At 42.5% G+C, this 557500-nt stretch overlaps 49 protein-coding genes across 71 annotated transcripts in view; 26 read left to right on the top strand and 23 right to left on the bottom strand.

Annotated features, from left to right (window-relative positions):
• The window catches only part of creb5b (cAMP responsive element binding protein 5b), a gene marked incomplete at its 3' end in the record, with an annotated part of 41007 nt that extends 25212 nt beyond the window's left edge, over positions 1 to 15795 (bottom strand). Inside the window, exons 1-5 of the mRNA XM_083678348.1 lie at positions 15761 to 15795; positions 10681 to 10758; positions 9932 to 10025; positions 8130 to 8251; positions 6028 to 6185 (exon numbers count right to left, since the gene is read on the bottom strand). Coding sequence (XP_083534474.1) covers positions 6028 to 6185; positions 8130 to 8251; positions 9932 to 10025; positions 10681 to 10734 — 428 coding nt within the window. The 5' untranslated portion in view covers positions 10735 to 10758; positions 15761 to 15795. The remainder of the gene's footprint in view (positions 1 to 6027; positions 6186 to 8129; positions 8252 to 9931; positions 10026 to 10680; positions 10759 to 15760) is intronic.
• A 4555-nt stretch (positions 15796 to 20350) lies between these two features.
• jazf1b (JAZF zinc finger 1b) lies at positions 20351 to 33647 on the top strand. The gene is made up of 5 exons (XM_083678346.1): positions 20351 to 20503; positions 28483 to 28555; positions 29578 to 29778; positions 30739 to 30904; positions 31471 to 33647. Exons 1-5 carry the CDS (start codon positions 20389 to 20391, stop codon positions 31645 to 31647), a joined length of 732 nt encoding a protein of 243 aa, XP_083534472.1. The 5' UTR covers positions 20351 to 20388; the 3' UTR covers positions 31648 to 33647.
• A 58-nt stretch (positions 33648 to 33705) lies between these two features.
• Positions 33706 to 49173, bottom strand: tax1bp1b (Tax1 (human T-cell leukemia virus type I) binding protein 1b). 4 transcript variants are annotated; one of them, XM_083679091.1, is made up of 18 exons: positions 49070 to 49173; positions 47183 to 47376; positions 42963 to 43065; positions 42453 to 42643; positions 42093 to 42251; positions 40834 to 40982; positions 40629 to 40719; positions 39647 to 39832; positions 39166 to 39417; positions 38702 to 38902; positions 38483 to 38555; positions 38169 to 38287; positions 37888 to 38013; positions 37049 to 37135; positions 36157 to 36343; positions 35723 to 35883; positions 35228 to 35313; positions 33706 to 34837 (listed from the first exon to the last, which is right to left on the bottom strand). In XM_083679091.1, the coding sequence occupies exons 2-18, from the start codon at positions 47357 to 47359 to the stop codon at positions 34636 to 34638; spliced, it is 2550 nt and encodes an 849-aa protein (XP_083535217.1). In that variant the 5' UTR covers positions 47360 to 47376; positions 49070 to 49173; the 3' UTR covers positions 33706 to 34635. The 4 variants fall into 4 exon arrangements, with proteins under 4 accessions (XP_083535217.1, XP_083535218.1, XP_083535219.1 ...); XM_083679092.1 differs by having other exon boundaries at positions 38702 to 38899; XM_083679093.1 differs by having other exon boundaries at positions 39172 to 39417.
• A 920-nt stretch (positions 49174 to 50093) lies between these two features.
• On the top strand, positions 50094 to 56847 carry hibadhb (3-hydroxyisobutyrate dehydrogenase b). Its single transcript, XM_083679655.1, has 8 exons — positions 50094 to 50178; positions 51725 to 51885; positions 51978 to 52087; positions 52177 to 52298; positions 55046 to 55179; positions 55434 to 55510; positions 55619 to 55775; positions 55978 to 56847. Exons 1-8 carry the CDS (start codon positions 50109 to 50111, stop codon positions 56155 to 56157), a joined length of 1011 nt encoding a protein of 336 aa, XP_083535781.1. The 5' UTR covers positions 50094 to 50108; the 3' UTR covers positions 56158 to 56847.
• A 6191-nt stretch (positions 56848 to 63038) lies between these two features.
• On the top strand, positions 63039 to 64170 carry hoxa13b (homeobox A13b; the record flags this gene model as incomplete). The annotated part of the gene is made up of 2 exons (XM_083678202.1): positions 63039 to 63681; positions 63929 to 64170. 2 exons carry the CDS (start codon positions 63039 to 63041, stop codon positions 64168 to 64170), a joined length of 885 nt encoding a protein of 294 aa, XP_083534328.1.
• Positions 64171 to 70320: 6150 nt separating this feature from the next.
• hoxa11b (homeobox A11b) lies at positions 70321 to 71790 on the top strand (the record flags this gene model as incomplete). Its single annotated transcript, XM_083679782.1, has 2 exons — positions 70321 to 70936; positions 71558 to 71790. The coding sequence occupies 2 exons, from the start codon at positions 70321 to 70323 to the stop codon at positions 71788 to 71790; spliced, it is 849 nt and encodes a 282-aa protein (XP_083535908.1).
• A 3679-nt stretch (positions 71791 to 75469) lies between these two features.
• On the top strand, positions 75470 to 77415 carry hoxa10b (homeobox A10b; the record flags this gene model as incomplete). The annotated part of the gene is made up of 2 exons (XM_083678677.1): positions 75470 to 76259; positions 77141 to 77415. 2 exons carry the CDS (start codon positions 75470 to 75472, stop codon positions 77413 to 77415), a joined length of 1065 nt encoding a protein of 354 aa, XP_083534803.1.
• Positions 77416 to 80716: 3301 nt separating this feature from the next.
• hoxa9b (homeobox A9b) lies at positions 80717 to 82099 on the top strand (the record flags this gene model as incomplete). The annotated part of the gene is made up of 2 exons (XM_083679399.1): positions 80717 to 81260; positions 81861 to 82099. 2 exons carry the CDS (start codon positions 80717 to 80719, stop codon positions 82097 to 82099), a joined length of 783 nt encoding a protein of 260 aa, XP_083535525.1.
• Positions 82100 to 89988: 7889 nt separating this feature from the next.
• On the top strand, positions 89989 to 91834 carry hoxa2b (homeobox A2b; the record flags this gene model as incomplete). The annotated part of the gene is made up of 2 exons (XM_083678908.1): positions 89989 to 90349; positions 90873 to 91834. 2 exons carry the CDS (start codon positions 89989 to 89991, stop codon positions 91565 to 91567), a joined length of 1056 nt encoding a protein of 351 aa, XP_083535034.1. The 3' UTR covers positions 91568 to 91834.
• A 5264-nt stretch (positions 91835 to 97098) lies between these two features.
• skap2 (src kinase associated phosphoprotein 2) lies at positions 97099 to 107009 on the top strand. Its single transcript, XM_083678844.1, has 13 exons — positions 97099 to 97289; positions 97810 to 97915; positions 98087 to 98112; positions 98229 to 98327; positions 99299 to 99376; positions 99499 to 99582; positions 99812 to 99936; positions 100215 to 100278; positions 100596 to 100724; positions 101567 to 101638; positions 102597 to 102724; positions 106316 to 106419; positions 106658 to 107009. The coding sequence occupies exons 1-12, from the start codon at positions 97250 to 97252 to the stop codon at positions 106406 to 106408; spliced, it is 1044 nt and encodes a 347-aa protein (XP_083534970.1). The 5' UTR covers positions 97099 to 97249; the 3' UTR covers positions 106409 to 106419; positions 106658 to 107009.
• Positions 107010 to 117647: 10638 nt separating this feature from the next.
• snx10b (sorting nexin 10b) lies at positions 117648 to 119302 on the bottom strand (the record flags this gene model as incomplete). The annotated part of the gene is made up of 5 exons (XM_083679270.1): positions 117648 to 118090; positions 118340 to 118555; positions 118739 to 118840; positions 119024 to 119124; positions 119210 to 119302. The coding sequence occupies 5 exons, from the start codon at positions 119300 to 119302 to the stop codon at positions 118000 to 118002; spliced, it is 603 nt and encodes a 200-aa protein (XP_083535396.1). The 3' UTR covers positions 117648 to 117999.
• Positions 119303 to 120354: 1052 nt separating this feature from the next.
• Positions 120355 to 123585, bottom strand: cbx3b (chromobox homolog 3b). Of its 2 annotated transcripts, none has more exons than XM_083678203.1 (5): positions 123236 to 123585; positions 122796 to 122941; positions 122442 to 122607; positions 121798 to 121946; positions 120355 to 121634 (listed from the first exon to the last, which is right to left on the bottom strand). In XM_083678203.1, the coding sequence occupies exons 2-5, from the start codon at positions 122933 to 122935 to the stop codon at positions 121514 to 121516; spliced, it is 576 nt and encodes a 191-aa protein (XP_083534329.1). In that variant the 5' UTR covers positions 122936 to 122941; positions 123236 to 123585; the 3' UTR covers positions 120355 to 121513. The 2 variants fall into 2 exon arrangements, with proteins under 2 accessions (XP_083534329.1, XP_083534330.1); XM_083678204.1 differs by having other exon boundaries at positions 121798 to 121943.
• Positions 123586 to 145581: 21996 nt separating this feature from the next.
• Positions 145582 to 153495, bottom strand: pde11al (phosphodiesterase 11a, like; the record flags this gene model as incomplete). Its single annotated transcript, XM_083679398.1, has 20 exons — positions 145582 to 145932; positions 146081 to 146164; positions 146467 to 146541; positions 146657 to 146720; positions 146835 to 146912; positions 147059 to 147159; positions 147642 to 147732; positions 147845 to 147954; positions 148130 to 148237; positions 148332 to 148478; positions 148627 to 148677; positions 149307 to 149399; positions 149581 to 149648; positions 149757 to 149832; positions 149995 to 150115; positions 150264 to 150322; positions 150513 to 150653; positions 150860 to 150949; positions 151826 to 151984; positions 152722 to 153495. The coding sequence occupies 20 exons, from the start codon at positions 153493 to 153495 to the stop codon at positions 145582 to 145584; spliced, it is 2841 nt and encodes a 946-aa protein (XP_083535524.1).
• Positions 153496 to 156854: 3359 nt separating this feature from the next.
• On the top strand, positions 156855 to 160887 carry spmip4 (sperm microtubule inner protein 4; the record flags this gene model as incomplete). Its single annotated transcript, XM_083679397.1, has 9 exons — positions 156855 to 157159; positions 157675 to 157830; positions 158094 to 158165; positions 158345 to 158374; positions 158629 to 158819; positions 159033 to 159121; positions 159318 to 159492; positions 159714 to 159808; positions 159916 to 160887. 9 exons carry the CDS (start codon positions 156855 to 156857, stop codon positions 160885 to 160887), a joined length of 2085 nt encoding a protein of 694 aa, XP_083535523.1.
• Positions 160888 to 164441: 3554 nt separating this feature from the next.
• On the top strand, positions 164442 to 196425 carry osbpl3b (oxysterol binding protein-like 3b). 3 transcript variants are annotated; one of them, XM_083679745.1, is made up of 23 exons: positions 164442 to 164665; positions 177569 to 177733; positions 180776 to 180892; positions 181631 to 181684; positions 182100 to 182213; positions 182522 to 182686; positions 182916 to 183039; positions 183189 to 183292; positions 183880 to 183972; positions 184114 to 184273; positions 186547 to 186677; positions 187585 to 187689; positions 189099 to 189236; positions 190003 to 190096; positions 190327 to 190583; positions 192159 to 192296; positions 192374 to 192437; positions 192568 to 192646; positions 192741 to 192885; positions 194215 to 194359; positions 194473 to 194599; positions 195044 to 195166; positions 195360 to 196425. In XM_083679745.1, the coding sequence occupies exons 2-23, from the start codon at positions 177638 to 177640 to the stop codon at positions 195454 to 195456; spliced, it is 2670 nt and encodes an 889-aa protein (XP_083535871.1). In that variant the 5' UTR covers positions 164442 to 164665; positions 177569 to 177637; the 3' UTR covers positions 195457 to 196425. The 3 variants fall into 3 exon arrangements, with proteins under 3 accessions (XP_083535871.1, XP_083535873.1, XP_083535872.1); XM_083679747.1 differs by lacking the exon at positions 187585 to 187689 and having other exon boundaries at positions 189102 to 189236; XM_083679746.1 differs by lacking the exon at positions 187585 to 187689.
• A 985-nt stretch (positions 196426 to 197410) lies between these two features.
• gsdmeb (gasdermin Eb) lies at positions 197411 to 202751 on the top strand. Of its 3 annotated transcripts, none has more exons than XM_083678442.1 (10): positions 197411 to 197431; positions 198684 to 198937; positions 199156 to 199348; positions 199877 to 200051; positions 200262 to 200382; positions 200531 to 200656; positions 200939 to 201066; positions 201271 to 201451; positions 201770 to 201843; positions 202045 to 202751. In XM_083678442.1, exons 2-10 carry the CDS (start codon positions 198727 to 198729, stop codon positions 202273 to 202275), a joined length of 1440 nt encoding a protein of 479 aa, XP_083534568.1. In that variant the 5' UTR covers positions 197411 to 197431; positions 198684 to 198726; the 3' UTR covers positions 202276 to 202751. The 3 variants fall into 3 exon arrangements, with proteins under 3 accessions (XP_083534568.1, XP_083534566.1, XP_083534567.1); XM_083678440.1 differs by lacking the exon at positions 197411 to 197431 and adding an exon at positions 197446 to 197644; XM_083678441.1 differs by lacking the exon at positions 197411 to 197431 and adding an exon at positions 197446 to 198217.
• Positions 202752 to 202895: 144 nt separating this feature from the next.
• On the bottom strand, positions 202896 to 212720 carry pals2a (protein associated with LIN7 2, MAGUK p55 family member a). 3 transcript variants are annotated; one of them, XM_083678436.1, is made up of 14 exons: positions 211639 to 212720; positions 210876 to 210967; positions 210101 to 210229; positions 208543 to 208661; positions 207534 to 207686; positions 206993 to 207142; positions 206608 to 206835; positions 205827 to 205958; positions 205607 to 205703; positions 205327 to 205398; positions 205034 to 205195; positions 204599 to 204801; positions 204352 to 204480; positions 202896 to 204182 (listed from the first exon to the last, which is right to left on the bottom strand). In XM_083678436.1, the coding sequence occupies exons 3-14, from the start codon at positions 210129 to 210131 to the stop codon at positions 204006 to 204008; spliced, it is 1653 nt and encodes a 550-aa protein (XP_083534562.1). In that variant the 5' UTR covers positions 210132 to 210229; positions 210876 to 210967; positions 211639 to 212720; the 3' UTR covers positions 202896 to 204005. The 3 variants fall into 3 exon arrangements, with proteins under 3 accessions (XP_083534562.1, XP_083534563.1, XP_083534564.1); XM_083678437.1 differs by having other exon boundaries at positions 212632 to 212713; XM_083678438.1 differs by having other exon boundaries at positions 212593 to 212615.
• Positions 212721 to 218950: 6230 nt separating this feature from the next.
• Positions 218951 to 226419, bottom strand: stk31 (serine/threonine kinase 31; the record flags this gene model as incomplete). The annotated part of the gene is made up of 25 exons (XM_083679396.1): positions 218951 to 219055; positions 219152 to 219211; positions 219453 to 219581; positions 219794 to 219943; positions 220040 to 220126; positions 220272 to 220397; positions 220648 to 220773; positions 220906 to 220986; positions 221087 to 221188; positions 221391 to 221522; positions 221698 to 221817; positions 221909 to 222025; positions 222252 to 222431; positions 222633 to 222758; positions 222879 to 223035; positions 223203 to 223318; positions 223481 to 223516; positions 223770 to 223895; positions 224016 to 224181; positions 224937 to 225250; positions 225414 to 225572; positions 225889 to 225957; positions 226066 to 226164; positions 226256 to 226308; positions 226404 to 226419. The coding sequence occupies 25 exons, from the start codon at positions 226417 to 226419 to the stop codon at positions 218951 to 218953; spliced, it is 2952 nt and encodes a 983-aa protein (XP_083535522.1).
• A 658-nt stretch (positions 226420 to 227077) lies between these two features.
• On the bottom strand, positions 227078 to 228914 carry malsu1 (mitochondrial assembly of ribosomal large subunit 1). The gene is made up of 4 exons (XM_083679273.1): positions 228570 to 228914; positions 228088 to 228263; positions 227894 to 227975; positions 227078 to 227741 (listed from the first exon to the last, which is right to left on the bottom strand). Exons 1-4 carry the CDS (start codon positions 228862 to 228864, stop codon positions 227590 to 227592), a joined length of 705 nt encoding a protein of 234 aa, XP_083535399.1. The 5' UTR covers positions 228865 to 228914; the 3' UTR covers positions 227078 to 227589.
• Positions 228915 to 229715: 801 nt separating this feature from the next.
• On the bottom strand, positions 229716 to 234407 carry smpd5 (sphingomyelin phosphodiesterase 5). The gene is made up of 8 exons (XM_083678227.1): positions 234208 to 234407; positions 231681 to 232935; positions 231423 to 231498; positions 231125 to 231265; positions 230925 to 231014; positions 230766 to 230829; positions 230454 to 230613; positions 229716 to 230231 (listed from the first exon to the last, which is right to left on the bottom strand). Exons 2-8 carry the CDS (start codon positions 232806 to 232808, stop codon positions 230124 to 230126), a joined length of 1767 nt encoding a protein of 588 aa, XP_083534353.1. The 5' UTR covers positions 232809 to 232935; positions 234208 to 234407; the 3' UTR covers positions 229716 to 230123.
• Positions 234408 to 234781: 374 nt separating this feature from the next.
• LOC310810662 (speriolin-like protein) lies at positions 234782 to 236851 on the bottom strand. The gene is made up of 4 exons (XM_083678508.1): positions 236661 to 236851; positions 236097 to 236303; positions 235747 to 235871; positions 234782 to 235331 (listed from the first exon to the last, which is right to left on the bottom strand). The coding sequence occupies exons 1-4, from the start codon at positions 236821 to 236823 to the stop codon at positions 234999 to 235001; spliced, it is 828 nt and encodes a 275-aa protein (XP_083534634.1). The 5' UTR covers positions 236824 to 236851; the 3' UTR covers positions 234782 to 234998.
• Positions 236852 to 237386: 535 nt separating this feature from the next.
• On the bottom strand, positions 237387 to 239454 carry grinab (glutamate receptor, ionotropic, N-methyl D-aspartate-associated protein 1b (glutamate binding); the record flags this gene model as incomplete). Its single annotated transcript, XM_083679668.1, has 6 exons — positions 237387 to 237593; positions 237797 to 237940; positions 238157 to 238285; positions 238481 to 238681; positions 238918 to 239030; positions 239121 to 239454. The coding sequence occupies 6 exons, from the start codon at positions 239452 to 239454 to the stop codon at positions 237441 to 237443; spliced, it is 1074 nt and encodes a 357-aa protein (XP_083535794.1). The 3' UTR covers positions 237387 to 237440.
• A 3728-nt stretch (positions 239455 to 243182) lies between these two features.
• Positions 243183 to 248485, bottom strand: rbm24b (RNA binding motif protein 24b; the record flags this gene model as incomplete). 2 transcript variants are annotated; one of them, XM_083678996.1, is made up of 4 exons in its annotated part: positions 248130 to 248485; positions 247507 to 247696; positions 247038 to 247092; positions 243183 to 243540 (listed from the first exon to the last, which is right to left on the bottom strand). In XM_083678996.1, the coding sequence occupies exons 1-4, from the start codon at positions 248304 to 248306 to the stop codon at positions 243183 to 243185; spliced, it is 780 nt and encodes a 259-aa protein (XP_083535122.1). In that variant the 5' UTR covers positions 248307 to 248485. The 2 variants fall into 2 exon arrangements, with proteins under 2 accessions (XP_083535122.1, XP_083535123.1); XM_083678997.1 differs by having other exon boundaries at positions 247573 to 247696.
• Positions 248486 to 249564: 1079 nt separating this feature from the next.
• Positions 249565 to 285407, bottom strand: kif13a (kinesin family member 13A). Its single transcript, XM_083678994.1, has 39 exons — positions 285235 to 285407; positions 284891 to 284984; positions 274117 to 274129; positions 272060 to 272120; positions 270917 to 271009; positions 269750 to 269930; positions 267987 to 268074; positions 267328 to 267462; positions 266956 to 267068; positions 266695 to 266809; positions 266307 to 266519; positions 265956 to 266066; positions 265722 to 265856; positions 264307 to 264437; positions 263926 to 264012; positions 263661 to 263833; positions 261494 to 261713; positions 261104 to 261266; positions 260757 to 260900; positions 260356 to 260505; positions 259888 to 260052; positions 259516 to 259689; positions 258889 to 259040; positions 258665 to 258797; positions 258430 to 258576; positions 256517 to 256616; positions 256218 to 256344; positions 255997 to 256052; positions 255682 to 255806; positions 255387 to 255563; positions 255139 to 255231; positions 254792 to 254944; positions 254606 to 254683; positions 254418 to 254468; positions 254228 to 254318; positions 253955 to 254106; positions 252980 to 253138; positions 251537 to 252617; positions 249565 to 251387 (listed from the first exon to the last, which is right to left on the bottom strand). The coding sequence occupies exons 1-39, from the start codon at positions 285293 to 285295 to the stop codon at positions 251254 to 251256; spliced, it is 5829 nt and encodes a 1942-aa protein (XP_083535120.1). The 5' UTR covers positions 285296 to 285407; the 3' UTR covers positions 249565 to 251253.
• Positions 285408 to 286149: 742 nt separating this feature from the next.
• LOC310811276 (E3 ubiquitin-protein ligase NHLRC1-like) lies at positions 286150 to 287394 on the bottom strand (the record flags this gene model as incomplete). Its single annotated transcript, XM_083679395.1, has 1 exon — positions 286150 to 287394. The coding sequence occupies one exon, from the start codon at positions 287392 to 287394 to the stop codon at positions 286150 to 286152; it is 1245 nt and encodes a 414-aa protein (XP_083535521.1).
• Positions 287395 to 289949: 2555 nt separating this feature from the next.
• ptdss1a (phosphatidylserine synthase 1a) lies at positions 289950 to 298249 on the bottom strand. The gene is made up of 13 exons (XM_083678995.1): positions 297854 to 298249; positions 297031 to 297122; positions 296866 to 296910; positions 296603 to 296727; positions 295811 to 295969; positions 295470 to 295621; positions 295002 to 295143; positions 294003 to 294115; positions 293753 to 293818; positions 292948 to 293047; positions 292588 to 292656; positions 292095 to 292161; positions 289950 to 291753 (listed from the first exon to the last, which is right to left on the bottom strand). The coding sequence occupies exons 1-13, from the start codon at positions 298033 to 298035 to the stop codon at positions 291650 to 291652; spliced, it is 1416 nt and encodes a 471-aa protein (XP_083535121.1). The 5' UTR covers positions 298036 to 298249; the 3' UTR covers positions 289950 to 291649.
• A 1305-nt stretch (positions 298250 to 299554) lies between these two features.
• LOC310811027 (uncharacterized protein) lies at positions 299555 to 302099 on the bottom strand. Its single transcript, XM_083678998.1, has 7 exons — positions 302051 to 302099; positions 301693 to 301853; positions 301339 to 301437; positions 300950 to 301006; positions 300664 to 300768; positions 300297 to 300413; positions 299555 to 300192 (listed from the first exon to the last, which is right to left on the bottom strand). Exons 2-7 carry the CDS (start codon positions 301849 to 301851, stop codon positions 300160 to 300162), a joined length of 570 nt encoding a protein of 189 aa, XP_083535124.1. The 5' UTR covers positions 301852 to 301853; positions 302051 to 302099; the 3' UTR covers positions 299555 to 300159.
• Positions 302100 to 303571: 1472 nt separating this feature from the next.
• On the top strand, positions 303572 to 306864 carry LOC310811378 (uncharacterized protein). Its single transcript, XM_083679503.1, has 5 exons — positions 303572 to 303736; positions 304583 to 304702; positions 304964 to 305020; positions 305264 to 305377; positions 305581 to 306864. The coding sequence occupies exons 1-5, from the start codon at positions 303590 to 303592 to the stop codon at positions 305677 to 305679; spliced, it is 537 nt and encodes a 178-aa protein (XP_083535629.1). The 5' UTR covers positions 303572 to 303589; the 3' UTR covers positions 305680 to 306864.
• Positions 306865 to 307017: 153 nt separating this feature from the next.
• plekhg4b (pleckstrin homology domain containing, family G (with RhoGef domain) member 4B) lies at positions 307018 to 329972 on the bottom strand. 2 transcript variants are annotated; one of them, XM_083679501.1, is made up of 24 exons: positions 329736 to 329972; positions 324208 to 324405; positions 321636 to 322854; positions 318598 to 318804; positions 318120 to 318243; positions 317710 to 317803; positions 316879 to 316965; positions 315841 to 315957; positions 315546 to 315644; positions 315058 to 315200; positions 314718 to 314856; positions 314388 to 314510; positions 314010 to 314174; positions 312687 to 313588; positions 312199 to 312448; positions 311745 to 311834; positions 311221 to 311445; positions 310775 to 310945; positions 310390 to 310567; positions 309870 to 309986; positions 308818 to 309102; positions 308155 to 308387; positions 307771 to 307835; positions 307018 to 307184 (listed from the first exon to the last, which is right to left on the bottom strand). In XM_083679501.1, the coding sequence occupies exons 1-23, from the start codon at positions 329802 to 329804 to the stop codon at positions 307791 to 307793; spliced, it is 5280 nt and encodes a 1759-aa protein (XP_083535627.1). In that variant the 5' UTR covers positions 329805 to 329972; the 3' UTR covers positions 307018 to 307184; positions 307771 to 307790. The 2 variants fall into 2 exon arrangements, with proteins under 2 accessions (XP_083535627.1, XP_083535628.1); XM_083679502.1 differs by lacking the exon at positions 307771 to 307835 and having other exon boundaries at positions 329736 to 329971.
• Positions 329973 to 342620: 12648 nt separating this feature from the next.
• nkd2b (NKD inhibitor of WNT signaling pathway 2b) lies at positions 342621 to 366922 on the bottom strand. 2 transcript variants are annotated; one of them, XM_083679768.1, is made up of 10 exons: positions 366674 to 366922; positions 366524 to 366550; positions 366316 to 366407; positions 346865 to 346925; positions 346481 to 346608; positions 345019 to 345114; positions 344713 to 344863; positions 344532 to 344601; positions 344299 to 344414; positions 342621 to 344068 (listed from the first exon to the last, which is right to left on the bottom strand). In XM_083679768.1, exons 1-10 carry the CDS (start codon positions 366696 to 366698, stop codon positions 343437 to 343439), a joined length of 1398 nt encoding a protein of 465 aa, XP_083535894.1. In that variant the 5' UTR covers positions 366699 to 366922; the 3' UTR covers positions 342621 to 343436. The 2 variants fall into 2 exon arrangements, with proteins under 2 accessions (XP_083535894.1, XP_083535895.1); XM_083679769.1 differs by having other exon boundaries at positions 346481 to 346593.
• A 4130-nt stretch (positions 366923 to 371052) lies between these two features.
• On the bottom strand, positions 371053 to 375359 carry trip13 (thyroid hormone receptor interactor 13). The gene is made up of 14 exons (XM_083678673.1): positions 375321 to 375359; positions 374931 to 375021; positions 374590 to 374740; positions 374222 to 374348; positions 373898 to 373953; positions 373603 to 373693; positions 373374 to 373446; positions 373192 to 373255; positions 373000 to 373086; positions 372808 to 372914; positions 372455 to 372608; positions 372254 to 372366; positions 372013 to 372082; positions 371053 to 371930 (listed from the first exon to the last, which is right to left on the bottom strand). The coding sequence occupies exons 2-14, from the start codon at positions 375017 to 375019 to the stop codon at positions 371835 to 371837; spliced, it is 1278 nt and encodes a 425-aa protein (XP_083534799.1). The 5' UTR covers positions 375020 to 375021; positions 375321 to 375359; the 3' UTR covers positions 371053 to 371834.
• A 97-nt stretch (positions 375360 to 375456) lies between these two features.
• On the top strand, positions 375457 to 381053 carry brd9 (bromodomain containing 9). 4 transcript variants are annotated; one of them, XM_083678463.1, is made up of 17 exons: positions 375457 to 375579; positions 376008 to 376228; positions 376315 to 376449; positions 376561 to 376690; positions 376976 to 377033; positions 377128 to 377272; positions 377466 to 377576; positions 378093 to 378280; positions 378471 to 378603; positions 378788 to 378863; positions 379034 to 379129; positions 379349 to 379481; positions 379644 to 379755; positions 379953 to 380009; positions 380152 to 380257; positions 380377 to 380547; positions 380771 to 381053. In XM_083678463.1, exons 1-17 carry the CDS (start codon positions 375531 to 375533, stop codon positions 380869 to 380871), a joined length of 2022 nt encoding a protein of 673 aa, XP_083534589.1. In that variant the 5' UTR covers positions 375457 to 375530; the 3' UTR covers positions 380872 to 381053. The 4 variants fall into 4 exon arrangements, with proteins under 4 accessions (XP_083534589.1, XP_083534591.1, XP_083534590.1 ...); XM_083678465.1 differs by having other exon boundaries at positions 376558 to 376690; positions 378156 to 378280; XM_083678464.1 differs by having other exon boundaries at positions 376558 to 376690; positions 378153 to 378280.
• A 1140-nt stretch (positions 381054 to 382193) lies between these two features.
• zdhhc11 (zDHHC palmitoyltransferase 11) lies at positions 382194 to 387084 on the top strand. Its single transcript, XM_083678406.1, has 11 exons — positions 382194 to 382352; positions 383838 to 384059; positions 384621 to 384799; positions 384891 to 384992; positions 385121 to 385245; positions 385405 to 385560; positions 385771 to 385889; positions 385984 to 386042; positions 386165 to 386228; positions 386322 to 386400; positions 386655 to 387084. The coding sequence occupies exons 1-11, from the start codon at positions 382344 to 382346 to the stop codon at positions 386828 to 386830; spliced, it is 1290 nt and encodes a 429-aa protein (XP_083534532.1). The 5' UTR covers positions 382194 to 382343; the 3' UTR covers positions 386831 to 387084.
• A 1278-nt stretch (positions 387085 to 388362) lies between these two features.
• tppp (tubulin polymerization promoting protein) lies at positions 388363 to 402156 on the top strand. The gene is made up of 5 exons (XM_083678493.1): positions 388363 to 388492; positions 394589 to 394669; positions 395740 to 396075; positions 399107 to 399260; positions 399637 to 402156. The coding sequence occupies exons 2-5, from the start codon at positions 394656 to 394658 to the stop codon at positions 399844 to 399846; spliced, it is 714 nt and encodes a 237-aa protein (XP_083534619.1). The 5' UTR covers positions 388363 to 388492; positions 394589 to 394655; the 3' UTR covers positions 399847 to 402156.
• A 688-nt stretch (positions 402157 to 402844) lies between these two features.
• cep72 (centrosomal protein 72) lies at positions 402845 to 407082 on the bottom strand. The gene is made up of 14 exons (XM_083679609.1): positions 407004 to 407082; positions 406580 to 406707; positions 406280 to 406472; positions 406035 to 406155; positions 405664 to 405842; positions 405498 to 405547; positions 405363 to 405405; positions 405003 to 405206; positions 404730 to 404911; positions 404491 to 404584; positions 404201 to 404379; positions 403979 to 404105; positions 403702 to 403813; positions 402845 to 403085 (listed from the first exon to the last, which is right to left on the bottom strand). The coding sequence occupies exons 1-14, from the start codon at positions 407077 to 407079 to the stop codon at positions 402986 to 402988; spliced, it is 1788 nt and encodes a 595-aa protein (XP_083535735.1). The 5' UTR covers positions 407080 to 407082; the 3' UTR covers positions 402845 to 402985.
• A 3598-nt stretch (positions 407083 to 410680) lies between these two features.
• LOC310810812 (kinesin-like protein KIFC3) lies at positions 410681 to 419595 on the top strand (the record flags this gene model as incomplete). Its single annotated transcript, XM_083678666.1, has 19 exons — positions 410681 to 410770; positions 411150 to 411246; positions 411395 to 411567; positions 411767 to 412019; positions 414439 to 414611; positions 414703 to 414768; positions 415053 to 415190; positions 415411 to 415608; positions 415756 to 415929; positions 416025 to 416172; positions 416412 to 416542; positions 416703 to 416814; positions 416940 to 417121; positions 417483 to 417587; positions 417683 to 417813; positions 417935 to 418055; positions 418265 to 418394; positions 418535 to 418764; positions 418994 to 419595. 19 exons carry the CDS (start codon positions 410681 to 410683, stop codon positions 419129 to 419131), a joined length of 2790 nt encoding a protein of 929 aa, XP_083534792.1. The 3' UTR covers positions 419132 to 419595.
• Positions 419596 to 420679: 1084 nt separating this feature from the next.
• On the bottom strand, positions 420680 to 426492 carry ccdc12 (coiled-coil domain containing 12). Its single transcript, XM_083678209.1, has 7 exons — positions 426362 to 426492; positions 424265 to 424347; positions 422216 to 422295; positions 421989 to 422050; positions 421831 to 421865; positions 421665 to 421741; positions 420680 to 421032 (listed from the first exon to the last, which is right to left on the bottom strand). The coding sequence occupies exons 1-7, from the start codon at positions 426440 to 426442 to the stop codon at positions 420953 to 420955; spliced, it is 498 nt and encodes a 165-aa protein (XP_083534335.1). The 5' UTR covers positions 426443 to 426492; the 3' UTR covers positions 420680 to 420952.
• Positions 426493 to 427989: 1497 nt separating this feature from the next.
• On the top strand, positions 427990 to 462501 carry nbeal2 (neurobeachin-like 2). 5 transcript variants are annotated; one of them, XM_083678254.1, is made up of 55 exons: positions 427990 to 428473; positions 436533 to 436621; positions 436796 to 436957; positions 437252 to 437333; positions 437831 to 437943; positions 438301 to 438383; positions 439125 to 439210; positions 439401 to 439704; positions 439813 to 439919; positions 440205 to 440291; positions 441388 to 441471; positions 441750 to 441848; positions 442175 to 442824; positions 442950 to 443082; positions 443628 to 443747; positions 443910 to 444234; positions 444433 to 444515; positions 444663 to 444755; positions 445001 to 445172; positions 445415 to 445548; positions 446118 to 446277; positions 446599 to 446701; positions 447081 to 447234; positions 447478 to 447633; positions 447846 to 448005; positions 448182 to 448270; positions 448398 to 449141; positions 449432 to 449613; positions 449857 to 450013; positions 450465 to 450608; positions 451339 to 451674; positions 452578 to 452727; positions 452895 to 453052; positions 453196 to 453320; positions 453455 to 453572; positions 453709 to 453866; positions 454032 to 454165; positions 454350 to 454457; positions 454577 to 454672; positions 454840 to 454964; positions 455092 to 455232; positions 455515 to 455645; positions 455883 to 455992; positions 456111 to 456228; positions 456510 to 456607; positions 456906 to 457019; positions 457130 to 457216; positions 457638 to 457747; positions 458231 to 458403; positions 458734 to 458828; positions 458940 to 459056; positions 459254 to 459415; positions 459546 to 459694; positions 459878 to 460010; positions 460177 to 462501. In XM_083678254.1, the coding sequence occupies exons 1-55, from the start codon at positions 428423 to 428425 to the stop codon at positions 460282 to 460284; spliced, it is 8460 nt and encodes a 2819-aa protein (XP_083534380.1). In that variant the 5' UTR covers positions 427990 to 428422; the 3' UTR covers positions 460285 to 462501. The 5 variants fall into 5 exon arrangements, with proteins under 5 accessions (XP_083534380.1, XP_083534379.1, XP_083534383.1 ...); XM_083678253.1 differs by having other exon boundaries at positions 449429 to 449613; XM_083678255.1 differs by lacking the exon at positions 427990 to 428473 and adding an exon at positions 434583 to 434763 and having other exon boundaries at positions 449429 to 449613.
• A 2014-nt stretch (positions 462502 to 464515) lies between these two features.
• Positions 464516 to 475159, top strand: nradd (neurotrophin receptor associated death domain). Its single transcript, XM_083679779.1, has 6 exons — positions 464516 to 465030; positions 469519 to 469651; positions 469858 to 470223; positions 472866 to 473094; positions 473485 to 473627; positions 473828 to 475159. The coding sequence occupies exons 1-6, from the start codon at positions 464989 to 464991 to the stop codon at positions 474139 to 474141; spliced, it is 1227 nt and encodes a 408-aa protein (XP_083535905.1). The 5' UTR covers positions 464516 to 464988; the 3' UTR covers positions 474142 to 475159.
• A 1276-nt stretch (positions 475160 to 476435) lies between these two features.
• setd2 (SET domain containing 2, histone lysine methyltransferase) lies at positions 476436 to 496059 on the bottom strand. Its single transcript, XM_083679035.1, has 22 exons — positions 495836 to 496059; positions 494300 to 494421; positions 492406 to 492427; positions 487970 to 492279; positions 487689 to 487820; positions 487368 to 487496; positions 487113 to 487236; positions 486904 to 486981; positions 486668 to 486765; positions 486349 to 486493; positions 485849 to 485983; positions 485037 to 485165; positions 483724 to 484899; positions 483456 to 483504; positions 482963 to 483362; positions 482049 to 482769; positions 481651 to 481776; positions 481288 to 481424; positions 481078 to 481192; positions 479595 to 479669; positions 479280 to 479381; positions 476436 to 478429 (listed from the first exon to the last, which is right to left on the bottom strand). The coding sequence occupies exons 2-22, from the start codon at positions 494326 to 494328 to the stop codon at positions 478268 to 478270; spliced, it is 8394 nt and encodes a 2797-aa protein (XP_083535161.1). The 5' UTR covers positions 494329 to 494421; positions 495836 to 496059; the 3' UTR covers positions 476436 to 478267.
• Positions 496060 to 496535: 476 nt separating this feature from the next.
• Positions 496536 to 499689, top strand: LOC310811052 (tubulin delta chain-like). The gene is made up of 10 exons (XM_083679036.1): positions 496536 to 496766; positions 496850 to 496945; positions 497044 to 497105; positions 497590 to 497727; positions 497918 to 498059; positions 498205 to 498396; positions 498550 to 498645; positions 498803 to 498878; positions 499015 to 499150; positions 499338 to 499689. The coding sequence occupies exons 1-10, from the start codon at positions 496663 to 496665 to the stop codon at positions 499562 to 499564; spliced, it is 1269 nt and encodes a 422-aa protein (XP_083535162.1). The 5' UTR covers positions 496536 to 496662; the 3' UTR covers positions 499565 to 499689.
• Positions 499690 to 499951: 262 nt separating this feature from the next.
• On the top strand, positions 499952 to 505247 carry rbm12bb (RNA binding motif protein 12Bb). Of its 2 annotated transcripts, none has more exons than XM_083678695.1 (2): positions 499952 to 500073; positions 501860 to 505247. In XM_083678695.1, the coding sequence occupies exon 2, from the start codon at positions 501882 to 501884 to the stop codon at positions 503811 to 503813; it is 1932 nt and encodes a 643-aa protein (XP_083534821.1). In that variant the 5' UTR covers positions 499952 to 500073; positions 501860 to 501881; the 3' UTR covers positions 503814 to 505247. The 2 variants fall into 2 exon arrangements, with proteins under 2 accessions (XP_083534821.1, XP_083534822.1); XM_083678696.1 differs by lacking the exon at positions 499952 to 500073 and having other exon boundaries at positions 501731 to 503854; positions 504117 to 505247.
• Positions 505248 to 506457: 1210 nt separating this feature from the next.
• gra (granulito) lies at positions 506458 to 511044 on the top strand. Its single transcript, XM_083678702.1, has 7 exons — positions 506458 to 506577; positions 507159 to 507238; positions 508081 to 508133; positions 508353 to 508428; positions 508601 to 508707; positions 508986 to 509050; positions 509494 to 511044. Exons 2-7 carry the CDS (start codon positions 507160 to 507162, stop codon positions 509501 to 509503), a joined length of 390 nt encoding a protein of 129 aa, XP_083534828.1. The 5' UTR covers positions 506458 to 506577; position 507159; the 3' UTR covers positions 509504 to 511044.
• A 1318-nt stretch (positions 511045 to 512362) lies between these two features.
• Positions 512363 to 516098, top strand: upp1 (uridine phosphorylase 1). The gene is made up of 8 exons (XM_083679576.1): positions 512363 to 512476; positions 512842 to 512883; positions 513291 to 513408; positions 513612 to 513770; positions 513945 to 514059; positions 514273 to 514482; positions 515016 to 515162; positions 515372 to 516098. Exons 2-8 carry the CDS (start codon positions 512846 to 512848, stop codon positions 515521 to 515523), a joined length of 939 nt encoding a protein of 312 aa, XP_083535702.1. The 5' UTR covers positions 512363 to 512476; positions 512842 to 512845; the 3' UTR covers positions 515524 to 516098.
• A 564-nt stretch (positions 516099 to 516662) lies between these two features.
• On the top strand, positions 516663 to 520328 carry stmn2a (stathmin 2a; the record flags this gene model as incomplete). The annotated part of the gene is made up of 5 exons (XM_083679260.1): positions 516663 to 516707; positions 519059 to 519154; positions 519402 to 519574; positions 519866 to 520057; positions 520269 to 520328. Exons 1-5 carry the CDS (start codon positions 516689 to 516691, stop codon positions 520326 to 520328), a joined length of 540 nt encoding a protein of 179 aa, XP_083535386.1. The 5' UTR covers positions 516663 to 516688.
• Positions 520329 to 523847: 3519 nt separating this feature from the next.
• LOC310810809 (hairy/enhancer-of-split related with YRPW motif protein 1-like) lies at positions 523848 to 526117 on the bottom strand. The gene is made up of 5 exons (XM_083678662.1): positions 525996 to 526117; positions 525593 to 525671; positions 525400 to 525483; positions 525129 to 525210; positions 523848 to 524829 (listed from the first exon to the last, which is right to left on the bottom strand). Exons 1-5 carry the CDS (start codon positions 526079 to 526081, stop codon positions 524219 to 524221), a joined length of 942 nt encoding a protein of 313 aa, XP_083534788.1. The 5' UTR covers positions 526082 to 526117; the 3' UTR covers positions 523848 to 524218.
• A 12138-nt stretch (positions 526118 to 538255) lies between these two features.
• Positions 538256 to 539480, top strand: fabp4b (fatty acid binding protein 4b). The gene is made up of 4 exons (XM_083678385.1): positions 538256 to 538368; positions 538593 to 538768; positions 538847 to 538948; positions 539361 to 539480. Exons 1-4 carry the CDS (start codon positions 538296 to 538298, stop codon positions 539412 to 539414), a joined length of 405 nt encoding a protein of 134 aa, XP_083534511.1. The 5' UTR covers positions 538256 to 538295; the 3' UTR covers positions 539415 to 539480.
• A 3435-nt stretch (positions 539481 to 542915) lies between these two features.
• Positions 542916 to 546167, top strand: fam8a1b (family with sequence similarity 8 member A1b). The gene is made up of 5 exons (XM_083678198.1): positions 542916 to 543385; positions 543571 to 543691; positions 543881 to 544004; positions 544180 to 544319; positions 544445 to 546167. Exons 1-5 carry the CDS (start codon positions 542944 to 542946, stop codon positions 544587 to 544589), a joined length of 972 nt encoding a protein of 323 aa, XP_083534324.1. The 5' UTR covers positions 542916 to 542943; the 3' UTR covers positions 544590 to 546167.
• Positions 546168 to 552834: 6667 nt separating this feature from the next.
• The window catches only part of LOC310811066 (ataxin-1-like), a 13442-nt gene continuing 8776 nt past the window's right edge, over positions 552835 to 557500 (top strand). Inside the window, exons 1-2 of one of the 2 annotated variants that reach the window (XM_083679068.1) lie at positions 552835 to 552879; positions 553317 to 553358. The gene's annotated coding sequence lies outside the window, so the exon portion shown is untranslated. Of the gene's footprint in view, positions 552880 to 553316; positions 553359 to 556896; positions 556966 to 557500 lie in introns of those variants that run through there. The other variant, XM_083679069.1, reaches the window with a different exon arrangement.

Here is a 557500-nt window from a genome sequence, read left to right as displayed (position 1 = left end):
CCCCCGGCGTTCTGTGGCAGTTCCCCTGCACTCAGCATGGACCACCCTTCTTATCTGCACTAAATGCAATCTAATCATCAACAATAACAAAGGAAGTTAGTTTGAAGCTGCAAGGGTCATTAGGTCAGAGCTTGGCCATGGAAACATGAAAAGCCCAATGCTCTTTACAGTGTGACAACTTCCCCACTCTGACACTGTCACACAATGGCCAGCAGAAAAATAATGGATAGCATCTTTTCATCTATTGATAGAGATGTGAAAGACAGCATAGTGTTAAACACTTAATTAAGTAGTGGTTCCTACAGTAGCTACTGTAACTTTAAACAAACCTTCTAGTTGGTGAATCATTCTTCAAGCATTTAATAGTCCACATTGTACATTTTGCTTAACAGGTTTAAACAGGCAGCGATCAAATAATTATACATTATACACAATCTCAGCGATAGTAAAATTGTATGGTGCATAACTCTCAAAAAGCTGCAGGGCTCCAATGGGGACGACTGGAAAAAATACAATAAGTAAGTCATAAGACCTTATTCTATGAGAAAACAGAAAAAGCCAGGGGCAACTATATCACTCAGTACCCGAGTGTGACTGATAAGAAAACAAGCAATTTTATTTCAGGAGGTGAACTTCCTTTATAAACCACAAGATGCTGTTGGCATCAGCTCAGAGGTGTGAAAATTAACATGGGAAATGACACAGTCACAGTCACTTCATTCAGTGCTCTTCCACTTGTCAAACATTCATGACAACAATGTTTCATTCTGCAGAGTTGCACACCAATAATGAACAAATTTTAGTTCAGGCAGGGCACTTTAAGTCAAACAGCACTGATTCTGAAGTGGGACAATTTCATTTGTGCCCCAATCTTCTTAAGTTTACCATCCCCTGGAAAACAAATGGCTGTGAGCTCTCTTACATTTTTCTATGAAGTATTTGCCTTGTGATAGATGTATAAGTATACAGTATTATAAACCTTTCTACTCTTCTTCTTCTGACCTTTTCTTGCACTAAATAAGCACAGATTCAACAATTCTTTGCACATAGTGGTAATTACATTGGAGTCAGATTATCAATATTACATATGCTTTGCTATCAACAAAATATAGCCAAAAGTCGCATAAATGTGGAAACGGATATTAAAATCTGTCTACAATTAAGTCGAAAGGTGACAGGCAGCTGATTCACACATATGCAAAAAATCCAGCACATGTTCAGGGACAAGGCTTGAAAGCAGCTGAGTTTGTGCAACACTCCACCAGGGTTAAACAGTGTGACGGCACTGCCTATGTGAGTAATACTTGTTGGTCGTCCCACCCACAGCCCCCAGCCTCCACCCGCTCAGCCGCTCTGATAAGTCATGGGCTCCCTGCCATATTAGTATTTTGTACTTTATGTCGTTAAACTTCAGGCAGAGAGCTATACAGAGCGGAGCCAACCAATTACGTCAAACTTAAATGTATTACCATTTTCATTAAAATAATGATTAAACCAATTTAAGTGTCCTGACTGAATTCTCTCTCATTCATCATAACCTCTTCACACACTACTCCACAACACAGTTCACACTCCAAAAAATAATTTGACCTAATCAAAAGACCAAGTCTGCATTCCAAACAAAATTAAAACTTCTGTTAATACGTTGAATAACACAAGTGTCATAAATATGGAATAATGGTACACAATTTGAATACAGTCATAGAACAAATATGACTTATTGTGCTCTTCTATGAGGTGAGGTGAAGTGATATCTCGCATAGTATTTTGCAAGGTGTCTGATTCTAGGAAGGAGAGGTAGCCAAGGGAAAGTCTATCTGTCATCAGTTAGATGGGGGTAGAGTTGTGCAAGTAAATGAAATACCAGGTTAAAGGTGTCCTGACTCGTAAATTATCAAACTGACTTTGATATCAAGATGACTCCAAGCAGAGATATGTTTCATGCCAATGTACTGCCTGCAATTCTCATAATTTCTGGGAAATGTTTCACAATCATTTTTTATTACAACAAATACTTTGAGGCAGATGAATAGAGAACATTGTTATGATTATTCTTCATTGCCTGTGGGTCAAGAATAACTACCTGACCTTAATAGTCAATTGAAAGTGTGAGAGAGATACACCTGGCCCCCTAATACGATGGTGAAACTCAGCAGCATCATTTGATCATTGGTTCGGAATACTGTGTGATAATGTACTAGCAATGGTTACCGTCAATTCTAACATTGACTTCAAATGAGGAGGAAGCACTGTGTCAGCTTGGTTCTTGGATAAGGAAAAATGCCACTGTGAAGATTCCAATGTATTATAGATAGGCCATTAATGACTGAACCTTACACCACATCTGAAATCAGACCTCACTTGAAACCCAGTTGTTTTCACATTCCTTGTACTATGTGATGGAGATTCTTATGTTTCATTCATGTACTCATCAAGAGGTTTGGATATTGTTGCCATTGCTTTTGTGCCCCCGCCCATCTGCCCCCCCCCACACCCACCAACCCCCACCCCCTCTTTTGTGAGTCAAAAGGTTGAGGTCTCCGCGCAATGTTGTATCTCACTTGGTTGACTCGCTATGTCTAACAGATTTAGCCCTGACATAACTCAGGACCAGATGTTTATAATTCAAAGGCAGAGAGCATTCAAATCCGTTGGACACCCCTTCCCTTTGTATGATAATGATAGCCATGACATTAAGATCTGCTGGCTTTTTTCGAAGGCCTGGTTTTAACACTGGTTTGTGTCAGCGCAATTCCCTGAGGGCCTTGTTCAGGGACTCTGTCAGCGCAGAGAGAGAGAGAGAGAGAGAGAGGGAGACAGAGAGAGAGAGAGAGAGAGAGAGAGAGAGAGAGAGAGGGAGAGAGAGAAGAGAGAGTGAGAAGAGAGAGAGAGATAGATAGGGAGGGGGGGGGGGGTCTTCAGGTTTCACAGCTGCAGGCCCCAGCTCAACCCTAAAGTAAATGGCCTCTAGGAAAGCCAATCTTAATTGATTCCAAGCCTCAAAGCTCTTTAGTAAACATTGTGGAGCAATGAAAATGACTTGTTATCCTAATTCATTGGACGCTCTACGCCTTGCGTTCGGCAGAGCTGAGAACCCAGAAAACAGATGGGATCTGGATTAAACTCATTTTGCAGTGGCTTGGTGATTTTTCTTCATTCAGTAAGATTTGTGCTCTAACGAAGGGGTGTGGTAAGAAGAGCAATGCGCGTCAGGCCAAAAGCTTTACAGGTCTCAGCAACAACAACCACGCATGAACTATGTCCCTTCAGGATTATGAAGAACTGACTGAACTGTCTCTGGCCAAGTCGTTGTAATGTAAAAGAGAATGTGGTCTCAATAACCTGCCTGGTAAAGTGAATGTTCTCTGCTGATATGTCTAACCAAATGTGAGAAATGTTGTGCCACATGCAGTGCACAAGCCAGCACATACACTACAGTATAGTAGAACAACAAGGAAGGTTTCAGCAGCACCATAAGGATCACATTGACCTCCAGTGCCTTGTTGTTTGTGATGAAAACACCCCCGCCTGTGTTTCACCCCCAGCAGAACCGAGGATGTTTGGCCCTGCTGCCTGCGTAGATGAGTAGCTCCGGGGACAGGAAGTTCCTGTGGAGAGACCCCATGCATGGAGCCGCTGGTTGGCCCAAATGGCTTCCTGTGGAAGCGATGTTTCTCTGCAGAGGGGTTTCCTCAACTCGTTTTCCTGCTGATGTGAACATTTCCAGCACTGTCCTCTCTCTCTCGTGTGAATGTGCTCATCCAGATAGCCTTCCTACTCATGTGATTCCATCGTCTTTTGCTGTAAACAATCGGTTCCTGAAAGGTCAGGGTAACCCTCTCTGTCTCTCTCCAACAGTTGGTAGCTAGCTGGCTAGGTCAGTGAAGAGGCACTGGCAGAGGCTCTGCTTCTCTCTATCTTAAATACTGGGGTCAACCGGGTTCCTTCCCTCTTTCAGCACATTTCTAAGATCCAGTACTCCACATGAAATGGGATTGGACTCCCCAGACTACCACAATGTCCTGACATATGCCAACAATCCAAAAACAGTCTCAGCCAGTGCCATGCTGATAAATTTAGCAGTGGCATATGTCATCGCCGAGGTTCACCTCTAACTGTGACCACATGCCATAATACAGCTGATTTCTGCTCAAAGTGTTTCAGATGGATGAATCAGTAAGTATGGGTTGGCTGTGAACGGGGGAAGCTGTGAGCCTCTGGCTGCTGCAGCTTGGTGGGGAGGCTGTCTTTAATGACAGGTAAACTCAGGTGAAGCAGGCCCAGCAATGTCTCTCTTACTGGCAGTGATTGCTGCTCCTCTAAGGGGATGAAATTCCATCCCTCCCCTGAACAAAGAGCCTGTCAGACTGTCAGTCAGGCTTAGTGATGGGCCTCCCATCCAATATTCACAAGCTCTTCTAGCTATAAATCTACACAGGACTGGCTCAACACAGCACTGACTTAATACAGAGCTGTCTCAACACAATACTAGCTTAACACTAGCTTAATACTAGCTTTTACAGTAACCAAGATCTGGCTCAACATGGAACAGTAAGTAAATAATGTGTCCAGCACTCTCAAATAGGAAAATAAATTATAGTTTAATGCACAATCAGCATATAGCATAGTCACAGTGACTATGCTGATTATGCATTAAACCATCATTTATTTTTCTATTTGAGAGTGCTAGCCATATTATTTACTAATTGGATCAAGGCTGGGCTATACAACACCCAAAGGCACTTTAATCAAAACTGAACTTCATTTAGAATTATTGTCAACATGAAACAGACCGTACCTTTATTGTCCAACACAGAAACATCTACTGTACAGTTAGACAACAGCACACAGAGCCTACACAGTGTGTTACACTAAACACAGAAGGCATCGATGGAGTCCTCTGATTGTTTAGGAATCACATTGAAGTGTATGTGTGTGTGTGTGTGTGTGTGTGTGTGTGTGTGTGTGTGTGTGTGTGTGTGTGTGTGTGTGTGTGTGTTGTTAAGAAGGTGACTAGGTTTCGGACGCAGCAGAGAGACAAAAAGAGAGCACAAACATAAGAGACCGGTCAGTGGGGGGAAGCATTTGCGCAATAAAGGCGTTACCCCCAAAAAGCTGATATCCCCACTGGGGTCCGAGGGGGTTTATGACATCATGGTGTGTCACACCCATGCTGACTACGGGTTCCAGAGGTCTGATGAGCCCAGAGATGAACAAACAATAACAAACATGCATTAAACACTAAAATCCAGTCACTCATTTCTAACTGGACACAGACACAGAAAGTGGGCTGACTGAACAAGACAATGAGCAGACAATGACTGATCCAGTGGTCCTAAAATACCAGTATGAAGTTCTATACACACTTTGAATTCTCACTTGGATATGAATTCATTGTAACAGGGAACCTTGTCATCAGGGTTTCAGTCCTTGTTGCAATGAGTATCCACCACCTACACAACAGTGTGGCTGTGATCCTCCTCTCCTAAGGTGAAAAGGACTAATTTAGAGCATGAAATGCTAAACCGCTGTAAAAGCAGTCACGGCATCAACAGGGCATGAGCAATGACCTCATCTGGTCCCATGAGACTCTCTTGACATGCTCTGCTGTGGTACAATATGAGTGAACAGCAAACATGAATTGCCAGTCCCATACACACTGCTCAAAATGTAACTGAATACTGACATGACCTCAGAGACTACAGTGGGATGACAATCATCACAGAGACAATGACAGTGGGTCCTGCCTATGGCCCTCGCCATACGGTGCCACCGGTGAGGGGATATCACTAATATCACTGTACTCTAACACAACAGCAACAAAGCAGTGGTTATATCTACCGACGACAAGACAGCTACTCACATAACAGTATATAGACATACATCTATACGTCACCCCAGAGTTAACGTCACTATACTATACAATAGAACACACACACACACCAGACACAACAGCGCATTTGTAGAATGTGTGTTGCTGGTGTTGTGTTAGTGCCTCTCTGTGTACAAGCAGCATGAAGCACTCACCCTATCTGTCTGTTGGTGGAGGGGGCCTGGGTGATGACTGAGCTGGACTGGGGTGAAGGCAGGGCCTGCTGGATCACTATGCTGGTGTCGTGGTTGCCCATCCGTGAGTGGGATTGCTGGTGCTGGCCTTGGCCTGCCTGGCCATGCAGCGAGATGTTCTGAAGGGAGGGGGGGGAGAGAGAGAGGAAGACCTGATGAGACTGTATGGATAACTGCCAATTGTGTAAAGGGAGGGAATCTAAACATGATGTGAATCAATTCATGCAACAAGAAAAAATCTGGCTGGTCTCATAAACCACATGTTTTGTTTTATCAACAATTCAGTCAAGTGGTACCGTTATTTGCCTTAACGTTATCGTATCACCTTAGTTTGAATGTCAAGCAGTCTGTTCTGCATTCTGTTGAGTTACTTACTGACAGTTTGAATATGTAATGAAGACAACTATGCAGACTTGGCGGTCTTGTAGGTGGTGGGAGAGGGAGGGTAAGCATAACCAAGGTCTCGTTTTCACACTGTCATTTGTCCAGCAGGAAAGTGTGTTTATATTGTCCGGTGACTTGTATTTTAAATCACTTGTTAAGTAAACATACATCCCCCACTGCAGTCATTTGTCTGAGCTTACCTACAAGCACAGGCAAGTAGAGGTGATTTGCGCAAGTCACTTCAAAAAAGGAGCTGACAGCAGAGTATGCTACACTACACAGTGCAATATACACATACTGTACACATAACAGATTGTGTACAGTGCAATATGCACCTGATCCACGTTTTATTTTTGAGAGTCACACATTTTCTAACACCTCCACCTACATTTTCTAACACTCGAACTGACCTTTTCCTTTATAACAAATAATACAAAGGGCCCTTAAAATACTGAGCTATTTTCGCAACAAACATATTCTACGTACGTGCTCCAGCAAGCTAATGCACTAACTCTACGGGGGTGAGAGAAGCACATACATGTTCCATAGTGGTACTGTCCTCTCCTCTGGTTCTAGCAGTGTTCCCCTACAGACTCTCCAACTGATGTGAGGACGGTTCCTGTGAACTCACAAACCCACCTTATCTGTCTCCCCTGTGCTCTGCTCTGCACTCTCAGTCCTGCTCCGACTCGTCTCCTGCTGACTTAGCACAGCTCCACCAGCCATAAACCACACAGACTGGGGAGGCTAGACATGGCTGACCTGAGCATAGACAGACTCCAGAGCCAAACCACCCAGACGTCAGCTGAGACACCGCGTGTATGCACACCTCCCCAGACACTAGATAAGCAGTCTTGTCTTGTGGCAAGTGGGCTACCCACACAGGTAAAGAGCCCTGAGATAGATCCATAATGCATAAATGACAACCTCTACATCAGACTGCATTGAGACTGGTGTGAGGTCATCATAATAGCTGCCAATGGGCCACACGAGGTGCAGACTGTCTGGCAATAGCCCCTGTCTGTCACAAACACTGTCTATCTGATCTAATCTTTGAATCAGGGTACTGTGAAGGAAATGTGACTCCGTCTATCGGTGCTCCCTGAGAGATGACTGAGGACCTGTTTGAAGTACAGGTGGGGAACCTGATCTCATGCTCCCTCCTCACCTGTGGCAGGTCACCATCCTCCACCTTCCCACCCTGTCTAGCGCTGTCAACAAGCTGAGCAATTGCGGACAAGGTTGTGAGTGGAATAGGGAGGGCAGAGTCTACCTGGTGCGAAGTGTGAAGGCTAGCAATGGATTTGTATTCTGATAGTGTGTACTGAGGCATGAAAAAAAGGTGTGTGTGTGTGTGTGTCTGTGTGTGTGTGCGTGCGTGCGTGCGTGCGTGCGTGCGTGCGTGCGTGCGTGCGTGCATGTGTACAGGTGTGTGTGTGTATTTGTGTATTTGTGTGTGTGTATTTGTGTGAGTGCATGCTAGTGTGTGTGTGTGTGTGTGTGTGTGTGTGTGTGTGTGTGTGTGTGTGTGTGTGTGGGTGTGTGTGTGAAGGAATGATGACAGTGTTAGATATGGAGGGACTACCCAGAGAGCACACCTGCCTGCCTGCCTGCCTGCCTGCCTGTCCGGCCTGCAGCTGTGGGTTACGCTGGGGTTTCCCTGTCTTACTCTACTCTACCTGTTTGTTGTCCTCCTCCTCCTGGGCCTTGCGAAACTCCTGCTCGATGGAGCAGTCCAGTTCACTGAACAGCCCCACCTCATCACAGTTCTTCAGGAAGCGCGTGGGGGTCGGCGTCTGGTCTAGAATACAAGGGAGATAGACAAGTTAGACTTGAAAAATGTTTGAGGACAACCAAATGTTTTTATCTATTGTCTGTATTGTATTGCTGACAAAGGCAAATACATACAAATAAGTGGGTTCTAATGCAAAACATTGCCCCATGCTAATAGACCTTGTTAATAGTTCGCAAAGCAACTCTCTCTTTTGATAGTTGACATAGATACCCTCACTTGCAACATTTCATTTAACAAACTCCAGATCCCACCTACTGTGGAGGCTCATTTGTTCAGTTCAGTAAAGCCATGTTATTCAGCTCAATTTCAGGGGGGTTGAGCACAGAGATCATGTTTCAGAAAGTCCTAGGTGATTTTAGGATCAAGTCCATTTCAAAGGCTAAAAGCATACATCATGGGCTGTTTATCCATTTTGGCTAGACTGGGGATTGACTCAAACTTTCATCATGACCTGTGCACCCAAAATACAGTTTTGACCAAACCCAGTTCTGTTTCCCCATTGGGAGGCCAGGGCTTAACTATTGCATTAACAAAAAAATGGAGAGTGGTGTCAATTTTCACTGGAGTGTGATGATGTGCTAACTCAATGTGGATAGGTTATTGACCAAACCTTAACAAAATGAGTTAAGTTTTAATGTTACATAAAGACAAAGGGCAGGCAGTTTAATTCTCACTTGGTGACATGTTTAGGTTATATTAACCCCATCAGCAATGTGCCTTCTGAACATTTCTCTCAGTGCCTGAAGGTCCAAGGTCTTAGTAACAGAAATGGTTGGAGCTGTAACTCAGGGAGGAATAAGGACATGGAGTAATAAGGACACTCAGAAACCCGATCCACCTGTCCGCTGAGTGTAAATAATAAAGAAGACACAATCTCAGAGCAGAGCACACACACACACACCAATACAGTCTGCTGCTGCAGGGCCATATCTCGGCACGAGAAGCCTCGAATTATGGCTTGGCCTTGGGGTGACACTTACAGGTGCTGTACACAATCTATAAATCTAATGTTTCTTTGAACTGTAGATCAATATGTCACCTGAGCCACCCCCTATTCCCTCGCTGATCATGGTTGGGCTGTGTGTGTGTGTGTGTGTGTGTGTGTGTGTGTGTGTGTGTGTGTGTGTGTGTGTGTGTGTGTGTGTGTGTGAACCACCCTCTCCTCCCCTGTCCTCCCCTCTCATCCCCTCTCCTCCCCTCTCTACTGTCAGAGCAAGACTAATGAAGGCTCCAATGATGAGAGGAAGTCGGCTCCACAAAGCAGTGAGGAAGAGAAATGTTATCTTTGACAAAACATTTATCTTAACTTGAAAATAAAGACATCAATTTCTTCAGTCATACATCAGTGTCGCATTGTACTGCTGAGCTTTGCAGAAATAGAGGCTAAAAAGGTATGGGTATTAAGTTCACGAATACACACAGTGCAGAAGTGAGGTGGACCTGAACACAGTACTGTATACTTGCTACTGCTACTGTACAACAGAACAGAGGGCGATCATGACATATGATTTACATCACTCTAAATAGCTTTGGCACAGACACGCCACAGACTCTTCTGAAGATGATGAGCACAACCAAGTATTAATTATCACGATATCCCTGATAAAGTAGAGGGCTCCTGAGATTCATCTCAACAACAACATTGGAACTCTGGGATGATGCAGCATGGATGAAGCCATCTCTCACCTGATAGCATGTTGTCATTCTTTATGGAGGGGAATTTCAGGGTCATCTCATGCTTGTGCCGGTGAATCATCAGATGGTCCTCCGTGGGGAATCGCTGTTGGGGGCAGAACACAACAGCTCAGCTCACCAAGCAAACAGAGACAGTTAAATGTTTCATACAAACATCTATGAGCTGGTTTCCCAGACCCAGATTCAGCCTATCCCTGGACTGAAAAAGCATTTTGATGAAAAGCACTCAAGATTCTTCATTGAGTGTACTTTGGAGAACGCTTAATCTTGGTTCAGGAAACCAGCCCTCAATGTTGTACCTCAATGTTTTACTTGACTGTATGAATTTACATTATATGTCTAGTCCATTATAATGACTTAAATAGAAGCTATACCATAAAGCCTTAAAGCATGGAATAGCACAATACTAGTTTTACCACATATTTCACTTCTACTGTGCATCTTAACAAAAGGGTGACAGATTTGGCATTGACTTCATAACCATTTTTTTGGCATTTTTACACCTGCAGCAAAAAACACCTTATTTACAGCTTGTGTTTCACTCCAGTCTGTGCTATTCTGTTTCTCCTTAATGTGCAAGGCAGCAACCAATTCCTCAGGCCTCCGCATCCTACTCTTCATGTTACAGACGTGCACATACACATACATACAAACACACACACACACACACACACACACACACACACACACACACACACACACACACACACACACAAGCAGACCTGTCTCAACACACTCACCTGAGAACAGCCATGGGCACTGCACACGAACGGCCTTTCCTGCTCTGAGTTCATCACTCTCGCCGACTCCTCATAAAACTACAAACAAAGAGAGAAGGAAGAAAGTTTACCCCCCAGCACACACCAAGACACACATCTCTCTCATTGTGTCATTCTAGATGAAGTATTCACATTGTGTCTGAAAATAGAAAAATAGTTATTTGCGGTAATAAACACAGTATAGTATTCCCTCACTGAAGTAGCCTACGGTTCAGAAACAGAGGAAATGACATCAAGGTAGGAGCTGTTATGTCTTAGAGGCAGGGCCTGGCTGGTTCTCTATGACTGTGTGGTAATGACCCTGAGGTGTTAGACTGCCTGAGTGTCTTCATATGGAGGCATATCACTGACCAGAGCTCAGCAGTGTAAACTATCCCCATTACTGTGGCACGCAACACAACACAGCGCCTTTCTCAACAACAAAGGTCACTCCATCACCTGGCTAACAGGCACTGGGCAGGTCAACACCACGGGATGAATAGAGAGAAGAAAAATAGAGACAGGTGTGAATAGCAGGGGTCTCCACGATTTTAGAGAGACACCTGTAACTTGGGGAGGACAGCGGAATGTCTGCCATACCACCAAAAGATCTATTGGAATATATAGGAACAACTAGCCTACAGTAAATCCTCCCCTTCATCATCATCATCATCATCATCATCATCATCATGGATGACAGCTAGTTTAGCAGCATGACACTTTTAGACACCCCCAATTCCATGCCAAAAGAGGACAATGGAATGGAATGTAAACAACCCTGTTTTCCACACACACAGTGACCATCTTCTAATGTTGTCCTACTGTTGTTGACACATACGGTCCACCTCAGTCCATTTTCCATGGTGTCACAGAGGCTCCCTGAGTCTCCATGGGGATCAGGTGTAGAGGTCTAGGGGTGTGGAGTGTGTGGGGGTCACATGTGCTATTGGTGAGTAGGAGTGCTATTTCCAGTGAGGATGTCTTATAACTAGTCCCTCCTCTGACAGACTATGGTCTAAATATGGTTCAGCTGCCTAGTTTAATTCAATGAGAGACAAAAAGTGACACACAGACTTTTTTTAACTTTAGCATTTAGCAGGAGAAATGTTTTGTTATTGATTAGTGAGTGCACAATGCACATCCTCTTTCTTTGGATGAAGCCAGAGGAAAAATGGGTGTGACCTCCTGTCCTCAATTGGAACCAAATGAATCCACATAGAGGGTATACAGTATAGCTCATGCAAATAAGGTCTACTCTCAAAACGCAGACACAGACAATTGATTTAGAAGAAAATATACAAACCATGACAATTTCACTGCTTTATATTTTAATAAATATAGACTTTGAGACAAGACCACACATGACGTCTTCAGCATGAATACCTTCATACATGATTTGCATGCGTGATTTTTTGACTAGGACAGACTATTTCCTCTAACACAGTCAAAACATTCAAATGTTGTGTTATGTTAAGCAGAACCGTTTTCCTTACAGGCCACTTCTGTAGCAAAGCCTGTTGGGAAGGGTCTGGACAGGGTCTCTCTGTCAGAGAGAGATGAGGACTGAGTCCCTTGCCGACCCCTCCCCTCTAACTGGCCCTCCTCTTTCACCTGGTCTGTTTTGACTCACAACAAAGCCTCAAAGTAACATGCTCCTCCATCTCTGAACATACAAGACACAAATGATGCTCTGACCACTAATCTACAAGAAATATAGAAATCACAATCTGTACTACGACTCAAAACCTCACTTCTTTGCTCAACAGCAAGCACCATCAATTAATAATCAAATCTAATCTCTATTTTCTAAGAGACATATGGAGCAATATTGTAACACTAGTAGTTGTGGCACAGATATAAAGGATTGGCCTTAACAGAAAAATATCAGGATGCAGTCCTGGCTCTAACCTGGATTTTTCTAGTTCACTGTTGACATCTCTTCATTCACTACTATTACCAGACCTCAACACACATATTCTTAAACTGCCTGATACCGTAAATCGTTTGGACAGTCTCATTCTGTTACCCAAACTCCACTGCAAATGTCAAACAGAGAACCACAAACATTTGAACAGGGGTAATATTCTATTTCTGAATAGAAATAAATAAGTTGATACTTTATCAATGTTTGTTATTACAGTATATAAAGAATAAGAAATGTGATTGATTAGCTTTTTTTCAGAAATACATAAACATTTCAAAGGAAATTCAAACCATAAGACACACGAAATCTTAAAACCTGGGCTCCATGTAAGCCCCAGTGAGTTGTCCAATTGCTTTCGCCCTCTAAATCGTCAGTGTACAACGCCCTTTCCTTCAATGGGGCACTTGGCTTTCATTTGATATACTGTAGATGTTTTAGTTTAGCAGAGGAAATTTGGTTACACTTTACATTAACCAAGGCCCGATGTGAGAGAGAGGAAGGATTAGGGACCCGGAGTTCTATTTCAAGAGGGACCAGAGAGGAACTCTCCAGGTAGACCACATATTAGAATTCAAACAGTATGGTGAGGAAAAGGGGGTTGGGTGGGGGTGGGAGGGGGGCGGACGGGGTTACAGCAAGCACAAACTTGTGCTGCAACTCGAATCCCCCTGCTTCCTGGGCCTTCAACAGCACAAGTTCAAGGTGGGATCACAGTAAGCCCCGGGGCAGGGAACACAGCTCACTAAGACAATGTGGTGTGTGCCGTGAACTCATATAGGCCTATATACGGGACAAAGAGGCCTCCGAGAAGCAACCCTCAATCACTGTCAATCACCACGTCTCCCCAATGTGAGTTTACAGACATACAACTACAGAGACACCCCCTCCCCACGGCTTTCAACAACCCTACACACTCACAATATGCTTCATATCTACAGTACTGTTAACTAGGTGCTAAGATTGTGGAAGAGAGCCCATCAAATGTACAGGCAAAAATAAAAGGAAGATTACGGGGACAGTGCTAACAGCAAATTGTATGAATGGTTATCATATCAATGATTATATATGCAGATCAATGAGGTCTGTGAACGAATATTTGTGTCACAAAAATTCAACCATGTGGCTAAGGCTTCTAACTTTCAACTGGCATAGGCCTATTAGCAATATGTCATCTTTTTAACAAGTTAAAATATCAAAATATCAAAAATATGTGTCATTACATTTACATGACATGATGACACTGAACTCTCATCTGACAACGGATTTGCTTAGGAATATCATCAATATAGGATCAAATGTGACATTCAGATCCAGCACCTGCTGCATTTCCAAACTTCTTACCAAATGCCTTATATATACAGTATAGGCAACATACAACATTATCAATATATTAGGTAAAACACTGACACACTCAGAATAAGTAGCTTATTATTAGCCATACTGTGCCATACTGTAATATGTTATTGACATTGTTGTAAGTAGTTAAGGAATACATGACTGAATACTGTAAATTCAAAGACAGGGATTTTCAAGTTCAAGAACACAGCTAGTCAAAGGCACAGATCCAATGAGCTTTAACTGAACTATTTTCATGTGTTGCTGCAATTTTCTTTTTATCCCACTCTCTAGTCAAGCTTAGCCTAAATAATATAAACTGAATAATTGTTTTTATTTTTTTAATTCGTTTTTGCCCGTTATCACGTTCAAACTCTCCGGGACATTTTCTGACAAATAGAAGGCCTAATTATTCTGCCAATAACATAATCGATTTTTTCCAATTAGATCTCGAACTACTTTTTCCTCGGGTTAATTGGCCTATTGAAATAAAAATGGTCTCTCTCCCTGTCCAGTCTCTTCTCGTATTTGTCTTCTCTTTATTTTGTCTTTTGCTCTAATTTTGGTAAAGTTTGTTTGATCTGTAGTAATTATGGCGTATAGACTATAGACTACATGTGTTTATTTTAGCCCACATTTGTTATGATGGATTCATTATCCGAATTAATTCTCCTCAATAACCTAATCATAGTTAGGCCTAAAACACTGACTCAATAATGGCAATAGTTGCCTTCACCATCACCGCCATCATCACCATCATTATCATCATCATCATCATCATCATCATCATCATCATCATCACTAATAGCAGAAGAAGTGAAACAAGTAGATGCTGGCAAGACTGATACGACATCATTTTACACAATGACAATCTAATCATGAGATTAAAACATATTTTTCAGCCGGCGGGCACTTAAACTCAAGTGTGCCTCGTCAGCACAACCCCCTGAAACCTTCAATATCTCGGCGGTTAATCAAATACCGACTGGCCTGCAGAATGACGTAATGTTCGGTTATTCCTCTTTAAAAATGTGCACAGAAATATTTAGCAATGCACATCTTACAGTTCTGAGATGAAATGACAGTTTCTATATACTTTTATCGTTTTCGAAGTGGCCGTTTGTAAACCGCATCCCGCAGGACTGTTTTACGCACAGGACACCAAAGTCTAGACGTCGATGCATCCACGGATGGGACAGGAGAAGGACAATGATCTAAAATTCTGCAAAGTTGGGCATTGCAAAATATATTTATAGGATGACTTATACAAACAAATTATAAATCGATGTGCATACTTAAGTGCGTTCCAAGTGATTCTAAACTATCTTACCTTTTATCAGTCAATGTTCTTGCGCACAAAAAACCGCACTGTCACATAGCACTCAATTCCGCTATACATCCGCAAACACTTTGTGGTTGGAATTGCTGGTACGCCAAGGTACCTGACAGACACCGGAGCATGGAGCGGCACTTGACTCCCCGCGCTGAACTTCAACAACATTCAACAGAGTATACACGCGCGTACTTTTTAAATACTAAATTGATATACTAATCCTGTTCTTGTAGCCATACATAGTGAAGACATAGGTTATACATTTCTTTCCTCATAAATAAATACGCACGAGACAGCAGTACATTATTAAGCACATATATAGAACGCTATAGAAATCTGCGAATCTCAGACCAAGTTGTCACACCATCAGAGGTGAGAAGTAATAACTATGTAACGATATAAACTAAGTTAACAATCTATAATTCCACTTGTATCATTGACTGTGCGGTAATGCAATTACTTTTACTTACCAAACAATTGTAGAAAATATGCAGCAGTCTCTCAGAAGGAACCACGTTGGACTGAGAAAAGATTACAATACGTTCTATTTAGAGAAGCATTACATCACCCCTGGGTGACGTCACGTGGGATTCCTGAACTTCTAAATCATTGCGGTCCGCTAGGAGGCGGGGCGAGCAAGGCGGAGTTTGCAAATGCACGTACGGAGACAGCTCTGCTGGACGTAAAGTGGGTGTGGCGCCCAGCACCCACTATGGAACGATAAAGTTTGTTTATTTGTAAAGTTAGTTAGTTACAAACAATCCGTGTAGGGTACTAAACATAAGATAGGGCTATACATGTGTAACCTACTTGGTAGAACAGCTGTGAGTCAGGTCAGTAGGGCTGTACCCCACAGAGCCCTGCAGGTTAAAGCCACATGTCATCTGTGCAAGTGGGCGGCCACCAACAAATACTGTATGTAAACAAGGAGAAAATGCATCCTATGACGTTTTCACACGCACATAGTACTTAATTTCTATGATGTATGTAGTGTTCAAGAAATTACATTCCATGAGAGTAGAATTAATAAGCACAGGCCTAAATAATTTGTTTTCAACGTCTTCTAATGACAACAATAACATAAACAATAGAGTAATAGTTACTGAGTGTTATGGTTATGATAAAGAAATAACATTTGACTAATCTCATAATCTTCCTCAAAATCAAACAGTATATTTAATTATTACAGACTGTAGATTTAAGGGTTTGATTAAAGTTTGTAACTTGTTATCATTAAAAGATCTTGATAAGTACAGTAGATTTCCATATTTCCTATTCCAAAGAAGTCAAGTTCACAAATCCAAAAACGTTCCCCTCTCGGGAATATATATCACAGACTTTGGGACCTTGCCCGGAGAAAATAGAGAATGCAGTCTTCTCTCTACCTCTGTTAATAATGAATAATCGTGCTGCCTTGAGTAAATAAATAATTGGTGGCATTATATCGACCTCTAAGTAGATTTAAGAGATGCTGTTACAGAGACAAAGAAGCAAGATATTTCTCCTGGGGTAATTGCCAGGTAGAGGTAATGTGATGCAGGAGGAAATCAAAGGACAGACAGAACATCATCCCATTCCATCAACCAAACTGCTCTACGTACTCAAACAGACCCATTCTACTACAGCACCTCTACATGTTTATGTCAGGGTGAGTTTTATGCACACATTAAAATGGTTGACGGTCTAGAGAAGTGGTTATGGACAATTGATATTCCTGTCACTGGTCCCATTACCATATACCTCACTGTCCCCCAATTCGGACATTGAGATGCTCAGTATCTTAGATGGTAATGTAATATGTTCAGCAATACATACTCTCTATATCTCACACAGGAGCAGGAGAGGCCAGATAGGCTCACTGAATAATAACTGACGGTCCACTGTTTGTTTTGTTCCCACAAATACTGTCTGACTATTTAATCTTGAGTCTCATCCATATGATTCACACACAACTGTTTTCAGCAATCTTACATACCATAATTTAATCCTCTATGAGTCCGTTTAATAGATATGAAAGGACATGATGTAAATAATTCTCAAGTACCACCACCAGAATCATTGAAATGGATGCCTCAGTTATTGCACATTAACAGTGGCCCAGACAGCTGTATGGAGAGAAATCATTCAGGTTGGGGCTGAGTGTGACCTGTTGGTGGCGACTGGGCGTGATTTCTGAGGCCGTAGGCACCAGTGTGGAGCCCTACTCAGTACCAGCGATTAATGACTGTCTCCTCACACAGTGAGAGAAGTTTACCGCTTGCCCGCGCCGCTCAGCCAGACTCACTAAGAGCACTGTCACTGAAACAATAACGTGGTCTGAAAAGCCTCCATAACTCAGAGCCTCTCCGCCTCGGTCTTTTAACCAGAGCTTTAATCAACGTTTATGACATCCTTTTGTCCCTTTATTGCCTATATATTTCCCAACCAATCCAAACATCATGTCCCCGGAGAACTAGACTATTAATGGTAAAAGAGCCGATACAGTGTGGGGTCAGTGACCCTCACTAAAGGAGATTTGATCTATATATTGTACCGGACCATTTTTACATTGGTGTGCTCTCCACAGTGCTTTTGAATAAGATCACCTTGAAAAGATTTTTTATTATGCACACAATGTAGACAGAGACTTAAATGCTAGGGCTATACAGATAGCTTCTCTGTTTGATCTTGTTGATGGAATGTTACTGTCTCATAGTGTTTACCTCTTTCCATACCTTGGGCAGTGTTGTGGTTGTGCCTGCAGGGATGGAAATGTTGAGGCGTAAGGCTTTATGTAACACTACATACTCCTTCCTCTTTACCCTGCCTACAAATGTCAATTCCTGCCTTCGGCAAGTACCCAGTCATATATGTTGTATTATGTTGTGTTCTTTTTCATTTATCATATGCACATTTATGTTTAGTTGCTTTAGTTTCAGATTGGACAGGACAGATGAAAGACATTCATGGATTTATATGTTAAGACAATGGAAGGGGATGAGAGCAAATTTCACAATGTCATTATAATAATAAGGAAGGCATGAGATGTAACATTCTGGTGTATTAAGGGGCTTTGATGTCACGTCAGAGTACAGAACCATAGAGGGAGCCTAATGTGTAATGAAATGTTTAATGATATCCAGGTATGCACATCATGATGTCGTTAGCAAGTTCCGATGGTTTGTTTTTGCTTATACTCTTTCAAGGGATCCAATTTCATGTGATGACATATTGCAATTGCTCGCTGCATTGCAGATTCAATATTTGAACTGCGTCTGTAAACTCTGAATAGCCTCTTTGCTCTACAACATGCCAGATTACAACTGATAAATAAACAGAGCATATGGAATTGAAATTCAAATAAATACCGGATTCCCAGGAGATTCTCTTGCCTGGTAAATCTCTGTTTCTGATACTTCTTCCGTCATGCTTACTTTTGGGGGATTTGTGGCATTTTCTTTGTAACCAGAAGCCCCTGTCTGGCCCAGGTATGTGAGTTTGCATGAGCATTTATGGACCGCAAGGCATTAGAATGTGATTCAGTCAATAACCTACAGTATATGGATGTCTGTGAAATTTGATTCCATTCAAATAGTGTGTGGGTTGCCACAGAAGTTCAACTTATTCGCCAAATCTCTGGTGCAGAACATCACACAAACAGCCATTACCTCATCTGGTTTTATGGGCTATAATGAATTGAAGAGTAGTGATTTCTGATTAGTAGCAGCTTAACTCATCAAGAACGACCATCAATAAATAGTTGAGGAGAGGCAGTGCCAACATTTCAAAAGAAAGCCCTTGACTCTCTCAAACAGGGAGTGTAGTGTGATGTAATGCTTTCACAGTAATATCCCACACTGCTTTCCAGTACCTCTGGAAAAAAGCGGGTTTACCAGCGCCATGCTGCCTGTTCTGATACTGGGCCGGGTCCGGTGAGGACCCATTACACACCACTGGGCACAGAACCAGTGCTGCACCAAGGCCAAACAAATGTGAAAGGGAAAGTAATGAGAAAAGGTGGATAGGTACAATTTGACAGAGGGGGAAATACAGCTTTTTATTGTGCACTGTTGTACACCCTGTCAAGATCAATGCTCAGTAAATTCACGTGTTCAACAAAATCACATTGTTGACAACTATGCATTTATTTTCTGAAAAGATGAGAAATAAAACAATATCTCAATTTGTTCTTTCTATTCAGTTTCAATCATGGCTCATGCAGGGTGTTTGCAGCATTTATGAGGCAACATCTAAACTCTTCTTTGCATTCATTATATCATACTTTATCATATGTTTTTTAAACCATTGCATGCACAAACATCGAATTGTTTCTGTGCTGATAGTGCCGTCACAGAGCAGTTCCACAGTGACATTTATTTGTTTTTTTGACACATACTGCCGTACTGTGGCCATTAGCAAGAACTGCATGGACAGAGAAGACGTGTATGTGCCAGACATAAACACCATAAAAACCATTACACATTAACACACACACTAAGGTCTTTAAAACTCGCACTCCATTTTATTCTACATCAATGTAATACTTTCCCACAACCAGAACAATTTGAAAGATTAAAACTGCAGGTAAATGATGACAATTCACATAAAGTGTAGAGCAAGTCTATACTCTTCTTAGGCCAAAATATCGTATCAATGTTTTCCTTAATGTGTGCCCCAGACTGGTTTGAATAAGATTTGGGAGTAAAACTAAATACATATATATTTCCATTACCTTAATCTGAGTCAATGTTTTGATGCAAGCATGACCATTATATTGGACTGAACATAGTATTATTTTATTACAGTCGTAGTAATACATTGCTTGCGCAATCAACACTGCTCTGACTGAAACATGTAGCAATACAACACATTTATACACTTTTGATCCAAAACTCTTATTTTATGTCTCAAAGTTATCTGATGCTCAACAGGTAACGGCAATGACGTCAGTCAGCTGTGCCTGCGCTTGGTCCCTCCTCCTCCACCCTTGTTCGCTCCGCTTCACCGCTGCCGCTCCAGCTGCTCCCGCCGCTGTCTGCCTGCGTGCCTGCCTGCCGCTGGTGTCTGTGCGATAGCTCCTCTCCTCTCCGCTGCTCCCATATTCAATGTAGCAGAGACCATGACAGCCATCGCCGCTGCCTCCTTCTTCTCCAACGCTTGCAGGTTCGGCGGCTGCGGACTTCACTTTGAATCTTTGGCCGAACTTATTGTCCACATTGAGGATAATCATATTGGTAAGCACCGACGAACCGATAAACAATCTGTGCTGCACTTCTGCAATGGCCGAGGCTAGCATGAACCAGCCAGCTCGGCAGCTATAGCTACTTCCTGCGTCCTGACAGCACTGTTGCTAGGTGTGGTATTGATGGGACGTTTGTCATTTGGTTTGGTTTATTTACCTACGGATTTAGAGAACGTATTGTGTATCCAAACGATGTAAGTTCCACATCACCATTTCGCCTATGGATGCGCCAAATGGTCAATGCATTCCGCGTTTACGCACGATACCGTGTTGTGCTTCGCTCGCTCGAGCGATTCTCATTTGCAGCGCTAGGCCCGCGCAAGCTACACTGCAAGCGGTTGTAGAGTAGAGAAGCGTATTCACCGACCGCCACGCCAACAGTTTTGAATACTCATCAAACCAACGTTTATGAAAACATTTTTCATAAACGTTCTAACATGGTTGTTTAAATGAATTCGCCATAACTTGTAAGCGCGTTGAACGACTCATCTGATGTTGACAATAATGCCAGGTAGATGCAGCTCAACCAGAGAGAAGTTAACGGAATCAGTACTGTACGTACAAGCTGGACGTACCTGAGTAGCTAAATTGAATGTCAAGACTTTGTTGCCTTGAATTCATTTGAATGAATTCACATTTGCCATGTATACTGTAACTGTTTCTTTACATTACATAATCAATATGCATATTACCGTGCTATAACCTGCGTCATTTTATCGCATTGTTATCAGTAAGATACATTGTTTTATGATTGAATTAGCTCATCCCGTAGACCAAGAGCTATAACCATTGGATTTGCATTGCAGTTTCAAGTGCATTTTATAGAAGATGTAATATAGTGCACATATATTTAAGCTTTAGGTATTTTTTTGTCATACATGTAATGTAGGTAGTTGCATTGTTTGAATGACAGTATGCAAGCTCCTATTTATACAAAGTAGTGTCATATTATTCACCAGATAATACATTAATGTGAATTGCATTCATCAAAATGAGTGTCTTTCACCCCCACATAGCTACTGTAAACTGTGTTGTTGCCCAGGTGTGCTGCCTGCTGTTTGATGCACTGGAAGTGAATGTGAGTCACCCTGGGAGTCCTCTGGGCGTCTTACAGTGTACAGAGCTGTTGAATATTTATGAACCTGGATATGGGTCACATGAAGCTTTCATTCTCCAAGCACAGTGGATAAAAATTATATTGTCCCTCAGTTGAGGGTGATGATTAGGTCAGAGTAACTTAAGAACCTCCCGTATTGACTAAACTGGGGGTTTAGTTTGGATCATTCAATGTTCAGGGGTATTGATTTATAGATTGTTGAGTATCTCTCTTTTGTGTGTGTGTGTGTGTGTGTGTGAGTGCACGTGCATGCATGCATGCATGCGTGTGTGTGTATGGATGCATGTCTCAGATGAGTCAGTGACCACTGTACTGCAGTCAGACCTTTGGATAAAAAAAAAAAAAAATGTGTCTTGCCCTTTCAGTTTCATCACACTATGTAAAGCTTCAGAATCGATCATTTATGAACCCTGAGCCCCTTGACCATCACCATGAGAGAGATTTATGGCTGTCAGTGAAGATAACACCATGTAATTGGCTAGAATGCAGGGATAAATCATGGTATGGGTGTGCAGAGCAGATTGATAGCCAACAACATGGTGGTTACCATGGTGATGTGTATGCTTAGGGTGGAGCGATTCAAGGATGGGTCACCAGGCAACTATGTACCGTAGTAGACTTACAATTCAAAACGTGTGTGTGTGTGTGTGTGTGTGTGTGTGTGTGTGTGTGTGTGTGTGTGTGTGTGTGTGTGTGTGTATGGTATTTTTCGTGTGGATATGTCTTCTCATGATCTGTGGCAGTGGAGGGAGCAGTCTCCTGAGGCTGGACTCCATTAGCAGTGCTGTATTATTGTAGCCTGATTCATTGAGTGCTGTCTCAGTAAGGGACTGGAGAGGGGATGGGTAATGAGAAATCCACCTGCTCTCGAGGCCTGAGCCAATAAGGCTGCCCCCCTGCTGACTGACTCTTTATGCAGTGCACATAGAGCTTCTTCACACACTGAGGGGGGCTTGGAGGGGTGAAGTGGGGGTGGGAGCTGTCTGGGATACATACAGCAAAAAGCTAATTTGCTAGATATTTGATTATGAATTTATTGAAACAATGGCCCAGTTGTATTTTGGATCCTTGAAATATTCTCCTTCGCCTGCAGTTATGCAGTCAGCCCATATCTGAGGATGAATTGGTTACAGTCGAATGGTCTCCCCCTCTCCCCTAACGACTGTCCCTTATGAAGAAGATTTCCAGATGTTCTCGTGTGTACTGTATGTGTTATATATGTTACTGGCAATATGTAGGCCTATCATGTCTGATGACAATGTTTACACCATTGATTTATTTGTCTATGAGCAGGATATTTTCATGGTAACATTTTGTATGCATTCAGAAAGCGTCTCCTTTGAGTCTGTTGGTTCCAAAGGATTTGCGTTGTATTCATCTTGCCAACAGAGGGAGATGTACTCCTAGGAAGCTTTCATGACTTTAGTGCTAGAGGCACAACTTTTGCATTGATTCTGTGAACTATTTATTAACCTTAATTGTACATACAGTAGTAGTATGTGCAGGTTGAAACTTCACAATTACTACTGTAGACATCATTGGTGTATAATTGGTGTCATCCCCCAATGAAGGCAAATGAGAATGCAACCATGGAGTCAGAGTCTTAGAAATGACAAAGTGGACTAACTAAAGCCTGATTTAAATGAGCTTATTTGTCTCGTTGAAGGATATTCTGGGTTCTTTCTGTGATGTAGGCTGATTTCCAGTGGTCATACAATCAATTCAAGTCAATCAAATCAATTTCTCATCTTTGTTTCCGATGGTGGATATCCATCACCAAACACCACACACTCGCTGTCCTGTTATACAAGGCTGAGAAACACCGACAGTGCATCAGATATGTTTGGGGTTGTTGTACAGGGTCAAATATGTGGGACATTGATAGACTGCAGGAATGGCTGAGGCAGTCAGTCTCCTGAGTTAAACGCGTCATAGATCAACATACTATAGCCAACTAGACATACAAACAACTACAATTCCGTTCAAAGTTTAATGTTTGAGCAACTGCCTCCCAAATCACGTTGACAAAACCTTTTGAAATAGTTAAAAGTAAAATATGCTTTCCAACACTTTCACGCATCCGATGCGGTTTTTGACCCAATCCAACATCCCAGGCTGGTTGAAGCCGACTATTCCCAGCTGTCTCTCTGTTGTTCTTGTTTGTTGCTTGACTTGCTTTAATATCCTCTTCCCTCTGATTGTGTGCTGTACATGTGTCCGAGGTGTTAGTCCAAGGAGGAACGCTCCAAATGACTTATTGGGGAATAATAAGGCAATTAGTGTGCCCAGAGTGGAAAAACTCTGCGGCCCCCCTCCCTGGTCCGCTGGCCTGTGCATGAGAAGTGCGAAATCTGGCGCGTCCTGCCAAGCGCCTGTGAAGCCTAATTACAGAGAGGGTGCTTGATTTGGCTTCTCTTCCTCCTCATCTGGTGGCCTGCTGCTTAAAACACATTTGCCTTTATAATTAGGGGCCTGGAAAACAAGCTCTGCATTCTTGTCCCCTCATCCCCTTCCAGCCTGCTGTTTGTGACTGTGAACAGTAGGTGGTGCTGGTCTGTTGTTGATGATCCATTTGTGGTAATAGAGGCCCCAATGTTCATTGACTTTTATAGAGCCCCATCCTGTAGTATGGAGTCAGGCTAGATTAGGCGTTGCTGTATTGGAAACATTAAATTAGGTGACTACATCTGATTAAAGTTAGGAATTTTAGAATGTAATAATTTTCCCAATTTCAGGATTTAATTTAAAACTTTAATCATTCAATGCATTGAGAAGTCATAGATGAATTGTGCTGACAGTATTTGTTGAATGTGGCATGGCTTCAAGGGGTTAGGTTTGGGGTCCTGGTTTCCCTTATTACCCACACTACATTTCAACTGTGATATGAAAACAGCCTTAAGCTGTTAATGTGACTATTGGCTGGTCCACCAAGTCCAGTCATCCCCTGACTACCTTAGAGAGGTTTATCAGAACAGGTGCTAATTGAGTCCTTGAATCAGTCTGGAAGTGACTGTGAATAACAGAGCTTTAAGCAATTTTAGCCAAAGCACCATGTTAAGTCTCCCAATGGTCTCGCGGTCTAGCGGTAAAAGTGACCGTGCATTTTCCCACTGACGGTGTTTACCTTGTCACTGAGATCCCTGTGTGTTCTGTTGGAGTCATACCTGTCTAGAGGCAAAGAGAGCCCTATCCTGTGTGTCCCTGTGCTGGGCTAATGATGGTCTAAAAAGTGTCCAGGCTCACTGGTCTGCTCTAACAATGGGCCTGCTTGTAGCTGCTCCACACAGGGGGCTCATTTAGGAGGTTTTGGAATGCACGCCCCAAATCTGAGCGGAAATAATAAATTTGGGAAGTAGTAACTGGCGCCCCGATCTCTGCACCTGGTGGACCTAATTACATTTCCCCCTCCCCCGACACCGTCGTTCCACTGCTCCCGTTGCTGCTCACTCTACTGCAGAACGGCCTTTATGACAGATCATGTACAGGCTATGTTGATGCTATACTGACTCCAGGGTATCTGGTTTTTGTTGGGACATACAGTGTGTGTGTGTGTGTGTGTGTGTGTGTGTGTGTGTGTGGACATACACACACACGCACACTGTATGTCCATACACACACACTGTATGTCCACACACATACACACACACTGTATGTGTGTTTGTGTGTGTTGTGAGATGAGTGTATGTTTGGGGCTTTTTCCAGCCAAGTTGTTTCAGTAGCAGCTATCATACAAGTGGGCGGCTGCCCGTCTCGGTTTAATTTCCTCTGTGGAAGTAACATCTTAATGTGTTCCCTGTGCCACCACTCTGGGAAATGTCCCCTGCTGCTCAGCCCCATCATAAACATGTCACCATGATCCTTGCCACTCGGCGCTATCCCACGGTGCACTGGGCCGATGGGGGTGGCGGGGATAGGTTACTAGACTTACGAGAATGTTGTCATAACGTCATGTCTGCATCACACATCTGCCATGCTGCCATGTAATCAGTGAGTGTTTCAGGAAACCAAAAATGTGTTTGTCACCAATCTGAAATAACCCTTATAGCATACAGCGGTCCATTCATAGAAACATTGATCATGCTGACTTTGTACATAACATATTGTTCACTGATAACATTTTTTATTAAAAAATAAAAAGAGAAGTGATCCATGTTTACTGGAGCTTTTCCTTTACCTTCTCAGCCCATCTCTCTTTCTCTCTCTCTCTCCCCCCCCATCCTCCCTCTCTCTCTCCCCATCCTCTCTCTCTCTCTCTCCATTTGCAATCACTGGAGCTCAGGAGGAAGTGTGTGTTGATCTTAGCATCAGGTGATTTTAACAAACACGGTAATGTCTCCCAGAAGGCCTCTGACAGTCACCCAGACCACCGCCGTGGACCACCTCTGTAGATCGGTTTGTGAGACCCCCTCCTCCTCCTCTCCAGGCGCCAAGGCCCAGGTCCTAATGGGGGAACTGGTGGGGGCCCTCTGCGCTGGTGGCCCCAGAGAGGAGTGGTCGGGGCTCTGGAGAATTGGCCCCTGCTGGCCCCACACATCCCCCAACCCCCACCTGAGGTGTGTGTGATTTACAGTGTGTGGGAGCGGATTGATCCAGAGCTAATTGAGCAGTCAGTGAGCAGCCCTCCCTGACTCTGCTCCTGTGTGCTCATTAAGGCTCTTAGGGAGGATTTCCCCTGCCATACACACACACACACACACACACACACAAAAACAAACAAACAAACACACACACACACACACACACACACACCCTCCCTCCCCTAGCCCCTCTCAGAGCACTCTCTCCACCACCTCCAGGTTTTGGCTGGGGGATTATGTGGTTATTAATGTGTCTTTCTTTCTTTATGTTTCCATGCCTGTGAATGGGTAGGAGAGGAGAGAGGTGTGCGGTCCTTTTCACAGTGGGTAAATCACCGTTAATGAAACACTTGCTCAGGAGTGGAGCTCCAAGGGAAAGGCCTCTAGGGCGTTGAGGTTTGGACCGGTACAATACCTGCAGAGACACTGCCACGCAGTAGTGCCCAGGCATGGGATGGGGATGGGAGCTCTGCTCAAACCCTCCTACCACCCACCCTCTGTCTAGTAGGGTTTATGTTGATGATACTTTGGTTCAGGTCTTCTTGGTGCTGTAATGCCAACTGCCAAGTAGCAGAGTCTGTATGCATTCTCTTTTAATGTTGCCGTTTAAGGTGTTTAAATCTTAATTTACAGCGCTCGGCTGGCCAAATGTCCATTTAGACCTGGGCGATATGCTTGCTTTCAGTTCCAGAGATGAATATGGTTCAGGTTAGATACTCTCTGAGTGAACATAAAGAGAATGGCATTGAGAGACCTATTGGAGAGTGAGGATTCATTAGAGGTGAGATGGCAGGGCAGAGTGTTCCTTTTGTGTTCCTTTTATGGGTGGAAATAATCTCCTCAGAGTGGTGCATCTGTGAGCCATTACCCCAGCAGGGCTTCATTACGTGTGTGTGTGTGTGTCTGTGTCTGTGTGTGTGTGTGTGTGTGTGTGTGTGTGTGGAACCAACAATGACGCCAGGATTTGGGCTTTGTACAAATCCCACGGTGTCCATCCACGCACACACACTGCCCCCTGTCCACTTAGACCAGACCAAAGACTAGGAGTGGTCCATGGACAACGTGGCCCACCCAAAGCAAGCTTTCTTTGGAAAGTTTTTGACCCAAAGTTTTTATGAGGTTAATGGGTCATATCTAGTGTGAATCTGGGGCTTCAGTGTGAGAGCTTTGAAGGCATTCACCACCAAGGTGCTTTACTACAAAGTGCTTTGGCTTTATAATAATAAATCAGCATGACCTGAAACTCAAACTGCACTAAACAAACACCATTATATATGAATATGCATTGCCTGTATATAACATGGATTCTACAATGTCTTTATATGAACACTCTCACGTATCCAATTTGTCTCTTTAAACACTTGGTGATTTCCTTATCTTACCATACAACCTTATTTTCAGAAGAATACACTGTAACTGCACTGGCTTTGTGGACAGTGTGTAACTGATAGTCAAGACTAGGGAGGGATATGAGTTTTGTCCCCCGGGGCGACTCCTGCCTGTGTCTCTCTTGACCACAGGGGGGCAGCACTATCACACAGCCCACAGCCTAGCCCTTAACAGGCAGACAGCTGGTGAGTGACACATGCAGTGTTGTTTTATGGGGCATCTCCCAGCTCTTACATGCATGGCAGTGGGTAGGCTGTTTGATGTCGGGCCTGGTATTGTAGAGCTGCAGAGCAAGCCAAACGTCTGCAGCGCAGCATGGGAATACGCAGTGTGTCGAGTGTGGTCTCGTATGAGCAATATGGTGGCTGCAGCTAGGGTATTTAAAAATGGTATTGAAGTGTTATGAGACAATAGCAAGTGAGTGCAATAGCAAGTAAGGCCCTATTACGCAGTGTTTGTAGATTAGACCCAGCTTTCTTGTAGTAGATTTTTAATATAAAGTTAATTTATCTAGTTTGTTGACATGGGAAATCTTGGATATGAGGTGCCTTGTGAAGGATCTCCAGCAGTGCTTGGCACAAGGGTTAGGGTTGGGGTTGGCACTGCGGTCTAGACAGTGGCACATGACTTCATTTTGTTAGACATACAGTACCACTACAAGGCTCCTATTTTGTCAAGAGTGGCACAATCTCCCAATGGATTTACAGTCTCCCAAAGCACTCTCAACACTGCTCCTTTGACGAGGCTACATCATGCAACTGTAATGAGGTAGAGTGACACCTTTGAGGCCTCTGCTGCTGCAGCTGCATGTGTGTGTGTGCATGAGTGTGCGTCCTGTGTGCGTGCTGTCATGTGATTGGTCTCTCTCTCTCTCTCTCTCTCTCTCAGACACAGACCCCCGTCTGCTGGAGAAGCAGGAGCAGCAGCAGCCCACCTATGTTGCCCTCAGCTACATCAACAGGTGAGTAGGCTTGGCCAACAATAAGGCCTCTTACAGTGTCATAAAGAACATGATTATGATAGAAAATTGGTTTATTCATTTTAATGCACACTGTACTAAATGACAAAATGCTAAATACTTAAGTCATCTTATTTAGTGGTTGACCCTGTGAATGTTTATGTTTTTACGTCTGGAAAAGAATCTGTGCTTGTTCAGTATTATGCTCCCAGAAGGAATAGGCTACTGTGCAGTTACATGATCTTGAATCCATCAGGCAAAATCTCGTCTGGTGGATTACTCAAATTAATTGCGTTAGCATTTGGGAATTGCATTTTATAGTCCCTAGGTCCCACATGAATGGACCAAGATGACATTTCATTTTCATCCCCAACCCTCTTTGATATGGTGTTTGAATGACGGTTTAAAAGGCTTCATGCGATGAGGCAGCGTACGAGAGAGTCGCCGCCGCCGCTGTCTCCCTTCCTTTTACACACACATCTTGATGTGGTTTCACTTTAATCTGTTAATTCCACTTTTGCTTTAACAATGTCTGTGTGAACATTTCATTTTTATGACATACATTAACCAAAGACTTTACTATCTAACATAAAGTTTGGTCTGAGATACGGTACTAGTACTAGCCACTGTTTTACATGAGAAGGGATCCAATGAAGGACTGATTCAGAGCATATGCCTCGCAGTAATTGAAGCGATACAAGTTGGTAGAATCTGGAGTCCCGTTATTCCATTCACTGACACAATCAGAATCAGAATTCTTTTTTTTGGCCACGTATATTTGCACATACAGGAAATGGTGAGGTGCATGGGACATATATATATATATATATATATATATATATATAACTATATATAAGCAAAATATTAACAAGAGAATTTACAAAATAGCAAAATATTAACCAAATAGCAAAAACAAATTTACAGCATTCTGTAAAGCATTCAGCATTCTGAAATGAGACCACTGTCTTGTGGCTTCCCAATTGATCTCAACCCTGACCAGTTTCTCTCCCTATCCTGCATGACAGGTTCATGACGGACGCCGCGCGGCGAGAGCATGAGACCCTGAAGAAGAAGGTGCAGCCCAAGCTGTCTCTGTCCCTGACGGGCAGTCTGTCTCGCAGCAGTGTGTCCACCCCTCCTCGCCACAGCAGCGGCAACCTGACCCCGCCTGTCACTCCGCCCATCACCCCCTCCTCCTCCTTCCGCAGCAGCACTCCTACAGGTAGGTTACCATGGCAACAGCTCAGCAGGGAGGCAGGAATAACGCTCCATCAGTCATAGCGTTCTGTTCCTGCACATCCACTTTGGATGTGGTTCAGTTAGTGTCTCTTAAGTTTCTTATTGGCCAAAGCCAGTGCTTTGCCTCCCTGACCAATGTGGTCTACTGTAAATGCTTGACCCTAGATAGGCATGACTGCGTTTATCGCATTGTGTCACTTCATTATTGCATACTTTGGTGTTTGATTAGGACATGCTTCTTGTGGCCTCAGAAGAGGAATCTATGGGGTTGATTTAAGACATGGATATATTTCCATTAGGTGTGTGTTCTGTAATAACAGCCCTTGGGAAGCAGAGAGGGCTAACTCTCACGGTCTATGGATAAACATGTACATCATATGGGAATAGAGTTAGATCATAACAGATCATTACAGATCTTATTTCTAAATTTCCCCATCTGAAGTTGCCCAGTAGCTCTGTTCGCCGTTGTTCCATGCTTGTGTTTTTCCCATGTCCCCAGATTGTTAGAAATGTTGGGTTTTCCTGCTGTTGCTTGTCTGTTTGGTTCTCGTGGTTTGGGATCCAAATCTGCTATTGAATATTATCTGAAATGTATCATTTACTTGCAGTGAATTAACCCCAGGACCTTGTGAAACTACTAAATACTATTGCAAAATACTTTCCCACCAAACTGCATTTTTCAGTCTTCCCACAACCTTGGGCTTAGTCGCAACAGGGTAAATGCAGAATGTGGGAACACTACCCGAGAACACATGTTGAGAGTTTGGGTCTGAAACGGCACACATTAGGCCAAAAGCCTGGGGGCTAGGGTGCCCTTGCCAGGCTTAGTCATGAGTTCTGTTGGAATCACAGTTACTGGGACTGTAGAGCTGTAAACACAACATGTACAAAGTCCAAGTTTCTACGGGTCTGATAGTTCTGCGCGCCTGTGTCTGTGTTTCAGGTAGTGAGTATGACGAGGAAGAGGTGGACTATGAGGAGTCAGACAGCGATGAGTCGTGGACCACAGAGAGCGCCATCAGCTCTGAGTCCATCCTCAGCTCCATGTGCATGAACGGAGGGGACGAGAAGCCCTTCGCCTGCCCTGTCCCCGGCTGCAAAAAGAGATACAAGGTGGGCCCAACTCCAAACTCACAGCTTGTGATGACATGCTTAGCTCCATAGATGTGTTCTACTGACTACAGAAATGTTCATTTGGTTCTGGCAACCCAGAGCTCTGGTGCGGTCATACACTGTGCCCTTAGAACGGTTAACAGTTAAGTTAAGAACAGAACAGTTAAGACGGATGTGAAATACCGCTATTGATTTCCTGCTGTTGAGAATGGAAAATAGGGTGTTCGTTGAACATTGCAGCATGTCGACATCTTTAAATGCATTCATCCAGTCCACTTCAATGATTTAGCGACTTTTACTGGATTTTCCGTTCACATCTGGGGTGTGTGGCCAGGATAAATTATGTGCAGCTTGAGAAAATTGCATTGCTGATGTGAATGACAGGATTATGGTGATGACATGCTGTATAGTACTAGGCAGTAGATAGCACCAGAAACATGGATACTGTAGGTATCTGTAGAACATTGAGTTCAGTTAGTGATTGCTGGAATACATTTACATAAATCCAATTATCGCTCAATCCCTGTCTTGCCCCCCCCCACACACACACACACACCACCATGCAGAATGTGAACGGGATCAAGTACCACGCCAAGAACGGCCACCGAACTCAGATCCGTGTGCGCAAACCCTTCAAGTGCCGATGTGGGAAGAGCTACAAGACGTCTCAGGGTCTCCGCCACCACACCATCAACTTCCACCCGCCCGTGTCTGCAGACATCATCCGCAAGATGCAGCAGTAGAGCGGGGTCGCCGTGCCAACCAGCACCCCCCCTCCCCAAACCCCACCATCACCAGCAGTGGCTGTGTCCCATTCCACCCCTTTCCACACACTCCTCAGCACACATATACACACACACACACACACACACACACACACACACACACACACATACACACACACACTCTCTCCTTCTTTTCATTACACTACTCTTGATTGCATGCTTTAAATGTCCTTGTTTGTATTATTCTTTCTCCCTTTTTATTTTGGAATGTTGTATCTTTGTAGAGTTCAGAGTTTTGTACTTTTGCACATTTAAGCTATCATACGTCTGATTACCTTTTGACACATGGTGCTTAATGTTAAAATGATGATGACTTGTCTGAGAGAGAGCCTACGTCAAGGTGGCAGCTACCTATCCATGCTGGTATTTTGCTGGTATTCAAGTAGTGTGAGGCAGAGTCTGAGACAGGAAGGGGCATGGAAACAGGAGGAATGGTGGGATTTCTTTATGGAAAGCAAATATCACCACCACACTTCATTCCAACCAAGTGTCTCAATTGAACCCACGAGTAATACACTCTTTCAATTCAATGACAATGGCAAAGAATTTTGAATGTTTGTAATATAACATTAGCTACCCAATGTATTGAACATGAAAAGATAGATAGATGTGACGTGTATATACATACTATATGGATATGTAAACTCTCATAATCAGATGTAAAAATGTAGGCTTTATTACCATTTCTATTTTTTTTGGTCATATTTCAGTTCTGAAAGTGTAAGTCGACAGAACTGTCAGATTCACTTCTCTAGTATTTGAGACCTTTTCTTTCGTCAGACTCCGAAGTTTTTTTTTGTGTTAGCACCAAAAGACAATCTCAGGTGATAATTCGCCAGCATTTCAGCACCACAATCCTGCCCATGTGTTCTGATCATAGTTAGTCAGCTGTTACCATTAAGCGTGTTCTATCTCTATGGCTGTTACGCTGTTCCCTGGAATCTTGGGATTAGATGTCATTGTTCCTAGTATTCCAGAATCCCTCCCAAGGGAGCTGAGCAGTCCTCTCTTCACCATAGACTGGTGAAGGATTTAAGCACTTTGTAGTAAACCAGTTGCCAACAAAATTAGGATGTTTTTTTGACAATATCTTCTGTCTGCTACATCTTTGTGTATGCTGTCACAGAGAGCAGTCAAAGGAACTTGAGCATGACTCTGGAGGTACTGGATTGTTCCAAGGGAACTTTGTTTTCACCAGACCTCCAGCGTTTACTGTTTGTTGTGAGATTATATATCTGGTTGCCTTGAATTGTAGACCACAGCATTCCAATCCAGTATATTTGTATAGCTTCATAGTGACACTTCAGAAATTACTAGCTTGACCTGCTAGACATTCTTTAAAAAGACAGCCTGGTCCAGATTGTGAGCTATTTCTCCTGTGTCTGTCTGGTCACTGGTGTAGTCTTAGGAGACCCTGTAGGACTACCCCCTCCTGCAGAATGAGGCCTAAACTTGCCATGTATTTTCTCTCATAGCAGCAATGAGCACCTCTATTAGGTTAGACCATGTATGAAGTGCATAAGTGATTCCTGCTATGTGCCATATTGAGGTGATGTTTAATTGTGGCAACTTTGAGCAAAACCTCAGCGAGGAGAAGCACAGGGTCTAAGATTCCACCAGGATACAGAGAGAGTGAGGGCTATCAATGACCCATTGAAACATCATCACTGCATGGAAGTCAATGTTGTTATGGAACTACAGTTTATATTTAGATGAACATTGTGACAGTATTATACTGCCAGTGCAGAGGGAAGTATTTGATATATTGTGTATAGTGAATGTATTGTTATGTATCTGTGTAAGTTCATTAAATTATATTTTCGTATGTTTCTGAAGAACGTCGATCCTGTGTATAATGTAAAGGCTTAACCAGAGGTTGTTTTGAAACTGACAGTGATGGGCTTTCTTCAAAAAAAGCTGCTTCAGAAATGTAAACCTGATTACATTTTAAACATTAAAATTGCCTCTTGATGTATGCCTCAGACTCAAATATATATGAATCGAAAGACCAGAGAATCTAGTTCCAAACAGACTTTATTTATTAGATAGTTAAGATTGTTACATGGGACTCACACAAAGAAATCATAGGTTTCTATGATCAAGAAATAACTTACAACAAATAATGTCAATAACAATGAGAGGTGTTGATTTAACAGAAGCCCGGCATGCATTTTAATCAGCAGAGATACATGTGAGCTTAATAGCCAGACACAACTCAGTGAAGAGTTAAATAATCCTAAAACACAAAAATGAAATAAATCAACTGACAGGACAGATCTTGAGTCTCTTACCATACACATATTGCAACAGCTTGCACCATTGGCTTTAAAACATTATTCTAAAATAGATTATTTGATTATATATAATCAGGTCTTGATGTAATCGCAGAAGCAAATATTTCTCCCTGACTGCATTATAGTGCACCAAGGCTGCTTTCTAAAAAGAATGAATACCTGACTTATACTATGAAGCTCAGGGAAAGCATTTAATTGGAAGGGTTCAAATGTATGTCGTTTGGTAAACGTCCGATCCATGCAGCCACTTTCCCTGATTTGTAAAGTCTAGTGTCTGAGACCGCTCCTTTGAAGTGATGTGAAACAGAGGTGAGCATACAGAACAGTCTTTCCCCTTTAAAATAATCTTTGAATACCAAATCAAGGGGACTTATCATGGTAACAAACCTGTAAAAGACATTCTGATTTACACACAGATAGCCCTGGGACATACATGAAATTAGAGTACATTTGTTTTTTTGGGTTTTTTTTAGTATCACACCATCTTGGTGAAAATCCTTTCCCTAAGTAAAATACACTAATCAAAAGTCAACAGTCCTAAAAGTGGATATTCACACTGTTTCATGCGGAAAAAAGAGTGCAATGTGATTTAATTCAGTGGCGACAGAAACTAGATGGCGTGGATGTCGTCGCTCTCTCCATGTCCAGGCGTCTAGTCGAAGTTGAGCACGTTGGCGTCAAAGTGGGTCAGCACGTGGTTCTCAAAGATCTTTTGGTCGCAGTCCAGGGGGAACTGCTCGCTGCACATGGGGCAGACCTTCCAGTGGCTCTCCACGTGCTCCTCAAACTTACTCTGGTCATAGTTGGGCGGGAAGATCACCTCACACAGCGGACAGCGCTTATGGATCTCCATGCTGCATAGAGGGAGGGGAGACCGAAAGAAAGAGAGAGAGAGAGAGAGACGGAGAAGAGAAAGAAAGATGAAGGGAGGGAGAAAAGAGAGAAAGGAGGGAGAGAGAAAGCTTGTGTTAATGAGCAGCCAAATGATGATGTTGGCAAGCCAGGAGAGCAGGCTAATAAAGAGCATCTGTCTGTGAGTGTACGTGGGTGGGCCACTGGGCTACTCATGCTAACACCACCACTATGGAGCGCGCAGAGGGGGGGGACTGTACAACAAAACAAACACTTTGCACATGTTATGATGCACAGTTTTGAGCTGGTGGGAAGCTGCAGGGTGAGATTAATTTAAGTGTGTTTTGGGAAGCAGATCAGTCCTTCAGACAGCGCATGTGAGCATGATTTACCTCGATTCAAAGCAAAAGGGAGTCTGTCCGTGATCCGAGAATGGGCTGTGGGGTTCAGGTGCTGCAGGCTGTTCATTGGCATTGCCCTGTAGAGGGAGGAAAGATCAGCTTCAGAAATACAATTACATCAAATACGCAAAAACTCATCACAACTTCTAATGTTCAATTGATACTCTTTTAATCAGTTCTCGTTATTCTATTCAACCAATTCATATCAGCGTCTACTGTAGCAATCTTTTTACTTCTCTCTTATAGCATTTAGCATATGCCTAAATCCCACTGAATGGAGACTATGGGCTCCAAGTTGCCTCTGCTAAAGAGCGCTGTGCAAAGCTAAAACCAGAAATATACTGTAAATAACTGAAACTTTGCTGAACGAAATGACCAACTTAGCAGCTATGCTCACTATGTTGCGCAGCTTTGAGTAAACTTGCTGTGTCTTTATCACAGCTGCTCTTCTCATTAAACACAACACCATCCCCGTGAGAGACTCACATTGTTGTTGTTGTTTTGCTGCTCCTCAGGGTCCTCCAGGCCATCAGGTCGGCTAAGGTTGCGTGCCGGCTGGATGCAGACCACGTTGCTGTCCCAGGAGGGCGGGCCCACAGGGGGAAGCCTAGGCAGCAGGTCATCAGAGAACTCACCGTCCGCCCCATCTGAGAGAGAGAGAGAGAGAGAGAGAGAGAGAGATTCACAGACATACATTACAACCATGCTTATTTAACAAAGCTTCAAACTGGATGGATTGGCCTTTTAAATGTAAAGTGCTCTGACATTCAGAGAACCTATTCAGAGACCTATGCAATCCATGAATTACTATGCTTTGTGATTGAGCATGGATAGTGAACCACAAACAAAATTCAAGTGAACACAAACATTTTGCGTTAAAAGAAAGTGAATTAATTTGGCAGGACTATGGGGGAACCAACCTCTTGTGTCTGAGGTGGAGTAGGGGTTCCCAAAGTGCAGCTCAGTGGGGCTCTGGGGGACCAGCAGAGGGGTGGGAGCATCCTGGGTGTAGGGGAGTGGGTACTGCAGGAACATAGACTGGATGCTCTCCAGGCTCATCTCCTCTGCAACAGGTTCAGCCTTCCTGGGGCTGCTCTTCTGAATGTCCTGGTTTGAACAGGGAAAAGAATGATTGTGTGATGTTAAGAAATACTGTAAGTGATTTTGTAGATCTCTCTAACCAAGTCAAGTGTAGTATGATTTTCTTTTGGTGCTTATAAGTAGAACAAATCTAAGAGCTGTTGTATTATCCCCCCCCCCCCCCCCTAAAAAAACCCAGAAACATCAGTTTGTGTAAAAAGCACATGTTTCTGAGAAGTAAAGACAGAGCGAGAGATCTAAGCTACATCCCTACGTCAATCCTCTCTCCATCTCTGCAGCCAGACAATACATCACTCGCCACAACCTCACAGCAGCTTTCGATCTGTGGACTCACTGCCTGCTCTCTCTCACAAACAGTTTAATTAGCCTCTTCATTAAAAAAGAAACTCCTCTCATTTTCAAAGGGAATGGAAGGCTGCGTTTTATTGATGGTTGTAGCAGGCGCCAATTTAATTTACAGTCTCAACCTCAAATTGGGTCATTTTGCTCCTCTTAGCAACAACTGTGTTACCTCTCAGCAGTTTTTTTGGGTCAGTGTGGACCTCGCTGTGGTCCAGAGTAATTGAATGGAAAATAAGAACTCACTTGCTTTGCTTCTCCAATTAGAGAGACATGTTAAACCCAAACCAGATTAGGACGCAAAATTGCAGTTTTGAGGGCATTTTTAGCTTGGTAGAAGTCTATAAGGAGAAAATGAAAGCTGTTGCTTACCCCCTCAAGTTTCTCCTTCTCCTTCACCAGCACGGCAAGAGTGTCCTTCAGTTCCTTCAGCTCTCGCCCCTTCTCAGCCACCTGGCTCTGCAATAAGGAAACATTGAGGAAAAATTAGTTTAACATTCTCAATATGAAGTAAAAATCATGTTATATCAAATAAATATCAGACTTATATAAGTTTGTCATAAAGTATACTTGAACAATGCATTACTCCTGTACGCAGAGTTAAGGCCTCAGTGGGCGACTTTAATTGATACAAGCCATAAAAGGCCTCTGTATTCCCTCCCTGCAGATTGATTTACATACAGCAAGGCTCAAACCAAAACAACCCATTTGAATCCCACAGAGACACTGCACATATCCGCCTGCCCTGAGCCAACGGCTGCATTAGTCAGGCAACAAGAGAGGATTCCTCCCAGCCAACCCTGGCTGTCTCCAGTACTCACATAAACAGTAGTAAAACATCCTCTCTGAACAGGCCTACTCATAAACAGCACTGTCAGTGGGTTTGTGTTCAACTGGAGATACCATCAAAGGCTGGATACTTGAGTAATACCAGCGATACACAGCAATAAAATGCTGGCTTAGAGTGTGCACTGCGCACCATATGCAAACACAGCTCTGGGTTGTGGAAACATTAGAAATGGTACGTTTTCGAATTCTGAGGCCTGCCCTGTTTTTCAAGGTCTCGCAGCAACTTCTTTTTTCATACTGAATCATACTGAATGTCCCATCATTTCAGTTGAGCTCCAAAGTAGCCCAAGCCTAGTCTTTGGTGGATGACCCGTCAGTCAGAAGGATCTGGAGTGACAAACAGCTTCACCCTACACACTGACCTTGTAACGGTCCTCCTCTGCTGCCAGCTGCAGCTTCAGGCTCACATTGGTCTTCAGCTGCTCCTTCAACTTCACCTCCATCTTGGCCAGCTCATCAGCAAACATGCAGCTACGCTCCTTCTCCTCCTACAGATGAACAAACATAAACTCTCTACCCTTGTAGTCACCCAAACTGCACCATTGGAGGGAAGGGGTTCTTGCTCTATACCCAATTGATTATGCAAGACCTGTGACAAAATAATGCATGCCTTTATAAGGACAGCAAGCGAAGCGGTTCTTACACTCAGCATCTGTTTGCATTTCTTGTACTTGTCGCTCCTGTCAGAAGCTTCTCTGTTTATGCCCTTGAGCTTCTCCTGGATGATGGCCTCCAGCATGGGGTCAGCAGAACCTGGGCTCCCTGGGTACAAGTGAAATGTATTCATATCATTAGCAACCAATCAACAGATGGGGGGGGGGGGTACAAATACATCCTGGTAAAGAGCATGTGGAAACCACAGCAGAACAGGGAAGAGAAGAGAGGGGAACTAATAATAAGGGGCTGAAGCTACCCGCTGGTCGCTAGTAGAAACATTTGAGGGAAATGTGTGGGCACCTGGCACAGAAGTGTCTGGACTCATAGAGACGGGGACTGCTATGGCCTCCGCTGCTGGGCTTCTCTTCAGCTCCTATACACAGAGAGGAGAACAATACAGTATGGAGTCACACTTTGTGTGTGTGTGTGGGTGTGTGTGTGTGTGTGTGTGTGTGTGTGTGTGTGTAGGTGTGTGTAGGTGTGTGTAGGTGTGTGTGGGTGTGTAAGCTAGAGACTCACCCCCTGCTGTTCAGAGAGCTTGACCACCTGCCTCTGCAGTCTCTGACACTCCTTGTATTTCTCCTTGTAGTGTTCTGCAGCCATATGCAGCCTCAGCTTCAGGTCCTCCACCTCTCGCTGCAGCTCCGCCACAGTGGCAGGGTCAGCTGCAGCCTCTTCTTCCTCTGCCTTGGCCTCAGCCTTGGCCTCAGCCTTGGCCTGCTGACAGACAACACACAGGGGACAATCAGGAAAGCATGCCTGGATTGATGGGTCATTTCATGTGATCAATATATCACCTATCAGTAATGAGAGATATGCAGCTGTATTATTGCTTCTGTGCTCATTTGTTGCATAAACCAGCACACTGCTGCTAATTAAGTTCTGTAACCGCTAAATGTTGTGCGGACAAAATGTATGCGGAAAGATAATAACTCAATGCCATCTAAGCCTTGAAGTTGTGTTAGACTTGTTATCCTTCTTACTGCCACCTGCTGAGCTTCCGTCTTCATCTGCTCTACCAGGAGCTCCAGGCGGGCACACCGCTCCTGGACGTCAGCCTTGCCCTGGCGCAGGGCGTCCGTCTCCAGCCTCATGCGGTACAGGTCAGACATGCTGAGGGCGCGGGCGCTCGAGGCGTCTCTCAGCTCAGCAGACAACATGGAGGCCTGCTGCTGGGCGACCTGGAGCTTCTCCTCCTTCTGACGCAGCTGCTCCTTCAGAGCCTTCACCTCACCCTGTCAGGTACACACAGGTGGAAATATTAACACACAGACAGACAGACAGACAGACAGACAGACACACACACACACACACACACACACACACACACACACACACACACACACAGACACAGACATACAGAACACACAACACACTCAAAACACGTCTCAAAAAAAGGTCTACATGGTGGGACGATTCACAATTGTGTGTGTGTTTGTTTGTTTTAGTGAGGGGACAGTGTACCGAGGGGGAGGCTTTGGCCAGGATTTCCCGGTGCTGTTTCTCCTTCTCAGTGAGGCAGGTCCGCAGTCTGCCCAAATCATCCTTCAACTGGGCAATGGTGTTCTCCTTATTCACATCCACAGCCTTCAGCATCTGCAGCTCCGCACTCAGCTTAGTGTTCTCCAGCTCTCGGTTCTTCAGGTGAATCTACAACACACACACACACACACACACACACACACACACACACGTGGAGAGGGAGGGGCCATTAAACTCATTAAAATAGTTATGGTTTTGCATAGTTTCTCCTGTGCAGCAAGGACACGTTAGTCATCATCCTCTTTCATCAAGATGCACCCAACAGCATTTTTGACTCCTAGAATAAATGTGGCATGACCTTAATTACAACACAGAGATTGAGGTGGGCCCATAAAACTCCCCTCCAGTCCCACTCTGTGATGGAGCGAGTTAAATTAGGTGCGGGTTGGACTGTGTTTCCGTGGCAACAGTGTGTGCCCCTCCCTAGTTCCTGAGTTGTGCCCACCACTACAAAGGCCCAGAAACAGCAGGCAGACCGGAACAAACCATGCCCTGTTTAGACAGAGTGCACAGAGCACGCACTGTGTGTTCACACTAGGTTAAGAGTGAAAAACAGAAACGAAAACACGCAATTGGGGGGAGGAGAGAGAGAGAGAGAGAGAGAGAGAGAGAGAGAGAGAGAGAGAGAGAGAGAGAGAGAGAGAGAGAGAGAGAGAGAGAGAGACCCTTTAGACTGAGGAGAATTTAGTGCAACTCCAATGTGCTATAATGCCAAGCACAATACCATCATAGGACAGTACAGCTTCGAACCAATGCACTGCCAAAGCAGATAAAACCGTCTAAACCAACCAAGCCAGAGTGTGGCATGTTTACAATAGCCTGCAACCTTTCACATGACCATTTATGGCCACAGGGACATGACTCATCATGGCACATACTGTACTTGACAGGTAGGAGATGTTACCTTGTACAGTTCCTTCTCATCCTTCTCATTCTTCAGCTGGGATTCCAGTGCATCCTTATCAACAGAGAGCTTCTTTACTCTGTCCCTCAGGCTGGGAATCAAGAAATCATCACACCAATGAGTTATTTCATCTGTGTGTACTCAATCCTAACAAATGAACCAGTGAATTTATAACTTGAGTTTCAGACCGTAGCTCCCCACTCACCCATCCAGCTCAGTCTCCTTCTGCAGGCCCTTCTTGGTGACTTCAATCAGGTCCTCCTCCAGCTGCAGTACTCTGGCTGTAGCCTCCTCCAGCCTCCTCTTCACTTCCTCTCTCTCCTCCTGCAAGGCCTGGGAGGAAGACTGCACCTCCTGAGAGAGAGACAAAGACACACACAGTGGGATAAGACTTTGTTGGGAAAATTTACGGAAAAGACTGTTCAGGGAGACTAGCTGTTTCATATATATGCATAGCATATGCATAAAATCTGAATATAATACTATAATACTTCAATAAGCCTTAATTCGCTGTAAAATACATCTACCAAGATTCAGTTTCATTGCTTTCTGCTTCTACAGCACAGCAACAATAATAAAATAACATGCTGGCTGCTAGCAAAATCAATTTCCCACTCCTGTGCCAGACACCAATCCAACCCTTTATGGATTCAATCACAAAACACGGACTACTCATGATGCAGGTTGCCCTGTAAATCCAGCTCTGAGCCGGAGGAAAAAATTCCTCATATGGAGAGTTGTCCCGAATATATTTCAATCTTGCAATGCTGCATCGCAATGTTGCATGTTCTACTTAGAGACTGGACGTTTGCCTTACAAATACCATGCTACTCTGAGGCGAAGGAGATTGAATTTTTTCGACAGTATGTTTATGAGCAGAATTTTTGGAATATTTTTTTTTTCGCAGCACATAAAAAAACATATAAAAGTGTGGCCATAAAATTAACAGCCGCAAAATGTGTAATCATGTTTTCATCTCCAAGCTGTTTTCAACCCAGCAGATTTATGGAACATGAGAGTTATATGAATTATCATTAACACAATTTTAAGATGCATTTAAAAAGACACTTAATGTGAAAAGTGAATAATAACTATGATAATACACATGATCATAACTGTCATGGTTTGAGTTATGTTTTTGGTGGATACAGAGTTTGGAGAGAACTGTGTGGAGAGTCTGCCATTTCAACAACAGAGAAGGTGGAACAGAGCCTCACACTAGGGGGTGCTGAGAGACTATGGCCAAATCACTAACGGTCAACTGCAACCAACATCATCCCTAGATGTTGTTGTTCATTTTGGCTTACAACTATATCTGACTTAAGTGTGCATGTGGGGGGGGGATGCAAAAGCAGTGATTCCCTACTGCTTTTGCATTTACTATCCATTTTAAAAACCCTGTACACATCCCCCAACCTGCCTCCTCTCTTTTGCTGAGTTGGATTGAATCTCTCTTGCTCTCACCTGGTTCTCTTGTCTCAGTTGGGCACAGTTCTCCTTCTCCTGCTCACACTCTTTCTGCAGGCTCTCCTTCTCCTCCTCCAGTTGTTCCTTCTCACTCTGAAGGATGGTCATGGTCTTCACCAGCTCCTCCTTCTCTCTGTGGGCCTCCTCCATCTTATGCTGCAGGGCCAGAAAGAAAGGTGTGGATCAGGACATTGCATACAGTACTGTGTGTTGACTCAACATGGGCTCCATGAAAGCTTTTAATGATGGGTTTTTACTAGAGCTCTTATGAGATGAGCAAGTGAAAGGTGCGAGGTGTTCAACTGTATGCGTGTATGGATGTGTTGTTGAGCCAGAGTCTATCAGGCTGCACTCTACCTCCAGGTACCCAGCCTTGGTGGTGACCACAAGGATGTCAGAGTTGCACTCATCCTCCACAGTCAGCAGCTCATCCTCAGAGGGGCTGTTGGCACGGAACTGGAAGGGTATGCTGGCCCCGCGGATCTCCCCCTTGTAAGTTACGTAGCAGAACTGGTAGAACTCTGCGTCATCATTGGGCACATAGTATCCTGGGAGAGAATAAAGCCACAGTCAACATGGCAAATGCTGCAGGTGGACCGGACAGGGTGTGCAGGAGCTAAATCCTAAACTAACATCCAAGGACCTGGGATCAGAGTGTCATCTTACCCCAGTCATACCCTGATATAAATAAAAATACAATGAAAATGGTCTTGTTAACACCAGAAGAAAGCCCTATGGGTAAGAGTTTCATATTTTACTGTGTCCGCTGTTTTTGGTATAAAAGCCTTAACAGCCCTCTACGGGGCCCTCTGACATGTGGTCACAAAAAGTGGCAAAGTTATATAAAAACATGTGGTCCAATTTTACCTTGAAACACCACAGCTCTGTTGACCGCGGTACCCTCCACGTAGTTCTCAGGAAGAGGCGACCACAAGAATGTGTAATAGTCCCGCGCTGTGCTCCAACCAACCTGCAGGTTAGAGAGGGTTCACATTAGCACAATGCTTCAACATCATTATGGTGAAGCAAGTTGGCACACAAGAGAAAGTTGGGGCCAGAAACATCATTCATCCGTTACCTGTCATAATGGGATTGTGGTAAGACAGCAATGTATCTCATTTCTACATAAACAAATGATACATTCTCTCAAAGTGGATTATGGTTACAACATGGACCACATTCAAGAACATCCTTTACAATGTACAAATATAAACACAAGTATGAAGTTATGGTTTAAGAAATGAAAGAGGGACCATTTAACCATCCCAGTTCATGGCTGCCACGTGCATGTGGCCAGCCCTCATGAACATGCTCCACTGCGGAAAGGCAGCTACAACTCACCTCAAACAGGAAGAGGAAAATAGGTGAAAATTTTATACATACTTCAAAATGGAAACCAATATGTAATTACATGAACTTTATGTGTTGTTAACTGATGGCTGATGAGGGGGGAGTACAGAAAATACATCCATAATTTCAGCCCACTGCCGTAAAACTGTCAAACACAATCTGACTCACATTGGGCTGGCTCGGTTTTCAAGTGTACACGCTCAGGCACACACATGCATCCAAAACAAGCCCAGCTTGACTGTTACATTGCCTACACCACGACAGAAAAAGACCTTACGTAAAGACCATATGTAAACTAAATGTCTCTCTCTCACACAGACACACAGGTACACATTCTGATTTCATTTATGGTCAGATGCAGCACTGTTGCGACTTGACAAGACTCCACATACATCCTTGCTTTCCCCGTAGTGTACTATTTGTGATCTGTCCTCAATGTTACAATGATGGTAGTGTTCATAATCCCCTGGTTGTCACCGGGGGTGTTCCGACTTCCGGCAGTAAAGGGCAGGAAGCAATTAAAACATGCACATAGTTAGTGACTGTCATTACTGAATGCTAGCCCTCACTGCCCCACTCATTAGTGTAACAGAGGTGAGAGTGGGTGAAAACCTTCTGTTAGAAGCCCTTTCACATGGGTCAGAGAGCCTGCATGCTGCTACACTCAGAACTGGGAGAGAAGGGATGGATCAAAACACAGTTAAAGATCCAATTGCAAGGCAAAACATTGGACATAGGCATAGGGGATGACTTTTTTCCCCAAAGCAAAGCCATTTAGCTAATCCAAGATATAGGTTAATAATTACCTTCTAAAATAACTAAATAATATATAGTTTTCACTCAAAAGATAAAGGCCACTGTGAAATGCTAACTGTTCTACAGAAAGCTGCAATGACTAGTAGAAACATTTCTGCAACAGTAGGCCTTTTTTTTTGGCTCTGTTCATATATCAGACATTATTAATCAAACAAGCAGGACAAGTTGTCCATGAATCACAGAGCAGGCTGTGCTCAGCGACAAGTTAATTATAAAGCTCTGTTTGCCTTCTCCTAGACTCTGACAACCTATCCCAACACTCCTCCACTGTGCACACAACACCTCAAGTCTCGCCTCACAGTAAAACAACATCAAAGGGCCGAAGGCTGCACTTGTGCATGTTCTAACAAGAGCCTGTCCCCCCCCTCCTCTGAGAGTTAATGAATGGTTGCATAAAAGGTTTAGTTTAGTTTGGTGAGTGGAACTGTGCAATTATGACATCTGTAAACTACAGTTTTGCATGTATGCTCTCATTTTTCATAAAAAGGTTTAGTTTAGCTTGGCGAGTAGCACTGTGCAATTCTGACATTTGTAAACAACTACAGGTTTGGTTAAAGTCTAGAATCATGGAATAGAGGCCTCTACCTGAAAGGAATTTACAGCTAGAGCTTGAGCTGTTCTTCGCATTCAATTATCAGCCAATTGACTTGCCTGATTTATGGCTGTATCCAAAGATATCCTATGAGTTGCTACATGTCAGTAGTCTAAAGTGGTCTCCTTCCCTTCATCTACATTGCTATGAAAGAACTGAACAAATGAAAACATAAAAGGTGTCCATCACATTCCTTTTCACATCCTGTGCAAGATCAGTGCAGATCAAAGGGAAGATAGAAGGTGGAGGCCACTTCAAACAGCTGAGATGCTGATGCACCCGAAGTCAATCTCATTTATCTGAGGCAATATCAGCTCCGTGTCACTAGGGGGTGATATCATCTAACTGTGCTACTGGTGTAGCTGCAGCACTGCTTCAGGCACAGTGAGTCATAGCCCAGGTATCTGTCCTGCTAAGAGTGCTGGAGCTTGGCAACCCAGCCTCCTGTCTGTCAGCACAGCCAGGAACATTTACACGATTTACGATCCCCTGCTCAACTTTTTCCACCTTTACTCTGTGTTTTAGAGGCTCAGGGAATTAGTGTGTTTGGGAAACTTAGACTGCCACAGTAGGTACCTCGCTTGAGGGCAAACCTGTGTGGTATGCCATCCAACAAAAGTCAAATCCCAAGTTCAATACTCTAAACACCCCAGACATTACCTGATCCTCCCCCGGCCGCCTAACATAACCATGTTTCTCATTGAAGCATAGCCTTTGCAATGCTGCTCACACACTGAAACAAGGGGTTAATAATACTTGTGAGAAATGTAAGCTCAGCTTTTATGGAGTCAGTTTATGGTTATAGTTTAAACTCATACTTAATCATTTTATCCGTTCAATTAGATTCAGTTAAATGGAACACAGAAGTCCCTTCTACAGTAGGCTTATCCCATACTTTTTGATAAAGAACACATTCTGCAGTGTCATAAAACAGCAGCGAAACAGAAGCAGTCACCCCAAAGTGTAAGTGTGTGTGTATGTGTGTATGTGTGTGTGTATGTATATGTGTGTGTGTGTGTGTGTGTGTGGCCATGTGTCAGTCTAGCTGTGTGTCTGTGTGTGTTCAATCCAGCCCCCACACAGGACGGAAGAATCACATTTCTGCTTTGATCTGGTCTGATTTAAGCACAGACCACATCTCATCAGTCCCAGTTCTCCTTTAGTAACAGGCCTGCTGGTCTACAGCAGCCTTGCCCCAAACTCCACCCCCACCATCTTCCACTACAGAAGAGGCTCAAATCAATTACTGCCAGTGCATTGGATTTAATGTGCTCCTTTAACCAGATCCGTCTGGGATACTCCAGTCTGCAGTGGAGGCCAAAAACCTCCACTCCCTGTGCCAAACTAATTTTTCATATGAAGAACACTACTGCGGCTTTACTCAAACACATAGAGGACAGGGTTTAACTTATTTTGAACAATGCATTTTAACTTGTCCATGTCCTTTGCTAGCAAAATGTGTTTCTGTTAAGAGTCTTGAGAGTTGGAATAGGAATATGGTTGCTCACAGGGCTCTGGCCCAGATTCATAGGCATTTTAGGTCAGTCCCTAATTAGGTGTCCATGTTGCACACTGTAAATGTGGTCAGGTCTGAAAGATAGGCTATTTCCCTTATTCCTTTACAATGTAATGCCCAGGATATGGGCAGCTGATTTAGGTCGCCATGATTAGCAGACCGGATCCATAGACAATCTTAGGACTTTACAAACTATTTTCCACCTTTATACGGGCCCGATGAAGACCTACTAGACATGCATGTCCTCCGTAATCAAAATGTTATGCATTGGAAAAGACATTACTCTTATAGAAGAAATATTAAAGGAGCTACACATTTCATTTTCACTGTAATACAGCATGTAATGGCCTTGAAAAATCTGCATCGATTGTGGAGCGATAGTGTTTAAAAGTAATACCTCCCCACCAGTGTTTTGATTGGCTATGGTATTCACGTATTGACTTATCCTGGCCAATACTGCCACTATCGTAGCTTGTTACAGAAAGTAGGCAAATCAAAACTATTCGTAGTGTCCAAAGCAAATATTTATTATTACCCGTTCACTTGACATGATTTCAATGGTCTGGATAGTCGAAGGAAACTAGCTTGTACCAATTGATAGTTGTAAACAAACAACTTCATGTGCAGCTCCTTCAAGCAGCATTCTTGGTATTGAAGTGCTGCTTTCTTACAATCCAGAAATATCTCGTCATGTCTCTAGGTTTGATCTCGCTCACCCGTGAACTGGTAAAAACATACTGAACACAGAGATCTCTTAAACAAGCTCCCCATCTTAAACTGATGCATGGGAGAGGAGAGGATGGGAGGCCTCACCTTGAATATGCCGACCCAGTCCTTGTGGTGTGGTTTGATGAATTGGGTGAGGGTATAATGACATTCCAGAGCAGCGTGGGGCAGGTAACTCTTCCCCACGTTCTGGAAGATGACATGAGCGAAGTTTGATGTGTCCATGGCGTTGCTTAATGATGTCCCGTCCAGGAATAGCGCCATCTATCACTCAGCACAGGCTACAGGGGAGGACGCAAAAAAACAGTTTCCCTATAATGTGACTCAGGACTGATGGAAATTAGTACACTAGAAACATAATGACACAATTCACCATCTAACGAGGTCAAATGTATGAATGTTAGGAAAAACTCAAATGTTATTATGACAAGTTGTCCTACTGGCAACTAAACCCTGCAGAGGACAAAACTGAATTCAATAGTGTCTCTAGATAGCCTATTAAGATAAAGAGAAACTTGAGAGAAAGTAGATGGTTAGATAATACTTCCTGGATGGAAGAGCAAACACATCCGTTCATAATCCATGTATCCACTTATGGCTCTTTTGCCTGCCAAAGATTTTTTTCTATCCAATGACCCGTCCCTAAGCAGAAGCACTGTGGCTGTTGCTGTGCATGACTACGAAAAACTCGTCATCTCTGACTGACTGGAGTTCACAAGGGTTTGGCTGTTCTTCAGCTCCTCACAACACTATGCAAGTGACTCAGCAATCAGTGGAAAATGTAACCCAATATCTGCATGGGCTATTCAACATTGTTAGGACTGGGTGTCCTGCTTTACTTTTTTAGCAGTGGAAGCTAAGAGGTAGAAATCGGGCTCCTTGTAATTAAGACCTCCTCCGATTTCTGCCTCCACCAGCCTCCCCTGCTTTTCAGTGTGACTCAGGTGAGGGAAGACCACTATTTAGTAATCATAGTAATCCTGGAATGATCTCAGGCTGGAACGTCCAGTAAGACCTCTGTGGGGAGAGGACCAAGCTAAAGGTTGTCGTTATATTTAGACAGAATTTGATCAGTGGCCAGTGTGGCCACAACGTGGGTAGGCTAGGCCTACATGTCACTGTTCTATGCAGAATCGTTGGCACATTTGACAAATTAACAGTAGCTCAAACTAATTAATTAAATAAAGTTTTGAAAGGAAGATATGCACACAGAATGTAAAAAGTTCTTAGGAAAACAGTCTAGGTGGAAACGTGAATGTTCAATCAAACCTTTGATGTTATAATTCAGCCAGGCCAAAGAAACACAGCCTACTTATCTTATTATTAAATCTAGCAAAATGACACGGTTATGTAAAAAGAAATATGGTCAGATTATCAAATGACACAGTTCATTGTCAAACAATAGTAAGGCATTGTTCAACATACAAATTGTCTCTGCTGCCTGAAATACTTAGCTAGCTATCTAGGCTAGATCTCTTTCAATAGCTTTATTTGGATCTGGGGGAAACCGTGGCCAAGTGGCTTAAAAGTACGTCTTTATACTGTTATAGCTACCCATATGCTATGCATGAGCTGCTAGAAAATAATGTGACTGAGGCCCAGGACCGCTAGAATTTGACCAACAACATACAAAAACAGAGACTCAGTCAGAGCCCAAGCTGCCCAGCTCGTGCTAACTCGTGCTAGCCAGTTCAGAAATCGTTGATTTAACCACTCGACAACTTGCAATCTAACGGTAGATTACTAGTTAGCTGGCGTAATGACTCCAGTCAACAACCTTGCACTGTCCTGCCTGGCCTCGGCCTCGCTAGATAGTCACCCGTCAAGCCTGCTTATATGTTCGCTGTACTGCTAGCTGGCTAGGTTAGCTCGCAGCCAGTTAGCTTGTTGGAATAAGTTACCACCACGGCAAGATCGAGTGATTTCATTGTTTGTTATTTTATCGACGAATATGTATTAAATCTGTTAACATACCTTTTTGCCATAATGAATTGTAGTTGAAAACCAAATGTCTCCGTCAAAATAGTTATTGACGCAGTTGATCACTGTGCTTTCCCCGTTCTCTCTTCCTGGAGTCGAACAACAACATTACATCATTTCCGGAAAAATGTGTCAAAGGCGATTCTGATTCCACATGTCTGGTTACGTTGTTGTAAACAATCTCACATTGGCTGGGGAAATAAGTCAGATATTAGATACATCTAAAAAAAAGAAGAAGAAGAAGAATATATCTCTCTTATAACCAACCATGGAATTGGAATACAGTTTATTAGTCATTCTAGTGAGTGATAGATGGACAGATATGGATGTATAAAATGTAAATCAGTTCATGTGGTCATGGAGGAAAATTGGAATCCACCGTGAATCATAGATCATCCCCCTATTACTCAATGATATTGTCGTATCTAAACCATAGATTTTAAATACATTTCTTTAATACAAAATCACAACATATCAACATATCTGAGCTTTGTTTTATAAAAAAAGTTTAAATCATTGTGTTCTGCTAAAGTCGTAGTATCCAATTGTGAGAGCCATTGTTCCTGAAAAAATGTGTGTTGTTGAAATATTTGTTTAGTTTAATGTAGACTGCTACAGTACACTGGTGTTGAAGTGTATGTATTAATTAGTGTTGATTAATGAACTGATGAGAAATTGTATTTTGTATATGATGATCATATGATGATCATTATGATGATCTGTAAATTACTTGCAATTAATATGTTATAGTCTTTCATCTCAATTGCATTACTTGTTATACTCGGACTGGCTGATATGATAAATGTAATTTCGAGATCTTTAATTCTGACTGAGCATACTTTACAGTCAGATATGTAATAAACTTTTGATTGTAAATTTCAGTCATGCCCTTCAGATCGGGAAAGATCCTTGATATCCCGCCTCCACCGTTTTCATTGGATATGGGTCTGAGGCAACTGTTCTGCGAATGGAGAGAAAACATATCATTTACAACCTACCCAATGCTGTCACAGCAAACCGAGAGGAAAGAAGCATGGCCGCTGTGTTCAGGGGGTCTCGGAAACTAGTGGGAAGGTGCTATAAGCATGTCGACTTTGCTCTGGGTAAGGAGTTTTAAACTCTAACCTAGCTCCTTGGTTGGCTTGCTGCCGTTTACTCCGTGTCAATGTGGTCATTTCCCTTCATAAAATGAACGGTAGTTGCTTGCAAATCATTGTTGACAAGTTGATTAGCTAGCTAGCTGGGTTAGCCTAGCTAGACATCATTTGATGGAGAGCTAGCTTGCTAGCAAAAGTCATGCCATGGCATTGGTCTCGTTGAGCGTCTAATTGTTGTTCTTTCCGGCCTTAAAACCATCTACTCTACACTGTAGCTACCTACAAAAAATTGATCGAACGAGTTCAGGGCGACCGTAACACTCAACAATGATGTGTGAGCGAAGTGTGAGTCTCTGAAGTTGAGGGTCAAATCTAATCTAAATCTATTTCAGAATTATTTCCTATATCCTAGTATTGCCTTAACCTTTCTGCTGTTTCATATCTCATGCCAACACTGTATCACAACCACACCTGCACTGTTGGCTGTTCTTATATGCCTCGTGTTGCACTGCCCTAGTTGTATTGCCCTAACCCAACTGTGCGAAAAGCATTTGGCCACCTTTGTTTCAATGGCAAGGTCACCACAAACCAATGGGTGGTTTGTGCTGCAGTAAGTGTGTTGTGTGGTGGCAGCTTAAGTAGTCTTGGTACTCTTCTGCGAGGAGTGGTGGGTGTTTTCTCCTGGCAGTTACAGTGAAGATGGGTGGGGAGAGGCATGTGAGAGACCTGACTGCCCCCAACCCCCACCCCCTCTCACCAGTGTATTTATAATGTGCCCTTTGGCCGATACAGCTCTACTTTCATAGAGAGTATGTTTTCATACAGAGCAATTATTTTGATTGGATATTCAGTATGAATACCATAGTTATGTATCCTGAGTCATTCATAAAGACATTTTCTCTACATCTGATGTGGGCAGTTGGTTCCATGCTATACAAGTTTGGGTATGTGCACATGTAATGTGTGTGAGCTGTTGCTGGCGGAGAGCCACCTTGCAATAGAACAATTTTGGCTAGCCTAGTGTGCAAGCCTTTTAATGTCTTTATAAACATGGTCATCATCTCATATTGAAGTAGGCCCATCTGTCCTGTCCTTGTTGCCTTGGTCCTATTGTGTTTTATGTAAAATTCTCATTGTTTTTAGACTATTGTGCCACACACTATCAAGTTTGCTTTCCACATTAGTCAATGAGTGCATTTCTTAAGTAAACATTGATAGCGTAGTGTTACTTTTGGATTACATTGAAACAGAAGGGCATGGAGTCATGCTGCATGGTGTTTGAATGCACAAGGGAACCAGTTATATTACAGCTTTGACCCAACATATCTCAAATTTGTCATATTTTCACATCCCAATGCTTACATTTTGTTGGTGGAACTGCTACAAAATAGATCCTATTCTCCTATTCTGTTTTCAGAGCTGTCACAACATGGCTTAGGCCTAATATTTGAGAGAATGCAAATAGTTTTTTGGATAGAGACAATCTCAGTAGTCACTTTGATTTGCTTTCAATCAGTAACATAAATAATCAACTTTTTCCGCCATCTTCTAGTCCCCACCAGGTCCATGGCCTTAAAGACACAGGTGGGGTTCATTGGACTGGGGAACATGGGAAACCCAATGGCGAAGAACCTGTTGAAGCATGGATACCCAGTCATTGCCACGGATGTGTTCCCTGAGTCTTGCAAAGAACTCCAAGAGATGGGTGCTCTGGTGGGACAGAAAAAGAAAAGAAATATCTAAGAATTCACATTGAAATCTACTTTTTCATTACTCACATGTGTTTGCTTGTCTATGATTCTCAGATTCTGGATAGTCCTGCTGAGGTAGCAGACAAGGCAGACCGCATCATCACTATGCTGCCCTCCAGTCCCAATGTCATTGATGTGTACACTGGACCCAACGGGATCCTCAAGTAAGAACCCATCCTCAGTCGCTCACTCTATACTTTCATATCATTGTCTTGTTTTGCCTAAGACTAGGCTTTGGGTTTACTTTCAACAGGAAGGTGAAGAAAGGCTCTTTACTCATTGACTCCAGCACCATTGATCCGTCCGTTTCCAAAGAGATGGCTGCTGCTGCGGAGAAGTTGGGAGCAGTTTTTATGGACGCACCTGTATCAGGAGGTAAGGGCTTTCATAGGCTTGGGGTCTCACTGTTGTAATCTGTGAGGACCAACCACTCCACCCCCTAATTGATCAAATGTATTTATTTCAGAAGAGCTTGTGTGCATTTGCTAATATGGATTATTTCAAATCTGAGCATTTGGAATTTGATCCGATGACCTGTGGTCCCAAACATATTCTCAGATCCCAGCAGCCCAGAAACCCTGCTCTTTTGCTCTTCCCCCACCCCCATGAAAACATCTGTTGTTGAAAGGGAACTTCTGATCCATCGTCCCAGTGACAAACTGGTTGTTTCAGAGCAGCCTAACATTACTTTCACCATCATATGTCCAGTCATGTCTGTTACCATATGTGTCTACATGAATTACCTTGGGAGGAGGACTATGTATTTTATTCTCACTGAAAACTCTGGGACTCAGAGGACAGCAGACTTGATGTCAGCTAAGGTTTAAGTTCAAATGGCCAACACTGTATCATTACCTTTGATGTCTGACATAATGGTACTGTATAGCCAGTCTTGCTACTCTTCAGATACATGTTGGTTCATAAAGAGGAGTACCTGCCTGATTTAACTGCCTGATGTTAACGTGGTGGGGGGGTAAATTGAGGGAGAGCAGTCCAGGCCTTCAGAAATGTTCCAAACTGTAACACTCTCACTGTCAAGACAGTGTTGGGGGTCCACACACACACACAGACACACACACACACACACCCATGCACACAGTTTGTTTGAACTCACCCTTTTAACTTGAGAAAAGCCACTTTCTTTGAGTTGAAGTTAGCCTATTTTACGATCAGGTCCTAAAGATTACTAATGATTTATATGCTTCCTTCCTGTGGTAGTGCACATGGATTAAGGCTGTCCAGCTTCCCACATTGAACTTGGGTGGTTGTGTGTGTGTGTGTGTGTGTGTGGGGTTACAACTAAGTATAGCCGCATGTGTCACCTTATACTGTAATGTCCCCACCAGGCAAGAGTGCTTGAATGTCTGATTGTGACTTCTTATCAAGTGGTCAGAAAACTGCTTTGAATGTAATCAATACTAACTTTTTATTTTTATTTGGATGGATTGTGGCAGCTGTCCTATAGTTTCTGACACATAGTTGAGACAGGAGGGTAAAGAGGTGTTTTCATTTGTTGTGCTTGAGCTTTGCTATTACAATACTGGTTCATTAATAAAAGTTGTTGGTAGTAGAGGACAGAGAATGAGGAAGGAGAGTGGCGTTGTTGTCACCCAGAAGATGGCACTGTAACCAACACTTGGCCTTTGATTGGGAGACCACACACACACACGGACAGACGCACACAGGACCACAATTGCAGATTTGGCTTGCTATGAACCCAGCGAGAAGTCATGTCGTGTTTAATCACGTGAACTTCACATACTTATGATGCGTAGATCTGTACATGTAGACATGTACTATGATGTTGGAAGGCTGACAGGTAGCCTTTGTCACACCATACAAACCAATTGAAAATGCTCAATAATGAAACTTGGCATAAGGTAGTAAGCAATCTAATGGTTTACTCAGTGTTTTTATTCAAAAGAATCTCTATAATTAGGGTTAGTTGATCCCTGTGCTTTCTGGGACTGTAAACAACAAAGTCTCCTCTCTTTTCTGTCCTTAATGTGTTGCCTGCCACCTCGAATGCGTCAGAGAGGTTTGGCAGTTGCACAGTTTGAAAGAATTCTTTTTGTGGAGCAGTAATAACAATTCCACAAACCTGCTTCTCACATCTTAGACATATTATAATAAGATTAGTCAGAAATCCAGTAAAATTGTCCCACTTCAGAAAAAAGCCCCTTAAGATGTTGCCTTTTGTCTTAGATATTTGAAGTGCAGTCCATTGAGTTGCTTGTAGTTGGACAATCCTTTTTGTCTGAAATAATTTCAAAATGCAATTGAACACTATCCATCTGTATCATGAGACACTGTGCTGACAGGTATTTGATGGTTGACCATAACCACATCCTAGCTAGCCACCAATAGGTGTGTGTGTGTGTGTGTGCGTGCGCGCATTCCTTCCTTCCTTCCCTCCCAGGCTGTGTGAGAGGGCAAAGCTGGAGCCTTCCACACTGTGCTCATTAGTATAGGCAATGAGACTGAGGGCCTGTAACTTTGGCTGAATGAAAGGGTTGCTTTTTTATGTACGGACTTTGGCACTTTGCGTCGCTTGTTTAAGTTTTTAATATGTTTGAGAAAATATCCTATTCAAAATGGTGGTTACCCCACCACATTTGTCATGGGATTTGAGAGGCCTTTCTCTCTGTGTGTTTCCAGCCAGCTCATAGCTGCCATGGAACCTCATCCCAAAATGTTTGCTACCTTCCCACAATCGCAGGCATGTTTGCTCAAACAGACCCATTAGGAACGTTTATAAATCAAATGAGTCTGAAACTGTTGTAAATAATCCACAAACATAGGACTTGCCTCACTTTAACTTTTAGTGGTTTTTATGTGGAATTTTCTTTCTCACCCAAAACTTGGTGAGGGGAGTGTGGTGGGTGTTTGTCTTAACAAGGGAACAAACTACTGTTTCTCACAGCTGAGTTGTTGATTTATGTGTATCTTTACCGATTTAATTTGAAGGCACATCAAATGAACTCTGTACCAACAGTGACTGACAGTTCCATACTCTTCTAATAAAATTGGCATGCATGTTTTGTGAACTACCCACACATTTAGCCCATCCCACGGGCCCTGTCTGTCCCTTGACATGCATGTTAACAGATGTGTCTGTTCAGGTGTGGGGGCTGCCAGCTCAGGGAAGCTGACCTTCATGGTTGGAGGAGCAGAGGGGGAGTTCACTGCAGCCAAGGAGCTGCTCACCTGCATGGGAGCCAACGTGGTATACTGTGGTCAGGTTGGCACTGGACAGGTATGCATTATTTATGTATCACACACACAGTGTAAGAGAGAGAGACTGAGGCCACCATGTATTTACTCTGATTGTAAATTTGAGTTTCATAATACCTAGATTTTACATTGCAAGTGATTACATGTATTATTTTCACATTGCATGCCCAGCCCAGTGATCTCAGACATGAGAGATGACAGGTTTTCATAAATATTTCCAAAGAAAGATTGTTTACAAAGCAAACAAATGGATGACTAGATGGCAATATGTTACAGGCCGCTAAAATCTGCAATAATATGCTGCTAGCGATTGGAATGATTGGTACTTCGGAGACGATGAACCTTGGCATCAGGTAGAGTATTGCCATAGGGCAAACAGCACAATCTGCTCTAAATGGAAATCAGTTCCAAAATGAGACGCAACTATACTTAACTCACACAATATCTCTTTCCTCTGACAGACTAGGCCTTGATCCCAAACTACTGGCCAAGATCCTGAACATGAGCTCAGGTCGTTGCTGGTCCAGCGACACCTACAACCCTGTGCCTGGCGTCATGGAGGGGGTTCCCTCAGGCAACAACTACCAGGGAGGCTTTGGTACCCAACTGATGGCTAAGGTGGGTCTCATGCTCTCACACTCAATTGGACTACTTTCTGTGCACGTATATACTCTCAAGGATAATTTGTCTCTCTAATTAGGTTGTAGATCTGGATGGCTATAATAATAATAATAAAAAAAACATAGAAAAAGCTCTGGGTGACCATGCATCGGAGAGCAGGTTGTGGAATGTCTGATGGCTAATGAGCATTTCTCTCCAGGACCTTGGACTTGCACAGAACACAGCCACCAGCACCAAGACCCCTGTCCCTCTAGGCTCCCTGGCCCACCAGATCTACCGCATGATGTGTGCACGAGGCTACGCCAGCAAAGACTTCTCGTCTGTCTTCCAATTCCTACGTGATGATGAGGAGGGTCAGGGTCAGGGTCAGGGTCAATAGGGGGAGAGCCGCCCTCTGCCCCGTCCACAGCCTTACCAGGCTCAACCCTGCTCGACACCGGACTAAAACGTGTGTAGTTGGGGTGCGTTTGCCCTTGAGGACTTGTCAAGACGTGTGTGAATTGAGGCAAAGCCAAGAGAACATAAACATAATGTGATAGATTGTGTGAGTACTGTATCTCCTTTTGGGAAATAAGTTACCTGTGTGATCCTGTCTTTGTGAAAGCAGCACTCCTTTAAATCTTTAGAAGCCAGTGACTTTTGAGGTGTGTGGAGGATCTCAAAAGACACTGTTCTGTAGGCTGACAAACGGTGACAACCACACGAATGGTGCTATCCAGCTGACATCATAGTGGGAAGCCAACCCAGGCATCATCAAGGAGAACACTCGCGTAGACCCAATAACCCTACTCACCAACACTAGACAGCTGAACCTTTTTACACAGCTTCATATCCATTAATTTTAGCATTGATTTATTTTTGTTGCTGTTTTTCTGTTCCTGTTTTTCTGTGGAGTTTACTCTCTTTATATTGGGGTAGGTAGTCTGAAGTAGTGCCTTTGTCATATCTGTATGCATGTGGGATCCTAACTTGGGATCCGTGCTCGTAAAATCAAATCATCAGGCAAATTTCCCATTGATTTACGCATGTGGATCTCGAGTTAGGATTCCACCCTTAATATCTTTGATAATAAAGGTACAAAAGATTGGAGCTGTGTCCTGCCTATGGTCATTCACACTTAGTATCAAAGTATGCAGTCACCTTAGCCACAGGTCCTGGGATTATCTAGACTCCAAATTAATCCAGAAGCCTCAAATATAGCTATATTACACACAAGGCTTTTTTTATCAAGCACATGAAATCTGCTAGTATAAGCTGTTTTTCATTGTTTCATTCCTATTCTACAGTGTAGTCACTTGTTTTTGTACTAGGTCATAAACATTATTGAGCACCATCATATCCATCACCAAACACAAACGATATGCATGGATTTGACCATCAATAATTGTTGGCATGAACTAGCCTGGTTTGGTTGTATTTAATTGGAGGCTAAACTGACTTTAGATTAGGGCTTGAGGGGGAATGAGTCCTGAGCCTACCTATACTGACAGAAAGTGTTACAGAGAGGGTCAAGCGAGAATTAAGTTGCCTAGTCTGTATGTTTGAGGAAGAAGACGAGGCGTACAAATGTGTCATATGTACGTGCTAATCGACCCTTGTGCTAAAAAGGTGTTTTACTCAATCGTGAAGATTTACAATGGATGTAGGCCTATGAGCCGAACGGCAACCTCAACCTGTACTTAGAAGACCGGTTGGTGCATGACAACATTCTTTGTAATAAATGCACAACGCTAAAGTAAACTACAGGGTCTGGAAAGTATGGAATAAAATATTTACCATTTCCAGACCTGGAACAGTAGGTAAAAAGCACAACAACACATATATCTGCTATAATCAACTGAGCAGTCAGAAAATGTATGTCTAGAATGTTTAAATGGAAAATGTGTCTTGAACTTGAATAACGTTTTCTCGAACTGTTGAAATTGATGCACTCCTCCGACGTCCAATACGCATCCATGGTGGCGGTGGCACAGGTGTCAGGTAAACTATTGTAATTTGCGCGTGCCCCGGTGGCTAGGCTAGGCCTACGGTCTGTAGACTGGATCGACAATGTTATTGCTTCTCTCAAAGGCATTGATATCTTTGTCTCTCTTCCCAAATGAATTATTATTAAACTACACACTCATTTCATTCACGTGCTTGGATTGCTGGGCGGGTCATAAGTGTGGAATTAGTTTGACGTTGTCACATGGTACAGTATGCATATGTTTCTGACATGTAGAGCTGAATAGTGGTACAAAGATGTGACGCCTAGGAGTATACACTGAGATAGCTTACCAATAGAGGCGAATGTTTGTCAGCAATAGGCCTAAAATAGAAAAGCTGCATTCTCTCTCTCTCTCTCTCTCTCTCTCTCTCTCTCTCTCTCTCTCTCTCCATCTATTTAATTCTCTCTGTCTGGCGGTATGTTTCTGATCTAGTTTGTCGAGAGAGCCACAGAGAGGCCAAGATGCCATAGGTCACACGATCACAAGACAAACCCATAAAAAGTCCATTAAGCACTGAAGACTAAGTGCTGTGTTGTTATCTACTTGGCACGTATTACAAACAGAACACCACTTTGGTCTCATATCCTATTGGCTCTACCCTGAGTGAAAGATCCCCCTGCATGTTTCCGTAGGTAATCTAGAGAATCCATGAGTTCCACTGTCACAGGCAGAGCAGAGATGATGCTGTCGCACCCTGTAGTCCCACTCAACTTTTGAGCTTTGCATGCAGCCAAGGGGTTCAAAAAGGGAGCGTAAATTGTTGGCGCGGTCTTAAAATTGTTTTGTGGTGTTCGATTGAATGCAGTGAACATTTTGGGGGAATTGGGTAAAAACTGCTACATGTCGGACTTGCTATTCATTTTCTTAACTAACTTCTTTTGATCTTGAATATGTCTCAGTATTATAATATGTGAGTGATCTCTGTAGCATACATACTATACGTGTATGTAAAGTAAACCAATCATATCATTTTGTTAAAGACTATGGAGGTAGATGTGGTGACTTTAACTATTATATTTTTGTATTCATTTTTTAACCTTTAAATCCTTGTCAGATTGTCATTAATGCCTCTCCTATGTCAACAAGTCCAGTTCCATCATAAATAAATAGAATAGTGCGATCTTGAAAGGGAATGGGAATAGTGTATTGTCCAGTGGCAAATGCTTTGGTTACCCTCTTGCACCCCTGCAGCTTTACATTGCAAGTGCATAATGCGATATTCCAGTGCTTTGCATTTCTGTTTAAATGATAGCTGTATTTCATACCAAACCAATATCGAGCTGACTTGTTTTAGTTTTCCTTGCTCATCGATTACCAGTCCAGGTAGACATCAGAGGGGATAATATTTACTAAGTATTTATTTAGTTTTCCTATTTTCATAAGTACAATTTCCAGCATTAACTGTTTCTATTAAATCATTTGACTAGGAGCCTCGATTGCTTCAGTAAAATGTCCCTGATCTCACTATTCTAGAAGGTTGCAGCTGCTGTCCTCTCCTATATTGACAAAAAGACTAAGGTGTGGCATAACTAACACCATTGTATCCATGAAACTCGGAACATTTGCTGTCATTTGCTCTCTGTTGGACATGTAGGACGTGGGCCTATAGCAATGGTCCGCTAAATCATGTTCAGCATACATATTAATTTTGCAACGACTTTGATGATTAACCTAAACTGACGTCATTATAATAATAATAATTAGTAGTAGTAGTAGTAGTAGTATTACTGTAGTTGTTGTTGTATGGTTATTGTTATTGTTATTGTTATTATTATTATTATTATTATCATCATCATCAACATCAGTGGACTATTATTTAACATCAATGAACTATCATTATTTAAACTAAATTATTTCATAATTCGTATGAACATATAAGGACAAAACGTTTTATATTATATTGTAGGACAAGACAAATGTGTAGCCTATTTTGATATTCTGTTGTTTGTATTTCATTTCGCCATAATCGAAAATAAAAAAAGCTATTTGAATGTTTGACGAGAATTCAGATTCATAGACTAAAACCGAAAACCCCAAAAGCTACGTTTTCATGATTTGAAATATAAACATTAGCCTACGACAAAAAATTCCACGAGGTATCAAGTGCAATTTCAACTATTTTGAAAGTGTGTTTAAGGGCTAGACTTACTCACAAGACCCGCAAGTTTCTGCAAAGCCAAGTTATACGTCGGGTCCAAATCTATACCTTTTAGCTATATTCTAACCTTTGTAAAGAACAAAGGAAGAATGATTATACTTTTCTTCAATTAAACATTCTTACGAGGCTTGGGATCATTATACCAGGTCTAATAGCCTTTGTTAAATAATAGCGTAGGCTGATTACATGTTTGTATATGTTTTTGCAGGTTCTTAGGCCTACTTGTTTTCATCATGGGATAGGCTATATGAGGTTATAGGCTAATTTGTTCTCAAACGAAAATACACCAAAGTATGCATTATATCTTATGTCCTGCTTGCAAATCTGTGGTATTGGTATTGGTAGCAACTGGAATTGTATATATATGACGTTTAACTCTTTCAATATTTCAGCAGGTAGGACGACTGTTAAAATGACTTGACGTTTGATTATCAGTCTTAATGAACTTCACATGAGCTCACCCGAATTTACTCGAGGATGTGATACGGCATTGATTTAAGCTTATACATACAAGTAGGGATATTTAGGCTTTTTCCAATGCATCAAGGCAGAACGTAATATGCTTAATGGCTCTGTGTTTGCTACTACGCGTATCCCTATTCTCTTCCCCATACCACGAAATTAAGGCCAATAGCCAACGTGTAGCTATATCTCATGTACAAGAGCCTCTGCGCCCATCCTGCCCAACAGGATCTCCTACTCTCCCCAATGCTTTGGTTCACCCTGCTTCCTCTAGTTTTACATGATTGATGTTGGAAAGCTCGAGTTATTGTTTTGTTTATGGCCTATAGGCCTACATATATTTTTTAAATGTATGTGGTAGGACTGCTTATGTCTCTCCAACCATTTAATTCTCTCCGAACCGCATGCATATACGCATAAATAACATGGCACATGGTTTAGTATGACAGCCCCCATTGCACTGAGCGTCATTCGCTGAGAAGCGTCATTCCTGAGCAGCCATGGCTGAGATATTTCCTGCCTACTCTGTTGCATAACTTAGCCTAAGGCTTAGACTAAAACGCTTCAATATCGTCTTTACCATAACGATGTGAGAAAACATCCAAAGAAAGCGTGGACGGATCGGAGCCTATACGTTAATACGTTTTAAAATTCCATATTACTCGCACAATCTGTTATCGCCATGTAAGATTATTTGGCTGCCATTTGATACATTGCATCTTCAATTCACTATCTAGTCTTGTGGAAAACCATATACTATTAACACAGGGGTTATAATTACAGTCACTCACACAGGGATTATTGTCAATTTTGGTGCAGTTTCACCACCACATTACATTAAAGGTAACATTCTCAATCTATTTTGCTCTAGGCCTATCTTATTTCTGTGTTTGGCTCTACCTTTATGAACCCCAAGCCTTTGAGATATGTGAGTGGTCATGGGCCTTTAATGTTTTCGTTTTCTGTCTCATATGGAGAATGTCAGTGACAATGAATTAACAACGTTTCAGCCAGTTGCTTTTACAACTAATAGGTTTCCATTATTGCGATCGTTTAGGTATATATTTCAGAAATTATTTTTACGCAAGAATTCAACTGTAATTTCAGGGAGAAAAAAAGGACACTGATTTGAAATCACTTACTTCGTTCCTGAGATTCTGGGATGGCGCAAATCTAGGGGAGACGAGGATGTTTTCTCTATTTCTTAATAATAATTCCGAATGAAATTGTTTTGAAAGCATGAATGCATGTAGTCTCACATTTCCCAGATTCAATAGTTTCTATGCTAAAATTAATGTTTCAGTCTCGGTACATTGAGAGGCTGTCTTTATCAGGTGCCCATTACCTCATGGGGAAAAAAGTTGTGTCGGTGAACACAAAACCATCCGAATTAAATTGTACTTCTACGTACGGATGTGTTTCTTTATTTAATTTAATAATTTCTACATCTCTTTGCACAAATTCATACTGACAAAGCGAATAGTTTCCGTCAGGTCCCAAATAAATTGAGTATAGCACACATAAGTTACTTTGGTGATCGACAAAAGCTCACAAAGTTCCTTTTCACAATGAAGTCGGGTTGTTTTCTCACCTCTCCTGAAGGAATTCCAGCCAGACGGCCAATGCTTGAATGACAACAACCTCTTTGGCTAGACAGCAACTTTCAACTTGACCTTGGCCTCCAGCCGTGTCTAACCCGTATGTAAAAGAGCGCTGCCAAATAGAGGGCTGGATTCTGTCGGTAGGTTATGTAGAAACTGAATATACAGAACACTATCTGTATGGCATAACATGTGTGCTTCAGAACATTGCTGTGGCTTTTAGCGCCTTTTACACATAGCATCATTTCCTTCACAGGATGAGATTTTTTTCCCTAAAAACTTTCGTTTTTACATCTTCCTTGTAGTTTCATGTTGATCAAAAACCAAATACTTCACATCATAACACAAACTCGTGCTAGTTTATGATAAAGAAGGCTATTGAATAAAAAACTAAGATACAAGATGTTGGTAAAATTCTAGATTAATTATTGGAAATTGTAGAACCCGATTGTAGATAGGTTATGGGAAAACAGTTTAAACTGAATTGCAGTATCACGGCCTGGAATAATATCTGGAATAAATAAATAGCATTAATTTCATTTGAATTAATACAGTTAATAGAATAGGCCTAGGCCTACGTTTCACACAGAATGTCTAATGTTGCGTCCACCCCGTATTATTTTACAGTTTTCGTCATAATTTTGACAAACATGAATGAAGTTAGTCTCCATTCAGGTAATGTATCCTCTGTGAATTGCAATAGCCTATACAAATAATGACTTCAGGCGGAATCGAATTATTGCTCAAAGCTAAGGGAGGACACTTGCATACATGAATCAGCCAGAACTGCTCTCATGTTTAAAAATTGAGTCAAATTCTTCAATAGGGTGTATTGTGTTAGAGTATATCGCATATTGAACGTCATCTGCATTATCTGCAGTCTAGACGTTTATCATCTCTTTTGCATATCACGTGCCTGCTTTGGCCAATAACCTTGCGATCTTCATGTACACAGGCGCGTTAGTATCGGTTACTCTCTAAGATTCCGTATCTCTTTTTTCAGTCGTGGGGATTTTTGAAAAGAGCTGGTTGTCTCGATGTAAGGCATGCTATGACAGCGTCATTACTACTCCATTCGCGCTGGATTGACCCGGTGATGTTTCTCTACGACAACGGTTTGGATGAAATAAACAAAAACATGGAGGGATATGCAGGGGGCAATTTTGCTGCAAATCAGTGCAGGAATTTGCTGGCGCATCCGACATCCCTGGCTCCGAGCACTACCTACACTTCGAGTGAGGTGCCAGTTTCTGGCATGGGCGAACCTGTCAAACAATGCAGCCCCTGTTCTGCTGCTCAAAGTTCGTCCAATGCATCCTTGCCCTATGGATATTTTGGCAGCAGCTATTACCCGTGTAGGATGTCACATAGCGGCGTAAAGTCTTGCGCGCAGCCCGCTGCCTATGGGGACAAATACATGGACACATCCGTTTCTGGAGATGACTTCCCGTCCAGGGCAAAGGAATTTGCTTTCTATCAAGGTTATTCCGCTGGCCCATACCAGCCTGTCTCAAGTTATCTGGACGTTCCTGTCGTACCTGCCCTAAGCGGTCCCCCAGAGCCCAGGCATGAGCCTCTTTTACCCGTGGAACCTTATCAACCATGGGCTATCGCCAACGGATGGAATGGTCAAGTTTACTGCGCCAGTAAGGACCAGCCACAGTCAAATAATCTATGGAAATCGTCAATTCAAGGTATTCACGTTTTAGCAAATGAATGAAACCCACATAAGAATGATAATAACGTGTGTGCCATTATGTAATAGCAAAGCAGACACGCAAGAATTATGCTATACCATGTTTTGTGTGTAGTTTGTATTATTCGTTGTGTGGAGAAATCTACGGCAATAGGCTAAACAGACCAGAGTCATAATTTGAGACCAAATGTTACCATTTTCCAGATCTTGTTAATACAGCATGTGCAAATTTGCTCTTTACGCAGACACTGTATCTGGAGGAGATGGCAATTCTATTCGACGTGGGAGAAAGAAGCGCGTGCCATACACCAAGGTACAGCTCAAAGAACTGGAGAGAGAGTATGGCACCAATAAATTTATCACAAAGGACAAACGACGAAGGATATCTGCCCAGACAAATCTGACAGAGCGACAAGTGACAATCTGGTTTCAGAACAGGCGAGTGAAAGAGAAGAAAGTCGTCAACAAATTCAAGAGTCCCAGTTAGCTGTGGAAATAGGCTTACTGAAAAAAAGAAAGAAAAAAAAAGACTTGAAGGTTGCTTTATGAAAATGAACTATATTATAATTTATTACACTGCAAACCGTCTCCTCGCCTTGGTTTGGCTCTGCTCTCGGAGATCCATGTTTCTTCCTGTTATTAATTGAAACCATTCGATGTCATGTGTTTGAGGGAAAACGGAAATGACTTCCACCTTGTTGATATTCTGTCTCATACCTAAGGCGGTGGATATATAGACTTCATCCTTTGCTACAATATGTTCAAAATACATTTTTCATCGAACAGATCTTTGATATGAAATCTCATCATGTATTTGATCGAAAACATGAAAACGTTGTGGACAATTCCATTCCATCTCCAGTTATTAGATATAATCGAAAATTGCCTTTAATTCATTGTGAGGGTTTTTCAGTTCATTTATTCAATTTGAATCTATTTCCTGAAGTTGAAATAGAATTGACCCCGCTACTGCAACCCGCAACTCTTAAAATTTAAATAAAAAGACGAGTTGACAGGTTTTCAACATCAAAGAACACAATCGAAGTAGCCTATTATTGATTTGCTTTACATGCACCCATTCTGTGAATATTTCTTTAGATCAATTTAACTTATAAACTATTTTCATGTTAATCTTATCTGGAACGCGTGTATAACCTTTTTCTAAAAGAGAATCATCATAATTACAACTTAATGTTTTACCAATATAATGCGATTCTCTGCTAAGTCCATCCTTTGAAAATGCTGTATTTAGTTTTCTGTTATAACGTAATGTAAATAAATATCTCTGCAATTAATGAACAATTACATTTAAAGTTCCCTTGTTTTTGATTGCAACAGCCATGATATGGTTCTTCCCAATAAAAGTTGGAGAAACCCAATACAACCTTGTGATGGTCATTCATTTGCAGCCAAAATCAAAAAGAGTCTTCAAAATGAACATACTTGTATTGGCCCCTCAGAAGTGTGTGAAGTGTGCTATTTCTAGAAAAACATCCACCTGAATTTAGGTAAGATGTACGTTTAACGGGGCACATATTCTAGATCATTGTAGTTAATGTAACTCATTCAATATCCATAAATGCGTGCCATCTCAAATTGACCGGTGTCTATTGAATTAGAGGCCTGCAATATTAAGGTCTTGCATGTGTGAGTATTATTATAGGAGATTACAACAATGTTGCCATCTAGTGACGGATTTGCATCATTGCATTTGATGAGTGCCCTTCAAGGTTAAATCTATCAAAATTTCATCTCGGGTTTGAAAGATTGAATAATCCAAAAATGGATATGCACATACCTACATTTTATACCTATGCTGGGCAAAAAAAGAGTGATCAAGTCATGAAGAAAAGCCCGCATACGGAATATGCTGCTTCCAAGTGTTTTATTCACCAAACAACGTTTCGGCAAATAGCCTTCATCAGCTCAACAAAAAGAAAAACACACTATATGGAGTTATTATAGTTTGTATATTTCTTTTTACATATATATCAGACCTTCTCCCCATTTTTCTCGTATCATTGTGTGAGCAATATGTCCGAATTCACCTTCAATTAAACATTATAAATTAAGAGGAACAACATCAGACTATTTTGATTTACGTAATTGGTAAATATTTGGTTTTTGGTCTCAATTTGATAATCATGAAAATATTATAGTAGGCCAATGGTATATCATATCTTTGTGTGTGTGTGTGTGTGTGTGTGTGTGTGTGTGTGTGTGTGTGTGTGTGTGTGTGTGTGTGTGTGTGTGTGTGTGTGTGTGTGTGTGTGTGTGTGTGTGTGTGTGTGTGTGCCCTAATGGAGAATGGCTGCTGACTATGCTGGAAAATAGGCCACATTTATTCGTGTCTGCTTAGTTTTAGGTTTTGCGTCGCACAGTCGTTGATGAAACCTATATATGAAAGACGGCATTTAAGTTGACATTATTACAGTTAGTAACACATTTGCTTAGTATGTATGATAATTACACAGTAATAACTTCTTAATTGCGCTAGCTGTTAATTTTGGGATTCTCTTCTCTTTCAACGTTTGTATTATTGTCAGTATATTGGCCAATTCATTCATATAACAAGCACTACACCATGTCGTACCAGATTACGAATTGTGTTGAATTATTTGAGGTAAGTAGTCTACTACATAGTTTTGAAGTAAGTAGGCCTACTAGGTAAGTACCATGGAAATAATGGCCAAGAGAATAAAATGCTAGACTTTATGCAATGTTCCCCATAATTTATTTTTAGGCTATGCAGCATTTTAATCCATATGACTACTAACACTGCATATTCACTACATATTTACTACAGAAGGATCTATACTGTATAACCTTTGATCATTTCTCAAAACAAGATATGATTTCGTTTATAAATGCTTATATATGCGTACGTAAACAGCTTTTAATTACATGCAATGAATGAAATGCTGCCGTTTCAGATATTTTACGGTGTAGAATATGCATGAAGGCCCGATGCTGCCATGAAACGCCTCGCGCTACGTCGCAGTGGCCAGATCGAGAGAAAATGTGGCGCTGGCTCTTGCATGAAAATCTGGACGGGAGCATGTGTCTCAAGGTATCGTTTTGCTGCCACCCAAAGGCTAATCTGATCGCAACATCTTAAATATGGTGGGCTTTGTAGACAGACACATACTAGCAGTTGACTCCTTTAATTATGTTCATAGTAGAGGTAGACCGATAGCGATATTAAATCACATTTACATGTATGTGATAGTGAAGACTTTTCAATTAATTTATTGAATTTCGATTAAATAATTCGACTCCAACAATTTTAAACCTATATTGTAGCCTTACATATTTAATGTCTGCTATACCCTATATAAACGTGTGTAGGCTATTATCGTGGTTCTTTGGGGTGGGCGTTTAATTGATAATAATTGTTTAATTCAATTTCAGTTCATAAAATATTAGAGAACGTATAAAACACTTAGTTATGCATACTTTCATATTACATGGTTACATTGCCAGTGAAACTATCAGGGATGCATGGTGATTAAATACCTTATGTAGACCATGGTATGAAATAATACCGGAACAGTCAGATTAAAATCTTGCAGTATGCTTCACATTCATTTAATTTAACACAACATACTCCCTCTCAGAAATGTGCAATTTTGACTGTAATTTGTGGTTCGTTGTGAGATGTTCTCACTGTTCTCATTGGAATAATCTGTTTGACATGAATGATTCATTGTACTACACCTGCAGATTAAAAATGGCTTCTTCTTTTCTTTTTTTAGCGACAATGCATCACATTTCAAACTCTGAAATGTATGTATGTATTTTTTGTACACTGCTAAATATCAATTAGATGAAATGGTAAAAACCACATGGTGATACACAGAAAGGCTATTTTATTATTGCAAACCGTTGGGCTAATTGACATACGAACTTGATATTTTTCTAACGAATCGTAGAACAGAAAATATACACCTTTAAATAGTATTTTGTAGACTCCGTCACAAAGCTGTATTTTCAAATGAATTTGTAGTGCTGTTACTTGGCCGCAGATGTCCTTGAATGCTCCAATAGCCTACATTTATGAGGAGGATGGACGTGGGAGTAACTCGTTATTCGACAGTGCCAATGCATCCAGTAGCCTATTCTTGTGTCACTTCAGCTCATGCGTACTCCCTTTTCGTATCCAATATGTATCTTGCCTTTGACGCTGATTATTTTCCCAACGATGTGATGGTCTTCTCTTCCTTAGAATAGGCCTTTTTAGGCCACTTTTCGTTTTTCCTATGTGGCTTATGCCCTCTCAAGCGGCCACCCGTTTTCACCTATAGGCTACAAAGAGAGACATCGGTGATGTACCAGGTCCCAAGTGCAAGGCAAAGCAAAAATGATTCATTTAGTCGCATGACTGGTTAAACATTTCCCCACCTCTCAGAGTCGCCTGAGAAGGAACGCTCATTAAAGTGCCCTATAGCCCATATACGACCAAACATCTAAATTGCATAAATATGCGCCCTGGAAAAATGGCTCACACCCAGAGGCAATATAGGCCAAAAGAAGAAAAAGGATTTCTATGGTATTAAACGCAGTCACACTGCAACGTGTATATATATACACATTTCACCTGCCTCTCATATTGTGACAATCACACGTTTAGCTTATTTTTAAAAATATTTTAAAAGGGGAAAGAAAAACAGCTTTTAGGGAAGTATAGGCTTATTACTGTTGACTAGATCGAATGGCGTTGCAAACAGCAGCATTTATTTGGATGAGTGGCCTTGATGGTGTGGGATGTTTTGAATGTGAGGCTTTGGGGGACCAAAGAGTGGGGCTTCGGGGACTCACAGTAGTAGCCTGTATGCCTAGTGCTATCCTGTCAGTTTTTTGAATATGTAAATTATACCAAACTTGAATAGATGCCCTGTAATTCACTGAGCATTACTGGCACCATACTCTCTGTTTTATTTTACGTTTGAACTAAAACGGATGTTATAAACCGAATGATTCATATCATTCCTGATTTCAATCTTTGAGTTGTCAAGATATGTCATTAACCCGTTCACTTCTTTTTATCTGATCTATAATACCTCTGAGATCTACATCTCTTATTAAATGAAATAACCTGAGTTATATTTTAGGCTACCAGTTTCTATGTTAATAAAGTTAATACAAAATCAGTCAATATAGGCATATTTCCTTCATTGCTAAAGAGTAATGACAAATTGAAATGCATTAATAACAACATTTTAACATGTAATGGCTGTTACTCATTCTTCAAAACACTAACATTGTTCAATTAGTCTAGAAGAATCGAACTGTTCAAGGGCCGGAGACGTAGGGGTTTTGTCACGGTTCTAAACTTCATCCGGGGCACAGGGTGTATGTTGCCCCTTTCTCTCAGTGGTGACCCTAACCTCCTGGACCTCCCCCGAACTTGATGTCTGCACGCAAAAGAGTCTGAAGCTATTTCCCTGACCTGCTCACAGAAATTTATTTTTTGCATTGCCCATTATTTCATATTTACTCAACGATTTCAACATTCAATGTTTGTATATTCGTACTCTATATAATTTGTTATTCTCCCAGGTATTAGCACTTACTTGGAACATTGTTTTGAATCTCGTTTTATTGAACTTCACGAATGCTATTTCTGTCCCGACAATGGCCATCGTCAAATGCAAAGTGCTATGAGCCTCGAGCCTGTTTTGCAGGTGCCCACATAACATATAGATACAAGATAAGATGAACAGTAGGCCTATCAAGAGAAAATAATTTATCGCGCTGCATTTTCTTGTTATTATGACATGAATACACGACAAGATTCCTTTTCACAGTGCCACAGTAACCCACTGTAGACCGCTGTCTTTTCATGCTTAGGCCCGAATTGGACAAAATTGCAGCAGACAAACGGTTGATGTCATCGGCGTTTTGTTGTATCAAGTGCTAGGCCAATACCAAACTAAACAAATTAAGTGCAAATTCCACCTTCGCCCAAGCTTTGGGAGATATAAACGGATTGTCTGAATTTATGTAGCCTATGGATCAGCCTATTGGGCGCTGTCTACATTTTTCTCATTTAGTATCTCTATTCCACAGCTACCATTAGGTTACATTAATGATGTCTAGTTAGCCTTATGGTTGATGTGAAGTAATCTTTTTTTCTAGTAATCTATTTGTTTTTTTATTATGTTTCAGGTATGACTTGAAATATAGACAACATGCAAGGCTATTGTATCAATGAATGCGCCATGATCACTCGAGAAAGGCGAGACAATTCGTGTGTTATACACCATGCATTACACTTATAATATTGCAAAGATCAGAAGTTTTGCGCACATGCTACAAGGTCTTGATTTAGGCTATAATGAGTTTTATTCATATCGCCTACTGTGCTATGAAATCGGAAAAGTCTCTCATTCCTATACACTCTGACAAACGCATTCACTCATTGGCACGCATCAGTTGAACAGACGTATCTGTCAATTTCTGCCCCTGGTCACATGACTGGCGCTCCCAGGAATGGATGGAGATAGATCTCCACGTCAGCTCAAGTCTAAAAATTTCTGCTCCACGGATCTGCTTCAAATTGACTGGAGCATAGCAGCACAGAGGAACGATGCGAAGGGTTGGTATTGGAGTATAGGCTGCGCAGAATAGGATCATTATGGATTTTGATGAGCGGGTCCCTGTTGGGTCTAGTATGTATTTGCCCAACTGTACGTATTACGTCTCCGGAACAGACTTCTCAAGCCTCCCTCCTTTTTTATCTCAGAGCCAGTCTTCTTGTCCCATGACATATTCCTACCCATCCTCAACTCTGCCACAGGTTCCGTCTGTAAGAGATGTAGCTTTCAGGGATTATGGCATTGATACTTCAAGTAAATGGCACCATAGGGGCAGCCTACCACACTGCTACCCTACTGAGGACATGGTGCACAGGGACTGTCTCTCCAGCCCAAGCTCTTTGGGGGAAATATTCGCGAAAAATAACTCCAGTGTCTACCACTCCAGCTCAAATCCCACGTCAAGTCTCTATGGCAGTGCGAGCAGGAATGGAGTGCTACCACAAGCATTTGATCAGTTTTTCGATAATGCCTACGGGAACGCGGAAAATGCACCAACCGAGCACTCCGTGGACAGAACTGCCTCGAAATTACCTACAGTTCCGTCGCCCGGCTCCGACACGTGCCGGGATACAGGGGAGAGAACGCGGCGTGAGGAGAGCTGCAGCCCCGAGTCCTCTTCCGGCAACAATGAGGAGAAATATAGCAGCACTAGTAGTAAGTATAAGGACGCGCATCAGTTCTGTGAGAAAGTTTGCAATCTAACGCGCTGCTGTTAAAGCTTTTATATGCTGTTTTATAAGCACATAAGGTTTATGGAGGGCCTGTAGATTTGCCCCAACAAAACTTTGTTATAAACGACAAGATCACGTGCTTGGGGTTGAAATTGGCCGTGAAAGACGGGCCATTTCCCCGCTGCAATTTCCAGCATGCATTGTATAACAATTCATCCAGTTTATAGATGCCTAGCTTTGTTTTGAGATGAGAAATGAATGACAGGTTATTTGCAGAATTATTTGAATGAAACAATGTGTAATGTTTTTGAATGTTCTTGGGGGTTCCCAATGATTAACTTGATGTCAGTTAATTACGTTATATGCTATACCCTATTCTGTAAATCAGAGTTATAATATTTTTTCATTTAGAGGTTTTGTCAGCTAATAATTATCCTCTTGTTTGCGCAAAACCGGAGAAACGCACACGGATCTCAAATTAGGATTCGGCCCTATATGGGAACTCTAAAGATTATTGTAGGATACCACACATGTAGAAATGTTGATGCAAGCTATCTGAAATCAGTATGCATTAACGACCTTGATTGACTTTTCTGTGTTTCAGGTGGACAGAGAACGCGTAAAAAGAGGTGTCCTTACTCAAAATATCAAATCAGGGAACTTGAGAGGGAGTTCTTCTTCAGTGTTTACATCAACAAAGAGAAACGTCTTCAACTGTCAAGGATGCTCAATCTTACAGATCGCCAAGTCAAAATCTGGTTTCAAAACAGGAGGATGAAAGAGAAGAAACTAAACAGAGACCGTTTTCAGTTCTATACCACAAACCCTTTGCTCTGAAGGCCAATACAGCTACAGACGAGTCTTTCCCTCTCATGAAGCTCAATAGCTAATTTCAAGTTCTTTGCTGCAAACTCCAGATGTCAGACGTCGATCAAGAAACTGAATAGTTTCGTTAATTTTTGCATGTTGTGATGGTAGGGTATGTTTGGATTTATTTGTTTATTTTTTTCACGAAGGCCTAATGTCGCTGTTATTATTATTATTATTATTATTATTATTATTATTATTATTATTATTATTATTATTATTATTATTGTTCTCCATCATCATTATTATAATGTTTTGCTTGTAGGCTAAATTGAATCTATTAATCTATCGGACTTGATATTTGGTGTTACTATATTTGGTATAGCCGAGCCAAAAAACACCTCCTAACTTTAGATGCGTGAGCCTAACTCTTCATTTCACGCAAATCCTTATTTTGTCATTAATGCATACACGCAAGGGTTCGATATACCCGCCCATTTCAAGTTAAAATTAATTGGCTTCCATATTCAGAAAACAATTAATTACAAAAATTTAAATGTGTACCTATTGGAGAGTAGGGTACTTTTCTGTGAGCAAGTTACTCTTTTCCCTCAACATTGATTGTTTGTTGTGGCAATACGAACAATTACTGGGACCTATTGTTCATGCATTGTAGATTGTTCAGTCAATCCTGATATTCGAAACATTTTTGTTTGGTGCGCTCTCTAATTTTCTTTACATGAAAATGTCAGCTATTTGCCTGCGTTTTAGCAAGAGGAAAAGCTGTTCTACATCCAGTCAAAATATGTCTATAGAGGGACTTCGTGATGATGAGTGTGTACTGAATGTTCAGCTTATTAATTAAATGTGATGATTTTGAAATCATTATGTATTGGTCCAGTGTTCAGATAACTCACTGAAAACCCATCTTTGAGCCACTGGTCGAAATGCTTCAGTTTTGCTGTATTTTCTAAATTGGATGAATGGATGAACTCGACAAAAGATCTTGTATTTTTCTCGACATAAAACATGACTGGACGTGGGTCGTATCAAATGTATGATGTATATGGCTTTATTGCCTCCATCAGTCGACATTGGATCCGCTGCAATTAATGTTTAATATCCATTACGGAACTTCGACCCAAAAGGTTGACTTGAGCGTTCTTGCAACTTCATGTATCACGCACAACCATATATCATGGGACTAGTTTTATCAATTGAACCATTCTAAAGGCTGGGGTGTAAAAATGTCACCTTTCTCTTGCTTGAAAATAATCTCAAGAACATTAAAACAATACCCTCTGTTTTTGTACATAGGACCTTTTGATAATAACCATAGGCTATATCATACTGATTGTGTTGTAGGCTATGCAAGAAGTGACTATGTCTGGCAATGTTTCGATTAATGTATTGTTGAAAGCCTATCGGGTCTCATGAATGCTAGGCTTCTGAAAACAACAATTAAGAGGGGATGCCATAAGATAGTAGGCCTAGGCTATAAGGACTGCTTGTGATGGCCCTGCGCCCTGCATCCTGTGAGGCTCTCTGGAATTCAGCCTTAATTACGGCACATCCTCCCTGTTGCTGTAGCAACTTGGCCATAAAACGCGTTTTCGTCTGGAGCATTTGTAGGATTGGAGTGTAGTGCAATAAACCGTCTGAGACCAAGGTTATTAACTGTGACTAAGGGGTTGAAAACAACGGCTGGGAGCATTGAAAGCTTGTGTTCACGGACTTTTCCGGCTTCATTCGTCTCAGCGTCTCACTGTGGCAGGAATATTCAGGAATCTGCTCCAACATGGATGTTTATTCCACTGGGTGGCGCTCCTCAGATCAATGTCATTGCCGTGGATCGCGAAACTCGTCTCTTGCCAAGGCTCTACATTCTCATGCTTCAAAAACACCTTTATTTACATCCCGATTACATTACAGGGTTTCACTATTCAGGTAAATATTCCTATGTATGTTTTGTTGAATATTATGTAACCTTTACCAAATATATTTGAAACAGTCTGAAATGAAATGAAACGTGTGGCCTATTTTTTCATGTTAAACTGTAGGCTAAGCCTAATACATGTTGTTACATTATTACACAATAATTGCATTGTAACATAACAATCCAAAATAATCTCAAATTGTTTTGTCTATTAACCGAGAAAATACAGTTTGAGACGGGGCCGTTCACTGGACAAATGAATTCCGTGATCGAGTTGCGTTTTCAAGGCACATTTTAAAGTGGTTATTTTACACAGACTAAACAAAGCACACCTTAACCGATATTTAACTATTGACACAACCGATATCTGGCTAGTGACACCCGACTTTCATCATAGGCGTATAGGACAGGATATTTTAGGTTTAGGTGATGTTTCTATTGAGAGCTTCTTATTCTAATAGCTAATTATATAAAATATGATATAGGCCTATACTTGAGGAGGACTTTGTCTCAAATGAAAAATAAAGCTAATAGAGATGGTAGCAACATAATTGTGCATGGGGTGGGGGCATATATTGTCACACTGCAAGAATTCCTTGGAGGGAGGAAACACATGTTTTTATTTGTTTTTAGTTAGGGAGACATTCATGGTACTAATTTCAGTATCATATTTGTCATAGGCTAGAGAAAACGTTGTAGGCAACTGCAATTTCTATGAAGAAATTCTTCAATAGAAGTATATTTTGCGTGTATGGGTGTATTTCAATTTGCAGGTTTTCCAAAAATCGAAATAAGACCTTTGCTCAACAACAAATCAATCAATTGTGTTAAAAAGGTTAAAAACATAAAAACACACATTGTTTTTCATAAAGAGAAAATGTTTATGCACTTGTAGGTGAATTAGGATGTGAGGATATTATTTTAATTTGGGATATTTTCAAGAGATGGAAACACTCCTCACAAATGTTTTAAATAATGCGTAACATGGAGAGTTTACATTCCCGATTGTCCCAAGATTATCAAACAGACTAATTGATCATTGTGGCCTGTTGGATGTTATCAAATTACCAGATTTTATGCATTATAATAATTGTGACGCACAATTTTAATGTTGTTTTAGTCTGTAAATTATTGACTGCGCAATGGGTCTCAAATCATTTCACAATACACACGCAGTCGGCAGGCCACACACACACACACACACACACACACACACACACACACACACACACACACACACACATACACACACATTTGAACACATAGGTATGTAATCTGACGTTTGTGACAATTTTCTACAATGTGAACTTGGATTTAGGCTATTTAGCGATTCAAGGTCTGTTGTTGCAAAAGCAATATAGCCTTTCATTGCAATTGTCTTCAATATCTGCATTATTTTCAGTATCCGACTAGGTGGTTATTTGTGTATAAATGTATTCTGTCTCTTCTCTGAGTATGGGCTATACGCATGTCTGAGCAAGTGTGTGTGAATGGGGTCAATGTTTACGACATAGATTATCATAAAATGTAATGCATCTAATGCCATATTACCATGGAACCTACCACAGTACTGTATTTGAGATTTAACTGATTTTTGATACACGACTTCTCCCTTGAGTTTTTTAATCTTTAAACAAAATGAATATGGCATACTGGCATTACGCGCTTTGAATGGGAGGAGTCTCTCGTCTTCTTGGGTTTTAATTGGCTGTCAGCTGAAGCACCAAGAAGTGTGAGTATCAGTAATTATATTCAGCATGTTTTGCACAAGAAATGTCAGCCAGAAAGGGATATCTTCATCCTCCGTCAAATTATACCTCAACAATGTCATGCTCCGACAACCAAGCTGGAAATTCGTTTTTAGTGGACTCCTCAATCAACGGACGAACCGAGAACAGTGCCCCATACTACCAAAGTAACGGCGTGTACTTGCCACCAACCTCGGACTACACATATGGACTATCCCACGGCGCTTTTTTCTCGGGTCTCACCAAGCGCAACGAGACCAGTGCTCAAACGACTATGGTACCGTCATCTGGCCACTATATTCAAGGGATGGAAACGTGGCTAGAGACGTCGAGATCCTGTCGAGTAGATCAGTCGAGCAGCCAGCAAATTGCTCCCTGTTCATTCTCTCCGAGCATCAAAGAAGAGAACGCATACTGCCTCTATGAATCAGAGAAATGTGCAAAAGGGTCAACGGCAGAAGACATTTCCTACTCCCGGGTAACACCAGGATCGTGCCCGGTTACCAATAATGGCACCGTGCCTGTTCCTGGGTACTTCCGCCTGTCTCAGACATATACGTCGTCCAAGGTTTATCAAGATGTTCAGCCAAATCCCACTCACTTTACTTTGCAACGTCCTTCCCGTTTCGACACCTCACCGCACTCAACTACCTCTGTGGATACAGGCAGGAGGGAGAGTGAAGCGGCGCCAGCCACTACCCCTACGCCATGCGCTCCTCCAAGAGATGAGGACACCCGGGTATCGTCTGTGGAAGGTTCGTCCTCCCCCGAACCCTCGGAGAGCTGTGCAGAAAGTCCTGACAAAGCAATCAAAGGTGACTACTCTAATGTAGCGTTTATGACAGTAGACAGTGCATGCAGTGGGGAGTGTCAATTACCTTATAGTTACTCAATGTGTGCCTTCCTTTTATAAATAAAGTTGGCTACTGTAGGATCGCTTATGGTGAACTTTTACGCTTCGCCATAGGTACGCTATGCGTTATGCTCACTGGTAAAGGCGAGACTCTGGCTTTGACAGAGAGCCCATGAGCCGGGATTTCCTCCTGTGTTTTTATTATTTTATGACGAGGAGCAGCAAGGCCAATCCAGTCCAGTCCATCTGTCCAATGCAAGGCGCTGATGTCCTCAGTCATCCCCCCCATAAAATGCATACCCATAATTTCAGCAGACTACGTGTACGTTTTATGTCTTAATAAAGGTGTAATATTACACTAAATAGAATTAATTGGACCTTGAACACAACGTGGAAGCACATGTAGCCAAAATGTGTGCTAATCATAAAAACGTGAATATGTGAGGCCTATAGAGCAGCTTATTAACTGTCAAACAAACATAGGCCCAGCTTTGCCTACATTTTACAGTTTATTTTACATAATACAATGTATTTTGGATACAGGTAATTTATTAAAGTGACTCACTGTTCGTATAAGTACTCAAAAATGATTATCACTGATATGATTAATATTGCACAATGAATATGCATGCATCGCTTTTTTAAGGTCGTTATCTTCTCATCCAAATATGGCACAATATTTGGCATATTCAAGTAATTTTCTGCGGCCAGAAACAAATAACATTAATTTAGGAACATTTCAATAGAGAACTTGGTGCAGGAATATAGGCAATATAGGAATATATGCTCATGTCAGTATATCAACAATGATTCCCACTAATTTCTCTCTCATTTTCTTCATAGGGGATGGGAAAAAAGAGAGCACGGCCAACTGGCTTACAGCAAAGAGTGGCCGAAAGAAGCGTTGCCCCTACAGTAAGCACCAGACTCTTGAGCTCGAGAAAGAATTTCTCTTCAATATGTACTTGACTCGTGAGCGTCGTCTGGAGATAAGCCGCAGCGTCCACCTGACAGACAGGCAAGTCAAAATCTGGTTCCAAAACCGAAGAATGAAACTGAAAAAAATGAGTCGGGAAAACAGAATTCGGGGGCTATCAAACAACTTCAATTTTTCATGAGACATTTATGCGGTTGCCGCCCTCTTCTATCAACGGCAAGGGCGCCTTTGAGAACTGTGAGCTTATATAGGCCTACAGTATGACCGTGTAGGCTGTAGGATAGGCCTACTATTGATAACTTATTGATTGTTGTTTTGTTAACGTTTTCTGTTCACGTCTGTTTTATTTGTCGTGGTTATGTATTTATAAAATGTAGGCTCAAAAACATGGTCGCTTAGTCTGAACCAGGTTGTGTAAAGAAAATTCGATATGGGACAACGTGTTTCAGAGTTGCACAATATCGACATTAGATGTACATAATATAGCCTATTGTGTATATATAGTGAACTTTGGGTAAAACATTGGAATCTGCATGCTGGAATAGCTCTTGGGATTTTTTTAAACGTTTAGCAACATTGGCCTTCATTTCGTCATGGTTAACTAGCCCCAGGAGGTTTGATTGCCTGATCTGCACATTTTGCTGATCTAGTTTACTAAAAGCATCCCGCACTATTTTGTCAAGGCTTGATTCTATTTATATACAAGACAATGAGAATTATAAGCAGGCCTATTGTTTACAATTCGTCTTATAGTAGTGGGAGTTCATATTTGTATTCTCTCCAGACAGTTTATTGTACTCATTGCTTTAGAGAGACTATACTGTGAAAGAATGACTCATTACTATGTGGTGTGGGCTTAAATAAAAACATGGCACGTTATGTGTTGTATAGCTTCTTTTGTTTCACAGGGCATGCTTCATGTATTTGAATTTACTCTTCCATACCCATTCCATTCCCTCTGCAGAGGGACTTATGCGCAAGGTTGCTATTTCAGCACAATAAGGAAAACAACTTCCTTTGTACTGCTCTTTGATGCTGAAGCAGTTTATTTCAATATTAAACTTTGCCTGTCTGTGCACTAGGTCTACACATTTTGATGGCCATTGTGAAGTTTTATGGTTGAAACTCTATCGGGATTGCTATATTGTCTACCGGGTGTTGGATAGATGGTTCCTAACAAAACAAATGTTTTTCTCGAGGGCATTCTAGACGTTTGATTCATCATTAGGCCTATATGTGAAAGAATGATATCGTCCTATTTACGTTTTATTTTGGCCTATAGTGCGTGATGAAAAAAATAACATTGATACATTGTATAAAATGTACATTTCCTCGAAGAGGTGAATTGACTGTTGCGTGGTTTAGGTAGTTTCATGTTGTTGGGCTTTAGTTTTACACTCCACAACACGAAACTGTCTTAATTGCCTCAGTAAAACTCGGCGCATCTCAGAAACATTAAGTATATTTGCTCTCGTTCAATCCAAGGTCCTGGAAGTGCATTTTTATGGAGTAGTCGTGCATGATACCATATATTCCATGATGTGCATAACAATTATTTGTATTTGTCCTCACCTATGTGCACAAATGTACAAGTAGTCTCGGCATAGTCTGAGCAGACTGACAGTCAACATGACTAAATACATCACCCAAAGCAGATAGTCATGCTATAATGTTGTGGAAAGATTTTTTTTTACCTCGAATATAACACCATAGACCCTACATATTAAAAAACTACAACAAATGGGGAGGAATTGCGGTTTGTTTATCTTGTAGCCTATGTCCAGGAGTTGGGGGAGAGGACTGGCAAGGCCTCGGTTATGATCATTGCAGTCTGGCCAATGCCTCGTGCGCAGCAGCGTTCCCAGTGGCACGCATTCGAAGTGCCGGATGCGTCTGCTGCGCCAGAGAATGAATACAAAGGATAGTCTTTATTGGTGATATTTAGACCAGACAGCCAGGTTGTAACCTAAAGAAAAACAACTAAATAGCCCCTGTGATAAAACCCGTGTTATAGCACCCATTTTTCCCCACTTTCCGTTTGAGATTGCTAAAAGAGTAGAGCAGAAACTTTAGTGTGCAGCATTCTGTCCATAAATGGAAACGGTCTGCAACGGTTTATACTGACACCAACGCGGTGGATCTTTCACTTGGTAAACTTATATTTTGATTATCGAAAAATGGAGGCCTATAAAACATTTTTCTGGTACGGTTATTTTTGGCTAAGCAAGCTCTACTTGTGTATGACGTTTCAAATATGTAGTAATACACATTTTATTTGAAAGACCAAAATGTGTTGCCTATTAGGCCTATGCGATTTTGGCGATTATTCTTTACCCTGATTGATACAATTGAATAAATGGAAGTTGGCAAGCTAATGAAATGCATGTAATTGTAACATGTTTTCTTATTTGGGGTATTTGACGTTTAAGACTAAATTAATCTCATTGCAATTAAGATATTTGTTTCTACCTGTTTAGAATGTTGTTATTACACTATAGTGTCCACGTTTTTAAGAGCACTTTTTGGTAAATATTCCAAACCAAATGGTTTGAAGACCGAATTCGATTTAAACATGGTTTGGATATTCTCGAGATAGGCGTTCGCCTGCTTTATGGTTGCATTATGATTATGAATGTGAAATGGCGAACTGTATGCGCATTTGACAAACTGTGAATGTTTAGGCACGCATTATCATAATTTTCGCTCGATGGAAAAGTAGTCTAACATCACCAATCAAAGTTATATTCCTTAGGCCTTTGTCTGTCTGTTTTCTTAGCTATTGGCCTATCGCTACAATCCAGTATAGCCTACTCTTAGAAAAAAAGGGCACCATAGAAAGAAAGGTTCCAGGTAGAACCAAAAATGGCTCAATATGACCTGAAAGGGTTCTACTTAGCACCAACAAAAGGGTTACGTTCTCTACATTTGTTTCTAAGAGTGTAGCCCATAACACAATAAATATGACCAATGTTGGGCTATTTTACTGAATGAAAGAAATTCTCGCAAGGTTATGGGCTGTAAAGGACAGCTTAATCGTAGTCTATTCGTTGAGAACGATGGAGGAGCACAAACAACGAAGCTTGTTTATTTCTATATTGCTACATTTATTTTTTAAAGTAGACTAGAAGATAACTAGTCACTCACATTTCAGACCTATTAAATAAGATAAACGTTAAAGTCTCTATTGACAAGAATAATAATAAACTTTACTACTTATATAAAACGATATCTCTTTCCATAAAGGCATATGGTTTTGCCATTAAAAATATGACGGGGAAAATGGTGGCCATTTAGTGCTGCACTGATTTATTATTTATTGTTCTGTCCCACGGTCACGTGTTTGAGCCATCCAATCCAATCTCGGGCAAGGTTCAACTTATTGGACGAATGTAGTGTTCGTCTTGGTGCAGCCAAGAAGTATGATTCTGCTTTTCTAAATATTTTACAGTGGGAGTATTGCGTTTCACTGTGTGTATTTTGTCATGTCGACATTAGGTACGCTGAGTTACTATTCAGACTCGCACATTCCTCCCGACCAGGGGGATATTATGGCACCGAGATACTCATCCGCACCCGGGCTCGAACAGGCGAGCCATTCGATGCTCACTGAATATGGCGAGCAAGAACATTGCCCTATGCAGGCGAAATCTTCTATTTTCGGCGCGTCTTGGAGTCCCATTTCTGCTCAGCCTGCAAGCACCCCATCTACAGCACACCCGACCTATATACATCATCATTGTCCTACAGGAGATACCGATGGAATGTTTTTGCGCTCTTGGGCTTTGGAACCAGTTTCTACGTCCATATGTTTAACAGGATTACCGTCAAATATACACTATGATATCAAATCCGAGCCTCTGATTGGGACTGGTGACTGCACAACGTTGGAAACGCACACACCTCTCATGTCCGACATTGACAACGGGGGGTCCCTCGCAGAGAAGGATACGATTGCTTGCGATGCCATTTTCTCTAAATCCAACGAAGAGAGCACATCAGCCGAGGAAAAGAGGAACATCAATACAAGTAGGCTAAGCATGGCATCTTTAAGTTTTCACAGTGCGTAATGGTGATGATCTAAATATGCTAGCGGGGTCTTTGATATTCATTAGTACTGCTTCGTAGGAACTGTTTATTTAAAATACGACTAATGCTATAGTTTATCAGTGGTGGATGATATGAAAGGCTACATAGTGTAAATATAACGTCAACATGACAATATTGTAGCCAAGTATTTGCTAACGAATGAAAGTCATTCTTGCGCCAAAGTGTCAACTGTCCAACGACGCCACAGTCGCGTAAAGCCCCCTGACTGACCTCGACCTATGATTTTTTTTTTTTACAGGATAGGGTCTAACGGTAGAGATATTTCAAAAATCTATTTCAAGATATTTTAGATATTTTAAGAAGCAGGCATTCATAGTGATGTGTGTGTAAAACAACCATGGGTACGGGTTCATAAAAGAATGGGCGGGGGGGGGGGGGGGGGGGGACTGGCACAAAAGCAACTGATTGCACCAGAGATTGTATCTCTCTCGTTATGCGGTTAACCATCCACAGTTTGCAACATAATGAATCTTGTGCACTATACTGAGCTCTGTCTCACGTTTTCAACCCCTTTTTCAGATGACCCATCATCCAACTGGCTTCATGCAAAATCTACAAGAAAAAAACGCTGTCCATATACTAAGCATCAAATTCTCGAGCTGGAGAAGGAATTTCTGTTTAATATGTATCTCCCTCGTGATCGTAGATATGAGGTAGCAAGAGTTCTTACTCTGACTGAGAGACAAGTTAAAATCTGGTTTCAAAATCGCAGGATGAAGATGAAGAAAGGTAATAAAGATCGACGGAAAGACTTTTAGAAAGTGGGCAACTGGCTGATTTTCAGGGAGCAAAATTAATTCCGGAAAATACCTACCCACGGTTTGCTTGACCTTTACATGTTGTGTTTTGTAGTTGTGTTGTTATTGTACTATTTGTTAGTTCGTTTTCTTCCATCTATTGTTCTATGTTATCTGTTTGTGAATGGGCATTTTCATGTTGTCATTAACTTTGGATGTAATTAGTGACAATTCCAATTGATGCATATAGAACTTGTTACAAATGGTCTAGGCATACTGTTCTTTGCATGAATTGTTCAATTGATAATGGTCTGTGGTTTTGAATTCAGTGTTTATAGCTATGATAATGTTTATGCGTTGGCTAACTGAATGTATTTTAACTACCTATTTGCATTAGACCATTACGTTATTGCAAAAGCAACGTAGCAATTTCGGCAAATGCAACGTGAATATTTATTAACAATGTAAGTTTTCTCAATTGCAGGGTTTAGAATCCTTAAAGTTTATAGAATTGGGATAACACTGTGCACACGCAAAATACCTCAATGTCAAGTCTTTCAGTTCCAAAATAAAGAGTCGTTTGTATTGAGATATCAAATAAAACGTCAAAACGTCATTTCTGCTTCGTAATTCATATTGTTTAAACATCTGAGCATTAGTCTAATTATTACTAAACATAATATAGGCAAATACATATCACAGATTTACTTTAATTACTCCAAAGTAGTTTTATTATTATCCAACTGAACAATACAATAGCCCATAGTTTTGTTGGCTTTTGAACCACAATGCCAATTAACCTAAACTGAATAAGTAAATAACTTCTGAAAATGGGCCTAGACTTTCAAAATATATTTGCTTACAAGAATGACAAAATACTAATGTAAGTCTACATCAGGCATACATCTGGAGTTTGTTGTCAAACTTGCAAACTTAACAAGGTGACCTAGGCCTATACTGGATTTAATAGTGGCATTTCTCTTGTTTTCCATGTCAGTTTATAGCCACCAAACACGATGCAATCAATAGCTCCTCTTTTCTCTATTTCCCTTTAAGGTTTTGTTCATTGGGTTGTGCATCGCAACATACACATAAAGTCCATTGCCGGACAAGCCAAAGCATGGTATTGCTTTACGTGTCTTGGCGAACGATATTGGTTGCCATACAGCAATAAACCACAATCACAGCTTTAACTGTTTATGGGGTGTAAAACGATTGAGGGCGGATAGGGAACCAACTCCACGGACGTCCGTGCATGAATATCAGTATAATATGCTTTTAATACAGTGTATTTTGGGGGTTAAACATTTGCAAAGTTGTAATTACAAAAATTATGGTTCAACACATCGTTCGAAAAACATCTTAAAACATGTTTCAGGGTGTGCGCGAGCGTGCTCTCTAACGCACACAACACAACACAACACAACACAACACAACACAACACAACACCACAACACAACACAACACAACACAACACAACACAACACACACACACACACACACACACACACACACACACACACACACACACACACACACACACACACAGAGGGCGAGAGAGAGAGCGAGAGCACTGGGCCTGTTGTTTAGCCGCGCTGTGACGCAGATGGGCCAGTCTTCAAAGGTCTTAATCCAGAAAGCTCAATAAAACGAAGGCTTTACCATGCTGTCTGGTTTTTCTCTTCTAATTACTTTATGAGCGTCCACCACCAATTACACTGTTTCCGCGCAGAGGCATCCATTTGTTGTTCTTCGGCACAAAAGGCTGACAGAGAAAGCCCTCTTTATTGGTGTTTCCAACCAAAGACCAATCCAAATCCTCGAAGTTATACTAGACCGATTGGAAATTGTATTAACAAAATGTCTCTGTTCATTGGTAGCCTACTAAAATGGTTTCTATTAAATGTAATGAAAAATTCACAAGTTGGGCCATGCGTAATGTAATGTGACTACCGCATGTGCCAACAGATATTTTGGTGTATTTGGTGTTGCCGTTGTCATATAACCAGTAGGTGGAGGCATCGACTCATTGGAAGAATGACTCCAAAAGCACCCTATTTATTGCAGATTGACTGCCTGGACGCAAGAGGGACGAATGAGACCTCATAAGATGTGTGCTTATAGGCTCCTGACGTTTTTGTGCAGTATGGACTACAAGGAATGACAGAAGGTGAATAAAATGACAGTTTACCCCACCCTCCATCCTTGTATAGAGGATTTTAGGATCCTGGCTCTTTTTGGGACAGAATCTTAATTCAAAACTGAACACATCTTCATAGATGTGAAAGGGCTCTGGATTGATGAATATCAAAAATGCACCTTGCAGAGGGATATAGAGAACCATGTTGCCAGTGAACCTGTGACCAGACTGGTGTTGGCAACATGGTTCTCTATATCCTTCTGCAAGGTGAATTTGTGATATTCACCAATCCAGAGTCCTTTCACATGAGGATGTGTTCAGTTCTGAACACAAGTACTGTGAGGACAACACACCAAGGGCAGAGGGGGAGGGGTGAATTTTCTGTCTCAAGTGGCCATTTTCAGGTTTTGGGGTTTGGTTATAGACGCTTTGGGCTATAAAAAAAATCACACCCTAATGGAGAATACAAAGGTGAAAGGATCCAAAATGTTCTTGCTTATAGGCTTTCCAAAATGGTTGAATGTTGATTTATCAACACCCCTCTTTATTGTTTAAGCATTTAACTGTGAGTCACTCTTCAGGGAATTTACTAAAGGGCCAACATGTAGAAATGCATTGTGCATGAAAGGGATTCTTTATCTCTCTATGTCAGGATCAATGACTTGTTGGGGGCATTTATAGAGCCATGCTGCACTGAGAAAAAAAGGTGCTACCTAGAACCATAAAGGCTTCTTCGGCTGTCCCTATGGGAGAACCCTTTGAAGAACCCTTTTTGGTTCCATATAGAACCCATTTCGTTCCATGTAGAACCCTTTCCACAAAAGGTTCTAAATGGAACCCGAAATGGTTCTACGTGGAACCTTCAAATGGTTTTCCCACAGGGACAGCTGAATAAGCCCTTTGGAACCCTTTTTTCTAAGAGTGCTCAAACAGTGAGTTCCTTGGATGTTGTTTGCAGTGCCCTTTCCTGATCCCCATGCATCAAACCATATGTCAGCTCCAATGACAGAAGCCATTATTGAAGCCTTGGTATTGAAGTTCAGGGTGCAGTCATGGTGATGAGCACCTGGTCGCTCATGATCATTGACGTATTTAAGAACATCCTCTACTTCATTCATATATATATATATATATATATATATATATATATATATATATATATATATATATATATATATATATATATATATATATATATGAAAATATAAATGAAAAGCGTCAAATGTTTTTAGGGCATTTCTGCTTTTATTGGGATAGAGACAGTAGAGACTGACAGGAAGGATGGGAGGGAGAGGAGGGATGACATGCAAGATATCTCGGGGGTCGGAATCGAACCAGGAACTTTGCGATTACGTGGTATGCGCATTAGTGTGCTACGCCACTAAGCGCCCAAAAAGCGTTAAATGTTGACTACAAATTGGCTGAAAAGGCTGGTCGTGTTGTTGACAAACAAAACTCTATAACTATTAGCCTACCTTATGTTTTTTTATAATTTTTTATTTGAACTCTAACGATGTAACTACATTTGTATTCTAATAACCCTTTTGAACTCTGGTAACTACTATCACGTGCAGGCGCACGTATCATATCAGTGACTGGTCTGGTAAAGTAGTAATGTACTTTATTATGCTGGGTCTGAACTGAAAAGTGGTAAGAGATGTCACGTGACACCAGTAACACAGTGGACTATTTATAGGCCAACAATTGAGGCTATTTGGATATATGTAAGGCTATTCCAAATGTTTAGGTTATCATGTTTTAAAAAAAATATACGCATCTGTTTTAGTTTTGTATGTGCCCGGAGGTCCTTATATCTTTACGAGGGCCTCAATAGTCTATTTTTACTAGGCCAATTCTCAATGTTAAAACATGATATAGGGCTTATATCCTAAAACAATGATCGAAAGATACAAAAAATGTTTATAATCGATTACTAAGGCCTGTGTATCTACACATTGTTTCGACTATGCTTAATAGGCCTAGGCCAATATTATTTAGGCTAACTGTGCTAAGCTTTTTTTAATGGAGGCTACAATATGTCTCTCAAATTGAATAAGGTCACCTTGTTATATCAGGACGTGGCACCGACCTTACATGACCTAGTCCTTGGATATCTTTGCGCTTTTGATGGTCTTGTATATCCTACGCCCCTAAATATATCTTGACCAGAGCTACTCCTTCGCAAAATTAATCTCGTATCGTCATATCCGGTAGCATAATGTCCACACTATCCTCCTGCATAGGACTGTGAATATGTCCTAATGCGCATGCATAGGCTAATCTCCCAGCTATTGGTGGGCGTTGTTTATATAGGCTAGGGAACAACGTGATGTGTGTAGGAGGTGGATGAGCATCTCTACTATTGTACTATTGTGCAGTGCCGGTCTCAAAAGATGTAAGTCTTGGGGATATAGTCTGGATTCCTAATAGAAAGACTTCAGAGATCATGACATATCCTTTCTCTTTATCCTTGTCTTCTCATACGACCCCAGTATTTTCCCACTGCGCTGTAGTCTGGCATCTTTAATATTGTATGCTTGTATGCATGGATCCTTACTTTATGGTCATATCAAAAGATCATAACGTGAACTTTGAAGCTAAATAGTGTAGTAAACACTTATTTCATAATTTGTATCCAGTGTACTTTTGTATTATCTTGAAAGTATCCCAGATATATACCTCCCCAAATGAATGGGCCTAGTCTGTGGCTGAGTAGTGAGTTAGTTCATTTTCCACATGATTATTTCTCAAATCAAAACACAGGACATCCTCATGTACGAATGTTTTATTTCTGCAAAGAATAGACAAAGTCAGTTGGTCTCTTGAACCTCTGTCGTTACAGAGTGCACCTCTCTGTTGAAGGCATCAAACTGCAAAACAGAAAAACAGAACAAAAATCCACTAGGCTATATTTATACGATTATATGTATTTTCTTTCCCAAAAATTGTAGTTATTATTTTACTATTTTTTCTCATTGCATTAGCCTAGTAAGGGCTATAGTGCTTCTACTAATCCAAATAATGAGGACAATTTTGATATCGTTAAAAATTATTCTCTCGCTGAAGTGAACTCCTTCTCCTTTGGTCCACTATGTTTCTGCCCAGCATTCAAGGTGTCTGTACTTGATGGGGTAACAGACGGTTGATGTAGCTCGTCCTGTCCACTATTCATCCAGACACACATCACAATTAAAGTTCAGCTTCATTCAACCAAACATATCACATTGATTTATACAGTTAAGCATAAATAATTTAAACAAACTGTAATGAAAAATATTGTCCAGAAGTAACATTGATTGAAGAAAAGAAAGTAAAACTACATCTTATTGAAATAAGTAATTTAGTCTACATTAGTGATGTCAATATCCAACAGATTTTACTCGATGGGTTCTTTGTTTCCTTTCTACAGATACAGGCCTATTGTTGCGATAGAGAACACCTCGTATGCTATGCAAAACATTAAACGAATAAGGTATACCTACATGTAGTATTAACTTGATGAATATTAGTATTAGTTATTTTACGTGGATAAGCGTTAACACACCACATTTGTGAAGTTATGTCTAGTCGTAACGATATTTACCCCATTCAATAATAAGGGTAGGCTACAAATAGAAATATGGATCGGATATCTTCTAAATATGACTTGAAACAACAATAAAAAATGAACAGATTCATAGCATTGAATCATGTTTTCGCTTCTCAATTGCTTATTGATGAAAATATTTTCTAATGCAATGCATCCATACATGCATATTGTCCTTTTGCATAGACATAAACATGATATGCGTCTCGCTCTTCAAAGCAGGTACTTGCATTTATTTATGCCTATTATCTAATCAGCAACAATATTGTATTTTATTAAATAAGATGTTTTTTAGCCCGTGGACAAACATGTGAGAGGTTGAATGTGGGATTTTCGCAGAATGCCAACACCCACTCACCTTTGCAGACAAAAGACCTTGTGTAAAAGAAAATCCATTCGTTGCTTTCTCACCAACTCAGTCAATTCCACTCATCTGCTGCCTTTCTATCTAACGTTGTCCTTTCGAAAACGAACATGCAATAGATTTTCCCTTTTTTAAACAAAGTAAGGCAGGATTACTTACCTATAGGCCAATTTTCAACATGAAATAGGCTAATAAGAACATTATTTTGACTAGGCTACTATCCTTTTTCAGAAATGGATTCCTAGTAAAAAAAAATAAAAAAAAGCCATTGCAGTTTCCCCATAAGTACTATGTTGTTTCCCTCTTCCTGGCCACATATGATCTAAGAGAGTGTTAGATGGTTTAAATGTGTTCTTAGGGCACGGAGCTGTCAGACCTTTTGGCGAGCAAGATTGATAGCGCGCAGGCTTCCAGGGTTCTTTGTTTGGAATATAAGCAATAAACGGCCCGAGGCCTACCACTTTTTCTCAGTTAAGACTGCTGAGAATAGTATGAAAAACACCTGGTTAAGAATAGTTTGATATGTATATAATGATTTGTATTTATTTATCTCTAACTCAATAGAATGATTAGGAAGGGTTGCATCAGAGAGGTACTATCAATAGGCATAGACTACCTCAATGAATGGTCTAATCGTGGAATATCCATTATTTCGTGGAATAAATTATTTAGGGCTCAGTAATGGTCTAATGATGACAATGGGAAAGTATAACACTTCTGCTGGTTTTAGCACCTATAGGTAAGGATCATTCAAAATGGGTGTTAAGACAAATAGGATACACTGTCTTACCATTGAGCCATAACAACCCTAGTGCGAACTAGCATTAGGCTACATGATTTACTAGCGAATGCTAGTCCAACTCATCATAGATTACTGTCTCAGAATAATAGAACTGATTCAAATGAATACTCTAGCACACCCTATTATGGCTGCTATAGGTGTAATTAATGTTTGTTATCCACATATTTCAACGTGTTGTCTGTTGCCAGATATTGGTGGTTTTGGAAGTCAAAAGCATACATCTCAAGAATAAGATTGTAAGTTTATGCAATATGTCACAGCTAAATATTTTTGAAGCCTTCAGTTTGTGCTTGTGTGTTTGTGTGAGGAAGAGAGAGAGAGAGAGAGAGAGAGAGATAGAGAGAGAGAGAAGGGAGGGGACACGTCGATATCTATAATACGTCTATGTGCGCCCTTCTGCAGAGCTTTGTCAGAATTCTCAAGATTTACGAGTTACTTTGGTAATGACTGTAGGCGTCGTTACATTAAGACATTAAAGCGGGTGTTGAAGTGATTTGTGAGGTGTTGGACAATTGGAATCAATGCGCAGAGGACCCGGGAGTAACCCGGGAACGCGCGGCTGTAAACCGGGAGCGCGCTCCGCCCCACACACACACACACACACACACACACACACACACACACACACACACACACACACACACACACACACACACACACAGGCTCTTAAATGGGCTGCATTTGGGGGCAGTAGTGAACAAACTGACGAAAATGTGTAAATAAAGCAGCCCCTACCCACAGAATGAGGCGTTCCCCCTCCGACTTTTTCGATCAATCACAGAGGACAGTGGCCTCTTTTGATTAAACCCCAAATTGTCATTGGGCAGAGGTAATCATGTGACAAGCAATACGGTCCAATTTCAACCTTGTCTCCATGAAAGCAATAGTTTAATGGCATCGCTGTCCCCATACGGCCGTAATCAGTAAAATAGTTGAAAAAACACTTGTCACGATATTTCATTATTTTCCCTCGCCCACAAAATTGCGAACGGTGACTTTCCAAGACAAGGTAGAGGAGATGAATTACGAATTTGAGCGAGAGAGCGGTTTTATCAATAGTCAGCCGTCGCTTGCTGAGTGCCTGACATCTTTTACCCCTGTCGGTGATGCATTTCAAAGTTCATCAATCAAGAACTCGACGCTTTCACAGTCGACACTGATTCCTCCTCCTTTTGAGCAGACCATTCCAAGCCTGAACCCCGGCAGCCACCCACGCCACAGCCGGTCAAAGCAGAGTCTGAATGGCTGTAGCCCGCTGCCAGCCGCATCCCTACCCCCGGAGTACCCATGGATGAAGGAGAAGAAACCCACCAAGAAAAGCCAAACTACTACCACAGCAACAACCACCGACTCTGCTCCACTCTACTTCTCCCCAGAAGGTGGGATATGATTGATAACCTATTTCAAATATCAGTTTTAGTCTGCATGGGAATTGGCCTTTTGAAATATCTGTGGTCTCAAAATTGTAATGTGTGGCTAATTCTCTTGAATGACTTGCAAAATGTCCCCCATCAATTACCAATGTTAGATTTAAGCATTTTTTAATTTCATGAATGTGCTGACTGGTGATGCAGTGCAAGAATGTTAATGTTTGACAGTAATGAAGAGTGATAGATTACTCTTACTCGGGCCGGCAGCTGGCATGTTCATTAATCTTCACCAGCCTGGTCCTCGCAGACCCATCATATTCTGCTCGGGGCTCATAAATCGCCAAAGTCCCGTGGCTTGCTCCCCACAAACGATTTGTGCCCTGCAGAACCTCTGGTTTTATTTCAAAATGGTGTAGTCTAATCTACCATATGTTCCCGCAAAACTAGGCCTATACATTTTCATTCAAGCAACTAAAATTATAATGGATGGAATAGGCCTATAAACAGGCTATAATCTCTTAATGTCTTTTAGGGTCGCCAGAGATAACGGAGAGTGGTGGCGGGTCATCTCGCAGGTTGAGGACAGCGTACACCAACACTCAGCTATTGGAGCTGGAGAAGGAGTTCCATTTCAACAAGTACCTCTGCAGACCAAGGCGGGTGGAAATAGCCGCTTTACTGGATTTAACTGAGAGGCAAGTTAAAGTGTGGTTCCAGAACCGGAGAATGAAACACAAAAGACAAACACACTGTAAGGAGAATCAAAACGGTGAGGGGAAATTCACAAGTCTGGAGGACGGTGGAGAGGACGACTTCGAGCAGGCTGTAAACAATGTATCAGGGGCGCTTTTGGAGAGGGAGAGCTACTCGTTTCACCAAAATACCTTAACTTCACAGCCACCTCAGAATGGACACAATGGAGATTACCAAAGCCTTACTGTTTCGCCTTTAAACAGCAATGACAAAAATCTTAAACATTTTCCTAACCCATCACCCACTGTTCCTATCTGCGTGTCAACAATAGGCCCGGACTGCGCATCTGGCGGGGACAATGGTCATTCCCCGGCCCTGGACGTCTCTTTGCAGGACTTTCACGTTTTCTCATCGGATTCCTTCTCTCCCAGTCTGTCAGATTCCATAGATAGCCCAATGGGGTTATCAACTGAAAGTTTTGATTTTTTCTCAGAAACGCTCACAACAATCGATCTGCAACATTTGAGCTATTAACTGTCTTTAAAAAACAGCAATTTAGTTTAGAAAGAGTTTATCTCCTTACAAGTAATTGGCTTATTTGCCTCGTAAGTCAATCTTTATTTTTGACTGAATTGATTAATACATGACCCACATGAGGTAAGTTTTAAAACAACAATATGAATATGTTTGATGCCACTATTACAGCTAGAGATAAAAAGATTCCTTTTATTTTTGTATCATATTTGGGTACGATGTCATGAATAGCCTATTTTCTTAGAATAAAATTGTATTTACCAGAAATGTTGGTGTTCTTTACTTATTTACCATGCGAGTTTGAATAGGTGTAATATATTCAATTAGTTTCATGTGTGCAAGAAACAAGAGAGATTGAATATATTATGGGCCTGAAAATAATTGGCCTATAATATTCAGAGGAAAACAAATGATTGCAGCGAGTGACCCTAGAAATGTGCTCTTTTCCCCAGTATGGTGCGGGCAAAACACTTTTCATTGACCTAAGATATAGGTTATATACAAAATACAGATTACTATTAGATAGACAGGGGGGTTCTTTGCAGACCTCCTAAACATAAATCACAAATATGTCACACTTAACATAGCCTCAAAGGCCTAGGCACCATAAGCGATCATTTTCAAATATTGTTGCACCCTTCCAAATAAGACGCGAGAATATGACCTAAAATGACACAACCATGAATAAAGTATGCAGGACTGGTTTGCTTCTTCCTGGAAAGTAGAAAGGCGATGAGTGATTTTACACAATAGCTCCTGAAGGAGACATAGATTACAGTTTCTGAGTTCATAAATCACAATGGTTTATGACTGAGGACGTTATTAAAGAGATTAATTGCCTTAGTACATGCACAAATAAAAACAATCTTGGGAGTTCACGGCCAAAAGCTGTAACTTTGTTGGCGTTCTACAATTACATTTTATAGCCTATAAAACTTACGGCATGCGGCGGGTGCGCGTGTACGATCACACAAAGTAGGCCTATTTCAATCCCATTTAAAAATGTAATTGCCCTTTTTTTTTTTTAAATAAATAATTTGATAGATTCGTTTATTTATTTCCTCTGCAGTCAAACGAAACACAACGTATGTGGTTATAATGTGGTTGTTTTGGAATTAATAAAATGTAATTGGCTATCTTGTTGTACAATTAACCGTATAGATCAGCCTATGAATATTGGTATCCACGTTACATGGGGTAGGCTTCATGACATAGATTAAAGTGGAAGGCTACCATGAACGTGATTACTTTTCAGACGTTCACTGAATATTTTACACAAATAGCGCCGAGGCCAATTAGCTTTAGGCCTATATTTGTTGATCGCGGTGTAAGCTAAACACAACTCTATCCAAGGTGTCAACGATATATCACTGCGCGGACAGTTTTTCCCGAAACCATGTAGGTATAGTGGCTAGGCCTATATGCTACCCATAATATGAATACCATTTGGCGACGGTGTCTTTTCTTTCTCAACAGGCTTTGCATTCTAGGGTGCTATTCAATAGGCCTAGGAATCTGATCGCATAAGAAGACCGCTACTTTCATTGGGTCTCCGGATAAACTCAATGCACCGCCATTTTCTAGAATAAGGCACGGCCTGCATGTGGCCGCTCTACAAGCGAATATACTAGTATGCTAATCGATATTACATCCAGTCTGAAATGGAAGAATGTTAGAAATCTACATAATAGTAGTTTCATGTGGAAAAAAAACATACGACATGGGTCTACAGCCAAGCATTAAAAGCTTAGGCCTACTCCCACCACATGATGTAGCAGCAGGATCTCCTTACTGTAGCTGATAGTCCTATGCTTTGCCCAATTATGGACCCATGCTTGCAGTCTTTTGAGGATAGTTATGGAAAAAAAACATGGGTCAAAAGTAAAAGTTTAAATGTACAAAAAGAAGCCATGGATATTTTTTATAACCTGCTTCTAATGTGATGATATAAATAAGTCTCGCCCTCCATCTGGCAGTAACAGCTATTTGCACCTTACAATACTACGTTTACAGTAACATGTTAACAAATCAATTTCTCAAACAGCTACTCTGAAGAAATATCTTCATCCAACTGCTCCTGTTTAATAGCTGCCTTGTGTGTGCACATCCCTTACCAAACCAGGTCTGCAAAGGTAGATCAAGGACAAAGATTACCTGGCCAATGAGACAATGATCAATGATACTTACAATAATTACAAGTACGACTGATAAGTTAACAGCATGGGTGCATGCAGGAAGAACATGGGATTAAACAATGCATATCTTTACACTATTCAAATCAAAATGACTATTCAAATCAATATATATATATATATGATATATGATATATGATATATGATAGTTATTATCTATATATATATATCTATATCTATATATATATTGATAATAACTATCTGATAATATAATATATATGATAATAACTATCATATATATATAGTTATTACCATTAAGTTGTACCATTATGCCCTGTCTAGTCCACTTTTATCATGCACCCCCAACCCTTATCCACAAATCCATAATTGGTTTGTGAAATCACAGAGTAACAGGTGGAGAAATATCATCTGTGACATGAGAGATATGATGTTAAGTGATAACAAATTCTGAACTGTAAACACCACCTGAGTAGGTTAATCTGTATAAGCCCACAAGGCAGTCAGTCAGGTTAGTGCCCCTCCATTGACTTGCCACTGTAAATGTAACACCTCAACCCTGCAGGGCCAATGAAATTCAGTCTGAGGAACACTTAACAAGGCTCTGATCAGGACCTGTATGATCTTTTCTCCCTAGAGACAGATTATGCACATTAGTAATGTCTGACAGTTTCCACTTTTGTGTACATAAAATAAGCTTAGAATTCTATGACCCTTACTTTCTGAGACATACCCAGTCCAATGTACTGTAGCTGTGTGTGCGTTTGTTTAGTAGGAATGTGTTCTTTCCTACCTACCGACTTCCACAGAGGGCTCTCTTCATCAGTTACACCATCCTAGACACGTTGATTGTGTTGCAGATTGTCTTATGTGTCTTTGTTTTGATTGGTTATTCTGTATCAGTGTGTGAACCTGCTATGTAATTATTAATGAATCAAACAAATACCTTGTTAAACACACACACAACACACACACACACACACACACACACACACACACACACACACACACACACACACACACACACACACACACACACACACACACACACACACACATTCCAACTCTGGTGCTAATATCTGAAGGTGAAATAGCAACAGAGGGCATTATGGGACCTGACATACGACACTGGCATTCTCCCCCTACAAAGGTCATAGGTCAAGCCACCTCTCATCTCCCTCGCCATGCAGGATGGAACCACTGCCGGGTCAGCTGGGGGTCAAGTGGTGGTGAGTGACCACAGAGTGATTCTACAGCATGAAAAATCCATCGGCTTCTCAGGTAAAGGTCCACAACAGAAGACATCATAATATTGGTGCATTTTACAGTGCCTTCGGAAAGTATTCAGACCCCTTCAGTTTTTCCACATTTTGTTGTGTTATAGACTCAATTTAAAATTGATTAAATTAAAAGAATTTGCCATCAATCCACACACAATATCCCTGAATGACAAAGCAAAAACCCGTTAATTCCAAAATTACATGAACTATTATCCTTGCATTAAGATGGACTTAATTCAACTTATTGAGTGATTTGTTGATGACATTTTTGCATTTTAGCTCATTTTAAGAGTGTCATAGCAAAGGGTCTGAATACTGAATATCTGTTTTCGCTTTGTCATTCTGGGGTATTGTGTGTGGATTGATGGCAAATTCTTTATATTTAATCCATTTTAAATTGAGTCTATAACACAACAAAATGTGGAAAAAGTGAAGTGGTCTGAATACATTCCGAAGGCACTGTACATTACACAACAGGATGCTGTGAAGGGTGAGCATTGAGCAATGAAACCTTATGTTGATGAGGGTTTATTATGGAATCCCATCTGCTCTGAAATATGAGACCATGGACCTCTGCCTCAGGACTCAGTTGTTGAGTCCCGGTCATACATCTAAAGAGCATGTCTATTTCGGAACACAAGGTTGTTGATCCTGGTCATAAACATGTTTTACATTAAATGCCTAAAGTCTCAACACATTACAATAAAAAATAAAACTGAGAACTTTATTTACTAATCTACCTAATAATTTATGTATTTATGTTTGAGTACTGTGTTGTTCTGGGTTGAAACCATTTATCATGGAGCAAGGGTACAGGAGAGGAGGAGTCTTGAGGTTTTAGGCTGTATACCTGTGGTGAGAGAGGAGATCCAGATGTGGGGGTGAGTCGTGAGTTCAGAGACAGACACTCTTTCCATCCTGGGTCTGCACTAATCCTGGTCCCTGAGAGATGAAAGGGTTGGTTGGAAGAAAGGTACCCCTCAGGTCCTGGGAGCGATACCAGGCCTCACCACCACCTGCAATGCCGAAGCTCCACACATAGTACCCCCAGAGGTGGAGTGACAGACAGGTGGATGGGGTTAGTCACTCCTGTCTCACTTCTTGGTATTTCTAAACAGGAAGCTATGCATAGCTTAAAGGCTGAGTCTTTTAACATGTATCAGGTGATACTGTTTGTCACAAGATGAAGAATGAGGGATTGACACAAGGTTAACCACATCTATAAACACATAGAAACCCCACTCATCCATTCCTACTGTAAAAGGTGACAATAACCCCTCGCTTGCATATTAACAGTCCTTGTCTTTATCATGATTCCATTTGTTCAACATTTTCTGTCCATGCAAAGCTGTGCAACCAGCATTCCTCAAACTGCAAAAGAGTATCATGCTCCCTTGAGCATGCATCTTTACAATGGCCCAACTATTGCCCACCTGGGGCACGTTAAGGTTAAGACTCAATACTAACTCAACAATGATTTGGGATGCATCACACACAGATGGTCTTGAGATTGGTTGTAAGACTTCATGTGGGTTTGAGGAACTATGGTTGAGTGCAGTGTCTTATGGTTGCATGACACTGTGATACTCGACCCCACAGTGCCCCAACATCCCCAGCAGACTGACACTGACTGATTACCCCATCCCTTTCATAAACACAGGCATACCGTTGGAGTTGTTTTCTCTGAGTGGACTCTGTGCCTTAACAGTACATCTATCCACTGTATACTTATCACTCCATTACATCTATGATGCTTTAACAGGAGGGGTTGATTGATGTGGCACTATCTGCCACAGATCTGATATACATAAAAACATTCTCAGAGCATCTGAGAATTAGACTAAATGAGCTTGACTTGAAAAGAGCCACTGATACTCCTAAGAGTACATTCAATATTTGTAGGAGCTGAGAAGAACAGAAAATAAATGGACTAAGGCTGAAAATGAATTCTCCAAAATGAAATCTCACACCTTACAAATTATTCTATCATCCATATGTGTCAGTTTATGAACCAATGAGAGTGAGGACGGCAGAAACGCATTCTATAACATTTCTTTTGGGCGTGCCTGCAGGTGCTTAAGCGAGGTGCAAGGATACGACACACGGTCCATAATTTGATTAGCGGAATGGTCATTGCTTTTGTCAAATGATACGCTACTGTAACTTCCGTATATATTTGCCCATCAGTGCTTCCGTATTAACTGTGCTACTCTTGTTGGACTATTTTGTCTATTTTGTTTCATTTTAACGCTATGCGGGCATTCCCGGAGGAGTTATCGACGCTTATTTCAGGTATTTACAACTGTATGTAAATTGGTTTGTTTATGTAATGGCATTCCAACTAAACAGTTAGTCAAACTTGACGTTTTACAAACATTTTCTAACTGTTTTGTAAAAGAGGAAGTGCTTCTACAGCAGCATGAACGGCAGTGGTCTTTCTTTCTGTCGCTCCATAGTAGCCGAGGCTATTATCACCAACAAACCGGGTCAGGTGCACTCTTGAGAGGGAGTAATAAAATCGCCTCTCATTTGGCAGTATTGAAAAGGTTACCACAAATGTCACACATTGAACTACTCATACTTTGAAGGTTTTTGAAAATTCCCATAAAGTTGATCACAAAACAAAACACAATTCCTGAATAAAAGTTTGGTTATACTATTGTTTTTGTTTTAGTTGAATTAATTCAATATGGGAATGGGTAGCATCATTCTGTAAATTGTCTTTGTAGTTACCTACCATTTGGCAAGTAATCATGTGACATTATACTTCGAATAGGTCTATTGTTGGATTTACACGTCTTCCCTTTTTCAGATGTTGAAACTTTTCTCTCTGATGGTCTAAAGGGAGAGAATTTGAGCAAGAAGGCAAAAGAGAAAAAGGAAGCCTTCATCAAACGAATTAAAGATGTAAAATCTGGGTATGCATAGATTTAGAATGTCATTAAATGTATGATTTGTGGTTTTGCTAAATAATTGTACATTCATAAATGTACAGTAACTCTGTTCTTCATAACGGTTGCTGTTTTTCCAGTAACAACATTTTTCATTTGTATTATGCAGACATATCATTTTGTTCTTGTTTCCTACAGTTACCCTCATGATTTTAAGGAGAAATGTGAGTTTTATGTCTTTAGAGTATGTTTGATATCAACTTGTTTCTTCGATGCATGGTTACACACACAACATACCATGCCTTTGTCATGATAAGTCCTTTGATGACTAATCCTCCAGATGCAGAGGAATCAGATGAAGATGAAGAGGTTGACAGCAACAATGATGGAGGATCATTGCATTCAGAGCGCACAGACCGGGATGAGGAGACCTGTGAAGGTGAGTCACACAGAGTACACACTGTAGAGCCTACTGTGTGATCGCAGCATAGGACCTGCTACTATGGGCATTGTCAAGATACTGTGGTTTAAATGCAATAACTGAAATGAAAGACCTGACAACATGAATAAACAGCTGAAATGAAAAAAACTGGCACACAGCATGTACTTACAACTTGTGTGTGAGAAAGCGAGGGTAAAGGAGATGGTAGACAGACAGGCAGACATTCCAATTGTAACTTGGCAACAGACTTTGGAAGCAATTTGAGGGGCACAACTGCTGTGGGTTGGCCCCCCATGACAGAGAGAGCATGCTTTATTACCCACAGTCTAGAGAGCGCTGTCTACAGACCTTATATCACCGCCTTACATTTCTGCTGTAGTCTAAGAAAATGCATTCCTAGATACACAGTGGCCTAACCCGTGCATGCACCATTGCAGTAACCTATACAGTGTTTGTGTATCTAGTATTGTTAATTGAGTATCAAGGTAAACCTTGTGAAATGGTGGTTAGGGGTCTGGGGTTTTATTGGCCCTAAGCAGCTGCCAGTTTTATGGCCCCTCTTTCACACAGAGCAACTTTGACACAGCAGTTGAACATTTGCATTGAAGTTGTACTCTGAACATGCAGTCTCTACTAGTTTTAACGTTGTGTCAGCCTAGTAGATGGCAGAACAAAATGGTAAAGATGGGTATTTCCCCATCAGCTATTGGTTAATGTGTCTTTTTCTACAGCCTTTCTACTGTATTTCATTTACTATTATACTAATTCACTGTGAGGTCCAGTTGGACATGGACTATGCAGATCATTTGGTACTCTGGTATAGTTGCAAGCATGTTGACAATCTTCTCACCTGCCAAAGTAACAATTGTTATATGAGCTGAGCTGTAGTAGCTGATCTAAGTAAAGTGATGAAAAATAAAAAATAAAAATAAACTGTTGATCTCACCCATCATTCTTTTTCTCCTTAGGTGTTCAGTCTCCACCTGTGGCAGCTCAGGACCTGCAGTTTGTCTTCAAGGCCGGACACCTGGAGAAACGCAGAAAGGGTGGGTATCTTCACTGAGATACACATTACATTTTGTAAAAAAAAAAAATGTTTTCCTCTAAATACTGTATGACCCTTTGTGATTGACCCTTTGTGAATAAGTGTCCCCATTGTCTTTGACAGATCACAGCTTCTTTGGGACAGAGTGGCAGAAGAGATGGTGTGCCCTGAGCAACCACACCTTCTACTATTACGGGAATGAGAAAGGTAGAAATGGATTGGTAAATTTCACTGTAGAAGTTGGGCGAGCCGTCCCCTCTATTTAGTAAGCTACTCTGTTGGGTGGAGGAAATTCTAGAAATAATAGTGGATTGCACCTACCCACTGTAATATTTAATTTCCTCTCATAGCTTAATGATGATGATACTGCAGTAATCATCCATTGTAGCTGTGACTGCAGCTGTGTTGTGTTTACTCTGACTGTCTCTCTCGTCAGACAAGCAGCAGAAGGGTGAGTTTGGGATTGATGGGTACGCTGTCAAAATGAATAACTCCCTGCGCAAAGATTCCAAGAAAGATTGCTGCTTTGAAATTTCTGCTCCTGACAAGCGAGTATATCAGGTGAGCCAGTCTCTTGATGACACTTTTGAGTATGCTGTAATCATTACAATGTGTCGATGTAACGTTCCTGACCATAAAATGGCTGAACCTGACACTCAAATATTTAGGCCTTCATTAAATATTTTTCTCATATTCAGGTTCTCTGCAATGTTTTTCCTTCCCTTAAGGAACATTTTGCTCATGCATAAATACAGTGCTATTTGTTTATGTTAATTGATTTAGGAGCAACTAACCGGTGGACTGACTGCAATTTTCTTTTTCTCTTGCCCTCTCCGCAGTTCTGTGCGTCATCCCAGAAAGAAGCAGAGGAATGGGTGGAGCAGATAGATTTTGTGCTGAGAGGTTTGTTTGCAATACTCGCCCATAGAACACATCTGTTATTCTGAATGCAACATACATTTTTTTTATATCATCAACTCTTTAATTTATAGTTTTAATGAAAAGTCGACAAACTCCTTAATATGATGATTCACTCCTTTACCAATATAGGAGGATCCTCCATTTTGTTATAATCAGAATCCAACTTAGAAAACCTTGTTGTCATGCAACAAATGGTTTCTAGGAATTGATCTTGGTGTTACACAAGATAAAAACAGCCGTGTACAGTACAGAGGACATGCATGATGTATATATAATGGCAACTGTGTGTGTGTGTGTAGACATGTCAGGGATCATCCCTGAGGACGACGATGATCAGGAGATGTATGATGACATTGGTGCTCTTGCTGATGAGCTGTCCTCGGCCCACCCAGAGCCCATTGATGATGACATCTATGAAGAACTCCCAGGTCAGCCATTTCACAGCATGTGAACACAGTCATTATGACACAGTACTGTACTCTGAGCTAAACCTCTTGAGGTTGTTACTGTACATCTTTTTGACGTACACAAGAACAGGCATTGTGGGCCTGTCAGAGAATGACCAGTCAGAGAATGTAGCCAAGAATCCTGCTGAACTAAACTCCTTTATGGCAAAATGGAGCATACACACATTCTCATGTGCTTTTCTAATGTTATGTATTTCCACAACATGGAGAACTAATTGTCTTAGCTAGAGTACTATAAGACAATGTTTGATGTGTGTTTGTCCTTACCATGTTTCCTCTGTCCACACTACACAGCCAGGCTCTCCTTCTCCTAGCACCATAGTAACAGGGCTGTGTGCACAACATGTGTAGTAATAATAATACTGTACTCTGTGTCCTTAAGTAAATGTCAAGTGTATATATCATTTCTACATCGAGAAGGATCAAGTAGAGTTTTAAGTTGAACTTGATTAACTTTCTCTAAGCAACTTGATCTTGTAATCTTGCAACTTGTGTGACTTGTATGTTAAAAGCTCACTAAACAACAGGTGTTGTAGGGGCCATGCATTCCTTCCACTGAGACCCAGATTTGACCCCTTCACTACCCTATGTTTATTTTCTCACAATCTACGCATAATTTTTGTTGTAGCGACTTTGAACATTCAACACTGAATTGGTATTGAAAACATTGTTCAATTGTTCTATAGCACCTGCCTTATATTATATGGCGGTAACTCACCCCATCCACTACCAATGAAAAATGTTTTTTATGGAGCCCTCTGGATCTACAAAGTCACACTCACTGTTGTACTTTCTCTCCACAGAGGAGCCCACTCCCACTCCCCCTAAGCCTAAGGTGGAGCTACCAAGCAAACCCCCTGCTCCTGCTGTGACAGGTAATTACACTGAAACCTGCCTCAGCTACCCTGCCTTTTCACCACCCTCTCTTTCATCCTTTAGTCTATATGTCTAGTATATGTGCTCAGGCATTCGGGTTTTTTATTGCATTGTTACAGTATGAAATATGATGAAGAAACCTATACAAGGTTTAGAGATATGGTGCATAGGATGAGGACAGGGTAGAGACCACATGAAGCACCAGGTTGCTGGCGCTTAGGGCCAGGGCTCCACAGGAAGAGGACTGGAGCCTCTTCCGCTTGCCACCCGTAATTGTCCCTTTGACAGACTACAAACTACCTCTATCTCTCCTCCAACTTCCTGGAACACTTAGCCATGGGGAAGGTCAGGAGTTGGAGTCGGCACAGTATCTTCACTCCAGACTGATGCTGTTCATAGTCTGGTGATGGTCATCACGTCTTGTTGGAGAGTAAGGCCTGCAAACTGTAGTCAGTAGGACTGGGCTTGTCTCTGTCATTTCAGGAAGTCATACTCTGGTTTGTCCCGGTGCTGGTGTAAGGCCTTAATGTTGTTGTGCATGGAGGAAGTGAAGATGAGAATGAGGAAGTTGATGTGAGAATGTTTGCTCAAAGTACACACAGTTCTGGAAATAACCACATTTCAGTTTGGTCAGTTTCAGTGATCAGGTTTTAAGGCCAAAACTAACTTGATGTAGCTTTTAAAGCCAAGTGGATCAATCTTATGAAAATCACCCCTGTACATTTCAGTCTCCTGGCTATGCACACTTACCAAGCTCATAGAGAGAAAATGAATGAAGAGGAGAAAAGAGGAAAGGTCCACTTATTAGCTCTCTACTGCACCCTGTTGGTTATTCACTTGTACCGCCACTACCACAACCACAACCACCAATGTATAATAATGGGGAAGGCTTTGATTGGAGGTAAACTGTCAATTATAGATGAGTTTTCCCTGTTTTCCTTTCTGTATGCTTCCCAGCGAACAAGAGCACAGTGAACAAAAGCACAGACTACCCAAACTACTACCAGGGCATGTGGGACTGTACAGGAGACCACCCCGACGAGCTGACCTTCCAACGAGGAGACGCCATCTACATCCTTAGCAAGGTAAGGCTGGAGGAGGAAGTAAAGTAGACATGTGAAGATATGATTGGCCCTGAATGAGCTGGGTCAGTAATGCTTTTCCTTGGTGCTCTGATGCAATTATTCATATGTCTTCGATGAAAAAATCACAACCAAGCTGATAAGCATGAAGATAGGATTTTAAAATGTGTATTTTGCCTAGTGTCTTATCCTCATAAGGCAGTTTAAGGGCAGGCCCACTTTTGCCAAGTGCTATGAGATTCTGTGGTATTTACAAAGGTTCTATGAATATCTGCACGGCTGCACCAGACCACCTAAAGTGAGAAGTTATTTCTAGGCCCTCTGAGGAACAGACTGTTCATATCCTTTCCTGGCAGCGTCTGGCCGATAGCCCCGGGGCTGAATGGCTGCTGGTGAAATGCAGGCTGAGGTGGGCCCTTGCTCTGGGCACTGTGATGGGGATTAGTTGTGTCACTGCGGAAACTGTTTTAGTGCTCTTGGCGGGTGCCGGGCTCGGCTGGCAGGCTCTGCCATTCCATCACTCGTCCGTCTGGGCCGCTTCAGCATACCGCCGCTGCCGCCGTGCCGCCAGGCTCGCAGGCCTCAGGCCACACACACCTCGCACACGTCTCCCTCACCTCGCCAGGCAGGGCTCTAATGGGAATGTGTGTTCTCAGGAAACACAGGCGGAGTCTGCCACTCCATTCAGACCAGGTGAGGACGTGTAGTGGGGGCACAATATCCGAGGCTTGTCAGCCAGGCATGTGTTCCAGGTGTGGAGAACTGGAGATTGATTATTTTCCCTTGTGTGAATGAAAGAGGAGATGCCTACCTTTGATACACATTTATTGGTGTGTCACTTTTTTATGATTCATATTGTAAGTTATATATCAAACTGCAAACAGCCATGCATAAAATCCCATGTTTCCCAGCAGGACCAATATGGTTTGTTATCTAGAGGGCCCTCAGTCATTTAGCAGATACAATATTTGCATTGTTAAATTAAACATGTCCTTCCCCTGAAAATTGTTGAATTTACTGTGTTTCACATTGGGTTTTTGTGTGGGAAATTACATATAATCAATGGGGAACCTCCTCTTGCTTCCACTCTTGTGTCGTAAATGCAACAAACCCGACCTGTTTTATATTCAAGTCTGCCATCTAGTGGTTAGTAAATGAACTGCCTGTAGTTTCAGAGAGTTTCAATCCGTTGTGTAAATGTTCTCTTTAGGCCTAACGATTTTTTAAAATAGATATTTGGATACCTCAATAAGTGAATATTCAGAGAAGGTGTGCATGGAAAACAAACATGTAAACATGTACAGCCTGTTCCTTCTCCTTCATGGAGAAGGATCAAGAACCAAGTTGTCCTTTCATTGAGCCTTCTGACTGAAAGTGCCATTAGCTGAAACCTTGGTGTTGGGGGTTGTGGCCTACTGGGAGGGCAATGACCATAAAACCTGTCTGGACTCAGGGGCCAGCTGCAGCAGGGTAGTTGACAACACCCCCCCCCCATCCCCTCCCCTCCCCTCCATGTGTCCCTCCCCCCTCCCCACAGACCAGGAATAGCTTCACTGGAACCCCACCCCTATTACAGCTGCTAGACCCCCCTGTCAGCTGTGGGTGGTGACTATCAGGTATTTGAGGGTGCTGTGTCAGGCTAACCAGCACATCTCCTAGCCTGACGTACCAAACAGCACATAAAACTAATCCAGGGAAGTCAAGTCTCACCTGCCTCAACTGCTTTGAGATATGGCTAAAGATCAGAGACCCAAACACTCTCCCCTATCCAAACCTTGTCATAGCAGTCATCAGCTCAAGGACACCTGGGATATTGCTCTATCTCTTCCCTGAAGTAGATGCATCCTGCAGTTGAACCAGGAGGCAAAGGTGTGGGCTCCAGTACAGGCTCAGCAGCAGCAGCAGCAGTTGTGTGTGTGTGTGTGTGTGTGTGTGTGTGTATGTGTGTATGTGTGTATGTGTGTATGTGTGTATGTGTGTATGTGTGTATGTGTGTGTGTGTGTGTGTGTGTGTGTGTGTGTGTCTCCGTCTCCACAGTGTGGGGTCTGTGCTCGCTTCCTCAGGCTCTCTCATTAGTCTCATACACCTCTATGTGTGACTGTGCCCCAGCTCACACTCACTCAAGCATGACTTATTTATCAGTCAATACTGGGCATGTCCACACAACGAGGTGTGGCTGTTTCAAAGGGCAGCCACAGGAAGCGGTAACACACACACACACACATACAGCCCTAGTTAGTTTCCTGAATTACCCTCTGGGGGATGGGGACAAATGTCATATTCATCTTGTCACACACTAATAAGTGGGCTGTAACATTTAGTGTTTATGTAGCATGTAATTACATTTGTGTACGATGTGAATGAATTTGTAGTTAATTAGATGGAGTAATTAATATTAATAAGATTGAGTAATTAATATTAGCTGTCTTCATGGCATTGTTTGATCATGGACTTTTGCCACAAGCAGTGAGTCCAGCATTGTCTCTGTCTAACATACACAGCCGACTTCTCCCACCAGAAGACTGTATACCATGACTCTGTTCCTCAACTTAGACTCTCCAGGGGGTACTGGTACTTTGCTTCCACCCCTCTCTCTATCCATTAGAAAAATAGTACCTGAACTCCCTCACCCCCTGCCAGAGAGTCTCTCCTCTCCCAGGGCTTTGCTGTATGTGCTGGGATGGAAACACTGTGCAGGTCCCTCTTCCCTCTCGCTTGATAGCATGCGGTCTCCAGTGTGATTCATGTCCTGGGAGGACTTTCATGTGAGGTCAGGCTCTCGGGCAAGGGGAGAGTGTGGGGGGGGGGGGGCGCAGATTCTCTGCGCGTCTCAGATCTCTCCCCGTGGCGCCCTCCTTATATCTCAGCACGCATGAAGCCATTTGAAGCTATTACTCGCCATGATGTGACGGATTTATGTGTGATGTGCTCTCCGTTAGCGGAGACTTTCATGAGGCGGGTGAACTTGCAGGAGGCTCCAGAACCAGGGACAGGGAGAGACGAGAGAGAGAGAGAGAGAGAGAGAGAGAGAGGGGAATGCATGAAGAGGAGAGAGAGAATAATAGGAGTGTAGGCTATGAGAGGAGAAAGCAGGAAGGAGAGTGAGGAAGGGAAAGGGGGAACGTAGTAGTGATGGTGGTAGAGGAGGGCATGTTGTAGCTGAGTGATCTGCTCCTCATTAAGGCTGACCTCATCTGTTCCTCATCTCCTCCCTCCACTCTCAGGCCTGCTGTGTCACCAGAGGGATGGTAGACTCCACTCATATTAGTACTATACTAGTGTGTTGGTTTACTTAGTCACCTCTGTTCTGGCGGGATATGAGCATAACTAGTGTTTTTGTTTAGTACAACTATGATTGGATAATAATATTCATTCTATAGTTTCTGGGAAAGGACCACTGGGAGAGTATTGTTAAGAGAATATAGTCAGGCAGTCTGTGTCAGGCTCCACTGAAAAAAATAAAATCTTTCATTATGAAAATGAACGTTATTTCTGGATTGATTCTAGGTCATCCGCTTGTAACTGTTCTATCATCTTTCTCTCTCTCTCTCTCTCTCTCTCTCCCCCTACTCACTCTCTTCCCCCCCAATCAGGAGTACCAGAACTTTGGCTGGTGGGTCGGGGAGATGAAGGGCTCCATTGGCATCGTGCCCAAAGATTTCCTCCTGGAGATGTATGTCATATAAAAGCCAGCTGCGTAAGTATTCCGCAATGACACATCAACCCAGGCATGGGTGGTAGAACTGCTAGCTTGTCCCCTATTGGGCCAGTTTGACTATTTTGATCTTAGTTTGCCAAAGAAGCAGTTTATATTAGAGTAATAGATTACTGTAGTTTTTATCAGTATCTTCTCATCTGCCAATGTGTTTCATAAGCTAAAGACATGTATGTTTTGCAATTTGACTGACAGTATGGATCCTCTGTTTTGCTTTTAGGGACATCTAAATCCCATCTTCAGTCTAATATATAGCATCAGATCATCTCTGAGGGCACATGAAGCTAACTATCTGCAGCAAAAAAAATTGCATTAAATAGCCAATCTCCATAAGCTCTGTGAAAGGTTGTAAGATTCAGATAATACTGAATTATGTTGGCTATGTAAAATACAGTGAGTGACCAGTTGGTGTACATCTTGCTCTTACAGGTATTGGAGTTCAGTAAATTGTTTTGTGTGTAACTTATTCTCTCTGGTAAAATGTCTAGTATGAATTGCTTATGGGGCTTTTGATTGAGAAATAGTGAGTATATAGGAGTTGTCAAGCAAATTGAATAAAGGTTTCAAAAGACTTTGTTGTTTTTTTCTGAACTGTATGGCTAGTGAACCACAAGGTGGCATCAGAGTCTTTGCAGAGGTCACCTCCACGGTCGGTGCCAGCTCTCTACCGACTAGTGCATAGAACACTGTTATTATTCGTCCCTAAGAGGTTCTAGACTATCACAGGCATACTGTTTTCATGGCATTGTATCTTGAATATTTCAACTGTAATATGTTGCTATTGGTAAGTTGTTTTGTAGTATGGCAATAAATTGTACATTTCACTTATATTGCAGCTTCCAATTATTCCCATAATTCCCCAGCTATATTCAGAGCATAAGCATATTAGTATTCTCTGGGCCGGTTTCACAGACAAGGCTTAAGCGTAGTCCTAGACTAAAAAGCATCCTCAGTGGCAATTTGCCATTGAAAGTGTGAATTAGTCCTGGACTGTCTGTGAAACCGGCCCTTTGAGTCGTTTAGCCTTTTTTTTTTTTAAACATAGATTTAAAAAAAAAAAAAAAAAAAAAAAAAATGAATACACAGAATGAAAGCTTCTGAGAGTACTGAGATGGATGCAAAGGATAATTGATTTTCCAGGGAGCCAACATGGTCTGATGTACTGGACTGTAACGTTAGAGAACATCCATGCAACATTGCTGACACGTGCAAAGGTCTGTGCTTGTTGAAGTGAGAATACTTAATTAAAAAGATGAATTGGACCGTTACTTATAGCGTGCAGCAGAGAGAATCAATGTGGATTCCACATGTTCAATCAATTTCCCTATCATCCTTGCATCATGAAGATTTGATTAATTTGTTTTTGTGAGAACGGTCTTTGATACATTCTCTGTTGTATGTTCTACGACAGTAAGTGCCTGAATCATATTTTGTTTAATAATTTCTCCCATTTTATCAGCTGACTGCCTTGAGCAATAGATACAGATCAAAGGAATATCATTCTTAAAGGGTCCATGTATGAGAGATGAGAAACAGAGAGTTAGATATGACTGGAGCTGTAGAGAGTTGAGAGGGTAGGTTGTAGGAGGTTCATCGTATAGGGTCATTAGAATGCCAGTGGGCTATAGGGCAGCTCTGTCTGTACTCTGGATGGGGGGAGGATGGGGGGAGGGAAACAGACACTCAATTGGGTTCAGCATCCAACCATCTACAAAGTTAACCTTTGCTGATGTAACATGGGGAAATCACCTGTCAAGCGCAATACTTGTATTTGCACATGCACATCATCAGCCTACATTTCAATGGCATCCTTATGTGTAAGCCAATGCAGCTTAGCTCAGGTTGTGTTCAGGGCTATTTTGGTTTCTGGTCAATGCTCCTGTATCGGATCATTCAAAGAGTGCCATGTTTTTATGGCACCTGAGAGACCGCTGGTAGAGGTGCACAGTGTGGCAGATGGGCGGCCCTGCTGTTTGCCTGATTTTAATGGTGAAGAATACCCATAAGGCTGTTGCCCACACCATCAGCAGGGGTGCTGATCACCCTCTGAGGGGCTGTTTGGCAGCAGGCATGACATGTATGCAGTATACAATCTAACTGAAGCACCAAACTGCTTAATGCTATACATATGTGTGTAATCTGTTGCATTTATGACTAAGTTGCATAGAGGAAAATGTTATATGAAATCAAAATTGTAAACAATATGTGTTGGTTGAAATGGCCTCTGAGAACAGAGAACGGTGAGCGGTGAGTATGCAGGAGAATATCTATTTTTGGAGTGGAGGTCTTTCTGTAGAGGTGAGAGCAAGTTCTGGTATATCTGGATGGGAGGGGGCAGAATATTCTCTCTCCCTCCCTCCCTCCCTCCCTCCCTCGATCCCTCCCTCTCTTTCTCTCTCTATACTGGGTTTTGTTCTGCTGACTGATGCTGCACCAGGCCCCTGTCCTCTGGGTGACATTCAAACCCAACATAAATTCTGCTCTTTACGGCACAGCAGGGCGATAAATCCCCCTGCTAATTGGAGATGCAATGAATTACCATAATTAGTTATCGAATATATTACATTGAATACATTGAGGGAAGAGAGGAGTGGTTAAGGCTTTGTTGCAGGGGCTTGCAGGAATGTAGTGAATTGCGTGTGATTTGTATTAGATAGTGGTTTCATGTGGCTGAGTAAACCAGGCCCACTGCAGAAGAAACCCATCAACTAATTCACCTGCATCACATTTTACATCTACGGATCACATTTTACATCTACGCTTTAGTCATTTAGCACAATAAGTACATTTGTCTAAAGTAAGTGAATCAACTGTACATCACAGGCAGTCACAGTGCTAGAGAAAGGAAGACAAGGTCTTTTTTCTGGGGGGGGTTTTCTGGGGGGTTTTTCCACTAAAGTTGATGATGATGAAGATCAATCTGTGATGTTATCTGCTTGGAATTCCACATTGAGTTGTGAATTTCTAGCAATAAAGGGACAAATATTTCCAGACATATGGCAAAGTTTGTGTCCTCATCAGTAGAACCCTCTTCCCCCTTAACAGACCACCTTTCTAAGCTAGGCTATGGGTTAGGCTGCCAAAGGCAAGTTAGGCTAAATATTGCCTCTCTCTTTTATGGTGCTAATAAAAAAATTTGTTAATGGATGTCAACTCCACCCTCCCCTCAGCTTTGGACAGCCATATCCCCAGAATATACAGGCCCTTTTATTACAATTTAACACTAAGATATAATGTTTCATAGATAAATGCCAGTGTGCCATTAATCTTGAGAGCACTAAATTTCACTAATGATACCAGAATATCACTAATTAATACTTGCAACCATAAAAACAAAGTTTTACCAGCCAAATATATAGTTAGAGCATCTGAGGAATAATGGAGAAAAAGTGTTTCTGAAAAATAAGATGAGGGAAAAATAAAGAAATCCCACAATTTCTACTCTGAAAAGTGTGCGTGCGTGGGCAGGCGATGATGTGGCCAGGGGCTTGCAACCGATTTTAAGAACAATCCCATAGGCCCTGCTCAGGTACAGGCACAGTATGCAGTTGTGTTCTATTGGTTGTAATCTTTATCTCCTCTGTGGTAGTGAGGCTGCTCTCCTGCCCTTTAACACCCTCATTCCTTGGACTGGTAGTGTGGCATAGACTTGATTCATACCATGTTGGAGAGGTAGTCTTGATAAAGCAGTCAGACTATTCTTCTGCTCTTTTCCCAGGTGTTTCAGTTGTAGATCATTGTACAGTGTCATTGAGAGTTTCTGTTGGTAATAATACAGTCTTATTTATGTGATATCCCCTGGCATTCTGTGGGAAATGTATTACCTCTCCAACTGGCCCTCTGTCAGCATTCCATTAAAGCCTCTTCCCCAGGTCTAAACCTTTAAATCTGAAATGGATGCTTCTAGAATGGAAGTCACTATTAATTGAGGTCAGCCTCCATAGATGCATCTCATGAGGAAGACAAATTGAGAGTACTTTAGCTGGCTTATGACATCGCAGAAGATGTAGTATGTGTGTGGTGCAATTTCATAATAGTGATGACTGTAGGTTTTGAGACCTGGCTATGTGTCTGGGTATCAGCCAGCCGATGCAACTGATGGATAAACCATACAGTGTCAAATTCTTGCATAGATTGATCCACTCTTTGATGTAACCTCTGTACAGATCCCACCACATTTAATGACCCAGTCTATTTGTGAAGTAATTCACCACATTGGGTTTTAGGGAGATTTTCCACAGATTCTGTAGTTTTTGCATAGTCTGAGCGTGACTTTACGAGCTGCAGACTGGGGAGGGTGGCAGGGTAGTTAATCAGCAGCTCTTCTCCTGGGCTCTGCCGCAGAGGGACCAGGCTGGTTGTGCATTAAGAGAGTGTCCATCTCTCCCATGCATTATCAATGGCTGCTCGGGCTGCTTGTTAATTGTTTCCTGGGAGCAGCAGGCTGCAGCGTCTAGGGAGGAGATCATATATCATAGCCAGGGGCAGGGAAGGAGACTCTAGTGGTGCCCCCACCTCAGGAGACCCTGTAATATCCTGGACCCGTAAGTCCCCCTAAATGGTCTCCTACCCTCCTTCTTAAGACAAGAACCAAGGAGAGACATTCATCTTATCACAATGATTTTAAACCTCTAACAAAGGCATTGACAGAGATACTTCAAATCAATTCAAAATGGAATCAGCAAAGTAATACTGTCGTGTCTCGTTGTGTACTTCCTCTGCCAAATAGCCTACCAGAGATATGTATACAGTATAACGAATCCTTCAATGTGTGTCTAGTTAACCACCAAAACATCAGTTTGTGACCCTGTCACAAAGAGGCTTGTCTGTACTGTCACTTACTGTATATGTCACCATTACAGATAGGCCTCATGTAGCGGTGGGGCCCTTTTCTGTAGAGCAGAGCTGACTGTCCTGGCTGTCAGAGGAGGGAGAGCGATGCATTGATGAGTCTCCCAGAATAAATCAGTCCCATCAAAGTGACAGGTGTTTGTCCACCTGCTATAAACATCTCTCCCACGCCTTGCCCCTGTGCCGTACGCTCAGGGATTATTTACTGGGCACTGGGCTCTGATCTCTGGCCCTGTATACTCTCTGCCTGCCCAGGGTCAGTGGCTCTAATATTACGCTTGCGCCCCATTGCTGCCTTGCTAGACTAGTTAGTGGGTGAGTGATGACCCTAAGTTGCTTGGTTGTTGCTGGACTGTATTGCAGGGAGGTGAGCGATGTGAGAGATGTTGACTGAAACTAGACCCCTACCACCCAAACGTACACCTCACACTACTAAAACCTCCCAACAGCTGTCAACCTACCAGTCCTTGGCATGTGGATTGTTGCTCTCTCTCTCTCTCTCTCTCACCATCACCCTCTCCCTCTCTTTCTCGCTCTCCTACTGCCCACAGAGATGCCTTTGGCTGTGACAACACACACCCTAATGGAGAGTCAGGCTCAATGTCACACTATTCCAGATATAGCAGCTTGACCCTGAGACAGCCCCTGACCAGGGAGCACTGGAAGTGCAGGAATGAGAGTTCTATTACTGGGGAATGTGCTGAGGTTAACAGTGTCACTGGACAGCAGACTGTTGGACTTACTTACGCTCATTCAGTGTCAGTGGACCTGGAGGCTGTAATACTTCAGTCCAAATATATGCCCTGTCAGACTAACCTTGTGGTGATTTAGAGGTTGAGGTGTATACAAGTCGGCCCATCAGTAGTCTTAGAAGGTCACAACAAAGGCACAGTGCTGACTCACACAGGCCCAGGGTCAGGGAAGGCATCACCATAGAGAGGCAGCATGCTAATGCTAACCAACAGAGGGCAGGGCCAGAAATCACCATAGAGCGGCAGTGAGAAAACTTTCAAAGGTTGTATTGAGTATCTGCAAATGAGGAGGTGTGATAGGGACAGCACTCTGCAGTGACAGAGCCCTAAGTCAGGTTGTATGACCGGAGCTTTCTGCTACTATAGGATCCTTTAGTGGAATGTTGGGCTCAGATGGCAACTCGGATGAGATCCCATAGTTCAGATTCATGTCAGCTATACAAGAGCAAAAATATTGATTTATTGATTCATTTATTTCTATATGACATTATGGTTTAGGCTACATGCCGTATCAGTTTTATATTGAGTGCACATTTTGCCTGCATATAAAATTTGCTGCAGGGCAATTAACATTTCCATGAATGATAATCATATGAATTTAGGATACTCATTACATGTATTGCGTGAGTAGCAGGTGGGGTAATTTGAGTAATTTGTGACTACGTGGAGGCGTAGAGATGATAGACGGTGTCTGGAGCAGACAATCCGAGCCGGCCACTGGATCTACTGCAGAGTAAGGAGAATTTAGGCTCATCATAAAAAATTTCTCCTCTCCTCTATTTCACTCCGACACTTTTATGCTTTTTTTATTTTCTACCTCATTGCAGCCGTGAGCTGCCTGCTGATTTACACACACTGGCAGTGAGGCACGGAGGCCTCGAGAGACAGAGCCCTCCACCCCTCCACCCCTCCACCCCTCCATCCCTCCCTCACGCCCTCCTCTGAACTGTGTACACCTAGAGAACTCCCACTCTCCTCGTTCCTCATTCCTAATAAGACATTACATTGGATGTGTTATTATTAACACCCATGCTGTGACAGACTGAGGGACTGCCCCTCTATGCCCAAGACACATTTAAGATGAGCAAAAAAAGTAATGGAAACCTAAGGTATTGATTTAGGTCCAGGATAGAATAAAACTAGATTAGAGTGATCACATTTCATTTCTGGAGCTCTCTGCTACTGAATAATATTGCTGCTTTGAGAAGAAGCAAAAAAGCTGGTGAGATATGGTATACAAGGTGTTCTTTGAATATTATTTTAGGATGGAAATTATGATACAGCTATCTCAACTTCCCCCCCCCCCCAGGCCCTGTGTAGAGTGGAGATGAGACTGTAACGCTCGGTAGGTCCTGATGTCTGGAGACAAGGAGCTGTTGTGTGCTTCACTACAGCGATCACACTCATTCCCAGTAATTGCTACATCCGGGCGAAGTGTGTCGGCACTGTCTGCCTTGTAACAATAGTAATACCAGGTACAGCCAAGCAGAACAAACCTAAGGTAGCTAGCTTGTCAGATTTGATGAATGACAGACAACTTCTACGTTAGCTCATTTCCATCGCTGACAAGAGACTGACAGAGAAATATGTTGCAGCCTTGAAATGGCAGCAGAATGGATTGTTTTTCACAGATTGAAGCGGGTGTTAAGATGGGAAGACTTGCACACACACACTCACACACACGCACGCACACGCACACGCACACGCACACACACACACACACACACACACACACACACACACACACACACACACACACACACACACACAGGCGAGAGAGGACAGATGTGATGGTGTCGTGCTGAAGCTCCCTTCTCGGTTCTCTGCAAGCTGAACATTTGTGGCCATCAGTAAATCAGTGTTTGACAGAGTCATGCAATATGGAGGATCTGTACAAAGTACTGTCTCAGTTTAACTCATTCATAATTCAGCCAAATCTGATGAATATTGAACACTTGGCTCACTGTTTTCTGACCCTTTATTCGCACTTACGTATTTCATTCCCAGAAGCTTTGAACTGAACTGTCTCAGATGCGGAATTCTAGCCTGAACCCTTGACTGGACATGGGCAGATCTCTGGTTGGTAGATCTGTATAATGTGCTACTTAAATTGTGTGTGTGTGTGTGTGTGTGTGTGTGTGTGTGTGTGTGTGTGAATCCCATAGGCCCTGTCAATCCCATAGGGGGGACTGTCTCTGTCATAGTGAGGACTGCTCTCATGCCCTTTAACACCTTTGACACACGTGTGTGTGTGTGTTTGTATGTGTGTGTGTGTGTGTGTGTGTTTGTGTGTATCCTGTGCCATGCTGTCTCAGGAGGAGGTGCTATGTGACTGGTCTGTATGATCTGCTCATCTCACTCCCACAGAGCTGCAGTCACAGAGATTTAATATCCCAAGCCCTGCTGTACTCCTGTAGCTGCTAATGGTTCCTCTATAATGTGGTACTTAAAATGCATGAGCAGCCTCTGATTTATCTCAGAATCACCTCCGCTGGAGCGTATCTGCTCCCAATAGCTCCATTTGTTTTTGGGCTCTCTGCAGTCTGCTCTCTCCGAGCCATGATGGGGATTTCATACTCTTACTCACAGTTTGATGTGCAGTAAGGTTGTCTCCATCACACAGGGTGAACAATCTTTGCTTGTGTGACTCGGTTTTTATTTCACAATGGAGGAAACAGTTGTAGCTGTAGTGAGAGTGGTATAGTGGTGGTGGGGTGTGGGGGGGGGTTCTTTGAAGAGTAGCAAAAAGAAGTGCTGACATGCTCAGCAGCAGATGGGCCTTTCCCTGTGGACCCATTCTCCCCTCTCTCACCTTCCACGGCTTCTGTGACAAACAATAAGCAAACTAAGCATAACAGGAGTGGTACTACAACTGTGACATCAGCAGAATCATATTTTTACAGTATATGGGCCTTTCCATCTCTGAATAGTTGTGCTTATTATGGCCACCTGTTTCTATTCCCTCCAGTGCCCACCATACAGAAGAAGTCCAATCTTTTTTCTCTGCTTCCTCTCGTTTCCTTCTCAGTGTTAAACTGGCATTTGGTGGGGTTGTTAGCTGATCGATCTGTAGAGGTCTGATAGGTCTAAGTGTGTCAGTGTTGTCACGGCAGCAGGGCAGAACTGACAGGCAAGGCTGCGGCCGCTCCAGCTCCCTCAGCTCAAGGTTAAGAGCCAATAGAGCAGAGGAACAGCCAATTAGAGGAGAGTCAATACCACCGGACAACTCTGAGTAAAACCAGAGGACTAACCATTCCAAATCAGGGCACAGATTAAAGAGAGGCAGAGAGGCACTGTTACAGAGAACTGACAATGTGTGAGAGAGGCCTGTGATGGATTAAAGGAGTCTACTAAGGAAGACTGACACACACACACACACACACACACACACACACACACACACACATCTTTAAACATTGATTTCAACATTATAGTACTGACTAGGGGTTTGGAAATATGACATGATATTCTCTTAAATCCTGACTGAACAGACAACATCTGGAATCTTTCCTTTTCATGACTGACAGTTAATATGTCAGGTTGATCCCTACAGTATGTCATATAGAGCTTGGTAAAAGTATATAAGCCACATAGGCCCAGGAATAAAACAAAAACACAAGCACTGCATGAGCAGTATTCATGGAAGGGGACAACCTAACAGGCTATTAGATGGCTAGTTCACATCTAGACTGTGTCTGTGTCTGTGTGTGTGTGTGTGTGTGTGTGTGTGTGTGTGTGTGTGTGTGTGTTTGTGTGTGTGTGTGTGTGTGTGTGCACGCGTGTATGTGCGCGCGCCCTCTGCTCAAGACCCCAGCTATGCTGTCTTGAGGGTATAATTGGATTGTTCTGTCATAAGCCAAGGATGAACCCCATTTGAATATCAAGTTACACCACACGCCAGCAGCCCTGACAGCTTCATTACCTGTGTGTGTGTTAAGAGTGACTGCAGGGTAATGCAAGCGGCACACAGCCAGTCACTGACAAAGGGCACACACACCTACACACACACACACACACACACACACACACACACACACACACACACACACACACACACGCACACATGCATCACAAAGAGCCAGACAGCGGCTACAAAATTTAACAAGCCGTCTCCAGGAAAAACGTCCTCCCTCCTCCAATTTGGGTTTCTAGGCCTTCCCACTGTTCTGGCCTTCCTGCTGCAATGAACAGAGCAGGTCCCCAGGTGGCATCACCTGTCCGTCATGCCCCAGTGAGCCTATTGTCTCCCCCCGTTCTGAATGTATAATGAATATCTCGTTCACCTCAGAGAGATGTGCTAATCTAATTAGCTGTGCAGATATGTCAGCCTCACATCCTTCTGCTTAGTGTCCATTACCTCTGCATAAGCATAGTGCTGCTCTCTGTGGGAATGCATGCACACAAAAGCATGCCTGGAAACATACACATGCACACAAAGTGTTGAGTAAGGCTCCTCATTGTCCTTGTGCACTGAGTCAGTCTGCCTGGTTGGTGGACACATAACAGTGACACTGTGTGTGTGTGTGTGTGTGTGTGTGTGTGTGTGTGTGTGTGTGTGTGTGTGTGTGTGTGTGTGTGTGTGTGTGTGTGTGTGTGTGTATGTGCGCGTGCGTGTGTATGCATGCATGCGTGTGTGCAAGGAGGAAGAGTGCAGTGTGTCACTGTAGGAGGGAGGGGGGGTCTCCTGTCTGCACGGCTGGCATTTTTGTCAGCAGGGGGCACCACAGACTGTCTGTCGCGGACCTCTCTCTCAGACAGGAGCAGGTCCGTGGGGGGATCCTGTGGGACCTCCCGCGACACTCCTGACAGGAGGGCTGTCCTATAGGTGCCAGCAGACTCTTCAGAGACCCTATTAAAGAAGCCTCACAGCTACCCATGCAGTGGCAGCTAGACGACAGGGTTCTTAGAGACTGTGTTTTATGGTAAAATTAGGTTAGGCACAGACAATGGTGGTGGTAATGTTTGTCTGTTGGATTAGACTGTGGACTGGACATTTCATCAGGGGCTCACTGGCATCCATTGTGCTCACAGCCACGTCTCACCTATTGTGACGAGGTAATGGTCAGTACAAATCTGTACAGAGGAGCTTTTCAGGAGTGGGGACCAAGACAATGAAGAGATGAGAAACTTCAGGCAGCTTTATGCATAGTATTGCATGGACTGGTATATGACTGGTATATGACTGGTATATGACTGGTATATGAGACACTTATCCTATTTATTTATGAAAAACCCTCATCACCAAGACTATAAAAATCTATTCCAGGTAGTGAAAATATATATTGAATTTTATTGAGGTATATTTAAATCATCACATTATTGTTTAGAGATTTTATGGACACAGATTATATATTTGCTATATCAATATAATACAAATGTTTCAGGACAAGGTTCCATAAATGCTGAATAGCATTAGGATAGTACAGGGGATGTTAGATACAACAATACTGCCCTCTGCTGGGCACCTGTTGGCACCCTACTTCATGAAACCCTGTATGTGTGATATATTAGATGCCTTTGGTTACAAACATACAGGATGCTATTAAAAAGATAGCCCAGCAAATAATATATAGTAAACATGACTGACTTTATTTACATCATAGCATACATTTTTTCTTATAAACTTCTCACAGACAACTATTTACATAATCTTTAGATTAGTTAATTTAATAAAAAAAAACATTATAGCCTCATCTTTGGAGAAAATAATTCAAAACAACTTCTTTCTTTAACAGTTTCAAACTGTCGGAGAATCAAAGAAAAACAGAAATTAAAGTAGAGTGGTAAAAGCTGAACTTCATTCAAGTTTAAAGTTTCAACTGTAAACATTGAGGTGTGTGTAAGCCTTGTTTCAAGATGAGCCCGAATGAGAAGTACATAAACATGAGTGTGTAGCATCATGTCATGAGTGATAAGGAAGTTCTGATGGAGAGGCAGACAAGCAGGGAAGTGTCATCTCCTAGTTTGGTCTGGTTTTGTCAGGCAGTGACGTGTTCTCTGGTGTGGCTTGATCTTCACTGCTGGGCTCATCTGGCTCTGAAAACACAGGGCTGACAAACAGAGAGAAGACGGATAAAAGGTTTGTTTTTCAGTCCATATGATACGATGAATAGTACGGAAACAGTATAGAAAAGAGAATACCAATCTAACTTAATCATCTGTATTTTGTTATGTATCTTTGCCCTGCTATTTATGTTGACTTTTACATTAATTCAAAGCCCAGCTTACAATTTTGCTGTAAAATCTTCAACTCTCTGTAAATCATTATTTAGAATGAAAGGATTCCCGGAGAGGCCTACCAATCAGAGTCTGAGTCACAGGAGGCCTTGCAGTCCTCTTGTAGGTGCTCCGCTGAGTGGAAGCGTTGAAGGACACAGCCACATTGCTGCACGGCCTGGGCCACAGAGTAGTGTGTCCTCCCTGAGGCACAGGCCTCGATCTGAGCCACACTGAGCTCCGACTGCAGGAAGAGGTGCAGGCAGCTGTCAGACAACATCAGACAGCTCTGGAGAGTCCTGGGAGGAGCAGAGAATAAGCTAATTCTAGATTAGGACATTTTAGGACATATCATTTGGGCATTTATTTAAGCCAAGTCCAACAGACAGGCATTTGTTAACCAAAACATTTGTATGGATTTGTCTTATTCCTATACTATAACAGAGTGACTGGTTATTGTGATTCCTCAGTAGGACACTCACAATTCCAGGAACTTCTGGAGCCCCTTCATCCTCTCAGTGATCTGCTGGGCATTGTTCAGGCTGAAGAACGGGTTCTTTGAGGGGAGTTCTGGTAACTGTACCCTGTAAATAGATAAAACACACATGCTCAGAACTAATAGGCCTTGTAGACAAATATTGGTTCAGTGATATTAGTAATTATTCAGTTTGTAAGTCAGTGAGTTTTCTCATTATGCTTTACATAAAGAGTAGGCTGTACTGTATCATTCTCCCATACATCCCATACACATATATACCTGTACGTACATGAGCATTGAGTTTGCCTGTAGTTTTTGCCGGAGCCATACGAACTCACTAAATCTTCTCCTCACACATGAGATCTTTTTGGTGAAGCTAAGACTGTTGGTCTGAGGAAAGACAACAGCAATTACATTAGCATTCCTATATCCATATGAGCATGTGGAGAAACTTAGCCAGAATTAGTATACTTACATATATACAAATTTCATAGTCTATGTAGGCATGCCAGAAATCATTCTTTTGTATCCGTGGATCCCGCACCCAGACACTGATGACCTGCTGCATGTGGAGGAGAGGAGAGGCTGAGCTACACTGGACTGTGGACGAGGGAGAATGGACAGCACAGTCTGATGCAAAGAGAGAAGTTTTACAGGCTTAGATAAAGGAAGTGCAATCAATGACTCACTCAAACTTGATAGGAAAACCCCGCCCAGTGCTCTTTACGGCTCAGTGAAAGCAGAAGTGTGATTGTCTATTTGACATGAAACTTGTTTAAGATTTTAAGACTTGATTATGAACTCTAGTACTATCCAGATTCAGTCCAAAATGCCTGAAGTGTCACAATGCACTGTGTATAGTCCCATGTTCAGCAGACGTCAGAAGGCATCTCCAACTTCAAAGACCTGTTAACATTAAGATTGGAAAACAATACTTCAATCCTACCTGTTTCACAAGGTTGTCAATTACTCCTTTCATCCTCAAAATCCAGATCATGAATGCTCAAAAAGCTTGGTATGACTTTCTATTGTATACATTTTTATTGTTGAAAACAAGTCCAAAGGTATCCAAATAAAGTCACAGGACTGAGGAAAACTCTTTCCTCTCGCTGATGTTTCAATAAAAATCAGACCTTTTACCAGGCACCATATTGTTTATGATTACATCATGGGACTTTTGTTCTGTTGTGCTTTTGGTCAGTTAGACCAACCTGGATGTACCTAAAAAATCTCATGTGTTGGTTGATCTGTTCTTTATTATTACAGCCTGCACGTGTAGTAGCAGGTTCTGTGACTCCTGACCTGCTGTATTGTAAAGACTGTTGCACTGTCACTGTTTACAGGTCTGACATCTGCTGATTCTATGCTTGTGATTCATGTTACATATTTCTCTCTTAAAGGAATAGTTCACCTAAATTACAAAATCAATCAAATTTTGTACCTTACCCATGTCCATATACTCCTTTCAGGGTAAGAAACCAAATATGTGATTTTGTAATTTGGGTGAATTTAAGGTGGAATACATTTCATGTCAATCTTGCATTTTACACTGATTCACATTCTTGATATATGAATCCACTGTGATATCAAGTCAATAATAGGACCCAGAGTGAAGGGGGCATGGTACCTTTATTAACAGACACATCACAGATCCAAGGTCAACAGTTACAGTAACTCAGTAGCAGGTGAGAACAAGAGGTCACATTATCCCATAACATTACAGCCATGGAAGAGATGCACAATCATTACAGTGTGGGTCACAAGGAGTTATAAAATCAGGCTTTAACAGTGTAAAGGCCGGAATAGCTAATAGAAGTCTCTGCCCTAGACAACAGGGCAATCATCTAAAGTGCTATAGAATATGAGTTAGGTACTCACAAATATTTGTATCATACAAAATATAAAGTTTTAGCTCTAATTCAGATATGATAGGCTTTGCTGATTCACATTTGCAAGGCATCAATCTGTGAAAATGTTTTTGACAGAACAATTCAATAATTATCTTATCACTGACAAAGGCAGGAGGGAGGACGATGATTTGGTAAAGAGCAGCTCATTGGAATTGGAGATATTATCATAATCATATGCATGGTTATACAAACTACAAAATCTAAGTTCATACAACACTTTCCTACATTTGTTAGTAATTGTAACACGTCTATCAATCCTGGATCTCACACAAGTCTACAACATCATTGATTGTACCCAACTGAGTACATGGAGGTATCTTATTGGATTGACAGTAGTATCTATTCAGTCTAATGCACATAATCTATTCCTATAATCTATAACATACATAATCCTATATTACACAACCAGACAGACCCTAGAGGACGAGCACATTGTGGCCAAAATGCCCAAGATCAAAATCTACCACTTGCTCTTATAGCCAGAAGGGTAGATGGTACAAATGTATCCACATATGTCTCTACAACATAATGTTAAGTCAAACAACAAAAACAAATGTCCACAGTGATAAAGTTTGCTATAAGAGGACACTGGGACAGAAATTATAAGGGTTAGTGAAAAGACTCCACCGTGCCGACTCCACAAAGGTAGAGTAACCTCATTGGGCACCACAGGAAGCACTTAGAGACCCAGCCCCGCAGGTTTTTGCACCTGCCAAAATTCATTAATCTACCTGCAGCAGGACATCATTTCACCCACTGTGCCTTTAATGTCAGCTCAAGGAGGGTACTCAGTGGAGGGTAAACTAACCCTAAGAGCTGCCTACAGCTGTTTGTCAGTTCACCTCCACGCTCCCGTACACACACACCCCTTACTGGTCCTCATCTCCAGAGTGCCAGGTCAGCTTCTGTTCATAGAACGCTACGACCACCTGGGGACACCTAGAGCTGGCCTCACGAGCTGACAACAGGGCTACCTCGTCTGAGTTCTTCCTGGAAAGTGACATGAAGAAGAGAGAGTGCGAGTTAGACCATAACCCCATACCACATTATTAAACCATTAACAGAACTGATTCTAGAATGTGGTGCTACGCACTAGTCTGTTTTCATTTCACAGTCACGATAGAGAAAAGTCAAGAGGAACAAGTTACTTCACCATTTCACCAGAAACATGAGCTCTCCTTGTTTGTCTGTGGAGCCAATGATGCGTTCAGGCTCAAGGAGAGTGGTGAGGTCGGCAGGAGACTCTGATTGCTGTTCATCTGGCTCCTGTACGTCATTGTGTCTCTGCTCACTGTAGGCCTGCTACACAGCAGGGCCAAGTTAGAGTTATCTCACAATCACCGTCTATGTCAATTGATCAGACTGAAAGACATCCAAAACATGAAAGACAACAAACTATTGTTATGATCAGTTACTAATTTATGGAAGATAGAAGAGAGCAGTGAGACGTGGTAGGTAATCAATGTACTCCAAATTACCCTTGATATGAGACTGTGCAAATCAGTTATTAAATAAAAGGTTTGTGAAAACTCTTTTAAAAATTCTAAACTCGTTTGTGGAAGCTCAGTGCATGACATGGAAACATTTACGAGGTGACAATGAGACACGTGGAAGGTTGGAAAAATATCTGGAATAAGAATGTTTCCTTACATGGTCCTACGTCAATCAGTCTGAATCACTCTTGCCATAAGAGCTGTGCCTTCTCATGTATTTTTTTTATTCTATTACTGATCCTAACAATACATACACATCGATTAATTTAGATGTGCAGTTTGTCAACACAGATCTGATACTCACAATCTCAGTCTCCTGCTCAGCTGATTCCTCTTTGGGGACTATATCTGGCTCCAGTGGTTGGACAATATCTTCCACCTTCACTCCAGACAGGCGGAGGTTTTTGAGAAACTCTTCAATGAGTTCAGGACAGTCCAAATTATCCTCAGGTTCCCAGGTATTATCAGCACTAAAAAGAGAGACAAAACAGTGTGGATGTGTATGTAACCTGCTAGGCATAGGATATTGTTTTAATAAACCCAAAATAAACTATTAATACACTATAATATAGTCTGTTCGTTGTACTGTTCAAAGCATAGATATAGGACACTCTATTCTAACACTGTTCTATCTCTATGGTTCAAAGGCTCTTCTTACTCAGTGAAGCCTTTCCACTTGAGAAAATATTCCACTCTTCCATCTGCCACCCTTCGAAGGATGATTTTTTCCACCACAAACTCCTGAACGACTGTTGACTCCTCTGTCTTCCTCTGTTTTACATTCTGTTTCTTTCTCATTCTAACCTGCAGGAGAAGCACACATTTAGTAATATGATTTCAATATGAAACATTTCAAAAGCTGCCTAAAGGAGACCGTTTTTAGGCGGTTTTTCTTTTTCACCTGACATCATAAATTAAAATATTACGTGCGCTACATCTCATTCAGAATGTTGGCATCGCGTGATACGGTAAAAATCATCTCCTCTAATTTGCTCACATTGGTCAAAGGCGGCTATGCCTAATATGCAATCGCACACCACCGGCTGCCTAGGTACAATGTTTATCTAATAGCAATCTATTCCCCAAATAATTATTTACCGCGAGCCGGTGAAATTATATCAGGCTGCAACACTGGACAAAGACAGCTCACTGCTTGACACACGGGCTGGACGACTCACAGTAGCCTACAACGAATGTGTTACAGGCTTTATGATGGAAGCTATTATTAAAAATGTTAAGGCGATAATAACTATATAATAAGGACGAACGCTTCCAATGCAACTTTGTCTTTGACTGAAATATGATAGCTGTAGCCCAATGTAGCCTGCCTTGCTGGTCGTCGATACAGAAACTAATTGAAATGCATCCGTTATTGGTTGCATTCGTATGCAACAATCGGTATGTTTACATAAAACTTTTCATGAATGAGTTAAATTAAAGATGGCGGAGGTGGATGCTCAGAGGAAGTGGTTGCCAAGGGAAAAGGTCAAGTCAGGAAAACCGGGAGGAGACAAAAACGGCGCGCATTAGCCAATCACAGACCTAATCTGTGGTACATTAGAGATGTATCTATTTACATTTTTCATACTACAGTATGTATAAGGGCGAGTAATGCCTTACATCAGCAAAGATTAATTAATTAAAAGACTTTATAGGGAGACAAACTACTGAAACATTTTTTTTTCATAGGCTATTCAATGTAGGCCTACTTGCCTATTTTGTTTCGGGAGTAGGTATTTCACATAAATTCATCTCGTAACACAAATCATAATCAAAGAGCTGGCCTACTTTACTTATAAACAAGCATGATTATTTTCTATTTGGAAAAGTTGACAATAACATTAACACGAAACAGTAAAAAAAGGTAAACAATGATAGCGTAATCATGTTGATAATAATAACATAATTACTATTATTATTATTATTGTTATTTCCAATTATTATGCTAAGCATTATTATAACCATTATAAGCATTGTTAGCATAATACTAATGATTTATATATATATAATCATTATTATGATTATTATTACGTTACACTTTTGTTATTATTATTATTATTATTATTATTATTATTATTATTATTATTATTATTATTGATGATTATGTTGGAACAAAAACATATAGAATAGTCATCGAGCAAACAGAACACCATTGGTGCACGACGGATAAAGCTAGATGCCGTGTTTTTACGGAGAGGAACTTTCCTCCAAGACCTCCAAAGTTGTACTAAGCAGTTCACAGCGCAAAACCTCAAGAGGCTTTGATTGACAGTTCCTCTTAAACCAATCACAACAGGAATATGTACTGATTGGTCAAATTAGGTGGCATTACTACACATTTGCTGCTCGCCACCGGGGACTCACAATGTATTGCCATTTTATAACATGCCACTAGATGACGCTGTTTGTTGTGTATTCAACCACCTGAGGGGAGTTGCAAGCAGATTTGTTTTAAACTCTTTTTTAACTACTCAGGAAGAAAGAGAAAACTGATAATATATGCATGTGCTATGTATCCATTCATAATGCAATTGATAATGGCTGAGCTTTGGGCAGACAAGCCGAAGGCACATACTGTAGGCTTATATCTGGTGCAATGTTGCATCTGATCACATTAATCACATGTACTGAGACTCTGGTGTCCAGTTCATCTGATGTTGTACATTATCATAAAATCTACCTCTTCTCAGGATATGAAAATCCAGGGAATATACGGGCCTGTGGCAGGAGCAAAGAATGGCCTTCGGCTATTTCTCAGGTAATAGACTAGAGTATTACTGTCTGCACTGCAGTATCCCAGTGTCCCAGTGTATGTCCCAGTGTTCCTTTCTGAGCATACATATACACTATACACCTGAGATTCCCTGGGGATGTGATTAAGAGTGGTGTGGAAAGGCTACCAGGCATTTCTGTACAAGATTAATGTGGTTTGTCTCCTATTTGTGAGCTCATTGATCATGGTCTCGGAGGGGACAGGGGGGACAGCATAGCACACATAGGATAGGTTGCTAATCAATTCTGGGTCATTTAGTCCTACTACTGAACTACTTTGTCTCCAGAACTACTTTGTCCATTTGTAAAAGATGTCTTGATGTGAAACAGCAAGAATTGGTGGCTTACTATTAGTAAATCACTGACTTACTATACAATAGAAGGATGTGCTTTGTGATGAATTACATACTCAGCTACTGTTTGTTTCCAGTAGCTGAAACTGCAAATATGTGGCGTTTGCTACTCAAACTTCTGTATACTCTATAAAACTTTTCCTTGGTGTTTTGAACTGTGCTGTACATTGAATAATACATGTAGACTGTTAATGTTTTTTTAAGTAGAGTTGGTTTTACGGTTCTGGCACAGTCTGTTAAACTTGTTACATCTTGTTTAAGAGTAAACTTCTTTAAAGCCCAGACACTGTCGTAATCAGGGTGTATTCAAGTGACACTGGAACCAGACCAGTCATCAGAGTACAACGTAGCGTTACATAACATTCAGATATTAATATTGTATTGAACAGACCATGCCTCTCTATCATGCAGAAAAAGGAATTTTGTCTGTTATATACATTACATTTCTATCTGGAACATTCAGAATGTTTCACCCTTCTGAACACACCCTAAAACATCAGAGGGAAGCATAGCGTGTGTTGGCTGCCCTATGACCTTTTGACACCCTCTGACCCCTGGACCTGGCCAGTAGGGGCTTTGGTAACCATTGCCATGGTGACTGGTCTGTTAATGGGGGTGAGTTGTCACCATAGGCGCTGTAATGGCAGTGAGGAATGGGTTCAGAGAGATCCTGTCTGGGCTTGCCCCTGTAGTATGACCCATGTGGCTCTGTTTCCTAACACCAAGTAGACATGCCTGATCAGGGAGTGAACAATTATAGTTGCATAGTTTTTGTGATAGTACTATTGATTGAAGGCAACTGATGTGGACATTGTGCAAAACTCTGACATTGATGCAGCAATGATTCAAATGTGTCCCCTTTTGATAATTGCTCATAATTGTAATTTAATCCTGTACCTGAGGTGATCTACCCAGCCTGACCAGAGCCCCCTTATAATGGTAGACAGATGTTAATGAAATGAAGTACTCAAGTGTTCAGAATGAAATCATAGACGATTTTGCACAGTCACTCCCCTAAATCTGCTCAACCTCTTTTGGAAAAAGACATTCCTCTAGCTGTGAATGTACCTCACTTCCATACAGAGAGCCCTAAGAGCGACCCTGTCAGCCTAGAAATGAGTCCAGATGGCTGGACCCCGCTGGGTAGGGCTCTCTGCTGCAGGCTGGGTGAAGAGTGGTGGTCTGTGTGGCTCGAGCCGGGCCTGACTGGGCCCTTTTCACACCCAGGCTCCCTGGCGTTCCCCGACTCCAACCCGGCTGCTCTCAGGTTACGGCCAGGCGTGGGGAGCTTGTGTCAGGCCTGTTATTCTTCCAGAGCGTAAACTCGGCTAGATGGATTCTAGGTTGTTCAGAGAGTGTTTCATTCTTTCACAATTCATGAAATGGTCTCGTAACGGGATGTGATTTATATCAAGTCATTTTTGGTTTATTGCATTTTCTACACAGTGCCTCCTTTTGCTCTGGGTGGCATTTTGAATACTTACAGTAAAGTCATTAACCAGTCAGGAACATAATGATAATTAATAATCTTAATATTAATTTTGTACTATAAATGTATCCACATGTAAGCAATTGCATTATTTGTGAAATTTGCAGACATTTGTAATTTCTCATACAAGTAGTTTTTCAGAGAAATGTCTCAAAAGTCTTGATATGATGATACAGGATGGCAGAAAGATCTTGAAAGATGTGTCCCCTCCCTCATCTGCTTGTCTTAACTATAAACAGACACAGCAAATCATATCCCCCAATGTCAGTATTTCTATCTTTAGTGTGTCAGATGACATTAAATCAGTCATCATTCTTGCTGCTATCTTGCCTATGGAATATTTAAACAGACACCTGATGACAGCTGTCTGTTATTGAACTGGATACAGTGGCTCACCCACGCACGCACGCTAAGAACTCTGAGATGCTTTACAGTCAACAGCATTCATGACCACTCAGCACTTTTATCAACTTCACAAGCCCTCTTCGTATCATATTCACATTCACATACTGAATCAATCTATGACTGTTACGATATGGGCTCTGTTATAGATATACATAGGTCTTCTTTATTTTCCCAACTACAGCTCAAATGAAAAAGGACATTTCACAGAAAACAGAGAGAGCTAGGAAGATACCAGACCACCTGGGTTTGCTTCCAGAAATCGGTCTCCTGTTTCAGAGCACTTAGAGTATACCCCTCAGCAACATTCTCCCGGGTTATTCTATACTCCTGCATGGGAGACTGGGGGCTGCTCTCCTTTGTGTCTGTGGAATTACACATGATATGACCCTATGTGGTGGGAATGCATCTGCTCAGTATTCATTTCACTGACGTCACAGGACTAAGGATTATTAAAGACGTTCATTTTCTCATTTTTTTCGTTCCCCTTTGTCCTTTCTTGCATTATTGCAAAGCTCTGTTGTACAATTGAAAAACCCCTTTTTTGTTCACATTATGCAAATATACCGGCAAACACCCTTCAGTTTTTACCACAAACTTAATTTATCTAGAAGTAATTGGAGAATTAACCCTTCACTCCTCAAGTACAGCGTAGATAGGCCATGGTGATGACTGAGTTAGTGTTAGACCATGGTGTTGGTGGCTGAGATTGTGTTAGACCATGGTGGTGGTGGCTGTGTTCCCAGCACTAACAGGTGGTGATTTCATCCCAGATGCCTCTTGGCTGATGGGTAGTTTCCGCTCCGCAACATGAGGCCCATTGGATCCTATGACAGTCTGATTGACAGGTGAATGACACCAATGAGAACTGACCCTCTCCCCCCAGGCCAAAAACGGCACCAAGTGAATGGACAGAGAGCGGAGGAGAAAGAGTGTCTTTGAACCTGAAAAGAATATTTTTCCCTCTCCTCTTCTCCCTTTCTCCCACTCTTTCTGAGTGCCAATCCCCCTGCCCTTTGCCTGCTTTTCTCCCTTTCTCTATGCTGGTATTTTGTTCTGCTTGGTTGTGAGGCTGATGGTGCTGGTTGACTCGGGGCGTTAGGCAGAGCAGAACGTGAGGCACGTTAAATGAAGTCCTTTCACAAGCATAGGGAGGAATGTGTCAGTCAGCTCACAGGCCCTGTTTTGTTTGGACCTGTCAAAGAGGCTGGCAGGGGGCAAGGTGATGGGATGGTGTGGAAAGTGGGAGAGAGAGAGAGAGAGGGGGGGGGGGGGGGAGATGTGTGGGTATGGGTATAGGGGTGAGGAAACTGGGAGGTCTAAAATCTGTGCCAAAGAGTTTCCCTGCCTGTACTCTCCATCTTGTGACTCCAGGGTCACTGGTAGGTTGGCAAACTGTAAATTATGAAAAAGGAATAAATCATGACTGTGTTCGCAAACACTTTGAACATAATAGTGTGCACATTTTAACATAGTACTGTATGATTTGGTCCAACAACTAGGTGTCATTGTTTAACTAAGCATGCGTGAGCACCTTTGAAACAATATCTTGTTCTTGATAAATAGTGGTCTTGCATGATTGTGAAAGAACCACGACTACTCACAGGCATTAGATTTCTTGATGGATTGCCCTCCATTGGTTACTCATATTCAGTCATGTTCCACTGCAGTGTTCTCGGAGAGTTGTTTGCTTTGTGGTGGCCTGTCTTTGTGCCACATCCCCCTCCATCCTGGTCTCTCTCACTATCAAGTGTTCCCTTTCAGAACTGCCAATCACCATCCAAAGAACCAAGAGAGTGACTCTTTTGACCTGGTCTTGTCTTAATGGATAGGGAGAAAGACAAGATGACAGCAAGAGAGAGAGAGGGGGAGAGAGAGAGAGAGAGAGAGAGAGAGAGAGAGAGATACTAACAGAATTAAAGAGTGGTGGAGCTTAAGTGGAAAGTTGTTTCATATAGGATAAAATGCTTTAGCTTCAGTGTGAGATTATACTTTTTGTGGATTGTTGATTAATAAACCATTAATTCTAAAAAGTAATCAGAACACATTTCTCTTTATTCAGTTCATCACAATGATGGACTTAGCCCCTAGGACAGTCCTGTACTGCCATTTCTCAGAATGAGCATGGACATACAGTATGACTGACTGTATGAAGTTGTGTATTTAAGCCACTGTGACAGGACACGTCATGTACAAGAGAGGGACATTGATTTCACACAATGACTTCATACTCTCATGTCAACATGAAGGCACTTGAGTAAACCCAGCTACTTTGACTTGTAGTCAAGCAACATTTCTTTCCCCTCTCTACTATATTGGCTCAACTTGAAAAAGGAAAAATAGAGTACTTTGTTCAAGAGCCACATTAAATAGAGATCATGATCTTGGTGTTTCTCATATGATTCATGAACCTCTTAACAGTTTAGCACATGAGACGTCTAAATGAATTCATATCAAAATAACCTCAAAATGAGGCTTATAAGTTTCCTCTTGACTGATGTATTTCCCAACTGTTTCCCCCTTCAGTGAACCCACCTTTCTGGTCCTTTCCATGTGATTATAGTCATCCTCTCAGGATACAGGCCATGTAGTCAAGGTCACCACAAATGTTCTCACTAATTATTGCAGGGCACTGGCCATCCCTCCTTGTTATCAAGCCATATTTCTGTAATTCTGAGCTCACACGGCTTTTGAAACACACCGTAACATATCAAGATGCACACACAGCAGCTTCTTATTTATGCAAAGACACATTCAGGTAAATCTTTGTCATATGATTTTGTGAGTTTGTGTACACAAATATAATCATTTTTGATGTCAGTTTTTAATGAGCTGCTCAACATGGAGACAGCCTGGACAGAGATGTGACATGTTGTCTTTGTGTGGTTGAGAGGACCTCTGGCTTGGTATGCCTCCTTTGTCACTGTGCAGCTGTTGGCTGTCCTCCCTCATCGCATGGAGGACCTGAACCCACCGAAGACTGTCTGCCTGACCTTTCACTGGGTGTCTCTCCCACAGCTGTGTGCTTTGAACTTTGAATCTGTACCACAACCAATCAGGGCTCCAATGGTTTGCCTAGTGCAGAGCCTCCCCCTCAGGGCCTAAGAGCTGCTCCGTCTGGGATCAAACTTACCGTGCCGACATCGCTGGAAAGCATGCACTATATGGACCACAGGGGGTCCTATAGGTCCTGCATCCTGGGCCTGAGAAGCTTCCCATACCATGCAAAAAGCAGGGAGGACCCAACTAAATTCCCAGATTATTCTATGGCCTCTGTGGCAGATTTAGCTTCTCATTTGGTCATGGCTATACTCCTGCCACGATAACACTAAGCATTCACAGAGAGACCCAGAGCCACGTTGTGCTCGGAGCAGCCTCTCCCCCTGCCAGCCTCTCAGTCCTGTCTGCCTGCCTGTCAACCATCTGGCAGGGAGCTCCTCAGGCTGGCTCTGCCAGTAATGACCCACAGCTGGAACTCCAAACAAAGGGACATGAACACACCCTGCTGAAGGCTGGCTAATTGATAGAGACAGGCCACAGTGGTCGACTTTTTACTTACTGCTCTTTTTCTTTCACTTTATTATTGCTGGGATTTGAAGCTGTAGCAAGAGACACTGTAGGTTTAGAATAAGACGTAAGATACTCCCCCATCTCAAAAAAGGATCAGCCTTAGGCTATTTAATCTTGTGGAAATATCGTATCACCACAGTAAAGATAGCAGTGTTGACGAGAAGGACTTCAACACCAAGTATCCGAGTCCTGAGCCAACTGTGCTCTACTGCTCTTTCATGTAGTATCAGGGTTGAGAAATGACTTCATGCTCAACACATCCAAAAACAATAAATAAGGAGGACCAATGTGTGTGTGTGTGTGTGTGTGTCTGTGTGTTTCCAATGTGTGTTTCATCAGATACAGAACTCATGTGGAGGCACAAAATTCATTTTACTTTTCTTGTTCATTCAACATTATAATTGTATTTGTATATTAACTTTATTGTTCCGTATGTCTACATAATTATACATGATTTATCCATGTAATATACTTACCTGAATTCTGTAGGGATTACTCGAATTAATTAATAATTAATAACAAATTGAAGTTTTTGTTTAGACCTTGTGTTTGTTTGTGTCTAAAAGTCATGATATTTTTTTACTTACCTGTAAAATCACAGATCAGTGCAGTGGGGCAGATGTAAATACCGGTGGCCATTTAACCTCCACACCCTCTCACACAGTGTAGAATTGACCCTGGCCAGTACCTAAGAGTGACATGTGTTCCCTTCCCCCCCTCAGCTAAATGCTCTAAGAGCTTTATGGCTAGCTGCCTATGAAGCCTCTTCATCCTGTGGTTCTTCATCTGCATCTACTCCACAATGTTACCAAGGAGCGTCTTGTGATTCAATTCCCTCTTGAGCTCTTTTATCCGTCTGAAAGTGGCACTTCTTGCCTGGACCACTCTCCTCTCCACACACTTGACTGTGGTCACCAGCTGGTCTCTGATGCTCACCAAGTGCTTCTTTCTTTCTTGAAGCTCAGCCAGCTTCTTCACCTTCTCACAGATGTCCACGTTCAGTTATTTCCACTGTCCAGTCAGCTTGCTGTAGTACTCCCTCATGATGTCATGGGTCTCATCCCAGCTCCTGGTGGACTTCCCAACAGAATCGTAGAACTCCTGCAGAGTAATGGGAGAGTCAACCAGATCAAGATCATACTCACTGACACTGTCACACTCACCTCTGCCAATGATGAAGATCAGGCATAAACTGCTGAATGGTGTCAATGGCAAACATCCTCACACCTTAGATTCAGAATGAGGTGGCAAGAGTTGATGAAATGTGTTCCAATGTGTATGAACTGCTGTAATATTTCACCAGAGAGACAGGAAAGTCAGCTTAGTCTAGGGTGTCCAAAAAAGACTGAAGTCCAGAATTTGTAACAATGTAGCCAAACATTCAACATTCCAGGTTTCCTAGGAATTTATTTCTATCATAGCAATAACAACACTTCAAACCAAAACATTCCAAATCCTAAGGTCACTCACAATTCAAAAGCCTTGGCAACAATGATTTATATAATAACAGAAAATGTTGAGCCAAATACGTTGTATATTCTAGGGGTTTGGTAACAGTGGTTTTATTTATGTGTATTAACAATGAGAATAGGAGAACAAAACTAGACTTATTTAGCCATTATAATCAATAACACCTTTTCTTGTCATCATTACTGATCAATGTTCTGATTTTTATCACTCTGATTATTAGTGTGCTCATGTTAACAATGATATGATTAAAAACATCATTGCCATGAGATAAAATACTCTCCTCTGAGTCACTGTAGATCAGATGATGATACATTTCTATTTCAATGATGCCTGAGCATGTATTGAACAGTATTTGACTGATGTGCAAAAGGAATGGTGATATGATTTTACATCTTTTTATAGGCGGGGGCTGGCATTCACTACATGTGTTTAGTCTATTTTAACATGCGTATCACAGCTCGTAAAATCATTAGGACATGTTTCCAATTAATTGCGGAGATGGCTAAATTATGATGCCAAATAAATCAATGAAATTAATTGTTATAATATTCAAATCAAATCAAATTTCATTTGTCACATACAGCTGTAATTGATTGATAGTGAATTGCTTTGGGAGGAGCCATTCTCCACGACACCATCTTGACATCACACCAGACTCTGAGATAATTTCTGCCCAAGCCTCAACTTGTTTTTTTCTGTACAATACCTCTTCCTTGGGGTGGAGTGGACAGTTTCATACTTGGAATGGAATGGTTGCTTGGTGTGAAAATATGTTTTCATAGTTTGCTTTCATTGGCATTGACCGCTGAAAAAACCCTCCTCCTGAAAAACTGCCTGGACCTGACAAAACCTGAAATTGATTTACATTGTCCATTCTCCAAAATGTCTTTTTCAATTTGGAACCTATCAAGGGGCAATCTGGAAACCGTTACTCAGTGAGTCCTCAAAAGAAATTGCTTGCAGCTGAGAATTCAAGTTTGGGTAAGGGAAGAGTCGAGGGAGGAGGAGGGAGGAGGGACTCTAAGAGGAACAAGTGCAATTGATTCCATTGCGAATTCCCCCCGGTGTGATGCCATGTTTAGGCTGATGCACAGGAAACAGGCTCTCACCAGCCAGGAAATGAAGTGGCAGACATAGACCGGCTTGTGTTTCCCTCCTTGCTTTCAGCTGGACCTTGTTAGTGAGGAGACACCAGGGCTCCTGCTTTTGTTCACATTGAGCCAATGGTAAACAACACTGCAACATGTTTAAATAAGGCTAAGTGCTTGTGAAGGCTGACTGCTATGCTGCCGTGGGGTCTTGAGTTTCTCATACCTCCACACCTCCCATCCCCCTGTTTCTCTGAGTGGTGAATGAGTCAGGTTCCATGTTGAGAAAGTCCTGAGACAAATCCAAGTCTGAGTGGAGAAGGAGAGGACAAGAGCCACTTCATTTAGTTTAGCTACCAGTAAGACATATTTACTAATGTCTTGCTATGTTGAGGAAACATCTATTTCCTCAAGTTTCAGGGGGTGTACATTTTGCAAAAAAAATAGAAACATTCAGAATAGTGAATTACCTATTTAGGTCTGATTTTACCTTGATTTTCCTGTGCTGATTTCATGTCTGACATAGAGAGAGATAAATACAGACCAGAATGAAGACGACATCCCCCAGTCTTAGCAGGAATCCTTCAACACACAAGGTAAAATATGACTGCTCAGGGATTTAGTTGATAAACGCACACGATGGCTTTGTTATGTTAGGAATGTAAAGATTTATTTGCAGGATCTGAGGTTGCCCTCCATCTTCCATGAATCACCCTGGTTTGATAATGGCTTAACCAGGGGCAGCTGAAGTGAGAGAGAGTTGTTAAGCCCCAGATGAGGGAGGGAAAGACTGCATTTGTAGAGAATGTTTGCAACATTTCATTGATTTTCTTATGCTCCTTTATCAATTCAGCTTTGATAGTCAGACAGCTGGTTTATCATTCCTTGTTTGACCTAGGTCAAGAATGTAACTTTAAAGTTTAACCCTTAAACTTTTAAAACATTGGATCAGCATGTCTTTGACTGATTGAATGATCGCACACACACACACACACACACACACACACACACACACACAAACAAACCCCTCCAAGTGAGCTTTCTGACAGAAATGTGTGAAACACACATAAATCAACTCATTGAGGTGCCAAGTCTACAAAACAAACAGCCAATTATGGAATATGTGTGTATTCTAATTAGACCACTGGGACCAGAGGACAGACTAGTGTTACCCAGCAGAAACCCTGACCTGAGTGCGGTGGTCCCACAGTTATACAGACACAGAGTGATGACAACAGTGTGTCAGCTGCCAGAGGAGAGAGGAAATCAAACACAACACAACGTCTATGCAAGCCAAGGCTCTTCCTGATCAAAGCTCTGTCTGGCAGGAAAGGGGCTCAGTTCCACTTCACAGATTTCTTTGTGATACAAACAGAACAGTCAACTCCACCACATCAGTCAGCAGTGCTTGCTTTTTACAGATGTTTTCAATGTTTCTTTGTGATACTCATTAATCTAAAATACATCATAGGCTACACAGTTAAAATGTTAAAGAATCACAGAAAAGCGACCTGTTTTCGAACATCCCAACTCAACTCTTGCTTATATCAGTCATTTTTTCGAACTTGTCTTGTGAGTACATTTGATTAATCTGTACCATGGCCCAGTTTTGTTTGATGTAAGTATGAGTGACTTTCCAATCTGAGGGATGGCTGACAGGTGATAGAGACAGGGGTGGACAGAGACTTCCTGTTTGGTGTTGGCAATGAGTCCTGGATGTGCTGAGGTCAGAGTTGACACGATGCCCACACAAACACACAGCCCATGCTCTCCAATCAGAAGGACCACCACTGTGTGCAGCTCTGCCATGACTGCTACTGTTGTTTCATGTGGTGGCACTGGGGTCTGAGTCAAAGTTAATAAAAAAAATAGAGGTACTCAGAGCTTTCGGAGGGCATAACTTTTGCAGGGACGTGTGTGTGTGTGTGTGTGTGTGTGTGCATGAGCAAGAGAGAAACACTTTTTATTATTTTTATTTTTTATTTTGTTGACTGACCCGAGGTTGGAGTGTGGCGTACATGTTTGGAATGTTTATCAACCTAATTTCTGCTCGCAGCCAAACAGGGGCCACTCAGTGTGGGTGGATGGCCTGGACCTCTGGTACACTACGTCACACTGGTGTGAATGGTTATGACTTACATATAAAGTGTGCTGCTGTGTACAAATCAGTGCTCCTTGGGGCTGTAACTCCTGATATTCTGTACAATAGTCCAATAGTGAATTACACCAGAGTCAACCCAGGATACAGGCATGTTGTAATTATAACCCTTTACTGTGTGCAATTAAAGTAAATTCACACAAACAATCTTGTGGTTGAATCAGGTGTTTGACAAGTGCCTCAGGCCCAAGGGGAGATAGAATACAATAAATCTGGCCTGGCTGTAGATTTAGTGTTGAATTGTTTGAAATTCAAAAGAAACTCTGAACCGATTGTAACAGTACATGTTCTTATCATGAATATTAATGTTTGTTCTTGTTACTAAAAGAGCAGATGTCTCTGAGGAGATTACTCTGACGAAGTGCTGTGGATTTCACATGAGTGGTTTCTTTGGTTTCTACTTTCTACCTAGATTGATGAACTTACTGATGATGTTCATATGTTACTGATGATGTTCATATGTTACTGATGATGTTCATATGTTACTGATGATGTTCAATATGTTACTGATGATGTTCAATATGTTACTGATGATGTTCATATGTTACTGATGATGTTCATATGTTACTGATGATGTTCATATGTTACTGATGATGTTCATATGTTACTGATGATGTTCATATGTTACTGATGATGTTCAATATGTTACTGATGATGTTCAATATGTTACTGATGATGTTCATATGTTACTGATGATGTTCAATATGTTACTGATGATGTTCAATATGTTACTGATGATGTTCATATGTTACTGATGATGTTCATATGTTACTGATGATGTTCAATATGTTACTGATGATGTTCATATGTTACTGATGATGTTCATATGTTACTGATGATGTTCATATGTTACTGATGATGTTCAATATGTTACTGATGATGTTCATATGTTACTGATGATGTTCAATATGTTACTGATGATGTTCAATATGTTACTGATGATGTTCATATGTTACTGATGATGTTCAATATGTTACTGATGATGTTCAATATGTTACTGATGATGTTCATATGTTACTGATGATGTTCAATATGTTACTGATGATGTTCAATATGTTACTGATGATGTTCATATGTTACTGATGATGTTCATATGTTACTGATGATGTTCAATATGTTACTGATGATGTTCATATGTTACTGATGATGTTCATATGTTACTGATGATGTTCATATGTTACTGATGATGTTCAATATGTTACTGATGATGTTCATATGTTACTGATGATGTTCAATATGTTACTGATGATGTTCAATATGTTACTGATGATGTTCATATGTTACTGATGATGTTCATATGTTACTGATGATGTTCATATGTTACTGATGATGTTCATATGTTACTGATGATGTTCATATGTTACTGATGATGTTCATATGTTACTGATGATGTTCATATGTTACTGATGATGTTCATATGTTACTGATGATGTTCATATGTTACTGATGATGTTCATATGTTACTGATGATGTTCAATATGTTACTGATGATGTTCAATATGTTACTGATGATGTTCATATGTTACTGATGATGTTCATATGTTACTGATGATGTTCATATGTTACTGATGATGTTCATATGTTACTGATGATGTTCATATGTTACTGATGATGTTCATATGTTACTGATGATGTTCATATGTTACTGATGATGTTCATATGTTACTGATGATGTTCATATGTTACTGATGATGTTCATATGTTACTGATGATGTTCATATGTTACTGATGATGTTCAATATGTTACTGATGATGTTCATATGTTACTGATGATGTTCATATGTTACTGATGATGTTCATATGTTACTGATGATGTTCATATGTTACTGATGATGTTCATATGTTACTGATGATGTTCATATGTTACTGATGATGTTCATATGTTACTGATGATGTTCAATATTCAGTATGAATTTCCCCAGAACCCAAATATATTATTGTAACTCCTAATGTTACTGAACTCTAGAAGGCTGAAGTTCTGTTTACTTTGTTGCTGCTTTTGTCTTTGATGTACTGTACAGTATGACTCATGTTACTGTTCAAAAAGCAATACTTGAATTTCAGCAGTAAAATCCAGAACAAAACCTTTCGATTTCAAATAGACAATTAGAACCGATTTTGGTTAGAATTTTTTTTTATTGGGTTCGAGAATGGCAAATATTCTATTCATACACTTTCCTCAAAACAGAAAACTACATTATTATTATTGCTAATTTCAACTTGATGGTTAACTTTAACGTTTTCTCTTTTTTCCATCTTGTTGCTTTTGGTTGATTCCATCTGTTTGAGCAGGGTTAGAGCTTGACTGGCAGAGGTCCTGCTCTCTCAGAGTTAGCGGCTCGCTCGAGGGGGCTTGTTACTATCAGGGGTGAAATACCCGCCCGTCCATCACTCTGACAGACCTGACAGCCATTCAGCCAAACTAGAGGAGCCCCTGCCAGCAATCAAAGGGCTTTTCATTGAAGGAATCCAGCTCTGGCCTGTCATCAGGGAGGGGCGTTCCCAGCTGTCAGCAGAGAGGGGTCCCCCTCTGTAACGCCCCCCAACTCCCCTCCATCCGTCTCCCATCCAATCAGCGGCATTGGGCCAGAGCAGGAGCTCCGCCCCCTCTCTCTAATTCTCCATTACCGCTCTCTCTCTCTCTGCAAAACTGTTCGTGTCCTTGCATGACTAATAAGAGTGTACGTTCTCTTAAACAACATGAATACACTCACTGCATTCTCTACTGCACATACAAGAGTAAGCCACATACAATCTTTACTCAGCCCCAATTGTTATGGTTGTTTCAGCATGTAGAAGTTATGTTTTCACTTTTTTAGAGTGTTTATTTAAAATGTCTGATATTGCCCATACTGTTGTGTTGGTTGGTAGCGATGGTAGGTCACCACTAGAGGGAGTAAACCCGAAATAAATTGTAAAGTGTTCTGACCATGTATATTCAGAACATAGTTACTGGTATGTTGTTCCAAATCGGACACTTTGTTAAATCAGTGAAATATTTAAAATATTTTCAACTTAAAAAACGTGGAACATAAAGAAAGTATTGAGTGACACCTGCTTGCATCTGTAGCAGGGGAGTTGCAATACAGTACTGTAAGAAACATGTTTCTTTAAATTCCAAGCCACAGGAAACAACCTTATTAAGTTGATGACTTTTATAAGAGTCTGTGGTTTAAACTGAATTTTCATCATTTATGTTGTTTTTCATGTATTTAGAATGAAATGGCAATGAGGAATTTGAACGTCACAATCAAAGCTTTAACAAATCCTTAGCAACCATGAACTTATATCTTTTCGTGTGCCCATAGCCCACACAAAATAGGGGATTAAAATAGGAAAAAAGCCAACTGGAATGGAATCTGCTGCCATCTGTGTGGTTCTATTCATGTAGTAATCAGACCAGATCGTATTTACCTAGGCATGTCATGTCTGTACATCTACATTTTTTGGTTGTGTGCACACTCTAATCTAAATAAAATGGGGGTTACCAGATGGAGAGTAATAGCCAAATGAAAATATGTATGTCATATTTAGATTAATGTGTGCTGTCATTCAGAGGGCATCAAGTTGTAATACTTGCATGATTTACTTTTAATCAAGTGTATTGTGTTGGAGCACAACTCAATGACAATCATCTGGTATCAAACATCAATGAGTGGGTGGGAAAATAACAAAGTTGTCATATTGTATACACAAATGGCTTATCACTGACATTTCCTTGCATGATTGCGATTTTGAGTTTTAGACTTGTGTTGCTGTTTTGACTTGTGTCTTCCTCCACCAAGAGTTGCCTGTCTTGGACTCCTCTTTGCTGTTGTGAGTCATCATTGTTTTGGTAATGTTTGAAAAGTTTCTGACTGGGTGTCAGGGTAGAGAAGTGGGGTGGGAGAGGGGCCTCCAGGGTGTGTGTGTGTGTGTGTGTGTCTGTGTGTGTGTGTGTGTGTGTGTGTGTGTGTGTGTGTGTGTGTGTGTGTGTGTGTGTGTGTGTGTGTGTGTGTATGTGTGTGTGGGAGCAGCAACCTCTGGCCTCTCCTTCTCTCTCACTCTAACTCATTCTCTTTCTTTGCTTGATTCCAAAGCAAAGCTCAATTTTCACCAAATATGAAAATTGAGCTTTCCTCCATGGGCTTGTTTCAACACTGCGTGAGAGCACTGTGGGCCTAGCATGAGCAATGGGGGACAAGAGTTATAGGCCTTCAATGCAAGGTTAAGAGTTGGTGGTGCACTATTCCTTCAACAGTAGTGCATGTCTTCTTTGCCAGATCCTTTGCCAGACATAGATAATAAATAAGCAGAGGTAAATCGTGTGTGGGAGTATTTATTTTTAATGTAAGAGACATAGAGAGAGTTCCATAAAAGAAGAGTAAAGTAACTACTACTACTATACATGCAACGTGAATGTTATAAACTCTCCTTTGACTTTCATTAGAAGCCTATGTCTTGTTTCATTAAACCAGTATGACAGGATAGGCCTTGTTTAAGTATTGTGTTGTAATTATTATCATAGCTGAGGGGCTCTTTTTCTTTCTATGCACCATATACATTATCACAACTATAGCAACAACCTGTGGTGTTACCGCTGCTGCTGCAGCATAGTATTAGACAAGAGACATGCATTGGATTATGTTTGGGAGTAGGATTGCATCATTTCTGAGTCTGCTCCTTTTAATAAATGATTCATGTTCATGTCAAAACATTGAGAATGCTTCGACAGACAAGCAGACAAGGTATCACAATAATAGCAGAGATAGAAAATGCATGCATGAGTCTCCACTTGGTACAGAACTTGATCTGATTGCTGTAGAGGAACATCTTCAAACAAGTCGTCTCTCCATTGCACACAAAGGCCCTTTGAATGCTGGGCCCTGGAGTGCAGAGAGGAGTGAGGAGAGAGGAGAGATGGGTTTAAAACAGCCTTTGGCAGTCAGAGAACCAACACAAGTGTGTTGCACACAGAGAATATCTAAGTCATACAGCCAGGGATTTGGATCCATGTATCTCAGAGCAAAGTCTCTGATTCCTCATTCACAATAAGAATTTATATAGCAGAAATTTTGACTGCAAATTACACTATAACAACAGTGAACATCAATAATAAAGCAAATTAACCATTGTACCTGTCACCGGTAGTGGACTGTATTGAGAGAATATGCATACATTAATGTTAATAGGCTACTGTATTTACATTGCATTAGTGTGGGCTCATGATCTTATGAGGGTCACTTATGAGGTTCCAAAAATAGATCACATTTTTTCTTTACAATTTCTGAGGTCCAATTTCCTCAGCAATTGCCCCTATGGTTTTACTATCACCATACAAATAGCCTTCATTATATTTAACTAATTCATGCAGGTTACCAGAGGTTCGTTAGGTTCTATTTTCAGTTTCCCCTGCCTTTTTGATTCTGCATACAAATATGTTCATGAATATCTTAAAAGTCATCAAATATTCAATCACAGTGTCTTTAAGGATGTCTGTGTTTGTCCTGTAATTTGGAATTCTATATCTGGCATACAAAACAAACACAGAGTAAGTGATGAGTGTGTGAGTGAAAGAGAGAGAGAGAGAGAGAGAGAGAGAGAGAGAGAGAGACTATCCCCCTCCCTTTTCCTGTTCAGAGACCCTGAGGAGAATAAACTCAATCCGTGTTAAATTATAGATTACAGCCCAGCTCTGGCTATATGACTGGGCAGCTCGGTGCCTTTATGTCAAAATAGTACTGAGCTTCATGCTGCTGCTTCTCCTCACAACCTCATTAAAAACCAACATCAAACACTTACTTCAGAAGAGGAACAGGGGATAGTTAAAGAGACTTTATGAATATGTAAACATTTTCTCTCACATACAATATGCTTTCTATTGGAGTTAGTGCCAATTGTAGAGAGTCCCCACCATGCACAAATACTATGTGTTATGGCAGTTCTCCAGTTCTGTGAAACATGCAGGGACATTTGGAACTTCCAGTCTGTGTATATTCTGTATATTCATACTGTAACTTATTTACTCTGCTATAATGCTAATGCTTACTCATATACTGCTCACACTGCACTACTTATATTATACTGCACTACTTACTGCTCATATATTGCACTACCTGTAAATACTGTTCATTGCACTTTCTGCTATTTTGCACTTCTGGTTAGACGCTAACTGCATTTCGTTGTCTCTGTACTTGTACTCTGCACAATGACAATAAAGTTGAATCTAATCTAATCTATAGCGGTTGTATAACAATTGTACAGTATGTGGAATTTTCTTTATTTGTTTCATCAGCAGGTTAACGAGAATCCTAACGAGGTAACCTGCTGATGAAACAAATAAAGAAAATTCCACATACTGTACAATTGTTATACAACCGCTATACACAGACTGGAAGTTCCAAATGTCCCTGCATGTCACTCATATGTTCAGCATTCAGATCATTAAATGTAAGTGTTTATGGTCCTTGTCCTACAGTATGTTTGAGTCAGAACTCTCGTCTGAATGGACACACTCAACACAGTGAACACACATTAAAGAAGAATACAACCAGACAACTTAAATAATTCAAAGATATGTTTATTTCAAATGGAAATATCTAAATTCATAAAGAAAACACAGTAACATGCCGGTTTCGAGTATAAGGCTTCCACCTAGAGGCATTTCACCTGGACAGGGGAAGAACATTAGAAAGTTATAAGAATCTTGAGGGCCAATAATGACCAAGACAACCATATTGTCTTCGGCCACACTGTAGTAAAGTATATGCTGATATTGAGCAGTATGAAATTGTCCCACCTAGTGGGTGTACTGAAGCCATCCTGGGTTAGGGTTAGTCAGCTCACTCCTCTGAAGCAGGGAGGCTGGTGTCAACACTCTCCACCTGCCCCCCCTCTTTCTGGCTCTCCTCCTCCATCTGGCCCTCCTTCTCCAGGTCATACACCATCACAGGGAGGTAGGTCAGACCAAGAGGGGGAGTTGGTGGGATAATCTGGCAGGGAGAGTTTCTCTTCTGGTCAATGTCTTCCTCATTCCAGGTCAGTGTAGCTGGTTCCATGTTCAATGATATAACAGAAGGTGAGTCTTTGCGGCCATTGTTGGTTGTCATTTCTTGAACCACTTTTTCTGTCGTTGATCCACTTGTAGTAGACCAGCCATCACCATCATCATCACTCTCCAAGTTACTCATGTCCCCAATGCTGTCCAGGTCATCAACAAACTCTAGCTTTTCATTGTCTGATCGCACATTTCTGATGAGCACATGTGCTGCCTCGTTTACATCAACAGAGCCACAGCACATAAAACAGCTGTAGAACCACCAAAAAGGGGATCCTATTTTCATGCCTTCTTTCTCCATGGTCAAGCATAAAATGAGGGTATTGTCCTCTGCCCAAAAATATAACTCTGGGAACAACTATGGTCTATGACATCATCAAAGGTCACCTAGGCTTTGTGACATCACTTGGATGTTAATGTCAGAGATATGAAAACATTACACAGCTATGGCATCATAGAAGCCCACAGAATTGATTATGTAGTCTACCTCATGTTCCCTTTGCTGCAAGGTACAGAATATTTAATATATATAATGTATACAGAATATACATATTCAGAAAGCGGGATTCATGTGTAAGCGAGCTAACGTTAGTGAGATCTCGAATCAGCTGTTCTGTTCTATTCCAAAAAGAGCGCTCAAGGAAAAGCTTGATCAGAAACTATGGTAACAAATCTTTCAGAGCTAACCTGCTCCCTCGCAATTTGAGACTAAACTCACGTGCTCTCTACCAATAAAATCAGATTATCTCCCTTGCATTATCTGCAAGATTTACGTCAATCAAGACATTACGATAAACGCACGAAGAATAAAAAACGCACGTGGATACGATGAATAAGCGCAATATGATAATAACTTATTATCTTTAAATGACCATACTTTCTCCAATTACTACTGTACACCACAATTGTGCGTAGGCTAAATAATAAAATGAGAAAATTCCATCAATGGATGGAACATAACATATCAAATGACATGTATTTTTCATCATAGATTATGATCTAACTCACTTTAGGGTTAATATGAGCGGCAGGCGGTGATATTGGTTGCAATGAAAACCTGGCACTGACATGGCTCTTGGTTGCAGCGTTCTGCATTACTTCAATGGAGTTATCGGTGTAATCTCTTGTGCCTTTAAGTGCATCATGTGAACGACTTAATTCAGCTGTGATTAAACGGCTTCATTGGACTCCGAATCAGCCTCCCTGGAACTGAATTATCCTGACTTCGAACTTCATGTTAGCTGAATTTTCTAAGCTCTCTTTCTGGAATACCCACCAGTTCATAATCAACCCAGAGTCAATCAACTCAGTTATTACTGAAAATATAGTAGGCCTAAGTCACATACTATTCACAAAAAAGTTTATTAGAACTGCCTAGTATCATAATGTTCAGCTTTAACCTATTGCGTAAATCACAAATCACTCAAGCCCATCTTTTCGCATGCCAGTGCTTTTTATTTACAAACCCACAGACAGATTTTTTCATTAGAAATGTTCATTAGAAATGGCACATTTTCTCTCAGTCTTCCATTAGGTTTTTAGTGCAGAATGTAGAAATGGTGAGCAAAAATGCCAATTATTAACCCCTCATAAATATAGAGCCTAAATTATGAAAAATATTTGACTTTTTTATGTTGTTACAGATTTGTTATTTAAAATAGAAAACTGTATTTCCTTTATGCCTAAAAAGCAAACTACCCATATGTACTTTTCTAGTTTCTCACTTCAGAAAGAGGCATCAACTGAAAAAAAACAATGGAACATGTTCTAACTGGGTTACATTCTGGAAATATTACCCTCATTTCATGCAACCAAACTCCCAGGAACATCAAAAGTAAAGACATTTCCACAACGTCCAGTAGCAACAATAGAGGGATGCACAACATATTTAAGACTATCACCATGACACCCAACCTGGATCGCAAAAACATTATTATACATACAGTGCCTTCGGAAAGTATTCAGACCCCTTCACCTTTTCCACATTTTGTTGTGTTATAGACTCAATTTAAAATGGATTAAATTAAAATAGAATCTGCCATCAATCCACATACAATACCCCAGAATCACAGGTTTTTAGAAATTTCAGTAAATGTATTAAAATTTAAATACAGAAATACCTCACGTACATAGGTATTCAGACCCTTTGCTATGACACTCTTAAAATGAGCTAAAATGCAAAAATGTCATCAACAAATCACTCAATAATACTGTGTCTATAACACCACAAAATGCGGAAAAAGTGAAGGGGTCTGAATACTTTCCGAAGGAACTGTATACTCAAAGATTTGACAAATAAATGCATACATATACATACACAGTATCATTATTATGCATGCATACAATTCACAGAACAACTGACCAGCCACAGGCTGAGTAAACAAACTGTACAGCAATCTCATGCAACCAAAGGTTTGTCATAGAGGTAGCATAAATCTCAAGAAGCAAAACTCAAATGTGACAACTACTGCACATACACAGTAGCTGACACGTAAACATTCAGGAACAAGATCATGCTTCGGAAAGATAGAGAGAAAGAGAGAGAGAGAGAGAGAGAGAGAGACATCACAGTGTTTCCTTTATGTTCTGTAAAGGCATAACAATGGTTTTCGTTCAGTTTGAAGCATTTCCAGAAAAGACATTGGTTACTGACCTTCTTTGGTTTTTATCACTATCGATACACAAGTTAAACTAACAAAGCAAACAGCAGTTCTATCTCTTGGACATAATTAGAACATTTCACTAAAGCGGTGCACTGCAGGTGGAATCATGCTGTGTAAACTTACTGTCTTAGCCTAGCCACTTGACCTGAGTGTATTAGGCCGAATACGAAAAAAAGGTAATAAAATGACTGGCCCCACCTACATTATTATGTAACTGCAACTATACCAGCTTGTCATCTAAGAAATGATAAAACATCAAAACTTTTCTTTCACAAATATTTTGCTGCAATTAGAAATTCATAAAGATCAACTGGCAACAGTGTAACTTGACAGTGTTTTCGAGGTACGAGTAAAAAAATACCTTTTTAAGAACTCAACCAGATCCAAGTCACAGATTCTATCAGAGAGCTCCGCCCACTTCTGCCCTGTCCCCTCTACCCCTCTCATTCCTCAGCTCCCTGCCTTGGAGGGAACCCACCAGAACCTATCCTCTCATCTGACTCTGGATAGTGACTGAACTCTGTATTTTGAGTGAACATTGAATCCCGATCAGATTCTGACTTTGAACCAAACTCTGTATTTTCACCAGACTCTCGGTTCTGATTGGACTCTGGGTGTTGCTTGCACTCTGGGTCATGTTGTAAACCCGGGTTTGAACCACATTCAGGATTCAGATGAGACTTTGAGGCTATGCCTGTCTGCTGATAGGATGAGCAGAGCCCCTGCCACTTCAATCGGTTGGCATCTATCCCATCAACCATGGGCTGGAGCTTCCTGTTCAGCTTCACCAGAGCCTGGGGGAGACACAATATAGGACACTGGCTTTAACCACCCAGAAGGAGGCATTCTCATGAACACACCAATGCAAATTTCTAAACTGATTTGTTAATGTTAACATTGAGTGTTGTTGATAGCACACATGTGATCACATGAACAACCTACCTGATAGAGGGGCTTACAGATCCCATCAATCCACTCCATCTGCAGGGCGGGCAGCTCATCTTTCCTGTTACGGTCAAAGATGGCCTACAGAGCAGCAGGAAGCTTCTGTTATTACCCACCACGAAAATCAGCCCAAATGACTGCCCCAACAGTTGCATATCAAAAGAACCGTGCACATCAAGGCGACAGTTTGTGAACCCAAGGGGCTGGATGCTGGGGCTGGTGGCAAGGCATAATGAAAGATAAAAGTCTACTGCTTTAATGCTGTGCTAGGGCCATGATGGTATTTTAACTTACCTGACTCCTCATTTACAGAAGTGGTTTGAGCACTAATATCAAAGTGATATTGATGATTCAGACTTTAAAAGGAGCTGAGAAGTGCTTACCGCTGGAGTCAGCTTTAGCTCAGACCTCTCCCTGTCACCCTGTTCGAAAAACTCACTCGTCACCAACTCTGCAACCTACAGTAAGGACATCAATGTCAAAGATCACAATCTCTATAGAAACACAGAGTGAGGTTTGTGGAAATATAATGGGAGGATCATTGAGTTCTTGAAGCATTCTGTGACATCTGACCTGTTTGGAGATCTCCCACGGGCGGGTGACAGCACCCAAGTCACATGCTGTCATCAGCATAGACCTGTTTGAAGGGTCAAAGGTTGTTTATGGCCAAGCCTAATGTTTTACTAGTCTTATTCTTTAGTTATCAAGTTAAGGTGATTGTTGGTTCGATGGAAGATAAAGAGTAAAAGACCTGAGAACTTCTCTGTGTTCCTCGTCTGTCCAGCTGAACTCTCCAGACAGCACACAATCAAAGAACTTGGTCCTTCGCCTGTTCGCAAAACAAACATTTAAAGTATAGTATACTTAGGTATAATTAGGAAATTATTAATTTCAATCTATTATATTCGGTTTTAACTTTTATCAAACATAACTGACATGTTGCTCATCTTTTATTGCTTTTCATGGACCACTTACTGAAAGTGCAGAGTGAGGTCTGTGGCGAGGATAGCCTGTTTCAGCAATTGCATCATGCTGCTGTACTCTTTGGAATAGAGGTTGGCAAAGATATTATGACCCTGTTTGAAAACATGAATCATTACTCCAGTATATGATTAGTATACTTTATGAATGGGAAGTAATAGTGACAAAGATGCTATGCTACTGTTCTCTTTATTGGTAGACAGCCATCCCTCTATATCAGTGTGGGTCTCATTAACAGTGTTAATCAGGAATGGTTAGAGTCTCTGCTAAAGGAAATCAATGGAGGGCACAGTGATCAAAAACAAAGCTGGAGGGCTCTGACCCGAACTTGAGGTAAATCAACTTCACAGTCAATTAAACCTGTAGTGAATAATATAATGATAGAAGTCGTATCAACAGACGCAACATGTGAGATGAGAAGCTTTATGAGAGATACCATGCTGGTGAATATTTACTGCAGATGGGTCACCAGGTAACACATGGTTGTTGAATGAATGACAGGGTTGGATGACAGGTGGAAGCTCTTAGGTAAAGCAGGTGGCTTGTAGGTGATGGCTGTGGTTGCCAGGGTTATCACCTCACTCTGTAGGATCATAACGGCATGGTTGAAGTGATGATGCTCAAGGGTGGCTGACGTCCCGTAGAGCAGGGCCAGAGCAGAGCCCGTCCTATAGGGGTCAATACAGTGGTTCAATCGATTGACTGACTGACTGATTGAATGAGACCTTAATTAGCTGAGACGGCTGCTTCCTCATTGTCTCCTAGGCTCAGATAACTTACTTGGCCTGGAAAGCATTATTGGTGCCCCGGTGATCTAAGTCGTGGCACAGACAGCCTACCATCAAAGCCAGAGTCTCTGCATCCGACAGAACATCCTGGAAACCAGCAGTCTGTGGAAAGAGAAATGTAGAAGAGTAGAGACTGTTCAAGACGTAATTATTGGATAACCTTTTTCTCTGTCAATGTGATTGGATTTTGAAACCAACTGAGAAACAAAACAAACTGAATATCTTACGACATGTTAACAGTTTAATCTTGAACCATGCAATGACAGAGGTAACTTACTGTGATCATAACAAACATGCACTGGGACACGTTGAAGGCATGTCTCCAGTTATGATAGGCCACAGTGCGATAGTTCTTCCTCACAGTCAGCAGCCAGCGACACAGCACCTGGGAGAGATGACGGACAACCATAAACTAATGTCTCCTCCTATTTTTACTGTTGATCAGTTATTTACAAATCAGATATGCAGAAGTTTCTCACGTCGTAGTCTATTTTAAACTTTTGGACCACACCCAGTTCCAGAAACATCCGGAGCGATGCAGTGATCATGGCATCATTATCCAGGGAGAAGTCGTTAAAGTGGAACTCGTCAATGCCCAACTCACTGCTCAGGGGGATCTTGGCAGCCTGAGGGAGTGAGGCCACAGCTGTCAATCACACAGCCTCAGCAAGAGAGATAACTACAGTTGCAATTTTACATTATCATGATGAATCACTCAATTAGTGTTAGTCATCGTTCACTACAGCAACTATGAATCTGCACAACAAACAGTACCTTCAGTCTGTCAACTTCTACCTTGGAGCATGTACCGTGATAGGACAGCATCTACACGTAGAAAAACACTTTGTCACAAAAATTTACTTAGACACTCCAGTAGGTTACAAAATGACTGTCATGAATTATTTGCACCATTATGAATTTACTTTGGAATAGACTATTCCATCCATGCAACCATATGCATAATTATTACCATGCCTTCACACTGTTTTGACAACAATGATGGAATGCATTTTTCTCACGTCTCTTGCAGGACATGCAGGATCAAAGAGTGTTATAATCTGTTTTTAGAGTCAATTTGTTGTGAATCTTAGGGCTTCGCTGTCTGACAGAATGCATTTTCCTCCGAGCGCCTAATGAAACAGTGAAGGCAGTGTGATAGAAATATAAATCTGCTTTGCCTTTGATATGATGAGTTGAGCAGGACTATATTTATCATGAATTATTGAAAATGGCTGAAATATTGATGGTAGAGAGACAGAGCCCTGTTGGCTCAATATCTGTGTGGGTGCCCAGGTTGTACTGCAGAGAATAATAACAATTCAATTCAACATGAACAATACTGCACAGTAAGTGTAGACAGTAAGTAGACAATACTGTTATGATTATGACTGTTATGACCATATTGAAACAGTATTAATGTAAGGTAATATAAGTATATGGAAGATAGTGCTCACATCCAGAGCCACAGACTGCTTGGCCCATGTCTTCTTCACTTGATTGTACATCATAGTGTTGTTGATTCCCAGCCCACAGAAAATCACAAAAGCCTGTGTGGATAGCAGAATGATAAGGTTAAGAACGATGTAATACGATGTAATACTGTTAATCCATTTCATTGAACTGTTATGTCCAAAACACATATTGCAGATAATGACCACAGACAGAGAGAAAACCTGTGTGGATAGATCGTGCCTCCTGAGGATAGTACAGAGTCAAGAGGGAGCTCACCTCAAATAGCCTTTGATCTGCATCATTGAATGTCTTCCTGTCCAGGCGATTAAGAATCTGGGCAACCCCTTTGAAAATACATATACAGTAATGTATTAGCTACAGTATACTGATCTTTTTGATAATTACATAGCTAAAAGAGTAAAATAACTGGAAAGGCAAAGTGAGGAACCCACCAATGATCTGATGAGTCCGGTTCCATATGGGGACACACAATACTGATCTGATGTGGAACCCTGAGGCTTGATCCGCCTGGGGATGTGGAGAGTAGGATGTTATTATGTGCGTACGTGTGTATGTGTGTGTGTATGTGTGTGTGTGTGTGTGTGTGTGTGTGTGTGTGTGTGTGTGTGTGGGTGTGTGTGCGTGCATACATGCGTGCGCGCAATTCATTGTGATACAGTAAGCACAAACCTCTGCATCAAAGCGGGGATCCTGACACACATCGCTGATGTTGACAGGCAGTCCTGTGGACGCCACTAGCTCAGCAATGCTGTTATTGATCAACCAATCAGAGCAGGACAGCTTCTCCATGCTGACTTTGTCAAAGAGACACAAAACAAGGCTCTCAAGAAAATCCAGATACATTGTTCTGAGAAAAAACAGTAATTCACTCTGCTTATCCCAGTTCACATGCAACTAAACTGAATTGTTTGAATAAACATCTTGTTTCAAGCCTTCACCTGATGTCACGGTTGCATAAGGGAGACATGAGTTCAAAGGTCTTAGAGAACTTCACCACCTGTAGTAGAGACAACATAAGAGTGAGAGAGTGTAGAATGAAGAGGTGGACCTGGTTAAAAAGGAGGAATGCAGACAAGAGGAGAAAACTGGAGAGGGAAAAGTGGAGAACAGAAAGGAAGAGAAAAACAGAGCAGAGGAGAGCAGAGGAGAGCAGAGGAGAGCAGAGGAGAGAGGAGCTGGGGGCTCACAGGTGAGTGTATGTCTTCCAGCAGAAGCACAGAACAGCGTTCACACTGGAGGAGGGTAAGGGCTCTCTGCATGATCTTCCTCACAATCTTCTCCAGGTCTGTCTGCTCTTCAAACAGGTCGTTCACCACCTCCAGCAGAGCCTGAGAGAATAACAACATTGACCTCTGTTCATCAAAGTCATACTGAGGACATAGTAGTGCTAGTGGGGAATCTATTATAGTGTGTATTACCTCTTATAGGCAAAAAGGTGCCTTTAAATGATATTCTATCTTTGTCTGTTACCTGACACATCAGTCCCTTCTACTTTTGTATAGTTGGAAAACCAAGTAGGTGTTGGCCATCTTACCCTGCTCCTCTCATACTCCTTGCGAGACTCTGAAAACAACTTGGCATTGGAGATCGATATACCGCAGAACGGTAGATACATCTGCAGCACCTGATGGGGGAAAGCAGAATTCTGAGTAGGAGAAAATGAATGTGTCTGTGTTTGTGTGTGTGTGTGTGTGTGTGTGTGTGTGTGTGTGTGTGTGTGTGTGTGTGTGTGTGTGTGTGTGTGTGTGTGTGTGTGGCTAGTCTATTAGCCTCTTCTCAACACACCTGGCTGCTTTCCTCTTAATGGAGTATTGATTTACTAAATGAATGACTTAAGTATTAATTAAGCTCTTTTGAATGTGCAATCAGTCACATCAGGTAGACTGAGTCATTTTTTCATTTTCCCAAACAGTCAGCCACACAAAGACAGTTATAGGATACTGCTTACCCCATTTCAAATGCTGTAATCACAGCTAAACACAAAACCCATATCCCTAAATTATTTGATATTGGCAACACTATTTCGTCCGCAAACTATAAAACAGATTCTGCAAATACCACAAAGTCACATAGTGTCTGGCATCCTTGTTATTACAAAGGTTGGTCAGGATTTTATTATTTTAAGTTATAATGCATGAGCAGAATGCACTAATTATGGACTTGCATGACTCGATTCTGCCACCTAGTGGGCATTAAGGATGCAAGCCTAATCTTTTTTTCCAATTAATAAACCATTGTTTGGTTGTGAGACAAAGCTGATCTCCCTCTGGTGGAGGCAAAATGTAGTGGGGGACATGTCCTACCAATTGAAATAATGCACACTGTATATAAACTATACAGCCATGCAATCCATGCAAAATCACATTAATAAAGAAATAATGTGGTAAAAGTGAGCTCATTAATTAGTTGTATACTGAACTTGCACAGTACAAACTGTGATGAGTTTTATCATCACTGTAACCGCATGTCCCCAGGGAGACGGAAGATACAGGAGGCTCACCTTCTCATCGTCCTCAGTGAAGTGTGTGCCCATGGGGTTTTTATTGATGGCCTGCACCACACCAATGACCTCTCCGTCACTGTTACAGATGGTCATACACAAGATGGACTGTGTCTTGTAGCCTGTCAGCTTGTCTATCTCATCACTAAAGCGATGATCCTAAGGAAAGGGATACAAGAAATGACACACACACACACACACACACACACACACACACACACAAACACACACACACACACACACACACACAGACAGAGAGAGAGAGACAGACAGACAGACTCTACCTAAAGTTTACTGTCAATGTGTGTGTTTTTGTGTTGTAAATGACGTTCCCATGTGCACAACAACTAGGCCATGTAAAGCTGCTCTGGAATAAAATAAGTGCTTTGCTGAGTCCCAGAACAGTGCTTCATTAGTATCTATTAAAATCACGTGAGTCTGCTCAATTTCTGGCATAGTTTATCCACTGAGTGGGAAACCCACAGTGACATGTATCTCTCTCATTGCACTGATAGACCCCGGGAGGACCAGCGTCAACATGTTGCCACTGCCTCGCAAGACGCCCATGGCCATGATATAATGATGTAGGGCGCACACGCAACTGCGGAGGAGAGATTGACCTTGATGGCAACTGGATGGGATGGCCATTGGTTTAATATTCCTGTCGTCGGAAACGATGGTGGATAGCAAGTATTTTGACTTGATTGTCATAATAACCCTTATTATTTGCTCCAATGCCTCGAGTTATCATTCTTCATCATGCGTAAAAGTTATCATAAAGTAAGTGTAACGGGTGTGGGATAATTGAGTGTCTCCATGGCTGATGTTTTACATTAACATTTCATTATTTTGTTTAATTGAAAAGTGAAATTATATATAAAGTGGATAAACGTTACCTCATATGCGTTAGGGATATTTACGGTCTCCCCGTGCTCCGCCACATATCCGATTATACCCTTTCCCCATGGCACCTGCACCTCATTTGAGTTCAGAGTGCTCGAAGATGGTCGAACCGTGGTACCCGAGTGAACATCGAAGAACTTCGACACGAGTGTTCTCTTGTGCGAGGGTCCCTCAACAAGGAACAACGAGCACCTGTCTGCGTCCACAAGAATACACACATTGATAAGGATCTTATAACTCAGGTTTGTCATGTCTAGGTCATTGGAAACATCTTTAACCAACTCGAGGAAAAACTCCCTCTCGTTAGTCTCCTTCAGTCTGTATTTGTAGTCGATGGCGCTGGATGCATATTGAGGCAAATTAACCCTGGACTCGAGTAGAGCGCTCAGAATGTGTGCGGTGGTCGGGGGCAAGGAGCTGGCTTTACGCAGAAGTGCACGTCGTCTCATGCTGGACTGAGACTCATGTTCGCTGAGACTGACATGTTCGTCGTAGGTTCTGTGCGCGGTCATGGCTTTGGACCGGGCGAAGTTCCGTCGGAGCTCCATGTGGGACGAGCGGCGCTGAAGCCCGTCCGGGTTGGACGGCCAGAGCGGGTCCCTGGGAACGCCGCGCTTTTCCTCGGCTATTGAGACTTTTGACTGCTGGTGCTCCTTCAACCACCTGCTTACTGTATCAGATTTTCCTTTTCGAATAACATACTCCTCAAAGAGGTCCGGGTGGCAGTCCAAAAACGCTTCAACATCCGAGAAGTCAAAAGTAGTCATGGTGAAAACTGGAAAACAATGAAGCAGTGAATGTAGCAAAAATAATTGAGTTGCTAAGTCAATTCATGAAATGCTCTGAGGCGGTTGCTATCCAGGTTCTGAGTAGAGTGAAACCGCTTCAGCGGTTCATTTATTCAATGCCCATTTAAGCCAATCCATCGTCCTCCTCTCTGAAATGCTGCGAGCAGAGATTGTCAGGGTATTAAATAAATAAAGAATAAATCCTGTTTTGTTGAGACTGAATTGATGACGCCACATGTAGGCAGAGAGGCTGTCAGTCAGGTGAGACTGAGTGGCCCTGGGGATGCTGTATCAATGCAGAGCTGTGGAAAAACACTGCTTGTCTGAATATTCTCTCAAGAAAAAGAAGAAAATGGTTAGACACATTCTGGGACCTTCTTTTTGCAGGACATCCAATTAAAATGAATAAAAATTTCAAATGAACTTTAATAAAAAGGTCCTTGAAATCAAGTAAGATTAACTAGGCACATTTCCAATGATCAGGATTGTATGTGTGTGTGTGTGTGTGTGTGTGTGTGTGTGTGTCTGTGTCTGTGTCTGTGTCTGTGTCTGTGTGTGTGTGGGTGCATGCGAGAGAGCGTGCGTGCGTGTGTGTGTGTGTGTAGCACAGAGAGAGTGAGAGGAAGAACATTTACATAAGTCCATACCCTCAATTGTTTGCACTCCTAGCGCACCTTGAGCAGCCAATTACCACTTTATAAAACAGATCAGTGTTTCTCCCCCAGGTCCCTCCAATGTAAGACAGGCTTTGAAGTTTGTGGAGCACAATTAGGGTTTTAGAGCGTGATTTACTGCAATTCAAATTCGAGCTGACTGAAAGCAAAATACAATGTGTTCATCTATCCTTTATTTTACCAGCTAAGTCAATGACACAAATAAGCCCTGGCAGGCAGCACACTTGGTTGCACACATGTATTGCAGTCGACACAAATGCAATTATACAGTATGTCTCAATATTGCAACATCTCACACTAAAAGCCTCACATGGGTATTTGACTTTACTCTGCCCACGGAGTGTGGTATTGTGTTCTATATGCTATTCAATTAGCATTGTGTTAATTGGGCGCCCAGTGGCCTTGTGCCTGCCCCTTCAGACTCTCTAAAGAGGCAGTGCTGTCAGAAAGCTGCATTCATACAACTGCACTGCTCCTGAATAAGGTATTGTTTGTGCTACAGAAGGTCTCTCTCTCTCTCTCTCTCTCTCTCTCTCTCTCTCTCTCTCACTTTTATTCTCCTAGAAACCAGTCCAGTTTGGTTGCTTTGAGTTGGCAGGTTCCTATCACTCTCAGCTCAGATGTGAGAGAAAAACAGGAGAAATGTCTCCATTGTCCATGGGATATGGTGCAGGAGAGAAACATGAAGTGGTGTGAGGATGCAACAGGATGGGGTTTGTTGTTTTGCAACTATTGTAGTTTTACAGCAAGGAGGAAGGAATCAATGTTTCTTAGTAATGCAACATTGCATTTTATCCTACCTTACATCTTTCCATTAAGGGTATACTATCCCATCTATTGTGTCATATCATATCACGTGTTTAATCAGGCCTGTACAATTGAGAGATGCTATAGAGTTCTATGTTTGCAGCCCTGCAGCGGTTTAGTTTGACACCAGTGAGCTAATCAAACTGCCTCTTTAATAACTGAATAATAACAAGCAGGCAGAGGAAAAATCACTGCAGGCTATGGCACATTTATAATGCAGCAGCAGGAAATGTAATCCGGAGAGCAGCTCTTCCGCTGAGGCAGAACGGGGTAATTGGTCACTGGACTTGTGTGATAAATCTTACTGTTTTCCTGAGACTTTGGACAAGGTCTCATGGGAATCCTAATTAAGGAGCTAATGCTGAATATGGTTCTTGAAACAGCTTGTGAACAAGGGAGCTATAGCTGCTTGGCAAGCAGTCCATGACACGTCCAAATAGAGACAATGGCATTGATTAGTCTGTGCTAGAGGTGGAATGCTGGAGGGCAGGGTTAAGATGGGAGAGCATTGGATTAAGCAGGTGTGGTGTGTTTTAAAACTGTCCGTTAGCTATTGATATATTCAGTGTGAAGTATAGGCCTAATGTAAACACGTTACATTGGCCTACACTTCATTAGGCCGTGTGTATGAAAGCGTAGAGGAGGACAGTAATGTTATTGAAATCGAATAGTTCTTTTGATATGTAGTTATATAAATACTAGGCCTATACTCTGCGTGACATGAATTATGGAACATATACTGTAGTTCCTTCCCTTTGTTTTCGATGAGAAACCGTTCGTGCTATGATTCTCGTGCAACTTCAGCACCATGGACAGCAAAGATCCCACATTACCGCCGCGATAGAAATGCACCTATCGCTCCCATTGTGATTTGAATGGTAATTACATCTTTTTGTCACTGATGCAACCATTAATCCGTGATTGTCACCGGAAAATCCGTATAAGTCTTAACGTTATTTACATTTTTCTAACTTAAATAACTCTAAACTCCAGAGGCCTTTAGTGTGTATTGACCCCAGACCGCTTCTCACTCATAGAGATATCAGTTCTTTCTCAGTTCTATGACCTAATAATTGCGTCACCGTTGGGAACAGGGTCGGTAGGCTTCCTTTTACTGACGTACGTTCCTGTTTGAAGTTTGAAGACCGGCATACATGCATTCTTAAACGAACATACATTTTGAACTTTAGAGCGTTGAATTGTGAATGTATAATGCAGGTGTGGGCATGGTGTGCGTGTGCATTGTAAAGCACTGATTAAAAGGTCAGTGACGTGTTGCCAGGAGACTTAGCGCCATGCATTCACAGGTAGATGCAGTGGGGAACATGCAGTACAGTAACCAGACACCACCTCTGTCATTTAACCGTGTATATCCGGTGTCATTAGGCACTGACTCAAGGCCTGCTAGAGTTTCAGTCTTTGTGAAGCTGTGCAGATCCCTTTGTGACAGTTCACCAAACTGTGACACTGTAATATTATCAGGATGGAGACTTGATGACACCAGGCTGTACATTCTAGGCAGTGATTGCTCTCTGAAAGTTATCAATGATCATTTTGCAGTATGTTCATTTTCATCGCCATTTAAATGTGTCTCTACTGCACTTATAACAAATTCACACACTGTGTATACATTTTTCACATGACTTCTTTACATACATTTAAAAAAATGTATAAATAATGATGAGTAAATATCATGGTTGCAATACTCAAGTGTGTCTCACACCAGCATCTTTCTCTACTACACAGGTCCTGGTGAGAACACAAAGACAGAGACAGTGTGCTCACACAATCCTGGTGGGCTGGCCTGGATAGGGTGTCACTCAACTGGATCCTGTTGCTCACGGTTGAACCGTCACTATGGCAAGGCTTGGAATCCAAGCACATCCGACTGGCCATGGACACATAGGGAGAAGCCCCTTCCTGTCTCCTAATCAACAGAGGTCCTCCCATTCTCCTCTGATCCATCTGAACCAGGAGGACTACCTCCCCCTTCTGAAGCGCCTACACCAGGGGGTGTACTCTGTATCTGAGAAAGACCTGCCACTGGGTGACTATTTCTCACTCCTCCAACATCTGAAAGAGGAGACTTACCTCACTCCGCTCAAATACACACAAAGCAAGGAGCAGCATAGTTGTAACCCTCACTCTCCACCTCTACCCAGGTAAGAGAAACCGATTCTCCCATATTCTTAAGTGCCTCTTATGTGCCTCCATTTGAATTGTCAACGCACTATATTCACGTGATTTTGGGGTTGTTATATGTATCCTGTATACTAAACAAAGTAAAAATGTAAACCAACTTTAAATGATGAGAAGAGATCATTCCAATTATTCTATATCATATTAAAAAAGTGGTCAAATCTAACCTAATGGGTATTATGGTTGCTTTTATACAATACTGTACCTTGTGCTGATTCACTATATAGTACTGTAGGTATGCAATGTATGCTATGTATCATGTATGAATGTATTTGTGGATCACAACTTCAGTTCTCGTAAGTTCAGTTTTTTTCTAAAGTCAATCTTCTTGTAGCCTAAGCTGCATGTGTGAGGAGTGAATTCATTCTCTTTAATCAATGATTCTGATCAAACAACACAACAACATACACTAGAACAAGTAGACAAGAACTTGTCTCTCAACAGTAGGTGTTCATTTGTGTCTCACTCCATTTCCCAGAAGGCTTAGTAGACTCACATCATCAGGCCTCCCCCAGCGCAGACAGAGCAGGCACTCCAGCCACCAGATGGCGTCCTGGTCCCAGAGGAGTCACCGCACCCCAGCCGCCATCAAAGGCCATCGTCACTTCAGCTATGGAGGAACCGTCCCACCTGAGTATACATTAAGCACATACAACTAAGCATAAACACTCTATGTCACTGACAAAAGGACCAAACAAAAGTTGTTATTCAAAAGTTTTAAAAAAACCCATTAAAAGTGTAACCCAGGTCCTGAAAGCACGATTGACCAGTTATTGTGCATTGGAACTTCACTTGAGAATTCAGTTATCACCTTTCTCTTTTGAAGTACTGTACAGTGTCAACATTCACTTAACAATGATATTGGTTAGTCTGCTTTAACTGAGTCTTTCTTCACAGGAATGTTACCATTCAACAGTTTTATGACCTTACTCCCACAAAGAAAAGTAACGTCCGCCTCAATGACCAGCTGTAGGTTGTGTTTTTATATTACAATTGATAACTAAACTGTTACTAGCATTACAACAATATAATATTCTGTCTCTAATATTTCTAGAAAAATATATGTGTGTTCTGCAAAACCTGTATGTGTAATACAATATGTACTGTAGGTGATATCATTCATTTTACATTTAAATGTTTCTTTTTAGTATGCCAAAACCATCTGACATCAACTTAGCGTAAGTACTATCTTTATCTAACCCAACCCTAACAGTATCTCAGTTTCTCCTTCTCCATCACCACGGTGACCATTTACAGTAACAGCTTACATAAATGAAAAGCTCCACTCTACAGCTTTCCACAATGTCTGTCTGAATGTTTACTTTTTTACTAGATTACTTTTGTATTTGTTTTTCCTTCCCATTGTCTGGCTCTACTACTTGTCACTAACATAGTTTGTCTTTCTGTCTCTCTTGTTCTGTATTGCTAATAGTGAAAAAATGATAAAGGTTCCTATTCCTAAAGAACATCCATATCAGTCCCACATTTCCCGCTTTGCCATGTTCCCGAAATTCCGCTCACCAGATGACCCGGACACAGGTGTGCGAGTTGCATCCCAACACCCCCTCGACCCCCTCATCCCGTCCAATGCTACAGACGTCACTTTGCTGAACAAAACAAAAGGTATGGGGGGAAAGATATGGTGGACCAATCACTGCACTGGGAGAGGGTGTGTGTGTGTGTGTGTGTGTGTGTGTGTGTGTGTGTGTGTGTGTGTGTGTGTGTGTGTGTCTGTGTGTGTGTGTGTGTGTGTGTGTGTGTGTGTGTGTGTGTGTGTGTGTGTGTGTGTGTGTGTGTGTGTGTGTGACCACATGAGGTTTCCTTTCTAAATCACAGGTGGTCCCTACCGTCATGAAATATTGGAGGTACCCATTATAACCAGAAAGAAATCCATGGCTTGGCCAGGACAACATGGCTTCCAGGATGTGAGTAGCCACAGTCAATTTGGAGAACTAAAAATGACCAGTGCAAATATGGCACATTAGATAGAATAACAACATTCTCATGTAACAGCCCAATTAACGAAATGTTCTCACTGAGTTGAATGACTATAATGAGAGAGAGAAGGGTTACATAACTGTCTCCATCTGTTCACACAACACCTGTCCCTTTGGGTCTCAGCACATCAAGCCACTGAAGGGAGAAGGCCAGGTGTTCTATCCCAAGGCCCAAAAGACAGCCTTTCCCAACTCTACTCTGCGTGACTGGGATATCACACTATCACAACGGACAGCCAACATGCTCCGCAATGTGGAGAAGTCACACTGGATCACCTCCTACCAACGGCACTTCACAGGTACAGAGCCACAAACACTGTGTTAACAGAGAGGTAACGGGGGGAAGATGTCATTGGGCCATACTGAATGGGTCAATCATACAATGTATAACAATGTAGTTTCACAAAACAAAAGAGAAGATTATGTTATTTAGGATAACATTCTCTCACAGTAGGGCTAAAAACCTGAATCTTGCAAACACATAAACATCAAAACAATCTAATTCAGATTCGTTTTTCAGGCACTGGACCCACTAACCCCTTGAGGTTGGATGACTTCCATGAAAAGACAATTGACATGGTCACTGGAAAGATGACTCCATACACAGCACCGCTGGTAATATAAATAGTGTGCATACACAGTACTCCTTGCAGCTACAGTATATTCTAATCAAAAGATCTAACTATCCAAACTGCCTCCTAACCAGTGCTTGTCTCTCCTAGAGGGAGCGATCCCACCCTGTCCTAGTGCCCCCTAAACCACGAGATGGGCGTAAGGCAAGGTTACGGCAGGGCCGCCGTGCCTTGGAGAGCTCCTACCGCCCTCCTGTCACTCCCCATGCTGAACCTCCACATTCAGACTGGACCTCTACACACAACTCTGGGTGTCAGTGGAACATGGCTGCTCCTGAGTTACTGGAACACCGGCCCACTCAGGACAGTATCATCCCACAGGAGATCATCAGCAGCCATGAAGAGCCCAGTCTACTCAGACCTGAGCCAGAGGATGTGTTTGGACCTGCTCCAGTGTCTGAGGATGTGTTACTCAATCCACATCTCCAAGATAAAGGCTCACGGTGTGAGACATGTGGGGGGGGTGATTGTAAATGCCAGGTCAGGAAGTTTCACACAGGGGCAACAGAACCACAGAGGATCAGCCAGGCCACCAGAGCTACCCTGGGAACAGTGGAGAAAATCACAGACACGGAGCGCTCCCTGGCCTTGTACCGCCGCCAGCTGCCCCTTTCCCTGCAAGAGACGGAGGCCACCAGAGATAACACCCAAAGAGAATTATGTTATGAGGACGTTCCTAGCAGCAAGAAGCAGGCCTACACAGCAGGGGGGAACCCATTCAGCCTTAGCCAGCCAGCACTGGCTGAGATTGAGCGACCTTTCAGGCATGCCCTTGAACCGGAGTGGCAGGACAGAGAGATTCCACGCAGCATCTCCAACCCCTGCATCCAATCACGTCCGTCTTCTCTGTCCTCCACCCACCCAGGGGGTAAAGGTGGAGGTGTCCCCCTTGGCCAGTGCCGGTCAGCCCTGCTAGAGCTGCAGGACTCCTTCAGTAACACAGAGGTGCATCGTCGCTTCCACAGCTCCCTACAGGGTGCCACTGTGGACCTGCGGGACCATGTACACACTGGGAGAAAACACCACTTCTACGGATTCAACTCCTACTACTTTCATAACTGAGTAACGTTCCTACTCTGCAACTCTGCTCACAGTCTGGAAGGAGGCTAGAAATGATTAGATGCATGACTGCAGTCATTGGATGGGTCTGGCATTTATGTTGCAAATTCTTCATGCTTGGTCAACTCAACCATTTATCTTCCTCAATGCTATTTATGCTATGTTTCTATGTACTTTCAAATAAAATGTAATGAATCTACATGAATATTGTGAGTTTACATGACTCCATAGATGCATAACTGTTCAAGGTTTGACATGCGTGTGTGTATTTCTATGCACCAGACTGATATGAAGAAACAGACTGTTCCTCTTTTTGCAAATATGCACACTGTCAGATGGAGTTTTAATTACAAACAGAAGTGTATGATACAATTATATAACATGGTTCTCTGGCTCCGACCTGCCACAATGATTTGATTTATCCATGAGATTATGCTGCTGTTGTTAATAATCCTCATTATATAAGACACATTGTAAATGAGAAGTAAGAGAGTTTGGACTTGTGAATTATTTTATTTGGCCAAGTATATTTGCACATAGAGGAAATTGACTTGGTGAGGTTGGTGCATGGACATAATATATATATTTTTTTTTAAATGCATCAACTTGAAGGTCAGAATGTATATGGAACACATGAAAGCGGCACATTCATGGTCAGTTAACCTACAGATGAGAAACATAAAAATTGTATCAAGTTGAACTATCTTTCTGGGGTAAAGGAGTTCACCGCCAAGAATATGCTTTGAAGTGTGCAGAATACCCATTTGTACACTAAGTGCTGCATTGAACCTTCCAGATAGTCAGGCTGAACGTGAAAAATGCCTTTCACATGTATTGCAGTGAGATTGACTTTACACAAAAGACTGTTGTGCCAGTGAGTCATCCTTGAGCAGTGTGCCCTTGAGTGCTACAGCAGCCGCTCATTCCATCTCTCTCTGAAAGACTGGATGCTTAAGGCAAATACAAGAACACAGCAGAGGTATTTTGCTAAATTTTGTACAGTTTTTTAACTACTTGATTATTTATGTGACACGGTCATTTTAATGAAGCTATAACAGCCATCAACATTAGAATATCTAAATAATCAAATTTTAAACATTTAAATAATGTTTTTGAAAACCACTTGTAACCCTTGTTACTGTATTATATAAGTCAGTGTTTGTCGTGAAAATAATAGTGTCTTAATTGAGTACTTAATTCACATAGGTACATTTTGAGTTTCTTCTATAGGTTAATAAATGGTTACAGCCACTGCAGCTTCAAAAGAGTAAGACTTGGTATAATAGTGTCAGTAGATGTTTGTCCCTTTGTCCAGTAGATGGCAGTGTATCCCTAAAATCAGCTTTTCTAAATTGAACCTTAGATACTGGGGGTTCTACGTTTTCTCCCAACATGATGATCACATCCTTCTTTGTATTGATTAGATTAGACATTATTTAAATGTTTAAAATTTGATTATTTAGATATTTAAAAATATTAATGTTGATGGCTGTTATAGCTTCATTAAAATGACCTTGTCACATAAATAATCAAGTAGTTAAAAAACTGTACAAAATTTTGCTAAATACCTCTGCTGTGTTGTTGTATTTGCCCTAAGCATCCGGTCTTTCAGATAGAGATGGAATGAGCGACTGCTGTAGCACTCAAGGGCACACTGCTCAAGGATGACTGACATTTATAGGATATAAATCGTTGTCCTATTGCCATCACAACTTCGTTTTGATTTAACAAGGCCTGAATTCCTGGAAAACATTGTTTTAAGACAACAATGTATTATTCTCAGTAAGGCTAATAGTATAGTCTGGTTTAGCCCCTATGGCTTTGCAAAGTCATGAATAATGATAGGAAATAATCTTAGTGAAGTGGATGCAGCCCAAAGGCATGCACACTGTAGGTCAGAGTGATATATCACTCTGCTGTAGGCCTTTTGTGTTGTCATGGTCACAGAGGGAGGCCATCAACTCAACAATACAAGTAGGAATCCAGGGTCAGTGAGCTTACAAGGGGTCCCTCCCTGTGTTACAAGTTAATACACATAATTCAAATTTCTCAGTTGAATGGGCAGTGAATGATTTAATGAGGCTTTAGGCTTATCATTGCACCATTCAAAAAGAACACATCTGATGCAAATGCAACAACAACTTCAGACACCTATTTAGTTGCAAAGCATGTCTAATAACTGCTTAATTCAACTGTTTGTTACCCTTGAGCAGCCTGCTGATGGGGAAAGATTTTTTTCTCTATCATGTTCAGGAAAATTATTTTAAGAAACCAAGCATTATATTTTGCATAGGCCTACAGAATTATTTTATATCAAATGTTTTCTTTCACCCTTCTCACATATTTTATTGACAAGTTCTGTACACTGGGAATGGTAGAGAGAGACAGGCAGAGATGGGTTAGGCTACAGGTAGAAAGAATTGATGGTCTCAGGGGTCATGTGTGCATTTTAGTGGCAGCAGGCTAACCCGCTAGGCCAAATTCTTGCACTGCATGCTGAATTTCTAACCATTCTAACTTTATTTGACTATAAGGCACAACTTGTGCCTCATTCAGTGGGACATCACATGCTCTTCAAGTGTCTGAGAACGCTGTAGACAGTAATCAATTACAGTCAAGGCATATGATCTACCCAAGGCAAATGGGCAGCCTAGATTGACTCTGTCCGTACCTGACACCTTGTCTGAACTCAGTAAGAACCTTGTGATAAAATATAGAATACTAAAACAGACTGAGAATGGAGTCAGAACACATCACCAACAATAACACTAATTCCTACACTCTTAGAAAAAAATCTGAATCAGAATTATTTTATTATATAAAGTATATTTGCACATACAGGATAGCAAAATATTAACAAAATAGCAAAAACTAATTTACAAAATAGAACAATGAAACAATTAATTCTGTAGGCTGTGCGAGGCTAAGAGACAATGAGGCTAGAGGCTGTGAAATGGGTATGGGGCATGTACACTATCAATTAGAATAATTTTAAATAAATATAAATTACACTGTCAGTGCATTGTGTGTGTGTGTGTGTGTGTGTGTGTGTGTGGTGGGGGGGGGAGTAGAAGGGTTCTAATAGGGTTATTTGGCTATCCCTATGGGAGAACTTTTTGAAGAACCCTTATGGGTTGCATGTAGAACACCGTTGGGTTCCATTTAGAACCTTCTGTGCAAAGTGTTCTACATGGAACCCAAACGGGTTCTACATGGAACCCAAATAGAGTTCTTTAAAGGGACAGCCTGTGACCCTTTTTTGTGTCTGGGCAAGTTTCTATCAGAAGGGAACAAGACATGTAATGTATCTTTTAAGTAATTGAATCAGTACACCACACTACTGACTTGAAGATTAATTGAGTTTACCTGTGCCACCTCTCGGAGCATACCTGGGACTTTTTGGAATCTCATGACCTCTACGTCACGGAAAAGATGCTGTAAACGGTAACCAATCCCGCCCGTGAAGACGTGACATCCCCTACTCTGATTGGATATTGTTCCTGTCAAATACACATCTCACTGCTTCCCTCATAAACCGCTTACTCGAGCCAGTGAAAGGCTGGAGAGCTTCTGTACATGCACTTCGGAAACATTGAGTGCGTGATGGTCAACAGTGTGGAAGATACGTCTTAGATAATCGTACATTATTTTGATTAGGCTATACGTTTTTGCTTTACTTCTCCCGCGCAGTAGACGTTTTATTATTTATTAAATACTTTTACTTGTTTTGCGCAAACACTCACTGCATCACTTGCATCCACATCTCAAGAGAAACTAAAAGGTGAGTCTTGCTACACTCATTGACGGCTGTCTGTCTGGTATTTTACTTACTTTTACCTGCGCACAAGATTACGAAATTTCACACTATGTTCGAGTGGAGTCCAGGGAAGTCTACTGCCCCTTTGGAACGGGCAATATTTCTTGCTGTGAAGTTGGGTCCGTTGCTCCACCTAAAGTTATGGAAATAGCCTACTTGTATTAACGCAACAGACAAATGTAAAGTTCAACAAGAAAACTCAAATACCGGTAGTTGGTAAATAGTTACTTATCTTGTTCAGACTGTAATTGCCCTACAGCAACATATCCTACTGTACAACAGTTAAGTGATTTATAGTGGTTATATTGTATTTCAAATGACCAGTTTTAGTGTGTAATTAACGTGTTACTACAATCATTTACAGTCACTTGGAGTGTGTGCAACAAGCCAGCCAACACAATAAATATGTGTGTGAATTAAAGCTATAATCTAAAGTAATTTCAGAAAATAGGCGTGAAACGCACTACATGCAGTGTTCAGAGACCTGTGCAACTAGTTGCTCTTTTAATAGCCCACATGTTTTACTAAACAGATGATTCAAAAAGATAGATGCTGATGGATCTCTTGTTTCTAGGGTGACTCATTATCCCACCTCCCATCGCCACCATCCCTATTTAGCATATAGACCTCATTATCAATACAGTATGTGTAATCATTTAAATTGTAAAGGCACCAATTAAAGCAACAATGAATCAGTCACTGAAATGGCAAACTTGTGAATAGAGATCTTTTGTTAGGGCTGGCTGACTGTCTCTCTCACATGCATGTGTGTAGGTGTGTGATATTGCAGGGAGGCGTTGTGAGGTTGATGATCCATTTTCATACTAGGTATGTGCCCAGCTTGTCAGCACTTGAGAGAACAGTTGGTTTGTTGAAAGAAATGACAATGGTATGACAGTAAATGGCGTTCTTCTATGCTGGGAATTTGGTCTGGATGTTGTTCGGTGAATAGGCCTACATGTAAAAGGAAAGAAAGAGAGAGAGAGAGAATTTATGTCAGGCTCACTATGTTTTTATAAAGAGCACGGAAAAATGACATTTACACAACACCATTTAAAACATCCACCATTTGCACTCCACTTCTCAAACATGTTGTACAGGTCAAGACATTTATCCTCTGAGCCAGCACTGTTCAGTATCATCAACAGAGCGACCTTTCTCAGGTTTGTTTTGGAAAGAGTGTGGCACTACTTGAATAGGGGCTATTGAGATGTTTTGAAAAAATGTCAAGCCAAGCCCAGCTGTTAGTGGGTTTGATTGGTCTCTGAGGTTGATGACTAATGTGTTGTGCTCCATGCCCTTGACTTCCATCCATACCCTACATTCTCTTTTCACCATTTACTCCTCATGTATACAAGGATATTGTAAAGGCCAGGACTTAACAGAATCTTTGGAATCTTGTGGATGTGAAAGAATCATTTTCTGGATACAGGAAAGTGGGAACATGGCTTTGGAGTAGCTTAAGCCCTTGAGGTCACCTTCACTGGAATTTTCCTATGAAACAGCTTTAGTTTTCCTTTGGCATGCTTTAACCTTTGAGCACAGTTGTGCAGTCATGGGATCCATAGGAAGCCATTATATGAATAGCTCATGCACAATAGAGGGTCCTTTTCATCTTTAATCTCAGTTTCATTCACATCCCTGCAGCAGCAGAGCTTACACTGGAGGCAGTATGACTACTGCAGTTTTCCAGGTCACCTACTCCTGCATCATGCTGCATTGCCCTCTGTTTGAGAGAGGTTTTTCCGCAACCTAGCTACGTACACCCCTGGATATTACAGAGATAACCCATTCAATGCACTGATAGTTAGTTACCATGGACACGGGTGCTTTAATCAGGTAATCTGCCATGGGAATGTGTACATGATGTGTAATGTCAGACTTACTGTAAATGAACCACTATAACCTGACATTGGGAGACTATCTTAGCATGATTCTCGTAAAGAGAACTAAATAGCATGTGCGTATACAGAATCATGAGTATTTGTAAGGAAGTAGATGAACAGGACCAGCAGAGCATCTGTTGAGATGACCTGATGCATGGTGGCAGGAGCTGCCTCCTTTTGCGTGGGCAGCACATGCATAATATAGTACATGTGGCTGGAAATGTAAACAGGTGAATGAGGCGTTTGAGTGTTTTGTGGGTTCTGTCTTTTCTAAAGGTTTTGATTTGATGGATTTTATTGTTTACTTCAGTAACAGCAACTTAATGTCAAGTGTGACTGAGATGTCCACCATTGTCCACCATAAGTGAATAAGATTTAAACTAAAGATGATACGCTATGTGATATGCTATGAGGAATCAGCATATTCTATTTGCCTCAGCCTGAGTCTAGCTTATCAATCACATGGTATCACTTGCTCTCCACTACACATTGGAGTACAAGGTTGCTGTCTGGATTATCAGACTTTTCGTGGCTGGACGGGGGGAAGACCAATATAAATCCCTTCCAGACCAGCATTTACAATACGTTTTTTTTCTTCATGAAATTTTAAACAGGGGGGGTTACTTCCAGAAACTTTTAACAGAAATAATAGTACCTCATGGGGAACAGAAGCATGTTTTTATAGAAAGCCACCCACACTCCCCAGGTCAATTCCCTGTTTTCCATATTGCTTTAAGATGAATTATTTAAGGTCTTATCCATTTTGAAGCATGCCAGCTCTGAAGTTCTTCAATAATGGAGGATTCTGGTATTTTTAAAAGAATAGTCTAAAGACATGGTACCATTGGGTACCAGTGCCTTCAGAGAGTATTCAGACCCCTTCACTTTTTCCACATTTTGTTGTGTTATAGGCTCAATTTAAACACACAATATAACCTGATGCACACAGTGTGTAATTGATTCCTATCCAATGCAGAGACCCTATAAAAACAAAGATATTAATTCCAAAATTACATGAACTATTATCCTTGCATTAAGATGGACTCAATTCAACTTATTGAGTGAATTTCTAAAAACCTGTTTTCACTTTGTCATTCTGGGGTATTGTATGTGGATTGATGGCAAATTCTTTTCATTTAATCCATTTTAAATTGAGTCTATAACACAACAAAATGTGGAAAAAGTGTGAATACTTTCCAAAGGCACTGTATATACCATTATGAAACCATGTTGAAATGAATGTCTGTCCCCTTTAGCGTGAGTCATAACTACAGTTGTTCCAACACTTAGCCTACAGTAGGCCCTGCATTGACCATCTGGAACTAAATTATATGGTATGATGTGATGTTCTCATTCCAGAAGCTTCATATTTTTTGTACTCCTTGTGTTCTCCAACATTGCAGTTTTCCAAACACATTAACTTGGCCATCCCTCAGGTTTGATTGTTACTTAAGCGTAAGCGAAGCTACTGCTCTCTGTATCCTCAGTACAGCAGACAGTATAAATGGAATTCAGTGAAGTCACTCGGAAGGGCTGTTAGAAGCTGCTTGAGAGTCTTGTTATCTGTGTCAGAGTTAGGTCTGGGCTTTGGAGGGGATTATTAAGTGCGGCTCCCAATGCAGGAAATGGAGAAAAGTAATGGCGTTCTACAAAGGGAGAGGCCATGGAGGCTTCAAAGGCCTGTGGGTGAGATGTGATCACTATTACCTAAAAAAGCAATCCACCGCAAATAGAATGCTTCAAGGCACATCTGCATCGCAAGTTGCCATGCCAAGAAACTCTTTACGCTGTCAAAATCTAAACTTATGAGGTCTTTGTTAAGTTTTGTATTGATCTATAGTGCGTCTCCCTTTCTCCATTTGTCTGTCATTTAAGTCGATGCTTGAGTCTCACTTTTCTCTGCTGTAGTTTCTTCGCTCCCATGATTGTACAAAGAGGCAAGGCATGCATATGTCTCCATCCTCCAGTGACTTACAGTAGGGAAGCTTGGCTGAACTGGTTCAAAGCAAATCTGACAGATTGTTAAGATGTGGGAACTCGACTGATTCAGACTGTTTACCCCTAATTGCCTATAAATAGATGGTAATGGAAGGGATGCTATTTCTAGATCCATCACCACTTGCAGCACTTAGAGGGATTGGTACTACCATTATAGACATTTTATGTTTCCTAGTGTTCCACTTTTCTTTAAAAACATTTTTTTGTCCTTTAATGGTTGATATGTTTCTCTTGAAGAGTGAAGTGAATTGAAATGTGCATGTACAGTATTGTCAGTTTGAAAGAATTCCAGCGAGCTCAAAGGTGAACAATGTATATTGGGATAGCAGGGAATCTCCTCCAAGCCATGTGCAGATCCAGCATCGTAGGATAAGGTTATTTTTGGTGATTTGTGCTCAGGAGGAATACTTTTCTGTTTCTGGAGTTACTGCTGTTTTCTAAACAATCTACTGTTCCCCTCTGTGTGCGCAGCAGTGTTGATAGAATGGCCCTACTGTAGCCAGGGTTAGGGTTAGACCAATGGAGCAGACCAATGCCTGTTCTCTCATGTCAGAACATGTCTCATGTCACACAGAACCTGGAGGAATCCCAGTATCTCTGTCCCCTGTCATGGTTCAACAGCTTTGGAGCAATACTGCATCCTTCTTACTGGAAGTGGAATGCTAATGCTGCTGCACTAAGTACTGTAATCTTACATCTTTCAATGGCAATGGTTAATCAGAATGTCATGCAGGTCACTCACAGTGTCATGCAGGTCACTTGACACATTTCTCTCAAGTGGAGTTCAACACAACTCTGTAATTAAACATTCATGTTCTGCCCCCACTCCTCTGTTTATGTAAGTTCGACTGTGGCTCTCTCTGTTGTAATGAGTCAGCGTTGAGAGATATGAGGCTGTCAGGCTCACCCACACCCTGAGTCTAACAAAGGAAGAGACCTCAGTCACACTCTGAGGAAGAGTGAGGGTAGAGAGAGAGGGAAGGGAGACAGTGGAGGAGGATGTGGTTAATGAACAGGATGCGATGCAGCATTTTGTAGAGTGTGACATTAGGCCATCATGCACCAGAAGGCACCTCAGAAATCAATGAAATTACACCCTCAACACATGGCAGACAAACCCCCTTCACCTTCCTCTCACCCTGTATTCCTCATAAGACCGGGGGGTGGGGGGGGTGGGCATAGCCGTCTAGACTAAGACTTTGCTCTAGGCTCAGGAAATATTTTCCATCAGAGATAACAAAGTTTCAAAGCACCATTTCAAACTGATGAAATGTGATTGTAGATAGTAGTGAAAGTGGTGTCCAGAGCTCTTCAGTCAAAGCCAAATTTGGTTCTTGGAATTAGCCCCGCTGGGCTTGGCAGACTTTCTTCACAGTGCCTAAAGCAGATTGTGAGAAGTCGCTCACATCTGTGTGGTCATCTCAGAGGGTGGGCTGCATGCACCCAGACATGAGCTATCAGATGCAGACGCCATCATCCCCCCTTGGTCAAGCAGTATGTCCTAATGAAATATGCACCTTATGGTGGGCTTGGGCCTGTGAGTGGAAGGCTGAGAATTTCTATGTATTTCCACTCAAGGCCTATCTGTTGCTGGGAATCACCATGCTGTGCCGTGATATTGAATGCACAGTGTGTTTACATAGATAACAGAGGAGCAGTTATCATGCAGGCACTGAGTCTGTTGTGCCCTGATTCTGTGGAGGTTTTACTTCAGGTTTGTCAGTGCTCTACTTCCTCCTCGTGCTCCTCCTCCTAGTGCAATGGACCGGGTGTGAGGAGGCCTGAGAGGAGGCCTGAGAGGAGGCCTTAGAGGAGGCCTGAGAGGAAACAGAGGCGATGGATGAGGAGGTCTCTGATTAATTGCTGTGCCCAGTGGAGTCGACAGCCAGTCCCCAAAGGGGCCAAAGAGAGGGAGAACAGAACTTCTCGGTGCCTGCCCTGTACATACCCCCTCCACTCACTGCATAGCCTGCTGTAGGCTTAGCTCACTTGTAGTTCTGGGGAACTTTACAGATGGTCTGAGTGACTTTCCATGTTCAATGTAATGCAATACTAAGGGGGTGATGTGACTTTTATTCTTTGACTGATAATTAATTCTCAGCCCTAATCGCATCAGTATTCAATAAGCGGGTCGCACATACAGAGCAATAATGGGTTCCACCTGGCAGGGCTGGGCGATATTGGCTAAATACAAGTACATTTTCATCATTTTTGATGGTATGATGGTATTGGAAGATGCATAACTTGACTCAATGCATAGCTCACTTCAGAAATTACCACCAAAGATAATGGGGCTACCCATAAGCCTTTAAACAAGAACTTGTGCCTTTTAAGATGTCATTGTGAATCTTCAGACAGTCACAAGTTGTATAGGCCTAAGCACGATACACTGCATAGGCTTACCTGTCTGTCACTATAGCCAAGGAGTCTGTTAACCATTCAGAGACTTTTCCTGTCCTGGATACAGTAGGCTATTTTCCTTTCTAGTGTTAATCTCGCTATAACCTAAAATCGCACTCCTGTCTTGATGGAAATGTATCACTTCATGTTATATATGATATAGCATGACACCTCTCAATTTCTCTATTTCGTCTTGCACATATTCTCCGCTATTTTGCTTTGACCTGGAGGATGATGCATCATGCTGAGCAGATTAGGTGTTGTTTTAACGACCACTCTGACCAGATCATAGGTACAGGAAAATCAATACCTGTTGCAGTTGGAAAAGCAATGAATTGCAGTACATTACTGTAGGTCATAAAGTATGCTGTACTCAAGGGTTACTTGTCTGGAGCTGTCTGCTCCCCATCCATGCCTGGATACCATTTGTCAGCCTACAGGTCTGTAGATGAGAACATACTCTTCCATTCCCTCTCTGAAGGAACGATGAGGCCTTCTGCAGTGCCACTCTGATAATGTAATAACATAGACAAAGTGGATATTATCCCCGCCCAGCAATGCAAGGCTGTAATAGGATTACTGTTATTGAAGTTAGATGCAGCTAATGGTATATCCAGTGTGTCTCGTCCCCTACAGTATGGCAGACAACCGCAACCTCTTTTCTAATCAACTTTACTGGGTCCTTGAGTCCCAGAGTAAAACAGAACTCAAAACCCCTCCTACATGGATTCAGGCTGGAATCTGCTGCTGGGAAGAATTCTTGTGTTGGGTTCATTTACTCCACCATACTGGGGAGTGTGTTGAAACTATTCTCAAAACATGTTTACATTTTTTACGCGTCAATCTGGTCCCTCTTCCAGTATGAGCTGAGAGGATCATTGGTTTTGCTGTAATTAAAGCTTGTTGTCTCTGTTGCTAAGCAGGCATTTGTTTGGGAGTGCTATATTCCTCCTCCCCTTTAAGAGTTTGCTTTGTTGGGAGAGGGATGAGCTGTCAGGCATTGTGAGGCAGGACTATGGAGATAAGGTGGTTATCACGACAAGCTTGTCTATCAGTCACTGTGAATGCAGCAGCCACACATGTCGCCAGTGTAATTGTTCACTAGCTCAAAAGGCTTAAGGCTATTTTGCCTCTTTGATCAATTGAATATTGAATATTGAATGTCCTCGGTTTTGATAATACTGTTTGCAGTAAAATGTCACATCTCATTTAAGCACATAAGCTACCTAGACGACTTGTTCCACAGTCAAGCATTATCAGGATTCTAGTCATTATAAACTCATTAACAGTCAAGCAGCGTTTCTTTTTCCTAGAAGGGGCTTTACTCTTTCCAACACTAACCCGCCATGATACTAATCATAGTACTAATCATTATTCAAATCTGGATTCATAAAAACACTTTCTATAAATGTATTGGAAGCATTTGACAGATGATGGAGGAATGTTAGCAGTAGTACCCAGTCCATAGTGTATAGAAAAGTCTATCTCAATCAGTACCCTGTAGATAATGTACTAATCTCAGCAAATTTACAGAGATCATAAATGTTTTATTCTTGTACTTTTCTTGCAACTTCTGCAACAACAATAATTTGATAGCATTTCATGAGAGCCTGTATGCTATATAATCTGCTTGGTCTTTTGTACCTTGTTGTTTTAACAAGAGGACCAAGATTCTGTATTTTTCTTTATCCCCAGGGCACCTCCTAGCTCTCTCTCTTTTACTGTACCAGATTCTTTCTCTCTAAAAGTGAGTCTTTGAAAGTAATTGTATCTCAAAGGTCACACAGCGAGCCTTTCTACTTTCACTTCTTGTGCTGTTCTCAGAGGAGTGGGGGTATGCTTTTAGATTCTGCTCTCCTCCCCTCAACTGCTGTGGGTAATAGTGGAGCACAGCAGCTGCCAGTGGAGCTTAAGCACTGTCATTTGCAGTGGGTTTGCTTCAGGGATTTGCTTCGTCCCTGAGACGTGCGTTTCTATAAGTCACATCCTGGGTGTTGCCCACTAGCCAGGCTAGTCCATCCCAGCGCCCCCTACAGGGCACAATGGGCTCAGTGGTCTGTTCCCTAGTAGTCCCTCACACTTAACCTGTGTCATGGAAAGCTGGAAAGCTGATACAATGCTACTCTAAATCACTAGTTCAATGGGCATGATTGTATTGTGTACTGTGTCACTGAATACATAGAATTACAGTACCTGTGCAAGCGCCAAGCTTGCATTGTTATCTTGTGGAACGGGCTGTTTAAGGGAGCCAACAATCCAACTGTAAGCTTTGGCCTTAGTCTTCCCTCTATCTCATTTTTGACCGTGGGTCAAAGGGAGCCTCGCTGTTGTTTGCCAAAAACACAACATGAAGGCCCCGCTGAATGGCAAGGGCACCATGGCCATTAGACTTACACTTCCCTCATCACAGAGCCGCTAATCTGACATCTCATTAAAGCTAGCAGGCTGATATCACATTAATCATGTATTGTACTGCTCACGATTCACTGTAATTTATCACGACGGTGTGCAATGTCTGTGTGATCATCCAAACTACATACTGTATTATAGTTTGAGAAGTCTTATCGTGATGAATGGTGATGAATGGTGTTCTGGTGACACACTTCAATTTAATTCCATAAAGTGCTGTCCCTCTCCTCTACACAACCTCCTGTTCATTTGAACCATAACTACTGTATGCATGTTAAGCTATTGTTCAGAAAAATGTTATGATTAAAGTGTGAAACCATGTAGAATGAGGGAATTGTGGGTGACTGTGGTATCGCACTTGGCCACAGGCCATGCGACAGTGCTTCCGTCGTTTTACTGGAATATTCAGTCACCTTCCCCACGCACTGTTTGGTCACACATTGTGTGGTTATCTTTGGAAGCGTGTATGAGATACACATGGCAAAGGAACGTGCGTGTCCCTATGACAGATAGATTAAATTACAGGGCTGGAGACCTGAAGGCTTCCAGCCATTCATTTTACCTGAGCTCTTAATTATATCAGTGGGTTGAGTTGGGGCCAGCTGATTTTCTCACACTCTTGAGAAATGAGAGGTGTGCTGTGACTGCCCATCGTTGTCTCTCTGCTACGTTCTCTGTTGTTTTTCACGTAATGTAATACAGTAGGTCGTTTTTATTGGAGATTGATTTATTGCAACAAAATGTTCTTTTGTCACAGGCAGGTTTATAGTAATACAGTACATTGTGTGAGATCTCCTGGATGAATATATCTATATCACAAAACATAGGCGTCGATTTAATACATTGTGATTCTCTATGTATTGCGATTCTCTAAGTATTGCGATTCTCTAAGTATTGTCACAATACCCACATTTTGACTTTGATATCGATACCAGCTTAAGTATCACAATTTCGATTCTCAAAGGGTACCACAGCAAAAAGAAAAACATCAGGCAAAGTAAAAGAATATCCTATTAAATTAAATATCCTATTGAAATTCATAGACCTACTGTATCTGTTACACCGTAGTCATGAAGTCTGTTAACCATTCAGTCAAGGATGGCATGGGAAGGGAAATGATATTCTCCTGTCCAGGATAGCCTATTTTCCTGTCCAGTCCCAGTGCTGCTACAACCTAAAACAGTGACTCCTGTTTAATGAAAATTCCTCACTTTATTATGTACTGTACTTCATAGGGTGTGTGTGTGTGTGTGTGTGTGTGTGTGTGTTTAGAAGACCCCATCTTGAAAATGAGTCAACTTTGCCCTTGGCTGCCATTCATCTTACATTCTGACCAGCTGTCAGTGTTCACCCCCTCCGTCTTTCCCCCAAACCCCAGTGGGAGAGGCCCCAATTCCTCCAAATGACTGTGTGTGTGTGTGTGTGTGTACCACCAATGTCATTCTGTGACTATACAACCGTAGCACCTGTTCCATCACCACTTCCTATTCAGTGGTCTCCAGGCTCAGAAAGCAAGGAAGTAATTAATGTATTATAGAGGAGTAGGCTGGTGATCTGAAGCCTAATCCTCTTCTAACCCTGATGAAGGGCTGAGAGGTGTTGTTGTCGGAGATGAAAAGGTGCGGTGGCGGGTGACAGTGTGACAGGCCTGTGAGGAGAGGAGGCAGCATGATCAGTGGAAAGTGGATGAATAAATAATGAGAGAGAGGCATCTGATCTCTAGCCCGAGCCCAGTCGCCTGGCTGGCCTTCACATGTCGGGCTTCACTTGGGGGAAAAAACTGGGCAGTGCTTGGCTCCGGCCTGCAGCCTGTTTACTGGAACACTCACACACATGAGAGGCCTCACACACAGCGCAGAGGTCAGACTGTCAGTAGCCACATCTAGCACTACTACATGTCCCAAAGAGAGTCTCTATGAGGGGGCCTGGAGTGGGAGTGTCACTCCCATTTAGACCACCCAGCATGTCCACCCAGCATGTTCTTGAGATGAGTCAAGCCTCTTCTCAAGAAACCAACTCTTGACCCGTCTGCTGTCCATAACTACAGACCGGTATCCCTTCTTATCTAAAACCCTTGAACGTGCCAACTGTCTAACCAACTGTCCTACTATCTCCTTCAGAACAACCTCCTTGACCCTCACCAATCTGGCTTTAAGGCTGGGCACTCTACTGAGACTGCTCTCCTTGCTGTCACAGAGGCCCTCCACTCTGCTTGAGCTTCCTCCCTCCTCTCTGTTCTCATTCTTCTGGACGTATCTGCTGCATTCGACACAGTAAATCACCTGATCCTTCTCTCCACCCTCTCAGAACTGGGCATCTCTTGCTCTGCACTCTCCTGGTTTGCATCCTACCTGGTCGATCGCTCTTACCAGGTGACGTGGAGAGGATCGCTGTCCTCTCCACAAGCCCTCACCACTGGGGTCCCCCAGGGCTCCGTCCTAGGGCCCTTACTGTTCTCCCTCTTTACCAAATCTCTTGGCCCGGTAATTTCCTCGCATGGTTTCTCTTACCATTGCTATGCAGATGATACTCAACTCTTTATCGCTTTCCCCCCTCTGACTCACATGTGGCGACACGTGTCTCTGTGTGTCTTGCAGACATTTCTGCTTGGATGTCAACCCACCACCTCAAGCTCAACCTTAACAAGACTGAGCTGCTCTTCCTCCCTGGAGCACTGAGGATCATTACTAAAACCACTTGGAGTTAACTAAAAGCATAATTTAGTGCTACACAACATTGCCTTTCATCTCTTACAGACAACATTTAAAGCGTGTCGGAAATCGTCATAGTCTGTGGAATGATGGTGAAAGTCGTTCCCTTCTCTGTCATACCCCTCCACAGGATGTACATAAGTCATACCCTGCCCAATGAAAGGTCAGAATTAGCCATGCTGCTGTAGGCCTGTCTCTCAACAGCACTCATTCACCTTCAGCCTTTATGTTTTACCTTAATCTCCTTCAAGCCAGTGTCAGTACTTGACATTTACTGTAACAATCATTCAGCAAAAGGAAATGCACAGGGACATGACGTCCTGCTGCCACACACCTTTTGTTTAGTGTCCTCTCTCTCTCTGTACCGTTGGCCCAGATGTTATTGGACACATCTCCCTGCCATGGTGGCCCGTGGCCAGAGGAGACGTAGGGAGAGCTCAGAGCGGAGATGGAGCAGGAGGCTTGGCTAAAGGACAGAGGTTTCAGGTGACCGGCCCATTGTCTGTCTTACCTGAAAGGCTGTGGCCATTAAGCAGCGGAGCAGCCCATGGATGCAGAGTGGATAATGTGATTAACCTTGCTGCTGCTGCTTAGAGCTCTGGCCCACAGCACACACTACATGTGAGATCCGTCTCAGCTGGATGCAGACAATGGACAAAGGTGCCCCAGAGTGACAAGAGCTCTGGGGGAGGAGCAGCACACTCACTTGTACTCAGAGACCAGAACATGGCTTTGTAAACACACACACACACACACACACACACACACACACACACACTCTCTTCACCATCTCAGTGTACTCCTATGTGAGGGTGTGGCATACACTATCATTAAAAAGGGATGTCATTCTTATTCTAGCTGAAACCTGCCCTCAGGCTGTTTTAAATTCCATGGTGTTTAGTGACAAAACTGACACAAGTGGAAAATAACCAACATTAGTCTCATCTCAGACAGAAGCTCACAGATGGTGAGCCAGTGCACTTCTACGGTATATTAACTATATTGATATGGGCTTCCCACAAACTCAGCAGCACCTGTCCATATTTGCATAATTAATGCATTTAGCATTTTACTGAATGCCTGCTGCTTTGTGAATTGTATGATTTACAGTTGTCCTTGCAGGTGGTTGTTTATCAGCCTCCTCAACAACACACTACCACTCACAGTGCATTAGCAAAGTATAGCCTACTCTATGTGCTGACTGTGTGAGTTGAGCACTTAATGTTAATTAATCTATCTGAAGTGCTATGGTTGACTTATGGTCCCCTCTTCCCAGGGCACTTGATACCCTTAATTATCTTCTCAACACTTCATTTAATTAATTAATAATGAATGATTCCACATCATGCTGCATCACACAGTTGTCACCTAGGTTTGACATAATATGCAGTCATCCAATGTATCTGCAACTCCAACTGATATTATCTCACTCTTTCTTTCTCCCTCTCTCTCTCTTTGGGTAGTGAGGGGATGTGCCTGGTGGACCGCGCCCCTATACTCTGACCAAGCGAAGCCCCTCTGTCTGCTGGGAGATGGGTTCAGAGGAGAGGAGCTCTGCCATGTCACAGAAGATCTCCTCCCCCTCCCGCAGCAACAGCAGTTCCTCATCCAAACATGACAGCCGACAGGTAACACCACGTCACACAGCCGCCGTACCAATGACGAACATCCACCAACACACCGTCTCTCACACACCTCAATCACGGCAGCAGCGTAGGGTATCAATGACACAGAGAGAAAAAAACACTGGCTCGCCATCTAGCTAAAGATCTAGTAACCCAGTTACTCACCAGTCACCACTCTTTCACTTCTTGGTATTTTATCTTCTGCATTTTTCAATGGCGCAGATTTCTATGCCTGGCCTCAGAGACCCTCAACTGTTATGGGACCTGAATGACCTCCGGTAAAGTACATGGACCACATATAATTGGGCAGTTTTCCTTTTTTTAGTGGTTGCAGTCTTATTGAGCACTTCTCCTCTGAACCCTCATAAAAGCTATCATCATCAGAAGGGAACATTGTAGATCCTCTCTCTCTGTATCTCTCAGACTTGCTGCTAGGAGTAGATATTGACCACTCAGGAAACTACCCATTATCTCCGCCAACACTTACAGTAACTGTTAGAACAGTATTTCTTTTCTCAAAGTGCATCACAAAGTGAGTCATACCAGGCCTACTTTACTGTATGTACTATATCATGCACACACAGCACACACACACACACACACACACACACACACACACACACACACACACACACACACACACTGCTTCTGAACTGGCTATGCCTAGAACTCCTCGAGACTCTTTATCTGTTGGCAGCAGACTCACAACCACACTCTCATTAATATTACATTATCCACTGGAAGTTACTGTTTGGGAATGCAACCCATAATATTCAGGGCTACATTCCAGTCGCATCCACTGGGCAGCTCAAAATTCAGGACGACAAAAAACACACACATTGAAAAATGTTGTTTATGCAAAATTACAAAACATTAAAAAGTACTTTCATAACACTGTACAGCCATAACTCACTCCTGCTTGGTGGTTCTACACACATCCCAAAGTTAGTGTCATGGTTTATGAGCTGTAATGACCCCACAGAGAACATTGCATTATATGCAGCGCATGGCTGGGTTTGCTGTTTGCTAGATGCGTGTGGAGAATGCAGGGGGGAGGTGTGAGGCCAGAGGTTAGAACCCTGAGGTGGCCACACTGACCTGGATATGGGAGCGTAATCTCTAATCTCATCATTTGGCCGTATTATCAAGCTCATTACACTGGGATGGGAACGGTCTCCCTCTCTGACTGTCAGCTCTCTATGCTGTAGCAGCGACCTGGAATTATCGCTGTTAGGGAAGCTACTCTGAAAATGTATTTAACTAGATGACCAATTATTTTACAAGGAAAGAAGTTGAACAACACTAAAACAATACCCTTGAGAGAAATATAGTTTGTCAAAGTAAAACTACTTTGAAAAAGTAGTTCACGACATCGAAACTACTTCATCCAACACACAACAGTCAGTCACTGAAAGATGACACGTCCATGTGACAGAAAGTGTGTGACTGAAATGCTCTAAAATCAGGCAGTGAGAGAAGAAAAAGAAGGGACATTGAAGTTGAAGGGTTGATACAGTAGAATAGTTTAGTTTCCTTTTCTTTTGGAAAAATGTAGTGATAATGACAGTAGCTTACTCCACCACGACATGGCAAACATGTTCTTAACTCGAGGAAACACTACTAGGATTTGAATGTAGTTGAACTACCACTAAGCTACTGCAAAATGCAGTTAAACTGATAGTTGATAGTAGATAGTACATGTAGTGGAACTACTCCCCAACACTGGGAATCATACCACTCTCCTCCAATACCACCCTGCTCCTGTTTATACGTTAATATGTAACTTTCCATGTTGCATTCAGGTGCTATTTTCTTGTGAAATGGGGTTATCATTTTTGTTTAGTTAAGGTCAAATCCTTATTTTTCAAAGTTAGCTTACACTGTTGTATAACCTCTTCTCCTTATCACCCAATCTGTATTTGTATAGTCAATGATGTAACTGCCTTCTCTGCTTTGAGAATATGTTTTGGTTAACAATAAGAGAGCCCAAGTGTTGACTATTAGTCATGATATTCTGTGATTGTATAAATGTGTGAGTGAGTATAAGCTCTGACGAGCACTTACAGTAAGGAGAGAAAGACCCACACATCTCCTCCTCTCCTCTCCTCTCTCTATGAGGGGTGAATTTGGACAGCCTCTCCCCGGCAGTCTGCTTTTCTGTCCCAGTTTATCCAGTCAGCACCTTTAAAGAAGGGGCCACAGCAGGACCCCTGCACTGTGACAGAGCTCAGACACAGTTCAGACATTTCTATCACTGTACACTCAGGAATCTACATGAACATGATTAGTGCTAGTGTTTTTTCTCACCAGGACAATGCCATTTGGATTATTTGGAGTTGGCAAAAATCCTAATAAACTCGATTTAAATCAGATAATGTGAAACATGAATGATGGTCTATTGCTCTCTTGAAGCTGTTCAGTACTGTCTTTAACTGTACATATGCCTGGGAATGTCCTCTGTGAGAGTTGTGAGTTTTGTGCAGGGGATTAGCTCATGTCATTGCTAGAACAGTTCATTGTATTTGATGAAATGATATCTGTATGCCTCAGCTGACCTCCAGAAGGCCATGGGTCAGGACAGTTGTGAACAGCAGGATTAGAGGCTGGCAGACTGTAGCTATTGACTAAACCATGTGGCCAGAGCTTCAGTAAGCTCCTCACACGGACAGCAACACAACCCCAGAACCCTCTCAGTAACCACAAAGTTATAAGAACACTAATAAGGATTTTATTATGATCTCTGTGCAGCCTGCTCCCTCATCCAACCCTCTTTTTTGGATTATTCCCAGAGTTCTCCCAACTGACAACGTCCTGACAGGGGTGTGTGTGTGTGGGGGGGGTCGTGGAGTCTATGAGCAATCAGTAGATGCTAATTATGAATACTGCACAGTATGCTCTTGACTCTGATCTTGACCTTGTCACTGATGATTCATTTTAATCATGTAACCAGACATCATCATGGGAAAGCCAGGAACATTTATCTACGATGTGTTGACTACTACTCAGTATCTCAGGGTTATGGTACAACCGTGTGTGTGTCTACAGGACAGTTGGGAGATCGTGGAGGGACTGCGTGGAGGACTCAGTCAGGTCCAGGAGCCTCAGAAACAGGAGGGCTACATGCTGAAGAGGAGGAAGTGGCCTATGAAGGGGTGGCACAAGGTAAGCTCTCATCACTGCTATCAGGAATGATACTGTGGGCTCAACGCTCCATTTGAGGTTTCCCACTCCATCACTAACACCATTTGTGTGTGTGCATGTGTGTCTGTTTTCCTTTCCCCAACTGACATAATTTCCCAGTCGTCACGATCTTGTCCTTGTCCCCCCCCCCCCCCGGTCAGAAATCCAATGACATCACTCCTTTAAGCTAATTGAATGAGTTGATAAATGTCATCCCCCCCCTGCTGTAGCCGTGTGTCCCAGGGGTCGATTCCTTACGGTAGGCTCTCTAAAAGGCTCGCTCTCAAATGAGATGACATTGACTAGACATCCCAGTGTTTCTCTGAGATCCATTAGCTGATGACCTACTGTAGACGTGGGGTTCCCAGACCGCCTGAGTAGATGTGTATACATTCAGGACTGAATTTAAGCCCAACATTTTCAGTCCCATTTTCAATGATGTCAGTGGTGTGGCATAAAGCACAGAGGTAGCAGATTCACTGCCTCCCACAGCGAAGGAGAGAGAGAAAGGGGGGAAGAAAGACAATGATAGAGACAGAACAGGCTACAGGGATGACTAATGGCTCAGAGTACACACATTAACAGCGTATTAACAATGTAGGGGGTAAAATCCATCATGCTCGTCACAGAGAGTTTGAACTGGCTCCCAGAGCATAATGTTGCGGGGGTTTTTTTTCTCTCTCTCTCATTCTCTCTCTCCATCTCTCTCTCTTTCTGCAGAGGTACTTCTTCCTGGACAAGGGCATCCTGAAGTATGCCAAGTGTAGCGCTGACGTGAGTACACCGACTTCTGGCCCACAGTCTGGAATGACCTGTCAATCACAAGTATACGTTACAAAAGGCACAGCAGGCTGGCTCTTTCTCCTGGAGGATCTGGAGGGGTCATGTCCTCTCATAGTTTAGCTGTTGAATATTTATCATATCAACTATGCAGAGATGCCGGGGTTGCCAAGTCCTGTGGCCCTGGGCATACTTGTATACATTTGGGAGTTTTATTGCAGCCCCAATAAATAAAATATACATGTCAAAATTGCCCTAAATGTCAGTGACCAGCATGATACTGAACAGGATCCTGTTGAACTAGGAAAGGTTAAGACTGCTAGAGTTGAGTATGTTTTCAACAACGTCAGTCAGCAATATTGTGTAGCTATTAGTAAGGTTAATTATGTTGACTTTCTACTACTCCCAGATCGAGAAGGGAAAGTTGCATGGACGCATTGATGTTGGTCTCTCCGTCATGGCCATTAAGAAGAAAGCCAAGTGCATCGATCTGGATGCAGAGGAAAACATCTATCACTTAAAGGTAAACCACAGGGCTAATGAACACAAGCCATCATGGTGGGGGCTTAGAGGACAATATAAGACCATAGATTTAGTCATAATTGTCTGTTTTGATTCCTGGAACAGTTACTTCTTTTAAAGGCCCTTTGACCTGATGGAAAACTAGAACGGAAAAGAAGAATGATTGTGTGTGTGTGTGTCTCTGTGTCTCTGTGTCTCTGTGTCTGTGTGTGTGTGTGTGTGTGTATCTGTGTGTTTGTGTGTTTCATCCCCTTTGCTTGCCCTTGTGTTGGTGTCAGACAGCATACTCTCCATACTGTCCTCCCATAGATCAAGTCCCAGGAGCTGTTTGATGAATGGGTCTCCAAGCTGCGCCACCACCGGCTCTATCGGCAGAATGAGATTGCGATGTATCCCCAAGAAAAGCCCTTCTACTACTCCCACTTCTCCACTCCTGGCTCTCCCAATATGGCTGAGAATGCTGCTATGAGAAAGGTATTGCATCTTAAAGTCAATGGCCACTCTCGTGCCTGAACTGTATCGTATTAAGAACAAAGACACTCTGTTGAATGTGAAAAGGTCTGTGTTATCTCTTAATCTTATTTGAAGTGTTATCTTATCAACGTACACCATTTGGATATGAATGCAGATATTTCATATTCATATATGAAAGTGACAGATGTGTGTTTGCTGTTGGGGGCTGACTTTGCTGTCGTTGGTGTAGCGTGCATCTTTAGCCAGGCAGTCCTCGGCCCAAGCTGCAGGCAACTTCCCTGTCAACTGCACCAGTCAGGCCAAGGTCGCCGCATGGCTCCAGTCCTCTGACGATATGGACAAGTGCTCTAAAGGTATTGTGACATACTGTAGCACTTTCTCCAAGTGACTTCTGGCAATGTAGGCCTACTCATTCTCTCACTCACACGCTTAAACTCTCACACGCTCAATCGTTTTTTCTCCCTCTTTTTTTCTCTTCCACTCTCTATGTCTATCATTCCAGACCTCTCAGTGTGTGAGTCCTACCTGCTGGAGATCAACCACCTGCTGCAGAGTATGGAGGTCCTCCACCGCACATACTCAGCTCCGGCCATCAACGCCCTGCAGGTGAGGCTCTCCATCCCCAGGGCAGGGCAGGGCAGGGCAGGGCAGGGCAGGGCATGGCATGGCAGGAGACTGGGAGAGTAGAGCAGGCTTGGCCATCTTGCCTCAGGCCTAATCTGCCCTGCATCACACTACTCTTGTGTGACCTGACTGATTAATGATGGTCTGTTATCTCAGAGTGGAACTTTCTGCACTATGTCTGCCCACACGCTGCTCCTGTAGAGATGAACGATAAGACGTGTTTATAATTCCAGGGTGCGTGTTAAAAGCCTGTTCTCTTCAATCATGTCATTCCACATAATTGCATCAACTGATGTGAGGCAGGAATATATCTTCAGAAATATCGGGTAGCTGGTATTATTGCAACAAATTGTTTGTTTTTCTGACTTTGAGTTGCACGTACTGACTGTAGGAGTTTTTAGACTTCTCTTGTCTTTTCTTTTCGTTGACATTTCTTTGTAATCCAGCCACTGCTGAATATAGAACATGTCATCACTGCCAGCCTGTGAGACATGTTTTCTTTATAAATTCTTCCTTAATAGAAACTTTTTTCCACTCCCTCTCCCTTATCCCTCTCCCCTGTTCTGTAGGCTTCTACATTTGACAGCCCCAAGAAAGAAAAGAGGCCCCCAAGGAAATGGCGCTCTAAAAACTACAGTAAAGATGCCAAAACAACTCTGCAGGTAGGGGAAGTGACCACCGTGTTATGATAGTTTACTTGACCTCACTGGTGTTAGTATACTTAATCTTCTACATCCATGCATCATTCTTTCCCTCTCTCTTTTGTTTGTTTACATTTTCTTTCTTCCTACGGTTCTTCCCAGGTCCCCAGCTGCATCTCCTTGGGCTCGGTCCGCCTCCATGCCTCCAACCCCAACCTCTCCACAGCAGCCCTAGGCAACGAGAAGGCCTACCCTGAGCCCCTGGACTCCCCCATTGACGTAGCCAAACTGCAGGAGGACTTCTGTCGTGTCGCTAACAACTGTGAGTGTTCTGTGGCTCAGTTGGTAGAGCACGGCGCTAACAACACTTAGGTTGGGGGTTTGATTCCTGCTGGGACCATATATACTGAAATGTATGCACTCACTGTAATCGCTTTGGATAAAAGCGTCAGCTAAATGGCATATATATTTTAGAACTCAGACCAAAAATGCAATCAAATTGTATAGGAGAAGGTTTGGTTTATTCTTGATTATGTATGCTGATCACATTTTGATAGCGTCATATATGTAATTTGTCAGGGACTGTCAGTTGGACATAGGTTAAGTCCCAACCCCCTCGAGTTACCTCTCTTCAGAGGTCTCTTCACTCAATCTGACTGCTGTCTTATTTGCAAGTCAGATAGTATGCTGAGTGTTATCATTAATGAGCAGAGCTGACGCTCAGGAATGTATGACAGCTGTTAATTACTGATAGTTTGTCACAGTTTCTACTTATTAGAATTCTGTCTTCTCAACCTTTTCCTGGCAGCGTCACTTAGTGAGAAGTTTTGGGTTCATAAACCAGCAGAGCTGGCAGAAGTCCCCATGAATCAGCCCACTCTTCTATTAGGGCTGAATCCTAACTCTAGTTACACGCAATTAACTCTCATTTTCACGCAGTATCATCCATCTCCCCTCCATATCCTAACTAAGAGTGCTTAAGTGCTCATATGAGAAGTAGTTGTTTGGGGAGGGGTATGACTAAATTGTGGCTGTGCCCAATAAATTTCCAAGATGAGCGAATCCTAACCCATATTTACGAACCATTTGTCCCACAGCCTCTACTCAAACTAAAAGGTGGAATAAGTGCTGCACCCCCTTGTGAAATTGTGTAGAATTATTATTTTTTAAAAACCATTTAACATCATTTTAAACCAACCAAGATGAATGAGAGAATAGCATTTGTGAAGAAATTACATTTTCAGGCTTCGCCCATTGTAATGATTACATATCTTGACAAACTACTGAAAGAAAATGCTGGTTATGCATAGGCCTAAATAAGACATTATCATTAATAAGGAGATGAACTACATCAGTCTTGCCATAACCATCACCTGTTATTTGTAATTGTATCTATTTCATTGGTCCAGAACATTCTGTACATGTATATAAAGACCACCTGTTTTGTCTATGTACACTATACAGTGTATCCACAAATTCAACATTGCTACGATGTGCCCTGATTTACATGGGTTCTTTTTAAGGATTGGGACAGGATGTTGTTGTTTGGAACTTCAAACTGAATTCCACCACGGTGGCCAGGGTTGGCAGATTTCCAACAGACTTACACTCTGCTCCTTTAAAGGTGCATTTATTCCAAATGCACACAAACTTATGGAATAAAATCAATTGGAATAAAATCCCTTGACATAATTTTCGTTGGCCATCTAAAAATGGGGGCAAATTAACATCGCAAATTAACTCACAATCGGTGAGTTGTTCCTCCCATAAACTGAGATACGCGGTTGCTTATTTATGCTCAGGATACAAACAACTTGTGTGTGCATACATTTGTCTTACTGAAATTCAACTAAGCCAGTGTTTAAATGGGAAAGTTAGGATTTAGGACTTAGTGAATAGACAGTTGCACTACAGAGGCTTAGCTTTCATTCACTTTTTGTTTTCTTAAAAGTCTAAATAAACGTAAGCAACTTTTTACTGTTTGTAATGCTCTCGTTTTCGCTGTAAAATATGTGCATGGTTAAACTGGAAAGAAAATGTAGACTCAATCATCCTGAGTCATCCAATACATCTTTTTAAAAAATGCAAATACGGTATGAAAATAGCCCATTCCCCAGGGATGAGACTGAGCAGTCTTGATGAAGTCGTTAACATTCCATCAGAAGCAATTCGGGGGACATCAGCAGTGCAATCGTTGTGTGTAATAACCAGGGCAGTTGCCTGCTGAGCACCTCTTCTGGAGTGTGTGTTAATAGGAACATGATTATATCTGATTGAGAGACAGGGTAAAGTGTCATCTCAATCATAACACTCAGTCACCTGAGCACCAGCCTGGTGTGCCAAGCTTCTAGGTCCTCGGCAGATGTACTGTAGACGGCAAGCTGAGAAGCTGTGAACTGAACGTTTAACATTTGAATTGCTCTACTCCAAAATGATTAACTGCCTGTAAAAAATAGCTGTTATTATGATACCGTCTTCCAATGCGGTAGCTTAGATTACAAAATAAATCATGCAATGGATCACTCTATGCAGTAAAATCATTTTAATGAACCTCTATCCATCTGTCTCTCCTAACCTCTCCCTCTATTCTGGCAGTGCATACCACCATGAAGTCAGCCCTCAGCTCTCTCACATCAGAGAGAGAGAGGTTAAAACAAGTGCTGGATCACGACACGTGTCCCCCTTCCTCCCCCCAGATTTTGGTACTGAAGAATGCCTTGGCTTCGGTAAGCACCTCAAGAGCCCTGCACACATTATTATTATTACCCTTTCACAAAGGTTTCACTGAGGGCAAATAGAAGGTTACAACTGTTTCATCACCCCAGTACTTGCCCTTTGACTAAGGTTTCCTGGTACCTTTTCCTCCCACACCAGTTGTCAAGTGTGACACACTACTGCCGTGCTGCTGACAAGCCTCTTAGGGGATTACTGGTTCTTGGTGTGTTTGTGTGTGTGGGTGGATGGAGTGATGCGTGCCCACCTGAACGAGAGCAGATTCACAGTCATACCCCCATGTGTCTCCAACCTTCCTCCTACCCAGAGTCTGTTTCCACTTTCCACTTTATATCTTCCTCTACTAACACTGAGCTGACAGACACCCAGTATCCAGCTGGGTTCTGCTGCCCACAGTTTAGCATTACTGCTAGAGTTTCTTGTGTGTTTTAGGCTACCTGATACTGCAGTGTTTCCTGTGTCTCAACCGATGCTTTATTTATGCACAGCCTCAGATGACTTACAACAACAATAAAAAGACGAGTGGTTGATGGTTTATTTTCCCCTCATTATTATTACACTTCAAAGACTGACCTTCTGCTGACATGAGCTTCTCACTAATGAGTGTCTCCTCAGAGTTTATACAGGAGAATACTCATCACATCTCACCACATCTTTCACACAGCTCTATGTCTGTTTTGATACATGAATGTGTTGAAAAGCTACGTAAACTGAATGGGTGTATTTTGCAGAATGACATTTAGATTTTGAGAGACACTAAGACTAAGGAGTTACACATAATGTTGCAAATTCATGCGATAATGCTTGATTTATGAAATACACCCACCATTGGAGTTGTTCCAAGGTGTTTTGTCTCAAGCCTCAGTTTGTAATGAACAGAACACTGGTTATTTCCTCCAGGCCATAGCCCAAAACTCTGAGCTGAGAGAGCGTCTGTGCAAGATTCACGCCGAGTCGTGCATCGTAGAACCCACTGTCCTTATAAACCTCACTGGCCCCCTGCAGGTGGGTGCAGGAAATGCATGATGATACTCCATTATCATCAGTCATTGTTGTCATTATTGTCATTATTGTCGTGTGTCGAAGAATAGGCCACAAAAGGAATGGATCATCTGTGCTGTATGTCCTCTAGTCCCAACCGGTGTCCCACTGTCTGCTCCGTTCATTCCCCTGTCTCATGTCACAATGTCAGTGAGTCGTTAGAAACACACCTCTACTACAGAGAACCAATAGTATTCTCTCCTTATTGTTACTAGATTAACTTTCAGGGCTAGCTACTCAAACTGATTTATTAACCTGATATTCATCACTGTGTACAAAAGAAAGAATTTATACCAAAATACATACACTCACTGAGCACTTTATTAGGAACACCTGTACACCTTCTCATGGTGGAGGTGATGTAATGGTGTGGGGAATGTTTTCTTGGCACACTTTGGGCCCGTTAATAACAATCAATCATCGCTTGAATGCCACAGCCTATTTGAGTATTGTTGCTGACCATGTGCATCCCTTCATGGCCACAATTTACCCATCTTCTAATGGCTACTTCCAGCATGATAATGCACCATGTCACAAAGCAAAAGTCGTCTCAAACTGGTTTCATGAACATGACAATGAGTTCAGTGTTCTTCAGTAGCCTTCCCAGTCACCGGATCTGAATCCAATAGAACACCTTTGGGATGTGGTAGAACGGCAGATTCACAGCTTGAAAGTGCACCTGAAAAATCTGCAGGAATTGTGTGATGCAATCATGTCATCATGGACCAGAATCTCAAAGGAATGTTTCCTTGTGGAATCAATGCCACGAAGAATTGAGGCTTTTGAGAGCAAAGGGATACCCTACCCAGTATTAATACAGTGTTCCTAATAAAGTGTTCGTGAGTGTATTTCACTTGAATAACTGTTTGCTGGAGAGATTGGGAAAGTTAAGGTGAAAGATTTGCGAAGGTTAAAAGATTGACGTGTTTGTATGTAGTCACGTCACAGTTTTCATCATTGGGCATATTCCATTTCCTCAAGGAATCACTTAGTTTGTTGAATAATTATATCTGCTGATAAAGTAGAAACTGATCCAGTTAATCATGTCCCTGGACAGTTCCTGCACACACAGTCTGAATCCCTTTAATTATCTCAGGGCTTTCCGCTAGGACTAACTCAGCACTAATTCATACTTCGTGGCATTGGAGAATCAAAACACAAATATAGGATGTGTGTGTAAAATGTTCACAATGTATGTTATGCGTTTCCTCATATAGTAATGTTTATTACATTTGAAAGTAGCAGAAAAGTGTTTGTAATGTCTGATTGTGTTAATCCCTTAATCCTATTCTGTTTTGTTTCTTATTTTGAATCATCCTTCTTTTAATTAGAATTATTTTAAGCCTAAACCTGATTGATGTTATGTTTCTCAGAAGCAGGCCTCCACAGATAGATCCCGCCCCCTCGTCCACCAGGCCTCCAATGAGAGTAGAGCATCCATCACAGAGTCACTGTCAGAGTTCTTCGATGCACAGGAAGTGCTACTGTCTGCTAGTTCTTCTGAAAATGAGGTCAGTGCATGCTCTGCTATTCTTTCTTCAGGTGCCAATATTGATTAAAAGCCATTGTCAGAGCTCAGCATTTCCAGCCCAGTCTGTGCATACATACTGAAAAGAGAGCCTCCAGCTTGGCATGACAGTTGACTGTTTAAGTGCCTGGCAAGGCTAATATAGTAAACTATGCTATTTTATTAACTGGCTGCTCTACCTCTTTTACACAATCAAGTGTTGCTGTCTTAAAGCCAGAGGTTCAGAGTGTGAGAGACAAGAGAGGAGGCGTAGTCACTGTGAGGCATCTCTGCCCTTGCACTTGTCTTTGCACCTTAGGTAGATCCCCCTCTCGCTAGACTCTCACCTCTCACACAGCCACAATGAGACAAAAGCCTGTTCTGTAACTCAGAGCACTGGAGGTGTCTCATTAAGTCTGACTGGTGTCCCAGACAAAGTGTTCCTCCAGCTGCCTCCTCCTCCACCACCTCCTCCTCTGCCACTCTGCTTCTGCCCAGGCCAACTCAGACAGCAGCTCCAGCAGAAGAAATGTGAAAATTAAGTTAATTACTCTCATCTAAAAATACCCTACTGCGAAACTGAGGTGTAAATTTGTCATCGGCTCCTTAGGGACCGCTCCTTCCTCCCACCTCAGATCCTCTCTGTTGTGACAGGAAGTTGAAAGAGACCTGCCAGCTTCCTGGTGCCCACTGTGTCTATGTGGGCGGTGTTGAAAGGTGTATTTTACCTGTCAGCTGACAGGCTGTAATAACCGTCCATGTTTTTCCAGGTCTCTGAGGATGACTCATACATCAGTGACATTAGCGACAACATGTCCATGGACAACTTCAGCAACGAAACGGAAAGCGAGAGACCAAACTCAGGTGCACCATTTAGCCATGGGGGTGTTGTCACACTTTTCACAGACTTATTTCACATATATATTATATTTTATTATGTTATATTATATTACATATATATAATCTGTGTGATGGTTCATCTTTGTTGTGTCAGTGAGTTCAGCAAACAAAAAGCATGGTATTTACTATAGTTTTTGGCATGCTGATCTCGAACAATACTTGCTATTACCACTAATATCCTCTTATCTTTATAGTCCTTCCTACAGTCTGCGTAGCGAACGGTACTGCTCTGAGTAAGCGCAGGTCCTGCCTCCCGTCGCCCAGTCCCAACACCAGTAACATCAGCCTGTGGAACATCCTGAGGAACAACATAGGGAAGGACCTGTCTAAAGTGGCCATGCCAGTGCAGCTGAACGAGCCTATCAACACCCTGCAGAGACTGTGTGAGGAGCTGGAGTACAGCGAGCTACTGGACAGAGCTGCCAACACACAGGACCCCTTTGAACGCATGGTGAGAGGGTTCATATGCATGCACACTCACACACACACACACACACACACACACACACACACACACACACACACAGGAGCCCATTGAACGCATGGTGAGAGGGTTCATACAGTATGCGCCCACGTATGCACACACACACACACACACACACACACACACACACACACACACACACAGGAGGCCTTTGACGGTACGGTGAAGACCTTCACACATACACACACACCGGCGCACAGGAACCTTTTAATTGCATGATGGAAATACACACACTCTAAGGAAACACAAAGTGACTTTAGCTCCTGGCTGGAACGAGACCTCAGTGAAATGCACAGACACATCATACTCACTCCTCACATACAGTGCGGCACTGTAATGCCCTAAAGATATTTGAGATATTTGAAGAGGAATGTCTTTTCATTTCCACTGGCTAGATCCTGATCTAAGCCCTCGGCTGGGCCTCTCTCGGATGTATTGCTTTCTTGGTACAGTTTATCTGCTTCCTTTTTGAGTATACTTCTTTTTATCAGTAAACTGCTGAAATGGATACAGTACACATATTGTAGCACTTATTTGATGGTACATTGGATAAACTGATAAGATGTTCTAATGCTAGGGTTATTCTATCAGAGCCTTAAATAACAGAAATAGCAGAAATACTTCTGAATAAAGGCTGTGAGCGAGATCTACAGTTCCCCTGACCAATAAAAGTTGACTGGAGTTTGTTGGTTAAAAGAAAGGTAGACGTCATGTCTTATGATCAATGAGATGACACAGACAATAGGGCTGTGCAGAGTTGCCATAAATAAAGTGTGAAATGATTGAATGTGCTCTCTTCCTCCCTTCTCACACGGCACCACCGTTGATGCCGAGTGGTCCATCAATCACTAGCTATGCGCAGGAGCACAGCCTCCCACTCCCTGTTTAGACCAAGTTCTCTGTTCTTGTTCCACAATGTCCTACATTCATAGTCCTCCATATGATCCTGTTCTGTTCATAGGGTGATGTTTGCTTGTCTTGACGTGTGGAGGTGTAGACAGGCCTGTAGCGCCTGCAGAGCAGAGAGCCGTCTGTTTGTGAATGGCGTGCTAATGAAGAGATGCATGTGGGATTAGGATGTGGAGTTGATCTGATGCGGACGTTGAGTGCTCTTTTTTTTTTTTTTTTCCCAGTGTGGGCTATGAGAGATTCATTCAGACGGGAATCTCTCAGCCACTCTCCCATCCAACATTACTGAGGTCTTCGTGCCCATTACACTCAAATGGAGAGGAAATTATAGCCTCACAGGAAATCGAAATGGGCTTTTTCGCAAGCAGTGATTGGTTTATAAGGAAGCTTATCGAACGGGCGATTTGCCACAAGCCCAGACCCAAAGTGGTTGCGGGCTAATGTGTTCTAGTTTGCACTCTCCATGAATCATAAATCTTTCATTTTCTCATTCTGTCTGGAATCTCTGTGTTGACCCAGTAACTGTTATCAGAGTGGTTATTCTGCTCAAGTGTTACTGATAGCATTATGAATGCGCTGTTTGATGATTGGAATGAGATATAATGAACTGAAGTGTGGTTTAAATGTCTGTAGGTGTACATAGCCACATTTGCAGTCTCGGGGTATGCGTCCAGCTACCACAGAGCAGGGGGAAAGCCCTTCAACCCTGTCCTGGGAGAGACCTACGAGTGTGACCGGCCAGACAAGGGCCTCCGCTTTGTTGCAGAACAGGTATGGATCCACACACTTTCATCCAAGTACAAGTTTGCAATTGTTCTCATTTTTCTAATTTCTCTTTATATCTTCAGGTCAGCCATCACCCCCCTATATCAGCATGTCATGCTGACTCTAAAAACTTTATTTTTTGGCAAGGTAGGTAAAAACATGGTTTACATTCAAATATTACTGACATACTGTAGACAAAGAAAGCCTCGGCTTAAGCTGGAGAGTGGTCCGCCTGGATGCACTAACCTCTCTATGGGTTTTCTTGTGATTATTGTAGACATGAGGTGGAAAAACAAGTTCTGGGGAAAGTCAATGGAGATCGTCCCTGTTGGCACCACCCATGTGGTTCTCCCAAGGTGAGTCCCCTGCTGTCTCTCTCACACACATTCTTCTACACTCACTTACGCACACACACACAAACCTATTCCCCCCCCGCCCCCTCTCATGTAGATTTGGAGACCACTATGAGTGGAACAAGGTGACCTCCTGCATCCACAACATCCTGAGTGGCCAGCGCTGGATCGAGCACTATGGAGAGATCTCCATCAAGAACTCCAGCAGTGAAAGCTGTCAGTGCAAAGTCACTTTCGTCAAGGTGAGGGAAAGACACGCTGCTCTCTGTGTGCTTCGTATTCCATCAACGTGAGGGGATACTACATCATGCGTAGTCCAGGGGAGGCGGGTGGAAGTAGAAATCTGAGGATAGGCTCATTGTAATGCATGGAATGGAATGAGTGTGTTTGATACCATTCCTCTTTCTGTTCCATTCATTACAATAAGTCTGATTTCTGCCTCCACTAGTGTAGTCTACAGATGAGGAATGTTTAGGTGCCCACCTGGGATACACTGTAGGAGGTAAAAGCTTAAGTTCAGTCCTAATCAAGTCAAATCTATCTATCTAATCTATCTAATGTTCCTTATATGTGGTGTTCCTCATCTCCTACCGAGAGAGAACAACTCCATGTGTTCTCTATGTTTTTAAAGCTTATTTCTAAAAAATGAGTGGTAATTGATTGTAGTGTCTGAGGAGTTGAAAGGCCTCTTGGAGTTGAGCAGGATACCAGGTCAAAACATGTAGGTGATCATTTTAGCCCTCTCAGTGGGCCTCTCATTAGACACGAACCCAGCAGGCCATATATAACATATATAACTCAATAGTGCCACCTGCTGGCTGTTGTATGTATGAGGTTATCATTTTGCTACCTATCATGCAATGTTCAACACAGCCATCAAATGTCCACTCACCGGCCACTTTATTAGGTACACCTTGCTAGTACTGGGTTGGACCCCCTTTTGTAGCCCATCTGCTTCAAGGTCCGATGTGTTGTGTGTTCAGAGATGGTCTTCTGCATACCTTGGTTGTAACAAGTGGTTATTTGAGTTACTGTTGCCTTTCTATCATCTCAAACCAGTCTGACCATTCTCCTCTGACCTCTGGCATCAACAAGGCATTTTCGCCCAGAGAACTGCCGCTCACTGGATATTTTCTCTTTTTCTGACCATTCTCTGTAAACCCTAGAGATGGTTGTGCATGAAAATCCCAGTAGATCAGCAGTTTCTGAAATATTCAGACCAGTCCGTCTGGCACCAACAACCATGCCACGTTCAAGTGAATCACCTTTCTTCCTCATTCTGATGCTGGGTTTGAACTTCCATGTAAATGCATTGAGTTGCTGCCATGTGATTGGCTGATTAGATATTGTGTTACCGAGCAGTTGAACAGGTGTACCTAATAAAGTGGCCGGTGAGTGTATATGTTAATCCTGAATGTGTGTAAGAACATTACTACCTACAACTTTACTTGGATGTTTGACCGAGGCAGTTGAAAGTTGAAAAACAAACAAACAAACAAACAAACAAACGATACAGACTTTCAAACTATGATCACATACATGCACTTATAGGATGACCTTTCTGTGAACAGGCGAAGTACTGGAACTCGAGTGTGAACGAGGTGGAGGGTACCATCACTGACCACAAGGGGAAGGTCATCCACACGCTGTTTGGGAAGTGGCACGAGGGCGTGTACTGTGGAGACCCGCCCTCCGCCACCTGCATCTGGAGAGCAAGTAAGATAGCGCCAGGCAAAACCAACCATAACCGTTGGTAACAACCGTTTCCCACATGAATAGATATATCCTGGCACTTTCTGATGTAATCTATCCTATTTGTGCTCATGCAGATGTCATGCCGACTGACCATGAGCAGTACTATGGCTTCACCAAGTTTGCTGTTGAGCTGAATGAGTTAGACCCTCTACTGAAACTGCTGCTGCCTCCTACAGATACCAGGCTACGCCTGGACCAAAGGTGAGACAAATCTACAATGCTGAATAGATATTTTACATTCTTAAAAACTATTCAGTTTTCTGGAATCATTTTCGCAACAGAACAGCTGGCAACGGTCTCTGTCTGACTATCTGCTGCTGCAGGAATGGTGGAAACAAAGGTGTAGGGCAGATGGAAGTGCAGCAGAGAACAGCATAGCTCATAAGCTATGTGTTTGGAAATCTGCGTTGACACTGATGGATTACTCGTACTTTGAGACACTCTGAGGATTTGTTTGGCTTTGTAGCTCAGGCCGTATGACATCACTGCCTGTCAGAGCCTATTGGGTCACATCCGACCTGCAGGCCTCACAGGATGACATATGTGGTGTGCAATCTGAAGAGACATCTGCCTTGGTGTGTGTGCATGTGATTGTAAGACCAGGCATCTCTGACCTTTTCTGAACTTCATCTGTGTCTGTTGCAGGCTGCTGGAGGAGGGGAATGTAGAGTCTGCAGAGGAGCAGAAACAAAGGATTGAACAGGTGCAGAGAGATCGACGGCGAGTCCTGGAGGAGAACAACATGACACATGAACCCAGATTCTTCAGGTAAATTCCACATGCATGTTCATTGATTTATCACATCAAAGACAATTCACCACCGTGCAAATGCATGCTGTCCGTAGCTCACTTCAGACTGAACACTTTTTTCAGTAGTTTCTTCTCACATACTCCGTTCAATTATTTTTGCGCCATTAGTTTGCGCAGATGCCAACAGAATATCCGTCTCTGTTGTCTACAGGAAGTCGAAGGATGACACCTGGGTTAGCAACAACACTTACTGGGACCTGAGGAAGGACCCAGGCTTTACCCAAGTGGACTGTCCTGTGCTGTGGTGACCTCAGTGTTGCTAGTGACACACATTGGGACCCCCTGTTTTTACTGTGACCCAGGCTGGCTCTGGGGAGGCCTGTTGCTCCATAGTCTTGCACATACCCACCTACTATTCCATGCTTGTCCCTGGTTTATTGTTAGTAATGGTTGATTTTATTTATTTTTCTAATTCAGTTTTATCCTGTTCATTGCCTTAATAATCAATGCTTATTGAGTAGCGTGGCATTTTTATGCAAGCTTTTGAATGTAGAGAAAATATGCAAACTGCACACTGTTTGTCACCTGTAGTGTTTAGTTATGTAGAACAGAGCACAGAAAGTCTGCAGCAACACAGTACTAAGGTATTAAAGCCCTTGAGAGGCACCTTGTTGATACACAACACTGCAAAAGAATGACAGGCGATATTCTTTTTGAATTGCTGCTCCACTGTAACCTAGCTACTAGTCTATATTACCATAACTGTCCCACTGTTCACAGCTGTTCACTGGACATTGTCTACCTCTGAGATGAAATACTATGGTACTTGTAATACCATTAAAAAGGTGTACATGTCAAATATTTATTCTGCACCTGATCTGATGCCTTACTGGTCGAACATATGATGTTTTAATCAGACATGTTTTAGAAATGTGCGTTTGTGTGAAGAATTCTTAATATAATGAAGTACTGTATGTGTCCTTAAAATCTTGAGGAACTTTTTTTTGTATTCATTTAAACAGTAACACATGTTGCTCTTTGTCTACCATGTGTGTATCAGTACACATCTGTGACCTATACTTTTAATCTGTCTGAAAGTGATCAACCATCAATAAGATGTGTACAACATTTTAAACACAAACATAGTTGACAAAATACACTTATCCATGGTCTCACATAAGGAGACATACACATGGCTTGGAGGAGCCTTGTCAGAGCCTAGCAGGCCTGTATATTTAATGCTCAATGAGCTGTAATAAAATCTCATAGTGGTGAAATGTGTTGTCTTCTGTTATTTTGTATTCCCTGACAGAGAGAAACTTGATATGTAGAGTATCAGTATACACTTTATTAGGAACACCTGTACACCTTCTCATGGTGAAGGTGGTGTAATGGTTTGGGGAATGTTTTCTTGGCACATAATATCTGTTTATGTACAATAGTATCTGCTTTCCATGTTTCTAAACCGGTCTGACCACTGTATAAAAATAACAATACAGACAGTAATAATACTTCTAGGCTGATCATTTGGTTATCATTTGGACCAGCAATGCCATGTACACATCATAAGCTATTATAAGTGTATTTGTCTGCTGTGTAAAACAGAGAATAGAAAGTCAATTGTTTAATAAAAAAAGACAGAGATGAAGATTTATTGCTTTTTGTTTGTCTGAGTTGGACCTGAAAAACCTGTTCGTGATGTGTTGATGTGTTGTCAGCCAATGATGCTGCATCACTCTATTCTACTCTATTCTAAGGAAATTGCTTCACTTTGCCCTCTGATAAGCTGGGTGTAATGTTGGTCCTATTGCTTATACTGTACCTGTCCAATTGTTTCAGATCAACAGGTATACTGACATTCAATCAATGATAATGTCTGTCTGTTTACCATAGGGGAACATATTTGAATAAAAGCATCAGCCACATCTCAACACACCTGCAGTGTGTCAAGGAGGGGGTTGGTGATGGCCTTGAGGTGGGTGAGCATGAGGCGCTCAAAGGTTTTCATTACCACAGAGGTCAGGGCCACTGGTCTGTAGTCATTAAGGCTCTGGCCTTCCGACTGATGGACAGAAGCTAAAACTTCATTCAATGCATTCAAAGCTCCAAAACCAAAGCTCGCTTCTCAAGGGAGAAATGCCTACATCAGAATGACAAGATAGTTGGGCATGTTAGAATTCAGAAGGGGGTGGAGTGAAGACACTCCTCCTACTTTATAGGGCTCTTAATTTGTACCCTACAGACACATCCGCATCACAAAAACCATGAGGAAGAACTGAAACGGTGAGAACCTGGTATTGAAGCTCTTGCAGATTGCTGAGAATCATATCATTTTGTTTAGATATCTTTGTGTGAAACATAGATAACATAGATTAAAATAAATAAATAAACAATAATAATAATAATTTTTCCTTCTTCTAGCATTGTGACTGCCTATGGCCCCTGGTCCGAGCATTGATTACTTTATCTTATGATGATTCACTCACTTAAACAAATGTATTTGTTGTAAGTTGCTTTGGATAAAGGCGTCTGCTAAATATTGTTCTAAATATGTTGTTGAAATGTGTTTGTGTGGTTTGAAACTGTTAAATGTTTGAAAGCCTGCTATCAAATCTGGAAATTGACATAAGGATAAAGACATTAGTCGTTTTGAAAACGCAATAAAGGACTCACGGTTCGTCTCACGATACACCAATGGAGCCCGATGAGTCTGGCAAGATTGACTAAAGCAGAGTATAATTATCTTCTAAAATCTCTGACTAAAGGACGGACTGCTGTAGCAAAGATTATGCAAACCTTGACTGTAAACTATACTGTACCTGGTAGGCCTACCTGTTTGGAACATGATTGTCGGCCCCATCGTGCCCCCTGCTGAAAAAACTGTGTTACTGTATTTATGACGACGCGTATGGGAGTTCCCCTCAAACACTTCCTGTGCTTCTATGGGTGGAGCAAGCTCGCGGGATTCTTTGTGACTGTACACACAGAGAACACAGATCTGTACGCACTGTCCTCTCTACGAAACTCTTCTTAAAGGGGACCGCTGTCGACAATACCAAGAGGAGTGCGGTAAAATATACTCTGATATCATACACTCTTGCGGGTTTTGCCCGCGGGTTTTAGTCATTGGCTGACACATGAAGTTCATATTAATAATAATTAATAATAATAATAATAATAATAATATTTTGTCTGCACAAAAACGGCACATAATTTTCTGTACGGTATCGACCGTCGAAGATTGCTCCATTTATTAGAGGCGATCGCCTGTCCACATCTGCATAGCTAGTTTTCCTTTTGATTTTAAGCGTATGGATTTTACACTATAGACCGCAGTTTTCTCATGTCATCTCATGTGCTTTTAATAGTTTTATGTGTATTTAGGATTATGGACCTACCGTTTTTATATTGTAAACAAAGATTAGTTTGCATTATTGTGGCTCATGTAAACTCATTTGCTAATATTGTGTCAAATCATGGTTTAGATAAGGCCAGTTTATTCGCTATTGTTTTTTGTCTTTTCTGTCTGTGTCAGTTGTGTCATAAGCTGCCAGCCAAGTCCACCTGCCCTCTTTAAGATGTTTGCCACAGCCACAAAGAACTTTGTGGAGGAGATAGATCATGATGGCTACTTGATCCCTGTGACCTGCCTGAATGACTCGAACAGTTTAGCCCCCCTTTCATTGGTAGTCAAGCGCAAGCGTTTCTGGTTCTGGCAGAAACCCAAATACCTGCCCACTGACTTTACCCTCAATGATGTGCTGACCGGAGATACACCTATAAACCCAGGTAAATACCAGAGCAGCCCAGCAGTTAAATAAGGTTAAACACATTCAACATACATACATACATACATACATACATACTCTTCCACAATGTGCTCTACTGTGAATGATTAAGTTGGCTGGCTCTATTTTCCATGCAATTTAACTCTTTCTCAATAGATTCTATATCTGGGAAATGGCTGTTTAGATCACATCATGTCAATGTTTCTGACTGTCCTACAGTTGTCGTTGAGACAGACTTCCTAAAGTATAATGGGACATTTGGTAACAACATAGAAGGAAATGTGGACACGAATTTGGTCAAGGTAGACCTTAACATGGAGGGGAAGGACACCTCCAAACTACAGTCGTCCTTTGGCACCCTGAAGAAAGAGGAGCTGGATGTTCAGAAGTTACTGCGCGACTCCAAAGACAAGTGAGTGGTCTGTATCTCCTACTGTAATAGACACACAGTGCATCATACATAGAATCAATGGTCTGTATCTCCTACTGTAATAGACACACAGTGCATCATACATAGAACCAATGGTTGTTCAAAGTAAAATATCTCTCATGGACTGTCAACTTGTCAGACTGTCAGGAGACCACAAATGTCATGTTGATCTTTGTCCAGCCATAAACATCCATATATGAGGAACCCAGGTGAACATTAACATTGAAAAGGAGTGTGCTGAGACAGCAGCATCCCTCGTGATCACTGTGTTTCTGCTGTGCAAAGTGGCCAACAGTATATAGGCCTCTGACTACATTCATGGGACTTAAAAAGAATCAAACACAATTGGCATTTAACAAATGTTTATTGATTTTTCAGTGTTAGCCTTAGGAGCCTTTACACAGCTTGGATACAATCCATTACTAAACATAGGTAATGCTGTGAAATTATGTTTGCTTCATAAAATAACTAGCACATGTATTGTTATATTTTTGTGGGTTTTTCCTGCAGGGTTCTGGACATGTCACACAGTCTGATCCAGCAGACACAGGAGAAATCCAGGGAGGTGTTTGGGGTGGTTAAGGAGACGATAGTGACGACCCAGCCGTGCTCAGTCGTAGAGGAGGTCCAGCAGAGTGTCCAGTTAGGGGGCCTATTAAGCTCCTGTGGGCCCAAGAGCATCAAGGTAGGAGGGGATGGGGCAGATCTGATGATAACAGACATGATGTTAAGATAAGATAATATCAGTTTTATTGTCCCCGAAGGGAAATTTGTCTAGGACATTTGAAAGTGCGGATGATCACACATAATAGAAACAAAGAATATGCACACAACGCATAATACAAATCACATGGACAATGTGAACAATTAATTGTTTTGTGTTGTCATTCTACAGGTGTCTGTGAAGCAAAATAGCAGCATACACAAAGACAGTAATGTGTCAATAGAGATCCCTGCACGTACTGTCATTGCCTATGGCCTTATTGAGCTTGAAGTTAATCTCAATGGACACTATGGTAAGGGAGTGTGCATTTGAAATAACTTTGTTTTGCATTTTTCTACAGTATATGTGAAGAAATGTCTTTGATCCTCTAATCAAGTACCCAGCTATCATTGTGTTGTGAATGTGAATGAACATGCTCAGTTGTCTGTTCCTGTCCATAGACCTGTGCCTGATGTCAGACACTCTTGGTGGGTTTGAAGTGGATGGACCTGCTAAGAAGGACTTAGTAGGGGTCTCGGGTGCCTGTGGGGTCTCGGGTGCCTCAAAGAATAGCTACCTCCAGGGAGGTAATGATGCCAATGGAAGGAAAGAGCAATGTTTCCTTTGTCCTCCTTGCCTTTCAGTTGTGTCAAGAACATGTTATTATGGCTGCTTTGGTCTAGTGGATGACATGTACTCAATGGAATGCTACAATTTGTTCCTAAATGTCAAGCAGCAGCCTATCTTACTGTAGGTCATAAAGGGCCTCTCGATTGTTTATGTAGGCCATGTCCTATAAACAAAGATAAGCATGGGTTAGCTAGGTGCAAGTTTTACAGGAAGTATCTATGGCGTTTGTGTGTTGACAGAACTGGACAGTCTGAGTGGTCATTTCCAGCTGCTGTTATCCCTGCCGGCATCCACACGCTCCTCTCTGCTCCAGCTCCTCATGACAACCATGGAGGACAGACAAACTGTCACTGTGCTGGAGAATGTGGTGAGTGGGACACAAAGCCTCACAAAGGCATTGTTTGTGGTCTATCATTGATAAATAAGCCATTGTTCACAAGTTTCCTGTAGAACTTGAGGAAAAGTCTGACACAAAGTTGCTATATCTTATCATATTCAGTCTTTACACAGTGTGTATTCAAATCAGTCTCTCATCTACACTGTCTATGATATCTGTTTCTCCTTTTCACAGTTGAATCAGATATGTGGAGGTGAGAAGCCTGACCTGGCTGATGTCAAGGAGGAGTCTGTGAAACAGACAGTGCAGGCCACACTGGACCTTCTACACCAGTCTGGAGGGAGAGATCAGACCCAGACACACAAGTCCCCCTCACTCCTCACTGGCACCCTCCTTATTATCAGCGCCATGGACGGTGAGAGAGAGCAGGGTTCACAGTAGTCTTCAGTTTTAGAATGTTATCAAATACAGAAACTTAACCAACTTACCATTAAACTTAATCAGAATGGAAGTATTTGTTCTAAAAGTGCAGGTCCGTTTTGAGAAGATACAATACTGTATGTGTATGTGTGGATGTGGATGTGTCTGTTAAACAATGTTACAGCCCTCTGATTGGCTGTAATATCGAGCCCTCTGATTGGCTGTTAAATAATGCAAGTGGTGGTGTATGAGATTAGTGTCCACCATCTACCCTGACAACCAAAACACTTCATGTGTGAATGTTTCTTTTCAGAGCTAGAAGATGAGGGTCTTTCTGTGTTGGCTTCCTGTTGCAGCCCTCCTGTCTTACAGGCCCTGCAGCTCCTGGTGAGTTCAGACTAGTAGTATACTAGTAACCAATATGCTACGGGTTTGCATGTTTATCTCTCACTGTTTTAAAATAAATACAGCATTCATTGGGGGGGGGGGTTTCAGTTTAATATCCATAATTTCCTTTGCATCTTACACACAACATTGCAGACGTAACATGGCATATTATGCAAGTTTATCTGTGTGTTTGTCCTCCAGGTGCAGAGTGTGACAGGGAGTGGGGAGTCCTCTCTGAAAGATGCAGGTCTGGCTCCTCTGGCTGAGGAAAAGATGTATGAGAGGGTAGAGCGTCTATTTGCCTGCTCAGATGTGACTCTGAAGAGACAGAAGGACATACTGCAGACAGAGATCAGCAAGACATCTGGAAACCTCCCCCTTGCCATGTGTATCACTGTGAAAGGCCTGGCCTCTTTAGGCCACACTGTCTGAGAGTTTGTGTGGTGGGTAATGTATGTTTTAGGTATTTCTTATTAACTGTCATCAATCAGACATTCTCATGGGCAATACTACCTCAGTATTCAAAGCCTTACAGCAGTATGGTAGATAGAACAGGTAGAACACTCTGGATCAGTATTGAGACATCTCAGAGCCCTGAGCATTTATTTTTTTCTAAAAAAAAATGTTGTTTACTGTAAAATTTATATTTTCTGTCAGGCTACCAAACTTAGCTGTCATCAAATGACCGCATTTTTTTTATGTATTAATGTGCTAAATACTGTATTAAAATTTTCACAATGGATATGACCAATTAATTCTGTTGCTATTCTAACATGTGCTTTAGCAAAGCTAGATAATGTTATTCAATGGACTCACTAGGTCTCCTGAGTAAAAAAGATTTGTAAAACATGTTGTTTTCACCTTTGTATTATGCTAATTTGATAAATACATTTATTTGTTCACTTTTACTCTTGGTCTCATTTTCCACACTCAGAATCTGACAAAGTACAAATGATATGGATGATATTTTTGAGATCTGTTTTTTTTTTTGTTACATTGTGCGGTTAAAGTTAAAACAGATACAAATACCTCAGTCCTCAGTACAAAACCTGAGATGTCATTTAAAAAAAAAAAACACCAGTTAATTTATTTGACACATCTGAAAATACATGTTTACTCTGTCGTCATTTCAAAATATATACTTTTAAGTAGATATGGCCATTAGTTAAAAACAGTTACGTTTCAGTAATATATCACATCAAAAGGGATGGTTCTCTGAGATGCAGTACCCTGTCAAAGGGTATTCTGGAAATTGTTTTTCCATACCAACACAAACACAGCACCAAACAGACTGGGGTAATGGTCAGAAACAGTTACTTACACAAAGTACTGATCTAAATGGTAGACAATGGCTGTCAATATCATGAGAATAATGAAACAAGTCACAATCGAACAACAACAACAGAATTAAAAGGGAATGTTACATATTTTCTTATCCCAGAAACAGCAATATAGATTAACAACCTAAATCACTGGGTTAGATAAAGTAATATGCATATTTCTCTTTCTCAACCCTTATTAGAAATGTTTAACCTTCTAGGTAACCAGATATCAGGTTTAACTGCAGCTTTGAAGAGAGAAGGAGAACTTGATCAAAGAAAATTGGTGATATTCTATATTCTGATGTTCAAGGTCAAAGATGTAGTGAGACAATGAGATGCAACACCGTATGCACTGTAAACAGAGACTCTAACACACTGAGGTATCCTCATTTTCCTAAAGCAAGCCCTCCTCGTCTTCTCAGAATAAATATGAACTCTTCCAAACGTATATTGTTCTAAAATATATACTGGTCTTCAAGAGCAACAGCATAGAAATTAAACACATTTAAAAACATCCCAACTCCATGATTCTGTTTTCTTTCAAAACCCCATGAATAGAAAGGTATTCAGTTAAAGTTACACATTACCAAAAAATTAAATAAATAAGTACACTTCCTGTGTATTTCTGAACAGAGCTAGTTGCATAGTGTACAGAGGGGCGTCTGGTAGTTCAGAGCAGACTGAGCCAGGTGCAGCTGGGTGAGGGATCCACACCAAAATGTCCAATCATAGGTCCATATGGATGTGTATGTTCCCCCTCTCACACCCCTGTGGGTGGTCCCTTCCCAAGCCCACCGTTGGGGACAGTGTGTCCAGTAGGGGGCAGTAGCAGCAGGACGCTCAGTACACCCAGCTGACGGGTACCCACTGAGGCTCCAAGTACAGCTGCTCTACAGCAGCCTGGAGCTTCTCGAAGGCCTTGTCCAGATTGTCATTGACGATGGTCAGGTCAAAGTAGTGGCTGTAGGCCCGGCGGATCCTCGCACTCTCGTCTACAGTCTTCTTCAGATCAGTCTCCTGTGAGAGAGGATTTCCTTCACAGTTACACCAAAAACATAGCATTTTCCTTATCACTATTCAAAAGTGTGAACCATTCATAGGACCATCAGTATCTACCGGTTAGGTTTAAAAGCATGACTTCTTCAAAAGGTTCTCTGAGTGCGTTTGAAGAGAGGAAGACACTGACCGTGAGCAGCTTGGTGGTAAGCCCTGCATCCACCACAGCTTTATGCATAGCCCTTAGTGTGTCCAGTTCTGGAGCAGCAATAAACACCACAAACGGCATGAACTCGGCAGTCTTCAGCACCTTCAGCGCCTGAAGACAATAATACCCAGTGTTGCCAATGCCAAAAACAACTGTGCAACCACAACACCAAAAGCCAAGAGAATCTCTCCAGTCTTTACCCTCAGCCGTGTGTGTGTGTGACTCTGACCTGGGGGTTGATGTCCAGGATGCAGGTGCGCCCCGTGGCCACCACCTCATGAATGGAGTCCATCTTGGTGCCGTACAGGTTGCCATCGTACTCTCCATGCTCCAGGTAGCGGCTGGCTTTGATGTCCATCTCCATCTCAGGCCGTGTCACAAAGCTGTACGACTGGCCGTCCCTCTCCTCCTCCCGCGGGTGCCGCGACGTAACTGGGAGGGTAGGGGATGATATTGAAGAGGGGGGTGACAGAGAGAGAACCCATGATATGAATGACTTACTACCACGAACCCACATAAAACTGCTGATTCACTCTCACACACACACACACACACACACACACACACACACACACACACACACACACACACACACACACACACACACACACACACACACACACACACACACACACACACACACACACACACACACACGCCTCACAGGGAACAGTGGTGCCATAGCGCAGGGGGTTGATGACGATGAGTCTGTTCTTCAGGCTCCGCCGGCCCACTCCCTGGGCTCCAATCACAACCAGTGTTTTTCTCTGAAACGGCGGCATCTTGGCCACCTCCTCATAGATCTGCAGCTCGTGACGGTCAAACTCTGGTCAAGACAAGACAGGCTGGACCATTAGCTTAGTTTGCTCTTTTCACTAACACAAACACATGACTGCATCGTGACCTGAACACCATAGTTGGTCTTAGAGTAGGATCAAAGATGGCTGTGGTACACACCTGCATTCTTTGCTGTCAGATACATCATTTTCTTTTTCTTCTTCTTTCCAGTTAAAGTCCCACAGAGAATGCCTGAGAGGAACATAGTGGCATTAGTCCACTAGAGGGTGCCAAAGGCATGCATCTCTCCTACGTACAGCATCTGTCAATGACTAAACACAGGCAGATTTATAGCTGGATATGACTTTTCAATTATATGTCTATGTTGTTTATATCTTAACGTAGGTAAGTTTCCCAGAAGTGTCTGGATGACGATGGACATTATTATATAGAACTGTACCTGACCCATCCAAGTCTCTCCGCACAAATGCTTTCCTCTTCTCCTCTAAGAACTGACTGGGGATCAATCCAGTGGCTCCTCCTACAATGTTGCATGCCTAAGAGACAGGATATGGTGTCAATGACTCCATACTTCTTCTGTTGTTCTACTCAGGAGTTACATTTTGGGGCATTCTAACATGCATCCACTATTCCATCACTAAGAGTGGGTGCTCGCTCACCTGCCACCAGTTGGGGTCCTCCTTGTTAACGACCTGAAGGATGTCTCCCTTGGAGAAAGCTAGTCCTGCCTCCTTACAGGGGATCAGATTGTCAGTGGCTGGGTTGTAGTTGAAGTGAGGCTTCAGATAGACCTGAAGAGAAAGATATTTGAATGAATTATTTGTGCAACGAATACAACCTATTTGAGCTATATTGCTGTATTTCATTACAAACAAGTCACAATAGAGGGCCGCTGCTTGAATAAAACATGTAGTACACTACACATATCTTCATCTGAAACCTGATGACCACTGAGAGAATCCACTAGAGACCACCTCTGTCAGCAGTCAAAGGCCACTGACTGACAACCCTGCATAGTGCTCCTCAGCAGAACATGCTCTTCATCAGGCGCTGTGTGTGTGTGTGTGTGTGTGTGTGTGTGGAGAGAGAGTACAGTAAGTGGGATGGGAGTGTGTGAGGAGGGGGAGGTGGGTGCTGCCTGAGGTGTTGTCCTCAACTCCTCCTCCATGCCCCAGATAGCCCATGGAGTGTTATTAATAGGGCCTCTCTAGGCTCGGTTACAGCCGCCTGGCATTCTGGGTTAGCACCAGGTCAAGCATCTCTCACCCACACCCTGACAGGTAAGACCCTTGGGCAGGGGCATGCGCACACGCACGTATGGAGAGGGGCTAGAGGAGGAGAGCATGTTGGAACACACACGTTTGCCTATAGAGGGCAAGAGTGTAGTTATATCCCAAACAGGTACACCACTGACATGGTGACGCTGGTTCACCCTCTCACCTGTGGGGGCGCTGGCGTGTCTCTGTAGCCAGGCAGGATCTTGAGGGTGATGCTGCCATTGCTGTCTCCCAGCAGCTCCTGCAGCTCTTTGGGCTTGCCGCACACCTCGCGCCCGTTCACCTCCCGGATGATGTCACCCACATGCAGCATTCCCTGCCTGTCAATCATGCTGCCATGAAGGATCCGCGCAATCACTAGCTCGCCCCGCTCCACTCGGAACGTCACCCCCTGGTAGAGGGAGAGCGCAGAGGGAGGTGTGTCATGAGTATCAAACACATCAACACCTCATAAATCAGAGGCCTCGTTTCATATGTATTTGGTTGCTAGGAAGCACAACCTGGAACCTTGTAACTCAGTTTTGTGTTTGGATGGCTCATTCACTCACCAGAGGCTCGCCTGCCTTCTTCTGGATGCCAATCATCCTGACAGCATCGGCTGAATTGAGAGTGCCAGTCTCCGTGGTATGACTGTTCATCTGAGATGGTAATATTTCATAGCACTTTGCTGCCACCTTGTCATGGGTCTCTATCAAAGACTGGGGGGGGGGGGGGGGAGAGAGAGAGAGAACATGGGGTTAAAGGTTGCCAAACGCATTGATAGAGTGGTTCATAATCAGTTTCATTGTTTAAACAGCAACAGCAAGCAAACAATACACTGTTACTCATGCACAGACATATTAGTGATTAACATCAGGGAACAGCAACAGAATACCAGCCAATAACTTTTACTACACGAATAAATCACATCTCATGAGGTACATTATTTCAACACATGCCTGTTTTTAAACAAAGTATGTTGAAATCCTACAGGAAATAATGTCAAATTGTCACAGAAGGAGGAAAAGGCAGTATTGTTCTCACCACAGCAGCCATAACATAGGAGTGTGTGTGTGTGTGTGTGGACAGGGGGCCTGAGGCGTAGGGTACCTGGAAGTGGGGTTCCTGAAGGATCTTGGCCAGCTCAGAAGCGCTGGCGTCTTGTCCCTTCAGCCCGTTGAGGGAGTCTAGGATCTCAGTCACCAACTGCAGGTTGTTGTCCCTCACCGCTTCCAGCTTCACATCCTCTAGACGCTCGTGGGCCTTCAGACACACACACACACACACACACACACACACACACACACACACACACAGCCTCTTAAAACAAGCAGTGTGTGTGATCTCCCCACAAACTAAACAATGTGAAGGGCAGGCTCTGTGCATTCAGTTCAAAGCATGTTATGACTATCTGTCTACTGATCAAACAATCCTCCAAAGTTACTTAAAGAATAAATTACTGTTATTGGACTGCAATACAATGTAGTCAGTGTATGCCCTTAGAGTCAACTCCATGAACGGCCAACTCTCCACCCATCCAATAAAATTCGAACAATCTGTGTAATTCAAATAGCCGAGTTCACCAAATAGTTCATTTACGTGTAATGGTCACTGTGTGGTCTCTCTGTATCACAAACTCAATGGAGAATGTTAGCAATTCACCAGCAGCTAGGCTATCAGATGACACTGACGAGGCAGTCATCTAGCTCTAGCTGTACTTTAGCAGTGCAGATGTTTCTGCAGGCCAGTTAATAGTTGTTACACCCTGACCGGATTCTCTGACATCACTGCCCCTGTTAATTGGCATCTCACACCCCTTACAGATGACATTTCACTGACCATGTTAAATATAGATGCAGCTGTTGACCATTCACCCCTGCAATCACTGAAAACAGACCTTCAGCCATGACTGCCATTGAATGATTTTCCCTCCTGGTAAGTCAACAGCATGTAAGTTAAACTATGTAGAATGCTGATGTTTGAGGGGGTGTGAGTCGTGACATTTGCATCAATCTGAGAAGGTCATATGGAGGAGATAGTTCACTGGTAGAGCTGCTTTTCTGTCTGCGAGTGTCCATATGTGTGTGTGTGTGTGTGTGTGTGTGGGGGGGGGGGTTACTTTGGCGAGGGAGCGGACAATAGGGCTCTCCATGATGCCTCTGAGGAAGATGAGGTCGATGTCATTTGCGCCCGTGGCCGGGGGCATGTATCTCAGGTTATCCAGCACCTGCTGCATGGCTGTGGGGGGGAAGAAACAGCCTTTAGACTCTCACACACCATCACTCATCATAGAGGCTTTAAAGATGGAAAGAGTTCCGTCCACAGCTTTACACTTAGGCTCAGCACAACATCAGGCTCTCATAAGAAAGAAAAAGCAAAACTAAGCAAACAAGTGCAAATACAAAATTGTCAATTTCTTCATAATGCATTGACATCTTGCATCAATCACCACACACACACCTTTTCTAATTCAAGCTGAACTTGAAATGAAAGATATTGTGTCACTCCACTTACAATTATCTAATCTCGTCTCTACCATAAGGACATTTGATTAAAATATGAATGAGAGCTTGAAGCGGGATTCAAAACATGAGGAAAAGAAGAGAGACTGATTACAAACAGGCGGCATAAGAAAGCATGAAAAATAACTGAATGAGCATCAATGGACCAATTTACTGTGAATGCCCCTCATTTCCATAGCCTGTGACAAGTATCAAGCAACAACTGCGACAATAACGTCCCTCTTCACAGATCTGTCCAGAATGAATAACTTGGAGCACAGAACTAAACATTCAAGCGTCTTTTTTTGCAAAAGAAAAAAGAGAGCTGACCGCTTTCGAGGCCTATTAGAACTGATATTGGCAGTAATGAACTGGTCAGACTCTAATTAAAATGGGTAGGACTCAAATTAGAACTAATTGCCAGTTATGAACTGGTCCAGTATACACTCACCAGCCACTTTATTAGGTACACCTTGCTAGTACTGGGTTGGACCACCTTTTGCCTTTCAGAACTGCCTTAATTTTTTGTGGCATAGATTCAACAAGGTGCTGGAAACATTCCTCAGAGATTTTGCTCCATATTAACATGATAGCATCATTGCTGCAGATGTGTCGGCTGCACATCCATGATGCGAATCTCCCGTTCTACCACATCCCAAAGGTGCTCTATTGGATTGAGATCTGGTGACTGTGGAGGCCATTGGAGTACCGTGAACTCATTGCCATGTTCAAGAAACTAGTTTGAGATGATGTGCTTTGTGACATGGCGCGTTATCCTGCTGGAAGTAGCCATCAGAAGATGGGTACATTGTGGTCATAAAGGGATGGACATAGTCAGCAACAATACTCAGGTAGGCTGTGGCGTTTAAACAATGCTCAATTGGTACCAAGGGGCCCAAAGTGTGCCAAGAATATATCCCCCACACCATTAAATATTTGCGTTAACGAGCAGTTGAACAGGTGTATCTAATAAAGTGGCCGGTGAGTGTATGATCTGAGCTTTATCATCAGCAAACAAAACCAACATTCCTCTATAGGCCTCGAGCCACATAAGACAATCATCTGGCATGTAAACACAACTACTGAACTCATGCATACGGCAAAGCATCTTACTCTCAGAAGCCAATGTTTTGGAATGACATTTCAACTGTGAACTTCTCCTCCTGGGGAGCTTACCTGTGCCTGACTTTGCATTGGCCACGGTCATTTGTCCTACTGTACCACACAGGGCAACCTCAGAGTGCAGTCACAACCCTGTCAGCAGACTCAGCCCTCAAGCAGACTGACAACAGAGTACCTGGAGGGCTGGAGAAGGTAGAAAACCCACATCAGATTGTATCCAGTTCATCAGACACAAACTAACATCAATAAAGCAGTTGGTAGATAAATTCCTAATGGATCCAGATCAAGCATGAAACATGAAAAACTCCCTGGCTGTTATAAACCATCTCACGAGACTAAGTCCTCCCGACTTTAAAAACATGTGTAAAAGTACGGCCCTGAAATGAAATACCACTGTATGCTTCAGGTAGGGTAGTCGTGTTTACCCAGCCAGGGCTTATGAATGAAAAAAATGACAAAGAGGACCATTGAACTATAGGAGGATGGGTTTGCCCTCCTTCTCTGGGTAAAGGTTATGCCAGAGTTACATACAGGGAGGCCCCTGTGGACACCCAGTACAAACACACTCTCCAAACAGAGCAGAGACCAAACTGTTCTCTACCAGCCTTAGTGAAAGGATAAACATACAGGAGAAACTCAGTTTCCAGAAAACTTTTAGGCTATTATTCACAAATCCTCATGAACGGTGTGCACTGTTTCAATCAAGGTTTACATTTAGGCTTACTAATTCATATCAAGAGAAAGTAACAGTATACAATCAAATGCAAATACAGTACATTATTCTTTGTAGTAATAACCAGGAACATATGACCTATGGTCTGAAACCTACCTGGGAATTTTGTGCTCCAGTCCAGCGAAGCACAATGCCTCAAAGCCCTCCACTACAGACCTTTCATCTGGTGCCCTAGGACACAGAAGAACCTAGGGGAATTGAACAAAAAATGCTTTTAATTAGCATCCAAAAAGGGATAAGGCCTACTTGTAAGGCCTCCTGAGAGTGACCTATCTGAAATGGCACACATAAAATGACATTTTAGACACTTTCCATTTCAGTTGTGGTGAAAAATGGAAAAAAAATATTCTAGCTTTGTGACTGCCAATGGTCCCTGGTCCCACCACAGATTACTTTTTTTTATGATGACTGATAAATAGATAGATGATTCACTTACTTAAACAAATGTATTTGTGGTAAGTCACTTCGGATAAAGGCATCTGCTAAATGCCATAAATGTAATGTCTGTCAGGGTCCACAATAGCTGTTCGTAGACTAAAACCCTGAGAATGCGCACTTCCAAAGATGCTGTGTGTGATTGGGGTCTGCCTCCACAACATTTTATGGCCCTGCAGCCAACCACAGGGTGTGTTGCTACTTCCCACTGCTACTCCTGCCAGCAGCATTCCCACAGAGCTGAAATTCCCAGGATTCTCCAACACCTCAATTAAACCCTGGATATAATAAGTAGCAAGTCGGGATGAATGGACCTTGTGGGAGCAACAGCACATCACAATATTCTAGTATAGTCCAGATAGTCTAACGGTGATTCCTCTCCTCATCTCCTCTCCTTCATCCACACTGATATAAATAAGCATACCTGGTAGACATGCACCATATGGCTCAGCTACAATACCATATCACAGATCAGTCAGCGCAGATAGGGAAGGTTTAGAGCGGATGAAGACACCCCTGGACCCCACGCTTGTCCTCTTCCCTCTCCAGTCTCTCTCCGTAGCTCTAACGCTAATAATAAACTTCACTTTTACTTGACACCACAACACAAGGCATTAATTGACACAATACCTTGGAAGTGGACAACAGCTCAAATCTCAGAGGAACCACACAGCTGATTTACTCAGGGGGAAGAAGTAAAAGTTGGCGAGACGAGACAGACTCATGTCATGACTCCATTAAAGTTGTTTAACATTAAATCAAAAGCTATGTATGGCTATACATTAAGAATAGAGGAAAACAATATGTTCAAATGACGCATGATTGCTAGAGAAAATAGAACATAACATTCTATTTTTATCATTTAACTCAAGGCATGAACATAGATGCAATTTATATCCTACCTAAATACATAGCTACTTCCAAGGTAAATACTAATTCTGTCTATTAGTTCACCGGCTATGACTGGCTGGATGCCCAGATAATTTTTATTCTAGGGCACTAGTTAGCTTCGTGCACGTGTAGCATTTGTTCCATTTCCCATTCAATGAAAAGCAGCAGAGTGATGGCGTGGGGCGCATTTCTGCTTGCTAGCTAGCTAAATAACTACAGCGTGCTGCTACTGGCGTAGCCAGCTATATAGAAATTACAGAAATGTGCCACCTGTTTTTTTATTTTAATCGCGCAGTACTTTTGCGAAGAAGTGGACAAGACTCTTAGCGTGCTGATAATCAGAGGTAGGCTTTGATCTCGCCTCTTGACCAGCTTGAGGGACAGCATGCAAGCTCACTTGCTAGCTAGCTAACCTTAAACATATTACACTTCTTGCCACCCTGACAGCTATTGTTCAGGGAAGTGACCTGTCTCGAAGTCTACTTACATTTCGAAAAAGGAGATCTCAAAAAATGTGTGACATTACCCGATGTTCTGCGTGTGATTCTATCAGAACTTCAAATATCGCCCATGGATTTCATTAAGTGAAAGGCGCTATCTATTTAGCCCGTAGTACCCTTTCTTGAGCGCAATGCCACTGAGACACGCCCTCTAATGACGTATGATCTCGAAGACCACGGGAGCCACGAAAAATCAAAAAACGCCCCACCCCCTTTTACTGTAAATTCACACACACACACACACACACACACACACACATACACTACTGACTCGTTGGATTCAATGTAACCATTATTAGATTATGTTTACTCAGCATGCCTAGCCTTATTACAGATAATTTATCGTAAAGCTTCAGAATCACATGCCACACATTTCTTTTCTCTCTTTTTTGATGGACACAGATGATTCTGTTCTGCTGGTCTTGTTTGACAGCTGCATTGGGGTTACATACCAACTTCTGGCTATATGTAGAATAGAGTTGTAAATCCTAACAACTCTTCAGCACCTCACTCATTGCACAGCAGCATCCCTATATTGCACAATGTCTGTCCCTGGCCATTGTTGGATATGAACTGCCTGTAAAAGCTGCTTCACCATAAACATACATATATGCCATTTAGCTGACGCTTTCATCCAAAGCGATTTACATTGCAGAGAGTGCATACATTTCAGTATATATGGTCCCAGCAGGAATCAAACCCACGACCTAAGCGCCATGCTCTACCAACTGAGCCACAGAGAACATACAACAGATCATACTATCTTAACAGACATCTGATAGGCTACATGTAACTGGGTTCATACACCAGATCCTCATTGTCACATGACTTGCTTTTGAGGTATCCATGTCACTTGATAAGATTATATGTCCTTATATGTATTTCTTTTTACATTTAGCAAGGTGCTGATGTCACAGTTTAGAATGTTTACAATGAAAATATGTTGATGTCAAAACATAATTCAATGGAAGAATGGAGAGAATGTCTATCACCTCTCACCAGGCAGCTATCTGCATGCTTGATTCTGAGTCAGTTCTTTAGTGTGATGCTTTCTTGAAAACACTAGAGGACAGTATTACTCCATTACGCATTAAACCCATTACTAGTGCATTAAACCCATTAAACACTGAACTAGTGCATTAAACACTGCACTAGTGCATTAAACCCATTAAACCAATTAAACACTGCACTAGTGCATTAAACCCATTGCTAGTGCATTAAACCAATTAAACACTGAACTAGTGCATTAAACCCATTAAACCCATTGCTAGTGCATTAAACCAATTAAACACTGAACTAGTGCATTAAACCCATTAAACCCATTACTAGTGTGTAGCTAGTCTCGGGTAGCCATACCTCCAAAACACGCTGCTGTCACGGCTCCTTAGGAAAGCCTAGTGTCAACGAGGCATGTAGCCTACTGTACATTCCTTTTTCTTTTAATTGAGTGCTTTGATTTCCAGTAAGTTTGTTTCAGAAAGCTGTATCTCTTTCCAAATTGATTGACAAAAAACACTGATGAACTTTTCAGTGAACTGTTTAACTCAGTGAATTCTTATGTGACTTCTATAAGACTGTCAAACATTTTTAATGCAGCACAATATGGATGTATTTAAACATTTTGATGCATTTAAAGAGGAAAGGTGCAAAGCATGGTTCGACTTTATATAATGAATTTAATGTAACTATTAAACATACGTATTGTTTTACAGCAGTGGTCTCGTTATCAATGATTGGAGGGCCGGTGTGTATAGTATGTCTATGTTCCAGTTATATCCAGCAGCAATCCAGCAAACAATCTCCTAGTTGAGGACCATGATTATTTGATTAGTTTGTTTAGGTGTGTTAGTACTGGGCTAGAATACAAACATACAAACTCCTTCAGTAATTGACTTTGAGACCACTGGTTTACAGTGTATGCATTCAATGAGTCATACGGTTTGATGAATATAGCTTCACAGAGGTGGTTACATGCAGCAGATGTCCATTAGGTAGAGACAGAGCCATGGCGTTGTGTAGACACGGTAGAGGCAGTGTAACAAACAGGCAAAGTGTTGAGAATCATTGGTATGAAGGTCAGTGACACACTGGCATCACCACACTAGGTCCTCATATCTATCGAGAGTAACACAGGAAAATCACAGACTAATGTTAGTGTGTTGATTAAATTTATAGACTATAGGCAACTGTAACCACCATAGCACACAAGTAGATAGTATGAAAATATTACAGTTGAAGATATTGTGTAAATGTAATATCATAATCAAAAAATGTAAATGAGTCAAATCATAGGCACATTACACAAGTAATTACTGATTCTAACCACTAAATACCTATAACAGATATCAGATATAATCTGATCCTAGTGAGGAGAGACACAACAATCTTACTGCACTTTTGTCACCCACCTCCCATAGCTTGATTGTGGGATGCTCTCTGCGCTCTCCTTCAACAGCAGGTCTGAGAAGACAGTATCTGGGCTGGATCTTTTCCCATACCTGTGAGATGCAGGAAAATACTATATATCCAGACTGCAGTGGAACCCATTTGTTGGTCCAGTTCAGCAAACATTTACTTCATTCAAACATACTTTCAGTGTACTTCACATGAAAGTCCAGAATATCTAAATCTCAACAATGGTGGTCTGCCTTTTCTGTAACAAAGGAATGGACTACCACTTTACCTTCTTATTAAAAGATATGATGTGTTCCATTACTGCATTTAATCTATTCAAAATGTATAGATTAAAATAGTAGTCACAGACACAACTTTTCAAAGAATAAGATAACATCTTTATCTGAAGAATGCTCTCGTAAAAAAACTCACCGCTGTCGTGTGATGAGGTTGATGTAGTGTCGTAGCGCGGAGTAATACTTGGCCATTTCCTCCGCAGGTGCATCATCTCTGGGATTGACAGGCTTGGATGGATACCCGTCAACCAGAGTAGTGATACAAACCAGCGAGCAGAAAGCCAGCATACTCAGAGACATCGCTGCGTGAGGGCGCATCTAACGCCCATAACGTGGATAAGAAAGAGACAGAAAAGAAGACAACGAAATGTCTCATCATAATGCGCTCATTCATGGTGTTGTCCACAATACAACACCTTCATAATCCATATACAGTACCAAACACTGCTCTTTATGCAAAATAATACCCATAGCATAGACCATGATAGACCATGGACCAAGGAGTTGGAAGTGGAGACCCCTAATTCCTTGCATAGACTAACTAAATCAGAGTTTTATATAGACACACTGTTGAACAAATAATAATTTCTTTCTTAATTCTTGAGTAAATGAATCATTAACATTTTAAAGTAGAAGAGAAAAGTAAATGCTACTCACATTCTGTTGAAATGTCTGGAGACAGTTCCGAGAATAACTGCTCTGTTCTAGTAACTGTTAACATTTCCCGAGTTTTATATGGCGCATGGGGAGCATTTGGGGAGGGAGGGTGCCACAAAAGCAGACGTAATTTTCTCGTCTATAAGGAAAAGGGCTGAGAGATAGCTGATAACGATTTTAGAAACTTTTAGAAACATATCAAGTAGACAATATATGACAAAAAAGACACAAACCGGATTACAGTTAATTTGATAAACCTGATAAATGTGAAGATTGTACTAAAAAATGTTTGCAATAAGAGATCAATCAATTTGAAGGATTGCTGATAAGATACGATTTAATAATTAATTTAAGGTTAAAAAGTAAATAAATGTAGCACTGACACCTATTTAGCCTTGTTTTTCTTTAGATGTACAGTTGTCTTTTTAAGGTTATGGTCTTACAATTTACATCATGGGTGAGCAATATATTTTGTTCAGTGCCATTCAGTACTTCAGTGCCATTGTCAGGCACTGAAGTAATCATGTCTTAACTATTATACTGAGAGCATAATCCCCAACATTGAAGAGAAGGCACAATTGTTAAGAGGATTAAACAAAATAGGAAATAAAATATTAACAGTGAGTCACTACAAACTCACACCAAAAATGTGTTACCAAAAATACAGTAGATTCCATCGGTTACTGAGCCTCAAAGGTGCAAATTGTTCATTCAGAACAACTAAACAACATTTTCTTAAATCTGTATTTGTCATAATTTATTCACACTGTCTTTCTCATTGTCACAAGAGTCTGTTTTTGCGACAAGAGCAATGGGCTTACATTGAAAGGTACTCTGGCTGTCACCACATGCTCAGAGACTGAATCCAAACAGAGTACTCCCATTTAGCCATATCTGTGATCAGCAATAAGCTGCAGAAAGAGAGACCCATACATTTCCTGAGCTTTAACCTCAAAGTAATCAGCCTTTCCACTCACTATAGACTTCCTTCACCGTAAGCCTCTAATGAGTGGTGTTTGGCTGCTTAGACCTTAAGGTCCTCAGTAATTAAAATCGACAGATAAAATGATGTCTGAAGATAACCTCCAAGGAGCTTAAAGACTGGATCTTGAGAAAAGAGCACAACAGGTTCATTATTCAGTGTGACCTGTGCCATCAAGTGAACCTATTATTTATACATTTTTATCTCTGAACATCATGTCACACACATTTGCTTGATGAGGCCAGTCTGTCTATACAGTTTAGATTGAGGTGAATTGTAAATTATTCTAAACATTTCTAAAATATTTTGTTCCATATTTACAGTTAGTAAACTGCTCACTATCACATTTAATGGTGTCAGATTCATAATCGCCCCATGAAATGTTATCTTGGGAAGCATCATAAACGATCATCTTCTGTCTCACTGTGTGAGGGCACAGACCGCACTAAAAGTGAGCAATGTTCACAGCATGTTCTGCTTCCCATTTCTCAGTCTCTTGGTCACCAAAATTGAAGTCCATGAGTGAGATTGCTGAACAATTGTCAGAGTGCCGGCAAAATGTCTTGAGTGGATTAATAGTTTTAAAAACTTAATTTTAAGGGAGCCTACTCTGACTTAACTGCCCGTCTGACAAGCCCTTCATTATTTTCTTCAATAAAACTCCTAATGCTTATCTTGAAAGTGTCTGATGGTTTATTTGTTCCTTTTGCGTTAAATGTGCTTATATAAATATGTCCTCATGCCTCTGGTGTATGGGGAATTTACAATAATGAAGAAATGAAGCTGAGTAGATCTTAAAATGGACAGACACAGCAGTGAAAAAAGTGCTGTTTACATAAGCTGTCTGCTAGCCTTCCTCCATCAACCCTCTCTGCTCCAAAGTGAGATGTACTCCAATTATATTTTTTTTAAATGGCTTTTGCAGACTGACTGAAACACAACAAAAATACTCCAACCCCACAAAAAGGCAATAACCTGACACATTAAATGTTGATTTGTGAAACAATTTCACCAGAATTCCCTACAGGTTGCCCATCAGTTTCAGTTAATGTCTACTCAAACTACTCTACCCTACCTAGAGTTAAAGGACTGCACTGTTTCCTCAAAGCAGCTCATTCTGAAACTCATCAGTGAGGTGTAAATGTCACCCATCAAATCTGTGTACATCTCTCTAAGCCTCATACACACAGGCATTTGGTGCGCTCTAATTTGAAAAAAGCCATTCAAATACATGTTCAGTTGAGTGAGTAATCATTGTGGTTTGACACTTAATTCAGACTGGAACCATCTAAAAAATGTTGGCCACATCTTCAATTAAATTAAGCTTGGTCCAAACGATTCCATGTTATACAGGGAGGGTTTGTTGAGTACCAAATCATCAACTTGCAATTCCTAAAAATAGAGGGTACAAAAAGCAACCATGGCTTTCAACCAGTTTATGGTGAGAATACATGTAATGACAACGATTTTCTTTGAGGAGCATTTTCCTGGGGAATTTTCAGAAATTTGACAGGAGATTGGTGCTGACAACTTCCCCGTCAAATCTGGAGTCAGTCAGCAGCGGAGTTCAGAACTGGTGTCACAAAATACAACTCAAACTCTAGAGAACTAAAAGCTTTATGTTGGTGATTAATTTCTTGTTTTTTCAGAGCAAAATAATCTTTCAAAATATCTATATTTTAGCAGCCAAAAAACCTGGACCTTTTTATTACTACTCCTCCTGAGACCTGTTGTGTTTAATCAGCAATCCCTTTATACATGGCTGCACAATGTAATTAAGGAGTATATTGCTCCCTTAATTCTAAACATTACCAGATCTTCTGCACATTTTTTAAATTTATTTATTTATTATTTTCTGCAATGTAATAGCTGCTGGGTAACTGATCATCTGTTTAGATATCCAAACATTTAAAAGAGAAATAATATACAGTGAAACCAAAGTGAGATTTTACATTGTCACACCAACAAAATAAAGAAGTGAAACAAACAAATATTTATCAGTTGCTCCACTACTCCTTATGCTTGGCCACTCAGGAAGTAGTCATCTGCCAGGACTTGAGCAGCAGTTAGTCTTCCTTCGCATGCCAACAGCTTAGGGAGCAGAGTTTGGAGTTTGGGCTCCTGGAAAACAAGAAACACATGCATTGTATAGGCCGACAGCTTAGAAACAAAATGTAAATTCTTGATTAACGGAAAGGCTCTCTCTGTGTTACTCACCACATCCAGGGTCAGTTTTGCCGGGTCATCCAGAGCACCGCTGAACTTTGGAACGTGCAGCTGCAAGCAGAGAATTGTCATTGACATAAAAACCATCACATACATCTGAACATTTAGTAAAAACACTTCCAGGGCAATATGCAACAGTTGATTAGATTTGTACCCAACCCCTTTTAATCTCCTCTAGCCTGCCTGGAACCCCTTCAAAATATATCAGATTCCCAGCTCTATTCCATCCCAACTGTTCCATAGTGATCCCCATAGACTAATTCATAGACAGGATAAGAATGAAGCGTCCTACCCAGAGCAGCAGGCACCCGAATGAGTACAGGTCGCAGGCTGAAGAAGGAGGGGTGGTGCCTTGGCGAAGCTCTGGGGCCACTAGGCTGATTGAGCCTGCCACCATCCCGCTGCCCATAGCCCTCTGCACCTGGAGTAACCACAAACAGCTACTACTTTAGATGGATACAACATAAACCAATCAAAGCTACATTCACAGCAGTCTAAAAAGTAACATCAGATTTTTTTTAAAATAATAACTCAGATGCATCCACTTTCCACATAATGTGGAATTTCCATAATAGTCTTTCATCACTGGTGAACTACTTGTGTGTGCGTGCGTGCTCGGAGTACTGTACTTACAGTGGCCTTGGTGAAATCAAAGTCTCCCACCATGCCATGCTCTCGGTTGAGGATGAACACGTTGTTGGGGTTCAGGGAGGCATGAGTGACGCCTACAGCATGCAGTGCCTGTAGTCCCTGTGCCACGCCCCTCATCACCTTGGTAACCTCCTAGTGTGAGAAACAACAGTAGGTTAGTTTACTGTGTGTCATTACAGGACAAGAGTATGTCGAGTAGCTGGAACTTATCAAAGATCAAAGACTCACTGTGGCAGTAAGAGGTTGGACGGCTTGTACAGCCTTCAGACTTCCATTGGGGAAGTATGGCACCATCACATAGGCAAGAGGGTCAGACTGCAAAAGAACATTGTTCACCCAGCATCAATGACAGGATAAATGCATGATAAAGAACTCAGGTATGTTACAGATGATGTGAAACATAAAAAGGGCCCTGTTTAGGGACTTGCATGAAGGGACTTAAGGGTGTACTGGGCAGTACCTTGCCAAAGAACAGAGCCAGAAGAGGGAGTACTCCAGTGTCTGCCCCATTCTCAGTCCTGGCCTGGTGAAACAGTGTGGTTCGCTCCAGCACCCTAGCCTCTGCCTCCTCATTTATAGTGTAACCCTGAATAACCCAAAGACAAACCTCAAACAAAGACAACAAACACTCTACCCAAGGCCAAGGCCTCTTTTAGTTGGTGCCAGATGAAAGCAAACATTTTCAATTCTATAATTCTTAAGCGTGACAAATAACAAAGATCACTGATTTACTTCTTTTCCCATTTGAAGGTCTATGCTCATGTCTGGGCATAATGAACAACACAGTTTCATATACCTGGTTTTCACTTCTACAAGTGTTTAAGGGGTGTGGTTACCTTGAGTATGACCCTCTGGCCCTGGAACTCGGTGCACACCAGGGGTCTGCGTCCACTGAGCTCTCTCATGGGCTCAGCATCAAAGATGTCCCTGTCCAGACTCTTCACCAGGAGACCTCCAGAGCTCTGCATGGACAGGAGAATCATCAAACTAACTCATACTGAGAATGACCTATACACATATACAGATTCTGGAAGTTATTAGTCTGTAAATGGGACCGTGTTCTGTGTAACATTTGAGTGCAGGGTTTAGCTCACCATGTAGCAGTGGATGTCTGCCTCAGGATAGAGCAGAGGAAGCTCTGGGAAGCTAACATCAGTCAGAGCACCAAGCCTCCTCTACAAGGTAAACAAGAGGCGTGTATTAGGATATATAACTGATTTGACGACAAGCATAACTACGTGCCGATAGATGAGAGTAAATCAGCATGAAGCCTACATATTCCTCTTTCTCCTTGCCGAGTTCCTGGAAAAGGGCCTTTCTGGTCTCAGCAATCTCCTCCTTCTTTTTCAGAATCTCTGTTAGGTCCAGCTCTTCAGCCTGCGAGAGGAGATACCGTGATGATTATAAATCTCCTGGTCACATTTGTTCACAACAAAACAACCAAACTCTGGAACTAACCTTTGCCTTTCATATTTTATGTGTTATATTCAAATAATTACACCACACACACACACACACACACAGAATAGAAGTTGGATATTGTTGCTACATTGTGCACTGAAGTGGTGAAGCCTCTCACCTCCTCTAGACTGCATTCCTCCATCTGTCTCCACCTCATCTGGAATCTCAGGCTGCGAACACGCTTCTTGATGGAGAGGAGAGTCTCTGGGGTTGGGGTGGCATTCTGCCATTCTAGCATCTCCCCCTTAAACTGAGGAGACAAATCATGTGAGAGAGCAGATTACTGTTATTCAAAATACTGTATATGGTGGAAAGAAGCAGTGAAATGTACTTGGCTCTTCTGCAACTGTTTAACACAATGTTCCTCAGAGAATGTGTGATGTATTAATACCAATATTGTTCAGTGCATTTCACCATTCCCGCACCTTTGTGTTCAGCAGATATTTGTCCATGATATCAGCTAGGAGCCCCTTCTCTTTCTTGATGAGCTGCATCACTTGGTGGAAAGCATCAGTCATAATCTTGCTGTCCTGGTTGTTCGGTTCCTGAATACATGAACAGAGCGAACAACACCTACAGATAACATTTCACTGATACATGGATTGGCAAAGAACAATGACTCAAACTCGTACTCACTGAATGGGAAATATCCAGCTCCTTGCACACGTTCATGTCTGCCTGTTTCATGAGGTCAGTCACTCCATCAGCTATATCTTTCAGTGTCACTGTTGTTTTGCTAGACAGACAGAAAAACTGAACAGAACAAATATGAAAATGAGCACTCCAAACAAATATCAGAATTGACTTACAGTGAACAATCCAGGACAACCATACGACGAGCCACATCATATTCACATTCTATAGACCTCAGTCACATTATGTGAGAAGTAGTTTGAAGTGCACTGAACATATGAGAAAAAAAACTCTTTCTCCAAGGCTCTTTCTCAGTTACTTAACCGGGTGCCGCGTAATACTGTACCTTGCCAACATTCTCAGACCAGGTGCACAAGGCATTGAGGGCCTTGTCTGTCCCATCTCTGATACTGCTGGTGTGCTCATGCCTCTGAGTCTTCCACTGGTAGAACTGCTCAAATGCATGTTCCACAACACCCTCCATAGAGGATGGACCAAAGACTGCAGTCAGAGAAGTGCTCACCTCCTGTAATACAGGAAAATACTTATTGATAGCAGCAGCTTGTAGAAATAAATGTTAATGCATACTTAGTTGATATTCAGTTATGCACTATCCCCCTGACCCCTCATAATCAACATGAGGATCTTCCACAAGCCAAACTGCTCAAATATTTCAAATGAAGGAGAAAACATGCAAGCTGGTATTCAAGTTTTTATTCTGCAATACTTCAAGTTTGTCCATGCGTTGTCTGACAGGCAAACACTTTGCCTCCTGTAGGAAGGTATCCACGGTGGCTATCAGCGCACTCCGCAACATATTTCTGTTTTTTATCAGATCCACAAGTTGCTCCTTCTGCAAAAGTCAAGCCAAAAGACAGTGATTGGCACCAGTGGCTGGGATGGACTGTGTTACAATTGTATGGAAATTGTACTCTTAGGGACATGCATGATCAGCAGCAGAATGACAACTCACTGTCTGACAGGCCTTCAGCTTCTCCTGAGCAAGACTGTAGTTCTCCCATGCCACATCTACCTTCTCCATGGCAACAGGCGCAGAGATGCTATTATTCATGACGATGCTGATAGACTGCATAAGGTTGTCACTTCCACTGTTACATGGGTTCCCCTCTCTGTTCAATAAAAAGAAGCCATGACAATAATGCATACAAAAGAAAGAGGGTGTGAGCTGTTGCTTCATTATTCTCATTCCATGAGTCACTCTTCAAAATACAGTAATGTGGAGAAAGGCGTAATATGAAGTATTATTTCCTGATAATGCTCTCAGATCTTACAGTACCTTAGTCCTCTCAGAGAATCAACTTTCTCTGCCAGTCGGCTAAATTGCTCTGCCAGTGCTGTATCCAAAAGCTTGGCCACTTCTTTCTCCTTCTGCTGAGATTCCCCCCTCATAGCCTGAACACGGGGAGGATATGAACAGAAACACTACAGTAGCACTGAGATACACAACAGTGGCCATCACGGTTTGTGCAGTTGATGAGAACATTAGCCATGGTAGCTACCTTTATGCCAACACACACTGTATTCAATCTAACACTATTCCTCAAAACCCCATACCTGCTGCACTACCATGTCCCTTCCACACTTACGGCTCTGCCAACAACAAAAACATAAGAGGAAACATTCACAAACTTACTTTTTACAAACATAAATCTGTGAATAACCTGCTGAGGAAGGTATGAAAGGTAGGATTAAGTTCAGATGCAGGTTCTCTCGTGTGCCTGTTCTTTTTTAGTTCTTATGTGTTGTGGTAGGTCCATTTCCTTTGACCAGTCCTAATCCTACCAAGCTATTAAGCATTAAGAGTCACTAGCAAGTCCCCTCATAGCATGTCATGAGCCTTCACCTGCAGCTCCAGTTTAGCATCTTGCAGATGCTTTTCGAGCTGCTCTGATTGGCTCTGAAGTGTGTTCCTCTCCACCTTGCATGTTTCTGCCTCTTCAGTGACAACCACCATCTCCTCTTTCAACTCCTGTGATAACATGATGACGCACCACATGTGTCACAACACGTTTTACACAACTCATATTCTATACGGCTGTGAATGTGTGTGTGTGTGTGTGTGTGTGTGTGTGTGTGGAGGGGGTTTAACCTGGAGCTTAGAGAAGGTGTCTCTCAGCTCTTTCTCTTTGCTTTGAGTGCTCTGCTGCTGGGTGTCTAGTTCTGCCTTTAGCCTCTCGTTTTCCTCCACAAGGTCCTGGTCCATTTTCTTTTTCAGTAGGTTGGCAGGCATAGGTGTGGTGGGGCTTTTCTCCCTGCTAGAGGTAATAACAATGGAACTGATCTTACCTTTCAAAGGATGAGAAACATCTGTTAGTAATTACTGAAGGCCATGACCCCAATCAGCAATGTTCATTCATTTGCATCCCTAAATCTCATTTATGCAGACCAACATTCATATTTCTTCTCACAATACAAACAATTGATGCACACCGAGTATGGCTGGATGACCCATCATTCTCAATTGATACTATTATACTGAAAACACAAAAACCCAATCACCACTCCAACAGCTTCTCATTTTAAATCCCGAAACTACTTCCTGGCACCAATACAATCACACCACAAGAGAACTAATTTCAAAGTAAAAAGGATCAAAACATGGGGTAGTAGTTCCACAAACATGACCTGCAGAGCACTGATAGCTGAGGATTTCTCTCCGCACGACACAGCAGAGAGCCGTATCAGCTGCGGACCAGAGACAGCTCCACTGGTAGGAGCAGAGCCCCTCCTAACAAGTAATCCGGACCACTGACAGAGACGGCAATAAGGCAAAGTTCCCAAATCCCGTACCTAGCTAAGCTGACTATTCTTTGTCTGTTTGAAACCATTGAAACCACTGAGAGTTACAATGAAGTTCACAGATGTGAATTAATATATGCATGAGTGCCAACACAGCAGTAACATTTATTAATTTAATTAAATTATTTCAAAATTAAGAGTGGAGAAAATGAGTTGGAAAATGTGACAAAGGTGTTCCATTTTCTCTAGACTGGTGTCATACTTCACTGACCGAGGCATCTGGTCAGTTAAAGCTGGGCGTAGTTTAGGCATGCCCAACTTCTCCACCAGGTCCCCCTGTGGACCCCTCTCCAGGATCCACTGGGCCCACAGACTGGGGGGGTCCTGGAAGGTCCGCATGGATATGGGGCTCTCACGGTTACCCCCTGGGAGGTTGAGTGTTGCAAACTTCATCTTTATCACCTCTTCACCAATGTCCAAGTTCCCCTGAAATGCCTGGACAAGGATGGTTCCATCAAAGCAGACAGACCTCTTCTGGATACGTACTTTCTTCCCAAATATCAAATTCTGTAGGAAGGCCTTTCCCTGAGACAACAATGTACATTTTAATAAGCAGGGAAGACATGTTAATCCAAAGTGGAAACATCTTAAACGTTTAAACCTTTTCCACATTCACAATTCAATGAGAAATATTCACAATTCATTGGCATTATCAACAGCCCAGGGAGAGATTCAGACTAGGTCTTACCTGCTGGAAATGTGCTGAATCCTTGTCACTGGACACATGGAAGCCCCAAAACTTGAACTTCTTGGCCAAACAAGGAGACTGTAGATCTTCTGGAAGCTCAAAAAGGGCTGATCGACTGACAACCTCTGTATTCCCATAGTCAACGTAGGAGACATGGAACTGGACACAAGGTAGAGATTGAATGGAGTCTTGTTCATTTTAAGGCATTCATTGCTTTACCATTTATAAAAATGCAATCAGCACAACACGTTCTCTCATCAACTGGGCTGCTAAGAGCCTGGAGTGTATCAATTCCACATCAGTCAAAATGCACATTTAACAGATATCTGACCAACACTTAATCTCCTAGCCAGGAAAAGTGAAAATGAACTCTGCACAGCCTAAGGTGGATTCCTGATCATGTTTGATGTGTAAAAAAGCATCAACAAGATTGATTTGATACCCCTCATACTCAAAATTGACAACAACTCACCTTATCATCAGTCTGATGCTGTACTTTACACCTGTACCAACATCTATCCTCAGAGAAGACTACCCCATACATCTATATGAAGAGGAAGAGGCTAAGAGATTGCATATTACACATGCATAAGCATATAGTAGTATATAGGGAAGTTATTCTCCATCTCTCCTGGTCTGGCTTTTTCATTACCTGCTGAGGACTGGGGATTCCAAATAACTTTGAGGATTTGGGGCATTTGTCTGCCAAGGCCTTGCTCATTTTTTCAATTGCTTGGTCTTCAATGACATTCTACAATAACAAACAAGACAAAATGTGGTATATTGAGTGCATGTGTATGCATATTCCAAAGGTTGCAAACTAACACCTGTGCCACGTGTACCTGAGCCCAAAATGTGATGGCATCCACAACGTGGGTAACACCAACAAGCTCCACTAAAATGAAATAAAATATAATTAATACATACTATGCTCTTTAATATTAATTTGAAATGTTAAAACTTCACCTAGGGACGACGAAAAATACTCACTGTTCTCGCGATCCATTTTCGATTGGTCCATGAGTTTATACGTTAATTGACTGTGAAGTACAGGTACAAAATCACAACATAAACTAATGTGGCTCGTAGTAGGCCGCTGTTAAGCCACCAAGTGCTAACTTTGGCCTCGCACATAAAGCAAATCGTTAACACAGAGATCAATTTAAACCACCCAGAAGTTTAGACTTAACCATAACGCAGCCACAAAATAGCAAGCTAGCTAACATAACGAACTCGCTAGGTTCAATAACAACGCTTTTATGTTGGTTAGTTTTAGTTTTCGGAATAATTGCATATTAAAATGATATGTAATTACTCCCATGGTACAAGAGCTGCTGTCTGAATGGCAAAATACGAATATAGACAAGAAGTCCATCTCAATTGTAGGCTTGTTTGCCTTTTGACCTGTTCAATCTGACCTGACCGCCTTGTGTGGAAATGAAATATGATGCACGCGCTGTCTGAGTTCGAGGTCACACACAGGTCATGCATGCTCACGCGCATTATAATTTCACCAAAGATTTTTCCTTTTCTTGACATGTAGCCTAAAAAATACAATATAATAAATAAAATAGCTTCCTGCAGTCTTAACCATGTAAAGCAAAATGTAAATGGCCAATAGTGACAAGAAAGCTGTTTATTTTGGGGAATATCTGTATATCCGTTAACAATGTACATCAGCTCAACTGTTATCACTGCTTCCCCTCTACTGTTCATGTACTGTATGGCCAGGGCCAGTTCAAAATACTGTAAAAACTACTACTACAAACTGTTCCTGTCATGGTAAATAACCCTTCGGCTTCAGGTACTGTATACCCATCTGAAAATGAATTATACATGTAGGCAGCAAGAGTGTAATTAAAGATCTTTGCGATTTGATGAGAATTATTTAATTAAATTCAAAGTTGTTTCATCAAATTCAATCGTTTAATCATACAAATGCCCAAACAAGCATGTTGCCACATCCCCACCATGATCGACTGTATCAAATGGGTCAACAAACAACATCTGCAAACCATGCACAAAAAATACACCGCAAAACCTAATGACAAAATACACCTTATGAAAATACATTGTCTCCACCAATGTTACAAACGTCAAGGCTTAGGGAGGATGACTTAAATTACAGATGGAATTCAACAATATTTCATTGTCATTCTAAGAGTTCTTTGTTCAGTCACTTGACTTCTGATCCATATATGAAGTCCTCTGGAAGAGTCTCAGGAGGGATTGAGCTCAGTTGCTCATCGTAGGAGCGGAGTGTCCATAGTTTCTCCAGTTCATACACCTCCCTGGCCTCTGGCAGCATAAAGTGGACTACCATGCGTCCTGAAGGGAGAGATAATCAAATAGCAAGTAGTATTGAATTAATTAATTCCTCAGAATTAATTTACCACTAATCCAGACAGTTATCAACATTGGTTTTATTTCACTAGATGTCTAAAACAGACATTTGCAATGAACTCAGGGTAAGACCGTACCAAAGTCAATGCACATCCAGTCTTCTGCATCTTTTCCTTCAATCTTAACATGTGGGTCCCCATGTTTCTTCATAAATTTGTACTGTGAAAACATTAAACATGTATGTTTACTAAAAAAAACTGACATATATATAATGCATAACATTTAGAGCACATTTTTGTTCAGCAATGCACAAATGATGTAAAAAGGTTACCACTTTAATGGCATAGAGAGCCATTGCACGAAGGTGTCTTGATGAAGAACCGCTGACAACAATAAAGTAGTCAGTGTACATGAGCTCCTCTGGTACTTTTATGACACAGATATCCACTGCATTCTCTTGACGGAGTAGAGACACCAACACATCTATGGTAAAATCCTGCAGAGTTTCTGTGGGTGGGCAAGGAAAAAGACTGCCTTTAGGTCACACTGCACATTGACTATGACTCCTCGAAGAATGTGTTTGTGGACAGTATATATAGAGATACAATATATATCCCCCCCCCCCCCCCAAGCCAAGGAAAACCTTTGTCTGGACCACTGTGTATAACCACTAAGACAACTGTTAAACAAAATGCTTTATCATATACTGATTACGGTACCTTCCAATACCCAGTCCAGACAGATCTAGTACTGTATTGTATAATAAGATCTCCAGGTATGCCTATTATGTTAGTTTTGTGACAAAGTGCTTACTTTGGACTGAGTCACTCTCCATCTCATCTTCTTGTTTCTGAAACGTGCCAGTGCTTCCCTCCTTTAAAACAGGCTTTTCACTTTGAAAGTCGGAGTAATATCTTGTCATATTGTGGTGACATGAAGACAAAAACTGATGAGGGGCAAAGCATGTGTAACGTCGATGCAAACAAACGGTGCTATACCGAGCCTTTGAAATCAAACACGAACTTCTAACGAGACCGATATACCCTTGCACAACATTCGGTTGAAGTATTTTTGAAATAAACAGTTTGGAACAATTTAGAACACACATGATTTCACTATCTTAGCATTGCTATCAACATGCATTGGTTTTTTTTTGTCAAGGACTAGAAACAGGAAATGCTGATGATTCTAGAATTCTGATTGGATGAGGCAGAGGTCGTTTCTTTGCTGGTTACGCCTACTGGGATATATTATTGATAGTACTTTACCACCATCTAGTGTACAGGAGTGGGAGTTGTTTTTAATACGCATCCGTCTCATTATCTGAGCTGTACTGTAAATCAAGTTCATATAATTAATTGGTCTCTCACCCACTCAAAACTGACCCATTTAAAAAAAAGTGTAAATGAAGACAATTTGAACTTCTTTAGGTGAGAAGAATGGAAAGGTGTAAGCTGCATGGTGAAATGTCTGTCCAGAGTGTAACAGGGTGCATGGAGCTAATATCATATTGCTTTTATACAGTATACCCACTCCTCTCAGATTTACAGGAAGTAGTAATTTAGCACTCATCCCCATTTTCATTTCCAGCTCCATCAGTCTGTCATGCTTGAGATACTTGCTTCCTCACTTTCCCATTAAATTGTCTTGCTCATGGTCAATTCATTAGTTTGTCAATTGGTAATATTTATTATCATTATGCTACATTATATGACCATAAAATGCATAAAATGTCTTATTGATGTGCGAGCATCATATGAATCTAAAACACAGTCAACCTCTATTGTAGTTCGTGGTCTGGATAGGATTTATGTTCTTGAGCAAAATAGACATGTATGTGCTTCCTGTTAATCATAATACCATGAGTTGATAAAAGGAATTAGTCAATTACCACATTTCAAATATTTCAAATAACATTCTGGACAATAATAGACTTAAACAGTTTAAAAATTTCAGTGAGGTCATTTATTTCAACAGGCATTCACGTGTCATCATGAAATTGAGTGAAAAAATATCATACAAAGTTTTCATATTGTCAGTACTAAGATTTATCCATTGTAAGAAAATGCCACAGTATAAAAGGCATGCTCCTGGCCTGAAAAGGCTTTCATGGATACATAACTCTGAGTTATTCAACAGATTAAATTTGGTCTCCACAGCCTCAGTAAATGAAGTTTGTATTAAATTCAAAAGCTGCCAGACCATCTCTCTGGGAGGATGAAGGCCAGCTCACCCCACCCTAGCCATTTTGATTGGTCAGTTCATTTTCACTGCATAAATTAAAATAAGTATTGTGAGTTGCATCATGCATGTCTTTCCCTCTCTCCAATGGATGGAATTACAGCAATAGATTTGACAGTTCAATTCTCACTCGTCAACACAATCTGAGTCCAGGATCACATTCAGCCTCAGGCCCACAGGAATATGGTCGGTTAGGCCGGCAAGCTGGGTCACAAAGGTAAACTCCTCTATTTCCTACAGGGAGCAAATAAAGTAGAAAAAGTTGAAAGAGTGCCGAACATTTCCTGACAAGGCAATCATGTTATCTAGAACCACGACTTCTTGGAATTATTCATAATAGATACTAAAAAGTATACATGGTTATTGAAGTACCTTCAATTCCATTCAAGGAGACAAGTGGCAGTGAAGAAAGGGGAGATTGGGGGGAGGAGATAGGAGACGTATAGGGACACATACTGTTCGGCAGTGTTTGTCGATGGAGCTCTCACGATACAGGACGTAGTCCAGGCGGCGCCCCACCCAGGGTTGGCCAAACTCAGGGTAGACCATTGGGCAGCCATCTAGGGCCACAGGGGGGGATATATACTGCTTTCTCAGCTCCTCCCTCTCTAAAGTCCTACAAAGGGAATTGATGGATGAGACAATCTTGCTCCACTGATTTCGATTGAATCTAGGCGGTCAGGCTATGGATCAGCGTATCATTCTACTGATGTGTCATGCATCTAGCTTACTAATACTGACCACATTCAAAAAGTGTAGACTGAGTACCTTTGAAGATTATCTGGGGTCCTTACGTCCTCATCATACATAGTAGGCTGTTCCAGCAGAGTGCCTGAATAAGCACACGAGGGGATCCAAGAATATTTCATCAGCCTTTTAATGTGCTGTGGGATTGTATGCAGCCTAAAGAGACAATATGGTACTCACCAACGACCCAGGGCTTCTCTTTGCCAGGCCCTGCCCTGCAGGGGTCTCTGTAGTCCTCAAACAGACTATGTTTCTGTTCTAGACTGTCATCTAACCATGAAGGAAAAGACAAATGTTAAGAAATCTAGGGCGCTGTAACGTGCGATAAACTTCACACACATCTCTATAATATCTTGATGTAGACAGACAGACAGACCCACCAGGTGAGCAGTTGTCAAAGTTGAAATCTCCGCAGAGCACGTCAAACACAACCATCTCATCTGGCTTTTTGTTCACGGCCTGAAAATCGCCAATCCACTTGGTGAGCATGTTGAGTTGTTCACAGCGAATTTGCCCTTCACCTGATTATCAGAACATGTAGGAAACAAAGAACAATTAACACAATTCATTTACAAATATGAAATCTTTATTACAACACATACACAACCAAATTACACTATAGGACTACTGTTCATAACATGAGCCTGTTGCTGGACAAGAATAATGAAGATGACTTGCCTTCAGGTGCATGGAGGTGTGTGCAGTTAAAATAGCCAACCACTTTCTTCTGACTCTGACTCTGGCCAATTAGCACCTGAGAATACCCACAAACCATTATGTTATGTATTTACATTAAATACCCAGACCATGTATTTAATTACATTTGATACTTTCATAATTAATATCCTGACAAACGATTACCAAACAGGCAGAGCCAATAAGCATTACAACGTTTGGCCTATAATAATGAAAAAAAGTATGTGAAAAACAGGTTACCTTGGCAGACAGCAGCCCTTTGGCTGCCAGAGCATCCTCCCCGCGGCTGTTGGGGAAGCAGCAGTACTGAGCCTCCAGCACTGGGTAACGACTGGCCAGGAACAGGCCACTGTTGAAGAACTTAAAAGAGGAGCAGCTGCCTGAGGGCTGGCAGGCATAGACGCCCACATCATACAGTATATGCCCATACAGAGGACGAAGGGTCTCTGTGAGCTTCAGGGCAGCCCTTTTGTCAAACACCTCCTCCAGACATAGTATGTCCACATTGGCTGGGAACAGCGAGGACACTTCCCAGGGCACATCGTCCACCTGGCCAAGGCCCTGAGTGTGCAAGGCTCGTGGGGGGTTCCGGTGGCCTCTCCGGCCATGCTGGTTGGAGTTCTGGTTAGTATTGATAATGGGGGCAGGTGGTGCAGGAGAAGGCTCCTCTGTATCATCGCAGGGTACATACACCACATAGTTATTGGAGTTGGGTATTGGATCCCCTCCACCTGCTTGGTCCTTGTCTGAATGGTCAGTCACAGGAGGCTGGGGCTGGCTCTCTGTGGCCCCATATGAGGATGAGGTGGGTGCAGGGATTAGGCTGCTGGAGGGGCTGAGTGTGCCACAGCTGCTGGGTGAGTCTACAAAAATGCGGATATGCGGTCGGCTCACGCCCTGCACAATGCATTGGCCAATGGTGGTCGCGCGGCGCTGTGTGTGCCCTAGGTTGTTGAAGCGAGCCAGGCTGTCTGGCAACAGGCACAGGTTGGCAGTTGCAAACCCAAAAGTGACCTTTCCGCCAAGATCAAGGCCCAGGTTCCTCTCCCCCTCTGCTATGGAAGGGGGCTCCTGGTGGTAGGAGAAGGGCCTGCGGGCGGCCTGGAGAGGGGCCCAGAGCAAGAACCCCAGAAAGGCCAAGGGAGCTGTGATGAGGAAGAGGGTAAGAAATAGGATGGAGCCGAACAGAACCTTGAGTGGGTGGAGGTAGCATTCCTGCTCCAGCCGTTGTGTGCGCTCCAGGGTGGTGGAGATGCAGACGGCGATAAGGCGATCCAGGAACCAGAAACAGGGCAGGATGAGCCACCAACCCACAGCATGGAGACCCTCCACAAACCCATTAGGGAACGGGGACTCACGGAGCACCATGCCTCCTCACCTCTGTACAACAGGAAGTAGAGCGGGCATCAGAGCTCCCAGTTCACCTCACTCTGGCTTCACCTCACTCTGGCCATATTCTCATGACCAGACTCACGAACTAGGGCTCCACTGGAAACTACAATGAAATACAAGCACACAAACAACATTACATTAGAGGTGTTTTAAGACCATTCTTGCAGGGATGAGGCCAAACAGGTGGGGAAGAAATAACAAGGTCATGTAGCTAAAATCTGATCCTTGGCAAAATGTTAGAAAAACACTTTACCTAAAGCATATATAGGTACAATGTGTTACAATAACTCATAGGCATTTATTTCAATTGGCATTTACTGTATGATATAATGTCTAATATCACATGTTATGTCTGTCTACATACAATATCATAAAGCCACAGCCTACCTGTGATATAGCATCTGCGTAAAAATAATATCCCGAATATCCCGGCTATCCCTGCACCAACCATTTCAGTTTAGTTCTGAATATGATACATCATTACGAAGTGAATCGATCGTTGCTGGTTATCAAGGAAATTACAGTACAGGCTGCCCATGTTCAGGAAAAACGGAGACAGGCGACAGCTGGTGCGTCATGCTGCACGCGATCAATTGGAGTACTTGGGAGATTACATTGGCTTACTGCGCGCGCACACGCACACAGGGTGGGATGGACATTGTTGGAAAGGAAGGCGATAAGAAAACAATATACGGGTGTCTCTCCAAACCGCTGTTAATCCACCATCTGCACATTTTCACTCATCACTGGCTAGAGTAGCGACATAACTGTGTAGTGTATATATATATGTATGAAAACGGTTCCAACTACACCACACCTTTTTGTACGTTGCCATTCCATTCAGCGTGTTTTGAAGACAGGATAGCAATTGATTTGGTTGGAAATGCTTGATTTTCAGGCTTGATTTTCAAATCATTTCACAGCATTTGTATGTCAAAACGATGAGGTAATACCGAAAGCAAGGTAGATGACAAAGCCGCCTCTAATGACAATATGCCACCTGTACAGCTGCCGACAGCGGTGCTCATTCATGTTGGCAACATCGATTGCCCCTGAAGGTTTCGTGTTGCATGTGCGCCTTGCAAATCGATTCGTCCAGCTCGTTTATTTACACCTAACACTGACGTCAGCACAGCAGACAGACCCTAACTTGTTCCATTCGTTTTGGACAGGACTAAACTACATTTACTACCGTGCCTACCTCACTTGAGTAGCTAGTCAGTGAGCTCTATTGATTGCCAACTTCATAACCGTGCGCAGTGCAGCCTTTTGGTGCAGGACATTGACGCGGTTGCAGTTCTAGCCAGCTTGACTAGTTAGCTAGCTAGCTAGCGACTAGCTAGCCTAGTAGCTCGCTGCCACCTGCATGTCTTACCTGAGTGGAAAGTGGAGTCTTCGTCAATAAAGTGTGAGTTTATCCGTATAAACATGTGTGTTGCTACTATATTTCCCGGCAGCCTATAAAAAACGTTCCATTTACTGTACGTTTGTAAAAACTGAATAGATATACAGTGTACTTGCTCAATGATACCAGGTCTGTAGTCGTTGACAAGTGACTATACTTTTCAGTAGCCAGCCATCCAAAGCGCGTGCACGCAAGCTGCTAATTTTCCCACTCGCGTTCCCGTTTGAAGTGGCCACACCTATGACTGTGAAGTAAAACCCCAGCAAAGTCCACAGGTTGACAACAGTTGAATTTTAACCCGTTAATTCTATATCTTTATTTTTTATTTTTTATCATTATATGATTTTCCTTTTTTTTCAGACCGGCTCTCAGTTCAATATTTTTGCAAGGTTTAGTAGGCCCATTCAGAAATGCCACCCTCATCTGTACTACTAAGACTGAATATAGAAACAAAATACAATGAATTAACTTAATTAATGAATTAAATTTCCCTTTCCAAACAAGATACTATTTGTATTCAAATAAAGAGGGTAATTCTCCCCCTCTATGCCATTGACCAGGAAAATAAGCTATTGACCTATCATCTAATTAATACATGAGAGAGTGGGTGATGTATGCTGGTGGGTAATGTATGCCTCTTTTGTCTCCAAACCAATGCAAGATAAGACAAGTCAAGAGTTGAGTTACTATACTATTGAGTAATAGTAATTTGTTTATAGGGTGAAGCAAGATGGAACAAGTTCCAAGTGCTGAGGTCCCATCTACCAAAGGAAGAGTGGCTTGCCATCCTGTCTGGCCATGAAGTTGAGACAGCTGAGCAGTAGCAGCAGGTCTTTCAGCAGTTTGGAAGGGGCTATGTTGATAACCACTCTCCGCAAGAAATCTGAGCTGTTGTAACCCAGTTCTTGGGCGCTGTACGAATCAGGTCTCTGCTTCAGGATCCCATAGGTGTTGATTATGAACTCAGTGAATGGAGGGTGGAGCTTTATGCTGTACCCAAGCTGGTTCAGCCTGTCCATAAGCTCAGCATGCCGCTGAGAGAGCAGAAGCCGGTATCCTTCATCCACCTTTCCTGTCAAAGGGTGTGTGCAGACCTGTTAAAGAGAAGGACAAGTCAAGACTTAGTTTTGACTTATCATGTGAGGGTAATAAGACTGTAATGTTAATTATTAAGTTACTGTATATCAAGATGTCATCACAGTTCTCTTTCAAAAAAATGTTTTCCGAAAGACTTGAATTGAGCTTAGAAACAGGGAAAGTAGACTTGGTAAACCTGTCTGAATCACTGAAAGGACAACATGGCACACCTTTTTGTTAAACTGGTCATAGATAGTAACTGGTTATAGATTCCTCATTCAGTACTGAACTTGAGTGACACAGTTTTAGATTAATTCATGTGCAGACTCCAGTTAACCTGGAGCCCCTGAACACACACACATGCATGCACACACACACACACACACACACACACACACACACACACACACTACACTAACACACACACTACACCTGCATGATCTTGTCGCGAATATTGTGCACAGTGAAACCATAGAGTCTTGTCTGGCACTGGAAAACATAGGACAGAATCCTGCGATCCAGCTGGAAGGCAATTTCTCCCACTAACCGCTCTGGATCTGCAGGTATTGTTTAAAAAATCATTAGAGAAAGATATATATTTGAACTGCTTGTTTTCACTTTCACTGTTCTATTATATAATAATAATAATAATAATAATAATAATAATAATAATAATAATAATAATAATAATAATAACAATAACAGTTATTGACACAACAATTAAGAGGTGACACAAAATTATTGGTTGTGGCAGATCAAGTTATCCATTGCGCTTCACTCACCTTTCACCTTCTGTGACATGTAAGGTTGAGAACAGTTTGCAAACTCTTCATTTCCTTGTGGGTTTGTGCACAAGGAGCTTTTGGTGAGAGACTCAAGATTCACTGGGGAGGATGTTTTGTGAAGACATTTTTTATGTGTCTGATGCAAGTCATGTCTGAATTTGCCCTCATCCAGGGTGTCTTGCCACTGAAGTGTTGTTTTTCTGCCTGCGGTGGGACAAACACAATCATCAGCTAAAACCTTTTTCCCATAGCCATTATTTATCTAGTGAGTGAGAAAGTAAGTTCGATTACTTGAGAGAGAAAAGAACGGGAACATTAATCAGAAAAGTATGTAACTATTTGTACAATCACAATTTGTAGATATTGGCTACGTCCTATAGGCTTAGTGCTATCCCAACTATGGGTATTGGGACTGGGTTTGACCACTGGTATTTTGATAGCTGTTGAAAGTGTGTAATGCATCTTGGGTGACATCTAGTGGCAGTTACAACGCAAACATGAACAATTCTATGGAATGCTAGTTCCATAGTTATTTGTGACTGAATAAGAATAAACTGTTACCTGTCGACTCGCTCAGATCACTGGCTATAGTGGATATGTTCAGTTTGGACCTCAGATCTACGTTTTCCTTTACTAGGCCCAACATAAGTTTTAGGTCGTCATTCTGGTGCCGCAGTTTCTCATTCTCGAAGCGCAATGACGCATGGCCTCCCTCCGTATCCATGGACGCTTCTCAGACTCCAAGCGATATTTCTGGCGTTCAGACAGTAGAGCCTCAACCCAACAGTTTGCAGACCCCAATCATATGGCCACCAAGTCACGAGATAAATAGGAATACACCTTTATGATGTCATCGGTTAAACGTCATTTGGGCGGTACAGGTAAATGGGTAGATCTTTCAAAAGCGGAAACTTTTGGCAAATTACTGGATTACTGGGTTCTCCCCATGAAGTTTAGACCCATAGATGTGACAGTGAACATAACCAGAGCCAAGAAAATAACTTTTTTAATCTTTCTGGGAAATATTACAAATTAAAAACAAAACATTTATGTAAACATACAATACTGCACACAACAATATACATCACTAAAGATTATTGAGTAACAGCAAGTACAAAGTGGCTTGTTATGATTATATTCAAATGTGCTACATATGCAAACATAATGAGTAAATACATGTCTATCAATTTCAGTTCTTCCAAAAGACCACAGGTAAAGCAACATTTTTGTAATAATTACATTTGATTATAAAATACAAGCATATTACACGTAAGTCAAGGCACCTTTTAAACTCCTGCAATAACCTCAGTTCTTTTGTTCCTCTCATCTCGTAGTGAGCACTCAATTACCACGTGCTTTTCCAACAATAGACAGAATATATGTAAAGACGTAGATAATGTCAGTGTACAGATTGAGAGCAGCGAAGACATACTCTTCTGGACTCAGGGACAGCTCCTTGTTGCCCAGCAGCATCTGAGTGTCCACAGCCAAAAACTGGAATCACATTGAAAACAATAATAATCACTCTATGGTTGAGGCTTTACAGGAAGCATAGTTTGATAGGGTCTTCCTCTGACAAATCCAACACATTTGATGCTGAATTACCTAAGTTATAATTAGCTGTAGCCTACTACCTACAGTTTTTGCCGAATAGAGACCAACTTAGAAAAAAGAGAATTCCTTAGCTTAGGACTTACGCAAGTGAAGACTAGTGCTCCCAATGAGGCGTAGACAATGCTCAGGATCTTGTTGCGGATGAAGATGCAGAGGATAGCGAAGATGAACAGAATAATAACGCAGACAAGGAGCACACCCCGACAGGAAGTGAAGTCATACTTGGTCTATGGTCAGGAGGAAATCAGAAGGACACATTAGTACCCAATTCATCTCGCAGAACAGTGTGGGGTGAGATTACTACCCAATGATTTGAGACATGGTTGTGAATGTAGTTAAACCAATAGAAAAGCATCATAACCTCCCTGACCCTGAGCATTTTTTAAATTGAATTTTGTAAAGTCAATATGCCCCAAAGAGACAGGTAACAGATGAATACAGACCTGCAGAGAGAAGATGACCACAGTGAAGCAGACAACAACAGTGATGCCCACAGCCATGACAACTGAGTCTGTGTCATAGTAACTGGCGATCATCCCCGTCATGTAGGACAAACTCAGAGTTACAATTGACTGAAAAGACAAAAGAGGAGTGATGCATCTTCTATGCGCCAATATCAACAGTGGCTTAGGAAATAAGACAATGTTTGCTTTTTTCAATGACATTTAGAGAGCAAAATCCATTTGCAAAAAAAAAGGACTAGGAAAATGTAATTACAAAAGCATATGAGTCATTTACATTTGAATGACAGTTCAGACGGGTCTTACTAATGCGATCAGGTTCCATGGATGTCTGCGACGATAGTCTCCACAGCAGCCTAGCACCATGAGTGACACAAAGAAAATGGCATATGACACAAAGTAAGTCCATGGGTAGAGCTGGACAAAGGTCTTGATGTCTTCCACAAAGGTGAAGAGAACCACAACAGAGAATGTTACCAACAGCTGGACGGTCAACACCATGAAAACCTAAAGAGGCAGAGAGACTATTAGACAGGTTACAGGTTTGGACGATCTGGTCACCATGGTGGTCATGTTTAGAAGGCCTAGAGTGCCTCTGTTTGTCTGACTGCTGCTTTGTTTTAGTGTGTTGTTTGATTGTATTTTTCTTTGTCTCACTGGATTCTGTATGTGTGGTTTAGTTATGTGTGTGTGAACCCTGATATACAAAAAAGAAAACCTGCTTAGCCCTGCTGGCCTCTTACCTTACGAATAAAGGCTCGTCTAATGCTCTTCTCCTCCAGTCCTGAGCCAAACTCACTGTTGTCATGAAAGGCTGGTGGCTCGTTGCTGTGATAACCATTGTTGTCTCTTGGGTCTGGATTGAAAGAGACAGACATCTCTCATGGCAGTGTACAGTATAGCAAATTCAAAAGTACACTTTACACAAAGAAATTCATTCAGAAACCATAATTGATAGAGCCATTTGGATTATCATTGAAGCCCTGATTGTAGGGACCTGGATGGGAAGACATGGGAGCATAAGGTGCCGCAGTGCCAAATCCTTGGTTGCCCTGGAAGAACATGGGCTGCATGAAAGCACCAGGTGGGGGGAAAGGGAGTCCCCCAGGAGCAGGGAAAGGGAGTTCCCCGGGAGCAGGACCCCCAAACATAGGTGGCATCCCCTGCATGTTAGGAGCACCGGGCATCCCATATCCAGGAGGGTTTGGCTGCCCAAACACAGAATTAGGTGGGACCTGAGCACCACCATCCAATGGAATATAATTTCTCTCCTGAGACATCACTAGGTCAGGTCAGCAGAGGGGTTCACGAGCTTATTCAGTTGGTGAACTGCAGAAATGGGCACCAGAGAGACACAATTAATGAAACAGATAAGGTTGGATGATAAAAGTAAATCCATCATATAGGGGATATCAAGATAGCTATCTGCAAAGACACAACCATCAATGGTATTAAGTAGGCATTACTGCTAGCATGATGATGGGATCATCATAATACAGGCGAAAATAAGTTCTGTCTCTGGTTGAGTTACTAAAAATACACTTTTTTTAGGTCCACAAAGTCTCTGTTAACACTCGTCCATGCAAGATATATCCATTAAGAATACTTGCATGCATTTGGCCTATACCAAATTATAACTAGCAATCCTGACCGCAGAGTATTGAAGAGAGAAAACCATGTTACAATTACTCCCATTAGCACAGACGTAAAAACAGCATACCTGTCTCCTCAAAATATAAAAAACAAAAGTTTTAAAGCAAGTCGATGAATGTGTTCATTCCAGTTGGATAAGTAGCCACCTTTTATTATTAGTTTTTAAAAAGGACTTTGGGTGTTGCGTCGCGTATAATTGATTTACTATTCAATGGTTCCAGCTCCACAGCCGTCAAGAATGTCAGGGAACGCAATTTCTCGAATTTGCTGATGAAAACATATTTTTGGTGGAGGGCCACTAGTCCAGCAAATTCAACGCAGCACTTTATGTTTATTTCGTTAGTTAACTACACATTCGGCCGTAAGAAGTTGTGGCAGTAAAATTGCACACGACCAGTAGATGTCAGTCTGCACTCTGAACAAGGAGTCTACAATGCAGTACAAACACACACACACACACACACACACACACACACACACACACACACACACACACACACACACACACACACACACACACTTAGCTATAAGCTCAAGAGCTAGAAACATACATAGACTAGATAACTGACATTTACACACTGTACTTACCACCATGGAACAAACATACTGTAAGTGGCCACTGGCTGACTTACCTGGTTAAGAGTTGTAATTCCCAATAAAAAAGGTTTGTATCTGCCTTGCAATACAGGATTATTCTAAACAGGGGCAATGATAGAGTTCCTGACATCAACAAGAGTAGAGTTTCCCGGCATCTACTTTACCAGTCATCAGCTGATCCTGCATGCCTACTGGACCACACCAGGCATGCCAAATGGGAACACTACAACCACTGAACCACATTCGAGGATTGAAATGTCCCAGTACTAAAATCAGTTCTATCCAACGTATGTATGTATGTATGCAATGATTAATCAAAATTGTCTGTTGATTGAAATTAATTCTGTACCGTTATCAACATATTAAAATGTGTTTTGACTGTTTATGTGATTTATTTTGATTAAACTTTTTGTTCAGTATTTATATGGTTGTTGTTTGTCGTGTCTATCCAAGAGATGCAGGCTGCCTAACTGAGGATTCTTCTAGCTAGGGTTGTGAAACCAGGGGAGTCAGTTCACCTACTTACTATTTTGGTGTCGTTGCAGACCAGGTTCATGTGACACAACCGGGGATCCACATTATTTCATAATGTAACAGGACAGGGGGATAATCAAACAGATCAAGTTGACAAGGTTTAGACAGAGATGTAAACCAAGTTGTTGTTTTTCAGTATCATAATAAGAAATTATCAAATAATCCCAGTTTTCCTCTTGTTTCTGCCTCCTCTTCCAATCTCAACCAATACTGTATCATGAATTTAAGGTAGCACAATGGAGCTATATCGAACATATTCACAAAATGCATTTAAAAAAAGACAATGACTCAACCTGAAGACATTTCAATTACATTGAGCTTTAAATGCTCCAGGAAAGGTATACTGCAGCATCAAGAGAAACACATGAACCAATGTATGGGTTTCAGCAGGACTATAGTTGACCATTGTTTTGGTCTGACACATAGAGCCAGATGGTAAAGAGAAGGTCTGATGGCCGAGAGCAGCACTGGGGGCCATTCTAGTCTCTCCTGCAGTTGTCGCGTTCTCTGGAAGTGAAAATATTTTCTCACCTGTTGTCATCAGCTGTCCCCATACCTCTAGATCAGTACATGGTTTTGTCACTCTAAAGAGTCTCTTTCTCACCCATGACTGTTTAAACAGTGTGTACCTTCCATGTTATTGACCTCATTATAGACAGTATACCCAGCAACTCCAAAACACCACTCATCATTGAGCACAATTCAAGACAAGACAAGTCACTTCTAAACATGAGATTTTTGTGTTCGACATAAATATCTGCTGAAGAAGAGACATGACTTCCCAAGATGTGAACAAGTTAATGAATCCAGACAGTCTCTAAATAACAGTACAATTGAACTGGTTGTGTAGGTAAAATGTTTTTATTCAATCTAAGAAAATGAACGATTGCATTTGTCGAATCAAACATTTCACAAGGCAAGGTTAGTAGAATATTGCACTAGCAACTCTGAGAGCCTTGATACAGTATTCTATATCCAGTGACATCAAAAGTACTTTTTAAAAGGTATAGCAAGTTTTCACAAATTCCCTTGTATGAAACAGGTAAAGTATAAAAAGTTCCCAATGTTTTCAGCGTCTATCAAATAAAGTGAGTAACAAGCTATGGAAATGTAGGAAAAACAATGTAATGTAACTAAGAATACAGTATAAAGCAGTTATTGTTTATAGTTTGCTGTAACTTTGTTCTTTCAATGTCCAAACACATAAGAAGGAGAATGATCTACAAAAGAATGGGAAAATAGCTCTTACAGAAAAGGCATATTTCAAGCCGTTGCATTTTTGTTTGATCAAATCCAAATCATTGTCATATAATAAATACCAAATCATTGCAATTTGAATAGCACAGTTGAACATTTTACAGATATATGATACATATACATAGGGAATACAAACATTTTAATCGTAAGGCACAGTGGGGAAAACATTCTAAAAGATTCACATGTTCTCCTTTTTCTTCCTTCCCTCTCTGTTGATTTACATAACTGAGGTGCATCATGTGGTTGACAGTCTCAGCTCCTGCCTCAGACAACACCCTCACCCTTATAGTACCTGCCTTCAGTGCCTCTAATTTGATACCACAAAAACACAGAGCAAACCAACATTACTCTCAATATAATCGGTTTTTCTGTTGTCTTTGTAGGATACAGTATTGAGAAAATATTTCTTATAAAAGATTGTCTTAAAATTGCATAGTCTGAAACAGCAGTCCAAAACTAACATTGAAACTGAACATTGAAAGGTTATGTAACCATTTCATATCATATGCAAGTATATTTGAATTGTTCTTCTATATATTTTGTTTTACATTTGTTGGGAAAATACCCGATTATTAGACTTGAGTGCACTTGTGATGGCCATACAAAACAATTATAAATTGTAACACATTAAATACATTTACATTATTTAACTTAAACTTCATTCTAGATACAAAATTCATCAATGGTTTGCTATGAGGTTCACTTAAATAAGCATTACTAGATATTTGTCCTGCTGAATAAATATTAAATATTCATACTCTAATGGCAAACAATACTGATGATATATTAATAATAATGTAACTATTCTCTTTCATCAATTCTCTGGTGAATCTCTCAGGTGCCTTTGGTAGATTGCAATCACAAACTTCGCTCATCTTGCCTCCCCCCTCATCACACTCTCTCTCCCCGTAGTGTCCTGGGGTGAGTGTAACTTTCCCTCTCCCCTGTAAGCCTGGCAACATGGTGGTTACTGCATGCGGTCTGTCTGGAGCTGCTGGGGCTGATACTGGCCAAAGGCTGCAGCTGCAGCAGCTGCTCCTGGGGTGCCCGCAGCTGCCAGGGGCTGCTGGACGGCATATCCATACCCGGCAGCAGCCATATAGCCTGTAGGGGCCGGGGAGGCTGCATAGGGGTACTGCTCATAGGCAGCAGCAGCAGCAGCAGCAGAAGCAGCAGCAGCAGAGTACTGGGCGTAGGCTGCGCCAGTGTAGTCGAGGTATGGGGAGGTGGCGGCAGCGTTTGCCGTGGCGGCAGAGTGCTGGACATTAGGGATGACCATGCTGGGCTGGACGAAGGCCTGGGGGTAAACGTAGTGGGCAGGGATCCTGTGGGACAAACACAGGGACATCAGAGCAGACACAGGGACACTCACCTGCTCTATGCAAACTGATACTGAACTCAGGAAACTGAGAAGCAGGCGTCACAAAAAACAACCCAGTCCTCATTTCATTAACACAGCAAAACCACTCATTAACAATGGAAGGACCCTATCTAGGAAAAAAGCATAAACCAAAAGTGCAGCTTTCAACTTCAAGTCAAAAAAGCATTTGAATCATACTGAAATAAGGCATTAAGAGAAGACAGCCCAGCCCTGAGCCCCTTGTGACTGAATGAGGCTGATCGCACAGCACCACAACACAACATCAACAAAGGATGTAAACTGAAGGTATACCAGTCAACATACAATCACACCAATACCACAAACACACACATGCCCACACATGTTAATGAGCTCTCAAACACAAACAAAAAGTGAACTAAAAAGAAAGAGAGGCAGAAACATGTAAGTATGTGTGGCAGAGTTAGACTTTGAGCTGGGGAGAAATGTTGAAGGTGGGATAGGTAATGTCATTATGAGTAAGCTGTTCTGACTGAAGCACTGAGCAGAGTACTGGTGTGTTGGTGTCTCACCCTACCGATTCAATGAATTAGTATGTGTTTTAAAAGGTCAAGATGGAGAGAGAGGAGGTATAAATGGACAGATACAAGCCTGTGTATCCGGGCAGACTTGGCTCTATTTACACCACTGAGCTTCAGTCACCTCCAGCAAATATGTAGAGGAGCAGGTGTTGGAGTGTTAAATCTGTCCATAGATTTGCCATGTATTTCTCTCCCACACACACACACACACACACACACACACACACACACACACACACACACACACACACACAGACACACACAGACTGACAGGAGAGGCTGGAAGGCATGCTATTTTTTGCTCTCCTTGTCATCCTAAAAGGACAAGCTGAGCTACTCTGCTGAAGCAACACATGGCATTGCACTCATCTCAGTCTCAGTGACCTCCATGACTTTCCTTCCCCCTTTCTTTCTCCCTTCTCCATTATCTACAGATACAGTGCCTTCAGAAAGTATTCAGACCCCTTCACCTTTTCCACATTTTGTTGTGTTATAGACTCAATTTAAAATGGATTAAATTAAAAGAATATACCATCAATCCACACACAATACCCCTGAATGACAAAGCAAAAACACGTTTTTAGTCAGTAAATTTATTAAAATTGAAATACAGAAATAAGTATTCAGACCCTTTGCTATGACACTCTTAAAATGAGCTAAAATGCAAAAATGTCATCAACAAATCACTCAGTAATTAAGTAATTAAGTTAAGAGTCCCTCTTAATGCAAGGATAATAGTTCATGTAATTTGAGAATTAAATTCTTTATATTGTGTATTGTGTGTTGATTGATGGCAAATTCTTTTAATTTAATCCATTTTAAATTGAGTCTATGACACAACAAAATGTGGAAAAAGTGAAGGGGTCTGAATACTTTCCGAAGGCACTGTATGTCGCTTAATCAGCTGATCACCTGGTCTAGCGGGGGTACAGGATATGTAATAGGTTAAACCTAATGAACTGTAACTGCCAACATTTCATAAAATGAAGGGAGTTTGTCAATTGCTTTCTACCTGACCCAATCAAAACTCACTAGAAGATGTACAAACTGTAACAGTGTCGCACTGGTTGTCCAAAACAGGAACGTCACCACTAGGATATAAGAGACAGAATTTGAGAGCTGCATTTAAAAATACTCATGTTACCGAGCTTCCCTGCTGAACTGGTTCAGTCCACACAAACTGTTCCTCTGGGCTTAGGCAGGAAGGCCATTTTGTGTTCCTGAATGTTCAGGGCTAAATAAAGGTGCTTTGTAAATCACTGGGACACATGGGTAATCCCCTAGAACAGAGGCACACAGGCCCGAGGCTGGGCACATGTCTCTGCCCACCTGTTGTCCACAGCCTAGCGGCCCTGTCGGAGACATACATTATTAAGTGCACCGCGGAGTGACTCTCATTTTCCAACAGAATTTGAGAAGCCATCTAGAACATTCTAAAACAGCTGCTGTCTAACCACTACCACTCTCTTGGTCTCTCAGTATCTTATCTACTGTCAGTTTACACTGTGTGATTACTGCCTATCTATGTGTATGTTTTACAGAGACGTGTTCTATATGTTTGAGATTACGGCTTTGGTTCCTGGACACACCTACGGTATGTTATCCTTTCGTGTACAGTATATGCCATCAGCAAGGTAGGCTGAAAGTGGCCTAAAGGATCCCTGTATTGTTCCAATGGAGAGGCATCGCTCACTAACAAATCCACTTACTCTGTACTGCCTCATTTACCTCACAGTGGTGACAACATTTCACCATTTCCATTATTCCTGTTGCCATTTCTCGCACTCACTCTTTCTCCTTTATATTTTTAGGGTTATATCTTTAAGTTCTCTCTGTCCCAGAGGGAAGGTTTCTTTGACCTTAGTTCCTCCACTATAAAACAACAACGAGATAGAAGAAGATGGACATATTGGATATCTATAGATGAGAGCTACAAGTGAAAGCATATAAGGAAAAAAAGGGTTAATGTAAGAAAAAAAGAAAACCGCAACATCTTTAAAGAAACTCCAACATGCAAGCCATGAGTTGTTTTGTTGCGTGGGGTTGGAATGTCAAATGTACACACCAAAAACAGTAATATAAACCCCATCAGCAACAAAACATAATGAACATGTTAACAAAAAAACATCAAAATAAAAACCACAGGCTACGGCACAATCAATCATTAAAAAGTAAAAACAGATCAGAATCAACACCCCATAACAGTTACGACCCACTATCAGGACTCCCAAAGTCTAGTCAAATGCTTTGTTCCTCCCACATCCCCACTGCAAGTAAAGATAAGCACACAGTTAAGCTGAAAACCACTTCATACTGGAACCAAGGCACACACCAATCTATGGACTATCTGAAAAAAGAAAAGAAAAACTTCCATGCATCTAATCACCATTTCAGCTTGTTTGTGTGTGTCAGAGTTTACTGGTAACACTTTTAGTGATCTGCCCAATGCAGACTCAGCTATTCCTCAAACCATCATGTCCCCTCATCAGCTATCTTAACCGTAACCGACCCTGTCAGATCAGAGAGAGATAAACAACATTGAGTAAATCCTATATGAACTGGGGACAAACGTTCACTTCCTTCAATCAATAATGCCAGACGAAGATGCACACACACAGTCACACCTCTACACTCAACATTGAAAGGGTTAGGGGAACTCTAGGAAAAGGAAAACATAACATTTTATAATACAAGCAATTTGCGGATCAAGAACACTACTCACTGCATGTAAGAATAGACAATATTATATATTGTTAAAATTAGTAACCCTGTGGTCCATCGTCCCAGTATGATATTCTAACACTGATTGAGAAACTGTTACCTGTAAAATATGTTGATGAAACCATTTGACACAAACACTGTACATGAAAGACAAGATGTTGAAAGATGTGGCATGACCTACCCATAAGGCCTTTGGATGAATGCTGGATGGATCTGAGGCATACCAAATGAGAAGCCTGAAACATGAACAGATCGTTATTTACTTAACCGTCATTTGCTCAATTGAATGCTTGAGTCATATGAACACAAGACTTATGTATCATGAACATTTCAGTACTGTAACTACTGCCACTAGGTCTACTTCTACTGAAGCTGTTTTTAAAACAAACTCAAACTCAAACTAATAAAATGGTGGCACCCTTGGCATAGCCTGTCATCATCATATCAACTTCAATGTCTGCTGTTGTCTGCTCAACAACACTACTCCTACAATCTCATGTTGCATGTTACAGTATGTTAGTATACAGTAACTTGCCACAAACCGTGTACATAAGATTATTCTGTCTGCCATATCACATTGTCAAACACTCCAGAATGTGTGTGTACAACAAGCATGTGATTAGATTGGAGCGGCTGTCATGGTACGCCACCTTGGTCGTCAAAGCTGTGAAAAAAACCTGTGGCGCAGCCCTCCGCCAGCGCGTCCAGCCCCTCACCTGGCTGCATGACCCTGGGCTTGGCCCCCAGGTAGGCTAGGTTCACATTGGCTTTCCTGCCGTCAATGATGGGATTAGGGTCCTTACAGGCTCGGTCTGCAGAAGCCCGGTCTCCCATCGTCACCTGAGAGCAGCACAGAGAAGTCTCAAGTTTACAGAGGTCAGAATGTTCGGCTGGTTTGCAAAGACCAAGGTTGGCTCATTTGAACTTTTCAATAATATATGTGGTGCATAGTGATGTCATCATGTCACTAAAATATATATGAGGACATGTTCTTGTAATAAAAGAAATACAGTCCATTGGGTTATGTGTATGATGCATGTGTCAGATATTCTGGGATGACATGATACCACCTACACAATAGGCCTCCGCTGTTATGTCAGGCTATTTAAACTAGGCAGAGAGGCATAAATGAATTGGTAACATCTTTCATCATATTCAGCAGCCATGACAAGTTGATGCAATTTACACGTGTATGATACAATTACAATGTCCAGTGAAACCATATTACAATCAAATAGAAACAATTCCAACTATCGAATTCACATATACTTACGAATCCATAACCTCTGGACTTCCCCGTCTGTCTATCTGTTATGACAACAGCCTCATCGATGTCACCGAACACTTCAAAGTATTTCCTGAGACTTGAGTCTGTAGTATGATATGGAAGACCCCCTACAAAGATCTTTGTGTAGGTGGTGTCCTTCTGAGATGAGTGCATCATTTGCATTGTGCAAGTGGTAGGAAACAATGTTTCCTCGAGGTTGAACACTGAATTACAATCGAATTATTTTAAAGAGTTTTGAAGTAGAGATAATGATATAAGTAACGAAACTTCAATGAATGGATCCGATGGTGCGTATGTTTCGTTAGAATTGAACGCACAGACACCTGTTTGACAGACGTTACTCCGTCTCTCTCCACCTCAATGCTAAACTTCTAGAATGAACATCCCTATCCACGTTAACTCCACCCAGATCTCACTTCAAGGGGGCCGGACATGCACTGCTCTCCACCCACTGTCACACAACCAACCGCTCTCCATAGGAGCGCATGAGTGCGTTTGAATGTATAGGAAAAATATTGTATCCTATAACAGGTTAAAATGTCTGTCTGTCTGTCACTAATTTGCAATGCTTACCTCAAATATGTGAAAATGTGTGCTAACTTACATTTGATTAAAAAACGACATGTTGATGAATTATGATTGACTTCAAAAAGTGTATCATGCTTCATCAAATTGAATTAAACCAGCATGCACTTCTGGGCTCATTCAGAGGTCCTCTATTCCACCATAGAGGACACCACTTAACTTGACACACACACACACACACCTGTTGCATCAATGAAGTTATGGGGTCAACATGGACAGCTGACTCTCTCTCTCACAACAAAGCCACTAGTGCTTTAGAAATTTGAGACAATAAATGCAAAATGCATGAGATGTATAAGTCTACCTCCAAATGCCCAAGCTGTCACATGATTATTCACTTACATTCACAATGTATGAGGGAAACTGTTCTCTGTTACAGCTCAACCTAATGAGAAATCAGACTGTTTAGCTCAGTGGCAGTGACACAGACAACCAGCTGAGGTATGTGTTTGTGGAGTGTACAAACACTATTGTGGCTGCGTCAGTGGCTGCAGGCTGGGGTTAGCAGGACCTACTTACACCATCCACAGATGGGGCCAGTACTTGTGGCCTATAAATCTCTGAAGCAGGCAGCATTTTTTCTCTAGTCCAGACCTCTAAAAGTGGAGCACATAAGAAACACCTGTGTTGACATGTCATTCACTGTCATCCAAGCATACTGCTTTTTCACTGGATACTGTCAGGCATGTTTGAAGAGTCATCTCCAATATCTCACTGTGAATCAGCTCCACCTAGTGAAACCAGTCTTACAAAACAATCTAGTAGAGCATTATGAGCAATAAAATAATACAGTATTTTCTCACAAAGATGTATGTAAAATAAGAGAAACACAGCCTTTAGATTGTAAACGTTCTGTATTCTAGAACATCTTTGTACCAATTAAAACAGTTTGTTGAGATACAATATAAATACAATTCTGTACATTATAATATTGTAAATACTATGTTCAAATACATTTCTATTTACACCTCCTCATGAGGGAGAGCAGCTTTGATCTCTTCTTTAAAGTAAGGTCTTGGGTTTCTTTCATTAACTTGAAATTACAGCATTAATATATATAACTATATTTCTAATCAGTTCCACAGTACACCACATCAACTGCTGACATAAAATATGTCTCTTTCAGTTTACAAAACTATTTTACATCTTTCCCATGATCTGATATTGTCCATCACACGTTCATCCATCCCTCCCTGTAAAAAAACCTAAATTCATTTGTTGGCATGAGTACCTTTACAAATACTTAAAAATGTTACTCACTAGTCAAATAAACAAAGAATGGTGTGAGAGCAATTACTGTGGGCTTCATCATTAGTTGTTCATCCTAACAGTTGGATGGCATTTTAAATGCCCCTGGGCATCACGTCATACATAGGCTTTAGGGTCCATATGTTTAGGTATATTCATATCCCAGTCAGCACATTACATCCTTGGTCAGGGACAGCATCCATAGAGGAGTCTGTCTTTGTTTTGACAGGGCAGTAAGGCATCAGGATAGCCAGGCCTCAGACGAAGCCCAGCTGCTTCATTCAGCTGATAATGATAATGACACAGCTAGCTAACTCAGTTTCCTGCCCCTCGAGAGGCACAAAGCAGTTGAATCACTGAGAAACACACATAGGAAATGTTTAAATTGTCCCTGATGGAAGACAACGTAACGTACTGTACTCTCAGACGATCCTCTCCAGTGCAAGCATTCAGACAGCAATGGTAATAGTCCCAAGTTCAGTGGGGATTATTTGTCATTCCACAGTGTTACAGTACTACTCCAATGAGCTAATTTAGCATAATGGGCAACATGGCAACTGCAGTCATAATAGCTTCATAGCAATTGATGATTTGCAATTGGCCCAACGTTCAGAAGGGCTTGTGGCCTTGGTTAATCATAGAAATATGGCACTATGCTTTACTTGGACAAACATACCTGTATATATGTACACACAAATAAACATGAAATAAAATATCAGTTTTAACAGCAGATATGAAACCCTAGTTCTTTGGTTACCCCTGACATATCATCATGACTTGAATAACAAACAGGGATATCAGTTTTACAAACAGTAGTACATTCTTAATCAAAATACCCCAGATTATGCCCCACTTTGACCCTATGGAGGATATGGTATTTAACAGAAATATTAGATGATGAACAGATTCAATGATACAAATGTAAGAAATAAAGTTTGAATCTGGAGTCTTCATTGAAGGTTTAACTTCTCTATCAAAAATAACATGATAGAAAATGGGGATGTGTGCATATGACTCTCAGTGAATAATAATGGAGATATACCTTCATAAAATGCTCTGGTCAGATATGTTAAAGGAAAGCAGACATTAATGAACACTAAGAGAACACATGTCATGTAGAAAGAAGGATGGATTATGAGAAGGAGAGGAGCAGGTTCTGGACTCAGCTGTTGCACACTGGCAGCTGGCCCTACTCTAGGCACTGTTCTGGGTCTGGGGACCCTCCCCTGGGTCCATGGTAGTCATGGGTGGAGTGGTAGTCCTCCCTGCCTGAGCCCTACAGGACAAGGGTCTGAGGATCTGTGTCCATAGAGGGCGGTCCTCTGGTGAGACGGGAGGGCTTCACAAACACTCCGTGGCCAGGAGGACAGCGGAAGTACACCCTGCCCTGGACCGTTCCATTGTGCTTGCCTTTTGGGAGAGAGGGTGTTAAGTACACAGCTTATTCCTGTGAGACAACGATACCCTATTCAGATACAGTATGCTAGGATGACAAACAGAAAGGGAAACGTTTTTATATTTTAAATGTGCGACCACTACTGTTTCAATCATTGACTTACCCACTGCCAGGTCGAGCTCCACCCCCACCCAGATCCCTTTGGCGAACTCTACTCCTCCGACATAGTGCACTGTGCCGCTCCTCTTCCCCACCCACACCTGCTCCCCGGGGGCCATCCAGTCAGGCAGCTGGGCCACAGGTGAGCCCTCGTCCCCACTGGAAGAGTCCCCAGATGGCTCAGCACTGCTGGGGTTGGGGCTGGGACAGGGGCTTCCGTGTGGCAGGTCTCCCTGGGCTGGCTCCTGGATCACAGGATCCCCTCCTGCTCGTTGGGCTGGGGCTGGGACTGGGCAAGGCACAGCTACACTGACACACTCTGCCATTGTGATGGTTGCATTGTGATGGTTGCATTTAGGGGGTGGGGCATCTCCAGGAAGAGTTGTGTTAATGACTAGTGAGTCTTTCTCAAAGGTCTCCTCCACCTCCTCCTCTTCCTCCTTCAACTGTTGGATGGAGTCTGAATCCTCTTGCCACCCTTCTTCGAAGTGTCCTAGCTCGCCCTCTCCAATGCCGTCATCTGCCCCTTTAAAGTCGGTGAACTCCTGGCTGACACTGAGGACACACCTCCGGGGCAGTGGGGAGGCCTGCTGCTCTGTGCAGTTAGGAATACTCACAGGAGAAGAGGGGGGGATGGGCAGGGATTGGACCCCACACAAGAAGGGGGCAGGGTGCTGGGTCTCACCCCCCACTGAGGCATTTTTGGTCTGGGTGCAGCCTCGCCCCGTGGGGCAGGAGAGGGGCTCGTGGGGGTCTCGTCCTGTGGAGCTGAGCTGGTCCGAGCTGTCGCTGGCGCTGAAGGGCACGTCAGAGAGCGTGGCGTTGGATGTGCTGTGGGAGAAGTAGCCGCTGGTGCAGCTGCTGGCTGTAGGGCTCCGTGACACCTCTCTGTCCACCCCTCCTCCCCGTCCCCCCTTCAGCTCAGAGCGCACACACAGCACCCCCTCCTGATTCTCCAGGGTGGCGTTGTAGACCTCAAAGTTGGCAAAGTCCTCAGGTATGTAAGACTTGAAACTGTGGAAGTCCTGAGGGCCCAGGCCCAGACTCAGGGCCATTTCTATGTCTGTCTCCTCCTCCTCTGAGTCCTGACCAAACCAACAGTAACAGGACACAAGACAAGAGCCACCAAGGACAATGTCAGCTACATCCACTCTGCAGTGGAACCTTCATTGTTATTGGTTATTAAGAATGTATTGAAGACAATGAATGTAGCTAGTGATGGAGTGTTGAGATGATGTTGGAAGATGGGGTGGGTAACATGGACTGGTGATGTGGACTTCATGCTGCATAATGTACACTTGGCATTCAATCTCATGCTTTACTTACTTTCATGTGTGGCACTATGTGTGACACCATTTGCCTGGCATCAAGCTTGAGCTTGTCTAATCGTGCAGGTCTAATCGTGTGGTACAGTGTGTGTGTGTGTGTGTTTGTTAGTGACACTTACAGCGGTGTGTGGCAGTGTATGGCAGAGCGGTCTGCTGATGGAGGTGGGAGTGGAAGTAGAGGTGGAGAGGGTGCGGTGGCCCTCACTGCCGGCCCTGGGCCGGGGCCAGGGGCAGGGAGGGGGGAGCAGCGTGGGGCTGTCCACACATGAGCGCATGCTCTGCAGATGGGGTCAGAACAACAGCACACACTTCACACACACAGGCATGCATGGAGCAGGGAGTTTCCTAACAGTCCAGGGCATTCAAGGGTTTGTACAGTTAGTGGTCAATGGCAAGTAAGTAACACAGGCATGCAGTCAACACTGAACGTAAAACTAAATGTGTGTTAAATTGATATTGTTGGAAAAGCCACAAAATGTACTAATTGAGGAACAAATTAGGGGTCAAATGTCATCACAGTCAGACATTCTTTGCCAAGCTAAAGATTTTGTCCCACACACAATCTGTAGTTTTGTGTGAGTGCTCCTTTCGTCTGCATTACAAGTTTGGTTGGTTGGATATTGTGGCTCTTCCTGGTTGAAATCATGCATTTGAAAGTCATGCCAGCCCAGTGCAGCAAAGGCATCAGTGCTGTGGATGAGATGGCATCATGGGGCATGGGACTTTCTGTTCATTCATAAAGTAGTTCAGCCATTGCAATTAGCAATTATCAGACAGGTTTAGTACAATGAGTAATTGTTCTAATCAAGTCAGAATGTGTAGTTGAATAATGTCTCTATGATTAAAGCTTTCACATTGTAGAAAAGGAAGGACGTTACTGGACATGACTAACATGAATGTGACAGCAGCGAGAGGGGGGATGGGGGTGGGGGTGACAGAAGGAGATGAGAACACAAAACACAGAAAAGGAAATGTGTAAAGACAGGGATAGAAAGGAGGGATGAGATGAGGGGACTGAGATAGATTAAGGAGAGACAGAGGAACCCTTCCAGACAGACAGACAGACAGACAGACAGACAGACAGACAGACAGACCTCCTGTCCCAGCAGAGGCCGGGCCTCCAGGGTTCTCTTGGCCTTGTTCTCCTCTTTGACAGGCAGCAGGGACTTGAGAAACTTGGGCGGCTGGGGTGAGAGCACCTTGAAGGGGCTTGAGTTGAAGAACGTTGGACTCTCTGGTACCAGACCTACAAAAGGAAACAAACAGTCATAGTATCAACTCTTCTCTTCAAAAAGATTGTTTTCACAGCTGTCATACTACAGTATATGCCCAATGCCTATGGATGGTATTATGTCTTTGTTGCGTACCGGGATTCTCCTTGTTCTTGAGGGGTGTGCCACACAGAGATCCATCCATTAGACTGCAGTCAGAGACGTCCAGATGAGTTTCACAATGGCCCTGGATAATGAAATACAGCCAGGTTATAGCTGCATAATTTCTAGTGATAGTTAGAAATGTTCAGTTTGTTTTAGAAGATTAGAAAGATCCCCACTGTACCTTACAGTCATCATCCTCACATCCCGTCAAGTCTGTTTTACTGCAGGACGTCTGGAAAATATAGTTTACTCTCAGTGTCACATATGGACTCAGGACTGTTACCCACACATAGCACTCAACTCCTAATGAATCAGGGAAAGTCACATCTCTGAATGTTTTGCCAGGCACTAACATGGTCCGTCTCTTACATGTTGTACGTTGGGGGTGCTGATGCTCCTCCTGATGTGTCTGCCTTTGACAGAGAGTGCCTCCTTTACTGTCACCGCCTGCAGATACCAAACAAAAAAACAGTAAAAGGTCAGGAGGCTGTGTAAGACTGTGAAATGAGTGTGTGTGTGTGTGAGTGTGAGTGTGTGAATGTGATGCTACTGAACCTGTCGCAGCCTCTCCAGACTGAGGATGTTCTCCACCTCCAGCACCCCTCTAGTGTATTTCTCTATGTAGGTCTCTCCGTCTTGGGACTCCTCTGTCTCTCCACGTGCAGCCATAAGGGCCAGGGTCTCCCTCTCCTCAGGCTCCTCTGAGGCCTGGCCAGGAGAGAACAGAAATGAGAACAGGTCTCTCTGGGTACATCCATCTGATCACTTTCATAGGTATAGAGCTAGCAAGATATGCCAACTGAGTGTAGAGAAAAAACACTTTGTTGTCAGACAGAGTAACATCAAACAGATTTCACTGTTGGTGACATACAGTGACAGTAACATATGATAAAACCTGGTACCTTTGGTATGTTGGACACAATCTCATAGGTGACTCCACAGGAGTAAAGTGTGTTCTTCAGAGACATCCTTCTCTTGAGACTCTGAGTGAAGCTCTACATGAGAAAAAGCAAAGACTTTTACTTTATCATGCAAAAGTATGAGGTCACTTAACACCCGTTGCGTGGAGCACAAACAAACTTTTAAAATCATCCTAAAAGCCGACCCTGAGTGATAGGCGAGAAGCAACGTTAAAAACCACCGTACAAACCTGTTTGTTGTAGATGTTGACAGCGACCCTTTTGCGGACGACCAGCTCCATGGAGGCTGGATGACTGAGCTGTACAGTGGCTTTGATGATCAGGTAAATGCGCTCGTTGGGTGACGTGACGCGGTTAAGGTGCACAGAGTCATGGATGGACGAGTCCCAGGAGCAAACCGCTGACACCTGGTGGTGAGATGAGAAGTGTTACAGCACCAGCTCAACACACTCTGAAGTGTCTCGATGAGCAATAGTTGAGTGCATATGGAGTGGTTTTCCTCCTGGCCAGAGGGGGCAGTGGTACCTCGTCATCACTGTGTCTGATGATGGGCAGGTAGAAGAACTGGCTGCCGTGCTCCTTGGGCAGAATGGAGTTGACCCCAGCAGCATGGGGCCCTGTTAACAGCTCATTCACTGTCAAATTATCCGCTGGAGAGGCACATGAAAGAAACTAAATGTTAGTCTACAATCAATCAATAAACATAAAAACACATAAGAAATCACATGAGAATGTTGAGGTGTGATTTGTGATTCTTCAGTGACTTTACTCATTGCAGCAGAGATTATAGAGGAAAGGTTTCCACCATCTCACAATACAGTCACTAAGGTCACCTCTCACCATTTAAGTCCAGGAAGAGCACAGGGATGTGAGCCTCCATTCCAGCAGAGGGAGCCCTGCAACAGTCAGACACAGGAACACAGAGTCAGCTGCAGCATATCAAAACATCCAACACTGAGGTTGTGTGGTGTGCATGCTGTGTGTGAGTGTATGGCATGGGACTATTGTGAATAACAGAGAGAAATACATGTTTGAGTACTGTGTGTGTGTGTGTAGCTCACCAGTGTGCAGGGGCCCCCGGTATGCCACTGCCAGGGGCAGGCACCAGTACAGCGTTCCTCTCCTCAGTCAGCCCAACCCACTGCTCCACCAGCCGAGCCTCCCGCTCCATATCCTCCTCCGACTTCTCTGGAGAGATCAAGAGAGAGAAAAAGTGAGGGTGAGTGAGTGAGAAAGAAGAAGAACAAGAGGACGGGAGTCGGAGAGAGAGAGGTAGCACATGAGATGACACATGATTCACCTGACAACAGGTTGGTAAGCTACCACAACTACAACCAAACAGATCAATACAGGGACTCACCCTGTTTGTTGATTATCTTCTTGATCTGTTCATCCAGGTACTCCCTGCGTTTGATGAGGGCCTCAGACCATCGCTCCCGCACACAGTTCAGATCCTCCTCCTGGAGGCCAAGAGAGCACCGTCAGGACCAGCAGGCTACGTGTGTCAGAGTGCCGGCAAAACTTTACCAGAGGGTGAATGATGGTTTCCTGTTCTGTGGACAGGTATCTGACGGGGGTACCAGACCGATTGTGGCTTAGTGCTGGAGTTATTGGTATTGACATGGCTGATGTAACGGCCCACTCAAAGCTAATCCTCTTAAAGTGCATTGACATTTTTCTTCCCAAAACTAAACTCCTTGAAGTCAAAATCAAAGCCTCCAAGCCTGTACTGTGTTGGCTGAGAAAAAGACTATGGTAAAGATTATACTTCCTCACCACTCCCAACCACCCACCCACACACACACCCACCCACCCACACACCCACACAAATCACAGCCACGCAGAATCCTACCTGAATGCATGGGAGGGTCAACCTCGGAAGAGACCATAGAGAGCACAGACCGATTCCGATTTGCGGTTTCAGAGCACCCATAGACCTCAAAGTCAATTAAAGCCAACCTTAGTGTGCAACTGCAAATGAACTCCCCCATGCAAAATGAGTCATGCAGCCATGCATTGGTCATGTGATTGAGTGAGGCATATTACATACTCCTGCAGCTCTTCAGTGGCGGGAAGCAGACAGCAGGAAGTTAGTGTGCGTAACTGTAACCTGAGGTAGGGGTTGTGAAACAGGGACAGGACCCCAGACACGACTGGGTGGGGGGAGACTTGGGTGACAGTGAATGTTGCCTAAGATTTGTCTGTTTGGTCCAAATCTTCTAATGAAGCTAAATAGTGTCAGAATAAGAATCCATCCGTTTCCAGCTTTGGGATGGATCTCCTTCAGATTTGACCCTTGTGATCCAATGTCCCACTGTGTGAGGTCACTGCCTTCTGCCTCCCACCCACTGCTCTCAGTGGCGCCCCCTGTCTGCAAGCACATGACCAGCTGGTTTCCATCATGCCTCATTATTGATAGCAGCAGCAAACAGCAGCAGACTGAGGAGGTACCTGATAACTATCCATATCGACATCCTCCTCCCTCTGGCAGGAGAGAATACACTCAGTCAAACAGAGAGGACCAGCAGACGCCTCTCCACTACAGCTTTGGGTAAGGCTATGTTCAAACTTGGATACGATACTCTGTGTAGACCGATACTTCAGCATTCAATACTCTATTGATGCTTCCCTCACACCATGTGAATAATGACCCGATGGTTGAGACCTTTCACTACATCAGACATTGTTACTGTGGTTCAACATGGGTCGTAACTCAATATCTAAGCCCTAAAACCTCTTCAGAACTGAATTGAAGACAACAATTACATTTACATACAGTGCAGTATCGAAACCAGCTAGATGACCTGTATAGCACAGTTCACTGGTTATTGCCAGGAATCCCAGGATATATTGTCCTAGATATCTCAAGTCCATCAACAGAGCTGCATACTGTGTGTACGCAGAGCAGGACAGTCTTTAACTCAGTGTGCATGATGCAGTAATACAAGCCCATACATTCCTTCCTCTTCATTACAGTTACTGTCAGCCAGTGCCTGATCTAGTCATGGCAGTGGCCCAAAATAGAATCACCACCAACATGCTGATTCTGCTCTACACACAGTACAGTACAGTACAGTACATGTAACACTGATATAAACACACACATTTCCAGAAGATTTATCAAAGTGGAACCAATTTTATTAGAGTTGAAATAAAATTGCCAGAGTTGACATTGACATATAATACTGCAGTAACTCATAATGAAACTCTTGACTGTAATACAGCTGAGTGTGTGTGTGTGTGTGTGTGTGTGTACGCGTGGTGTCCACTGACCTGGTAGCTGTCCAGGGGTCTCTGTAGCTTGGTGGAGCGGGCAGACACACAACCAATAGAGACAGACAGCACAGCCTCCACCAGCAGGGGGAGAGTGCCTGAGTGTTGCACAGGCTTCACACACACCTCCAGCCTTCGAGAGTGACCCTGAGAAGGTAAACATACACACACACACAAATTCAGCATTACGATACAGATCAAAATCCTGGCTGATCAACCTCAAACTCCATCTCACCTGGCGGAGCTGGAAGACCCCCCCTGTGCTGATGTCCTTCCCAGGTTGCAGCTCCACAGCTGAGTACTCGCCCTGCTCGTTCAGCTCCAGAATGGAGGCCCACAGCTCAATACTACGAGACACCTCACTCCACCTGGGACACACCACAGTCGAGGGGAGTGTGTGAGATTAGGCAGGGTTACTAGAAGTTAGTGTGCTGTGTGATGTATATGTGTGCCATGTACCTGTCTCTGAGTGTCCGTGTCTTCGCCTGCAGTGCATCTAACTCCCAGAGGGAGCGTCCGTTCCCAGCACATCGATGGCCCCACACCTCGATGGCCAACGCCCCGTCTGAGATGAACTCTAAAAACTCCTCTGTTACATGGACCACATAGTCCTTGCACATAGATGGAGATTTGACAGATATTAGCAGGGTTCTCCCCAAAGAATGTAAGAGTGGCACTACGCCATGCTGTGGACTTTTCGGCGCCACTATGTAAACATTACAAGGCAAATTAAACTATATATTTTGTAATGATAGTTACTCTATCTTTGATCACCAACAACATCGTTGTTAAAAGTGAAAGTGTTATGATGTTCCACTGTGAATTCAGCATTTTAGCTGTATTTTTTGTGCATTTTGACATGAATAAACCCGAGTTGGGTTTTGATAATGCAATCCAGTGTCATGCTGTTAAAACAAATCCTGGGGAGAACCCTGATTAGGATAACTACAAATATTCTAGAACATTTAGCACACCATATACATTTTACAATTGGAGCATACATAAACACACACATTCATTTGTGTATTACAACCCCCTTTAATCAACATCAGTCTTCCACACAGCAGAGGGCACTCTTTCCCCTACCTTGCAGTGGTCGAACCTGACAGTGAACTGGGCTTCGGGGGTGCGGGGGGAGGGCGTGTCTGGGCTGACCATGGGCGGGGCCACAGTGGGCTCGGCTTGCTCCCAGAAGGTGTACTGACAGAAGACGAAGTTGGACAGGTTGAGAGGCAGTCCTGTGGCCTCTCTGATCCTCACCTATAGCAAACAAAGACAGACAAACACAGGTAGACAAACACAGGTAGACAGACAACACAGACACAATCATAGAGTCAGGTGCAGGTCAGCATCAGTCCAGAAAATAGAGTAGTACTGTAGATGCTTTTTTTTGTTTTTGTTTCGTCCCTTACTATTTTCTATCTGGAGTTTTTAAATCCCTGATCACCCATCACGTACCCTACAGGTGAGCTTTCTGGCCATGTGGACAATCTCCCCGTTGGTGTCCATGACCTCATAGCTGCTGCTCTCGCTGGAGTTCTCTGACGAGTCGTCTCCACCAACCAGGCGCTCCGGTACTGCCCCACTCACCCTCATCAGCTCTATGTGCAGCCTGCCTGCTACCTGTCACAGATACAGAGGGACACAACACATCATCAACATGGTTCAGGATAGGCCTAAACTGATACAGAGCACAGATACCGTATGGACATAGGCACATAATGCTCATAAAGTCGTAAAGAGCTTAGAGAAGCAATTTGACAGTCACTTGCATCAATGTAATACAATAGTAGTAAGGCGAACATACAGCGTAGACACATATTGAGAACAGGCATAACAGTAAACAGAAGTACTGTCAAAGGTTGATAGTTGCACAAATCACACAGAATAAAGTAAGTAGACCTCCAGTAGGAGATCTGTTGTTACCTCCCCCTGTTGGCTGATGATGGGAACAGCATACTGCAGTTTGATATCATGGAAAAGGCACTCCAGGAAGACGTTGGCCACCCCGATGAGGTTGTGGTTCTCCTGCGCCTCATAGAAGGGGTCACTGTGCTTCGTGTTCAGCTTGTTATACTGGAGAGACCAACCTCAGATTAACATCTGACTCATCTCTTCTTCCTCATATCTAGTTCTTCAACATTTCAGCCCACTGATCCGTTCTTGCTCCAATTTACACTCAAGCATTCATTCATTCCAAAGTGAATCAGTACAATGGTCACAGAATGTATTCTACCCCATGCCCTCTCCCAGAGTCTCTCTCTCTGAAAATGCTTTCGATAATCTTTCCCTGTGTACAGTACTCCTCCCATCCCTCCGTCTCTCACCATCTCCTCATTCCCCTCTTTCCAGTCTCTGTAGTGGTCTCTCATGTCCACCAGCTTGTTCTCCAGCTTCTCGATGGTCCACACCTGAGTCCCCTTTCCTTTCCTCCTCACTTGGATGGCCGGCTCACTCACTATTGCTCCACGCTGTCCAACACAAACACATTTGACAGTTGACATACTGTACACAACCCATACACAATCCACTGGACCCAAATGACTGACCATACCAGAATCAGTTTCTCTTAATACATCTATTGGATTAGAAAATATTTAGGTCATTGTATGTAGCGATTGTAAATGATGATATGAAAAATGTTGTGGAAGCAAATGTACAGCAGGGGTCTCACCTTGCGGTTGGCGCTGAGGTTGGCTGCGGGGATTTGGAGGGTGACCTGGTAGTCAGTGAGTTTGCTCATCTCCTCAGCCAGAAAGTTGGCCTCTCGCACCAGGGTGTTGGCCTTTACCACCTGCTCCCTGAGCCGAGACAGACTCTGCCGGAACAGCTCGTCCCTGACACACACATACAAAGGGACCATTCAGTCATATGGCTGTGCTCATAACATGCATTCTAAAAGTGCTTCAGATTTATCAAAGTGGCTCAGATTTCAGGTGTCACACTCTGTGTATCTGTGTGGTAAGATAAGAGAATTTATACTGTGTGCACTTATGGAGAATGACCTGTGTGTGTGTGTGTGTGTGTGTGTGTGTGTGTGTGTGTGTGTGTGTGTATCCTTCACCTCTCCTCCGTCCAGAGCCGGAGCTTGACGTGGGGTGCGTGTGTGGGGAATGTCAGGCGGTCACTGCTGCAGCGTTGGTGTTGGGGCGTTCTCTCAGGGGAGAGCTGTTGCCGTAGCGACTCCAGCTCTCGCTCATACATCATTCTCTGCTCCTCCAGAGCCGTCCTCTTCTCCTCCAGGTACTGCTTCTCCAGCACTTGCACCACATTCTGCATGGGGTCTACAGAGGAGGTAAACACACTCAGACCTAGAATATAAATGACTGTAAGCGTTCAATAGTGTACCTGATAATTATACGGTCAGTGCTAGCATATGCTACTGTATAAACAACTTGATATACATTCTGCCACCCTTTCCTGAGATCCCTTCCCCTGATGGGTCAAATGACTGATGTTTTATAATCCCTCTCAGGGATGTATTGATGTGGTAGTGTCATATGAATAGAACTGACAGGATGAGATCTCATTGATTCTCCTTGCAAACAGCTCTTAATTTAAATACTATGGTTTGAAGCCAGGTATAAAAACAGAAGGTATAGGAGATTCTTTCTCTTCTGTGTGTCCTTGTCAGAGGTCCCAGGTGTTGTTTTGTGAGTGCAGTAACAGATCATGGGGTCTGTCTTTGTTTCTCTCTCTCTGTTTCTCTCGCTCTTTCTATCATTTACCATGAGGGTAGAATGTAACATTTCTCTATGATGTATTTGCCTTGTAATAATTGTAGAAGTTTACAGTTAAAGCCTCATTTGAGTCATTCTAATGTGACCATTCTTGCCCTAATCAACACAAACTCAACAATTCTTCACACAGTGTTAATTAAGATACTTGGAGTCAGATTATTAATATTAAGATATTCTTTGCTATTAACTTTACATAGCCAAATTCCCTTGCCAATCCTTTGTATTGTAACTGCCATCCTATAAGGCCCTAGAGATACAGTACTGAAGAAAACACTAACAACCCATATCCATGACATGTTCTGTTCTGTTTAAATTACACCGCATCTTTTTTATACAGAGTCAGCTAGTATCAAGTGAAGCGCTCTATGGCACTTCTCACTGTGTTCTATAGCTGGCCCTGACCCTGAGATGGTGGAGTGCAGTGGAGTGTGAGTAATTATGGGATGGTAACCTCTCACACAGCAGGTGCAGCGCAGCAGGTCATCTCACCACTCATAGGAACAGGACAGGGGCATGATGACTTCAGGGTTCGATGGTCAATTATACAACGGTTACATCCAGCAACTCTGAATGGGACAATCTGATTGGTTAAAAGGTGCATTCCAGCCATGCTCATGGTAGACGGGAGGGAATTCCATTTCCTGATGGCTGAGGTGGAGAATGCTGACTGACTGCCCAAAGGTGTTTTTTTCTTTCAGGAATGACACAGTCGTGGAGGTACAGTTGACTCTGCTGTTTTGTTCAGAGCTTAATATGACAACATCTTTCAGACGTGGGGGTGCAACATTGTTGATAATCTTATGAACTAGACAGAAATCAGAGAAGTTGTCGAAATTGAACAGATTGTTCTTGGCAAAATATTACAGTGATGGTAATGATGTGATTTCCTGTCCAGGATCTTCAGTGCTTGTTTATATAGAGACCGAAGGGGTTTCATTGATGTTTCATTGGCTTGAGACCAGTGAGTTCCTGATCTTTCGAAAATGTTAAAGTCTATATCTGATTTTGCTGGACATCTTTTTAATGTGCTTTTAAAGTTCAAAGTAGCATCTAGGATAATGCCCATATATTTATAACTCAATGACTTTTTATTTTGCCATGTGTATTAAGAACGGTATTATTTGCGTACATTTGAATATCCACGCCCTGGCAGACAGACAGAAGGCCATTAATATAGAGATTGAATAACAAAGGGCAGAGGATTGACCCCTGTGGGTGTACCAAACATACAGTAGGCTTTTGGTGCCAGTGGAGAGGAGGCATGCACTTTGGTATCATAATGCTATTCTTCACACCCTACACTTTTTTTTTTTTTTCCTCTCTCTAAATGTGTTATTCTGTTATCTGTAAAAAATAAATTGGTACATAATATGACTTTACAACTTTGTTTCGAATGGGGGAGGGAGCTTCGAATGGACATATACTTGTTAAAACACTTTGATGACATTGCAAGAAGAATCACATGAGTCCAAAAAGAGAGGTGAATCATACCGTTACTCCCCAGAGTCTTCATCATGACCTCCATCTGGGCAAACTCATAGCTGTAGTCCTGCTCAGACGAGGCCTCACTGGCTGTCTCCACGTCCGCCTCCACAAAGCTCTCTCTGGGAGACCTCTCCAGCTCCTTCAAACGGTCCCGCCGCTTCCGCATGGGCAGGTTGATCCTACGTCAGCGGTTTTATTAGCCAAGTTCACGCTAGTAATGGAGTAGTAGTATATAGATCATATTTTTGAGTGATGTTTCCACATTCTTTACCTGAAGAAGTGGTTGTTTCCCCATAAGATGCGGTCTCCGTGCCAAAGATGGACCAAGGAGTCGATCATGGTTCCATTCACACAGGTTCTGTTAACATAAAACCCCAATGACACAGAGAAGACAAGGTTATTAACTATATATCAGAATAGGCCCTACCTCCAACTTAGTTATGACTATCTAATGAATTTGTCTTGCCATTTTTTTTGTCTTTTTGAAGTGGGAGCGGAACATAGCTATTTGATATCAAAGCAGGAGGCAAGATGCCTTCACCATGAGGTCATGTGAAAAACCCTGAGGGTCCACTCATCCATGAGGAGGAGGAGAAGGAGGAGGAGGAGGGGGGGGGGGCGGGGACATGTGAGGTGCTGTTGTTAAGTTCACCTGGCGTTCTCTATGGGCGTGAGGGTGACATCACCGTCTGGGCAGATCTCCAGCTCACAGTGCTCCGGCTGGATCCCGATACCAAAGAGCTGGATGTCCTGAGACGTGTCTGCACCCACATGTGTGTGCTCCTACACACAGGAAGGGGGACAGGCATGAGGAGATTTACAGACCCTCAAACCTTTTAGACACAAGGGGTTATCACATGCTTTGGGTATGGTCTCATTCTTCTATTCAATGGTAATGACCTGATGCAACAGACTGCAATCCAATGCTGAATGTTGTCATTCTCACAGATTAAACCAGTGATATCATAGAAGAATGATAGCGGCATAGTTTCTACTTTCATCAATGGGGGAAGAGAGACCAAAAGAAGAGGCAAAGTGAATGAGCTCAGTGAAGAAGCCGGTGTCTCTCTCATTACAGAGTGGGCGTAGTTAAACAAACATCCCACTTCCAGACGATGTTGGTGCTTGCAGCTGCATCACCCACTTCGTATTACCATAGTCATTCCACATTGGTATGCCAGGCTAGCCGGCGGGCCCAGACAAAGGCCTGTTGTTCTGAGGAGGGGAGGCTGGGCTACTGTCTCACATGCCTCGCCCTGCTCGCTGCTCCTCTGAGCCCGGCCTGCCGACTGTCCCCCCTTTAGTCAGCGCTCCACTCTCACACCAGGACGGCTCTCACTCTGCTGCTCTCACAGTCTCATCATACATTAGTGGAACACGACACAGCAGTTATGGAATGCTGCAGTTGTTAGCCATGTTCCATCTCCTCAGTCTATGGGAAATATTACAGCTGAGGTATCTGTCAAGTCATAGGGAGAGAGTGTGAAGTGCGGTGTGTGTGTGTGTGTGTGTGTGTGTGTGTGTGTGTGTGAGACCCCTTGTACTGTATGTAAGAGAGGCTGACTGCAGAGAGTGTGAGTTTTGCTGCAGGCTGCAGCTGCCCTTGAGCTCCTCAGAGGAGGTTAGACTTGAGCTTTATTTGCTCATGTGATTCCTGCCTGCTCTCCAATTATGGGACTCCCTGCAGAACTTCTGCTCTCTGAACATCTGTATCAGCTAATACTCACACTGGGATAGGGAAATGTTTGGCACGCAGAAACACACTATCAACATTTATGTAATGCTCCCTAACTGCATCTTTGTTTTGAGGCCTACTTCCAGAGAAAGCTTTGAGAAAGACAAAACAACCAGGAAAACGTTCTGGTGTGAGTCGAAATACACCACAAAGGAAGTAAATTGAAACCCTCCATGGTGTAGTAAGGTAATCAGTCAACAGTGCTCATTCTTATAAACAACAAGGCCGAGATCAAAATATATACAGTAACGACAGCACAAGGAAGGTAGTCTATCTATCAAAGAGGTTCTAGTATAACACACATTTTTGATGGTAAAACTAAACTGTGTCACCTTCAGGTAGTAGACCAGCAACTCATTGAGGGCGGGGTCAGCATTCAGATTGACCAGGAAGCATTTATCCTCCCCAACTTTAATCCCAGAGGACTCTAAAGAGATGCCCATACTCTCCAGCTGCTTCTGACGATCCTGAGGAAACACAAAGACAAAGACAAACACACACACACATCAGAACATCAAAAACATATGCATTAAATGTCAGAGTGTAAGCTTGCAAGCCCTACATACCGTAGCAATCTCCTCAGTCTTCCTGAGTTTCTCCTCCCAGGTGACGGTCATCTCCTGGATCAGCTTTTCAGACTCCTGCAGCTTCTCCTTCAGCTCAGGGGCCTTCAGAGACTGGCACATGTGTTCATTTACATTACATGGCACATTCAGCACGGTAGTATGGTACAAGTGATTGTCTCAGGTTGCTTTTTACATGTAGTAGTCATAGTTCTATTGGAGTTGGAGATTAAAACAACTTAATTGGACAATACAGAAGCATCTTTGACAAGTTCTCAGAAATCCAGTGTCTGTTGCCTCGTCAAACCCTCCATGGCAACCTCCAGTCCCAGCTACAGCGACTATTCCTCTCACCTCAGCCTGAGACAGCTGCACTCTGAGTTTCTCCACCTCCTCTCTGAGCTCTCTGATGATGCGGGCGTTGGGGTCCTCGTTCACTACCGCGTGGTTGACGATCCTCTTGGCCCGGTCGGCGTAGCGCAACGTGGACAGGGTCTCCTCGTAGTTATCAGCCGCGGGGCTCACTGTGGCTATCATGGCTGTTTTACTGTTGCCACCCAGGTTGTCCTGAAACAGCACGGAAGAACTATGATTTTTACACAGTTTTTACATTACATACGTTAAAGACACAGTGATACACAGTCTCCCTCCATTTTAGCGCACACACAGGTCCAAAATATACTGCACATGTATTAGACAAAGCTCAAAGCTCACAGAGAGAAGGGTGTTGTGTGGGTCAGACCTTGAGTAGCCAGGTGAGGACAGAGTCTCTGTACGGCACAAACTTGGTCTTCCCTCCCTTCCCTGCAGACTGATCAGCCAGGGCAGAGATAACCAAGCCCAGGGTAGTCAGAGACCTAGACACAGACACAGACACAGACACAGACACAGACACACACACACACACACACACACACACACACACAAAGAGTGTTAAATACCAGTTTAGACATGTTATGTATGTTTTGTAAACTTTCCAGCCCACACAATGGTGATCACCCACTTGTTGATGTTGCTGCCCTCTTTCAGTCTCTCCCCTGCAGCTCCAGTCTTGGACACCCGCTCACTGCCTGCTAGGTCCACCAAGCTCATCTTGCTCACCTTCTCCCCAGAGTTCTGTACACCATTCATCAGAGGAGAGGAGTGATTGTTAGCATGATAGCAATCTGAGCCACTACATCCCGTTCAGTTAATGGGCAGCTCATTCTCTACAGTAAGGAATAAATAAACCTTGCAGGTTAGCATACAGCAAACACTTCATACAGTATGTGTGTTTTTAACAATACAAAATTGCAACAAAACAGTAATTGACAAATGCTCATTATTGACATGTAACTTTTGATGACCCAATCGTGGAGTTAGGAGCAGGACTGACCCCAGACTTTAGGTCGTACAGCGTCTGTGTGACGATGATGCTGAAGACGCCATGGGAGCGACTGCTCTCCTCGTTCATGTTGGTGGCGGCCACCGTCCGAGACTTATTCCCCTCCGACATCAACACCTCGATGTCCTGTGGAGAGACAGAGAGAAGTCTAGCCAAAAAGACAAATGTATGTGGGAGACTGAGTGCACTTTAATGTGTGTGTGAGTGTGTACTGTACACCTCTCAGAGAGAGTAGTCTGAAGCTTCAAACAGAGCATCGCTATTAAGTTAACAACAAAAGCAGGCAGTATCAGAGTGTGGCTGTGTGCCATGTGATTAAGCTGGGTCACAGCGGGCAGCAGTGGGCTGGGGCTCTGGGAAATCCACTGGCCAGAGCAACGCAGCGCAGGGTGGAGACGTCAGAACTTAATTAAGGAAGGCCCTGCCAAGTCCTGGCACCACTTCATAAAGAGCATGACAAAATCACAGCTCCACACCGGTATGTGCCATACCAGTGCTGGAGTTGGCTTGGCTATAGGAAAACATTATAATCTTGTGATAACATACTGTATATAAATACCGCATAATGGATGGAAAAAGGTTAAGTGGGCAAATCAGTGAATGAGTGGGTGAATCATATGATGATGTGATGATATGAGGAGTTTCCTCACCTCAAAGCTGGTGACAGCCAGCTGCGACAGCCCGTCCACATACGGACCCAGGACTTTGTGCTCTCGAACCTTCAGAGAGTGTCGGCTCCTGGACAGGAGACAGACAAACAAAAATGTATGCGTGTGAGAGGGAGATAAGACTTTGATCAGACACAGTGGAAACGAACAAAATGATTTCAATCACTCGAACAAAAGGTTTGCATACTATTATGCATACAGTCATGGTATATAAAGCATGATGTTTAAATAACATCCACCCTAAACCTAAACAGCAGTTTCTTTCCCAGTCCCATCCCTTTCCTATCCCACCTCGCCTCTTCCCCTCTCAACCCTGTACTGCCATAGTGATGAAAGCCCATGTCTGCAGATAACTTTCAGCAACTCTCTTACACAGCTAACCACTCTTCTACCTACCTTACAATATCAAAAATGATGGGTACTCAAATGAAAATAGTTTTTGTACATACATTTTATAAATGTCAGTGGCTTTTTACCTGAATGAATAAACCAACCTACAAATACTGTTGAATAAAACATCAAAAGACACCTGTACTGTGTATGGTATGTAAATGTTAATCTGAGCCATGCTTTCAAAGATAATGTCAAAGGACAAAGGATCCAACATGTAGCAAGATAGGAAAGGCAGCGTTTCACTAGAGGGTGCAGATGGGCCAACTCAACTGATCTTCTTTTGGCTGTTTGCCAAAGGTTAGGGGGAAAACCCTATAGATCAGTGGCTGTCGACTTAGCCCTCTCAAAGGCTGGAGATTTACTGAGGCTGGCACAGCTCGAGTTCACAGCTCCAACTCTCTGCTCTCTGTTCAAATCAACTCGCCTCCCTTTTAGTTCTAACAACAGGACATGACAGCGGGAAAAGTTCAGAGTGGTCACCGGCCTACAGTTGGACTAAAATGATGAGACACTGAAAGAAACAGACACACAAAGAGCCAGTGTGTGTGAGAGTGAGCTAGAGACTCAATGTTACAGAGACACAGTCAGTCAGACATAGACAGACAGACAGACAGATCCAGAGAGTCAGAGAGTGTGGGCCGAAGCGTGGCAACAGAGAGGAAGTTGCCATCGTGATGGGACTGGCTACATCCTCAGACATCTGCACCGCACAGAGTGCTCCACTGTGTGGTTGTCCCTCTCTGGGGCTCTCCTCACAGGCTGCAGTGACTGCTCCCCTCCCCTCCCCTGCTCTCAGCTTCACTAACAGATGTCCCTGAAACACATCACTACCCTCCCTCAGCCAAACCTCCTCTGCAGTCTGTTTGCCAAAATGCAGATCAAACAATGACAGCTGAGAATACAAGAGTCAGATAAATACTATTGAGCAAAATTTAAAATCTCTGCAAAATGTTAAATTAAATGACAAATCTTGTTTAGAAATAATTTCCACTCAAACATACAATGCACTGCAAACACTTGGTTATAGACACCACATGGTTATAAACAGACAGGCAAACCAAAACCACACTGCTAGACAGTCAACATGAGGTCAGTAGGTTTGCTTGTGCTCATGCATAGGTTAGGTTGTGCAAATCAGACAGAACACGTTCCAGAGTCTGTACACAGGCACAGCTGTTTGTGCAACTGAGCGGGATCTCATCACCGCTTATCATCATGCCATGAGGCCTCAGTGTGAGTTCAGAAAGCCACCATGAGTCCTCAGGAAACTCATCGTCAGATTCATGCTAGGCTGGTGAGGCGCACTGCTGTACCTCCGCTCCACTTGTCTGCAGTGAAGTTTGTGTGCTCACCCTTTGGGATCCAGTAGGTCACGGACCTTCTCGTTGTAGATCTCCATGAAGGACACCTCCACCTTGAAGGAGTGGGCCTCGCTGCCCTCTCTGGAGACTCTCTCAAACAGGGAACAGCACAGCCGTGGGATCAGACCAGGCTGGTCCCCGTTCCCCATCATGGAGAAGGACTTGCCTGAACCTGGAGAGGAGGGACACAGTAGTGCCTTAGTAACTGTACACACGACATCTCCAGAAAAATAGTTATACCCTTTTAACTGACACTATGCTTGACTCAACATCATTAACAATAACATTACTAATATACAGTATATGTTCATATACACAAATATGGCAGATTTACTAATCTTACGCTGAAAGTGTCTCACTCTAAAGGCTGCTGATTTTCATGAACCATTTTGTCTGGAAGACAAAAATCTAAGGATTCCCTAAGGCAAGGATTGTTTGATGTATGAGTTTGATGCAGGTGTGTTGACACAGTAAATGTGCTTGTTCAGGGATTCTACAGCAGTAAGGGGGTTTGGACTCCCTACTCTTTGGTCAAGTGCCAGCCAGGCATTGGTAAGATTATTTGTACTGCAGAGCAGACACCTTGAAACCAAACATTTTGCACCTCTTTTCTCCCTATTACATTTCAAGCTATTATGCCATGTGAACAAATGACACGTATAATGTGTGTTTGTTTTATGAATGTAATTGCCCAGTAGAAGAAAAAAGAGGTGCTTGAAAGTGTTCACTAGGCGCGTCATTTCTACCGTAGGTTGTCTTCAAGCACAGGAAGGTGGATAAAACCAGCTAATTTAATCTGAGTTGAGGAAGGATATGACTTGAGCGATTCACCAGTGTGATCAGAAACACAGAGGCTTCCTGCTCTTGTACTGTTTCTGCAGGGATACGCTCACATGGAATGACCTGAGCAGATGATGGTGGCTGCAGACCTACTTACAGCTGCTTTGAACATGGTCCAATAACGTCAGCCTCCTCTACCTGCCTCTTTATAATTTAGTGTCCTACTTTAATGCAATTACAACTGATCATTCAGCGACGTACAGTACTGTAAAAGGGAATGGATCATCTGTGCATTTCACATTGCTAAGCAACATGACTGTTATGCCTGGCTTAATTTGTTTGTTTGAATATGCGCGTTTTGGCTAGAATGTCAGTTACCTGTTTGTCCATAGGCAAAGATGCAGGCATTGTATCCTTGAAATGCGTTTTCAAGTATTCCCTCACCAAGGCACTTAAACACCATCTCTTGACCTTCAAAAACAAAGAGTGGTCACCATGGAGATCATGATATAAGATAAACACAGATGAACACAATGCAATTGACATGGAAATATTATCACTTGGCCTTCTCTGCCAATGTAATGCTCTTAATCTGATTTGCAGAGTGTACACTCCTTTCCTCTTTAAGTCGTAATAGACCAAAGTGACAAAACAAATAAAACATTGTTAGGAGAGCCGATTCAAAGAAGGTTGCAGATTCCTGTCTGGTCATGTGGAATAAGCTAGGCTGTGTGAAGACGAGCAATCTCTTGTGTTGCACTCTGTCATGCTTCTGGTGAACGGGGCAGCTGGTTAAAGAGCTAAAAAAAGCTGTGGCCCAGGCCCTTCAGGCAGCCCTTCACAGAACAGATTGGCTCGTTGTACTGTAGCTTGAGCATTAAAAACATACAATAATATCAAAAACTGTGTGGGAAAACGGTAAACACAATATTCACAACAAGGATATTAGCATAGCTTGTGTTGTTATAACAAAATATCCTGTTTTATAGATGTCAGACAGTGCCTTTTACTGTAACCTTTTGTTCAATTGCATTACTCATTACCTTGAATTGTGGCTGAACAAATGTAATTTTCCATTTGAGTGGTTAAGGAATAGAGAATGTACAGTAGGCAGTTTGGCACAAACATGAGTGCAAATGAGAACAACGAAAAGTACTTACTATTTACGCTTATAATGTTACAGCTTAGTGAGATACAGATATGCACTTCAGGTATTTCATTCAGCATATTTTTCAACCACTTCACCAGATGACCACCAGTTTATTTCCTGATCTCATTAACTCATATCAAATGCAAAGTTGCTTGTGTAATGGACTTTACGTCATGCAAAAACAAGGTTTGCATCATGTAAGGGCCTTCCCCTGGTTGTAGTGCTGCTGAGAGCTGAAGCACAAAGATAACCTGGCAGGTTTAAATAGGGATGGGATTTGTGTTTTGAGTTCTTTAGTAATGAGATGGAGATGTTATCTCTATGAACCTGAACACTCAGTGATAGTGTGTAGACCGGCACCTGTGACTCACCAGCATACTTAGGGATATTGGACTCATCCATGGACCAGAAACAGTGGTCAAAGGCAAACACCTGTGGAGGAGACAAAGAGAGGATCAACAAACTCTAAATGCCTGTCCAAGCATGTATTCTCAGCCACCCCTACCCTGCCTAATGGGTGAGTCTTACCACCATGGGCAGACACATACAGTAAAATAATAAGTAATTGTGTCTGCTCTGTATCAAGCCAACCAACAGTAAACAGCAGGATGGAGCTTTTCTGTGTGAGACAGAGAGGAGTCCTGCCTGAGTTTTGCTCTGATGTAATGGTTGTTAGGACTGTGCCATGACTGTCTCCACAGACACACTCTAAGCTAGGCTGGCCTGTTTTGCAACAGTGGTTGGAGTTAAATGAATTCATAAATCAGGGTCACAGCTCCCCAGTAGAAATTCCAGCTCCCAGTGACCCCGGTCTCCAGGGCAACGGAGCTGGAGTAGTTCCCTCAGCCCACAGCCCCACACAGGCCCTACAGCTTCACTAGTACAGGCCCTCTGTGTGAGACAGCCACCTGCATGTGCTCACAGACACAAGTGGGTGACATAGAAATGACACTCTCTGGGATAGTATTGCAGTCTCTCCTAATAAGCACTTTTCAGATGAGAGAGATTCAACAGGCTCAAATATTTCAGATATCTATAAGAAGTTTTTTTTGTTTTTTTTTCCATCCAAAGTTGGAAATGATTTATCACTGCTCAGCAATAAGACACTTTCTTGACATCCCCAAAATCCAGAAGAAATCTGCATCCCTGCTGTGCTGTCATCCTGCAGTGCAAGGCAAGCACAACACTGCACATGCTGCTTCTTCTGGCACTCAGTGCTCTGCTGGGCTGCCAAAACTCTTCTCCCTCTATGAATGTCTGACCCAAAATGATAGAACTCTTTTCGAATCATAATAAAGGGCATGGACCAGGGAACCCACTACTTGCACAGTCAGCATTGTTAGGGCTGAGGTCATTGAATGGTCTGAAAGCAAGACCTCCTCGAGTGACTGCAGACTAGTGAGTGGGTGTTATTCAAAGGAACAAAAGTACCATCATTCTCAATTAGGGGCTGGGTAAGTAACCAGAATTTACGTCTCATATGAACAGTTGGTGTGAAGTCTATGAATTTGACTGGGCAACAAATCATTTTGGATTTATGCTAGACAACAAACCATCCATTAATCAAAAATAATCTAACAATGTCATTTATTTTTAGGATTTAAACACACAAGAAAATGCCCTACTCTCATTTCTAACATCCACACAGGTTGGACTGGACTGTGACCTCCATTTATCCCCAGCAGAACAGACAGAGAGGAAACTAATTGGAAGGCATTCACGGCTTAGCAGACAGTCATGTGGTTTCTGCTAGAGTGGCTAGAGCTCAGAGTATAGGAATAGCTGTCCATGGACCCCAGAGATCATGAGAGCTTGTGCCCCTAAACTAAACTCGTATCCCCCGGGCAGCCAGTCAGCGTGGCCCCAGGGACTGAACAATGCCAAGCCCTGAGTGTAGTGTGAGGGCATGGACGTCTCTGAGCTAGTCACCAATGTGTTGGTCGGTCGGTCGGTCGGGGAGGGGGGGGGGGGTGCGCTTCAACAATGCAGCTTTGAATGCACACACACACTGCCCCAGTGTCCGTGCTCATCCCTCTATCATTGTCGGCCTTTGTGGGTGTTCACGAGATCTTAGAGCGCTGACACATTCACACGGACGTCTATCCGGCTCCTGCTGACTGACCAATACACTAAAAACCCCTCAATCATGCCCTTAGAAAACATACCATGATGGTGGTGGAGTGCTTCTTAATGTCTCTCAACAGGACATATAGGCTAAATATGGTTGCTAGGGCTACATTGTGACACTGCAGTAGCTGTGGTGTTGCTAAGAAGGCCTGTGCACTAATCTTATAGAATCACAGCTACGGTGGGATAGGCCTACTTTTACTGATGAACAGATGACCCTTCTGGGTCTGCTGATATTATTACAATGCTGATGATGTTGGCTTACCTTTAGAGTAAGAGACAGACACAGTAAAGCACATACCTTAGGCTGTTTCCTGGGAGTGGGTGAACACATGGATGGTTCAGGGGGAGATGGGAAAGGGAAAACCCATGGGTCCATCAGCAACACCAGCGGACAGAGGGAGAGAGGACATATAACGCGGTTAGCATTAATAGAATTTAACAGTCAGTTCATGTTCACTCTCAGCAGTGCAGCTGCACTTTTCACAGTAGGACACTTCCCGTTGTCTGTGTTGACCCAAAGGATCAAGCTGAAATGTAAATGTAAAAATACAAGATGTATAGGGAATAAAACAACATGTTCACAATACATTTGGTGTTTAAACATTTGTCATTCCCTTCTTAAGTACTCAGCAAATTCTCTCATCCAACCACCTCATAATTCACTTCATAAATGACTAGTGTGATTTCTTCATTCATTCTTCTCAGTCATTCATTCACTTCCACTGAGGTATTTCCTGGTGGAGGCTGCTGTGAATAGGCTCATAATTGGGGCAGTGGAGCGTGAGGAAAGGAAGAGATTTAGGATTCAATGTCCTACTGACTCTGTTGGGTAAACAGGCCTAATGCTTGTGGACTTAACCAGAGAGAGGCGAGGTTAGGGAGGCTGGACCCAGGGTTACCTCAGACTTCCACACAGCACTTCTGACCACCAACATTCAGGACAATGGCCAATGAAAAAAATAGGCCTGACTGAAGTATTTCTGTCTATATAACAAAATAACCAACGGGTGAGATCCTAATAGCCTTTTGGCTTGTGCTATGCTTTTAAAAAAAAAAGAAGAAAAAAAAGTCCAAACACTGACACAGAAAATAGACCTAGGTTTACATGTGACAGACAAATGAGAACTGTCATATTGAGTGACAACAAGCCTTTGACACTGTACAACACTTATAATAACAACATTACCATAGCTCAATATTGACATAATCGCTGCCTCATCCCTCCTCTCAGTCACGTTTTTTTCCCGTGTGAGCATACCTGGGGAGTGTGCTCTACTCAAAACATTCCCCAGCTGTCTATCTGCAGGCATTGCCCCTCAGTGCACCTACAGTTGGCACATATGCCTGATCAGCAGACCCCTCCTGCAGCCCTCTCCTGGCAGCAGAGCCTCAGAGGTGGGCATCACCTTCACAGAGTAATGCAGGCTAGTGCTCGTGCGGCAACACAGAAACACTGGACCGGAGCAGAGCCCCTCACATGAACCAGGCAGGGCTTACGGCGGGGCATACGGCAGGCTAATATACACAGGCGCGCCACAACAACAGCTGTATATCTTACACTGCTCAATTGGGTGCTATTATGGTTCGACTGTGGTAAGATAATATGGAACCAAAATGCAGAGTGATACCACAAAAAAGGAGGGAGAGAGAAACAACAATAACAAAGGAGAAGTAATGGACACCAATTGCTGTCTTCTGTGCACAGCTGTCAACATATTCATGTCTGTGGAGACTATATTATCTGTTCTCCTGCTCATTATAATGAACAAGAGGTAGAGAGGAGGAGAGAGGAGGAGTCCTGGTCTGTGTTCACACAGGGTCTGAATCTGGGCCACTAATGACCATGGTGGATAGCTCTTAATCAGACCTAACAAAGACACAGGCCACAGTCCTGATTTCTCTCTCTCAACCAGGGGCCAGCGTGGCCGGGCGTTTCTACCAGGAGATAGAGCTCTGAGACTGCTCTAGCGACCAATAAGAGCAAAGACAGACAGATAAGGAAAGAGATGATTATTTATATATAAAATCAGAGAGAGAGAGAGAGAAAGAGAGAGAGGGGGAATTCTGCAATTCACTGTCAAGTGAATTGATCTGTACATTTGCAGGTGGATTACATAATCCTTTCACAGGGATTATTCAAGAGGTGGAACAAAACATCAGAAACAAATATCCTAAAACAGTATTTCTGCTGTAGTGGACAAGAGTGGCACAGATGTGTTCCAAATCAAGGTCCATACTGGCAAGCAAGCTGGATGTGCTTGAAAGCACAAATGGGGACTCTGTGAGTAGGCCTTTTTTTCCTAAATGGTGACAATACATCAATAGAAATCCTTACTAAACGCCTTGTGTACTGTAGCTAGGCGTGTTCAAATTCAATATCATGAACCCATATTACTGGCATGATGGTCAACTGTTTTTTATGAATACATGTGCATGAAGAAGAAGCCACAGGCCTTTTTACACTATGTGCAGCAGGTGTGTTGAGTTAAAGCTCATGGGACACTTGTATGTTGAGCGTGTGCACATGTATGACACAGAACTGCCAGACAGCATCAGCCTCTCATCTCCCCCAGTGCAGATCCAGGATGACACTCCAACTCCAAATGGCCATCATGGCCTCCAGGAGTGGGGGGTGGGAGTCGCATAAATTAACATGCTTTCCGATGGAGACCATATGGTTGCTCTGGTCATACTCAAAACACTACTCCTCTTTCATCTTTTGAGACTGACAATCCAATTCAACTTTAAACTGTATCCACTGCCACAATTACACATTTAGCAAACCCACAAAGTTTATCCAGGAGCTTCCTTGTTCTAGTTCCATATGGAGGGTCTAGTTAGGTTGAAATGCCAGACACAGGTGGTGAAGGGGTTGGTGTGAGTTGGTGATAATGAGAGCAGACCTGTGTGATGTGACCAGGCAGGGATGTATGATGAGAAGAGCAGTGGGATCTCCCCTCTGGCAATGGAACAGGATTAAGGCCACTGGGTCATTATGCCACAAAGAGCTCTGCTCTGTTGGCCCTGCAGAGAATGGCCCAGATTAGAGCAACATCACAGAGGCTGGCCCACCTGCCGTTGGAGAGGGAGAACACACACACACACACACACACACACGCACGCACGCACACACCAATCTAACAGAGTTGTCTATGAACAGCTGCCAGAAACTAAGCAACTGGTGTCACATAAATTCTGGCTCAACCGACTACTAAATGCAATGTAGGTCTAAGTCACATCATGGGCAAATTAAATTCTAATGAAGCAAACACTCATAGCTCATTCCTCCTTTACTAAAGCATGTTGTAGGAGACTGTGTTCCTTTGTGTCCTGGTGTCAAATTCATCACTGCGATGTTGCATGCTCTGAGAGGCTCAAGCTGCCTCTAGCATTTATACTGTAAAAATCTAATATGCAGAAGAACACATGGGTGTATCCCACCCCCTGTGGAGTTGACACACACACACACACACACACACACACACACACAGGATGGGCAGAGTAGTGTGTATGGCACATCTAGGCATGGCATAGGCCTGCCCTCCCCATATTTACTAATTCCTATCCCAATCTGTAGCCGATTACCATCCAGAAATATGCATCCCACCCTATTGACCTCCACACAACCACACATCTGACTCTTTCCCCTCGGTTTGGCTGTCAACATGGCTCTGATTCTACACAAGCAATTAGGATCCAATACGTTTCAGAGCCAACCACAATATCCAGAGCTCTCTGTGTACAAGAGTTTGGTTACATATTGCTGTTCTCTCCCAGACTTCAAGCTGATATTTCAGATGGTCTCTCAGAGCGTATTGTCCAGAACATGGCTCCCCACCCACTCAAGGCAGAGGTCACCCTGTGTGCAGACAACACAGCACAGCAAAATGGCATTACAATGTTACAGGGCAGGGTGGCACACTTTGGTTGAACCTATTGCCTGACACCTAAACAACAGGGCTTTATATTGCTTATTATCAACTAATCGAAAATTAAAGTGAGTGACTGACTATACAATTGAGTGACTGACATACTATACATAGGCCTACTGTATGTGTTCACAGGTTTATAGTTATTCTGGATGCATATCAACAACATGTTGTACTGTATTAGTCAGCTCCAATGCAAGACAGTGCCAAAGGATTATCAAAGAAGTGATTGGGCACTTAGTGGTTAGTCACCCGTAGGCAACATGTTTTGAGCTCATAAGAAGACAGTGGATATGGGGCGTGCAACTGTGATTCTTAACCAATGAATCATTTTGGTAGAGTCCTGCCCAAAATAATTTAGCTTAGGCTTTTGCTTTGCAGCGTGACAGCGAATGCTAAAGTTAGACCCCCTGAGAGAAAGCTGAAACTTGCTGAAAAAGGGTGAGGGTGGCCCTGGCATTTTTGCATTTTTGGTTCGTCATAATTCCAGAACATTGCTGTATCCTGGCAGCTGCTGTCGCCAGGCAACTGATAAACATAGAACCCCAGACGAGCTACCAGCCTCATGAGTCAAAGTTCCAGTATAATAGCCAAGCTCTCACAGCAGCCTTGACAAATAGCATTGCCTTGATCAGTTCATCATATGGGCCTGTTACTCCAGTAGGTTACTGCAATAAAAAGTTAACAACACTCACTAGCTAATTTAATCTAACCTCTATAGCAATTTCTAATACCAATATAAAAGCTTTGGTCATATGCAAAGCACAGTGGTTACCCCAAAATAAGCTTTCAATTGTTTTTGTAACAATTTGTCTACTGAAAGGAGAGCATACTGACTACTCTCTAAGACCAAATCTGGTTAGTGTTCATCATTCTGGTCAAATATGCCACTGCTTTCTCCCCATAACAATCCAAGTGACACATTTACAGCCAGACCACACCCCCTTTGACCCTGTCCACTTGGTAGACGTCACAGAGATTAATAGATGCACAGGGTGATTAAGACTTCAGACACAACAGGCTAGAAGACAGGTTACATAAAAGACTAAGAAGGTTACAAGTCTCATAAGGCCTCAACATGTGATCCTTTTAGTGTGAAAACATGCAAAATCTCCAATTAATTTGCTGTGCTAAGGCAAAGGAAATCCACCCGATTTATACCATGAGATCAAGTAGCCTAACCAAGTATCTTCTCAGACAGACCTCTAGCTTCACATTTGCATAGTTTTTGTTCATGTTGTCTGGCTACACTCTACCGCCCAGCAAGGCGGGTAATGTAACAACCACATTACTTTTTCAGACAATGTAGAAAGCAACTATCTCAAATCCATGTAAACACGATGAAAACAGAATTAGGGAGAATCATCTTAGTAGGAAAACCAAAGTCATTATGGCAGCTACTTTAGAACAAATATGCTGATTAAATGTTTTTTTTAAGAAAGTCTGTTTTCATAAAATATAACCACATCTGACATTAACAAGGCCCAGCCTCGACATCATTGGAACCCTGACTGTTGGTAAGTCCTAGAGAGCTAGCGAGAGAGCTGGGACGCCTCCGTCTCTCATTTCCAGGTCAAGATGTAAACATAGCCCCACCTCAAAAACAAACAGGGGGAGCAGACCTCCTGGGAATTCAACGGTTTTATCAGTAACACACAATGCTTTCCGCAGAAGGAACACATTAATAAACTTGGGGGAGAAAAGGGTGAGCCGCTTGTGGAGGCTAGCGCTGACAACAACATCTTACTGAATGGAAAGGTTGATTATTTGCACATAGCAGAGGGAACAAAATGGAAAGACAAAAGAAACATTCCTGAGGGCAGCCATTGGACAGGGCCTCATTGTCATCTGGAGACACGTTGTTTAGAAAGCGTGATGGCATCAGGTCGTCAGGCAGTGGAAAAGACAGATGAGACCAACTCCAAACAGTATTATCTCCTTACCTTCACAAGCACAAAGACTGCAATGTTCACATTAGGCACTCAACACTCTTATTTAGCGAGGGAAAGCTGAGTGCCTTTGACACCTATGTACCGTAGGAGACAGCACACAAACTGAAGACATAATAGAGCTAAAAGCTTTTCAGCACCACATGTCCACCATCTTTATTTACCCTGGTAGGCTATCCTGTTGACATTTCCTATCACCCTGTTATGAGAAAAGCCACATTTAGCTGGTCTAAACACTGAAACAACTCAAATCTGTACCAGTCAAAAGCCGCTCATACAAGTCTGATACAATCATCATTTCAGGCATAGTCTGTATAGCATCGTAAACGAAATGGCTAAAGTCATTTTGAGTCGTGAACCGCTTCAGTCAGCCTATATTATAGCGGGACCTCTACTTTGACAGATAAAGACACTTCCGCAATACATCAATTAGCTAGATAACAATATACCAACCAAGTAACACATTCAAGAAGAGATAACAGTGGTCCCTGAGGCTCTGTGAAGTCAGCGATAAGGAAGAGAGTGTGTAAAGAAGATAACATGAGAAATTACAAGCTTGGTTGCAGCAAAGCAGTCATTATCAGATAGAGACTTTCACTAATCACCTTGCCCTACCAGACCACAGTGAAATTATTTCAACCTCACACCCCCTAAAATCTTGAAATTGGCTTTGTTAAGACAATTAGGCCTACTTACGGTATAAAATCTAATCCCCATGAAAACCAACTACATTTCCTCTCTTAACAAAACTTGAGAGTTAGTGCACAAGACAAAGACTAGCCAAAATCTGTAATTTAAAAATCTACCGTGTAACTTCAGCAGCAGTTTGTGTGGTTGATGAGCATAATAGACAACAAAATCTGTTCGAATGATGTAGGCCTAGTTTTTGTGGCATTAGTCATACTGTATCAGTCATACGGTATCATATTTGTAACTTACAGTACCTCTGGAACTATCCTACTATTACCTATCCTAACTAGACATTTTCATAGACTTGGTGGACTTGTTTTCAATTGTTCAGAGTTGATGGACATGTTAGGGCATGATAGGTCTAATATGACCCCATTGTAAGAGCTGAGGGGTATTTCCCTGTCATCCTGCTCTACTCCTGACCCGACCCCCCCCCCCCTCCCACTCAGCAGCCTCAGGTATTTCTCCGCCTCTTCTCCCACCGCCACTGTCATTGTGTCTACTGTTCTGAGGGAAGCAGACAGAGGCTTGAAAACTAAATTGCTTTCCCAGATTCACGTTTCAAATCTGCCACTCATGCCAGTCCAGGACAGATGTAAAATGAAACCAGAGAATGTGAGCGCAAACATAACCAACACGCTCAGACGAGGAAATTCAACCTCCATCGCCCTGCAGTCAGCTTCAATGTTCCATTTTCAACATCATTGAGATTACAGTTAATTTTGCAGGGAGAGAGAGAAACAGAGGTAGGGGTCACGAGTCATGACACAATGAATCATGGTGAGACACGGCCAATGTTCCTAAGCCACCAAAGAAAAGCCGGTATATTTTCACATTCTTTACATAGCTTACATGTTCACATGGTACCGCATGGTCTGGAAATGAGCAGAAAAATGGAAGCAAACCCCTACATTACATCCTAAGAACAGGTAGGCCTACACAATCAAGCAATTCTGACTAATGCAAGCAAAGTCTGGTATCACTTTGGGGTTGGTAAAGGATTTATATATAGCTAACTATTCCTTTAAAGACAGATTTGGAATCAGTTATAAACTGTTACAGAGGGTAAAATCTTGCTCTACTCTAATAACTGTTATTAACTGATTCAGAAATGATTACAGTCCAATGAACTATCCATAAACACAATGCAAACCCAAAAGAGTATACTTTAATTTAGAGTATTACCAAAATGCTTTGTCGCAGATAGCAACAAATGCTAGTTAATTATCTGAGACTTAACCTTGTCTTACTCACTATTCTCAGGTTGAACCTGAGCATTCAACAGTGAGAGATGTGGTTCCCATGATTCTGGCCTGCAGCCAAATTTGGCATGCTGATATATTTCTCACTAAATTTGACACATCTCAACCGCATATGAACAGGTGTCCTCAAAGGCCTCGGGGACCAGGGTATCCCTTTCTGCGGCTCCACTACTCGCTGACAAGACGATATGCAAAGAGAAAGACATGCAAAGGTTTAGAGTAACTGGACCAATCTCAACTCCCACTGTCTTAATAGCATTCCAGATAAAAGTGAGGCCAAATCTAATTTCAGAGACAACAGCTGGAAAGTCTGTAATAACACATGTTCATTCTTTTCCTATTTCAGAGGGTAAAATTATACTGAAAATAACATCCCTTTTATAAAACTGTCTCAGAAAACTGGCCAAACTGAAATTACCTGAGGACCAGGGACAATTTATGAAGAAGGTATTCAGTCTGTAACTACTGTGGGTAGGGAGAGTGTAATAGTAAACAATGGTGAGTGTTGTCAAAATGGTAAACTTGCACAACAACACAATAAGTGGAATGACAAAGTATCCAATGTGACCTTGGATAAACCCCAACCCCAGTCCAGCTGTTGGAAAGACACACAGTGAAACCAGACACAATGCAGCAGTCATCCAACTCAATCCTACAGTACATCACAGCACATGGAAGTAACATTTGCTGGATTAAAAGTGCAACAGGCCAATGACCTTGCAGGGTACATCTGTCTATTACTCTAACATAAAGCTGAACAGTCATCATGTCATTTCATTCACAAATCAAATCTGACTTCTATACCGTCAAAACATTTCCTCAGTATTGTCAGACAAACCGCTAGAAAGCATTTCTTGAGGTGGTAAGCACTGGGAAAGCATCCAATGGTCAATCACAGACATCAGAGAAGAATCACAAACACTAGACAAATCCACTTTGACAGTACTGCATGGTAATGTTAAACGTAATTTATCTGACCTTTCACCCACAATGCCCTTTTGTTCTATTGTGCATTTCTGGTTTGTGAATGTTAGCTTTAAAGCGTGATTTGCTTAATTGCCTGGAACAGAGCAGTTCTGTGGCAATTTCAGTTCTGATAATTGCCTTAAATATAGGTTAATGTGTGGCCTCTTGATGCTTGAGCAGAATGCCCAATTACTCCTTAATGTGGACTGCTTACCAGTAGGACTACAGATGCAGTGTTACAGATTAACAAACTAGGCTGCAGCTTCTCTGGTTTAATTTTCAGCTGCAGTCAGTCTCTCCACGGGTCACCCTGTACACTGCAGACCTTCAATGGGCTAGAGTGTATACAGTGTCTCTAAGGAGCCCTGTCTAATGTTTTTGCAATTGAGCAGCCTTGGCAATCTCATTTGCATCCATGGGTAATCAGGTCAAAAATGTAATCAAGGGTGACAGAAGATGACAGTCGTTCACCCAAGAGGTAGAACCAATTCAAGCGCAATATCATAGAAAAACCAGTTTGCCATAGTTTTGAAGGGGGAGCATTGAACAGTAGAACACACCAGAGTAAAAGAAGTAAATGCAGTTAAGAGAAAGGTTAGTTAATGTCATATATAATGTCTATATATGGTTTCCTTTTGTATTAAAAATGCCACATTGTTGTACATAGAGGTGCAGATTTGCTTTGCTCAGTCTAACATGCGAAACATAAGTCTAGTTGACTTTGGCCTTCAAAACACCCTAGTCTTTGGCAACTACTGTAAGACACTTGCTAAGTTGCTACACAGGTTTGCTGACCCACACACTTCCCTTGTTCTCGTGTTTCCTGTATGACTGTTGAGAAAATAATATACACATTTTATAATAAATAAAGACCAAGGTTGCTTTCCATTGCACAACCCCAGCATGTCAAGGAGGATGCTTACCTTTCCTTTCCCTAGCACAAGGCATGCAAAGCACCTGTACAGGCTTTTACCCAAGATGACGCCTGCTGCATTGTACAGGTCTAACCTTACACTGCTGTAGCCATTCAAAAATAGACTCAGTGTTGCTCTATATTGTCTGACCTCCAAGAACTACCAGAATGCCACTGACCATGTGACAGGAGGTCTTATGATATTTTGCCATAATAAACCAGTGAGCAAATATAATGAGACAATGTCCTTCACCTGGCACTGTAGCTTTTCACTAGACCTGTAACAACCTTAGGTGATGTATGAAACAAGTTCTTCTTAAGCGTCAGCCATTTAACACTGAATGTCACTAAATGTCAAAAGTCAAGGAAGAGTCATGGTGAGTCATGGTGATGACAACAAGTAGTGAGTCATACCTGTTAGCTGTAGAATGAACAATTGCCATGGGTTATGATGAGCCCATAATAAATTCTGCTTTCTTGGACACAATCAAAATGATCATACTCCGATCACTGACTTATAGCCTAATTCCAGGGCTTGTCAAAACTTTTAAGCAAAACATTATTTATATAACAGTGATGATAATAAAAACGTATAAGAAACATAGACAAAAGACAAAACAGAACACAGGTACTCCTGTATGTAATTCAGCAACCACTAGATCTTCTCTACTCGGTGCTAGCGTCTATTTTTACAGTCTGATGCATCGGAATTTAGGCAGAGTGCCAGAAGTTTGTTCTATCTGCTGATGACTTTGTTGAGGAAAAGGTTTGGGATAGTAATTAAGCTCTCTCTGACTTCTACAACAGTTTAATATTCATCCATAAATCTGCGTGGTGAAATCACTTTAACATAGAAACATGTGTTCAATTTGACAGCTTCAACAGGCATGGCAACGATCAGAAATAACGGGGTGAAGGAAGGCGAACACTGCAGATCTTCTTTTGACTACACGTCTGTCTCTAGTGAAATTGAGTTGAGTTGCAGCGCGAGATGCAACGACAGGGAGTGCATGCACTGACTGTCATCTCATCATACAAAATCATAGTTTGATGAAGAACATTTTAAGTAATCATAGATATCATGAAAATCATGATAGTTTTCAGTATTCTATATTGGTAAGATGTTCAAATTTCTGGGGAAATCTTAAAGTCTCCTGACCCCAGACGGAGTGCAGCAGGGCAAAACTCTTGCCTCGCGGGACAGCTTGTCCATAAATTTCACCAAAAAAAGGGAAACGTTCTTAAAACGCGGAAACTACAAAGCATTCCGCTATTTGACAACGCCATGAAATACATTATTTCAAACAATGATGACAGACAACAACATTGAACAAGTATTCCATTGTTGCTAATTATTCTTTACCTGCTGTTTTCTCCTTTTGTATTTGAAGGCGGTGGGTGCAGAACAGTTTGGTTATCCTCCATATCCAGCACACATTTTGTATTCAGTTCCTTTTCTGCAGAATTCAGAAAATTGATTGAACTCAGGCCACTTTGCAAATGTGATTTATAGTCCATATCTAGCAATCTCAGGTTGAAAGTCGCAAGCCAGATGCAGCAACCCAGGCTGTCAAAAGCAGGACTTGCTAACTTTCTACCTACAGCAAGAATCTATAGCTTTGATGTTGGATAAAGGTCAATAAAAGCTAAGAAGAACAAAAACTCGCATGTTTATAACAAACATCACGAACTTTATTCTTAACTTACCTCGGCGGTTCATGGGTCGAACCCTGACTGCAACTTTTACCTTAGTATCCGACATTTTCATCCACTTTTCTCCCACCCAGTACCACCAATATGTTAGCAAGCTATGCGCAAGCTATCGTCTAGCTATCCGCGACAAGACCCTTCCAGTCCAGCTTTCTGCCGGTGAAGGGGTGTATGCCCTAATAAGACAATCCCAAACAAGTCCAGTCCAAATCAGTGAGAAAAGAAAAACGGAACATTTTCTTTATATCCATGAAGTTAGCTTCCTATGAAAACCCAGCGCTGTGCTCCAGCCTCAGACAGCATCCCAACCGCCATCTTCCAGTGGGAGCAGTTCGCGCACTGCTGGAAATTCTCCTCCTGCCGTCGGCTATGCAAAAGAAAAAATGGATTTTGAATGACACGAACCGAACTTGGGGGAAACCCACGGGTGATCGGGAAAAGTCGGAGACCATCGAGTAATCAGTGCACGCTGGCCATCTAGAAAGATATAAAAGGCCTATAGCAGATATCAAATGTGAAATACAGACTGGTGTATACAGACTGGTGTAAAATCTGTTTATATAAACACAAAATACCCGTGTGGAAATCACGAAGTGAATTCAGAAAGTGCACTCTACAGTATTCTGTATCCTACAGTAACTATAAACCAATTATAAATGGTATAAACACACATTAAAGAAAATAAGTAACTTTTCTGATGGTAATTCAGCCATTAATTCATACAAAACTGTCAGTCATCATGAAAAGCACTTTATTTTGTTCAAACACCCTATAATGATTTCCTCATGCATCAGAGATCCGATAGAAAAACAGGTTTACATGTTTCTGTTGCACTTTAATTTATTGTCACAATAAGAATGTAAAGCTTTTTCTGGACACATCATTAGTGAACATTAATTTGACAGACAGCTCTCATTTCCTGGTAACATCTGAGTTCGCTGAATACATCTTCACTGCATGGTCTCCACTGTCTAAAACAATTAATGTGTTCTGTGCAGTGGCCACCAGCCCCACTGGGCGGACTAAGTCCTCACTGACAAGGGGGGTAAGTACTGGGCCGTTCTGGAACGTTCCTAAACTCCAAATCATCCCCTGCTGAGAGTCAATCACAATCACATTCCCTCCTCTGTCAAAGGCAACAGCAGATATGCAAGGCCACACTGTGGACCCCAGGCTCAGGCTGAAACTGTCTATCTGAGAGAGTAGTTTAAAGTCTTTGTTAAACACCTTCAGTCTCGTGGGATGATGGCTCATTGGGTCCTGCGTGGGGTGCCCAAGTTGCTCCACAATGGCAATGTTTCCTGTCACCAGACAACATGCTACCGTCTTGGGCTGCTGCAGCTCAGCAACGACTGCATGGTTCCTCAGAGTCACACCCCGACCAAAGTCAACTACCACTTGGGAAAGGGTGCCAGCCTGGGTGTCTGTGACCAGGATGTGTCCACAGCTGTCCACATCCACACCCCAAGGCAGCTGGAAGGAGTCCCGGATCATCAGCACAGCACTGCCCCTGGAGGTGAACACCTTCACTGCACTGTCTCCTGCATCTGTCACCACAACGTACCCACTGGGAGTTACCGCCACATCCACCGGGTAACTGATCTCTCCATGCGCACGTCCTCTCCGCCCAAAACAGTGCAGGCGCCTGCCCTGAGGACCAAAAACCACTACCCTTTTGTCGCCGTCATGCACCACCACCATCGTCCCTGATGCCCCAAACATGGCTATCCCTGTAGGGTTGATAAGTGTCCCCCAGCCCCCAAAGGCTGAGCAAAGATGCAGAGCCCCACAGCCGAGTCCACCAACACAGCCACTGCCTCCTCTAACCTGGTGTGGAACAGGGGTCCTGGGGCTCCTGGTCAGCAACAGCTCCTGCAGGTCAGTAATGGCCTGACAGTGGGAAGTGCTGTCAACATTGCATAGGTGCCGACAGAATGGGCACTCAAGCTTCTTCAGAATTGGGTGGGAGAGCGCCCTAACGCATTCCAGACAGAGCACATGGCCACAGGAAAGATTCTGTGGTCGGTGCTCCCTTTGTTGCGTGCTGAACTTCTCAAAGCAGACTTTGCACTCCAGCAGGTTGATGTGGATCTCTCTCAAGATTCCCTCTGGTCTCAGGCGCCCATGGCTGGGGGAGATAGGAGGAACCTCAGCCATGACAGATATTACCTATTGTTAACTATACCTTATTACACCATAAGCTCTGCTGCAGTCAGATGGAAAGTCTTCAGAAAACAGGAAGGGAGAAGATGGAAAAAAGAGAGAAAAACAGGGAGAGAAAGAGAGAGAGAAAAACGCTGCACTGGTAACATTTTGTGCACTCACGTCAACCAGGCCCAGATTGTCATGTGACTCTGACACATTTTCTGCACAATCTGAGGCTCTTTACTGCCCTCTTTGGGAACGTAAAGTGACACACAGGGGTAATTCAGCGACTTCTCTGTGATATTTGTGATACACAGTTTACCCTAGGGAATGGGTAGCTCTATTTTGTGTTTTGTCCTATGAGTCTGAATAGTGACACAAGTACTCATTTGTTGCATGTCCTTGTCATCTTAGCCATTAACATCTAAATCAGATAAGGTGCCAACTGCACTTCACTGTGTGATATTCTAAAATAATTTCAGTTCAGCTTCAAGCGCTCATCAAAGTTGCTCTCTATTATTTTTTCCTGGTAACATCAATTAACAGTTTCTTGAAATCTATCTCTTTGTAGGTCAGTACATGGCAGCTATTTCGGTCTGTCTGTTCCCTGGTGTGCCGACTGAGTGAAATCCGATCCCATAGAATCGTAAGGACAGCTCCAGCAGCCCCACTTCCCTCTACTGCAGCAGAGCGCTCTCCAGAGGTCAAACAAGGTGATTCCACACTTTCCATTACAGTGACAAGTAAATACCAACGCTCTGACTAGAACAAGCTGTTGAAAACTGTAGAAATTTTAATGCACTCACTGTACCAAGCTGTGTGAAGATGGCATGTATACATACATTTTTGTTTGCTATATGGAACATACCAAAGGACAGGACAACTGTGTTGCAATTGTAAGAGACAAGAAATTGTTCCACCCCACATGTGCACAATCATTGCACCATCATAAGCCAATTCCACAATGTACCCACAGACAGTCACAAGCAGTATCACATGCTCACACATAGAGTACAAAGGAAAGGTTCTTCCATGACAGATAGGGATGGAGCAATTCAGTTACATTTATATTATATATACAGTTAGGTCCATATATATTTGGACTCTGACACACTTTTTGTTATTTTAGCTGTTTACCAAAACATATTCAAGTTACAATTATATAATGAATACCTTCTCTTTTTCAAGGGACCAAAAGTAATTGGACAATTGACTCAAAAGCTGTTTCATGGACAGGTGTGGGCTATTCCTTTGTTATTTCTTTATCAATTAAGCAGGTAAAAGGTCTGAGTTGATTCCACGTGTGGCATTTGCATTTGGAAGCTGTTGCTGTGAATGCACCACATGCGATCAAAGGAGCTCTCAATGCAAGGGAAACAGGCCATCCTTAGGCTACAAAAACAAAAAAATCCATCAGAGACATACTGGCAACATTAGGAGTGGCCAAATCAAGACACTCAAAAAAAATAATGCACTGGTGACCTTGGCAACACAAAAAGGCCTGGACGTCCACGGAAGACAACAGTGGTGGATGATCCTTCACATGGTGAAGAACAACCCCTTCACAACATCCAGCCAAGTGAAGAGCACTCTCCAGGAGGTAGGCATATCATTATCCAAGTCTACCATAAAGAGAAGACTTCACAAGAGCAAATACAGAGGGTTCACCACAAGGTGCAAACCATTCATAAGCCTCAAGAATAGAAAGGCCAGATTAGACTTTGCCAAAAAACATCTAAAAAAGGCAGCCCTGTTCTGGAACAGCATTCTTTGGATAGATGAAACTAAGATCAACCTGTACCAGAATGAAGGGAAGAAAAAAGTATGGAGAAGGCTTGGAACGGCTCATGATCTGAAGCATACCACATCATCTATAAAACACGGTGGAGGCAGTGTGATGGCATGGGCATGCATGGCTTCCAATGCCACTGGGTCACTAGTGTTTATTGATGACGTGACAGAAAACAGAAGCAGCCGGATGAATTCTGAAGTGTTTAGGGATATACTGTCTGCTCAGATTCAGCAAAGTTGATTGGACGGTGCTTCACAGTACAGACGGACAATGATCCAAAACATACTGCGAAAGCAACCCAGGAGTTTTTTAAGGCAAAGAAGTGGAATATTCTGCAATGGCCAATCACCTGATCTCAACCCGATCGAGCATGCATTTCACTTGCTGAAGACAAAACTAAAGGCAGAAAGACCCACGAACAAACTGAAGACAGCTGCAGTAAAGGCCTGGCAGAGCATCACAAAGGAGGAAACCCAGCATTTGGTGATGTCCATGGGTTCCATATTTCAGGCTGCCATTGCCTGCAAAGGATTCTTGACAAAGTATTAAAAAGAAAAAGGTAACATTTTATTTATGATTGTTAATTTGTCCAATTACATTTGAGCCCCTGAAAATGTTCCTAAACGTTCATACAATATTTTTGTTCAACCCCTTGAATAAAAGCTGAAAGTCTGCCCTTCAATTGCATCTCGATTGTTTCATTTCAAATCCATCGTGGTGGCGTACAGAGCCAAAATTATGAAAATCTATTGTCACTATCCAAATATTTCCTGACCTAACTGTATGTTTATATTTCATATGACAGAATATATAAAAATACTGTCTATTTCACTGAAAACACAATGTACTGTATTTTTTGACTCAAACAATGAAGACAGAAAAATTAAGAGGAAATGCAAAACATTTTAATAAGTCTTATTAATTCACAGTGAAAAAAACACACAAGTCTCCTTTTCCACATAATTGTTTTGGCAAATGGTATCCTAATCCAGAAACAATGTACCATTACATAGCCAGGGAGCCTGGTCCATTCCACAGAGGATGACAGTGTCTGGATTGTCTGGGATTTTGAGGGACGTACAGTATAGGTGCTGAGATGACAAACAGAAAGAAGCTTTTTTTATCTTCGATAGAGCTCTCTGAGATCACAAGAATGGAATAGTATCACAACTCAAAAAAAAAGTATGTTCATACAAACTGCAAAATTGTTAGGAATAAAAAAAAAACAACAACAACATGAGTACATGCATACAGGCACAAGGGCATTAAATTAAAATGTTACAACAACATTGAAAGACAGGTGTGAATACTGGCTTCTTGGTGTGTGGTGTGAGACAAAGACCCTTTCACTACTACTGTGACATTCCTCCAGAAAAACATGGATCGTTTGGAACACAGCCATGCAAATGCCATGTAGGAAGAACGTATATAATAAGAACGCCCACATGGTAAAACAAAGCTACCTGCGCAGACAGGTGAAGCTTTCGGTCAAACATGCAAAAATATGAATGATTGCCCTCTCTGGTCTTTACAGTAAAAAAGAAAAGAAAAGAAATGATAGCAGCCACAGATGTACAGGGAGAGTAAAAATCACTCAAGGTCACGATGATTTCACAAAACACACAACCAACAAACATAACAAATGTACAGAATTTCGAAAACAACAGAACCCAAACAGCTCGTATGGAGCGCCTAGCAAATTTAAAAAGTGCTTAAACCGTGTGCTTTGCTTTGACCCAGGTCTAACACCAAAAACGTCTAATCATCCATCCTTGCCAAAGCTGGTTTGCATTAAAATACTGTTCACATTCCACTCTTTGTTCAAGTCATAAAAACAAAAACAGTGACCCCTTACGAACATGAACCTGTAAATAGACATTTGATTATAAGTTGGCCCAATACGAGAGAACCTTAAACTTCCCCAACAGTATCAAATAAGAGTCCAACATCTGTGATATATTTAAATAGTGTCTTTTTAAATTTCGAAAATGTATTGAACCAGTCACATATACAGTAGTCTGATGACACAAAATTTGACTGGTATATGAAAATGAACCAGTACGGTTCAAATAAACTATGAGTTATATCTTGGAAAGGATATTTGCGAATCACAGTAGTTTACCAACTACAATGAACATGCATTCTTACTGAGGATGAGCAATATTGCCATCATATATAGATACTGGGGAACGGTGATCAACTGCAGTAGGGGAGGAGCTCAGACTGTGCCACATATATCGGGGCATGTCTCTATAGCCCATATCCCTCCCCTCTCTTTATAACACTGCATGGACATGCTGACACACCCCCCCCTCTCTCTCTCTCTCTCTCGCTATTTCTGTCTTATGGGTGGGTAGTTCTCTATAAAATGTTGAAATGCTGGAAAGTGTTCACATCTTTCCTTCTTTCTGCCTCCCTCTATTCTCCCACCTCTTCCATGGGAATTCTGAGAGGACCTCCACCCTTGGGCTCCCTTTACTTCTTGTTACCCAGACCGTTGGTGGATTTGTTCTTTCCTGAACCTTTTCCTTTCCGCCTGGTGGCCAGGGTAGTGCCCTCCACCTCCAGCTCCATCTCTCCTGCAGGTATTAAGGAGGGAAAATTCAACTCCATTAAGTGGATATGGGGTATAGGACATGTTCATGAATGAAACATTTAAATTATATAAATAAGTTTTATATAGAAAATATATCTACATTGCACTGATGTTTAAAGGACAAAAAACAACAACTGTCTAACCACTAGAGGTCAGGCAACTACCACATATAGGTTTCATTAATTCTCTCTGTCTACATTTGGATAAAATTCAACATCCTCGATAAAGGGAGGCCTCACATTAAATGACATTTTATATATCAAACACTTTAATATGCATTGCTTCACCATAGATCACGCAATGCTAGAAAAAAGAGCCACTTGCCTTTAAACCCTTCAGAAACACAGTCACTAGATTCAGCGTAGCTGCTGTCTTCACATTCTGAGAGGCTCTGTGACGCACAGTGGGTCATAAGACATTACACACATACCATTCACATATGATGACCAGAGCAACATGCAAAGTTGTGCAAGAGAATGAAGGTTAGAAATCTTCAGAGGAAGGGCTGTGGAGTTCATATCTATGAGACACCAGGAGGTCATGTTTGTCAAGGGCACAATAGTCAGTTGGGTTTTTATTGTAACTAAAAACACTTCTCCAGGTGTGTAAACCAGCATTCACATAGAAATGTCATTCAGTGAAACTTGGGTTAAATAACCCTCTACCCAAATATGGCTTCAAAAACTGCTGAACCATGAAAGTAAAGAGAGACAAGAGCTGCAGTTCTGGGGTTGATGAAAATATGTGTCCATGTAAATGTAAGGCATGCATTTAGAGCATGGTACCACAGCAAAGCAAATCTAGACGAGCAACATACCTTCTCTCTTGTGCCATAATTCTCTGCGTACCAAACCATTCCATACAGGCACAGGAATGTGATGAAGGCCTAAGAAGCAGGTGAAAGAGCAACAACAGAGAAAGGTAATGATTAACATAAGAGTTTATAAGCTAAAGGATTCATTTGTTTAAGATGGATTCTCAAGACACACAGTATTGAAGTTTCATGATTGCCCCACTGTTCAAGGTCACTGTCAATTCATGTGTCAAACATTATGAAAAATCCAGCATGGGAGGCCCAACACTCACATGCTCTAGTCTAAGGTAGTTACCCATGACTGTCTTTCTCATCAACATAGTGATAGATTTTAACTTGAGAAACGTGAGGAGACTGTCTTACCACACACAGGAGCCAGAGGATCACATAGAGGACCTGTGTTTTGGAGAACAGGTCCTGTCCAAACTTAATGCACGCCAAGGCCTCCAGGAAGGCTATGGCCCTGTGTGATGTAAAGAGAGACACAGCGAGGTCACACAGCTGAGCCTGACAGGCAATCAGCTCAATATCCCTCCATGTCACACAGGTGTTGACATGACAGAGTGAGAGAGGGAATGTGAGAGGGTCAGAGAGTTAAAGGCAGGCTGATACAATGCCTATATGAGTGACTTCTCTACTGAGCAGATGTTTACATTCAAAATCACTAACCAAGATATAACACTCTGCCTAGTTGAATGTTTAACTTGGCTGGAAACACTAGGAGATATACAGATTTCATATGCCTATATATGGAAGTAGATAAGGGCATTTTATAGGTATTGTAGTACTTTAGAGATCAAGTCAATGCATACGATCAAGAGACCTATTATCCCACACATTCTTACAACATGTGCTTGATGACTTATTTCCAGTAGGTCTAAATCTTGTCGAGCTCCAGGATAATGGCAGCTATTGTCTTATGGTTTATTGGCAGACTGTGTGGGCCTTGTGGGTGTGTGTTAAAAGCCAGGCCAGCTACTGTTTCTCACCCCACGCTGCAGATCAGTTAACATTCACAACAACACTGCCTTTATCTGTGGCCCTCATCTGCTCAATCTCACACCCGCCCCCAGACTGGAGTTTATATACAAATATACAGTGCAACTGTTTAAATGTTGACTCAAAGCAAATCAACAAATAATCATTCTCAGGTTTGTGAAACACTTACCCAAAGACCCAGCATTGTGTCCCAACTCGTTTGCACTGTGTATCTGTAAGGTATGCATAATACTGCCTAAAACAGAAGACAGAGCAAATTAATGAGGAATATACAATATGCAAGCCAAAACTCTCAACCAACTTACAAGAGTGAAAGTCTCAAATCCAGAAGAAGTGAGATCCCAAATGGTTCCCAAAGACTGGTATTCAAGGGAAGAAGGACAGAGGGTGAAAGGGAGAGGATCTACAGAGGTTCCTACCTCACTGTGGGCGCTGTAATGATGCCAACGAAGAGGATCCGACACCAGCTAAGGGCATGGCACGCTGGGAACACAAAGATGTGCTTCAGGAAGAACGTATTCAATTCTGTCAGCTAAAGGAGAAAAGGAAAAAGGAGGGGAAAAGAGAGTTATCCACCAACACAACAAGAGAAACAACAGTTGTCCTCCATTTATAGAGCTACATCTCAATAACATTCAACTCATCCACAAATGAGGAAATGCACATACTGTGAGTTCCAATTATAACAGTACCACAGTACAGTTCTGAGGTCGAGGGGTTTAGGTTGGAGGTTCACAGTGTCCCAGTTCCTCTCATCCAACACAAGAGCTTAATGAAAGACTGAGGCCTGCCTTATTACTCCCTCATTTGGCCTGGAGGATGGGCCCTCTGGAGAGGAGCTAAACTGTGGCCACTCTGAGTCCACTGTGCACCCCCCCCCCCCCCCCCCCATATCCCTCCCCCCTCTCTCCAACTACTCTCAAAGACCAGTAATTACTATTTAAAGCCCCCAGAGTGTTGGGAACAGGCTGAGTGAAGGAGGGTAGAGGACTATTCTGTTTCATCACCACACAAAAGGCAGAGAAGCACCAGCTTTCATCGCCATGGCAGCCAGCATGGAAGAAGGGGGGGAGGGCGGGGTGACGGGGTTTTTTGGCAGCCACAGTAGGCTCTCTGGTTAGGTTAACAGTGGAACGCACTGGAGCTTACTCAAGTTCTCAATCCATGGTGTCCCCTGTCCATAAATTGCACCTCTGTCATCCAGCTTGTCTTACACTATTAAGAGATGAGCTGCTTATATGGAAGTACTGTAACAGTTCTCTACGATACAGGACTACAGACAGATCCATCTTGAACTGCTTTACATTTTAAGTGACAGTGCAGTCACTTAGCAGTCAATTAGCCTGGGCCTTATGATGTGGAGTGCATCTAATCAGAGCTAGTCTATATTAAAGCAAAGTGAAAGAACATTCATTTACCTGCCAGATTATCATGAAGAGATACACCCCTGTCACACGCTGGAGGGAGGAATTGGGGTCGAACCAGCGTACGTATGTCCAGCTGGCTGGGGTGAACTGAAGCACTGCACGTTTGATCTTCCCTGTGGTGGTGTGGATGTCCCTAGGCAAAGAGATACACAGAGGAGTCACAAAGGCTTGCAGACAGACATACAATAAGATAAAGTACTGTGTCAGTACAAGGGGGAAACATGGGTGAAAACAATACCATAACATAAATCATTCAAGTCTACTCCACAGTACAGAGTTTCCACTGGTCACTGAGCAACAAACCTGATTAAATCTCACAACAAAAACAAAATTACAGCTTATTTTCACTTTTTTTTTTTTTTAACCGTTTAGCTACTGAAAATCTTGCTGCAACAAACGAATGGGATGAGCTAAACAGAGGCGTTGCAAGTGGAACCCCAGTTAAAACATAAGACCTACTTGATGCTGGCCCAGTGGTAGGTACGCATTTCTAGGAAGCGGCAGACGGTCATGCCCATCCAGATGCCCCCTCCGTTACACAGCAGGATGTCCAGGATCACCTGGTCCCACCAGCACTCAGCAAAATTAGGCAGCAGGTGCATGAAGAACAGCTGGGAAGGGAAGAGAGGTACAATGGATACTGTTAGGCCCTGTGCAGTACCAGATGTTTAGGTTGTTTTAGAGGACCGCTCAGGCCTTTTTCAATCCTCTGTCCATTCCCACCATTCTGACACTTTGCTGTAGGAGATCCATCCAGTGTGTGTGTGTGTGTGTGTGTATGTATGTATGTGTGTGTGTACCTCAGTGAGCTCCCAAGTGATACTGATGGTCCAGCAGAGGCCGTAGCTGCGGATGAGCAGGGCCTTCATGCCCCAGCCCCAGAAGTGACTGAAGGCAAAGATGTCAAAGTGGCTCAGGATTCGCTCCCAGGTGATCACATGACAGTTTACAGCGTATTCCTACAGAGAACAGGGTTCAAGGTTGAAATCAATCAATGATTCAGTCATAGGTTATTGTCCCCCAACACAAGGAATCAACACAAAGCTCTAAGAAGCAAGACTGATAACCTGATCAAATAAGCACTACAGGTTTCAGTGACTTTTCATTCTGGCTACGAATGCAGCTGTAGGAGTGAAGTCTGTTATGCAGATAAATACAGACAGTTAGCCTATATCAATATGGAAACCAGAGTTGTGTCACCTAGGTTTATAGCCAGTAGCATTTGTAACCAAATAATTTGGCTGTGCAAATATTTAGTCTTAGTCTTAGCCTGTTGGTGAAATTCGTTTTTGAAGCAAAGGTGTCTTATATCTATAGAGTTAGTACGATAGTAGCCTATGGCACCCAAATAATTTTTCTGTTTGGTCACAGAAAGTGATTGTAAAAAGTTTATGAATAAACATCTTGCTTCATTCACAGACTTCATTCCATCACTCTCCTTTTATAGAGGGGCACTACATCATTCGTGGGGGACAAAATGTTTACTGTACAGTAGACTTGTTTGAATAGGGAATATCATGGACATTGACATAGCAAGTAATTATCAGTTGTGTTGCACCACAGTGTTTATAGCTTGTGAGCTGCTCTCTCACCATGATGTCAGCCTCCCGGGTGGCATAGCGCAGGTTGGGGTCTAACCAGTACATGATGTGCTTCACCTGCTCCCAGTTCAGGAAGTTGATGAAGACCAAGAACAGGAAGTAGAGGACACTCAGACCTGATCAGGGGATGTAGAAATAAGAGATATGAGTGATTCAAGCAGTGCAGAGATTGATTCAACTCAAGCAGTCCTGAGACAGTGCAACAATTGCTATTCTTACAAAATAGTGAAACATTTATGGTCAAGCTCACTTACCAAAAACCATGCGCCATATTGCAGGGTGCGGTCTCGTAAATGGTCCTGGAATGACGCATGAAAAGAATATTGAATGAGTAACTTGATCCATGAAGGAGTTCAGTTAAAGGACTTACTAATCTAACACTAACTCCACCAGTGGGCTGATGGAGAGTTTGTCCTTACCGTTAGGAAAGGCCAGGATACTGATGATCAGGAAAAAGGAGATGACCAGGATGAGGCCTATCCAGAGGTTATTGTCAAAGTTCCCATCATCCCTGACATCAAGGCAAGAAGTAAGAGCATTACCAATACCAATAAGACACATCATTAAGGTACAATCACGTGTGTCAGCAGTACATGAGCAATGATAGGTTTGACCCCCAACATGATTGAGGGGTTCATGTCTCCTCCATCAATTGTAGGCTACTGAATGTAGGCTAGCCTAATCCACCTCGCAGATCTCTCGACATAGTTAATCAGTACCGACCGACCCAGTTCTACAAGGATTAGCTAGGTTTGTTTGATGATAAATTAGTCTTGATGGAGATGCGGCTGAACTGCATGATGCTGCGAGTAATGGCATGCAGGTTGCAGATAATGGAACACTGGGTCACGGATGTGAGATCCAACAATGCACATGCCGCTTCGCACCAATGTTCTAACAATAATCGCCATAATATGTTATTTTCAAAAACGATCTTCTACCAACGACCTGGGCGAGTTAGCTACATTATCACCATGCAAATATCCTCATTCATTCATTCGAGAAAAATAAGATGATCAGGAGCTGCAGGCCTGCTTCCTTCAGAGAACTGCAAGCGTAGTCCTGCACTTTGGGCAAAACTGCACAACAACTTGCTGACCAAATCGACAGAAATACTACTAGCTGCAGCTGTTAGCTACTAATTTTGATATACACCCATACGGTTCCTTATAGCAGGCTGCGTTGACAGGCTGATAGAGCATCCGTAGCCAGCTAAGCGCTAGCTCGCGCTAACTCACTTACCTTGTAAATGCAAAATACATCAAGCTGAGCACTGTGCATGTTAACAACGTTATTGTGTGCGGCTTATAGAAAAAGTCGATCGTAATATCTTCTACTTGCTGCTCGTTGATCATACGGAAATGCATTCTGTAATTCACATCATCTTTGCTCAGAGTACGGGATCCGTACAACAAGGAAGCCATACTTGCGAGAGAGCAAGTGACGGGAATGAACTTCACCCCCTTTTTAGAATAACATTGAACCTCGACGCGGTTGATGATCACTGTTTTCCATGAGTAAAGGCAAAAACAGTCAAGCGCATGTCCACTAGCAAGTTAAATTAGTGGGAAAGGGATGACCTCAATAAAATCGCCAAAACAAAAATGATAGGAACGCAGTCTGTGTGAGAAAGTAAGGGCTGCACGGCAATGCAAGAGTTAATTTGAAACGAGTTATAGGGAAAATGAACTCTAAATTTTGATTGGTGTGTGAGTGTAGGGAGCGCCCTCTAAGGAAAGCCGAATGGGTCAATCACGTGCCTTCTCTCTTTTTGTAAACCAAGGTCAGTTTCCCACCTCGTGAGGTTATTTACGTTCCTGTCATCAGGGAAACACAACCACAATCTTTGCGTTGGTATCATTGGCCTTGAGTGGGCTAGCCATTTGAACTCATAAGTGAACAAGTATATGATTTGTGTGTCATACATTATTGCACAAAAAGTAATTAGTAAAAGTATAATTGCAAAAAATATAATGACATTAAAAACTAACCTCAGGTCTCTATATACATCATTATTGTGAACTTGTGAATTATGGTCTCCTGTTTGTCAAGCAATATGATAGTTAAAAGACATACTGTACTACCGTATGCATCTATTTTTGTGCCTTTGCCACCCTCAAGTGGTGGCCTTTAGGGTGTTAAGGTCTGTTCATGAATATGATATTGACATGTTGTTGTAATCAAATAACTTGAATGAAACTACGACTATAACTGTCATTGACTTTCATTTATGTAAATGTAATAATACAGTATGTCAATTACTAACTTAATAGTTTATAGTTGAATAGAGTAACTTTTCTTTTTGTGTGAAACAAACTGTCACAGATTGGCTTTAGCATTTCTCTATATATAACGGGCTCTGTGGTCTGAGTGTGAAAGCATCAAAAAGAGAAGTGTTGACCACATTTTGTAAAAACAAATATTTCCCTGCTGAATGATAATTTACTCATATGAACACTAGAAAAGCCATGATATAGTTGGCCTACATTAAGGGGGATAATATCAATCTTATGTATCTTGTGTAGTACTTTACTTTATGTAGTGATCATTGTTGTTCAATAAGTCAATTCAAAAGTCGATCAGAACACATTCTATAAGAATGTGTAATTCTCTGTTGACTACATGTAGTTAAGGGAAAAACTGTAATTCATGGTTCAGAGTTAAATAGCTGCTAACTTCAGCTAACTTTAGCCACTGCTAACAAAAATGTATGGGTGTGAATGGGATCAAGAGACAAAGTTCAACATTGCATGGCCAAATCATCTTTTTGATTTGGTTGGTAGTTACTTTTTTAGTTACTCTGAACCATGGATTACAGTTTCTCCTGGCCCATGGACTACTTTCAGGGTAAGGAACCATCTGACTATAAGATGTAAAAAAGTGAACTATCCCTTTAATGCAATGTGGATTTATGAGACAAATGTCAGCAAACTACACAAAACATCAAATGTTTAAACTCTTTTATTTCATATTATGATTCAAACGTAAAAATGTTTTGAAAATGTCAAATTGCATTATGCAAATGGTATTTACAGAAAAAAAGTAATGACTAGACTACGGCACAGACTAATGCACAGACTACGGCAATAGGCTAGGTCTTGGTTAAATTGCTCCATGAAAAAAACATACAAATGCTAAACGTCATAAGTATTTACTTTAGAAGTATTTCATATTTGCCAAATGATATCCACCCAACGTACATGATACTGTACATAGTTGAAAGATCAACAATCTTTTTAAAATGTGTATATAGGCCTACAGTATATATTTTGAAATTATAATAAAGTTATTGATATTGCTCCAGGCCAACACTACTCTATTGCTGATTGCTGATACTGTAACAGTAACAAAAGACAATACTCACTCCATAATAGTAAATCCCAAATACAAAATATTGGGAGTCTGCTTCATAACCATGCGCCCATATTAGCTACTATAAAAAACAAAGAAGATTTGTATTTGTCTTAATCTCATTTCACATTGAGGTTGTTTGTCATTCTGCTTAGCTTTTTGTTGTTTGTTGTTGAGCTCTCAACAGTTCTCCAAATTCAAACCTCTTCCTGCTTGATGGTGATGATGGGCTGGAGGGAAAATAAAAACCGTCAGTGTGCTTGGTTGATATACTGTATATAGTGTGGATACTCAGTCTTCAATACGTACTGCATAATAAATCTATGTGACTTACCATAATGTTGAAATACTGTCTGCATACTATTTTACTCTCCCAGTAGATCAAAATCAGTGCAATAATCATTTCAGTGACCAGGAGAGCTGCAATCATGCCATTGATTCCATTTAATACCTGCCAAAGAAAGTATAAAGAGAGTTTTTATTGCAGAAGACAATTACCGTTTTCCTGGTTGAATTTCATGTCACTAAGCTATTGTGTTTTACAGTAGAATCCACGTTTACTAAGCTATACAAAATACAAGGCAAACAATCTGTCAAATGTTTTTTTAACCCATGTTCTCTAGTGTCACTTCATTGTTTGTGCTCGTCATCCTGATAAACTATTAAAAACATCAACACTGTTTTTTTGTTGTCATCCTTACTTTCTCATAGTACGAGGGGTACAAAAAAAACTGAAAAATGCATAGGACAACAGCCACAATTGTCCAGAAGAAGCTGATGATGTTCAATGAAAATGACAGTTTTGCCTATAATAGGGGAGGGCAAAAAGGAGGGGAGAAAGTGATTTATAAGCTGTACTTAGTAATTAGTAATAATTTAACAATTTAGAAAAATAATGATACCGACGGTGATGAAATGTGTTATTCTACAAATGTATCTTACACATTCACCACATTTGTATCTGAATAAGTCTTGAAGTGTGCTTACCACATACATGTCGGGAGAATGGCCTGTAGCATATGTCAGCATACCAGAGCCTATAAACTTTATAAGAAATTATAAAAATTCAATCAATTCAATCAAAATGTATTTCAAATTGTATTTTATATATAATATATATGAATAATTTATCATGTTATAATACATTATATTATATTATAATAAGTTGTATAATCTGGACATTAAACACAATGCTACCTGACAAGTAGTGAGAGAATGAAAAGATACAACTGACATATAACAGAATTGAACTGACATTCTTGTGTGATTCAAGATCAGCTGTAAACATTTTAAAATCTATAAAATGTACTGTTTTTCAGTGTATCATCCAATGATATTGATTTGAAAGTGTTTAGACTGATAGAAGTGTTCCTTACCAGGGCACTGGGCATGGTGTAGCACAAAGAGAAGGACTTTTCACGGAACAGCAGAAGCCCAAGACTGACGACAAAGACTCCAGCAATTAGCTGAGCCGCCTTACAAAAAGAAAACATTATTTAATTGAAATTTAGAGCAAAAAACAGTCCTGTTATTGCTTTACGCTTTATGTTTTGTATTTATGTCACAAGAATATTATAATATTATATTATGGTGGGCTACATGAGTCTTAAATGTATCAATAAATTGTATTTGCTTACTGTAAATCATTTTGTTAATGTATTACATTACATTCTGTTCATCAACCAAAACAAATAATCTGCCATGAGGCTGTAGGAACATGTTTCACATACGCCTAATACTTTGGGTTGACACTTGAGGAAGACCTTGTAGACATCTTTGAACACACAGCGGAAGTTCTCCGGCATCAGCTGGCCCTCTTGTGCATCTCTAAGACTCCCCAGGGGTATGGTGATGACCATACATTCATCAGATTTAAATGTATACTTCATACCTGTGAATATCACATTTTAAAACAATTAATGCAAACACCTATCTATAACACTGATACAATGATGACATAAAAGTTAAAATACTATTGCAAGAATTCCATCGATATGGTGGCAGCTAATTAAAATGATACCTTATTACTTAATTGATTAATGAGGTAAAGTAATTGTAGGACTATATTTAATTATGTTGTTTACATACCTGCTACAGTACTTCAAACTTAGGGGAAATCGCACTTAAGTCTTCAGTGTAATAAATGAGTTAGCTGTGATGGATAAGGAACCACTCTTAGCATGTGACTAATTCTCTCTCTCTCGCTCTCTCACACACACACACCACACACACACCACACACACACACACACACACACACACACACACACACACACACACACACACACACACACACACAGAGAAAGGAGAGAGAGAGAGAGAGAGAGAGAGAGAGAGAGAGAGAGAGAGAGAGAGAGAGAGAGAGAGAGAGTGGTCAGGTTGAAAGAAAGTTGAATAGGTGGATCATTAACAGAATGTACTGTATAAGAACAGAACAAAACAAGTTAATCACACGTGGTTTTCATACTCACTGAGAAGTCACACCAACCCCTGTTAGTGGTTTGAGCAATTGGAGGACAAGGCACGTCTTCACACCAACTGCTAAATAGTGGCCATGTGGTTAACAGTTAAGAAAGCAACATCCCTGTAAATGGAAAATAACTATCTACAGTACGTATACTACCCTTACACACACCATGCAGTGAGAGTCAACAAGTAGTGCCACTGTTAAGTTCTAAAACAATATTATTTAATACCTTATACAGAATAGAAAAGGGTTACAACTTGGTGCAAAGTGATAAGGTTTGAAATATATATATATATAATTCTTTTTTTACCCGTGACATTTCATTGAAGTGTCTGCATGTAAACACACAGTAGGATTGAACAGTGGTATAGGAATAGAGAGACACAAGGGTAAACGCCTATTCTTAACAGTGAGAAAAATAACATCTTACTAACCATCGGGCACGCGCTCACACAGGAGGAAAAGAGAAGTTGATCAAGAGGTGCATCTTTTTTGGTGAGTGTGACTTTGATCAAATAAAACATATTATGTTTATCTCATAGTAATCATTATTTCCATTGTCATTGAATCATGTATTTGTTAATAGTCTATTACTGCAGTTTAATTAATGATTTATTCCTCACCAAAAAACGCAGGCAGGCGACAGAGTATGCCATCAGAGACATTCACACATTTAACTTCATACTTTATGTGTTTTCCTCAACAGCTTTTAAATGTTGGCATATGTCTTGTTATTTGATGGAGCAGCTTTTATGCATTTGTTATGCATTTTATGCTAAATGAAATCCATAATTCATATTCTTGCGCAAATTAAAAAGATGATGATTATCATTATGTGTAGGCTATTTGTTAAAACAAAGAAGATTAGCCCTACTCAGGTTTGGGTTCTGAAAAGGCGAAAAAGTAATGGAATCCTTTGGATTTAATCATAAAAATAAATATATATTTCCAACTGGATATGATGATAATGACAATATTGATGAAGATGATGAAGATTAATGTTGTAGTTGTTGTTATTGAATATGAATAGATATAGGCCTATGAATTGATTCATGATTGCAAATCTATTTCAAAAGTGTCTCAACATAATTGGAACAACATGATAACACCTGCCGTCTTTCCACAGGTAATTGAGACATCATGGCTTGTGCAGACATTCCCATGGTCATCATGGGCACTGGGCAGCAGGATGATGATGAGGGGGACCACAGTGTACCGGTGATTAAGTATTACAAAGCCATTGAGCAGCTTCCTAGTGCAGAGGGACCACTGCATGATCTGCTACGGAAGCAACCTGCAGTCTTGGGGGTAAGACTAAGGGACATTCGTCTAGGAACGTGTTAGAGAAACGAATAGGCCTTCATGATTAGTTTATTCGATTATAAGCATTTTAGCAACAAAAAAAAAGGAAACATTTGAAAAACTTAAAAAGAGACTACATTATAGACACTGTGTCCTCTTGATGGTCCTCTGTGGCTCAGTTGGTAGAGCATGGCGTTAACAACACTAAGGTTGTGGGTTTGATTCCCACTGGGACCATATATACTGAAAAATGTATGTACTCACTGCAATGTAAGTCGCTTTGGATAAAAGCGTCAGCTAAATGGTATATATTACTGTTGATCACATTTTGCTTTGTGATGCAATGTTTAATTTCTCATTCAATTCAATATTGAATTGAATTGAATTGAATTGAATGCGAAAATATACAATATTCTCATGTTTTCTTGTGGTTTGGGCTGGGGCATGCCAACATGTTGAATGCTAAATCATGAAGCGCATGGCCAGATTTCAGGGCTGTATAGTTTGCAGCTAAGATTTAAAAATACTGTAGGTACAGGCATTCATGGATCATACTGTAGGCAGGAAAGAGAAGCTAATGTCTAGCCTACAGTCGATTACAGTATTGTGTAATTGTAGTCTCTCTGTGGTCGTGTTGCCTCCCATGAATTGCATAGCTGGTACAGATGGCTCGATACTACAGTAGTACTCATTGTATGAAATCACATTTCATTATTTTATTTGTATGACTATGAGTATGAATCTTCCTTAAATGATAAAGGATTGTCATTATATGCTTGCACATTTTAATTTGATAGAAAATACATGAATTTAAGATTTATTTGTTTATTTCTAAGGTTTGTTTTGCTTCAGTCTTTGCAGATGGTGAGTGGGTTACTAAGTTTTGGACTAGGAGTTGTGTTTGCTACAACCCAAGACCCGACTCTGTCCCTTTTAACCTTGTTCAGAGTCTCACTCCTGACTGGATTACTGGTAAATGGAAGTTACACGAGCACTGAATGAGTAAAAATGGAATTAGCATGCATGAGCATTTATTGATCATACTGTAGTACAGGCCTGGATCAGTCAGGACTTAGGTAACTGCATTACTACTGCATAACCAAGCAATACTGTACAATCAATTATTTACAATTTACATTATTTTGAAAAAAATAAATGAATATCAATCAATAATTATGAAATGTATTGTAACAAATTTTGAATACTCATTTTCTCTCCCCTTTCACCCATCAGTTTTTCATTGCTGGATTATTGTCTAACCTGTTGTTTAAATCCCCAAGATTAGTACCTGTGAGTAAAATTATTGTATTGCAAATACAAATTTAGTGCATTGTAATGTAACGCAACGTATATGGACTTCTGTAATATTATGTTTATTATTTAGCTTTTAGGTGGATCAATTAATTTGGATAATTTCCATATTCTATGCTTATGTTCAATTTATATGCTAATTTGAAAGCATAGATGCTTTTATGTTTTAAATATGATACATGTGTAGTAAATCATGTACGAATGAATCTTTTTTACTTATAGGTCTGCTTATTTGTCAACATCGGCAGCATAATTGTGGCAGTAGTCGGTGGAGTGTTGATCTGCGTTGATTTGTCTTTCTGGCGTCCCACCTGGCATCCCCAAGATCATCTGAATGTAACCTCAAAAGATTGATAGTGTCACGTTAACGATTTTAACATTTTGAAGTTCTGTATGAAACCAGTAAATGCACATCAGGTTGACCTAATGTGCATTTAATTTTGAGTTAATGCTAACAAATATCTATGGCAAGAGTGAAATGTATTTGAATGTGTATCCTGTTACTGTATCAGAGATGTCCCTGTGTCTTTCTCCAACAGATGGAAGCACTAGTGCTGTGTGTCTTAGTGATGGAGGTGATCATCTCTGCAGTCCTCTCCTCCTGGTTCCGTGCAGAGATGTGCAGTCATTCATTGTGAGCTACAGAATTCCAGTGCCTGTCAACTTCATAGAGGACTGCATCCAAATCCATTCTCTATAATTTAAAATTACATTTGGTTGGCTATATATGGAGTTGTTTATTATTAATTAGTTTACACCTGCAATACCTGCAATTTCTTTACAAAGATGAGTGAATACCCATACTCAGACAACAATAATAGTAACTATAATATCTTGTATGTCTAGTTTATATTCTGAGTACAGGCACGCATCATCGTAGCTCTGATTCTCTTAATTGGTTTTCAAAAAGACAGGTGGTAAAGTTGATTATTCAGCTCAACAACCCAGTTTGATAAAAAAAAAAAAAAAAGCTGTATGAGAAAGAAGCTGCCATACGTATTGCCTCAGATTTTTTCTTTCATTTTCCGACCTATGTGGGTTTTGGGCAGATAGAGTTCTATCTCTACTTGTATCATGGTGATGTCTGCAAGGCCTGTGGTGTTGCACGAGCAGACCGGGTGTGGTCTGTATCAGTTGCTATACTGAGAAAAACAGCCTTGTGGTTAACAGGCCAGCTTCTCTTAGGTGCAAAAGGGAAGCATTCTTCATGAGAATTTCCTCTTAATTTCTTTCTTCTCTATTTTAATATGTTGTCACTGTCACATTCGTGTACATCATGTGCGTCTTGTGCTGTGGTCAGTGTAAAGGTCTTAAAATGGAGTACGTTTTAGAGGGTATGGGGTATATTTCTAGAAGCAACAGTAAATGGGCTTTAGTATCAGTAAATTACCATTTCTTTTTTACCTGCTGTCCGTTTGTCAAAACTGTTGAAAAATTGCTTTAATTTTAAAGTTTAGCACCTGCACATCTTTTTTAGTTTCTGATATTCAACTGATAAATAGCATTGTCTTGCTTTCTTGCAGCATTTTGTATATTTGTTGAGTAGATTGAGATGGGTAGAAAATGCATTTTCAATATGAGGCACAAGTAGGAAGCAAGTAATATAATGGAAAATGAGCTTCTGAGCTTTTTAATATCATGTTTAATACTATGTACAGACTGTCAATGCACAGAGCACTGGTAGCAATATGAAAAGACAGACAGGACAATGTTGCTTGTAATTAAACAGAATAGCTGGCAGCTAATCATGACAACTGTCTGTTGTTAACTTTCCATTTGTATTTGTTTCCTTGAAAAATACACAATAAAAAACTCATCTACAATATACAGTGATACATATCTAGTTAATTAAAACAAATATACAGACCATGACGTACCAGCATTTGTGACGCTAATTGTTTAGTACTGCATAGCAATGTCCAATTTACAATACATTATTAGGAAATGCCGAAAGTGTTCTTATTTTTCAAGGGCTCTCGGTCTCAGCCATGAGCGTGTCTGTTGTTAGTGCTCCGAAGCTGCATGTCCGCTCCGGTAGGACCTCTGTACAGGGGGATCCATCTCTCAGTAGTGTCCACTCCGGTAGGACCTCTGTGCAGGGGATCCATCTCTCAGTAGTGTCCATCTCCCAGTAGCCTCACAGCTAGGGAAGACAAGAAACCATCACATGTTTACCAAAAAAGTGTTTTCTTCACAAACTATCAACATTTGCCAACGTATCTTGTTAAAAGTATTTCTCATGTTGGCTATTATGTTTAATGATCTGCTGCCACCTAGCTGTGAGGTCAACATTCAATGACAGTAATTAGATATTTCAAATAATTGTTACAGTATATACAAATTCAATCTAAGTGTATTTAACATTTGAGTGTGTGTTATCCTTTAGTGTATAAAATGCCCACATTCAGTTTCAAAAACATATAAACATGCATCCACCTCAAATACAGTAGAAGCACTGCAAACACAGGGACACAGAGGAGCGTGAGAGGAACCAGAACAAACACCCAGAAGCTTGACAAAACAAACCACCCATCACACTTCAAGAGCCATTTAACCCCACCGGACATTGCCATGCAGCACAGTACAGTACAGTACAGACACACATAGTGGCCAGTCTAAGACATGTTTTCACACAGATTAGTAGTCAGGGAATGGAGCTCCTCAACAATGTTAATGAGGCTGTGGACAGAACAACACACAAGTCCACTCTGGCGAGACCAATTACTTACTGAGCTAAAACCCCTCTGAGTCAGACCACTGTAGAGAGGCCTATTGTTATATGAGAGGTCTTGCTCTGGCAAAAACAAAACAACAAAATGGTGGTGAGAGAAAATGAGAGGGGGCAATGGCTGCAATGTTGTTTTGTATATTACCTTTGCACAAGGTGGTGATAGCGGCCTGTGTTGGGTTGAGTATGTAAATGTGTGAATGAACAGAATCACTATTGCCTCGTGACAACTTAAAGATTTGGTCCACTTCAACAGCAATGGCACACGAACAGAAGTAATCAAATCAAGTAATCTTCAAATCCTGCCAAATATGAACTCCCTCATGGCTGTGTACACTATCCTACCTGTTTAGAAGGATGTGACTGTGTCAAAACAAACACTCACTGCTGTGATGAACTTGGTGCTCTGGGGTTGGAGCTCTTTGTCCTTCTGGAACAGGGCTGTAGGGCCCATGTGAGAGAGTGTGGAGGGAGGCGTGGACGAGCACAGGTAAGAGGAGGAGTCGTTGGTGAAGGTGTCTATGACGATGCTGGGGTGGCCTGGTATGGTGAGGGTACTCAGCCCTGTCACACTGTCGCTGGAGGTACACTGGGAGGATGTCTCCGAGCTCTCCGTGACTGATGGACAACACAAAGGAACAGGAGTTGACATGAATATAGTTTCAGAAAAAAAAAAAAATCTCTCAGTGTTAAGAATTATCCCATATCTGAATTGGTTAGAATCAGACAAAATAGTTCAAATATTTAAAACAACAATCTTGATTGTGGGGCGCTTAGTGGCGTAGCACACTAATGCGCTTACCACGTAATCGCAAGGTTCCTGGTTCGATTCCGACCCTCAACCTATCTTGCATGTCATCCCTCCTCTCTCTCCCATCCTTCCTGTCAATCTCTACTGTCTCTATCCCAATAAAGCAGAAATGCCCTAAAAAATATATTCAAAAACCCCCAATCTTGATTGTATTAAACCTCTTCAGCTGTGATGTGTTAGCTGTGTTAGAGACATATTGAGAGAACCCTGGGTGTGTCACCCATCGTTATCACTCACTCATAGAGGGCTGGCTCCCTGTGTCCTGCTCCAGCTCGTCCTCCTCAATGCAGTCGTAGGGCCAGTGGCCGAAGGAGGGGACGCTGCCCAGGGGGTAGGGGTGAGGGTGGGGGTGTGGATGAGCAGGCGAGGGGTACAGGTGGAGGTTGAGGGAGCCCAGCAGGGAGGAGGAGGACTGGCTGCTGGAGGAGGAGGTGCTGCTGTTGGAGATGGTGGAGTGAGGCCTCTTAAAGGGGGTGGAGTGGTCAAACGACGACACAGCGATGGACGCCCTGGTCCTAGACTCTGTGCAGGAGAGTGAAAATACACTCCACAGTCAGTATTGCTGAAAATTGGGTGAGGAATAATTTGGATTAGAATTTCAAAAATTCCCATGGTAGCTACAGGCAGTCATTAGAGGATACAGGTATTATGGAGAAATAATTCCTGGTTTGCTCGATGGAAGAAAAGTAATTTGATTCTGAATGCTAGCAAATGAGTTCACTTTACTTAATTTGGTTAAAGTGGTTGCATCGGAATGTCAGTTCAGAAATCGGCTTTGATTCCTTTAATTGGGTGTGTTAACTTCAAAGACCTGCTATATCTGACATCCAAAAAAACACCTGCAGAAACAAGTCCAGGCAGCCTCTATTTTACCTCTGCAAACATAAGACTGACTCTGCACATGAGACCTGCCAGAATATGAGGGTAGATGAAGTCTAAAGACGTCTTTGACTATGTGAGAGTGCCCACATATTTCACAGGGGAAAAAAAAGAAGTAAGGGCTTAAAGGAAGAACAAAGGAAAGGTGCCCGGAAATGATGTGATGCTGTGTTTTGCTATCTTTAACTTGACAATAGGCTCCCATCCCCGTTGTGAGAAATGTGTGAGTGTATCCGGGCTGCACTCAGCAGGGATTTACTATCAGGCTTTCTCATCAGCAGCTGCATTAGCAGACGTACTGTTGAAAATCACACCCATCAGACAGATCCAAAGGAATCAAGGTGTTACAGTGAAGAGCATAGAAATAGAGAGAGAGGAGAGTTACTGTATGGCTAATATACACCACTCACCTGACCCCTTCATGAAGTAATCAATGGCTCGGTCACTGATGGCTGCATCACTAGGTTTGATATCCATGAAAGGCTTGCTGCCAATCCCCATGGAGACCATCTCCTGCATGCGCAACTCTGCATTCAAAGAATAAACACGTTAAAGGACACTGAAAATTGCTATTTCTGAAAGTCATACACCCACAAGGAGTTTCACATTTAATGTAAAATCAACAGAAACATGCTTTCCAGTATGGAATGCTTTCCAGTATGTCCAACCACATGTACAAAAGCTATGTTGGAAAAGTTAAAAACAATACTGTGCGGTAGATTAGGTTGACTTTGACAAGAGTCAGACATGCTACCTCTAACGAGTAGTGTACAGAAGGTTATCATCACTGGATTTAAGAGGAAAGAGAGGATGACTTGTTGCAATGACCATATAAACCCAAAACAGGCATACAAAGGCAGCAATAATAAAGTACCCTCACACACAAGCCCTACAACCACATCCACACTGCTCTGACTCATGTTTTCTCACCCCTGTTTCTGAGCGCCTGCCTCCAGAGGATCTTGCCGATGATGGCGGTCCACACAGCCTTGACCTCTCCAGAGCTGGCCTGCAGGATGAACGTGTCCTGGGATTTCCTCCTGCGGAACCAGATCTCAAAGCGCAAGCCGCTGTCGCCCACGCTCTCAGTCATCCCTATCTCTGCTGTCTGGAGGTACATGGAGAAAAAACACATTTCACTGCTAAACAGGGGCTGCTATGATAACCTAGCTAACAGTGGTCGTACACTTCACAAAAAAATAAACAAACATCTCCGTCTGTCAAAACACTACAATAGAGCATAAATGTAGTCCTGATAACTAATATAATGATATGACTTTAGGTAGAAATTTGAATTATCAGTTTGTCTTGATACCTTGTATGACTGTTTGTAGATGTATATGTCATATCCTCCCTCTATCTTTTTGGTTTTGCTGAAGAGGATGAGGTCTTCGAATAAGAAGACGTGCCGGAGGTATTTCCTCCGTCCGCACCAGACGATGAACTCATCCTGGCACCGCAGCTGACCCTGCTCTTTTAGGTTCACCTACAGTACAGAGGAAGCCAGGGCATGTACACACATCAGAGAGAATACAATACCATACTGGGCAGGATGCTCAACTCAACACTGTATAGCTATAGTACACATACTGTAACTATTTGACACAATAAATTAACAATGACACTAAACACTAGCAAGCATTAGTCTTTATGATATTTTCATAACCTTTTAAGATACATTGAGTACATGACATCATACTGTTGACACTTCCCATATCTCTCTCTCTCTCTCTCTCTCTCTCTCCACCCCTTCCTGCTTACATCACAGCCGCGGATGGCATCCATGGCCAGCAGGTCGTTGCCATGGCGAAGCTGGAACTTGACCATTTCCTCGGCAGTGCGGAGGTCGCTGAGCTCCTGCTCCTGTGATTGGCTGCACTCCTTGATCAGGTCCTTCAGCAGCAGGGCGTACTTACTCATCCTCTGGATGGGCTTCAGCAGGTAGGAGGCCAGGTCCATCTTATCACCCAGCTCCATCTGCTTGTTCTGGAGATCAGATGGATGCATAGAGGAGGATGTGTGGGGATTCTGGTGCCACACAATGTAGGACTCTGCTGTCTTACACATGTACAGTAACTGTATAATGTTTGACTCATTCATAACTTACACATTCACAAATTGTTGATGTATTCCGTTTTCCACAAGATGGTCTATGGTCTTTATCATTTAACATTATGTTGTTGTTTTGTACATATGGGTTGAAGTTAAGGTTTTTGAACTGGGAAAGCTGACCCCTAGACCTGTTGTTTAGGATGGAATATAACCAGAGCCATTTCCAGACGCACCTTAAAGAATCCATTCCCATGGCTGATGAGCAGAGTGTCTGACTGGGGCTTATTCTTGCTGTAGAGAGCATACATTCCAAACTGATCCTCCTGCACACAAGATTAACAAGTTACGACACTGTCTACAGTAAAAGGTATACACACATTTCTACACGCTAGGCCAAACACTGAGAACCATTTCTCTCATGGGGGATAAAATACACAGGCCTGGTTTCCTTCAACTAGCCATTAGAATTCACCTTGACTTTGACTAAATTATCAACATTGAGGTAACGTTGTTTAGATTCAAGTGAGTTAGGAGAACACAAATCCTAACACATTTCTAAGTGGAAAACTATATTGCAAAAATAGTTACATGTAAATCACCCTACTACTGCAGATAAGGTTCATTGGGTTTCCTAAATACTATGTACATTAGCCTTGGGCCCTGGTATCTGAATGCGGCAAGACTCACGTGTCTGAGGAAGCAGCTGCTGATGGATAGGGGAGAGTGGGCGCACGACTCCAGCTCCTTCAGGAAGTACTGGCTGTGAAAGTCACACAGCTTCTCCATGTTCCCAAAGATGATGCTCCGCTTCCCCCGCAGGTCTTGAGGCAGGTCCAGACGCTCCATCTCAGGGAAGTAATGCTCCATGATGTAGCTGAGAGAGCGCATGTACTCCCTCTCTGTGGCGATCATCTCATCCATTATGTGCTGCACTTTGCTGTTGAGCAAACAGATACCATGAGGTTGGGTGTGAGGCGTAGGATCTTAAATCTGTGTCTTTATTGATAGCTTAAACTAACCTATAACCCATACTAATGTATAATATATGTATGTAAATATGTATTTTCACATCACCTAATATCCATATTAGTATTATTATGACTAATCATGACTCTTGAATAGAGAGAATCTTCCTCTGTGTTTAGCTCAGTAATATCCCAGCTCTGTTCTCTCACCTGCTCTGTTTCTTGCCATCTCCCTCTGTGTGTCTGGAGTGTTGCCTGGTGGGGGACGACATGCTCTGGCTGCGGCCAAGGGCAGGGCTCTTCACATCAGGCCGCTGCAGCTTCTTCTCCACTGACACGTTGTTGGCCACCTCCAGCCCCTTGATGTACACACCTGTGTAGCCGTGGAGGTGGCTGGCGTCTGTGTGGCCGCCGTCCCGCGGGCTCATCTCGTAGCTCATGGTCTTCTTCATGATCTTCTTCAGCGGCTGCTTGCGGTGGTGCGAGGCCCCGGAGTAGACCGGCTCCGAGTGACAGGAGGTGGACGAGTCAATGGTGCAGTCACTGTCCGTGTCGTCGAACAGAGAGGGGCTCTGCCTCAGTTTGGTGTCACTGTCGGGAGGGAATGAGAAGAGGGCGGAGGAGGCGATGGAGGAGGATGGGCTCTTGGAGAAGGGACCAGCAGAGTGAGGCTTGGTGTCCTCATACTCCAGTGACGGGAGGGCCCTATTAGTCAAAGTGGGCAACTCAGGCAGACCAAGACTTCCTGTGGCACCATGTAGCTGTAGCTGCTCTGTGTGAGGGCTCTGTCTTTCAGCGGTCTCTAAGGGGGCTGTGTCCGCAGGTGTGGCAGCATCAGAGGCTGCTGCTGTGGCCTTGGTTATTGTCTCCTCAAGCTGCTGCTTGGTCTGCTGGCACTTGTGCCACAGGGCGTTCCACTGCTTGAGCTCCCGGGGGCTGTCCAGGGTCAGCACCATGTCATTGAGCGTGCTGAAGTTGTCCAGGGAGAACTTGGAGGCCTCTGCATGGTAGTCCTGTAGGATCTGTAGCACGGCTGGAGGGAGGCTGACACCACTGCTCTCCATGTTCAGCTGGCGGAAATAGTCGTGGCAGTGCTCCATCCACTGGTTAGCCTGCAGGGGGGATAATAGACAACCTGGTTTGGTTATATACTGTACATGCAACATTGATATGCAAAATCTGTATGGGTAGATCTAGGTTGTTGGACAGCGTTGTGAACAAGGATAATCACCATCTTCACAAACAAATCTCAAACTGTCATTCTGTTTTTCATTACAGCGTTCTCTCATTGACATTTGTAAAGCAGCTACAGGCCCAAAGTGTGCCAAGAAAACATTCCCCACACCATTACACCACCTCCACCATGAGAAGGTGTACAGGTGTTCCTAATAAAGTTCTCAGTGAGTGTATATCTTTGGACTTTTTGATTCTTAAAAAACTTAGCTTAGTTCAACTGTGTTATCCCATCAAACCCAAAATAAAAGCTTGTGATACGCGGCAGCTTGAACTAAAAGAATCAGCAGGTGTGTTTACCGAGTCATAGAAGTCGTATAAGTTGGTGAGGATGTCCAGCTGGGCTTTCCTCCTCTCCACACAGCCTAGGATGGAGCTCAGGTGCTGTTTCAGGTCCAGGAGGGCAGGGCTAGGTAGTTTCTCCATGGACTCTCTTACCAGCTGCAAACCCAGCTTCTGCCGGTGCTGTGGAAAGAAATTAGTGATGAGTAAAATTATGGGCGGGGTACAATATCAAACCATGAAGTGGTGCAAAGATAATGTACTGAAAATGTACAGTCAAATTGTGTTACTGCCATTTGATATCAATATTTGACTGTGACAGCAACTTATAATTCAGTGTTTTTGCTGACAATTGTTTGTTTATGATCAAACTTTTGTTTATGATCAAACACTTACTGTTGACTCCTCTACAAACTGGTCCAAACTCTGCCTCATGTCTTTGATCGTGCCCAAGGAGAGAGTGAGTGAGTCCAGGGGAGCAAGGTGCTTCTCTCCCTCCACACTGAACCACAGTTTAATCTGGGGAAAAAGGCAGATTGGGATGTAACACAGGCTTCTGTACAATAAGATGACATACAATGCATTCTCAGATATCACTTTGAATGTAGTCAGTCATTGAGGATCAACAAGTAGCAAATGAGCAATTAGTTCATATAATAAGCCAAATATTCAACATCACAGACTAATATGTCAAAAGATAACTTATTTCCTGAAGCAGTAGACTACCTGATCTGTCTGTTCTTCAAACTTGCGGACCTCCAGTAGGCTCTCTAATTGTTTCAGAGACTTGTTGGACAGGATTACCAGCTTATGGACCTCCTCATCTACCTGGTTATACAGTGCATTCACCATGTCCACTGCATCCCTGGTTGAACAAAGGAGGAGCAGAGAGCAGAGGGTCGGCAAAACAAGGGCTGAAGATTGGATGAAATGAAGACTTCACAAAGGGTTTATACATAACCTCTGAACCTAGAGAGACAACATTATGTGAGCCTTATTTTTGACAGGAATGATAAACATTGGTATAAGAACTGAATGTAAACATTGCCCTTTGATCTGATCATACCTGTAGTTGTCATTCTCACAGGCCTCCTCCTTCCTGATGCGGGCCAGGACAGTTCCTCCTTCTAGTCGGAGTCTGTTCAGATGTGTGTCGTCCAGCACACACTTCATCAGGCTTCTCTGCTGCTCAATCACCTCTGACACCTCCTGCATCAGACACAAACACTGTGGTTTTACACACACACACACACACACACACACACACACACACACACACACACACACACACACACACACACACACACACACACACACACACACACACACACACACACACACACACACACATACACACACACACACACTGACCTGCACTCATGCCCTGAATTGACCCTTTACCAAATCAGTTTCTGAAGTGCAATAAACAGGATGATGTGATACATTTATCAACTTGATTCAAACTGTTGTAGGATAAAACATTTGTTGCTAGAGGACAGTGAGTCGAGAGGAAGAGCCATTGTGTGTCAATAGAGACATGCCCAGGGGTCTGACCTTGGAGGTCTCCAGGTTGCCGCTGTTGCTCAGCGTAGTGATAGAACTCTGCAGGGAGGAGATGGCCACACTGCAACTGCTGGCAAATGGCTCGATTTTCTGTGAGAGACCGGAGGTGGAGAGGAAAACGTAACAGTTCAACAAACAGTTCAACACAATGTAGCTGTTTTGCAGATTGGCCTTTCAGTGTTGATTCAGTGGAAGCAATGAGGTTTTTGATCTGATATAAATAAATTACCTGACATCATAACGTATGACAATAGACATAACCTACTGTACTACAATTGATTGCTACCTGTCTGAATTGGATCCAGTGGTTGTGGTCATAGTGGAAGGTGCCCTCCAGGTCTCGTGTGAGCTGAGTGGAGTCGATGTGCTTCACTAGGGCCTTTAGAGACGTCAGGAGCTCAGTCTGGGGAACAGAGGAACACAGCCACATACTCATACTGCACTTTCTGCCTCAGATACACTATAATTATTCACTTCCTGTCCATGACTTTGGCTCTTAAAGATATCAATATACCAATACTGTATATCTATGTCATGGCAGTACATAAATATGTATTAGGAATTGTACAATAGGAACTTCAAATCTGATACAATACAAAATGAAGGGTACAATACAACATAATAGGTCGATTACAATGATTCCAGACCTCATGATGAAATATGTCATTAATGACTAATTGTGCTGTCATAACGGTCTAGATCACTCTATTTAATCAAGACAAAAAATCAATCACAATAATTGATCCACATTTCATGTTGCTTACAGTAGGGATCCAGATGTAATACTTTAACTCAGTACTGGACCGAAACTCAGATCTGATCTCATTAGATATTGCCTGGCTCTGTGATGGATGTTTTCACTTTACTGAGGTACATTCTCCACCAGTCAGGCATGCAGCTTCATGTAGACATAGCTCAGATACTCTCAACGCTCCAGGACCTGACACGCTGCTAGTTTGGCCTTCTCACTCAGGTCAAGGACATGACATTGACATGCTGTTACAACAGTATCACAACAACAGCCTTGGTGACTCAGAATAGTATTTCTGAAGTTGGAGATAATTGTGTATCTTTTCCTTCCTGATGTAACATTACGTTATTAGTCCTTGTGGAACAAGCCAAGATTGTTGTTACAAAGTCAATGGGAAAAATACTCCCAAGATATGAGACATTCCACAGACCGTGTGGGCGTACTTGGGAGAACAATGTATTCCCCCTGATGACAAAGATCGAATACTGTAGAAAAACACATGTGTTTACTGTACTGTAGTGTATTATCACTACATTTGACACACTACTTAGCATAATTGATTTCTTTAATTACCTGTACAGTAATCTCTCTCTCAGGCTTGTTAGCTGCCTCCTTGTCCACAAGTAACAGAACTGAGTAAAGTGCATTTGGTAATGATGCCTGCGGAAAAGCATCAAAAGCAATTTCATTAGATCAGTTGAAATAAACAAATGAATAAATTAAAGTCTCTGGGGCGGTTTCTCGGAAACAGATTAAGCCAGTCCTGGACTAAATCACACTTACAATGGAAAATATCCATTGAGGTTGCTTTATAGTCTTAGGCTTAATCTGTGTCCAGGAAAACCGTCCTCTGAGTTGATTTTTTTTTTTTTTTTAAATACACAGTGTTTTCATAGAAAACTTGCCACCTCTTTTGAAAATAACAAGCAAGATGATCAAAGGCTGTGAATCACAAAATCTGTTATTATCCATAATTTATATTCATTGGAGGGCTACAGCATTATAAAATCTGGCGGTTTGAGATCAGTAAGTAACTAATCATCATAACATGATAACTCCTCATGCGCCTGCTGTTTGCAAGCTGCAGCCAACGCCATCTCTGTGTGTGGTAAAACAGACAAGTGAGAACAGGCCTTCACACAAGCCCTGAGGCCAGCCCTTCTGACGAAAAATGTGATGAGCTAGTCATGCAAAATTCAAAGTGCATCTCTACAGTAGGTATCAAACATCTCCAGAGAATGGGGAAGGAAAACAATAGTAAAGAAGGTTTGAACACTACTAAAGAGTAATGACAGTGAAAGAACATTACGTTATCCCATAAAACATTGTAAAGGACAAGGGGGGGCGTCAAACTCCCCGGGGGCGTGTTTGGAGGTGATTGCATATTTTCCATTCGAGGCTCACCTGAAGTTCAGACAGGGATGAAAACAGGGCTGGACTTGGTTGTTGTCTCCTTGTGTCCACAAGAACCGTGAGGCCTTGATCCCGCCTCTCTCTCCTGAAACCAGGAATAGTGTGTGTGAGTACAGTGTGTGAGAACCACTCAAAATACAAGATACTTTTATTGCTACACAACCGAGGTTGGTGGACTCTGCATGTACAGCAATGAAGACAAGACAAGACAATAGAGTACAAAATGTATACTACAGTACATTTGAGCAACACCATGGCATTCTGTTCAGTCTTAGTGAACTGAGTTACTATACTGACTCAGTTACTATACTCAATGTACTTCCTATTTGTAAGGTATTAACAGTAAGCCTGGATGGTGTCAATGTCAGCATGTGAAACCTGAGTGGTGGTGCCTCACTTACCGGAGTGTGGAATAGTAGTAGCCCAATAGGCAGGTGAGGTCTTTGGCTGTGCAGCTCTCACCTGCCCATACCCTGCCCCGCGTGCACACCTGCAGCACGACCCGCCCACTGCGGTCTCTGTTTCCTGGAAGAGAGAAAGAGAGGGAGAAGGGGGTCAGCATGTCATACACATACCCCCACACGCCAGTACTGGCAACCTAATAATCTTCTCTGTCGTGATTACAATAAAGACTGACTAAGCTGTACTGTAGTGTCATTTCATGTTTACTCCCACATGTATGAAGCTTCAGGCAGACATTTTGAGCTGTGTCAAATTATAAGACTGTGTGTGAATGTTCTAGAACGATATGAGGCTATTGAATGACTTTGTTGGATCAAATGTGTGTAAGAGGAGAACACACGCTACGTTGCGTGACAACCTACAGGGGACACATGACACATGCTAATGATAGACATGTCACTTTCACTCGTCACCCACCAGGTAAGACGACGGCACCAGAGGCCAGCAGCTCCTGGTTGACCTCTGACACCAGTTTGGGGAGGTGTGAGTTACATTCAGGGGCTGGACCTGACACTGGGGCAGACAGTTGGATGAGAACTCCGTTGGCAGGTTTGAGGGTGTGAGTGGCCTCTCCACCATGGCTGCTTTGCTTGGTCTCAGTGCTGATTTCACCCTCATGTAGCCCTGCAGGGAAAGAAGACAACACACGTATTAGTATCTGTGGTGGTTCAATTTACAGTACATGTATTGTTCACACTGACATAGGATCGGAAGGTTAGCAGATGGCTTCTAAATCAAAACAATCTACAGCCTGAATACAAATGTGTATACAGTCCAGGTTGCGATAATACTGCCTGTGGGATGAGATTTATTAAAAACGACCACAAAATGACAGCAGACAGACGTCTACTGTGTCAATAATTATTTGTGGTTACAGAGAGTAAAGATTGATAATCTCTCTCAATTATCTCTTGCTTATCTGTCTTATGAAATCAACCAACGTTAATTAGGGCTAGCTGACAGGGGGAGGCCGGGAGGTGAGCAGGGAGTGCTCCAATAGTGACTCTAGACTTAGTCATCAGTGGGTCCAGGTGTTCTGTCTGACTCACAGATAGTGCTATGGGTAACTCCAGTGTGCATCAACAGCCTCCTCCAGCTCAACACCCCCCCCCCCCCCCCCCCCCAAGGCCCAGTTGACAGGAATGCTGCTCCTGACATTCCCAACTGGTACAGCTATTTACAGACCTGCTCCCATCCCTGGGGCAGGCCACGAAGCTGCCAATTCTCACATTCAACATGCAAAGTGCTCTCTATCTTTCTCTCCTGGCAGGAGTCACTATACCAAAGCCAAGGTAACACTAGCAGAGACTGTGTTAAAATCCCAACATGTGGTGTAGTTTACAGGACACCACAAATGCATGCAACTGATTGTTTATGGTGCACTCATAATTGCACTCATCAACTCATTAAAATAATTAATCTTTGTGTTGTATGGTTTTGGCTATGAACATCCCTTGTTAGTAAGTTAGTAACAACAATCATGGTCATCAATACCTGGCAGAATGAGAGCAACAGAGGATATGGACATGGGTGGACGTAAAAACCTGACAAGCTATTGTTCAACAGGCTTTGAGGAGTTCATAGAACTTCAAAACGTTTATGTGGGAGACAATGTATAGGATGACTGAACTATGGTCAACACCCACCTGGTGGGTGTTGTATGTATCTGTTTAAACGGTCTCTGGCCCCCCTGCATTGTCCTGCCCTGTCCTGTGACACTGACCCCTCCCAGCTCAGCCCCCTATTGTCCTCAAATACTCAATGTACTTCCTGTGTGACTGTGTGGCGGCGCTTCTGTTTGCTGCATGCTTCCTAAATTGCTTTGTTTTGAGAGGAAGTGAGAAATGTAGAGCAAAGCCTTTCCTGCATTGTGCTGGGTAAAAGCCCGTTTGTATACAGCGTTTGACACCATTTTAAGCCATCAATGCAGGGGCCAAAAAGATGTTTAGAACAGATTGCTGTGAGAGAACGGCCTGTATTTATTGATGACTGGCAAACATAGATGGAATCACAAGGGGACATGATGTAATGGTCCAGCTATTACACTCTCACATCATGGGTAATTCAATCCCCTCGCAAAGCCAGAGTGTTTGTTGTCAGAACAAAGTCAGAGCCAGTGCTGGTGGCTCTCACATTTCTGAGGTGAATGGATCTTATATAAGCACAGGTATAGTTTTAAAGCTTTTCTTCTGCATCCCCAGTGGCTGACTGGGGCACAATGGAACCTATTGTACACAAGGCAAACCATCTGTCTGGGACCAGAGTGGTCCCAAGTCCAAAACTCACTGGAAGGCAATACTGGGTTCTGGGTACCCCTGGTTGGTTACAGGATCCTCTGGGGCTTCCTGTTCACACTCAATGGCTCTATGTTTTCACTGTGGGAAAGTGGCTTAGCTATACTTGTACCGTGATGCTAACTCTTAGGTAATCAGTGTTGTGGGAAATATTGAGTACTGTACAGTTGTAGGGTTTGGGTTGTGGAATAATATATTATATTAAGTACATTGGAAAACCTGAGAGGTCCCATTCAGTTTACACTAATAGTGAACAAAGCTCACACCTCTGGCCAGGACCGCCTGGTCTGTGTCATTTCAGAGGGTTAAATAAACTCACTCACTTTCCACATTTCAATACCCGGAAGAGGTTGCGCTAAATAAAACAGCATGATTCCCTTGGTGACACTTTCACAATCCAACTCTCCTGCACTACCCTGTACAGAACAACACACAACAGCGGATTCACAGAAGTAAAGAAAACAGAGAGTGTTCCTCTGCCTCCTACACCGCCACGCCTGAACTGGGGGTACACCCCTGTCTCCAGGGTAACGCCATAACCTGTCACCAAAACATGCCAAAATACACACACTGCATGGTCTTTGAAAAGGCAACCAGTCCTCAACAATAAATTCAGCACTTGCGAATTACAAGCTGTCTTCTCATATCAAGTTAGAAAGTCCAACTTCAACTCTGTGACTGACTGGCTGGCCCATCCTCTGCTGCAGGTGATAATTAGACACTACAGCAGTAGGGAGAAACCACAACATTAAATCTGTCTGGAAGCAAACCTGTTTTTTCAAGCCCTGAGGCAATATCATTTGATATGGCAGAGCTGATTGAGGGGTGTAATGATTCAATCTCAGTGGGGTGTAAACCCAGAGAAAATGTTTTGCAGAAACTGAAGACTTAAGAAATCCTATCATCTTACATCATCATCCTTTTTGTTTAGACAACATATCTTAGTTGATGAGAAACACACTGTGAAATCAGTATAAGCTTTCACCTAATTTGAACAAAATATAATTACTTCAAGTGGGTCCATTTCATGGAATGGTAAATGTGAGAAAAGCAGTTCTGCTTAATATATAAGTTATGACGGCTCCAACATAGTAGTTTTAAGTTGTTTCCAAACTGAAAGTTATGAACTAATCATAATTCTTGAACGATGTCGGTACACACCTGACTCCTCTTTGACACTGCTCCTCCTCTCTGTACCAGGGAATGCTGCCTCCAGATCCAGCTTGCCAAAGCGGAGAGCATAGCCGTTCATCAGCTTCCTGGGAGAGATGCTGCCCGGGCCCCCAGAGGAAGAGCGTGCCCTGTGACCTTTGACCTGGGCCGCCTTGTTAGTCCTCTCCAGAGATTTGGAGCGCCTCTCTGCCCTGCTCTCAGCATTCCTCAGCCCCCTCTGCAGGTAGAGAAGAGGTGTACTGGGCCGGGAGTCGTCTCCCACCAGCCAAGCCCTAGCCCCTAGCCTCCGGGCCAGGTGTTCCCTCGGGGAGGCGCGGGTGTCAGGACTGCTTCCTGGTGTCACTGTGTCCTCTCTGGGGCTGAGGCCTGCTCCATGCTCCAGGCCCTCTTCCAGGATCAACTCAGAGCTGGAGCCCAGGTTCATGGGGTTCTGCAGGGCCTCCATATAAGACTTTCTGAACAGTCTGCGGGTCTCAAAAGCCGCTGAGTCCCTGGGGTGGCGTCGGCGGGGGCCGGGGTTACTGAGGTCCGTACTGAAGGACAGGGTCCTGGCCCTCTCTTTCCCTGTGCCCTCCTCCCCCTGGCCCATACTGTCTGTCTTAGTGCTGGTTGTAGAGTGGAGGCCTGTGTCCTGTGGGGCCCTAGTGCTGCTGTGCTCCATGTGGGCCCTGCTCAGGGTGGCGGGCTCTGAGAAGGTGGAGTCAGCCCCCTGGGAGTGCAGGGACTCTCTGGAGCTGCGGTGGCTGTCCAAGGTCCCCGTGGAGCCGCTGGTGCTGCAAGCGCTTAGCTGGCCCCGGAAGCCACCTCCGCTGCGGCGTGCCTGCATGATGGCGTCAGCGGTGCTGCTGACGAACAGAGGGTTGACCACGTTTTTCCACGGCGTCCTGTACACGACCGTGCCGGTGGTGAGCAGGCAGTTTTGCAGCGGGTGTAGGTTGCGGTCGTGCGTTACATTCTGCAGGAAGTCAGCGGTAAAGACACTGCCGTACATGCTCTCTGCGATGGGGATCTCTGCAATGGCCTGCCCGCTGACCGACAGGCATTTTATCACCAGCTTGGCGGCCTTGCGGCCCAGAGGAACCACCTGTAGGTAGAAGTCTCCCTGCTTCAGTCGAACTTTGTGCAGAGGGGCGAGCTGCAGGACCACCTTCTCGTGAATACAGAGGGGCCAACCCTCATGATAGAACAGCAGGCCTCGGAACCGCACCTGAGAGAGACAGAGAACTGAGAGTCACTCACCACTGCAAAACAATATCACCTACATCATATTTCTGATGTGCACAATTGCTTCAGCTAAAGTATCATGTGTTGAGTGTTCAGTTACACTGGTACAAGTAGAGTGTATTTCAGTTTGTTCTAACATATGTTTAACTTTTATGGAGAGGCAACCTCTTTTTATAGGACCTCAGTGAATCATCACTCTCTTTCACCCGTCAATCTAACGAGCTGATTACTCATAATCCTGGAACAGAGAAACCTGCCTGATCAGGCCTGGTTACTTAGCAACCACCACAGAAACCCTAACCATGACACTATCATACAAAGAGCACCCTAAAGCACATTAACAGTACTCAAAGTTTGCCCTCTGTTATGTATTTATCCATTGGCTCGCTGTAAACGTGAAGTCAATCATTGAAAATACAGTGTTACACACAAGACTCACTGATAATTGCTGACAATACCAAGCCTTTCATACACCGCAAGCTATTTCTCAGAGGCTGGGCTTAGTTAAAGGCTGGGCTAAGTTAGGGTGAAACTATTGCTCTATGGCTATCGTCACAGTGTAATCATTGCATAGATGAATACAGAGGAATAAGGTTTCAGGACTTTGGTCATGGGGCCCTAACCAAGACAGCAATCAAAGCTTGTGGGAGCCAATATTAAATTTCAGCTAGGACCCCAGAGCCCATGGCAGGCTCTAAAGCAGACCACAGTTTCCTCTCTGTTTCTCTCTATTCAGAGCAGGATGGCTGGCTCTCAGCTTGTTTTCTGAACAATGATGAACTCTGTCTCACTGCGTTATTCCCCCACCCTCTCCGAAAAGATGATCCCACTCATATTCTCACATTCTCTCCGGCTCTCTTCTGTCTTTGAGATTCTCATCACTGCCTTGCATTATCTATAATAATGTGTATTATCTTAAATTATAAGTGTTTAAAAACAGTAATTGAGTAAATCTGTGACTCCATGATCAGACTTTGTACTCTCAGCTTCACATTAGACTTGGGCTTTTGGTTTATTTCTCCTTCAGAGCCTTTTTCTTTGATCTTTTTATCTGTCTCTCTAGTGGAACTGAGCATCTCCGTGGCTCCGGTAATTCTGCATGCAGGAAATCTTTGAGGAAAGGAACTGGCAAATACCTGCCTGTGTCTCAAAATAATTCTCATTCAATTCATAATAGTTGGTCTTGAACTTTTGTTTAGGAGAGTATCTCCTCCCTCTCTTCCGAAAACATTCTCTATACCACTCTAAATATAGCAGCGGTCCCTTTTTTTCCACTTTAAAGAAAAGCAACACGACATAGACTTCTCCATCCTCTCCATCTCTCCCACCCACTCACACATGTCTCCTGTTGGATGCTCTGCAGGATCCTCTTAGCAGGAAGCAGGAAGTCGATGAGGCAGCGAAGGCCGTCACCACGGTACTGCCTCTCTACCACACTGAAGAGCTGCCAGAGGACGGTGGCAGCGGTGGCACTAAAGGGCTGGTAGAGGGCTGAGAGGGTGCTCTGGATACAACTGTCCAGAGACTCAGAGTCCTGAGAGAGAGAGAGAGAGAGAGAGAGAGAGAGAGAGAGAGAGAGAGAGAGAGAGAGGTGAGTTAGGAAAGGTTGACGTGACAACTTATCTTATGTCCTTTAGAAAATATGCGGGTGGAAAGTAGCTTAAGGCCATGCTTATTTTGCATCCAGCTTCTTCTGCACATGTAAGAAGTATCATGTAAATATGATATGGTCAACACATGGTCACAGTGTCCCTGTTATGTTTTTTGTTTGTGCTGTAGGACCTTAGAGCTGTGACTTCCTGGCCTGTGGTAACATTCCGGTTATCTGGACACACATGCACGCACGCACGTACGCACGCACGCACGCACGCACGCACCCACACACACACACACACACACACACACAGCTACACACACCCACACACACACACACACACACACACACACACACACACACACACACACACACACACACACACACAGCCAGGAAGTTGTGAGGTCAAAAGGAAATGTCCGCCATGATGGCTTTTCCATTAGAGATAGGGGAAACACCTGTATGAGTGACGTCATCGTCGGCGGACACAAACACAAGGGTCGGAAAGTCCAGTCTACCCCAGCCCTGCATTGTATCTGTACATCAACGTTTTTTCCCTGGCAGTCCAGTGTCCGGAGATGGTGTAATTGAACCCTCTAATAACAATAATGTCACTGCTAACTATATCTGACCCTCATTGGACCTGTGACACCAAATATGTGTCCCTCACAGGAGTAGATGACAAAACACACATGGTGTTAGGTGACACCAAAATGACCTCCTCAGGGCTGAGATTAGACGTTGGGGATTGTTGTCTGTGTGGATGAGGATGCACTGGCCTGGAAGCCATGTTCACAGCTCTGCCTGTGACCTCCTCCCATAGCAGGCAGCCACTGCCAAGGCCACCCCCCTGCTGCCTGTCTGTCCTTCCCGAATGGAACACAACAGTGGAACACAGGCATCAGCCTCCACTGATAACCACATGGAGTAGATATAGCTGGAAAGCGAGGGAAAGTCCAACACAGAAACAATAGTGTGCTGAGGGGTGAAACTGGGAAAACAGTGGGATGGAGAGAAACACCTAAATGAAGAGGAACAGTGGAATGGGTGAGCTAACCCATTCTTGTCAGCCACCACCTTAATTACAATCTAGTATGATAGTCCATGATTCAGATTTTTCACATTGTTGGTTTGTTTTGTATTTCAGCAGCATTGTTTCAGAGAGTGACTCAAGTGTGTTGGTATACATGCCACAACTCCTCTACAAGGCAGCCATTGTTTCATCCGCCTCTCTAACTGCATGTACTGGTGCCCTCTGAAACAAAACGCCCACCTCCATTAGCAGTCTAGCTCTTAGTGCAACACAAATGTCTCTGGGCATTAGTCACTGTTGCGCCAGGGAGGAGAAGAATAACATGGCATTTATTGGAGGGAAGCTAACAATAGGAGGAAGGCCTTCACTACATGGTTTTAAACGGCGCAGAGAACCTGTTGTTTAGGTTCCCAGATTTATCAGAGGAGACTTTTGTTTGAGCAGCACTAAGAATCAGCTGCTCATTCAACCGGTTATACAGGGCCAACTGACCAGAGAGAATCCAGCCTTTCAAAAAATGACGTCCATATCTGCACAGTCCAAACAAAGATTACCACACACCCTTGAGCAATGTTTACATTTTAAGTGGCTGCAAAAAATACATCACACCCCTTCAAAACACATTGAAAGTCCTACCAAAAGGGAGTTTTTTAAATGTCTTTAGCCTTGAAAAAGTAAGTTCACCTGGCATGCCTCAAGAGAGGCGCTTTAGGTAGCAGCCAAAGCTAAACCTCAAGAGTGGGAGGCACTGTGATGTATGTGGTTATATGACTATAGCCTCACTCCTTCAGTGAGGACATAAGCAGATTGGGGTGTCCCACCCTCTTTGTCCCGCCCTCTCTGATCCCAGGTATTTACAGCAGGCTGTGTGAGATAGTGGTGAAACACTGGGCTGCTAATGAATGGATTTGGGGATCCAGGTGGGACACTGTTGTTCTTGCTTTCAGTAAAACATCTGTTTCAGAATCAAGTACAACAAACAATCGTAGAACACTAGGTTCGACTAACTAAACAATGCTATAAGCAAACAGAATGTCTTGGCTTTCAAAAATGTTCACTGATTAGTGTGCTACACCTTAGCCAAGGGGAAAATAGTGAAGTGTGTTTACCTAAAAGAATAGAGGTTACAGAATCCCTGTTTAGGGCACATGGACAAGGCAATAAGTTGTGTTTGAGAAATCCAGTTCCTCCAATTAATGAATGAATGGCCTCTGTTTTATGAGGAGTTGTGTTTTATGAGGAGGACTTGAAGTGCAAGTATGTATATCTAATATCATTACATTAAATTTAGTAAGTAATCTTCACAGTTCAGCTGCTGTGCTATCTCAGTTGCATTCCCATACAGACCTGTAACTCTGAAATATCTCTCCACTGCACCCTGTAAAATATCTGTGCCAGAGGGCAGGGAGAATGAAGAGAGAGAGAGAGAGAGACAGAGAGAGAGAGAGAGAGAGAAAGAGAGAGGGGTAGTAGCACCAGTCACATTTAGTGGGTCAGGGACACAAAAGGAGCTGCGCACCAGGCCTCCAGTGGAGCATGAAGCCACCAGGGGAGTGTAACACGAGAGCCCTGGAGCCCCCATACAGACAGCTCGCTATCCCGCTAACCGCTAACCCACTATTGAGCCCATAGGCCTCAGGTAAACAAAGGGCACAGGGTGCACAGACCTGCACTACAGCCCAGGTGCCAAGAGGCCAACAAAGGAGACTGGCGATACCCTCCCATCAAAGCCGGAGCAGTTTGATTCCCCTTTTGATCCACCGGTGGGAAATCTAATCCAGAAGAAGGATAGGGAGTGAGGGGGGGGGGGGGGGGGATGGGGTAACTGAAAGGGTGGGTGTGGAAGACTGTTTGGGCCAAACTGTGTGTGAGGTCTGTAGTTGAAAAGAGTGCATGGAAAATGACACAAATTGTGAGGCGCCTCAGATGGATCAAGATTTGGCACTTGGGGTAACTCTCCAGAGATTACATCCTCACCACTTCTGCTGTTGACTTTGACAGTGTTTGACTGTATAAATAAATAGTACACACACACACACACACACACACACACACACACACACACACACACACACACACACACACACACACACACACACACACACACACACACACACACACACACACACACACACACACACACACACACACACACACACACACACACACACACACACACACACACACACACACCCTTAGTGGATGATAACAACATACTGATGGAAGTTTGTAAAAAGACACTGTTGTCAATGTTATCTCCCAAGATAAACTTTAACCCTTTAAACCCACAGTAATTGTGTGACTAATACGACCAGGCCAGACAAAAGCCTGGGAGGCGACAGGAATTAGACAGACAATGAAGTGGGTCTGAACGGGGGGTGCTCAGTCAGTCAACCCACCTGTATCAATGCAGGTAAATACACATCAGCACACACCCATAGTATTTGATATACTGATTTGACACCTCAACTCGTAATGTATTTAACTTGTATCCCTCATAAAACTGAAATTAGCAGTTGGTGATGTACCTTTTTAGACGAGAAAAACAGCCATGGAAAACAGGAAGCTAATTTTCAGGCTGAAGGAGCTGGAAACTGTTTAGTCCAACAAGTTTGCTGGTGTGGTTGTTGGCTTGCCAGTGTAATTAGGTTTGCAAAATTCTGTAAGTTTCTGAAACTTTCTCAAACCATGGTATCTATGATAATTTTGGGAATCTATGATAACTTTGGAAATTATCAGAAATTGTTCTTAAAATACTACTCTGCAAATGTAAAATGGATTTTCTATATTACTTTTCTGTGTTCCAATCTTGTCTGTGAGTTGCAAGATGGTACAACATTTTGTTGTGCAGATTAAGTCAGAATGCTCACTAACTAGCTAACGCAAAATCAGACATGATGTTTCAGATCACGATGATTCTGATCATGTTTCAACAACAACAAAAAAGTGTTTCAAACCATATTTACAAAATGTTTTGTGTTTGAATAGTAATCTTGCTGGAAAAAAAACCCTATGGATTTAGAGACAGCATTGTAGTAGCAGTAGTTGCTGTCCATAATGTACATTTTGGGCAGCTTCCCACGTTGGTTATCAAAGTCACCTGATCCATATCATGGGGGCACTTGCTGACTTTTCCCTACCGGATGTAAACAACATGGGGCAGGATATTGTTCTCGAGCAACCAGTGACAGACTTAGTTGTCCCTATAGGAAGTTACATCACTACGCTCCGCATTGTTCACACAATGTATAGAGAGAGGCCAACCAAGAACAACACGGGAACGATGCTGTCTTTGAGGAGGAAACTGAGACTTAAAAGGGTTCCTGGGAAGCAAGGCAAGAAAAATATAAAAGCAATGATAAAAGTGATGCATTCGCTTTCTTCCAGCTTTGTCTAAAGGGAAGTTCTCATCCTAGGGTTTCGAAAATGTCCCTACTTAGGATTGTGTCCCTGCTTAAAGGGGTGTAGTGTAAAGTCCTGCTACATTGTGGGTGATTATGGGAATGGGAAGATGTTTGGGGTAGAGGGATTCAGTTTTTTTGTCACATAGGAAGAGCAGACTATGAGCAAGTTCAGTTGAACTCACAACTACACTGGAGTTAGTTGTAGGAGTATTACACACTACTTCTGAGTAATACTTTGAATATACTGATGCATGGGAATGTAGAACTAAAATCAATGTTAAAATACTATGATGTGAGGATGTTTAGATCAAATGCAGTCAAAACAATAACCTGACTACTGTAGCATGCATGTCACAATAACATGTCATCTTGCCTCTCCAAATGAGTTACACCTTTCCTTCAGGTCACCTTCACCTTCAGGGATTCTGCTTAGGCTACAGACCAGGACAGGACAAGCCTTCACACACACACACACACGCACACACGCACACGCGCACGCACACACACACACACACACACACACACACACACACACACACACACACACACACACACACACACACACACACACACACACACACACTCTCACACACACACACACACACACACACACACACACACACACACACACACACACACACACACACACACACACCAAAATACCAGCTGCTTAGTATCTGTGAAGTAACTTGTAACTTGTACCAATGTGGTCAAACTTGCAAGGTTGTAGGCAGCTATTCTAACAACCCCATAGGATAACTTCAACTGAACAGTGGTACTTCACTGACAACAAAATAAAACATAAATTCAGACACACATTTTTCAGCTCCTACCTTAATACTCAGATAGTTGTCACAGCTCCGGGATTTTGCTCGGGAGTGCATTTTGCGAAGTGACAGCATTTAGGTATGAAGACAAGCCCCAAACATAAATAAATAAATAAGCGACATTAACCACCCAAGGTAAAATCCAGTGTAAATCCAGTCAGGTTAATGAGGGCTGAGTCATTGCTATAGGTTTGGCATGTCCATAGCCATGCCAGTATCGTCCCTTTCTTTCTCCCTCTCCCTCTCTCTCTCTCTCTCTGTCCTGCAGTGCTAGGCAGCCAGTGTAAGACTAAACTCCTGTTGGAGCGTGAGAGAGGCAGCGCACTCTGTTCCCCGCTACCACCCCCCCACTCCCCCCCCCCCACTAACAAAACCCCCCGCCCCTCAGCTCTGCTACTGAAGCCTCTCCCAGCTGGATAATGCATACTGATGCAACTTCCCTTACCATTCAGAAAACACACTACCTGACCTGCACACACACAACAATACCCCCCATCCTCCCCCAGTGCCCGGCAGGGGTACAACTCTTACTAACTCCACTCCATCTAAACCCCCCCCCACATGACCCCCGACACCACCAACCCCCCTTTCTCCCGTGATGCAGCCTCATTGTCTTGACAATACAAATGGACTAGGGTTTCAGCTTATTCTGCTGCTTTTCAAAAGGAGAGAGGGGGGAAGAAAAGAAGACATCAGCATAGCATTGGTGGTTCAGGTCACCCACCATAATGGTGCCCCCTTAAATCTTGTCAGGGGAATACCTAATCCTTAAACTGGTCCTGACACATCACTGACATATGTAGGCCATCTCCTTAAATGAGACAGATGTGATGGGTTAAAAACGGATTACCGCTGAAAAAGACATACATCACCTTTATTAACAAGCTGATTAACATTGTGACTAATACATGTTTATGTTTTGAAGTGACACAAATATCAAAACTCAATCTGTCGGATATCGGACATGTCCCTTCACAATGAGGTTGGAGTTCCTATACTTTACTTGCCTTCTACTCTACTACTGAATTGACAACACATAAAAAAATGCCAACATAAAACATTTTTTTTAATGGAAATTGGCCACCAAGCTTGTTTTGTAGTGTTTTTCTGGAATGTCACAACTGACAAGGTGTCAAAGGTTCACATTATGCCCCTCCAATCAGTTGAAACTAATCCAAAACCTAAACATAGGGAATCCTTGTTCAGGAAAGCCTGTGTGGTGAGAATCAACACTGTGTGTCAACATGTGAAGATCGTATTAAACAATCCTAAGTAAACAAAGAGGTTAGTGAGGATGGGTAATGAGGTTGGGTTATATTTAGAGAAGGCACTGGATTCTTCTCCGACTACATTAGTCACACACAGCACCATGACCCAGGCAATGCAGACACGGGTACATGCAGCGTGACGCGTTCACAGTCCATTCATAGTCAGCAATTACTGTACCTGGGCTTAAACAAACATACTCACTGTGGAAGTTGATACTTGGGTTGTGGGACACAGACAGAAGAAAAGACAACTACATAGAAGCAATATAAAAGATAAAAGATCTAAATATGTTTGTTTCAAATCTAAAACTTCATAAAATGTTATCTCCTTGAAGATAACCTCAGACTCGCAATATTTTTGATTCAACATATTTCTCCCTCGAAAAACAAATTAAGAACCCCTCTTTTTCCCATCAGATAAGCATGTACAGTAATAACAAACCATGCCCTGCGTATCTCCCTCTCCCCCGTGCCGTGCTGGACTGGACTCCCAGGAGAGAGAGAGAGCATGAGTCTCTGGGCTCTCCTTTGGCCACTAGGGGAAGCTTCTGGCCTGTCTGTATTTATATTCTCTTGTTGATTTAGGAGTTTGCCTTATTGCACCGGGGCAAATAGTAAACATTAATCAGCTTGTTGGATCATTATCATATTTCGTAGTCAGGAAACTCTTTCAAATAAACCAGAATTATCATGTATATTTTGTGATGGTAGAAACAAACCTTTGTGCATACGTTTTGAGTAATCTGTCATTATGGAACAATCTTCATGAGAATGTAAAGAAACCAACTGTTTTAGTGGTGAAGTTTGTATAATTTACATCCTGAAGTGTTGTTCTATGAAGACAGTTCCCATCATCTCCTGTTGTTTTTGCGTGAGCAGCTTTGGGCTTGAAATAGCCCAATTTACGCAGGCTTCTCGTAAACAATATTTATGAGATCTGAAACAACAGATAGGGTAGTCCCCTGTGAGGCATGGAGTCTGATAAGGCTATCAGGGGTACAAATTGAACAGATGAAAAGAGTGACACAGTTTGAACATTTTTCATAATCATAACTTATGATTGCGATTACTCTAAAGATGGAAATATCTGATACAGATGGTAAATATGGGGAGGTATCGGTACAGAATGTTTCTCTTTTCATTTTCCAGTAAATTACTGGAGTGGTCTTAACACACAGCACACACCCATATGTACGCTAACGAACACACATGCTTGGGTCAACTTTATGTGGTTAGTTCTTATCAGTGCAGTGTGTTGGTCAATTAAAACAAATCCTATTAACTTATGTGAGTGCTCAGTCCAGCTACACTGTGGAAGTGATTGTGGGCCAATAACTGATGAAATGGTCAGCTGTGATAATCACTGCAGGTATAACCTACCACACACACACACACACACACACACACACACACACACACACACACACACACACACACACACACACACACACACAGACACACACACAGACACACACACACACACACACACACACACACACACAGACACACAGACACACGCTCACCCAACTGTGGAATGTGACACCCTGGTCCCACCTCAGTTACCAGCCACACAGTGTGCCACACAGGCCACCCAGCTCCCATTGTCATACAGACTCTACTTTCAACTCCACTCCTTTTCTATTTCTCACAAGAGGTCAGAGTCAAACATTTCATGTTTCAAAAGTTTGTTAGAGATAACATTTTCCTGAATCCGAAAAGCTTTCAAGCTTTGACAGCTTAACATTGAAAGGTATCACTAATCATTTGATCAATAGCTCGGAGGAGAAACTCCCCAGTCTATGAAACTATCAATTTATCTCAACTGCAAGACAGGAACAGAAGTTTTTCTGCTGAATACATGAGTAGCTACATCCCGATAGTTTTCAATAATCAGTCGGGGCTGATTATGCTACTTCAGAAAATGCTACTCCAACAGAATCATAAGAGTTTCTTTGTTGCCTGTAAATGGTGTGATATGAAGCCAACAGCTGAAGAATCCTATACCAGAGCCTTTGTTACTAGAAGTTTCTCTAGCCACAATCTCTTTCAGCATTCAGATAACACATGGTGCACAGCAACATTCTCTGACTCAGTATACATTCAATTCATATACTTTATACTTCCACATTTGTCAAGTGGTCACAACATCTTTTCCCTTATCAATAACTTAGACCTACTCTATGAAGCCAATAATTAGCCACAATAATAGCCATAATTCAAAGCATACAATTTGTATCATAGTTCATTAAAAAAATACTTTCATGACTTTTTCATTGCTCCCAGTCAGACATCCAAAGTAATAGCGCTGACCCATCAGGAATGATGTAACAGAAACATACAGAAGATATATTATGTGTACACATTCTCAGATGATGAACAGCAACAGCAAATGCCAACCAGTTGCGTAAGAAGTTATAACTTGCTTTTACTTACAGTTCCAGTCTTGGACAATGGATCCCTATGGCAGCAGGCAGCAGTATCAAGAGGGTCTCCCTGCACACTGCACACAGCTCTCACACACGGTGAGTGAGTCATCAACAAGCCCCTGTCCACCTCACATGGCCTTGAGAACACACAACCCTGTACGTACAGTCCTCCTCCTCAGCCTAGGCCACTGCCCCCTCTGTCCCCTCCCTCCCACCCACACCCAGCCCAGGACCCTGGGAGTCAACTCCACTTAGACGTGGGAGTGCTGCTGCATATCCCTGCCAGCCTCTGATAAGATAGCACAAAATAAAAAGAGCTGAGGAACCCACGGGCTTCCCAACATGACACCAGTTGGATCTTTCCTCTTCTCAGCCATTGCGGTGGTGTCATGTATTTTGGGTACCAAGATCTTCACATTGATGACCTCGTTGAACAAACATACACAGCTATGCACACAAATACACATGCACACATACACACACACACACACACACACACACACACACAAACACACTTTCGCACACACGCGCGTACACACGCGCGTACACACACACACACACACACACACACACACACACACACACACACACACACACACACACACACACACACACGTTGGTAGGACCATCTTGGTTTATGTTTAGCTCCCATTTTACTGTTTAGTGTTGGGAGTGATTCCCAGAAACCCAATTTATTGTCTATTAACAATGGATATAGGCACATCGTGTGCACCTTCTCAGGCAGCAGGCCAATGGTATCTTACTTAGGAAAATCATAAATGTATCACAATCTGCTTGAATTGAAATTCATAATCTCTATTAGACTTTTCTGATGGCTTTCTTAACAAGGCACCGAAGGTGAATCAGCTCTACCCAACCACAGAGCCTCTCCAGGGGAGGACCCAGCTGTTCTCAGACCAGCCCCTAAACACCACCACAACCAAGTATTTCACTGTGTGGAACCTCAGGAAGTGTGTGTGTGTGCCACCTGTTGTGGCCCCTTAATGTACCTCGGCCCCCTGTTGTGTGGACGTCTCAGACCAGGCCTTTGGGAACACAAAAGCCACTGTCTTCCCCTGGCACGCCAGCACAGGTGGCTGGAGGAGGCAAGGTCGAGTTACAAACAGCAGCTCCCACAGCCTCCAATCATCTGGTTAGCTCTATGGCTGGGAGTCAGGGAGAGGACACTGTACAGTAGTCTCCTCTGACCTGAGGTAGAAGCTAAGCTTAACCACTTAGGTTTGTGGTACAACACCAAGTGGATGTCAGAATATGCCTATCATGCCAACATATTTCAGATTTCAAACTTGTTTTAATTGTATCTTATTGGATTTATTTGATTCAATTAGTGATAAACATGATCTACCTATGTACTGTACTCTGTGTCCCTCATAGATGGTGTAGTATAATATAGTCAACAAGAGTCACCCACCCAAACAACAACAAAATGTTCCGACGGCTCTCTGAGCCCTTCTGAGATATAGAAATGGAAGGAACAGTCTATCTCCTACAATGGAAGTGTTTTGTCCAAATACTATCATACTGTGAGAGGAAGCCCTCCACTTGATAAGCTGATAAGAGCAAGGTCACTTCAGGCAGCAATATCTTGTTCTTAGGTAGACAAACAAAACCAATGAACCACTTATGTTTACTTGGCCAGAAAAGGCAAGAATCCATTCATAGTTGAATAACCTTCTGAGGGAGGTTACTAGTCTTCCAAACTATAACCTATTATACATCTCCTATGACCAGCCTCAGTAAAGCTATGGGCAAGTCCCTGAAGGCAAACTTTTGAGTCTTGTTAAAAAACTCTGCTGGTACCTGTTCAAGTTACAGACAGTAACAGTAACTCTTTAAAGAAAGAGCACACATGAGATGCAAAACATGCATAGCACACATAGAGCCAGGGCTAGATTACACGTTTGGGTCCTGTCATTACCCTGAACAGTGACCACCTCAACTTCTCCCACAAAGTAAGCTTGAGCAGCAATTAATGAGCCTTTCAACCTCAACACGAACCAGAGGTCTTCAAAGAGAGGCGTCAACAGAGCGCTGACATGAGGAATCTCAACCTTTCCAACAAACCAATCAGTCTCACCTGAATCCAAACTAATCTCTCTGGCTAAAACTGTTCAATCCTTTTAGATAAATTACCACTCACCTTATTCTTCTTCCTCTGCTTTGATGTCTCAGCCTAAAACAACACATGGGGGGGATGGGGGTGGGAGTGGTTGGCTAGCTTCGCTCTGTTGAGCTGACAGCTGTCTAACCAGAGAGGACCAGACCAGCCCTCGAGTCCTAGAGGAGCCTGACATGTTCCATCAAACACACTGCTTTGTTTGCTGAGCAGAATCACAATATTAAGCCTGGGCAAAAACTTCCCAGCCCCTCCAGGCATCCCAATTCTTCAGTGGGGCGTGTCCCAGTTGTCTTATCTGGCCCCATCTCCTCCTGTGTGTACACTGTCAGAGGAGTGGGGGGACTGGGGTCCTGAGTGCATGCAGCCCCCTCAGCCCCCACACACCAACAACAGGAAATGTATTGACCCACTTTACTTTACCTCGACCTGTAAATCGACATTAAAGTATACAGCGTATGGACAACTATTTGAGCATGTACATTTGATACTATCTAGGGCTGTGTATTTTTGCCATTGCTTTTTTGTTCTTCTAAAAACAAGTTGTCCATTCCAAGATTTTTTAGAGTAGATGATACATGGTAAAGAATACAGTGGTCAATCCCAATAACACAGTTATTTATATGCATGAATAGTCGCAAATAATCCTACACACCAAACCAGGTGTCTATAAGACACCAATAAGACAAAAATGTCTCAAGACAAAGGGTGAACAATTGAGATGAGAGTAAATAATAGCGTGACAGAGAGGAGGACACTCTCTGCTCTAATCTGTGAAGACAATGCTGACACAGTCAGGAGGAGAATGCCCCAAGACCCTCTCTCTTCCTCTCTTTCTGACGGCACCAGATGTCAGTTTGAATTGTCACATGGATTACAAGAAGTGCTCGACAAACACCTCCAGGTGTGCATTCCACACCGGGCAGGAATGAGGTGGGAGCCCCTCCTCTCTATCTATAAAAACACTGCCTGTCCTCTATGTGTTCCCCTCCTCTATGCTTGTTTTCTACCATAGTGAAGCAGAGGCTGCTGGAATAGGGTTAAGTGCTGCACTGTATGTCGGAATACATGTATTCAGAATAAGTATGAGGATTTACATTTTTTACTATCAAAATATGTTGAAAAATACTTTGACCAATTATTTTCTGTGTTTTTTTTAATGCTCCTGTGTACAACTGAAAAAGTATTCAGTATCTGAATACTGAATACATTTTGAGCCATGTAGAGTATTCAGTATACAGTATTCAGTGCAAGTATTTTCAAAGTATTCTATACAACCCTGACCATAACCCCTATTTAACCGTGAACAAGTCAGGAGACCCTCCTCTGTGATAACAGAACACCCTTACAAATCACTGCTACTTCACAGAGGTAGAATATGGAGCAAGCGGCAAACATGTCATTTAAGAGGGGTAAGATTAAGGGGAGTAAGATGAGGAGCTAATCGCCGGTCTGAACTGTACACCTGGTCCCAGCTAGCTCTTTAATCTGTGGAGGAAGGGCCCGAAATTAGAGGCCCTTGCCCCAAATCTCTCCTGTTGGACAAACCGCCAGGGGTGTGTAAACATTCACCACAAATGAATCACTGACAAGTGAATGCAGCCACTGTGATATGATGTGAGCTGATGTGTTCTAGAACTAGGGCCTCTCGGATTGCTTATTGTGCAGTAGGTTGATGCTTAACTGATATCATTGAGGATATGAGCATATGCCCCTTTTTTATGTATTCAAATATGAAAACCTATGCAGGTAAATAACTGAATGGGGATGATTTTGTATTTGTTATTACAGGTTTTCTCACATCTCTAGCAGCCATCAGGGTGGGATGGTAATAACAGGGGTAGACTGTGGTCTGTCTTCATTGCAGACACAGCCAAGGTATTTGTCATGTGAAAGGCCAGGGAGTTCAGATTCAGTGTAATTACAGCCTCAGCATTACAATGAAACACTGTAAAAGAAAGTGCGTTCAAAGGCAACACACCAGACAAAATGGCAAAATAAGGTAAAGAAAAATAGAGGAAGGTCAGTAACTTCATGGGGATAATGACATGCCAAGTATCAGACCATTAAAACATTGTTAAGCTGTGGAACTTGAGCAAAGAAAGACCTTTACCATATTTGGTACTAAAATGTTGACATCGTACCACAATGCTTTGTTGGCTTATTTAATCTTATGTTCCTTGTCTTATTACACCTTTGGCGTTACAATATGTTCACTTCGCTAGGTAATATGGTCTTGAGCATGTTTTAATGAGTGTGTAGTTACATAATTGCTTCCAGACACAGATGATCCAGGTCAATCGCCATTAGCTGAAACTAAAAATAAAACAAGGAAGTTTACAATTAAAACAAAGGTAATTGGGCTGTTTTTCAGGAAGTTGTAACTGCCCCCTCCTCATTTCCAGTAAGTCCTATGGACGTAAGACACAGTGAAAGGCATCATGAGACTCATCATGATACATGCTCCTCTGCACTAGATTAGACTGAGACTTAATGTACATCGGTACAGAGAGAGTGAGATAGACAGGGCAAGGCGTTTCCTGTTTCCATTTGACTAATTATATCTGTCTCCCGAGGATGGACTGTACCTTAGGAAGGGTTCTTACAGATCACTGCCACATCATAAGGCTGGGTCATGACAATTACTCAGTTACTCAATACATGAATCTGTTCATTTGGACATGTTCACCATGTACTGTAGATAGCTGACGCATTGCAGAAGTATACAATTTGAATCCATATAAAACAATGCAGTTTCACAGCTGTTTCTCTTTCTGAAAGAAATAGTATACTTAGGTAGACAAATTAAGATCCACGATATGAGTTCTATTATATGATTATTAAACTCAAGGCCTAAGTCTTAGAGAGCTACATCTTTCGTTCACTCTCTGGTTTAGAAAGGACACAATTTTACTACTACTTGACTATCCTCTGACAATAAGTGTGTTAGCTACTTGGTTGCGAGATTTTGTTTTGAGATTAAGGGCAACTGATCTTGTGTAAACTAAGTTGTTTGTGAGAGTTGCTATCAGTATAATGATTCCTTCCTGTTTAAAAAGACGCGTTTGAGACAGATTCCTGGAATTACTGCATCAGGCCTTTCAAAGCTGTTGAGTCTGGACCAAAACTCTTTTTGCGCCTAGATGCATTCCTCCAAAATGGCAGGTGATCCCCTGACATTTCATACTGCAAGAGTAGTGTTGTCAGGACACCTTGACTGCAACTGCTTCTAGCTTCACTAAGGCCAGGACTGCCACTGAGAATGAGAGGGAACACCTCTAGTGGCCAACATGGAAATATACAGAAACATGGTTTTAGCATTATTTTTCTTACTATTGCTTACCAGAAATAGAATAGAGGAAAACTGCTTTAAACTATTTACTTGACTTGCTTATTATTTAGCTATACAATAGTAAAGCGATACAGCAATAATTTTACAGCACATGACATAACAAACATTGGAGAAGAAGCTCAAACTCAGTTCCCTCCACCCCACCATTTCAGTCACGGATGTGAGCAGGGCCAGAAGAGTGGGATATTAATAAGCAGTCAGACAGCCCTGTTTTGTAATCAGCTTTGAGTCTGTCTATTAGTATGCAGAGCAGAGGAGAGGAGGCGGGAGAGAGGGAGGGAGAGAAGAGAGAGAGGGACGCTCAGAGGAGAAAGAACCATCTCCCTGACTGAGCTCTCTCCATCAACGAGTGCACATCACTAGGCAACCCCACCAAAAAGCAGAGAATGTGTACAGTGGTGTGGAGACTGTTTTTGTTTGGTTCCCTCACTAATTGTTTTAATTGCTTACACACATAAGTAAATCTATTTTAGGGGAGTGGAGTCAGGGAGGGGGGTGGGGTGGGGTCCAATGTATATATATGAACTGAATTGAAAAATGTAAATATTGAAATATACTGTAGGCCTACATTAAACAACAAGGCATAGCAGACTTGATGATTATGGTATAATTAGGACTATTCTTAATATATAGTGCAGCAGAGTTTAGAGCCCTAATAAAAAAAGAGTGGGCAAGTGAGAGTTGTAAGTGCTTTGCCTTCTATTGTAAAATGCTGTCATAAACCACGTTGGTAGTATTCACACCAGCCCCAGAAAAGTAGCGTTCACTTCCAAAGATGGGAACTGTCCACAATGCAACATAGGTCTTGTTATGTATGCTCCCATATTTTCTGTCAAGCTACTGTTTCAACCAAAATGTTTAACAACTAACACTAGTAGAATTTACACTAAAATCAGTGTCAGTCTATTCCATTCAATTGAGCCATTGAGCCATTCCACAGTTTTGACTAAGTGGTGGTTTAGGACAGTGACAAGCTCTAGGAAATACAAGATAACACATGCTTGCTCTGCTCCTTATTGATGATGCAGTTGCCAGACGAGTCAAAAGTGCTCACAGGGCTGGACCACCCTAATGACACCACTCTAAAACCTGACAATCATAGACAGCAGTGCAGCCACGTGGATGAAATGACCTCTCATACAAGGCAGCCCTGCAGCCCTACAGAGAAAATAAATGGAGGCAATCAAAACTAACACAATCACCTAGTAGACTATGTTGAATCTGCACTGATGTTTACACCCATTGAATTAAAATAATAACCACACACATATAGTGTAACAATAATAACTGACCATAATATGCATCAGCCTGCAATGTTTTTCCACATTCTATATGAGGGAACAACTATTTTACTACATTAGCAATAGCCTAAGGCATCAAATAAACTTCAGGGTGACTTATGAGCACAACAACGCATCTGGCACCCTATGGGCTGTGACATGCACACAGGTCAGAGGGTAATCTCCACTTGGAATAACCCAGCAGGACCAGCATGAGCAAACAGGGACAAATACAACTCAGACTTGAACATGTTCAGTCTTTCTCTCCTCGCTTTTCACTCACTTCACAGTCTGCATCCCTTCTGCTTCGCTCATTTTCCCAACAATATGGTGGTCAATAAACTAGACAGGGAAAACTCTTGACACCTTGTTCAGTTTGACTCAAATTAGAGCAGAAAGAAAGGTCTTCCTCTTTTGTGTGGAACTTGAGTCTTTGAATTAGTGAACCATTTTCCCTCCAGATTCGACTCAGGAGCTTGGGGCTTAATCAAGTGGACATTGGGAATAGGGAGTGTGGGGGTGGCCAGGGTTGGGGTATAGGGTAGAATAGGGCAATTGTTCGAGAAAGCCCTCATGTTGAGTCTGCTCTGATGTCTCTCTGAGAGGATATACTAGACTTTTACAGTACAATAACCAGGAACAAACTTATGCAGATGGAATTTATGGAGCCAACCAAAGTTTATTTTCTTATTTAGGCCTACTGTGGTGATGATGTAGAATAGGGGGTATCATTTCCAAATATGTGACATTTCTTAATAAGCTGATATTCATCTGAGATAGATGTCTGACCTTACTATATATTAATTTGTGCTTTGAGTTGTGTTCCATGTCATTCATAGGAGAATGTTCCTGTATATCATTCACACATAGGCCTAAACACTGTTTCCCTCTTGACAATATCAATATTCAAGAAAGATTCCTCCTCGCTTTCCCCATGCCTATACAAGCAGACAGGCTCCCACTGATCTATTGTGTTGCAAAGCCTTTCTCATGCATGTCTTGAATGAAAGCCTGCGTATCGATGGGCTGAGGATAATCACGTTTTCTTGAGAAAGGCTTAGCGCACTAAATGAAGCCGCACAGTGTTTCTATGTTGTCTCAACTTGTATTATTGTTATTACTGGGAGAAAAACTCATGCGCTTCAAATTAAATGTTTGGAATGAGTAGTGTAGTCACTAGAATGCAGAACGAAGGTTTAAATCAATGGCAACGTTATGTTAAACAAATATCCTAAAGTAAACTACAAAATATGTCCTTCAAATGTAACCATTGAAAATGAAGATTTTGACAATGATTTTGCACGCAACTCTACTAAATGAAATCGATCAACCTGTTGGAATGTCAATTACGACGACCATCTCTTACCTCTTTACTTTGTTCTTACGCAGGTGCACAATGTTGCGTCCTGTACTGCGAGTGTCTCACTCGATGTCACCAAGTGTCCTTCCTCAACATTGGTCAACGCTTGCTGGTTGGAGACAAAACACTTTTTTCAAGCATTTCGGTTTCTTATTATTTTGAACTATAACGTTGGTCCAACGGAGGTTAGTTGCCAAACTTGAGGTGTAGGCTATTATAGTCAACTTCCAGCGTACTTAGGATGGAAATTGCCAGTTATCAGTGGTGGAGGAGGTTCTCTCAACCGCACAAAGTGGATATATTTGCATTTAGCCGACCCTCCCCTCTCCTTTCATAGCTGCCATTGTTTGTCACAGTCGGGGTTCTTATTTGGCCCTTGCACAAATCCTTGATGGCTAGGACAGAGAAGAGCGGGCGCAGTGCGCACCCGGGAGTTGCGCTATGGCGTGCTCAGTAATCACGATGTCGTGTCATGTCATGAAACATCACTAGTGACCGTTCATCTCAGTGCTAATCTCTACTCACACAAAGAGAAAACATAGAGATAGAAGATAGTGAATTTCAATTGTATTGTATCGTATTGTGAGGAAGTAAGATCTGAATTGATTGCAATGAAACTTCTGAAATGAACATTAAAGTTCATTCTTCATAATATTATAATTTGTACAATGTCAAATGATAAATAATGAGAATAGGTCAGTTGAATAGGACAAGTAAATATTCCGTTTAAATTGTCATTGAAAATCCTTAAAATCCAGCATAATAGTTGTTGACAATTAAAGGTTGAATATGACCTCAAGATCCTCAGATTGCAATTCCAAGCTGATGCAATTCCAAGCTGTCAATTGCAACTCCAAGCTGATGGAAGAAAATAGTGTCGCTCCTGTATCCCACTTCCTAAATTTCTACAGGCTTTTTTTTCATGCCTGTGTGTGCTTTCAAAGTTGTATTTGTCATATTTGTAACCACACTGTGGCAGTAGTGCACCATCATGACACTGTACTAATATTGTATAACTATTTATTCTTGTTTGCGGACCAAAACAAATGAAATTCAACGATATGAATGAACTATATGTTTATTAAAATATATAAAAGACAAAAATCATATGCATAATTATAATCCATGAAGAAATATGCATATACAGTATAATTATACAGTAAAATGTGTATACATATATAGATTTTTATACATATAGAGAGATATTTTTGCATTAAAACTGGCAGTGGTGATTTCATATTTTTCCTCCTGGTATGGAAACCCTTCAGTCCACAGCAGGTTTCCAAGAGGAAGTAGCCTTTTGAGAAAAGCTAAGGAGCAGCACCTTACACCTGAGATCCATGGTTCGGAAAGCTCTCACACAAAACAACACACATCCCACTCTGACATAGCTTCTGGGAACAAACAAATCTATTTTCAACATCAAGAAGGAAATGATGTGACATTGGATGGCCTCCACGTAGATCTGCACCATATTGGTATCCCTTTCTCGAAATGTGTATTTAGCAGAGTAGTCCAGCAGGAAATTCATTCAATTCAGAATTGTGCCAAACGTCTTTTCAAAATTGCACCATGTCTTCAGTAAACCCCTACAATCCAATATCCCCATGAGCCACACTTTATTATCCATCAGTTCTGTATGTCTGATCTCAGGATATCTCAGGATATCTCAGGATATCTCAGGATATCTCAGGATAGCTCAGGATATCTCAGGATAGCTCAGGATATCTCAGGATATCTCAGGATAGCTGGCAGCCTGGTGACAAAATGGTGGAGGGGTTAAATCCTGGACAGAAGTGGAGATATTCCCTTAGGAGGAGGTTGAGTACTTCAGACTGGCACGATTGACACTTTACAGTCTCAGTCTCTGCGGTCTGACTGCGGTCATGTCTGGTGATAATGGTGGTAGTGGTGGTGATGATGGTGTTCATGATGATGGTGGTGCTCATGGCGCTGGACCAGAGGCACCACAAACCCAGGGCTGCCAGGAGTGCCGGATGCCTGCTCCCTCTCCAGCCCTGGCAGGACGGGGGGCGCAGGCGGGGGCTGCTGCTGGGGGTGGGAGTGAGGGGACAGGGGTGTTTTAGATGGAGACGTGGCCTCCCTGGCTTTCGACCGCAGCCGTTTGCTGTGGCTGTGTTGCAGGGGGTGCTGATGGTGGCCGGAGGGCTGGGAGGAATGGGTCTGGTGGGGGAGGTGGTACACATCCTGAGCCCCGTGACCTGCTGAGCTGCCAGTGTGCAGCATGGTCTGCAGTGGGGGGTAGTAGCCACCGTGACATTTACTGGACTTGCCGCCGCTGTTCCCTCCGCCGCCTTTGGACGTCCCTTTGGGGGATTTGAGGAACTGTGTGCCCCTGCCCCGGGCCTCTGTGGGGGCGTAGTTCTCACCGATGACCTGCGAGCGGCGCTGGTGGGCGGCGTGGGCCTCTGGCTCCTGTGAGCGTGAGCGACTCTGGGACTGGGAGTGGGAGTGCCGTGTGTGGGTCTCCTGAGGGGGCGGGAGAGGGGTAGATCCTGGAAGACAGGTGAATTTAGATATGTAAAGTCAAAGGTCTGGGGAAAATCGTAATATAGTACAGTACATTTGACTACAGTGCAATAGTACTTCATGCTCTTACGATTCAGTTTGCCATGTTTTACTACACATTGTAATGGTTTGTTACTACACATTGCAATTGTCAGAATGGTTTCAAAACAACACACACTGCGTTGAAATACATCATACAAAGTGAGATGATATTAACCTTCAAATCTGGATGTGTAGTTCTCTATCCCGGCCAGGTCCAGGTAGTGATTCCTCCTCTCAGTGTTCTCATCCACACAGTAGTGCTGTCCCTCTGGAGGGTCACTGCTCTGGCCCCTGACACAGAGACACAGCCACAGTTAGAGGATGTGACAGGCCACATGGGAACTACTTGTTGGGGTGTTTGGGTCAAAGTCAGCAGTGTATAGTTGATACTGAGGTGTGTGTGCTGACCTGATGTGAGAGGACAGCCGTCTGTCTGCCGATCGCCCCTCGTCCTGGTGACAGCGACTGGCCTCCCTTTCTGAGAAGAGACCACGTAACAGCTTTAGATTAAGATCCCATACAAATATCCATGCTGAAGAGTTCACAGACTGTGGAAGAATGGGTGGGGGTATTACTCTGTATATCTTACCTGCCCCTGCAGTGTTGGTGTCTCTCCTGCGAGCCTTGGGCTCCGGGGTGACGGTCAGTTTGACACGCAGGGTCTTACTTTTACTGTGACACGAGTGATTGACAGACGCGTCCACCACATCATAGATGGTGTGCATCAGACTGGACATGTCCTGAAATAATGGATGAACAAGTGTTATTACCTTTGAAGGGAGAAGTGAGAGACAAGGTATAATGTTATAGTAGACAAAGACATAGGTTTAAGTACTGATAAATCGTTTGCAGAGGAGAATGACCTGTTGATATACACATATATGAGAGTCCTTACCTCTTTAGTAACTTTGCCACTGTTGTCAAAGTCATAAAGGGTGAAGATCCACTCCTGACGATTATCCTCCTCCACTGACACATCACACTCCAGGTCCTGTCAGCATGGAAACACAAATTGTATTATTTACTATACATTCCTCCCCCAAGAGTGGTTGAATATCTCCAACACTTTCATTTTGTTGTTGCATTTATTAATCTTGGCTGGACTGGGGTGTTGCAGTGACAGTTGGCTACTTTTTTTCTCCTATGCCAGCACAAACAATGTAACCGTCATGAACAGCAGAGGGCAGCAAACTAAAGCCATTTGCTCACTGCAGTACTTCTTCAATCCACAGTTGCCTTCCAGTACTGCTTTTCAAAGCAAAAATATACACTCACTGAGCACTTTATAAGGAACACTATACTAATACTGGGTAGGGCCTCCCTTTGCTCTCAAAACAGCCTCAATTATTTGTGGTGATTCGACAAGATGTTGGAAACATTCCTTTGAGATTCTGATGACATGATTGCATCACGCAATTCCTGCAGATTTTTCAGGTGCACTTTCAAGCTGTGAATCTGCCGTTCTACCACATCCCAAACATGTTCTATTGGATTCAGATCCGGTGACTGGGAAGGCCACTGACCTCATTGTCATGTTCATGAAACCAGTTTGAGACGACTTTTGCTTTGTGACATGGTGCATTATCATGCTGGAAGTAGCCATTAGAAGATGGGTAAATTGTGGCCATGAAGGTATGCACATGGTCAGCAACAATACAGCAATGATTGATTGGTATTAACGGGCCCAAAGTGTGCCAAGAAAACATTCCCCACACCATTACACCACCTCCACCATGAGAAGGTGTACAGGTGTTCCTAATAAAGTGTTTGGTGAGTGTAAATCAGTAAAAGAATCACATTTCAGCAAAAGCCCTTTAACTACCATTACCTGCTGTTGTGGAAGAGAGGGAGAAAAGGGAGGTGGAATGCCCTACCACTATACCCCTTGTCTTTATTCCTGTTCCAGGAAAAAGACTTTAACCGCAATTCTCAGTTACAGCTTTTTGGCAGTAACTTTGATTCAGAGGTATCTGGTAACATGACTGTAATTGGAAAAATAAACGTTTGGAGTACGGGTCCGACTGTAGGCATGCAGGGGAGCTCGCACTCCGAGAGGCACTACGTTTACAGGAGAAGGGACTCCAGGGAGAAAAACAGCCCTTTATGGCTCAATGTCTCCCCTATGCTTACGTAACTGACACTGATTACTATAGAGTGGATCCAAGAGATTCTTGAAAACATGCAAGTGTGCACATAAAATATAGCAAAGAAAAGACCCACACAATTCTATTCCACTGAGTTTCTAAATAGAGTCATGATGTAACAGAATCATGAATCAACAATGAAAGGAAGCTCTATACATGACAATGACACTGAAAGAGTGGATGAGACAAGTGGGAAGAATGTAAGTGTCTTACATCTAGACTGATGCGTTTCTTCGCTGAGGCTTTGCTGGCGTCCCTCAGTAGCTCCCGCTCTCCCTCGTCTGAGTGGAGGTAGCGCAGGTAGCTCTCACAGCCCTCCGCCTTCTCTGGAGGAAGGACCACTGGAGCACACACCAGTACACTTAGAGGCTTTTTAAATACAATGTACTTTGAATTGGAATCAAGTTTCATCATGAACTTCATCATGGGTTCAAGTGGAATTCCTGTTATACAGTACAAATATGTATTTTCTTTGACACATAATTGGCCTGGGTGCAAGAAATACATTGAAATTGTGGTCTAGAGATGAAAGCATGCCAGGAACGCTACTATGCAAATCCAATCAGAGAATGATGATACATGTATTTTTCTACCTACCCTCTAGGGGACAGTGATGGTCTAAGAATGGTCCATCCTTCAGCGCACCATTTGGAAATTCCTAGGATAGGGGGAGATGGAGGAGAGAGAAGGAGAGAGGGGAGAGAGAGAGAGAGAGAGAGAGAGAGAGAGAGAGAGAGAGAGAGAGAGAGATGTAAGTGAATCTACAGTTCTTTGACCACAGATGCAGAGAAAACAAACAATTCCAGCTGAAGCATTTCCTACTTGGAGAAGGCTGGGAGATGAGAGGGAGAGGGCTGGAGGCTCCTCTACAGCCAAACACTTTGAACATCTGCACGCTTATTGTGTTTCACTGTCTGGGTCAGAGTGAGCGCCGTCACTGCCAAGCTTTCAAGATCCCTCCAACTCCCACAAACTGACTCCTGCATCTATCAAAAAGGCCAAATGCACTCCATCATCTTGGACTGCTCCAAGGAAGAGGACTAACCTATTTGTTCTTATTCTACTTGATAGGGAATTGAGAGAGGGTTTTTTGATGGGGGCTTTGGGTTTCATAATGGACTGATTTGATAGGGAATAAACAGCTACAGTTTCTCTAGATTATCAATTGAGAACATTTAGTTCACTTTATGAACTGTTAATATTATATACATTTTTTGAGAGCTTTGGAACATGAGAATGTGTGTTTATTCAGAATAATAGTAAAATTGCAGGATGGAAAGTTCCAGGCGAATACTGTAGGATGGGACTGATTAAAGACAGAATTCCAAAGCCATGCACTATAGGAAGAGGGGCTTAAGGGGAAGGGGAGGAATAGGGGGAAAATTTGAGAGTTCTGCTATCCCATGCACGCACACACACACACACACACACACACACACACACACACACACACACACACACACACACACACACACACACACACAGCACAACAACTGTTTTTTTAATTACAACTGCATCATTATGGAAACAATGAAAATGAATTACAGCACAAGCCTTAAACCGCAGTATCTTAAATGACAAATGTTTTAACTCATTAATGTAATTCCCAACCTTGTAAAATGTTCAACAATTACTTTGAAGTGAAATGTCAACATATTTGATCAATGATCCACAGTGGAGTGCAACTCATGACAAAAATAGAGATGCCAGAAGAAAGAAAGAACTCCATGTACCTTTGACACAACCTAAGCTCAACTGGAATCTGCACATCTGCATGCGTTTAGGTGAGCAAGCCCCTTTCCCTCCTGTCCCTCTCTACATAATGACAGTGCCAGGGCCCCATGGTGCTATTTACCTATCTCTGAGCCCATGATTATTCTTCACTTCAGAGGATGAAACCCCACAGCCTGTAATCTGGCCCTGACCTTCACTGCTGAGAGGGAGCTGGTGTGTGTCAGGGTCAGGCCTACGACACCCTGGAAATTGGCCATTGGAGACACTGGGAGAAAACTGAGGGAAAAAGAGAAGGAAAAGGCTAAAAGAGAGAGGTGGAGATGGGTGGACAGGAGGAAAGTATGAGCGTAAGGGAGGAGAGAGACGAGGGTAGGGGGAGAGAGATGAAGAGATGATGGAGAATAGAACAGGAAAGGAAAGGAGAGTAGGGCAGAAAGGTAGGAGAGGACAAAAAAGAGTAAGAGGAGGAGTGATGAAAATAAGAGCTGAGAGTGCGGCAGAGGAGGAGAGGATAGAAGAGGATGGGTTTGCTCCTAAACATAACAGAGCAGGGGAGGATGGAGGGAGGATGGAGGGAGGATGGGCTCACTGTAATGCATGGAATGGAATGAGGAATGGTATCAAGAACAATTGTGTTTGATACCATTCCCTATTCCATTCCATGCATTACAATGAGCCCATCCTCTGATTTCTACCTCCACCAGCCTCCCCTGTAACAGACATACAGTGTAGCTCCAGGTTACAACACTATCTAACCCTGGAGGCTCAGTGGGAGAGGTAGAGGCAGGTTTTTAACAGACTCTGGAAGACTTCTGGGAGAGGTGGAGGCAACCGGTACCTCTCCCTGGGCCCCAAACAAGCAGCTGTCTTTAATCAGGACTCGCAAAAAGCACGTACACACACACATACACACACACGTACACACACACACACACACACACACACACACGCACGCACACACACACACACACACACACACACACACACACACACACACACACACACACACACACACACACACATACGCACGCACGCACGCACACATACACACACATTCATTATACAGTATGTTTCCATCTTTTTTATGGTTTTTGTAGCCTAGTTGTTGTTTCCTCTCCAACCTACATGCTTTTATCTTTCCTCTGCGTCCCTCAGTCACTTAATGAAGGCGAGTAAGGGAGAGTTCACAGCCAAGCCAGACAAGCCTATGTTAGGGATGACAGATAAAGTTCATTTCATCCTGGTATGCACTGTACTGTAGGTAAATACCTCACAATTCAAGACAAGAGTTCAGTATTCAAAGACACCTTCGTGAAACTGAACCACGATGAAGGCTGAGGAAATCCTATTATCCCACTAAGGTCCAGACATCATGAGATGACTTACTGTGTGGGGAAGCAACCTTGAACACATGACGTCTCTGAAGTGTCCTGGGAGTCTTTAAGGTGGAGAAAAGACAGCCCTCCCTCCCTCCCTCCCTCCCTCCCTGCTCATTATGTCCAACGGAGGGAGCTAATGAGAGAGCAGCCTGTGTTTGACCACAGTCTGCAGTTTAAAGTCTAACACATGGCATCCCCATCGCCCACGGTGTCGGCCCAAAATCTGCCTGCCACATGTTTAATTAACTGTGAGCTGGCACAGGGCCACTCTCATTCCTTCACTATCAGATCATGGAATTGGTCTGTAGTCTCTAACTGTAGTCTGTACATTTAGAACAAACACTTCCCTCTTTTCGATAATGTTTGTGGAATAGACAAAACCATCTCAATGGGACCTTTCTATTCATTCAGTACCGTGTCATATCAGTTCTGAGGGAAAAACGTGTCTAGTGTCTGGGACTAGCATTTCCCCCCCAAAAATGTCAGTACAGTGTTAACAATGAGATATCAGATCTCCACAAAGTCTTAAAAAATAATGCATTGGATATGCCTGCTGACACTGTTCCACGTAAACAGGATATGTCTCTGAGACTTCTCGACATTAGAGACAGAGAAAAGAGCGAGGTGTTTGTTCCTGCTTCATGCAGAAGCACTGCCAAGCTTCTTTAAAGCCTCAGCCTGCTGCCAGACTTTTATGTGGGATAGGGTAACCAGGGGAAGCTTTCATAGCTCCCAACCAGGTGACATCAGACATCCTCCAGCCCTCTGTGCCTGCTTGTCTGCCTGCCTGCCTGCCTGCCTGCCTGCCTGCCTGCCTGCTTGTCTGCCTGCCTGCCTGCCTGCCTGCCTGCCTGCCTGACTGCCTGCCTGCTTGTCTGCCTGCCTGCCTGCCTGCCTGCCTGTCTGCCTGCCTGCCTGCCTGACTGCCTGCCTGCTTGTCTGCCTGACTGCCTGCCTGCCTGCCTGCCTGCTTGTCTGCCTGCCTGCCTGCCTGCCTGCCTGCCTGCCTGCCTGCCCACCACCCATCCTCCCCGTGGAAAACACTGCACATCTTTGTTCTCTCTTTTCCCCCTCTCTCCCTAACCCCTAAATATAAGTACACACACGATTTTAGTCTATTCTTCAAGCGATATGCACATCTGATTTTGGAAAAAACAACTCCAAAAACAGAGGAAGCTAACATCATGTTTGTTGACATTACTTTCATTACCTCGGCAAAACGTATGGTGAGGTTATTTGGAAGTGTGAGTGTAAGTTGGCAGTGTCCAAGTGCAAGCACAAGAAAGGAATTATAGAAAAACATGACAGGATAGTTGATTGACTTACGATGTACTATGTCTTAGTAGTATAGGTAGCTTCATAGGAGACATAGTTACTGTAGTAAACAACATCTCATTTTCAATATTCTGTCAACTGTTTGGAAAAACTGGATTCGGGACAGTTTTCTTGACAAAGACTGTGTGACATCCACAAAGTGGGGGTTCTTTAAGATGTACACAGTTTCTAGAAAAACAAGATCACCTGTAACTGACACTCAAGTAGGCACCACAGGAAAGGCTTGGTGACTACCGTTGTCCCTCAGTTCCTGCTCCCAATGACCCTTGAGAGAGAAACAGCTTTGTGTTTTTTCAACTTTGAAAGCAGTGCTGGTATGAGGACTGAGGAATATCAATCCGATGAAAGAAACACCATTTTATAAACAAATATAGTGCTCATTACCACAGTATGAAACTGGTGAGGGAGTGGAACCATTGAGAAACAAAAGTCCTTAATTCGAGCAGAAACCAACCTGGCCTTGACTCAAAACCAGATGTGAGATTTTAAGCTGAGGGGAGAGGGAGAGGGGGGAGAGAGAGAGAGAGAGAGGTTGTGGTTGAAAGAAAAGAAAAAGAGCAAAGAACAAGGAGGGAGTCCAAGGGAGTGTGGGGGAGTTGCACAACTTCTGTCTCTTGCAACAAAGAAACAACACGTTGATCTCCTGTTGATGGTTGAGCAGCAGGCCCCTCTCCCACTGGTTGATCAGCCCCTCTGGCCTAGATGGAGCTAGCATTGGCCAAGACTGGATGATTATGGTTCTATGAGCCAACAGGCCAGATTGGCCACAGCCAGGGAATGATACTATAATGGTTTAAAGACATATAAAAGATACTGGAGGGAGATCTCAGCTCCACAACATCACTACTTTCCCAAATGTCTGAAATCAACATGTATCAACCATGAGGAGTCATCATTTCAAACACAAGATAATAAAAACATGTTTCAATGATGTAACGTTTGGTGTAGGGGTTAGCACCAGAGCAAGAGAACGTTTAGAGAGACATGACGTGATTAGAAGTGTAAAAGGGCCTTGGTATGAATAATACATTCTGTATATGGCTATAAATAAACATTACAAGTACAGGTATGTGTGACTAATCTTCATTCATGAAGATAACAAAAGCTTTGGCTATCATAATCTCTGCTCTTTAGAATTCCTCCTGAGCTGGGCAGCTGAGAATTTGGCTTTGTCCATTAATTGGGTTTGTTTATCGGTCTATCTATTTCTCTGCCATGACTGTCTCTCTATGAATGACACTGAGATAAGACTGTGATGCCACCCTGCCATCTGGACCAGGGTCAAGTGGCCCAGATATGGCCCTGACAGTGCAGCGAGACTTCTCGCCCCGAGGTCAAACAAGAGGCACAACCTCTCTCTTGGCAGGACATGAAGTGCTAGGGAGAAGCCTCTTTGGTCACGGCGAAACAACAGCTGTGTGGAGAGATGAGCGTTGCTCGTCCGTCTGCGTCAGAGTGCCCAGGCCAGCCGTTTGAAGTTCCCCGCGCCCCTCAATCAGGAGGGAACATCTCCTAGACTCCCTGCGCCCCCCCCCCCCCACCCTCCCCTCCTCTCTCTATCCCTAATCTCCCACTCATTTTGATTATGACCTGTTGGATATCATAAACAAAGATTAGTATCGCCGGCTGACCACCCTACATCTGTCACCAGTACTGTAATCAGTCTCCCTTCATTAAAATAGGATTTGACAGGAGCGTGATGTAAGATACTGTATTACCTTGCTGTCAGCTGTCAGTGGGGAACACATGAACCTGGGTTCATATGTCACGTCTCATACCAACGATTAGGGTGGCATTTAGTATAAAAGGTTTTAGGGTGTGGAATGGATGTGTGAGGTCATAATCATTCTTTAGCTACTACAGTATATTCTATAATGCATGCTTATTGTATTTTAACAGGCACAGAACATGAAATACATAGTTGTCAAAGAAGAGGGCCCCGAATAACATCTGGATCAGATGTTTTCATGCTTTCTCTATCAGTTATCTTCGATAAATCTGGTTGCCATACACAGTACAGTACACAGTTTAATTCCAACAGTTCTCAGGACCCAGTTCTGTTATATGATACTCTCTTGGTGAACTTTTATATGACCAATGCCAAGCACTAAAGTACACTCAAACATTTATTAGTCTTCTTTTCAAAACCTAAATGTAGCAACATGGGTTATTCTGACAGATTCAATTAAATAGATATGTCTGATCGTACGCAGTCCTACAAGGTGATCTCTCCAGACGTCCTGCAGAGCCAGACATCAAAACCGGACTGCTTTATTTTTTCTTGAGCGCAGAATACTAACTTGTTCATTTCACGTTTATTTTTTTGGAATCGTTTCAACAGTCATATACTAGTAGGGTGCAATGTTCAGACGTAGAGTAACAACACGAGATGTAGGCTACACAGGGCCAGACAGAGGACACACACACTGTAGTACACATGGCTAGACACACACACACACTGGCAAACATGAGAGCCTAGAGAGAGAATACTAGGCGACGGCATATCAAAGCCAGTGTGGGACAGGCGGTTGGACTCAAACAGGATGTTCCTCTGTTTCTGGCCTCCATGTGAAATTCTGTAAGCTCCCGCGCAGGCCCCTGGCTCTTAAGCCCAGCCAATGGGGAGCACGCCCAGGCCGATAAAGCTGAAGGGATTTGTTCCACATTCCACAGCCCCTTTAAACAACACAGTGCACCCCAGAATGCTGCCAGGTTGTGGGTCAGGTGGCTGGGACACGGACCCCATTATGGTCTCCTGCAACCCCACCTCTTAACACTGTGAGATAAAACAATCACTAAAACAAGCGTCCAGCACTGAAGGATTAGAAACTGATCAATGGCTATGATTAACCTACATATACTCTAGGGCAGAGTGTGAACATCCATAGCTAATGTAGACTACTGTTCCCAATCCAAGTGACTAACTGCTACAATTCAAGCTAACACACGCAGAACACCTTTCCTCTTTGTTCATACTCACTATAAACAAAGCTGAGCTACTGTGGGGTGAAAACCGTTTCAACGCATTTGATCAGTCTGGGTTGTCTGGGTATATTTTGAAATGTGTTAAGTGTCAGTTTCCTCATCCTTTGTTCGGTGTTGAGACGTCAGTTGTCATTGTGCTCACCTGGGAGACTACCACAGCCATCTCTCAACCGCTTCACCCTCTCTTTTGTTTAGTACAACAGATTTCAGTCACGCCTTTGAGGATGAGCGCAAGCGACTCATGGGGGCTCCTCCTGTGGTTGGAGGGTGGCAGAGCTACAGCCGTTACAGGGCTCCTCCGGGTGACTGAGAAATGTAAACAAACCATGTTGGGAGAGAAGGCTGTACCAGAGGCGGCTAGTGGAAAGGATTAGCAGCATGTCATTGACTGTTACACATGATATCCAACATGATGCTGTCCCACTTATCTCAGACAGTTTACATGCAGACACATTTTCCCGTAGAGACAAACCAGTTCCACTCTTACTGAACATTCATGCCTAAATCTTCGATACACCAACGTCTGGTGGAGGTACAGTACTACTGTGACACAAGCTCCCTCAGCCTGTTTTGGCAGGGCAGTGGCATGTCAGAGCAGGCTGTCCCTCCACAGCCCACTACTACTACAGCTCCCTATGGACGACTCACACAGAGTAGCACAGATTCACATGACTGCCAACGATAAGGGGAGCTGTTACGGCCATGACAAATCACCCAGTAATGTAGCATGAACTCTCACAACAACAAGTCTATCTGGGATACACACTGGGCACATAGAAAGAGGACTGGTGTTGCACTGTACAACTAACCCTAACCCTAACATTTGGCCCTGGGGGAAGTCTTACTATGCAGACAGAGAGAAAGCCAAAACACAGTGTGAACAACATAAGAATGTGAATGAATGATGAATTAGTGACGTGATAGTATATCAGTGATTGCAGGAACATGTAATTGTGAACATATACAGTAAAGGACATTACAGCATTTTTATTGATAACTCATATCCATCATTTTCAGCATAGCCTCTCTAATAGTTCCCTCTTTATCTCATCTGTCCATTTTTACATCTCTTCATTGCTCTTTTTCTCATGGGAAGTTCTGTAACCTTTACCAGAGGATTCGGCCCAGCGGCTAGTTGGCACGGGTCCATTTTACATATCCAGCGTCAGCTCCCGAAGAAATCTTTTTTTTTTTGCATAATGAAGCCAAGACATTTTGGGTTGGGCACCATAAAAATGCATCGATATAAAAACAAACGTTATCTGAATATTGACATGAAGGGAGGTGATAGAGAGTGATAGCTCTGTCTGTATCTGTATCTTTCTCTTTCTCTCTCTCTCTCTCTCTCTCTCTCTCTCTCTCTCTCTCTCTCTCTGTATGTCTGTTCCTGCTGTCTTTTCTGGGCTATGGAGACTGCCAGCCTCCCAGACCGCGAGCATTCTTGACACTGGTGCAAGAACAGGCTTAATTCCAAGCTGTGAAGTTCCTCACAGGCCTGAAACTGGACAGGGGGTCATCTCAGGGTCAATACAGACCTTCTTCCTGGGTATTCCTAAACATACTCCCCTGGGCACAGGAAGTGGAAGAGGCTCAAGGTTCCTGAGACGATGTAAAGGAAGGCTGAATATGTCAAATGGACCCGTGCCAACTAGCCGCTGGGCCGAATCCTCTGGTAAAGGTTACAGAACTTCCCATGAGAAAAAGGGCAATGAAGAGATGCGAAAATGGACAGATGAGATAAAGAGGAACTATTACAGAGCCTATGCTGAAAATGATGGATATGGATTATCAATAAAAATGCTGTAATGTCCTTTACTGTATATGTTCACAATTACATGTTCCTGCAATCACTGATATACTATCACGTCACTAATTCATCATTCATTCACATTCGTATGTTGTTCACAAGGCAAAAATTACTAGTTCAGGAAGACATAGATTGATTTTACAAAGTTATCTTGCCACATTCTAGCAGGGAAAATGCATAGATGTCCAAGTGAGAGGAAAAGCCGTAGTTTGAGTCTGTGACTCTGTGGTGGTTCTGCCTTGCAGACTGAGACTGCCATGTGTGCACCCCAGTGACCTGAGAGGCTAGCTGTGTGTGTCTGAAACACTGTTCCCCAGTGTGAAATTCTGGAACGTAATTCATCCATAGCACAACCAGAGATCAAAAGGCAATGGTGCAGAGGGCAGCTGGGCTCCTCCTCCTCCTCCTTCTCCTTCTCTAGCCCAGCCTAGCAGCAGCAGAGAACACACACACACACACACACACACACACACACACACACACACACACACACACACACACACACACACACACACACACACACACACACACAGAACTGCTGCCTTCAGAGCGATAATTACGGGAAACCAGGGCTGTGAGAAAGTACACTGCAACATGGCTGAGTTCCTTTAGAACTTTGACTGCGTACTTAGACTGCATTATTATGTATGGTGTTTTCTCCTCTAAGCTCAGGTGCTGGTCTGATAGAGGTGTGCTGTGTCAGTTGGTAGAGAATGAGAGTGCAGGTTAAGTCAAGCAGTAAAAGCCCTCTTGAAAGCACTTGGTGTAACACTCACTGTGATAAAAAAAAAAAAAAGAAGAAGAAAAAAAAGTGGTAAGAGGGGTTGAGCCTGTTTTCTGAGTAGAATGAACAGGAACACTATGATGTGTAATAACACCATGAAAGTGATGAAATAATGGAGTGTCACCAGTACGGAGGAGTTCTCTAGGTGGAGCGCATGGCAGCGGGGGTAAAAGTTCAGATGTTGTGATACACTGGCATTCTTGAGCAGATAGGATCAGTCAGGCCCATATCAACATGAAGGAGTGGGTGCTGCTCCAGCACTGGGAGGAGGGGGGAGTCCTGCTGAGTGGTGCTGCCCGAGACATGTGAGAGGTTTCCTGTCTGAGCATACACTGTTTCTCAGTAGAGAGCACTCAGTCTCGGGTCCATGCACTTATGAACACAGCCAGCACACGTTCTTACAAGTGGCGGTACGTTCAAGCGGCCAATATCAATATCGTAGGCATTGTGTTTGATATCTCAAAGCCTGTGAGTAGATTTTCTGTCCAAATACACTTTCCGAATTTGTATCAAGCCATTTGGGTGCCATGATTATATGGCTATAATGGTTACTGCTCTAAGGGAGCTTTAAATAAAATCCACATTTGAGAGCGCCTGGTCTTTATCTAAAGCGCCTCACATGGGCAGATATTAGCGTCTCTCTGAATGAGCCTCAGTAACAGGGCAGGCAGCTCAAGGAGACCTGCTGTTTATTTGAAATGAACCTTTGGGTAAACATGTTACACAGCACACAGGCCCAGGTCAGCCTTTGAAGTGGACGTGCTCAGGGAAGAAGTTGATGGGGGGGAAAGAAAAGAGGGTTGCCTTCAGAGGAAACGAGAACAGTGGCCTCTTTCAGCACTCTTTCATACTCTCCCTCCCTTTTTGTCAAGTATACAGAATACAAAAGACATAGTTATACATTAACGTAAACATGTGACAACATGTCACTTTACATTATACTCAGAAATATACATTTTCTTCACAAAGAAGAGAACTACTTAATGACTCAATATAATTGTTTGATTCTACTACTACACTGTAATTGACAAAAGATCACCAAAAAGAATTAGCACTGAAATAATCACTTAAGGTCACTCAAACAAAGAGCAGGAATAGCTTTACTTTAGAGGACGCCCATCTGGAGTCAGACTCCCTAACTCTTGATGAGGGGAGCAGGTTTGAGTAACAAAGGCGAGTTAGCAGCTATTCCCCATCTGAGAGGAATGTGATGTGCAGGAGGAGGGCCAGGCCTACTCTGTCTGCAGACCCCAGCTCCAGGCTTTGAAGCTGCCAGTATGTTTCAACAGCTAACCACTTTCAGATGGGACCATGGTGTTTTATGAGCTGAATAATAGCGATACCTACACATGTGCAAGCTTGGGGTCCATAAGAGGGAGAGTCTCAACTCAGAGTAGAGAGAAAGACGCTGAACTCTGCTGCGGCTGAGGGTTTGGTTTTTGTTTGAATGATCTTATACTAGTATTGAGTAAATGAAAAGACAGGAGAGCTCAAACAGGAGATATCTATTGAGGAAATATACTGAGGAGAATTGCTGAAATGTGCATCAACATATTAATGCAAAAACATATTTTTCTACGTCAAGTTCCCTCCACCATCAAATAAACCTGTGCTATAACCCTCAATGAATTGTATCTTAGAATTCTCAATCCAAAATCATTGTAATACCCCTCTACTCAAGTGATTCCTTAACCATTATAGGTGCCTAAGTAGGATGCTTGCTCTATAGTTAATGCTCTGTTGAGGAGGGGTGTAGTATTTCAGCCCCAGTGGGACTGCCTGCTGTCTTCAAAAGGGCTTCAACAGCATTGCATCAAAACAAAGAGTAACAACCAGGCCATCGGCTCTAACTGTCCTCCACTCTGCTTCCTGGACCTGTGTTTGTTTTGTGCGCAGACAGGAAGCCCGGGTTTAGGGTGTCTGTGCTCCCCAGCTCCAAACCTAGCGGGACGTCAAGCTCTGGAATGTGGAGAGAGGATGAAGTTTCTAAAGCATTCAGGGGAGTAACTCCCAGGGCTTTTCATATTAGGATAACACAAGACTGAATGTAATATTACCTGGCTAGGAGAGATGCACATTACATCAGCACATTGAGGAATATATGTCATGTTTATGTGTCGGGATCTGACCTGTGCAAAGAGCCACTTCAAGTTTCCACAGGCTGGTTTCAGAGAGAAACAAAGACTGAAACAGACATGCAACTATACTCTGCTTATTATATGTCATCTTTTACCCATGCAAAGAGGAAAAAGGTATTAAGAAATAAAAAGTATTTCCTCAAATGTTTGAAAACGAAAATACATAAGGAAAATATATTTTTTAATCATAATAAATCAAAAGGAAGGGAGTCAAGCTTCATTTACTTTTTTCACCTTCACAAAGTTCAAACAAACAACACACATTACCTTGAAATGACTGATTTACACAATATATTCAATTAAGAATGGCTATAATGACAGCATATAATAACACCAATAACTGAAAAAATTAAATATTCCCTTGGCTGCTCTAACGCTTGCGAAATGAAGTCCACTTGGAAAAGAACTAAAGCTTTCTACGAGGGAACAGGGGTTTATGTGGAAACATACCTTACACACTAAAATGTAATAACCTTTGAGTCTCCCAGTGTTTTACTTGGCTGGCAGAAGCACAAGATCAAACACAGACTTGGATTCAGCAGACTTTGCCAAAAATGTCAGCACTAAGCACTGGGCTCCGGCTCCAGGTATTTTCTTTCCTCAAGCAGTCAGAGTCCAGAGGGCCAAACCAGCGTTAACCCTCCCTGGGGCTGCCCCCAAGCAGCCACCCAGCCACCCAGCCACCACTACTACACTGGTCCACTCCACTGTAGGAGTCAGACAGGGGAAGTGAGGTCTCCCTGGTTTGCTGGAGCTGTTCAAGGATCTCACTCATGCCTGGGTTTTTATCGTGGGAATCAGTGATGGTTTCAATTGAGGGAAAACCAAGAGGAGTAGAGGCTCCCGATGTTCAGATTTTTGTCTGAAAGCATTGTTATTCATGGACCATGAATGAAAAACTGACCAACATTTGAATGCCACAATAACAAGTCATTACTTAAGAATTAACAGATATTGAACAAAAGTACATTACAAAAAGTGTTGAAGTAAGTACTGTAGGCCTACAGTAAGAATCCCTAGATTTACATTGAGGATTAGGAATACAATAAGAAATAAGAATCATGTCTGGCTTTATCCTGAAAGCAGGGATGGAACTGAATTCTGTCACATTTAGAAGAGACAACAAACAGTAAATACAATTCTCATAGAAATTCCAGGGACAAAATTGTCAGAGAAGTTGTTCAGTTGGCTAATGATGTGAATCAGAGAGAACTCTAAAGCAGTGCAGCATCATTGCACATGTCCACAGATAAAAGAGCCAAGATGAAGGGAACAGGTATCTGTCATCTAGTGGGATTGTGAGGCAGGCAGGGCTGATGGCACCTCTGTTCCTCCTGGTGCCCAGAGCCCTCACTCACTCCCCTCCCTATGAGTGCTCAGAGGGGGATTTAGCTGAAAGTGAGCAAACAGCTTCAAAGGGCCTCCTACAGTATAAATATCCTCAGATAAATAAACATTCAATCTGCCTGCAGTGTTCTAATGTCTTTTTCCATGAAATACAGGCCATACAAAACACACATACACACAGACTCTCTCTCACATGCACACCGCACAAGCATGCGCACACACACACACACACACACACACACGACAAACACACATACACCGGACACACACACATACATCCGCACACACACACACACACACACACACACATAGTCACAGCTTCTTCTGACTCACCGACAATAAAGATGAGCAAATACATAGCCTACACTTGTGCATACCAAGGAATCGAGCTGAAATGACATTTTCAAGTGTCCCGCCTAACAGGTGTTGAATTAGCACTAACAGAGTACCTTCATGTTTACTTTGGACATATGGGGAGAAAAACACGGAACAACCTCCCAAAGGACAGTCTGATTTTCACATTTTGTGGGTTGTTCAAAGTCTACATAAGGAGAAGAAACAATAAAGTCAACTCCTGCCCCCTTCCCTCCTCCCCCCTATCCCCCCCAAACAATAATGCTTTTGAAGAAGCAGATGAGCCTTTCCATTCTTCTCCTTCCCCTTCCCCCTCTCTACCTCCAAACCCCCTCAAATATCTCCCCCAAGAAAAAACACCCCAACCCTCCACCGTCTTTCCTCCTCCTCCCTGCCTGCCACCTCCCCCCTTTCCCACCACAGCCCCTCTCCCTGCTCCAGGATTTTGCTGTACAAACCAGGAACAGATGTCTGCTGGGGCCGTGCTGAAAGACCCCGCTGTTCTGGACGCCAGCCACATGCTTTTCATTCAGAGATGAAGGCTCACAGCTCGCCTTCTTGTGAAGCCAATTTCAAAAAAGAGGGGGAGAAAAAAACACAAACTCTCCAAATGCCTTCAAGTCCCTTCAGAAACCAATACATATAGCAGCGCACCTTTTTCGCATCCTCTCCACCCTGGCACTCTCACTGATATCACATCAAAGGAAAAACGTTTTCGTTTTCTCATAGGCAGCGGGGCAAGGGAGACAATCATAAGCGTGGTGTGACAAAAATTATGGAATGTTATAGTGAGGAGAATTTTCTTCAAGCTAGGATGATGAGTCCTGAAACATACCTGAAGTGCAAGCCATGGTTCTCAAGAACAATGATTATCCTCAATCACCATATGTACTTGCTCAACTCGATGTGGGGGAACAAGCATCGAGACAGATTGGGTGCAATGTGCCAGTAGAAAAAAAATGTCATTGAGGGCCACATCCTTTAAATTACCCAGATATCCTTGCCACATATCCAAACCAAATACTGCTAACTCAAAATTAACATTTTGAGTATAAGATGTACGCAAATGCCTGAGGGTCAATGCAAGAGGTTCCAAACACAACATCCCTTTCTTGAGCAAAATGGTCAAAAAAAACGATTTTCATTTAAAGGGAAAGGCTTATTCAGAGGCTAAATCTCTGAATGAAAAATACCTGTGTGTGCCTGTGTAGTTGTAAAGCTTATACAATCATGAATGATAAAACCAACTCTCAATCCTCTATGATTACTGAAAATCTTGACCACAAAGGCAGAATAAAAGGGTCTCAAGCAATTTTGATAACTTGGTATGTTCTTATTGTGTATTTAATGCTTTTGGCACATCCTTAATATTGAAAGTAATCCCTTACTGTATCCTCCCCTAAGTGAGACATTCACAACCCTTCAAGGTGAGTAATAATGGTCTTTGTTACAGGCTTCAAAGTGTTGACACACTCCCTCTTAATGGGGCTGGGCTCTGGGAAGTTTGAGACAAAGACGGTGTTGAAAAGTTGAATTAGCCTGTCATTATTTGGGCATCCAAGCATGCTTCTAAAAAGGCCAAAATGAGCCGGTCTTGATATTTCCAGAGGTGAAGCACAGTAACCCTTCACAGAGCTTTCCCACTGGTGAATATACAGAGCTCAGGATAAGTACAGGGTTGTGAAGAACTGCAACACTTTCCATACTCATCACTTACAGAGGGGGGGTCCATGTCAAGGGGAATCTACAGTACTGTACTGTACTGTACTGCTCTCAATTTGGCTCTCAAATTTGGCCGTCACTTTGATCTTGCCTCTAGTGATATTCCTGCAGAAAACCAGGTGCCTGGACAGGTATGACTTGTCTTGAACACCTGCAACGAAGTGTCAAAATCTCCTTTTTTTTCACAGTTAAGGCCAACTCATCTCACTGAATCACACATTTCTTGATGCCTGAGAGGGATAGGATTATGTTTCCCGGGCAGGGTGCCAGCTAGGATCTTGACATGTACAACAAAATCAATAATTAGCAGTGTGTTTATGTAACAGTGCATTCGGAAAGTATTCACACCCCTTTTTCCACATTTTGTTATGTTACAGCCTTATTCTAAAATGGATTAAATTAATTTTTCCCTCATCAATCTACACACAATACTCCATAATGACAAAGCCAAAACACGTTTTTAGAAATGTTTGCTAATTTATCAAAAATAAAAAATTGAAATATCACATTTACATAAGTATTCAGACCCTTTACTCAGTACTTTGTTGAAGCACCTTTGGCAGCGATTACAGCCTCAAGTCTCCTTGGGTATGACGTTACAAGCTTGGCACACCTGTATTTGGGGAGTTTCTCCCGTTCTTCTCTGCAGATCCTCTCAAGCTCTGTCAGGTTGGATGAGCAGCGTTGATGCACAGCTATTTTCAGGTCTCTACAGAGATGTTCGATCAGGTTCAAGTCCGGGCTCTGGCTGGGCCACTCAAGGACATTCAGAGACTTGTCCTGAAGCCACTTCTGCATTGTCTTGGCTGTGTGCATAGGGTCGTTGTCCTGTTGGAAGGTGAACCTTCGCCCCAGTCTGAGGTCCTGAGCGCTCTGGAGCAGGTTTTCATCAAGGATCTCTCTATACTTTGCTCTGTTCATATTTCCCTTGATCCTGACTAGTCTCCCAGTACCTGCTGCTGAAAAACATCCCCACAGCATGATGCTGCCACCACCATGCTTCATCGTAGGGATGGTATTGGCCAGGTGATGAACGGTGCCTGGTTTCTTCCAACCGTGATGCTTGGCATTCAGGTCAAAGAGTTCAATCTTGGTTTCATCAGACCAGAGAATCCTTTAGGTGCCTAATGGCAAACTCCAAGTGGGCTGTCTTGTGCTTTTTACTGAGGAGTGGCTTCCGTCTGGCCACTCTACCATAAAGGCCTGATTGTTGGAGTGCTGCAGAGTCCTTCTGGAAGTTTCGCCCATCTCCACAGAGGAACTCTGGAGCTCGGGCAGCCAGCTCTAGGAAGAATCTTTGTGGTTCCAAACTTCTTCCATATAAGAATGATGGAGGCTATTGTGTTCTTGGGTTGTTGTACCCTTCCCCAGATCTGTGCCTCAACACAATCCTGTCTCGAAGGTCTACGGACAATTCCTTCAACCTCATGGCCTGGTTTTTGTTCTGACATGTACTGTCAACTATGGGACCTTATATAGACAGGTGTGTGCCATTCCAAATTATGTCCAATCAATTGAATTTACCACAGGTGGACTCCAATCAAGTAGATACATCTCAAGGATGATCAATGGAAACAGGATACACCTGAGCTCAATTTTGAGTGTCATAGCAAAGGGTCTGAATACTTATGTAAATGTGATATTTCAGTTTTCGTTTGTCATTATGGGGTATTGTGTGTAGATTGATGAGGGAAAAAATTCATTTAATCCATTTTAGAATAAGGCTGTAACATAATAAAATATGGAAAAAGTGAAGGGGTCTGAATACTTTCCGAATGCACTGTACAATTAAAAACCCTTAATGAATGGGTTGTTAACTGTTTAAGGATACATTAGCATTTATTAAATATTTTGAGATTGATCAAAATCATGAATCTATGTTTTTGAATATTAACATTTCATGATACAGGGATAACAATTGTAGCTAAGATCATTTAAAAACATGGGGTCATGAAGGTTGGGCAACATTCCCTTCAACTCCCTCTCCTGCAGCCCTCCATCCACCACCCCATCCCCCAGGATAGAGGGATAGAGGACTACAGGGGTAGAGGGGTGAGGGCTCTGTGGCTCCAGTGATATCAGAGCCCTTTTATAACTCCCAGCTCAGGTCTTTGAAGTCGAAGCCAGACAGCTCAGGAATCCCACTCCCCCTAGCCTCTCTGACAATGGGGAGGGGGAAGGGGGAGAGCCAAACAACACATTTGGCCAAGCAGCTTCTCCCAATATGGAATCATAGGCATTCTACCTGTCCCCATAACTCAACAGCCTGGTCAATCCTATGGATGTGAGGACTAGAAAATAAATAACTGGCAATATAGAATCGGTAGGTAGAAGTAACTGGTAGAGGGGAAGGATGTGTGTCAGTAATCCAAGCTTGCCTTTAATGGGATTCAGACACTTGAAACATCACTCTGTCATTAAACTCTGTCATCACTCAAGTCATTAAATTCTCCCCCTTAACCGTTTTGGCCTGGTTTGTACAAAAGTTTGACCACCACCACTGAAAACATGGTCAGAAATTCCAACTCATATAGCTTGAAACAGCATCATACATCACTCACTGATGGTGGAGATGAATTATTGTACCAAGATGAAAAGGAAAATGAACGACGACAGCCATCAAATATAATTCCACTAATGCAAACAATGTGTGGCTCCAACCTTAGAATATCATTATTTTCACTCTACTCCACCAATAAATTCTACAGAACCTTGTGAACGCTTACGTATTTGAAGTAGAATAATACTGCTTGAAAGGGAACCCTAGGGAGATCATATTCTTATTACAGCACATGTAAATATACATTTAAAAGGGGATGCAGAGTGTCATCAAACATTTCAGCAGGTAATGTATTCCCTTTCTTATGAGGCTGCTGTAGAGATCCATAACATATCACAAATACCAGCAACTTCACATGGAATTTATCCACATTTTTATTTCCAGGCCTAATGAAATCCAGTTTTTATGAAATATTGATATAAAGGTTTGTTATAGAGAACTATGGTCACGTCCAGTTTAACTATACCCTGTCTACCCAGTTCACCTAGTCCCTACACAGAGCAAATTCAAAGTAAACAGGAAAAACAAGCCTTGGCTAGATGAGCTTAAAACCGATATTTATCCAGTTCTGGTCTGAGTGTGAATGAGGCTCTAACATACCCCGTGACTGACGCAAAATAAATCAAGGCCAGGACTTTGATTGAATCGAGAGCGGGACCCCCCTACTAATAACATCCAAGCCTGAGCTTTTGGTGGTTTTCCCTTGGGGGAGTGTGAGCTAAAATTCCTCTGAAGTAGAGGAAAGTTCTCTTTTAATTTGCCATGAGTGGGTGGATAATAACCCTGATAGAATACATAACTCCTGCAGTATTACAGCCACCCACCTTACAGAACGTCAACTACCTCTGTGTGAACCTCTCATAACGTCTGTCTGAAGGCTCTCGGCTGTCGCACCCTTCAACATGACACACTAATTGAAGTGATGTAATGTTATGCCACAGAGGGCTGCCCGGTGGGAGCTGGACTATAATAGGAGGCATTGAGAATAAGACACAGCCCTTAGTGATGCTGCCAGCAGCCGCAAGAGCAACCTTTATATCCCCCAGTCTGAGCGACGACTACCTTTCCACCCAAAAGTCCTGCCTCTGATGTCATGTAGCCTGCGTGTGTGTGTGTGTGTGTGTGTGTGTGTGTGTGTGTGTGTGTGTGTGTGTGTGTGTGTGTGTGTGTGTGTGTGTGTGTGTGTGCGTGTGTGTGTGGTGCATTGCCAAATTTCCCCACAGGGCTCATGGCTGCATAACCTATCCAGCATGCAGGGAAATAACCACCAGAAATGACAGAAACAACAACAACCCCACCAACTTCTGAAAGACATCATAAACATGTTTTTGCAAATGCCTTTGAATACTGTACATGCTGACAGGAAATCACAAACTGTTTATCTGTAAGTGTGGTAGAGAGGAGACCATTTCTGCTTGCAGGTTGAGTGAGATATAACACCATTCTCCTGACAGCTTTGAACTGTCACTCCACACCCCAGTATAATTTGCGTACTTAAGTAGTGCAAACCTCCACCTTAACCAACTAGTTTGGTAGATCATGCTTTACAAAACTAAAGTCAACACATACACAGACACACACAAACAAAAACAACAAAAACATGCTAAAACTACCTCTATATTGTCCAAATGATTAAGTAAGTTTTCATATGATGATAATAAATGTAGGCAATTCATATTTTAATGATGAATGATATTACCTCTTGGGGCAGCAATAGAGGAACTTGAAGCTTTGCAATTAGAATTTACTGGTTTCATGACATCTAGAGACCATAGACCATTGACCACTGTTTTTTTTGCCAAATCATCAACTATCGATATTTTGATTATTATACAGCGAATTATATTCCATCGAAGCAGACACAAGCAAAAAAGGTGGAAAATATATATGATTCATTTTTTACCTGAATGTTTTTTAGTTTGTGATCCGAGGCGCTGTACCTTTCACATTCCTCCATCCCTCTCCGGAGGAAAGCATTTACAACAAAACTGTCTCCTGGAAAAGGGGAACAAATGATGAACATGTGAGATAAGTAAATCCTGATTATTGTCCAGTGCTAAACCCAGGGGTATTGGGCTTTTAAAAATAGGCTAATAGACGTTTATTCTCACCTTCAGGATTTTCTCTGCGTTTACACGCTTTGGATCCCAGCAACACATGGAAATACAGAAGAAATTCGTTACCATTTATAATAACATTATATCAAGAGCGCAGGAGTTTGGAATATTCAAACACAAATATGTATACTTTACATTTCTTACCATGTTTTGATTGAAGTTTCCCCATTTTTACGTCCCTTTTCCCTTGATTAATTACAGTTCTTCAGCAATCCGTCATGAGTAACACAATTATTGACTCAACATTGTTACATTGTATCCGTTTTGCAGGAAAGAGTAAACTCCAACTTTCTCCAAAGGCATTGAAAGCTAGAAATATACACATATACGGTATTATGTTCTTTTGCTATACAGAAACAACGCTCTCTCCAAACAAACGCGCGGAGAAGGAGACTGGTCAGACACTCGCTTTGCCTCTAGAAGCCTACACTGACAGAGCACAGTGGATGGATGAATGTGAGCGCAGCGTAGCGCGTGCAGGAGGCGCTCTGGCAAAGTAGAGCCCTCGTAGTCTAAATGGCGTCCTCTGTTGGTTTTTATCTTAAAAAAAGATCCGTACTTTCCCTGGTCACTCTTCATGCTAGTAGCCTACTTTAAAGGGACCAGGGTATTTACAGTAGGCTACACCTGCAGGTGAGTTCCTTCTATCAGAACAATTTCCTCATATTTCCAAATCAAATCCCAATGTGCAGCCAGAGAATCTCTGTCAATACTGTGGTGTGAATTGCACTATAGTATATTTACCATAGAATGACTGTCAAGATCCAAAATTGTACAGTTTTTCAATTTTCCTTGTTCAATGCATTACACACAACATGCAAAACTGTATGAATATTATTGTTAACAGAACCAGGAAGGACATACTATTCCATACAGCATGCAGGCATAAAAAAAAACTATTTGAAGTTTAACTGTTTGTTTATTTTGGAAGGGTGTGAAACCAGGCCATGGTCACTAGACAAATGTTAGGTGTTATGATTATCCATTTGCTAAGGCAACCTTTTGCTCAAAGTGTAAACTTAAAGGTTGACATAATGTACTGTAGTTAAATCATATGCGGTCTTGTAAATATTTGATTATTATTCCATTGGATATAGACATGTGCGGGTAGGTCTATAGCAATGGCATGCCTCTTATTCTTAAATTTATGCACATCCTTATTTCATCAAAGGGTAGGGTGTTGTTATATCTATCTGTCACACACACACGTTCTCTCACACACACACACACACACACACACACACACACACACACACACTCAATGACATACTCAAACAGTCTTACATAACAAAATTCCTAGTGATATTCATCTTCCAATCCAAATAAATGAAACTGAAATACATAGCGGGGAAACTAAACTAGGATTGAAAATAAAAAGCTGACATCAAAGTCAAGACAATGGAAAGACTAGCTTCACTGATGACATGTTTCTTTGACTTGTTGACATTTCCTAATTATACCCATAAAGGAATTGGCTCCAATGCTGATCTAACCAGTTGGAGTCATCAAACACATCTCCACCCCCAAGTTGAAGTAACAATGGTGTCCCATCTTGACTATTGGTGTAAACTGTACAGTGGTCCGACTCCCAATCTATCCTCACTTGCTGCCCTCAAGTGGGCAGATGCCCAGGCAGAGAGCTGTGTGTGAAGCAGTGGGGGTCTCTCTCTCTCGCTCTCTCTCTCTCTCACACACACACACACACACACACACACACACACACACACACACACACACACACACACACACACACTGCCTGACACAGGGAGGCTCTCTCTCTCAGATCACTCTCTCGGGTTGACAGGATGAGCAGACATTTGCATAGCTCATTGATGGCAGCTCTCTTTGATCCTAGTTGCTGCGCCTAATTATCACCATTCCTCTATTCAGCCAGGCTCTCAGGCTGCCTGTCTCTTTAGAAGGTATCTCTCTCCTCTATTCTCCATCTATCCTCTCTCCCACTCATAGTTCACATCTAACAGGCTGTTTAAATGGATGACAAACATATGGAGCATGAAACCATGGTACACTTACACTTACTGAAACAACAACTGTTTATACAAAATCCCTGACAGGAGATTTCTAAAATGGCGACAGAGGTAGTGTCAGTTGTCTTCTCAAATCAGTATGTTTCACCGAGATGAGAAACCAAGCGTATTATAAAGGCCTGCCATGTAGATGAAAAGGAGAGGATGAAACAGCTGCTCTGACAGTTTACATGCAATACAGATTCCTATTAAGAATTCTTACAGAGGATGTGGTTCATTATTGAGGATTTGGTCAGCCAGATAGATAATTTTATCTGGACTTTTAAAGTCGGAATGAAATCTAAGACAGATATAGATATAGAGGTTCCATTTAATCTTAAAGACAAAAGCCATGGTAGTGTAAAACAAACCCCATGTCAGTTTAATATATGCTGTGCAAAAAAAAATGCTCGAAGAGTCACAAGTGTAAAGCAATTTTGTAATTATCTGGCATTGTCAACAAAAGGATTTGTTAGAAAAATAAATCCTAACAGACCTCAAATGTCAACTGTCCAGTTTCCATTCAACATGTCCACACATCTATCCCTCCCTTAGTGAATTACTATTGGCAGTTGGACTGATATTCCATTGCTTTCAGCCATGTACCTGAACAACGGTTGGGAGGATAAACATCACACTGTTTGTTTTGTTTGGAGTTTTCTGGCAGTTTCTAACCGGTTAGAACAGTGATAAAACACTGTAACAATAAGGCTTTTGACTTTTTTTTCTCTCTGTCTTGATTGCACTTAAACAGCTGCCTGATTTTTGGACAGACTACAGTCAAGAGAAAAGGGCCTCCAGACAGTGCAATTATGGTTTTATTTATCATGCCCATTTCTGCTCCACACCCCTCCCGCTCTCTACCTCTTACGACTTTTTAATCGTTAATCAAATGAGAGGAAAGGAGAACCAACACACTTTGCAGGTGTTTATCCACTCTGAATGATTCATCTTACATGAAGGAGTGCACTGACAAACGCTTATAAATGTAATTATCACTGAGTCAAAAAGGTTGTTGCTAGTGCATTTTAGTACTAATGCATGAAAGAAAATGTAATTATGAAGGAGAGCTTTCGAGTTAATGACAGCCTTATGTCAATTATACCCTACTGTATGGCAATTTGGGATGTTCAATATAGTCGTAGTTGACATAGTTGACCTAAATCTGCTGTTGGTGTCTGAAAGTGCTCAAAGAGGCAGTAACGTTGACTTGGTACATGAAAGGCCATGTAGCATAATCACCATATTAAAGTATGTCCTGTTTACTGTGTCTGTGTTTACTGACATGACAGTAAATTGAATGTCCCTCCCAGCTGGTCAACTTTTCACATTTGAGGACAGGCATGTCAGAATGTAGGATGTGCATGAGCCCTACTGGTGTACTATGTGTGCATACAGGGAGTTTCATTCCCAGACACTTCTGTGCAATAGCCTGGGGATGAGGTTAGCATACAGGACATGTGGTGAGGTGCATACAGAGATCCTACAACCATTCTTCCAATGGTTCAACAAAATAGCAAATATGTCTCTTGGTGAGGGTTTGTTCTCTACTAGACCACTGTGAGACAACACATTGATCGTTGTAGCAGGTCACCTTTTAAGAAGTCTTCAGTTATGATCTACTCAATTACTTGTTTTCTCTCTCCTCAGGGGACACTTGAATGTATGGTCACTCATGAAAGTTCTGACAAGTTCAGACCTTTCAATATCTAAAAATCTTTACTTCATGGATATGATTGTGTGGTTGAGAAATTAAATGGTATTGAAAAAAAATGACTCAACAGTGTTTACTTTCCTGTAACATTTTTGGAACAGCTTACCGGATCAGCCTTTGAAGTGGAGTCAAAGACTGTTGGCCAATAACAAACAAAGCCCTCATTGTCTGAGCCCTGCAGCTGACATGCAAACCAGGACAGAATTCGCAGAATGCAAACCCTAACCCTAACCCATGCACATACAGTATAGAAAATGGAAAGACTGGTCTAGCCATGAGACGCACACCACACTATCTGAGATCTGAACTTATCAAGACTGCATTTGTCTTCATTCATCAAGTTGTTTCTCTTTTTTTTCAATGAGTGCAGTAAAGGAGGTGTTTTGTTAGGTCATATTCATCTACAAGGCAGAATTGTTTTCCATGTCGAGGCCAGTTCACTTTAAATTCTTATTTTTTGTATTGCTGCTGAAAACAGAACAAAAAAGACTGCAAAAAAAGAAAAAGATGACCGCTATTAATAAATAAATTATAATTATACATAAGGTACAGTGAACATGATACCTATTTAATTATAGGGTTTGGATTTGAATGAGGGAAAACTACTGTATATACATTTGCATCCTTGCACCACCAAGTGGTCATATGCACCAAAAGTAGTCATATAAAATATGACATTTACCTTAGTGACGAAAGGAGTCTAAGACATTTTAATCCAATGTTTTATTTACAGATATTAAAAAATACATGCAAATCCTGAGTTTGAAAATAAATGTGTTGGTCTCAAGATACAGTGCATGGCAAATCTCTGAAAAAAAAAAAAAAAAAAAGTCCACCATGAATTTTTCAATCAAATCAGAATTGTACATTTCCATTTATCTTCTCCTATTTTAGAACATTGCATTTGGACACATTTACATCACTAGAAATAAGTTATCTCCATTTCTTATAATACATCAAACACAAAGGAAATGGCATGCTCAAACACATTTCAACACTAACATAGAAACCAATAAGAGCTCATTTTTTTTAAATGGTAGATCGATGACAACAGAAAATTACCATGAACCAGGTTCCACTGGCATTGAGATATTGGTGTAAAGCATTACAGTTTTAAAAAGAGTAAACTAGAGGATTAATACATGCGGTGTAAACATATATAGGTTATAAAATTAAAGCCTTAGTCATCAAAATATGACTGCATTTCAAGACTAATACTGTTGCTACTCAGTGTTGGTCATTTGCTCATTTGGTGTTAATTGTGATGTTAGGGAATATTAACACCAGTTTAAGGAAGTCCTTCCAATACATAGCCTGGATGAGGGCTAAAAGTCCTGAACATTGTCAAGTGCTTAAATGGTTTTATTTTCATAGCCTGTGAGGAACATTTTGAAAACACATTGGTGTAGCCAGCTTTGAATGGTCAGCAAAATAATATATTGAATATTATATTACTAAACCATGAATTAAATATATATGGAATGCCTGCAGATACAGTAGGGTTAAGGCTCTACAACCGTTTCATTCAACTGCTGGGCAGGGCTGGGCCAGAGTAATGGTGTAATCACAAACAGTTGACCAGGTTAGCATTCTCCTCAATCTGTTTGTCCACCGCTTGGTCCATGGCCTCCAGGAACCTCTCCAGACTCACTATTGGGGTCTACAAACAGAAAAGATTCATCATTTAGAAAAATGTCTTCCTGTGTCTTTCTGAATTCTTCATGAAAATGTAGAAAACATACCTTGACAACAAGTGCATGGGCCAGAAAGGGCAGTTTCCTCAGGGCTCTTCCACTAAGGCCTTTGCTCTTTCTGTGTCAATAACCAAAGGCAAGAAACAAAGCATTGTTACATTATACTGTGTTTATATTCCACTACGTTGTCAGCAGATGCTGGATCCATTATCATTCCCTGGGTGAGCCTCTCTCTATGGGATGAGAGGAGTTTGGAGGGTCTGATGAGAGGTCAGAGGCCAGTACTCACATGGCGATTCCCCTGAGGACCAGACTGAGCTCTGACACGTTGCTCTTCACGAACCCCATGGTCTCCAGCTCAAACATGGTGAGCAGCTGCTGCCGGGGGTAGATAATCTGGCACTGGACATCAGCAGTACGTTAGTTGTGTCTTTCAGAGAAATCATCTTCAGAAGCAAGCAAGCACCACATTAAACTAAAAGCTATTTACCTTCATGAGCTCCTCCAGGCAAGACAGGTAGATGTTGAAGATGCCCTCCACAGACGGAGGGCCGATATACTGCTTAATATCAGCTCGGTCTACAAACGCCAAGTCAATCTTCTCCGTTACGTTGGAGGTAGTGAGGATCACCACATTTGGATGCCTGAATGAACAAACCAAGAATCAATCCAACTTGAGGACAGAAGATGAAATCTTTGATTTTTAACAAGTGATGATATGATATGAAGTCAATTTAGTGACTTATGAATGGCATTATGGTCTGTGTCTACATTACTGCCACTGGTTCTGAGACCTAATTTGTGATTAAACACAGTAATAGTTTCCATTAATGGCTGGCTGACCGTTTTATCTGGTCCAGTTGTGTGAGCACAGAGTTTACCACTCGGATGGCGTCAGAGGGTTCTGTTCCGGCCTGAGAGGCGTTCCTCGCTGCCGTCAGACTCTCCACCTGGCCACCGCAGAAAAAATAGTCACACACATCGACGCAACCAGACAGTTCAACAAAAACACATCAGATGGTATAAAAAATATACCTCATCGATCAAAACAAACACAAGAGCTTCCTTGTCATCTATCAGTTGCTGGATCTTCTGGAACATCTTAGTGACGAGTTTACCACTCTGTAACAAAGAGGCATGACTGTTTAAAGTAAAATAGAAATGAAACCTCAGATAGAAATAATAAAGACAAAAAAAGTAAAGACAAACAGAAAGAGCCAGCTGTACCTCTGAGAACCACTTGGAGAACAAGCTGTGGCTGTTAATCTCAACAAACTGCCCATAAGAGTACCTGCAGGAGAAAACAAACAGAATAGAATGAAGCGGAAGGGAGAGACACTATCACCTTATAAGGCTCTACAACCTCACACTGCCAAAACCATTTCCTCTGAGTGACATCTCTCTCTTACCTTTTTGATAGTCTGATTGACAGCTTCTGGGCCAGAGCTTTACACAAAGACGTCTTTCCTGTGCCTGGGGGTCCTTCATGTGGGCACAAATATGGATTAGATGCATCATCTCTGAATGGTGTCAAACTATATTGCTTTCTAGAGCTATCACATATCATGTCTGACACATCCATTTGTCGAGGCTTGATATGCATATCAGATTCCTAAGATTTTGTTTTGTTTTCATTACCATGAAGCAGCACAACACGGTTCCAAGATATCAGGTTGCTGTCTACATTTTTGTCTGAGAAAAAAATTGTCGTTGAGACATAATCCAATAGCTAGGGAAAGGAAGAAAACAACAATTTCAAGTTTAGGCTGGAGTATAAATAATTTCACTGGCATCTATAACACCACTTAAGTTCAAGTTCAAAGCGTATTGTCATATGTACTGGGATACTGGCGAATGTACTGTATGACATTGAAATTCTATGGATCAGTATGCATCTTATTATTGAGTACATTCATATAAGTATATTTCTTACTTGTGATTTGACCCCACTATCATACACCAGACTCTCCCAAATGCCATGAAATTCAGCTAAAAAACAAACACAGGTTAATTAGCACGTACTGAGATATCAATAAGTATGATCATACCACAGTGGGAATGGTCTACTATAGACACTTCGAAACCCATGTGAAAATAATGATCACAACCTAAATTTAATGCAAACTGCAAAAACGAAATCAGACAAAGGAATGGGACAACATGCATGTTGTAGCCCAACCAGTTCTAGAGGAAACACAGAGAGTGAGAGTAGAGGATCCTTCTCCCTAATGAAGGTGTCAGTGCAACTGCAGCCCACCTGCTGGTAAGAGCCAATGATTGGCTGCAGACAGCTCCTCGTCCTCCTCCAGGTTGAGTGTGCTGGGGCCATCGTCATTCAGGATGAAGATGTGGATTGAGATATTGCAGCTCTTCAGATCAAGAGGCTGGATAAGAATAATAAAAGAATTCAAATATCTGTCTGTGTACAAGCCTAGGGAGATTATCTCTGATGGACAATTGGGTAACTAATTAACTATACTGTTTCAAATAAGAAAACAAGACAGTATTATTAATTTGCGTTATAACACCATAAAAAAGCAAAGAAATTAACATTGACATCACATTACTTCAATAGTGCCATTAAACCTAGACAGCAAAAGTAATTAATAGTGTTAGCTATTTTACCATTCTCTCTGCATCCACTATGGCCACTGATTCCACATGTTTGATAAGGAAGTCTTCATCAAACTCTTTCCATTTGTAATCCCCGAAAACCATGCTATGGCGGTTCAGCAAACCCATAACATGCATCTGTACATCAGATCTCTTTGCAGTACTGCAGTCAGTGTAAAAAAAAGAAAAAGAGAAAGAGCAATGTTAGCACTATTAGAGAGGAAAGCACTGGATTATCACTTCAATTGATCGTGATTCACTGAAAAACACTGCCACTCTGGTTATAACACAGGTCCATTATGTGCAGTGTTATACCATTTCAAGAGATGTCAATAAAACAAGGTGCACCGTACCTCTGAGATTTGACATGTACCTCCACATTGATGTTTATGTCGTTGGGGTTTTGCTTTAGACCCCCTACCTCCATTCTGTCACCCTCCATACCTTTACAAATGTTGACATGATTAAGTTGATGATGCCACAAAAATATACTTTGTGTAAAGTAACCTCAGAGTGCTGTCGCCGACTGTAGCCTAAGGTGTTACGCAGGCAAAGTGTAACATGTTTTCCAACTGTTATTTAGCCTTGTAGCTTGCCGTAGCTACTTTCTGATCTGGTCTAATAATGTAACGTTATCAATCAATGCGAATTTTAACGGTACATATGTTTGCTATAGAACGCGATTTTGTGTTGAAGACATAGTTCAAGACGTTTGACTACAAACAGTACATCAAATAACTTACCCGAGGTTAATGTGGCTGGGTAGCTGTCAACAAATACAGCAGGTCTGTCAATTGAATCTAGCGCGCAGTTTTCTTCACCCGGAAGTAAATGCATTGTTGTGGAAAAAAGTATTTCCGTTCCGTCCATTGGTTCAAAACGATTTTTATTGGAACAATGATTCAGATGTCAATATTACAATAAACGTCGTCGCATATTGTAAACTCAAAAACATGGGGAAGAAACACAAAAAGCACAAGCCGGAGTGGAGAACAGTTGATGGTAAGCGTGCAAAGAAAATTCTTGAAAGCCTTTGTTGCTTTTTACTAGTTAGCTAGGTATGCTAGCCTATTACTGAGATATGTCTGGATCAACCACCAACAGTAGACGGGACTGTTACCCGCAACCTCTGTTGCCTGCTGCCATAAACTGCGAGCCCCTCTAGCTAAGAAGAGTCATTCGAGCTGTAACTAATAAAATCATCTGTGGCAATAACATGCCTTAAAAATGTACATGTCTTTGCCTTTTATGATGATGATGATGATGATGATGATGCTCAACTTGTGTCATCACTTTTTTGCCCAGTCCTATTCAGTCATGCTCTAATACCTATATACCCTCACATATAGCTTTTGATTCATAAGCCCCTGTATTTCTGTCTGTGCCTCAGTGTGTCCAGACCACTGGTTAAGTGTGGTTTCTGTTTTCAGGCTATGAGGACAAGCCCCATGAAAAGCCACTGAAGCTAGTGCTGAAAGTGGGTGGAAGTGAGGTCACAGAACTCTCAGGCTCTGGTCATGACTCCAGTTACTACGATGATAGATCAGACCACGAACGAGAACGCCACAAAGACAAAAAGAAGAAAAAGAAGAAAAAGTCTGAAAAGGACAAAGACAAACATGTAGATGATGAGGAGAGAAGACGGCGGAAGGTGAGGATAAGGAGGTCAAAGGTTGCATAAGAAGCACACAGGAGGCACTGTATATGATTTAATTCCCTATTTACATTCTCTCTCAGGAGGAGAAGAGGAAGAAGCGAGAAAGGGAGCAGAATGAAGCAGAGCAGGCCGCCACAGCGACAGCCACTGCTGCTCCCAGTGGTGTGGCAGTAGAGCCTTTCATGCTGCCAAAAAATATTGGTATTGGTATTGAGGTGAGGACATTTCTTGATGACCATGATAAAGAGAACACATTGGGACAGTCTCCGGCAGTTTCATGATGATCATTTCACCAGTGCACTCACATTGTGGATGTGTTTCAGCAGCTGGAGGAGAAGAAGAGGAAGAGAGACAGATTTGAGATGGAGTCTGAGTTGGATGAATTCCACCCCAGTATAAAGGTGGAGGTGGAGCAACAAGGAGACAGGCCTGTCCGAGCATGTAGGACAGCACAGGGTAAGAGAACTCCTGTAGTGGTGCAGATGTTCTTTATTGTTCTTCAGTTGTTCTTTATTCTGTACTACTATGTGTTATTATTAGTTATTAAACATGTGATTATTCCAGATAAACGGTTGAAGGGATCCTGTAAAACTCCATGTTGGACTGTAAAATATGTCTTGGATAAAATAAAAATGTATAAAAAAAACTCAGTGATCTAAGATCAAAAGAGGATAACCTGTACATTGTCCTGCTAAGTGTGTGTTTTTGCACCACTGTAACTGTGTCGTTTGTTTTACACAGAGAGTGAGTGCACCCCTCGGCAGCAGCTCCTAGAACACTTTCTGCGCCAGCTTCAGAGGTGAGAATGGAATACTGACAGGCACATACAGTCATCTCTGTAGCTGTATGTCAGTCCTGTGGTCACATCAGTGGTGTCATACTTGTCATTACAGGAAGGATGCCCATGGGTTCTTCTCCTTTCCAGTGACGGATGCTATTGCTCCTGGCTACTCCATGATCATCAAACACCCCATGGACTTCAGTAGCATCAAGGACAAGATTGAAATGAATGAATATAAAACCATTACAGAGTTCAAGGTGAGGCTATGGTATGATGATGATGATGTGATTAGAATGTTAGTAGCACATAGAATGTTTAGGGTTCTCAGTGAAAATTAATCTGTATTTTATTTGCAGATTTACAAGAGTTGATAGTGTTTTCAATGGAGGCTACTTACAGTAGTAAGTATCAATCCACTGATTGTAAAGCGTTTTTCTTTTTCTCTTGCAGGCGGACTTCAAACTGATGTGTGACAACGCCATGGTGTATAATCGACCAGAGACTGTCTACTACAAGGCTGCTAAGAAACTGCTCCACACAGGCTTCAAAATGATGAGCAAAGTAATGATTGTCTAATGCAAGAACTGAGTCAATCTCATCTTCAATGTGTGACTTGCATGTTGGTCATAACCCATCCATTGAACTCATTCATTCTTTTTACAGATGCTTTTTGCTCGTGGACTCTCTTTGATTTGCCATTCTCTGACCCTGGCCAGGTGGCAATTCCTTACATCCTCTGGTTTTGTGCACAGATTTGCCCTTGAGTGATCGTACATAAAATCCATGAATCACACTTGAATTAACTTGAAGTAACACTGTTGTAAATTTGGCATAATGTATCTTGAGCGGAGTAAAATGGGAAAAATTGGGCAGTTAAACTTTCAAATAACAAAGCACATCAAGGGCAGATCTGTCACTTAATTTTCTTTTCTTCTTTAAGTATCCCCTAATCATCATCTCCATCATCATGGACTCACCACCATCCCATCCCATCGCCTACCATATCACTCTCCAGCGAGTTATGCAGAAGGAGTAAAGCGTTGCCCTGTGGCTCTGTTATCTCTGCTCTGTTTGCAGGAGAGGCTTTTAGCTCTGAAGCGCAGCATGTCTTTCATGCAGGACATGGATTTCTCTCAGCAGGCGGCCATTTTGGGGGACGAGGATGTGGCAGCTGAGGAGCCCATACCGGAGGTCATCCCCATCCCTGTGGAGTCTGCTAAGAAGTCAAAAAAACAGCCTGTCAAAGACATGAAGGAAGAGATCAGGTGTGGCAAATGTCTCAAGTAGTGTCTGGTGCTTGTCCAATACATTCTGTTAGCTGATACGAGTCAGGATGTGATCAACAAGGCCTCTAAAGGACTGTCTCTGACCAGTCACAACAGTGTGCCTATGCCGGGACAACTGCTATGTAAAGGCAGTAATCTCCATAGTAACGGCGTGCTTCTCTGGTTTTAGTTACCTGTACGAGCCGGAGGGGAATGCCTGCAGCCTGACTGACAGCACAGCGGAGGAGCATGTCCTGGCCTTAGTGGAGCATGCTGCTGACGAAGCACGAGACAGGATAAGCCGCTACATGCCCAACTCCAAGGTACATTTTTTAGCGTACATCCAAAGGTTATCATCCAATGTGTTTTTCCAATTATGTTTGTCACATTGGCTTTGAGTGAAATGTCTTGGTAGTGATAGAAATGGGCAGGTCTATGTATAATTAACTCTTAGGGAGTTCAGCATATAATTAGATGAATTCATGCTTTTCCCCCCTGTGCTTTCAGATGGGCTACCTGAAGAAAGAGACAGATGGCTCTTTGTTGTACACCGTTGTTAATCAGCTTGATCCAGAGGCTGAAGGTTTACTTTCTCTTCTTTTTACATTCAACATGGTTGCATGATTAATCACATTAAATAGCTACAAGTAAGTCAATGGAAAACCCATATAACCTGTATAAATATACATATCAGATCATTTTGAATAAAAAAATGTTCTCTAACCTAACATGGAGTACATGTGTGTCTTACAGAGGAAGAGACCCATCCTGTGGATTTGAGTTCCCTGTCAAATAAGCTCCTACCTGGATTAACAACTTTAGGTTTCAAAGATGACAGGAGACATAAGGGTATGTCATAAAGTGTGGGATTGTTGATAAGTGAAATATATCCTCACGACACCAACATATGTTTTCTGATATATGTGCAGATAATGTAAAAACCTGAAGTGATTTCCTATTATTCAGAACCCTATCAACCTCCTATGCTTGTAGGTACTGTTTTCTTTTCCCTTTGTTGTGTTAGCTGAATATTTTTCCGTAATGGCATCCACCTCTTCCTCTACTTAGTGACATTCCTGAGCAGTGCCTACAACACCCAGACCCTTCAGAACAACTCCATCTATCCAGATCTGCTCCCTGATGAGATGGACGTGCTATACTCAGCCTATGGTGATGAGACAGGGGTGCAATGTGCTCTCAGGTTAGTTGATAGCACACATATAATTGCAGCACATCTGGCTATCGAAGTGTCCTGTAGGAAAAGCTAAACCATATGAACCAGAAGTTCTGGCTCACAGACGCTGAAATGATTTTTCACATCTCAGGAGTTTTGTTCTAATAATTTGTTCTCTTTCTCTCTCAGTATACAGGAGTTTGTGAAGGGTTGTGGGAATGTCACCAAACATCTGGTGGATGGGCTGCTGGATAAGATGACTGCTGGAGACCACTCCAAATCTATCTTCCAGATCCGACAGGTTGGTACCTCAGTTTCACATGCAATGTAATTTATCTCACAATAGCATAGTTTGCCTCCTATTTAATACTCCTACTCTCTGGAGGAGGAGGTGTATTTTAAGATTATTTCCTGCACTTCATCACTACTTGTATAAGATGTGTACTATAGTGTGAACATTATGCATATTAATGCATAATGGTTTATGATCTGTTTCAGAAAAGAAACATGTCACTAAAACCTGACGAAACCAAGACCAACATTTGTGATATGCAGGTATGTGTTTTTACTGCTGCTCATTAAACACATTCACAGTGGTTCATGTGATGGTTATAACCTAATGTTATAACCAAACCAAGTCTCTGTTGTTATGATCCACATGGTTTTGGCCCTACTGAAGTTGTATTCATTTGACCAGGTGGGGGATGGGAGTGGTCTGGGCGAGAACAGTTCAGTGCTGGACTTCATGTCAATGAAGAATTACTCTGACATGTCTCTGGATATGTCCATGCTGAACACATTAGGTGAGAATCCCACTGCATTGCTGTTGTTTTGACTATCAACCCCCTACATTATCATCATCATCATCATCAGCAGTATGATCATCATCGTCATAATACTGTCTCTCCTCTCTATCCCTTAGGTAAAGCAGTGAAGAAAGAGCCGGAACTTGAGGAGGGCCAGCAGCAGTTTGACGAGGCGGCCAAGCTGCTGCAGGAGTTCCAGGATGCGCAGGTGGACAGGGTTGGCTCCAGGCCGTCCTCCAACCTGTCATCCCTCTCCAACACCTCAGACAGAGACCAGCACCACCTGGGTAACAGTCGAGTTCATTTATTTGTTATATTCAATTTAACCAGGACAACTCTCTCTGCAACAGTTATCACTGTTTGTTAGGAGTCCTGCAACTCTCAAACCCAAGTCAGTTGAAAGAAGCATTTGAAAGAAGGTTTATTCATTGTTCATATCCTTTGTTAGTTCTTATCAATGAGATGAACATTCCCTCATCAAATGTCTTATTTTTTTGTTGACCTCGACAGGGAGTCCTTCACATTTGGGTGTTGGTGACCAGTCTGAGATGGTTCATGACCCCTATGAGTTCCTGCAGTCTCCAGAGCCAGGTTCTACAGCCAACAGCTGATCCATACATGCTGTGATACGACATTTGAGTGTAAACCACACTGATTCTTTGTTGTATAGTTCGCTGCTCGAACACACTGGGGATAATGAGAACCTCAGACATGTTGTTTAAATGTATCATGATTGTACAGATTGTTTGTATGTGCGCAACACTTTTGAGAATAAACAGTCATCACATATTGTGTTTTTTATACTGAATCGTGCTACCAGTTTTTTTGTATTCTTTATTTATGACTGTTTGGTATAATTTACAAAAGGAATTATACAATTTACAGTGGTGCTTCAAGAACTCCACCCTTGTGTACTGTATGAAGGGTTCAGAAGGTAATAGTATACGTCTACAGATCAAGCTCAGAATAACAGAAAGAGTAGGCTGTCAACATTCCCCCTTGTAAACCACCCACTCCTAAAGGCTGTTTGTCATGCTGATTGTATTATTATTATTTTTTTACTGTTTGTTTGTATGTCTGTTTAATTGTATACCCACCAAGTAATATAAAGGTCACAATAGGGCAAATGGAACAAACATAGGATATAAAAGGTCAATATGGTCTATTCCCTGTACTATTAGGAGCCTATATGGCAACTAGTTTATGGTAGCTTAAGTTAAAAAGGATGAAAGCAAAGTCTTGGATAGGACTGGGTCCTCATCATTATCTTCACAACACAGTGGTACATTTGTCTGATGATGTGAATGTGTGAAGGTCTGTTCAGAAAACAGAAGTACATTTCACATGCACAATAATGCCTATCTATTTTTAGTTCTGTTTATTCTGTGGTGGCTGTATAGCGGATTAGATTAGATTAGATTCAACTTTATTGTCATTGTGCAGAGTACAAGTACAGAGACAACGAAATGCAGTTAGCGTCTAACCAGAAGTGCAAAAAAGCAGAAAAGTGCAGTGTGAACAATATATACAGGTAGTGCAGTATATGAGCAGTATAAGTAGTGTAATCTGTAATAGTGATTCTAGTTGGATGCAATATGGCAATGTAGGGAAGGCCTGTACGTTTTATGTAAGCTCTCTGCTTGTGTTAGACAGCCCAAACTTTTTTGTGCGGGCACGAAACCCACTGATAACCTGCGGTCGGAAGCCACTGGGCATGCGCGTTTTTCCAAGGCCAGTTTCCATAGCGAGATAACTTCAGTAACTTATCAGACACCTGTGCTAAGGACCTATGCTTTTATGTGCGGATAGGCACGATTTGGTATATGGGAATTGATACTCTTGATTTTTAGCTTGACCGGTTTATTAAGTGCGCTTTTGCATATAGCACGAGACGTTTTACTTTGGGTGGTTGAGAGAATAAAGTGAGTTCTGGACCTTTCTCATAATTGACTATGGTTGATAGATGTCACCTGCCTAGCTGGTCAAGGAGATGAAACAATAACGGACAATCAAGAAACGACATTTTCGTCTGAGAATTTTTTTCCATCGGTGTGTTTCATAGCAGGAAGATGTACGTCATTCAATGACCAATGTAAGTAATTAAAATGAATTGAAACTTTACTGCTGTAAACTTGAACAGACATTACTTTTTTTGCAATGCGTGAAATCATATATTGATGTGTTTTCAACAGTGTCAGATGTACTGAATGTTTAAAAAATGTTTAGATTTTGGTTATGTTGGTTTGCATCGTTGACAATTTGACAGGTTCTGCAAAATAAATGGAATATCGCATCAGTGTTACCAAAATGCAATGAGCTATAGAATGCTATTTTCCGCATAAGCAATATTGTAAAACATGAAGTCTTGCGTTTTCATGTCTCGATTTTTGTTGCCACTATGTGGGAGCTATGGCTACGTTATTTGTTAGGCAAAACCGTGGACGAGGCGAAACCATCAGCGCAAGTAGCCTGGGATTTATTACTGCATTTGCTAAGCAACCGAATGTCACGCCTGTCATTTACCTCAGGAGCAAACAAGGCGCGCGCACGACTGTCTGATTGATGATGACGACGATAATCAGTTGTTCTCAGTCATGAGGCTAAAATGATTGAAACACTGGTGTTTATGACATCATAGAGGAGACACACGTTTTCCTGGGGTGCATCACACATTTCTACCATAATGCATTGATTCACCACACAAGACTACTACTCTCACTGGTGTCAGAGGTAGATCTGTTATTTGAATACGAACTATCAGACAGCAAGTGAAAAGAGTGTCCATTAACTCCTCGGGAGACATGGGGCCTCAGTCTTCATAGGTGATTTCAGATTGTGATGGTACGTGTTGAAATCAGCAATAAGGGATAAACTGTTCTCATTAGTTTCTCATTTATGTGGCAAGTGCCTGACCCAAAGCTGCATGTGAGAAAATAATTTATAATCCAAATACAGTTTTGGGACCATAGGCTCTTGCTATTTACCATATTTAGACATTAATGATGGAAAGACAATCTTTAAAAGACAGAAAAGACACTTGTTTTGTTTCCTGAAAATAGTTGTATGGCCAAGGGCTTATAATATTGCATTGTTTATGAATGAGAAACAAAGAATTTTAGTAGTTTTATCAGGCCATAGAAAAAGTGTACAACCTTTCTTTGCACTCCTGTGGATCTCTGCAATGTTGATTGGGTAAGGCCAAAATGCTGAGACTGGCTGCTTTAAGCAATATCCTCCGTGTGTAGCCTAACTGCTTTAACCTGATACAACCAGGGAACAAGGAAGTTAATTTAATCTGAACCAAACATTTCCAGGACAGATATTATGACCACGGCTATGACTTAAAACCTCACCACATTGGACAATACAGGAACTGCTGCTGCTGATATGGTACAGCTAACTGTGGGGGATGGTGACGATGTTGTCATGCTCTTACTCAACTCATTTCCCTGGCAAATGTTCCACAGTATAAGGATGAGTGTAGTATTATATATGGATGTTGTTGAGGATTTGTCACAAAAGATCCCATTCACTTTCTGTTGCTGTGCTCATCCCCTGTACTGTATGTGTGTTCCAGATGAACTGCTTTGGGCGGGGGCTGAGGCGTACGGCCCCTGCACGCGGCAACAGCAGAAATGAATTGGTGACCCCCTCTACGCTCTCAAGGGTGAATGGCTGGCACTGTCCCCCTCACACGTTCCAGATTGTTGGCTGGATAGTATACAGCTACATGGCCATAGTGGGCTTTGGTATCTACATCCCACTTCTGCCATCGCCATGGAGCCATGCTGTCTACTCTGTATCCTTCACACAGGGACCCTTGCTCTAACGGGTGCATTAAGGTGTATTCTCTAATGTCCTGCTGCTAGTGTTCATTTCAATTAATTTCGGGTCATTTCAATTCCTTTTTGAATGTCTGTCTAATGGGTATATTAAGACTGGTAAACTGTACAGAATGTTTTATCATCACTGTTTAAGGCTTGCAGTGGATAATGATAGTATGTCATGGTGGCAGATGCGCTTCTCTTGTTTCAATCGCTCATCTTTCCATCACAGACATCATCACTGTTCTTTTGTATCGAGTTGAATGCTACAGTAGGCCTATATGATGTCAGCACTCCTCTTTATACAGTAGGCTAGTAGGTTGATGGTAGCAATATAAAGAGTTGATTTATTCAGCCTTGACACTACTCCCTACATAGAGAGGCTTTTGTGTACAGCAATGACTCTCCTAAATGTCCTCTTTGTTTTTTCTGATAAGCTTCTATGTTTTATCGGTCAAGTTGTGGTTATTCTAACTCGCGTTACATGAGATTTTCAATATTTTCTCTGTTTGTCCCTTGACTTCCCTCTGTGCAAGGTGACTGGTATTGCCTTTATTGTGCACCTTGTCACACACATTGCTGCAGTATCCATAGATCCAGCACACGCCAACGTCCGTGCTAAAAAGGACTACTCCAACCCCCTGCCTTTCTTTGACAAGAAGAAGCAACCACATGTCATACACAACCTACATTGTTACCTGTGTGACATCAACGTGTATGTATACCGCTGAAGTTTCCTCCAACAGCATATATTACTGAGCTGTTGCATTGACTAAAGGGCATGCTATTTCTCCATCTTGCTCTAGGGGCCCAAAAGTGAAACACTGTGGCGTTTGCAACAAGTGTGTTGAAGACTTCGATCACCACTGCAAATGGCTCAACACGTGTGTGGGTGGAAGGAACTACTGGTAAGAGGAAGCTTGGAAGGTTTGCTCATTTGAGCCCTTATTGACTACAAAGAATTTGAGGAAATATTTTTGATCTTCATTCTTTTACATGTAAACTGATGCCAAATATTTTTCCATCTGGCCCTCAGGTACTTTTTTACGACTTTGCTATCTGCTACGTTGGCCATTTCCCTGCTTCTCTTGGTTATCTTGTTCATCTTCATTCAGAGCTACTTGGACCCTGCAAGCCTACGTACTGCACCACAGTTTGACAGTAGGTGTCGACTAGTTTAATTAAAGGTGCTTCAGAATGGGGATTTGGACCAATTACTGGTGTCTGGTGTTGTGAGAATGATCCTATAAGTATTTAGTCAGTGCTGAGGAGGCTCCTGTGTTGTGTGTGTTGTCTTTTCCCTGATCTTTGTTTGTGTAGGTGTGCTGAGTAATGGGACATGGCTGGTCTTCTTGCCACTGGGGCCTATAGAGACAAGCTCGGCTGGCCTCCTGGTGCTGGCCTTCATCACGGTCATGCTGGCTCTCACCTGTCTGCTGCTGCTGGGCCACCTGCTGGGATTCCACTTATTTCTCTGTGAGCTACAAACCATTCACATGCAGTACCTGTTACTTTGTTAAGACTAGATTAGATAAGAGTTATTTTGTTATTCTCATAAAGGAAAGTTCTATAGCAACAATTTAAATACAAAGATAAACATACCGGATAGACTGACATGGTGCTGTATGTATCTGTCCATTGATCCCAATGAACTTTCCTGGGTGTTTTTCCTCCTGTTCTGTGCAGTGTCAAACAATCTGTCCACGTACGACTACATAATAAAACAGCGTCAGAAAGAAGCAAGCATCCAAGATGTGGAAGCAGGGATTCCCCAGTCTTCAACCGGCTATTGCAACACAGGACAGGTCAGACCCTCGCCTTAAAGTCACCTGACAATTATTACTGTGCTTTACCCCAAATGTTACATGCAAACAGTGTTGATTTGATTTTGTTTTCTAGAATCATCCTCCGATAGAGACTTCTATCAACTGTGAGGCATCGTTGCCCCATAACGGCAGGTAGGATCATCTTGATATGCATTGGCATCATGCTTTAATATGGGGATCATTATGTTCACAAGTCAACATAACCATTGAATTGTAGTACCATTTCTAATTCTTGTCACCTTTTGTCCCCACAGTACCTGCAAAAGTGGTGATAAAGGACGCATTTCAAGTCGACTCACTGGATCTATCTGCACTGAGGTTAGCTACGATAGTCTTTGTGTAGAATATTGGCAATTGCACTTGCAACGTAATTCTCATGTGAAGTAATCACTGAATATGTTCTTGTTCTAGATGGAGAATTTGAAGAAATCTCCAGAGAAAGAGAACAGTTTTTACTATGGCACAGAAACACCCACACAGATCACACCAGGTGAGTTAGTTACAAACACCTGTTTTAATTTGGTCATTGGATCTTTGTTATCCTCTACATGTTTTGGTGATGAAGAGTGTCACTAATTCTAATGAAAGTAGGGCCTTATCAAATGCACACTCAAATGCTCCAACACTTGAATTCACAGATTAACAGACAACATTTCAACCCTGAAAGGTTCTCCGTCAGGTCATAATTATATTCCTTGCCTGTGGATTTTCATCTCTAATATTTGTTTCCTTTTGAATGTGAAGTTGTCAAGAATGAGACCTCTATTGCCATGGAGGACACCTCTGGTTGGAAGGTGGATGGGGAGGAGGAGGTGGCCCAGTGTACGGAGCAGGCCAGTGTGAAGTCTGTGGAGGGGGAACCCATTGTCCAAGACCCCCTGGGGAGCTCCATCATGGACCCTGACACTATTCATCAGTAGCTGTTCTCTGATGTGCAGCACATCTACCTGACTCTGAATACCGATTTAAGGGAATTGACATGCTAAATTCAACCACCATGCTACAGACCATCTGTTATCAATGAGGATTATGACTTGGACCTGAAACTTTGAATTCCATGGATCCTAAATGCATCATGGAATGTTATGCAATTGACTAGTGAATTGAACACACTGGATGCAACTTGAATTCCTATGGAATATGACAGACAATTGGATTATTCACATTTTGACAGGGAGAGGCTTTTATCATGAATATTTACACACAATCATTTTAAAAACATTCTCCATTTTATGTTTTACTTGTATATTTTATTCAATCACTTTTTAAGTCATCACTTGAATCAGTGCAAGTCAAAGTGTTTTACTATGTAGCATTTTTAAATGTCAGTTAATTTAATGGTTTATTAACTGAATTGGAAAATAAAATATTAATTAAGCATCCTCAATTAACTCATGTCCATTGTTCACATGTTCATTTTGCAGTTAACCACACAGTGGAGCTGTTGAGGCTCCTTCAACTACAAAACTATATTAATCTCATTCATGCATTCGTATTATAAAATATCAAGGCAATGGGACATAAACTGTTTTTTTTTTTCAGTCCTCAGAAATCTGACCATTTTGCCTTTGTCCTGGAGTATGTACCTCTGAGAGCCATCTATTATCAATGAGTGCTGTATCATCAGACCCCTGTGGGCAATGGATTACATAATTTCCATGTTAACTCACCACCACTGGGTTGTGTAACACTTTAAAGAGGTCTGTGCATTGCAGTGGACATCAGAGAAGACAAACTCCACACAGAAATCAAATTCTTCCTAGGGCGTAACAATTATGGACTAATAATTTTTCAAATATGTACATTCCAAGCAGTAGTGTCCTCTTTGAAGGAATGGAATCGGTCTTAATCTGTATTTTGGAGGGGGATCTTCTTTCTCTAGAGAGAGAATCCCACTGGACCTGTTGACCAAGCCACTCAAGACATCCTGTTCTCGGATCAGAGCCAGAGTGCATTTCCTGGAACACATTTTGATTGTTTTTTTATTTTATTTATACGCATACCAAGGCCCTTGACCCTCATTTGTGCTACTGCATTATCTGCCTGTGGTAGCTTCTTTTTTTATTCACTCTGTCTTTCCCCAAGATTCACCGTGGGGTTTTTGAATATTATTGAGTTTTGGAATTGAGTTTTGAGTTTTGGAATTAGTAACTGAATGATTGTGTGGAAGTTCATATTGATTATTTATTCCATGCATAATGTTTCATGAATTGATTGATGGATTGATTGATGTAGCAGTAACGATGAGAACACATTGACATTTTTGTAGATAAAAAAAGAGCCACATCACATGTCAGGATAAAACAAAAACAAATATGATCCTTTATTCACCATCTTCATACCAGGAGAATACCGTTGCTGTTCAAGTGATAAAACTGACTGCAGCCAATCAGCGGGCTAGATTTCTCGTGGCATCTCTCAGGGTTTCAACTCTCCAGCAGATTCGAGCTCGTGCAGCGGGAGAACAGTGTTGCCAACGCTCAACCTCCAACACTCCAACGGTCGTCGACGCGCAATTATGATTTTGTGGAATTGACAGACAAAAGCGAGCAGAAGGTAGAGGTTGGCGATACCAGGTGAATGTATGTTATCTTTTTTATATCTCTAGCATATGCATTTATGATAAAACAAGGGTTGATCTTCAAAGTGTATTTGTTTTTATGTACGTTCAGTGACAGTCCTATTATGGTTGTCGCACGTTTGATGAAAGGGAATTTAAAAAAGGATGCACATTTCAATTTGCTTTTGTTATGCTATGTAATTGCAGATGAAGCGATTATATTGTGCATTATTTGCAGGAAGTCGCTTGGTTGTCAGATATGGTTTCGTTTTTACGTCATTTGAAAGAACTTGTTAAGCTGTGGTATTATGCAATAACCGTTGAATATCCTGGTCCTATAATGAACAATTACGTCATATTAATTACAATGCTGTAAAACATTCTAATCGACGAATTTAGCTTTCAGAAATTGGGTTATTTTCCATTGACTGGCTGTAGACGACGTATGATGGACAACAACAATGATCACGTGGACTTGTATACACTGTGGGCTTGCAACTCGCTTTTGCTTTTGTTTATGTTTATGTAACATCTCACACAGGAAACATGCTCTAGGTTTCTCCAACTCTATTGTCATGTAAAACAGGACTATTGTGTGTAGGTTAGTTTTCTATCATTTTCAGGGTAAAGTCTGGCTGCAGCCTCTCTATCAAGCTGTAGTTACATAATGTATAGCTTTTAATACAATAGTACAATGTATCCTTAGTGGATAGAATTCCCACACACGCCACGGTATTCTTTAAGAGGATGTAGCATGCATGAAACTGTCATAGCTGCCATAACTGCATCCTTCTCTAAAAGTTATCTTTCATGTACTATAAAAGAACAGGTATATTTTTCATGAAAGAATCAGTCAGTCATTATCATTTTCTGTAATGTTGTTGACATTGTCATGCCTGTTGATATGAGTGAGTCTTATTGGCCGACACTTAAAGTGGCATGATATTTGCAAATCATCTTCTAGTCAATATCTCAAACAGGATCGTATATGTAGACATTACTAAAAACACAGTATATGAAATTCAACAAAATTAAAGGCACTATGTTTTTTTCAAAGCATGTCAGTGCAGTGTTGTTTTCCCCATATGCTGTATTAGGTGCGCATGAGGAGAGGATGCAGTCATTCACTGAGTTTGCCCCAGATTTCCTCGCTCTAGGTTGCAGTGCACTGGTCCGAGAGCCACTGGCTCCTGTCATAAACACTTAACCTCAATGTGTAAATTAGTCTATGGTGTGTGTCATGAGTTAATATTCAGGGCAGGGTTTGTAATTAAAGGTTACGTTTCTGTACAAAGCAACAATGAATTTGCATAGTCTGAAAGGAGTGGAGTTTGCTTAGTACTTTTATCGACTAGATCATTGTTGGTATCAATTTGATGACTCTGTAGACACTGTATCTCTTTAGCCACACTTCACTGTCAACATTTCATGTCTTGAAATGTAAGCTCAAATCAATTGAAATGGACACTGTAGTTGCAGTTTCCATAATTTCATTTTGAGTCAAAGGTATTACACTTTATTCTACATTACTCATAGAGATCAGGTGATATACAACAGGAACAATCTGGGCTTGAGTTCAAATAGGATTCTGTCACAACACTCTCTACTTAGTGCTCTTGGATGAACAGACCTTTCTCCATCTGAGAGGCTACAGACAGGGACAGTGCTGTCATAGGGGTCATTTATCCATTGGGATGAATAATGGGCTTGCATAAGGATCCTCTCACTTTCATTACACTGCCTTATACCTTTATATGGTATATTGTTACCATCAACAATAAGCATGAGCAAATCTAGTGTCGAATATTGTTCCTGTAGCACAATGATCTCTGATAAAGCATCGGGGTGGGGAGTGGGGAGGGGGGTGGAGAGGAGTGCTTAAACTCTCAAGCCGCAGAGAGAGAGAGACAGCAGTGACTTCTGCCCTGTGGACCAGTGGTGATGTAATACACTCTGGGGTTACTGACTGGGAGGGTGGGGTGGGGGTGGGGGTGGTCCGGGGCCTCTTAATGCTGGGAGAATGGCACAATGGCAGACTGGACGTGGTTGAGGGGTTTGGTAGTGGGTAGACAGGGAATAGTTGTTGTCTGGCAGACTCAGGTCAGTGGTTAGTGATACAATGGCACTACAATGGAGGACAGGGGTATTGATTGAGAGTTAATATTTTACTACCAGACTTAGGACTCAATATGTTAGTGGTATATTCAATGGTAGACCTGGCATTGTGGTTAGCTGGCAGACTGGGGGTCATGGTGGTATAGTGGCACCCTCGTTGTTATGATTTGCTGACAGGGCCGCATTCCAAAGCAGCTGCTTGGCTGGGACACTGATCTAGATAGAGAGCAGATGGGATCACTGCATGCCCAGTCACCATGATGGCACGACGAGGGAGTGGTTAACACACACCTCTCAGACTTCACAGCTTCAGATTGGATGATGTTCTCATCATTTTCACAGCATTTCTGTTTATCACCAGTCACCAACAGCATTCACTTTGGTCAGTATTTCTGTTGTCTGTTTTTTGTCTACTGCTGACCACTCTCTTCACTTGAGAATAGATAGAATGTTCTAGGCAGCTTTGGCGTATTTTGTTCCTTTAAATAGATGGAGTTCAAAATGGGCCAATTTATAGTTAAAGCACTCATCTGTGCAATGCATCGCCAGAAGGCGAGTATATGTAAGCATGCTGTCATCCAGTCATATATTTGTCTCTTGAGATCGGGACTCAACCAAATGGCTTTCTCTTTGTAGTTGACAAATATAGGGCAACAAACAGGCCATAGAGAGCGCTCCAGTGACTGTGTCTGGCTAATACCTTTTAGATCTGTAATAGAAATAATCAGCTAAAATCCTGACCATACCAACTGTAATTTATGACAGGGTTTATGACATTTATGACATTTATTACATTATATTACATTATATTATGTATAGCCCTGTCAAATAAAGGATAGATACAAATGATTCTATTTAATCCAGTTACACTTGATCTAAGAAAATATACTTTATGGAAAGAAAGAATCATATTAACTGATTCTGTATACACAGCCGTGGACACAATGCAAGGAAAACACCCACTCAGTACCAAAATACTTTCTCTGCTTATGTTTCCCACACCATCTAGTCTTAATTGTTAACATGAGGGGTGTCCGGACTGAATTAACTCTTTCTCATTCCTCTTTTATTAACCATCTTGAACATGATGAGTCTTTGAGGAGGGTAGCTGTATAGAGGACTGGGCCACTTGAGACTTCTGACTTGAAAATGAGAGGGTGAAAAGATCCCTTTGTTCCACATTCATTTTACTGCTCTCATTAGAATACAATGGATGGCACAAAGAGCCCTATAGCAGGGATAAGGGTGTTGCAGTAAATAAAGACAGCATTTCCAAAACCCAATGTGCATACCGAGGGAAGCTATGTTTGTCTGTACATGCAGACCGTTTCAAATAAATGATAGTGAATTCAAGGGAATTCTTTCCAAAACTGGTGTGGCTGGATACAAGCTGGAGCAAGTTGTGTTAACCTTTCACATTGATCTCCTAAGGTCGGTTAGCTGTTGTACAGTAATAACTACTGTACAACTACTTGATCATCGAGATTCCTATCCATATGTGGTACAGAAAAGCTGCCAAACTCATGTCATTTTAGCTTACACTAATACAATGATTAGGCATTATTCCATGATTTGTGGGTCCAGATTGAATTCAAGTTCTTTAGGCATAGCAGGAATTTGACTACAGTACTTTGACTACAGCATGTTTATCAAGTAGATGAGCTACTTGAGTTAACTAAACCAGTGTATCTCAACCTCAGTCCTGGGCACCCAAAACACTGCACCTTTATATTGATTCCCCCACTCCAACCTACTTGATTCAGCTAATCAACAACCAATCAAGCCTTTCATACGTTGAATCATGGGGGGGTTAGAACAGGGAAACAACACAATAGTGGAGCCAAGAAACACTGAACTGAGCAACCCTGCATCTCCTCCATGTTGGCAGAGTCCTAGATGACCTATGCCACCCAGCCCTTCAGCTGCAATAGTGGCACTCTGCGATGTCACCATGTGTGTATGTGTGAAGAGAGGGGCATGGGTCAGGGTCACACAGAGCTGACACGGGCACAGTGCACAATGGGTTCCCAGTGTCCGCAGCTTTGAATGCCATGATTGATAGAGATTCATAATCGCTTGTTTTATTTGTACGAATTGACAGGCAAAGTATAATGCCCTTAGTCAGGGTCAATTTTTGGACCCTTTTAAATATCAACAGTATTTATAGAGTTTACGTTTTGGTTGATTGTAACTGTGACTAGGGTGCCTGGTGCCACCCATGTAGTACTGACTGGGGGGGGGGGATGGGGATGCAGTGAATGTAAGCAACAACTGTTGACTATAGCATGTAAAAATGAGACAGTTGAAATGTTGTAAGTTCGAGAGGAGGTTTATTTTATCTTATGGGATAAAACCTGTCCTTATTTTGGGCCTGTACAGTAGCTAGCAGAACTGCTCTTGGGAGTAAACACAACTGACAAGCTTGTGTTGGGGTGTACTTTACCATGGCAACACAGCTCCTTTGAGGCTGCTGCTGAGTGGTGTAGTTCACTATGGGAACGGCTGGAAGGTGAGCACTTATGAGTCATTATTTTTTGCTGTGGTACAGTGTAAATCAGCGGAAATATCTTTATCGACAAAGCTTTGTTGAATAACTTGTCATTAGGACTTATGACCAAGCAAAACTCTGTTTTTAACACTTTTAAAATCTTCTCTAATTCTACCATAGATAATTCAATGAGCCTTGTTACATTTGCATACGTACTTTTTGTAAAATGTTTGCATGTCTCTCATTTGGTAGAATAGAATAGCAGAAGTGCCATAGCCAGTTACTAAGAGGTGTACAGCCGCGGGTCTTGCTGTGTGTGCATATACACATGACAATGATGATGTGTTTAAAGAGGAATCCTGGTCATCAGACTGACTGAAAGCATCTGGAGAGGGAGAGGGAATCATTGTTGGAAAACAAACCCTTAACAGGAGAAGGACCTAACCCAGACTTAAAAAGGCAGTCAGATTTTATCAGTTGAATTGAAGAAATTATAGAAGTGAGGTAACACAGCTGTAGTGTGGAATGAAGTTGTGTCTGTTGATATTCCCTCCTCAGCATGTTGAAGTACTTGTTCTGTTCTTGAGATATAAATATTGTTGGCACTAAAGAATACAGTGTGTATCAATGTTTTAATCTGAAGTGTGTTACACTTTAGTATCAGATATTGTTCAGTGCTTTGAGCCAAACAGATAACGCGACACATGTTATCTCTCCGTGAGTCATTCATATCAAGACATTACATTTTAAGTAGCATGATTTATTAGGTCTCACAAGGTGACAGTGAGGGCATTGGTACTTTGCACTTTGCTTACAGACTTTGAAGAACAATGGGCTGTTACTTTTTCCACTTTCATTTTCTCTGTAAAACTCACACATACACTCACCGGCCACTTCATTAGGTACACCTGTTCAACTGCTCGTTAATGCAAATATCTAATGGTGTGGGGGATATTTTCTTGGCACACTTTGGGCCCCTTAGTACCAATTGAGCATCATTTAAACACCACAGCCTCGCTGAGTATTGTTGCTGACCATGTCCATCCCTTTATGACTACAGTGTACCCATCTTCTGATGGCTACTTCCAGCACCATGTCACAAAGCTCACATCATCTCAAACTGGTTTCTTGAACAATGAGTTCACTGTACTCCAATGGCCTCCACAGTCACCAGATCTCAATCCAATAGAGCACCTTTGGGATGTGGTGGAACGGGAAACTCGCATCATGGATGTGCAGCCGACAAATCAGCAGCAATGATGCTATCATGTCAATATGGACCAAAATCTCTGAGGAATGTTTCCAGCACCTTGTTGAATCTATGCCACAAAGAATTAAGGCAGTTCTGAAGGCAAAAGGGGGTCCAACCCGGTACTAGCAAGGTGTACCTAATAAAGTGGCCGGTGAGTGTACAGACAAAGAGTGTACAGACAAAGAGAGAGAGGGAGAAAGGAAGAGAGAGAGAAGGACAGACTGAACATGACACTGACAATGTTCATTTCATCATTTCCACAGCAAAAAGAGACGGAAAAAAACAGCTACTCCAAACAGTGTAGAGGGGGAAACAAGTTCCTGCTCCAGCATGGCGGACCCCAAGTAAGTAGTCATGTATCTCGTTAGATGCTTGTTGATGTGTTGATAGGCTGTTTTTTTTATAAACAATGTGCAATGTTTTAGAAATGTGTTTGCCACTCTATAAACAAAACATTACTGCAACCTCAACCTTAAGCAAGTCAAACACAATGGTGAGGTGCTCAAAGGAATACAGCAGTAGGTAGTGTGTGTGTGTGTGTGTGTGTGTGTGTGTGTGTGTGTGTGTGTGTGTGTGTGTGTGTGTGTGTGTGTGTGTGTGTGTGTGTGTGTGTGTGTGTGTGTCAGCCTGACAGTCCGTCTGCTGTCCTGGCACCTCGGTGCTCTGCTCTTGAATTCCTCTGAGGTCTATTAATAACGCCTACCTTTGTGCCAGAACACTTACGACATCTGCCCATTCACAGTCAGCTTCTGCACAGCAAAACACCACGGAAACCTAGCTAAGCTTGCCTCTAACACTGAGCTAACTTACAGCGAGAAAGCCAGAGCTAAAGTAACAAGCTGTGTCCAGACCCTGGGGCGAGAGACAGTGCTTTTTCACAGGATAATAAGAGGACCCAATTTATTCCCTACAGCTGTTGTTGTAGCAGGATCACAGCATTGTGGAGAAGTCAAGATGGAAATTCCCCTCTGTGTTCCAAAGCTCTTATTATGTGCTATTCCACTCCACCTATGCTAACAGTCCTTCTCAGAGAACAGTGGGCGCTGTGTCACTCTCACTGCTGTTGTTTTTTATCCACTCTGTGGTCAGTCTTGATTATTACTGCATATTTAGATAACTGTATCTCCCTCTCCCTTGCCAAACTGTGCAGCTGACTTTGAATGGGTTTCTTCAGTTGCTTTTCTCACTTGACACAGAACTGTTTTCCTTTTAGGAGTATTAGGTTCTTTGTGCATCATGACACAGTGTAGGAGCCTCTTTGTCTTCAACTGCTGTTTCCCATGACATCAGTCCTATTCAAAACTGACATACTTATCTCTTATGTCAATATAATGTTTCACATACTGTACTGTGCGTAAACAGGAAACCCCTAACCATCCTGGTTCCTCGGCTAATGCTGTTTCTCCCTTCTCAGAGAAAACATGGCAGAGTTTAAAGTCCAGACAGCCAAGCACCCCATCCCTGTCTCGTCTCCCCTGCGGCCTCCCAGCGAACAGTCCAAAGACCGAATGGCCAAGAGGCTCTCCTCTGAGTCCAACGGGACCAGCGAGGGAGGGGCGGGGGCAGCCACACCTGTGGAGGTGACAGCCCTGGAGGAGTCTTTTCGGCGCTTCGCCATTCATGCTGACACACGGGCCACAGGCAAGGAGATGCACGGCAAGAACTGGTCCAAACTGTGTAAGGACTGCGGCGTCATCGACGGCAAAACCATCACCCTCACAGATGTGGACATCGTCTTCACCAAAGTCAAGTAAGTAGTTACGATGTTGTTAATGGGGAGAGGAAAGGAACACCTCTGTCTACTCATTTTTATCTCACTTAATAAAGATGAACTGCACTCCACTGGATCAGTAGTTCCCTCACTATAAAAAGGGAGCTGGTAGAGATGGAGCAGATACAGATAGTAGCTTGTTGCATGCTGGGTTTACTTTGATTCTGTTATGATATGCTGACATGTTAATTGAATAGCCATGATCAATTTATCGTTGTTTATAGCCAATAAGATATGAATCTTCAGTTGCGCTTTACTTTGTGTTACAGAAAACAGTCTGTATTTGCTAGAAATTATTACACAGTAGTAACCAATGAATTACTTGTATGTTTCTTTTGGATTCATTATAACAATCACCCCTAGGTACCATTTGGTAGCAAGTCTGTTTAATTATTTGAAGTAGGAACCAGAAAGTACCCATTGTCATCACATGACCTAGTAACTACTAGGTACAGTAAACAGCATTGGAACAGTACCGCAAAATAATAAGATGCCACAGAAGTGACTCTGTTGTTGTATGCACAAGATACTATACTCTATCTACTATCATATTCATGAATATCCACCATGGATACTATGTTTGTATGTAAATACCAGTAGGAAAAAGCTATTCCACATTGTCAGTGCCGTAAGACCTTACAGTATATTCCCTCATCCTGTGGGGGTTGTTGTCCCTAAGTAACAAAACACAGACAGAGCAAGGGGTCAGGATGGCTCATCCTATGTCTCCTGAGGCCTGATGTAGTCATCGCCTACTGCAGGGGTTAGGTGCATTTTAATAGTACGCACTGACCTCAATAAGAATCCAGCACAGTGAACCTCTTTGGAAGGATGCACCCACTGTGCTATTGTACAGTATGTTTTTGTGCTGGATGTCACTGTTATGGTAGGCTATACAGTCATACTTGAAAGGCAAGTCCTTATTACTCCTCTACGTGCAGGTGAAGGTCCCTTTTTTCTACAAAGCATGAAGCTAAACGATGCTGTCAGTGTGATGAGAAAGGACAGGGCATTTGTGATTTTTGTTCTTGTGTATTTTTTGCACATGGTCATTTTGGGGGCTCTTTGCTCGTGCACGAAGCACCCTCTGAAGTGATTAGTTTCATGCTGGCTGAGCCCTGAGAATGAAGATGATTCTACTAGACAGCGTCAGAACAGTACGGTTGGAGCAGAGGGAGTGAGCACCACCATCCACTGCACTCTGCTGCAGGAGAGAGAAGGGAGAAATGTGGACCATTTAGGAGCTCACTTTGATTCAGTGGATTTTCCATCTCTTCAAACGGTTTCCCTGTGCCCTGTGCTGTTTGCAGTGTCAGTCACTATGTAGTGATCTTGACTCCTATTTGGGATGTGAATATGTGTTGTGTTCAGTAGAGCAGTACAGTAGAATCCTAACAAAGTGTGTGGTGTGTGTATATTTTAGAGCCAGGCTGAGGATAAGGAGTGAAAGCTGGTGGGGGAGGGGGATGTGTTTGAATCTGTTTCTGACTCCAGGCGTGAGCTGGGGAGGGCTGCCTGCCGTGCCAGAGACGCAGATCTAGCCTTTCTTTTAATCAGAGCTGGAGCTCCTCACTAGCACATAAAGAATTAAACAGCTTTATGAGCACTGTCTGATGGTAATATGGCTCAATAAATCCTCATTTATTCAGGGTGGAAATGTCTACTGTACCGCTGTGTCTCTGTGTAGCTGTATTGCTAGGAGCCAAAACATACCATAGCATAAACCATGGATTAGGTTCAACTCAGCCATAGACTAATTAATTACTGGCAACCTCTATCCTGATGGCATTCCGTGCCAGTGACTCTCCGCCTCTCTCACTGAACAGGATTTCTCTAAGCTCTAGTTTAACAGATAGAATGACAGTGGAAACATAAGAAAGTATATTAGTAGGGGTTAAGGAGAGATATGGATACACCTTAATCTTGAAATCGAAAGCCTACCAGTTGGCTAACCATAGTCTTTTTTTCTGATTTGTCAGAACCACTCCCACCACTGATATGTTTATTTTATATCACTGATCCCTTCGCACGCTCCTGAAAGGGTAATTTAGAGGGGTCGATTTCCAGAAGAGACAGAGCCGTCCTCTTCAGACAGAATGCGCCAGCTGGAAGTCCAATTTCCCATCTGACATTAGACAGCATGGAACAGGCACAGAGGAATGGAGCTCTCAAGTGTTCAACACTGAAGGATCGCCCAAACAAAACCGGTCACTGAAGGAGTCAAATTAATAATAAACCCAAACAGCCCTGTTTACTGTAGCTTGTTGCTATGACAGCAGGTTACCATGGGAGACTGTAGCCTTTACAGACTGTTGTTTAGGTGATTTGTCACCACAGCAATGGTTGTTTGTGTTTGTGTTACTATGCACTTTTGAACATGGACATGAAATGCTTCACAGTCGGATTAAACAACCTTATGTGTCTTTGAGGGGTGAAACACCTTAGACTGTTAAGGATTGTCAGTAGAGAGCTGAATATGAACCAGAAGAAAATTATAAACTATAGTCAGGAAGTGCCTCATACACACAAATACATCATCAGGCATTCTGTGCAGTTTAGGAACTGGTATATGTAGTGTGGGAAATTGTGATGATGTTTTTCTCTAAATAATTTACAAAGTTACCTAGAGGTTATAGCTTGTGCCACTAGAGAATAGGCAAGGTTTTAAATCTCACCAGTGACTAAAGTGTCCTCTAAGCTAGTGAAGTGACTCAAGACAGTGAGTGTTGTCATTCTGTATACCATTTCACCTAAAATCTGACATGTTAATAGTGTCACACATTGCTTTGTATACAATGCGGTCAGTTCTCCTTTCAAACTCTCAAACTATGATGGGGGTCATCAAATGAGACTCATTAACAAACTACAAGTGTGTGCCAAATCATGTTTATTATGTTACATGGAGACACAGGTCAATGTTAACAGAGACATTCTCTGTCAGAGTTTCACATACACTACTGTGACATCTGTTTTTATATCCTAAGAGGTTTTGGTTACTTTTACTTTTCAGGAAGAAAAGCGTTCGTACCATTACATTTGACGAGTTCAAGGCAGCACTTGGAGAGCTGGCCAGGAAGCGATTCAAAGAGAAAACTGGAGAGGAGGCAGAGGGGGAGGTCTTCAAGATGATTGAGGGGAAATCACCTATCATTAAAGGAGTCACGGTATGTCCAGTGCAGCACAATCATGAGACCTATTAAAGAGTAACTATAGCGAAAAAACTACTTTTCCTGTTGAAAACAGTCTATGTAGAATCTGTAGTAGTCATATACTGTACATAAATGCTACCCCCAAAATGGACTAAAAAATTTACAAACTATAACTTTGGTATTTTCATTATTTTCATGTTCAGTTTAAATCAAGTCAGTCCGAGAACAGACTCGTGATTTGAGGAGAGTCAAGACGCCTCTCCTTTGCCTGACAATAGATCGTAAATAATGTGCTAGAAACCAATTCAATGTATATATCCTCTCATACTTCATAAAACAAGTGATTGGCGGTAGATGAACCTCAAATGTATTCCTGTTTTCATCCCCATAGAGAGCAGTGGCTTCTCCGACAGTGTCCCGTCTCACGGACACCACCAAGTTCACAGGGTCTCATAAGCAGCGCTTTGACCAGAGTGGCCGTGGGAAGGGTAAAGCAGGGCGTGTGGAGATGGTGGACACATCTGGATATGTCTCAGGATACAAACACGCTGGATCATATGAGAAGAAAGTCACCAAACCCCCTCAACCCAAGCCAGTGTGAGGTGGATGGAAACGATAGAACAAAACATTCAACCAACTACTAGGATAATAATTTTCAAAAAAAGAAAAAAAAAACTCCATGAAAGCACAAACAGATAGGATTTCATATTTTCCCACTCAACTAATGTTTTTTATTTGTGTGTGTGAGATGTTTTGAGTTCCTCTCTTTCTGTGACATGTGAGAACTGGAAAACTGTTTACATTACTATTTTTACAAAGACATCACCAGCTGGTACATTCCTAATAGATAGCGAGCTACTGCCAAACATTAAAATGAACCAACAAGAGACATGTCTATGTTATTAATTTAGACACCTCACTATTGTTATGATAGGGCCTTATAAGCATTATGAACAACATGATGCCAATACAAACAAAAGAGGGAAAAAAAACTTTGACAAATTGTTAACATTGCACTTTGCTATGGATATAGCCTTTCTTTTCCCATATTTAGTTGAAGAAAAGCGTTCTTGATTTAACACTCTTTTCTAGGTTTAATGTTTATTGGCGTACACTGGTGAAGTAGATGTACTGGTAGTTTGTTTCTTTAGACCAAGATTGATAATTCCATCTTCAAAATCAACTTTCTCCTTTCCCTTTGGTCGATGAAGTCTGCTGTATGGTTCTTACTCTAATGTGCTGTTTATGGTCCTTATTTCATAATAGTTTACACATAATACATAGTTTGCCTTCAACTGTTTTTAAAAATCTAAACCATGCATTAGGATAATCTTCTAAATAAGTATTTTCTCTTCCTGTCTTAGATAATTAGATAATATGAATGATACGATTGTTTTAGTTCTACTGTCAGATGTTGAATTTGTTTCCTATGTGTCTAAACTTCCCTTTCGTGTGCATCTTGCTTTTATAACTCTTATGTCAAGTTATATTGGTACTGTACCTTCTGTATTTTTGCAACATACTGTAACAAGGATACTGTTCTGATGTTTATATCCTTAGGCCACATTTGATCTGGTTTGTTCTAACAGCCTGATACATTTTTTTACATTCAAAATATCAAATACAAAATTCGGTCCGTGACCCTGAAATTACCTTTAATAGTTCTAACACACCATTATGATAATGCTCAACTGTTAAAGAACACTATGTTGGTCATATTAGCCGGATCTCTTACTGCAATTTAAAGAGATACGCTGGGTTGTTCAAGATTGTATTTTTAATATTTTACTGATATTGCTATGTCATCAGATTTATATAGTTCTAATATATTGGTGGTAAGATTGTGTATATTTCTAAATCTAGGGCCGCATGGCTTGATTTAAAACACTGGCTGCATTTATGTTTTTCTGTATATTGCTGTGCATGAAGTAGCTAGATATGATTCTGCAGTATCAAATTACATAGAGTACATATATTAGGAAACATATTTTAGATGTCTCATTGGAACTCCTTGGTTTGGTAATGGCTTGCTGTACTTCTTAAGTAGACTAGACAGAAGATGCTTTTCAAACAAACATCTATGCTTTCAGAAAAGCCAATGCATGGGTATAGAGAGTTGTTTACTAATGTGGCAACACTATTAAAGGGACATCAGTGGCCAAGGAGTTGGGTAACATTATCAATGAACTAACCTTTCAATAGTATTTATCCCCAATGAAACAAAATCAATGCCAGAAATTATAATTGTGTGAAATCAATGCATATTAAACTATTACGTTGTTTACATTACAAAGGATAAAATACAGATATGCACTACTACTCTATGGTGTAAATAGGACAACGAGTGACGACATCAGTATTGCTTGTTGCCCTTGAACTCTGTTTTGTATGTCTCTGAAGAAGTTTTAGCATACCTTTTAGTAGTAACACTGTTATTCTTAATGAAACTTTCTATGGCACAAATTCAACTGAATATAAAAGCAGGGTTAAATATTACTGTAATACCTTTATATGGATATACTGTATGAGGGAAAAGGGAATGGCTAAAGAAGTATACTTTTGTAGGACATCTATTTTTCAAGCATAGTGACATACTGTTCCTTTCATACTCATCACTCCTGTACGTGTAGCTTCTGCTGAAGAAGACTCATGCATTGAGATCAAACCTGCATACAATAGTGTCCTAGTTGCTTTAGTAATCTCCAGTATGAATTGTCTTGTGTGCTTTATGCCAAATACTGTGCACCTTTCGTGTGGAGGAACAATATTGTCTTATTTTTCAAAATAACCTTTTAATGTACTATTGTGCCCTGGTGCATGCTATGTGTTTATGTTCCTGTTCTTAAGACATTTAATGTGTGTTCATGATTTGTAGCATTATTGAAAATAAAATCTCCCCTGGAGAACCACAGATCTGTTTCCAATTTCCTCTCCTGATCTGATCTCTTATTCAGGGGTTGTTATGTGTTATTACATCTCATTTAGCTAGATGTTTTATATTACTATGGATGCTAAGGGTAGAGTGTTAGGGTTAGGGTTACAGCTCATACTGTACTGTGCCAGTACAGTATATGACCATACTCACTGAGCTTATGTCTAAAGGAGAGAGTGTGTGTGTGTGTGTGTGTGTGTGTGTGAACATGTCTTTGTGTATGTGCATCTCTTTAACCCTGAGGCAGAAGTGTAGAAACAAGGTCAGGGTGCAGCTGGGATCTAGACACATTCATTCCAGCATGGTATATGAGGCAGATAAAGACGTGAACTCCATGGAGGCTAGAGAGCTGGGGTGGGGAGACACAATCTTGACCCTGATCCAGGAAAGACATACTGGCCCTCTCTTCATTAACATGTCATTGACCATACATATTTTCCTAGCAAGCCTGGCTTACCAACAAACAGCATTGTTTTACTCAGAAGCCCTCCCCACTTATACTTTAATAAACAAGACTCACAGAGCAGAAACAGCTTTAATACAATAAATACCTAATTCTAGGGGCCTTTGAACTAAATAAATATAAAACTTCAATGAACAATGACCTGTGGATACAGTGAGCATGATGAGATTGGTTTAACAGCAGTAGTAGTTCAAAAATGTCAGTTAAAAAGAGAAAGAGTTCCTAGTTGACATCCTCAACATCACACCCAATTAATCAAAATAAATGTTTGTAATTGTGAACACCGGCAACTGAGAACAGTTCTCAGAGTCTGATGCTGATGTTGCTGATCTTGGCCATGTTGTTCTAGTCCAGAAATGCAGCTCCTGTCCCTACTCCTGCTCTGTGACGTCCCCAAGTCCCCTCCAGTTCACCCAGCAAACGTTCATTAGTGGCCACCAGTGACCTGCAACACAAATAAAGCAGAAATTAAAAGCTCAAGCATACTATTCATCCACGGTAATACCAGAATGAGGAGCCTGTCAACTGAGGTACTGTAGTAGGATTATTAACATTTAATCAGAGTATTTATTTTGAACTAAGACTTGGATGTGAGTCAGAAGAGGCAGTATGGTCAGAAACACATCGTAGTTTAACCAATTATTGAATATAAAACAGTAGAAAAATTTGGCTTGGCATATTTGGATGGCTCCGCCCTTTTGAGAGTTCCCTGCCTGAGAGTTATAAACGACCATAACACATACATCTATCATGGCAGGGAGCCCATACATCTATGAACCCCCCCCCCCCCCCCCGATAGACAGACTGAGCAGAACTAAACCAGGTGGAGGCTGGGGGTGGTGGTGGGAACAAAAACAATACAACACTCTTGTGCACGTAATGACCAACAGTACCAGCAACAATATTGTAGGCTACAGAGAGGTGTGTAGACTAACCATTTAAACAGGCCACCATAACACCACAACTCGACATACAACCTCTGTTCTGTCCAGTCTTAGAGTGTCCTGAACTAAGCTGAGCGGTCGTTTTATTCTCCTCAGGCGGTCGTACAGTCTTATTACCTGTGGCTGTCTTGCAGCATATCTGCTAGGTCCTTCATTCCCTCCCCCTCCTGGACCTTCTTTCTCAGCTCAGCTACCTCCCTCCTGAGCTCATCCACTTCTATCTGTTTCTCTGAGAGGAAACAGCAACACAAATCCATTATGACTCATCAACGAAAATAATCATAACAGTCTCAAATCAATGTCCGACACATAGATGAATACTGACTTAAATGTTTGGGTTATCCACTTCGTATTCAACTAGGGATGTCAAAACACACCACTTTTCTTTACTCACCATTTATCTCAGTGTTGGGTGAACTTTTCACCACAGAATTGAGATATTGTTGTTCTAATTTGATCAGCCGCTTTTGTAGAGAGACATTCTCCTCCAGTACAACCCTCAGCTGCTCATTCAAGTTGCCCTGTAATCAATTATTTGATGGAGCGGAAAGAGAAATTAGGGATCATTTCATAAATTAATGACCACAGCGAGCATGGAAAGGCTCTGACAACTCACAACAGAGCCGTGTGCCTCCTCCAGCTGTGCAGAGAGACTTCGGATCTCAGTTTCATGCTCTTGTTCTCGTGTTTCTGCTTGCTCCTTCAGTTCGTCAACATCTCCTCTCAAGGTCCTGACCTCAGCTTCGCGACTGGAGACGTCTTGTTCCATCATAGAGAGGATCTGAACTGTTTGGGCTGGGGATAGATAGGTAGTGAAAAATACATCATAAAAATGACTGGTGAGAGGATGTGGATAGAGGTCAATGGTCAAGTAAAACACTCCATATGCAGGGCTCATACACTCACACAGGAAGTTGTTATCATGCTGAGGTGACCTCTGTTCTGTCCAGTGTTTGTCCACAAGGCTGAGGAGCATCTCCAGTGGTTTTCTATAGCTTCCCTATGAGACAGATTTGTTCAAATTACAAAAAACTCAATCAGTCAGGGTAAGCCAATAAAGCCAATAGCAGCATTTGTCAGGGACTTTAAGTGAATTTGATAAACTGCAGGGTAGACCAAGTTGTTTGTCTCGTGAGATTTTTCACCCTCTGTTGCTTAGCATCCTTCTGTGGTGAGGTGGAGCCCCCTGTTGTTTCCTGAGTGCTATGGTAGGAGAGCCTGGGAGGATGCAGGATGGGGTTTGAAGCATCTGAAAGATTTAGACCCGGACTTCTTGGACTGGGAGGGCGGATCTTCATTAAAGATGAACTAGGCTGGTCTTCTTGATCTAAAGGATGAAAATGACAGACGTACAGTACGTGAAAGACATAGTCATATTAAAGTAGGGATTCTGTCTTGTGTGGAAGTAATGGCCTCACCAGGGTGAGGGGTGAACTGGCCCTTTGCTGGGACTCTTGGATGAATGGGGAGTCTCTGCTGCTTCTCTCCTCCAGAGCCAGGGCTGTGTTTCTCCACACAGGGGTCAAAGGTCACCCTCGGCCCCTCAGTCAGTTTCAGCAAGGAAGAACTTCTCCTACGAGGTGCTTCTCTCAACCGTGGAACATTGGACTGGGTATGACGAGCTGGTCAGTCACAGAAGACAAGATACAAAATGTATTATTTAAAATGAATGAACACCGTTAGGGTTCCTACATTGACAGTCAGTGCATATCATGCGGTCTCCTTTTCAGGTGGGTATATGGAATGAACTATTCTGTGATAAAACAGCACATACTCACCATCTTTGGTTTGGGAATAACTGAGGATAGATTTAGCCGATTCCTAAACAACAAATAGACAGCTCTACTCACATATGGTGTTCCATTAGCATTTCCAATTATTGTGGAATACCCTCAACATAAGCAACATCTCACCTTATTTTGAGTGGAGCTCTCTGAATTGTAATCATTCTTCAAATCTCCCTCTGTGTTTGTAAGTGAAAAGACAGCAATTGAACTGATATTTCAATGCCAATATAGGACAAATACATCATATTTTGACTGGAGAGATAGAGGTACCTTGAATTGCTGTAAACCATACCTTGTAAATGATACAGCTGTGATTCTAGCTCCTTGTGGAGGGAGCCAGTGAGTGTTTGAGGTTCACTTTGGCCCCAGTTGCTCTTGGCTACAAAGTTCAACACAACCTCATCACTGTCCTCCAGGATAGAGAGCTTCCTCGTCAACCGATTAACTGAGGCCATTCTCAGTTCACTGCTCCTGCAAGCCACAAAAAACAACATATCATATCACTTAATTGCCAAAATGACTTTCATTTGTTTAATACATGATGCATCTGTTTTCAGTTTGTTTGCCATACAATAGTAGTAGTCCTACAGGTAAGAGGCTTGCAGTGCAAGCAATGAAGTACTGACATCCAGTCTTAGTCATGTATTTGAGCAGCATTTGTACCTTTGGTCACTGTCAGTTATATCTGTCAGTGAAGAGCTCATCTGCTGGGGCACAGGTGTAGATTGTGAAGATAAATGCATGATGGCAGCTTTCCTCTCACTGTCCCTAACTGGACAGTCATCTAGATAAAACACATTGAGAAAATAGAAGAAAACTGTCAGACTAACAAGGTGTTAAAGAAGCAAGTTGATGATGATAGCTTTCAACCGACTTATATACAGACAATATGGCAATAGAGTTAGTACCAAGCTTGCGCAGGTTGGACAGTGCATGCACCAAGTGCAGGCGGTAGTGTGGATCTCTTTTAGCCAGGGGGTTGAGCCTCAGGTCCAGCTCTCTCAAAGCTGTCAGCTTGCAGAGCACTTTGACTTCCTGAATGGAGGGTATGCTGTTGTAGTACAGGTTCAGTCTCTCCAGCTTCTTCAAGTGTTGAACCCCCTTAGGAAGGATAAACAAAAACATAATGTCATGTGACAGACATCATCAAATAGCCAAGATTAGATCTGTCTGTTGTTAGCTAGGTGACACATATATTGTGAACTCACCTCGACAGAGACGAGGGCATTACAAGAGAGATCCAGCGTCTTCAAGCGGACAAAGTTCTTCAATGAGATTCCCAGATGTCTAATTTTCTCCTTGTACGTCCCTGGGAGGCTCAGTGATCTGACATCCGCTGTGAATAGTATAGTCAGTATTAGTTGATAGCCAAAGTCGCCTCTACAGGCTCATGTATATCTGGCATAGACAGGGACATAGATACATGTCAGATATACAGAAGCCTAGACTCTAGGCTAGAGGCGACTTTGGCTATGTTGTTGGTAACCTAGCTACATATACAGTGCAAGCTACATACATTAGGTAGCAAACATTAGCATATCTGTTGTTTTTCTCTTTACAACAGCATCAATTGCAATCAAAACGACCAAGTTACACCCTAACAGATAACTGTGTTACTGTCTACAATATTACCAAGACACTGGTGATTGAGATCTAGCCTCTCCCGTATCCATTGCTCTGTAATTGTTGTCAAGTACTCCACCGCCATATTTTTCGAAATTCACCGACAGCTCTGCGAGCATGCGCACCTCCCCAACGCTGCTTCGACGATGGAACGCCCACATCCTGGTCTTAAGCATCACGTGTCAAAACAAATGCATGCAGCACACATTGAACAAAGGTAAAGTAACGATTATTTGAGTTAAGTAGTAAGTAATTCAATAGAATGAACGTAGAGCAACCGAATAACAGACACACTTTAGAATCCTAACACTGAACTCGTTGCTACTAACTACTGAGCGTCGTTTCAACTTGCGCTATAGTTCAACCAGAGAACAATTATTCCATGATCGCATTGGTTCAACTTTGTCATCAGTTGTGAAATCTACGGCATTCACAGAATGGTGTATCACATCAATTGGATTGTGGAACTTATGTCATTTGTTACTAGCCATCAAGATCAATGGCAGCCTGTCTAACGGAGTGGATCACAGCATGTTCCAACACCATTCTGTCAGTATCCGCCATGTACACAGCTAATCAACTATTCAAGGTAGTATTGGCATACATAAACCCATTTCATTGATTAGTGTCTGTGACTTGAGGTTTCACCCCTTTGTCATTACCCAACCACCCATTTACAACTGCTTCCTATGTGTCTGTCATCACCCTACCACACCCCTCTGTCACCTGTCTGTCCCCTCCTCACTACCATTCTCTAGGATCATAGAGCCCCAGCGGTGGGTTTCTACCTTCTTGGACTCTCTGCAGGCTTTTCCACCCTGTTTTTCTCTAGCTTATACCAAACCTCTCTCCAGAGGGACCTGGAGTGGGCCGGTGAAGTTCTGGCCCCACCGCTGGTCTCCTTTGGCTTCCTCTGGCTCAGTGAAGACCACACCACAGCTCATGTGCTCCTGATTGGCTCATGTCTTCTTCCAGGGCTCTGTGATTGGTTGTCACAAGACGGACTGATACTGATGTCACGCTGCTTGGCCCTGTCGTCACTGTCCTGCACTCTCACGGTTTGTCTGTTTGCTGGTAATGCTGCAGGGGCCCTGGGCGGTGTACTACTCAGCCTGCCTTCCCTGGTAGCCCCCAGGGTTGAGGCTAAGGCTCTTACTACACTCATATCTCCAGGAGCCACTGAAGGACTGCTGAAGTGGATCCTGAAAGGGTCCATGGCTATAGGATGCGTGGCCTCTAAACAGGCTCTTAGACAGTACCTGTTGGAGCTGAAGGGATTGGACTGTTCACTGTAACATTTGACTAAATGAACAAACCAGCTTGGTCATGCATGACAGTGATCAGAGTTTGATCTCATCTCATGTGCCCATACAGGCAGTGATGGAAGGGAAGCAATGGATGGTCTATTCACTTTCGTTCTATTTTTAGTAACTGAAATAACCATTTCAAGTGATTATTGAAGAAAGCAACAATGCATGTGACCTCTAATGATGTCACTTTGCCTAACTAGAGGTCACATCCATCATGGCTCTTTAGAGTGTATGAGGACTGAATCAAAGGCCCTGTTCACAAAACAAAGCAGCTCATTGTCAAGGGAGCCCTGCTACTGTATACACTGGCTTTCATATGCATTCAAAAAGCACTGTTGGGAATCTGTGTGGCTAATGGCCATATAAAGCATTTTTATGTAACAAAGAAGAGGAGATTTGCCTACATATATGATTTACTTACAGCTAATCCAATAATGATTGTATATAGGCTAATGCTTGGATTTATTGATTCTTATCATGTGATCATATTGCAACTTTAATCTTGATTTTTTTTTTTTTTTTTTTTATCATTGTAACACTCCAATTTCACTTTCACACCACTTATTACAAATTCTAATGTTCAAATTCTAATTGACCATAAAGGATTTTTCTGCTTACAATTGGAAAATAGCTCCATAGGCATGATTGAAGTGCCTTGCAGATATGTATTACTCTCTTTGTCTATATGGGTGAAATTGGCAAGAGTCCAGTGTCAGTGTACGAGGCAGCTTATACTCACTGTTAGGCCATTGACACACAGAGCACGTCTGCTTGCCAATAGCTTTAGTGTGTGAACATGCTCAGGGTTCCAAAGCACCTCAGATTCAAGATCCTGTTCATTCTGCTGCCTCAGCAGAACACAGTATCATGTAACCAAATCAGATGCAAATCAATTCACCCTTTGTATACATGTTATGTTTTGTATGTATTTTCATCAACTTTGTTAAAGAATGTGTTTTTTTTTGGTGCATGTTTTGATGCATCCTGGAAATCACCCTTTCTTTTCCCATAAAGTGTGGCCAAGCAAGTATTTTCCTTTAGATAGACGCTGAGTGGACACTGCAGAACTGTTGTAGTCTCTGGGCTCCTGGACGGTTGAATGCCAAGCTCAGCACTTTACAATCTGCAGACATCCAAGGCTCCAAGTCCAGCTCAGTCAAACCTAAAATAAGGGCAGATTTAATTAACCATTTGTTAATGACCTAATTTACATCTTGTACTAATAGATCTTTGTGTTTGAAAGGAGCATAAACAACAATAAACACTTGAATGAATCATACATACTGCCCTTGATTATATTTACATATATTGTATTTACATGTTATGTATAGCAAAGTTGTGATTTATTTAGGTAAATAGGTTGTCTTTTTTATTTATTTTTTTTTTATTTTTTTTTTACATAAATAGGTCAAGCATCAGCTTTACAGAATGCATCGAAAAATGACATAATCTTTACGATGTAATTTGACTCCATGTAACAGAACTCTCCACTCCTTTCCACTGTTGTTGTTTGTGCTGTTGTTGTGCCTCTCCTTTGGTAAACAAATTGGTTGTTTACACAAACATAAACAAAGGCCTCTGATCCCTTCCATGTTCCCATCAGATAACAGTGCCTGGCTTGTCTCCTCCAGCCCTGACTCTGGCTGCTGCAAGGCTGGTGTCAGTTTGAGGACCCCAACCCCAATTAATCTCCATCTCTGCCACTTCACCACTGCAGAGGATGTGAGAGCTGCACTGAGCATGCCCACTGCAGCTGCAGGCTGTGGATGGAGCGGAGAGGAGGAGGAGAGAGAGTGGTGGGGAGGGGAGTGAGAGAGAGAGAGGGAGGGAGTCACACAGGAGTTGCACAGTGCAGGGATGCTGCTGCATCTGAGAGGAGAGGGACTGCACGGGGGGCTTTGTCATTGATGACGAGGAGACGGAATGTCCCTAAGGAATGCAGAATGTGGGAATGTCTTGAATGGACATCACCTGTGAAATGAAGACAAGCAGTTGGTAAGAAGAGAAAAACGCTTCTGAATAATGGAGCGCAGCAGCGTTTCAATAAAAGGAAAAAAAAAGAGTAGGAGGTTGACCTCGACAAAACAAAGATCAAGCGTAACCAGGCAGATCTGTTTTATTATGCTAATGAGTCTGTCAAAGTGGAATGGATGAGAATCTGCTCATTCAGCTGAGTAGAGCCTCTGTTGTCAGTCTGTCATTCAGTGTATATCAGGCATAGATATGGTGTCTTGGAAATATTGGGATCCATAGCGGCATTGTCATCCTTCTCTCTGTCTCCTCTCTAGCATGAGCCAAGGTGCTAGACAGTGACAGTGTCTCTCTGGTTAATTAGAGCTGCTGTCACTGTCACAGTGACTCCTAGACTGGGTGGAGATGTACGCCTTCTACTCCCTGTTAGTCTACATCTTCTACACTGTCTTTAAGAAGGAGGAGGACGAAGCCCTAGAGGGGGCATGCGGAGGGGTAAGTCTAGCCACAGCATGCTCAGCCCCACAGGATTCCTTTTGTCTTGTGATCAATAGACACTCGCCTGTAACATGTACTACCAATCCCACGACTCAGAGCAGAGACACTGCTAGATCATGTGAGATAGATAGAACTCATTTGTCTATGGAATAATAATCAGTAATGCCCAACTGTTTTATTCAGAAAATATACATTATCTACCTTGGGATCAGCTCAATTGTTTGCTATGCCTATCTGTAGGTAGACTATAGATGTTCGACAGTGTCGGGGACATTGCAGGCTTGTAGCGTGTGCATGTGTGTATTCTATGTGAAATGTCAATATTTTGTACATGAATCACAGTTTCTGTCACTCTGATGTCTGTTGCTGTGACCAGGAGCCAGGACGTGTTTCCATGGAAACAAGGAGCAAGAGGAGAAATGGCCCCACCCCCATGATGAGAAAAAAGGGGTGTGCCAGGTTGAGTGACTCAAGTGAGTGCATTTCAATAACAATGTTTATAAATAGAAAGACAATTCTCGATTCCCACTACATGATTATCATTATTATTCAATGGATTACTTAAGATTGACTGTATGAATTCATGCACTTTTTTGAGATGATGTATCCACATTCTTTCAGGCAGTGGCAGTGATAGTGATGGCCTGTCCCCTAGTGATGAAGATGATGGTGGTGGTGGGGGCGGTGACCTCTCAGATATCCCAGCTTGCACTCCTCTGGCTGCCTTTCTGTCTTTTAAACAGGAGACAGAGAAGAGGAAGGCCTCCCAAGTACCGCTGGAGACAACAGGAAAGGTACAATACCTACAGTACCTACACCAAAAATACCTTGTGTATTCGGAAACCAGCTCTTTATTCAAGCAGTGGTCTGACACCAGTGGAAAATCAAAACTGCATAAATTAGCATAGTATAAGTACCGCTACAATATATACAGTTCACTGATTCTGCCCTTGGTAAGATTAATATATTTAAACCCACATTTGTCTTGCCCAGTTGGCAGAGTCTCCCTTGGTGGCGGTGATGTCCCACTTGCTGAGTTTTCTGGAGCAGTACTCCCATCTGCAGCAACTGCAGCAGCAGGCGGACCAGTACCGAGTCCAGCTGAAGAGACACCGCGCTCAACACCGACGTCAGATGAAGGCCCTCAGAGCCTCCTACCGCCAACGGCTCCGGGACAAGAACAGCGTCATCAACAGCCTGGAGGAAGTCATCACCCAGCAACCAAGTCCCAGCCCAGGGAGCGATGGTGAGAGAGAGGGGAGGGGAGGGGCTGGGGGAGGGAGAGGGAGAGGGAGAGAGGTGTGAATGAGGTGTGAAGGTGGTGGTACGAGGAGAGGTGGTGGTGGGAGCGAAGGGATTGCATTTCAAGGGGGGATTTTAGTTGAGAATGGGGATGAAATACTGAGGGAGGTGAGGGTGGAGGGTGAGAAGGAGGGAGGTGTGAAGTGAGGGTAAAGGGAAAGTGTGAGAACTGGATTGGAGAAAATGGAAGGAGGATAACGATTGGAATTATGGATTTATGGAAAAAGGTTTTAAATGGGCTGCGATGGGAGATAAGATACTTCTGAGAAAATGAAACAAAAGACTACTCTCACAAGGCTGAGATATTAAGTATTTATTTAATGCTTGTATGAATTAGATTTAGTCTTGTATTAGATTTAGTCTGAATTGCGCCACCAGGTAACATCATTGAGAGCTATGAGATTCATAGACAGCAGAGTGATCTAAAAGTACTGGAGTGGCCAATTTTGGACTAACAGGATCTATTCCATCAATATTGTGATTTAATCATTGCCGTTTTAGTCCATCTATATATAAAGAGCGATTTGGAAAACCAGTGACGTGCAGCAGGCCTCTTGAGAAAAGGGTAAAGAATGAGCAGATTGCTCATTGATTAGATTTGTGGCGTTGTTGGTGTAAATCAAGTTGAAATTAGAGATGACATCAAACTATTTCGGGCAGTCACAGCTTGAGCTGACCTCAAAGTCTTGGATGCAGGAGGGATCTGTTCTCTGTTAGATTTGGCCAGATGTTCTGTGAATGGAACAGAAGGACAGATCTTACCCTTACCAACCCAACCAACTCATTTGTATCTGTGTGTTAAATCTTTGCGTGTGTGTTTGTGTATGTACGTATATGTGTCACAGCGAGCCCTGCCAAGTAGTGGTCAGACTTCTCTCTTACACATGATTGACATTGCCCTGGTGAGATAAGCAAATTAGGTTATCTAGGCAACTCAGTGTAAGGGTTCTTTAAGTGGAAGACCTTAGGCATTACTGTCTCTCATTATGCGTGGGATAAAGATATCTGGTTGGATGCTGAGAGTCTTTGGCACTTGCCCAGTGACTCAGTTGCTTTATGTCATAAATGAAACATCCCTGTGAGTGCTGTTTTTCCTCCACACAAGTGCACTTACAAGCTCCGGCACATGGTAGCATCCACGTGTACCCGTGTTGGGTTAAAAATAGCTCGGGGAGCACTTCCCAGTGTTATGGATGAAGAAAGGCTGTTTGGTGGTTTTTCTGTGATATGCAGGTCTGGGTTTGAGGTGCTATCAAGAGCTACTGTGTTGTTCTTCAGACAGCTCTGATGTTTGATTTTGTGTTGTGCTCTATTACAATCGGATGTGTTTGACCTATGTGTTTGAGTCGGGGATTCTCCATTCAGTGGTTATTCATTTCTGAATGAAACACCATAATTTTATGCAAAGATAAAACATGTTTGACTTGTCTCTGTTTTTGTATTGTTGTATATTAAGTCAATTGAGCATTGAATTCAAAATCCTTATTTACCATGTTCAGTACAACACATTGTCTAACAATGTTGCTGTATTCTGTTTTTGTAAGAAAGAAAAATGAATGCATGTGAGGTAAAACTCTTGCCTATCACATTGTCTCTGTAGTCCTTGGGGCAGGATGCAGCATCTCCTCTATCTCTGTAGACCCCCCGCCCCCAGTTCCTTCCCCACCAATCCCCTTCTCCACCTCTAAAAGAGTGACACAGCAAATCTTACATGGCCCCCCTGTGTAATTAGTGTAGAGCTCAAGAAAGAAAAACAACCCTGACAGAACACCATAAATCATTCAGGAAGAGGAAACTGATTAAAACGCTACTGGGCAAGTAGCTTTGCTCTGCCTCTGGTTTCACTTGTTTTTAACTTTAGAAAGGTTTGACAGTCCTTATGCTTGGTGCATTAGGATGGTACTGTAGCTAGGCCACACGTGAGTAGCTGACCTTACCCCATACTAGCCTGGGGCAGGAAGCTGCATTGGGCACCGGGGACATGGGAACACTATAACAATGATGTGACCTGGATTAAGAGAGAGAGTGTGAGTGTGAGTGTGAGTGTGAGTGTGAGTGTGAGTGTGAGTGTGTGTGTGTGTGTGTGTGTGTGTGTGTGTGTGTGTGTGTGTGTGTGTGTGTGTGAGAGGAAGTGCACAATGAGGGCTACTCATTAATATGCACACACTTGAACATACCATGCTATTCAATCTGACCTGAATATTTAGAACATAGGTCAGATAATGATGTCGATATAGGCTCACTGTCTTTTTAAAACATGGTAACCTGTTATATGATAATAAGATGAAAGAAAAGTGATGAAATAGAATGTGTTGCTGTCTGCTGTCAGTGATGCTGATTCTGATGCTTGTTGTGTCCCCCAGGTGAGTGTGGTGGAGCCTCGGGGGGCCAAGCTGGGCTACACAGGCTGGTGGAGTCTCTGTGTGGACTGCAGGGAGAGAAGAGTCAGCTGAGGGGGGAACTACGCCATCTACACTCCCAGCTGGAGCAGAAGGAACAGGACCGCCACTCACGTGTACAGGCCTTCCAGCAGCAGGTAGAGTGCAACGCATACTCGCACGCACGCAGACATACTGTACATGTACCAAGAGAACAACATTGACTTTCTTCCATTGTTTCTTCAACAGATTGATGAGTTAAAGAGTTGTATTGAGGAGCGTGAAGAGGAGCTGTCCAGACTAAAAACGGACTCTGTAAGCACTGCTGAAAATCTGCTTCATTTGATATTAGCATGGCTGACACAACACATTTCACAGCCCCATTCTTCCCCCGAGATGGAGTGGCGCACAGTGAAAATGCCTATGGAGTGTCAGCATGTCTATTTCTACTGCCTTGGTTTTTAAACCTAGAGGGAAATCATTTTTGTTAACGACTAGAAAAGACAATATAGTGAGACCAATAACGTTGGCTCAAACCTTCAATCATGCTGTGTGTTTTGTTTTTTTAATTAATTCTATTTTGTATTGTTCCACTTCAGGGAGCCACAGACTCAGAGAAGCGGGTTGTTTGTCTGTCGGCAGAGAACGAGAGTCTGAAGCAGAGCCTTTCTGTCACTCAGGGCCTGCTGCAGCAGCTGTCTGTTATCCCCTCCCAATCCAGCTCTGTGCTCATCAAGGTGAGACGCAGCACCACCACTGTGAGCTCATTAGACACATAGGGAGGAGTGCTTCTCTAGAGATGTAACACAGGCCTGCTCTGTGGGCTGCAACCATGAATGATTCTGTGTTTTGACTTCCATGTTTGTCGTCATCATCATGACTTCCATATTCGGTTGCTGTTTCTTCTTCTATGGCATCTTTGCCCTCTGACACAGTGCTCTGTGTCTCGCCCTACAGGAGAATGAGAACCTGCGGAGCCGGGTGCAACAGCTGGAGAGTTCCCTGCAACAGCGTGCAGAGCAGCTGTCCCACCTGGAGCGACAGAGCGAGCAGAGTGAGTGGAGGAGACAAGAGGAGCTGAGGAGACGAGAGGAGAGAGTGAGGGAGCTGCAGCTGGAGCTGGATAAAGAGAGGGGCAAAGAACCTCTGGTCAAGGTACAGTAACAGTAGTTTTGCAGTAGCATTGTTATATGGCCGTATTTATTTCAATCAATCTGACGAAAGGGTTTCGAAGACTGGTGGTTGGGATCTTGCCTGTTATAAAGGTTAACTTGAACTCTTACTGGTATTGTTCTCTTCCAGTATGTCACTAAGACTGTTGAGGTGGAGTCACCTTCTACGCTGAGGCAACTAGCTGAGGCCAGAGAGAGGAATGAGAAGCTGTCAGAGAAGCTGTCCAATCAGAATGACCGGTGCAAACAACTGGAGGAGCACATCAGGAAGTCTGATGAATTCAGCTGTAATCTGCAGCATAAGGTAAATGCCCTCTGAAATTGCAGATCGGTAACGTCTATTCCCAGCAACCAATCGAATGCATTGATTATTCTTGTCATTTTCCTAACTCCACACAGATTGCAGCTTATGAGCGAGAGATTAGTAAACTACGAGAGGAGCTGCTGAAGGAGATCGGTCATCTGGAGGAGAGGAAGGAGGAGGCTGTGAAGGCAGCAGCTACCTGCTCAGCAGAACACTTCCAGAGTCTGCAAGACCAGTTCTTTGGTGAGTCATATTCAATACATCCCTCAGAGAATCTTCTCTCTATCATAGAGGCAGTACTATATGGTTGCTGAATGCAGGGAACTGAGATTCTTCTTAGTTGACCATATTGACTGAATTCCTGGAACTCACTTCATGACAGGCATGTGTGTCCTTGTGTGCTTAACTCTGTTACATTTAGTAATAGGTGTTGTGTAGCCTGTTTATAGAGCCACTTCTGACAGTATTTGTGTTCCATGCAGGCCTGCAGAAGCGTCTGACAGCCCTCCCCCCAACTCTGCGCACCATGAAGACAGATTATGCCAGCCTGCGGAGCCAGGTCCGCAACTTCTCTGACTTCTATGGAGCAGCAATCACAGACGCCAAGAAACAGGTCAGAGAAAACTCCTGCTTGTTTGGAATATGTATGCATATACATGTGGGTGTTATGGGGCATGTTGTTGAGAATTCTGGAATAGTTGCACTTTCTGCTCATGTTTGTGATAGAAATGTACAGTATATTCACACCAGGCTCGGGACTGTCTTCATTGTAGATTTCGGCAGCTATGAGTGAGATGTCCGAGGCCAACAAAGACCTTCTGGAGAAATACAGGAAGGAGGTAGCACTGCGCAGGAAGTACCATGAGCAGCTGGTAGAGCTCAAAGGTATGAGGGGAAAGTGGACAACAAATATCTTGTCCTGATATGTACATTTTATATTTGGGTAAAATAAACTATATATTTGTGTCATTATACATTACACTATACTATATTGTGTCATTTGGTTTCAGGCAACATCCGTGTGCTGTGTCGTGTGAAGCCAGTTCTGAAGTGGGATCAACATGAGGAGAGCCAATCAGTGGTGGTGACCACAGACCCTAATAACGAGTCAGCTCTCAATGTGATGAACAAAGGGAAAGGCCGCACCTTTGAACTGGACAAGGTCTTCCACCCCCAGGCCACACAGGAGGAGGTACTGACCACTGAGATAATATTTATGTTCTTATATTATATTTTTTGTGGTACTTGACCACAAAGGAACAGGAAATGAAAACTTCTAAAACAGGGCACAGAGTGGTATCACATTGCCGTCTATTTCAATGAACACCCATTGGGTGGAAGCCATGATGGCTCAGGGCTGGTATTATAGTTTTTCTTCGGTGACTAAATAGGCACCACCGGTCCATTCAATGTTGTGCTGAAAAAGCACCACCGGTCCATTCAATGTTCTGCTGACTGCAAAATTGGGATACAAATGTTAATGATCTGAGCGTACCTACATAAGATATATGATTGATAGATAGACTGTAACCTTCCGTTTTCTGTTTTCTTAGGTGTTTCAGGAGATTGAGCCCCTTGTAACATCCTGCATAGATGGATATCATGTCTGCATCTTTGCCTATGGGCAGACTGGCTCTGGGAAGACCTACACCATGGAGGTAAGTCATGTAGTCAAGGTATCTGTCAGATTCAGAATTACAGCACATTTGATTGAAACCATTGTCTCAAAATCCTCTTCCCCTGTCATCTTCAGGGCAGTGTGGAGAACCCAGGCATAAACCAGCGTGCCCTGAAGCACCTCTTCACTGAAATTGAGGACAGGAAGGACATGTGGACATACAATGTCAGTGTCAGCTCTGTGGAGATCTACAATGAGGTTCTCAGGTACAGGACCTCTTCACCTGCCTCTCCGCCTGGTTGACAGAATAATCCTCATTATTAAGAGATGATGATAACTGATCATATTACTGTACTGTCCCTAAGTGTATTTCTGTTATTCCCACAGAGACCTGCTCAGTAAGGATGGAGAAAAGCTTGACATCAAGATCAACCCAGATGGGACAGGTCAGCTGCACGTCCCTGGCCTCAGGGTGATCGAGGTCAAGAACTTTCAGCACATTAAGAAAGTGAGTGACGGATATATATTTATTTAACTTGCTTTGATCTTTGACATGGAATGTTCAACCATGAGAGTTCTGCTTTTTCTCCTTGACTCCATATTATCTTGATTATAAGAACCCTAGGTGCTCTTTTAGTCGGAAATGATATGCATATCAGACAAAGTGTGTGTATAACATGTTTCCTATAATACAACGGCTTTTGTTGTATTGTGCAGATTTTGGCAATGGCCCGTCGGAACAGGATCACATTTGGCACCCAGATGAACCAGCACAGCTCTCGCTCTCATGCCCTGCTGTGCATCACTGTACTGGGCACAGACCTGGCCAGCGGAGCCAAAACCACAGGTCAGTCACACACAGGTCAAATATACATACATGATCTCCTCCATATTACTGCATTAACTATGGTTTAAAAAGACCCACACAAATATCTAAAACTAGACATGTCAGGCTCAGGTTTAGTTGATACTGTATTTACTCTGTAGGCAAGCTAAACCTGGTGGACCTGGCTGGCTCTGAGCGTGTGTGGAAGTCTGGGGCAGAAGGAGAGAGGCTGAAAGAGGCCCAGAACATCAACCGCTCTCTTCTGGCTCTGGGGGACGTGATCCAAGCACTGAGGGGCAGACAGACACACATCCCCTTCAGGAACTCCCGCCTTACATACCTGCTGCAGGACTCCCTGGGCAAAGGCAACAAGACGGCCATGGTGGTGCAGGTACATACATACTGTACATCAAATACAGTCATCAAATACTTACAGATTATATTTTATGTTAACTGTACATCCACACTCATATACATGCTGTGTTTGATATTCATATAACAATATCTGTAGGAATGACAATATGAGATACAATGTACTGTACCACAAGTACCATATGTTCTCTGTAAGATGTGTGTTAAGATTCTTTCTGGAGGTGGTAATCCTGTTGTTTGTTGTCCAGGTGTCTGCCCTGGAGAGTAATGTCGGGGAGACCATGTGCTCCCTGAAGTTTGCCCAGAGGGTGTGTAAAGTGGAGCTGGGGCCTGCAGCTAGGAAGATTGAGGCCGGAGGAGGAGGACAGTGTGACTCTTACTCATAAATCACCCACTTCCTGTTCCCACGGATCGCTATGACTCCAGGGACTCCACACGCAGCCAACCAAAACCATCCAGAAACAACAACACCACCCACCCGGCTGTCAGTATCAAAGCTATCAGCTGAGTCAAACAATCCTTCTAAAGGGCTATGACTTTGGAGGTCTCAGTGACATCAGGATTGCAATTTACAAGTGGAGACATATTGGGATAAAGTCATCATGAGAGGATGGAAGCCCTGGCTCCTGTCTGTCTGCTCCTGCTCAGAAATGGCCCTTTTCCATCATCTGATCTGCACGCGACAGTATCCCTTCCTCAACAACACAAAGTACCCTGAGTGCCAAGACAACCTCTGCCTCACCAATGGCTAAATGTTTGATACTTCCTCTATAACCACAATAATGCTGTTTCCTTTGAATGCATAGCTGAACGCCAGGAGTTGTCAACCAGGTCTGAAGGCAATTTCCACTTAACCATCACAATGCTTCGAGCTGCTTCATAATCAAATAGTTTTTAGCAAGAGATGAGTGCCACTCTATTGACACTTATGTTTGTGCTATTATTGCAGTGTTAATTATCTAGCTATATCTATATATAATGTGTGAGCTTCTTTGATTCCAATATAGGCATACATATGGTATATTTTAAAAGTGTATAGGGGCATCTGAGTGTTGTGAAGTGAGGGTGTGGGCTGTACATATAGCTGGGTCCCAATAGTCTCTCCTCTATTCCTCGTCTCGTTGCTTCCTTCTCAAAATTCATTTTAAGGGGAGGAACCTAACTTGGAGCTTCTCCTTCAGTGCATTTTGAGAATATTTAAGGGGAGGAACCTAACTTGGAGCTTCTCCTTCAATGCATTTTGAGAAGGAAGCAATAAGAAAAGAGACACGGAATAGAGGAGAGCCTATTGGGACGCACCAGTTGTTTTAATGATGACTTCTATCACATTATCTTTTGTGTAGTTTCTGTCAAGTTGAGAGCTGTGATCTATGAATGTATGAAATGTGTTCTCTCTCATGAAGCCTTTTTATCTGGCTTTTCATTCAGATGAGGGGTAAGTGGGTCACATGACCTGAGTGAGGTAGGCAGTCCTGTCTGACAGTGTTGTAATTGATATAAAGGAAACTACATGTGCGATATCTCCCTGCAGGGCAAACATGCTGTTCTATTTGGGGGACAGGGGGTTGTGGGGAAGCACTTTATTGTGAAATAGTACGCTTTTCAGGCCAATCTAGGTGCTTTTACGGCAGTAACAAGTGAGATATCATACCAAAAACTCAACATTGTAATGTTTTTCCTTCATAATTGTACCTATTTATTAGCCAATTTTGATAGTCAAATGTTGGGGTAATACTAACTTTTGATTCTATAGAGTAGCAAGACATTCATGTTGCAGTAATAAAAAAACAAGTGGAATAGAGTCACTTTAGAATCTTATTGATTAATTATGAGTTTTTAGCTGATTTTCAGAATAAATCTGGAATACAAAATTGCAGTGAATTCATTATCTGATCTGTCTCTATATGATGTTAGCACAGATACAAACAGCCACATTTGTTGGGAAAATCCATTTTACTGGAAAAATATAATAAAAACATTGTACAGTGTATGAAAGTGAATGTTAAACAAATAGCTCTACATTTAAACAGTATGGTCTGGCTCTCCCACAGGGACTACCATTCACAACTGAAAGGTAACACTATATTGAATTGACATATTCCATCTGAAACCGACAATCTCTCTTCATACAACAAAAAAATCAACTGGACAGAATAGGCAATTGTAGGGTCAGAGTCAAAGGGTCAGTTCGGTGCTGGATCATGGGTTCAGTCTGAGTCTCCGTCTGTGACCCCTACAGCTCCCACTGCTGCAGCCAGCTCCTCCTCGCTGCCTTTCAGACGGTCACCTGAACACACACAAACACTCTGTTACAATCACTCAATATTCATTTTAGTTGCCTCTTCAACTACTGTATGAGCAGTAATCTTTTCAGATGACTTAATTGACCTTTCTGTTAAAAAATAACACATTCACTATGTTTATGGTATGATTATAGCATTGCTCATTAAAGCCATACTTCAACATGACATGCTGCTCACACAAAGTGCCACTCAAAAATGAGATGCAATACAAAGTCTACCAGCATGTGTGAGAGCAATATAGTACATGACTCATCATCTTAAGTTCCCTATTCCACCCCATGTATCATTTTACAACTAAATGGCTATAATTGCCTGATTCTTTCACAACGAAACCAGACAGAATCCAGCCCTTTATGGTTTCTACTGCTGGAATATGTTGGCCAAAGCCAAGTCTATTCTGAGAATGTAGATCATACACAAGTGTAGAGGAATCACATCAATCATCATGTGGCATCAAACCCACTTGGGATCTGGAATCCACAGAGCAATTAACCTATTACACGCACAGACCAGCCTAATCTAGTCAGCACACATTCAATATTGTTAAGAATGTTACTGAGTAAATGAAATCAGACAACACATACAATATGTAGCCCAATATTAGACAAACACTCACGAATTAGTTCAGCAATGGCCTTCTGTGTCCTCTTTTCCAGCTTCTCAAGCTTCTTTGCCACATCTCTCTTTAAATCCCTAAATTAAATATCAGGATGTTAGACCACATCGAGGCATGGGGAAATCACAATAGGACTACCGTTATATCTTTATCAACAGTGTCTTACCAATCTGGTTTCCGAGGGGCTAGGTTGGCCAAATCCTGTGGAGGGAAAAGAGAAGAAGAGTCTGAGCACACGCATTGACAAGAGGCATTGGATGTTTCAACAATGTGAACATCACTGGTTCATGGTGAACGTGAATGACAACGGAAATCCCTACTTACCACTTCTTCAATGACAGGCTCTGGGTTAGCAGCCTCTAACTGGTCCTTCACTTTATCTTCCACTGAAAGCACAGGAGAAAGTGACAAAGAGACAGTCAGATACCCCTCATCACTCCCATAACACACCTCCCTACGCCACTGTTAAGATTTATCACACCTGATGTCCTCGTCATCAGCAGTACCTTAACCATGTTTGCCTGGAATTGCGTATCATGAGATGAGCTCACCTGATATAGGTTTGGCCTTTGGCACTTGCCTCTCCTTCAGCTCCTCATCTGTGGGAGTGTAGTTCCTCAGTTTCAGTTCTCTGCAGGCAAGGAGAGGGACAGGGGTACATATTACCTATATTGGTTATATTTGTCTTGTAAAATGCATATTGTTTATGCTAGCAACACACACACACACACACACACACACACACACACACACACACACACACACACACACACACACACACACACACACACACACACACACACACACACACACCAGGAGGTGGCAGTGTAGTCAAATGTATTCCTACATAGACAGGAGGACTGAGGAGGCCATCTGTAAATCCAACACAGCTGCACATCTTGTGTCTAGGGAGTTTTGTCAGTCCTGGGAATAAGGCCTCCCTTTATGCTTCTGAACACATCTAATTAGCATGTTCCACCTGCTCTGTGGGCTAGCTTGAAGATAGCCACTAACAGCTGAGGAGTTTTTTTTTTCTTCTATGGGTTCAATTATGTCATCTTTCATCGGGGCTACTCATGGTGAAATTCTTGGCGAGCTTGGTTGACATCTCTGTAGATTGTACCCTTGGTCCTAAAACAAGAGAACCTTAGTAGGAATCTAGATTAACATTCTGACTAAGGATTCCTCAGGGAGTGAACAGTTTTGTACTTTGATCTGAGCATGGGTAGTGATGAAGCTCAAGGATAGGGCCATGGGCATGTTGTTCTGGATGCATCCATCAGAGCCTGCTGTCAAACGACAGACGGCCCAATGGCTTGTATGGATATGTGCTGGAATGCTAGTCATGATCCGCCTAAGCTCAGAACAGTCAAACTCTACTCCACACATTTGAGTCTACCTCACAAATATCTCCTTGAGGAATTTCCTCCACCCACCCCACCTCCTATGAACATATTGCACCATGGTTTTGCTATTCATGTGATCACTTACAGTATGTAGATGATGGGGAAAAAATTATTGCAATGATTGCTTTTAATATTAGTCCAAGTGATGGATTTTGATATCTGTCCATCCGTAACTAAATATCAGAAGCAATCATTGTTTTTTTCATCATCTACATACTGTAAGTGACCACAACAATAGCAAAACATATCACTAAACCTACTATCACAGTTCTATCAAACAGGGAATATGGCTCAGGCCTTGTGGAATGCTCGAATAACCTACTTTCCAAAGATGGATTTCACATGCTTACTAGCAAGTAACCCAGACAGAGTGGCTTGACTTGTCCTGACATAGTTCATTCGTTACTTTAGGGCAACAGGGGGACTTTAAGGACAAATGTGCCTACTGCTTAAGACCATCATGTACTATGATACCTTTGTTTTGCAATCTGATCTCCCATGCAATTTTAATACCTGCATGCCTGGTCACAAGATATAGCCCATTGCACTCACACAAGACTCTCCGTACAGATGAAGAAGCCACATCATACAATTGCATTAATATATCAAAGCATCTGTAACAAATGTTCAGAACACATCCAGTACTAATTCATTCCTTTCCGAAATAGATTTGACCCACAAAACAAACAGACATGGACCGCCACTGCTGTGAGAGCACTATGAGAGGGAGTGCCAGCACAATCATTAAACTGTTTTAAAAAAATTGTCCTGCAGCAGAGAAATGGCTGCCCTTTCCTGCTGCCTGAAACAGAGCCCTCTAAGCTACAGGATATTTGAACAGCTATTAGCACAGCTCCCTGATCCAACCCAGAGTAAACACTGGCTGGAGACCTGTGACGTATCATTCAGGAGGTGAACAAGAGATGGTGTTCAGATATGGGGGATTTTTCTTTTTGACATATTTGTGTGTTGTTTGATTCTGTACTGTCTTCTGTGCTTGAGACCTTTCTGTGTAAAACTACTTGGCTAGCAAGCAGAAAAGCACAAGGTACACATTTGTAACACATGGGCCTAGTCTAGAGGCCCTCTCATCATGTTTTGGAAACTTGAGAGTATCTAACTTTGTGACTGATTTCATTTGGACACTAACACCCATTATTTTTTGTGCCATACATTTCTGTGGCATGGACTCACCTGTGTCGTTCCTCTTCAGCTGCTTCCTCTCCCTCTCCCAGAGCTCTCTTGCTCTCAGGCTCCCCGTCCTCTTGGTCCCTTCCCTGGAAGATAACAAAAATAGGATAAGTGGTCCGCCAGCCAACTCTGGCAATACTTGTGGAGCTCAAACTGTGAGAAGAATCACAAAGACTGACCACAAAAACATGAAATAGATTCAACCAAAACACAATCTCAAGACTAATAGCCTAATAAGAGGGATGCTAAATGGTGTATTTAAGGATCTTTCAAGGCTGCCACACCCACATCCATCTCTCAATGACTATTATGATTCACTGATTGCACAACAGATCAACTTAAAACTTAAATATGCTACCACTCTAGCATGAATATGCTTCTACAAAAAATATTTTAAAAAAAAAATGATGTGGTCACACAGCAGGCCAGTATCCGAGGCTTATTTGATTTGGTAAACAGACTTGGCACAACTCTGGGTTGCTGCAGTGAGGTTATTTGGAATCCAAATTTACATTGATGACTGGTTTTATGGCTGGTATTTTATGTGGCTGGTGACAACTTAGACCAGTTGTTGAGAACATGAAATCTTGATACAACGCTCAGGCCTACTGTGATGGGGGATGTGAGCCAAATCAGACCACAAGACGGGTGTGGTTCCCTCATGAAAATCATACACATTCGCTTCTAAAATACTTTCACTACAAAAATAATGGATTATGTCAAATAATGTCAGAGAAAATGTAAGAATTTTGGAAGTGCGACCCAAGTGAGAGACCATAAATAAAGTCCTAGAAACCCTCCCTATCCCACGGTTTCCTGGAGAGGCTTCCTGTCCACCTGCTAGAACAATTCAGAAACTGACTCATTCTCCAAGTAGAGTACATCAGGAAAACAATTGCATGCTTCTGGAATGTCAACAGCCGTTTATCAAGCATAGCTAGCCAAGCCCACAAGCGCAGTCTGTTCAACCCAGGCTTAGCCAAACACACTGAAGGACATTCCAGATCTAACGGCCAAAATGGTGGCTTGCCCTGGAACAAGGTTTCCTGTATAAGCACATGTACAGTAGCCTAGTCGAATTTAGAGATGCTCTGAGTAGAACAAAAGAACAATGTAAGCAACATGATTGTGGAACTGAGGGGCAGGCTTTGGGTGTGTTGGTACTGTAGCTCCTTCTCTACTCATACTGCTACACTGTTCATACAAACACTGTTTCAGTAGGCACAGCAGTGGTAATGCACTTCAAAAGCAGTGAGTGATCTAGAGCCAATCTTTTTTTCTGTGACAAAACTAGCTTAATACCAGCCATGCACACTGACCATACAACAATAATGTCCAGAATAATGTCACATTCAGGTCTCTTTAAAATGCACAGTTTAAAGGTGCCTTCAGTGTACACGTCTCAACTCGTTTTGGGTTCAAGACCTCGGTTGTCTCAGACTAGGAAGGAATCGAGGTTCTGGGGGGATTGCGCAATGCATATCATTGGAAGAGATGATTGGTCACTTCCTAGTGACATCAATGGCCGAGTGACATGTAGCAATTGAGAACTCAGCTAAATCATGATCAAGATTAGGCAGAAAATCAGGAATTCATCAACAATTGGAACGACATAATCTAGGATTTGTGCAGCTGTTCAATGGTTATTCCAATTTATACAATTGATTCTTGAAGAATAGGCTATGGTTTATACTATCTTAATGCCCAATTTAAGTTTAGTATAGCTGTTTTACCACTTCATCACTGTAGCATGATTCAAAATATAAGGTCGTTTTACATGTAATGTAATTTCTTTTTAATTTGATGATGCAGCTACTCATTAGGCTAGCTATGCTAATGCATATTTCATGTTGTTTCCTGTTCCATCAGGTCAGCCAAAGACAAATCTGCACGACATGTATAACTAGAGCATATAATGTTCAAACTAATAATGGAAGGATGGACTAGCAAACTAATCTACAGAACCCAGCTAACTAAGAAGGAAGGCTAATTTATAATGGAAGGCTAGCTTGGGAATGCTAACCGCGGAACTTAGCTTGTTAGCAAGATCTAACTTCTATTCTTATGTTATAGCACCAGCACAGTCATTTTGAGACCCACCTGATGTCTACCTCTCAAGGCTTTTAGCCTTTCTTTCCTTTTTAACGCTTGTTCCTGCAGCGACCCAACTGTTTGCTCCATTTTAGCTTCTCACGTTGTTCTGTCGTCAGTTACTCGACAATCGATTCATAGTACTGTCATAGGTTTAGAAGCTAGTGTCGAGCACATCGATTCTTATGACAGAACCATCTTCTCAATGACTCTAGACAAACTCACTAATTAGAAGAGTTCTAAATAGTTAAGCTATTAAATGTTGTACTATCAAAATAGCAAGATATGAATATGAACCCTAACCCATAATAAAGAACAGTCTTCATGACGGGGATGGAATATGACCAGTCTAAAATTCTAAAATTCATAGACAGAGCTCTGGATGCAAGGATTAGTCTTCACAGCTATACATTGTTTGTTTACCATTGAACAGCAGATCAAATCCTATATTGTGCATCTAAATAACTACCATCCAATATTTATTGAATATGTACAAAATCATCACAACCGCATATGCCAAGGAATGACTGAACTATTGATAACATGTATACTTTTACAATACAAAAACACATCAAATATTATGGTTGAGGCACTTCACAAGAAGGTAAACAAAAATGTGCAATGCTTTTTCACCATGGGTTGCTACATTTCCCTTAAATTACCATGGAGGTGGATCATTTTACTTGCCTGAATGGCACTGTATGTTCCTAAACCCTAACATTTAGTCATAATTATACTCACACACTGTGTACAATCAACATGTGAGTGTGCCTCATAGTCATATGGAGAGCAAGGCCCACACAGAGAGCCACACATTGGTAGGTCCTGGTGTGGAATGTAGGGCATTGCCATGGCAATACAGCTGCCTGGAGGTTCTCTGTGGCCATCCTCCTATTGACCAATGTTGGCCTGCAACAAAATAGACCTATATTAAAGATGAACCATCACAGAATACAAACTTGATGGTTACTTACAGTTTATGGACTGCAGCAGAGAGAATATGGTGCAGTTTTATCATAATTTGGTAATCTTATAAAGAACAATAAACACTGTCCAGTATAAATGCATAGTAAACATGTACTTCAGATCATGGCTCAGCACTATATTTGTTTAATGCTTGATTGCCTTCCCTTTTATGTTTTTAGTATACTGTATTTCCTTCTGACAGACATAAACATTGACAAGAGGAGGGATAAGTTTGGATGGGGATGTTTACAGAGAAGTCAAAGTGTTGGCCATGAGCAAGAGTTACAGCTAGACACACATAGTCTGCAACTGTAACTGTTTCGTTAAAGATCTTAATGATCAGATGATTTGAGTAACTAGGACAAATCATTTGGGAAGATTTGGCACAGTCACGGTAGTGTCCGTTTCCACATTGCATGTCTGTTCAGTCTGCACAAGATTCCCTTTATTGATGGCTATGTGATGTTCTTTGACTTATGATTTTTTTCTAGTCTAATTGTTGTTATTCAAATACACTTTTGCCATACACTTTTCATCAACATGTTTTTTTTTTTTTTTTTTACTGAACTCCCATGAGAGCTTATTTAAAGGGTGGATGTGTCTTTAAGAATATTACCTGTCCACAGTCTTACTGTACAGTACGCTTTCCCTGTCGAGTACAGCCAGAAGAATTCTCGATTGCAACAAGTACATTTTTGGAGACTGCAGAACATCGTATAGAAGCAACATTCGGTCGCGTCCACATACCTTATTGTAGCCACATGGGAGGAGGTGGCTCATGAATTGTGAAAGCCGTGGCCGTGGGAAGTTGGAACTCCTCTTTGGGATCGTAGACTAATCAATACACTCTATGCGGACATAGGTGTTTCTTTGGCTCTGGACATAATTTCCAATGCAGTTTTTTTGCTATATTTTTCATATTCATTTGGATAACTTTTAAATGTCTTAAATGTCATACTTTGATAGCCTATACTGTACTGCTGTATTGCGAATATGGTACACGAGACCAATGTCGCGTCTCATCTGGAAGCAAACCCACAGTAAACAAATGTAAAAGTTAATTTCTAATAAAACCACGGGAATATACCCAGAAGGGCGGAGGGAATGGCATCGAAGGAAAGGTTGTATGAGCTGTGGATGTTGTATTACACCAAGGTGAGTCAAACGATGGGAAAAAACCGACACCTGTTGATGATTCTGGATTCTCTTTTGCTTGAACATCTTTTAAAAGGTATAAAGCTTAACCAGGGGTGCATATAGTGCTTTTGTCAACTATATGTCAATGCGTGTTGTTACAGCAGTCGGCGGAATTGGCTAGTATGAGGAAGTATTTAGGATTCATAAAAAGCATGATCTATTAGCGTGGGTTATCGGAGGCCGCGTTACAATTTAATCAGCAATTACATGTAGAAAACCCTCCGTGCTCGACGATAGCATGCATGTACAGATGATGTGTGATACTTTTGTGACTCAACTCAGTATAGGAACTAGGAGAGGTCGATTGTACCTGCTGCCATATGCAATGGTCAGGTGTATACTTCCTGAATGTTCTTCCGACTTTTTACAAGCCTCTCGCATTGATGTTTTGCAACTCTTAAGCAGTGTCTGCAAATATTTTCCTGGTTTTCTCAAACAGGTGATATAGCTCGTACTTTACTACGAGCTATATCACCTGCACGTGCTTGTGAACAATTTTTTGCAACAAAACTAGCAATTTCCAGGAAAATTGGCTGCTGACACACCCTCTAGTGGTCTGGAACTATGAGACACGGAAACATTTTGTAGACTTAATTGTCTTTTTTTATACAATGGTCTAAATACGTTTGTTCTATAAAATGTGAGTGTGTGTGACTCACTGATGGTCAATCATTCATCCTCACTGCGCGCCAGAGTTTTCTCTTGCAGGCTGCCATGGAAACGGGAAGTAGCAGGTGCTACAGTATGTTCATCAGGATGTCAGAGCAATGTGTGTAGGCTACTTGAGGTCAGGATAAAAAGTTACATTTGCATACATGGAATGTCAGAATCCAATTTTATTTAAGACAACAGATTGCCGGGTAATTTATAAATAATTAATTTAATTATTAATTTAATTTAATTATTAATTATTCAATAGATTTTCAAGCTGCTTCCATGCCTAAGGAAAACTCAATGAGAGCTTGACATAAAGTATTTTTTTCAAACCATAGTGGTAGCCTTACAATTCTACCAATTGGTTAGAGTCCAGACCTGGTAAGTCTTTTACTCCACACAACTCAATTAGTACATGTGGCTGGAACATGCAACACTCTCCTCTCTACAGTACCTCATGGCGTGAGGCTGGTGTTGTTGGGTTAAACAGGGATGGATTCAAAGCTGACTGATGGACCTGTTCTACTGACCTGTTTCAGCAAGCATATGACAGCGGAGCGGTACTCCCTCCTCAGCCTCCTTTCTGGTCCACTAAATGCTACAGAGTGAATGTCAGAATTTCAATGCATTTTTTTCACATTTTTATTGTGATATTATGATTGTGTAGTTATAGGCTGCAGAGTGGGTACCACTGTCTGAATTATATCCGGAACACCAGTCTTGCCAGCCATGACTCAAATCATGTTTTTCAAGGCAAGTCAATTTTGTTTGCTGGTAAACTCTTCACTGGATGCTGTATTTATAACCATGTTTAAATATACTTATTTCTCTTGCAAGAGTTTTAGAGAAAAATGACGTCCTGTGTGACAGCCTAGTGCAATTATAGGCCACCAAACATCTCCACAATATCCCAGTTCTTCCACTGCTAAGATGAATGTTGTGTGTCTGACTTGCATCTGGTCATGACAGCCATTTACCCATTCAGTGAGGCCAACCACTTCCTACTGATCTGTCTCTCGGTGTTCTGGAGGACAACTGTGACGTCGTCAAACCACTTCCTTTCCCCATTAACCTCTCAGATTGACAACACAGCCTGTGTTTGTCCTGTCTCGAGTTTTAATACTAACACATGATGGCAGTGTGCAGTTTTTCAGGGTAATAGAATACAATTGCATGTGTAGGATGGCTAGCGAAGCACAATGCACAAAACTGCACTCAAAGCAAGGGGACTTAGCTGTATATGACCTAAATTTGGTTTCATCCTCAGAAATGTCACAACATTTTGCTCTTCAGTTATCCTAATTATCCTGACTTTTGACACAGTGAATGGGCTGAAAGGGTGCCAATGCAGTTCTACAACAATTTCTCTGAACACTTACCTGCCCCTCCTATAGTCTTTGAATACTCTATGCCTTGTAAATCTTTTTTTCAATACCGGTAAGTCAAGTTAGTGTCAACAGTATCATCTTTAATCTGTCTACAGATGTCCGTATCACTCCTGTTCTCTGTAGGAAGTGTATTGTCACACACATACAATACAAATACAACTAGCTGTTGATAATATCTCAACTAATCTACCATGCTTTAGTTCTCATCTCAGTGTTGGCATGTTTTAGACTATACATATGGTAACCATCCTAATAGCTTAGATTAAATTGCATTCTTGTGGTATTCAAATGTGACAGTTATTAATTTACATCACAGAGTAGCTGCCATCAGTCAGCCATATTGTCATGAGAGCTTTGTTGTTGGAGCTTCTCCAAACATGAACCTTGCATCACCCAATGTCAGAAGAAACCAGCTCTTTGTTTGAGTCATAAAGAAACACACCCATTATGTATCCACCCATCACTACAGTAGCTCATCATAGAAAACTATTTCAGTATATTTCAGTCAACAAGGCTAAATTCAGTGTAAACACGTTTACGGTTACACAGAATTTGGGATGACTGTAATCAGTTAGGCACCTATTCTATGTGCACTCACCAGTAGTGGACTTCTCTACATAGAACAATTGTCTGTAAAATGTTCACATGCCCCAACCATCTCTCTGTATCTGGTATAAAAAACACAACTTGCACTGGCATGCCAGTAATGGAGGAGCTGCGCTTCCTATGATTGTGCAAGAAATTTGTTACACCCATCTCAGACTGGCAGATCACACCAGATTCAGAGCTTGCATAAATATATAGCTTCATAAAACCACTGATATCTTATAGTATAGTACAGGAATGTATGTGTGTTCATAGATACTATTCTAAATGATGATAGTGTTTTCAGACAAACTGGTTTAGTCCAAGAGAAATTGGAATGGATACAGTATAAGACTTTGAGAAATAGCATGTTATGTTAAAATGTAGTACTTAAATGGTCAAAGCACAACAGGCCTACCAGTCCTCTATACAAGTCTCTGCACCTGGCCTTGCATGCAGTTAAATGTCTCAGAGTGTTTGGTTTGGAGGAAATACAACAGATTGATTGGCTTTAATTCAGGACTACATAGTTTGAGCTATCTCAAGGCGTCAGCAAATCCTTATCCCGACAGGTATGAACATATACAGTAGAATCTGATTTGATGACTGAAAGAGAGAAGACAGTAGACTTGTCAGATCCTGTCAGATGGGGAAAGTTGTGTGCTTTACAAACTTCCCAACGGGAACTGTCATTGGACCACATACATTGAACAATAAATTGAACCCCTGGTTGAAACGTTATTGCAAGTCTTTTGCACCAAGGGGAAACATAGAAATAAGGGTTTTATTTTAGAGCTTTGCTTTATAATGGCTCATACAGATCTATGGGGGACATGTCTTTTTAGTTCATGTTGTCAACACTGAACAATCCATAGTGATTGGCTGAAAAGTCTCTGGCCTCCAGAGCTAGTTATGTCACCCCTTCCACAGCCTATGGGGGTTAGGCAGGATTGATAAATGGAAAAATGCCCTTTCTGGGCAATTAAGTGTAATTATGGGAAAGTAAACCAGGAAGCAGTACGCTGCCTAGCTGACAGAGAAAACGGATATAATTAGTCTGTCATACTTGTTGTTGGGTGACTGTTAATTCGGTTAATGACAGCCCGTAGTGTGGTGGAGCTGCAACACAGTGACAGGCTCAGTGTCATCCACACACCCAGCTGTGAAACCTCCCTCTCTGATTTGACCATGACCATTTGAAGAGAGCATGTGTTCCATACATGCCATTTATTGATGACTAGCTCAGTGCTGCACTAAGGTCTTCTCACTCTGTATTGAGTGGTATGTCCTTCATAATCCTTGCATTGTAATATTAGCTCACATGCATGCATTCCTCTGAGGAGAGATAAGACATTGCACCCCCAAACTGCTTCTGGCCTTCACAAGTCCTGTAATTACAATCCCACATGCAGCCACCCGTGCCTGTTTACCAACAGAGAGCTGAATCAGGAAACCAAAAGTGCTCTTTGTTTCCCCTCCACTGGCACAGGAAGCCAGAGCGGAGTAGAATGTCAAGCAGCAGAGAGCAGCACAGCTGCATGGGCCCACCTTGGCAGAAAGTCCAGGGATTTTGGGAGATCAATGATAAGTCAATGGGAATGAAAACATATCATGGAACTTTTGATCGCAATGTCAATAGCCATGTGAATGGGTAAACACTACAGTATATGGATTCATAATGATCAAACCAATTTAAGGATTAGGGGACTTTCAGCTGTTGAACTAGACATAAAAACAAAAGGGGTGCTTTTGGAAGAATTGCCAGGTATCAAGCTTGAAATACATGCTAAATACAGACTATTGATTCTGTTTTTGGTATTTCCCTCTTTTTAACTTCTTACTTTTTACACCAAAGCACTCTCATTTCCCTTAACTGTGTAAGTAAAATGTTGGACACAAGGTGGAATTCAGACTTTTAATTACTAATTTAAGGAAGTGCTCCTGGTTTTACTTCAGCTTGAAATAAAGGAAATGTTTGTAAGAATGATGGGTGATGCAATACTGTAGGGTGCAGGTTTCACAGTATTATGATACTACCATGGTTGAGATGCACCTAACTGAAGGAAAGATTGAGTTTGACATTGATTCAGTTGGTTAGTGTTTGCTGCTACACTATGTCCCTGATGTACAGTGTCCTCACTATTTGAGTATCTGAAAGATATGCCCAAATAAGATGCAGTGTGCTCAAAGCAACAAGAAACATTGGCTTCACATGTATAAGAAAATATGAAATTGAGGCTGTTTGCATGGTCAGCTATATGGAGTCCCACAATAACTTCAAAGTTAATGTTCTTAAACATGTTCCGATTTGTATCTTTGTCCATAATAATTCATTATCTTCTTTGCCATCATTGATTGCAACCAACTGCAGCCAGCAATCTGATCAAATGACTAATTCAATTACCAGCCTTGTGTCTCAAACTATTGAGTGTTGCAAGGCCTACGCCTGCTTTCCTCATGCCTTTACTTCCTTTACTGTTGCACAGTTGAGCCCTTAGAACAATTTGATACTATGGTGGTCACATTATTAAGCAACAGTTTCATCATCAGTTTGTCATCATCTTTATGTCAATTCAAATCAGTTTAAATGCAGAAAATGGCATTACCATTTTGTTACCCATAAGAGTAGATTCTCATGAATATATGGAGAGTAAACATGGTAAATTTGGACCTGCTCCCTAGTCGCTCTTAAATTGCATCATCATATGAATAGCCCAGTCTGAAGCCCTACTACGACAGTAAGTCAGATGGACATCCATCAGCCTTCTATATGTCCAGTCTAGGACTTTTGGTATCTGTAATACTTCACTTTACTCTGTGGTGTTCTCGATGTAGGTTTAGAGAAAATGGCTCTCCATGCTACTATTTGTATAATGAGTGACTTTATTATGATCTTGACTTTGGGTGACAATAGTCTGATTATTTATAGGTAACTCTATCCTCATGTTGTAGAAGCAGGTACAGAGGATCAGATGTCAGTTGTAATGAATGCAATAGGCTCCATTTATAGAGAGCCATTGCTAAATTTAGATCACAGATGTGGACTTGAGGGCACCATTAGCATTCTGTTTGTACTTTTAAATGAGTATTTGGTTATGCGCTATCATGCAAGTAGGTACAAGTCAGTCACACACTGTACCCAACAGTGATCTGGAGGCCAGTGGGCAGCAGTGTGTATTAACCATTCAAGCACTCATTCTTCTTTTTATTTCAAAAGCATACTGAGAATTAGTGTTGTGTATATGCAGTGGTGGTGGGAGGATGCTACCAGCCCTTACCGCCCTCACTATCTGTTCACAAATAACTGCAGGACCAAAAGAGGAAGGGGTTATGACTCTACGAGGAGGCTGAGTTTGAGCATGGAGGAAATGTGTTTCAGTTAAAGTGACTTGGCATTTCCTGGTTGTTTGATAGTAGAGAGACTGAGCGAGAGCGACAGACACTAGTGCTGGTATTAGCAGTGATGTGCTATTCTGAGAGAGTCTCAAGCATCCAGTGGATCTGATCTGGACTGTCTGACCATCCAGGAGGGCTCACCTGAGACTGGGTTCACCCAAACCCTGCACTCTCTCCAGCCACATGCAATGAAACATGGACTGGACCACAAATGAACGGCAACTGGTAATGTCTTCATTCCAGATAGATTTGAAAATCAAACTTTAGATGTAATGTTCAGGTTCAGTTACACTGACTGGAGCATTTATTTAATAAATTAATTTCAGTACGTTTACATGATAGCAGACAGTTGAAAGACAGTTCTCCAAAGCTAAACTATCATCAGTCGTGCTCTTAAAGAAGGTGCTTTAATAAAGTGTCTCTGAAGCAGTTTGGGAGTGTGCTTAGAGTCATACTGTTGCTTCTTGTTGTTGACAATGTAGGCTACTTCCTCTAAAAGCCTGTGGGCGACTGCATCGACTATGCATGGTTCATTTGTTAACTGGTAGCAGGGGAGCTTATGGGAAGTCACTGAAGGATTGTCATATCATGTGTCTTCATTTTTTGCTTATTTGTGAGCCATGAGTCAGTCTCTCCCCTATGGGAACTATGGGTATTGTACACCCTACGCCTCCTGTTCCATTGAAAAAGGCATTAGTCTACTTGAGATTGGCTTCACTGACATGGACAATACTGTAGCCTACTGTATGCCTCTGTGACTTTGTATACTGTATGCACCAATCATGTGAGTTTTCTCACACAGTGAGTTCATCATTATTAGTTGTGTCCAGATTATATGAACAGTAAATGTCAGTTGCACATTAACTGTTTTACATTTTTAGTCATCTACAGTAGCAGATGTTCTTATCCAGGGTGACAAATGAGTAGATTTGTCTCAAGTAAGTGAATCAACTATGCATCACAGACATCTAAAGACTTTCTATAAGAATAAGTGTCACAAGCAGTCACAGTGCTAGAGAAAGGTAAGAAAACAACTCTTAGTTAGTTTTTTTTTTTTTACCTCAATCTGTGGTAGCCTACTAATCATTTCTCTGTGTTTTAGACGGCGGAAGGTGTTAGTAGAGTGAGGAGCTCACTGAGTCAGTCTGCAATAGTAGAGAGCCTGTATAGTATAGTAGAGAGCCTGTATAGTATAGTAGAGAGCCTGTATAGTATAGTAGAGAGCCTGTATAGTATAGTAGAGAACCTGTATAGTATAGTAGAGAGCCTGTATAGTATAGTAGAGAGCCTGTATAGTATAGTAGAGAGCCTGTATAGTATAGTATAGTAGAGAGCCTTCTGTGTATCTGGTGCTGTGGTTGATGAGTGACACCAATAAAAGAGGCTGTGAAATGGGATAAGGTTGATGTGATGAGGGGAGAGTGGCAGGACATGTTGCACCGATAAGCAGATAAGAACTATGATATTGTGAGAGCTTACAGTATAACTCTCTGATATGTAAATATTTCCCTGTCTTGTCACCTCTCACGTAAATCACCTTTTAATGATTGTCATAGATACTCTAATGTTTTGGTACATCTAGAATTTGATTGAACTGAAGAAGAAAACCAATTAAGTCATAAAAATGAGACTTGATAGTCTGTGCAATACAATAAGGACAAAAGGTGCACAAGGCTAATGTGGTCCACCAGTGATATTGTGTTTGATTTCATATCTCTATTTTGTTTATAGCCTTATTATTTTTTAAATAGGCTAGAACTCATAAGTTCCTGACTGTGATATCACTCTGCTGCTTCGTGTGCTTAGGGACAACCTTCTGGCGTTGTGGTGAGGGAAAAAACATCAATCACAGGGTAGAGTCTTTTGAGGGAGTGTAACATTTGCACATGTTTTTCCTGTGTTGTACACACCAGTGCTGCACATGTGACTGTATGACTGGAGGCAAAGGACTTCCTTATCTATAGACTCATATCTCCCTTCCTCCCTTGCTGCAGAAAGATGTGGGCTACCTGCAGAAGTGGCTGGAGGCGTTTGTGACATCTTTTGAGAAGCTCATTGATGTGCAGTCCCTGGAGCCTCGCCGGTGAGTGGGTTATATTTATCAACATTATACCAACAGCTGCATGGTACAGGTGGTTTGTGTCAGTCGTGTGAACTCTAGAGGCAGACTACCGGCACCATTTTCACATGTTTACACTTGAGAACGTACAAAGTACCACCATCTCTCCTCGTTTTCCTACTTGTCCTCCTCTCTCAGGCTGGAGGAGTGTAGCGCGGAGGTGCCCCTCCTCCCGCGGGATGTTCTGGTGTTTCTCAGCACCCAGCTATGGCACAGTGCCCTGCACCTCTCAGGGGCCGACCTCAACAACAGCACACCCCACCCGCTGCTGCTCATCAAGTTCTTCATCATCATCTGCAGGTAAAGCCCAGGGTCTGCACTCTTCGTCTGTATCATCATCATCATCATTAGCAGGAAGAGTAATGGATAATCGTCCTCATTATTGTCTGTAGTTGAAGCACACACATATTCATCTTCATAATGAACAGCAGGCAGCCATCTGGTTTGTACCTGCTGCACAGACCAGCCATGTTTATGACCCTCTGGTCACCCTTTTGGTGAGCCATGAACCATGACTGATGATAGATACCAGTTAGGAGATCATAAGACAGATTTGTGAGGATTTTAATGACTTGAGTTTCTCTGTTTATCCAGGAATATGGAAAATATCGACCCAGACAAGACCCCTGGCTTTGTTTTTGAGACAATTAAGCTTTTAAATTTCTGCTTGACTCAGGTAAGGCACCACCCTGGTAAACCTAAAGCTACAAATTAGTTTGTTTCAATGATTGATGATGGAGGATGGTTTACGGACTACACTATATCACTCATGCATATTTACTGCCAACACAGCCAAGAATGCAATGATGATGTCTGGAGATGAGAGCATACTCAGACATAACCTTAAGTATACATGACATTGTTACACCCAGTAGAAAGAGAACTGGTTTAATGAGAATCTTTAATGAGAAGTGTGTGTGGTTAACCTTATGTCTTATGTGTTATTGTGCATAGGAATGTGTTTTTTTTGTTGTCCGTGAAGAGTGCCTCAAATAGTGTTGTTTACTTAGTTCAAGTGGGTCATGTGTCACTGAATATTTCTCATTATCTGCTTTGTGATTGTCTTAATGTAGATAATGTAGATGTCATGTAATTTGTGTGTGTGTGTGTGTGTGTGTGTGTGTGTGTGTGTGTGTGTGTGTGTGTGTGTGTGTGTGTGTGTGTGTTTTTCAGATCAAAAAGCAGCCTGAAGAGCAGTCATCCCTCCAGCCAGTTGTTCAGTATGGGCTGCTGTTGTGTGAAAGTTTCTTTGACCCTTATCAGACATGGAGGAGACGCCTGGCTGGGTGAGTGTGTTTGTGCATGTGTGCCCTACCAAAAGCTTGGAGTGGGGTGGAGACCGCTTGTTGGAATGTGTGGGGGTGGAATTTGACTTAGGTGTGTGTGTGTGTGTGTGTGTGTGTGTGTGTGTGTGTGTGTGTGTGTTAACATGAAAACACCTAATTTCTCATTGCTCTTAAGTGGATGCAGGTGTCTTGTTGTTTAAGCTAAGTTTCCCCTCAACAGTACTAATATCGGGCATCCAATGTCCTCAGTTCAGTTGCCTAATGTGATAATCAGAGCCAAACAACTGCTGGTATTGTTGGGGTGTGGGCTTGTTGTGAGTAGGAGTTTGATAACCCCGCCCGTTGTATGTATTTTAGGGAGGAGGTGAGCCTGCTGGAGAGAAGCAAGTATAAGTTCTCCCCTCTATCCCTGCCAGAGGAGCTCCCAGCTCTCTTCCATGGTGAGACATAACTCCCCCATCACACTTCTTTGTCCCTCAACCCACATTCCAGATATACCCTCCTCCGCACTGTTTCCATTGCATTCATAATGCACCACTCTGTCCAGCTCCTCTACTTTCATACCATACTTATTGTCCACTTATTCCAGTGTTGTCTCCTGACCTCCCATGCCAAGCCTGTGCTCTAATACTGCTCAGGTTTAACCACTCTATTAAAAACTCCACTGCTCCCTTTGGAGAAATAACAGACACAGGAAATGGGCATGAGTCCAGTCGATATGTTCTGTCTCGATCCAAAGTTAATTATGTGGTTTCTAATTAGCAGTTCTTTCTCTCTCAAGACTCTTAGTTCATTAAACACTTCTACTTATAGTATCCCATTTGATAGTGCTAATCCCTAAACCATGGGGAAAGCCTCTGTCTGGACAAGTTAAATCCAAGATTAGAGTGTGTGTTATTCTACAGCTCAACGTGGCTTTTAACAACATGCTATTGAGAAAGTCATGTGGATGGTGTAATACTAGTGACATTGTAAGACCTATTACATTGATGCATAGCCTTGCCCAACTAGGGCTGAACAGAAGCCATGAGATTTTGTTAGGATAGATCAGAGTGTCTTGTGTCGATTGTTTTATACAATGCGTTATCAAACCACTAGCCCAAACTTTCATTCTGTACAGAGTGATGGCCATATAATTAGAATTCGCTTTAGTGACTTGTTGCTTTTCAATGTTTTCACAGACAACCTTCAGGACAGCGAACAGATCCCAGAGCTCCTCACACTCCGATTGGTCCATTTCCAAGGGGCTGTCATCAGTGGCAGCAAAGTAAACCTCATTTTCAACAGAAATATTTATGTGTTTATGTGTTGTGGTCCCAGGCTATGATCAGTTCCCTTTACCTGTTGAAAACTGAAATGTTGGTCCATTTCATCACAAAAGGACTGTCAACAGAGTAGATGTAGTGTTACATTAATGTATTGTGATAGTGAATAGTGTGCATATCTCTGCGGTACAGAAGAATGGCCTTCTCTCCATCACCCCCCACTCCGTTGAGAACCTGTTGTCTGTTCTACGAGCCTGGTGCTGCCGTGTCTCCCCCGAGCCCAAGGACCCCCGGCTGCTACAGCTGACCCTGCAGTGCCTGACTGCAATGGTGCACATCCTGCACTCCAGTAGCCCTGCAGAGCGACAGGTGGAGATCAGGACTGTGTTGGACGGCTACTTCCAGGTCCTCAATTGGAACCGTCCAATAGGGAGCGAGCAGGGAGACGGTCAGAGCTGGGAGGATAGCCTGATCACCCTCCAGAGCCATATGCTGAGTAAGAGGCCTTAGCACAAATGTACACCCCCCCAAAATGTACAACCCCAGCTCTATTAGCTCCTACCACAACATGTGAAAACCCTTCCTTGGTCGTTGTCTTCTACAGCTGCAGTACCTGAGATTCTGCAGTGCTCTGACAGGCCGGTCCTGCAGGCCATCTTCCTCAACAACAACTGCTTTGAGCACATCCTCCGGCTCATCCAGAACAGCAAGGTCAGCCTCCTCCATCTGTCCGTCTGTCTGTCTACATGTATACACCTCACTGAGGTTGTTCTCCTATTGCTCAGTGTGAAATATAAAGGTGTGTCTGTGTGCTGATCTAACTGCTGATATTCAGTTTTTATAGCAGGAACATTACGTCCCATCTCCCTCTGAGGAGTTGCCACAATCGAAATTCAAGGAAAAAAAAAGTAGTAGTATCCTCTCTCTACCGATGGAGCTGACGTTGTTGTCTGTCTTGTTTGTCCATCTGTCTGTGTCTGTGTGTGCGTCCTGTAGCTCTATCAGAGCAGCAGGTGTAGGCCAGAGCTTGAGGGTGTGTGTGACCTCACCACACGTTTACTCACAGAGGTCGAAGTGGACCAGGTACTTTCCCCATGATGTTGAAACACAGGTCTGTCGGCAGGAAACTCAGCCCCTCCCCCCTCCCCTCGCTCCGCTCTCTGAGCTCTTTAAACAGGAAGCCTTTACCAGGAAGTCTAGACAGCCAATACATTTGTAAATGATGCAGGTAGCTCAATTATACGTGGCTTTGTAGTGCGAACGAGTGCACACTCTATCTACCTCTCTGCCTCTTTCTTTCACTCCCTCTATCTTTATTATTCACTCACATTCTGGCAAAAGATTTCATGCCAGCATCCAAGTATGTTCAGATCTTGGTGGATGTAGTGTCTGACATTGTGAAATGTCTTGGACTACTGATATTTCCACATCATTTCCTAGTACTTAGATAAAAAGATGTATCAAGTTGGAGCACATTAAATACTTTACCTCACACCAGTGCCTCAGACCAGCATTCTGATCTGGACTTGGCAGAGGACATATTCTGACACCCCATATTCAGTGATAGAGGCTGAGTTTCCTTTTGACAGCAGTAGGGTAGAAGTGCACATTGTGTGTGCGTGTGTGTGTGTGTGTGTGCGTGTGTGTGTGCACGCGTGCATGTGGGGGTTTGTCTTTCCATGCATGTATCCCCTTGCTGTTTCAAGGCTCTCATTTGGAAATCCCTTATGCATGTGGTTCTTTTCAGATCTAGTGGTTTAATTGTATGATCAGCTCTTGTGGTGAAGGGTATAGTGTGTTTTTGGTTTTGGTGTGCGTACCACATTTACATGTTGACCATGGTAGGTTGTGATTGGGTGTCACATACATTCACCACCTTTCTGTTGGGGTGTTGGTTTTTATTTGCATGTCAGCAACTGTCAATCATTGACAAATATTTCGTAACTTTGACCAAAGCATTTCCATGAATTTGAGATAAAAAGCATACCATTTTAATGAAAGGTTTGGTCAAAGTTTGGTCAAAGTTTTCCTGTGTGTGTTCTTTTTGAATCGGTTGCTTTCCTCTTTGTGTTTCATATAAACATGTCCCCTGGAGTAGGTCTGGGATATTACCTGTTTATTCAGCATGTCCCCATGTATAGGTTTTGGGTGTCACACATTATTATGCCCCCCCGTGTAGGTTTGGGAGAAAGGCACAGACAGCATCACAGTCCACGCCCTGGGGGTCCTCACAGCCATCATGAGTAACTCCCCTTCCGCCAAGGTAAGGACTTCTACTGTATGTTCAACATAGCATTTAGCATTGTCAAGTAACATTGTAACATTGTCTCATGCTACATGTATGTAGTTACTCTTATTCTAATAATGACAGTTCTAAAGATCTTCGGTAGCAGACCGAGAAAAGCCTGAAAAGGAAAGCTGTTTTCACTCTGTCTGAGAAATCTCATTGTTTTCCCTGCTGCTGTGTGGAAGTGTGCCAAGCTGTTCACTCTCTCTGTGGATTAGTCTTTCCTAGCCTATTTTTGTCTGCTCCCCCACCAGGAGGTTTTCAAGGAGAGGATTGGCTACTCCCAGCTGTTTGATGTGCTGAAGAGTCAAGGTCAGCCCACCAAACGGCTGCTTCAGGAGCTCATGAACATGGTGAGGAGAGCACACATTTACTCCTCATTCAAGGATACTAATGCTGAGTGTATGAGAAGGTGATTCATGAAATCTTTCATGAATTTGTTCTCTCTCTAATAAGTGCCTCTCATTGTATGATACTGAGCTTTTGGGGTCAGTTTCCTGGACACGGATTAAGCCGAGTCCTGGACTAAATCACACTGTCCATGGAAAATCTCCATTGAAGATGCTTTCTGGTCTAGGATTAATCTTAATCTGTGTCCAGGAAACCAATTCTTGATGAAAAACCTATCCTCTCTCTCCCCTTTGTCTCTCTCTGTCCATCTCCCTCCCTCTCTCCCCAGGCGGTAGAGGGCGAGCATGCCCATGCCCTCCACCTGGGCATCAGCAACGACCAGCCCTTGCTCTTGCTGCTGCAGTGGCTGCCTGACCTGGCTGCCCAGAGGGACCTGCAGCTGCTGGTGGCCCAGTGGCTGGCCACCGTGTGTGGGGGCTCCCTGTCCTGCCGTACCGTGGCTGTGGAGGCTGGCCTGGTGGGGGCTCTGCTCCAGATCCTGACCCAGCCCCAGAGCCTGGACAGGCAGTGTGCAGACGCCCTCCTGGGCCTGCTGCAGGACCTGGGCTCCCTCTGCCTGAGGCCCGGGGAGCTGAAGAGCCTGCTCCGGCTGCTCAGAGTGGACAGAGGGACGGGGACGGTCATGCACCCCTACTGCCCCCGCATCATCAGGGTGCTCTCTGCCATGGCTGCCAGGGAGGGCCGTGACAGCGCCTTGCAGTACTTTGACCTCACGCCCCCTATGGCGGGCATTATGGTGCCCACCATCCAGCGATGGCCGGGGAGCGGGTTCGCTTTCCACGCCTGGCTCTGCCTCAACACAGACTTCCCTCCCCACCACTCTGAGTTCTCCAGCCCCACAACCCCCACCACCCCCACCTCCAGGCCAGGGACATCTCGTGGCATGGGCAAAGGCCCACGCAGGAAACAGCTCTACAGGTATCAGCCTGGGCCTATCAGAGTATCTGAAAGAGAGGGGACTTTTGACAACACACGGTTGAGAAGTTAAACAGACATACAGCTAATTAGGTTAGCTAATGTTGTTTTACTTTCCCTTTCCCCAGCTTCTTTACTGCGAGTGGGACTGGGCTGGAGGCCTTCTTCACAATGGAGGGCGTGCTGGTGGTGGCCGTGTGCACTAAGAAAGACTACATGGCCGTGTCTCTGCCTGACCACCCACTAAATGACTGTTGCTGGGTAAGAGCAGGACGCAGTGATGTGCATGTTCAAACAACACTGGTTTTGCTAATGAATAATAACTGCCATTGAGGGTATGCTAATAAAGTGTTCCGCCTGAACTTACGGAAACTTCAAGTCGAACAGCTTGACACGTATGCAAAACATCATCACATGTCTCAGAAACAAGGCTTAAAAGAGGCGAATATGCAACACTTCACCATGGTTAAACAGTGTTTTCGTTTGGGTCGTCCCACCCACCGCCCCAGCCACCACCCACTTGGTCGCTCTGTATTTACCTACCTACGGGGGGGGGTTGATAGTATGGGCTCCCTGCTGATGTTATTTTATTTTATTATGTTTAATTTCAGGCAGGGAGCTATACAGAGCGGAGCCATTCAATTACGCCAAACTTAAATGTCCTAACATTTTCATTAAACATGATTAAACCGACGTAGGTGTCCTGACTGAAATGGGTTTTCAGATATAGTTTCTAGCTGACATATCTAGCAGGCCAATTGTGGACAAGTATATTTTACAGAGTAAAGTCTTTCTCTTCTCTCTAGCACTCTATAGATATAGTGCACATTCCAGGTCGTCGTCCCTTCGGTCAGAACCTGGTCACCATCTACATCGATGGAGAGCAGTGCAAGACAGCCCAGCTCCGCTTCCCTTCCCTCTATGAGGTGAGAGACCAAAATGGGGAAAAGGACTCAGCTTACCGTGGAAAGCAGAAATAGGAATTACTCGGAGTGAAGTGTAAATATGGTCATGACAAAGTCGTGTTCTATTTATGGTATTGTAACACCGTTCTCTGGTGTCTTGTTTCACTTCCTCACCCCAACCAGCCCTTCACCTCCTGCTGCATCGGCTCAGCAGGCCACCGGACCACCACCACCACCACCTCTCCCACCCTGCCTCCTCCCTCCCTCCCCTCGGCAGAGCTAGACTTCCCCACCCACCCCACCGTCCTCACACGCTCCCAGTCCTTCCCGGCCTCCTTTGCAGGGGGTCGTTGGGGGCCTTTGCGTGATGCTCCCGTACACACCATCCACGCAGGGCTGCAGGATACTGAGTGGGGCACGCCAACCTCTCTAGATGGCCTCCTGGGGACCGCCTTTATCTGTCATGAGGCCCTGCAGCCAGCACACACTAGAGCCCTGTACGCTGCAGGTACAGTATACACTCAACACACCCCTCCACCTTACCTGTCACAAGTATACACTCAACACACACGCAAGTATACACTCAACCATAACCCTAACTCCACTCCATACACTTCTCCACCCTAACATGCCACAGAGATACGCACCTTATGCACTTCTCGAGACCAGAGGAGCTTCTTCTTTTGACTCTTCTCTTTCTGTACAGGCCCCAATCACGTGTCTTTGTTCAAAGCGGATGGAGAGCTGTCAGACCTCAACTGTAAGCTCCTCCTCTACTACACTCCACAGGTAGGTACCTTTTAAATAGAGGGGAAAAAACAGGTTCCTATCAATGTTACAATGCACTCTTGTTAGTATTAAAAATACAATTAAATGTGTGTGTGTGTGTGTGTGTGTGTGTGTGTGTGTGCGTACGCGCATACGCATGTGCATCAGGCCTTCAAGAACCAGATCTGTCTGGACCTGTCTCCCAACCATCAGTATGACGGCAGACTGACCGGTCACATGGTGGTGAACTGGGACATCAAGGTGTGGAGCATTTAGTGTGTCTGTCTTGTTGTTTTGTTACTGATTTTGTAATGGGAGCTCTGTAAGCAAGTTTGACCTGTTTTTTATGTCAGTGTGATTGTCACTTGGTGTGTGTGTGTGTGTGTGTGTGTGTGTGTGTGTGTGTCTTTAAGAGACAGTGTATGTCTGTAGTTTTTGCCTAACCCTAACCCTTTAAAAGTGTGTCAACTGTATAACTGTGTGTGTGTTTGTGTGTGTTTGTACAGGATGTGTTAAACACGGTAGGGGGGATGGGGGTGCTGCTGCCGCTGTTGGAGCAGGTGTGTGAGGAAGAGCAGACAGCTGGGGGGGGTCAGGAGACCTCAGACCTGCTGGGACCAGAACCCACCTCCTCACGACGCCCTGCTGGCATGCTACTACTCTTGGGGAAGTCCTCTGGTCAGTACCCACAATGTGTGTGTGCTTGCGTGCGTTCGTGTGTGTGTGTGTGTGTGTGTGTGTTAGGGTGAATGGACATCATACTTCAATGGTCTATCATTGATGTCTTGCATTTAGATTGGCAAGGTAAGTTAATAGTGTCAGATAAGGTCCAATAGGAGGATCCTTTGGAATACTCATTGATTGGAGTGAATGATTGACGATCACGGTTTTGAATTGATATTGATTCTGATTTCTATCAGAGGGCCAATTGGAGAGGAACAGTGTGGCTGCCTTCCTGCTAATGGTGAAGAACCTGATTCGTCTTCACCCTGTCAATCAGGAGAGCCTGCTGCAGTGCCATGGGCCTTCTATCATAGGAGCCATGCTCAGTAAGGTAAGAACCTAATAGACTAACACTCTAGTCCTTCCTCAGGAACTGAACTGGAGCATTTCACAACACCCCTGCCTGAATCATGTGCTTCAAATAAGACATTGTGTATTCTAGACTAGGTTCTTTTGTTGATATAGAAATGATGGATAGGGATGCACCGTATGACAGTACTGTATATGGAAACTCATGTTGTGTGTTACAGTGAGTGTTGATGTCTATCTAGGGAGCAGGGCCTATTGTAATGTATAGTACATTCCAGTGGTGTTTCATGGGAGGATGGGTGCCTGGTGGTCTGACAGGACATGTTGGTGTATATGACTGCAAGGCGGAGCATCCTGTGAGGAAGCTCTGCTCTAACAATCCCACACAATCACCCAGCATCTCTTTCTTTCTCTCTCTCTCTCTCTCTCACACACACACACACACACACTATCACATTAACACTGACACCCCGACCCCTCCCCCCAGTGAATTTATTGTAAATCGCTCTGGATTAGAGCATCTGCTAAATGACTGAAATGTAAATGTAACTACCTTTTGTCACCTGCTCTCCCTTCCCCTGCCCCTCCCAGATGCCAGGCTATATGATGGACATGAGTGTTCTGATGGCGTGTCAGTTCCTGCTGGAGCAGGTGTCCAGCGAGGGGAACAGCCCCCTGCTCCTGCAGCTCTACCAACACCTGCTCTTCGACTTCCGCATCTGGAGCAACAGCCACTTTTCTGTGTGTCGGGGTAAGGGCACCAGCAGACTGCTCATGGCTCTATCAAAGCTAACCTGGCCCTTTCATATGCATATATTGCCCAGGACCAAAGGGGACAGGTTGAGGCAAATCCCTTTGGCTTTGAGGGAATAGATTAGCATTAGGACAATTAGTACCCACTGATATGACCCTGTGCCCTAAATGCATGGAACAGTGAGACTGACATTGTGTGATGTATTTCAATGGCTTCCATTTGCTTTTGATTTGTTTTTGAGTTCATGATTGAAATGCAGAAACCATTCTCTTCTCTTCTCTTCTCTTCTCTTTTCTCTCTCTCTCTCTCTCTCTCAAGGCCATGTTCAGTACCTGTCTTCTGTGATAAAGGATGGCAAGCAGCGCATGAGGAGGAAGTATGGAGTGCAGTACATCCTGGACACCATACGGACGCACTACAGGTGATTACATCACCTGAGTAAATACCATCACATTAGAATCCATTCACATGCTCAGTAGAACAGAGTACACAATGACATGTTGAGCCTATCATAATATGAGTTATATTAGCAAACATAATGAGCAAATATAAATGTCACTGTGTGGGAAGAAGTTGGACCCATGCGAGTGGGATTGGATTTGTGGGCTGTCTTTTTGGTAATACAGACATTATGAATTGTGGTGTGTTGATTCGACTTAAGATGCAGATATATGAAGATTAATGCAAATATATCCTTGTGTACATGTATGTGTATTTATATTAAACAGTGTGCGTGTGTGTGTGTGTGTGTGTGTGTGTGTGTGTGTGTGTGTGTGTGTGTGTGTGTGCGGGCATGTCAGTGTGGAGAAAGATGGCAGCCCTCTCTCTGATGAGAAGCAGAAGGTTCAGATTGCTCTCTTCTCCTTGCTGAAGGATTTCCTACACAAGTCTCCCACTCCAGAGGAGCTCCACAGTGTCCTATCCTACATACTCACTGTAGGGGAGGAGAAGCAGGTACTTATCTCAACCACTGGATACTTTTACTGCTCTGCTTTATTCAGAGTTCAGATTTATAATTCAACTCTTATCTCTTTAACCATCCACTCTCTCTTGTCTTTCCTCTGTTATTCCCTCCATACTATACATGCACCCTTTTCCTCCCTCTCTCTCCCTCTACTTTCTTTATTATGTATCACCATCCATACCCCCCCCCCCCCCCCCCCCCCGTCTCTCCCCCTTCCTCCCTCTCTCCGTCAGGTGGTCAGTGCGTTGGACGTGGTGTATGGTCTGCTGCGTGTCACCCCTCCTCGTGAGCAGGTGCAGGCTGTGCTGCTGGAGTGGGGCGTGGAGCAGCTCTACGGTCTCCTCCTCAAAACCAACTATGGGGATGAGGCCCGAGAGAGGGTCTTCAGAGTGAGTCTAGCTGCTGGACCCACACCATGCATCATACAAGTTCAGCCCCATCAGTCAGCATTAGAATGACAACAATTAGTGCTGCATTGTAAATGATCATATGTCAGTCTTGTTGGACAGTGGACACCCTGGTACCACGTTTTATTGAACAGGGCTTCATGTCAGTTGAATACAACTGTAAATCAAACTGTTCTCTCTTAACTTCGTCACAGGTTCTGTACAAAATCCTGAAGAGTGAGCGTGTTTCCGAGCGCACCAAGCAGCGTGTCAAGTTGAAGGATTTTGGATATTTGGGCCTGGTCTGTTTCCTAGGCGACATCCCTGTAACCATGACCACCATCCGCTGTCTGTATGAGCAGGTCCTTGCTACAGGTAATCCAAAATTGCCTTCTAGAGGAGGGGAGGAGAAGGGCACTGCTGCGTTGGGATGACGTGGTAGTGTGGTTGCTAAGTAATGACAGTGTTCAATGCCAGGTCTTTTCAACACTGCTGTTATTTGTATAACAATAACAATACATTCTATGTTTGGCATATCTGTTGTCATGTAGATGCCAGCCCTAACTTCAGAGACCTCCTGGCTGTGGTCTACCTGTCCCACCACGCTGAACTCACTGTCCGTCTGGACATCTGTCGCAAGGTGAGCCACAATCTCTATGTGCGCTTCTTAAGCCTCCAGTATGTGGGTTTTTTTTGCACTAGCAATACATGCTTCCTTCATCGTCACCCCAGTATCTTTAACCTCTCTCTTTCTCTCTCTCCCCCAGCTCTTCCACCTGATCCACTCCAGTGAGGACTATGTGAGGCAGCTGGCCCGTCAGCCGGGCTGGCAGGACGTCCTGACTAAGCTCTATGTGAAGGAGTCCTATGAGTCTCGCGCTGCCAGCCTGGCAGGCTCCAGCACCAACAGCTCCATGGAGCCCTCCACTAGACCCCCCCTCAGGAGGGACCTGACAATAGAGGACTCACACCCTGATGTCTTTCACCCATACGCTTCACGGGACGAGGAAGAGGAAGAGGAGGAGGAGGAGGAGGAGGAGGAGGAGGAGGAGGATGAAGGGGGCCCGCAGGACATCTCCGAAGGTTTCTCGGACCTCTCGCAGTCGCCCCCCAATGGCGATGGAGGAGGCCCTTTAAAGAACTTTGCTGATTCAATCCATTTTAAGTCCTTTGACTCTGTGGAGCAGGGGAGCCGATCGTCCTCCATCTCCAACACCGTGGACATCCCCTCCGCTCGACCTGACGAGGAGGGGCTCTACCACCCCCTCAGCCCCTTCGGCACCTCTCCCTTTGAGATAGACCTGGGCGGCATGAGCGAAGCGGGCATGGGTACGGGTACCCACACACCTGGGGGCAGTCAGGCAGACACCCCCTCTCCTCTGGAGCACAGCAAGCCGTTCCCCTCGCTGCGACCCAGGAAGAGCTCCAGCCTGTCCAATGTGTTGGATGCCACCAGCTATGGAACAGACCCTCCCACAGGAGACACCATATCCAACACCTCCAACCCACAGGTACAGGTATTGCACTGCCCTGAGAGGCGAGTGGCAGTTGGTTATACTGTACCCCACCCAATTGGTCAAAGTCCTTTTGTGAGGGCATTCAGATCTGTCAAAGTCATCATGTCTTTTGGCTGAGACTTTGTGGCTGTAAACAACCCATGCTGTACTATATGTGTAATGACTACTTTCGGATTACTTGGCACACTCAATTATGCAATTACATGCTGTGTGTACCTCTGACTCAGCCCACTGTGTCGGTATGTGTGACTCATTCTGACTCTGCTGTGCGTCTCCTGCAGCAGGCTCCAGAGGAGGAGCTCTGTAACTTGCTGACCAACATCGTGTTCTGTGTGCTGTGGAGTGGGAGTGGGGCAGAGGGGGGAGAGGATGCTGTCTGGAGGGAGAGGGGGCAGGTCTTCTCTGTCCTCACCAAACTAGGCTCCTCCTGCCAACTAGTCCGCCCACCTGATGACATCAAACGCAGGTTAGTCTCGCCCACTATTTGTCATCAATCCAGATGAATTAGCTCTGAGGAGTCAACATGAAACAGCCAAAGTCCGTGAACTAAAAGGCTGAATAATTAAACACTGTGACATCCATTAGGCCTATACAATGTAATGAACTTTGGTAATTACACTTGGCTAATGTCAACAGAACTGGTTGCAATCTCGGTGCTCACTCAGCAAACCCTAACCCTAACCCACACCCCCCCCCCCCGTTCTCTCAGTCTGCTGGAGATGATGCTGGAGTCGTCTCTGACGGACCTGAGGGAGTCCCAGGGTGTGTCCCTGCCCCACTGCCCTAGTCTGGTGCGCCTCCTCAGGCTGCTGCAGGACTTCCTCTTTGCTGAGGGCACTGACAACCAGACTCTGTGGAGCGAAAAGGTACTACACATATAGATAGGCCTTATATGAAACTGCACATGAACCTTATGCTTAAGGACACAGAAATGTTGTCAGCCATGCTCACTTTCAAATGAAAACCCCATGGATGTTGAATTTGACTGTGTGTTCTGTACACCAGGGAGGGGAAGCCTGCTCCTCATTCCACAAGAATGCACTTAATGATACAGCTACTTCCTGCTATTGTCTATGAGTGTGTTCAATGTCAGGGAATTTGTTTTGGTTGAGTGCTGGGCGGTACATGTTCTACTGTATGTGGGTGTTGTTGATCCTTGAATACTCTTGGTTTGTGTTGTATAGCGTCAATGGACTCAATGCTTTAGAGTGTTGCACATCTTTCGAGGTGTGGTAACAGGTCTTGGCTTTTGTTGCAGATATTGTGTAAGTGTGAGTGATCTCTAGAGTGTTGATAACAGGTGGTGTTGTGTTGCAGATCTTTGAGGGGGTGGTGAACCTGCTGGACAGGCTGCAGGCATGGCACAGCACCCCTAGCACCCCCGGGGCTCCAGAACTCAGGGAGATGGCCCAGATCGGCCTGCGCATCATTACTGGATACATCCAGCAGCAGCACTCTCAGGTCACTCTCTCATCCACACTCATCTGATCCCTTCCACTCTTCATCTCTTGTTAAAACAAATACATGTTTCTCCACAGCCAAACCCACAACAATAGTTTCATGCCTTTCACAAGAGAACCATACACATTAGTGATTGTTTGTCTGGTAATTAGAAAGTATGAAATTAACAATGGCCTGTTCTATTGACAGGGTTTACCAGCATATGTGTCCCTCTTGGTTGCACTTGTTTCAATAGCAGTCAGAGTCAAATGTGGGTGTGACAAATGTCATAATTGCCAATGTAGCACACATGCACTATCAAATGAGGTCTTTATCTGATGGTGCATGCTGGGCAGTATGTTTAAAATACCAGCCCTTCTATGGGTATCTGTGCACACATTGCTAACATTCCTCTAATGGAGTGTTCTGTGGTGGGGCAGCTTCCCCTTGTGAGTTATTACATGTAGCTATAGGTTAATGGGATCAAGTGGTCATAAATAAGTTGTCCAAATATTTTCTTTGTGTGGCTACATGGATTTGGTTGTGTATTTTTCTAAAGGAGCACAACCTTTACCTTTGAAATGAGTCAGTTGAATGATAATGATCCACTTAATACAGTATAAATCGCAACTGTGGTTTTCTCTTTGACCCTTTGCTGCCATCGTATCTGCCAACTCTCTCTTCTCTTTTTAGTGATGCCTCTCCCTCTCTCTCCCTCTCCCTCTCTCTCCCTCTCCCTCTCTCTCTCCAGGCGTGTGTGATGGTGTGTGTGATGGCGTGTGTAAAACTGCACAGCCTACTGCAGACAGTGCTATGTCTGGGCTGGGACGAGGTCTGTTTTCTGCTGGGGCGCCTGGGCGCCCCCCTGTGGCCTGGAGGAGTAATGGAGGGCACGAACGGCGGGCACACTGAGACTTTCTCCCAGCTGGTGCCCATCGTACGGACCCTCCTGGACCAGCATGCTGACCCGGTCACCCTGCAGAGACTGCTGCCCAACCTGCCTGTCACCAACGGCAGTGCCACCTTCGCCCAGGACCTGCAGACCTACTGCCACACTGTGGAGTGGCAGGAGTTCTACCAGCACCACGTCAGTCTCTCTCTGACTACTGCACTATTGTAACTTAGTATATTATCTAGTCTAATCCTAGTAATGACGTGATATTATAAATTATTACAAATAAACTAACATTGTTAATCGATGTTTATGAAAGGAGGTACTTCCAAAGGAGTTTTATAAAACGTGCCCTGTAATGTAGTTGAAAGTGCGGTGAGATAATAAGCTGCACTGTATTTTGGAAAGGGAGGCTGTTTCTAAGTTGACCACTCCTCTGTGGTCATTTGTCTCTATCTCAGGGTTGTTTTTCTAGACAGGCTGACCTAACACCCCTCCTCAGCTCCAGATTAACACGCCCTTGTTTAGTTTTCCCACTGTGTCTGTTCAGCAGTGTGTTATCAGCATCGTGACCAGTCAGTGCTCTTACAAACAGTATACACCTCTTAGTTTGTGTATGGGAAGGTTGACTGGAAAACTGCCATCTTTTAAAGAGAGGTTATTCTGAATTTGGAAACAAAAGCCTAATCTTGCTGCTTTACCTTTTAAAAATCTAAAGTATATTGGGGGAAAGTTTGGTTTATGCAAGAAACTTCAAGCTAAGAGGTTTCATGAATTAGAGCCAAAAATATGTCTCCCCCTAGTTCAGCTGAGGATTTATTATAAATGAGTATGACAGTGCGTATTCATAAATCTTTGTTGTTTAGATCACTTGTATATACACAATATATTAGCATGTCATACATTTGGCAGTCGACCAGAGCTTTGACCTATGCTCCTTGTCTGTTTCTCAGCAACGGCTGTGTCTGTATAGTATAGCTCTGAGTACATGAGTTTAAGGGTGTGTCTGTATGTCTGTCATTTATATGGCATTGTGTCTGTTTTTGTTAATGTCATGTGGCATAATGTTACTGTATGTATGTATGTATGTATGTGTAGGTTCAGCCCACCATGGAGCAGTATGAACTGGACACATTTGGAAAGAGTCATGACCTCATGTCCAACTTCTGGAACTCATGCTTTGATGACCTCATGAGCACAGCCATACGACGGGACAAAGACCGAGCAGACAGCAAAGCCAAGTTCCAGGTGCGGCAGCTCCTATCAGGAGCTCCTAAACATGCTCACATTAGAGAGCAGTGATTTGATTTGAAGACATCATGCCATTCAACTGTGCTGTACCCCATTATGAAGTAAATAACAACTATTATTACTGTACATCACTATTCAAGTCAAATGTACTTGGTTGTGAACAGGAGGTGATAGTGGACCCCTACCTGAAGCGTGTGCGCAGTGAGAACAACCGATACTACAACGGGCACAAACAGAGCTCCGGCCAGCAGGGGGTGGTGTGGCGCCACTGGAAATTCCTCCGCAGGCTACTGACCAATGAGAGAGGGGCCTGGGCATACAGGTCAGAGTGGGTTTTAACCACAAGTGGTTTATTTCAAAATGGTTCATTTTCAAATTGTGATTATGATCATGGATTTTATTCATGTTGTGTTTTTCACAAGCTCTGATAAAGCTTTAAAACCACTGTATGATTTTGCACTTCAGAAACCAACCAGAGGTGAAATGGAAGTTGTCCAGTGCAGAGACATATTCAAAGATGCGCCTGAAACTTGTGCCCAACTACAACCATGACACTCACAGTGAAGCCAGCGCCTTCAGAGACAACATGGGTAGGCTATGTCTCATGACATCTCATGACAATTCATAGGCACTGGCATGATAAAATTGTGTACATGTATATTGACAAGGTGTTCATCTGTGTTCAAGTGTAGTTAAATGTCATGTCTCTGCCTACCCATATTAGGAGCTGATAGCCCCCGCAGCTCAGAACCCCTCCCTCTGGCTGTTGCCAAGGAAGCGAAAGTAAGTGACATGGAGGACGACCAGTTGGGAGAAGAGGACATAGTCTTTCTGGACAATCAGTGAGTTCCTTGATCTACCTCATCATGCATGTCAGCCACCAATAATTGTAATACACTATTCGGCTGTTGGTAACAGGGACATTTCCCTAGTTTATCAATCTCTGATGGAGCCAGTGCTTATGGATCTCTTCTTCAGGGTGGAGGGGGAGGATGAGAGCCAGAAGGAGAAGCTGGTTCTGTCAGAGGACTGTGAGCTCGTCACCATCGTGGCAGTGGTACCAGGTCGTCTGGAGGTCACCACTCACCACCTCTACTTCTACGACAGCAGTAGTGAGAAAGAGGAGACAGAGGAGGGTAAAGGAAACCTCTGACAATAAACAGAATATGTTTTTCTGTTGTTTTTATTCCGTGTATCCCAGTTACAAAAAAAACAGCTCTATCAGCTGGTTATAATTCCATGGGATATATCATGAATATGAAAAATGATGGCCTAAAGCTGTGAAACGGCTGTTGTTTCAGGAATAGGATTTGATTTCAAGAGGCCCCTGTCTCAGCTGAGAGAAGTCCATCTGAGGCGCTACAACCTGCGACGCTCTGCTCTGGAGCTCTTCTTCATAGACCAGTCCCACTACTTCATCAACTTCAAGAAGAAGGTACATCTTCACTCACACTAATATGATAATGCCCACTGTACGAGAATATTGACCCTAATCTCTGTAATGTATAAAGAATTATCATTAACACCAATGGTGATGATGATAATATGATGTAATTTGACTTTGAAAAACATCCTAAGAGACATCAATAACAAAACAGTCCATCCGTGACTTCCACCAGGTGCGGAACAAGGTGTATTCCAGGATCCTGGGGCTGCGGCCCCCCAACCTCTTCTACTTTGGGTCCCGGTCACCTCAGGAGCTACTGAAGGCATCTGGATTTACACAGGTGCTTTATCCATTCTCATAACTATTTGAATGTGTAATGCTTTACCAGATTAGTCGAGGATAAATGTTTCTCAGTGCCAGATGTACTGAGGAAAGTGTGCTTGTTTGTTTTTTCATCAGAGGTGGGTATGCAGAGAGATTTCAAACTTTGAATATCTGATGCAACTGAACACAATCGCTGGACGTACCTACAATGACCTGTCCCAGTACCCTGTGGTCAGTACCCATATGAGTCACCCTCTTCTCACACATGCAGATAACAATAGAGTTTATGTCAGAGGTTGCGTATATGTTCATGTATACTCTAGAATCCCTTCTCTTTATAAGCCGTATCATCAGTCCTATTGTTCAGTATAATTGAGTGTATATCTGTTTGTGTCTAGTTCCCCTGGGTTCTGTGTGACTACACCTCCCCAGCCTTGGACCTCGAGGACCCCGCGGTGTTCCGTGACCTGTCCAAACCCATCGGCGTTGTCAACTCCCGCCACGCGCAGAATGTCAGGGAGAAGTGAGTCCAGTGATCTAATATGCCATATAACCCACAGTTCACTAAGATATCCAGTGTCTAAGGGAGTAACACATTAGTAAATAGGATATCTGAATTGAATGATTTAAATGTCTTTGTCTATCATCAGGTACGACAGCTTTGAGGATTCCACGGGCACCATTGATAAGTTCCACTATGGCACACACTACTCTAACGCAGCTGGAGTCATGCACTACATGATCCGCATGGAGCCCTTCACCACCCTGCATATCCAGCTGCAGAGCGGCAGGTATAGTACCGTAGGAGGGTGGGTGGGTGTACAAGGGGAGTGTGAGGGAGGATAAGGGTGGGTGGGTGTACGAGGGGAGTGTGAGGGAGGATAAGGGTGGGTGGGTGTACAAGGGGAGTGTGAGGGAGGATAAGGGTGGGTGGGTGTACAAGGGGAGTGTGAGGGAGGGTAAGGGTGGGTGGGTGTACAAGGGGAGTGTGAGGGAGGATAAGGGTGGGTGGATAGCTATTCTTTACACTTGAACACATTCTCCCTCAGTCCTCATTGCTACGTGTCTCCCAGGTTTGACTGTGCAGACCGGCAGTTCCACTCTGTGGCAGCAGCCTGGCAGGCTCGCATGGAGAGCCCCGCCGACGTCAAAGAGCTGATCCCTGAGTTCTTCTACTTCCCAGAGATCCTGCAGAACATGAACGGTGAGGCGATGGCTCGAGGTAGAAGACAGTGGGGATCAGCTAACATCCCCCTAATCCTATCCTTAACCATGAGGAGGAAATTGCAATTCTGACCTTCGACCTGTGTCTGATATATGTCTTCGTCCTACTTCTTTCCTATAATGAGGAAGTAGTAAATTATAGGATACCCTGTTTATGTATATGAAATATTTACACAAAAGTATTTACAGTCTGTGTGTCTATCTGTGTTTACTGCAGGGTTTGACCTGGGCAGTCTGCAGATGTCCCAGGACTCTGTGACTGATGTTCTGTTGCCACGCTGGGCCTCGTCTCGGGAAGACTTCATCAGGAAACACAGGAAAGCTCTGGTGAGCCAGCGCCACAACCCCAGAGCCATGCAGCACACTGTGCTTGCCATTGAGTAAAAAAAAAAAATCACCTTTTATTTACAATGTAGTCAGTGTATATGTTTGTATGTATCTTTAGGAGTGTGAGCATGTGTCCTGTCACCTCCATCAATGGATTGACCTGATATTTGGCTACAAGCAGAGAGGAGAGGAGGCAGTGGAGGCCCTCAATGTCTTCTACTACTGCACCTATGAGGGTAAGATTGAACTTAAACTACTTATGGCTGGTTTCCCAGACCTGGATTAAGCCTCATCCTAGGCTAAAAAACATTTTCAATCGAGAATCTGTATTGAAAGTGTGATTTAGTTCAGGACTAGGCCTAATCTGTGTCTGGGAAACCGCCCCTTAGAGTCCATGAGTGAGTTTGTTTTTTCTATTCTCACTCACACTTGCAGAATTCCGTCCACTCCTTTAAAGGCTATTCTATTGTATTTTCTTCTCTGACCACTTCATTAATCTGCCCCCTCTGTGCTGTAGGTGCCGTGGATCTGGACGCCATAGCCAATGAGACGGAGCGGAAGGCCCTGGAGGGCATCATCAGTAACTTTGGCCAGACTCCCTGTCAGCTGCTCAAGGTCTGACTCCCATCAGAGCAATTTACTACTTTACTTGATTTGCTAAACATTCACAATTTAAAGTCGCTCTGGATGAATGAGTGGGAGAGGATCTGGTTTGAGTCTGAGCAGAATGTAGGGTATGTCAATAGCTTCTGTTCTGTTCCCTTATCTGAGTATGGCAGAATAACACTGTTTGTCAGTCTGTGAATTTTACTGTTTCTGTTTGTGCAGCTCTAGCTGGCTGAGTTTCTGTAGCTCCATGTCTGTAAAAAGTGACTTACTTAACTTCTGCCCTTGTGTCTCTCCCCTCCTGTAGGAGCCTCACCCCACGCGCATGTCAGCAGAGAATGCGTCTAGACGACAGGCCCGCATGGACACTCTGCCCCCCAACCTGTTTGAACAGCTCGACAAACTACGGCCTTTCGTGGAGGTACAGTAGGTCTTCTCTCAGAACCTCTCAAAAATGTGTGTTGCAAGTCCCTTCACTGGTCATTCAGATGTTGATACTGTACTGTGTGTGTGTGTGTGTATGTATGTCAGGTGGTAAGTGATGGCCTGCCCCTGGTCCAGGCAGTGGTACCCAGGAACCAGAACCGCTCCTTCATCATCCAGGGCTCAGATGTACTGGTGAGGCCCACACACTCAGTCTGCAACACTCATACTACAATTAGATTCAACATCTCCTTATTATTTTTTTTATTAATTCACAAGGGGCAGTCGTAATGGGTAAAGCTATTTAAATGGATTTACATTCTGTGCATACATTCATACAAGCACAGAAACATTCACATTCTGAATCAGTGTATAACAGTACTAATACTTGGTGATATCTTAATTATAAAACACACTGTCTACATCCACACACTTCTTACAGCCAGTGAGCAAATATACTGTATAGGCCACATAGTTTGTACATTCAGACACTCCGTATAGTCAATGATTCAACATATAAGTGTTTGTATACTGGGTCCTGCTGGGGGTTTGGAGGCCTCTTACACCTCTCTCTGTCTCACTCCTCTCCCAACCTCACTCCTCTCCCTCCCCATAGGTGACTGTGAGTTCTACTGGGCTGATAGGGACTCACAGCTGGCTCCCGTACGACAAGAACATCGCTAACTACTTCACCTTCACCAAGGACCCCACAGTGGCCAACCCCAAGTGAGTAACTCTTGACCTTGCTCTCAGAGTCCATGCTAATGCAGGAAACCCTGTTCTAAACACAGATACTGAAGGATGAGGACCCCACATTCTGTTCAGTGTCTAGTAACCCTGCATCTGGTCTCCTGCTAAGCTTGGCTTAGTTTTATTTATGTGACTTCAAAGCAGTTATTAATTTATTGAGAAGTCTGTTTGAGTTTTGCTTGATGGAACATGAGCATGACATCATAAACACAGCTCACATGAACACAGAATTAGTCAGAATGGGAAACACTTGGATTTGTTTTGTACTCATCCATGTAATAGTTTATATTTACACATGATGCAACTCTTAAAAGTATTGGTAACCATTTCTCTTTTCCTCATGTTGTAGGCCCATAATTGTAAGTCATCACTATAGAATATCTCACTCCCCGTCTTCCCCCTGAATCCTCATTCTTCTCTTCTTCCCTCACCCCTCTCCTCATCCCTCTCTCCCTCCAGAACACAGCGCTTCCTCACTGGGCCCTTCTCCCCGGGAGTGGAGATCAGTGCTCAAGTGCTGGTGGTGTCCAACGACGGGCGTCTGCTGTTCAGCGGCGGGCACTGGGACTGCAGCCTGCGGGTCACCCAGCTGGGCAAGGGCAAGCTGGTGGGCAGGATCTGCCGGCACATCGGTATGATAATGAATAGATAAGAAATACGTTGTTTTTTTTTCATGGTTTGATTCATAGAGAAATGCTGCTCGAATTACTGAGCATAAAACAATGGCATACAAAAGAGCAGTACAAACAATGGCAAGAAATGTCTAAGAAATGTCTACAGTGGCAAGACAACCTTGATGACCAGTGCTCCAGCTCTAATAATCACAGCACTTCACACACCTCTGCAAAACAGTTACATATCAGATTATACACACTGCCTTGTTGTGTATCTGCTGAGGGACTAGCCTCTGAGAATAGTGTGTGTGTGTGTGTGTGTGTGTGTGTGTGTGTGTGACGTTGTAGATGTTGTGACGTGCTTGGCTCTGGACCTCTGTGGCATCTACCTCATCTCTGGCTCCAGGGACACATCCTGCATCGTGTGGCAGGTTCTACAACAGGTAATTACATTGTTTTATTCATTCCGTCTTTGCGATGATGTACATTAAGCATCATTCTACTATTCATTCTACTATTTCACATTTCACAAACAACCACCGCCTCTCTCTCAGGGTGGGTTCTCCAGTGGCCTGGCTCCTCGGCCTGTCCAGGTTCTCTGTGGACATGACCACGAGGTCACCTGTGTGGCCATCAGCACTGAACTGGACATGGCTATCTCAGGGTCAAAGGTGAGTGGTCAAGGATGGCTGTCTAGATATTAGAATAGCTGCTGTATTTGCTACTCTTTTTTTTCACTCTTATGTGTGTTCTCCCTGTCAAACTCTTTAGATGCAATATGTAATGGCATCCTCTCCTTCAATTGTTTCCATCTCTCTCTCTAACTCTCCATTTCCCTCTCCATCTCTCTTTCCCCCCGGTGTTTCAGGATGGCACTCTGATAGTGCACAGTGTTCGTCTGGGCCAGTTCCTGCGTACGCTGCGACCTCCCTGTGAGAGCTGCCTGCCTGCCCGCATCACTGAGCTGCAGGTGGGCATGGAGGGACACATCGTGGCTCAGACTGCCCTGGAGGGACGCTCCGCTGGGAAGGTACAGACCACACACACACACACACACACACACACACACACACTTATCAGCCTGCTTACTCACTAACAACACCATTTTATCCCTGCAGTTACTCTATAACTATACAACCTTCTCCCCCCCCTCCCCCCAGGAGATATATTCCCTCCATGTGTACACTGTGAACGGCTGCCTGTTGGCCTCCGTCACCCTAGATGAACATGTGACCACTCTCCACCTGGTGCCTGATTACATCATCGTGGGCACTTTGCAGGGCAACCTGCAAATCAGAGACTTATACAGGTGACGAATGTACCTCATAGACCTATAGTCAACAAACTACACTTCATTTATGTTGAAAATGTTTAACCATGTGGCCATAATCAACATACCCCCTTGGTTGTGGATTAAGAAATGTGTGTTTTGAGTGTCTTACCAAGTGTGAGCTGGTGTGTTTTACCCTGTGCTTGTGTTGATGTGTGTCAGTCTGAAGCTGGCGGTGACGGTGGCCTTGAAGGTGCCCGTGAGGAGTGTGTCTGTGACTAAAGAGAGCAGCCACATCCTTGTGGGGCTGGAGGACGGGAAGCTCATTGTGGTGGGGGCAGGGAAACCAGAGGAGGTGAGACTTGTGTGGGGGGGGGGGGGGGCACAGCCACAGCCCCTTAGGGGGACAGTTCATTCAGATTATAATGAGGATCTCAATGTTAATATTCCTAACCCTGAATGTTACCTGTCTATTCTGCCTATGGCCAGTATGAAGACTGACCTGTTTTTTTGTCTCTCAGGTGCGCTCAGGGCAGTTTTCCCGTCGACTCTGGGGCTCCACGCGGCGAATCTCTCAGGTGTCCTCTGGAGAGACAGAGTACAACCCCACAGAGAATGCTCCAAATTGAGAATGGCCACGGACACACCAGCAATGGATTTGCTGAAGGTTGACGGCAGAAAGCACACCCAAGGCCCAGACCCGGACTGGATTGGATACATTACTTCAGCCACTTCAGAAACTATGGGTCCAAGCCACTGAGCTCTCTGGGAGAGCAGTGATAAACCAAGCACTTTTTTTTCGACAAAAGGGAAAATAATGTTTTTTTTTTTATTGAGATTTTATACTCTGTTTTTAAAAGGCATCATTCCAAAGATTGTTCAGGTTTTGTAGACAGTGAGAAGACCTTCTTTCAAGTAATTTCAGGTCTTGGTAGTATTGGTTCCTGTTGTGCATTATTGTATGTCTCCTGAGTCATATCTATTGACAGGCAGAGTGACTTACTCTGGCAGACACACACACACACACACACACACACACAGACAGTGCAGTAGGAGAGAGTAAATCTCTGAACTCTCCATGCTCACTTCCCTTGGCTCCTTTTGTTGTCTGAAGAGCAGCCTCCTTTTCCTCCCCTCATTGGGTTGAGCCAAAGCCAGTTTGGCTATGGCACCCTTTCTGAACGCCTTGAAACTTGAAAACTGTCGTTGCTTGAGATGTCCATGCTGTAGTACCAGTGTATACCACATGATGGTTTGCTTTCACTGTGTACAACTCTATGTGCCTATGTGCAGTGTAGAAAAAGATACAAGGCAATAACAGTTTGAATGGTCAAGACTAGTCTGTGTGCTGCAGTTCAATACCCCCATTTTTTTTCTCACATGATGGTGAAGCTTGGAAGCATTTTGTTTGGAGGAGAGTTATATGCCTTACACAGGAGAGAAGAGACCACTGTTTTTATAAATGTATGTACATTTCTTCTGTATTTACCTGTAGGCTACTGATCAGATTATGTGTTTTGTTTGTCATTGCTATGCTACTGAATACATATTGTTTGAATTGCTTTTAGGGATCACTGATTTGGTATGTCAGTGGTCTACCCCTCTTTATTCCTTTCACAAATACCATAAGCCAGACTTCTTTTTATCTTCACTGCTTCAACTTAAAAGTGCCTTTTGCATCTTGCATCATTTACTTGAGTAGGCCTACTGATTTGCACGGTATGAGCCACATACACACACTGATCCCCACTCAGCCCATGCCTTGACTCTGGGCTGAGACTTAGGAACATCGCCCCTCTTTTTTAGTCTTTCCATCTGCCTGGCTTCTTCACCCTGTACTTTCCCCCTCTCTCTCCATCTCATGTCCATCCTCCACACCATATCTGCATGACTGTAAGATGTTCTTTTGTGTATACACTGTTAGTCAGTTGAATGTTTGCACCTCTCATCCACTATTTAAAGTATGCTCCTGTTGTATTGTATTATTTTCTGAAGCACTGAAACCTTTTGAAGAGATGGTGTCTGTGAAACACATGGGTGGAAAGACACAGCACGAGCAGAGGAATTTACTTCCTGTCAGCCCCCCTTGTGCGGTCGGAGCGGGTCTATTGTTATGCACTGTCATGATGGGAGAAAGACAAAGGGAACTCTTGGGCAAATGCAATGGCAACAAAATGGCGCATACAGGCTAACATGTTTCTGTAACCCATGATCGAAAAGGATGTTTGAAAAAAAAGAAAAAGAGAATTTTGCTGTAACTTTGATATTTTTTTTTTTCTGCACCTATGTTTGTGTTTGAAAGGTCATCATCACATGAACTGTATAATGTACAATCACGTTTTATTTGAACTATCTTGCAGTAATATTGTCTGAGTCTCTGGGTTTTATTGAAAAGGTTTCTAAAAAGCCTGCATAACTTGTGTGTGTATTTGCTTTATGTTTCAAGCTGTGCTTATGCACAGCTAACATTTTATTGCCTGTCTTGTTATTTGCATAATGCTTGTTTACATGTCATAAATGTCATGAATGTATGCTGGTGTCACTGAACTATGCAGTAATGCTAACTTCTTTTCAGTGTAAGTTGATCCTTTTTCTCCTCTTGGCACACCCACACACACCCCAGGCTCCCACCTCCAGGACACTACTGCTGTATACATGTTGTATATACTGTATCTAGAGAGCTTTTTAAAAATGTGTCCTCATTTGCATCCTGCACAATCCAACTGAAGCCTTATGTGAGGTCAGAGTTGCCTCAATTTTTGACCTATTTCACTGCCTTTTCATAACTGTTTTGGTGTTTACTGTTCTTCAATGATGTTGAAATACATACGCTTTTTTTAAACAAACTGCTTGACTGTCATTTTAAACCTTTCAACAACCATGACTAATGTTAGGGTAAATACATTTATGTAGTCCATTCATCCTTTTGGATTTCATCAGCCTCTTTGTAGAACACCAAATGCGTGACTTGAGTTCAATGCATGACTTTCTTGTTTGATAAGGGACTAGGTCATCTGTGAGATGTGGCGTTTTTTTCAATATAGGTCCTCATTGCTGTATGTGTTAGCCCTATTGGAGTTGAAAAGGTCACAGCAACACCACATTTACTTAAAGAGGAGCCTTTGATCTTCCTGTGGGCCGAACATCCTGTCAGCCTACCCATAAACACCTCCAGGGGGACAATACAGTGGGTCATAGAGGAAGGGGGAGGGGGGCTGGCGATAAGTCAATACAAGCAGAGAAAGAGGATGAGGGAGTTTGGGAGGTAGGGGAGGAGGGAATATGGCTGCTATTCTGCCTCTGATGTGGCCCTGTTGACAATGGGAGGAGGGGTTGACACCTTGCTCTCGGTTATAGCAGGTATCTCCCTCTGACCTCTTGAGTCCTGAGGGGAGACTGGGAGACTGAGGGGAGGGGTGCTGGGGAGAGACTATCGTGAGCTCCCCCAATCTTGGTGTTGTCTAATTTGTTCCTGCCAAGAACCACAACAACCCTCAAACAGTCCCCCACACTGACCTCAGCCCTCCCCCGTCCCTTCTTGACTATTTATTCTTGGCTGTAGGAGAGATCAGGGTTTTATTACTATCTTACACTGTACTGCTATTTCTCGCCCACATATGACCACAGAGCACCCCAGCCACTGGACATTGTGGTTTGAAAGACCCTAGTTAGCACTGACTATATTGTTGTCAACAGGATGTTGCCCAGAACTGCTTTACAACTGCATGTGGTGGTAGTGCTTGCATATATACTGTAGATACTGTACCAGCATCATCTATTGATCTATTTTATTGATCATTTAAGATATGCAGGGCTGTATAAGGATTGCCTGACTGAGAGACACACACAGATGGTTTGCACCTATTTTAAAGTGATGCTGATGATGGAGAGGAAGAAAAACATTTTAATTGTGAAGTGAATGGTATTCTGGCATCTCAAAGTGTAAGTAATGCACACTAGAGCGAATATGAATCAAATAATAGTCCTGATATACTGACAATTGATCTATTCAAGGTAGGGACGATATCTGACAGTAAACTTCCTCTGTAGCCATAATTCTAAACATTTTCAAATAACATACAGGATGCTACTGGTTAGGACTAGAGGTCAAATAATAGATTTGAGTGAGTTATTTGTTACTTTCCTGGCTCCTCTTCTCCCTCAGTCAGTCTTTGAAGTGCCACTGCTATTGTGTCTGAGAGATGTCTCCATTTGCTCTCCTGTGAAGTCACTAGACCCCATGTGGTGCATTCTCCAGAATTTACAAGGTGTGTCATTCACCACATGTTTGTCTTATAGAGCCTTTGAATATGTAAGATCTAACATGAACTTTTTAACCTTCTTCTTTCTACAGACATAATTTCTTGTATATTTATTATTATGTTGGGTCTCTGATTCTTATTAAAATAATAAATGTTTGCGCTACACTAGTGGCCTAAATACTGAATATTCAATTAGGTTCATACAACAGCATCACTAAAAACCGATGTAAGGGTTATTTTAATTAATAAACGGATTAGCCTACAGTGGCATGAAAACATTTATCAGCCCCAAATATAAATTTGCATCAACCGTTCAAGACAAATGACAGGGATTTTAGAAATGAACAAGGCATATATACATATATGACCAGTATTCTGCAGGCCTAATCGTGAGCAGATAGTCAGAGCTTTGCACGGAGCTTTGTGAGTCTCCCTTTATTTAGTGTATCAAGTTGCTACAATTTGAATATCACTTCAAAGTGTTTATTGCCATCGTGCCCCAGCCAATCACAGAACGAGCACGGGGGCTGTAGAGGTAGGGAGATGTAGGCGGAGAGGGGAACAGGCACTTGAAAAACTAGGGGCCAAAACTTGCGCATCTGTCTCACGCTGAAAGAGGAACATGCCAACAATTATTGAAGTGACTCAGTCATAGAGAATGTAACAAAGAAACACCACCGAAGAAGTAGTTTTTGTTGAAAGAAGGGAGTTTTTACAGTGTTCCTCGTATAATCGTAATCTTTAATGACAGTTGCTTTTGCGAAAAGAAGAAGCCAGTCGGACTAGCTGTCCCGTTATCGGAGCGGTGACCCTCGGAGACGGAGAGGTGTTTGACTCTTTCTATCCAAGTTGGCTATTTTGAGGCAGTCCAAGAATGCTTTACACTTGTTGGGTTTTTGTTGTTTTACATGCGTGACATTACGAATAGTGTTTAGGTACGAAGGTGCGCTATAGTGCCATTTACCTGTGTAAATTCAACTGTAGCACTCTTGGATCCCTATTCCCTAACTGGCCGAAGACTTGAAGGGGAATTTACTGGTGCGGAATTCTCCTTCGGTAAAGAACTGAGATATGGCTGCGTATTGGGTCTGCACACTTTTTCTTCTTGCAAAGGTAAGTCATATCTATTCAGACAGATGTACAAATATTTTTCAGCTGACCATGCATTTAGAAATAATGTCATGTTTGAGTAAAATTAAATGAGCCAATGTATTTATTTTAAATTTATTTCATTTTAGAACATTACATGCAAAGTCCTGAGTCTAGGATCCAGCTTTCGCACTTATATCCGTGCTAAACGGAGAGGATAAAATGTAGTAGAATATAACATTCTATCGATGTTATTACTCGTGCGTGACATTGTAACTACTGCACCTTGAGTTTCTCTACCTAGAAAACTCAGCTTGTCCATGTTGAAGCATGTGACACATTTTCTCATGTACTTCTTTGAGGGCTTTATGTTTCTTCTGAATGATCAACCAAACTAGAGGGTCTTTATGGTCTTTGAAGTAAAACATAATAAGAGTTAAAAGTGTGATATCATATCAGTAATTAAAACGTCTATGCAGCCAATTGAAGTGAAGGAAAAAATTGATCTGTACAGATCAAAGTGTCAAAAGAATCCTCTCCACAGTTGCAGACAACAATTTGACATGCATCTCTCCTTAACAAACCCCAAAAGACCTGAGGGCCTATAAATGCTTGTCCTGTCATGTTCCTCAAAGCCAATCCCTTTCTTCAGGATCAAAGCTCTTGAGATATCTCTCTTATCAGATGATTCACACTCTAGATTAATGTGACCCTAGAAAGACGTTATCTGTTTGTACTAGGCCTATCATAATAAGGGTTAGTATCAAACCAGTGTCCATATTTTTATTTCATGAGTTTACCAAAAAAAATGTACAGTGTAGGTATAAAATTAAGTGATGGGTTTCAATGTCTGTACTCATTAAATCTAATTATATTTAGCATAGAAACACACTGCCCTGCACTGATGTTTGAGGTCATTTTGTCCAAGGTTTATAGTTACATTACTTAACTGTATGGCAATTCATGGATAGTGCCAGAGTAATTCCTTACGGCAATTCCTGGTGAAAATGCGGCAACAGTTTAAATATTGCTGGGGTCTGGATTTCCGGAGCAAAGCAATTATTGTCATTTTCTCTTGGTCTGCTGGGAGAAAAGGGGAGCCCAGTTTGTAAGTAATTTAAATTTCCATTTAGTGGCTAAGCAGATTTATGTAGGGGGTAGGAGATTGATTTACTCTTGAACTTCCAACCACTGCTTTCTCAGACCAGCCTCTTTGATGAGACAGTAGTCAGCAGTTGTATTAACCTAGAACTTTAAATTGCCTTAACAGGCCTTGTATTCTGTACAAGACATAACTGTTTGTGTCTAGTTTTACTGAATGCAAGGAGATGAGAGGAGGAGATCAGATCAGGAAAAGACCAGGATAAACCCTCTGACATGAAAATAAGTGCCTTGACAAGGGAAAAAATAATGAACTACCAACAAAAGATTACAAACTTTCACTTTTGAAGTGGCGACGATGTGCCTCTGCTAATGACAGTAATCAGTGCAGATGGAAAGTGCGGGCCAGACAGGCAGCACTAGTTCCACCCTTCCTGCCAGTCCCTGTTCCTGGCCTGTCCCACTCCCTGGCCTGCTTGAGGTGCCGATAGTGACGCCACTGCTGCTGCTGCTGTCGCCCGGGTGTGAGGGCCAGAGGTCAGTGTCAGAGCTAGGAGAGAGCCCCTGCCTCCTGGGGCTCCCGGCCTTTCATGTGCTCATCACTCAGGCTAGATTTACGTGGAAACTCCAGGCTGCTGCAGCCAGCGCCCATACATCATATCAAATGTGATCTCACTTCAAAAAGGCCCAGGGGCTGCTTCAGGCAGCGTTGAGCCAGGGTTGTGGCGTGTGTGTGTGTGTGTGTGTGTGTGTGTGTGTGTGTGTGTGTGTGTGTGTGTGTGTGTGTGTGTGTGTGTGTGTGTGTGTGTGTGTGTGTGTGTGTGTGTGTGTATGTATGTGTGTATGTGTGTGTGTGTGTGTATGTGATGACTGAGTGACTTTGACAGCCGCAGAGTTCAGAGCCCGTTTGAAAGCAGTGCTGCACGGTGGTCCCCTCTCACTAGGGAATCCCTTTAAATTGCAACTCCTTACCTAAGTGGTAAAGCAACTGCAGCCCCTTAAACTCTCTCCAGTGGCCCTGAATAAGACAGATAAGATCTGTGTGATCTCTTTGTGCCTGACATAAGGAAGAGTTGCCTATGCTGTGCGTGAATGTCTCGATGACAAAGTCCTGAGCCACCATACCACAACCATTATGGTTTATACATCATCATAATGCAACTAGTAACAACGTTGAAAATGCTTTTGTAATCTAAATATCATACCTTACTCACTCACACTAAAAAAACCAGCACCTTCTAGGTGACCTTGACATCATATGTAAATCAGCACTATTTGCATGTTACTACTGAAATACCGGAATGTATATAAACTACATCCACAAAATGTAGCTCTTTTAGTGCCACTCCTAATTACTTTGGTCATTAAGCCCCTAGTAAGTATGTTTGCACTATTTCCTCTCTTTTCCTTGCAGTGGCGCATGAAGTGAATAGTTTAATTCTATATTTGGGCACCAGTAAAGGAAATGCCAATGCCACTGCCTGTGTGGAGCAGAGTTGGCCCTGGACTTTCTCTCGTTAGTCTGTCTGTATACCCAGACTAGCCTCTTTGAGATGATGGAGCACCAGCTGGAGACACTACCAAACACTACCGCTGTCACCAAATATTTATCACAGCCTGGATAGAGACCTGGGAGGTTAGCTTGTGTTAGCTGATGAGCTCCATCTGTCATATGGAGGAGTTTGGCTGTGGTTAGCGTAGCTAGGCTCTTCTCTGCTGCCACATCACAGCTCCAGGTGATGGCCTGTCCTGCTCACATGAGATCTTACCGGTTAATAATGCCTGTTCTAACGTACCTCCCCATCACCCAGATACCTCAGATCTAAACTGGCTGGGGTTCATATATGGTCTGGCTCCTCAAAAAGTGGTGCAATAAAGCTGGCTGTTGTTTTTGGAATGAGCTGTGCCCCTTTCAAAGCCGTTTCCTTTCTAGTATCAACATGGTGGAATTTTTGTAGTGTTTTGTGACTGGAGGGATGGCATAGAGTCTGTGAATGTGCTTGTGTGTGTGTGTGTGTGTGTGTGTGTGTGTGTGTGTGTGTGTGTGTGTGTGTGTGTGTGTGTGTGTGTGTGTGTGTGTGTGTGTGGTGGGCTTTCGTTGAGGGCTCTACAGGTTGACACATGCTGCTCCTTGGCAGACATCTGAGCCTCAGAGAGAGAGAGAGACATCAGAGAGGGTTGTTTAGCTGTTACTTTTTGCCGTTGTAGGAGGTTAGTTGTTAGACATCTGTTTGCTCTTGTCAGCCCCCAGGGGTAGTGGGCCAATCTCCCCTAAACATGTGCATGTTTTAGATGCCGTTGTTGAAGGCCTGTAGGAGGGGGAGGGAGAGCAGCACTGACCTCCATAGATGCATACCTGCAGGGCTGGGGGACATCAAAGGCCCCTCTCACCCAAACAGACACTCACATGCTGGGCAGGCCCGGCTAACTGACACCCTCCCCTGGGGCTGCAACTGTCTCTCCCCTCACCCTACCTGTGTCTGAGGACAAGAGCTTCACACACACACACACACACACACACATACACACACACACACACACCCATACACACACAAACATACACATGTGCGCACAGACACACACACATATACACGCACGCACACACACACGCACACACACCACAGTGTCATTCACACCCATGTGGAATGTGCCAATGTGGGAGGGAGGAAGCCCTTTTTACTCCTTCCTTCCTCCTCTCCTGTAAGTGTTTTCCTTCTCTCCTTTATGTCTTATTCTTTCCATTGGTCTAAAGCCATCTGATTAAAGCCAGCCACTCCTGTTAGGCACCCACTCTGGTGTATAAGCCCCTAGGAATTTCTGATATATCCCTCATGTCTAACTCACACTGGGCTCTCCATTACCGAGGCAGATAAGGGCTCAGGCAGTCTGAAGAAGTGAAAACTGAGGCAGATACAATGATGAAAAAGCCATTTTCAATACACCCACTCCACCCATTTTTCTGATGGAGAAGGAGAGGGGTGTGTAAATGATTTCCTTTCCACATGTGCAACATTGAGGTCTCATAATTGAGGTTTCAGAGGAACTGGTCTGGTCTTAACTGATACCAGAGAGTTTATGCTTGATGTTAAGAGTGCTGTTTCTTCAAACACACATCTGCCATGGCCTCTACTGTGGTCTTCTTACTGTTCGTAATCACACAAAAATATAGTGAAAGAATGTTTTGTTCTCTGATTATAACTGTCATTCTTTTTTTCACAAAAGCCCAATTCATTGACAGTCATTTTAAGGGAATAACTTCTCATCAACTAGAAAGGTGTTCCTTCGTCATCACTGCCACCTACAGTACAGACAGCACCACACACCTCATCCTCGCACCTCTCGCCACGGATAACTAACAGCATGGTCCCAATGTTGTATCTGATGATGTCAATTGTCTTGGTTCTTCTCTAGGTTGCCCTGGGAGATGCCTGTGCCAGTGGCCAGTTCACCCATTCAGGGGAGTGCTGTAGCCTCTGTCCTGCAGGCTATGAGGTGGAGATAGGGTGTGGGAAAGAGGACACCAAGTGCCAGCCTTGCTCAGAGGGTGAGTCATTTAAAGTCATAATACAGTATTATTAGACATTTCATATACACATAATCTAGATGATGCCTTTTTCTATGGGATCTAAGACTTCTCATAAGGATATAAATCACCACATGTATTCTAATGTTGACAATGGAGATATTGATAAATAGAACCTTCTGACAGTCATCTGTAACTGACATCGTCCTGCGTTTTTTTTTTCCCAGGAACGTTTTCTCCCTCGGAGGGTCTCTCTCCGTGCCTCCCCTGTGCTAGCTGCCCAGCTTTCATTCCCAAACTGGCCTCCTGCACTGCCACCCAGGACACACACTGTGACTGCAGCGAGAGCTACTACTTGTGGCGTGAGGGTAAAAGCCCGGTTGGCCTATGTGCTGCCTGCTCCGTGTGTGGCCGTGGTGAGGGTGTGACGCGGCCGTGCGGCCCACAGGGGAACACGCAGTGCCAACCCTGCGGCCCGCGCACCTTCTCTGAGGAGCGCAGCGACACCAAACCCTGCCAGGCCTGCACCCAGTGCTCCGACAGCGAGGTGGAGATCAGAGCCTGCCAGCCCAACTCTGACACGCTCTGCATGGGTGAGTACAGAGAGAGAAACGTCAATATCAATTTCAAACTTTAGAATCGGCTATTAAAGACGACCAGAACCCACTGGATTCTCCAATTACATTGAACGAACTGCAGGACAAAATACAAAACGTCCAACCCAAAAAGGCCTGTGGTGTTGATGGCATCCTAAATGAAATAATAAAATATACAGACCACAAATTCCAATTGCCTATACTTAACCTCTTTAACACCATCCTCAACATTTTTCCCAATATTTGGAACCAAGGATTGATTACCCCAATCCACAAATTTAACCCCAATAACTACCGTGGGTTATGCGTCAACAGCAACCTCAGGAAAATCTTCTGCAGTATCATCAACAGACTCTGCATGCAGAATTCTGTAAAAACATCCTCCATGTACAACCCAAATAATGCATGCAGAGCAGAATTAAGACGATATCCGTTAATTAGAAAAATCCAGGAAAGAGCTGTTAAATTCTACAACCACCTAAAAGGAAGCGATTCACAAACCTTCCATAACAAAGCCATCACCTACAGAGAGATGAACCGAGAGAAGAGTCCCCTCAACCAGCTGGTTCTGAGGCTTTGTTCACAAACAGACACCACATAGCCCCAGAACAGCAACACAATTAGACCCAACCAAATTATGAGATAATTATACTTGACCCATTGGAAAGAATCAACCAAACAACAAAGCAAACTGGAATGCTATCTGGCCCTAAACAGAGAGTACACAGAACACAGAATACCTGGCCACTGTGACTGACACTAAAAAAAGCTTTGACTATGTACAGACTCAGCGAGCATAACCTTGCTATCGAGAAAGGTTGGCATAGGCAGACCTGGCTCCCAAGAGAAGACAGGCTATGTGCACACTGTCCACAAAATGAGGTGGAAACCGAGCTACACTTCCTAACCTCCTGCCAAATGTATGCCCATATTAGAGACTTACACTCACCGGCCACTTTATTAGGTACACCTTGCTAGTACTGAGTTGGACCCCCTTTTGTAGCCCATCTGCTTCAAGATTCGATGTGTTGTGTGTTCAGAGATGGTCTTCTGCATACCTTGGTTGTAACGAGGGGTTATTTGAGTTACTGTTGCCTTTCTATCATCTCGAACCAGTCTGGCCATTCCCCTCTGACCTCTGGCATCAACAAGGCATTTTCGCCCAGAGAACTGCCGCTCACTGGATATTTTCTCTTTTTCGGACCATTCTCTGTAAACCCTAGAGATGGTTGTGCGTGAAAATCCCAGTATATCAGCAGTTTCTGAAATACTCAGACCAGCCCGTCTGGCACCAACAACCATGCCACGTTCAAAGTCACTTAAATCACCTTTCTTCCCCATTTTGATGCTCGGTTTGAACTTCAGCAGGTCGTCTTGACCATGTCTACATGCCTAAATACATTGAGTTGCTGCCATGTGATTGGCTGATTAGATATTTGCATTACCGAGCAGTTGAACAGTACCTAATAAAGTGGTCGGTGAGTGTATATTTCCCTCAGATTACACAGACCCACAAAGAATTAGAAAACAAATCAAACCTGGATAAACTCCCATATCTGCTAGGTGAAATACCACAGTGTGCCATCACAGCAGCAACATTTGTGAGCTGTTGACATAGGATAAGGGCAACCAGTGGAGCACAAACACAACTGTAAATACAACACTTATTTAACTATTTATCTATTTTTTACTATAGTGGTTTATTTGTAATTTCACTTGCTTTGGCAATGTAAACTGTTGTTTCCAATGCCAATAAAGCCCTTTGAATTGAATTGCATTGAATTGAATTGAATTGAGAGAGAGAGAGAGAGAGAGAGTGAGAGAGAGAGAGAAAGAGTGAGAGAGAGAGAGAGAGAGAGAGAGAGAGAGAGTGGGTAATAGAGACAGAGAAAGAGAGACTTGTGTTTGCGTGCCTTGTGTTGATGTTGTTAATGTGTTGTTAGCATGTGAGACAAAACTAATTTCTATGCAAGCAGACAATAAAGTACAATCTAATCATCTAATCTAAATATGGGGCATGAGAGACAAGAGAGAGACAGATAGACGGAGTGGGGAGCGAGGAAGGCAGGAAAGGGGCAGGACATGTGGCCAACACCTGTACCCACCCCTCATCTGAACACTCAGCAACACTCCAAGCCTGGAAATATGAGCACATAGAGAAAAAACTGTTTAAGTGCTGCAGTCAAATTGGTATGAGCTGACAGGTCTTAAAGGCTAACTACCCCCAGAGCCCAGGGCCAGGGGAAGCTGGTGACCCTGACCTGACTGCCAGCCGGCTGGGTTCCAAATGGCCTAGCTCGCTCTCCAGGAGTCTGGTCATCTGTACACATGCAGGCAGCGCAGGTCACAACCCCATGACCCTTGGGAGGTCAGCGCAGTCCCATGGCGTGTTTGATCCTAAAATAGGCAGGCTGTATAAGGGGGGCCAGAGGCAGGGCAGGATCTGTTTCAGACCCCCAGGGGGCCTGGCTGACAGAGGCTGGCTCTAGACATCAGGCTCACAGGCATCAGCTGGATTATTTTTGGCAATTATTCATGTAGTGTTGCCTAATATGTCTATGATGGCGCGTGAAGAAAAAAAATACATTTATACATTGACTTATTGTCAGCTAAAGAGCATCTCTTTCCTGTCTCCCCAGATAAGAAGCTGCACATCCTGTCTCGTCCAGCTGAGTCTGACAGCCCCCGTGACTCTCCTCGATGGCAGGGCTTCGGGGAGGATGAGGAGGAGGGGGAGGAGGCCAGCCCTGCCCCAGGAACCCCCAGGTTCACCCCCCAGGATGACGGTGGCAGCAACAACATCCTAGCCTACGTGTCTGTCCTGGCAGCAGTGGTGCTGGGACTCCTGCTCTATGTCGCCTACAAGTGGTGAGTTCTCAGGACCCACACTCGCTTCAGTCTAATTCACTAATTCACTGTGGTTGAGTTTGACATTTGTAATGTCTGATAAAGACTTTTAAAGTTGAGTTTACCTCAAAGAATCAACATGGAAGTGTTTTTCTATCTTGTCTTTCCATATTTACACAATATGACACACTGTCAACCAGAACTGAGTTCAATGTCAGTCAACACAGAGAAGAGGCCACAGAACAGGCGGTCTGACATTCAATTAGAAGAACTGAAATTGTTTGCAGGAACTGAAATTGTTTGCAGGCCAGTTTTCATTATTACTTTATTTTGCATCATTTTTTGAGATGAAGAATGAGCCCATTGTTATTTGTTTAGTAAAGAGTGTGTGTTTTTCTCTTGTCACCTCAGTTGGACATCATGTAAGCAGAAGCAGGCTTTGGGGAAGGCTCGTGCTGCTGAGCTGGGGACTTCCCCTGAGGGGGAGAAACTGCACAGTGACAGCGGGGTATTTCTAGACTCCCAAAGCCTACAGGACAACCAGCCCAGCAAAGGTAGCGATAACAATACCCACCTTTACACCAATACTATACAATATAGCCTATAGCTTATACTTTTGCATGAATAAGAGCTGTAGCTCAAGAGCCAATCAGAAGCCCAAGTTGCATTTCTTGCAATTAGCATTTCTCATCATTTACCATTGCAGTTCAGTGATGCCAAATCATGACTAATATGTCATCCTGCGTCTCTACAGGCAGTAAGAGGGACAGTAAGCAGGACAACCGTCTGTACGTGAATCTACCCCCCCATAGACAGGAGGAGGTGGAGCGTCTGCTGCAGGAGGGTGGGGGCCGGGGCTGGAGGCAGCTAGGGGCCGTACTGGGGTACGAGTCTGAGCAGCTGGATCTGTTTGGGCGTGGAGAGGCCCCCGCACACACACTGCTCTCCAACTGGGCCCAGCAGGAAGGCTCCACCCTGGGACTGCTGTGTTCAGCGCTCGCCCGCATCGAGAGGCCCGACGTGGCCAGCGCGCTCACCTGCGCTACGCAGGGCGTGTCTGTGGTCTGAGAGGGCCCACCAGAGCCTAACCCAGCCACACCCATGAGACTAATGGATTAATAGAGGAGAGGATGGGGAGACAGCCCTCCTCCCAGTGGGATGGTCAGGGAGGGACTTGTGATGGTCAATGCCTCAATGACATTTGAACCAATAAGAGGCCATTCTAAGTGTTGTTGCTGGTTCCTGCAGAGGATCCATGTATTCACGTTGTTCCTGATTCCTCACCTTGCTTTGTGCATCATCTGCCCAAGTGTTGCAGGCAGGGTATTTATTTGCAGAAATGTGATGAGAATGTACTACAGCTCGCTCTTACTAAGCAGGCATGGAAATTAGATATCCTATGGAACAAGGAATAAAAGCATTCTTCATATTCGTAATTGAGAATTTAAGGCGATAGTAAATATTTTATCATAGGTTCATTTTATGTAGTGCTAGAAATATTTTTGTGCATGGAGATGCAATTGGCTGGGCTGATATTAGAGCTGGACAGAGACTGGAGGAAATCCACTAAACCTTTGGCCCTGAGACATTGGGGACTCTCCAAGACAGAGGGATGTACAACCAGCATTTACTCAACTCTGTTCATCTAATCTCTACATCTTGGCAGACTCAAGTGTGAACATGGACTGTAGGGATACATGCAGTCCAGATCTATTGTCTTCTTCTGCCTCTCTCTCAACAGTCCTTTATCTTAATGAATTATGAATGGTACTCTCATGTTGCACAGCTCAGGATTTCCTGCCTATTTCGTTATACTCTTGATCTAAGCCAAAAGACAAAGATGGGATTTCTTTCATATTTGCTTCCTTACCATGTGAGAAGTGAGAAACCAAAGAAACCAGAAAGTGAGGCTGCTCTCCTTGGTAGAGTGGTCATTCATCAGCTTGAAACTTTCTGATTCGTCCATAATTCTTCTGGTGGCCCATATCCATAACATTATGTAACAATCAATCAGTTATTTTTGTCTATATTCTGATGTCTTGATGTGTTTTGTAAGATTTTATTTCATGTAATAAATACTTTTGAAGATTGAGTGAGAGTCTTAACAGTGCTCTTTAAGCTTTTTGCATGTTATGACAAGTAGACTGGATGCAGTCCTACCTGAACATAAAAGCAAGCAGCTACCTGTATCAATGTTCATGTTGAAGATAATGAATGCTTCTTTCTTTGTCTGTGACCAAATTGACGTTATATAGCATACAATGAAATGCAAATAATGTTATGCTCTTACTTAGATCTATTGTAGGGAAATACAAGGAAACGTGTCAAGTTAACCCATGCTTTACTCAACTGCCCCCCGGCCCCGGAAGCGCATATACATATCATCTCATTAGAAATAGTATCTTACTGTATATAGAACGCATTATATACTGTAGACCTATCATTAGTCAGAGAGCTAGGCTTTTCAAGTTATACTAGCAGTGTGAATGAGCCATTCCATTGAAAGATCAGTGACTTTAGGATACATACAAATGGGGTCTTCGATGAGTAATAACTGTTCTGTTCTACTCAAACCATTTGATGAATTGCACAGTGAGGAAGTTTGGACTTAGGTGGCAGATCACACTTCTTGTCAAGATTTTTGTGTATCGAAACATTTCCTATCCATCACACTCCGGGAAATCAGTTAAGAGGGATTTATGGGTTTGAGGGTAAAAATAAGATAATAGGCTTCACCCAAACTATTCTGAAGATAAGTTTTCCCTTTCCTTGTGAGACGTGATCCAGTTCCAGCACCCCCTCTGCTCCGCTCTCAGCTGAAATCTGTTAATGATTTCTCTGCCTTCACTCCTAAGTGGGAGCAGGCGTCTCTAGCAGGGCCTGGGGCAGCGTAGCATGCCGTCACGCACTCCAGACGGGACTGCTTAACTGCGGTCTGGAGCGCGCAGGCATGGGGCTACGGAATGCACATGCACACAGAGGGGGTTGGGATGGGGAGTGGGAGGGAAGCAGTGAACAGGGGCTGGCTCTCCTTCTACTCATCAGGGGCCTCCATCTTTAGAGTCAGGACGCCTCTAATGAAAGCAGTCGATCACTTTGATTCCCTTTACTGGAGCCAGACATCTGGTATGGCACTGTGCATGTGTGCTATAGTGGCAGTGTTGACATACAGCACACTGTACTAGAGGGGCAAGTACACAATCTAAACTGGGATTGGGTGTGCTCTCAGTACTTAATCATATATTGGAAGGCATGTTCATTTGGTTCTGGCGGTGTTTATTCAATCGACACCCAAACGCTGTAGATCCAATTACTTTACAAGTCAAGGCGACAATCGAATTAAGACTCATTTTTAGAAAAAAGTTTATTTTCTTTTAAAATGTTTGTACACTCAGTATGACAATGTGCTTACACAGTACTTACAGTTGAGTGGGGTGAAACTTCTTTTGTACATTAAAAAAAAAAAAAAAGAAAAAAAAAAAGAAATCTCAGAAGTCTTTCTCAAAACGAACAAAACGAAAATGCAACCCCTACCACCAAAACAAACCAGGGAGGGCTGTGAGAGGAGAGTCAGTGGAATCCTGGGTATAGCTGACAGATGTGGTTACTGGCACAGGGGGGGTTGAGCTGGTGGGGCTGGCACTCACTCCACCCCATGTCCCCTACACTACTGTGTCCAGGTTTGGTATAATTACACATATTTACACTTTAAATCATGGACCAACAGTCCTTTTACAAAGTCTTTGCTTATTTAAACATTCTCAAAAACTATTTCTCAGTATATTCACATATAAAGCAATATAATACATATGTGTTTGAACATGGTTTAATGCAATTTAACGAGCTGAGACACACTTGATGATTAACGACCCCGAGCCTATGAAACAGTAACCCTGACAACGGGACAAACCTTGGAGACAAACTAACAACAGTTTGCAAAGCAAGACAGAACAGGCACCTCTGTGATGCCTGTCCAAGGAATTATAATTGTAAAAAAAAAAAGACAACATGAGATGTAAAGAAATGGACTGTTAAAATCACAATGCTACATCCTCCTTTCTTGTGTGGGGAAAGAGGAAAGACACAAAGCTGGAGGGTTAAAACAGGGGAAGGGGCACATAGATAGACACACACAACCAAGTGTCACTGGTGGCATCCAAATCCTGTTCAGTTCATAGTACAAATTGATAAAAGAAAACAACATTGATCAGTAACCCTCACTCAGCCAGAACTGCTGTTTCTTCACCATAGTCCACAAAGCCTACTACTTGATACAGAGATGACTAGGTTGATAGAGAGCACACACTCAACAGCTCAATAATAATGTCCATTCTTTTCCATGTGAATTATTCCCACTCCTTGGAGAAGACACGTATAACTCAGAGGAAGCCTTGGAAAATGTAGGAATTTCCAAAAGGATAGCGCCACGACCCCAGCCTCAATCATGCATTCATATAACAACAGAGGCTTCAGAGTCTTGTGGTTTGAAGGCAGGGCTTGAGGAGTACAAGCTTGGACACACTCAGCCCAGCAAGCAGCACCAGAAACACAAAGTCAATGGCTGGGGTAGTGGCGCACAAGAAAGCCAGTCATGGGGGGGGGGGGGGGTCGTCAAACTGATTTTTTTTTCATTTTTGACATTGATCCATTTTAACTGGTTGTCATTGGAATTCATAGGCAACATCCAACATTGGAAAGTACTGAAGAGCTATTCATTTTTACGTCTGTCCAATCTTTTCATAAATCCTTTTCAGACAGGGGAGTGAAAGAGTGGAGCTGAAGTGATCATCTTGAAAACATTGTTAGAAAGGGAACTGGAAAAGGCTAAAACCAAACATGATAGTGAGAACATAGTCAATGTAGCACCCCTTTAGTGTCACCCTCTGTGGACACTTCACCTGAAAGTCATTCTGTGACAGCTCTGTCTCCGGAAATCATCATGATTTTCACCCTTCACTAACCAGTGGGCCCCAGAGAGCTTTCAAGGCAGCAGTTAACACACAAGTCATTGTCATAAATATGTGTACGGAGCGATTGCCCTCTCTCACTATCTGACAACAGACACTCCAGACAGGTTGACCCATGCTTGTAGGAGTGAGAGAGGATCATAAAGGCAAATCTGTGCGTGGGTTTGAGTGTCTCCCTCCACGTCAGCCCAGAGCGGATGTAAGCCTTGATCCCTGTACTCCAGACACTAGTCCAACTCTGTGTCCTCTTTGGGCCTGTACACGGTTCCAAACTTCTGCATGTACTTCTTGATATACTCCTTGGTCTTGTGCTTGACGTTCTCATTGCACTCAAGGTCCTCTGGGTTGGTGCAGGATTTCAGCTCCTTGTTCATCACGCCATGAGTTAGCTTTTAAAATGGAGAGAGAAGGAGAGAAAAGAGTTAGATCTTTCTCCTGCCAAAAACACAAAGTGGATGGCATCACTAAATGGAGAATAGTGGTTAGATCACACTGTGACATTTGAGAGGCATTTGATTTGTGAGGCTTTCATGCCAAGTGATCCATTTCATAAGCTTAGTACTTGCTTTAAATTTAAACAATGAAACTCCAGCTCTATCGATGGAGTAAATTCAAAATGTTAGCACTCTAAGAGGCTCTGTTTTAGGGTTTTGGGCACAGTATAAAATGTACATGTCAGTTTACTTGGCCTCTCTTTGTTTATTATGTCCATGTGCGCAGAGTACTGGTATGTCCAAATGGCACTCAATTTAAACCAGTCCCCACAGAATTGTGGCTGACAACCCGGAGAACCAGGGGAAAAAAGAGCCTGTTGCCCTTTGAAGAAATGCTGGCCCTACATTTTGGGCTCTTAGGAGGAGAATGAGTAAAAGAAAAAAAGAAAAAAAAGGAAAAAAAAAAGGAAAAAAACACAGACAGTATTCTGAATGTACAATGTGTTCCATTTGTCCACAAAAAAGGTTAAAAAACATTGTTCAAGCTCAAGAAAGAAACCGGGGGAGCTGAAGGCTCAACTATTTAGTTCCGGTCTGAGTGAAGCTTTAGTGTAAGAGTTGAAGGGAAATACCCTTATCCTTTGAAGTCAAGTGCTATCCAAGACTTTTACACAATCTACTGACTGTTCAAGGGTCAATGATTTTAATATAGTAAAATATGAACATTTGAAAACTGTACAATGGCTTTCAAATAGAATGGGTCTAATCCCAGACCCAACGCTATCACAAATGTTATCAGAATTACCTTTCTGGCCAGGTGCTTGAAGTCCTCTGTGTTAATGATGCGGCCCAGTTTGCAGTCCGGCTTCCGGTACGGGTTCAGGCATGTCACAATGAACTGGGACATCTAAGCATTATACACAGGGAAGAAGGCATGAATAAGTAATGTAAAAACAATATTAAAGACAAATAAAGAAGGACAGTTCTATAGGGTGCAGTAACCCTGAATCTCAGCATATCATACAGAGCATTAATCCCTCCCCATCTCATCATGGGAGAGAGGCCTTTGCCAACACAGGGATTGATGGGTTCTATCCAAGGTTCAGAGACTTTGGCTCACCTCTTTGCGGAACGTCTCTTTACTCTTTTTTGCCAGTTCGCTGGAGGTGTCTGCTTCAGCTGTCTTGGTTGAGAACTGTGAAAACAAATTGAAGTGAAAGGTCATGGAACATGTCTGTCGGAATATCATACACTGAAGCCTTTTGTTTTTGACATGCTTTGCTAAGCTTGAAACTGTCACCAAGTCAGCAGTCTCTGTTATATCAGTCTATTTCACCACTAGGGACATTTTCTCAGCTGTGGCAGACAGCAGAAGCCATTTCATGGTGATAAAAACCCAACCCTGCTGGCATACTGAAATTCCAAAAATCAAATGCGGAGGAAGTGAGTCTGGCCACACCCGTAGGATTGGACCCATGGATGAAAGACAGCAGGTGCTGCGCAGCAGCTCTCAAGGACAGTGGGACAGACAGCACCTGGCCACCAGCCCCTCCACAGGAGCCGCACAAAGCAGGGATATCCTGCCAGGGGGCTCCCTCTCCGGCCTCCGGCCCTCAGCAACAAAGGCAGCCAGTCAACAGCTGATGCCCCGTGCACACACCAGGGTGGCGAGGATCAAAGGAGAACACAATGGATTCACACATAGTTCTCTCCACACTTCCTGAGGGGCATTGTGCCCACAGAACGAGGAACCTGCCAGAAAGAAGCACTCAGAGACGGTGGAATAGAGCACAGTTTACGAGAGGCTGGGGAGAGCACAGGGCATAATTCAGGACCTGGGCACGGACACAGGACACATGTTGGAAATTGGCCATGACCTCATAGCTTTTATTGGCGGATGACATATCCATCGTAAAAAAGTAGCTTTCCCTCTTTCAACTCGGCCTCGGCTACGTACACATCTTTTAAAAATCCATCTAGACAAAAGGGGCCTTTGCGTAGTTAGACTCTAAACCATGAAACCGCAAATAAACTAATGCAAGTTTCCTCAGCCGGTTTCCATTATCATCAAAGGCAGGGTAAAAATGAAGAGGGAAATCAAACTGCGCAGAGTGAGGGAGCGAAAGAGAGAGATGGAGGAGATGAGCTGAGCCACCCCACCCCTGACTGCCTAGGGGACACACAGCTGTCTGAGGGGAGGGACAGGAATGATGTGTGGGTTACAGATGCATGCTTTTTTTCTCCTAACCTTCTTCACCACTACCTTAGATGTTGAGGAAGTCTCTTCAAAGTGCCATCGCCATTCAATCAAAAAAAAATACCTTTAATTAATTTACAGCTAGCTTTTAGTGAGTAGAGTTATTATTATTTATTTTTTTCCAGAGATGAACCACAGCTGAAAATAATCACTCCTGCGACATCTTCAATTAACTGAGGGAATGAACACTATCATCATGCTCTGTATGCAAGCACAAACATTCTGGGAAGCTATCGAAAACAAACATTTTGCTTTGGCAGACGAGATCCTGAGGGCTTTCTTTTCACACTATCATCAGTTTACCAAATCACTTAAATCCAAGGTATTTTGGAGGGTCAAAGGTCACCTTGGAGGGATTTTCATCATACGTTGGCGTCCCGAGATCCATCTCAGCCTCATGGTCTACGTTGGCGTCATCACTGCCCCCATCCCACTGTGGAGGAGGGTCCCACTGAGTTTGCCTGAGGGGCAGAGAGGGGTAGTGTTAGACACACGCACACACAGATGCATACAGGCACGCACGTACGCGCACACACACACACACACACACACGCACCTAGTGATGATGTGGTAGTAATAGATCTTTCCCTCTGGGTCACGCGCCACCTTCCAGCTGGGAGGCAGGACAATGGTTTTGGGTTTGGGTGGAGAGGGAGGGGGCAGGTCCATCACACTGTTTGGTACAATCATCTCCTGCAGAGGGACAAAAGAAGTCGCCAGGATGTCAATTTTAGCGAGAGACAAGAATTGTACTGATACTGAGACTAATCCTCAACATCTTGATGCACGCACTGACACCCCCTTGTGGCTAGCTCTATATAGAGGTTGCACCTAAACATAGACCTATTATTATGAGAGGGATGTCAAAATATCTGACCCTATATCAGTAGCTAGGGTCAATGTGGAGAGGGCATGTTACCTGTTGGACAGTCTGGGAGGTGACGATGGTGGTGACAGTGCCACCTTGCTGTACCACCACTCCCTGCTGGTGGCCAGTGTACATTGGTTGACCATGTAGGTAGCTGGCAGCCGGGTCAGTGTACGCCTGTGACCAAAGAGAACACGTACTCAGAGACCATGCAGAAACAATACAAATGTACAGCATCACATTCAAATGGCATATCATTAGATAGTGCCTTTGTCGACAAGACGTGAACGTTTCATGAATTTAACTGCAATGCATTGCCCACACTCTCGTAAGCAAATTATTTTATAAAAATAATATGCTAAATGCGTAGACTACTAACTGTTAATGCTAATAACAATAACCATAGTACTGTAAGTTGACAGTGAGTGTAGAAGTGTATGCAGCCCTACCTGTATGACAGGTGCGTTGGCCTGTGGGTAGGCTGTGGGGATGCTGTAAATGGTCTGACAGGGCTGGCCCTGGTAGTAGATGGCTGTCTGAGGTGGTGCAGGGACAGGGGGGTACTGCTGGGCTGGCTGGGTTGCCACTGTCACTGCCTGCTGGGTGGTGGGGTCCCACAGTGTGGTGTAACTCTGCTGGCCCTGCATCTGGGGGGCCACTGTCTGCGGAGGCACGGAGAGGACGGCTACACCAGGGTCCTGGGCTGCCACAGTAGGCTGGGCATACTGTTGTGGAGGGCCAGGGGTGAGCTCCAGTGGCGTGGTGGTAATGTGCTGCGGGAGGTTGGAGACTGGAGGGGGCTGGGAGGTAGAGGATGGAGAGGCTAGGCCCAGCTCTGAGATGAGTGGCTGGGGAGGCGTCTCTTCATAGGCCATGGCGGGCAGGGGCTCCACTGGAGGCGTGGGCAACAGGACCTTGCCTGCGTTGGGGTTGGTGGGATCCACAAAGGACTGAATGGGGTAGCCGGGGGGGTAAGTGATGAAACCAGGGCTATCGGTGTAGGCCATGGCTTCATAGGCCAGAGTCTGGAGCTGCTGCTGTTGGAGCTGTTGTTGTTTCTGGGCCTCGTGCTGAGCCACCTCCTGCTCAAAGAGTTTCCTGCGTTCTTCTGTTGACAGTTTGTTGCGCTCCTTTGTGCGCCCCTTCTTGCTGCTGTTGGATTGGTCAAACCTGACAACACAAGAGGAGTGAATAAGTCTGACTTGAATACTGACACAGACCTCTCTTTCCATGATGCTTTTTTTGTTTGTTTTCAACTTAACATGCACTCTAATCAAATGACTTGAGCTTGAGTACTGTATATCAAAATGTATTAAATCATCCATGACTAATTTATATTTTGTGAGTGCTAGAGCATTCGTACCGTTCCTCGTTGCGTCGGCTGCTCCTCTCATAGGCCGAGGGCGGGGGGGAGGTGGATGCCCGTCTTCTCCGTCGCTCTGTGTTGCGGGGTGTTTTTTCAGAGTCTCTATCCCGATCTCGATCCCAGTCTCTATCTCTATCCCTGTCCCTGTCCCTGTCCCTGTCCCTGTCTCTGTCTCTGTCCCTGTCTCGTTCTCTGTCCCTGTCCCTGTCCCAATCCCTGTCCCTGTCCCTGTCCCTGTCTCGGTCTCGATCCCGGTCTCGGTCCCTATCCCTATCCCTATCCCTATCCCTGTCTCGTTCCCTATCCCTCTCCTTCTCTCGCTCCCGTTCACGTTCGCGCTCCCGGCTTCCAGAGGGTGTGCGAGGTGTCAAGGCAGCATCTCTATCCCGACTACGATCTGAAAAGGGGCAATAAAATAGTTTAAGGATAAATCAACAGTCGACTATTGTTGAATAAATAAAACCAAGTGCAGACAGGAACACCCCCCTACCGTTTGTCTCCTTCTCCACCTGGCTTTTCTTAGGTATCCTGTACACCTCCTGAGGAATGAGAGTAGATTTCACTTCACAGCTCTAAACACAACCAGCCAACCAATAACAGCTCTGTGACATTGATACTATGTTTCTTAAAATGACACATCAACAGTTCACCCCACATTTAACATCCATGACATTGGCAAACATAACCTCACAGTGTGTGAGTGTGTGTGTGTGCACGTGTGTGTGTGTAAGAATAAATGAGTCTCTGAATTTCCTTGCCTTCAGGTCCTTCCAGGTGTCCAGGAGACTGGCGGCCATGCCACTGATGTCAATGTCGTTGAGCTGTGGCTCCTGACTTCTCTCACTCTCCACATCAGACACGCCCACCTCCTCGTCCTGAGAGGGAGTTCCCACCGCCACAGGCTCCACAGGAGCCACTGGGGCCTCTGACGCTGTGTTCACTACAGGGGCCTCTGACGCTGTGTTCACTACAGGGGCCTCAGAGCTGGGGGGAGCCTCAGGGGCCAACTCACCAGGCTGTTCCTCACCACCTGGGGCCTTCTCCTCGCTGCCAGGGCCCTTCTCAGACTCCTTCTCAGCCTCCCTCTCAGCCACCTCCTCAGGCTCCTTCTCAGGCTCCTTCTCAGGCTCCTGCTCCTTCTCCTCTGTCTCTGTTTCTGTCTCTGTTTCTGTCTCTGTCTCTGCTGTGGCCTCCTCCAGGGCAGCAGGCTGTTCTGTTGAAGATCTCTCAGTAACATCTGTCTGTGCAGAATGATCCTCTGGCTCCTGGACCTCTGTGGTGGGCTGTGCTCCTTCTTCCACTGCCATCTCCTCCTCAGGCTGACTGGACTGCTCCTCCCCACTGTTTTTCTCTCCTTCAATCGTCTCCTCTTTCACCTCCTCCTCATTGTCTATCTCCTCTGCTTTCTCTTTAGCCACCTCTAGTTCAGCCTCTGCACTCTCAACTGGTTCTGCCACCTCTAGTGTCTCCTTCTGCTCTTTGATTGGATCTTCCATTGACTCCTCCACTTGAGTCTCAGAGTCACCCACTGCCTCTGTGGTCTCTGTCTTTGCTGGTTTGCTTTCTGTTAGCCCAACCTGTGAGGACTCCTCTTCCTCCTCCTCCTCCTCATCTTCCTCCTCCTTCCCGTCAGAGACTTTGCTGGCATCAGACAGAGCGCTATCCAGGCTGTTCTCACTGATAATCTTGAGGCGGCGGTACACCGCACGCTTAGGGGTGTCACTGTCCAGCTCTGGCCCCAGTTTGGCAGCAGAGCCGTCAGGAGTGTTGAGGGGTGTCTGGGCACGAGACGTGTTCTCACTGGAGTAGCCGTCCATCTCAGTGGGTTGTGGAAGGGAGTGTGTTTGGGCCCAGCGCTGGATGAAGTGCAGGACCCGACTCTCCTCCAGCATGTTTTTAGTAGAGATGGGCAGCACAGACAGGGTCTTCATGATCTAATGGGATAAATGGACAGCATTTAGTTAGCATATAATCTTTTTCTTTGTTCCTCAGATATCAATTCTTAAGTTTAGTCGATTTTAAGTTCAGTCGAAATTGCTTCCTATTTACAGACTCCTAATTGAATTTTCACCTGAAATTGCAGTTTGATGTTGTTGACACTGTTGCCCTTCGCTTCTGAGAGCTCTACCATGAATATCCACAGCAAGGAGAGACCATGATGGTCCAGGAACTGCTTCAGGCAAGATGGATTCTGGGTATCCTGGGCATAAACACAATCAAATTAAAGAGTCTGAGAGTTATCTACACTGACTGAGCACTTTATTAGGAACACATGTACACCTTCTCATGGTGGAGGTGCCGTAATGGTGTTGGGAATGTTTTCTTGGCACACTTTGGGCCTGTTAATACCAATCAATCATCGCTTGAATGCAGCATGCCTATTTGAGTATTGTTGCTGACCATGTGCACCCCTTCATGGCAACAATTCACCCATCTTCTAATGGCTACATCCAACATGATAATGCACTGCGTCACAAAGCAAAAGTCGCCTTCAACTGGTTTCATGAACATCACAATGACTTCAGTGTTCTTCAGTGGCCTTCCCAGTCACCGGATCTGAATCCAATAGAACACCTTTGGGATGTGGTAGAACGGGAGATTCACAGCTTGAAAGTGCACCTGAAAAATCTGCAGGAATTGCATTATGCAATCATGTCATCATGGACCAGAATCTCAAAGGAATGTTTCCAACATCTTGTGGAATCAATGCCATGACGAATTGAGGCTGTTTTGAGAGCATACGGAGGCCCTACCCAGTATTAGTATAGTGTTCCTTATAAAGTGCTCCGTGAGTGTATATAGGACCACATAAAACAACATACGTTAGGATTACACATTTTCTTAATCTTAAAAATGACTCATCAAGGGGGAGGGAATGCTTACTTGGATGAGTTTGAGGCATGTAAGTTTTTGCTCCATGGTCTCCACTCTGACCATCAGTCGACACAATGACACCACCTCCTTCTCATCATACAGGCCTTCCCCATTCTCTAGTAGCGCCTCCAGCTCCTCGTCCACCTAGGGAAAAAGGCAAAACAACCACTCAACACCAGAAAGGTTAGGACTAACAAAAATTCATTCTATGCCCTTACTACAAAAAGATGACTTCCTCTCCAAACTAGCCGCTTTCACATGAGAGGAGCCTAAAATAGCCGCTCTTTTGTGTTTCAGCAGTGTTATTTATAGATGGGCAAAGTCACTGGAGCTCTCAGAGCAATTAGCCTGAAGCCAGTACAAACCTGACCCAGTTATGCCAAAAGACCACCACTGACTATAGTCTCAGCAGATCATACAATGGGAGTTATCAAAAACACTTCATACATAAACTGGCCCTTGTTCTACCAAATATATACACCAGTGCCAAACCTGATGAACACACTCACCGTTGTGAGAGCACTCACTGTGTCCTTCTTGCGAGTGCGCTCTTTCTTCATCTTCCCTCCTGCTGCTCGAACACTGACCCTGTTCTCCCCACCAAGGAAGCCTCTGCAGCTGGCAGCCCCACAGAAGCATTTCTGGGCCTCTTTCCTGGTAGGTACAGATAGGAGACAGGGTAACCGCAGGAATCTCTCACTCAGAGAGCAATGATGACTTCACAGTATTTACAATAAACACCAGTATTATGTACTACAAAAGACATTCAAGGGGTTAAAACCTCATTATCAACTGGATACGTGGACAAATGCCAAGAGAGACACTAACCCATATCTCTGAAACTGGTAATCAAAAGTCAGCTCTGTCCCAGCATTGACTGTCTTTGAGGTGAAGAACCCAACTCTAAGTTGCCCATTCACAGTCCACTGAAATTACACAACACAATTATTAGTGACAAATCATTTAGTTTTAAGAAACCACAGATTATAAGTAGAGAAAAACATTGCGATGAACAAAGTGAATCGAATTGATTTAATGTGAGGGAACTCTCTGCCCCAAAATACCTTCTGGGTCTCACAGTTAGGCTCACAACTGTGGTTCATGAAGCGAGAGCAATTCCCCTTCAGTGTGGCATCTATGATCTAAGGAGACAAAATGGAGACAGAATGAAATGTGCTCTCCCAAATGACATGTGAGTTGTTAAAAACAAAAAACATTTTATTTCACTTATGAATGTTGAGTTCACTGTGCCCATCAGCAGATAAAGACACACCTCATTATTTTTCAAGGCCATGAAATAGTAGTGGATGTTCTTCATACGAGCATAATCTTTCACGCGTGTCTTGAACTCCTTATGGTCCAACACCTCACCGCAGTATTCCAGCACAAAGGTGTTTCTGAAATGCAAAACAAATACATTAAAAAGATGTATGACACCTTTGTAGAGTATCTTTTAACCTTTTATGGCATTACAGAAATGTTGCTTCTCTGTATTGTTTCGTAAATCCCTGCCAGCTAAGAGCCTTACGGAGACAAGTCCTTCGCTGCCCGTAGTCCCCAGCCCTTATCTTCAGTAAGAATGACTTCGAAGTCTGCATGCTGTTTCATCTGGAAGCGTCGGTTTGAGCAGTACCCTCCATTCACACACCGTGAAGAGCTACAAACAGATGGAAATATTTGTTATTACAACAACTTAATTTTCTGCAGCAATAACACATTCCTGACAAACATACATCATGCCAGTCACAGATTGAAAACATATGAAACTATACTCACAAACCAAAATGTGAAACCCAGGACTGTGGGTCAATTAATTGTTTTATGGTACACTACAAGGTGAAGAACTCACCACTCAATCATCAGCAGGCGGTTAAGGCAGTCCTCTCCACAAGCAAATACCCCGCGTGATCTTTCCTCCCTTGTGAGGACTGAGCACTCACATTGCATACGTTTGATGTCTCGATGAGACTTGCTCTTCTTCCTGTTCACGTCAAAGGAAATTTCACAGTGGCAATTGCTATTAGGGCTAAAGTGTGATGATCTTGTTTCATGCACATTTAGAATACAAACAAACAAAATAAGTTATCATTAGAGGTGACTATTGCAAAGATAAAGTTAAACAAAACTCACCGCTCTGTCAGATATAGGTTCTCCTCGATCAGGTCAAAGTACGGCGGCATCTTTTTTGCCCTGGCCATCTCCCTCCAATTACTGGAGTCCTGGAAGTCTCGCAGACTGAGCAAAGGTCGTTTCACTTCAGCATGAACTGGAGTTTCCTTAGAGTCTTTAGTAACCTTTTGGACATCGCTCTCCGCTAGACGCTCCCTTTTTTTTGCAAGCCCAGGCTCTGCCTCGTTGTCAGAATCTGATTCGATCTCTGGTCGCCTCTTCTTGGGAGGGCCCCTGCCTCTGTGGGGCCTTAAGCTGTCATCTCTATGGGGTTCAGTAATAACAATTCTCTCTGGGGTGGCACTGACAGCACCCTTGCAGTTGCTACTAATTTCATGGGCTTGGACAAATGTTGATGAGCCTGGAAGGTTGGGATCATTGCAATCCACAACTACTCTACTGAGCCCTGCTGTTTTACCCTCACTGTCCTCATCATAGTCATTAGTCAGGGAGTCAGGATGTACTTGACCAACAGGCTCCTGATACTGTGGCACATGGAGGTAGACCGGTTGAGTGGTAGTAGGTTGGGCCCAGTAGGCATGGTCTTGCCTGTACACCAGTCCCATGGAAGAGTTTCCAGGCTGTTTAGGGTTTGGAAGCTGTGCCCCATAACTGCTGTCTGGTGGCTGGTATGTGCTGCTGGGCTGCTCTGACTGTGTGAAATCCCACCCAAGACTGAAGCCCTCCTTGCTGTTGAAATCATCAGAGTAAGAGAAGTCTCCATGTTGGTAATGGGAGACCATCTTGCCTCCTCTACCACGTACATAATGCTGTGGATGTCCTGGATCAGACTGCCTAAAAGAGTTCTCAAGACTATGGGCAGGAGCCTGGCTCACTGTTGCACAAATCTTTGGTCTCTCATGGGTAATGCTATAAGGATCCTTATAAGGCTGGGCATTGATGGCATTGGAGCCCTCGAGCTGACTCGTGCTGTCAACCATGTTGCTCTGGGATTGATACAGCATGGTCTCATGTGCAGGGAGATTTCCCTCAGCACAATGGCTACTGCTCTGCTTGGTGCTCTCACACATGGTGGAAAAGCCTCTGTGTCTCTGCTTTGGGCTCTCTCGACTTGGGATTTCTTTACTGGCATTCCTGTCCAGGTCACTCTCTTGGCCAATGGGCCTGTTAGCATGTTGCCGCCCTGGGCTGGTGCTTGGACTACAGGGAGAGGCAGACATGTCCTTTGTGTCCAGAGTCAGGGTGGAATTCTTTGGCACAACGACCACAGAGTGCAACCGTTTCATGGTTGCACTGCCGTCAGAATCATACTCTGAATCATCAGTGTCACTGTCCTCACTATGCTCTACTCCATCTTGGCTCAACCTTTTACTTTTAACCACTTTGCCCTTGTGCGGGTCATCTTTAGATTTCTCTTCACTACGATCACCATTACAACCCTGTTCCCTTGTACTTTTGTCTACTCGTAAGGAATGATTTAAAAGCAAAGGCTCTTCAATATTTTTACTAACATGGGGTTTGATGTCTAAATGGTCATTGCTGGTGCCACATAAGTCTAGCTGTGCAGTTGACTTTGATGGTTCAAACTGGTCTGTACATTTACCATTCCCAGTGGATATTGGTACAGAGCCGTGTTCTTGCTTGATGGTCATTTTCTCCTTTACTATTTTGGAATGTGTCTCAGCTTCCTGTTTAAGATGACCTTTCTGTACAGACGAATCTTCATGGTTAATTTCTTTAGAGAAATCTATTCTCTTAACAGAGATTACCTTTTTCACAGCAGGCTTACTCTCTTGGCAAGGCAATTTCTGAGGATTATCACTGTCCGAGGTATCTTGTCCAACAATATCCCAACGAGATCTTTTAGTATTACTTTTCTTTTTCCTCAGCAAATCAATGTTCTGCTGTTCACTCTTATTCTTCAGTTGTTCAGATTCAGATTCTAGAGGAAGGCTTGCACAAGACTGCATGTTGATAGTTACATCTATACTAGAATGCAGCATTTTCTCTGATTTAGTGTTCTGCTGCATTTGGTCTCTGACAGATAAGTCTGTTGTAGAAATTGATGACTTAGACTCAACTGAGCATAGAACAAATGGCTTATCGTGGCTGGACACTATTCTATCGTCACTGCTGCAAAACATTGATTTAGCTTCATTAGGGTCTACATGCTTTACATACTTTTCCGGTTCAGAACAAAGGCTTTTCTTAACATAGAGCTTTACATTAGCCCCCAAAGCAAAATGTTCAAGTAACTGGTCTCCACGAGAGGTGTTTAGTAAATTTCCTGCTGATGCATTCTTATCCTCTATACCGTCATTCATTTGCCCACTTTCTACACTTGATTCTACTTCAGTTATTCTATCAGTTGGTTCACAGTTTGAAGCTGATGCCAGAGTTGGTTCTGTCACGTCTTTATCATGGGATGTGATGACATCCTTGTTGTCAACTCCCTCCCTTTGGCAAGTACCAGCAGGCTGGGAAGCTGCTTCTGCTTTATCCTTTTTGCTCTGTAGGTGAGATTCCACAGGGCTTAAATGTGTTTGTATGTTACTGGGACTGGGAAATGTGTCCCTTGATTGTCTGTCAATTACCCTTGTATTCACTGAGGACTTAGATGGTGTAATTTGCTTAGAGTCTGGCTTACTAGAGTTTTTCAGGGTCCATGTCCCCTCAGAGCCAGAAGACCGGTCAGAGCTCTGAGACTGAGACTTCCCTTTATGTTCTACCTCAGAGTCGCTGGAACTGTTTTTCTGGAGTCTTTTCTCAGATGTTTGAGAGGGGCGATGAGGGCTGGAATGACTGGATCTAACATTGGTTTCTGAGTTATGGTGAGTGTTGGATTTCTTGTGATTAGATTCCATTTCAGGAGAGCGCTTTCGGAGGGAATCAGAGTGAACAGTTCTCTTGGAAGCCCTCTCAGACTTGGAAGCCTGTGTTCTTTTGTCTATCTCGGAAGGGTGAGGAGAATCTACAGATTTAGAGTCTCTCTCAGATTTTGAGTAAGATGATGATTTTGAATCTCTCTGTGAGTTAGAATGTGTGGATGATCTGCTGGAGTCACTAGTTCTAGTCCGATTTCTCCTGTGGTCATCCTCAGAGTCAGAACTGTCACGTGCTCTGCCATCAGTCCGGGAGCGAGAGCCCCTCCTCTCTTTGTGTGGAGAGCTCCTGTGAGACCTTTGCTCAGAATCATGATAATGAGACCTATCCGACCGTGATCCTCTCTCACTTCTGGATCTCTCAGATCTGGAGTGTGACAAACTTATCCGAGGGCCCCTTGATCTGGACCGTGAACGACTCCTGGTCCTTCTGCGGTCTTTATCAGAATGAGAAGACCGTGAAGATGTGCGTTTTGATTCACAGTCTGACTTGGAGTAGCTAGAGGTCCTTTCATCCTTCTCTGAACGCGTATTATAAGAACTTTTTTCTTTTTCCTCTACTTTGGGGAGAGAGTAAATCTTTTTTGCATCCTTGACTATCATGTTGGATTTTGCTGTGGTCTTGGGTTCTCCTGACCTGTGGCTGGAAGACGTCTGCACTGAATCACCATCAGATTCTGAGCCATGGACTGTGCAATCGGATTGAGACCGGCCTTTCGTATTTTCTGAGGCGTCTTCAGGCTCAGTGGTACCAGAACTGTCAACACCGTCTTTCCCTGTGTGGAAGGAATCAGTTGGCTTCTTGATGCTGGGGTCCAGTTTCCCCTCAGATGCATCTGTGAGGGCATTTTCAGAGGGGCAGTCACTGACAATGTTCTGAAGACTGTTCTGAGGCTCGGGGATTGGGAATTCAGTATCACCTATATCTGAAGATTTAATTAAAACCTCTTGCTCGGAGGAGAGTGGCTCCTGTAACATGATGCTCGTTGCGGGATTCTCTTCAATAATAGAAACACTGAGAATTTGCTTTTTGAAGTGCATCTTTCCCATGTCTACTTTAGTTTTGGGGGCTAAGGATACCGACATCTGAGGGGCAGGGGTCTCTGCTACTGATGTGGGCACCAAGGGTGGCTGAATTTGCTCATTTTTAGTTTCTATATGCTGCCCTGCTCTTTCCTGAGGGAGTGAGGTTGCAGGTGGCAGGGCAGAGGGAAGTTCACTCATGGATTTTTCTGGGCTGGGAGGGGCGAGGAATAAATTCTGTAGCGGTTTCTTTGTCTGACAGAAGCTGAAGGACACTTTCTGGCGACCCGACTCTTCCAGGTTCACCTTCATCTTGGTTCCTTTAGGCAAGAGACGACTTGACAACATAACTCTGGGGGAGAGGCCTCTGAGTATAGCTGCCTTGGTGAGGCCTTCAACCTTGACCTGTACAGGGAATGGGAAAAGTAGATGTTACCACAGTCACACTGAAAGGAAAAACTCAGAACTAATGTAAAACAAATCATGTCTGACATTGTTCATAAATAAATAAAGTTATCAGCAAACACTTACCGTGGCATCACTCCCCTCTTCCCTGGGGTCACAGAAGAAGCATTGGGAGACAACCAAAATAAATCAATCAACACTGAGGGTCTTAATAATGTAATATGATAGAATAATTCCTACGGTGGTTTTAGCCATCACAAAATATAGGGCTAGGTTATGGTTAAAGGTAAGGTCACATTTTACATCTGTGTAGTAACTGTAATTACACTAGTAACAACACTCTATTGACATGCTGTTACATAGTACATTGGTTATTTCTTTCTAATTGCATTGTAATGGAGTTGAGCGGTTTATTATACAAGTGGAACAAGGTCTGTAATAACACAAACCACTGAACTCCTATGCTACATTAAAACGTAATAATCATGTAAAATGGTAATACAATGATGCTACTACAGTAATTACAGCATTACTATGTAAAGTGTTACCAAACTAAATATCCAACCAGTTAAAAAAAAGTTATATTTAAAAAAAAGCATACACAAATATGTAAAATATGCCTTGAGCAATAGGCTAGCCTATGCGTTGACATGTTCAGTGAAACATGTTAATATTTGGCACAAGTATGCAAATTGTGCAGTAATAGGAGTAATGAATTCAACGTCCTCAGTAATCCCTAAGAGTGAACAAAAAAATTTGCCCGTTCATACCCCGGCCTGCACAATGACTTTCCTAAAAACAGTGTCAAACAGTAATGCATGTGTCTGGTAAAGCTCTCCACTCTTTTGTTAAACTAAGAGGGCACACAACTGAGGCTGTTTTCCTTAGGGTACAGTAAGGGTGCTAAGCAACAACTGGGTCACCTATTCCTTTAGGACGTGATGCGTTTTTTTCCTGTGACCTTCAGAAGTCAGACAATTCTATAGTGACAGTCCGAGACATGAGCCATTTAATGTACATTGAAAGGTCATTTTCTGTCATTCTAACAAACCCAAAACAAGTACTGTTTCAATCATTTCAGATTATGCGTAATCAGTCACATCTCTCGTGTGGTGTCATATGGTTTACAATGGAACAGATCATTCGGCCTATAGCCAACATTGTTGTTTAGAAATGTGGTATAAAAAGTTACATTTTCAAGAATTATCTTTGGAAAAACGGTGTAATAAAAATTAAGGTCGAAAAAAATTGAGTGAATATGGCTGTAATCTAAACGCATCAAGTGAGTACTGGCCATTTAGCCTATTGTCTCACCTTAGGCAAGGACAAAAAGTCAGTAACTCGTTGCACCTTTTGTCTATGTTGAGATTATGTGAGGGTGACTGCTGCCATGGTGACCAAGGCCTAAGGATCCAAGCCACTATGGTTGAGCAAACAAACTTGGCAGACAGAGGCTGGAGCTTGAGTACACACTAACAGATATAGGATGGGATACTATCTGATGCCACCCTCCCATTGTATGCAGAGATTCTTATTAAACAAACCACTAGACAACATGTTTGGCCTTCAATGAATGAAAAAAACAATGAGCTCTATCATAAAGTCCCTCTCTCTAAAGCAGCACTGCTACTACTCTAGAACTGGAGCTCTAGGATTAGAATGCAACTGAAACCTGGATCAACATTCCAGCATTCAACTCTACTAGATTATGTCATGCCTCTACATCATCAGTGAAGTGCCGAACTAACTAAAGGACCAATACAAGGTGTGATGGGTGTTGCTCAGTCCAATTAAAGTTAGAGTTCGTGCTGGGGCTTATCCTTGACAGGATACATTGCCTCCCCAAATGGTGAACTCCTTCCTACAGCCTTGCTTAGGTCACCTCTGAATAGAGACTAAATGCAAAGGACTACAGACACTCAGTCAAAAGGAAAAATAAAAATGCCAAAGTGAGAATTAACTATTCAATGAAGCCTAGCAAACTAAACAAATTGTGTGTGTCATGGTATGGTGGTAGTACCTGATCTCCGAGTCCACCAGAGCATCCATTGAGAGACGGGTCTGACGTTTGTAGCCCGGTAGAAGCTGCTGGTCAAGAATAAACCAGTTCAGAGCAAGGAGCTCTCCAAAGTGATGTCACACCTAAGAATAGAGATAGGATTGCAGTTAATGACAGATAGCATGCTTGATAATCAGAGGAAATTACATTAGACTAGAACTTACACTGAACATCAGAGGATGTGCTACCTTGTCTGTTCTCTACAAATCCTTAAAGACATCAGTTGACAGACACAACATGTGCAGCCCTAAGGATTGATAACACCCTTTTTAGAATGTAGGCTGTCTTTGATCATTGTCACCAGGTCATCCTCACAGTAGCATACTGGTGCAAGATTGAACATCAGTCAATATGATCAGCAAATGTACAACAATTTGTCCATTCCTGTGAAAAGGGAATACCTCTCAGTGTATCTTTATAAAGTTAAATTATGGTGTAGGCTATTCATGCAGATCAACTCTTATAGTTATTAGGGCCGAGACCTGTCACGCCACCGGCAAGAGGGGTGATGGTACCAATCATTTGAATCCATCTAACCTACCAAATACTCAGCTAGTAACATGTTGGTTGATTTGCAATTCTTACAAATGCAAACGATGCATGTAGACTACTGAGCCGTTGTGTCTTTGACAGTTGGCGAGAAACGACTTGTCTTAAGCTGCGTTATCTATTGTTTCAGTGTGGCAAAGGAAGCCATTGCTCGCCTCCTACTTATCCCTAGTTAGCGAGGGCAAGCGGCTAATTGGTGATGAATGATGGGAGCTATTGGTATAGCTGTTGGTATTTCTGTCTCTGGTGAAATAGAAACCAATCTTGCACTATAAGCTAAGAAAGACTGCAAACATTATCTCAAACCACGTAACAGTTGTGCCACTTCTCCAGCGCTAGCTTGCTAACAACAGTGTTTGTTCATCACACATGACTGGCTGGCAAGACATTTGCAAACAAACCCTCACGTTTATAATAACACTAACTTACACTTACAATGGGAACACACAGGGTCAGATACTGAAGCATTAAAATCTATCTGATTGCAGTTCAACAGCAATCAAATGTAGATAGCTGACGTTTATGTAAGGCGTAGCTATCTGCTAGTGTTCAAAAGCGGCGAGTCTGACAAAATTCACAACGAGGATTTTTGGCCTAAGACGAATGAGGCCTTTTATCGATGTCCCGAGTGCGGGTCTCGAAGCTAGTTAGCTAGCATAACCTCATTAGCTCTGTGGTTGGTTATATTTACTGATGAAAATCATTTCACGTCCTGCTTAACGCTCGCATATGTACCTACAGCTATATTAAACACGCGCCATATTGCTTATGAATAAACCCAACACCATAAACTAGCGTAGTAATAGCTGCTATGACTTGCTAGGTCAAGTGTGCATCATGGGAATAGCGGAGACTAGCTAACGCATATAACGTTAGTCGAGTCATCTGGCTTTTTAATTTATGTTTTATTATAGCGAAAAAGAATAACGAAACCGGTCAGATACTCACTCTGTCGGGTGCTTTGGGTCATAATGCTCACTCATTTACAATTCCGACAACAAACTGCTCGTTCTCGGCTGAAAGACATCAAGCAACGCCGACGTCAAATCCACACGGGGTGTTCTCGAAATTGTATCCTCAGTCTCTGAAGGTAGCTACCAAGCTAACTAACTGCATTTCAAGCAAAAATAAAAAATCGGTGCACATTCGTTAATGCACACATTTGGCTGCACATTTGGTCCTTTCTTTTAGAAATATAAGTTGTTTTTGAACTTAACTTACATTGTACAAGTTTGTTTACTAACATTTCTTGACAATGTAGCTAGTCGAATGATAACATTGCATCTGAAACTCCTCCCCTCGACCTCATGCCATGAAAAGATGAGCTGTTGTAGATACTAGCTAGTTAGCTACCCCTGGGTAAAATGGGCTTCATTGTAGACTTTCTGTGGCTACAACAAAGTTTATGACTACACATCACATTCTGCCTTCATTTCACATTCAGCGCACAAGACAGTAACTACGCCTACGGATGGCGCTCGGACGCTGGATGACAGCCGCCCGCAGATTACTGCTGGTAAACTACCACACATGCTCACAGTTTCCAAGGAAGGCAGTTTCGATAGCTACCTAACGTAAAGGAAACGTCTTGGCTAGTGTCTGGCTACACCAGGCAACAACAAAAGGTAAAGGACTCAAGGACCAAAGATCCGATTTTTTAAAGCAAAACTGGAAGAGGAAATATATGGTATTTACACTCCAGAGTCAAACTCTCACATCTTCGTTTCGTGGAATCTTGTTATAGTTTGCTGCAAGTTAGATCCTGTCAGGGCATCATGTCCACTGTGCTGCTCCAGGTGGGCCAGTGTGGAAACCAGCTGGGCCTGGAGTGGTGGAAACTGATCACCAATTGCCAAGGCCAGAGCAGGGACAGTGACAGGTGATTCACTTTAATGTTTAGAAGAAAGAAAATGCTCTCTTGGGTCTGCTGGGTGCATGAATGCCTGCTTATTCTTTTCACAGGTGTCCATTCAGTGCTAGAGATGGGAAGTTGGCAGCAGTGTTTGTTGACAGTGAACCTAAGGTGCTCAGAGGGGCTCAACAGTTGGTGAGGAACAAGTGGGTACACAATGCCCAAACTTTAATTTATGATGCAGTCCCAAGCTCAGTGTTGACTTTGCTTTCATTTGCCATAATTTCCTCCTGTTATGAAACAGAAGACTGCAGGAGTCCAATGTTGTTCTGGCACAGGGTGGAAGGGGAAGCAACTGGGCATATGGTGAGGGCAGGCATAATTGCTCCAGTGAAATTGGCCAGTGTTTATTTTTTTCTACTTGTTGAAAGTATTGCTTTGCTAGAATAAGTAGTATTGGAATGCATTGCTGTCCTTATGAGACAGTCCCTGGGCTGTTACTCATTAGGTGAGTCCCAATAGTCTGTTCTGTATTTCTGGCATCCATTTTCCTCACTTCCTTCTCAAAATGCATTTGAGGAGAAGATCTAAGGTACTTCCTTTTTAGATATACTCACCCAATGCTTTTTTTAAGAAGCAAGCGAGAAGAGAGGATATGAGACATGATGGACTATTCAGACACAACCCCTGACTAAAAAGCACTTTGAATGAATGGGATTCTCCACTGAGCATGCTGTTTAGTCCAGGGGTAGGCTTAATCTGGCGCAGTGAAACAAGCCTATAGTGTGATTGTAGCTGAACACACACATTACCAAACTTTTTGACTGAATTAGTGTGAAACACTTTTTAGGCTACAATGGACATTGGGGTGAGGAGAGTGATGGGTTACTTCAGCGGACGATGGAGGCAGTTCGCAAGGAGGTGGAGAGAATAGACTACTATGGAGGCGTTGTGCTGCTCCACAGTCTTAGTGGGGGCACCGGATCTGGTGAGTTATCATGATCTAAGATCTGGTACAGAGGTAGTGTGAACCCCTCAGGTTTGCAGATGGGATTTTAACAGAAATGCCTTATGTTGATAGGCAATATTGGTAGGTACATTGCCATTGAACACATTAGATTTTTATGTTTAATGATGATGACTTATCTGGCTGTATGTTGTTGCCATTATTGTTCTAGGGCTTGGTTCAAAGCTGTGTGAGGAGATTCGTGAGACATTTCCTGCAGGTCACATTATGACTGTGTCAGTGGCCCCACACCTTAGTGGAGAAAGTCCCCTTCAGAACTACAACACTCTGCTGAGTTTAGCCTCACTGCACAGGTTTGTATCATTACAATTGTGTACATTACCTAACAGTTTTCAATATCAACAATATAAAGAGCTCAACCCCCCCCCCCTCCCCCCACTCATGTAATCTGTTTACAGAAGATTACGTGAGTCAGCCCTATACCTCCCCTGTCTGCAGGTCTGCTGATGGTGTGCTCCTGTTTCACAATGACCAGACCCTGACCTGGGCTCAGGCCCTGCAGAGGGTCCCCATGAGCACATCTACTCTCTCTGGTGCTCTATCAGCTGGTTCACTTTCAGTCATGAATAAATACATAGCCTCATGCATGGCTGGACTTCTGCTGCCTGTCCACAGTCTCACCACTGCCAGGTATCGATAGTCAGACTCTAGGAGGGTGACCTCTACATTGTAATCGGTGGGCAATAAATTTAACATTGCTGATCAATAATGTTCACTTTGTATGCCAATTGTCTCTGTTAGTCTTATTTGCTGATGTTTGTTGTTTCTTTTTTGCATCTCCAGTGGATGGAGTTTAGGTATAGAGCCCTGGGAACTGATTAGGTCTGTGTGCCCCTCACCTGCAGCTAAACTCCTGTACACCACCCAGGCCTATTCTAGGTGTAGTATTACACTCTTGTATCATCTAATACTGTACATTGATCGTGAATACCATGCAGCAGCATAAATTATTTCTCCTTTTTAGGGTTCAGTTTAAACATTTTACACAGACATTGTAATCAACAAATGTGTTTTATTGATGCCATCCACATTTCAGTGAGAAGTCACACTGGGAATCCTTGGCTGACTGCACCCTCCAAGCAGTTCCACAGCTTTCATCAGCAGGGAAATCTGTATCCTTTGACAAACTATTCTATTCTATCACACCCATTTTCCCTGCTGAACTAGATCATTATATCTGCTGAACTTTGTTACTGATGATATCTCATCTCCTTTCTTTATATATCTTTGACTATAGTTTGCCCTCAGTATAGTAGTCGTTCAGTGTTGGCTGTTGCCAGAGGTGAAAAGGATAACTCTTTCCTTCTGTCAAATGCCATTCAGAAGTTGAAAAAAGGGCACCGCTGTGTCTCTTGGAACCCCTTTCCTGTGGACCATTGGACTGGTGAGCAATGAACATGCCTGTATTTCAAATTATCCATTTTAGATATGATTAGAAATAGGAGCTTAACAGCAAAATTAAGTTTATTCTGTACATTAGGAAGTATGTGAGTGGTAAATTAGCAATGAAAATGGCTGTCTGACTCCAAAGTATTGAAGGTGTGTGTATGTCAAATTGTATTTGATTTCAGACCCTCACAACAAACTGGGAGACTCTGCTTTCTCACGGCTCCTTACTGTGTGTTCCAATCACAGTAGCATTTCCTGTCTGCTGGATCATGTTGTTCAGCGTGCTGGAGAGATGCTGCAAGCCAGGGCCTACTTGCACTGGTACCAGAGCTATGGTGTGGAGGAGGAAGGCTTCCAGCAGGCTCTGGACACATGTTCATCTATCTCAAAGGAGTATCTCACTCAATGACACAGAACACATGCATTTGCAAATGACTGTGCCACTGAACTTCTATGGATGCAATGAAGTGCCTTCAATGGACTTTCTAATCAAACAGATATTATTCTCACAACATTTTTTTTATTCAAATACTGTTAATTCTGATAAAAATAAAGACAGTATTATATCACCTTGTCCTTATCAGAGTACCGAATGCAATTAAGGAATATGATTTTTAATGAACATCTGTATTGCATTGGCATAACGAAAAACCTATGTGCCCCCGACCCTGTCCTCAGAAAATGGATACGAGGGTATATATTGTGATCATGTGATTAAATGTTTAGTCTCTCGCTCAAGGAACGTTGCCTTCCAGTTGGGGAGACAATTCTCCAGGCTTCCGTACTATGAGCGAGTCAAAGAAGAGCGACGACTTCACACAGAAACAGGCGCAAGCATTACCAACAACTTGATCTTCACCGAATTTGTTTTTTTTTCTTAATTTAAACGCAGAAATAGGTATTTCTTTCGCTACCTGTGTAAGTTTTCTCTTTGGTGACCGTCTGACTTGGACTTTACAATCTTATATAAACTGTAATCTGCGATGAGCTGTCAATTGAAAAAGCTGCAAGGCCCGTACTTGTAGTAGTACAACGGAAGGACTATTATGATTTTAGCGACTATTAGGTAGACTGCTAATCATGTGATGCTTGAACGTACAGGTAAACAATAACGTTATGGTGGTGTATGCCTGAGAGCTATACCGGTTGGCTAAGTTAGCAACATGCCTTGTTTGCTGGAAGTGGAACTTGGAAGCTTAGCTACTGGAAAGCTACGTGGAGGAGCGGCGTTAGTTTTGTGCGCTCTCCTACCAACCGGCGCACCAGGTTACCATATCTGGTAGCATTAGAGATGTTCTATATTGTAGAATAATGTTGAACTTTTAAATAGGCTTTTGGTTGCGTTTGTGTTGTAGCAGGGCTACATTCAAAACATGCGCCGGGTTTCAAAGCTTTGGCGGTGAACTATTGATTCAAAACAATGACGCAAGGCAAGCTCGTGCAGAAATGTGTTGGATCCCGAGTATACGACAGTATACTCTTGATGAAAACATCGATTTATGTGCTTTTCAAGGGAAACCTAGACTGACAATGCGAACAATAATGATTTTGAAAAGGACTTGTGGTGTATTTTTGAACGATCCACCATTCTACTTTGTTGACCCCCTAACCCGCCGGCACAGATGAAGCTGGGCGCTCCGCCCCATGGCCATGTTATCTAATCGAACGCTACTTTTGCTGTGCCTTGTACTAAATTGAGTTTCCTTCATATGTTTACTTTAAATAGTTTAGTAGCTTAATGACTTGACCATGGTAGCTGTGTGCGATGTTATCTTCTCTGAATTCAATGATGTGTGGCACACCATGGTATGTTTGGTCTGGCGATAGTTGTGGATTGCGGAAATATTTCTACCATGCGTTGAAAGTGTAGGAATGCCATTTGTATCAAGTTGTTACTGACCCTAGATGGACTGGAAACGCTCTGTTTTGTTGTATATAATTTCATCAGTGGCACATTCTGCATTCCTATGACATTGGCTGAGAGAGAAAGAATAGTAGACTAGTGGGCTTGATTGTATTGGCTATACAGAGATCTTATGTGTCGATATAAAAGCACTTAATAAGTATTTAGAAATATTGGTTAAGGCTGTGCCTCTTGGTTTTGATATGATATGAAGCCTTTGGCGAGACTGTATGGAAAAATGCCTACTTCTTTTGTTTCCATTTGAATCCATTCACAGCCATTGTCTATTTCACTGGACCAAAGCTCTTGCTGGTATCTTTGGGGCAATTTCATGCCATGTGGAGAAGCTGGTACCTTTGGGGCTATTGTAGTATCACAGTAGTGTGACTCAATGAAGGAGGATATTGCATGGAGATGAATCCTAACATTTTAACATGGGATTGAATTGTAGAATGTTGAAGTATTGGAAATATGGATATAATCACTCTAGTCTGTCATTAAAACATTCTTAATAATAATTCTTAGCCTTGGATGCACAGACATCAAGTGAATCTGTCAATAATGGCTCATCTTGGATTGTCACTTTTTGTACATCACCCTAATGCCAGAAAAAGGCATTTCCACTGTGTTTTTAAGTATTAGTAGGTGTTTTGGGACAACAATAGTCCTTTTAGAAGGACATCATGGCATTTGCAGTTTTTAATCCCAAGGAATCAGTGTTAGGTGATGTTCTGGAATTTCAGGTGAGCTAGACACAGGGTGTGTCTGCAATAATGCTATTCTGTAATTCTCTGTCTACAGGTGCTGTTATTTGTGGTTCGGCATGGCGGTGGTCATCCGTTTACAGGGACTCAGAATCACAGCAGGTTCTGAGGACATACGCACTTTCTTCAGTGGCCTCAAAATCCCTGATGGTGGGGTGCACATTATTGGTGGCGAGTTTGAGGAGGCTTTCATAATCTTTGTTTCCGATGAAGATGCAAGGCGAGCAATGACCCGCTCAGGGGGGTGCATTAAAGGTTCTCCAGTCAACTTACTGCTGAGCAGCAAGTCAGAAATGCAGAATCTTCTTGAAGCAAGTACAAAGAAACCTGAAATGAATAAAAAAAGACCATACAAGGAGGGTTTCAAAAGACGTGAAACACAGGCCTCCTTCAATGAGAGTCTGTCAGTGGAAATACGAAGAACTGGTCATCCTGAAATGGGCAACAGGTCAGGCCAGGGCCCTCACGGTGAAGTGCGTAGTCAGAACCGTAAGGCTGCATCCAGCAGTGGGGATGAGGTGTATTTGCTTTTGCAAGGCATGCCTTTTTCTGTAATGGAAGAAGATGTGAGGATCTTTTTCCAAGGGTTATTGATAGATGACATCATTTTAATGAAAAACCACCGTGGCCAACATAATGGGAAAGGAGTGGTCAAGTTTGGAACAACACTGGATGCTAGAGAGGGCTTGAAAAGGCATAGGGAATACATAGGATCAAGGTTTGTAGAAGTATACACGTGCACAGAAGAACAATGGTTTGAAGCAGGGGGTGCCGGTACAGGCAGAAGAGGGCCGTCTCCAGCTTACACTCAGAGGCATCCTCAAGATCGTGCAAGGTCACGCTCACCTCTGGCCCACAAGTCTAAGTCCTCTTCTCCACATGAGGAGCTTTGTATTCTGATGGAAAACCTGTCCTATTCAGTGCAAAAGAGGGATGTCAAGGAGCTTTTCCGGTCTGCAAATCTTCATGACAACCAGATTCAATACCTGCTTGGCAGCGATGGGAAAAGAACAAGGGCACTATTTGTGCTGTTCAGAAGTCTGAGGGACTATTGTGCTGCCTTGACTCATCATAAGCAGGAATTTCTGAACCGATGTGTTTATATCTCCCCTGTCTCAAAAGAGAAAATGGTTGCCATTCTGGAATCGAATAAATACACAGGGGAACGCTCTGAAAGGTCGAGCAGATCTCAGGAGAAGCCTTCTTGGCCCCTAAGTGATCCATATGACTCTGAGAGGATGTGTCTCTTTGTGCGCAATCTGCCATTTGATGTACGGAAAGTTGAGATTGTGGACTTCTTCCTTGGCTTTAGGATCTCTGAGGACGCTGTGGTCTTGCTGCGTGATGACAGGGGTGCTGGTCTTGGAGAAGCTTTGGTTATCTTTCAGTCTGAAAAAGAGGCTATGAGTGCACAGTCTCTAAATGGGCAAAGGTTTCTGGGATCAGAGCTCATTTTGAAATGCATTTCTCGGTCTCAGATGCGTGAACTTGGTATTGCAGACCCTGAAGTGAAAGTGCAGACACCCCGGGAGAGAAGCTCAGAGAGATACTCGGCCAGGAGCAGTGAGGCATCCCATTATTCTCGTGACATGGAGTACTCTGATCTCAGGGTCACTCCTGATGGCCACATTCCTCTGACTGACCTGCAAGTTCACATCCATGGAGGCCGCCATCTTGGTTCTCACATGGAAGGCTCTGGTGTTCCTCTTGACAGAGGCAATGGCTTTGGAACCTCTGCCCAGCAGTTTGATGGCCCCACTTGTCTGAAACTGGTTAATCTACCGTTACAAATCTCAATTGATGAAATCTATGACTTTTGCTATGGATATCGTGTAATTCCTGGATCTGTCTCTTTGCAATATAACAAGGGTGGGGTCCCTAAAGGCTCTGCAACAGTTGTTTTTGAATCTCGGCAGGAGGCATTAACGGCTGTTGAGGAATTGAGTGGAAGACCAATAGGCACAAGAAAAATACAGCTTGTGTTTGTTTGAAAGTGATTGACTGCTCTCCAGCATCTAACATTATCACAAAGGTAACTTGATGTGGCTCAGAAAAAAAGGACTTTCTTAGGAAGAACAGTTTGGAAAATATGTAGTCAGTTTGAGTATGTGGTTCTGACAAATGGGATAGAATGAACTATCTAAAAATTCAATCAAACTCCATGAATGGCAACTGATTAGCTACTATTTGTTTATTTTTTCCCCCTGGCAGAGTGCAAAGTAAGGCTACTCATTTGTTGTGGCGACATTAGTCCTTTCTCAATTGTTAAACACGATTCCTTATGTCCTCCTCAGCCCTCCATTCGCTTCCTTCTCAAAAATCATTGGAGGAGAATATCTAAGAGGGCAAACCTAGAACTTCCCTCCAAAGTAGAAAGCGGATGGAGGAGAGTACGTGAAGAAGAAGCACAAGTTTTCAACACGAAAACGACACGGGCCGCACGCGTGCGCCAATGTCATGCGAGCGTTGCAAGATTCTTTGACGCTCCCATTCAATCACTTCATCCACAACCGCATCTCAAATAGAAATAGGTCCTATTTGAGACGCTATGCTTCAAGCCATATTTGATATTGGTTTTCTCAACCGAATCACACCGATAGTTTTCTCCTTCCCAGTGTGAGCCTCAATATCAGACAAGCAGCCAACCTCAACAGGTGATATCTGTTAATCCATGCTGTTTAAAAGTATAATATTATACTTTTTTATACAAATATTATACATAATAGTAATATATAATACTATTACATGTCGTCTACATATATTCAATTAAGCCAAACAAATTACTACCTCATACTGTACCATCTGGAGATAACTGCAAGTTATTTAAGTATGTAGGCTACTGTACTTAAGCCAGAAGGATGTCTATTGAGACTATGCTATCTGAAATAAATACACCAATGCAATTGCTATGCCATCAGTAACTTGGCTATAGGTCTACTACATATCAATTATGTACAACATTCAATAATGTACTCACTAATGTTATAGCCCAGTGTTCAATCCTATGAATCTGTTGTTCAGTTTGCATACAGACAGTAAATTAGTATTAAAACAGCAGCATTGAAAAATAGCGTGAGGGACGGAAAAGGCGCAAAGTTGCCACATGACCCGCCCACAGTTTTTTGTCGTTCTCCCCTGCGTGTTTTAATCGCTTCTGAAGTGGGCACCTAAACGTTCGGCATTCGCACGTGTGGTTCCCGTTTAACAATTGAAAAAGGGCCATTTTTCAAATTTCCTCGTTAGCCTGTGTGATGTGTAAATTGCTTTTTATGTTGTTTTTTTTCTCCTCTAAATGGATGGGGTCAAAAGAACTTATCGTCATATTGTGTAGAAAAAGGAATGTGGCCTATAGTTGATATGTTTATGGCATTTTGTTGGTTTATTGTCTTTCAAGCTTGCAGAGGATAAATCCACAATTCTTTCATTAAAATACATACTCTGAAATCTTAATTTGTTGTCTTATTTAAAGGGTCAATATGTAACGTTCAAGCTTTCTAAACGCTTCCTAAAGGTTGTAAGTTTAATTGGCAACGATCATGGATGTTGTAGTTTCGAACCTAAAACACTTAAAAATGAATTTCGCCACGGTGGCAGAAAATCCTAACCATAAAGATGAACACATTGCAACTGCACAATATGGTATTCCCTATAGTTTGATTGATTGACTTCATGGTCAGTAGTAGAATGCCTCGGTATGTGACGTTAACTTATGGAATTATACTGATATGCTTACAACCAGAGGTAAGAACATTATAATTCAGTCCTCTATAGGCTACTGATATAGTAGTAATATAAATGAATGACTTTACAGGAGGGTAAAGTGGTTTACCATGGACCACTACATGGTGTACACTGAATTGCCAGTGCCCATATTGCATTATTATGGCACACGGAGGACAAACTTAATTGCAGAACTTAAACGGGATAAATCACTCAAAATACAATGATTGCCTACATGTTGTTGGCTTGGTTTATTCAAAACTCAACACATTACTTGTAGGTTGATCTACTGATTGAGTCATTGATTGTAGGACATTCAATATACTCAATTCACTATTTTTGTCCATTTTATGTCCAAGCACCAACCTCACCAAGTCAATTTCCTGTATGTGCAAATATACTTAGCCAAATAAAAGAATTCTGATTCTGATTCTATTGATCCCAGAAGAAGGGCTATAGCAGAATTGTGTTCATTTGTCCATTGAGAGGATATTGCGCGCTCTTGTGGCACAAACGTGAACTTTGTGCCTATATCAGAGACTGACCCATTCATTTCAATGGCCCCATTGCTATAATATCACATATTGCGTCATGCAGTTTCTGTTCTAATTTTTAGACAACATGACAATTATCCGATCACTTTTTTACTGCAGCAATTACATGCGTGAACCCCCATGAATTATAGCTGCGGAACAGTAAGGTTTGCCTTGTTGGAATAGAACATCATATTGAATATATTATAGTGATTCATAAAATACACTAACACTAGTTAACCAACAGCAAATTCGAAATCTGAACCCATTCAAGGATAACTAAATTCGTTTATCAAACTAAATACATGTTCTGCCTAGATGTGAACTAGCAAGCTACTTAACTGGCAAAGTATGTAAGCGTGTCACGCGCTCATGTGTGGGCAAGGAAGAGAGCAGCAGCAGAAACAGCACAGCACCAGTGCAGTAGTGTCTATCTGTCTATGACGAGGGAGGCACCGGCTGCCAGTGGGACTCCTGTGGGTTGACGAGCTAATCTGATCAGGTGATTATCCCATCATCTGAAACTGTCATGGTTTTGTCTTCAGTTTCAATAATTTGTGATCGTAAAGACATTTAAAACGTGGCATATTAATTACAAACTTCTTTAGCAGCGTTCAGACTTTAGCAGCGTTCGATGACATTAGTGACACGGTAGCTACTAGCGGGCTAACAGTATAGTTCGTTAGCTACATGGCTAGTGATGGTGCTGCCTAAAAAAAGTTTCAACTGACCATCGCAGACTCCAAAAACAAACATAAAACGTTCAATTATAGTGTCATCCAAGTGTCGGAGTTTGAACAACTAGCGTGGATCACAGGCAGCATGCTTTTCATGCTGGGTAAGTTATTCAGTGAAGGTTTTCTGTCGTAAACTTGCCGGGCAAAGAAGTGATCAAATCAGCTGACTCAGGCAGGGACAGTGTTTTGAGTGTGCTAAACAGAAATGTTTTGCATCCGAGGTAAAATGGGGAGTATCACCACTACAGGACAGAAGGCACTAGAAGAATAGATTTCTGCTGTGTCCTAATCGGAATCCTACTTAACTGGTCAATTCCACCAACTTTTGCAAAATCGAATTTTACAGGATGGAGGTTACAAGGAGACGGATCTTACAGAAGCACCTGGAGCCAGCCAGACCACTGCGTCGCTTTAATATTGACCAGGGTAAGCTGGACCTGGTGTGCCATTGCCATGTCTTAAGGCTAAGTTACTACACATCTATGCATATAAAGAAAAATACAGAATGGAAGTCAAAAAAGTATGTTCTTGTATCTCTATTGGTTGTTTGGTGAGTTAGTTAATCACAGTCATGTCAGTATGATAGAGTTGTATTGTTTCACATACCCAACAATGGTGGAGAGGAAAGAGTTTCAGCCTTAGTCTTTCTCAAAACAGATACAGAGGAATCAGCACATTTTCTGTCTTGATAAAGACTACAGCCAAAACATTGACAACCCTTTACTGCCCACCATTGTTGGGTATGGAATAAATGAGCAAGAACACACTTTTTTGCCTCCCAGTCTTTATTGAATTCATGTGCTCTTTGGGTGGCAATACCTATGAAGCACTGAGCCTATACACTTGTTACACATTTTTTTTCACATACCCTGGCTGTAGTTTTAGATGAACCAAAACAGTTCTTGGATAGTTAGACCTAGTTCTCTTGCCATATTCCCTAGCCATATGTATTACCATGGGGTCCCATTTAATTCAGAAAATATGTCTAATACCGTATCACCCTAAAATAACCCCTATTATAGCGTTATGATATTCTGAAGCCAAAGACTAAAACATTTTTTAAATCACTTTATTGTGCTATAATCCTTTTTGAATTTTGATGTTCTAATGTCATAACAATTCAACGATGGATTACAGTACATTAAAGTGCCAATTTCATTCTGTATAAACAGCAGTAAATAGATTTTATAAATTTTAAATAGACTACCTTTAGGTATTATACTTGAGCTAACAGGCAAAGTGTCTCACTTTTTGTTTGTTTTATACAGAGCCTTTCAGAAACACAGAGGTATATGCTTGTGCACAGACAGAGGACAAAACAGTGAGTGATTCGTAATCTTATTATCACAATACGTGTAACGGTGTAAAAGTCATATGCCTTCGCTTCACCCATAGGGACATTTTCAACCAGTCTTCATTCAAATTGGCCTCATTTTACAATATCTTCTAATTTTTTAAAGACTTTATGATTGGCATAGTTTAGGCTCATCTATTACCCTGTATTTCTTACAATGCTTGCTGGTGTTTATTCTCTTGAAAGATCAACAGCATTGGAGTGGAGCAGTTTTATGAAATTCTCCATCTCCACACTCAAAATCAACCAAACCCCCCAAAAGGTAAGCAATCATTACAAGTTAGCAGCTTTGGTGTATTGTGTGCAGCTTGGATGATTCAAGAATTGAGTTGCTAGTAATGTTGCAGTTCCTTAATGAATCAACTCACATCATTAATTTCATCATGCATTGCCATTCATGTTGATGCTTTGACAGGTTGAAATGTTTCTTTTAGTCAGGATATCTTACAGTAGAGATTTTCTGATTCAACTGGCAAGTTCCCCTGTTGCCAAAAGGAAGCCTGATTTCTTACCAGAACACCCAGTAGTTTTGGAAAAGGCGGTGAGCTTGTCATTACTTCATGCAAAATGAATAGTTGTTTTGTTATTTGATTCCTTTATTGAATGAGAAGAAATTAAGACGTTCCCTTATTTAAATTTCAAAATGGGCAAAGATTACATCAATCACTTCATATCTAACTTAACTTATCTGTGCTATCTATCTTTCCTTTTAGAGCTTACCGGTTCGCACTGTTATAGCTTGGAATTGATATGTATGCCTTATGTTTGTGTAAAATTGAGAACATTCTAATTCCTGATATTGACTGTTCAATTCTACAGAGAGACCCTGGACTTCCACGGCTGTGTGAGAGTTCTGAGAAAAGATGGATTGACAAAGATAAAATGTAAGTCAACAATGCAGACAAGTGATTGGAAAGAGAAAACTTGCTTAACATTTTTGAATGCTCACAAAACTGTGTTGTTCATCAACTAATATGAATGAAAATGTACATTTGTGAAAAGGGAATCAGAGTCAGTGTGGCAGTAGCAAAACATTTTAATTTCTGTTGAAAAATGGCCCAAATAAAAGTACTGTATAAGGCCCTATGGAACGAGTTGGATGCTTCTGCTAAACCCATTCTCACCTAAACATATCCAATGGGGTTAGGGTTCAACTAATTGCTAAATATAAATACATTAACACCAGACCACCATTGACATTTAATGTTTTCCTCTAAACAGTTTCCCCAAAAAGCTTCTTTGCAATGTCTATATTTAACATTTTGAATGACTGACTGAATAACATTTTGAGTATTAATCATGTATGTGTGAATACTTGTCTTTTTAGGGATGCCTAACATGGAGGGATTCTGACTGGTGCTGCTTTTGTACAAACCCCACCACTTGCTCTGCTAATTGTTTGCATTATGGCCTGTTTACCTTAAGTTAAGAGATGCAAATTCTTCCTTTTTTCCACTTCAGAACACTACAGATATCACTAATAGCATAGTCATGGGAGTCATAGATGAGGATGACAGTTACAATGACTGACAAATGTTCTGTACTTACAAGATTGACAGAATGATTGGCAACTGGTGGTTCTTTTTAGTGGACACAATAGTATGTTATGTCAGAGGAAGCTTTGACTTCAGATGCTGTGTGAATCCTTAAAATATGCCCTACATGTTGTGCGTGCTGCAATCTAAAATCCTTTGTGTATGCCTCTTGCTTGAATGATGCCTTGATGCTAACAAAGCCCCCCTTGCACTGTGTGATGTTAAATGACAGACTAATGATGAGGCTTCTGTTGAGGCTATTAGCCTCCAGTTACCTTTAAACAACTTCTACAGTACAGATACTACACTAACTTGCATTTATTCACCCATTCACTTTTTGATATGTTGGAGTATGGGGATTGAAGTTTCAACTGAATCCTTTACCTGTGATACTGAATCGTTTACCTTTACCTGCCCACAGCATCATTTGTCTGTATTGACCCATTGAGAACTGCTGATTGAAAATTCATAAATGTTAAAAGAAAATTATTTCTCTCCACTTTTGCACACTATCCTTCTCTGAAGGTCATCCCTGTAATGGTCTACAAATGTGCCTATTTATCTGAGTTTCATCTAGATATTGATTAAAGTTAATGTAATGCTAGTCTAAATTGGCACAGCTTTACAGCGACCCGCCACCTTATCTTGCCTAAGCACATACAGTGTTACTTTTTTTGCTTTCTTGAGCTTTAGAACTGCAACTTTGTGTTCAGAGACCATTGTGGTTGTAGTGTTAAAAGGAATATTTTGAGTTCCTATTTATGTCTGTGTTGAAGTATGTTATTTATTTTATTTTTTATTTATCCTTATTTGTTATAACCTATTTGCTTATTGAAGTTGAGTTATGATGGCGGGTGTTTCATAAGAAGATATTGGCTATTTGTTATTTTACTGAATTGACAGGAGTTTCCTTGGTTAATGTAATGAGGAAAAGCTTGAATAGTGCCAGTGTTAACATTTCTTTTGGGAGGTATAAATGGAAGTCATGGATTCTCCTCATTGATATGTTGACTGATTGTTCAAAGTAAATTATATAATTTGGTGTGTATTGTCAGCCATGGATGCTGACAACCTCTCCATGCTCAAACACTGTCAATAGTTGATGGGATCTGTCTGTCCTAACAACCTGTATTTCTATGCTCTCATATAAAAAAAGAAAGAATTTGCATCACTTGTCATTGTCTGTTGAAGTGTTATTTTAGAGGCATAGGTATCACATATTTACATGTATTGGTATGGAAGTATTGGAAGAGTATTGAAAAAAAGTGATGGGTTGGTTGTACTCTACTAGATTTCTTTTTTTTTTTGCATGGATAATACTTCAAAATCTCTACATTTCTAGAGTAAAGTGTCATTACTTCGAGAATAAAGTCGAAATTAAACTTAAAATTCAAGTCGAAATATTTAGAGAATAAAATGTTGAGAATAAAGTCACAGTTATATTTCAAGATTAAAGAAGGGGATTTGGTTAATTGCATGCCTCCCTGTTGTTGTGTGCCACTGTTGAAATGCCTAAGTTAGATGACCTGGCATGGTGAAAGACAGTCATGGCTATTTACAGAAATGGATGCAGTCCATCACATTCTGCGGGTAGGTTAAGTAAGCTACATCCAAGAGAGAAGCAAGCTTAGCCTATATAATACTATATGGTTTATCATCACTAGCAGGGAAAGTGCCAATGCATTTATTGAGACAACATCTTTGGGGCAGCATTGTTGATAAAAAAAAGTTGTGCTATTTGTGGGCAAGTGAATATAGTGTGCCGTTTGTAAAGTTGAACAGTATTGACAATTTATAAATCTGGTCAAAATAAATATGTGCCCTTTTTTATCAGATTTAATTTATATATCTGAGTCTCAAATGAACACATTCAATATTTACAGAAAATCTTAAATATTGAGCATATTTTAATATCTAAATATTTGATAACAAATATCAAATATTATTTTATATTAGCCAAAAAAATATAAAACATTTTTAGATATAATTTGTTCTGAAATATTTATTTTGCATGACAGATATAAGATATAAATGAAATATTTACCTTTTGCTAAATTTATTTTGGAAGCTAATATTTAGGTATGTTAACTATAGGCTCAGATTTATAAATTAAATCTACTGAAAAAAAAACTTACATATTTATTGTAAAAGTGTGTGCATTGGCCTATTGACAACTGTGCATCTGCTACGCCTTGGGCACTTGAAACGGATTAATTTATCCAATGATTTACCGTCCGTATAGTACGGGTTGCCGCTAGTATCATATGATGCAACCGTATGTAGCCTTGCATTTGTCCATTACTCTTGATTTCACTCTGCACAAACGCCAATATCTGATCCAAGTCCACGTGGTTCCTGCTCCGTATCATATGAAAAGCCTATTATCCGAGCAAAAAAGAAAAGTCTAAGTGCAACCAGTCATCACCGGTTTTTTTCTCTTCACTTGGCCATAATACTCTTCCGTAGATTAAAGTTAAGGTAGAAAACTGCACCCTGAACCCTGTTATTCAGCCCCATATCGGTAAAACTAGTCTAAGTTCCAAACTATTGTGCGTTTATCAAGTGAAACCTCACATGCATGGAAATTGAAGTGGCCATTCGTTAATGTGTAAACTGCGCCAGTGCTGCACGCTGTAACATCCCACAGCAGTTCTGACGTTCACGAGTTGGTGTCACGTACCAGTGACTCGGTGCGCACTCAACATATATTTCCAGGAGAAGGGCATCACATTCAAACGCGGCATCGTTCATACGCGAGTTATCCACCTGCTACAGGTAATTCAAATATAGGGTAACTGTATTTACTTGCTGAGAGAGTACTGAAGTCATGCTGTCGTTGAAGTCGATGGTGATTATTGCAGTTCTAGGATTTTGGTGTTTTACCGGTGAACAAGAGGTCTTCCTCGTGCTAGAACGAGCCTATCCCGTTGCTCTAATGACCGTAAATGCAGCTGTCCGACCCATTAACTTTACCTGCTGGTTACTTCTAAGCATAATATATAGGCGTATGAAGCTTTTTTGTACACATTTTAAATCTGGAAAATTACTCTTCAAGATAGTGATGTAATGTAGCCTATTTTGTAATTACGATTTGTAAAGGTCTGGTCGGGTGATCTAACTTTGTAGCCTACATTTCTCAGGAAAATGGCACCAGGTGATGAAAAAAATGAGACGTGCAATAGGTAAGAAAAAAATCATGGGTGGATAACGGTTTATACAAGTAGAACCTGTCTTCGTTTGTTGTTGACTTCAGTCCAAGTTTATGATTAAACCAGGAAATTGGGACAACGCCTGACTTCCTGAGCTAAAGCACGTAGAGACCGTTTCAGAACAGATATCGCACAATTTCAATTGCACTTTACCATAGCCTACTGACAACAGTCACAATGTAGCAATGTCAGTTTAAGCGGTTCATTAATTTTGTTGTGCTGCTAGACCTATTTTTCTTTTATAAATATAAAAGGAGTGTCATATCATAATCCTACATTTAGGATTTAAGGCACAATCAAGGGTCAAGCTGTTCAAATTGCAAATTGGGCCTGAAAATATATGTTTAATGTTAATGATCGTCCTTTTATTTCACTTTTAGTGCAAACACTGTCCATGTGCACAATCCACACCTTGAAACAATGAAAGATGACGTACTCTACCACTTTAATCTGGGGACCTCTACTCACAACCTTCCAGCCATGTTTGGTGATGTTAAAGTAAACATTTTACTTCATTATTACTAAATTGCAACTCTAAATGGAAATGTAAAACATCATCCCATTTATTGCATTAAATAGAATTCGACATAAAATGGTAATCTTTATTGGTATTGTCACAATGTATGTCTTATTTGCTTTTATACTACCCAAGTCCTTGTTAACACATGAACTGCCTAAATATTTTTTTGTCCTTGTCCCAGTTTGTGTGTGTTGGGGGCAGTCCCTGGAGAATGAAATCATTCATAGAGTACATGGCTGGTGAGCTCGGCTTGGAGGACCCCAAGTCTGAATACCCAAACATCTGTGCGGGAACAGACCGCTACGCCATGTACAAAATTGGCCCTGTGCTGTCTATTAGTGTACGTGAGGACATACCATAAAATGAATTTGATCATAAATCTATGTTCTCTCAGTAGAAAGTTGAAGGTTAAGCTTAATGTTGACATCTTGGTAATCTTCCATGACATGAGACTGAATTGAATGGATGTCCTACAGTGTAATGTGTGTCTTTGACATGTCTCTCTGTTCTCCAGCATGGAATGGGCATCCCCTCCATTGCCATAATGTTACATGAACTCATCAAACTGCTCTACCACGCACGCTGTACAGATGTTACAATTGTGCGCATTGGGACCTCAGGGGGTATAGGTAAAGGATTTATTTAGAAGTAGCTTGGCTTGCTCTACTTAGTATCAAGTGCCTTAAATATGTTGTCATTAACTATGTGATTTCCATTTTAGTTTCAGTAACAAACTTTTTTTTTTTTTTATAAACTAGTGTTAATGTAGGAGAAGTGGTATAATGTTATTCATATGCCTTCATAAAGCTATAATAACACTTATTTACTATTAACATCCACAGGCCTTAACCCAGGCACCGTTGTTGTCACCAAACAGTCTGTAGATGCCTCCTTCCTGCCCAGGTTTGAGCAGGTCATTCTGGGGAAGACGGTGGTGCGCAGCACTGACCTGGACCCAGGCTTGGCTGAGGAACTGCTACAGTGCAGCAAAGAACTGGGTCAGTTTGAGACGGTCATAGGCAATACCATGTGTACCATGGATTTCTATGAAGGTGAGGTATCATTTCAGTACTTTTATCATTGAATTAATTAATTTAGTAAAGGATACTTTAATTATTGTTGTTAAAGTGGAATTTTACCCTGTAATCCAGCGGATTTGTTGTTTACATTATTCAATAGTAGACACATTCACAAAAAAAGTCAATCTATCTCTGAGTCAAGATATTTTGCTTTGAATGCCCTAATCAGTCCTGATGTTTCAAATTGCCCATTTGATTAAATTCCTACAACTTCCGAGATTCCCCTCTCCCTCCCATGCGAGGTCCTTCTGTTGAACTGTGCTAGAGCATGCTACTGTCTGGGAATCACTAGCATAGTAGAGCAGGGTCAAAGTGCAAAAACTCTTGTCTGAATTTGTATTTTAACACGGTATGAGACTTTTTTAGGAAGTAAACACAGATGTTGCATTTCGATAGCTATGATGCAGCTGCACGAGAAATTATGATAGTTCGAGATGATATGCATTATGGATTGACCAGAAACAGTTACATTTCCCCTTTAACATTCAATGTTTTTATGTGTTCAGGGCAAGCCCGTCTGGACGGGGCCTTCTGCTCCTACACAGAGAAGGATAAACGGGACTATCTGACCAAGGCGTATGAGGCTGGGGTCCGCAATATTGAGATGGAGTCCTCTGTGTTTGCAGCCATGTGCAAACTCAGTGGTCTAAGAGGTGGGACACAAGTAACTCATGACTTGCAGAAATGGCATTAGCAGTTTCACATCTCTAGTTTCACTTTTACTTTATACTAGCTGTATTAGTTACAGATAACATATCATGTATTTTTGGTTGTTTGCTTGATTGTCTCACTATGATTTTGTAGAGTTAAACAGGCACAGCGGTAAATAATCAAACTTTGTTATATCTCTTGCTCTCTGAAGCTGCCGTCGTGTGTGTGACACTTCTGGATCGGCAGAAAGGAGACCAGGTGAACAGCTCTCACGAAGTTCTAAACGACTACCAACAACGTTCACAAATACTTGTCTGCAACTTCATTAAAAAGCTGTTGAAGAATACTCCAAGCAAAAGTTAATTTTAATATCTGATCATGTATTACTGATGAAGATTTATTTTATTTTAAAAGCTTAATTTACAACATCTCTGTGAAGTAATTCAATATAGTATGTATACAGTATCGATTTCACAATGTTATCATTCAGAGATGTGTAAAACAATTTTTGCCATAGATTGTAATTGTTATCCAGCCTTGTAATCTTGATAATAATCAAACTACTTGACACTACCTCTATTTTTTGTACCAAATAAACCAATGTAAGGTTCCATTGTAAGTAAATGATTCCACTAGTAGATGCATTAGTAGACGTTAGAAACAGTTTGAAAAACATAGCTGTCTTTTGGTATGCCATTCCTTCACTGTCAAGTGATATTTCAAGCCTAAAGCCTTTAAGGAAAAATATGTTTTCGTGTGTATTTGAAGTTTTAGGTGCTGCCGTGGTCAATTGTCATGACTCAAAGCACGTCAAGAATGTTAAAATTAAGACATGCATTCCTCATTTATGTTTTAAGTTTATGTCCTGTTAGTAAAAAGATGATGTAAAGTCTTGGAGTTAAATGTTGCATACTGAGTAATAAAACTGTTCAAGATTATTTGTGGATATCTTCTCAATCATCATGTCGATTTTCTTTCCTCTCATGGTACCATGCACTTTGGAGTTGATTGACAATTACAGTATTGATTATTGATGCATGCTTCTATTCCGTATGGAATTTAGTTACCATAGGAATTTAATGATGGCCTCATTAACAACTCTGTGATGTACATTTTCCCAACTCCGTAGGTCAATGATATCTCAAAGCGTTTCATTCTGAAACTATAATCTGGTAGCTCATTAGAGGCGCTTAAATGCCATTGGCTACGACTGTGCGTGTGTGCATGTGTATTTGTTTAGCTATCAATGGTATGTAAATTACTGTAGGCTTTTTCAAAAATAGCTATTCCATGAAAATATTTTTATTTTATGTTCACTTTTGATGAATGGCTGTCTCTACGAAAGGTTCGCATCAAAGGACAGAGGGTGGTGCTCTTGCGCAGAGTCGGTCATAATTAAACCGCTCCCATCTTCAGCGCTAGTCTCTCATCCAAGCCCTGGACTGGTCTTATTCGCTGACTCAGTGCCTTAAAACAGCATTTTCAACCCGCTGACCAGAGCTGCTACATCCGCTGCTATACAACAGCCATGGCCAAAACTGCAGTTGGTAAGGATTTTATTAATAATTTCTAAAGGAAGTGTTGGGAGCGTTTGATTATGGGAGTGGATGCTGAAAGATCCATGCCGACAACTGCATCCTTTTCTAAATATGTGTCTTTTACAGCATGGGCCCCATGGACCATTCTTCTTAGTGAAAGCAAACAAAAACGGCGGTTGGATAGAACTATCATTGTCAAAATCTGCGATAGAGTGTTTACCCTCGGAAACTGAAAATGGGACAGTATTCACCGATTTGTGGATGGGGGGAGGAGGTGGGGGTACATTTTATTCAAGAAAGGCTGATAGTCTATTCAGTTAAATGAAAACAGGAATTGATGTCATGCAGGTTTTGTCCATTTGCAGGGAAATATGCAGATGAGTAGATAGATAAAAAAAAACAAATCTTTTGATTTACATAGAGGTGTGCAATTTCTATATTTACAATGTTTTATTTACAATGCTGCACCTGCGGCTGTGATACAGCGGCGGCGGCTCCAACAGCATAATGCAGAAAGACCCCACCCAAGACGCCGGTCTGCCTACCATTTCAAGACATGCTGACAGGCGCTGATACCACTTAGCCTACTTAAATCCCGTATTTGTGTGTCTATTCAAATTATAGCCTATTTGTTCACGGTTATTATTGAGAATATACTTTTTGGGGATAATGAACGAGGTGTGAATATGTTGTTTTCACCGGTTCATTTACTATTATAGTTGACATCCTTTAGCCTAGGCTATTTCTATAAAAAAAAATGTCTGTGTCATGCATTTGCGATGAAATCAGTGTTTTAGATCCAAATCAAGAAGATACAAAATAACAAAATAACAAAATAACAAATAATGAGGGTGATACTTGAGGCCATGAATCTCAGCCATAGCCAAAAGAAAACAATCATGGCACTGAATAAAACATGTTTTTATTTCCATAGGCGTATAATGTAAAACAACGGGAGAGGTAAACAGTAAAGTGCCATATCTTTTGTGATTGATTGATTAAGTGATTGATTACTCACTAAATTACTTGTTGAATGAATCAAATGAAAAGATGATGATCATTATCATCATCATCATTTGTTTGCTGTTTTCTTATGCAGCTGGAAACGCCTACTATTTATGTTACACTGACTTGTTATAGAATGCATTAGAATAGATCCATATTTGTGAATATATGATCTGTGGCAGACTGTGCTGAGCTGTAGCAGGTCGGCAGACAGCAGGGTGGGAGAGTGGCCAGCCCTGCAGCAAGGGGCCGATCCACACGCTGCAGCAGTTGGCTAATCAGTATTGACAATCTGCAGTCCTCTTCGGATAGTGCTCTCTCTGATACTGTGGCGAAGTGATCGCTATACCTAATGGGTACATGTTTGTTGTGATGTAGAAAGAGAGACTAGGGACTAGAGACTAGTGTCATACAGGAAAAAAAATAAAATAAGGAAAAGGCCAGTTTCTCAGGGGTGATATTCAGCTTGCATCATAAACCAATAACCATGATTAACTATCATCAGCAGCCCATGAGCATAAGGACTTCAGATCAGAGCAACCTTGCAGGTGCAACTTATACAACGTACTGACATTGGCAACTTCATTGAGTTTACATTAGTCATCTTCAGCGTAGAGATGATAGATATTTAGATACAAGCTTGAAGGAGGGCATTTGTGGGTAGGTGGAGTCTCCATTAGGTCGCCATTACCATGAACCTTGTAATGAAGTGATAAATGTCTTTGTAATGACAACCATCAAAGCACCATTAAGAGGAGAGACCATCTATAATCTCTGCCCACAGGATACTGGAAATGCTAATTAGCTTTCTGTTATCAGGTTTTATCGTAATGGCACAAGTGACTAATAGTTACTCAAGTGCCGGCCGACTAGTTGGTGTAAATAATACATACGTATGTAGGCCTAAAAGATAGATTTTTGTATGTTTCTTCTGTCAGTCACTGATAAAACTATGGATTTTTACTGTTAACAGAGCAATGCATTTATCAGCAGAATATGAGTTTATCTGTGTGTCTTTTTTAATTTTGGGAATATCAGATCTTGAGGTCTGGGCCAATATTTTGCTTTGTCATGCCCCAAAATGCTGCACAGCAGAGATGACCAAACAGAAAGGATTGCATCAATATGGTTACAACTTTCAAGTAATGATGGAAGACAAAAATAATTGATCACTAATCATTGTGAGGGCTCCCTGGTTTCTATTGCAGTTAAACGTTTTTAAAGAATGTCATCAGAAATATGAAATTCTCTCCTTTAAAGGTGCTATTCAGTGTGTAAATGTGCTGTTTTTTTTAGAGCCGTACTACACAGACAGAGCAGAGTGCTAACAGCAGTGTGTGTTTGTATTCCCACAGCATACAAAGAGAAGATGAAGGAGCTGTCTGTTCTCTCCCTCATCTGCTCCTGTTTCTACCCAGAGTCACGCAACAAGCTCATCTGTGAATTTGAAGGTAAGAACCAGGTCACACTTTGTTATCAATGCAGAGTCTTTTGGAGAAAGCAAGTGCTGCAGTCTGCATGTGGATAAGTAGCCAATGCCATTATTAGTTCAAGTCAATCCAGAAATGTACATGAATTAGCCCTTGATTTCATAACCAGCCCTTGATTTGAGTTTTTTCAGATAATAAATTAAGGTAACATCATTGAATTGGCATTGACCCCCTGACTCTTGACTCTCCAACTCCAACTCTGAAGCAGACATGGAGGTGAAGCCCATAAATAAGCGGGCGTCTGGCCAGGCCTTCGAGGTGATCCTGAAGCCACCCTCTCCAGTGTCTGACTCGGCCCACAGCATCACCTCACCCCCAAAGAGGGACATCTCCCTGGAGGACATCCAGAAGAAGCTGGAGGCTGCTGAGGAACGGAGGAGGGTGAGTAGGCCGCTCACATGTCCTGTTTGTGTGTGTATTTGTAAACAAAGTGCTCCTCGTAACATACATGATTCTATGCATTTGTGTTTGAGTTCTCCGTTCATTGAATAATGCCCCTGGCCATAGTCTCCAGCCTAAGGTGTATATAGGAAATACCTAGTTACACAACTTCTTATTCAGTATTAACAAAATGAACTACTACTAAACTACTGTAATGTGATGGTCATGGTCAAATACTTAAACTGATAGTTATAATACAAATGTAATATAAATGTAATATCTGTGTTTCAGTCCCAGGAGGCCCAGGTGCTGAGGGCCTTGGCGGAGAAGCGCGAGCACGAGAGGGACGTGCTGCTGAAGGCCATGGAGGAGAACAGCAACTTCAGCAAGATGGCTGAGGAGAAGCTCCAGCTGAAGATGGATCAGATCAAAGAGAACCGCGAAGCCCATCTGGCAGCCATGATGGAACGCCTGCAGGAGAAGGTGAGATCACTAGAGCACTTTGTCTCAAAGTGTCATCTTGGATAGAACAGAGTTTTAGTGACACATTGAGTAAAGAGAACAGCTGGAACTGCCTTCTGTAACATTAGTGATCATGGTAATTTCTCATTGTAACTCATTCTGGTATTGTAGCTACTGCTACAGTGTGACTTCCTGTCCTGTGTTGGTATCAACTTCCTCTTCTCCCCACCAGGAGAGACATGCAGCTGTGGTGCGCAGGAACAAAGAGCTGAGGGAAGAGCTGACAGCGTGAGCCACGTCCAACCCCGTCGTCGCTCCGTCATCTAGCCCCACCCCTGGCCACTCCTGAGCAGACACCTAGCCCTGGAGACCTGGAGAGTGGAGGATCTCACTACCACACCACACCACACCCTCCCATCAACCCCACCGTATGCACCTACCCTATCAGTATTATCAGTGGATACAAAAAGGATCACAATCCTTTGGGAAGTTAATGATTTTCTTGATTTTGAAGAAAAAACAACATGAATCCATATTATTTTGTAAATACTTCGTTTTTTGAAATCTATCTATCTATCTATCTATCTATCTATCTATCTATCTATCTTTCTATCTATCCATCTATCTGTCTATCTATCTATCTATCTATCTATCTATCTATCTATCTATCTACAGTGATGGATAGGCAGGTAGAGAAGAAACAAATGTATCAAATGTACTGAGCTGTACAATTTCAAATGTTTTGTTTGTTATTTACTTATTGGTTCTTGAAATTTGAATCTGCAACAATTTTCTTGTGAAAGGCTTTGGTGTTGTGAGTTGGTTGTTGGCTGACGTTTGCAGTGTTTTCTGATGATGTCAGTTTCTGTGTCTTTGTGAAGAATGCAAATGGTTAGTGTACTCAAACTCCATACTACTCAAGATATCAACGCATCTCATTTTATCACCTCACACACAAACACATACTCACTCACACACCGTGACACACGTGTAATGAACGCACATGTAACAAACGCACATTAACAATATGACAAACCCTCAGCTTGAAATACCCACCTGAACTTAATAGGTTAGGTTTATTATAAGCTTATTGTCTAGAAACAATAATGTGGAATATGTGTGGCCAGAAGGAGCAACTGTTTATAAAATGGGACTTCAAGATTCCTCTTGACCGCTGACTAATGTTGGGTGATCTAGGTGATCTCCTCAAACTTACTCTGTTTCTACTCTGTTATGTATACAGTATTTGGAGGTACATCTCCTAGAATGTGATGACATCAATCTGGCACGACACATGAAATCTTGGCCAGTAGAATGTGCTGTTGCTTCCTCCTTGATATTGATAGTGTGAACATATGTGTGTGTGCGTGCGTGCATGCATGCGCGTGTGGGTGTGTATGTGTGTATGTGTGTTTCAGGTGAGGTATCATTAGCCTCTTTTCTCTTTAGAAGTTAAATTGAGAATGGATGCAGAATGCTCCATATTCAGCACACTAAATGACTCTCTTTTGGATATGCCACAATGATCTGCCTGCATCCTCTGCTGCCTACATGTGTTTCTCCTCCATATCTCTCTGTACAAGCTTTGCTGAATAAAGGTTTGGGGTTCTGTGAACATGGCATGCGCCATCTCATACTTTTCTGTGCTAAAGACAAGGAAAAATGTAAACTGCCAAATAAAAGAACCAATTACCTAAGCATGTGTGATCCTTTATAAATTAGTCTATGCAGTTGTGTGTAGACCAGCAGTTCCTGAACTTGGGGTGTGGTCCCCTATTGAAAATTGGGATCCCCTGAGATTAACCTTTATGATTTGATATACATATGTACAGTGCCCTCCAAGTATTGGAAAGAGGAACCATTTTGTCTTCTTTTAGCTCTATACGCCAACTGTTTGGATTTAAAACACTTACTATGAGGTTAAAGTAGATATTCTCAGCTTTAATGTTCAATGTTTTCTTTTTTCCGATTGATTTCACCATTTAGAAATTACAACCCGTTTAATACATAGTCCCCATTTCAGGACACCAAAAGTATTGGAAAATTGTCTTGAGACGTGTTTCTGGTTAGTCAGGTGTGTTCCGTCTACTGTAATATTGATTCTAGGCTTTGCATTTGCCTTCCATCTGCTATTGGTGTCTGTCAACATGAGGACCAAAGAGAGATCAAGGAAGCCATTATGAGACTGAAATGTCAGAAAAATCTATCAAAACCTTAGGCTTACCAAAATCAACAGTTTGTAACCTCATTAAAAAAGAAAGAAAGCACTGGTGAGCTCAGTAATCGCTAACAGGCTGGTAGGCCAAGGAAGACTTCTACAGTGAATGACCAAAGAATTCCACCATAATAATAATAATAATAATAATAAAAAAAACTGTCCCACAGATCAGGAACACTCTCCAGGTAGGTGTGAATGTGTCAGAAACTACCATCCACAGAATATGTCACCAGCCGAACTACAGACGCTTCACTGCAAAGTGCCAACCACTTGTTATCCTCAAAAAGGATGGTCAGGTTACAGTTTGTTTTCAAGTTTTGAAAAAAAAGGATCTGCTCAAGATTTACAACATACCACCTCATCTATGAAACATGGAGGAGGTTGCATGGTTGCAGACTAAAGTTATTGCATGCAAAGGATTGTCGACCAAATACTAAACATGAGTACTTTATTTGGACATTATATATTTTTTTCATTACTTTTGGAGCCCTGAAATAGGGGGAGTATGTTTATAATGTTTAAAATGTTGTACGTTCTAAAAGGTGAACCCAATCTGAAAAAACCCCCATTGAATTAAAGCTGAGAATATCTTCTTTGACCCCATAGGGAACCCCTGGTGCAGACCATCTTCAATGAATGGTAAACATGCAACTGATTCTGTCCAGCAGGTGGCAGTAGGAGGCCTCTTTAGAATTTAGAGACTCGATATTGAGATCCACGATAGGTGTATTTCTGGGCATGAGCTCACTCCAAATATATATATATGCATATATGCAACCCCCTTTCTAGCTTGCTCAACATAACTAATCTGACATGATTAGATAGGTGAAAGCTTATTTATTCAAAATGTACCTCTTATTCATTCAATTTCAAACGTATTTACTCAATTTCAGTTTGATCAGAGCAAATATCAAAGTCTATATCATTAGACACTTAGGGCTGTTACCTTGAACAACAACTTGGAATTTGTACAGTGATTTAATGGTAAAGCTTCTCGACTGTCTAGTCCAGTTCTGGATCCATTTCCCTCCATCTCCCTATCTTGTTCACACTATTGTCTCCTTCTCAGATCAATGGGGTCTGGGGACATTGTAGAGGATTTTCTGGTTTCCTAGTTAATCATTTCCTGGGTATTAATGGGAGATTAGGTTTCTTACCTGGCACTGAGTTCTGAGGCAGTCATAGATTCCATTACTATTAGCTTCCACAGGAGTAGCGGAAGATGCTATGTGCTTTCTTTTGGTCGAGTGGATAGGACCTCTCCCATTATTTTACTTTTACACATTTTCCTATAACAAGGAATCATGTCATTACAATGAATAAATTACATTTATTTTATTTGAAGTGCTAGTAGAGTGGGAACCATATGCAACCTAAAACTCAACAATAGTGCATACTGCAGAAATGTATACAGAAACATAATGATGTATAAATTATATTTTCCTTCTTACAAACTCAGTTTATTGGTACAAAAACATTACAAAAGATTGGTTTGTACAGTATATGTTGCATGTTCAATAATCCCATTAGTTTGTAGATCTAGTTAGCAGATCCAGTTAATGAGTAACTCTAAATTATGTTAAATTCCACATATAAAATAGTCAAAATATCATATCTGACCTAAAAAATAACCATTAACTGTCACTTAATGCACTCTGATAGTAAACAAATCTGTTAGTGGTCATGCAAAATATTCAACCCTTGCATTTACCTTGGAGGCAACATCAGCATTGAACATTTATTATCATAAAAACAAAAAAACATTTTGTTACCCTTACTTTCTACAGGAGTGCTGACAAAGGATGAGGCATACACCTCCTCATCCCCCTTCTTCAGTCTGTTCTGTTTTCCCCATTTCTCTTGCATTGCCAGAAAAACAGATGAGGCAGGTCCCCCGGCCTTGTTTGTGGCAGGCGGGAGGGCAGCACAGCTCAGCTGTTGCCTTCAGTCTTGGTGAGGGAGATTCAGAAGGCCCCTATCTCAGTGCCCCAGGGCCTATAGGGCTTACTCAGGGCAAGGGAGGGGCCCGCTGGGCTGAGGGCTGTTGAGGAGACCAGAGGAAAAGCACTGAAGGAGAGGGGGAAGCCAGACAGGGAGGAGAGGGATGAGAGAAGGGGTGGCGAGAGCTTGGAGGCTGACATAGGCAGCCCAAGGGGCAGAGTACCATTGGGGGGCACCCTGAGGAGCTCTGTGGGGGACGTAACTCTCAGTCTGGGGGTCACAGATGCGTCTGTAGAAGAGGGGGAGGATGAGGATGATGATGAGGAGGAGGAGGGTGGGCTGCTGGTGCTTCGGTGGGCTGTCGTCCGGCCCTGTGGATGATGTTGTAAGAGGAGGGGGTGTGCCAGGTGGGCGTGGGGTGTCCCGAAAGCAGAGCCCCAGGCTAAGTGTCCAAGTCCAGTGTGCACCTCTCTCTGAGAGCCGTAGTTGTTGAGGTGGGAGACCAGGCGTACACGTAGCGGGTCAGCACTGTCCCGACCCTCAATGATACTTAGGTAGCGAGCTGTCTCTGCCAGGCATTCCCGGAAGCCGAGGCTGCGGTAATCCTTGGCCAGCGCATGGGCCTCAAAGTAACCTGTCAAGAGAGGGTCAGAGAGTCAGAGGGAGGCCAGGCTCAGAATACAGAGCACCACTTAGCTAGTCGAGATGGAGACGCTAAATAAGATCTAATACCACAGAAGAGAAACATTCAGTTACTTCCCATTACAATATTACAAGACATGTACTCCTATATTCTGACCACCTTTCTGATATAATTCTATTTTCTTACTATTTTGAATATGGAAATGGCGTCTGGCACAACAACAAAAACAGGTCAATGCACAGCCAACACCATTGCCACAGACAGACTGACTGACAGACAGACAGACTCACCTTTGCCACCAGCTGCATGGAGCATCTTCAAATGATCCACAGTCATTTGCAAAATTTCTGCCTTTTCTAATTTTGCTGAACCCTGTGATCAGATGAAAATATTTGAATGAAATTATCAGATTAAATGATTTTCACGTTGATTGCATTGACACTGTACACACCAAATAGTTTATAAAAAGGTAGCCTGTGCGGAGTGAGACAGTTCATATTATTTTAACCGTCCAATTCACAACACGGCTAGATCATTACGCAATTTAGAATTCTAACATACCTGCTTCTCAAACGCGCTTGGCACAAGTCTTCTGAGCTCCGACAGACTGTTGTTGATTCGGTCACGTCGCCGTTTCTCTATAATCTGCGGATGAGAGAGATATAATGTCATTTTGGGGTCCGCGAGAGTACAATTAGAACATAGCGCTTCACAACACCCAACAATATTCATGCACGGGAAATTGATAACTTACCCCTCTGCGTCTTTTTCTGGCTTGAAGTTGAGTGGTTGTCGGGGGTGACATGGAGTCGCCATGGAGGGAGTCCACATGTCTGAAATAATAAGAATAAGAATAAGAATAAGAATAAGAATAAGAATAAGAATAAGAATAAGAATAAGAATAAGAATACGAATAAGAATAAGAATAAGAATAATAGATAATGAGTAATGAGTAACGTTCACTTCTCAGCAACATGCATAGCCTATAAGTATACTCAATAGCTGTAAGGTGTTTTGATGAGATAGACAAAATAATGTTCAATGATTCTTTCAACGTGCAAATTATGAACTCGCTGGATTGATAACAGAGACGAATTAAAATATTTCCATATAAAAGATTAAAAATTAAAAATTATTGATAGGTGATTTTAACATACCCATTTTCGTCACCACTATCTTTCTCCACTTCAATATTGTCATCCAGTTCGCTATCAGATGAACTGTAATTGTAATTTCGTTTCATTTTGCTCCAAGACAATGTTCAGAATAGGTAGTCCTTCAATTTGAGCTCCACAAGCACTCTGACAGCGGAAGGTCTGTGCAACAGTTTAAACGTCAAGCCTGGTTCTCATGGTATTACTTTCACACCATGTAGAATGAGAGGGGCGGGGAAAAGGCGGGTTTTGAATGTACTAAGCCTATTAAAACCAAGCTGACAGTTGAGTGACATGTCTTGTTGTTTTTCCTTCAGATGTGGTGGATATAAATATAATTGCTCAATTTAAAATCTCTGTGAGTCATCAATCACCTCTGTGTGTCATCAGCATATTTCCTCAGATTACACAAATAAAATTGGCTATAAGATAAAACATCAAGCTACCAGTAGAGTGTCATCTTACATATCATGCATGTGTGTGTCGTAACCCCCTGGGCAGCAGCTTGTCAAGGAACACACATCACAGACTGAGCACAAGACCCGGGTCCTCAGCCCCCATGCTGAGCTCACAGTCCAGGGGCCAAGGGACCATTAGCCCCAGAGCACTCGTATTCAGTGGTGTGTAGGACTCATTGTCTGCTGTCAGCTGTGTGGGCCAACAACAGCATTGATCGGCACAGAGGCCTGCCTCCAGTTAGTGTTGCCAAGGACGTCTAGGAAGCTCTACTCTGTTCTCTGTTGTGAGGAGCTAGCAGGTTAACTGCTTATGAGGGGAGCGTTCAGACACTAATGGGAGACAACGGCAAACACTGCTCTGTTCTCAGGTGAATAATGTGAATAGGAAAAGTCAGAGACGTCTTTGTGATTGAATTTTGTACAGTGGACAACTGAATGTTATGGTAATATAACAATAAACATTTTTAAAATCAAGTTGACAAAGGTTAATAAACCTACTATAGACACAAGTTTGAATGATTGTTTTTAAATGCTGATCATACTGCTGTTCTGACTCCTTGTGGATATCTGTGGCCTCTATGCTCTGATATTTGAACTGTGTGTGTGTGTATGTGTTTGTTTAAGAGGGTGGCGGGTTATTTAGAGGGTGTGATCATTTTGACCCCACTAATGAGGAGGGGTCAGAGGGTCAGGCTATATAAAAGATGGCAGCCTTCAATGTTTGTGCTGTACTGTGTAATTAATCCCTTCTGGGTGGTGGTGAGACACAGGAGCAACCTGAGGGCTGGTGTGTTGGGGTTAGAGAGAGAGATAGAGAGAGAGAGAGAGAGAGAGAGAGAGAGAGAGAGAGAGAGAGAGAGAGAGGGAGAGGGAGAGAGAGAGAGAGAGGGAGAGAGAGAGAGGGTATGCTACTCATGTATCACATACTGGACGTGGCTGTTTAATCCGCTCACCTCCGTGAAGCCCACAGATCGCGTTGCTCACCGGCCCCGCAGCCCACAGATTGACCATATTTATCATCATACATATGCAATCTGTCAAGATTTTCAGATGAATTGCCTTTACTTTATGTTGCAGATAACAGGCCAGAGAAAAAGGTTTACTTTAGACTTTCGATAACTGTGAATAATGTGAAATGTCTGGTAATGCCATCAGTGAAAGTGTGTCCTTCCCCTGTCTTTCTTCTCAGCACCTTGTAGGGGGGCAGCTGTTCCTCTGCTCTGTCCATCAGGTCAGTTGTTAACTTGTTGCGCTCTGAGCCAGACAAGTGGGGATGTGAGCTTGATTCCAAGGAGCAACTGCAGGCCAACACACAGCTCCCAGAATGTCAGGGGGGCTGTCAGTGGTGACAGATACAATGCGCAGGCTTTAAGTCTCTGCAGCAGTCTATCTGGCTGATGCAGAGTCAGCATGGAACACACACACACACACACACATACTGGACACATACTGGACACACGCCTGCACTCACGCATGCAGGCACACGCGCACACGCACACACACACACACACACACACACACACACACACACACACACACACACACACAGACACACAATAAGACCTGGCCACCTGCACCCAATACCTCCATTTCACACTCGGCTTCCGCTTGGTCAATTTATGGACCTTGACATGTGTGTAATCCAGTGGTGAAAAACACCCAAAGCCATGCATGCTCCCTAGCCAGTCCCCCTCACGCAGGCTGCTGTGTTACTCCAGTCCCCCTCACGCAGGCTGCTGTGTTACTCCAGTCCCCCTCACGCAGGCTGCTGTTTTACTCTCTCAGTGTTCCAGAATTCCAGTGCTCTGACATGCTTTGGCTGGACAGAGAATAGACTCAGATACCCAGCTAGATCAGCAGTGCGTTTGCTTTACCTTTACCCCTGACAGAACCCATACATGACCTCCCTGTGACTTGTCTCTGACTGACAGCCTCAGTGTATCTTAGATTGGTTCAACATTGTTTATGGTGCAATTAGCCTAATTAGCCTCTACTGTGTCGCTGTCTCATGAGGATACCCATGTTCACATGGTCTCCATTACGCAGACACAAACCATTCTTCTCACACCTAACTGTCAAGGTCCTCCACATGAACACTGACCTTCTCTGGGTTCATTAAAGTGAATTATGTTCTCTCTACCAACAACACATTTCACCCCTCATATCTCTATTTGGGGTTTCACCAGATCGGCATTATCATAATAATGAATGACCTACAATGTTATGATAAAGCTCTTTGTAGCGTACCCATCTATCCTCAAGATCAGTTTGAGATCATTTTTCTTGCATTGACTTGCTTCCTCTGCATTTCTGAATGTTTGATATGTATCAATGACTGAATGATCGCATCAGAAGCCATTATGATACCAAACTAGCCTAAGTAGCTCAGTGACTGTCAGCCCAACTTGTCCCCGGTTTCATAAAACCCTTCTCAAGCCAGTGCCAGGAAGCTAAGAGGTATAAGCAAGCATTTGTTAGAAACTGGCGTGTGCCCAGCTGCCTTCCTCAATCTTCCCTGAGGTTTCCCTTAGTGACTGTGTGTGTATGTGTGTGTGTGTGTATGTGTGTGTGTGTGTGTGTGTGTATGTGTGTGTATGTGTGTGTTTATGTGTGTGTGTATGTGTGTGTGTGTGTGTTTATGTGTGTGTGTGAGTGAGAGAGTGTGTGTGTGTTTAGGAGGTGCTGTTTCCCACAGCCCTGATCTAATTCTGTGGTAACTCAATCTCCGTGTGAGCGAGTCCTGGCGAGTGTTCTCCCACCCGTCGACAGCCTCTCTCTGGCTGTCTGAGTGTGTCTGACAGAGACCGGGTCAGTCTCACAGGACCCCCCCCCCAGGATTGATTTACTATGTCAACCGTGGAGGCTGTCGGCAGCAGCGACGCTCACAGGCTCCCTGCATCCTGTGTGCACACCATCCTGACATCTTATACCTGTCATTCAGCAACTGCAAGAGAAGGAGCTAGGGAGGGGTATGTGTTTGTGTGTGTGTGTGTGTGTGTGTGTGTGTGTGTGTGTGTGTGTGTGTGTGTGTGTGTGTGTGTGTGTGTGTGTGTGTGTGTGTGTGTGTGTTGTGTGTGTGAGATGGAGAGACACGTGTGTGAGAGCTGATAGTGCTAGTGTTAGTGTCAAGATTGGAGTGTATGGAGATGTCTTTCAACTGCTGGCTGTGTGGTTTGGCCATTCATGTTTTGCCTCTTGATCCATCACTACTGCCAGAGCGCATGATGTCATTTTGGTAAGAGTTCAGCTTGAAGTCAAATTAATCTACACAGTATACTCAGGAATCTATATTTCCCATTTGTCTTTATCAAGCATACATGCCCAAGGAAAACAGTAGAGATTTTGTATTACCTTTACAACAATTACGAGATTTTGTAATACCTCATACGATAAAGCCATCCTCTAAATCCCTATAAAATGCCATCATTGCCACCCATAGTGCTCCTACATTGCCTGTAGCTGACCAAGGGAAACGTCTCCCAGACTACGTCCATTCAACAGTGTTATCCTGTGTGGGCCACTGCTTCCTGTCTGTCCCCCACTGGTTCCAGCCAGCAGCACCCAGGTGCTATATTGGGCACAGAGACCAGACCAGACCAGACTTGAGCTCCATTCCCACCACTCCACTACAATCCACCTTCCTTCTCAATTCCTCACTTTCCTGCCTTTGTTGGCATCCATTCTTTTTTTTTCCTCTGGTGATATTTGGATAGGTAAAACCAGGGAGGATGTGTTTACTTCCTTGTTTCTTTGTTTAGTTTGAGGTGTGTTGTTATTGGAGGATGACTCCTCAGGTCACACCGCTAACATCACACTGAGGCATGAGGGTCTTAGAATGTAATGTTTTTCTGCCTCCAGCCTTGGGAGGAATTATAGAGCTTACAGACATGAAAGTGTGAATGACAAACGAGAAAATACTTCAGGAATTCATTAAGTGCCACAATGGAAAGCTTAACTTAAGAGCAAATTTCTCTTGATTGTTGAACCTTCAAAGAAAGTCGATGTGAAAAGTCTATTCCAATCCTAAACCTGTATAAAAAGGATTATCACAGTGGCACACCTTCCACAAAATGGAGCCTACTTGTAGTAGTCTTGGTGTATTCTTCAAAACTTCCCCTATAATATCCTCCAGACTACTAGCCAACTTATGCAATGCCACAATGGGTGGAAGGCAGCCGCACCAGACTCAATCCCAAAGGAGCACAACAGGGGACGGCACATGACGTCCGCACCAGGGAAGTGAGGACCAAACAGCAAAGAGCTTTTGAGGCCACACATTGTGCTGCCCTGACCCAGATACAGGAAAAACAATGTTTGCATATCAATGGGAAAGTAGCAAAAACAAAAGTTTAAGTGAAACGTAACCCTTGGTGGTTAAGATCACGTTAGAGGTAGGAGGACTACGGAGGCTGGCTGGCAGTATAAATTATATCACCCTGTTCAATCTATAGAGATTCAAAAGTAGGATGATTTTTTTCTTCTCCTTAGCAGTAGAGAGGCTGTGATAGAGTTGTCTGAAGATGGATTAAGGATCAGAGCCAGTGGAATGTTCATGTTGTGTGGCATCTCTCTGAAATGCAGATACCTAGAAATAGAGAGTGAGTACTTCAGACTTCTTCAGTCATCTACACCAGTCTGCTTTCCCTGGGGGTGTTATTTCTGCCAACCAAGGCTGGCAGACAATCTGAGGACAGCAGTGGCAACAAGTGCTAACATTTTTTAGGGGATAGGGGGGAAAAAAAGCCAATTTATAGTGTGTCACAAGTTTATCATAAAAATGTCCTATTTTTTGCGCATCGTCTCCTTTCCCAGTGGACGCGCAGTGCCAGCTGTCTGTGCTGCAGTAAAGTCCTGCTTTCCCAAGCTCAGACCTGTGGGAAAATCTGTTGTGGCCAGTAATTGATTCCGCCCTGCCAGCCCCATTACTCTCTACTGCAGTCAAACTGCCAGTGATCTGCGGAAAGCCTGTTAGCACAACCCCCCCCCCCCCTCTCTCTCTCTCCCTCTCTCTCTCTCCCTCTCCCCTTCTCTCTCACACACACACACACCCTACTTGTTCTCTCTTGCTCCCTCCTCCCTTTAATTCCCATATACTTTTTGCCTTTCCCTGTAAGTTGGCCTGTGATGATGGCACACACACACGCACACACACACACACACACTCACACACACAACATGGTAACTTTGGTTGAACATTTGCGGGATACAGGTGCTAAGTCGTTCAGCAAAACTTAATTTCAATATTGATTCTGTTCCATTAATGATAGCTACATTAAATCCTTTGTTACTTATAATAATAATATATATGACATTTGCCAATTGACATACAGGGTTAAAGGGGCAATCTGAGTTTGGACATATATACTTTTGACTTTTAAAGTCATGACATATAGCCATTGATTCTTGAAGAATATAACTTGTGCTTTACCCAAAATATACAGTAAGCTTGTTTTACTCCATTGTTTGTAAATTCCCAGATTGCCCCTCTAAGGTGCAATTGCCTGTTAGAGAGTTCTCAGAGCCTATTCTCATCGCCACCAATGGTATCATTTACATGTACATTTAGTAACTTAGTAACTTAGCAGATGCTCTTATCCAGAGCGACTTACAAGAAATACATTACTTTACTTCATACAATAGTCTAAAGTAAGTGAATCAATACATAATCGTCATTACAACCCTTTCTATAAGAATTGCAGTGCTAGAGAATTGGAAGAAAACAATTGTTAGTTAGTTTTATCTATATTTATATATAGGTCTGAGGAAGAGGAGCCCAGGGTAATCTAAAGAGATGGATCTTTAATCTATGGCAGAAGATAGGCAGTGATTCTGCCGTCCTGATCACACTATGTTATAATTGAACACAGAGAGCTGCTCCAGGCACCCCCACCCTGTACAACCCCCCCTCCCCGAAATGTGTATGTCATGAAATATTAAGTGCAGTCATCTGCTGAGATGGTGGGGTTGCTTGTCACAGCCTAACACTTGCCACATGTCTAAATAAAGGTAAGTGCTCACCCACTCCAATTAAGCCACAATTAGGGGTTCCACTCTGTGCATTCGCATCTGTGTTTCTCACTCAGTCCATGTCTGACTGCTCGGCAGGAGGGTGGCAGGCAGTGGGTGATGAGGGGGTTAGGAAGGGGTTAACTCAGGGGTACCAGGCAGCTTTTTTCACACACACACACACACACACACACACACACACACACACACACACACACACACACACACACACACACACACACAAATATAACTATTTTTGTGGTACGGCCTCAGCTGCAACATACACAATACTGGCCCCAATTGTAAGTCAGAAAGTGAAAGCGCTACATGCTAGCTATAATTAGAGCTACCATCATCCCATGTGAGACCTAAAGGGAGAGGAGAGGCCTCAAGCAGAGTGATTTATCAGGGGATTCTCATGACTCTGGCAGTCTTTATATAACTACCAGCTGAGGGGTGCACTTTCCCATGTTGTCAGGGGTCAATAGGCCACCCTCTGAGTACAGTGGCAGTGGTTTTTCACACAAGAATCCCCAGCTCACTGTTGTGGATCTAAGAGAGCATAAAAGAGGAGCAGAGAACTGTAGCGTACCCTACACAGCGCATTAGCTCATGGCAAACCCTCCGCCCACTGCACTCCATGACTGGGGCCCTCTCTGGATCCCGTGCCCCATATGCAGCCCTCCCTGCACCTCTCCCAGGGCCGGTGTTAACACAGAACAAGCAGTGTCTCTGTGAGAGGCCCCCCTCATCGGGGTGCTGCAGACCAGGGGTCTGAGGCACAGGGAGCGCGTGGGATGAGAGAGGAGATCAAAGCAGGCAGGATGAAAAGGCTCCCAGCACACAAGTATGGGGCACCTCTCTGTCCTCCCCCCCCCAAGTACACACACGCACGCACGCACGCACGCATGCGCGCACACACACACACACACACACACACACACACACACACACACACACACACACACACACACACACACACACAGCCTTGATCCTCTCACAGCAGGCTGCACCCGGCCCGACCTCTCACTCGCCCTCATCCAGCAGCCGTCCAGAGGGCCTGAGAGGAGAGGGCAGGTCCCACAGGCCGTGTGAGCCTCTGAACAACAGATGGTTGAGACTGAAGGCCAGACCGGAACAGCTGCCCCCTGCTGGAGCTCTGACCTGGCAGACACCCAACTATGACTCTCATCCCAGTCTCACTCTCCAAGCCCTCCATCAACACTGAGCAGGTCCACAACACCTTCTCTAGTGGACAGAAATAAGCAGCGGTACCATTGCATTAATGTAGTCTTCATTTCAGGCTAGGAGATCATTGATACTGCCTTCGTTCTTATGGTAGTGAGGTATTTTCCAGTAGGTTTATTCACAGATGATAAAGCATTCTTCGTGTAGAAGCATTGTGAAGTATTGATGCACTTCTGCGCCTAGTGCATTTGTTAGTCTTAACCAAGTCCTTCTCCATGCCTGTGAGATAAAGCCTGCCCAACAATTGTCAGGGAATTGATGCCCAAATATGGGCATGGCTCTACCACAAAATATTTGACTTGTGCTTACACTCCAGTGTTGTTTTCATATGAGCTCAAATCAATCACAGCGTCAACGTACCCAGAGAGTTAGCTGTTGAGAGGAGACATTTTCCTGGGCAAAGATATTTCATCTATTGTTCAGAAAATAAACACTGGGGCCCTTTGTTGACCCAGGCATGCTATAGCTACATAAAAGGCAGTATTAAGACATATTCTGTAATCCTCAGGATTATGTGGTAGATCCTGGTCTACAGGTGAAGGCTTGCTGATAAGCTTAGATGGGGCAGGTGAAGGTCATCCGCAGAGAGAATAACATTCACAGAAGAGGAAGGGAAAAGGAAAAAGCAGAAGCCCAAATCCGTACAGATTAGGAAATGGTTGATTTTTTAAACCGTCTCTGTGAGAAAATCTGTATGAACTTGCTGGAGCTTCCTGAAAGCTCCTCAACTGTCTAATCTTCAGCATGACTAGTCTTTGAACATTCAAGCACAAGCACACATGAACCTTGCCAAATCCCCATATAACAATCAAAATGTAGGATGTAACGCACGCACATGTGCGCGCACACACACACACACACACACACACACACACACACACACACACACACACACACACACACACACACACTCCATTTCCCAACACAAATTCATGTCAAACATCTTTACATTAACTGAGTAAGGTAGTTATAAGAATTCTAACACCTGAACACAATAATAATCCTCATTTTTCATGCTTTTTCATTGTGACTATCTTGATACCAAACAGAAACAGTAATAATGGATAAATTAGGGCTAAGATATACACAATATTATCTGTCTAAACTCTGTCTATTACCCACTACAACATCCACAGTGAGGCCCAGGATCACGTCCAGTGTAATAAGCCATTCGTCCCCTGAGAGGTCCTATAGACAAAGACCACTGTGGCTGTTTGACTCCAAAAGGGTGTAGCAGGACCGTCAACATGAGCAGCTGTGACCTCACCATTACCTGTTTGCTTAAATGTAAAACTGCAGCTTAGATTTGAAACAAGCACAGTTAAACTAACGAACCTCACGCTGCCCCAGAGGATCCACTCTCAATTATTCATGAGCCCTCAGGTTGGACCCTGGGAACAAGCTGAGCGAGGCCCTGTGTCAATAAGAAACACTGGCCGCCACAATGGGCTTTGCCTCCAACTACACTGTTGACAGACACCCACACAAAGGAGCTGAAAGGGGTCCCCCTCCGTTCTCACACACACCGAAGAATGAGTCAGTGTGCTGCCGCTCGGAGCTGTGTTTGTACAGTATATACAGCTTTTGTCCTGAGCCACTGTTCCCCCATCAATGGGGGCTGGTGTGTTGATGAAAACCAGGAAGAAAGGCCTTCTCTGTGGCTGCCAGGGAGAGTTCATATTCATTAGAGGGGCTCTGTGCCTGGTAGACTGCACCTGAATCTACCCCAGAAAACCCTGGGTGAAAAGACAACTAGTACATGTAATCCCCTTATTAGATTGGTAAACAGCTTGATGTTAAATACTGGTACTTGTGACTTAAAGTCCTACCTAATCTAGAAATCACACAATAATTTACGTGAATGTGGGAGTTCTGACCCTTACACTACAGTAATGTAAGCAATACAGTAGGCCTAGTTCTGTAACAGAGACAGAGGGTAGCTGGTACGATCTCAAATCGGACTTTGCAGTGCATCTCTGGGCAACAGACCAGAGGTTTGCTTACGCCTCTTGAAAATCAGTCAATATATTACTGGCTGTGAGTAGTCAAAGTAACATAAGTGAATATGAGTAATCTAATCTAAATTGAGCCGGGCTATATAACCACATCTAGGGAATACAGAGCTTCAACAATTTCCTTGGCTAAGAGATCTGAGCGACTTCTACCCCATTTCTGTCGACCACATAGAACATGTATAAGTTCCTGCACCTCCTCACAGAAGGGCCTCCTCTAAACACTGGGGTTTCATATCATCAGGGTAAGATGTAATATTATCAGAAGACGTTCTGATGTTCATGTGGACCATATATACTGAAGAATGTATGCATTCACTGCAATGTAAGTCGCTTTGGATAAAAACGTCAACTAAATGGCATATATTATTCTACTATATTATATTACGTGATTTTTGGCTATACACCTCTACTCACCTTGGTTGAAGCATCCACTCTCCTCTTAATGTAATGTTACACATAAAACACAAATCTGTGTTAAGTGTTTGTGCTTACATGGCACTCTCGGACAAGCAGAGATATTTCTGCCTGGCAGGAGAGTCTTGGCACTGACTACTCTCTATGCCTGGTCTATCTCACACCTGCTGAACTACAGGTCCAACACCCACCTGCCAGGGCCACCAGTGCCATTTCACCCATACAAATATAGTGAATTGATCCTGAAGCTCCTGCTGAAGCAATAAACAATATATTGATAAATCCATTGGGTGGCAGTAGACAACATCTGCTGTAAGAGCTGCTGTAATATTAGAACACAATATCAAACATAGTAAGATCTAGGTTCTACGTCTAGTTTTTACATACTTTCATCCCACTAAACACACCTTTAAATTGGATTACATCCACAAATGATGGAAAATAAATATGTTATTACATGCAGAAAATAACTGATGACGGTGTGGGATAGTTTGTTAATCTGCTGTCAATTGGCTCCATCTGCTGGTTTCAAGGGGAAGTTTACCCGAAATCCATTTTCATGTGTATTTCGATGCATACCGTCGTGTGCAGCTGCATCATAGCTATGGAAACGCGAGTTTGTTGCCGTGTTAAAATAGGTTTTTGCATACTGACCCTGCTATATGCAAGTGGAATTTGTTCAAATGGGCAATTTGGAACATCAGGATTGATCGGGACATTCAAAGTGAGATATCGCGTTTTTTTGTGAATGTGTCTTCTATTGACTGATGAAAACATAAATCCTCTACATTAGAGCGTACAATTCCGCTTTAAACATGAGGTCGTTTATTATGCATTTAGGCAGAGATTTTAGAATACTGAGAGGCTGCTATTACCGCTAGTACTAAGCTCCATCGTGGCTGCCGCTGATAAAAACGTTACCATGGTTACAGTGGGACAGACGATTTTTTTTTTTAACCTCATGAGTATTCAACAAAACAACAAATCAAAACATAATTTTTCTTCCAGCGAAATTCTTAGTTACATGATTGTATGAGTTTTGAAGTAGAGGGTGTAGTGTTTATTAAGTGTGGTAATGATGACGAAAACTAGCCAGCTGGTTTACCCTACTGCGCACGTGTGTTGTGCACTCCTCCATTATCCTTTTAGTGGTTGTATATTCCAGACAAGTTCGGCTACTTGTAAAAAAAAAAACGTTGTTTGGATCTCATATTTAGTAAAAAAAAAAAAAAAAAAAAAAAAAAAAATAGGGATATATATGGACAAGTTGGTGACTAGGCAGTTATCAAACGCCAAAAAGTACGCTCTCGACACGCTCTAGATAGAGTGCAAGAATGCATTTTGGAACACAGCTGAGGTTTATGCTCTATGGCTAAGGCCAGGGTCATCCAAAGATGCAGTACATTACATTTACATTTATGGCATTTATCCAAAGCGACTTACAACAAATACATTTGCTTAAGTAAGTGAATCATCTATCCATCAGTCATCATAAGATAAAGTAATCAATGCTCAGACCAGGGTTAGGGTTAGGGTTATGGGGTTAGGGGTTAGGGCCATAGGCAGTCACAATGCTAGAAGAACTTTTTTTTTTAACAGGAGAAAAACTTGTACAGGGTGGTAGTGGCGGTGAAGAGGTCTTTAGGAGGGAAGTAGCCATTAATTTAACCCCCAGTTTAAATTGTGAAAGTCATGGACATATTATTTCAATATTTGCAGTCTATGTTAATTTACAGTCTCGCTAATTACAGCTGTATAATAGAACAAAATATGATAGGATTAGAATAGGTATAGAATGAAATAGAATTGTTTTGCATATGCAACATCCAAAAAGAGCTTTCTCTAAGTTATCTGCTTGTTCTGCAGGCTCACCTGTGCCCATTTAACCCACTTACTAGGATTGATTTCACATATTGTTCGTCCATGGATGATATGCAACTGCAGAAATGTCCAACTAAAAACGTTTGCTTGCAACCCAAATCTGATATTACTCCGCCCTAATCCTTTGTTTCCATGGAAGCATCAACTACAGGGTTTGATTGGTTTGCAGGAGTAAGGCACGTGCTACTGAGTCTTCAAATACGACGTTTTGCCTCAGACTTATCCTCTACGTTGACGAAGTTGTGTTTTACCTCGTGGCATTTGTAAGATACACCAACAACATGGTTGAGCAATTCCTTGGAACCTGGAAGATGACCGCCAGTGAGAATTTTGATGACTACATGAAAGCAATAGGTAACGTAAACATTTTTCAAGGCAGATTTTTAATAATGTCTATGATGCTTGCAGAGCTAGCCAACTTGAGGTCACAGGTGGAACAACGCTTTTAACTATGACCACGCTGCTGCTTAATTAGAGGCTGCTTTTAGCTAGCCTTTAATTAACCATTCTAGTCACAGCCAAGTAAGTTAGCCTAAATCAGTGGAAAGTTTTCCTAACTCGATTTCCCTGTATCACAGGTGTGGGCTTTGCCACCAGGCAGATGGGAAATATGGCGAAGCCAAACTTGCTTTTCAGTGTGGACGACCAAGGTGTCATTTCAATGAAATCACAGAGCACATTCAAAACTACAGAGACCAAGTTCAAATTGGACGAGGAATTTGACGAGACTACTGCAGATGACAGAAAAACCAAGGTGGGTGCATTTTCAGTGACATTTAACTGGATAACAATAGTTGGCGTGCCCCTTTCTGACATTAAACTTCATTTTCAGACCGTGGTTACCCTTGAGAACGGCAAACTTGTGCAAAAGCAGACGTGGGACGGCAAGACCACGACACTGGAGAGAGAGATTCAAGATGGAAAATTAATTGCGGTAGGTTTATTATTAGCATTTTCCACCTCAGCCAGAAGAGTGCGTGATAAATGCCGCCCTCGGGAGTGGTGTGACATTTTCATGTTACATTTTTGTTTTACATCATGCATTCTCATCTTGATGGCTGATGTGCGGATGACGAGGCGGGCTCAGTCTGCGCGCGAGTTTTTCGACTCGACTTCTGATCTTGGAATTGGCACTATTGCTACGATGTAAATGTATGTTTGCTACATTTTACCAACCAGAGCCAAATATTTAAAGACATTGCTGATAAGTTGTCCAAGGCCATTAAGCTAGGCTACAGACACTTTGCAAGTATTTAAAACATTTGCTCCTTTACGCATGATTACATTTCTCATCGTTTGTTTACCCTATTGGACAGATCCTTACTTGTACATTCTTTTCTTTCCAGAAATGCACAATGGAAGATGTTGTGGCAGTGCGAACATATGAGAAAGAGGCATGATTACCAGTCTGAATTGAGGACCTCTATCAGCAAATTGTTCTTGCAGTTTGTTTTCTTTTGAATACTAAGCATGCATTAAGACACAATTGGTAACAGCTTCATATGATTGTCAATAAAAAGTCAAATTCTTTGTGAATATACATTCTTTTCATTGCAAGGTGATGGTCATGTATGGTGCAAAGACTCATTCAGTTGACTTTCCATGTGGACTAAAAGCCTAATGAGGTTATCCTGAGGTCTCTGATTTGTTAAACCATTACTATACATTATCATTTGTTTCTGAAGTTGTTGCTGGCTTTATCATTCCAGATTTGGTAGATTTAAGAATGCATTTGTCCATACTCCTTTCCAATTCTTTCTATAACCACTGAATGGCAGAGATGGGTATTGAACTGTGACTCTGGGCTGCCAGCTGTAAGATGACATTAGGCTTAGTATTGTTATGCCACAATGGTGTTCATTTTTGATGGATGACTGGCATTAACTCCTGCCTTGCCATTAAGTCCCACAGTGCTTTCTGTACCTTTAGCCTGTCAATATTTGTTAGTACATCAAACTGAAAGGGAGATCCTGCTTGGCTGTTCAAGTTCAATCTAAGATGACAAATTGTTCCCTATAGTCTAGGTGGACTATTGCATTGAACCCCAGTGGCTTGCTAAATGCCAAGATTATGTTACACCAGCATCCATCCCTTTGACTTTACCAAGGGTGCCACATCACTATAAAAATGATCTAATTTACACTAAGTTGGATAAGTAAATATTAAACTAATAGTATTGCAATGGGGAAACTTACTGAACTCAATCCTTTAATTGTGGGGAAAGAAATTGAATAAACCTGCCTGTTCTGCAAGTAAGTCACTCTTGTCAGAGGGCACTGCTGATAACCACTGAAAAATAACAGTTTTCTATATGTATTCTATACAGTTTTCTATATGTATTCTATATAGTTTTCTATATGTATTCTATACAGTTTTCTATATGTATTCCTCTTACTGTGCATGTTGGAGTTCATTTTCCTGTCTCCTTAGAATTTAGCCTACATTTCAAGGCATCAGATGCTGAGACCCTGTGTAACAACATATAACCTTCAATATCAGGAATTACAACAATATTATAAGTGACCGGACAGATATACTTGAATGGGTTATCTTCTGATCTTGGATATCACATAGATAAGACAATTCAATACAACTGTAATTGAACAACGAGTCTCAAAAGGGCAGTTTACAACTGTGACGAGATGTGTGATGTCCAATAAGAATGGAAACTGACCACCAGCCCTACTCCACCCTCTCTCCATACCCTTGCAATTCTCATTCAACATGTGATCCCTAAATCCTTGTTCTGAATGGAACTCTGAATTTAAAAGTCTTAATACCTCTGGATTAGTATTACTTTAGTAGCCAAATGGGCAAGACAAAAGTGAATAATGAGCATGTTTAGTATATCTCAACCTTGTGGTAAAGTAGTTTAAAAACCGTAATGACTTGTATTTTGTCAAAAATATTGAGATCAGTGTTTTTTTTTTTTCATATTCTCATGACTATAAAATGATCACTTATAAGTTGCTGCTTAACAGGCAAGACTTATAAACACGCTTGATAGCTTAGTTTAGTCAAAAATATTTGATGTCCTGTAGTCGGATGTCTTGACTGCTCAGTTACATACATTCAAATAGAATCCGTGTTTTAGTGCAATGCTTTGTTCATGCAGTATATTTGTGAAACTAACCAAATATTCATAACAGATCAAAAGCTCAACCGTGCACTCTTTTTAAAACACGGATTTACAGCTCAAGTAATAATGTGCTATGCTGACAGGACGTACTACGAGTGTGGAATGTGATTTCCTAGAATCTAAGTGACGGGGAATGCATTGTGTGGGGTGGGCTCTGACCTCTCCTCATTTGTAGCAGGCCTCTTGTCTGGGATGCACGGGCTTCCAGTCCAAGCAAGTGAACATAATTTGTTTAATTAGGGTACTTTGGGGCAGTAGGTTGGGGCCTAAATTCTCCAAAAGATTTTCAGGTCTTAGTGAATGATTATGACCATGGGTGGTGCTCCTGCAACAATCTGTCCTGATTAATGGAAAGCTGACTGGGTTTCCTGATCCACATAGAGGAGAGCCAAGTTATATGACCAGGAAAACTACACACATTCAGTGAATAAATGAAAAATACAACAGAATTATTTTGAGAAACCTTTATTTATTCAGAGACACCTGGTTGTACAGTACGCTATACTTCAAAGAGATAAGTATAACTATAATATAGTAATATAAACCAAAACATTAAGGAGGCCGATAAGTCAGAACTGAATCACTATTATTTACAGAAAATGTCATGGAATGCATTTCTGCATGCTTATATTTGTGTTGGTGGCTCACTCATGGTATGTATTATTTAGAGAGTGAGGTTTCTGTTAGAGCCCTGAGGCTGTCTGTTGAATAGCCAATTGTTTTTAAGATTAAGCTTAGTTTGGGAAGTTATTTGAGAATGTCCTTGTGCCTCAGATTTTACTAGACAAGACCAGCGAGTAAGTCTTGTGAACAGATTTATTTTCTTTTTGGGCATCAAAGCTTTGAATGGCAAGTTCTTAGAAATTGCCTTTATGAAGGAATTATAAGAGTTTGCAGTTTAACCCATGACATTGCTTGAAGAATGGTTAAGAGGTTCAGACATGACTGAACCTCACAGTTCCTATAAGGTACAGGCAAGACAGCATAAAGCACTTAGACAATGCACACAGCAGGATACTTGCAGCACATTGATATGTCATCGACATATAAAAATCGATGTATAAAACAAGTTCACCGGCACCCTCGAGGCTGGTGTGAGTCAATGACACAAATTTGAGGTATGAACAGAAATACCAATCCAATGCCAGAGCGACATAGTTTATCACTCGAGTGGGTTTAATCATTAGTCGCCCACAATAAGAACATTATAGCCAGAGATTTTCTATATTTGAAAGAAGCTTTGTTATAGCTAAAATGCACCTTTTCACAACAATAACAGTAGCAATGCTGCTCCCCTGTGGTGGATTGCTGGAAGTGTAACGCTAAATTGGATTCTTTGGACGACACAACTCTGACGCCACCCCATTGAAGTTGTTTAAAACGGTTATGGTTAGGTTGAAAGTTCGGGTAAGGTTGAGGGTTTAGGGTATGGTCGTCCCAAGGATCCCATTTAGCATCTACCCTGCTAGAAGCATAGATATTGCTCGAGCGTTTGAAAAAAATAATGAGGATTTTGGACTATACCAACATGTGACGGGGATGTGATGATGAAAGCAACTCATTTGTGCAATGTTGCTGTGAATTCTTCATAACTTTTATTCAGTAACCGAGGTGGTTACTCATGTAGATATAAGTAACTATTGCAATCTACTGGAAAGTTTTTGTAGTGTACCTATGCTCGAATCTTTTATGCACACAAATGGAAAGATCCAAGGTAAATACCGGTTGTGACGTAGGCGTTCAACATGGGCGATTCGGGAAACACAAACAAACCTTTCGATAAGGAAAATATGTCTGCTATTACTAAATTAAAACCAGGTACAGGTGAAAATATGCGGGCATCCACGCATATAGAAACTTCGGAAGGCAAAAAAGATACTGATGACAAACTGACCACCTCGGAATACTGTGAAAAGTTGCAGGGTTGGATGTGGCAGTACTACACTGGCTATGTGAACTGGCAAAGCTGGTTGGCTGTGTCTGCTCTGCCTGCTCCTCCGTATGAACCGCAGTCAACAAACGCAACATTGACAGCACCATTTTGGCCTACGGATTTCCCTAATTTTGATGCTCAGAACTGGTACAATAATCCATTTGGTTTACCCTTACCGCCTTATCCAACTGCCATCCCCACACCTGGTAGTCAGACCCAAACTGCAGGGAGTGGACCTGTGTCTGCTTCAGTGCCTGCGCAGCAACAACCCCTACAGAACGGAAATGCACAACGACCAGGTATCTGAGATGGTCATAGTCATGCTAATGTCGACTTGTTTAATTGTCTATAGTCTAGGTACAAGAGAAGAGTCAATGTAAGGCCTCTATCATTGCTAAAATGGTGCTCTCTTGTTTAATAGCCTAATGTATAGTATCTGGCCAAGTTAGTTGTCTCATTAATTGTGTTTTGTATGTTTCCTAAGGTCGAGAATACAGTATTCCCTCTCCTCTTCAAAGATTCCTTGCTGAACTGGTGGATTTCTTCATTCTGTTCTTTATCAAGGCGACAATTATACTCAGTATCATGCACCTGAGCGGAATGAAGTGAGTTAACTTAAAGGGTGTCTGTATGGCAATGTATCAATAGGTTGTTGCTCTCTTTTACCAAACTTATGGTGTTCTTGTGTATCAAATACGCTATGCTACTCTTAGACTTGTTTGACCATGCATGCATAGCCAATTAGCCAAGCCTACAACTTCTAGAGGAGTCATTTCTTTTTTTCTTTTTTTTAGGGACATCTCCAAGTTTGCCATGCATTTCATTGTTGAAGAAATAGATGAGGACACATCTATGGAGGAACTACAGAAAATGATGCTAGTTGCCCTTGTCTACAGGATACTGGTGTGTTTCTATGAGGTAAGAACACTTTTCTTTTTTTTTACATAATTCAAAATGCATGTTTTTCCATATGTTACATGATTACAATTGTTTGCTAGATCAGTGCTCGTGTGAACACATCATTTACAGTGTTTGTTCTTAAAAATGTGTCTTGGTTGAGAACTGATATTTCTTATTGCCTGTATCCCTACAGATCGTATGTATTTGGGGAGCAGGGGGAGCCACTCCAGGGAAGTGTCTCATGGGCCTCATAGTTGTTACATGTGACTCTTCAGTCCTAGTTCAACCCAATCGGGTCCTTGTGGTACCAGCGACTAATGTCTCTCTCTCTGCGTAAGTAGGAAAGGGAATCATGGCCATCATCCCCACGCACATGTTGTGAAATGTTACAGTAGATTACAACCCAACAGGGACTTTCTGTTTATTGACACCTCTGATGTAAACTCTTTTATGTTCAGGTCAACTGTCCGAGCCTTGAACAAGAACTTCTCCATCGCCTTCTTCTTCCCAGCGTTCATCACACTGCTCTTTTTCCAGCACAACAGGACTGTGTATGACATGGTGGCTGGCACTATTGTTGTCAAGCGCACAGGAGCCAGATGACCATTCTGATAGAGTTATGGCCAAGACCTGGGACTGGGTACTATTCTATTTAAACACAGACATGTTGCTCCCTATCCTGCTTGGGCAGCCTAGTGATAGTAGGCTTTGGGGAATGGAGCCAACAGAACTGGAAACCACTCCACAATAATGACAAAGTGGAGCGCTCCATACACAGCACTTGTAAACCATTGATTCCTAGAAACATTGCTTGTTTCTTGATTGCTGTTCTCTGATTTAGTTTAAGTGCCAAATCGCTGTGTTAATCAGATGGGGGCATACAACTCTTTTGTCCAATGGCATGCAAATGAGCTCCTAAATCTATTCAGGAAACATTTTCTTTTTGCATTTGATTACCTGTCTGAAATTATATATTATACATTTCAGTATGTTGGTCAATTCAAGATCAGTCTTCAATGATATTTTTTATGATGACCATTAAGTATTTGACCTCACCACATATTTAACTTTGTTTTGTTTTAGAGCCTATTTTATGGCATTTCTTATGATATTGCTTAATAATCTATTAACAGCACACCGTGGCTGATTCACCAAGTGACAGTGTTTAGATATTCAAGTGTATTGTCTACATGTTCAAGTTATATCATGTTCCCCTTATTGTATCATATGTAAATGTAGGAAGCACAAATGTGTTGCATAGCAGTTAGGTTTTGAATTACAGATATGATTAATTGACACTCATATTTTTACGGTGTAGCGACACACCTCAGCGGAAGGACTAACATGGCTGACTGTCCTAAGGGCCTAAGAATGAGTCTGCTATTATTGATCTCTTTTTCAAAGCTACTGTATTTTGCCACAGTCTTATTACACAATCTACTATCGTATTGATATTGTAACATATAACTGTTTTTTGGGGGAATACAAAGTATTTTAGGGCTTAAAGTAATCAGATACCGGTTTAGAAAAGTTTTTTCTGACATGGAGATGTTATTGTGCCCATATTAACAAATAAGCCTGTCAGATACTGGTGATGAAAAACGTGTGAGTGCTTCTATCAGAAATATCATATTTGCTTTGCAGTATTATAATTGCATCGATCATAGTGAATATGCGATATTGGGTGCCAATGTACTGTATCTAGGACACCACTGGATATTTAATCCAAATACAGTGTCACTTTTTGATAATTGGATGTAAAGGTTAGTTTCAATGATAATTGATAGGCTCATTTGCCCTTCTAGTATGGTACCTTTCTTGGTTGTAATTTGAAAATACTTTTCATGACACAATGTAAGGAGGAATATACAATATTGCTTTATATTTGTTAACATAACGGTATAAGGAAATGGGCATAACATTTATGTAATCAGAAATACCCTTGAATCGGCTGCTCTAATGCCATGGAATAATGGTATTACTGTATTTCCTGTATATTTTGATAAACTTATTTGTAAGTGGTATATTTGTTGAAATTATGTAACCGCACACATGACTCAGCCTAATGGTTTTCACTGAATTACTAAATTTGAAATTAAACCTTTGGTTCACCTACAAATTGTATGTAGTTTGAATGCTAGAGTATTAATTGCCATCTTGTGAAAGATGTGTCTCTGTATGGAGCTGGTATAATAAAAGTGTTGAAGGAAACAAATGGCATCAAGTCTTGTCTCTTATTTGAATGCAGATATGGCAAAACTAACTCTTTTTAGAGTCTTTCACTGTCTAGAACTTGAGTTGTGTTGTGTGGAGGAAATTAGTTATTCCTCTTTCCATTGTAGGCAACGAGCTCCCCCTAGTGTATGCTCATTGCACCAACATGTTTTGTCAGATGTGATACCTTGGATATTATACCAGATGGATGGTTTAACGTTCAGTTATAAATCCTTTTTGAGTGTGAAGGTGTTTACCTGTGGCGGATGATTAAATTGTTGGTTTTCACATACCATTGCTGGAATTAAGTTCAACATTGACTGTGATTATGTCTTGTTGTAAGCACCTATTATTAATTAAAACTCAAACACATTCAACATCCAACCTAGTCATTTTCTTGGCATGTGTGTGATGTTTACCCATCCAAAAATCTCCAGTTGATGAAGTTTAATCAACCCAACACCATGCCATACAATACATGACATATTGCTCCTGTGTGTGCTGGCATACACTGCCTCATTCTTATTGGAGAGCATTGTGCCTAGTCCAGATTGTTGGCATGGGTAAATGTGGTGATTGTGTTAGGCTCCTTAAGTGGCAGTCTTTGCTGACAGGCCCAGATGGTGCTCTCTGATTATAGCCACTCCACACAGACTACCCCCCTAAAATACCTCTGCCTTTTACCACTCTGTCACTGGAGGCATGATGAGATCCTAGTCATGGAGGGCTCCTCTCATCTCCATCACCATCAACCAGGTATCTCAAAGGAACTGATACTTATGAAGCTGACTGTATTTGCATGCCTAACAAAATGGTAGGCTGTTCGTAGTAATGCACATTTGAGCTACTTACTGTACTGTACCTCTGGTCCTCGTGAGAATGGTCCTTGTGAATGGTGGATATGTTACACCTATTTAGATAGAGCAGTGAAGGCGGACCTCTGTTGGTCAAGAGCCACTTGCCTTTTCAGATGTACCCTCAATGTATATGTCCTTTTCATGTGTGAAACTCTCAAGCATTCTCTTGCAGTGGGCACAATTTAAGGCAATGATTTTTTCCCTAAATGTGATGAAATCTTAAAGCAATCCATTGCCTGGGATCTGTATGTCATATTACTATTGATTGGATTTAGGAAAATGTATCATCCCTCTATGTGTAAATCACCTTTGCCAATGATGTGAACTCTGTATTCAATATTCACTGTATTCATGAACTGTAATGAAAAGAGACTATGGATCCTGTTGGTCTGAGGTTCAGACATCGATCTTTCTTACGATTAAATGGTCCTCCAGAAGCTGATGAAATGAGGCACGCTTCAGAATACTGCCTTAGTGCATAATATGTTAATATGTATTGTAACGTATTTGAATAGATTGATATTTAGTATTTCAATGGAGGCAATTCACAGCAGGTAGTTACTCAATATACCCTTTGTGGACGTCAGGCATCTCCTCTCCTCTCTCTGTGACTTGATTCTAATAAGTAAGTAAGTCAAGTATCTGTCTAACACATGCTGTGCCTTATCTAGCCAGTGAAGCGTGCAGCCTGCCCCTGCCCCCTCCACCCTGTAGCCACCTCTGTGTGGGAGTCAGCTGTAGGCGTCCTGGAGAGCTCACAGCTTTCTCAGACAGTCATGTGTCTGTTTCTGGCTGCAGCCACATGGAGGAAGGCTGAGGCCCTGACTGAAATTCTGGGGAAAAAATAGGCCATGGCAAGTTAGGGTTAGGGTTAAAGTTAGGTTTTTCTGGGTTTGTAAAGCATTTATCATTAGTTAATAGTTTATTTTATAATTATAACACATGTATTAAAGGTGGGGATCATCAATTTGGTACTGGGGGTACAAAAGGTGTATGGCTATAATCCTCTGTACACTATCTACCACTGTATGTGTACACAGGATTAGAGCAAGCCACCTTTCGTATCCCCAGTACCAAAATAATGAGCACACACTTTTAATAAATGGGTTAACATTTTCTATAACTGATTCAAAGAATATTAACTAATTGGAAATGCATCACAAACTCCAAAAAGGATTAACGTGTTACCCATTTCTCGACTTGTTAGAAGAGCTAAAAACACAGCGAACAGTTAGTGAGCAGGCATGTTTATTGGACATTCTATGGTTTCTCCTAACATACAAAAACAAGGACAGATGGTATTTGTTTATCACACAGGAGAGGAGTCATCACATGTTGTCAGTTCATGATTTCTGTAAATTGATAGTATATGTGATTAAAAGTGGAAGAAATCTCAATATATTGTAGTTCCCTAAGTATGTGTCTCAGGCCCATTGTTATCCTTCACAAGTGAAGTCAGTAATTACTTCTCTGCTAGGGCTCTGCATGAGTGATGAGGGTTGTTGATGAAGAGGAGGCCTGTTCACTGTGTGTGAAGGGATCCTGCTCTCCCTTAATAGGCACCCAGGGATGAGGGAAGGCTCGCACAGACACCCAGTCCTAATTGATCTGAAGAGAATAATGAGTGTGGGACAGAGCTCTAGACACACCTGGTTGCTGTTCGGGAGATATGGAGATATTCTTATTTATTATCCAGTTAAACTAGATATAGACATCTTGTCAGCCGCACACCATTTTGATTTAGTATGGTAATAAATTATGAATAAACACATTTTCCAATTTGTGTGCCCTGTACCAGAGTTCTTTTTCCCCTCATAAATTCTCTGTCAGATGTGCAGTAAATGGAAAGTCTCTCTATTGGGTTCTAGAGTTGGAAATCTATATGACCAAAGAAAGACTGATGACTAGAGGCACAAATGCACTACTGGGGGGATGGTCCATATCCCCATGTATATCATAGTCTTTCGTTATTGGCCTTAAAATAAGAAGAGTGTTAATTATGTAGCCATCTCTAATAGGCTGCTTCTAATGGCACACTGGTGTTCATGGTTCCTGGAATCTAGACATAACTCTCTGTCTACTTCTGTGTTAAAGTTAATTTGGTCAGTATTTGAGGTTGGTCTATTTGTGACAGCAGCTGCAATGTGGTGCTTTTATGATCTATGAGAAGCTTTAAAATCATTCTCATCAGTGGCTGCTGTTGAATCAGAACGACAACCTCACAATGGAATCCAATAAGATCACATCACTCATGGATGCCTTTTCCATTTGGTAATAAAAAAAAGTCCACTCTTATCATCTGTTCTGTTTTGATGGTAATAGGAGGATGCAGAGTAATAGAGAGAGAGAGAGAGAAAGAGAGAAAGAGAGAGAGAGAGAGAGAGAGAGAGAGAGAGAGAGAGAGAGACACTGAGTATATGAGTAGTACTACTAATGGTGCTGTCTGAAGAGGTGCTTGCCTGTGTTGACATAGTCACAGCAAGCTAACTCATGAGGTTGTTCCAGTGTTCCATTTTACCTCTGATTGGAACAAGAGGCAAAAAAGATCTGCCCAGCAACAGTTCTTTTGTTTCCCAAACAACTTACCACCACAACATTCTGAAAGCTTCTTTGGACCAATCTGTGATCATACTTTCCCCACCATGCATGAGAAAGAGAAAGAGAGAACGCTGAGCAGATCGAATTTAATCATCTTCCCATGTGGAAAAAATACTGTTTTTCTGATGAGTGATGAGAGTAGATATTCCCATACAGTCTGTTGTCATTGATACAGTATGCTCTTGGTCTGTTTCACTCTTCACTCAAAATATATTGCAACTTTCATACATATGTACATGTCAGGAGAGGCTGGTGGAGGTAGAAATCGGAGGACAGATTAATTGTAATGCATGGCTCTTTCCATTCCATGCATTATAATGAGCCTATCCTTCCTATTTCTACTTCCACCACCTCCCCTGGTACATGTTAAGATGATTTATCTGCCACTAGAAAGCTATGTGTGCAGTGAAACATAGTAGCCTTGTTGAATTTGTGTTGTGCTGTATGCTGCCCTCTGCTGTGTATGCATGGTACTGACATTAGAGACCCATGTGCAGAGTGAAGGCAGTGTCAGTCTAGTTCAAAGGTCAAAAGGATGTTGTGTGATTGTGACTGTAGTGCTGAAGAATACAGCTTAAATTGGATAAGTGTTCCCAGGGAACAACAAATACTTGATCCTTTGGACTGAAAACATTGTATAAAGGGATTAGTCTTTTAAGTTCAATGGGTGTACAGAAAACATGCTGGGGCTATTGGTAAATATTGGTAATCTAATAGTTAGATAAGAACAATTTGTAAGATCTATTCTTCTCTGTTTTGTAGTGACAAACTACCCCACAGACACTGTTCTCTCCACTGAGTCCATTTCTTAGCAGAGCTAGTAATCAACTGATACTGAAGGGATTGCTACACTTTGCTAACAGACAAAATTATTTGAAAAATGGCCTGTATCACCACATTAAAGAGAAGGAATTCTTCAAAGCACCTCCAATGGTTGTATTCCTCCACTTTGAACAAGTCCCACCCCCTCTTCCGGTTCCTTCAACTGCTTTCTGGAGATGATGTGCGTAAGCAGTGGCCTTCTATTTTGGGCTGAATGGAGAGACTCTTGGCTCCCAAACACATGGGAAAAAATGCATTCACTCTGGAGAAATGTAGCCCCTTATCCTCACGTACATGTACAGTACAGGCATATTGTCCAGACATACTGTCGATGCTCTTAGTCAAATTCATGCATAACCAATAGAAAAACTGACTGAATCTGTATCTTGTGTATCTGTTTTATAACAACTGTGGAACAAGGCTCCATCCATGACCGCTTACTGTTCTCCTCAACCACTGGCCACTACGTATGTCTGTATGAATTGTGCTCTGCAGGCCTTGTAGAACAGTAGCCATAACACAATTCCTGAGGTTGAAATCACTGCACACATCTACATCAGTCTGGGCTGTAAAGCTCCCTTCATTAAAATATCCTATTTATACAGAGTAAAACTGTCTTTATATCTGTCATGACATATAGTCCAGGTTTTAGGGTGTCTATCGTCTGTTTATTTACTACTATTTATTACGGTGGTTCAATGTGTCTGAAACCATGATGTTCAATCATCATCTATTATGCATCACACTGACCTTACAACAACCTTTTTATAAATGCCAAACCTAATGGTTACAGTTGTGACATCGAACTCCCTATATGAAAAAACAAATATGGCAATGTTATCAATAGAGAGTTCAGCCCATTTAAGGTCACTTTGATCTTTAATAGCTGAGGTTTTGATTCTTTCCACCAACTGAATCTGCAATTTTGTCCAAACTGATAATGCCCCCAAAATGTTTTTTTTTTCTTCTTTTTTTCAAACCAAAATCTTTATTCAAACCCAGATTGAGAGGTGGGGTTCAGTGGCACCTGCCCGGTGGATTTGTTGGCCCCTGCTGTCTTCATTAACTGCTGAATTCCCCAGTTCTCAATGGGTTCTTTCAGCATGTCATGCTACACCACCATTGAGACTGAGCCACAGAGCCACCTATCTTTCTTAATGGGGACTGGAGACTGTGGAGCAGCCTTGTTACCATGGCAGCCAGAGCTTTCACATTCTCCCCACATACTCTTGAGTGCACGCTGTTCCTCCAGAATCCGACCGCACCACAACAGAGACCAGTCAGGGTTATTTACCTACTTCTCTGATGTGACTCGCTCCTAATTTCACCACTGACACCAATTCTGAATCACTTTATTATTAATGCATAGTGTTTCCTAACGGTCAAGCTCATAGGCTTTGCTCTTATGCAAATCTTTTTGTTTTATAGATATATACTTTCATATCTTTCTTCAGGTTTCATGATGATATTTTAAAAGACCAGGCCTTTGCAATTGATAAAAAAAGCCTACGAGTCAATTTGTAGGTACACTGAAAGCTAACGGCAGGTAGGCTATTCTGTGTTTTTGACAAGGGCAGCTCACTAAGTAATTAATTCCAACCTAAACAGGATTGCTCCATACACACCTTTTGGATCAAGATGTTTGGCATGGCACAATGTCTGCAGTGAGTGCTCTTCAACAGTCCTTCACAGTAGATGAACACAGTAACATTCTGCAGTGCACAGTAAGATGCTGCTATGATGAGTACACAGGGTTTGATCGTAACACGATGACACTTTCCTGAATGATTTGAGGGCTAGTTATCAATTAGGACAACCATGTCTGATACACCAGCTCTCTCTGCATGTACCAACACCATGCATGTCACCCTGCCTCATGTGTTTCTCATTCTGTGCTACATGTCTGGACATGTCTACTGTGTTGTATTAGAGTTGCCTCACTTTGTTCTTGTACTTTGAGTGTGAATAGGAGACTAGAAAGACAGGGAGACTAGAGAAGGGAATGGCTGCTTGCTGGACATTTAGCACATGCAGTGTAGGTTTCTCTGTGCTTTGGCATTGATTTGTGTGGCTACTATTGCTTGACACTTTGAGTTTACGGAAGCTGAACTGTTGGACCGACAGAGGATGCTGTATCGTAGATAGAGCAGGTGTATTCAATGAGAAGAACACTGTTAGCCAGACATGTGATGGCATGTTCATATATGGAGGTTTCAGTAAACATGGCTACATGTATGTGAAGGGACAGTCAGATATAAATTCTTTGCATCCAAAGACACCATCAAAGTCATTTCCCTTGGAGGAAACTGGAAACCATTGAGCAACATACCTTCATTGTCCTTAACTTGAGAAGTTGGTTACGACAGTGTACAACAGTGATACAGTTTCTTCATGTTCATATGGTAAGTTTCAAAACTCAGTTTGAGGTGCCAAAAAAATCTACTAGAGCCTAGAGAAGTAACAAAATAATACGTTAAATGAGTGCCATCATGGTGTCACAAGCCAAGCAGTAGTCATTAGCCTTTTGTCCTTTTTATAAACCTAAATGGAAGAATGAGTAGGTGGGTGCTCACCTGAAAGTGATGTGAAGCTGTGTTCAAAATGTACTTATAATGAACTTAAATCTGACATTGTGTATCACAGCATGCTTGAGGTCACATTATATAATCTGCTGCAAAAAACCCCACTGTAGCTAGGTTTTCTCTATGAATGCAAGGTGAGAGTGTGGAAAAAGTGAAGTCTTCATCAGAGTGACTATATGTAGAAAGAGACCAAGGCTATAAAGGCCCTGGAATAGAAGAGCTCAGTCACGCCAAATAATGTACTGTTTGTTTGCCAGCGACAGGGATTTGATGTAAAAGGCTGCATGGAGAGGAAGCAGGTATGACATACTTGTTGTGAGTCCATAGTCTACTACTACTACTACTACTACTACTGCTACTACTACTACTACTACCAATACTACTACTACTACTACTACTACTACTACTACCAATACTACTACTACTACTACTACTACTACTACCAATACTACTACTACTAATACTACTACTACTACTACTACTACCAATACTACTACTACTACTACTACTACTACTACTACCAATACTACTACTACTACTACTACTACTACTACTACTACTACTACTACCAATACTACTACTACTACTACTACTACTACTACTACTACTACTACCAATACTACTACTACTACTACTACTACTACTACTACTACTACCAATACTACTACTACTACTACTACTACTACTACCACCAATACTACTACTACTACTACTACTACTACTACTACTACCAATACTACTACTACTACTACTACTACTACTACTACTACTACTACTACTACCAATACTACTACTACTACTACTACTACTACTACTACTACTACTACTACTACTACCAATACTACTACTACTACTACTACTGCTACTAATACTACTAATACTACTACTACTACTACTAATAATAATAATAATACTACAACTACTACTACTACTAATACTACTACTACTACTACTACTACTACTACTACTAATACTACGACTACTCCTCCTAATACTACTACTACTACTACTACTACTACTACTAATACTAATACTATAACTACTACTACTAATACTACTACTACTACTAATACTACTACTACTACTACTACTACTACTACTACTACTAATACTAGTACTAATAATAATACTACTACTAATACTACTACACCACCACTGCCACATAGTTACAGTAATTGTATTACATATTTTTATAAAATATTTTTTAAACAACTGTTTTTAGAGATAATATCATTCCATTATCCTGAATTTGATCATCCCATGCTTTAACCCAACCACAGCATAGCGGAGACGATGAAGACAGATAGAAGTTGTTATTGTAGCTGGTTATAGTGTGCTATTGTAAGAACATTCCTCTTCATTATGTGTAACACTTGTCACTGTGGAATGTAAGGAGCACAGTGTAGAGTTCCGGTAGTGCTCAGAATAAGGAAACACATCAATGTAACTAGGTCAGTGAAATCCCTGTTCAGGTTCTACAATGATCACCATACATACTGTAGTGTACAGTACATAAGACTGTACAGTGTTGCATGCAGCTACAGCTGACAGAGGTTGCCATGCCGTTGACCCTCATTATGGGGATAATCCTGGGACTCTGCATTTCCCAAAAATGTTTTGTTAAGATCCAAATTGTCTGACAAATTGAACGTTGAACCAACATCCAAATTGAACGACAAATTGAACATTCTGTCTGCATGCAATCTATTCTTAAAGTCTAAGCTACTGTAACTACTCACTACACCCCCCCCCCCCAAACAAAAAAAGAAATAGGAATGTAACTATTATTCCAGCCCTTGAACATCAACAACAACTCCCCACTTTGCCCCACCTCACCCTATCCTTCCCAGTGATTTCAGAGCGTTTTGGTTGTCATTTTCTGTCATTCGTACCTCTAGTCATCTTTCTGTAACTGACTGCCGTGTGTTGGACAAAGTAGTTTGGATGTAGTGCACAGGGATGATTTGGAGGACGAGGGTTGAACATCTATGTCAGCCAATGCAGCCAAGAAGAACACAAGCTAAAACGAATAGCTGTTCAACTACCAGTTCAACAAAGGCAACTCATTTTATGAATAGCTAAATCTGGTAATTCCCCTATTGCTACGGTCTTTAGCCATTTCGAAGCACACTCACTGATGATCCCATTCAACTGGCTGGCTCCACACTGGGATGTTTCCTAGTCATGCAGTGACTGGAGTAGAGGTTGTGTGCGTTCCATTGTCCTGGAGGGATCCAGTAGACCCAGAGCAGAGCATTGCTATGGCACTTCCCCACAGGAGGAATGACTCACGGTGGCACGGTGGAGCTACACCCGCATGACAGGTTACACACAGCTAATGGTTTTCTTATGTTCCAGAGCTGGGGAAACTCATCACTCATCAACAGTATGATTCAATCTTTCAGCAACAGTATGATTCAGTGTGTGTGTGTGTGTGTGTGTGTGTGTGTGTGTGTGTGTGTGTGTGTGCGCACGTGCATGCAATTATCTATGTGTGTATGTGTCTCCTGTATGAGTCAAACAGTGTCTGTCTGTATCTCTATACTTGTATGTATATTACCTGCCTTTCCCTATGCCCATAAATACACTGTGTCCCAGTGCCTTTATGGATGTATAGTATGTGTCCACTGCTGAGCAAGCCTGTTGGAGTACTGTTCCAGTCTGTACCCTTTGTTCACTTCAAAGTGCCACTCCCAGTGTTCACCCAGGGTTGATGTCTGGGTGTAGGGCTCTGGGTACTTGCAGGAGTAGTATAAAGTTGCAGGTCTGGAGGCTGTGTGCTGGTCCTGGGTGCTGTGGATAAGGAGGCCAGGGTGTGAGCAGGGCCCCAGTGCCAGCCAGGCTTCTGAGCAGAGCAGGGATGTTTATCAGGCTTGCTCTGCCTGCTCATGATGATATATCCCTGGGGTAGAGCTGGGGAGGCCTGGGGGTGCACGGAGTGAGGGAGCAGGTTATTCTAGGTCAAATTGTACTGATTATGAAGCTGTTGCTGAGATGCTCCTGCTGTCATAATGGGAGAACTTTCATACCAGATGAAAAAAAGGGGGATTGTTTTTCTCTCTGTAGACAAAAATGCTAATCTAATATGGGAAAAATCAGAGTGGTGCATAAAAACCATGCTATTTCTGGACAATTTAATCCTTTCTGTGTGTGTGTGTGTGTGTGTGTGTGTGTGTGTGTTTCTGCGTATCTATGTCACTATGTATGTGTGTGTGTGTGTGTGTGTGTCTGTACAGTATGTGTGTCAGTGTGTTCCTGTGTGTGTCTGTCTGTACGCTTACATGTATGTGTCTGTCTGAGTAAACCCTCACTGAATCCCCAGGTCTCTTTTCAACCCACTCCCTCCCTACCTCTGTCCCTTCCTCTGTCCCTCCTTCTCCCTCCCTCCCCTCTCTCTCGGTCCGTGTGAGCGTAGTCTGGGCGCACAGCCAAGTAGAGTGTGTTTTTTTTGAATGAATACCTGATGCGGCTGATGAGGCTGGCTGGGGGAGGAGCTGTGTCAGTAGAGTACTGGGAGGGAAAGAGGGGAGGGAAAGAAAGAGAGGGAGGGAGTGAGAGAGAGAGAGAGAGAGAGAGAGAGAGAGAGAGAGAGAGAGAGAGAGAGGGAGAGAGAGCTGGCAGTCTGGTGGCCTTGCATAACACACGTTGGAGCAGCTTTGCACGCAGGACTTTATGTGAGCTTCAACAGAGGGGGACTTCCTTTATCGTTGGTCTGTTGCAGAGGCTAAGCGAGGCGACACAGAGCCTTGAGGAGAATAGGGCTGGATCAAACTAATAACTGGGTCTCCCAAATAGACCTGCATAAAGGAGAGATTCAGGAAAAGGAGTTCCTAGGTACACGTATACAGCCCATAGACAGGAGGAAGCCTTGGCAATGCTTTGCAAGCAGTGGCTGTGGAAAGACTGGTAAGCTTTTCCTTTGGGGGGGTGTTGCTTCTCTTTTGTGCTCGACTTGTGGCATAGTATTTTCTACCCTATTTTCCACTCATGCGCTCACCATCTCTGTCATTCTAATGCCCCTAGAGGGCTACATATACAGCATCTGTTTGGCTTTCAACCAGAATGGGGAGATATAAAAGAGCAAGTCATGCAGCCGTGTAGAGGTGCTTGTTCACAGGGGAGCTCCGACTCTCTCTCTCTCTCTGTGCCTAGTTGTATATTGTGTGAGCTTTGGAGGGGACCTATGCAGGACTCTGGAGTCATTGTAAAGACAAGCAGCCACAGCTCTGCTTGTGCTACAGTAAGTGTCTGCTTCTGCCTGCTGGTCCGCCTTTTAAAGGGACAGGCACCTCGGAATGGAGAGTCAGGGAAATGGTTCATATGGAGCATTAGAGAACCAAAGACACACAGATGGTTATCATTGTGTATTGCCCATAGATTTATGTTAGAATGGGAAGTGCTATTTATAGGAGAGGGAAGATATTTGATATTCTCTGTGACT

Source organism: Argentina silus, assembly GCF_951799395.1.
Source record: "Argentina silus genome assembly, chromosome: 10".
Classification (NCBI taxonomy): domain Eukaryota; kingdom Metazoa; phylum Chordata; class Actinopteri; order Argentiniformes; family Argentinidae; genus Argentina; species Argentina silus.
This window is presented reverse-complemented; position numbering and strand designations above follow the sequence as displayed.

Coding starts and splice junctions, on each gene's coding strand:
- jazf1b (XM_083678346.1), top strand. CDS start 20,389: ATGACAGCCATCGCCGCTGCCTCCTTCTTCTCCAACGCTTGCAGGTTC. Junction 20,504..28,482: donor CATTGAGGATAATCATATTG/GTAAGCACCGAC, acceptor TCTCTCTCTCAG/ACACAGACCCCCGTCTGCTG. Junction 28,556..29,577: donor GCCCTCAGCTACATCAACAG/GTGAGTAGGCTT, acceptor CCTGCATGACAG/GTTCATGACGGACGCCGCGC.
- tax1bp1b (XM_083679091.1), bottom strand. CDS start 47,359: ATGGCGCTATTCCTGGACGGGACATCATTAAGCAACGCCATGGACACA. Junction 42,644..42,962: donor CAGAGCTGTGGTGTTTCAAG/GTAAAATTGGAC, acceptor ATTCTCTCCCAG/GATACTATGTGCCCAATGAT. Junction 35,884..36,156: donor CTCCACCTCAGACACAAGAG/GTTGGTTCCCCC, acceptor TCTCTCTCTCAG/ATGGGGCGGACGGTGAGTTC.
- hibadhb (XM_083679655.1), top strand. CDS start 50,109: ATGGCCGCTGTGTTCAGGGGGTCTCGGAAACTAGTGGGAAGGTGCTAT. Junction 55,180..55,433: donor GTCAGGTTGGCACTGGACAG/GTATGCATTATT, acceptor AATATGTTACAG/GCCGCTAAAATCTGCAATAA. Junction 55,511..55,618: donor ACGATGAACCTTGGCATCAG/GTAGAGTATTGC, acceptor TTCCTCTGACAG/ACTAGGCCTTGATCCCAAAC.
- skap2 (XM_083678844.1), top strand. CDS start 97,250: ATGCGGGCATTCCCGGAGGAGTTATCGACGCTTATTTCAG. Junction 97,916..98,086: donor ATTAAAGATGTAAAATCTGG/GTATGCATAGAT, acceptor TGTTTCCTACAG/TTACCCTCATGATTTTAAGG. Junction 99,583..99,811: donor CTATTACGGGAATGAGAAAG/GTAGAAATGGAT, acceptor CTCTCTCGTCAG/ACAAGCAGCAGAAGGGTGAG.
- cbx3b (XM_083678203.1), bottom strand. CDS start 122,935: ATGAGAAAGAAACAGAATGTAAAACAGAGGAAGACAGAGGAGTCAACA. Junction 122,608..122,795: donor AAGTGGAAAGGCTTCACTGA/GTAAGAAGAGCC, acceptor CTCTCTTTTTAG/TGCTGATAATACCTGGGAAC. Junction 121,635..121,797: donor CTCATGTTTCTGGTGAAATG/GTGAAGTAACTT, acceptor GTCACTTTCCAG/GAAGAACTCAGACGAGGTAG.
- osbpl3b (XM_083679745.1), top strand. CDS start 177,638: ATGGGTTCAGAGGAGAGGAGCTCTGCCATGTCACAGAAGATCTCCTCC. Junction 190,584..192,158: donor AGGACCCCTTTGAACGCATG/GTGAGAGGGTTC, acceptor AAATGTCTGTAG/GTGTACATAGCCACATTTGC. Junction 192,297..192,373: donor TCCGCTTTGTTGCAGAACAG/GTATGGATCCAC, acceptor TTATATCTTCAG/GTCAGCCATCACCCCCCTAT.
- gsdmeb (XM_083678440.1), top strand. CDS start 197,619: ATGATGATTCACTCACTTAAACAAAT. Junction 200,052..200,261: donor GTGGGCCCAAGAGCATCAAG/GTAGGAGGGGAT, acceptor GTCATTCTACAG/GTGTCTGTGAAGCAAAATAG. Junction 200,657..200,938: donor GAATAGCTACCTCCAGGGAG/GTAATGATGCCA, acceptor GTGTGTTGACAG/AACTGGACAGTCTGAGTGGT.
- pals2a (XM_083678436.1), bottom strand. CDS start 210,131: ATGACCGTGGCCAATGCAAAGTCAGGCACAG. Junction 205,704..205,826: donor AGGACCCCAACTGGTGGCAG/GTGAGCGAGCAC, acceptor CCTGTCTCTTAG/GCATGCAACATTGTAGGAGG. Junction 205,399..205,606: donor GAGAGACTTGGATGGGTCAG/GTACAGTTCTAT, acceptor TGTTCCTCTCAG/GCATTCTCTGTGGGACTTTA.
- malsu1 (XM_083679273.1), bottom strand. CDS start 228,864: ATGTGTGTTCTAAATTGTTCCAAACTGTTTATTTCAAAAATACTTCAA. Junction 227,976..228,087: donor CTCTCTATGCCATTAAAGTG/GTAACCTTTTTA, acceptor ATGTTTTCACAG/TACAAATTTATGAAGAAACA. Junction 227,742..227,893: donor CTGGATGTGCATTGACTTTG/GTACGGTCTTAC, acceptor CTCTCCCTTCAG/GACGCATGGTAGTCCACTTT.
- smpd5 (XM_083678227.1), bottom strand. CDS start 232,808: ATGGTGCTCCGTGAGTCCCCGTTCCCTAATGGGTTTGTGGAGGGTCTC. Junction 230,830..230,924: donor AGAGAAGCCCTGGGTCGTTG/GTGAGTACCATA, acceptor GTGCTTATTCAG/GCACTCTGCTGGAACAGCCT. Junction 230,232..230,453: donor TCGACAAACACTGCCGAACA/GTATGTGTCCCT, acceptor TGCTCCCTGTAG/GAAATAGAGGAGTTTACCTT.
- LOC310810662 (XM_083678508.1), bottom strand. CDS start 236,823: ATGGATACGGAGGGAGGCCATGCGTCATTGCGCTTCGAGAATGAGAAA. Junction 236,304..236,660: donor TGATCTGAGCGAGTCGACAG/GTAACAGTTTAT, acceptor GTCCCACCGCAG/GCAGAAAAACAACACTTCAG. Junction 235,872..236,096: donor CATGTCACAGAAGGTGAAAG/GTGAGTGAAGCG, acceptor CAATACCTGCAG/ATCCAGAGCGGTTAGTGGGA.
- kif13a (XM_083678994.1), bottom strand. CDS start 285,295: ATGAAAATGTCGGATACTAAGGTAAAAGTTGCAGTCAGGGTTCGACCC. Junction 266,067..266,306: donor TGCAGCTGTCTCAGGCTGAG/GTGAGAGGAATA, acceptor CACATGTGCCAG/TCTCTGAAGGCCCCTGAGCT. Junction 261,267..261,493: donor CGGCTCTGGACGGAGGAGAG/GTGAAGGATACA, acceptor TGTGTGTGTCAG/GGACGAGCTGTTCCGGCAGA.
- ptdss1a (XM_083678995.1), bottom strand. CDS start 298,035: ATGGCTTCCTTGTTGTACGGATCCCGTACTCTGAGCAAAGATGATGTG. Junction 295,622..295,810: donor TCACTTGGGAGCTCACTGAG/GTACACACACAC, acceptor TTCCCTTCCCAG/CTGTTCTTCATGCACCTGCT. Junction 294,116..295,001: donor TCTTCATGATAATCTGGCAG/GTAAATGAATGT, acceptor TTTCTCCTTTAG/CTGACAGAATTGAATACGTT.
- LOC310811027 (XM_083678998.1), bottom strand. CDS start 301,851: ATGAAGTATACATTTAAATCTGATGAATGTATGGTCATCACCATACCC. Junction 301,007..301,338: donor ACACCATGCCCAGTGCCCTG/GTAAGGAACACT, acceptor TTTCTTATAAAG/TTTATAGGCTCTGGTATGCT. Junction 300,769..300,949: donor ATTCTCCCGACATGTATGTG/GTAAGCACACTT, acceptor CCCCTATTATAG/GCAAAACTGTCATTTTCATT.
- LOC310811378 (XM_083679503.1), top strand. CDS start 303,590: ATGGTCATCATGGGCACTGGGCAGCAGGATGATGATGAGGGGGACCAC. Junction 304,703..304,963: donor CACTCCTGACTGGATTACTG/GTAAATGGAAGT, acceptor TTCACCCATCAG/TTTTTCATTGCTGGATTATT. Junction 305,021..305,263: donor AATCCCCAAGATTAGTACCT/GTGAGTAAAATT, acceptor TTTTACTTATAG/GTCTGCTTATTTGTCAACAT.
- plekhg4b (XM_083679501.1), bottom strand. CDS start 329,804: ATGCTGTCACTTCGCAAAATGCACTCCCGAGCAAAATCCCGGAGCTGT. Junction 310,946..311,220: donor ATGCCATCCGCGGCTGTGAT/GTAAGCAGGAAG, acceptor TCTGTACTGTAG/GTGAACCTAAAAGAGCAGGG. Junction 307,836..308,154: donor GCACCAAGTTCATCACAGCA/GTGAGTGTTTGT, acceptor TGTTTTTGCCAG/AGCAAGACCTCTCATATAAC.
- nkd2b (XM_083679768.1), bottom strand. CDS start 366,698: ATGGGGAAACTTCAATCAAAACATG. Junction 346,609..346,864: donor CCATCACTGTCCCCTAGAGG/GTAGGTAGAAAA, acceptor TGTGTGCTCCAG/TGGTCCTTCCTCCAGAGAAG. Junction 344,069..344,298: donor CTACACATCCAGATTTGAAG/GTTAATATCATC, acceptor CCTGTCTTCCAG/GATCTACCCCTCTCCCGCCC.
- trip13 (XM_083678673.1), bottom strand. CDS start 375,019: ATGGAGGGTGACAGAATGGAGGTAGGGGGTCTAAAGCAAAACCCCAAC. Junction 373,256..373,373: donor TCAATCAGACTATCAAAAAG/GTAAGAGAGAGA, acceptor TTTCTCCTGCAG/GTACTCTTATGGGCAGTTTG. Junction 371,931..372,012: donor CCCATGCACTTGTTGTCAAG/GTATGTTTTCTA, acceptor TTCTGTTTGTAG/ACCCCAATAGTGAGTCTGGA.
- brd9 (XM_083678462.1), top strand. CDS start 375,531: ATGGGGAAGAAACACAAAAAGCACAAGCCGGAGTGGAGAACAGTTGAT. Junction 375,580..376,007: donor GGAGTGGAGAACAGTTGATG/GTAAGCGTGCAA, acceptor TTCTGTTTTCAG/GCTATGAGGACAAGCCCCAT. Junction 378,281..378,470: donor GACATGAAGGAAGAGATCAG/GTGTGGCAAATG, acceptor CTCTGGTTTTAG/TTACCTGTACGAGCCGGAGG.
- zdhhc11 (XM_083678406.1), top strand. Junction 384,993..385,120: donor GTGGGTGGAAGGAACTACTG/GTAAGAGGAAGC, acceptor TCTGGCCCTCAG/GTACTTTTTTACGACTTTGC. Junction 385,246..385,404: donor TACTGCACCACAGTTTGACA/GTAGGTGTCGAC, acceptor TTGTTTGTGTAG/GTGTGCTGAGTAATGGGACA.
- tppp (XM_083678493.1), top strand. Junction 396,076..399,106: donor ATCGTCTTCACCAAAGTCAA/GTAAGTAGTTAC, acceptor TTTACTTTTCAG/GAAGAAAAGCGTTCGTACCA. Junction 399,261..399,636: donor CTATCATTAAAGGAGTCACG/GTATGTCCAGTG, acceptor TCATCCCCATAG/AGAGCAGTGGCTTCTCCGAC.
- cep72 (XM_083679609.1), bottom strand. CDS start 407,079: ATGGCGGTGGAGTACTTGACAACAATTACAGAGCAATGGATACGGGAG. Junction 406,156..406,279: donor GTCCAACCTGCGCAAGCTTG/GTACTAACTCTA, acceptor TGTTTTATCTAG/ATGACTGTCCAGTTAGGGAC. Junction 404,106..404,200: donor AGGAGGCACACGGCTCTGTT/GTGAGTTGTCAG, acceptor AATTGATTACAG/GGCAACTTGAATGAGCAGCT.
- ccdc12 (XM_083678209.1), bottom strand. CDS start 426,442: ATGGAGCAAACAGTTGGGTCGCTGCAGGAACAAGCGTTAAAAAGGAAA. Junction 422,296..424,264: donor GCTGAAGAGGAACGACACAG/GTGAGTCCATGC, acceptor CCTTGCCTGCAG/AGAACTGAAACTGAGGAACT. Junction 421,033..421,664: donor GGCCATTGCTGAACTAATTC/GTGAGTGTTTGT, acceptor GTGTGTGTTCAG/GTGACCGTCTGAAAGGCAGC.
- nbeal2 (XM_083678253.1), top strand. CDS start 428,423: ATGGCATCGAAGGAAAGGTTGTATGAGCTGTGGATGTTGTATTACACC. Junction 436,622..436,795: donor CAGTCCCTGGAGCCTCGCCG/GTGAGTGGGTTA, acceptor CTCCTCTCTCAG/GCTGGAGGAGTGTAGCGCGG. Junction 444,235..444,432: donor TAGAGCCCTGTACGCTGCAG/GTACAGTATACA, acceptor CTTTCTGTACAG/GCCCCAATCACGTGTCTTTG.
- nradd (XM_083679779.1), top strand. CDS start 464,989: ATGGCTGCGTATTGGGTCTGCACACTTTTTCTTCTTGCAAAG. Junction 465,031..469,518: donor CACTTTTTCTTCTTGCAAAG/GTAAGTCATATC, acceptor GTTCTTCTCTAG/GTTGCCCTGGGAGATGCCTG. Junction 473,095..473,484: donor CTCTATGTCGCCTACAAGTG/GTGAGTTCTCAG, acceptor TTGTCACCTCAG/TTGGACATCATGTAAGCAGA.
- setd2 (XM_083679035.1), bottom strand. CDS start 494,328: ATGGATGCTCTGGTGGACTCGGAGATCAG. Junction 486,766..486,903: donor CTAACTGTGAGACCCAGAAG/GTATTTTGGGGC, acceptor GTGTAATTTCAG/TGGACTGTGAATGGGCAACT. Junction 481,777..482,048: donor CCAACGCACCTGTCATACAG/GTAGGGCTGCAT, acceptor CTTTGGTCACAG/GCGTACACTGACCCGGCTGC.
- LOC310811052 (XM_083679036.1), top strand. CDS start 496,663: ATGTCCACTGTGCTGCTCCAGGTGGGCCAGTGTGGAAACCAGCTGGGC. Junction 498,060..498,204: donor AGTTTAGCCTCACTGCACAG/GTTTGTATCATT, acceptor CCCTGTCTGCAG/GTCTGCTGATGGTGTGCTCC. Junction 498,646..498,802: donor ACCACCCAGGCCTATTCTAG/GTGTAGTATTAC, acceptor TCCACATTTCAG/TGAGAAGTCACACTGGGAAT.
- rbm12bb (XM_083678695.1), top strand. CDS start 501,882: ATGGCGGTGGTCATCCGTTTACAGGGACTCAGAATCACAGCAGGTTCT.
- gra (XM_083678702.1), top strand. CDS start 507,160: ATGGAGGTTACAAGGAGACGGATCTTACAGAAGCACCTGGAGCCAGCC. Junction 507,239..508,080: donor TCGCTTTAATATTGACCAGG/GTAAGCTGGACC, acceptor TGTTTTATACAG/AGCCTTTCAGAAACACAGAG. Junction 508,134..508,352: donor CACAGACAGAGGACAAAACA/GTGAGTGATTCG, acceptor TTCTCTTGAAAG/ATCAACAGCATTGGAGTGGA.
- upp1 (XM_083679576.1), top strand. CDS start 512,846: ATGGCACCAGGTGATGAAAAAAATGAGACGTGCAATAG. Junction 513,771..513,944: donor GCCCTGTGCTGTCTATTAGT/GTACGTGAGGAC, acceptor TCTGTTCTCCAG/CATGGAATGGGCATCCCCTC. Junction 514,060..514,272: donor TGGGACCTCAGGGGGTATAG/GTAAAGGATTTA, acceptor TAACATCCACAG/GCCTTAACCCAGGCACCGTT.
- LOC310810809 (XM_083678662.1), bottom strand. CDS start 526,081: ATGAAACGAAATTACAATTACAGTTCATCTGATAGCGAACTGGATGAC. Junction 525,484..525,592: donor CCAGAAAAAGACGCAGAGGG/GTAAGTTATCAA, acceptor TCTCATCCGCAG/ATTATAGAGAAACGGCGACG. Junction 524,830..525,128: donor CCATGCAGCTGGTGGCAAAG/GTGAGTCTGTCT, acceptor CTCTCTTGACAG/GTTACTTTGAGGCCCATGCG.
- fabp4b (XM_083678385.1), top strand. CDS start 538,296: ATGGTTGAGCAATTCCTTGGAACCTGGAAGATGACCGCCAGTGAGAAT. Junction 538,769..538,846: donor CAGATGACAGAAAAACCAAG/GTGGGTGCATTT, acceptor CTTCATTTTCAG/ACCGTGGTTACCCTTGAGAA. Junction 538,949..539,360: donor AAGATGGAAAATTAATTGCG/GTAGGTTTATTA, acceptor TTTTCTTTCCAG/AAATGCACAATGGAAGATGT.
- fam8a1b (XM_083678198.1), top strand. CDS start 542,944: ATGTCTGCTATTACTAAATTAAAACCAGGTACAGGTGAAAATATGCGG. Junction 543,386..543,570: donor CGGAAATGCACAACGACCAG/GTATCTGAGATG, acceptor ATGTTTCCTAAG/GTCGAGAATACAGTATTCCC. Junction 544,005..544,179: donor TACTGGTGTGTTTCTATGAG/GTAAGAACACTT, acceptor GTATCCCTACAG/ATCGTATGTATTTGGGGAGC.